Source organism: Strix aluco, chromosome 3 (genome assembly GCF_031877795.1).
Source record: "Strix aluco isolate bStrAlu1 chromosome 3, bStrAlu1.hap1, whole genome shotgun sequence".
NCBI lineage: Eukaryota > Metazoa > Chordata > Aves > Strigiformes > Strigidae > Strix > Strix aluco.
The window spans coordinates 124142393-124612849 of NC_133933.1; the positions used below are offsets into that span (position 1 = coordinate 124142393).

Sequence of the window (470457 nt, forward strand, 5' to 3'; positions counted from 1 at the left end):
AAACCCTGTATGTTAGCATCAGTCCAACCCTTGAAGAACTATCAAAGCTACATCAGGTGATTGCAATAATCTAGTTCAACATTCCACTTTTGCCATTTTTCTTGTCAAAAGCAGTCTAAACAAGATGACCCAGTACCCTGTCCAGCCAAATCTTAAAATTGTCCAATGTTGGGGAAAAAATCTGATTCTGCACATCACCTACAAGAACCCCATTTTTCAGGAGAAGCAGCTGGAAACCAGGCAGGACATACTATGGTCTCTCAAAGTGTCATTATAAGTCCTGATTAGATAACTGAATCAAGGTTCTACTCAGTGCAGTCAGTGAAATCTAAAAAGACCTTTGAATGCCCAGCCCCTGGGCCACTCAAACAGAAACATTTTATGCTATTTCAAGCACTGTCAAGTGCCCTCCCCAGGGTCCACCTGCCACTCCAGAAGGACACAGGTTTCCTGTAGATTGTATCACATCTGCCAGTCTGTGCAGTAGCTGTGGATGCTGTAGAGCATCTCAGATGGCACGAGGTACCTCATGCAAGGCAACCAGCTCCATAGGTCAAAATTCAAGTACAATATGTGAACAAACTGTAAAGGGCAACAGACCTGACCGACCGCTGACCAAGTGTATGCTTTGATGGGAGATAAGATTTAGTTCTCCCAAAAGAGATGAGACACGGCTGTTCCCATGGGAAGTAGCTGGATGACCCCTTGAAGAAGACAGCTTGGAGCAATGACCACACCTTTGATGCCAGAGGAACTGCCAATGCAAATAAATCCTGGACTGTTGGCGAACATGGCACTCAAGGAGAAAAGCTCTTAATCTCACTAGACAGCTGGGATAAACACGTATAAAGAAAACATTTTCAAAAGACTAGGCAGATTATAAAGGCACCAGGAGTCACTGAAATCTTGTTAAACATTGTTCACTGCATTACTTTAGATTTTAGTTTGAACTTACACTGTCAGATAAATTCCATTTATCTCCTGAATGCTTTTCTCACTGTGAGTGTTTGTTGCTATGAATTCACACCTTCACTGAAGATTTACATTTCGTCCTTGATCGAGACAAAGATAATGCTCAGCTTCAATCACTCTAAGGCACCTTTTTTTTTTCACTTAACTGGGTCAGTGTTTCTTAGTGTGATGCTAAAAACACAGGTTATGGTGTACAACCGTTTGTGTAGGAAAGCAGGATGGTCTTATAGGTAAGACACTGAATTAGTCCCCAGAGAGAAAGTCTTTCTCCAACACTTCCACAGACTTCCAGCCTGACTTTGGAAAAGCTAGATTAGTCCCCCTGTGTATCTATAAAATCGGGAAATAAATGCTTTCTCTTCCCCTTATGCTGACCTTGACTTTTGCTACACACAAGACCAAGCATATTGGGAACAAATTTTAATTGAGGTTTATGGTCATTCTTTCAACACAGCCAATGATGAATCATCAACATCATGGTAAATTTGGTGATTTAACCAGTGCAATTGCTCCACTATAATTCAGAAACATAAAGACTTAAATTATATTTTTGGAAGAACTGTAGAATAATTCCCTTGAGCACTCCCACACTTCCATTTGCTATCCTATCTCACTTGTCATTAATTACGAACTAATGAGTGCCATTTTCTGTTCTGCATTGATACTTTACTTTCTCCTCCTGTGGGGCTATCAACCAGCATTGAAGGACGTGTCCAGACTGAAAGCATTTATCTATGCCATCTCACGAAGCTCAGCATTTCAGATAAAACAAGACTTTAATACAAAATAACCCCTCTTTTCAAAAACTAATTTCACTGATAATCCCTTCAGTTTGGCTCAGTCTGTACTGGAAATTAATTTTACCCATACTCTTATTTGGATGGTGGTAAGAATGACCATGTGCCCCCTGACATTTCCCACTGCCCCCTGTACTTTTTCCTGATTTGCTAATATCGTATTTTGAACCAAACTATCATTAACCAACTCTGGTTTGTTTCCTGCATATTTTGCCTCTATGGCAATAGAGAGAAGATGATTCTGATCCAAGTTCCTTGTTATAAACTGTGTTTGAGGCAATGGAGTAATTTATACTAATAAATCTTAATCATTGTCTCTACATACTTAATGACTATGTCTACAGTAATTACCTATGCTACTAAATCTATAATTTTAAATTGTTAAACTAGTTGCTGGTATGGTTTTGGCTTGGACTAACAAGCTCAAATAACTTCTAGGCACAGTGAAGGCATTACCATGATCCAGACACCACTCCAAAAAGGCTGTTTGGATACAACAACCTTATTTTGGGTGGTTAGAAAGTTTGATAGTGCAGCCATGGTCAGTTCTGTGCTACATGGCTGCCAGGCCACAAAACAGTGCCAGGTGCATTTACCAGTGTAAGTAACTGAAGGAAATAATGCCTCAAACATTAATTGACACAGAAAACCTCAAGGACAAATTGTGGCCTTTGTGATTAGTCAAAGGAATTAATTATCTGCCTAGGGAAGCACAGGGTGTATTGAAGGGTGCATGGCTCTGCTCCCTTGCAGTTGTATAACCAAATTCCTTAGATAAGCCTTGAAGAGAGGAGATGTAGGACTGAGTAAAACCATATGTTCAGGTTAAGGCCTACATTTAATTTACAACTATAGCCTCAAAGAAGAGCTAAAAGAGTGATAAGTAAGATAAACAACTGACACCAGATGGAGATAATGACTGGATAATCGCCCAAGAAACAAAAACTGAGGAAAAGGTAAAGGTGATAGGGGGAGATCATGACCACCGACGCAATTGCACAGTAGGGTTACTGTACCCCATTCCTCCCCCAACTCATGTACAGAACCCATGCTTCACCTTTTGCCTGTCTCTCATGGAAATAACTTCATGGAATACCTGCCTCTCTTTGTCTAATATGCTGATCAGCTGATAAGATGAATTTTAAAAAGCGACAGAAAACTTTCTCTGTGTGCACCCACCACACAAGATTGCTGGACCTGAGACAACGCTGGATCCAGGGGTCATGATCCAGGTTTCTTTGACTCTCTTTCTCTCCTTTCTTTTTCTTTTCTTTCCTTTCCTTTCTTTTCTTTCTTACAAATTTGTAAGAGACCACATTGCTTATTATCCTTTTCCAAGTTTAAATTGTTTTTTACCACGAGTAAAACATTTTAACCAGTCATTTGGTGTCATTTCACCTTAATTTAACCTGAGGGGATCACAGAACCATTGCGAATCTCGAGGCTTCCAGTCCGGGTCATGACAACCAGTATACATAGCCAACAGCAAGAATCTAAGGGAGAACTGAGAGTATATCTGAAAAGGCAAAAATATATAATTGTCACAAAAAATACACTGTGGATAGGCTGCAGAACTGTAAACTGGATGCTATGAGATGATGACAGAGAAAGAACAAAGGTGGTATCTTTTATACCACCTGGAGTGAAGGGAGATGAATGGGGATGTGAATGATCTCAAGTACAACCTAAAACAGTCCCATGACTGCCCGGACTATCCAGGGCTCCTTGTAACCTGCTTTGCAGCCCCACATCTTCGTGGACTCTGGACCTTGCAGCCAACCTTGAGAGGGAGGGAAGCATCAGCACCTCCTGCTCCTACATTAGAATTCCGCATTGCCCATTTTGTGGTTCAATGAAATATGTCAAGTGGTTTCTAGGGCTCAGACCACAGACTCACCTTTAACGCCAACATGGAGAAAGTAGAGAAAGTCAAAAAGCTTTTCTGTGTTAAAAAAAAAAAAAAAAAAAGAATATCCCAGAATCTAAAAGTGATTGAAAACTCAGTGTCATAACTTCCCAGCAGCAGACATACCGAAGTTATTGGTAAAAGCATTAATTAATCACACAACTTTAAAGATCTGTGCCACTGTCAGTAATAAAATAAATACAGGACAGTGCAGTCAGACTATTCCTGAATATTGGATGTGCTATTACAATAATTAAGATGAATAGTGATTACCTGTCTTGTTTGTTGAGACTTTCTTGGGCACATAACTATACCTACTTTAAACGACATTCTAAACATATGTTTGGAGCATCATTCACTGATGCATTAACCCCTCTCATATGGCAGGCATAAGCCACAGATATTAAGAGCTAATGTGCAATAATCAACTTACTTGAACTCCAAGGAGCAGTGGTGGGAAATAAACTGTCTACAAACTACAGAGTGAAATTCAATCCAACCATATTGTGCCTTTATCATTCATCCATGAACATGAGATCTTTGTTTACACAAACTTTGAAATATGGTTCTTCATTGTAAAAATACAGCATATTGATAGAAGTGAGGTTAGGCACATACAGTCTGAGTCTAGTTATATCTGGCAGTGGAGAAGATCAGAGACAAGAAGATAAAATGACAGCAGTTTACATTTCCCCCAGGAAAGACGGAAATTACTGGATTGAAGTCAATTTGAACAAAAACGGACTTTGTTTGTAAGCTGGAGAATGAATGTCCCAATTAATTATTCTCAATTACTCTAGTCCAGCGCATTTTACCATAACCAAACATAATTTCAGAAAACTGACAATATTTGCCACTTTGCAGGATTAGCCTCTACCTCCCGTTGCTTCAGGATATCAGCTTTGCCTCCCCATCACCTCTTCTCCTCCCAGTTTACTCTTCCTCCTTCTTACTCCTGCAGCAATAACTGTGTTGTCAGCATCAATAGCGACCAAATACCAGCTGTTTCTCTGGGTGGCTTTGTATCCTGCTTCCAATCAAAAGATAACAATGAGTATATGGTAGTTCTTTCTGCTTGTATAGAGTTTCCATCCCAAATCCTTTCCACTCCAAAGGAAGCTGCAGTTCAGCACTTGCAGAAGAGATAGATTAGATCAGACTGGGTTTGCAAAGTACTTTGGCACTGTTTGGGAAACAAGACCTTGTAAAAATGCAAGGTTCTGTATTAGCATTAAAGTGATTAACTGAGTTACCATTAAAATGAAGAAATAACCAACAGGCTGGGAGTTTGTCTGTCTGTTTGTCAATTAGTAGAATTCTCATTTTATGGAAGCTGAGCTTGAGCCAGTTTTTAAATGTGCAGCCTCAAATGTCCAGCATACATCGAAGAGGTGTAAAGATAACATAGCAAAAACATAAAGGACCTAACTGCCTTCTGAGCTGGGAGGAACACTTAGGCTATATCAAAGTTTTATAACAGAGGGAAGTGGGATCCCAGCACAAAAATGCTAAAGAGGGTAGGAGTCTGCGTAGAGTGCTGAAGAACACCACAGTTTATCTCTTCAGGCTCAAACAGAGAATTATCTAACAAGAAAAACAGAGCACAGGCAGAGAGAAAAGGTTTGAACCACTCAAGTGGAGTAGCAGAGAATCCTATGTATACCTCAAGTTGCTCCATGATCTTGAGAGGCCAGGATAATTTGAACCATTAGAAATAGGAGACAGACAGCAGCCTGTATTGTGATACAAATAGCAAAGTATTTGTGGTGGTTTGACCTTGGCTAAATGCCAGGTACCCACCAAGTCGCTCTATCACTTCCCCCCCTTTCCCCTTTTTTTTCTCAATAGGGCAAAGAAGGGAAAGAAAATAAGATAGGAAAACAAAACAACCCTTGTGGGTAAAACAACAGCAGTTTTAATATAAGCAAAGCGAAGCAAAGGTCCGCGCGCGGAAGCAAAAAAAGAAAACAGATTTATTCTCTACTTCCCATGAACAGGCGATGTCGGGCCTTCTCAGGAAGCAGGGCTCCAATACGCGTAGTGGTTGCCTCGGAGGACCAAGGGTGACCCCACTCCCTTCCTCCTTTCTCCCAGCTTTATACTCGAGCAGACGTCAGATGGTATGGAATATCCCTTTGGTCAGTTCGGGTCAGCTGTCCTGGTTGTGTCCCCTCCCAAGATCTTGCCCACCCCATCCCACTGTGGGGGGAAAATATCAGAAGGAGCCTTGGTGCTGTGTAAGCACTACTCAGCAGTAGCCACAACACCAGGGTGCTATCAACACCCTGCCAGCTCCCGACATAAAACACAGCACCATGAGGGCTGCTACAGGGGAAAACCAATTCTGGCTCAGCCAGACCCAATACAGTATTCCAGAGTCATTTAGAGCAGATTTTGGGGGTCAATGAGGACATTGCACAGCACAGGGGAAGAAGGTGCTAGCACATGACTTGGGCAGCAGGGGAACTCTGAAAGCACAGACATGCTTATATTCCTCACATGCAGAAGCAAGGGATGACAGGACAAATCATATCAGGTACTTCTAAACAGATATAATACAAAAGGGAGTAAGGAGTTCTGTGTTGTTCAGGTAGAGTGAAAAGAAAATCAGAGCTTGTATAAGTAATACCTAGGAGGGTCAGACCAGCCATTAAAGGACTTACGTGGAACTCAGGTCCTATCCTGCTCAGTTTGCACATGACCTTGGGCAAGTTGCTCAGATCCTCAGAGAAACATGAGCACCTCACCCCTGCTGATTTAAATAGAAGGTAATATCCTCAAAAGACCAGACCTAATCTCTCTGAACTTCATTTCTCCATCTATAAAACAGGGATAGCAGCACCTTACTCTGCCTAGGTTTTAAGAAGAGAAACACATCAATGATCATGAAGAGCCGCACAGTACAACAGTAGCAAAGAACATATGAGCAATGAAGGTAAGGTAAACAATCAGACACTTAATAACTTGTGTCTTATTTGTTTGTAAATACTGTAGACATTGAGTCCCATTCATTCTTGGTACAATCTCATTAATGAGGCCACATTCTGCATTGTGTGTCTTTATCTTTCTGATGATCCCTATGGAAAATTGAGGCAGAGGAAACAAGAAGCTTTATTGTGCTTAATATCCAAAGTGACAAGTCTTTCGTAAGTGGTGAAATGAGATTCTTCTACACAGGTATAGTGATGAGGCTTGAAAGAAGCCTGTTGCTGGATTAAACAGGGTAATTGCAGTACAATTAGGTACAAGCACTTAACTCCCCTCTTCCAAATTCTCAGTTATAGTAATAAAACTGCTTTTGTTTTGCCTTTTGTGCTTCATGGCTTACAAATGCTCCTGTCTTCTGCAGCTCCAGAGAAAAAAAAAAAAAAAGAGAGCAAAAGAAAGAGCTTTGACACATTTCCAATGCAAGTGGTACAGCGTTCCTCATGATACATTATAGTGATGCTTAAACTCTGACAGCCTTAGTGTAACAGCACAGCTAAGTCTATCACTGTACTTTCCTGCCTTGTGAAAAGAGCTTTGGATAAGATGCAAAGCAACACTCCTAAAAAAACTTTCACTGGTTTTCAGAATTATCTCTTGGACTCATCTGGTAAATCATCTCCCATTTGCAGAGTGCGTGGGAGACATCTTTGCCCACAAGATGACAACAGGATCCTTACAATTTAGTCATTCTTGTGTTTCACAAGCATTGTTCCTAACAGCAGGCAAATGAGCCCTGATTCCTACAAACATATCCATTATTGGCAAATATTCTCTAAGTCACCTCTGTGAAAAAAAATCCCCAAGATGGGGGAAGCTGATTTATTTGCAATTCTTTACTCACAGGATTTGAAGGGCACTTATGTCACTTGACACTGTTTCCTGACTGGATGGCTTGAACTTTTTTAAAAATTTAATTTTTAAATTAAGGCCAACAAAAAAATAACCACTGGTGAATAGCAGATATCTTTCTATGTGATTACCTTTCTTTGCATGTGGATCTGGGTATTTACATAAAGGAGTAATGAGGAATTGCCTAGCCCTAACCAAATTTGGCTTTGATTTTAACCTGTCCGTTGCACTGTTCATCACAAGTGTCCACCTCCAATTCATATCCTCTCCTTGCTTCCCTCTCCCTTTGTTGCTTTACGAGACAGACCTATCTACAAATCATGTCTGTATTACACTGTTTGGAGGTCCCTCTTGATTTTGGTAGGGTTCTGCACATTGCACAGTGGACCCCTTTTGTGGTTTCCTCTTCATACTTCTCTAGCATCCAAAATGTTGCAGAAGGGTTCACAAAGCCCCCAACAGGACATGGAGTACAGGGGTACAAAGCAGGACAGGGTCTTTAGGACCTGTAACAGAACAGCACTTTGGAGGTGTCCACAATTCTTAGTAGGGAAAGAGAAGAGGGTAGTGATGGGTTTCAGATCCTACAAAGGATGGTGGGTTTTCTACATTATCACCTTACCACTTTCCTATAGGGTTAGTATTCAGAAAACCCCAGGCATATTTTATATCTTCCCTTCAATCTCTTTTGGAGTGATGCTTGGGGAGGCTGCAATGCATGGTAAGCCAGATGTACATTACTGCTTCAGACGTGCTTTCCCCAAGTTTTAAGCTGCACCAAGCCCACTGTTCTTCACCAGGCAATCTCCATGTGTATGGCCATTCAAGAGATATTTGGGAAACCTGTTCCATTGTCAAAACTAAACTGGATTCTCAGGCCTTCAAAAAGTATTACTTTTTCTCAAGTGTTTTAGCAAAGGAAATCCCTTTCCCACAAATACTATGGGTGATACCGTGGTCAAGTAGAGCAGATACTCAGAATCGAAACAAATAGTCATGTATATTGGATTCTGGCTATAGAAGACTCAGTCCTGAAGAACACTTAGGTATTCACTTAATTTTATTCATATGAGTAGCCCCAATGGCATTAATAGGCATGAGGCTTAAATAATTGCTGGGTAAGTGCCCTGAATTACAGAACAAAAGAGAAAAGAAAAGAGAAATTGAAAGTAAAACAATGCAAAGATTAGCTGATTTTTTTTTATTATTTCACTGGAAATTTTCTTTTGTATATCATTATGCTAAAATCTATGCATAAATATGTATGCCTGAAGTTTCATTAAGACACATTAATCCTATATTTTATTACCTTGTACATTTCAGATGAGTAGAGAAAAAGATTCCTTGACCTAAAGAAAAAATTGATTCTGTCTATAATTTATGTAAAGTTTCAACATATCTCCTAGATTCGTTGCAAGAGAAGAAAAGATTGTAATTAATTTTAAAGGCCTCTCAAAAATGTTCAATCAGTTTACTCTGAGAAAGTGCGCTTCTAAGCTTCTGCTGTTTGTCACCTTTCAGTCATTCGCTGCATTTGATCTTCACTGCCCACTTTTAGAGACAACCTGGAATAACTTCAGCCTCTCCTGGTCGGTGGGCGCTGTAGGCTCTTTCAGTTAACCGTAACCAGTCTCCACTCCCATTTAAGATGCCTTAGGGTTTAACAACTCCAGCTGCAGCTTCAGAAGGGCACACAAATTCCTCTTTAGTAGGTACAGACAATAGCACCTAGAGGGTGACTTAGCACACCCTAAAGTAGGTAGAGGTCCAACTCAATTTTCTAAACACAGTGTCATCTGAGATGTCCCATGGATTTAATACATCACGTGCACCAGGGAGCAGCAAGGTGTGATGCTGTCCCACAAGTGAAGCGGAGCTGGGAGCAAGGATGACATCAGGGCAGGTAGGGCCAAGACCTCACTAGCAAAGGGGCAGCCTCATGGTACCCCAGCAAGGTGAGCATAGCAAGTGCAGCAATGGTAACCAGGGCTAGTCAAGAGCCCAGATTGCCAGACAAGACCACAGTGATAAGGTAGATCCAGGACAGGGACAGGGACTGAATCAACAGATTACATGGCCAGTCACAGGCACAGTTGCTCATGGCCATCTAGGTCAACATTGATTAAGCAGGGACTACTTAAATGCAGCTCCCAAGAGAAGGGTGCAGAGCTGCTGCTGCTGCTGCTACTCCTTAGAGTAGAGATTTCTCAGACAGCTCCTCGTAACCCCAGACACCTCATCTAAGTTGGTCAGGACCCTCACACCATAAGACTGGTGACAGGAAAGAGAGGTTCAGGGTAGCTCACCACACCTGAGATGATACCAGACACCTATCCTTACGCAGCAGGCATATATATATTAGCATCAAATGCCATATAAGATATCCTCATTGGACTGGCACAGGACCTAAAGCAGGGTCGTAGCCTTTCTATGCAGGTACAATACCCTAGGCCATTTCAGATGCCACTGGATGACTGCATGGACAACTGAATCTGTCTTCTAGTTGTTGACTATCTGAATATCTCTGTAGGCTGCAATGACTGCACTGATAACCTCTCCTCTGGTTATAAGGGTTGGCCTAGTATCTATAGGCATCTGCCTACAGGTACATAAATTTAGATTCTTAATCTTGAAGTCTGCCCGAACTGTTCAATACAGTTTGAGGAATTTGTTTGGAAAGAGTGAGGCAGTTGGAGAAAATGGTCTCTAGAAACAGTGGTTCCTGTTCTCTGTCAAACAGAGACAGACATAAGCCTTTTGCTAGTATCATTCTTGTGATTTTAGCTGTTGTGAAACAGAGCCATCTGCACTTACTAAATTAAAATTAAAATTAGATTGTATATTTCATATTTTATATGTATGTACAAAAAGCAGCTAAAAGAAGAAAGAGCAGAAAATCTTACTGTATTGGTGGGAGGACTGAAAGGTCCCATCAATCTCATTTTGCAATAGTCCTTTCCACATGTCTACTGTAACAAATTTCTTTGTGCATATGTACAACCCAAGCAGGCTCAGAAGTAGACTTTGTTATGTCCTTTCTGGATAGAAGTTTAAAGGTGTTGGGCTAAAGCTTTATTTGAAAAAAGAAGACTTGTCTTCTAAGAGATTATTCTCTTCTGCAGGTCATGTTATGGCTGTATGAGAAAGGGACAACTTCATGAAAATAAGAGAACTGGGACCTCAAGAGGCACATGGGTGAGGGACACATTCTAAGAAGCATTAGACACCCCATCTGAAGTAACTGTGTGGAAATAACCCCTTCTGTCTGCCTGCTTCATCTGCAGTGATGAGGACAAAAGCTTTTCCCAGGTTTGAAAGAAAGAGAGCACTGAAGATTTTGAAGTGTTCGTGTACTTTGGTAAGGCAGGTTATATGAGCTATACACAGGAACTTTAACACACATCTCATTAGAGGCTGTTTCAGAATAACATATTTCCTCTTTCTTAATACAATATTATGGTTTAGAGGGATTGCATTTGCTGGAAATTGAGGATCACTCAGTCTGGAGAAAAATTTTCCTCCACCATCACATGCCCTCTCTCCCTGTAAGATCATGTACCATTTTTTTTCCATGCCACTGTCCCTCCTGACTTCTTGTCATGAATCAGAAACAGGTGTGCTTACTTTTCCTTAAAAGCAAGCAAATAACCATGGCGTGTGGTGATCCTACAGCAATGCCTCCTCCTGCCCACCAACTTAGTCCCTTTTGAACTCTATTGTTACATTTTTTGGAAGATTTGGAAAGCTTCTGTAAATTTTCTGACCAGAGTACACTACATGGATACTTGTTCTCCCAGACATACTGTCAGTGCTGTGTATTAGATCATAAATATGTATTTACATGAGGCTGATGTTGATAACAGCTATGAACCTAATAGAAAATTTTGCATTCAACAAGAGAAAAGATTTTCGTTTTCATCAGCCTGTAAGTCTTGCTCTCAAATTCATTTCTTTCCAGTGGATACAATCTAATATGGTTTGAGAGTATCATAGCAATCTTGATGCAGCACCTGTTGAAATATACATGGCCACCTCCTGGGGTGTGGATAAAACCTCAAAATGGAGAATAAATAACTTATTATAAAGAACTAGATTTCCAGTTGTTATTCACGGTAATATAAAAGAACTCCTGCTTTATAATTTAGAAACTCCATCGGGTTCATATCTTTATAGTATTTTGAAGGCATGCATCAGGTAGAAGGAAAGAATAAGCATTTACTTTTCCATTAAGAAGGGTAGAAGGAAGGGAGTGCCGTGCCGCTTTATATATAAAGGTACTAGTCACTGCTGAAAAACTGATGATGAAAAAGCTACATATATTCCCATAAAAATAAATAAGGAGTTCATTTCTTTCATCTGTGAAAGAAATATATTAAAGAAGGTCCCCTGACATTAAAACTTTAAGGGGAAAAAAAACCAGACCAACCCAAAAAAACCTATACAAAGATGTACTAAGGCTTTGGGTCACAAAGTCAGAAGACATCAGCATGAGAAGAGATTTGTACTCCTGGCCCCAAACCAGGTGGAGAATGAGTTCCTAGTGGGGGTTATGGGTTCCTATCACGGGCAAGGTGGGACACTTGCTACATCAATCATCCACGGTGTCTCAGTGGCAAATCCATGGACCAGTGAGAATCCTGACACTGAATTGAGCTTCTTGGCCTCTTGGCCAGAACAAAATCAAATGCCATGATATCACAGCAAGTGGAAATGAAAAATGCAATATAGTGAGCAGTAACACATTAAAAAAATCAAAAAGAGATTTGAAGATACCCAGAGTAGGCTGACATTTGGATGTTGTATTTCAGTTTCAAAAAAGATGGCTATTATGTGAAAGCTATGAAATGTTACATTTTTTACCAGCTAGCGTTAGGCTTCTTGTTATATCTGTTACATACTTTCTCTGCATGTATCTATGCCTGTGTGTGAGCACAAGAGAACGTAGTTTTTCATTACAACTTTGCACCGCTTGAAGCAATCATAGTGCCGAGGTCTAAAATTATCTCATATTCTTTCCCTTTAGATTGTTTTTTCTGTCCTAAGAAGTGGGTTGGCTTTTCAAAGCCACCTGGAGAATATGGATGAATCTCAGCATCGACTCCTTCAGCCATTATCTTGATCTAAAGTACAGAAACGCAACAGGAGCTGTCTGAGGATGGCGTATGCATAGGACAAAAAGAATTTACATTCAAGATACCCAAACTCACACTATTGGCTACATCTGTGCTAAATTAAGCAGTGCTGGGGCACAGGCCCTGGAGCCCAATTGTCTGTCCTGTTAAATGGTTTGAACAGTGTGTGGCATGTTTTTTCCCAAAGCTAACTAGCTTTCTCTCAAAAATATATTGCAGACACAGTTTAGGGGTTAGCATGGGCTATGGTCCATCCCCAATAGGGATGTCAGATGCAGCTACCCCGTGTTAAAGGACTGGTACTGTCATGCTGTATCCATAGTCAAAGGCCTTAGCACTGTTTAGTTTGCCATATAGATGTAGTCACTTCATCAAGTCACCATGGCATGACTGCAGGCTTCTCTAATGCTTTTTAACACACCACACACTACAGATGCTCCAAGCAAAAGAACAAGTAAAATGCAGTGAAAAACAATGATCAGTTATGCATACTTTTGACAACAGCTGGGAGCAACTGGAATTCAGCACTTATTTATTTACATTTAATAATTTTTTTTTAAAAAAAAGAGTACTGGGAGGATAGCCTTGTGTCTGACCATGGATCTGGCATGGCAGTGGATTCAGGTCCTAGCTGCACTGAGTCTTGCTGTGTGATCTTGGGAGTTAGGCTTCATATTCCTGAGTCTCAGCTCATCAATAAAACTGCAGCGACAAAACATCCTCAGTTCTCGGCTAATATACTCAGCTTATCAGGGCAATGTGTGTACATCTCTTAATATCATTTTGGACAGCATGAAGCTCAACGGGCTCTCATTCTTGGTTTGGGCCTCTAGGCTTCTGGAATACACCAAACAATAAAACTGTATATTTTGAATAGCTTTGGTAAATCATCTATTAAAAAAGAGTTTTCACAGAGCTCACAGTGTGCCTCATCATGGGATGTACTGCCAAAATTGTAACAATTAGCTGTCTATCTTAGGTACTTCTGTGGCTCCCAGAACCATAGTATATCAGCATATCACAAACTTTAATGGATTTTTCCTCCCCATACAGCTGTGAAACTGAGAAGGCAGTGTTAGCATCCCCCTTTTACAGCAGTCAGTGAGACCTGTATCTTAACTGGGGGAGTCTGGTAGCTTGGGAAGTATACTGCGTGGTTCCATTGCCACTGCCCCTTCCCCACTACATCCTCACCATTAAAGAAATCCCATCTTGGAGGCTAGAAGGGGCTATTGCATACCCTATCCTGATCCCAAATGGAGTGGGGGGTAAAGAACCAGGATCTCAGGGCGCACTGCAGAGCACATTTCTCCAACTGCCTGGAGCTAGCCAGTGAAACTAAGTCATGTGAAAGTCTAAATGCCACTGATTTCAATAAGGTTGATTTTAAAGGCACCTATAAACCCAGGCTGAGACAGATATGTGCTCTTAAATTATGGACGGATCTGATTGTAATGGAAGATAGCTCACTCTCGATAGCTACGAATTTTGCCAGTTGAGTACAATTGTCTGGATGAGCTGTGGGGTTGACAAAGCCCTAGGGACTGACCAAGGCTACAGAAGACATTACTGACAGGGAAAGCTATTTCTCCTCCACAAAGTCCAAGGCAGACCCTGTAACCTCGAAACTATATTTCCTTTTAGATATAATTTCTCTCCTGGGTGGCAGAATCAGGGAATCAGAATTTTGTTTTCAAAATACCCTTTTCCCATCTTGATGATAATTGACCAGACAAGTTGTCTTGCAACTTCTGGAAATAATGCAGTTATCACAGATTAAGTGGTTTCTCATTTCAGGAAAAGGTTTTACTCAAGTACCTGTCAAACTGAGTCCATACTTTAGGATTAAATACCCTGTAACTTTTTCCTTGTCTGTAGAGAGGCCAGGAATTGGAAGGGGACTACCTCTTGGTCCTTGGTGGATCTGACAGAGACAAGGAAATGTGGTCACTGATTACTTACCACTAGACCTTGAAACTCTAGGCAACGTCCCTGAGCCATCACCAGTGGTGGAGAGGGTCAGAAGAAACTGATATTTTAAAACCTATTCTGGAGTTAAATGAAGCTGCAAAAATAATCTGCATTTTGAAAGAGCATTAAAGATCAATTAAAAGCTAGGTATATTCTTTTCAGGTGATTTCCCCCCCCAAAAAAATATCTGTAAATTTGCTTCCTGGCAAAGAACTGTAGCTTTCCTGGTTCTTCGGTGACGTATGTCAGCACTGTCATTATTTTGCTAAGGAGACGCACTTGGTGAACAAGACAGAGGTAGAAGCTGAGAAAATGGTTGGTTGAACAAAGCCATCCTTTCTTTTCCTGCTGTTAGGCAGCACTTAAAAGAAACTGAGGTGGAAGCTAGTTTTCTTTTCAGCATGAGGTTGGAGAACACACAAGATCTTTAAATGCAGGTCAGCACCTTAGCCAGTGAGGAAGAAGTAATTAAATTACATTTGTCCAGGCTGGTTGTTAAGTTGTCCTGGGTGGCTGAACAATAGGCTTTTCTGAGCCTGGAGAAAATACATGTTTTTCCAATTAGATGAAGCAACAAGAAGACAAAGAGATCTAGGAAGGACGCTCTAAATGACAAGAGCTACAAAGACAGAAAATCTCATGTTTGTATTGCTAAAACAGCATGAAAGGGGTTTAAGAAGTCTGTGAAGAAAGAAGACAATGTAAGTAAGGCAGAAGAAATTCAGAGGTGTGTACATAGACAACATATAAAAGAGACCAAAATTTTTTTGTGTGTGTGTGTTATATTTTCTCAGTCTGTGATGGAGTTACATAAATCTAATACCAGTAACTGCAATATCAGTTAGAGTATGAAGAACCTGCAAACAACTCCTTTCTATCTGCCTCTGCTCCAGGCATTCCCCAACTTCAGCATCTCAGACCCCAATACATGCAGGGCTCAGTGTCATAATCTGGAGGAACATTGCTTTGAGAGGTAGTAATTTGAGATTTATGTTCCTCACCAAAGAATATGGTCTTCCAGGACACAAATCTGTTGTACCTTTTTGGGAACACACACACACTTCACTCTGTGTGATATTTTCAGCAAATCTGAAAAACAAGTTACATCTATATTCCTAAAAACAGATTTATGTGATCATTTCAGGCAGTAAGCTATGAACATTTTTAAAATAAGTTACTGTTTTGTAACTTCTATCACCACTGTCTTTTACTTAAGATATTCAAAACTTCTATTGCACTGATTTAAAAATGAACATTTCCTTTTACTTTGGGGCGTGAAGCAAAACAGTTTTCACAATATGTTGTTCTGAAAACCTTATGTTGTTTTTTATGATGTTACTAATTTTTGTTCATGTCTTTTTCAGCATCCTATTGCCGATAGCCTATGACACTGTGAGTGATCATTTGTGTGTTTGCATATCTGTGCAAGTCAAGGTCTGTGTAAAAGGAACAATAATCCCCTGGCACACACACATCACACAGAAGGTTTTCTATTTTTGAATAGTCTTTTGTCCCATTACTTTACTTCAAGTCTTCTCTCTTCAAAATAGGGACAACTGTTGTTTCTATAGCATTTAGGATCCAATATGACAAATAAGTGTTTGTAATAGATGTTCTTATTCACACAAGATGATCCACTCATGTCAGAGAGGCTCTTTTCAGACGCATAAGGATGGCCTTTGGATTGAAAACAGCATAATTTGTGTCAAAAAAAAAGTCATCAGGGAAATAAAACAAAACTCCAAGAAAATAAACATAATGTGGCAAATTTAAACCACAGCTGTATATCCTCCATCTTATGGCTAGCTCAACTGCAGAAAGTCGTAATTACCTAGATTAATGTGGCCGTGGGACCACCACAGAGTTGGGGTGTTCTGCAGTTTTCCATTAGTAGAAAATTGACATAGTTCCAGAATATATTTTAAGTTGGTCATGGACTTAGCTCTCCTACATATGGTAAGGGAAAACCAAGAAGAATGTGATACATTCCGATCCTTATGCTTCTGATTTATTTTCTGTCTTCTGTATTTTTTTTTTATTACTATTAATTTCAATTTAATTGGAAGGGCCTGGCCTCCTTTGCTCTAGGCACCATATACATTAATTAAAATATGGAAAGAAAGATTAAAAAGTAATTCAACAAAAATTTTTTTGATTAGACCAAATATATGGGTCCAGTAGGTCATCTTAAAACATTCCTCAAAAATACCATTCACAGCAACTACAAATTTAGCTCTTTGGCCTCTCCAGGACAAAGACCAAAGTAGGCGGCCAAACAGATTACAAAGTCTGAGTTGAAGAGATCAGAGCATTTCTGACAAAAAACAGCCAGCAGGATGCTCCATTGCATCTCAGATGGTGAAGTCCAGATGGAACTCCACCACTGACATCAGTTCCCCAGTTCAGGGAAGGCGAGGAAAAAATATTCTCCCAAGGAAACAGGTTAGTGCTCTGCTGTTACCACCAGCTTTCTGAATTCTTGGCAGCAGTTTGTTGGCAGACTTGGTAGTCTGCGGGGCAGCACTGTATGTGCTCTCAGCTCAAGGTGTTTGTTGGTAAGTGGACTTGTGCATTTTTCACATGCTCTCACTCCCAGTCCCTTCCACAGGAGATGCTACAATAGCTCTTTCTTAAGGTGGCTGATGCACAGGACGTATCAGAGAAATGATCATATTTATCTCATCAGGACTAGAATTTATTATCTTGGGCTCTGTTCAAGGCTTCAGCCTTATTGTAGGTGCATTTTGCTTTTTGGGAACCAGTGTTGTAAACTCCTTTTCGTACTGATTCTCTCTTTGCACTGATTGACTTTCTGGACAAAGGAGGTTATAGTTCAAGTCTTCCAAGGATTTTAAGAATAAAGTAGCCAAGCTGATAGTAAAACACAATATCTCTTTCAAGGTGGATACTCTATTACGATTTTGTGGGCTTGTAGACACTGGCCCTATACTTTAGAAAAAGATGGATTTATACACTGGAAAGTGATATATCTTTATAATTTTTTTAAAATAATCACTGCATATAGAATAACATGCTACCTGATAAATCATGATAAGACAATATCTAATCAGCATAAAGCAGAGACAAACTACGCCTCACTACTCTATTAATACTCTTTGAATGTGTTGATAAATTAGCAGGTAAAGGAGAAAAGATTTCTTTGATTACACCAAGTTTTTGAAAGGGTTGTTAACATGTTATTACTGAACTTAGAAAGTCATACAGAGGCAAAGTGCCAGTGTGAATTAAGAATGGCTAAGAGACAGAAAACAAAGTAAGAATTAATGGCCAAGTTAAAAATTTAACAGCAGATGCCTTGAGATTTTACATTGTCACTGGCATTATTTAACATACCTATTAACACCTGGAACAGGAAGATGAACAGTGAAGCATCTCAATTTGCAGATGACAATATATTATTTACACAGCTGAGGACCGGGAACCATTTCAGGAATTCTCAAAGAAACTTAACCTATACAGATCTTAGTTTAATGAACACAATAGCAAATAAAGTTCACTGCTGAAAAATAGAAAGTAATATGCATCAAACTGAAAGAAATTCAGTTACACATACAACATGCACTGCTTTAAACTATGTTAGCAAAGAGATTGGTTACAATTATAACCATGTAACTGCAATTGCAATTAAACAAGCAAATACAATTTAATAACAAGAAAAACCATAATGCCAGTGTATGAAACAATATTGTGCCATTATAATATTGTATCCAAATCAGACCCTGTCATCTCAAAAAAGTTATTAAAAATTACATGTTCAGAGACAAGTTGAAAATCATTAAGAGCACAGAGGTCACTCACGTAAAACCAGAATGAAAAGACTGGGATTGTTGACTTTGCAAATTAGAAGACCTAGAAAGCCTACATAAAAGTGTATAAAATAATGAATTGCTCAGAAAGGCAGATTGCTGGCTCTGTTCTCCTTTGCCAAGGAGACATTCAATGAAAATGAAAGATAATCAATTCAAAGCTGATAGAAAGTAATCATTTTTCATCCAGTGCATGATAAGACTGTGGAACTCACTGCTGCAAAGCAGTCTTGAGATCAATAGTCTAGTAAAACCGAAAGAGGAACTTGCTTTCTTATTGACAACAAAAACATCCCTCTTTTTAGCAACAACGTAAAAAAGTATGCTGGAAGGAATAGATACCCCAAGGTTTAAGTCAAACTCTGATGATTGTGGACTTTCTTGGACACATTTCCTACAATGTTCCCACATGTTTGTTGACTCAGCTGGCTTTGGCCCCTGCCAAAGACAAAAGGGAGCCTGAATGAACCGTAAGTCTGATCCAATATGGCAGTTCCTTATATTCCCATCTTTTTATAAATAAGCTTCAAGGACATGTTTGCACATACATCCTTCAGTAGGAGCCTATCAAATGTACACTGTGGTTAGTTGTCAACCAGCAGTTCAGTATTTTGGGGGGCGATTTCCATGACATGGCCTCCTAAATAGCTCTTCCTATAATGCTTCTTTCTTTACACATCAGGCTGCAGTACTTAATGAAGGCAGAAGCTTATGTATTGTCAAATAGTTCATAGAGTGGATTTTCTATCTATTCTTTTTCTCATTGTGATAGATAGCACAACTCTTCTTCCTCTCATTTACAAAGATTTTTCTCAAATGAACTATGAATAATTAAAATCTAACTCCATTTGTTCTTTTTTTTCTTAATTGAAGAAATTAAAGATGTATGTAGTGTGACTTCAAGGACTGCATATGAAAAGATATACATTATTTTATTCAAGTATAGCACTTTAAATGGTACAGTGCATAATTTTTTACTAATTCATGCTTCATTCAAGTTAAATATTTGCGCTATATGTGGCAAATTAAGCTAATAAAAGCAATTTTATTAGACACTGGTGTTTTTGTCACATCTACAAACTCCAATTTTTCCATCCTTGTGCTCACTGAGCAGTAACAATTTCTTTCCTACACTTTCTTCTCCTTTTCCTTTTTTTAACCCCAACATTGAGTTATTGCATTTATATTATTAATAAGACTGTCCATAGCTAAATGACTGAAATATAGATTCATTATGGACATAAGCCCTCTCGCTGCAGGGCACAAGCATATCGCTGGCTGTTTGGGGTTAAGAAGAAATCTCCCCAAAGGTCTGGTTGTTACAGTTATTCATTAGGAGATTAGTTGCACCCTTCCTAGACGTATCTCATTATGATGACTTTTGGAGACTGGATACTGGAACAGGCTAATAATTTAACAGGTTCTGTGCTCTGATCCTAACACGTCACTGATAGAAAACTTACTGAAGATCATTACTGGAGGTTAAAGAATAAGCAAAACCTAATAGGAAATATTTTCTGTATGTATCATTTGTTAATTAATTCCACCTATGGCTAATAAAAAGATGATAGAACTATAGGTCATTGGATCATTGTACAAATTTGTTTGCAATGCACTCTTAAAGACTTTTTTCTTCTTTTTAACAAACCCACAGGTGTTAGAATTTTGCATCTCATTCTATTTCAATGGTTGTCCTTCCTACTCCCATTTTTAAGTCATCAGGATATTTATTACATCTTCAGTTAATTATACAAGAGAAAATATAGAAGGATGAGGAGAAGTTGTTTGGTGAATAAAGAATTTCATTGTGTCTCATTTCCAAAATCCCTCCCATCAGAATATTTGCAGTTCCTCCTCATCTTCTGAAATGTACCACTACAACTACTACAACTCCCCACCATTCCTTATGGCATAAAATCCCTCTCAATTTCCCAAAGCCACCTCCAGATCTTCTTTCTCCACTTTGTTTGCCTGCTTGGCAGATGAAAGATGACTTGGACTGCGGTTAGTTCAGCACTACTTAGTGCTGACCGACCGCTGCACAGGGACTGGCCAGTTGACCATTGCCAAACAGAATAAATAAGGGCTGAACCGTCCTTGACATGACTTCAGCTGAAGCAATGATATATTCTCTCATCTACCAAGCCGTTGATTTTCACAAAACTTGTGGGAATGTAATACCTTTGAAACCTTTACTCCTCTGTCAAATAGAGCTGAAATTGGCCCCAAGTTCAGAAATTATAAGGAGGGAGCTGACAGACAGCGTAATGGCGTAAGCCTTGTTTCCTTAGGAAACCTGGCTAAAAATACCAGACCTTAAAAGCAAGAAAATGAAGAGCAAAAGACATCATAAATTCTACAGTACTCCCATGATAAACAAAAATACATTATCCTTGCCAAGTGCAATGGAATGAGATTTCACCACTGCATAACAGCCGGTGAAGTACTGACTGCTTGTTGAAGTCAATGGTGCAACAAGAAAGTGACACACTGCAGAGTTAGTAACACACCTAACTGTATTCACTGCCCGCAATTAGATCTTGGAAGCTAACATGTCATAAATTAGTGTCTGTGTGATCTGACAGGGATTATTGTTCTGCAATCCAGTGGCTGTCAAGAGAGATTTTGCCAAGAAAGTTTGGACCAGATGATCCTTGAGGACCCTTCCAATGGTCTGTGATTCTATGATTCTGTGATCCAGTGGCTGTCATGACAAATGGGAGATGGAGGTTTGTAGCTCCTCTTTAAGCTTGGCCTTATACACTTGAAGTCTTTGGTGATATTCACCTGGTATGAAGTCAGACACCTGGCTGGAGGTGCCCAAGCTAGAAGGCTGATCATCTTAGCCTCTCACTATTGATGCTGGAGAAAGATTGGCTGTTCTGAAGAGCATCTCAAACCAGCTTCTGTGCTGATTCATCATTTGAAGGAGTTTCTAACTCTCTACTGACCAGCAAAAGAGGCTTATAATATGCATCTCCTAATTTAAGCTCCAAAGATTGTTGTCTAAAGTTTGGTAGAAACAGCACCACCCTTTAAAATGCTTGTAAGAAGACTGGATTTTGTTAAAATTTTTCCTTTCCATAAAGCAAAAACTCCTCATTTGTTTATTTTCTTCTTTGAACACAGGCATCACATATGCCCTTGCACTAGTCTATGGAGCACGTATATTAGCTGGCCACAGTTCCTTTTGCTGGCTCTGCAAAAATGGAACCTAAGCAATACTGATCTATGCTTCATAAAAGGTATGCATCCCTCAGGCTCAGCCTGTATTTGTTGCAGTTTTGATGAAACAACTAAGTGTTGGGCAACTAAGAGCCCAGGTTAGAGCAATTAATTTTAACTAATTATTTCTAGGTCCTTCTGCATTGAAATGTTTAGGGCCTAATGTTGTTTCAGTGAAAGCAGTAGTTTAAATAAAATAGACCCAGAAGAACATATCTTACCAGTCTAAAATAATTGAAAGGCACAGTAATTTAAACACATTTTGAACCTGAAGTAGCAGACTATCAATTAAAGGGGCAAAACCAAGAAGACTAATCTTGTGGCCTGCCTTCTAGGGTGATTATTGATTTATACGGAGGGGAGGGTGCTAACTGGGCTTCTAGGTGTATATACAATTTCAGTGCCCTCAGCAAAGTCTAGACACTCTCTAATACCAAATGTGTGCATACTTTCATAATGATATCATGCATATGCTAAAAACCTAGTCAACAATTTACTGATTTTCAGGCAAGCTATCCTGACCAACAAGAGTGCAACAAAGCAGGTAATTCTATTCATAGACTCACAAAGGGCTAAACTGTGGCTTCACCAGGAGCTCAGAGGAGGGACAGCAGGATGATTCACTGTCAAGGAGGAGAATGAGAAACAGGCTGTGTTTCAGAGGCCACAATCTTTTCCCCAATTCCCTCCAGCACAACCATCTCAGCTCCATTATTTTGAACAGTTTGTTTCCCCTCAGGCACTTGTAATACCCAAGCCTGCTGGAGGTGCAGAGCCATGACCTAATCCATCACCTCCGCATGTCAAGGGGGAGGTCGCTCCTCCAGTGAAGCTGCCCTCTGCAATGCATGGGTCGCCCCACACCAGAAAATGGGAAGAACATTGCACATGTTGCAGTAGATGCCATGCATTAATGTGCTTTAGGACAGTGGTAATAAAGATAAATGGCCCCCTTTTTGCCTCCATGCTATTAAACAGTTTAGTTTAGGACAAACCAGGCTGATAACCCTCATTGAGAAAAATCCATGGCCATGCTTGTGCCTTTAGACCAGAAACATTCTTAGAAACCATGCATTCAGATCTAACTGAAGCTTTTCAGAAGCCCAGAAAGTACCACCAGGATGCAAGCAAATTTTGGAATTTCCACCTCCCATTAAATTCCTCACTTGGAAATGAAAAACAAGTGAGATTCTCATTTATAGAAAGGTCCCTTTACATTGCAAAGTGGTATGAATAGGAATCAAATATATTGTGTTGCATATATATAGCTAATATGTCTTTGCATGTGTACAGAGTATCTTGTGTGAAAGGAAGCGCTTCAATATTTGTTCAGTATTTCATCTCCCAATATAATTTCAATATGTAAAACAAATGTTACTTATACAGCACACTCTTGTAAGTCATATAGATGTAGTTTGTTTCACGAGGCAGGATTTATTAGTCACAAATCCTAGCCAGCTTGTTTCTTTTTCTTGTATGTTGTAGTGTTCATAAGACAATTGAGTCTGGGGACTGGAAAACATCCTTGTATGCAAATCTGCATATAAAGCACACCTTTTAATTTATTGTTTGGATATTAGGTGCTGTGACAAGATAAGTCATATGATGTGTAATTGGCCCGGTGAGGATTTATTGGTGTGTATAATGTATACACTTTTATTAAAGTACAAGAAGAAAATTACTTTGTCAATCATTTCTAAGAGAAAAAGGGCCTGGAGAAAGCATTAATTCTTCTGCTGTCACTTTTGGCACTGTAGTCCTTTCTATGCACAACTAAGCTTTTAAAAATATTGCTACTGTACTTTAATCATAAATAATACAGAAGTTTTCTAATTTCTGATTTGATGCAAAAGATAGTCATATCAAGCAGCCAATATCAGAGTTAATAATTTATAATTAAAAATCCAAATAGATAAAACAACAGATGGGAACGACATTGTTGTCCCTGTTTTGTCAGAGGAGAGGTAAACCCCATCTATAAGTATAATCAACTCAAGGCAATACTAGCACTTCTAGCACACATGTATTATCAATACACAAACCGTTCTGTATCTATGTTGATGTATTTCCACTTTGTTGGAAATAAGAAGACCTATATAATCCTCCCTTCTTCCCGAGCTCAACTTCACTGCCTGTTTTCTCTACCTCTTCCTCACCAGTGGTGCAGGGGCAGGGGGAATAAGGGTTGTGGTCATTTCATCACATGTTGTCTCTGCCTCTCCTCAGGGGAAGAACTTTTCACACTCATCCCCTGCTCCAGCGTGGGGTCCCTCCCACGGGAGACAGTCCTCCACTAACTTCTTCAACATGAGCCCTTCCCATGGGCTACAGTTCTTCACAAACTGCTCCAGCAGGGGCCCCTTTCTCCACAAGTCCACAGGTCCTGCCAGGACCCTGCTCCAGCACGGGCTCTCCACAGGATCACAACCTCCTTCAGGCATCCACCTGCTCTGGCGTGCGGTCCCCCAAGGGCTGCAGGTGGAGATCTGCTCCACCGTGAACCTCCCTGGGTGCAGGGCACAGCTGCCTCACCATGGGCTGCACCACGGGCTGTAGGGGAATCTCTGCTCTGGTGCCTGGAGCACCGCCTCCCCCTCCTTCTTCACTGGCCTTGGTGTCTGCAGAGTTGTTCCTCTCACAAATTCTCACTCCTCTCTCCAGCTGCAATTGCAGGCTTTTTTTCCCCCTTCTTAAACATGTTCTCACAGAGGTGCCACCACCGTCACTGATGGGCTCGGCCTTGGCCAGCAGCGAATCTGTCTGGGGAGCCAGCTGGCATTGCCTCTATCGGACATGGGGAAAGCCTCTAGCAGCTGCTCACAGAAGCCACCCCTGGAGCCCCCCTGCTACAAAAAACTTGCCACACAAACCCAATACAGTCTGCTGTCCCAGGGCAACTCTGACTTAACTGCAGAGGGAAGAGAGTCAGACCCACACCAAGCAGTCTGGCATGGTGCAGCCTCTTCCATTCTCTCATGCCACATATCCTCACTTTTACTGCCAAATAGTCTTTTGCTGTGGGTTTGGGTTTTTTCTTATGTAACTTCCAAAGCATTTGTGAACTTGAATCCTTAAAAGAACTGTAAAATAAGATAGCATTACATTGCCTCCTGTCCTCTCTCCCAGCCTGACAGAAACCTCTGGATCTGCTCTTTAGAGCCTGCCAGCAGAGGTAAGAGAGTATCTGACAGTAGCCACTGTTTCTCATCCTCTGTGTGCAGATGAGGGGAATAAATGGGTATTTTTCCAATGTGATTTACAACTAAAGCCAGAAGGAATGAGATGGTTCATTTCAAAACAGCTAGCCTTCCCCATCATCCCAAAACAGGGGGCCTACACCCAAACTGTCTCTTGCAAATAGTTCCTGATACACGCTAACACCAGGACCATGCCTGAGCATCATTTGGGAGTGTGGTGATTCTGTGATTTATGCAGGCCAAAACTGTACCTGAGTCTGTGCTAACAAATATAACAAAATAAACTATAGTACTACAGTGCTGGACATGTGGCCCTGACACCATTTTAGCAATACAGGTGTAACAACAGTCTGTCTTTGTACAAATACCTGCCCCAGTGCTCCTCCACTGATTCCAGGTACTGTTTCACACATCTTCCCCCAGTTCTTCACCAGGATTTTTCTACTTTTCTCCTCCACTTCCAAACCACAGACTCACCTCCGAGCTCCTGATCTCAACCACTATAGCCACATCCAGTTTCCTCCTCCTGCTGTGCTTCACATCCCAGCCATTCATGCTGCAGCAGTCCCCAGCTTGCCTCACTTTCTCAGGGTTCTCACTGGATTTGAAACCTTTAGGACCTAGAATAACCCTCCAGCAACAAAAAAAGCATATAAAGATGTTTCAGAGACGAACAGTTTGGCTAAATGGACATAGCTGTGTGCAAGGACAGCACTTCCCTGACACACAGGCAATCTATCTGCCAAATTTCAAGTCCTTGCCTGAAATAACAGTTAAAAGCAGAACAGGCAAAAACTTATTAATAAAACAACTGTAAGATTTTTGTTTTAATATTGGCAGAAAAACATATTTTCCCTGACCCAATTTTGAAAAGTGCTGATTCATTTTTCTTTAAAGCTTCCTAAAATATTCAGCTAAACACAGATGCTTTTCACATTTTGAGAAAGTTTTAATCCAAATTATTACAGTCTGGCAAAGTTATAAACCACTGAAAACAGAATTCAACAATGATAAGGGCTGAGCAACCTTAATCACAGGCTTTGCTACTGTAGTTAATCCCCAGAGGGGGTTATTACACCAATAATAATTTTAAAAAGATTATGGAATTACTTAATTTTTGATTTCCTGACTTGGAGAGATTTCTGGTCTAAACATTTTTTGATGTCTAATTATGATAGGAGAATACAGCACTAGTAAAAGTTATTGCAGCACACACATCACTCAGACTGACAGATTTTGCTAAGAAAAGAGGTTTCTTGGTAAGGGGGACAGTGAAAGAGTTGCGGAAACCTTACCGTTGTTCCTAAGCCTGGATTTTCTTCCACAGGATAATACAGTCACTAGTAGGCTGGTAACAAATTCACATTTCTGTATTGGAATATGTTTTTTTGTTATCTGTAGACAAGAGAGGGAAAATTCAGGAAAAAAATATATATACATTAATTTTATTGCTTTTTAAGTCCCATAATGCTGTGAACATCATCCCCTAACTGGCAGAAAGATGGGCTTCCCTGCACCATTTCAAAAGAACACACATTTCAGACTAGAAAGCAAAAAAAGTGATAAACCTCCCCTCTGAACATCAGCCACCACTTTTAGCATTATTGTATCAGGCAAATGCATTCTGTTTCTTAAAGCTTCAAATGAGGAACAAGGAATAGCTGGTTTTAACTTTGTTTAAAAGCTGGCCAATGTCATATTTGTTTATTTAAGCTTCATTAAATTCATGTTCCCATCTGCCTCTTTTTCATACCATTTCCAAATCCTAAATAAAAGCTTTAGCCCTTTCTGCTAGTTATAACAAAACATTCTTGTTGGTTATTGCTCTCTTGACAAAAAAAACCCTCCACCCTTAAAAACTTAGCTAATAGCTCTATATAAAAAACACAATACTACCAAAACCAGAAAAAAGCCCCCTCCAAAAACCCAAACTCCTGGCCTTTCCAAACAGGCCAATATATTTGTAACAACATCTTTACCAAGTTCATGTATCTTCTTTATTGCTCTTCATAAACAGGCTATTGGATCCTTCGGACTTCCGACGTGAAAAATGAAAGAATTTCCTCTCATTCTTGCCTCTCTTATCTCATAATTGTTTTGTTCAGAGCAGTAGAAGAGACCAATATAAATGTCTCTGCTGTTTTATTTGCCCTTTTCAAGCTCATTCATACTTTTCTCGAGGGCATTTTTTTCTCCTTTTCGTTTTGAATTTGTATCTGTTTACTGCTCTGTACACGCAAGCAAGCTAAACTATTTGAGATTTTATTCCAGAGCCTTATGTAACACAGATAAGAGAACAAAATATTTAACAGTGAGATTTCACAGTGTCTTGTAATAATGGTACGAGGTAAAAAATTTAGGGATATGTTCAGCCCTGAGGAATACCTACACAACTGAACTTATGTTCCCAAACCTGTTAATCTCCTGAGCATGCAACATCAGACATCCTTTCTTCCAGACATCTCAGGCTACGTTGTTACAGCCCTTGTTCTGAACTCATAAGGAAAAGGGTGCAGGAGACGGCAGGATATTGACAGCTGACAGCACTGTCCTGCATGATAGGGTTCACAGCTCATGCACATCTTGAAGTGTGGCAAGTGCAACTGGAGAAAGCACAGAGCTGGTTTCAGGAAAGACGTTATTTCTCATGACTTTAGGAATATAAATTGTGGTGTGGAGCTTCAAAGAAATCCCAGGACAGGATAGCAGTAAAGATCCATTTCCTGCGGCTGAGCCTTCTTGCCATATATCTCTGCTAACCAAAGTAGATACATGCTGCTCCTGCCTTCCTCCACCTTCCCACCTGTAGCTTAGGGAAAGCACTTTGGGTGTCTCTAGCAGACAAAGGTTAGAGAGGACCATGGGTCAACTTAACCTATGCCTATATATATATATATATAGGTTAATAATCTGGAATTAAAATTCTATAACTGACTCTAACATTCTCCCATAACCTTTTGCTAGCTGAAATCTGGCACAGCACAAAGTCTATGCCTGTGTTTTCAGATGACAGCCTGTAAGGCATAAGACTGGTATGGGAATAAAGGTGATATGCTATTAATTATACAACAGAACCTGCATTGAGAATCTAGACAAGGAAGTGAGGAAATGATCTCTTAAGGGAAATTGTCATTTGGTGTTGTTTTCTATCCCCTTCTTTCCTCTGTAGGTTCTTATACCACGCTCACATCTGTACCATCCAGTGGAGCATTAAGCAATGTGACTAACATCTGCCAAATGTGTGGTGTCTGCTTATGTGAATGCTTAATTGGAGTGTTCCCGAGGCTTGGCAGCTGGTTATCTTTTGTGATCTGGAAATCAATCAAGGTGGACTTCTGCCAAATCAGAGATTTTTCCACTCTTCTCCTTATTAACCACAGCAGACTTTCTCTTGCTGAGGTAAATACCAGTAAACTGTGGGACTGACAAACAGAAGTACCCAGAGACATGCATTGCTCAGGATGGTTGGGCAAGGTAAGTCTCCTGGTGACTGGTGGAGAGCAGCACCCTGTGCTGCCTCGTGAGATGAAGTGAAACCTCAATTTCAGTTTTAATTGGACATACTGTGATGTTCTAGGCACATTTTATCCAGGAACTGGGGAAGATTGCCTGAAATCTTTCACCCCAGAAGTCATCCCAAACTGACAATCCTGTCACTGCATGATGTGGGTGAAAGCTCACTTTTCCATGGCCAGCTCTTCTGTGATGATCAGAACACTGGATAAGGCAGATGATTGATAAATGTTTTAATAAGACAGATAAGAAGAGAAATATAGAGAGCAAGCAAACCTTACATCCCTTCAGACAGTGGTACCCCAGCGTCGCACACACCCTGGAGGGATCTTCCCATGGCACACTGCACAGAGCGGATCTTGTCCATGGAGAGAAATATCTCCTTTTTTGGTTATTCAAGCTAATACATAATTTTCTTACAAGACAACTCTATTCACAAAGGACTTTTGCATGACAACTTCTCACTGAACTTTTAGATAAAGACAAGGCCACGCAGCTTGTGTAATCACCGATACCAGGTGGGGGCTGTCTGCAGGATTGCTCTTACAATGAGCTGGCTGAAGTTGTCCTGTGGCCAGGGGGTCTGTGCAGCACAACCAACCTGAAGGCCATGCTGGATGCGCAGCACAGTGCAGCACAGCACAGGCTGCTCAGGTTAACTGCTATGCGGATCACCAACTCCACAACATGCAGTGGTCTCCTGGTCAAGATCAATACATTCCACCCCTCAATTCACATAGAGTTTTACTTTCCCAAATATGTTATAAATTACAGATTATATTAATAACGTATGGGCTTCTCAAGCCCTAAATACAACAGCCAATGGAGCAGACAAGGCCTGTTCAGGATTGCTAACTCCTCAAATACAATGTCTTCTGCACAGCTCCCAGTACAGGCAGTAAGGGAGGTGGTTTGGGGAGGTTCTGGCAGGGCTTCCCAGGGAAGCAGGAGAGTTGGGTGGTTGTGCAGAGCTTCTGGCCCAGGACATAGTACTACCTCTTCTGGGCCCTTCCTGATCTCCATTTCAGGCTCATCGTGAGTCACAGAAAAGCTGTTGACCCAGACATGTCTCTTACCATTGACAGCATCAAGATACATAACTCCCTTTGAGTTATTTAATGGCCCTGCCCTCTGGTGAAAAGGTATGAGCAGCCTTTCTATGGCAACACAGCCTTGCTCAGCATTGCAGGGTTGAGGATTTAGCCATCCCAGATCCCAGATTCAGAGATACCTATATCCTACTGACTCATATATGGAATATATGGAATAACACTATTGGAAGGGGGTAGTCTGTGTGGGATCGCACCAGCGAGATGTCTCCTGCCAGCAGCACTGTTTCCTATCAGTGCTTGCTGCAACTATGCCTCACACCGTTTAAGCTCATTACCCTGGGACTCACAGCCTCCCTAAGACAAGCAAATGTAGCTTGTGGCCAACAATGTCAAACATGACAGAGGGATCCACAAGTATGAGAATGGATGTTTGTCTTCTGTGATGACTGAGAAATTTATTTCAAAAGCTGAACTAAACATTGTATCAGATAAACGTCTATCCTTTATAAAACAGTTGAAGTACAGTTACTGAAGCACACTTATTTAATATAATACTGAAATAAAATACCTAATAAAAAATTAGCTCAATTAGTCAAAACATTTTTCTTTCTACCACTAACCTAAGACATATGTAAAATTTTATTATGTTTAATGGCTGTCTGGGCTCCTGCTGTAATGACTTCAGGCAGCTCACTGAGCTATGATGTTTTTGCCATGTGAAGTCTAAGTGGAGGGCAAGACATTCCGAGGGAAATTTCAGAGAGAAACATGACAAGCTGCTGGACTTGACAGAGGCAGGGAGGTCAGGAGAGAACAGGTAGATTTGTAAGTCATTGGTACCAAGCACATAGCTGAAGCCATGTGAGGCAGCGAGCTCACTAAGAGGAAGGTTTAAAATGAGAAAAGTGAGCCAAGGACAGTATCAATAATCAGCAAATAATTGCCTGGTTTTACATGTGATGTCAGAGACACTGTAGGAAGTGCTTCCTGGGATTCACCTTAAATACTGTAGAGGAATTGAGTGTGGAAGGAGACAGGGAATGTTCCTACAGCAGTACTTTAGCTCCACGCAGGATTGTGCACTAGAAATAAATCTGATCATCACCTGTAGGCTCATAACACAAGTGGTCTCAGAGTAGGCAAACTGGACTCTTTAGGGGTTAAATTAAACCAAAGGATGTGCTCCAGGTGCACTCCAGCTGCCAACAGAAGTTCATTTCCCTGGATGAGAGTAGACACCATCCAAAGTAAAGCTTCCAAAACAATTTTAGTGTGGATGTCAGGTTTTCAGCACCACTCCTCTCAGTATTACAACCCCCCTTCTACAGGACCCCACTGCTTGCTAATGTAAGCACAGCCATGGTGGCATTTTTTCCAACTTTGCTGCAGACTTCCTGTATGGATTCACATAAATCACTTCACTTCTCTATGTCTCTGTCCTTCATATACGAAATACTCTTAATATCACATCCTGCGCTCGCTGGGACATGGAAAGGGTAAAATTGTCAACATACATCAGGCACTCAGACACCATGGTGACAAGCATCCCTCTACAAGGCAGGGAAAACAGTCTGTTTGAAACAAGATTCGACTAGTGTTCAGTGAATGAGATGGGGACCTTACCCTGAGCACTGAGGATAAACATGGACAAGAGTCCTTGATTCAGTTGCCTGTGCCCTTTCTTGCACATTCTGAAAAATGGGTCCTGCTGAAAGACAACATGACATAATCAAAGACAACCAGTTGAAGAAACAGCACTGCCAGCTCTGAGTAGTGGGTACTTCACCTTGTGGTCTTCATGTTCTTTTGAGATACCCTGGGATGTTCCACTGCTATGAAATTGCATAGTGTTCTGCCATTGTTTCATTCAGGCATTATCAAAAACCAATTCACTGTACAGCAGCAAGGAAAGGCTCCCTACACTTTTGATTCCCAGCAGATCTCTTTGCTTGAAATCTGGTCATCATTTTTTGTGATGTTCTTGAGTTTGATTCATTCCTGTATTTAATCCATTTAACCTATTTAATAGCTGTGTTCTGCTGTAGAATCCATTGAATTCCGACCAGAAGCGCCAGTCCAATACCTCACAGCCCTGAAAGCTTTTGCTAATTAATTCTATACTCAGCATAACCAGTACATCTATGTTCTGTAGCAACTGTCAGTGCAATGGTTACTGACTTAAATGTAAACCAGCCTTTTCACAGAAGGAGTGCTATTCCCTCTTATTTCAACAGTAGTTCTTCCTCAAAACGCCCAATTGTACAAACCCTCCAACAGGATCTGTTCCTCTTGCTGTAATTATGTCCATTAAGGCTGCAAATGGTCACAAAGCATCAGGTAGCAAAGTGCTTAAGCCCTATATTAAGAGGCCATGTCCCATCTATAGAGCTTTCTCTTTAAATCAGTGAAATTCCTGAATTAACTCCAAAAGAACAGTTAGATTTTTGGAGCATTCGCTTTGACACACTTTACTAGCTTTTCTGGGAAAATAGTAATAGTATCCAAATATTTTCTCAGCTATTGAATTTATGTTTGTTTGCTCGTTTCTGCTATTTGCACACAAATCTCTTTCCACTACACTTAAATCACTGAAAAGGGAAGATCCACACTCCCAGCACCAGGCTGTAATAGCATAAAACATTTTTCTGCTTTGCTGGCACATCACATTATAGAGGCTGTCCATAATCTTAGTAGAACAGACAATGTAAAAACCTTTCTGCTTATATCAGACCTTGTTATTAAATTTATATCCATTTCTCATAATAACCTACATTTCCCTTTATCGGAACTCTGAAAAATAACTCCTCATGCAGGACTTGAGCATGGCATTTGATACAGTCATCAGAGGAATTCTGATGTCCCATCTTGGAGACATGGCAGGGGATTAGTGGGATTGTGAGTAGATGGCTTCAATCATTCCTCACAGACAATACTCAGTGAGTCATGAAGACTTTCTACTTCCAGGGCTATCACCCATGAAGTTTTGAAAGAGTCCACCTAATTCAGTATTTAGAAGAGGGCTCTCAGTGTGAAATAGTTTGGACTAAAGCACAAGCAATATACCGTAGGCACTGAGCACTAGCTGGAATTGCCTCCACACCTCTGCTGTCCGAGGCCCTGACTGCACAGCTGGTTGAAGAGCCAAGGTGGGCTGGGCTGCCAGAGAGAAGCCCCCGTGAGCTCCCCGCAGCTCTACCGAGCTGGGACAGCCAGCCTTTTCGCTGCTCTGCTGACCCAAGGATCCTGACACTTATTATAAAACCGCAGTTTTGAATGGCAAATGAGAAGAACCAGTCTCCAGTTAAAACAAGAGGTGATGTGACCCAAAGCAGCCTCTCTCTGCTATCAAATCTACAGTACCTTCTGTCACCTCTTTCCTGAGATACAACTACTGAAGCCAAGTGCTCAGTCACCATTCCACTGCTCAGAGGCCTGGACTACTTCAGTCCAAGAAAACCATCTTTTCCTCCTCAGTGTAAGTCTGGGCATATTTATGCAGAATATTTTGTTAATATCTTCATTCATGGATTTTGCAGAACATCCTCCGTTTAATATCTATAGAACTTCAAAAGTGCAATTAATTTTAAATAATGTAATTGAAACGAAGACTCAGATGCATCTGTAGCAGAGAGAAAAGAAGAAAAGAAATTTCATTGCATCTGTGCAGGGAAAGGCAGCCAGACTATCCGTGTTCTGTGAGAGTGAGCCCTTTGCATCCAGTTGTCCAGTTTACTGACAAATTAAAACTGGGATGTCATTTTTCTTGTGATGTGGCTGTAAGATAAATGTTTTTAAATACTTCTTTGCCTAGACCTAATTATTCAGCCCTCTCACCTTTCTATGTAGCATAGCTATTTTAGAAACTCTTACTAGGAGTGTCATACACAATGTTATACCTACCAATATGAGAAAAAAAGAGTTTCTTCTTTGGAATAATTTGCATAAGGGATAATACATTTGTGCTTTTTGCAGGGATCGCATGGATGTATTTATCTTCTTTGTTTTGGACACCTGGTCAGCACAGTCTGGAGGCAAGTTTACATACCAAAGAGACACAAAGCACTTATTACTTTCACATTAGTTTAACAAAACTAAAACCATATTTTTTAAAATATTCTGAGAAATAATATATTCAACTAGCCCAACCCATCAGCCTTTAGAGTACATTCTTGCCGGAGCTCTCTGGTGGCATAGAAATTATTTTAACCAGAGATCTGCTTAGGAGGAAAAAGCAGAGAAGGCCTCCAGCATTCAGCTTGGATTTATGCAATATTTTTAGCCATTCTGCATGGCAGAGGGAGTTCACATGCTTTCCAGTTTATTCCATGTACCTAAAATTTGCACCCTGAGCTGCTGGGTTATATTCTGCCCATGTTTTACTTTTTCAGAGCTCAGCATAAGCAAGCCCCTGGAATCCGGACAGACTATATTCCTGATGTTTTGTATCAAGCCTGCCCAGCAGCTCCAAGATAGGATAATGGGTTGTGGCCCTTCAACATAACCCTGTCGCAGAAGGGATTGAGAAAAAGCTTATTTCTCTCCCTACCTTCCCATTCATATCTACTAAAGCTTTCATTAATCTCCTGATTCTCAATTTTAAGATGAATCAGAGTAATTTAGACATCCCTTCTCCACTTTGCTTAAGGTTTTAAAGTGGGAATCTACCTTTTAATATCAAGATACTGAGACAGCTGTCCAGCTGATGCAAAATGATGACACTTGCTACACAAACGTTTGCAAGCAGAGGATCTGGCTTCCCAGTCTGTGTGGAGCATCAGTAAGCTTAAAAGACCCATTATCTTTACTACTCTAGTTAACACCTTGGTTAATTTAAAGATACCAGAGTAAAATAGCTCCCATGACTCTGTAATAAAACTGCAGTCCATTGACTATGAATGTTTGTACAGCTAAAGTCAGAAAAAGTAGGTAATTTACAATGACAACTCCCTTGCCTTTTTGACTGTCCACTGAAGACACCTGAACAACACAAGCAAAATAGTCATCCCATCCTTAAACTGTTCATGGTTGACATGGTTATTCAAGGAAACACAAGCCACAGTTAGGACCAGCTTCTTATTACTGCTGCATTAGATGCAAACAGGTAGTCAAGGATGGTCTCCAGTCTCTGAATTTACAATCTAATAGACCAGATGAGAAAGGGAAGTATTTCCCTCCACTGAGAATAAAGTTAGATGAAGTGTCTTACTAGCACTAGAGTCCTAGTTAGATGAAGTGACTGACTAACAGGAAGGATTTCTCACAGACAGGAATTTAACTGAGATCTTTTAAGGTGCTGCTCAGCACCTTAATTACTGGATCATCTATCTTCTCTTCTCCTTAGGAGCAAAGGTTTTCCCATAATATAAAATTCTTCCTACAGGTCTAAAAGGTTAAGCTACTTAAGAAATGTGATTTCTTAAACCTGGCAAGATTAGTCCAAATATATATTAAAAAAAACAAAACCCACACAACAAACTAACAGCAATAAAACATAAGTAGTTTTAACATCTCCAAAGCAAAGCAGAAAATATTAGCTAATTCAACCTTACGAGACCCCTATGAGTTAAGTACAGGCTACGCTTCTCAAATATGCTTTTTATCCCTCCCTCTCTCTTTCTCTAAGCATGCAACCAAAATTACAAACAAGGTGCATAATGCTTCTGTGTGGTAACCATGGTAATCAGCTGTATCAACTACTGTAAATGGCAATATAGCCAACAAGTCTCCTAAAAGCAGACCTCCTCCACTCTCACATGAGGTTTCCTACATGCAGCCATAATGTCCTAAAACCAACTTGAATATTTCTGCTGAGCAACCTGTTCCAGGCAATATTCAGGAACTGCCTTTTGTAAACCTGGGTAAGCAATCACTGGTTGCTCTGGAAAATCCTAGCCCAATGCCTATCCACGTTTCAGACACTCTCTGGCCAGCACAGCCCTGGTCTTTATTCTTACAGATCCTGTACCCTGAACAGAACACCTTGTTCCATGACCGCTCTTTCTATCTGGATGATATTAGCATCTGGACTGATAATAAACATTATGACTCAGGGAAGAGGTAAGATTTAAATGAATGGGGCCAGAAACACAATATTTTGAGAGTTTTTTCACCAAATTTTTGCATTTCTGCAAACAACTTTGTTCCCTTCATTGCTTTAAGTAAACATGGTTTCACAAGAGGTTACTGGGCAGCACCTTTAGGATATAAGTATGTTTTCCAGCCTAGGCCACCTCAGTACAAGACTGACACTCTGCTTTTTTGATTAGTTCAGCCTAAGTAATATGAAAGCCAGTCCTTCTCTCTGAGGGCACTGATACGAAGTTACAGATACCTCTAACTAGTATAACCTCTACCCTTTTCTATGCCCTACCTCAAATGTTTTTTTATTAACCTTATTTTCTTTCAAAACTTAATCCCTCCAGGTGCTTTGTTGCCACATGATGACTAAGGCTGCTTAGTTTAATCATGTCAAACACCTTTTATGTCCTTTCCGCCCATTGAGGCTAAGGCTTCTCTTACCTAAAGATGTAATTTTTCACATCCTAATGGTCAGCTAAAATGGGGGCTCCAGCAGGTTGAGGAGGGGCTCCAGCAGGTTGAGGAGGGACTTGAGCATTCTAAAAAGAAATCATTTAAATCCAACAAGACTTTGCAACAGACGGAATACGGTTCAGCTGCCATTGTGCTGAAAATTTGGCATGCCAACATTCACCTTTTAGTCTCCAAAAGCTATATAAATAAATGCAGCGTACCTGTCTGATTTGCAAACCGTTCTGTTATTTAGACAAGCGTTATAGTTGATCTCAGTGAGAGCTCAGCCTGAATCTACAACATGTAGGTCTGTGCTCTGTTTCTAGCAACAATTTGCATAATGGTATTCATTTCCAAAATGCTTCACAGACTTTGCACCCACAAGACCGTCTCTGGATGAAGAAGACAGAAAACCAGAAAAGAGAGTGTTGGACAGCTGCAGAAAGAAAGGAAGATTCGGACAGTACTGATATTTGGGACTGAAAGCCTGGTTTTATAACACAAAGATCATTGGCAAACATAGCAACATCCGTCAAGGTCTGTGTAACCCTGGATGCCCAACGACAATGGGGTAGGGGCAGGACTGGGACCTTTCTATACAGGAGTGGCCAAACCTCAGTTATTCAGGTTTAATTCTGAACATAAATGCATAGTACCTTATTAACTGACCCACTAAAAGTGTACCTGCAATTCTAACAGCTGTTTGCAATTAGATTCTTAAAATACTCCCCAGCCTTCCCCAGCAGCTCCCCTGTGCTCCCCTGTTTCCCTAAACACAGGGAAATTTGCACATTTTAATTCTGTTCTAGTCCAGGTAGTTTTTTAGTACACCTTGCTCACCAATAGTACTATCAGTGACATGATAAATACCTCTCAGGTATCATTCATCTTCTCCTGCTTGTTATTAAGGTGAGCTGTGTGTGCAGCATAACATTTTGTTTTAAAAGGACTTGGGATTTTCAGGGGAGAAAGGAGGAGATTAATATAATCGTCCGTTCTTATTCAGGAGAAGGCAGGTGAAAGAGGCAGACGTCCAGGAAAGTGGGAGGTGATAAGGTTTGCAAAGGTCTTTAGTCCCTGAGCTTCTTTATTTAGTATGAGAAAAATACACAATCAACTCATTAATGCCTGATTGATAGCAGGGTAAAGAAGAAAGAGGCTCCGGGTTGTTCAGTGTCTTTCTCACTGCAATGATGTGAGGAATTGCATCACATCTCTAACGCTGAGCCTGAAAAGGGACAAACTGAAATCAGCAGCTCTTAGATTTGCAGGCAGCGGCGCAGCAGCCGGGGCGGGCAGCGGGGGGCGGGCAGCGGGCAGCGGGTGCGGGCAGCGGGCGGTGGGCAGCGGGTGCGGGCAGCGGGAGGCGGGCGGTGGGCAGAGGGTACGGGCAGCGGGCAGCGGGTGCGGGCAGCGGGCGGGCAGCGGGCAGCGGGTGCGGGCAGCGGGCAGCGGGCAGCGGGCAGCGGGCAGCGGGCGGGCAGCGGGTGTGGGCAGGCAGGAGCACGGGGCGCCCCCCTCTGGCGGCCAAGCGCCCAACTGCGAAGTGACAGCGCGGGCCGCCCGACCTGCCGGTGCAGGCAAATCTACGCGGGCAGAGGGGAAAAAGCGAACAATGTCACTAAGGGCTATGTTACCCTTTTTTAGTTAAAATATTAGCTTTGCGCACACTCGGAAATGGCATTAAAAATTGTTAAAAAAAAAAAAAAAAGACTAATCCTTTCATATTCGTATTTCTGTAGAACTGCAAGACTTTATTGATGCAGCTAAATTAAGGCAAACGATGTTCCTTTTCACTACTCAATGTTTATGCTTTTGAATTTGAAGTCTTTGACTGAACTGGGTTTTATAAAAAACCTGATCCTGTATTACGTTATTTAAATATCACCGAATGTACCAGAGGCTAAGCAAGCAGAGCTAAGACAGAGGCAGTGGTGACTGTGGCATGAAACATGGAAAACGAAAAGAAGAGGGAAGTAATAAACACTGTATTCAGCACAGGCAAGCAGCAAAAGAAGGATCTAAAGAGGAGAGTTTGGTTTGTCTGACAGTTTCATCTGAAATGCAAATATATTTAACTGTTTTTAAAAGGGAACTGTAAAGGGAAGTTTTCAAAACCCGAAGATCATGTTTATGAAACAGAAAGGTGAGTGTAAAATCTTTGCTAAATCAGGAGTGCTGTTTCCTAAAGTCTCTCATTTAAAGAGAGATGGTGCTGTATCTGCTATAAAACGAGTATTTACAAGGCAAGCATGTTGACTGTGCTATGATATTTTGCATTGCTTCCTATAATTCAAATAAGAAATATTTCAACATACATCTTAGGATCTGTCATGTTTTTCTGAACATCATGCCCAATTTTGTGCTACCCCTTAGAAGACCTTTATAGGATGTGGAGAGATCAAGAAAACAAAAAACAACAAAAGCATAGTCCCTTAACTTTACTTAGATCCGGAGTCTACATATGGATACATACATAGAAGAAGAATTTCATTTCAGAACTGTAAATATTCATATGTGTCTCCCGCAAGCAAGTGCATCTCAGAAGGAGAGAAGGAAAGTTCTTAAAAATTGAAAGACACATTAAAAAACAAGCCGAATCATTTCATAGCTATTGTATATACACAGTAAAGTTACATGGTAAGGCACAACTAAGGATCTTTTCTAGTGGAAGCACAGCTCTCCCTGTCAGAACTCCTTCGTACAGAAATGCAGGACGTCTCCAGTACAAACTAAATTGAACCATTCCCCTTTTCAGCACTTGCTCCATCCTCCCCTCTTTCAGCTGATGGCGTTTGGTGTTAAACCACAATCACTGTCCAGCGAAGAAATAATTCCAGTATTAACACTTACAACTTTGCATAAATACACCCTAATAAAGGCATATAGGCAAAGTGTGGCAGGTGAATAAAGGTGACAACATAATGGTGCACATACTATTTAAAGCAAAAAGGGAAGGAAAAAAAGCTTCATACCGGCTCTTGGTAAGATTAAACATCCTCCTCTTAAGGAAGGAAGTGAACCAGAACTGATCGGAGCCGGAGTCAGCGGAGTTTCGGAGTGCTGTGTGTCTGCAAGGAGGGTCATTCCAGTTCTTTTGGAAATCGATTACATTCCCCAGCTACCTACTGTTATATTGCACCAGGATATTATTGTACAGTCTTGCTACACAGCCCTCCATTATAGAGCAGCTCTATTGGCATTTCAATGTTCAATGAAGGCTAGAATTGCCACAGAGGTTTCAATTAAAGAAAATTCAAAACGAAAATGGAGAAAGAAAAAAAAAAAGGAAAAGGTTGGGTTGAAAGTTTCCAGCAAAGGTATTTATGGCTGTCTGTCACCCTCTCTTTTTTCCTCCTCTCTCCTGAAGGGTAGTCTAAAGCACCCATTTAAACAGACATGTGTTTTGCAGTGTTCTTGGGAGGAACACAAATGGCATCATTTCAGTGGTGTAGTAATAAATAAAAAATAGACATCCTTACCCGTTTGGTATAAACTCAATATTGCCCAAGTTAGAAGGGGGTAAACTACATTTACCTGTATTCACCCTTGGCTGCATCACTGCAGGATGCTACTAGGACATATCAAAAGTAGTTATTCAGTCCATAGCAGGCTGTAATCTCTATTTTTCCTAACTCCTAGTCTGGTTAAAACACCCTGTGGTACCTACCACAACCACACAGGACTCCATATATCCTTATCTAAACTGAACAGCCCAGCAGAATGGGTTTCTACCGATTACTTTATGCACATCAACATGCAAAACTGGAGCACTCCCTGGCTTAGCAGAGAACATAACTGCCTGCAAAATGTGGCTTATGTTTGTCTCTACTATGGTTTGATTTTTTTAATGTTTTATCTTTTGTATTAATGGTCTGAACAAATTGAGTTAATTGTTTAGTTGGCTGTAACAGACCCTATATTTGAGTTCAAGATTAACGTTGCAGCCAGTTTCCAAGGTGATGGCCATTTAATTATTGTTTATGTAGAAGCGATTAACTAAATACCAAAAAATCCTAGCTAAAACTTGAAAACAAGGAGGGTGTGTAAAAAGCTAAACATAAACCTAAAGAATTCAGGCAAGCATGTGAGATCCTGTCTATAAGGGGGTTTAATTTCCTTAAACAACTTAATGTCAAGAGTATGCTGTTTACAATGAGTTTACAAATCTTTAATTGCATTTTCACCGTTCCATTACATTCTTTAAAACTTTGCACAAGACATGTCTGGAATGAGAGGCTATCATGGAGGGCAACAGTGGTATTTGAGAGGGCGTTTTTTCATGCACAGGTCTCTTTCTAATCCTTATTTTTACATCTTGATTGCATTTCACAATAGCAACCAAGCACTCCAGGCAGTGTTTTTAGGGCAATTACTACAATTCTTGGGTGGTCACTCTGCATTAGATTTCATGCCTTATAAAACAACATGAGGTGTGCTATAATGACTCAGAAATATACAACCTTTCATGTCCTATTGCTTAATTAAGGAGGGTGTTTTGCAGTACAGATATTATTGCTAGTCTGTGGTTTTTAATTTTACTACACAGTAAAAGCACCTTAATTCATACCAGTAACAGGCAAACCTGCAAATTAGCGCATTTTCTGAATTAGAAAATAAGTGAATAAACTGCAGAAAGAAAATCTAAATGTGAACACCACAATATTAAAGCAAATGTGCTCATTTATCCTGGGAAATATAGCTGAGTCTCATTCTGGTGATATTTGATAGCGTAACACCTTGGATTTTTTTAAATATAATGAGGCCTCACACCCCAGCCCTACAATGAGCTCCCTGTGTGCAGACTCCTGTGCAAACACAGATTTCAGCAAGGCCTCCTGGGAGAGTTATCTGAGCATCACTTGTGGCAGTACCAAGAACAGGGTAACAAGATACTGGAAGGACTTGTTGAGACAGCAGGGTTTTGTGGTGATTATGATTTCTGTGAGGTGATGAAATAAAAGCCAGTGATCTTCCAGTGACTTTTACATTAGCATAAATACTGTAACTTTTAAAGCTATCCTTGATTTTTGGAGAGACACTGATAAGTAGATAAGTCACAAAATTTGACCTACTTGAATAAATACCTATAATCTGGCCAACAGTGTACTGTAATCTCCATTTTCCTCTCTCTTTTTTATAAACCCACTGGCCTTTTTGCTGGGATATGTGAAATGGCCAAGTGCATAGACAACTCACGGAGTAAGTGCACTCACTCTGCCCATCTCCCTTTATCCCTGTATCAGAAGTTAATAAAACTCTTGGTCCCAACCCTCACCTTAAATTATTTTGACACCAGCAATTCTCCACATGTAGACAATGAAAAGCAATGATCACTTATTTAAGCTGTTTAAGCCATCCTTTGGTCAAGTTGGCCAAGTTGGCCAAAAGACATTATTGGTCAAGTTGGCCAGATGAGATTATTGGCCAAGTTGGCCAAAAGACCTTTCCACCAAGGCTCTGAACAGCTCTTGTTGACTCACTCCAGCAGCATACTCCGAGAGCTCAGCCAGGATTGTAGTTTTTGTCCTGCCTTTGGAGAGTTTCAGCTCACCAAACTCCCGTCTGCACCTGGCTAGCAATCATTAATGCCTAATTATTGTCCCTAGTCTGGTGGAGATATGTTTAGTCAGCAAATAGCTAATTGCCTGGCTACTGGAGAAGTTCATGGGGTCATCTTTACAGCTTCAGGCAGATTCTAAATCATCCATATTCTAAATCATCCATAGACAGGTTACCCAAGTCATCACAATGATGCTTCCACAACTGCCTGGTTCACAGTGTTTTGCTGCTTCTTTCCAAGCAAATCATGCTACTTCTATGTTAATAGCACTCTAACCTGCACTGGCAACTTCTGGGCTTGAAACTGTTATCCCACAGAGAGAAAGGGAATTTGTGACCTGTCTGGGAGCCAGGTTTCATCCTAGGTTCATGAAGAAGTGTGTGATGTTCCTCCTGAAAGTGAATAAACACTGTACTCCTGCCACAGGAATTATTCAGCACTCTTCAGTCTGGTATCTGACTATTTGTGACCATGAGCCCAAAAATTACTGAATACTTTTGAAAACTACTTTGGGTCTATGACCCACAGCAGCAGTGATCTTAACAGCCTGTCTACAGTGCAGCGTGAGGAAATATTTCCTTCTATTGGCTTAAAATTTGTGTGCAACCTACTTAAGTGAAGCACACTTATTTTTCTCTTCCCCTTGGGAAAACAGTGGGGAAAAAAAAAGAAGAAATGGCTGCTTTGGTTTTATTTATGTCCTCTGTAATCATAAATATCTGCATTCGGTCTCCCTCTTATAAGCAAAACAATTCAACACTGCAATCTCTTATGCCAAGCCCACTTCTGCACTCATTGTGGTCAGTGGCCAAAATTCATATGGATTTCACAGGGAGCAAGAGTAGGCTCTATATATAAGCTCTCCTTATACATCTCGCCATCTGTGCTGAAGTAAACAAAAAAAAGCCATATTAAAATCAAGCTCAGCTGGAAACAGAAGGAGAGAAGGAAATACCAGCAATTGCTAAATATAAAGTAATACACAGATTTAAAAGGTGTTACAAATAATGGGTGGCTTTTTTAAAAAAGTTACAGCTGTGCTGAATATGACTTTCTTAAACAGGCCCATGTTGAGGCTCTTTCTTTAGTGAGTATTGCCTTTATTAATACGATGTATAAAATAATCTATAATATTCATTAACAGTATAGACAGCAATATAAAACATTTTAAATTATTGATAATTTTTCACTCCTGCGAGGAGAAAGATTTCTTCATTACAACCCCAACCCTGTTATGGGCTGTCTGCATGCTCAGATTTGCAGAGTTTCATTTAACAGAGAATCACACAAACCCTGGGATTTACCCCCAGAGATTTTGCTCAGGAGTAACAGAGTGAGGCTCTCATTCTACAAAACACAATGGTGTGGTACAGGCTTCAAATCAGTAAAGTACCCCTGTTTAGGAAAATATTCCTAAAACAAGAAGCCTTAGGCTTGTGCTTATGTGCTTCCTTGAATCAGACTGATTGCTGTAAGTATTTTCCCGGAGGCAGAGATAAGGTTTACAGACACAGATCCCAAATTTGGGCCAGCCCAAAGATAATTTAAATGCATCTCTTTCCTCTCCCTCTTTTCGCTACTGAAAGAGCTGGGTTTGCTGCACATCTTATTTCTATCTGCCTTTATTAGGCTTTTTATAAATGTGTAAGGAAAAAAATAAAATAAAATTCAGCATCCCAGACATCTTCTTGGGTTTAAGATCTTAACAAATGAGGACACAGCTGGGCTACTTGGTCTGTGGATTTGCTAGCTGCAGGATTAAGTCCAGCTGAGCTGAAGTTTATAAACCAACTTATTGACTTTAAAAATTCTCATACCGCTTATCAAAACACACCACATTGAAAGAACACCCTTCGCAGAATCAAATGTGGTAAAGCTTTCTCAATTATAGGCAGTCTCTCCCCATACAGCCGCCCTCACTGTAACCCTACTAGTCTCCTGCATCTACTTTATTTCAAGACTCACTCTCAAGTCACTCTAAAAAATAGCCTTTTCTATCTTCTATCCCAAATAAGCAGGGTCTAGGCAGCAAAAGGTCGGTTGCATATATCCTAGTACTGAAATGGGAAACAAATAGTGCCACACCAGGCATCATCCTCCCCCGGCAAAGCCTGGGCTGCCATTAGGTGCTACTCGCCTAAAAGGATTTGTTTCTAGTCTGAAGTTAGCACAGTGCCTTTGTACATTGCTTTTCACTAAAGGTCTGATCCAGCTGCCATTAAAATCAATGAAAAGGCTCCCATTGACTTCAAAGGAATTGAGATATACCATATATTGCAGTAGATGAAAAATATCAAAGGAAAGGAAAACCTCTGTCTTTTAGTATATACTTTCGATTTTTATATAGTCTTCAACATAACAATGTTCTGAAGGAAAGGGACTGGAAAATTTTTCAAGTCTGTCAAAGCTGAAAACTGAAAAAAAAAATAAAAGTTTCTGACAAATGAAGACACTTTCTTATTTTCAAAAATTTATTTTTTCTGTCAAAAACTGTTTTCAATAGCAAATATGTGACTAGTTTAATTTCTAAGCTACCAATAGAGCCAGGAAAGTATTTTAAAACAGATAATCTTTGGAGGCATGTACATTCTTTCTGCCCACTTACTCATCAGTCACCAGGCCTCCAGCTCCACTTTTCTGTGACTTTGGAGCCTTAAAAAAGGAAAAAAAAAAAAAAAAAAAAAGGTTGGATATTAACGTTTTTATTGCCTGTGTCTATAGGGAGGATCCCAGTGCCTGCCTCTCAGCCCAGTGCTCTGTGACAGACATAAGATGGGATAACACATATAAGAAAGAGAAGGATTTATTACAGTACAGAAGAAGGCTGGGCTAGAAATCCAGCTATGAAGCTTTATAGATGCATATATTTAAAACACCTTTCAGCAGCTTTATATACCATTACAGTTATTGGATTTTTCATCTCTGACTTAGATATGAATTATTTAATTAGAAACTTCAATACCTGCATAACTTTGAAACCCTTCCACTATTATTCTTATTAAAAAAAAAAAATATTTGCACCTAAGAGAATTTCCCAGCAGTCAAAACTTTTATTGAAAGCAGTAGTACAACTGAGGTAGGCTAGGTTATTCAGGTAATTTGGATCAGGCCACACTTTGGTTCAGATTACATCTGGCTTTCTTTGAATGTAGTGACCCAACATTTGGTTATCGTTTAGTGAATATGATTTGCTGCCAAATTATTCCCTCTGGATTCTCTGGAATCCAACAGAAAACATCTTGAAAGCATCCAGACGTTTAATTTTTTTAAAACACTCATTTTAATTAATTCTCTGGTTTTAAAATATTTTATAATTCAGTATCTCCAGCAGGTCTTTCTGGTTTTTTCCCCCAGTAGACTACTTTGAAGGAATCACAAGCTGCTGAAACTCTACACAGGGCATTTGTCCGTTATGGAAAGAAGATCACAAAAGCATTTCACATCCTGCTGTTCAGAGTAAGAACAAGTCTGTTTCTACCTCACATGGTAGGGTCATGTGCGTGGTGGGTTCAAAGAAGAATGATTGGGAAAATACTCTGTATATCAGATGCAATTATACGATACATATAATCGACTGCAAAAACATACCTTACCTAAGGGATCCCTGCTGACTTGTTCAGCACCAGAGGAATTCCCATCCATGCAGGGTCTGCAGATGAAGGATGTGGGCAACATGCTGGGTCTGTCCTCTGGGGTTAACCCCTCACACACCCTGGGAGAAACAGACAGGACAGCATCCTTCCAAGACACCCCATATGGGTGCTGTGGGCTTCTGCTAAAAATCCCGATGTGCTGTTAGAATAAGTGACTTGTTCCTTAAACAAAAAATAAAGGTCATTCAAATCAGTCAAAGACAAAGTAGGATGTGCCTCTAAGCAATTTATATGCATTATATTAAATTGCCAAGCAGATGTTTTGCCATCCTACATCTGCACCATACCTGGTGTTTTAAGGGGAACGGCGACCATTCACAAAGAGCAGCAATTGATCTAGTTACTGAAGAGTAATTAGAGTATTACAGGGGTGGACAGGCTGGTTCATAAAGCTGCTCTAAGGGGAGCAGCTGCTCTTTTTACTCCATATAAGCAGCAAACTTGCAGGCTCCTGCTGCTGCCCTCTACCTCGCACAGACAGCACCGGTGTGTGGGATGCTGCTGGGAAGGCAACACACGCACCTGGGACACACATGAAGTCCCTCCCTTGCAACCACCATCCCACCATCTGTGCTCAGAAGACTACTTAGACCTCAGGGATCTGATACAGGTCTGCAGGATTCACTGTGTGTGCTCGAATCGATCACACATTTCACAGCCGACCTTCTCACTGTCCTCCTCGTGTGCACATGGGTGGCATGAAATCACCATCAGAATATTCTGCACTGAAAGGCACTGGTTTGTAAAACATTTTTATTGGTATCTGTCAAAATATTACTGCGAACTGGCAGAAAGCACGCTGGACATTTAGGATTTGGCATCATTTCATATATGATTTTTTTCTTTTTTACCTAGAGAGGAACACCCCTATTTTATGGAACTATATCCATCTTGACACCAGCCAGAAAAAAAAAAAAAAAAAAAAAGGAAGTTTGGGTAAATGATTGAACAGCTTGGGGTCTCAGCTTATGCAGTTCACAGGACAGCAGCCCCTGACACCAGGCAGGGATGGAAGGGCTGTGTTAAAAGGAAAAACAGTGATGACCCTGTTTGATCTGGAGTTGTGATAAATAATGAATGTGAATCACAAGGACAAAATAACACAGTAGTTTTCACTGCCCCTAATGTGAAAATGTTTCCTCTTCCCTCTGCTTCATGTCCGAGAGAGCATCACCATTACCACCTCGCCTTTATGAGCACTGCTACCCTGAGAAACGAAGAGGCTGGAAGTGATTAATTTTGGGACTCCAGCCCCGGACACGCTAACCCGCATGCCTAACTCCACATGAGTAGCCGAAGACCAAGGGATTACTCCTGCAAGTCAAGTGAAGCACGTGTGTGTTTCTGGCTGAGGGTTTCTGACACGAAGGAGTCCAGCTTCCCAGGATGCAAGGATTAGGTTTTTATCCCTAGTGCCTAACAAGATATTGCTCTTTAAAACAGTCATTGGTGCACAGAAATAGGAAATATAAATGCCATTTCCAAGAGAGACGAAAATGTTTTCAGCGTAGTAACAAATATCCTGAAACAGTCTGCACTGGTGAGTGAACAGAGGATTACATTTAAATTCAACACTCTTAATGTACATTTCTAATCTTAAATTTCTAAAAAGATTAGCCATTTACAGTCTGAATAACGGCTTCTGCACTCATTCCAGCTAGTATAAAAATCATAAAGGTTAGCAAACTGTGTGGATCGGAATATAAACTAATCGGCATCTGGGATTAGGAAGAAATCTCCTCCAATTCATTGGTAAAGGCTTCCTCAAATACTGAACGGAGCCCATTATTCTGTTTGGCTGTTAATAACTCAGGTGACATTTGCCATATGCCATCAAAGAGCCTAGGGTCAATACAAATTTTATCTCTGTTAAGGCCTGTAGATTCAGCCTCAAATTGTGAGTCCACAATTCAATACTGAGTTCAGCATTCCTGTTTTTAAACAGTTTTTGAAAGTGGTAGGGATTATTTGGGAATCGTGTGATGCCAAGGTGCAAGGGAAGAAGCCACAGAGGGCCGGAAAAGAATGGAAATAAGATTTTGAGATAGGACAAATATCGAAGTAGGTGATCTTCTTTTTTTCTTCTTCAACCGTGCTGAAGTTGTCTTTTTAAACCTGAACCACTGTATCTCTCCAATCAAATCACATTCAAAGCAGTTTTTCTAGTATGTCTCTAGCTGCATTTCCACAGTGATTTAGATACATTATTAATATGCTGAATTTCCTACAGAAAGGGAAATAAACTGAAGGATTTTTTTTCCATAGTTAAAGTACACTGAAGGTTTGACCTTAATGTAAGGATAAGACTCAACATGTTCCCCATTGGTTTTTCTGAAATAAGGTTTGACAGCCTTATATAGGCGGAATTAAGCCTCAGTTTCTTACGCTTCAAAACGAGTTGGCTTCACAAATCTGCTTTTTCTGGAGTTGCCAAGAATCCCAGCTAGGAACAATCCTCACTCCTCGATGTTGCTGCAGTGTCTTCATCCCACACGCCTGCAGTGCATACCTACTACCTCTCCTGCACCTCCAGAGAGCCTGCGCCGTCTTTGCAGAGTGCTGGTGGAAAGGTTATAGAATCATAGAATGGTTTGAGTTGGAAGGGACCTCAAATATCATCTAGAATCATTCAGGTTGGAAAAGACCCTTGGGATCATTGAGTCCAACCATCAGCCTTACTCTACAAAGTTCTCCCCTACACCATATCCCCCCGCATCTCATCTAAACGATCCTTAAACACATCCAGGGATGGTGACTCCACCAGCTCCCTGGGCAGCCTATTCCACTGTCTGACCAAGTTTCAATCCTGCCATGGGCAGCGACACCTTCCACTAGACCAGGTTGCTCAAAGCCCCATCCAGCCTGGCCTTGAACACTTCCAGGGAGGGGGCATTCATAACTTAGTTGAAGAGTTACATTTTCCCCAGAAGAATCCAACCACCAAAAGCTTTTCCCAGACCATCTAAAACCAGAAGTCCATCTGTACACTACCTGGCAGGGGCTAAGGGAGGATGTCTAGTGAAGAACACAAAATGGGGAGATTACATGGTGATACCTTGTTAGCAGTTGTTCCCTGACTCGAACTAATTACAGCAAACGGGTTTCTTAAGCCAGCGCTGGTGCCTCTGTGTTCAGCAGCTCTCCACACGTCTTTCTTTTGGGAATTCATCTGAGCCCTTTCTGAACCCACATAAACTTTTGGCATTCAGAGCACTCAGTTTTGTGAATGTCCTGTACGGAGAAGTTGTCCAGCACAAATCATGAGCAGAACTCCCTCGGGCTGTTTTGAAGCTGGCACCTGCTATTTGCCTGTGACTGGCCCTAAGTCCAGAGGTGATGCTGTCACATGCCTGGAAACCCTGCCAATCATGACGCCTGACGGAGCAGCCAAACACGCTCCATTTCCAGGAATATGAGAGGTTATTATGGTTATTTCTCAACGCTGAGTGAGGGCCTGCAAGCCTACAGCCCCAGTACTATGTGAAATAAAGGGTTCCCAGAGGTTCCTCCTTGGGCTGCAGCCAGCAAACACCTGCACACATACAAAACTCTCCATTCAAGCCAAAGGGACAACACCTGCGAGCAGAGTCACCCCCATGATGATACCTGTCTGGTTTCCCAACTGGGAGAAAACATGTTCCAAGCTGCGCCGAGTGACTGATGTGCTCCATGCTAATATTTGTTTCACAAGTCATAAATCTGCTTCACTCGCATAGTTCTGGGGTAACCATAAAACAACCTCTGAAGGTGGAAACTGCAAGAATTTCAGCCACCGCCAATGAGTGATAACTCACTGTAGTTTGAATATCTTATGCGTTACTAAATCAAAATTTAAATTAAAGGCAACTTTAAAAAGACACTAATATGATTTCTGAGCCTCTGAATACCTACCAGATCTATCTTTTGAGCACTGAAAATTTTTAGCCATAATATATCCAAGCCTGATGCTGTAAAATACTAAAAGCTCTGAACTGCAGTTACCAATTGATGTGGATGGTTTTCTGCCTGGGTTTTACATCTACATGCACACATTGCCAGAAATTAAGGTGGATGTTCACAAAAATCATTAAGATGATTTCTGAAAATCATTAAGATAAGTAACATAAAAGGCAAAGTCCTTGTAGAAAATCCCATATTATTGGAGAAGTAAAAAGACAGTTCTATACTAAACACTCTCTCTAACACAGTGAGACTAGAATCAAACCAGCTTTTAGAGACAGAAGGAAATAGCATCTCCCAAAATACCCAGGTATAGCATGAGATACTAAGAAACATATTTCGAAGAAATACGACTGCCTCTTCTTTGAGGAGTATGATGGAGAACTCTCAGGTATGGCAATTCTGTCCAGCCACAATACACAGGGAATGTAATGAGAAACACAACATATAGGACTAGTTTTTGGGAACACTTACATGCTTAACTTACTTGTGTGTGATCCCCTGGAATACATCCATTTCCCCAGTATTCAAATACAAAGGGTTTTAAGATGAAGATAACTTGCATCCAAGTAATGGAAGGAGGGCATTCTCCTCTTCCTCTCTAAAGAGGCTACAGGATTTATTGCATTGTATTGTGCCATTTCAAAATGGTTGTAAAAGTCTGTCCCTAGGCATAAAATCTGCTCACTTACTTTGTAGCAGTGCATCAGCTAATGAGCTCTTATTTGCCTTTCCAAATTAAATTACTCGTTACAGGTAGGAGGAATTTTGCAGTGGTGGGTTAAAAGTAATAGAGTAAAAAAAGCACATTAAGCAACTTTTCTAGTGTGTTCTAATTCAAAGGTACTTTACTGTTCTTCTAACACAGTAGTACTAAATTCACACATCAAGTCAAAGTTGCTGGGAAACTCCGAGGAAAGGTGCCCTTTTCTTTCACCATCAGACAGCGACGATGCTGCCGTTTTCCTCCGCCTCCAGTGGCTATGTCATCTCTGAGGCCAGTGTTCTGCTTCTTGAACATGACTTGGATGTTTATGAAATGTGAAATCAGCATCAACAGTCGGTAGCAACTTCAAGAAAGAAGCCTTGGGCTAACAAATAATTAAAAAAATCCTCATTTTTGCCCACAATGAGAAAAATCTACACAGCCACCACCTAAGGGCTTTCATTGCCGTTGGCACAGAAGGAATCCACATTTAGATAGTGCAGCCTAAACATTTTCACTCACTGAGCTCATCATTTATTTCAGTGGCAGACATCCCTATGTGAGACAACCTCACCAGTCATCAATCCCTCTTTAGATTAAACATGAAAGGGGGTATATCCTCCCATTAGCACAGGGGAGATGTACTAATATGGCCCAAATTAATGTCCTAATCATTCCTTGACAGAACAGAATTTAAAATATCCCAACTCTATCACTCCAAAATCATACAGTCTGAGTCTGATCGTTTGAAAAATCGGTGTTGGTCATCAGGGATCTCAGATTTCAGATGAATTATTCAGAGTATCAGGCACAACCACACAAATTATGCTGGGGCAGAGGAAGTGGAACAACAGGGGGAAATCAGGGAACCTCGGTGAAAATTTAAACACAACAGTTCGGCCAAACCTCAACTTCTTCCCAGTTATTTAGTTACAGAACAGCACTTTCCTCCAAGAGAGTGCTTGCAGAAAACACCATCTTTGTGCATACTTGCTTGAATACACATTCGTATGGGTTTTCATTCTTAGTGTTTACTGGGGCCCTGGTTACATTCTCCAGCCAATTTACTCATATAATGTGTTTTTTTCTCCCTCTGGCTACCGTGAAACAAAGCTTCAAAAGGGATAGGCAGGAAAAAAATTCCTCTTGATAATGTTTTTCTCCTAAATACTGAGGAATTCTACTTCCCTAGCACTGTTCGCACTATTTACATGCATGTAGCTGTGTACATATCCCAGCTTACCAACCTTACTAACTGTGTTCCGCACAAGGGATATAACTGAATAGGGTTATTCATAACCAAACCCTCACACAGCTCAGCCAGTGCCAGAATTTTAGTCTATGCTCACAGGGCTGTGATTAGTGCTAGAGAACATTGTGAATATCAGCCCGGCTAACTATTAGTCCAAATAACCGAGAAAGGAATGCAATAGATTCTCCAGGAAATACTGTAAGAGAATCAAGGTTTGGGTGTTTGCATTTGTTTGTTTGTAAATGTTCTCATTATCTCATCTGTAAGATTTACACTCCATGCAAGAATTACCAGGGGAAATTCTATAGACTGTTCAATGAAAGAAGGCATATAGATCATCACGTCACTCCTTTTGGATACGAAAGCCTCTGAATTTCCCAGTGCCAAAATTTTGTGCAGAATATTCATCACGATACTGTTAATCATATCCTTATTGACTATACAAACCATTTGTAGAAAGTTTCACAGAATTTAAAAACAGAGCTGAGAGCCTGATCTCCTATATATCTCAAATCAGTATGTTTTATCCCTATTTTAAACCCCCAAATTAAATCACAGCAGTTTAGTCCTTTGGAGAGTAGATTTATATATAAAAGGAGAAGAACCTGTCACTAATATCAAGATCTCTACAAAAGAAAAAATGGACTAAGTGAGAAACATCTAGCTGGTTCCAGCGAGCACATTGTGCCTGATATACTGGAGAAGCTGTGTAACTCCTGATCTGACACGAGGTAAAAGTCCTAATCAATTTAACTGTTGCAATTAGTTTGACCATAAATATGAAAGGAAAATACAGCATCGAGGCACCTATGATCAGGGAAGGGTGGGTTTGCACCAGTGCAGAACTGGCAAAAAGCCATCCAAGGCCCCCCGTTCATCTCTTATGCTCCAGAGGGATGCAGAAAAATGAAACAACTCCCAAATAACCAAGATATATGTGGCCAATTTCATCCAAGAGAAAAAATAAATCCTTCCTGACAGTCTGTAAGACCTCACCGGAGCCACGAAACAAGAGAATGTTTATTTGATAATAATTATTCTCTTTTGAAACTGCAAGTGTTACGAGGATGCTGAGAGCAACACCGGCTGTGCTGGTCCCCGTACCCTCACCAGGGACTGAATAACAGGAGGGATAACAGGCTCTCAGACTGCGAGACAAGGAACTGCCACCAATCTCCTGACAAAGCTCTCACTCACACATGCACAGAAAGATGTACAGATTTTTCCACAAAGCGGATGAAAGAATGTATTTAAAAAAACATATTTAACATCCTCTTAAACATCCCTACCTGTGACAGCTTTTACAGGACAAACAGTTTTATTATTTAGGGCTCTGTGGGATAGGAAATTGTGTCTTCTTTTAAGGGTGGATTTGTCTAACTTAAGCTTGCAACCACTGGGTCCTGTAATACCTTTGTCAGGTAGATAAAGTGGCTACTGACTCTTGGATATCTTTTCCATGGGTCAGTACCTACCTGTGGTGACCAAGTCACTTCTCAGCTTCTTCCCTGATGAGCTAAATATGTTGAGCTGCTTATGCCTCATGTTGTCACGCCTGTTTTCTGAATCCTTTTTCATACCTTTCCTTTGAACTTACCATACTACTTCTACATTGCTTTTAACTGTGAACACCAAAACTGGATGGAGTTTGTAACAGTAGCCTTACCACTGTTGTGCATGTGGGCAACATCAAATCCTCTTATCTGCTTGATAATACTCTTTTTTACATCTCAGGATTGCATTGGCCTTTTTGCCACAGAATTACAGTGAGATTTCATTTTGAGGTGCTTAGCCAAAAAGAATCCTAAATCTTTTTCAAATTCCTTGCTTTCCAAAAGAAAGCCTCCTGCCCTGTGTAGCCTCTTGTCTTCATTCTTTATTACATTGCTTTGCACCTAGCTAATATTCAAACTTTTTTTTTATTTTGACCTCTTCATTAAGCACTTCAGGTCACTCAGCAATAATAATTTGCCCCTTTATCATTTTTTCTTCCATTTGTTCACTATTAACCTGTGCCTTGTGTAAACCTGATTCGGTATCATTTCTTTCATCAGTGATAAAAACATTTGGCCTTTACTCAAAACTTGATTCCTAGAGGAATCTATTAAAAAGGAGTTTTATGTAACATTCAGAGTCTGTGCAAAGCATTAACCGTATCAAAATCGGGAGCACCATCGCCATTTTCAACCTGACTTTTACCAGGCATCAAGTATAAAGGAGGAAAACTTCTTGTCATAGTTAGAGCAATGATGCCACCCCCTTCCAGGGTGTTGTGATGATGAACTCCCCTAAGATACTGCAGGGACAACCTGTTTGCCTCAAACACTTGCCTCATATGTAAACTTTGAGGTAAATCAGCCCTTCTAAAATAGATGTCTATAGGTATGCGAGACCTCCGAGTGCCTCCAGGCTCCAAGGTATGCTGGCACGCCTGGCTGTACCTCAGATCCATCCCTAGGGAAGCCCCAGGTATCATCAACTGTTCGATGAGTCTGAAGGGACCTGCCCTGGTCAGTCTGGATAAAAGGAAAACAAAGACTGTAGGGTGTAGTACTGTCTCCATCTCACTCCAGAGCCTAGATCTGGTTCCCTGTAGTCAGTGGCAACAAAAGCAGGTGGCAACTAAATCTTCTGTGAGGCTTCAGCAGCACCTAGTTGTCTCAGTTTCCTCTCCGTGAACCTACTTCTGGTTCTTTCCACAGTCAGGTTTACGAGGTACTTAACATTTACATGAAAATTCAGTATTTAATTAAGCTGAATTACATTCCAGCATTGTGCTGAGATTGTTTTGGAGGCCAACTAAATATACAGAAAAATTATGTGTAGCTGCTTAAGCAAAATATTATAAGATAAATTTGGGTCTCTCTATTAAATGACAGAACGGCAGCATCTCTTCTCCATGCCCAGTGTGTTACAACACTGTTTCACTCAGAGCTGAAATGAATTATTTGACAAGAATGGGGGGCACGATGTGTCTCCTAAAGGAAATGTGACTGAGTCATTTATATTTTTTGTTCTCACTCTCTGTTCTACTTATGCCACAGATGGCAGAAAATAGGAGTCAAACCAACTTAATACAGACACTCAGTTCAAAATGGCATCTATTTTAGTTTTCCGTGTATAATTACGAGGAATAGGTGTAAACATATTGTTACTGTTTTAGACAAACAAATCAAAAAATGCAGCTCCCTCCAAAATCACCCTGAAACTCCAATTCTTCCCACATTCCCCCTCATAAACCAGTGTAGCGGAGTTACTTTGACAAAACCCAAGCAACTGATGCAATGATTTCAATGGCATTGAAAATGCCTCTCCATGTGACTGAGTGGGACCAAAGGTGACCGGAAATAAAGTTGCTAAACAAAATCTTTATAAGTTTTCAAAAAGTCAAGAGAAAAACCTGACTTTTGTGCTATTCCCAATGATTAGAAATCTTCACATAATTCAAGACAGAGCTCTCAACTCTGCCAATATAGTGAAATAGATCTTACTTTTATTGCTGCCCATCAGAAATCAAAATCGCGACTCCAGCAGAATCCACTTCTGCCTTCTGGGGGAAGTTTTAGCAAATGGTTCTGCCACAGCTAAGAGAAATCAACTCAATATACTGCTTGCTCGTAGAAGATCAGACTCTTCTCATTCCCTTGACAAGTCAGAGACAAGGAAGTTTTGGCTCACACACCTAAAATCACACAAATCTTTATTTCATCAGTTCCAAGCAAATGACTTCATAACCTTTGCCCCCAGAGCCATGCATGTATCTGCAAACAGTCTGTGGTCCGATTAAAAAGCTAAATGCCTGAGAAAATCAGGGATATGTAAAGTCTGGGAGTTACAATATAATCCTCCTGTGAAAAAAAATGGGGACAATGGTCCAATATTAAGGAGATGATCATATACCTTCCTCATCTCTTGGCAAAATAATTTTAGTCCCTCTATAGGTTATCAGCCAAACAGTGACCCTCTGACACTCACCTTCTTGTCTGAAGATTGATTCGTTTCACAAGAATAGTTGCCTGCCTTGATGACTACCCTACAACTGACGTGGAGGTGGGCACAGTTTGGCACGCATGAAATCGAGAATCCCTTTCTAACCAGCTCCAAGTGATGGGACATCGTACCTACCGGCTCTGCCTTCCCGCCCCGATACCAGCTTTGGTTACGCAGCAGAAGAGAGAAGGTTTGCTCAGGGAAGGAGATATTTCATTAAACATGGTGTGTCCACAGAAGTCAATGATGTTTTTCACTAAATTCCACAGGTTAGCAGTTTTAATCCATCTTAAATTTATATTTTGGCAATTAACTCAAGCTGCACACCTGAAAATTACTTTAAATGTCGCTTCCTGCTTCCTTTGGGGATTATCTTTCTGCTAAACGCTAAGGATAATTGTAACAGATATGTACAGATGAATGCTAAAAGTACCAGTGAACTGTCTTTATACTTCAAATAAATAAAAATACATGACTGAAAAACAACTAAGATATCTTCCTGATCTCCACTGACTTTTTCAGAACCCTTAAAGTCTGGAAATACACAAAATATCTATTACTGTATTTTCTAGATATTTTACTATATCTGTCACCATTTGCAGACAGCAGAAAATTAATGCATTGACATTAGTATCCAAGTTGTAAACCTGTAATTAAGGAGATTTTCATTAGCTGAAAGCAGGAGTCAAACCTTGCAGTTAAAGTTTGGGTAGCAGACATTCCTCTCTGGCTATGGCTTAGAAAAATCTCATACAACAATTTTGGAGGTGAAATTTCATGACCTTTGAAATGGCTCAACCTTCATCAAAAAGTAAGAATATTTTAGTAACAATTTAAAGAATTATGTTTTAAATCCCTTAACATAAGTAAGAATTTCACTCCCTTAAGCACGTCCAAAACTAGGAGATTAAGTTTACCATAAAGTGGGAAATATTTATGGGAACCCCTTTGCAAAATCCTGGTACCCAATTATTAATTTGGTCCCTTTAATATGCCCACAGCTAATCTAATGGCATTGCCATCAAATATTTTGCAGACTAAAATGAAATCTCCAATAAGATGAATAGATCTGTGTGTCTTCTAATATTTTATCAGAAGATGGACTTGATGCTCTGACAATTCAAGATGCCATTAGTTTTGATATGATCAGCAAAGACAGGGGAAGTTGGATTATTCTCATTCTAATACACGCCTTGTAACATAATGATCTATTGCTAAAAGAGGAAATCTCTTCTTTCAGTGGAGCAAGCTTTACCAGCCACCAAAGTCTTGCAGGCTATCAGCTGCCTAATCCAAAACTGGGATTCTCACAAACAATCCTCAGCCTGTCAAGTACAACCCTGTAACAGATTCTATTAAAAAAACCACCCACCCATCCAAATAAAAACCTCACCACAGAGTATGTGTTTTTTCTGTAAATAGATCTTTTGTTTCACCGGCAGTTTGAGGATCCTTATTTTCAGTGCTATTACTTGGATGTAGGTTTGCCACCCTTAAGACATGCACTAAATGAGAGGACAGGATTTTCCAAATACTGAGAAAGCATGTGAGTGGCAGTGCATCATTCCCAGTGCCAGGAACAGCATGCCAAGCACAGAGGAGTTTCTCCAGACCCCAGTATTAACCTTAATTTTTAAAAAACTTTTTGCACACTGTGACCCCATCGAACCATGAGCAGAATGAATGCCCCCAAAATATTTTTCAGCCACCTGCCCCTCTCTACAAAGCCCACCTGTACATGTCTTTCTCTCAGAAATAGGTCAGAAAAAAGAAAAGGAACTAAAAAAAACTAATAAGATGAAGCAGTTTCTTCTTACATTACTGAAGTTACTAAAACACGAAAATCAAAGCAAGAAAATGAATGTAAAATACTGTATTTAATGTAATCATAGGCTTATTCTTCATGAATATGGAATTGTGGCTCAAATTCTGAGTTAAACTAGTTTAGATCTAGAATAAAGTCACTGAGGATCAACAAATTTTTTTAAAATTCATTACCTATAAATGAAATCAGAATCTGACCCTCCATCAGCATTTGTAAATCAGGTATTTGACCAAATTTGAAGGGAAAACTAAGGTCAAGATTTGAACTCTATCTTCCTGAAGGGAAAGAGTATGAAAGGACCTTCCTAAAATGAAAAACCCAGGAAATGGTCAGTATAATAGACCTATAGAGCTTCATAGCTTAAAAGTGCTGTCCAAATATTAGCTAAATCCTTACTATAAACCTGCGAGGCAGATAAGATGGAAGCACTTATGCTAAAAATAAATAAAACCTAGAACTGTCTCATATAACCATAAGATTTTATTAAAAATAAACAGGGCTGGTTGGTATCCTTAACCTCAAGGTCACAAAACAAAGTACTAGGCACTAGAGGATAGCGGCAGAAGCCGGTACTCCAAAATCACTGTGTCTAATTAAGGATTCCAGAGAATCTCTGCTTTATGCTCTCTCCTGTCTCGAAGCATTTGCTGCGAGAACATTCAAATGCCACCGGGAGACTGACATGCTACTTGTTAGGTCAACAGTCCCATTGAGACTTCTTCTCATCGGCTTCGTCGGATTCTGGGTCAACTATATATGCTGGGCAAATAACACCGCACCAGGGCAAATAACACCGAGTGGGGCTCTCGTGTTTAAAAGGGAGAAAACTAAGGGAAAAAAACAAAAAGCTGCGTGGAAATCAGAAGAGTATGTCGTGCGTGCGCTTGCTAAATAATTCAGATTTAAACTGTTCTGAACTTCCGACCCTCACACTCCGCTGCCGTGTACAGGACTGGAGGTTCCAGTGTTAATCCACAATATATTAATGACAAAAATGTATGGAGCCTTCCTGTTTCAGAGTGAGGCCATATTCTGCTAAAAGCTTTCTAATATTAATGATGATGGCTGGTTTTAGACATGTTTTAGTCCACTGCAATAACGTATTTTCATTTCTTTGTGAGGTTGGGGAGAGAGAAAATGAAATTACCCTTTTAACGCTGTACCCTGCTTCCTCCCAAGCATCGGGCAGCGTGTGTCCCTTTTTCAATAAAAACATGCATTTGCCTATTTCTGCGGGTTGTGTGCTTCCCTGCCTTCCCTTTGCTTTGCTTGGCTCTCGTTTGGCACAACTGCCTCACTTTCAACACGTTACAGAATATATTTCTCCACGATGCATTTTTAACTGGCAAAGTAAGGAGAAAAGAATTTGATTAAGCTTATTTTTATGCTTACAGGAAATATAAAAGACAAAGTGTTCTATGTTTAAAACTACAGCATATGCAGCTTGTGTGCACATCAGAAAGATCTCTACAAAGCAGCACACGCAGATACAAGATTACACAGAACAGAGAGACAGATGCAGATTTCCACGCGTAAAATCTGTAGTGATTCCCAGCGCGACGGATATTTAAAAAAATAAATTAAAAAAAAAAAGAAAAGAAAAAACCAAAAAGGAGCGGTGTCGGGAGAGAATCGTACCGACCTATTCAAACACTCCCGTGGACTTCAAGAGGCTTTGGATCACGCCCCCGGAGAGAGATGATTTAATAAAGCGGGGTAATATTTCTTTTCAACTACACGCTACTTTTGAAGACAGCTGGGGGACCGGTGACCTTTTCGGGAACAGCCGCTCTCCCCCCCGCGCGTCCCTCCCGCGGACCGAGGGGGAGCGCGCGGCGCGCAGCTGCGCGGAGCCACCGCGCCCGCACCTGCACCCGCGGCGGGGGAGGAGGACTCGGGGCGGGCGGGGTGGGGGGGGGAGCGCGGCGGGGCGGCCCCCGCGGGCCCGGGCGGCGGCGGCGGCGGCGGGGCCGGGGCAGCCTCCCGCGGGGGCGGCCGCGGGGCGGGGCGGGGCGGGCCGCGGGGCGGGCCGGGACGGGCTCCACCGCCTCCCGCCGCCGCGGTGATTGGCCCGGCCCGCCCCTCGCCCCGGCGCCCAGGCCGCCTCCTCCCCGGCTAAAGCGGGCAGTAGGTGAGGGGAAGGCGGCCAGACGGGAGCATGGTCGCGGCTCCGCAGCAGCCTCCGCCGCGCCGCGCCCCCCTGCCCGGCCTCCAGCGCGGCTCCCGGCGCCCGCAGCCGCGCGGGGCTCTGCGTTAGCGGCGGAGGCTGCGATGCACAAGCCGCCGCCTCCTCCTCCCGTCGCCGCGCATCCTCCCGCCGCCTGAGGACGCGGCCGCGCACCCGCGCTGCCGGCCCAGGGCCGCCTGCGCCCCCGCGGAGGGAGGTAAGCGGCGCGGCGGCTGCGCGCCCGCGGAGCTCTCCGCCGCCGCCAGCCGTGCCGGGCATCGCCGGGCTGGCGGCTGCCCTGCGCCTGCGCTCGCTGCCCGCATTAAAAACTTCCTGCGTGCCTCCTGCTGCCTGGGGTGTGCGGTGCGGGGAGCCAGCGGGGGATAATAATGTTATTATGATGATTTTCTTTCTCCCTTCCCCCCCTTCAGTTTTTGGGGTTTTCTTTGGGTTTGGTTTTTTTTTTTTTTTTCTTCACGTTGGCCTGGGGGTCCCCAGCTCCGCCGCGCACCCACAACTTCAGGCGCTCGCCCGCGGCGGGGAGCGGGGTCGGCCCCGCAACCCCCCAGCCCCGGGGGGCGGTGGCTGTGTCCCCGCAGACCCCCCCCCCCCCCCCCCCCCCGCGCCGGCGGCTGTCCCGGTGGATCCCCGCTTCCCACCCCCGGGCCCGCACCCGGAGCCGCCCCCGAAACTGCTGGGGAAGGGATCGGCGCGCACCCCGGCAGCAGCCTGCCGCCTCCTCCTCCTCCTCCCTTCCCAAATGCCTCCGCCAGCCCCGTCGTCTCCCTGTGCCTAGAATACATTTCCATTCCACCCCTCCTTTTTCTGCCCCCTCCCCACGCGTGATGTGTACGAGGAACTTCTCGGCACAATATTGCTTAAATAGGTGTATTTTTTAAAAAAACCCACTTCGTACGCCTTTCCCACGCCGTGCCTCGCCACGCCGTATGACATACCTCGCTGGTGTGAGGTTTTGTTTGGTTGCTGCTGGGGTTTTCTATTGATGCTTTTTTTTTTTTTTGATTGTTTTCTTTTAACTTATCTTTGAGCCGAAGTGCTGTCTGGTGCCGTTAGGAGCACAGAGGCGCATCCCCTGGGTACCTGTTTTCGAAGGTCTTGCTTAGGATGGGAGGGAAAAGCTACTTTTTTTTTTTTTTTTTTTTGACATTGAGTGGATGTGACTAGCTGTCCTTGTCGTGTGAGGATGCAGGTCTGTGATCCCCGGGATTTTGGGTTCAGGTTCCTTTGCTTCCCCAGAGGGTGGAGAAAGGTCTGGAGGGAGGGAGTTCTGGGGATGGATGGTGGTGTTTTTCATACACTTCATAAATAGTGTGTGCTAGTAGTTTCCCAGATTATTTTATTTTTCCCCCCACTCTGGCTTCATTTATTAAACTGAAAAAATTCCTAGAATGCTCGAGATAGATTTATCTCCCTACCACCACCAAAAATTATAGAGCCCTGGTCATGTAATTGACTGCTTATCTTTTGTTTATTGTATATGAAAACTGTTTAGGGAAAAAAATACAATGTTTTGGTAACTAGATTAAGGGGGATTTAATCACTTTTCCATCAATGAAGAAAAAAGACGTGCATGTTTCTGGCTTATTATTGGTTTTGATGGGAGATCGTATAGAGCATATTTCTGATAAATGCAGAAACTTTCTTTTTCCTGGTATTCTTTAAAACAACTGAGCAAGTGTGTGTGTGTACGTGTAGGCACGTGTGAGTCTCTTGGACAGATTTAAACACATTTATCGGGCTATCCTTTTGAGGACAATTTTGAGGTGCTTAAAACCCAAACTACTGTAGCTTTAAGGTGACTGCAGATAACAGTATTACTGTCTCTTATAATTAGCAATCTGCTGAAACTTTAAATCCTCCTTGATAGATATGATGATCTGTGTAAGAGAAGGAATAGTATTCCAGCAAGCTTTATTCTTTTCATTATTTTTTTGCCACCAAAACAAAGCAACAGTGTGTCTTTTATTTTTATTATTGTTGTATTCTGGTTTAAACTGCTAATGGCTTTATTTCTTTTTTTCCCCATGTGGAGAAAAATAAAGTACAGCTGTATTTTTACACTGACATTTATCTGCATCAAACTTCAGTTATGCTCGTGAGGTTGTTTAATCTTCTCTGAGGGTACAGGGCTTTTTTTTTTTTCTTATAACCTGTCCTTATTGTGTGTATTTATGGAAGCTGTCTTCAATTTAAGATGAAATATGGGAAGTATGCAAATAATTTAGCGACCCATCCAGAGTGAGACTTAGCCAGCATATGTAAACTACGTCTTTCATTGCCTTGTTTCATATAGATATCTTTTCCTATAACATCTATTTTGATATTTCTTAATAGAAGCTGAATAATGCCTACGGTATTTTAATTGAAAATTAAAGTTTGGGGTTTAAGTTACTACCTCTTCTAAAATAGAGAGTATCATTGTGTTTTATTTAAAAGTTGAAAAACATCCAGTCATACCAAGTAGTGTCTTGCAAGTAATGACCAATAACACTTAATTTGGATGAATTTTTGTTCGTGTTCATTTAGCTTCCTGTAGAGGGTCTTAAATGAACTCTGAAATACATACTAGGTTCTTGCTCTCAAACTGCCTGACTTTCCTGTATTTGTTGTTTCTGGTAGCTTATGAAATGCATGCACAATGTGTCAACCTTTCCCTTAACAACAAAACCTATGAGCAAATGTTCAGTGTGAATTATATTACTGAAATAAAATATTCTATAGTTGTCATGGTTACAAATAGAGGCAGGGTTACTGGTTTTCATCTGCATGCTGGGGAGGGGGAATCTAGTTTTGTCACTTTTTAATTACATTTCTAATGAGTGATGGTCATACTTCAAGTACCCAATATATTAGATACACGGCATAGCGAATTAGATTTTTGTCAAAGTCTTGCTGAAATGAAACAAAGTGGTGGTGTGCGGGAGCAAACCCTTTCTTGTTCATTTGTTTTTTCGAAGCGGAAATCTTGAGGAAAGAAAGTAACCACCTCTGTTTTGTCTCTTCTTTTAGATTAGCATGCTGCCAGGGTTGCTGCTCTTCAAACAATAATAAAAAGTATATAGTGTGTCTGTTGACTGGATATCCTCCCAGTGATGGGAGAGGAAAACATGGATCTAGAAATTAGATATGATTTTTGAGTTTACTGTGTACCATATCTGGTGCTATCACTTTTAGTGCCTGTTTGTGAGGAGAATTCATTATCCACAGGTTTGCTGCGCTCATCTCACCAGTGGTATTGCTTTGCTCCCCTGCATCCTTCTCCTGGGTTGTGATCCGTTGTTTCCCTTGGAGTCACTCCAGTTCGGCACTGTGCTCACGGCCACCAGAATCGGGGCCGTAACTATTTGCAGTTGTTGGCGCTCATCCCAAAGCTGTTTCTCTGCTTCTCCGTGCTCATCTGCAGTTCAGTCTTGTCCATGCCTACTTGTTTTCCTGACCTTTTAATTTAGTTCCAAAAACCAATGGACCCACTTCTGAAGCACAGCAAAAAAAAAAAATCAAGGGGGGAGGAAAAAAATTAATATATGTAAATTTTTTTTTTTCCCTTCCCTTCTCTGTGTAGAGCCTCTGTGTGCTGTGGTGGAAACTCACGCACAGTTTTAGAGGGGGAAAAAGTTCCCCTGGATCTGTAAATGGAGAGAGATATTCCAGTCTGTCCTGTCTTGTTAAACCCCCTTCCCTTCCACTATATGCCTGTTGTGGGATTTATTTTTTTAATCTTAAAACTGATCTGGAGGGGTTTTTTTGTTGCACCCTTAAATTTTGGCGTCTCTTTAATATTTTTGTTCATTTTTTTAGCATCCCTTCTTTAACCTTAGGTTGAGCGTAGCGTTACTCAGGTTCTCACAGTGACTTGTCCACTAACTATAGCAATGTGCTTGCATTTGCTGTTGTAGGCTATGGACCCAGGGAGCCCAGACACCTGAAGGCCTGATCCTGAAGCTGTTCTGTTTGCAAAGCATCAACTTCACAGTGCACCACAGAGGTCTACATCATTTTCAGATCATTAATTCTTTGTGCCGTAGTCGAGGCTTTTAGCTAGCTAAAATCTCAGCATGGGTTAGTGACTTATTTGGTCCTTCAGCTTTTTTTCCCTCCAGATCTTCCATTTTGCAATATTTGGCCTCGCAGTGTGCTGATTCAATAACCTTAAATATGACACAGTATCCTTAGATTCTGTGATTTATTTGTGTTTCTAATCACTCCCTTAACGTACTCATCTTCTCCACAGAAGAAATACTGTATAAATACCTGTATCCTAAAGCCTATAAAAATATAAATTAGACAACGTTGCCTTGAATGTAGTTATGGGTACTTGAAATTATTGTATTAACCCTTTGTCACATTTTTTAAAATTTTCCTTTTGGTTTTGTGCTACCTTAGCCAGAGTGGGGAAGGGTTTTAGCATCCCTCTACGCACTTAACTCTTCCATAAAGTTACTTGTAGGAAGATGGAGCTCCTGTGCAAAGGTTGAAGACTGTCTTCTCAAGAAGTAACCTGCCAACAGCAACTCCGAGTGTGAGGCTGTATGAAACGTAAACAGCTTTGACATGCTTCTGTCACTTCTATGTTTCCTTTGTTACCAGAAGTACAAAGAACTCTTCCTCAGCTATAAAGAGAGAGATTAAAAGGAAATAGATTAGACATCTCTTATGAGAACGCCTTTCTGTCAGATTTTTAAAAGTCAACGCACTTCACGGGGTGTGAATATGCGCTGTTTACCTGTTATGTTAAACCAGAACTGAACAGACCTGGTACAGGAGATGCCCCAAGAAGCCTTCCTGGTGCTGTTGTTATGCAGCCGATTACCTCTGTGCTGTCCTGACCATCTGATAAATGACAGTAACTGAATTCCTAGTCACACTCTTCCATAAATAATTTTATGTTGTGGATTAGAATATCGGGAACATGGGACCATCTTCCTTAATTTTTATGTGCTGCTTTTTTTAAATCTGTGATGCTTAGGTCTAGGTTTTCAAATATCCTCAACTTGGATTTTTGCCATAATTGGCATTAACATCAGAAAAACACATAGTTTTTCAGTGGTCTTAAACTTCAGGTAATTTATAGTGCTGGCTTGCAATAGTAATACTGATTCACTGAAGCAGTCTGCTGAAACTACAAAGACAGACAGTTTAAAATTAATTCAGCATTCCTTTTGTAGTGTTTTGTGTTTTTAGTTTTCTTTAATTCCCTGCCATTCGTTACAATATGCTATGTGGTGTGATATTAAGTGCTGGGACTTCTGTTCAAGTTTGGTTTGGCTTACTGGAAGACATGAATGTACAGTTCTTGGGTTTGTCTCAAGTTTTAGGACTAAACTCTGCATGAATACAGGTAATATGCAATTAGATTGAGGAAAACCAAATTATTTCTAGGGGCATGTTTTGGAACTCATTCAGTGCAGCAGTCTGCAGGAAAATCTGCCACAGATACAATTCCTCTGCACTATAGCTGTTAACTAAAAACTGTTAGGTGTGCATGTGGTAGGAGGTTTTTTTTTTGGACTGTCAATGTAGTTGAGAGCTACTGTGAAGAATCCCTCAAGTGCGTACAGAGGCAATAATGCTGTCCTGTAGCAGGTCTCCTAAAAGATGTGCCTAACTTGTTGAGCTGGACTTTATTTGTACATATCTTGATATTTTTGAACCTTGAGAGAGAGACTTGTTATCAGCCTTCACTGCTTTTAAAAAAAGCAAAAAAACCCCCAAACCAAAAACCCCCACCCCAAAACCATGATCTGCATGACAATGCAGACAGTAGAAATCCTGGATTTAAAGTGTGATTTAAGAGCTTTTGTTTCAGATGCTTCTTAAAGTCCATGCTGATGAGTAATTAATATTTAAATCAGATAATTCTGCTGTGAGACATGCTTTGTCAGACCTTGTTGTAGGATTTTGGTTTTAGGTCTGCAAAAGCAGTGCCAGTGGATTTGCTGATTGCATCATGCTGTAACTACTCAAAAGTTTCTCTCCTCTATCTGAAGCTTAAACATGCCATTTCCCTTAATTAGAGGGAGAAGGATTTCAATGCCCTTAGTTTTTCCAGCCATAGGTAAATCCCAGATCAAAAGCAGAGAGGTGAAAGAGTTCAGGTGGTTCATTGTAATAATCCCCTGACATGGAGTAACTTTAAAGGGGATGCAGCTGTGTTTACCTGTGCTTTGAAATACATATGTATTGCAAATTCTGGTTGACTTGTAGCTTGTTGAACACCTGAATTCATTAAATGATTCCTAACATATTGTATACTTCAAAAACTTAATTTTTAACTTTCTCTTGATTTTTATTGTCTCTTGCTTGCCAAGAGTGGAACAATGCCAAATTGGAACACTTCATATTACAGAATGTTGTTGGGTATATAAATGTCTGGAAAATGCTCTTGAAACTATATGAAATGTGACAGAATAACTAAACTTAAGCAATATCTTTTTGGGCTTACTCCTTACCCCTTTGTGAAGTTTGGGAAGCAGGTGGGAGAAGTTAATTCTGTATGAAATTTCTTACATTTTAGAACAAGGGGCAGAGCATAAAAATACATGTGTATATAATGTATAAACTAATTCAACTGCATCAACCTATACACTGTGAAGTAGCTCCTTGACAGTGCCTGTATTCTTAAGTATATCCTTAATATATTGGTAGCAGGATGTGTCAGCAGAGCTGTTGAGCATGATGCTGTTGTTGCTTGGAGTGTCAATGCTGGGAACTCTGATGGCAGTGGAAGTTGGTTCTTCTAGTTTGTGTGGTTTTTTTTACCTTCTGCCTTTTTTGAATGGCTTGTTTTAGCAAAATGTGTTGGAGGCTGTAAAAGATATCTCAGAAGGACTCTTCTGACAGAAGGAAAAGGATAGAAGAAACTCTTTACTCTAAAATTGTACAGGTGGTAGAAGTCCCTGGAACAGGTAGAGATTTCTGGAAGGTAGGAATAAGTGTCTGCTTGATTATATGACATTGTTATATCTTAAGGGTTCTTTTTAAGAAATGGGAGATTCATATAAATAACTGCTTCAAAGATGCAACTTTTTTCTTCCTCATCCTCCCTTCTCCCTTGGGAATAGGAGTAGATGCAACAAAACTTACCCAGATGTTCTCCATCATGACTGTGGACTCCTCTGCTTTCCCCCCAGACAGTAGGTACCTGCCCAATTTCACAAACAGATTGACAGATTACATCTGAAAAGCCTAGATACTGCCACAGATGCTTTGTAGTCTGTCCTACTTGGAGTAGAGAAATACCAGATACAGTAAGGATACTGTGTGGTGAGAGGTTATGAAAAATGCTGTACTTTGCTTCTTTAGGAAAAGGGTAAAAAAGGTGTGTGGCTAACACTTCCAGGTCATCTGACAGATTTGCTAATAAAATGCAAGGTAAAATGTTAAATATATTGCACTGCCCTCTTTAATATATACTTTCCTCATGATCAGCCAAAAATAGCATAATAAACAAAACTCACTGTTCTGAGTATGTCTTCCCTTCATTCTTTCCCCCACATTATTTCACATTTCTAAACATTGAGCATACCAATCAATATTCCATTAAGAGGAGAATTAACTTGGGAGAAGCTTGCATGTATTTGCATGTAGTAGCTTATTTCTTGGTCTGTGGCTTTGTGTTGCCTGTCCCCCATGTCACCTTTTTTTAAGAACACTCCAAATATTTGTGCAATTACTTTTAATAGCGAGGTTTGCCATGCTCCATCTTGATTCTGTCAATATGAATTGTTGGTACAGCCTTCTGCAGTGCCCTGCTTGCAGGCAGCATCAGTCAAATGTTTGTAGCTACCTCTTTGCTTCTGTCTTACAATAGCTGGACATCAAGGTACTAGGCTTCAGATCAAATGTTGCTCTTGGTTACATGCATGTAGTTAACAGAAATCAATGTTGCATGGACATAAATGAAAGTTGGATTTGATCTTCTGTGAGTTAACTCTTATCTCATTTACACTGATGTTAGTCTGGATTTTCTGCAGGCTGGATTGAATGCCCAATCTCAGATTCAGAAGTCGTGAGACTTTGGCTGTCTGTGCCAACGTTTTATTCCTTATGGTCTTTGTACAAGTCTGAAAGTAAAAACCACTCTCTTGCTTTCTGAAGTCAGCGTTGAGACTGCAAACAAATATAATGAGATTTGATTAAAAGCTGTCTATAGCACATAAGAGCGTGGGATGTGGCTGCGTGGGACCTTCTGGGGAACCTCTCAGTTGATCTGGATGTGTGAATTGTCACAAGAGCTGCTGAACTGTGGACCAAATCCTGATCTAGTTAGCACCTGTGGAGCTGACATGTTCCAATATGTATCTGATGTTGCACAGTGCTTCTGTACCCTGAGGAACAAATCACTTGTGAAATTCAACTGTGAAGGTCTTAAGGTCAGAGAAAGAGTCTGCAAATCTCAGTAGATGACAGCAACTGCAAAAGAGGGGGCTGGCTGGTTGAGGAGTAGGCATGTTTTCCAGTCCCTGGTGTGGTCCTGGTGCTTCAATACCTTTTTTCTTCTTTCCTCTGACACTTCTGTATTATATAAAATGGGCCAAATTTGTCCTTGGCCCGAATCTGTGGAGTTAAATGAAGTTACATTTGGTACCCTGAAAATCTTAGATAAATGTTCTGCCTGTTCTTTAAGATTATCAAATCCCCAAAGCAAAGGCTATTTTCTAGTACATTTTTCTTTTTAGAAGAGAAGTGTGTAATTTTATGATTAAACTTCTGGGCAGTTATAGTTCTGCAACATCACAACCTTATCTCTCTGTGAACTAAATGGCAATGGGAAGTTGTGGCTGATATTTGGGTTGTTATTTATAGGAGGAAAAAATAGAGCATAGAAATGGTATAGGAATTAAGGAAACAAAAAGGTTTGCCTGAAGTCTCTAAAATACAGGACTGACTTTAAAAGTGGTACTCAGATACAGAAATGCAGTCAGAGATGAAGAGGAGAATTGTGGTTCGCTTGCTGCCACAATACTGTTTATTTGGGTTTGTTTTTCTTCCGTTTCAGATAGAAATTTTGAAAGCCTCTGTGTGGGGAGGGAATGCTCTTGCTAAAAGAGAAATTGCAGCAAGTTTTCCTTAAACTCAGTGTTTCAATATCACAGTTGAACAGTTCACAGCAGCATCCTTCAAGCCTTCTGAAAACTGTTCTTAGACAAATCTTGTGGTTGCAACAGCTAAGTTACTGAGGTATTGTGTTTCAAGAATAATACAAGTGAAACAAAAAAACCAAACCCAAAACCCTGTGCTGGCTTCTTTTATTCAAAGAACTTCATGCTGCTGCAGTGCTTGGATGGCAGAGTTAAGGTGGTCTAAGCTGGAGATGAAGAATGATACTGTGTTGGGTCAGATTGAGAAGCTTAAACTCTAATTTATGATGGAAATGCAGGTGCACTTTGAGTGCAGTCATCTACTGCTTAAGGTGGTGGTTAATGTGGGCATTAGGTACCTCTGTACTTCTCATTTGGAGAAGCTAGTGGGCTGGTTAGACTGTTGCTGCATGTAATCTGAGTGGAAGTCCTGGTTAACCATTTCCTTTTTCCTATTTTCGGGCTACACTGTTTATCATGCAGTTGTTCATTTTCAGGAAAACATGAACAGGCTCAGATTTCGTCCAGGTGGTTACTAAAATGACATCGCATATGACTGCAGATTAATAGTCTTCCCCTGTCTAAATATTATCTTGTAAAATCAGAATATATCAGATCTTGGTTTTGAGTAGACCTGTAACCTCTTGAATTTTATTATAGCCATTTCTAAGTTTGCTTAAGAGGATAGTTTTACCCTAAGAAAGTGAAGTACAAAAATTTTATATATAAATACTGTGAATTTAACAACAATCAGAACTGTACAGCCTTGGGCCATCTTCTTGATTAGAAAATGGAAAGATACAAAAAAAAACCACCACCCAAAGAAAAGTGTTTTTTTCTCTGTGCTTGTCAGGTCCAATAATGTATTTTTTATATATTATGAATATTTTATATATTTGTTTTAAGGGGGCAAGAGTGGGGAATAGTGTAATTTACACCTGTAATTGCTACTCTAACAGCAAAGCTGCTTTTTAGAAAAGACACAGTCAGGATAAGATCCAAGAAAAGTCAGTACTAATCTTACCTAGATAATCCGTTACTGTTAATTTTAGGCAAAAATTTAGGAGCATGGGCATTGTGTGTGTAACTGCTACATCCTCAAATACACCATTTAATCTTGGCTTGCTGTATCTAACAAGAGAAATATGTTTCAGTAGCTGCAATCAACATAATGTCTAGAGATGCTTGCAAGAATGATGATCATGAAGTGGTGATAGAGCTTATACAGTACAACACTGAGTGACAGCATTGCTCTGTGAAATCCTTAGCCTCTGTCTTCAGAGGAAATTGTAAATGTAGCTGAATATCTGGGTGGGCTGTTGGCAAAGAGGAATAAATGGGGGATCTTTGAATCTTAAACTAGAAGTTTCTGATCTTTGAGCTAAAAACTATGTTAGCAAAGCCCAGAGCAGGCTTGCCAACTGGTATGTGACCTGGCTGCCACTAGAGAGGGACGGAGCTCTATACAGAGCAGGAGTGCATTACTTATATAAAGAGCAGATTTAAAATAAATGAGTAGTTTTTTTACAGTTTTGTTTTTCTTTCTGAGGGTAGAAAAGGAGAGGGTGAATCTTAAATCATACCCAAGAACAACTTCACAAGCAAGGTTTCGTTGCCCAGAAACATCTTTAAAAAGACAGAAATGCTTCCTATTCCACATATAGATCAAACTCTTAGGTATTCTTAGCATAAAGCAACAATTAACTGCAAATTGTACTGTGGAAGCTGGAAACAAATTTCTAACCATCTGGGTGAACAGAGAAAGTGCCATATCCTGTATGAAATGGAAGCACAAAGACTTCCCAAGGAACTTGGGAAAGCAGTGGAGTTCTTCAATTTTCCTTCATGTGTCACGAGTGTTTTATTCTGTTTATCCTTATTTAGCTGTGACTCTGAAGCTTCTCTGTTGCACAAAAAAAAAAATTCCCGAGAAACTATGTGGGGTCAGCTTCAATTCTGTGTGTAACTGAACTTCCTTTGGCTGTGTTAGGGTCAGGCTTGCATAGTTGGATCTGCCTGGTGGCTCTCCTTTTCCAATTTGGCTGTGTTTTAAAGCAGTCTATTTTGCATATATATTCTCAAAGTAGCTGCACATGCACTCTGCCCCCAAGTTGCTGAATTACCTCTTCTGTCACTATCTTAAACTTCCAGTTCTCTGTTTTAGATTTCTTATTTAGATTAACAAAAGCACCACCCACAATTATTGACCATTTTAAGGATGAAACACATCCTGTTAACTTCAGTTTATTTTTGAGGGGTTTTTCCATCCTTGCCTCTTCTGTTTAGGCAGTAAACTCTTCTGGGATGGGGCTGTTGTTTTTTGCCTGTACAGTTAAGGCCTCCTTCCTAGCTGTGCCTTGTGCTCCAACAGGACAAAAATGATTCATAAGCTCTGAAAATGCTTTGCTTTTCCACCCCTCCTTTCTCCATTTTAGTCTACAAAGATTCTCTTATGCTGAGGCAAAGCAAAACTTAATGCCGCTTTCCTCTTCTGTTTCTCTTAGCTACTTATTTTTGAGGAGGGAGAAGTATCCTAAAGAAGTAAAATGAACATTAAAGTAACTTTAGGAATCATGTAATGCTTTAATAGGCTTTTTATTAATTTATAGCTCATATTCTAATCCAGAGATACATAGCAGTAGAACATGGGCTTGCTAGTCAGGGGTGTATCTGTTTCTTCTGGAAAGCAAGTATGTGCTTTGTCTCACTCCATTAAAAATAGTAAACCCAGGAATACATTGAAAGCTCTGAACTATTTAGGAGGTGGTTGTTGCCATAGAGGTCCACAGTCACGCCCACCAGAGGGCATTTTATCACCAATTTCTTGGGGAGAAAGTTTTTTCTTAAGTCATGCATAAAGTAGTAAATATTGGATGGAAAAGCAGTGTATGAAACATCGTACAGATAGCTTTTTTGTTTATACATAAATACATATGCTTATTTCCTGGCTGTATTTATATGTAAATAAGTAATGATGTCAGCTTGAATGGTTGGGTTCCCCCTCTGCTTCCTAAATACTTTCTAATTTTACTTAGGGATAATCTGGAGAAAAAGGAATTCTTTAAAGCTCTCCCACAGCTGGTGTAGCCATCGGTTACCAGGAAACTGGCCTCCCTACCAAACAAGCGCAGCAGATACTCTGGATGATTGCAGTGTACCTCTACTCCCCCCACCCCCCTTTCCAAGACACTCAGAAGCAGAGGCTGCTGTTCAGAAGCCCTACTCATTTAGAAGGCTGGAATTTGCAAATATATTTAATAGCGAAGTGCCTGAATCTTAAGGAAACACTTGGCAGCCGTGGAAGTGTACATCTGCCAGATGGACCTGACATCTTGTGTTTGGCAGCAGTTAATGCTAAGGCATGATATGCAAAAACCCAAGAATGACAGCTAGGAAATGAATTTTTGTTTTAAAAACTGTATTTTTGTTTTGTTTTTTTTTTCTCCCATCCGTCTTCCATTATGAAATAAAGCCTCGGCAGGAAGGAGGGGAAAAAAAATATCCACTTCTGAAAATACCTTCTCTTGCCCCTTTTCAGGGTGCTTCCTTGTAAAGTTGACATCTGTGCTGAAGGTTGGGCTGCCCCAGTTCAGATGTGTGACCTTGGTCCACCTGGTACAGCACACATAATGTGATTAATTCCCTTTGGTTCCCTGTGGACAAATATATTCACTCAACCAGAGCCCCCATGACTTGTTTGCAGCCTCAGCAGAGGCCTGGGGTCATAGGAGACAGCACAGCCTGTGCTTTGACATGTAGGGAGAGCAGTAGTAAAAGCCTTCCTCCCTATGTAGGACCCTCTCTGCATGTGTGTGGGACATGCTGTGATTGATTTGGGTAGAGATTTAGATACCCATCATAAGTGCAACTCTAGGACCTTTGGTTAAGACCCTGTGTTTTTGTGGACATCTGGATAAAGGTGGGAGTTGTTTGGAGCATGTCTGTTGTTTGCTGATGTCATGAGGATGGATAATGATGAAATGCAGAAATATTTTTTTCTTGTTCTCCAAATTGTTCAGGTCAAAAGGCTGCACCTTGCTAGGATGAAGCAAGCACAGACCCTGCAGACCTCCTGTCACTCCACCCTGAATGAAGCTAACATAGAGACTTTTTGATTTCTTTGAGAATATGGCCCATGGAGGTTACAGTGGTCTTGTTTGGGATGAAGTGAGGCAAATATATAAGCCAACAGCATAGTTTTGTGGAACACACTGTCTGGGGAGATACTTGCAATGAGGATGGATGCTCTGTTTCTTGTGTGGTGTTAGTGAGGAGGCAGAAGGTGCTGTGGCCTCACCTTATTCCTGGTGATTCGTGGGAAGATGAGAATAGCGCTGAACAGCTCTTCCTTCTACCCAAAGTAGGTTAAGACCCTCAGCAAATGGTGGTTGGGGAGTTGTATGGAAACAGTTGCTCATACTTTAAAAAAAAAAAATTGCAATGAAAAAATTAAGGTGGAGAATTGAATCAAGACTAGCTCCTGTCTGATCAGCAGCAGGCAGTCTCATAGTAAAATGCCTGAATGTTTTTCAGCCTCTTTATTCAGATGATAGATCCTTTAGCCAGGAATTTCTGTGGGTTTTTTCCAGCAGTGTTAGTGTCTGTGCAAATAAACAACTTACAAAGTAATTTTATTAATCATCTAGTACTGAAATTTTGAATTAAATTTTTAGCTAGATAAATTTGCTTTCCAGAACTGTCCTGATGATTTGATAAGACCTAAGTCTTTGCCACCTTGTGTTGTGGAGGGAGTGACACACTTCACTCATAAGAGAGAAGTAGCAGTATGTTTGTTAAACTGCTGTTCTGTATCAATAAAGTTTGATAGTAAATGTGACAGTGGTTTAACAAGATTTGTGCATCAAGGTTCACTTGATACTGACTGCACAGAGGACAGGGTTTATTTGAGGGTTCAAGTGTAAATGAACATTAAAAGGACTAGGATCTGATCCTGTATTCAGTTTCCTTTGCTTTTAATTTTGTCTGTGGTGATGAGCTGGACTAAGTATAAATGTGGAGACCCAACTGTAAAGACTCAAGTGAGCCAGTGGTGTTGTAGTGTGTGAGCTAGTCTGCGAAGAACTTTGTTAGGATAAAAAAACCAAAAACTGTTAGGATAAAAAAAAAGTAGATGGCAGCACTAAGCTGTTCTGAGGGAGAGAGGATTTGAAGGTGAGAAGGATGAAAAAGCCTGTTAAATCTGCAATTATTGCAACAGTGCAAAGCTCCCGCAACACTATAGTAACTCATATTAGCAGAAGAACCTTGCAATCTGGTTTCCCTGCTGTTACACTGGGAATAGATACTACTGCTTCCTCTCATTTCATTAGCAAGGACCATATGAGGTCTCAGTGTAATTCTGAGCTAAAACAAGCTCATATCTAGGTTTCCTACAGAGTGACTTAAGGATTTGACCTGGCTGCTGTTTGTAGCTTGGTGTTAACTTATTAGCACTATTGTTACTGTATCAGAATCAATTCTTTGGCTTCCAAAGTACATGCAAAAACATACTTAATTTCAGTATATTTTAATTTTTGGTGTATAGGTCTGTGGCAGAGTCCTGGGAGTTATTTAATTGGTTAGGAGGACAAAGCAGCCAACACTGTTTTTTGACAGAAGTAGCCTGTACCAGTCTGAAATCTTATGCTGATTATCCAGTATTTGAATTAATATTTTGACATGCTTCAGCAGAAGCCTTTCGTATTGAAACCAACTACTTGTCACCTTTTGCAAACTTTGCTGCTTTGCTCGGTCTGGTGTTGAACGCTAATTTAAGGCACCTCTGGAGGTGGGGGATGAAATTGTTGCATTGGAGCCAGGTGACCACATTGCTTGAAAAGTATCTTTGAGCAGAGAAAAGCTGTCCTTCCATTTTGTCAACTTCCAAATAAAGCGCCCCCCCCACCCCGAAAAAATTCACAAATTCACTTTTGTTATTGTTCTTGTGCTTTGAGGCAGCCTGCCTGCCAATATTCAGAGAAGTTGGCAGCATGTGCCTAGGGAAGGGGAAGAAACTTGGATGCCTTCAGGACATCCAGCTTTGAACAGAATAGAGGAAAATCCATGTGGTTTAATTTTGACATAAGCACAAAACCAGCTGTTTCCAACTCTTTGTCTGACCAGTGCTCTCCTTAGCAATCAGGAGAGCCTGCTGATGTGCAGAAGGTGAGTTTCCCCCAGAGCAGGTTGTGTGTGGAGAGGGGACTCTGGGGGGGATGTGAACTAGCAAGGAGAAGAAAAGGGGTAACAGATGTCACCTGCTGGGGATGAAGGTTGATTTACAGGATTTAAGTGGTCTGTGGAAATAAAGGCTTGCAGAGCCTAAGTGCAGGAGCTGGTACCAGAGCTGCAGTACCTCCTCCACAGATAATGTCTCCACCTGACCTGTAGTTGTGGGCTCTAAGTCTCCTGTTGGAAGGTAGTGGGTACTTTATAGTGCTGGAGGGTGTGATGTGGAGGATCATAGAATCTAGAATGTCTCAAGGTGGAACAGATTCATAAGGATCATCAAGTCCAACTCCCTGCTCCTTGCAAGACTTCCTCAGAACTAAACTGTATGACTAAAAGCATTGTCCAGGTGCTCCCTGAACTCTGACAAGCTTGATGCTGTGACCATTCCCCTGGGGAGTTTGTTGCAGTGATGGACCACCCTCTCAGTGAGGAACCTTTTCCTATTGTCCAATCTGAACTTCTTTTCATCAATTTGATCAACTGCAAATAAAAAATTGATTGTGTTGTTGCATATTTGGTGTAACTAGTAAGAAAACCTCCAAAATAAATAAATAAACCCCCCCCAAAAAGCCCCCAAAATACACCCATGAACTTTTACGTAGGTTGGTTTGTAGCTTCTGCAATGAAAGTAACTAACTTTATATGGTACTGACTGCATGTACTGTTTGTATTATAAATACTGTAGGAATTTGGAGAGGTTTAAGGCTGCTAAAATAAAATGTAATTTTAGGAAACGCCCCATAAGTTCTACTTCTGCAGAACTGGATGTGTTTTGAGGACACAGTTTTTAATATTACAATTTTTTGTGCCCTCTTGAGCAGCTAAGGTGTTTAACTGATATGTGTTAGGAAAGGAAGAGCTTGCTCATTTTGTGGATCTTATGGTTCTGTTGTGCACTCAGAAGGAAGATGGGAAATATGATTATGTGTTTTTCGTCTGAATTTAAGTTCATGTCATGTTACTGTTTTAAGAATGTTCATTTAACTTGGTGAATATTTTTTCTGAAAAAGTCCATTTTCAAGGGCTAAATGTATTGTATCCAACTGAAGCTTAAAACTTTTGGTCCATTTAATCAAGTACCTACTTCCAGCAGTTCCCATGGTCAACCATTTATAAAAGAAGACATGATACTTTGATTTGGGCAGTTGTAATTATCTTTGTCTCTCATTACTGTTCAGGGATTATTCCAGAAGTTAAATACCTTGTCGCAAGAGTTTTCATCATGGACTCTTAAACCTCTTGATGTTCTTAACCATATAGATGTGTCTGATTGCGTTGAGGGGAATTCTTGCTTTTTTGGTCTTGACAGCTGCTTCTGGCTTCAAGCTCTGCAATCTGGTTAGACATTTTGAGACTGTCTTATTTTTATCTGTTCTATAACTTGTAGCTTTTATTGAATTCCCCTTTGTTATGAGACCAAGAGGAGAGAAACTGAAGTTATGACTTCTCTCTGCTAGTCACAGTTTTACATTTTTATTCTGTCTCTAAAGTCTGCTATTCAGTCTTCAGTCTGCCTTCAAATAAGCATCTCCACATCCAAAATGTTGTTGTTATGGTCCTCTGAGCCCTTTCTGAGTCTACAGTATTTCCCCTGGGTTTGGGTGTCTAGCGCAGAGAGCAAGGAAGCAATACTATTGATTTGATAGCGGCACTTCAAAACTGCGTTATTGCTCAAGCTAACACACTGAAGACTTTTTGGTATTGTTTTCCCAGTCTCATTGAGCAGTTATTTCAGGATTTTCCATGACCTCTCTGGAATGGTACCCATATGAATTTAGCTGAAATACTTAAAAAGTCTAGCTTGTTCTCCCTGAGATGAAATAACTCAGTCTATTCTGCTTATTTCAATACAGGTTATCATTGGTGTTTTTAAGGATGGGAGTTTCCCTTTTGCTTAAATCAGTGGCTTTTCTGAGCGGTCCTGCAGATTAAGACATTTTGGGGAGTCTGAACTGGATCTTGTTCTATCTTTGGAACAGGCTAATGTCAGGAAGTTTGTGGATGGATGCTAACTACTTCTGTGTATATCAAGGATGTGTATTCTATCAACGGTCCTGCAGTTACATAGGTTTCCTTTCTTTACCAAGCCTTACACCAGTAGGAGATGGTGATCTGCTAAAGTTTAGCTGTTTCCTTACTGTTCTCAGGATTAGACACTAACTTTTGTCTCTTTTTTTTTCTTCCACTCTCATGAATAGAACATGAAGAGGAGGGGAAGAATGAGTAGTATGAGTCAGTGTACATCATGCCCCCTCTGTTTGACAAGCTGTACAGCCCATGAGGTATCTGTTGGCTCAAGCTGGAGCAGCAGTATCTTTAGTGCTGACAGTCTTGTATTTCAGTCCTCCAGGTCTACACTGCAGCACACCGGTATATGTTGGATTCCCCCAACTGAGCAATGCCCTTCTCTGCTTGTGTGTCTCATCGCCATCCCACTCATTCTCCCATGCTGCCTTTATAATGAGTCAAGTTGAATTTCTTTCAAAAACTTGATCAAAACCCCCTCAAACCCAACCTCCCTCCCCCCAACAAATGTGGCTTCGACTTCTGGCTGTCATTTCTCAGGTGTCTGAACAGTTGCCGCAAGGCTTCTACTTCTCTGTTCGTTTGTGCTGATTTAAGCTGAACACAGCTGACTTATGAAATATATCCTAAACAAAGTTGGCTGACTAGCAAGGAGTTTTTTTTTATTCACTTCATGGGAACTTAATTACTGGGGGGTAGGAAGGATTTGGGTGGCTGGTGTTTTTCTGTTCTTATTCAATTTCATGAAAATTAGATCCAAACATAAGTACCGTGAATTTCCTTCACGCTGCAAATTCTAAGAAAATATCACTTATAAACACTGAAACAAACAAATAAAAACGTATCCCTTGCTTGTTTGCTTTGAAGTAATACTTGTTTATAATCAAATGACTCCAGAAGCTGGCAGACTGCTTTAAGAACAACATCAAATGTGATTAAAGAAAATACTCAGTTGGCAACTGTTGGACCTTTATCACAGCTGAGGCTTCTCAGTGCTCCTGAAACAATGTGAGAATGAATAAATAACCATCTTTGGAAAATCTGAGGTGATCGTGTCTGGCCCCATCTTGCCATTCTGCTCAGTGACTTTCCGCATTTCTGCGGTGCCTTTTGCTCGTGTATGTCAGACTTTGCAAAGCTGTACGGATGGGAAAGCTGAGATGCAGAGAGGAGAAAGGATTTGCCTGAGGCTCTCGGATCAAATGTATTCCCAGTTCTGGTGGCAAAAATTGCGAATAGCGCATTTCTCTTTAGGCTCGAGTAATCTGTCCTGTCGGTCAGCACTATTTATTTGTGCCTGGGCAGTCTCGAAGGTGACCTGCCCTTGGGGATGGGTTGGTGGCTCTCAGCTGCAGCGGGGAGGTGAAGCTTTGCCTGTGTTTCGGACAGGCTATAGTGGTGATAATAAAACCGTGTCTGCCCAACTGCTAAGGACTTGGTCTTACAAAGGCAAATTTACTTCTGGTATGACTGTCCATCCTAGTCCTCATAAAATAGATGGAGACAAGACAGTGATATTTTATAGTTTTTTTTCCCTTCAAAGGCAAAGTGGTACTTCACCTCAAAAAGATTGAGAAATGTTCTTTGTCATATGCTGCCACTGCAGGGCCTGTGGCTTTCAACACTTGAATTTTGCCACTTTGTTTTGTGAAATATCTGTTCTTCATTTTGGTTTTACACTGGACTGTGGAACACTGTAGGGTCCTTAGCAAGACCATTAGTCGGCTCCAGTGTGCCTCTGTGATGGTTGACAGCCCTACCTCTGGCACCAGTGCTGTGCAGTGAGCCTTTGCATTGATGCAGCAAGGAATGGAGCGGATAGACTTGTGGTAGACTTGGCCCTGATCTGTTAGAAGTCTATCTTGATGGGTAGTCCTTATCCTGTTGCTGGTGGATGGCTGTGGGTGCCCACAGGTGGGTTTTTGCATGTAAAGACAGTGAGTCATGAGGTAGGAAGAGCCTTTTACACTTGGTTCTGGGTGTTGGGTGCCCAAACACCAGCAATAGCTGTCGCATACCTCTTTCTCAGTAACATAGGAAAGTCATGGCTGTGGGGTAGAACTGAAGCTCTTCAGCAGGAGGATGTCCTTGGAGCATAGAAGCTGGCGCTCAGGCCAGGATCAGAGGTAATGCTGCTGCAGAGACGAGTGCTATAAGCAGCAGCTATCAGAGCAAATAGGGTGTTAGAAATCTGAAGCACTGTCCAGAAGGGAAACATTCATGGAAGGAAAGCGGGATGTGAAGGAAGGAGATGATAGAGCTTTTCTTGTTTGAGTTTAAAGGAGAATTAAGAGGATAATCTGCTGTGACAGCTGCCAGATAACTACTGTACTGCAGTGTTAGTGATGCACCAGTCCTCTCCTAGCACCCATGGCTGCCAGCTGCTGATAGAGGGATGCAGCTGTGGGTGGGCCAAGTGGAGACATTTCCTCCATTTGAAAGAAGGAGGAACTTGACTTATGGGGGAAAAGGAGAGCAGTTACAGGGAGCAAAATACTTCCTTTCTACTTGAAATAGGGGGCTTTCAGTTAAAAATAGGCCGCAGTGTTGCTTACATTATTCTGAAGACCTTCCAGAAAGCAGGAAGTAGCAACTGAAAAGGTGGTTCATTACTAATCTTGCTGCTGAGAGCTGTTAGGTGCTTGAGCCTTTGAGTTATTCAAATTGCTTTATTTCCATATTTGAAAACCATCTGAGAAGGAAATTACTGTCCAGCTATCTTCCAGTTGCATTCTCATAGAGGTTGACCTTACTTCCAGCATGAGAATGTGTTGCCAATTACCTCCCTTTTTTTAGTTATTGCTTGCTTTAAATGCCTTATCTCTTAGTTCTTGCCTTGTGGGGGTTTCTCTCCATCAGTCATGAACATACTTGTGCAGGTGGTAGGACAAGTCTTTAAGCTTTGAATGGTGGTGGTTGTGGCAGAAAACAGTTAGTATTCAACCATTTGGGGAAACGTTACTTCCGAACAAACTAGATGCGCCATCTTCTTTTTTACTTTCTATAACCAAGCCAACCCTGCTGTGGTCTGGTGGGACTTGCTCTGACCCGAGGATCAATAGGTCATGAGTTCCCACTTCCCTTTTTGGCTCTTTATAGCTATTGCTTTAGGAATGAAGAGTCTCTGCTGGCTTTGGTACTTGACTGCCACTTAAGAACTAAACTGAAAGGCTCTAATAGGGCAGCTTTTCTTGAAGTGACCTACTTCTTTCATCTGGGCAGTGACATCTCACCCAACCAGCAAAGCTGCATGTGCCAAAGGATGTGCTTGTTTGGTAGCTCCAGAGTCTAGACCACAATCTTTTCTTAGCATGGAACCAAACATTGGAGTTGGGGTGTTCCCCTATAGTTACCTGCTGCCTGGCAAATAATCCTGGCAATGTGCACACAACATCTATCTGTTAATAATTGGTCTACACAAGCTCTCACCTACATCTCACTTAAGAGGCAAAGGTTTGTGCTTTGAACATGAGAAGGGTCAGGGTTTATGCTGTCCTCTAAAAGTTTGTGATTACAGAGTCAACTGTTTGCTTGCTTTTTATGGAGGAAAAAACAAACAACAAAACAAATCAGTAGTTCAACACCATAAGAAAGTATCCTTTAAAAACATGTTTGACAGTCAAAAAAAAAAGCCTGTTACGCACTTACTAAAGGAAATGCTGTGTGTTTTCACAAATGGCTGTGTGTTACTGGCTTATGCCACTTTTGGCAAGTTCAGCAGTTAAACAGTATTCTAAGCAGTGGTGGAATGCAGGGCAGTAATAGGGAAACTCCCACTGATGGAAACCTAGCTTAAACTGTTTAAAGACTTAAACTGGTCAGATCTCTAAGTCAGAGAAAAATGTTGAAATGTGTTAGTTTACAGTAAGGGATGTCCTTATGAATCCCACTGGACATCTTTAGCTTGAGAAGAAAATCAGCAGCACAAGTAGATTCCAAATCTGTTCTGCAAAGAGCTGTCAGTCCCACTGGAAAGATGCCTGAACCAAAAACTTGCACCATGAGGTACCACTGATGGATCCTTCCCCAGAAGGAGATTCAGGAGTAAAAAACGTGGATCATCCATCAGGCAAGTTTCTTGAGGTATTTTACTATTCTTTCATCACTTCTAGTGACAGAGGGCAGCCAGTCTTTCCTATATCAGTTGGTTTTGGGCTGTTTTTTTTTCCTTTGGAAAAAATAGTAGCATTGGGAAAAAACATAATCGCATGAGAGAGTTCAGTACTTCTGTAAAATAGGCAAACTAGTTTGCTACGAAGTATCATAATTAAAGGCAAAGTACAGTTGTCAAAATAAATGAACAAAACACAGTTTATGGTACATTAACTTGTTTGCTTACTTGCACGTAACCAAATTCTTTTGGATTAGCAATTGGTCTCCCACTCATTAGTGAGCATTAATTAGATTCTATTGTGATACTTATTGGCAAATTTGAGAACAGGGAAAGAACACAAGAATTGTTGGGACTGGGACCAATATGCTTCTAAGTGCTCGTTGGCTTGATCTGAATTTAAAGGCGTAATTTAAGCTTTCCTTCATGACAGGAGAGAACCAGCTGCCTGCAACCCGCCAGGACGGCAGCAAACTTGCTGTTGTGTTGTCAGTCACAGCCCAGTTGCTTGGTGATTCGGGTTTGATTTTTCCGAAAATGTCAGAGGTATTGCAGAGACCCTCTTGTGCTGCCAGACCCAGGCCACGGTGTGCCTTTTGCCTTTCCCTGTCATGCTGGGAGATAAGGGGTACAGCTCAGCCATTTTCATGTTCCACCCGTTGGAGCTGCAGCTGCCTACGCTGTTACTCATAGCTTTCCCAGAAGATACAAGATGAAATTGGGGTGAGTCTTGCCAGCTCCTTCACTGTCTGTGAGGCTGTGAATAGCATTAGTGAAAACTGACCGTAGAAGAAATTCTCATGTTGCTGTTGGGAGAGCTAATGTCTGTGTCTGAAGCATTTCCATGCTACCAACATCGGGAATGAAGCACTTGTTTATGTCACAGCCACAAGCTGAATCCCTGCAACAGGAGGCTTCTGCGTCTGTGTGAAGGTGGCAGGGGTGGGGTTCTTCCCCCTCTGTTATCAAGGAGGCTTTCCTCTTGACTGGTGAATGTAATGAGTAAGAGTTACAGGAAAGAAACTGTATTTCTTTGTACTGTGTTTTGATCAGATGTTAGCACTTCGCAGTTCCACATCTGTGTCTTCCTAGCTATCTCAGCAAGTTTTTTTGGATAGTAGTAAAACAGATCATGTCACTCTTATCTTTTCTTGCTTCACCAAGCAGGACTCAGATGAGGAGGTCAGTTACAGTGATACCCAGCCAAAGAGCCTCAGAGGTTTTTAGCTGAGAAAAGACCACAGTGGCAAAGATACACTGATGAGGTGACATAGCAGAAGCTCCTTAGTGTTTCTAGCATCCAGGATGCCAAGGAAGAAGCCATTTTGTCCTTGACCTGAATGTTATTTCTTCATCTTAGGTAGCAGGTAAGGAGCTTGCTCCTCTCTTTGTGAAGCACTTGTTGATCAGTCTCCTGTGTTTGGCATGGACGTTTGTAGCATCTGTGGTCAGAGGTATATTCTTTTATATTGTCTTAGTAAGCTGGCCACAAAGTTGGTGCTTTCCTGTATACTCTTAATTAATCTCATCTGGAATGTGCATCTAAAATTTATTCTAAATTTTGTCCCCAAACTCTTCTATTGAAAATATGATTGGCATATACGTTTAGTGGTTTTTTTTAAAGAAGTTCCTTTATCTAGAGAAATATGATAAGCAAAACCAGATTGAAGGAGTTGGTTATGCTTGGTCTCCAGTGCTCCATTAACTGTATTGCTGGCAAGTTTGGAGGGTTACAAATAGCTATCTTTCATGCTGAACTCCTTATTTTCAGGGTATTACAACCTCACTCTAAAATGCTGAAGTACTTCCAGTGGTTTTAGAAGAGACACAAGTTAATTTTAGAACCTGTGGTAAAGCAGATTGATTAGTAACTTGGGATAGCTAGAGCATGAAGAGCGATGGGCTGTCATAACTCTGGAAGTCATCTGTGTCTAACTGAACTTGAGATGATGTCATATCTCAAGCCACTCTGTGATCACTGAAGACTATGGGGATGGATTTTGCCCTTTGTTGTCACGGGGAATCATCTGGGTCAACTCCAGACTGGAACTTGTCCCTTTTGGTCTCTGGCTGAGAATTTTTTTCAGGCATGCTGGAGATACGGTTCATTTAGCGAGGCTTATCAGCAAAGCCAAGTGCTGTGTTAAAGTTAATATTCCTGCATAAGAGAAGGTTTGTTGCATTATTTCCAAGTGAGTATTTTTATTTTGCTGTGATGGCCAGCACTTAACTGCGTGTCTAGTTGCCAGGTTGGCTAAGCTAGGCTCATGAAGCATCTTTGGTTACACAGCGCTGAATGTTTGAATGCTGAGCTGTCAGGTGCGTTGCCAACCGTCAAAACACAAAGATTCAAATTGGATACCTTTGTACTGAATACAGTTCATAAGTCCAGCGCTCAGGTCCTTGAGATAAATTGGACAGAGGAACAGTTAGCTATGAAGCTCTTGCATTGTGCTGTGAAAACACTGAAGCTACCCAATCTTGGTCCAGTCAATAAGTGGAAGGGTAGAGATGAGACTCTTCTAGGGTATGCAATCTAGTATCAGCCTTTTGGCAACACTTGGACTCAGCCAGGCTTCTGTTTTTTCTGCCTGTCATTGAGAACTTAAACATGGATAGGACAAGGGGTAATGGCTTTAAACTGAAAGAGGATAGGTTGTAATGTAGATGTAAGGAAGAAGTTCTTCACAGTGAGGGTGGTGAGGCACTGGGACAGGTTGCCCAGAGAGATTGTGGATGGCCCCTCCCTGGAAGTGTTCAAGGTCAGGTTGGATGGGGCTTTGAGCAACCTGGTCTAGTGGAAGGTGTCCCTGCCCATGGCAGGGGGGTTAGAACTAGGTGATCTTTAAGGTCCCTTCCAACCCAAAACGTTCTATGATTGAAGAGGGGCATAATGGCAATAATTTTATATTGGGATTATTCTAATAAATGTCATTGGAGTTCAGATTCCTAAAACCATTCACTAGGGGCACATCAGTTCCTATCTTGATCTAGTTGCTAGGATTTTTAAGCTGACTTTATTCTGTGTAAATAAAAAACAAAACTGAGACCAAACTGATTTTGAGGAAATTATTTGACCCTGTAGAATTGAGCAGAGTGATGCTGGCCTTCTAAATTTATGCTTTCAACCTCTGTACCAGGAATATCAAGTTGGGACTTTTCCACAGTCATTTAAATCTTGCTGTGTGCTTTAAGTTTATCTGCAGGAGTGCGTGGCATGTTCTTCCCTTTCTACCCTCTCCCACAACTTTTTATTTTTACATGATTGTCCCCTATTGGATATAAAATAAACATACACCCTCCAGAAGGCTCTGCAATGCAAAGAAGAATAGAGATCTGCCCTTCCCATGGTGACAGAATGCCTAAATAAATAGTTGCCAGTGTGAGCAAAGAAGCTGGAGTAATGGTAGTTGAACCACTAGGAAATACATTCAAAGAGCTATTGGTATTAAAAGAAAATCAGCTAACAGTAAGTCTGCCCCTTCCTAATGTTGCATGGTGGGTAGAAGGGAAATATTTATCAATTTTCCACTCCCGCAGCCCCCCCTCCCCCCTCCTTATTTGATTTGAAAATTCTTATTGAATGGCATAAGGGGATTGTCATCAACCAGGTATGCAACTAAAAGTATTTTTTCCACCCAGTAAAACAACTTTTATATTTGTCCCTTCACTTTCTAGTACTGAAAATAGCCTTCTTCCTGCAGAAGGATGAAGAGTGCCGCAATATGAGATCTCGCTTGCAGAAAAATGTGTGCTTTTCTTTTAAAGACAGCAGTAAAAGGATTTGTTTTGGGTGTTAAATATGTCAGCATTGTAAAGAGCCAGCAACCCACTTTGTTTTTAAATGTTTAAATAATTGTTCGTATGCTATGCCTTCTTAAATTATGATTAATTATACAAGTCACAAGTTGGTAAGAACCAACCCATGAATGAAATATTATATTCAGGGATTTGTTTTTCTACTTTTTTTAAAAAAATTTGAGTTGTTTTTTTTATTTTTTTTTAAAAAAGGCTGGCTAAGAGAGGCCAGCTGGCATTATTACAGAGTAATATGGGAGAGCTGTGAGCGTCGAGGAGGCACAGCGTGACGGAAGGCAGCCAGAAGGATTAAGGTATCTTAGAACTTCTTTGCCGCAGGCTTAGTCTGGTGGCAGAGGGAACGCGTAATTCCTGTCTTATTTATTTTATTTGTGGTGTGAGTGAGGGAAGGGGTTGGAGTTTTGCTGCTGCTGTTTGCGGGGTGGAGGCAGCGGAGCTGGCAGCGGGCTGTCGTGGAAGTACAGACGGAAAAAATGGGAGGGATGTTTTAGGTCACCTTTTTTCTAAAGCTGCTGTCCTGTGGGTCTGTTGGCATGAAAGGATAGTGAACAGGGCCATTCAAGTGGCAAAGGTCTCCAGGGAGGATTTGGAGTAATAAAAGTGCACACCGCTTGTGCACACCAGTTCGGTATTAATGCTGGGTTGGCAGAACTCTGCAAATACTTTAAAGTATTTTCACTGGACATTCAGGGATTACTGTTGCCTCCTGTCTTAGACAAATGTCCTATTTAACCTGTAAGAGGATAGGCCACCTTTTCTTTATGCCCATTTTTTTTTATAAGCAACAAAATAATGCAGTAGGTGTTATATTTGAGATTTGTTGTGGAAATTCAGGGGAGAGACTTACTTGTTTGGATTGAGACTCAAACTCCAGCAATGTTAGTCTGCTTCAGGACTTGGTTTTATATTGCAGGCATCATTGATACTAAGTTGTACGTGTGTATATACACATTTACATGCTTATATATCCACATATATGTATTTATGGATGTATATTGGTATATATATTTACTGAAGGCCCACAGAATTAAGAAAAAAAGACCCAAACTCTATTTCAAAGTTTTTCAGGTTTATTCTAAGAATACAGGTGTGAAGTTGACAGTATCACTTTAAGACTTGCACTGACGGTATCTCTTAATACTTCCCATATTCGGTTTTAAAACATAAGTACTTGTGCCTCTTATCTTATGTGGCCACTGTTCTAGGAAAGAAAATCAACATTCTTTGTAGCTATTTTACTTTCAAGGTATTGAGCCCTTGTGCCCTAATCTCTCTCAGAAGGGATTGTAGGAAGTGAAGTGCTGTCTTGCTGCCTGTATTTAAATCCTCTTTGAGAACTTTTAATCTTTTTTATTTAATATTTTTAAGTCAGTTTGCAGCACAACGCTACTCACAACTGCAGTGAGACTTACGTTTTAGGAAGGTGAGCACAACCTGTTTCATGATGATTGAGATCTGGATGTTGGTGTATTTAGTAAGCCCTTAGGACAGGTTGGCTGAACCTTAGGAACAGCCCTTAAATACATATGCATTCACCTTGTATAAAGCTGCTTGTACTTCTGGCAATACCTGTTCACACTGGGTATGCCAAAAGGCTTAATGCTGGCATTACATAGTTGTTGGGTTGACTAACGTTATTGCCTTAGCTGGTCAGGAGTGGACTAAGCTAAGTGCTACCCAACCCTTCCAACACTGTTTACAAAAGTAATTTGAGGAAACTTAGAGAGCTAACAGGTGGTAGGCACATCTCAAAATGGTGGCAGACGAGCGCAGTTGCAGAGGAACAACACTGTAATTCTTTGCATTCTGACTTTGGAATTCCTTGGTTTTTGCCTTACCATGGTTAAACTTTTTGAAAGGAGATCTTTTGCCTTTCCTATATTTCTGGGATATTCTTGAATTGGAGCCTTGAGTGTTTTATTATGCTTAATTTCTAGGTCTGAGGTTTTTGAGTTGTGGGTTACTGTTTGTTTTTTCAATTCATGTCAGTTGTTATGTGGCAAAAATATTTTTGTTCTTAGCATATGTATAGCCTTATAGCTTCTTAATATTATCTAAGCATCATTTGTGCAATTTGGCCAAAACCATAAACAAACAGCAAGTGCTTTTATTAATAATTTTTTTCTTCTCTTTGTTAAATTGCCATAATTGTTGCAAGATGAGCCTACACTTTAGCAAGAAGGGGAAGAAAATTGCAGCTGGCAAGATTAAAGCCTAGTCTGAAGTGAGTGTTGATAAGATAGATTTGAAGAGGGAGGCCATGTTGTTACTGTGGCACTTAAATCTCTCTCCCAAAACAATTGCATGTAAAGCTCCACCTATGTGGCTAATCATGTTTGCATTGTTGAACAGTTCCATAGCACAGCAGTGCTTGAGGTGCTGCTTTAGATTAGATTAGCTGCATACTGTGTTGAATAGATAGCATTTTGAGTAACAATGTGTCAAATGATACAGCCAGTATAAAGCATCTGAAGCAGCATCTTTCACTCTCTTCCCTCTGCCTTACCCAAACCTGCAGGCCTGTCTCCAGGAGGCTATTTAAACTCATTAGAGTCAACAGTTTAGTAGAGCTGACCAGAAAAGGTGATCTGAAAATATTTTTTTCTCTGTTGGAGAGGCAGACTTTTACTTACAGAAAAATAATAATTTTAAAAAGCAGCGGTAGCTAAAATTCACTTTGTCTCTTACAAAGGGAACACATCTCTTTTTCTGTTGCACAGTAATTTTGTGATCAAGACCTGGATGTACAGTCCTGCATAGACTAAAATCTGGAAGTAGGTTATTAAAGAGAAGAAATGTTTTTCTTGTCTAGATGCTTAAGTCTTAATTAGAGATTTTTTTTTTTTGATATAGACAGCAAGGGAGGTGGTGCAATATGAGAAGGGTGACTTCTGTTCATGCTGCAGTAGCATGTGCTCCTGGTGGGGGTATGTCTTTCTCAGATGTCTGATGCAGGGATGTCAGTGAGTTTGCACACCTATCGTCAGAGCATGTCTGGTATCTTGGCAGAGTGTGGATGCCTGTTGTATAGAGGCAAAACCAAATATACAGGTGTGGCAGCATGCATTGCTGGTGAGTTTGTTTTTAAAGCACAAGTCTCTCTATGCTGCTTATTTTGGGGGTTGTTGAAAAACGTATTAAAACTAGTTTGGAAGAAAAGATGCCTTTTAGACCACTTAAATAGCTCTACTGACTGCAGCTCAGATGGACAACTGCCACCGGTTTTCTTAGTACATTCAGTGTCATGACTCAGGCAAGCAGATACTCAATTATTAATGACTTATCTACAAAGAAAAATAATTAAAAACAAACCCAAAGCAATAGAGCACTTAATTAAGAGTTAGTGGTGGAGTTTCTACTGTCTCTTAATGGAAAGCTTCCAAGAACAATTTTACCTTCCAGAAAGAGTACCTGCTTCAGCCTGCCTGATTAAAAATGCTTCCTGTGTAAACCAGAAGTTGGATCATACTTTTAGGCAGGCAAATAAAGTTATTGATTAGACACTAATTGGAGTTCTGCAAAGTGGAAGGGAGCCTGTACATATTTCAGAGACTAGTGTTATATTGTACATGATCCCAAGAGCAACTTATAGGAGGCCTAAGGAAACTTTATCCTAGACATGAGTTAAGACACTTTGGTCCTCTGTCTGTTATGGCATCTCTTGGTATCCTGTTGACTTATGAACTCCACCAGCCATCTAAGCAATGTCAATGTTACTGTCCTTGCTGTAGTACCATAGATTTTTTTTTTTGAGGCCCATCCCTTTTCCATGTCTTCAAAAACAATCTGTAGCAAATTTTCCCCAAAATAGAAGGGAAAGCCAAGTGTTTTAAGTAGAACTTAGGTTTTCTGGAAATGGAGGTTAGCAATACTTCCTTGTAAGGTAAGATGTAAATCTGTTGTGGAAGAGCTGTGTGTGCAGTATGTGCGAAGTCATATCCAAGCTGGCTTCTGCCTCCTGCCCTGCTTCTCTGGCGTTTCCTCCCCCAGCAGGTCTCTGAAGCGGAGTTCAGAGAACACAGCCCTATCAAGTCTTATAGCAATAAGACTTGCTTGAATAAAAAGTTGTCTGCGTCTTGCGAATTAAGTTCATGGGGCCAGAGACCATGATCAGCTGCTTAAAAAAAAAAAATCAACTCATTGCAGCTGAATTGACTTTCCAAAGTTATTTATTTCCTTACATCTGTCTTGCTGTCTGGTTTTGTGTGTTGCTGTATGCTTGCTGCTTTCCTTCAGTGTCTTCCTCCCTACCCTGTGTTTCTGTGGTTTATCTTTCCACAGTAGTACGTGGTATAGACTGTCCTTGCTTTTGCAGTCCTGTTGTCCTGTTCACCTTCCATCTGTGAAATGGGTCTGTAGTTACTGAGGGTGCATAAACAACAAGCGTGTTAAGTGTCTAAATGTAATTTGGTAGCTTGAAGTAAGGAGCAAAACCAGCAGGATGTGACCAACAACTACTTTGCAAACCAAGTTGGGTGAGTGTGGTGTTAAATGAAGTCACTGTCCTTTCTCTTTTTTTTTCTTGTCTTAAAGTGCTGGCAGTTTCAGTACTGGAGGATTTTATTTTCCCTGTAGTCTTCTGTATTCTATGTTGGCTGACAGTAACTAGCTGATAAGGTAAATGATCTCAAGTCCTGTCCTCATGTCATTACTGTCTGTGGTGTTTTTGTTTCTCTTTTTTCCCCTCAAGACATAATATACCGGAGGAGGGCTTTAATTTAATTACTTGGAAAGAAGAGTTGGTGAATGGTCACTCAAGATCTTGCAGAGGGTTTTAACCTACAACTCGTTAGTGTGGCTCAAGATGGAGTGATCAGTGAAAACGGAGGAGGCAGCCTTTTACAATCAGTGCAATCATCTGCTTTAATTATGTTACTTTATGTTCCCTATACAGAAGTAAGTAGCCAAAATTAAATTTTATAAGGAAGCTGTTAATGAATCTTAAGTCACTCAATTTCTGCCTTTTCAGTTAAATTAGAGATAATAAATAGCCAAAACCTTGGCAGTGTCTGTGCTAAAACTTGTCTCCGGCTGAACTGTACTTCCTCAGAGAATTAATGAGCAGAAAAATTATTTAAGCTGCAAGTTTTCAGTCCTTCCTGCTTGAGTTGTGTGGGTGTCAGAGGCTGGATGGTGGCGTGATGTCCTTTAGATGGATGGGCAAGAGAAGAGTGCTTCTGAGATGTTGGGCTCTTCCTGCTTTGCATCAGTGATGGGCCCAAAATCAGTAGCAGAGAGAAGAACTGCAAAAGGGAGAGTTATGCCTTAAGTGTCATCTATACCTGCAAGGCAACTGACAGCAGTGGTATCACGGCATTCATGTCTATGTTGCCTTTCTGATTCCTTGTTCAGTGTGTTTAGTTAATGAAGTTTTGTTTTTTTCTGAAGGCTCAGCTTACCCCAGACTTTGGGAACATGCAGGACATTGGCTGCCACAGGTAGCAAAGCAAGGATCTTCTGAGTGACTTTGTCAGAGGACACATTGCATTGGCTTTCCACAAGCTAAGATATCTTGGTATTCTTTCTTTTTGATTTTACTCTAGCTATTCTTTGAAACTTAGGTATTGATCTGTCAAAACCTGTATGCTCTGAGTTTCTGGAAACCACCTTTGATGGGAAAGCTGAACAGGGCTGCTCCTGCTGGTATATGCATCTCGTCATAGGCATCTTGTTGACTAAAATGTGGCCGTCTTGAGAACAGCAAAGACAGGCGTGTTCTCCCTCCCTTGAGGCAGATAAATACCTTTTGACAGTTAACTTACTGTGTATTTGTGCATTGTGTTAAGTATCATTCCTGACACACCTAATTACCTTGAAATAGCAGATAAAAATCTCTTTATACTGACTTGACCAAAAATATTTTTGTTGAAACTTTGATTTATAAGAAGGTGCCTTTTTTCTGAGGTGTTTTTAAGCTAACATATTCAATAAGTGCAGCTGTATTGTTTGTAATAGAGCTTTGAAAGGGGATTGTTGATTATTATACCCTTAAAACTGCAAGACAAATTTTGGTCCATTTAAGAAATTCATGTGGATGTTAGGGAGCAGTCCAGCTGAAAGCATGCGGTGTGGCTGCTCCTTTTCATGCATAGGATGTTTATCAGTGTGTTGGGAGGTTGTGTGGGCATTATTGTTTTTGGTCTCTGTGTTTCTGTTACTGAATGTTAGGAAGCTTAAGGAAAATATCATCTGCATTTTTAACCTTGCTGAACAGCCAGCCTGCTCTGAAGCTCCTGATTAGTGCAGAATTTGATCAGAAAGCGTGATTGAGAGTAGCAGCTTGTCACTGTGTGTGATTAATGACAGCTCCACCTGCCATAGAGCTTCCTAAGTGGTAACAGCAATCCAAACTGGAGTGTTCTCTTCACTGAGTTGCAATTTAGGTTGCAGATTTATTCCCTCATCTTCCCCCCCCACCCCAAGAGTGTGAAGCCGAAAGAAATGATCAGAAATACCTGTAAAGATTCAGGATTATAACAGCAAACTGCTGGCTAGTGTGGTGAAATTGTGACGCAAAGAGTGGTGCAGACATATTGGTGGTTTTAGTTGTGGGTAAATAGAATATATAAATAAATACGCTGTGCTGCTCCCAAAATAGGTACTGCTAGTGCAAGATGCTACACAGAATTAGTTCAGGTGCATTCACTGTGCCCATGCAGGCAGTCCCACTGGCTATCCAGGCTTCTGTGACTATTTTTCAGGCTAGTTCTGTACTAATTCTCAATAAGAACTGCTACTACTTTCTTTTTTTGCATTTATTTCTCAATACATAAGTCAAAACTTAACATCTGCTCCCCAGCACTGCTCCCTACTAAGCTCCTGTTTGGCTTATGCTCTGACCAAAACCTGCACAGCTGTAGGACCAAGCTTGTGTGTCCTATTTGGCTTTTGAGAGCAAACCAGTCTGGTACTATACCTGGAGAAATAAAGGTACCTAGAATATATTCCTTAGTTGATGATTTCTGCATGAATGAAGTCTTGCAGATATACTTAGTCATCTTGATTGATCTCACTATTATTATTCTGGAGCAGAGTCTTTTACATTGCTATTTGTGCAAACCACAGACTAGGTTAGGGACCTGCCCGGGGAAAGCATGTATCTCTCTAATTGGCAAAGAAATTAAACCTCTACTAGAAATGAAACTATGAGTCTCACTAGGGGTAAGTAATGTGCTTCAAAATTGTGTATTAGTGAGAGCCTGCTCCCTTGTTCTGATGCCTCAGGTAAACACTGTACATAAATGATGCTTACAGTTTTGTAGCTGACAGATCTCAAAAATACTTAAAAACAAACAAAAAAATTTTTCTGGCATTCAGCACTTGCTGCAGGTGGTTTGTCCTGGTAAAGGCAGCAATGGGCATGGCGATGCACAGGGTAGTAATAATGACTCGTGGTAGGAAGCACGGGCAGGCTGGGAGAGGTCTGTAGCAGTGCTGGAGGTCCAGAAGGGAAGAATTTGAGAGGTAGCCATGGTGGATTGCGAGGGTGACTCAAGCATATTCTAGCATTGATTGCCTTTCTTAAAATAAAAGCTGCTTACATTTGTGGCAGTGAGGGTGGGATTCGTCTCCCCTTACTTCAAACATCTAAGTTTAAGCTCCTTGCCCCAGGGTGCCTGCACAGTCAGGAGAAAGAAATAGATTGCACTCTGAACGTGCCTGTTTTGAATATCGTAGGCGCTGAGCTTAGCCGGGGTTAGCTTCTCTCTTGGCCAGTTTGTGCTTATGACCTGTTCCCTTATTGTTAACCTCATGAAGGTCAATGTGGCCAAGTGCAAGTCCTGCACTTGGGTCAGGGCAGTCACCAGTATCAGTACAGACTGGGTGATGGACTTGGGGATATTGCTAGATGAAAAGCGGTGTGAGCTGGCAGTGTGCACTTGCAGCCCAGAAAGCCGATTGTATCCTGGGCTGCCAATTGTATCTGGGGCCCTCAACATAAGGGGGACATGGCCCTGTTGGAGCGGGTCTGGAGTAGGGCCACAAAGATGATCAGGGGGCTGGAGCACTTCTCCTGTGAGGACAGGCTGACAGTTGGGATTGCTCAGCCTAGAGAAGAGAAGGCTCCGGGGAGACCATATTGTGGCTTTTCAATGCTTAAAGGATGCTTACAAGAAAGAAGGAGAGAGGCTTTTTATCAGGGCCTATAGTGACAGGATGAGAAGTAACAGTTTTAAACTGAAAGAGAGCAGATTTAGATTGGACATATGGAAAAAATTTTTTACAGTTCCGAGAAAAAAGTGGTTCAGAGAAGACTACTTTGGTGTTGGTTTGTGGTTGCACTTGATGTAGGGCTGCAGTTGCATTCATTACATACTCAGCCTGAAATTCAGCTCTGGCTGCTTCTGTGCTGCTGCTTGCTTCCAGTGAGCCTCCTCAGTGCTCTCTGCTGGGTAAAAGCTTGACACTTCATTTTAAACAAAAATATCAATTTCCAGTGCTCCTGTTTTGAATGCAATAGGAGAGAGTGTGTGCATAAATACTTCCTCTGGCTTGTGCCTCTGTCTGCAATATGAATTAACATCAGTGTTTTGTCTTCAAAAAAAAATGTTACCACATTGTTACATGCCAGTATGACAACCTAATAGGACCACTGCATCCAACTCTTCCCCTCTGTACTTACTGCAGGGAAATGCTATCAATTTAGCTAATGAGGAAGCCAAATACTGTAACTTGCAAGTATTTGTATTTTGGCAGGCTAGTGTGTCTACAATATACAGGCCTGTCTCTCCCTAGTTCTTTGGTTTCAGGAGATGATACACTAGTTATTTCCTTTTCCTATCCTTACCACAGAGTCTAAAGAACAACATCTCTTAATGCTAAAATGCAAGCATAGAATGTAACGTCTAAAGAAATACTTGATCTGACTTGCTTCAAAAATGTGCATTTGTGGGGAAAGAAATGCTAGAAACTGTTTGGATGATAGGAATTTTTATGGTGCTTTTATTTATAGGTTGGCATCACTAAGTATATGAGTACATCAGCTCATCCTTTGACTTAAGGTGTTACAGAACCATTTTTGTTCCTAATCAAATTTGATGCCAGCAGAGAGACTGTGGATTGGCCCCAAACCCCACAGACCTTGGTAAAAGGGACAGTGAGAACCCAGTTCTACCAAATCTGAGTCCTATTCCCTACTGAGTTGTTTAGAAACAGGACACAACTTCTTGAGTGTGCATAGGAGCATGGCTTTGAGACACCATGGGCATTTGTTGGTCCTGAGAAAGTCCAAGTGGTCCTGGCTGTCACCAAGGCTGGGTAACAGTATTATCTGGCCTGTGGCAGTTCACTGTACAAGTCACTCTCTTGAAGGGTGTTCGGGGGTGTTAAGTTTGGAAAAAAGCAGTCTAAGACTTACCTTATTCCCTGCAAGCTAAGAGGATACAGCTGGGTACTTGCCTTGCTGACACGTGGTGACTTGTTATGGTGTGATGACTTGATCAAGAATCTGAGTGATCAGAAAAATTAAGTCGTTTATACTGCAAGGCTAATAATATTTTCATAAGTGGTGTGAAACTGGTGGTGGTTTTGGGTTTCTATTCATTTCTGGGTATTTCAGTTTGAGCAGTTCTGCAAAATGAATTATATTTATTTAGTTGACACCGAAACATCTTCTTGGTCTGTAATTTTGCTATCTCTTTCCTGATACATAATTCAGTTACTGCCTTAAAGGCAGAAGGAGCTTTAAGTGTACTGTTGTTTACTTCTATCAAAGAAGAATTTTACCTGCTGACCTATGAAGGACTCTTAAGATAAAGTTAGTTTTGCTGTGCACAGAATGCTGTTAAACAGATAAAGCTAAACAGAATGAATCTGTACATTGTGAAGTCCAAGTGATGTGCAGAGAATGTAGCATAAGCGTATGTTTAAGCTGCAAAATAAAAATTAAAAGCCCTTGGTAAAATTGCTTAGCCTATAACTCAGAGACCAGATGCTTAGGCTGTTTAGAAGCAAAAAAATACTTGCTTTAGTTTCTAGAAAGTGGAAGACAAGTATTACCCTAACTCTGCTGTCAGAAAAGTGAATTTAAAAAGGTGATGTCTGGCTCAGCAGGTCTGTTTCTAGCCTGTATTTCAGGGTCTATTTTCCTTATTTTATTCGTTCCTCCTGATGAATGCTTTTGCTCTTGTTGGTTTTGCAGAGCTAGCAGAGTGTTGATCAAGGGGGGCTGGCAGATGCAGCAATTGGAATTATCAACTGCTTTGCCAAATTCTGCATTGCTGACAGCTGTGCAAGCCCATTGGACACTGGGAATGTGCATGTGTCCCTGTGCATGGGCTTGGCCTGTGGTCCCAGTATTACTGGTAGTGATGGGCAATGAAAAAAAGAGTCCAGAATGACTCAGGAGTGTATTGCAGGGTTGGCAGGTGGGAATGTTGAGAGAACATCTTTAATTTGTAAACTGAGACTTGAGATAAAAATCATGGAAACACTGTAAATCTGGAATATCACAGGGTCTTTTAAAGTCTTTTTTTACCACCTCTTCTTGTTCCCTTCCATATCCCCTTAAAGGAAGTCTTGTTTTCAGTCCACTTAGAGGAGAGCTGCTTGCTTAGAGTATGGGAGTGAAAAAAGGAAAAAGCTAAAACTCTAGGTTCTTCTATATGGAATATTTCATTTTGTGAAAATTACCTTAAACTGATAAGGCTGCAGAACAAGTTCTCTGTGAATTCAGGCCATTTTGTGCCTTAAAGGCTTTTCCCTTAAGAAGCAAAGAAAATAATAATAAAAATAAATCCAGCCATCCACTTAAATATTGGAATTTTGAAAACTTAGGCATAGCAATTAAACAGAGCCCCTTACTCCTTTTATTTTTTCTGTCTATTCTAAACAAGCCCAAAGCACTTTGCAAGCTACAAATGGAGGTCATACAACACAACCCAGTCCCTGTGGTCATTAGCCAGAAAACTGAAATACAGATGTCTCTGGGGCAAAACAAAGTAGTTTTTAAGTAGGACACAACTTTAGGACAAGAAAACGATGTCATCGAGCTGAGCTGAAATTTTCAAGGTAACCAAAGAATTGGAGCCCTTAGGTTCTAATTTTAAGGGTCTGTAGACAGCTAGCAAATGGACCACAGTCTTAAGTATATATTTATTGTTGCATTTACCTCTGTTCTCAGTGGTCCTTTCTTGTCCCATCTCCCCCTCAACACATGGGGTTTAGTTTGTAGCATCCCATTTTGAAGTTAATTCAGAAATTCTGTTGTTCTTCCATTAAAATGTCACAGGAAGGTTAAAGGACTTTCTCTTTGGCCAAAGCATAGGAATTTTTTTCTTAACCTGGATTAATTTAATTGCTGTGGCAACCAAGGAAATGGAATAATCCCACAGAACTTGTCAAAAGGGAGGCATAAACAGGGGCTTTGAAAGCCTACGTTTCAACTGGAAAAGAAAGCACCTTCTCAAGCTGTGATGGTTGATAGGTGTTCACAGTACTTTGACAGCAAATGCTCTAAATTGTAGAAAAAAATAAGGAAAGTATTGGGGGTTTTAATAATTAGTATTTTTTTTAAAGACACTTTTGCTAGATTCCATCACCTCACTTAAATACAGTTCCATGACATAACAAGTACTTAGTCATAGCAATTATGATTGCTTCCTTTTTTTAACTTTAGCCCATACTAATGGTATCCTACAGGTTGCAGAATAGCACCCAAGGATGTGACAGGGAATATTTCTAATCAAAGCTTCAGGCAGGGAAGAGTTATTATTTGAGGCCTGCATATCTTCTAAAACTTAACTGCATTGCTGTGAACATGGGATTTCTAGCCATCTTCCCATTCTGTTAAAGGACTTCTTAAACTGTTGATTATACTACCATCTGGGGACTTGTAATAATTTTCAAAAGTGTGAGAAATCTCTATAGTCATTCTGTGTAGAAAAATACTGTTGGAGATGTGGCAAAGCTCATGGGTGCAGCTACTGCAGGGTTGTGGTATGTTGACATGAATTTAATGGGACTCTTTGGCAAGAGTCTTTGTAAAACTGACTGCGCAAGACCCGCTTACAAAATGATGGGTTTGCTTGTTGAGAAGCATATGGAGGAGATGCTGTTGCTCCCTGATGTGAGTGATCAGGCAGGGTTTTTCATGACTTGCTCCATACAGTTGCTGCCTTCTTGTATTTCTACCTTAGGATATTAGTTTGGCAAGCAACCAGACCTAACTTTTTGGAGTGGAACATGAAGTTGGAGTCTTAGTAACGAGTTGAGTGATGCTCAACTTTTCTTTCAGAACTAAAGTAACATATACTGCCCTTCCTATAGAGTTATGATGTTATTTCAACAAACGGAAGCCTAAAACTTAATGTCTATGGTGGGGAATAATGGAATTAAATGGGAATAAGTGTGTGAGTCTTGCTCCATAATCCACCTCCGGTATGCTGGCTATAAATCAATGGCTGTGGCTGGTTTAATATTAAACAAGACTCTGCATTTTAATGGAATGAGCATGCAGCTGAGACATTAGCTCATGAGTCTTAATCCAGTGTTGCCTCTAATTCATTTAGTTTTTCAGTCTGTCTGCCTTTGAAGCTGTAAAATGGGTAAATTCATAATCCCTTCCTGAGGAAACTGGGAAGGATTGCATGGCATTAAATCATACCCTACAAAGGTCCCAAGGGAAGCACTTGTTGCAAGGGTGTTGTAGCGATGTCCTTTTTTTTTTTTCCAAAGTGTGTCAAAGTACTGTCTTGAAAGAGAGAAGATGACCAAGAACTACATGAGGTTAACTGTCCACTAGAAAAGTGTGTAGGTTGTAGATAGAGAAATATCCTGGGGGTAGGCTGTCTCAGCAAGGGCTGACAGAGCAGACGGACACTGCCTGGAGGCTGTGTGCAGGGGAGAGGATGCTGCTCTAGAGTCCTTTCCTCTAGTCTTCCCACACAGTGTCCTTTGGCACTCATTTGTTACCATGGGCTTCAGACCTTCCCTCGTCCCTCCTACTGTGTCATTTTTTTCCCCCCATTTTTCCTTGCCTCAGAAACAGCCAGACAAAAATAAATGGGAATAATGAAAAGGTACATCACCCACATAATTCTTGTTGCCATTTCTTTTTGTAAGGTCTACCTCTTTCTCCTCCAGCTTCCATCTCTGCTATTTTGACTGGCTTTTTAGAGAGGCAGCAGTGCCAGTTGTGCATTGCAGATAGAGCTATGACAGTGGTTGGTCCTGAATGATTTTAACACTAAAATAGTGCAGAGTGCTATCTAAAATACCTATAGATGAACAGGTTTTTCATCTCAGGTGATTTTGCCACTTCTTGATTCAACCTCTCCTACTCATATGCAAGGTTATCAGAGGGGTTCTGCAAATCTTGGTGTTAATTTGATAATTTAAGAATAGGGAAAATGTGGGCCCTCTGTGGAAGGAAGTGGGAGACTTGGTCACCCAGGATATGGAGAAGGCTGAGGTACTTTTTGCTTCAGTCTTCACTGGCAAGTGCTCCAGCCATACCACTCAAGTCACAGAAGGCAAAGGCAAGGACTGGGAGAATGAAGAACCACCCACTGTAGGAGATCAGGTTCAAGACCATCTAATGAACCTGAAGGTGCACAAGTCTGTGGGACCTGATGAGATCCATCCACAGGCCCTAAGGGAACTGGTGGATGAAGTGGCTAAGCCACTATTCGTCATATTTGAGAAGTTGCGGCAGTCTGGTGAAATTCCCACTGACTGGAAAAAGGGAAACATAACCTTCATTTTTAAAAAGGGAAAAAATGAAGACCCAGGGAACTACAGATCAGTCAGTTGGACCTCTGTGCCTGGCAAGATCATGTTGCAGATCTTCCTGGAAACTATGCTAAGGCATATGGAAAATAAGGAGATGATTGGTGACAGCCAACATGGCTTCATTAAGGGCAAATCGTGCCTGACAGACTTGGTGGCCTTCTGTGACAGGATTACAGCATTGGTAGATAAGGGGAGAGCAACTGATGTCATCTACCTGGACTTGTGCAGAGCACTTGACACTGTCCCATATGACATCCTTGTCTCTAAATTGAAGAGACAAGGGTTTGATGGATGGACCACTCAGTGGATAGGGAACTGGCTGGATGGTTGCACTCAGAGTTGTGGTTGACAGGTCAATGTCCAAGTGGGGAGCAATGATGAGTGTTCCTCAGGGGTCAGTATTGGGACTGGTGCTGTTTAACATATTTGTTGGTGACATTGACAGTGGGATAGAGAGCTCCCTCAGCAAGCTTGCCGACAACACCAAGCTGTGTGGTGCAGTCGACATGCCGGAGGGAAGGGATGTCATCCAGAGAGACCTTGACAGGCTGGAGAGGTTGGCCTGTGCAAACCTCGTGAAGTTCAACAAGGCCAAGTGCAAGGTCCTGCACGTGGGTTGAGGCAATCCAAAGCACAAATACAGGCTGGGCGATGAGTGGATTGAGAGCAGCCCTGCAGAGAAGGACTTGAGGGTATTAGTGGATGACAAAGTGAATATGAGCTGTCAGCATGCATCTGCAGCCCAGAAAGTCAACCTTTATTGTGGGCTGCATCAAGAGGAGTGTGGCCAACAGGTTGAGGGAGGTGATTTTCCTCCTCTACTCTGCTCTTGTGAGACCCCACCTGGAGTGCTGCATCCAGCTCTGGGGACCCCAATATAAGAAGGACATGGATCTGCTCGAGCGGGTCTAGAGGAGGCCGTGAAGATGATCAGCGGGCTGGAGCACCTCCCTTATGAGGACAGGCTGAGAGAGTTGGGGCTGTTCAGCCCAGAGAAGACAAGGCTCTGGGGAGACCTTATAGCAGCCTTCCAGTACCTAAAGGGGGCTACAGGAAAGATGGTGAGGGACTCTATCAGGGAGTGCAGTGATAGGATGAGGGGTAAAGGTTTTAAATTAAAAGAGGGTGGATTTTAATTAGATGTAAGAAAAGCTCTTCACTGTGAGGGTTGTGAGGCACTGGGACAGGTTGCCCAGAGAAGCTGTGGCTGCCCCCTCCCTGGAAGTGTTCAAGGCCAGGTTGGACGGGGCTTTGGGCAACCTGGTCTAGTGGAAGGTGTCCCTGCCTGTGGCAGGGGGGGTGGAACTAGATGATATTTAAGTTCCTTTCCAACCCAGACCATTCTACGATTCTGTGAATTTAATTTTGTCCAGATTGTTGTGTGTTAGGCTTTGTGTTGTGGCTGTTGGTAGCGATCCTGCTGCATCTGTGAAGATCACATCTGTCTGACATGGAGTTTAAGTGGCAACATAGATAATAAATGTACAGTGAGCCTGGTTGGTTGCTGTGTATGCTTTTTGTCTCCAGGATCGGTTTTTATGCATAAGTGAATTGCAGCAAAGTAACTAGAGCTCTTAAGGTCTATCATTCTTCGACAGTGTTCTAGATGAGCATTTTTTTAGGGCTGGTAACCTTCTATTGATCTCTTTCTGATTCAAATAATGCTAATTTGAAATATATTTATGTTTATATTGATATAGGTGATGGGAAGAGGAACTTCTCACCAGAAGTGCAAGTTGAAATGAGTTCATTACACTGAAGAGAATCATAAGCTAATTTTTAATGATATTTTGAGATAACTGTTTCAGACAGACTCTTTGTAATTTAATGTCTGGACGACTTTTCCTTTTTGGAAATGGGGAGACTGTTCTTTCCTCCAGCTATTTTCAGTGAACCAGTTCCTAGAATTTTATAGAGAAAGGATAATATTTAGGTCATATGAAGTAGGCTGTTGGAGGCTTACTTCAAATATACTGTAAATATCATAGCAACAGTTATGAAAGAAGGAAAATAGTCACCTCTCATAGAATTAAACATCAAGTAGCTCAGCTAAGCTATTAATTAAAACTATATGAAATGCAGTGGAGTGCCACATTAGGCTGTGTGAATGAGCCGATAAGATTTTCTATCAGAGAGGAGAAGTAACCATCCAAGAAAAGTAAATGTGGGAAGATTAAAGCTGGAATATTTTTTTAATGGAATAAACTAGAGAGGAAAAAGAGTAGTTCTGTTGGCTATCAGAAGAAGCTCTGTAGCTCTTCACTAGACAACTAAAATCTCTGGGAATCCAAACCTGGGAAGTGCTGCATATATGCCATCCAGGCATACCCACATTGTAAAGCTGAGAGATGTGCAAGGATACATAAAAACTCAAGACCTGTGGACATAAAAACCGTTCTTAATGTAATATTTTTTCCTACTGCTGAAAAGAGTTTTTTGAAAGCCTGGGCATGGCTTGACAGAAATAGGTAAGAATTAATAAGTAGATTCTTTTTTATTGTTTACACCAAAGTTGTGCGGTATCAAAAGAGAATGTTAAAAAGTGGCCTCGGTGAGAGTTTGATAGAGTACAGAATCCCACAGTGGCACATGGTCAAATTAAGTTAATCTCTTCTCTATCACAAACTATCAAATGTTACACTTTGGCTCATGGGTAAGTGCTTGTTAGTGACCAGGAGCTGCTAGTATCACTTTTCAAGGGCCTGGAGAGACCTTCTCTGAGGTGTTGTGACTGTGCCAGTTCAGGGAAGGTTAAGTCAGGCCAGAAGAAGCACTTGAATGGCTGTGTCACCCCATCGTCCCCAGACAAGAGGGCTGTGTGAACTCAGGGATGTCTCTTGAGGGCATGGGTTTAGAGGGGACCCAGGCGGTGTGCTGCAGCCTTGCAGTTGGCTGGGCAGAGAAGGTAATGCAGGTGTCCCTCTATGGGTCCAGAAGAGATTTTCCTTGAGCAGTTGTGCTTGAATCCAGCCCTGAGTATGCTCCCGAGGAAAAGTGGACAGTTGCAGGTAATTTGGCCACCAGCCCAGCTTTCAGGCCACTAGTGAATCGAGGGAAGATATAGTCTTCTTCTGCATCCTGTATTTTGACATTTTGTCTCTGGCAGTTAGAGGCAACAGATACAAGTAAGGATGGAGTGCTTGAGAAGTGATGTTTCCCTGTGGATGATTACTGTTTGGAGAAATGTAATGTGCGATGTGAGAGGTGGGAAGCAGAGGGTTTTTCTTCACCTTTCTTTTCACGTTATCATAATTTCACAGTACTGTCATTACAGAGGGGTTGCTGAGATGGTATTAAGTCTGCACTTCCACTGCCCTTTCTTTTGGAGGGGCAGAAGGAAAAAGGTTTGGTGCCCTATGACTTGTCTTCATCTTTCCTGTCTTCAGGCACCTGTGGTTCAGCATGGAGTTCCCTGGACAACAATCTCTGTAGTTGCAAGGTGGATTAGGCACATTGAGTAGATGAAGCAGACTTAAGTCCTTTGAAAAGCAATTAAATTTGCCTGTCACTTGCTGATCAAATGTGTTCAAGTGGTATGTTGATGGGTTGAGTTTGAACTGAAGTGCTGTTTTATAGGAGAAGATGCTGAGCTGTGTGGGTTTTTTGTGGGTTTTTTGGTGTTTTTTTCGTACCTGCTAAGAGTGCTGTAAAGTAAGAGCTTATGAAACTGAAAAATGAATGGGTTTAAGCATACCCTCAGTAAAGCAGATGGGTGGGCATCTCAAACAAAATCCTCCCTGCCCCCAAATGATCAATTCAGGAAAAGAATGCAGGAAGAACCAAAATTGTGTGAAAATTGAGCTCTTGTGCCTGTGTAAGTACCTGGTTGTGGCTTACCTTTCTGTTGCTGCTCTCCAAATGCTGATGGGATCGTAAATGGCTCTGTTAAATGTATGCAAACCAGATTGTACAAAGCAATGATTTAAAACAACAACAGTCTTTCATCTTTGGTGAAGCCAACAAATATTATAAAATCTAAATTGTCTGGAAGAAGTAGTTTATCTTCGAATCCTGACAGCATTCAGCAGCTGAAATATATAAATGCACTCAATTCTAGCTTTGGAGCGTAGATTTAATGAGATGCTCAGAGGGAAATCTTTGGATGGGCTTATATAAATTGTAGAAATGGGCCACTGTATTGTCACAGATAACTATTTTTTCAACTTTTGATCCATTTTTATAAGTAATCATTTTATCAGACAACCCTTGGGTCTGCTCTTCACCTGTCCTTTTTGAAAATAATTTTCAACAGTAACAAATAATCACAGGCTGGAAATGGAGTCCTGTCACTGATGCTGCTGAATAACAACTGATGAACGTTGCATGGTGTGTGAGCTGCCAGGCTCTGCATGGGTGCAGGATGCACCTACCTGCAGTTCAGCCCCAGCCTTCCAGTTGATAACTATGGTGCAGGAAGAATGGAGGGGACAAAAGGGAAGGGTGTACTGTGGGTTAAAGAAGAAAAAGTGTTTTGCTGTTGGTCTCTTATCCTAAAAAAAAAAAGTGTAGCTAATACCTGAAAAGTATGAGAGCTCATACTTCCTTATAACTGACTTGCTTCTAACATAGCACTCTGTAACTTCACTGGGCAACCCATCCTTCTTATTCACCACTTGGTGTAGCTTGGTCGTGAGAGATGTTATCTGACCTCAGCATATTCCATTTAATTAGCAAATGGCCTGGGATGTTTTTAAAAAGAAAGACATTCTCACATCAATATAAAAATAAAATTATGTTTTCGCAAAGGTGTCCTGGTAAGAAGTAGAACAACCCATGGAAATGCCAAGGGTTTCATCAAATCTTAGAAGAAAGTTGTAAATTTGACCCGATATCTGCTCATTAATTATGAACTGAAATTTCTGGAAGCAAAGGAATGCCTTTTATGTTTTCCCTGTTGTTGACAGCTTAAAATAAGTTAGTCTAAAGAGTATACGCTCCTGCTTTCTCCTCCAGTGTGAACATGAGCTATAGATACTGGAATCTACTGCTTTTCTGTTTTGCAAAGGGCTCATATTTTGATGTATCATAAAGACCACATTTTGGCTCCAGCTGTTCTAAACACTGCTCAAGCTCCTGGAGGCAATCCTTCTCCTAAACAAGCAAATGAAATGCATGGAGAAGGGAACCAGAAACCTACCACATACCTGAAATTCCAGATTCATCTTTCTGATATGAATCTAATTCTGTACTTTCTCGGTTATCTAAGCCTGCTTCTTTGCTATGCCATCGAGGCCAACAGTCTTTGATGTGATGTAGTGTCACTTAGTTGCCAAGTAATGGCCACTTCTCAGGTACCACAGGAATATTTTTTTCAGCCTTTTCTGCATTTTTTCCCAGTGGTTTAATTACCCATGTAGATGTTGTCAGATGTTTTTGCCTTAATATAACAGATTTGAAATATTTTAATCTTTTCTTGGGAAACATCAATTTTGATGGCTCTTGTTTATTCATTGACTTCACTTATTTTTTTTTTATTGGACATTCCCAGAGGATTTTTTTTGAAGGTATCAAAATGTCCAGCTGCAGTTTCAGATTTTTTGCTGCCAGACAGTAAGTTGGAAATAACTTTCAAGTAGTCTCCCTTACCTCTCCTCCAGTGACCAGATCATTCCAGCATATGTCCTGTCCATGCTCCAAGGGTTTGTTTCTTCTTGATGAGTTGGGTGAATTATTTGCATTGTTGCATTCTTCTCCCTTCTTATACAATGATTGACTTAAGACTGAGCCTTGGGTTTTACAGCCAGTTAATATTAAAAAAAGTACTCAAAATAGAAATAAAAAAAAAAGTGAAGTTAATACTTAATGCTGGGTGGGATCCCCTCCCCTGCACACTTCAATCTTTAGTTGTACATTGGCTGAGTTACTGCTTGGAGAATATATGTATATCAGCAAATTACATTGTTCTAGTTAGAATCACAGAATGATTTGAGTTTGAAAGGATCTTTAAAGACCATCTAGTCCAATCCCCCCACCACGGGCAGAGGCATATTCTACTAGATCAGGTTGCTCAAAGCCCTGTCCAACCTAATCTTTAACACTTCCAGTGATGGGGCATCCATAGCTTCTCTGGGCAACCTGTTCCAGTGTCTCACTCAATGTGTTACTGTGTGTAGTAGTGGGTAGTTTTTCATGCATTTTGAAGTGAGGTCTGTGGTAATAGTGCCTTCCTGGTGGGAGAAGGTGGTGTTGGGGTTTGGCACTGGTAACTGTTTTAAGACCATTTGTTCAAATTTCAATTTAGTTTAACTGTGCAGGATACATGCAGATGGTGATGTTTTACTTTTCCATGTTACAACACTTAAGGAGGTGTCTGTGAGGGCATCATGGGGGGTTATCCTGCCCCTGTGGTTAAGGAAAAGAGACTAGAAGAGCATTTGCCATTTGATATGCTATTGTTAGATTCCAAGCCAGAAGACTGTGGGTTAACTGCAGGTTTGCTGCTTCCTTTTTCCATGGTAAAGATGATGCTGGAGGAAACTTCTTGTTTACTGTTGGAAAGGGCATAATGTCTCTTTAAGTCATCTTTATCTGATATTTTAAGTATACTTTAATTTTCCTGTTTTATCCTCTGTGTTCTTTTCTAGGTCTGGAAGAATTTGATTTTTTTTTTTTCAGTCATCTCTTTATCCCAGAGTTTCAACGTTTTCTCCAAGTTGGTTTTCACTGGCAGCTTTCCCCTAAGCTGCTGTTACTGTATGTTTCATACCATTGTCTGTGGTGTGAAATGTTAAGCAGCTTAACCATGACTGTTTAATTTCTGTTTAAAGCCTGTGCTTTTAAATAGTTGGCCTGCTTAGCACCTCCACAAAGTTTGTGGGTATCCCCCCATTACACTCTTCTGGTGAATGTTTTTACTTTGTCTATAGGTGATAGCTGCTTTCTGGGTCAGGCCCCTGAACTTAGAAGGCATTTTATTTTAGCTTCTTTCAAAAACTGTGTTTAATATCGTTAACTACATAATTTTTGGGGGGCTCTTTTTCCTTTTCATTTTATCCCTAATGTCAGCTGCTTATTTCTCTGAAGCTGTGTGTGAGAACTTAAATATCTTGTATCATCTTTCCTACAGAGAATATCCCCTGCCTCTGATTTCTACATCTCCAGAATTACCTTCTGTTGTGGGAAGCGGTTGGTGCGTAGCCTATAACATGTCAATTTTGAGTTGTGTTGGATATGCATCTAACAGGCCTTAAAATCTTTTATTGATATTGATCTGAAATTGCCACTGTAATCGTGTTTAGTCCTCCAATGTGGATTTTTCTCAGTACTTTTTGTTTTGTGTTTTTAAAGTTTGGTTTTTTTGTTCTTGCTTTGCATGAAAAGTGATCAGATCAGATGTCAGCTGCACTACACACTTTAATATCCTGGATAAGTTGAGCTACGTTTTCATTCCAGTAGACAGGTTTTTAATCTGATGTATGGGTAGATATCTTACTAGCGGAATGAATATTCTACCAACAAGAAACCCCAGAGCGATTCTGTCAGTCTTTTGCCATCCTGACTCTTTTTATTATTATTTTTATTTATTTATTTCCAAGCATGCTTACCTATTTCATTCTCTCTGGTTGTTGTCAGCACTCTCCAATGTAAGCAGATGTCATGGCTGAGGACACTGTCACAGTTTGTAGCAAGCTGCGAGTTCAGCAGCACAGTTGTCTCTTGGTGTGCAGTATCCTATAATTGTCATTTTCCTATATCACATTTGAAATGCAGCTTGCAGTAGTTGGCTGTTAATTGGCTCACAGTCCTTCAGCAGTTTTTCAGCATTAGAAATCCTAATTTAATGTTGCTCTTTCTGCAGGGAGGGAAGGCCATTTTCCCATTTTGGTTCATCATGTGTATGATGAATTCTTATATTTAGTTATGTCTTTTAACCCACTCCTCAACATCGACATAAGCTGTGGATTTTGAGAACACGCTCATCTGGTTTCTCTGTTACTTGTATAGCTTTTGACCTTGCTGATTTCTGGTATCCTGGAGAGCTATAATTGTAGTTGGTAGAAGAGAAGCATTCATTTTGGAAATTGCTGTTGCATTTGGAATATGTTACTGCCACTCCTCCATGCTTTCCCCAGCTGCGTGGTGCAGTGTTGCTGGTGAATGGGGAGATGGAAGCACTCTAGTATCCAGTTTGTCAGTCAGCCCAGCCAGCTTCGCCTGAGAAGTCATCGAAAAGCAATTTGACTAACCCAGGCAAGGAGAGGCTCGCAAAGTGCAGTGGAGATGAAGCCATTGCTTGGCGGGTAACTATTAGAAGTGGCAGAGCGTAGTCGCTGTCTTCAGCTGCTCCTGTCTGTCCATGGGCAGAGCTGGATCGTCAGAGCCTCACTATCCAGGTAACTTCTCTAAAGGCTCAATTTTTGAGACGTTCTTTTAGTGTACAGTTCGTTGTAGTGGCAACCTTGTTTGGCTTGACTTAACCACCCTACCTGGGTACCTCAGTTCCCTGCTGAGGGTAACTGGAAAGTCAGTGGGTCTGTAACACAGCAAATTACTTGCTTTTCATGTGATCCTTACTCTTCTTGACCTGCCTGTCTTGGCTTAACTGATACTGGAGAAAGTTGCAACTCTTGGTGTAGCTCACAAGGTTCCCATGATGTTCTCAAGTCTCTTCTGTCATGTCCACATGCAGGTCCTAAGGAAAAGACCACTGGCCCAGATGATGTTAAATTTTAAATGATATATTTATTTCCTTAGAGATGGATGCTTTCCCATTCCTAACTGTGCTCAATCCTTTTACTCAAAAGGTATGTACTTTTGAGAATTGCAATGATTACAAAATTGTTCTACTGAATTTTTTTTTAGTCCAGCTTTGTGTGCATGGCAGGGGAATAGCCCTTCCTATTGCAGTTGTGAAATCTGTCTGTATAGGAAATCCAAAATGATACTTGACTTGCTCTCATAGTATGGCATACTGATCTGTAATCTTCAGTCCATTACCATGTGTAGGTTCCTTGGCTTTTCTCCTATGTCTGTAACTATATATTAAGCTATGTATATGTGCTATATATATTAATATATATGTATATTAAAAAATACTCTTCTGAATGCAACATGAGTATTATTTGAATCTCTTTCATTTATGTGACATGGAAGTACAGTGAAAAAATGTGCAAGCATGCATCTCCAGGTTTCCTTGGGATCTTGGACAGCGTTACATAGTACTGGTAATGCATGTAATCACAGGTGGAGACTGCTGCAGGGGATAATCTCTTGTTTGTTACATTGAGTGCTTTTTCTTTTCTTCTGTTTTTTTAATGAGTCCCTTTCTGAAGTAGGCTAAGCCTAGTTGTCATTTTATCAAATCCCAGTTGGTGATAGCTGTTAGCAACAAGATAACACGTTTTCACAAGCTTGCACCTGGTTTTAAAAAAAAAAGAGCGTGTGCTGCTTTGCACATAAGCTTTCTCTCTTAGGTTATAAGGGTTCAATTTGAATAGCTGATTTATGTTCTGTATGTAGATACCTAGTACTTTGGCTTTCTGAGAAGCTGTAATGTGTTTTGTTGGGTCTGCATTTCACTAAACTAAGTAATCTGGTTGCTCTTGGGACAGCCTGGAGAAGTTTTAAGTACAGAGATTTTCACTTCTGTTAAGCAGTAGTGATTTACAGTTGTAATGAATAAAAGGCAGAATCTGAGTTGCCACTGTAGGTATGAGGATTTTCTGTAAGAAATAAAGCTTGCTTGATGATCTTTGTAGCCTTAATCAGTTAATTGCTTGATTAGAACTTGAGTTATTAAATCAACTATGTGAATATTCATGAAGCAGTTACCGAGGTCCTTCCCAGCAGCTCCTCTTCAGACAAAAAAGGACTGTTTCCAGTCCTGAATCCAGCGTTCCTGACAATCAATGAAAAGGGTGTTCTGTGTTTGTGAACTTTGGATCAAGTCCTACGGCACTAGAAACAATGGAGTGATTTAACAACTCAGCATGTGTTGTGCTTGTTCCCTACCACCCACCCCACCACTTGGTTTGGTCTGTCTTAATTTTAGTAATAGAAACCATATTGAGTTTATATGAGATTCTTGGCCTTGGTAGTATCTCCATGAGCTTCTAAGATTTCAGCAAGGCAGAGTTTTAGAGGGAACTCTAATATTATGAACTGATGTATGGAAGAAAAAAAGTGGAATGGTTTTCTGGCACATGACCGCTGAAATTTCAACAATGTCATCTGCAGGAAACTTAAATCTCCAGTATTTACATAGCTGACTCTGCGCTTAGTCTTCCCATTGACAATAAGTAGTATCTTCATGTGCCAGTGCTGTTCTGGGTACGCATGTTTTTAAGAAGCAGAGTGTATCTGTTCTGGCTGAAGAATATGCAAGAGGAGTTGTACTGTGTCAGTTGTTCAGGTTAAGTTGTTCTTAACTATGTCTTGGAAAAAAAAAAACCCACAACAAAATAAGGAAACAGGTGGAAAGCATTGTTTCTTCATATATTTCTGTGACAGGAAGCATCCTTCTAACAGAATTACCTATATTAAATTATGGATGAACTATATAGCAAGCTAACAAAAACTTCAGTCTTTTCCAGCCATTCCCCCCATGTGTGTCCCAAATGACATTCCTCTAAGTATTCCTGTAATTTCATCATGGGACAAGCAAAACTACACCCCCTGCAGCAAAGCCCTTGATGTAGGGATTTCATTGAAATAAGTTAGTGAGGAGCTCTGGATCTATTTTTGTTTGCAGCAAGATGTTTCCTAGCACCTGCTAAACTTCCTGGAAAAAAAACCCAACCCTTTTCTTGGTGAATTAACTTCTGTATTTGTTTAATGTGGCAGTTGGCCAGAAGTCACACCTGGGTATAAGAAACTGTCACCCCAGTAGGTTGTGAGTGTAGTTCCTGGGAGGGGGTGCTAGGGAGATGCTGAGTATGCTCTCCTGGGGCAACCAGAGCCCTTGCCCAGCTGTTTGGAGACACCAGGGAAGTAAACAAGATCGGTGCTAACTAGTTCCTGAGGGGACTTTTGCTCAGCCCTCTGTATCAGGAAGCTGGTTGTTGTAAAACAGTCTTCTGTGTGAGGAGCAGCAAGCCCCAAGGCTGCGGGTGTGGTGAGCAAGAGCAATGGAGTCCTCACAATAGAGCTCTAAAATATAGATGTGCCCTTAGTTAATTAACTCACTTCCCTAACTTCTATGTCTCGCAAGAAGTGGGAATATTTCACAGGAAATACAGGGGTTTGGGTTTGAGGATTTTTGTTCCTTCCCCAATACTGGCTGCATTAAATTGCCAGTTAAAGCAGCATGAACTGAAGTCCTGGCTGTGGGTTAGGCAATCCTTGCCACTTAAGGCCTTCTTTATACCTTCATACCCAAGGTAGCTTTAAATACTATAAAGGTTGAATTTTAATTTGAGCTTGATTCTGTATGGCTACATCAATATTGGTAAACTAAACAGGTCCAGGGCACAGGCTCATGTGTAATTGTGCCTTTGTGGGATCTTCGCACCTTCCTGGGCAGGGTTTTGGCTGAGGGCTTTCCCTGAACCATGCTCAGGTGTGGGCATGTCTCTGGAGGCAGGATGGACAGAAATACATCTCTGGAGGGGAGTTGGTCATGTATGTGGGAGCTGTGCTGTGCCAGAGAATTGGCACTGGCCTGCTAGTGCTATTTACTGGTATAATACATTTATTACGGTGAAGAGCTTTTTTTGTTCTGTTTTGGTTTTTTGGGTGCCTGGACCTCATAAGCATGTGTATGTACATGCAGCTATATGGTATGAGGTGGCAGAGCAGTTTCTGGCCCATATGGGAGTGCAGTGGTGGGGAGCAGACTTGCCCTCCTCCTGTGCCGCAGCAGGGAGCAGGAGAGCTGCCCTGCTGGGAGAGGTGGAAAGGATCCTACACTCATGCTCGTGTCCTAGACTGTGCCGTGCCGGTGGTTATAGCTGCCTCCTCCGGGCGGAAGGTGGGATTTCAGATCTCAGACAGCAGAGGGGATTGAACCACAGATGTCTGTATTTAAGGAGAGTGCTTCAACCACTGAGCCATTGAAGGGAAAGGGAATGATGCTTTTGAACTGCTTAAGGGGAAGGAACTGCTGTCGGCAGAGGGGAAGGGAGATGAAACAAAGAGCAAACTCTGGTAGAGAGATCACACCTGGGAAACTGAAGTGAGGGTTTTACCTCCCCACAGAGAGCCAGTTTTAACGATTGGTTCCTCTCCTCAGCATTTCCTGGGCTTATGTGGACTCCTGCCCGCCCAGCATCCAGCCTGCTGCGAGCCCCACGCCTGGCATGCCTCGCTCAGTGCCACGTGCCCGGCAGGGAGCGGGGACACCCTAATGCCACGTGGCATGTTCCTCCATAGGTACCACCTTCGGCAGCACCTTCTGCAAAATGCTGAGTTGTCTTTCATGATCTAATCTGTGCTTAATAACTAAAGAGTATTAAGACTCAGTGCTTTAAAGGTGGTGCATAACTACAAGTCCATGTGGTTTTTGTTTTTTTAAATATACTTTTTCTGATGTTGATCTTAATTCCTCCTTAATGCACTTGAGTTCCAGTCTGAACTGATCTTGTTACTTGGTTGGGTCTAATTCAGGGGCTTGGGAGGTGCTTTTATAAGATACTAGGGGGTTTTCACCCCCTTTTTGGTACTGTATTCATCTCTGACACTTAGAGTTTCATGAAATACAGCCTTGAATTGATGAAATTAACTTTTCTTGATCCAGGAGATTAAATGTGGTTGTAAATTTTTAAGCAGAACCAGTTGCTGCAATTCACCATCAAAGAAAATTTTGTGGACTTGAACGAATAAGACTTAGGGAGAGTGTTCTCCTGGGGAAGCTGATTAGTTAATACTTAAGTAATATCTTTTTCTTTCCTCCCCCCCCGCATCTCCAGACCTGAAACAACACAACTGATTCCTAGATCAAAAGAATGCTCAAGTCCCTTTTATTGGACAAATATCAGGAACGGTAGTCTCTTACTTTTCACTTGAGTAATGGCACAGGCTTTCACAATTCCTTTAATAAACTTGAAGTAGGTCATAATACCCACCACTGCATCCTTAAACTGGTATAAATCTTGGTTTCCAGAGTTTTAATTACAGTGGCTGCTCCCATTAGGTGGTCTTGTTTCATGGCAGGATGCTAGACAGCTCTCCTGCTCTAAGTCATTTATGTGGACTGCGGGTATGTCTGTCAAACCATAATGAGCAATGAAAGAATGAAGAATGTTAATTTAACTGATGCTGCTTTTGCTGTTAATGTAAGTACCACCAGCTGCACCTCGTAAACATTGCTGTTTGCTTGCCTGCACATCGCTATTCAGTGAGACCTAGTGTGATTGATAGAGGCAGAATTAGACTGATGGCTTGCATGCTGCAACTTTTCTGTAGTGCTACTTCTGTGAATGCTTTTTTGTTGCAAGAGACAGCTCCTAAATTTTAATTGCTTTTCAAACTAGCAAGTGCTGCTCGTGTCAAATGCTGATAATTGGTTTATGACATAGAGGTATTATAAATTAAGGAGAGGTCAGTGTAGATAATGTGCATATTACCTGCTGGAGGAACGATGGTTGGGTTGAAGTGACACTTAGGAGATGCTCACTGTGGCGTGCGGGGGTTCTCGGTGCTCACACACGGTTTCTTAAACAATGGGCCCTAATAGGAAAGGACTGGCTGCAACAATAGTGGTGCTCGAAGTCGCTTTATAATTAGAGAAATTACTGAATAATGCAAAACTCCATGAGTGGGTTTTTTTCCGGCCCATTAAGCGTTTATGTAAACCTTCAAAATCTGCATACCTCCTTTCACCTGTCAGTTGTGGTGTGCACTGAGCAAAAGCACATTTTGTTCCTCTGGCGGGTCATTAGGAGGGTGATGAACCCCAAGAATTTGACACAGGCCACTTGTGCTCCAGTGCCAGCTCATCCAGAAGCATCTCTCCTTCCTGCCCTTGCTCCACTGATTAAGGTGCTCCTGTACCTCTTAGCATGAAGCTGCTTCTCATTGACATCCTGTCCAACATTTTCTTCTATGCCTTGATGGTTTCCTGAAGTGTTTCTCATCTCTAGCATAGCTTCATTCTCACTCTGTCCTGATATACCCAGTTATTTTAGAGGTGATGTGCTAGATGTTTCTGCTCTTACTCCAAGTATATGTCAGGATGAAATGCTCTAAGTCAAAATGACTGCAGTCTTTAGGATTTAAATTATTTAGGGTTTAACACAAGTAATGCTCATTTAAGTAATTGATTAATTTTTGTTTTGTATTACATATAACTTATTTCCATAATATTCTCCAGTTAGTAATAATTGAAATGTTATGACTTGCAACTAAATACTTCAAATTTATACCACTCTGTGCTAATCATAATAATACACTCTTATCTCTGCCCACTATTAGGTTTTAAAGCTTTATATTCTTAAGTAATAAATATTGTAGCTTTATTAAATTCTTAACAGATTAATTAATTCATGACAAGCCAGACTTTGGATATTTTTCTGAACACCTACAGTCAGTGAAGCTCCTTGTTTTGAGTAGAGATGGGAGAGACACAGAACAAGGCAGAACTGGTGCTTATGACTTGAAGGACCTGATGTTTATGCCACCAAACAGCAGGCCAGGTCTGGTGCCTGTGTCTGGGATACACCTGTGAGGGATGAGAACAGTTGTGCTGCCTGACTTCTCATGTGTCCTACCCATAGACGGTATCTTACGCTGCCTCTTTTTATGAGGGTTCTTGATGTTTAACACAAAGCGAAGTAAGGTGGATCCTTAGCAGTATTTGGGTGCTGCTTCATCTACTTTCTAGATTGCAGAGGCAGATCACAACCTTGCTACTTCAACTAGCACAGTTCTTGTACATTTGAAAACACAACAGTCTTGAAAGCTTTCAGTCCAAATAGAGAAAAGCCCACACAGAAGCGGCCTTTAAGTCATTAATACCATGGATGTAAGCTCATAAAGCTTGCCAAAACTGTGTTGTATACTAGTGTTGTCCTCTGGTCACAACCTACCCCATAACCTGTGTGTATCTAGGCTTTAGAGTTTTTCAGTTACATACGTGGAAATTTCTGGTGTCCATGCACTTAAGTGCTGTAATGAGATTTTTCCAAAAACACTTGCATGTACTTCTGCGGACCTGAACTGGTTACTATATAGCCCCATGTCTGTAAGGCTATAATATCTTTCTCTCCCACTTGGTTCTCTTTCCAGCCTGTGACTGAGAAATTAACTTTTCTTGGTGTTATTTTCAGTGAATTGGTCCCAGTAAAGAGAATACTTTCTGAATAACTGCTGGCTATGTTGAAACAAACAAAGAAAAAATGTAGTTCTAGACAGCCAAGGCTGAAAAATCTGACTTCTTGGGAAAGGTTACAGAAGGAAAAAATAAAAATAGTAGCACTTAAGCAGTTGTAAAAGTAATAATATAGCTATACACTTGAGCTTTACAGTATTTAAATACACAAACATGCTTAAACTGATATCAGATGGCAAGGAGGTCTTCCATGGATTTTTTGTAAAATTTCAAGTTGTTATCCCTTTACTCATATCCTGGTGAGAATTCACTGATATAATTTAACTTTTTTCTTTAAACCTTAGCCTGTTTAAGCCTTTATATTTAACCTAAGTTTTAATACTTTGGTGTCTTAAATGAAACTTGAAAGTATTAAATTTAAATCCCATATAACTGAAAAATATTTATTTTAATACAACTGCATATGAATTTCATTATGCTTTCTTAAGGGGAAAAAACCATTTTACTCTTTTGTAAGAGTATTTTCATTTAGTGGACATGTAAAACTATTTCATTTATAGCCACTAAAAATAAAAGTATTTCTTCCATAAATCAAAGGACCATTTTAATAGGCCTGACAAACAGAATGCTATTAAAATTTCATATTCGCTTCAAAGCATGATGTTTCCATTTGTTATCTATTTCTTTCTGGTGACTTTTTACCCCATCCTGGAATACCTTGTGAGCAGACCAAGGGAAAGACCATGTGGGTGTGTACAGATACTGTTTCCACTGTCATAATGTGTAACTTCAGCGGAAGACCTGTCTTCCCCCTCAGTGTTGGTTCCTCATCCTCTTTCCACTGGCCAACACAGGCTTTGGGTGAATCTGGTGAAGCAAATCTCAGTTCCTCAGTTCATGTTGGCACGCAGCAACTTTTCCAGTGCCGCTCTCAGCAGCGGCACCAAAGGAAGCTGGTGCTGAAGCCCTGTGCTGTGGTATCAAAAAAGGCTTGGCAAGAAGCGACAGTGGTTAATGATGTGTCCTCTTGCCACAGAAGTGATCTGAAACTCACACCTGAATACAGTTTGGGGAAGTGAAGAAGGGATAAGAGACCAAGTGAATTATGGAGAGGTGACATCCTTACCACCAGGCATTTCTTTCATCTAGTTTCAGAAGAGGCTGTTGCTGTATTGAGCACTGTAGTGGTCTGTAATCTGGTTGTACTGCTGATTTTTTTTTTTCTTCTTTGAGAAGGAAAAGCTTCTTTGCTTTACAGGGTAGGAAAGCCTTGGGGCAGTAAGTCTAACTGGGTGTTGTTCACCTTGGTTTATAGGCTGGAGATGAGAAAATGAACAAGGAGATATGCCAGCCTTCCAGCTTTTCCTGTAACCTATGGGGTGTCCAGATAAAGGGTAGCATATCTGTACACATGGAAGCCATAAAGTCAGGATCAAATGGGTGAAATTCCCAGCTTCAGCACCTCTCACATGAGTTGGTAACAATTTCTTCCTCTTTCTCTCTGTCACTGCTATAAATTTTGCTGTAAACAGATCTATGGGGTGAGGTACAAGAGTGCTTCAGTGGATTAAATACTGCATGTTTAATACTGAATGGGTAGATGAAATTAACTTTTATTTTTAGCTGAAAAAACCCAACTTCTGATCTCATATTAGAAATAACTTAAGTCAAGGCAAGCTGCATTAAGCAATCAACAAGTAACATTTTTGTTTTCAACAATTCCACTTACCTCATGCTAATTTTCATCAGCATTCCTGATAATATACTACTAACCATTATTTTCTCACCTGGTTTGCTCAGTGCTGACAGATAATAGATGATCCTATTACAAATAGATTTGACACTGCATCCATGAAAATGTGAAAATTGGAGTCTCTCATCATTATTTAAAATGTGTGCTCACTCACTCAAATGAGGTATAAGAGTCTACTTTGGAGATAAAGTAGGCCAGATTGCTGGAAAGGCTGCTTCGGTGTCACACAGGTTAATGTAGATGTATTATGTATTTATGTAGCCTATAGGAGGATAACTTTTTAGCAAATGATTTGGACTGAATGTGCACTTGATCAGGACTCATTAATAACCCATGGCCACACTAATCTCGTGATGAGAAGTTACCCTTGCAATCACAAAGATTAATTCTGGGCTGCCTATTGTAGTTTGGGAGGAAGAGTCCAAAGAAGCAGGTGAGTTGTGTGTTAAGTGCTGAACAAAGATCTGTATAGACTGACTATATAGATTAAGATCCTGTGCTATCCCTGACATTTTGATTAAAATAGCTTTTTTTTTTTTCAGCCACAGTTTTGGAAATTGCAACAATACTGCTTTTCTTTAAAGCTGAGGGGAGCTCATGCTCCCTGTACCTCACTGAGGGCCCAATGCTGAACTGTAACCTCCATGCATGAGATATCAAAGATAAATGGGCTTTTTCTCATTGGGTGTTAGGTCATGCCCATGTTTCCATGAGAACTGTGGTAATGTAGTCAGAAGTTTAGTTACTAATGTGATGACACACCCAGTGAGATTTGATGCAAAAGAGGGAAGGATTGATTAAACATGAGACAATGAGCATTTTCTTTTATACTGGTAACTTGATTACCTCATTTGATGGGTCATGAGAGGGACATATTTGAAGTTCTTTGGAGCATGAACATCTTCAGTTGATTTGTCCTGAACTGTTAGAAAATCTTGTTATTGTGCGTGGGCTTTGCACATCCTTGAATCTGAGTTGCTGCAGGTGCCACGCAGCACAGCAAAACAGTTTTGATAGACTTTTTCCTCAACAGTGTGTGCCTGTAGCGTGGCATTTGGGTTGTGTAGCTTGTAGAAGTGGTCTAGGACCAGACAGTTGTCTGGACTCATCACATGAGGGCAGTCAGTGTTTTGAGAGTCTCTGAATTATGCATATGATGAGGACCATAAGAGAGGGCACTGAGTGAGGAGAATTGGAATGGTGTTAGATGGGATGGAGAGCTTATGCCTGGAAGGTACATCACCAGAGAGCTGGAGTTGTGGAGAAGGCTTTTGTACTAATCCTGACATCACTGTTAGGCCATGAGGAGAGAAGTGATGAAGTAAACGGCAGCATCCCTGGTGCTGGAGCATGATCATGCATACTGTATCATCAGCATATTCTCTATGCCAAGAAATGGGCGTGTGATAGTCTTATTCAGCACCTTTGATGACAGGCTGCAGGACACTGCCTGTGGCTGTAAGACAAATAATAGTAGTCTTCTCCATGGGTGCTATCTGACTTCTAAAAAATGAATACCTTTCTGACTCTGCTGGCTTAAGACACAAGCAAGCTCTTTGCTACCTATGTAGCTGCTGAACTTGCATGTGTTTTAGAGCTGTAAACAAGTGTGTCGAGGGAAGCACTGCAGTTCTTTACCTGGACTATTCATGTCTCTCCAGATACGGTCAAAGCATCACGAAGATGGTAGAAACTTAATGATGTGAAATGACTTGCTGTAATGCCTCATTCAAAGTAGTTGTGTGGAGACTGTCCACCAAGCTTATTGAGAAAGCTTGCTAGTTGGGAGGTGCTGGAGGTAGCATTTACGTGCCACCCACCAAGCATGCAACTGAAAACACGTGATTGTCAGGAAAATATGAATCCTCTAGGAAAATTCTTTCCCTCCACTCCTCATATGTAGGCATCAGGGCGATTGTAAGCAGTGCTGACTTCTTGAGGAGGTTAGCTGTCAGGCTACCCGCTGATGAAAGTTTCTCAGCACCATATGTAAAAAGCCTAAACCCTATGTTTTTCTATAACCTAATTCTTAAATTAAATCTAGCAGCTCAATTTTAACAGCATTATCTCACAATTGAATGAATTCTGTGATGGTCCTACATGCTAAAATCAACAATTTACATCAGGAGAACAAATTACTGCTGTGAAGGAATTGCTTCTTTTCCTCATTATTGTCATGGAATCAAAAGTTTGATTGACTGTAACCTGCTCACCTCCCACACTTCCTCTTCTGTCTTCTCTTGCTTTCTTCTCTTTCCTCTGAAAGGGATCTTTTGTAACTGATCTGTTTATTCTGCTGTTTCTTTGGGGATGACAAATTAAGCTACAGGTCTTTTTTTAGTGTTGTAATTGGGAGGTGGAGAGAGGAGATTAAGAGCTCCGTTATGCCAGTGTGCTGTTGGCAGTCAGCTTTAGAAATTTGGTTTGTTGCTTTGGAAAAGTGGCCAAGATCTGTGCCTCAAAGGTGTGAGGTTTTGACTCCTGTCATTCTAATATTGATTTGGTGTATAATAAATGGGAGTACTGATAAAGGATTGAGTAAGAGAAATATAATTAATGCCAATCAACATGAGCTTATAGAAAATAGATCCTGTCAAGCTAACCTGATATCTATTAAGTGTTTTTAATGTAATTGCAAGTTTGATATTTATGGCTTCTACAAGGCATTTGACTTGGTGACACCAATTTGATTAAGAAACTAGAACAAAATAATTTGATTTGGCATGTGTGAGGGATGGGAATTGAGCCTGCCCATCTTCAGCTGTTTACAGTTTGGTGTCCTACCCTAAACTAGTTGTCCTAGAAATCAATGGAGAGGAGGAGAGGGGGCTATTGCTCCACCCCTGAGCTGATGCCAGAGGAATGTAAGCTTGTAGAACAAAGCTGTTATGTTGCCTGTGTTGGTAATCTTTGTGTACATCCATAGGAGAACTTAAGGGAGGCTGTGCTAAATCTGGGTCTGACCATATTGCAGACATTCCCAGAATATTGTGATCTGGTTTGTCTGCACCTCAAGGAGGTTGATGAGATAGGGAGAGATGGTAGAAGAGTGATAATGGTGGCTAAGGAGTAGAAAGACATGCCTTCAGGCCACTGTGATTTCTTGCAATCATTCATTACCCTAACACAAGAGAAGAAAAGAATTGATTAGGTTTTCTACATGGGAAATTTTAAGAAAGGAAGAGTCTTCAGTCTGAAGAAAAATGTAGCAAGATTCATTGTCTAGAAATGAAAGCCAAGAAAATTCATAATAGGAGAAACAAATAGATTTTGACAGCAGGAATAATTAATCACTAAAACCTTTCACCAACACCCCCAAGGCATCACTAGAAATCTGGTAATCATGACAGAATTTTAATTTTTTTTTTCTTCCTGAACAAGGCAAGAAACTGAGTCCTGTGCCTTATAATATGCAAGAGAATTGGGCTAAGGTCAAAAAGGGACTGCTAGGATTATCTAGTCAGTAAATAGTGTGATGGTTCCTGTGAAGAGAATAGGGTTTACCCTTCACGGTCAACTTGTCAGTCCAAAATGAGTCAGAGAAAATGGAGACTGTATTTGGGGAATCAGGTATCTTCTGTCAGTCCCTCGATATGCAGAGGGTAATTCCTCTAGGTGAGACGCTCATAGCTTTGAAAACATTTTTGGGATGCAGTATGTTGCTAGCCATGCCACATCATAGCAATGTTATCACCTTGGCTGTATTTTTACCTTTCAGACTACTTTGGGCCTGAATGTTGCCTAAGGATGTTACCTTCTCTTGGGGTACGGCAGTGTTAGTTCAGATCGCAAGAGAAATGGTTGCTTTTGCCATTTTGAGTATAGGCTCTTCTTTCCAAGCTAATAATACCGTGCTCTCCCTTCCCATTTTTCAGCATGAGACCCAGCTGAATGAGCTTTTAGGTTTTCCCCTCATCACTACTGTCTCTGGTACATCGTGAACCAAGTGCAGTTCCTGTTCTCTGCTCAGACTGTCTTTGCATTGTACAAGGCTTCACGTAAGACAAAGAGGGACACAGAAGACTCTGCTAAGAGCCAGGTACTTACTTCTCCACTGCCCTGGCTCTTTTGCACAGCCCGTTCCTATCCTGCTGCTCTTCAGCTGCCTAATGGCATTCCTCACACACTACAAAAGGCATGATGTGGCTGTCTTCACATCACCTGCAGTTGGTTATGTTACCTGACTCCCTGATAGTCCCTGAGAGTCTTACTAGAAGAGTAGGACTTTCTATTAAAAACCATCTGCAAATGGCAAACCAACAGGTTTTGTTCTGTTTCTACTTTTTCTATTGACTTTTTTGACAAAAATCTGGAAAAGACCTTGAACCACAGAAAGCCAGTTCATGATGTCAAAGAAGTTGAGGTCTTTTCAGTCTCAGATGCTTCAATGCTTTGAATACTAGTCTCTCCAGCTGCTTTGGTGAAGCAATGGAGTTGGGAAGATATGTTAGTCAAGCTGTCCTAAAACTTTTCAGTTTTTTAATCCCAGTGCCTTCAAACCATTTCAGAAGAAGGTATCTTTGCTAGTCTTTGCTTCAGTAAAGAAATAAAAGACCTTTCAACACATATACTTGCCTATTACCTTCATTGAAACTCCAGCAAAGCCGGTGGAATTCAATGAATTGTGAAGAAGCTGACTCCACTTTAAGGAAATCTACCCCTTTTACTAGACTGTATGTATTTGTCTTCAAAGAAACCTCACTATTCGGGTGAACAGTTTTGAACTGAACACTGCAGATCCATTAGAACTCCGCATTCGTTTGAATAAGCAGTCTCTTCAGTGGTCTCTTTTTGCATGTGAGTATTTTGCATATCTCTTTTGAACTCCACACATCTCAGTAGCTTTCCTTGAGCTTTTTCTGGGAAATAAAAATTAAATAAACTTAGAATGAGTAAGAAATTCCTATTTGCATCATCACAGTCATCTGGTGGTGAGTCTTGCTACAGAATAACACAGAAATCAATGTTGTCTGGATAATACAATTCTATGTTTAACATGGTTTAGGGAAAGGATAGTGAAAATACATCCTTTGAGGATGAGCTCATAAAGTGTCTGTCTACATTTCCTTCTGGAGTCTTGTTCAGTTGGGCAGGTGTGTATGCTTTAGCTTCATTTAGAGTGTCAACTAAAGGCCATTTGAAGACATAGATGAGACTTGATAGGCTATTAACGCTGGATGTCTGATCTTCTAGGTCTGTAAACTCGTTACTAACCTGTGATCTCTGTACATCTTGCAGTGTTTTAAAAGTATTTTTTGAGAAGTGTCTGTAAATTATCTTGACAAACTTTGTCATAATTGCTCATTGCATTTGAGTTTGCAAAAATAGCTTTGTTTATGATCTGATATTTTTTAATGGCATATTTCACAGTTTCCATTTAAACTTTGAAGTGACATCTTTGTTTTTCCCATTTAAAGAGCAGCACAATCCAGATGCCTGTCAAGAGTTGTTGATGTAGCATTTTATGAGTAATCCTTCTGTTTGAGTTTTTTGTTTTGTCAGAAATGTTTGCCAAGCTCTTATAAAGCTCCCCATGAATATTATTGATGTATACTTCCTTTTAAAGAAGTGATTATCCATGCAGGGTTACAAACTGAACAGTCAGTTCTAAACCACAAATGTTTTCTCAAAAGTTACATAATGTCATAGGAGGAGTTAATTTGTTGATGTAAAGGAACAAGGGGGTACTGAGCTAAAATTATTTTCCCCTTCCCTTTCCCCAGTTTAACTCTTTGAAGCGGAGGTTAGTATTCAAGTTCGGGGAACTTTTGAAAAAGTATTACACAGAATAACCTCAGGGTTACTGTCACTCTGTCTAAATCTCTGATGAAGAGACGTTAATAGTTCCCAGCCTGCTTTGAGAGATGAGTGTGATTGCGAGAAACATTATGAGTAAAACATACCAAGTAATCTTAAGAATCCAGCAATTATCACTTCAGACCTGAAGCTGTTAGTACATCCAGTGATGCTCTCATTTGTTGCTGCTAAAAGATTTATATAGCTTGTACTTTATGCATGTGCAGACATCCTTATCTCTGGTCATTTTTCTCAGGTGATTCCTTAGTCTTGGTGTCTGCAGCTTAAATTGTTTTGGACCTTGATGAGGACCGGCAGTATTGCTGGGCTTTTTCCCAACATTTCGGAATCCTTTTGGCTTGAAAATGCTCTGGGGTCTGCAGACCTTGCAGTGTTTTAGCCTGCAAATTAGTAGTTGGCTGCTTGACAGTTGGGGAAAAGAGATCTGTAAATTCTGTAATAAATAATAGATTAGGGTCAACACACACAGTAGTGTTCTGTGGGCGTCATGGTGCAGAGCAGTCACTCCTTCCCATAAAGTCAAGTGGGGCTGTGAAAATGGATTCATCCTTTAGTTCCAGCCCCCTGTTTTTTTTTTTTCTATCCCAGCCTGCAACTCTTGGCTGCAGCTTCGCCCAACTTCAGAGCCTGCGTAGCTTCTCATGGGATCCATAATTACTCCCTTCTCAGACCACTTGCTCTGTTTCTGGCAACACTAGGACAACAGGTCACACCAGGCATTACAGAGATTTTCCTTGTAGAGCTGGAATAGTTCCAATCCAAATACACTAAAGATAACTGGGACAGCAGAGCAGTAGTCCCTAACTTGCGCAGCACTGGGAGCTTTGGGTATGTCAGTCTGTACTTAACTCCTGTGTCTGTACAGTTTTCTGGTTGTGCTAAGCTTGGCTGTTTGCAGGGTGAACGATTTTGATTTACCAGATACACTGCCTATAAGCACCCTTCTTTTACTGCTTATGAAACATCTATTTAGCCTATCTTACATTGGAGTCGTATTTTTTTTTTCCCCTTGTGACTTGCCTTATTTGCAAAGAGAGTGTGTTCCAGCTGTGCCTCTGAGTATTTCATTCCCTCTTTCAGCCTCTGCCCCAAGCTGTGGTGCCTGACGTGGGAGAGGTTATGTTTGAACTGCAGAGCAGCTTGTAAAGGGCATTTTTAAAGTACTCTGTGCTTCACATTTGATTTATAGCTTGTCTGCATGGGCAGGCTTTCATAGAATATTTTTGTGTTAAACTTTTTCTGATTAATTGACCTACAATAACTGTCTCCATGTCCTTGACTTTATTCTTCTTTTCCACCTATTTTTTCAACAAGCAAGATGATGTGGGCAGGTGCTGCAGGGTCGTTGCATCCTCACTGAGGTCCATGTTGTGCACCCCTACTACAGGCTGTTGGGTGATCTCTGCTTCGGGGGAGCTCTGGAACAGTCCCTCATTCCAGTACTGAGTTGCCAAATGTTGCTGCCTGATACCTTACTTTAGGTCAGGAGGGTACTGGTTAAATCTGCGTATGCTTCTCTCAGCCTGTGCAGCTCTTGGTGGATGAGCTGATCTGCTGTATTGCCCTGGGATACTTCATCTGTAACACAGAAGCTCTGAAACAGTGTCTTGCTGAATAAGAAAATTGTGGTTTTGACTTGACATCATATGAACTTATTCTCTTCCTCATCCTTTCTTGCCTTTTGGAAACCTCCTTTTCTAATTTACAACTTAAAGCTGAAACACGGTAAGCTTTCCATTAGCTGCTTGTGCTGTCACCATTATCTTATTGTTTGCTAGTGCAGGGTAACTCATTGTCCAACCTAGAACTGCTGAAGTTTGGGGGAATCCAATTGATATAGCTGCTTTCTCCAAAAGATCCATACTGGCTTCTCACTGACCAGGTTTTCTGAGCCAAAGACATTTCTGATTATTCTATCCCTTCATGAAGATGCCTATGTTGATGAGGTAGGTGAGCTGACGCCAACTTACACCATGTTTTGCCTGACCTCCTGATAAATGAGCTGCCTACTTCATCAAGCTTGCTACCACAGTGATGCAATACCTAAAGCAGATGCTTGGTTTCTATCAGGTTGCTTCAAGTAATTTAATTCAGAAGCTGAAGTACAGTATAGGATATGACCTGTCCATATTGAGGTTGTTAAGCTCCCAAAGGAGAGATGAGGCTGCTGCTGTAGGCTTCTGTACGGTACCTTCAACTTCATAAGTATCAATACATGGAATTGAAGCTTTACCTTTACAGATAGTACTATGATGAGAGATGGTAACTCTAGGTTTTGGTGTTCAGAGCTCCTTGCTGTGCTTCTACCTCTTCCAGTTTCAGTATTTTGTTCTAGCGGTTCAGAACCGCTTGGCAGGTGTTGCTCCCCTTGCTCCCTCTCAATTGCAACTGCAGTAAAGTTTTTGTAAGATCAAAATCCTTTCCTATAAACAGCCAAGATTTTCTAAAGTGGGGGAAGAAAAACCCACCCAAATACTAGTAAATAATGTGAATTGCAATATGTTAAGCAGTAAAGACCATTAATCCTGTCTTTGTTTTGCCCCAAGTAATAATTTTGACTCTTCTTTGGGACTGCATGTCCAGGAGCAAGCAAACAGATTTCGAACTTAAGCCTGCCTTTGTGTACCACTTTCATGGTGACGGGTTATTGCTTTTCTTGCTCCTTTTCTCCTTCTGATCCTTCTTTCTTCAGATGTCCTGTATCCAGCTGCGAGGTCTGTTTTGCCTTTCCCTATGGCACTGCCATCTAGAGTCTGCAATACACTTTGTAAATATTCTTCATGTCTTTGATTATTGAGGTGAGAAAGAAGGTTTCCTTCATGTAAAATTGTCATTGTTTTTTCAGGCTTCTTCTCTATCAGAAACCCGTTTTATTTTTTTACTACTGTCAAAGGCTCTTCTGTTCTGTGAAGTCCTGGAACAAGAGTCCTGAGATGGCTTTGAAAAGTAGATGTTTACCCTAAGGAGATCTTCCAGAGCAGCTCTGGCCTAGTGTTGCCCTTGGAGATGATGGGGTAACTATGATATGATGAGTCACTATGCAAAGGAGAAATTACTCCCTTGAGTTTTTTTTTCTTTCCTTTCCATGAACTGCTTCATGAAAACAGTGTTCTTTCTGACAAACAAAAAGTGAAACAAAAAAAAAATCCATTTTTGTTTGAGCTTTTTCAGGTGTTCCATGCTAAATTCTTTAGTCATGTTGTGAAAGTCAAAAATACTCAGTTGAAATGTATCAACAACACATTTGAGAAGTGTTAAATAGATAAATAAGTAGACCAACTATTTGAAAAGCTTTAAGTCCAAAATAAGTCTAACCCTGTAAACAAAGCAGGTTAAGGAGGAGGATGGAGCTCTATATGACGGGGGATAACTGTTTGCTTTGAGATTAATTTTGGGATGTCAGCTGGCCCTAATCCTATCCCTTTAAACTTTTTTTCATAGTAGTCTGATCTTTGTTTTTTAATTCCTCTGTGTGATGGCATCTCTTGCCTTGCAGCCAGCTCTCATTACAGATCGTTCATTGCAGCATAAACCATTTGGTCAGCCAGTCAAGCCAAAGTTGCTATATGCTTAATTTACAGAAATATAGTAAGAATTTACCAGTTTTATTAAACTCTCTCAAAGGAATAGAGCGTGACCCAGTGGAGCTCACTGCTTGACTGATCCACCAAGTGACCTTGGTTAAGTCATTTAGTTCTTCCATGTGATTGTTTCCTGTTCCTTTACCATCCTCACCTTCACCACCACACTTTGGACTGCAAGCTCTTCAGCACTGAGCCAGTTTTAGGCTTTCACAAGGGAAATTACTTGGTCAGGCTATTTAAACATAGCAGAAGTCACACAAATATTCTGTAATAACGTGCTAGCAGGGTAGGGAGATATGTTCCAAGGACATGGTTTGCATGGTAAACTTCCTACAACTTGCAGGTAGGATTAGTGAGGTGTTACTCTAGCACCTCAAAATCATTATAATTACACAAAACAAAGCTTCTATAAAATAGAAAAGCTTAAGATGAGGTAATGGGAGGGAAGCCGTTATTGCATTGTTCAAGGGAAGTTCAATGTAAACTTCAAATTAGTTTGTGTCAACTCAATTACTTGCATGCAGCTCTTGTCATTGTAAGAATCCCCTCTGTAGAAACTGAAACTCCAGTGCTAAAAATGTGAAATCAATAGGTACTGTTATATCCACTTTAAAAAAATTGTATTGATTTGTAGATAATGACAGCAGTTCATTCTTGCAGGATTACATGCCACTTCCTGTCATAAAGATTACTTCAGTGTATATTACATCTGAGATGGAGAACATAGGTATAAAACTGCTTTGCTTTAATGAATAGTCGTTTTACTCTGGGCATTAAAATAAGATATATTTCTTTAAATTTATCTCTAGGGATTATTTTCATTTCACGGGCAAACCCTGTGTTACCAAAGACTGTAGAATGCTATTAAACTTTTAAATAATCTTAGATTGCCTTGTTTTTGTAAGTGCTTGAACTCGTCTTCTCTTTGATAGCAAGTAATTAAGCAAAATATCGTGCTCTTCCTGGTCTCCTCCACATCCCTGATTAGAGGGTTAACACCGTGTTATCTTGGGTATTAGATCTTCTTTGCTAAACCCTAAGTATCTACCAGCATCTAACTCTCTGTGCTTCGTAACAAATTTCTGTCACCTTCAGGGGATTAAATTCTTCATGCCGATCATGGTGGCATGTAACATCTCCCATTGTGCAGCTATTTTTTTTCTTATGCTGTGGCTCATTTGAAGCCGATTCTTATTAAGCACAGGTGACTTCATCTTCATGTATTAAAAATAACTCTTTTCAACTCTTTCTAGGTAATCTGGCTTCCCAGAAACCTCCTGCTAAATGCAAGGGTTTGCTGTCCTGTTTACTGACTGTTACACCTGAGGCTGATTTTGATACAGATTCTGGATATCGTGGGGTAAGTGTGCAGGTATCTGTTCTTTTTGTAGTTTGTTTTTCTCTCTTATTTGCTTACATGAATGCAATTTGGGCTGTGCTTTCTCTTTCAGTGACTGCAGCAAGTCCCTATTGGAGCATGTGCAACTGAGCATCTGTGTTAAAATAGAAATATAATGTAGTAGGATGAATGCTAATGCTGTAAACTTGATCAGGAGTATTTGAATTTGGTGGTATAGCTCCAAGAGGGAGCCAAGTTTCTATGTGTGCAGACTCATAGGCCTATATCTTATAAAAATGTAAAAAGCTGTAAGACATTTGGGTGTAGCAAACATTTTGACTTTCAAGCTTACAAATGTGGATGTATTTTTATATTACAAATGAAACGTTCTTCATAATGTACATAGTTATAAATATCTGTGAAATTTGCAAGATCAGGTTTAAATATTTGGAGAAGGGAGATTAAAGGTTACTTAGTTTCTTGGGGGCACAGTGAAGGGGAAAGAATGAACTGATTCCCTCTCTTATCCAATTCCACTATGTGCATCAGAGTAGAAACTTAAAATACTTGACTTCATTGCTGAATGACTCTTGTGGGATTTTTCACCTCCCAGCTACTGGAAGAAAGTATAATTTAGTGGACACAGATTTGGTTTTTCTTTTTTTGCCTCTTCCTTAGTCTTGATCCTCTGCTTCACCTTCTCTTTCAATGTGCTATTTTTTTACTCACCCCTTTCCTAGCTTATTTTTGCAATCCTCTCTTGTGTTTTTCCTTCATGTAGCTAATCCTGACCCTCGATGCTGTTTGATATCTTTCTTGGCCTCCTTTGACCAGCTTTCTGGCTTCTCCCAACCAGAGATGTAGGTTTGTGGGATAATTCAGGCTGGAAGGCACCTGTGGATATCACCTAGTCCAACCTCCTGCTCAGAGCAAGGTCACTTAGAGCGGGTTGCATAGGGCCATATCCAGTTGGGTTTGGAATATCTCCAAGGGTGCAGACTCCGAAACTGTGTTGAACCCCTGTTGCCATGTTTCACCACCTCATGAAGGGTATTTTCCTCATCTATAATCTTGAGTTTCCGTTGTTGCAGCTTCCTTTTTCTTGTCATATCTCTGCGCCTTTCCAAGAATAGGCTCACTCTCTTCTTTGCACCTTCCCTTCGGGGAATTGGAAAACATAGGAGCTCAGCCTATGTTTGAGACACCAATATCCTCCACTGGACTTGTTCCAGTGTGTAGAAGTCTTGATCTGGAGGGCTCACAAATCCTGCATGAAGGGGAAGGATCGCTTCCTGGACCTGCTGGCTGTGTTCTTGCTAACACAGCCCAGGATGGATGTACTTGGCCTTTGTTGCAAGGGCATATTGCTGGCTCAAGTTCTACTTGCTGTCTGCCAAGATCACAAAGTCCTATTTTTTTTTCCCTATTTTTAATCTGTTTAATCTTTCTCACACACTATTGTGCAATCCTTACTTTCAGTGTTTGGTGTTCATTCCCAGGATTCCTTACTGAACACCCTGCTATCTCCAGTGCATCTTGACCGTAATATTTCTGGCTTCCTCCACCCATAAATGAGTTTGAACTACACTTTGGAAACAGTGAAAACCCATTTCCAAGTATTTCACTCCTGGAAATGAGCATATATCCCTGAGCAACTAGCTTAAAGCTTTCAATATAGCTTTGATAATTTAAAAATCTTTTTCAATTCCTATCATTAGTATGTTCATGGCAAAGCAGAAAATTGTGTGTATGCTTGGGTGTGTACAAGTGTGTATGGGAGAGTGTATTTAATCCCTTTTTTCTGTGCTGCCAGTATATAGTCATAAATAGTGTGTATAATAATACATATATGAAACTGTTGCTGAAAATTGAGTTTGAATTATGAATAAGGCTTTTACTATATATTCCTTCTTTATGTTTGTCCCTGCATGTGTGTGTAATGCTGCCAATTGCAGATACCAACAACTGTAACTGTAGTTGTAGTTAAATCAAATGTTCTCCAATCTTTTCTTTAGTAGCCCTCATGATGATACTATATCTGTGTTTCCTATATTTTAATAGAGCGTGTATATTGGGAGATATGCCAGAAAATGGACACTCAGGAATACAGTCTCAGCCTTAACTTTACACACTGATCAGATGATCCTGGGGAAGGGAGACATGCTCCTGTACTTCTGTGAGCTTTGACTGGTTCACTTGTAAGTGGCCTTAGGGGGAGGACCAAGAGGACATCAGTAGTTCAGTGCTCAGAACATAATAGTTTGCCCAGGGTGTCTGGAGCTCATGTGCAAGTTCCTTGATTTATATCTACAAAGGAGGGGACCAGAAGAAACCATTGAGGGGACAAGTGGAGCAGAGAGGGTTAAACATACTGAATCAAGAGAAAACAAGTTGAGCAGAAAATAAGAGAAGTGGAAAGTAAAAGAAAAGGTACAGAAATGAGGATGAAGTATTTAACTTGCAACAAGGTGTTTTGGTTTTAGTTCAGAGAAATGTTGTCCAACTCATGAAGAAGTAGTTATAGCAGAACAACTCATGCAGTGATGACTGACAGTTTAATTCACTTTCTGTGGTGGGGAATGTCTAGCAAATCTGGCTTGTGATAAGTTGCAGCATTGCCTAGTCACATCAACATGAAATGCTGAGGATAGTCTTAGGCTGAATATCAAATTATTACAAAGTTATTCTGTTAGGCTGTGGTATGCCTGTGGGTGTTTCTGCCACCATGGCTGTGAACTGGTTGTAACAAAAGAAGGAAAAAAAAATTAATCTGGAAATGAGAAGCCAGTTGTGTCCATGCTTCCTCCTGAAGGCTTCTTGTATTTGTGAGAAGTTGTTTGAAAGGGGCTTGAAATCCAGGATGGACTTTGTCTCCTGGGAATGGGCTGCATGTAGGAGTTGTGCACTTGCCTGTTTTACCCGGTTTTGGATATTCCGAGCTCAGCTGTTCCCCTTAAAAGGCCTTTCGACTCACTTAGTTTTTCTGAAGGATATAAAAAGTATTTATGCATGTTGACTGTAGCCCTGTATATCCTGACAGTCATGTGTGGTTGCAGTTTTTGTATTCCAACTGAGGAAGTACTTAACCCTATTTTTTTCTGGTTCAAACTGAGTTAGTTTTCACCATATGCAGCACCTCTTATGAAAGTGCGGGTGGGGGGGAGGAATTTTAAATGAAGTTGAGAGCTGTTTCTGCGATGCAGTTATTTTAATAACTGTGGGTCTCTCTGCACAGCAGACTGATTGCTTTTTGGAGTATTTCTTAGGAGGAATGAGGGTATGTAAACACAAAGCGAGACCTCAAATGACCACATGCGTTTAGGAGCTGGAACAGAATGATTGCGTTTTGCTTTTCATTTTTGTAGTTTTTAGGTGGGCGAAAGCAAAGATTTGGGTTTGTTCCATTTTATCCTTTTCAAGAAAAAGAGCAAGTCAAATGAAGTAGAAAAAGCTGGTCACAAGTCCAGGGTCACACTTCTTATATGAATTTGTGATAAGCTTTAGGATACAGCAGACAAACCAAGGAATAAGATCACTTGTCTTTAGTATGATATTCCTAGAACAATTCAGTTTGGGAAAGACCTTGGGAGGTCATCTCGTCCAACCTCTTGCTCAAAGCAGGCCAACTGCAGAGGCAGAGCAGGTTGTTCCGGGCTGTGTCCACGTCTAGGCAGGTCTTTTAGTACCTCTGAGGACGGAGGCTCTGCAGCCTCCCCAAGCACCCGTTCTGCTGGTTAAGCACCCGCTCTGAATTTTTCTTCCTAATCTTTTCCCTTGTTGCAGTTTGTCCCTGTTGCTTCTCTTACTGTGTGCCCTGGGAAGAGTCTGGCTCATCGTGTTTATAAAGAGCGCAGATCAATGTTTGTCAAGCATCTACACATCAGGCAGTGTTTTTTGTGTTTGAGTCCATTTAACAGCGTCTGTGTTGGGGTTTTTTTTAACAGGGCCCTGATCTTGCTGTGCTGTTACGTCAGGGAACAAGGATGGAGTGAGGCACAGGCAACGTTCATACTAACATCTCTATGGGCATCAACACAAAAATAACTATGTTCCTTTCTGCCTATAGATACTACATGTCAGGTGGGCCTGGATTTACTCACAGAGCTCAGAGTTGGATATGCTTCCTGCTCATATCTCTGCCACAGCTGCCTTTGTAATAGTTGTGTCTCAGCTTCCATGCCGTTAAAATGGAGATTATGTGCTCTTATTCACGAGAGTGCTGCAAGTCCTCTGGTAACTGTTAAATGCTTTTAGTTCCTTGGGAGAAAACTGCTATAAAAAAGGAAAAAAATATATTTTTATAATATAAACGACATATGTAGTTATACAGGGTTACGTTAACTCCATGCTCTTTGTAGGTTGCCTTTAAACCAATGTATGCTTTTGTAGTGCATTGTGTTCCCATAAAAATTAGATGCTTTTATCCAAATTACTTGTTGGAAATTGAAGGAGACATACACAAGGATTACTAGGATGGCCTCATTTTTCATGTTCAAGATTTGGAAGTAGAAACAAAGCTTAGAAACTTGAGATTCTTTAAAAAATTAAGTCCTTCCGTAGAAGCAGTTAAGTATTCTTTTTGTCAGCTTTAATAATAATGAGTTTTTGGTGCCAGGATGAGTGATAATTGCAAATGGCAAAAAGTCATCAGAATGTTGTTACTCAGATTGCAGATTTTATTAATCGTAAAAGAAATTATTCACCTAGAAAGGCTGTCTTATAAGTGCTCATTTACATGAAGACTTGCTGCCTAATTTATTTTGTTTAAAAAAAAAACCCCACAAAAAAACACAACCAGAAAAAATCACAAACTTTGCCCTGTCCTTCGAAACCTTGATTATTTTGTCCTTCCCATTCAGTTTGCTTATGTCATCTCTACTCCTGCTTATCAGTGAGACCAATCTTATTTTTGCCCCTTCTCTCTCGTAAATGTATCTGTTGCTTCTTGGATTTATTTCATCAGCTGAATACTGTGCATCTCCCCTGCACGCACTTCCTCAACAATTAAAAGGGATGTTTATCTCTTATGAATGACTTCTTAGGTAGATTAGTGGTTTGGCCCTTTACATGTTTGTGATCTCATGAGGTGTTGGGATTTGCAGATGTAAATGAAACTTTGATCTATTTTCTCCCATTTCTTCTATGTTGTTTTCAACATGAGTCTTCCTTAAGTAAAGAAATTGGGCACATCCTTCACTGTAGGAATACAGTTAGTCAATGAGCCTGCCCTGTGGGCTTAAAATGGGGTACATACTTTAGTATCTCTTGAATTAGGGTGTTGTATGGTAAACTCTTCAGGGTATGGGTACAGCCTTTACATGTTCCTGCTAGAGAATACGTACAGAGAGCATTGCTACAGTATGAATATTCAGCAACTGCTTGTCCCTTACTCCTTATGCTGAAATAGTAATACAGCAGTGATTTCTGCACCTAATCTTGTCGAGATCAGGTGTAATCCTAGTGACAATATCCTGCACACACCCAGGCCCTTTTTGAAGGATCATGCCTTTCTGGACCATGCTGAACACCAGTTAGTCTCAGTAATGCAGCTGGATCTGTAGCTGTTGTTGCTAAAATGGTGATGTGCTTCCATGTGGAGGGTGAAGAGCATGGGCTCTGCTCCTGGCTGTGTGCCACCAGGTCACCATTTTAGCCTGCAGAAGGGACATCAGCTCCAAGGGTGGAATAAAGCTCTCATTCATCATAGCAAAAGTAATTTCAGACACGCGGATAGAGAAGTACTTTACTATAATGCCCATTGTGACAGAGGTCTCTTTGAACTTTGCTGGTACCAAATTGAGATCCTTCAGCTGGCATTTTCATCACTCGGGCCTTTTCAGGATCAGATTGCAGGTGACTCGGTGGCAAAACTGCTTTAAAAGTGCAGGATGCCTGTGCTCTACCATGCTCTGAGCTCTGGCAATTGATGTTGCAGACTTCTGAGTGTTTTTTCTAAACTAATATTTAAAGTATGCCCCACCAATTCTGGTCTTAAAGTTGGTTGTTGACACTATAATATATTTCAACACAAAATTATGCAGGCTAAAGTGAAGATTGCTGTGGTACTGGAGCAGATTCTTCAGTTTCATGTGTATTTGAAAGCTGAGAAAGTTTCTGCTGAAGTTGGATGACACAGGCTTGTTGAATTGTTCGTGAACGAAAAGATTGCTCTTGGATGGAATTAATTTGCAGTATCTCATTTACCATCTTAGTTTTATCATGAATTTCCCCTACTCGGCAGCCTGAAATGCCAAGTGAAAAAGTGTTTCAGTGAGAGATAATATAATATATTAAGAAAATGTTATTGATCACAGTATGCTTTTACTGGAAGATGACTTTTTCTGACCGGAACACAAGGGACTTTGCCTTGTTATAGTAGGAAAATGTATTGTAATATGCAAACATGATTATTGTTAAGGTCACAGCAACTTTGTTTTTACATTCCACTTCCTCTGGAAGCGAGCTTCTCCACAGCTAACCACTGTCAGCTGGGATACAGTAAGAACAATTTCAGTTTAAACTAAAAAAAAAGGTTATAGCATGGGTTTTGTTTTATGAAGAAGGAAATGAATGCTGTTTTCCATGTCACCAAAGGTCAGAACTTGTAATTCGATAGCCATTACTGTAAGCATTTTGTTATGATGATGGACTGCATTGTGGTGGTTCTTTGTCAGAATAAGTTTACAGACATTTTCTCATCATATGTGTATTTTATGTGTATGTCATAGACAGAAAATGTTGCATACTTTGTTGTAGAGTGGCTTCCACACACAACGGCTATGAGGCACTTAATTTTCCCACCTAATGTGGGAAGATTAGCCAAGTGGAAGAGTCTGTTGCTCACAGAGAGCTTATGTGGGTATATAGACATCATTACTTTGTAAAGCATGAGGATGTAAATTTGTGATGGGATGCCCAGTGCAGGCAACTTAAAACAAGGACACTTTTAAGCATGTTTTGATTTAAAGAGGGCTCCCATTGCATAAACAGTAGCTCAAAGCCATTAAGGTCCTGCTTGCAGTGAGATTGCTTTCTGCAGAAGGGGTTCAAAATTTCCCCTCAAGAGTAAGCATGTCATTAAGATAATACTTCTTAAAGGTATTTCAAGCTATTTCTAATAAAACACCCAAAACACATTCTGCAAAACTTAACTCTTTAGCAAATCTTATCTCTGTGTGATTTAGGTTATAGTATTATGAGCCATGTTAATTTAGACTGGAAACACAAACTCATTTGGAATAAATCAGTGAGGGTTGCTCTGCAAATCCTAGAATCATGGAATGGTTTGGGTTGGAAGGGACCTTAAGGATCATCTAGTTCCAACCCCCCTGCCATGGGCAGGGACACCTTCCACTAGACCAGGTTGCTCAAAGCTCTGTCCAACCTGGCCTTGAACACTTCCAGGGAGGGGACATCCCCAGCTTCTCTGGGCAGCCTGTTCCAGTGTCTCACCACCCTCACAGGGAAGAATTTCTTCCTTAGATCTAATCTAGATCTACCCTCTTTTAGTTTAAGACTGTTACCCCTCATCCTGTCACTACACTCTGATAGTCCCTTCCCATCTTTCCTGTAGGCCCCCTTTAAGTACTCAAAAGCTGCTGTAGGGTGTCCCTGGAGACTTTTCTTCTGCAGGCTGAACAACCCCAACTCTCTCAGCCTGTCCTCATAAGGGAGGTACTCAGCCCCCTGATCATCTTCGTGGCCTCCTCTGGCCCTGCTTGAGCAGATCCGTGTTTGTTTATATTGGGGGCCCCAGAGCTTAATGCAGTACTCCAGGTGGGGTCTCATGAGAGCAGAGTAGAGGGGGAGAATCACTTCCCTTGACCTGCTGGCCATGCTTCTCTTGATGCAGCCCAGGATATGATTGGCTTTCTGGGCTGTGAGTTCATGTTGCTGGTTCGTAGTCAATTTTCCATCCACTACTACTCCCAAGTCCTTCTCAGGGCTGCTCTCAGTCCACTCATCACCCAGCCTGTATTTATGCTTTGGATTGCCTCAGCCCATGTGCAGGACCTTGCACTTGGCCTTGTTGATCTTCATGAGGTTTGCCCAAGCCCACCTCTCCAGCCCGTCAAGGTCTCTCTGAATGGCACATCCCTTCTCTGCAGCGTGTCTACTGCACCACACAGCTTGGTGTCGTCAGCAAATGTGCTTGAGGGTGCACTTGATCCCGCTGTCAATGTCACCAACAAAGATGTTAATCAGCGCCAGTCCCAACACTGACTCATGAGGAACATCACTTGTCACTGCTTTCCACTTGGACATTGAGCTGTTGACCACAACTCTTTGAGTGCGACCATCCAACCAATTCCTTATCCACCGAGTGGTCCATCCATCTAACCCATGTTTTTTCAATTTAGAGACAAGGGGAACAATTTAGAGATGTGTGTGACAAAGTCAAATGCTTTGCACAAATTCAGGTAGAACAATGTATTTTCTGTGTTTGTTTTCCTTTGTCCTGCTCCACTTCCAACACATGCCTCCAGCAGTTTTCTCTGCTTTTGTTGCAATAAGTCTCCACTTCAGTGAATTTGGAGATACAGACCTGACTGCAGAAATTCATCTGTGGTACAGTAGTGGGTTACTAAGCTGCTGAAGCTTTTCACATAGCAAAATAATTTCGTCACTGCAACCAACCTTTTTCTGCCCAGGCAAAGCGGTGTTGCTAAAATTGTTGTCAATTGTTGTTAAATCCTGAAGTTTAATTATATTTCTTTGCTGCTTTTTCTAATTCAGTTTAGGCAGTGAGAAGTTGTTGGTATAAATTGAGGGACCAGATCTTAGTTGTGTCCCTGGTCCCTTTTTGCAGACTCTTCTTCTAGCACATTGATAGACATGTGTAGGAGAGAGACCATGTGTTAAAGCAAGCAGTTAATACTAAGAATTGAAAGGTGTAGATTCTGGCTTTTAAGGGACTAAAACCCAAACCAAAACCAAGTCCCTAGATTTTCCCCCTGACCTCTTGAGCTGCAAGAATTTGGTATGGTTTATTTAGCACAGTAAATGCGACTTGAAGTGCAAGCATAGCAAAGTTTACAAAGGAATATTGTTGGACTTCCTGCAAGAGTAAACCTGTTGTTTGTACTTAGGATGTTTAAAAATATTCTGAAAGCCTCTCTTTTTCCGCTATTGCTTAAAGAGGGGGAGAGTTACTACCATTGGTTTACTTTTTAGTCCCCATGGGACCTTAGTTTAAGGCAACTTGGCTTGCAGGATCAACTCAGCTAGTGTGGATGTCAACCCTGTGGGACTTGTGCTCCTAAATATGCTTTATGTTGCTGCATGTTTTCCTACCACTTGGCAGGAAAACGATGCTCAGCCTTTGTAATTCTCTTCGTCTTCCCAGGATGTGCCAGAGCTCGCCCCGCTCACAAAGCATCTCTTGTGTGGGCATGAGTTTCCAAAATGTAGTGGCAGTTTGGGACGGCTGGTAATGTCTCCCTGTCAGCTGTGTTCAGTAAGAATAGGTAGAATTTCAACACATGTTGTTTCAAAACAACTCTTATCATCACAGCTGTTCAGCATTTCCTCGCAACCTTTTGTGACTAGGTCTCCAGAATGCTGTTTAAAATACCAGTCGAATCAGCTAAATCTGGCCAGCCCTGTGGATGAACTTTAGTATTTGGTTTGATGTGCCTGAAAAGATGAATTATTTAAACATAAATCAATTTAGTTTTCATGTGCCCTATCCTCATGAACTGAAAGATGAGGGGAAGGGAAGAGGAAAAAAAGAAACCCTGTGGGAGAACAGTTTGTGCTGCTTAAATCACAGCTAAGTTGTTTTATTTGGTTTTGAAATGGTTCTTGGTGGGCACTGTAAACACATAGAAGGTAAAAACGAAAGATACTGCGTTTTGCACTGAGTGTGAAAATTCAGTGCGAAGCAGAGAAGATGACAATCTAGAAAATATCTTTGTACACTTGTAGAAGAGTTTGATATAACGACACGAAACATTTCTTAATCTATGTGTCTAACTGTAATGCAGTAAAGAATAACATCTTTGCTTAGGAGTATGTGAACAAAAACATTTATGCTGAATGTTTATGGGGACACAAAGAGGCAGTTCTTGAACAGTGCAAAAGACTTTCTAATTTTTTCCTGCTTATAGTTTTTTTTTTAAAAAGCCTTTTGCACAGATGAGATAAATTGAAAGATGCAGAATATTACATCTTTGATGACGGTGGGCTTGTAGTAGGAAGATCACAGCCAAATTTGAATCTTCCCTTGCTCAGCTGTAAGCCTGCTCGTGAGTTGCTTTACATCCTTGTGAAAGGCAACTCTACACAGCCTGGATTTGAATAATAGAGCTGCCATTAACGTCCAACGTAAAAAAGATGATTGGTTGTATGTTTGATTTATGGGAAGCCAGAAGTGGTGAAGTATACGGTACACGAGGGGATATTTATGCCGCTAATGCTTAAAACACAACCGAATGTTCTGTGCACTGTAGATGCTTTCAAATGGCAAAAACAAAGGTGCGTATAGCAGTAAATCCGGTTATTCTGATAGTTGAATGGCCCTAGATCAGGATCTGACTGTGCAGTCTCTTCAACATGCAGAGCAAGTCTGGTAAGCCCTGGTTTAGTTACTGCCTGTTACAGGATTATCAGCTTTGAATCAAAGAAAATAATTTGAGATATGTTAGGATTTAGGGTATATTGTTTCATCTTCATCAGTTTCTAATGCAAGAATTGTTTTTTCCAATTTATGTGCAAATAGGCTTCCAAAATCTGTTGCTGTGAACTGAGATTTTGTCAGAATTTTTTTCTTCATCGAATTACTCCTGTTCTGCTAATAACTGTCAAATTGCACCTCAACTCAGCATTTTCTTGATTTATCTTGCCTGCAGTAGCTAACAGTAGCTCTCTGAGGTGTATCACTTGGCTGCTTTGCAAACAGGGTGTTCTTAAGGTACTCAGCTGTGCATTTAGGTTTTTCAAAATGTTACAGCAATTATTTGATTTTTAGAAGAATTATTCATTGTCAAGTCAAACTGGATGAATTTTTCAAAAATATAGAGGGCTTTTCCTCAGATGTTCATAAGCTGAGCAGACATTCTGCATTCATCATTCTGCAGTATTGAAAACATATGTTAGTTCTATGTTTTTAGTCTTTTTTTTTTTCCTCAAACAAAATATTGGTCTGATCTTTCTGCTGAATAATGCCTTTTTCTGCTCTATTTGCACAAATCCACCCCTTTGCATGTTTCTCCAGCAAAATACTTTGCAGGGAGGGGGTTATTGGAGAGCCCTTAGTTTGGGGCTGGTTAGTAGCTCCCATCATTTAATGATGTTAGTGATGGTTTCTTCTGGCCACTTCCTTTCTGAGGCAGAAAGGTGTTATTAATTAAAGAGTGTTTACTGACCTTGAGGTGAATTTTGTCTCATACAAAAAGTTTACCTGTATTCCCTAAAATACCATTTTTTAAACCATTTTCTACATTTGAAGCAATTTGTTTCTCTCAACCCACTGTTTGGGGAAAACAACTACAGGAAAAAAAACCCAAACTTGTTTGGCTACTAAACCTCTTCAAGCAAAGCATATACTAGCCCATCTTAACTTGCTAAAGAATTTACTGTTTTGAAAGAAGGGGTTTAATATTAAGAAAACATAGATGAATACCTGTCTCAGTGTGCTGTGTAGACTTGAACCAACAAGATCGATGCATCCAAATTATAGAAGCTTTATCTAGTGTGAATGAGATGCTACTTAACGTTTTCAGGTAAAAGAAATCAACAACTATTAATTTGGCAGAATTATTTATTTCTTACTGATGATATTTTCAGTGTATCTAATCAGAGCACTCATGAATAGAAATGAAACAATTTAAATAGAAGCAGTGTACATTGTATGATCTTGTTTTCTCAAACTGTTCCATAATGCAGTGAATAAATTTATCTGTTCTACTGAAAAGACTTCTGCAGAAATCATACACAGTGCTTTCACCTCTATTATTTAATATGACTGTTTTATAACTCTTGGAAGATGGTTATTTCTGCTTCTGCTACAGGCATCTGGAAAAAATGTTCATTTTGGGCGGGAACAGAAGGGAAAAGTAGTCTTACAGAGTCTGAAAATGCAGACAGATGCACCAGGAGCACTTGACTGAAAGGCGTGCTAGAAAATGATGAAATGGTCTTATTCCACACCACTCCCCAACCCCTTGAATAGCAAGGTCCAGATTTACAGAAGGTAAGTTAATGCGTGTAAACAGGTTGGTCTGAATTAACATTTGAGCTCCCTGGAGGCCCATGAGGAAATGTAGCTGAGCAGAGCGAATGCTCATGAAATCACATGGTGGCACTTGAGTTATACACTGAATCATTGGATACATTTGGGACGCTGTGGGAGAGAGGCAGGTTTTGGGTGGCCTCACCACTAAACAACTGTTGACTGTCCATCAGGCTGGTGAGGAAACCGATGGGCTTTGTGGAGGTCTGCATTCTGCTTGAGATGTTCTAGTACAGAGTGTGCAGTTTGGGATGGTGGTGGCCGAGGGTGACAGCAATGAATTTTGCAGTTGTTGCTGATGGAGAGCACTCTGTCATAAGTCAGCTAGGGAATCTGACCACATGATGCTGTGGTCTGCACTGCTTAAAATGTCTTTTTTGGTAGAGTTTTCCATCCCAAATTCAAATCTGTTTTTTAAAAGATAGCAATTCTTCCCCCCCCGGGGAGGATTCTTTTACACACTCCAGATTGAGTATTTTATATGAGGAGCTTTACTTGTCCTTAGTAACTAAGAAAATAAATAGATCATATAGCTGAATCTCAACCTGCTGGAAACAAACCAGGAGATTAAGGCATTGTCTTATTCTTCCTACTGAAAGGATGCAGATACTAGATGCCATCATCATTTCTGTTATAGTGCCTTTTAAAGGTGTGACTCCACTGTGTTCAGGCAGGTTAACAAAATCTCCTAACCCAAACCCACTGTTCTAATAGGTTTTAGATTGCAGTAGTTAATTAGTAGGTACCAGAATACAAATGCTTGCTTCTCCTGACTAAAGCCCTCCTAGGACCCTTCAGTGTAAGCCATGGCATACATTTCACTTTTCCATTCTTTTTAACTCTCCTAATCCTTGGGAATGGGTTGTAGATAGAGCAAGTGAAACTGGGTGCTCTGTTTATGGTCTATCCTTTTTTTCTTTTTTTTTCTTTTTGCTTGAGGAATTTTAATCCCAAAACGAATGCCAGCATTTACATGCTCTTAAAAACCCTACTGGCAACCATCACCTCTTAATCTTTTTACATTTCTTGTGATTAGCAGTGCTTTCTAATCCTAACACCAGACCCAACAGCAACTGTTAACTGCGCTTGTTTTACAGCTAAATCTAATCCTTCTAGCAGTCTGAGGCCAGCATTATATTTATCACTCCGAAATTACTAACTGTAAGATGTTGTGACAGTTCTTGAGTTAGGTTTTTTTTTACTTTCTCTTTCCTTGTCATGGATTGATAAGTGCAGCGATTAGTATAAGGTTATTTTTTTTAATATATGATGATTTCCAGAAAAAGACGAAAATAGGTGCTTCCCCCCCCCCCTTTTCTCTTTCAGTTTTCTGTTTTTTCACCTCTTCTGGTCCGGGAGTAGCAATTTGCTTTCTACCTGAGTTTATGATTAGTAGCAAGATGTGTAGGTGGAATATATTTCAGTGGTTTTTTTCCCCTCTTCCTTTCCCTTCCCCCACACCTATTAATATATCTGTTAGTAAGCTAATGCTATTAGGTTATGCAGACTGTTCAGAGTACAAGGAAAGATAAGACAGCCATCAAATCGTCACAGTACCCTAAAACATCTTTCTGTTCTGCTGAAGGCTCTGTGTGTGTTTGTCCATGAGGCAGCGACAGATTTTATATCCAGTCACTTAGCAAAGAAAGGGTAAAGAAATTACTGTTATATATTTACTGGTGTGGGGTTCTTTTTTTTCCCCACCTGGAAAGTTGTGTGGGTGTTTACAGTTTCTACAGGAACTGCTCTGAATTTGCATTAGGAAAGGAGGAAAGGGAACACTGAAGAGCTGCAAACTTACTTCTCTTTGCTGCTTGATTTCATTTTCTGATTCCCCTTGCCCCCAGGGGAGGGGCAGGAAAGGCTTCAGCCAGGAGCATACAATTCCCCAAATGACCCTATTTGCTTAAATCCTAAAATCATTTTTAAGGTGGATGAAGAGAATGGCAAAGTGAGGCACAGAACAAGAAATAGCACTTTTCCGTAATCACAGTAGATAATAGCTAACTGTGTCTTCTGCTGCGGGGGTCTTTCCATGGTCTGTTTTTCGCAGCTGTGATTTTCTTTCCCCAACCAAAGAAAAGATGAGCTGTATTTCTTACTGGCAGTGCAAACTTGAGAAAGTCTTTCAGATTTTAAAGCAAGGTAGGAAGTTTTTATGTATGTGTGTATACATACATGTGTATTTATGTGTTTATGTATTTAAGGAGCAATGGTCTTTGCTGTGTGAAGATCTCATGTCTGCAGATTTAGGTGTCTGAAAGCTCATCTGTTTTCTCTGTCAATGGACTAATAGAAGATGGTACTTCTCCCGGTGCTCTTTGCCTTGCTTATATCCCTAGACCATGTCAGCTCTGGCAAAAAATGCTACTTTTGTATTTAAAACAGGAACAAAAATGCAAAGTGATATGTAGTTCAAAACAATCAAAATGTAACTGTCCTTGCCCTTCTGACCTAATATGTATAGTTGTTTAAATCACTTTAATCTGTTACTAGCAAGACTGTCTGGTGGTTGGAAGAGGAAAGTGGGCTTTCATCTCTGCTCAGGCAGAGTTGCTCCATATCTCTGCTCAGGGGAGAACACGTCAGTGCCTGGGCATTTGGGCTGTCTTCATTTTATGTTGAACAGCCAGGAATTTTCAGGGAGCTGTGTCTTCCTTATGCATGTGTGTGCACACCCACACTGCCCCTGCCTGCTCCAACTATTTCAGATCTCCCAAGGTGGTTTTAGGGCTCCTTGTGCCTCTTCTAATAGTCCCCTCTGCCATTACTGCTTCCTCTGTTTTTTTTTGCTTCCCCCACATGCTACAGTTCAGCCAAGGTCCCTTTGAGTTTGTACAAGCTTGTAAAATGTTTTAGCTGTAATTAATTTAGTCTTGACTTTCCAAAGGGATAAGGGGCCATAATATATGATGAAATAGGGCTCCCACCCTTTTTAATTATATTCTGCTTCACACCTTTGAGGTCCTTTTTCCAGATAAGTTTAAAACTCTGAGGGGTGGAGCAAAAATCATATAAAGTGCACAAGTCAAAATTAAGCTTTGTAGTCAAATGCCTGTGGGGCGAAGCTGGGGCACTGGCTGGGCTCTCCCTGGCAGCCCGGCAGGAGACACTGATCCCTGCTGCTCTTCTAAGCTGCAAACCCTCACAGCTGCGGAAGGAGGGAATGAAGTGAGAGCTGATCTGGGAGCTGGCAATATTCATCCTGGGTCTAAAGTTACATCTCGGGATGCCTTCTTGCAAGCACAGGGCTCATGGAGCAGAAAGGAGGGGGGGGGGGAAGCCCTAAATTTTAGGATCCTAATGCCTTTACTGCCATCTTCAGTGGGAAACTGGCTTAATGAGGATGTATTGCAAATTAGGAAACTATGATGATTAAAAATTGGGGTGAATGATACCACAGAAGCATGGGATAAATACACAATGTAGGGAAAAAAAAAAGTTGGTACCCTGCATAAAATATAAAGAAGTCTGGGGTGGCATTTTCAGACTTGCTGCAGTGTTGCTGACAGCCATAGAGGTTTCAGCCTGAGTGCTGCAGTTATTTTGTACTGTTTACTTCCTTTTCTTCTGTTGAATTTCCTAGAGAGATATTTCCGGAGACCCACCTGTGGAACTGTTCCCTCTCCATTCAGCATCATACCTACATACAGTATAGAAAAACCACTCTAGATTGTAAAGATAAAAAGGAAAACATATTTATCAGGTATTTCTCTATTTCAGCAAAGAGAGAATATCTGTTCTTTTGAAGTCTTCTGACTGAAAGCCATGCCAAGAGTTGATTAATATAAAAAGTTGGATCTTCCACCATCTCTTGCTTTTAGTTCCAGTTTTCAGCTCCAGCTAGAGAACACACATGGTGGGAGGCAGACGATCCCATTACCCTGCTCCTCCTTCAGTGTATCTGGTGAAAACCTTTTTCCAGTATTTATTGTAAAAATCGATATTCCAGTTGATGGGAAGGAAGGAGCGGTATGCAGGTTGATACCTAGGGATCTGCAATCTGTTAGGTGTGAGATTGCTTTCTCTCTGCAATGGTTACAATCTTGGTCTTACATACTGCCTACAAATTTTGGGTTTATGTACGTAAGACATGCGCTTTTATGTTTTATGGTAAGTTTCAAAGGGACAGAATTGATCAAGGCTGCTATTGTGAACAGTAGATGCTCATTCCCATAAAAATTGCTTGTATAAGTAAACAGTGTTCCACAAAGTGACAGTCCTAATCCCTTACATCAAATTTTATCCATTCTTTTACCTCTATAAATGTAATTTCTTCAGTAGTTTTTGAAGCTTGGAAACCTTCAGGCTACTCTGTACCTTAGAAACCTCTTCACCTCCCTCAAAATAGCATAAGCAGTGACCAGTGAAGCTGAAAGGGAAGACAGTGATTAAAAACTTAATACAAATGTGTGGAAAACGGGGGGAGAATCTCAAGTTCAGAAGACACTAAGATCCAAGAATAAGAAATTTTACACTGACACAGCCCTGAATCTCAGCAGGGCAGCAATAATTAGACATAGCAATATTTATCTCAAAAATCTCTTTCCTTACCCATCCCACTGGTTGATGCCAGCTCAGGTGTTTGACTGCAGGACCAGGGTGGCTCTGACTGTCAGTGCTGTGGGTCTTGAGTGGGATGGTGAATCGATATGCAAAGCATGTTTTTAACTGCTTGAAACCCAGGAACGCACTGTACCTGACCACAGTCTATTTCAAGGTCTGTCAACTTTGAGGATTCAGTGAGCTGGCAGTGTCTCTTTTTGAACATGCCCATGAAAATAATTGTGAATGATTAATTTTAATTACTGCTGGCTGAGGGCAGATCCTTGGCTGTGTGGATGGGTTTTTATTAAGCCGTGTCGAAGAGTTACCTGAGCTGGGAAGCTCCCAGACTTCTTGCAGCATGAAAGATGTGCTTAGGGAAGAGCACGTCTGCTCTTTTCCTGTCTCCTGTAATCACTTAATGGTGGTGTAGCTGCTACAGCAGTGCCCATGGTGTGCACGTGTGTGCATTAGTGCAGAAAGCAGTTGAAACTGGGAGGGGGGGAATGGGTGGAGGTGAAGACGTCCGATGGCTACTCCTGTTATTTTACGGTCTCTCTTTCACTTGTTGTGTCTTCTAAACTGGAAATGATCAGAGAGGATGCATACACCGATCTGAAAAGACTGTATTTCTATTTTAGCTTTAAACTGCATTCCTTCTACTTCATTTGGCCACGGTAGTAGTATTTTAATCTCTGTCAGAATTTAGAGTAGTTGTTCTCCAAAACAATCATGTTAGACTTGCTCAATGTACCTCCTGTAAAACCTAATCCAGGGATAGTGGGCTATTTTCTCTGTTTCAAAAATGTAACTGAGACAGACTGATCAGAGGCTGCCTTACTGAAAGCTGTTTGGCTACCTAATGTCCCATCATTTGTGTGGTGTCTCAAAGGCTGTTGGAGAAGGAGTAGGCTTGAGCCTCATCTCACCTGCAACAGCTAGTTTCCTAGTCACTAAAACATCTTTCCTCTCAGACATTGAACCAAAGTGTCTTCATTCCATTTTAGTAAGATTTATTTATTTGTAAGATTGGAGTATGTGTTTAGATATATAGATACCAAAGAGACAAGAGGAGGTCTGTTAGGTAAGTTGCTGGCCTCAAACTCTGAAATTCACAGTGAAATTATGTGTTTGACTTTACTCCTAGCTTTCCCACTAGTTTGCTTTTTTGACCCTGGTTAAATCATGTGACCTTTTTTCTTAGTTTTTGCTTTTCTATTAAAAACATCCATCCACTGGGCAGAGACTGAATATGTATGTTTATTCCTTTTCTTTTTATATTCTTGCACAATACTAACAGAAAAACTTTCAGTTGGGAGTGTGTAGATCAAAATTGAAATTGCATACAAAAATATCTTCTAGTCATTAAAAAAAACAAAAGCATCCCTAATTTAGAAATGTCTGCTCATGGAAATATTTATTCTCAGCCAATGAAATTCAGTTTAGTATTACTAGGCTTCGAACTGTAAGAGTGTGCAGAGCAGCAGTGCTGATTTATGGCCCCTACAGAACTTTAAGGAATATTCCTAATCCAAGAGTGGTTTTCAGAAAGGTTTCCATAGAAGGCTTGCTGCTTCTGATTTGAGTGGAGCTCTGTAGACAGCTGAACTTCAAGCCCTGAGCTGTTTATATATTCCTTAAAATTGTATAATTTTATTCTACTTAGATATTTATATGGTCCTTAACAACTCAATATGACCTTGGCCTTATGATGGAGGCAAGAGGTACATTTCCCTAAGAAACTGTATGGATGGTGTTGGGAGTGGATCCCAGACCACCTGAGCCTCAGACCAGTGTTTGGATCATAAATAATGCTTTCTTCATTGCCCAGAGGGATGACTAAATTGTCCTTGTAGCATACTGTGAGGGTAAATTTTCCTGCTTAAACTGATCATGGTCGTGTTTACAGCACCTAACCGATTGCTAAAAGTTGTCAGACTGGACAACACTTGAGTCTTGTACCTCTATGGAAATGGTTGGAAGATGTCAGCTTTTTTGGTGGTTAGCAAAGTGGGCTTGTTTCATCCTCTTCCTTTAGCTGTATTTTCAGTTAAGAGATGAGATGCAATGATCATGACAATCTGCCATTGTATTGTCTATACCATTTACTTTTGCCAGGGTGATAATCATCTGGACCCTCCTTTAATTAAAGCAGCCCAAACAATGAACCATATGAAAACTGCATTGGGACTTTAATGCAACTGGTGCATTCTTTTGGTTAGGCTTGTACAGTATTGTCTTTGGTTTGGAGACTGATGGGGAGGGGAGTTGGGCTTGCACAGGGGGAAGCATTTCTTCATACTTCAGTTTTCTTGAACCAAAGTTTTTAAATTGGAATTTGATCAGGAGTAGGCTTTTTAATAACTACCTCTGTTTTTACTGATTCTCAGAGGAAGTAGAACTTGAAAAAAAGTGCTTTCATCTGAAGATTTTTCATGTATTTCTATATATTAAATGATTAAATGAAGTTGGGTTGCTACTACTATAATTGCTCAGATCATAACTGGTCAGTGGGAAATCTGCTGTTAATTACTGATTTCTTCTGGCTCATCTGTAATTTTTCTTAGCCCAAGTATGTTTTTGTTGGTTTTTTTTTTCATAGATCGGTACAATTTTTGCGTTTTCCCTCCACCAGTACCTATCCTCACATTTTGTACAGCACCCTTTACTTAGTTCATGCTTTTTTTTCTCCTTTCCTTTTTCCTTTCTGTACAGTTAAAACAAAGATCAAAATACATACTTGCAGAATATTAGATAAAATAAGGAACAAATTGCAGAAGAGGGAAAAGTCACTCGTACTGTCAAAGCATGTAATTCTTTTTTGCCTTTCTTCAGATCTTCCTGGTGTAACATGACTTGTTGAATGACCTGTGGTTACATGAACTTCTTTTTTTTTTTTTCTAGCTTTCTGTATGGACTAAAAGTTAAGTAAATGATCTTTTCTAAAACATACATGTAAAAGGTATATTGTGATGTTATCAGTCACACTTGTACAAGGGGAGTATTTGTTCCTGTGTAGTTTAAGCAGTGTTGCAGGTACTAGGAACCCCTTCTGAGTCATCAAGAAATTTGCAGACAAGATTTTCCAGTAATTTGGCTGCCTGTTTGTCAGGAGATGATGGAGAATATGTGGAAGGATCTTCCCTCATGAGTGGACTGTGCTGAAGCCCCAGCTGCTGATTTATTTTTGTCTATGTGCATTTTGTTATGTAAAACATAGACCATAGAGGCAATATGATTTATCCTAGCTGAAGGATTTTGTAAAAGAGCAGATTCCATTTTCTCTATAGCTCTGAGTTGATAACGACATCAGTTACTCACACTTCAGCCAGATACCAAAAACAGCAATGTAATTTCAGCGCAGAAACCAGCAGAAGTCAGAGGATAACTCTTAATCATGCTTGCCTGTCCCAGGCAAGGATAGAAGTGTTTTAAAGAAAATACGTCAGCAAAGTAAGGTGGTTTGCATCCCAAAATACTTCTGTACATACCTCCCAGGTGACAGCTTGTTCCCTGTCATACATAATGGTCTCCAGGAGGTCACTCGTGGAAAGGAGAAAGTGCAAGGGAGCTGGGGGATCCAGCTAGAGGAGGATCTAGCTTAGCAGGAAACAACACACCTTTATTTTCATGTTAGCTGCGTGGCAGTGCCAGGGTTGTGCAGTGGAGATGGTGTTGCATGAATATGGAGAGGACAGCTTGAGTCTAAAATACGATATTTGGGGGTAGGGGTGAAGACTTTTGCAGGCTGTAGTGCCATTGTTTTCCTCCCAAGCAAAGTTGAGGAGTGTGTGTGGCTCATACCTGTTGTGTGTGGGGGTGATGTGCCCAGCACTGAATAGCAAGAAGGGCAGCATCACCAGGCTGCTGTCCTGCTGGACCTCGACCACACAAGTCAGCTGGTTAGTTCTTCCCAGATTTGCCAGTCACCCTCTTGGTCTTCCTGAGCTGACTCCAAAGTGGCACTTGTTAATCCAAGTAGTCATGTGATTCTTGCAGGAGACCTCAAGTGACCCTCAGAAGATGATTACGAGTCTCGTTCTTTTTTTTCTTTTTTTTATTAAAGGCTCTTTTGATTAAATGGCCTGCCCTGCCACACACAGTGCAGCGATGTTGTTGCTTTTGTTCACGGAATAATTGCTGGGGATTTGTGTCTGCATGCACACACAACAGTGTCTTCTGCTGCTTTCTGTAATGACAACACTAACTGTAGTGAGATGAAGCTGGGAAAAACCCAAACAACAAACCACTAAAACTCACAAAAGAGATAGAGAATCCATGTTATATTTTTTAACAAGTCTCATGATTTTAAGGAGCTGATTTCTGAGTGGTTTTGTTGTCTTTCACTACTTTGAATTACTCATGACTTTCCTGTTACTGGAGGATTTTGTGTACTGCTAGGTTTGTATTCATATGAACCTAGTATGTTAATAGGAAAACTATGCAGTTTTTGTACAGTTCCCTTCCATCTCTTTCTTTTGCTGTTTTCTTTTAATTAATCTGCAACGGAGTCCAGCTACAACAGATAATTTGCTGCTTGTCAGGTCAGTTGAAGGTAGTTTGGTGCAAAAGGCGCTTTAACAACATGTGGAAAAGCTGCTTTGCTAATTGGATTGCAATACATGTGTACTGCCCACTTTAACTCAACAGAATCATTTTAATCTGATTCCCTCACTGTTATTTTACACTTAGATTTTGTGACATTCAACCTTTTTTGCAAGAAATAAATATTATTTAATTACCAGAGACTCACAGAACAGCTGAGGTTGGCAGGCACCTCATCCAGTCTGACCTGGGGCTGCCCTCAGTCTCCGCATGGCATGATGCTTTGATCGTAGAGTAGTTGGAAAAATCCAAAATTGAGTGATCTTAATGGGAGAGTACTACTTAAGGTTAAAAAAACAACACACCTTAGTTATTTATTATGTTTAAGTTCTGGTTTACACACACATATCCTCCTGCTGAGCTTAATGGAAATGAGTGTGTGCTCCTCTGACCTAGGGCACCATTTAGTCACTGTCTCTGTATGCCTGTAAATGTAGAGTATCTTGATTTTAACAGAACTATTTATTTGCCTTTTTTTTCCCTTTCCCATTGCCTATTCCCTTTTCTACCGTGAAGAGAATTACATTTCCTACCTGTGAGCTCTGCTGCTGCAGCAAGTTGGAAAACAAGATGCTAAAGGCATTTATTGGTACTGAGTATGTCTGTGTTGCAGTCACAGAAGTAATTGCGGTGTCATGCAATTATACCCAATCTACCTTGGTATATACGAACATACCAAACCAGGTTGTTCACAAGCTGATAATACTTGAAACACAGTCTGATGGGGTTTGTAATAAGCTAGGGTACCCTGCTGGTGCTTGAGCTAATTTATGGTGCTTATATTTACCTTGCAACCATATGACCATGTCCTTTACTCCTGCATGACATGCTTGTAGGTGGGTTTTTTTATTTATTATTTTTCCTAGGAAAAAGCCATTCTTTCTTAATATTTTGCACTTCAAAAGCCCTTCCCTCTGAGGAACTTACTCTTTGGTCAGACAGGAGGAAGGTTAAGTGGTGACCTGGTTCACTGGGGAGCACAGCCGCTTCTGGCATGGATCTCATCACCTCCCTGCTGCAAGGGTTCTTATGCAGAAAATTACTGTCTTTCAAGAGAGCGCTGTCCTGTATTTTAACTTATCTCACTTAAGTCAAAAGTACTTACGCACATGGGGGAAGTCAGGGAAAGCATAGCCACTTTAAATCATAACCACAGTAATGCAGTATTGTCACGCGAAGGAAATAAGAAAAATAGATAATTGGGTTGGAATTATCCAGGAATTTAACTCCACAGGCATGCTGACTTCCATGGTAGGTGGTATTTGGTTTTCTACTTTCAGTGCAAGAATGTGCTTTTAGCAGCCCAATAACCCTGTGCTCAGGAAATGGTTTCTGTATTGTCTTATTAAGGAAACAGCGACGCAAAATGCCATGAGAACCAGCTTTTGTTGCCGGTAAGCAGTAATGTTTCTTAAAAACTGCTTAGTGTGCAGGATTTGACAACCTCGCAGAACGAGGCAGCGTTGGGGCAAACCAGATTCTCTTTATGCAACGTGATACACTCTTTGTGTGCTAGGCTGCAAGGACGCCTAGCTGTTGTTCTAATTAATGTTACTGTTGTACACAAATGTACAGCACCACTTCTTTTTGGCTTCTGCAAAAATCCCAGCTCACATGTGGTGAATTGTTTTGACAGTTGGCTTTCCATTAGCAGTGGGGAGAATAGCGAAGAGCTACCATCTAGACCTACTTGCAGAACTATTATGGCAAAAAGAATAATCTTACAGGAGAAGTTCCTATTTCCAGGACCTATTTGTACATTCTGACTCCTCTCCGTATAATAGGATTACACATTTCTTATCACAACCGCAAACTGGATGTGTGCCAGCCATAAACTGTGCACAGTGTAACAATATGATTGCAGGCAATCTTTTTTTCCCCTTCTCTCCTTTTTTCTCTCCATGCCTTCTTATTCTGGGTTAAAGGAAAAAAAAAATCCTATTAGTGTAGGATGAATCACAGAGCATCACTTAAAACATTACTATAGCCTGGTATATAGAAGCAAAACCACTTGACCAATGGAAACTAATTACAGACAGAAGTGTGCCTTAGGAGAAAAAGATATTGATGTTTGAAGTGTTTCCTTAATGCATACATTTGAATCTGGGGGGAGAATTAAGATTCTGTCCCTTTGAGGGAATCTTCATCTATTCATATGGTAAACGTGGGAGTGACACCTATAGCTGAATGATTGTGGACAGACACTCATTGCATTGCATTACTGTTTTACTTAACATGTGGGTTTGATTTACGTAGTACTCTGGCAGTAATTCAGTCTGTTCTGCAGTGTACTGGACTGTAATATATTGAACAGATAAAATAATTTTTGCCTGAGGTAGCTTAAAGCTAAATAAATGCTCGAGGAAGAAATCCAAGCATGACATGACTATCTTTAAATAATTTTTTTTAAAAAGAGGGGAGAAGCCTACCCTCTTTAAAAAAAATAAATAAAAATCATAATATACATAATCAGAAGTGGAAGTCTTCTATGATTCCTGCTGTTAAATGTTGCTCTAGCCATCTGCAGAGAAATATGCATTTCTGAAGTTTGGCCAGACTTCAGCGTAGTTTTGTGAAGAGAAGACGACCCAGATTGCCCTTCCTCAGTGTCCATACCAAGCACATTTGCTATAGCTATTTTGGGATTTTTAAACTTTGGTCTAGGAAAGTGCAATATGTCTGCTGGGCTGAGTCACAGCAGCCATTTCAAAGGTTCAGCCTCTGTTGAAGATGGGCTGAACTGTGAACAAATGTGGCAATGATAAATGGCGTTTGGGATCTGCTCTACATCTGGAAGCTGCAAAAGTAAAAATGTCTGTCATTTGCTAGCCTCCCTTTCTGAAATATGTTCTTGCAAGAGACAAGGTGGTTATCCTTCTCTTGCTGTTTAGGCTAGCTTGCAAATTTTGGGTAGACAGAGAATAGTTTTAGTAGTTTTGCTCCTTAGTCTCAATTTTGGAAGGACAAAGCTTTGGAGATGTTTGCTGGGTTATGTCAGCTGTGAGGTCTTGTGTTTGTCCTGGATCCCCCTTTCAGTTCATCTTTCCCTCCCTGAAATAAATGTGAATTTAGGAAATGTGTGTGTACTTGGGCTGTACTGGCGAGGATGCTAACCTGAAGGTGGCCTCAGCCAGGGGAAACACAGTGCTTTCTCTCCCTTGCTCATGCAAGTCAGGATAGAAATTGTTTGTGCTAATCAAGTGCATTTGATGTCTTATTAAGGAAAGCCTGCTTACTGAGTTGGTAGAAAAAGGAGTATTTTTAACTGAATTTGCTGGCCATTTGCAGGAGGGTCAAGAAGTTTTAATCAGGGTAGCAGTTCATTGCTAAGTGCATCATACAAAAAGGGGCTCTGTTCAAGTCAGATGGGAAAAACGCAAGTCACAGCTATGGCTGCTGAAGACACCAAGCACTTCTCAGGCAAGCGTAGATGGCATCTTGGCTGGGACAGCTGCCACTGTGTTCTTGGCCCACAGACTTTTATTAACTCAGTTACAGAGAAGACTCCCATTTGACAAGTTGTATTAGCCATGGTTTTGAGGAGGGGTCTTTGGAAGGGTGGGGAGGAAGGCTAACACAACATAAAGCAGTTCCCTCTGGGAGGAGTTTTTAAGACTTCCAAATCCCCTTCTCCCACCCTGAACCTTAACTCTATTGTGCCTTTTTGAGCTGTTTGAGGTAATTCGTTATGTTGTTGAAGTTCTAGTCACACATCCATAAGGTTTCTCTAAACTTTTAATGTGCAAGGCTCCAATTATATGTGCTGTTGGATTCTGCACACTAGATATGGTTATTTCAGTAATTGTTTCTAAAGGTATAGGTGTGAGGTGGATTGATATATTTAGTCTGTAAATCGTATGTAGAAGTTGGTAAAAGTCATCTGCATTTATTTCAGTATTCAAACACTGTTTCATTTGTTTATTTTTAAAGCATTAGAAATGAGTGTTTAAAAAAACCCACCACCAGCAGAAGAGACTTAGCGCAGAACTATATTGGGAATTTAATGTACAAGTTAGGAAATTAAAAGTTCCTGCAATAAATGCGACTCTGTCATATTACAGGTATACTGCAACATAAATTTCCCAGCCTCTACAACAACATTGAATTCTGAATATGTGCAAGATGGTTGACGTAGAGTGGTTATGAGAATTACAGCCTTGTTTTTCCTAACTAGTTCATTTAAATTCTCAACCTTAATGTTCTGTTAACCTTCCATTTTCTTGCTAATCTGCTTTAGGAAAATAAACAAAGTACAAATCTTAAGTATCTTGCAACCCAGTGATGTATACCTGGAGGGAGAGATAATGTTAGATTGCAGGAGTTTTTTGTGGCTTCATCAGTGTCAAATCCTTGGTCACTGATGTTAATGTCAAAATGTTCCTTGTCTTCATGGTAGCTATCAACGGACCTGCTGGGTCTGGTCTTCCTGAAACTGGGAAAATGGGGCGGAAAACAGTTACTCATTTGGAGAGACTGTAAAGCATTTTTCTGTGTCATGGGTGAGCTCAGCCTTTTTGGTATGCCAGGAGCAAGGAGGTGGGTAGGAGAACCCAGCTGCATGGAGCAAGGTGGAACCATTGCATCTCTTGAGAGGTAGGGTCCATGGAGGGGACTACCCTGTCTCACCCAGCCTTGAAGATTTTTCCCAAGTCTGCATCCTCGTTGCAGATGCATCCCTGTCGTGCTGACTGAGCACATGCTGGGATTGCTATTCTGATACAATACACAGTGGTGGTGTGCGGTATTTTCATGGTGTGGTATTCACTCAAAGCAGGACATTAAGACTTCTGAGGGCTCCCTCCCTGCTTTCCAGAGCTACAGTAAATCACACCCTTCTGAATACTGTTGCAGGAAATTTAGTCCTTCTTTTCTGGGCTCGTATCTGCAATTAACATTTACTTCAGTGCACTGTACAATTTGCCTTTTGCATAAGAAACCAGCTGTTGTGGTTTAACCCCAGCCGGCAAGTAAGCCCCACACAGCCACTTGCTCGCTCCCCCTTGGTGGGATGGGGGGGAGAACCAGAAGAGTAAAAGTGAGAAAACTCATGCATTGAGATAAAGACAGTTAAATAAGTAAAGAAGAGCCACACATGGAGCAAAGCAAAACAAGGCATTCATTTACTACTTCCCCTTGGCAGGCAGCTGTTCAGCCATCTCCAGGAAAGCAGGGCTCCATCACACATGATAGTTACTTGGGAAGACAAACTCCATTGCTCCAAATGTCCCCCCTTTCCTCCTTCCTCCCCCCGCTTTATATGCTGATCATGACATCATACGGTATAGGATATCCCTTTGGTCAGTTGGGGTCAGCTGTCCTGGCTGTGTCCTCTCCCAACTTCTTGTGCACCCCCAGCCTACTTGCTGGTGGGGTGTGGTGAGGAGCAGAAAAGGCCTTGACTCTGTGTAAGCACTACTCAGCAATAATTAAACCATCCCTGTATTATCAACACTGTTCCCAGGATGAATCCAAAACACAGCCCCATACTAGCTACTATGAAGAAAATTAACTCTATCCCAGCCAAAACCAGCACACCGGCACACAGAACTGATGAGGTTTGGAGACACCTCTGAATGTGCGTTACCTTTTGTGTGGTATCAAGCTGTATGCCATGCTGGGAGAGCTGAGAGCCAAGAAGAAGAAAGTTTCAGAAGTAGCCTCTACAAACTAGTAGAGGCCACTGGAAGATGGAAAACTGATTTTGCAAAATAAATCTGTTTATATTTCATATGCAATGTAGTACTAGTCCCTTTTCAAAATCTCTTGTGGTTAAATACTTCTATCATGTCCTCACCACCTGCTGGAAATCCAGCACAAGAAGAAGAATAACCAAATCTTAAGTTGTAGCAGCTGAACCTGTTTCAAATAAATCGCAAAAGCTATTGTTTATGATAAGTGTTATCTGATTGCTGGCAGAACCTGTGTTTATTGCTTTTGTGTATTACAGTCTTGTAATTTGGATAGCTCAAAACTGTATTCCTCTTTCTGTTGTATGGAGAGATTTGTAAGTAGACAGACGTCTATAATTATACTTAGTGGGACTGGAGAGCATATAAAGCATGAAATGAAATTGCTTGGTTTTAATCTGAAGTAGCATCACATTAAATTTTCTGCTTTTTTACATATCTTGGAACAAATATTTTTCTCATTCTTTGAATAACATTGGAGAACATTTAGGGACTACCATGAAGATACTCTGTGCAGACTGTTTTCATTTACTTGTTTTGAAATGTTTGCATTAAAAGTCAAACACTGGGTGCTTATTGTACTCGTGGTCATGAAAGAAAGCTATAAAGTGCAGTCTGACAACTGTCAGTGACTGTCAGGAGTGAATCTTTGATTTAAGCACAGTAATTGGGTCTTTTCCCCCCTCTGATTTAAAAAAAAAAACCCCAACAACAACAAAAAAACCCAAACAAAAAACAAGTGCAAATGGATCTTACAGTTAACTTTTGTGTTCTGTCAGTTCTCTTTAGAGCTCATTCCTTCTCTCCCCCCCCCCCCCCCCCCCCCCATTGAGGTATGGTGAACAGAAAACGCCAAATTATGTGTAAAATCCCAAGCTGCAGCTATAAAGTCACAGCTCGGATATATTCAACTTATATTTTTGGGTGCTCTTGGCTTTGGGTCTTTATTTACGGTTTATGATACACTAACTTCTTCTCTGGGGATAGAAGAATATGCATATATTATTTACACCTTTTGGTTTTTTCAAATAATGTCACACTTCATGCTTTCAGAGCACTCAACAACCCAATCCTCCTAGCAAGCCCAAGAGTCAAGAATAGGCAAGTGTGATCCACCACATACAGGCTTTAATTTGGTATTAAGTGAGCCTCACTGCTGCCCTCTTCTGACTTTGTGTGCTGGTGGTGCTGGCCAAGGTTGGGCGGCGTGGCGTTTCTGCTGGCTGTCTCAGTCATCCATAGTTGTACCATCTACACACATGAAGTGAAACCATGAGAATTTGAGATGTTGGCTCAATGAGAGCTGCCTGCTGGTGGCCAGGAGAAATAGTTTGTAACCAGTAACACCTGTGTGTTGCAATCCCTGTAATACAAAGAATGAGGTTACTCATGAGAAGAGAGGTTTGATGTGTGATTTTCATCTGTTAAAGCTGTATCTATACTGGGGAGATCAGGATATGTGTGTTTGACTAGGTAGGAACTAACCTTGGTGCAGGTGTATGCTGGACAGTCATGAGGGCAACACCTTTACCCTCTGTAAAAGCAGGGGAGGGAAGGGGAGGATTGGTTTTGAAAAGACTGTTTTGGGAACAGACCAAAAGCACTTCTTTGCTTTTGAATCAAAAGCAGTGGAGGGTAGGCCCTGTGAAAGAAAATTTGCTTCCTCAGAGTTTCATGACCCAAATTCCTTTTAACCCAGAATACTTCATCATGCTACAAGCTTTGGACTATTGTGATTGCTTGTATTAACACGAGATATTTTTATGGAACTTAATCTGAATGTTCATTGTCTTACAGAATGTGTATGTAGGAGCACATTTGTCACAATTTGAATGCCAGATCCGTGAAATCTGTTTTTCCAGTCTTTGTTCTTTAGACCCACACATGCCTTGTAGTAAGACAAATTATATTGAACAAATGTGATCATGATGCTGGGTCAAGAAAAATGTACCAGAATGTCCAAGAGCAAAAAGAGCCAGTTGGTTTGGACTCTTACTAAGGATGACTAGCCTACTTACGTCTTTAGAAAGTGCAGCTCCTCCTCTTCCAGCTAAAGCTAATGGTCTAGAATGGATGCATGGCACAATGATAGTACCTGCTCAACTGGAGGGGCTTCACTTCACAGATGCTTATGCATCTTGTCATGCCATAAAAATGAAATGGTACTTGGTGAATAGGGTTTTAAAAATGACAGCCTTCTCAGGTACGTGACAGGTATGCCAAGAAATGTAAGGCACCATGTAGATTGAGTTCTCTGCAAGGTCAGGCAGCAGCTGTCTTACACAGCAGTCCAGAGATGCTGGCAAATGTCCCCTCTCTGTCCCTCACTCCATACTACTAGCTACTAAATTTATTTGGTACTCTGGAAGAACATGAAGACTAAAATCCAAAGTACAGCATGCCCTTGGGAAAGAGGAGCTGTTATGGGCATGGCCAGGTCTTGAGGTTCCTTTAACAACCAGGAGCTGACCAGGTCCCATGGTAGACCTGGGCCTGGACCTGCTGTACGCTGCTTTATTATTTGTCTTCTAGACAACTGAAGAGCAGGCTGCTACCTCGGCTCTTCTTTATTTTCAGTATTAATGACAGATTTTTCCTTCGCTCTTCAATTTAAATTAGAATTCTTGCATGATTTCAGTCTTCCTTCTGCTTTGAAATACTAGATCAGAAAAGTAATTTAAAAACTTGTTTGTTGTGTTGGCTAAAAATCTCTTATGCTGTTTGTTTGCTTCTGGTCTTTTGCATCCATGTTTCTGCCTCTGATCTGTGTGCCTGACCTGCAAGAGTGGAATTCAGATATGGTTTTGAGTGTCTCACCATGATGGCTCTCTCTGTCAGCCTGTAGCAGTAGTTTCTCATGCTGTAGATGAGGAGTAAATGTCTGAAAAGCAAATACAGTTGTAAAGCCCAGCGAAAGAGACATTAATTTCCTCTTTCTGAAAATGCATCATCATTCTCATTTCAAAGATAAGGGAATGTGTCCGTAGAAAACAAAACCATCTATTTAATTGTGTTTCTGTTGGGAGCATTGTTTGGAAGCATTGGCCATTTGTGACATATTTTGGAGACCAAAGAACTTTTTATAGAAACTACTGTCAGTAACTGCAGGAAGCTTTTCTGTGTTGCACAATCCAGTTGGCTCAGACTGGGTGATGTCTCTCCACTGAGACTGCTGTCAAGCCAGTGGGTGATGTGCGGGTGGCACTTGGGGGCTGGTCAGCAGTCACTGGAGACCACTAATTTAATATCTAGACACTGGTAAAAATGTACAGAAATAGGATCCCAGATGGTTTGTTTGACTATACCTTGTATAAGACTATTCTTTCAAAGTATTTCTGTTACTTCTATATCTTACACCCACAATGGCTATCTTGAAGATCACAACAAAAAAGGTTCACCAAATATGTGACCGCTGCATCTGTAGAAGATACATGTTTACTATTCTAAAAAAAATCCATTATCCTTTTACTGCTGGGACAGCTCAGGTTTATAAAAGATGGACATGTAGAAGTTACTGCTAAATTGCCCACTGGTTTATGTGGCATGCCCAGATTCTCCTTTCCCAGTACTCAGAGAGATTTAGGCTTCTTGGAATGAGGTTAAGCATCCAGTACATGCAATATGCAGCTGCCTTCCACTGGTTGATAGAAAAGTATAGCATTAAATATAACATTAAATATAGCATTAAATCCACTTTTCCCAACATCTCAAAGCTTCAGGGATTTGCGTCTAGCTAACTCTTATTTTAGGACCTCCTCCCAAAGGCAGGTTCTCAGCTCCTCTGACCAAAAACCTGAACTGACACACAATGTTCTTTTTTTCTTATTGTTAAAAAACAATGCCAACAGATGAAGTACAGAAGCTGACAGATGGTTTGGTGGATTTGGTAAGAGCAGTAAGTTCACTGGTGTGAAGTTCAGAGGTAAAAGTTGGAGATAAGTTTGGAGTTTGGGAGTTCAGAAGAGTTAAGTGCTATCTGTCGTGGCTGTATTAGTATTGCAGCTGTAGGCACAAGAGGGTCCTTATTAATTGTTTGAGGCACTAAAGAAACACAGGCACCTCAGGGAGAACTCATGGGAAAGGTGGGGTGACTTAGGTGCCCGTGCTGATGGACCAAAGCATGGGGAGCGAAGCTTTGCATATGACAGAGCTCCCTAGGGTTCAGGTGAGGCCAGGAGGTCCCCTGAGCCTCGGCAGCGCTCCTGGCTACACCCTGGACCATGCTCCAGGGACACTAGAGCAGCCCTTTGGGGGTTTTTCATGATCTGTAACGATGTTTTCCCTAGGCCTGTATGTTTTCCCTTTTATATAGGGCTCTGCTTCCTTGCCTGAGGAACAGTTGCAGAGATCTATTTCCCTCATCCTTTCTGAGCCCTTTTCTAAGCTTCTTTCCCTCTGCAAGTCTTTGATATATTCCCTTCCCTTCCTGATCTGAAGACTGGTAAGCACAGCAGGTGAGGAGTGTTAGTGCTGCATCTGCTGCTAATTGGGCTCCCAGGCTCATTCAGATAGTGCTGGCAAGTGATGTACTGAGTTAATCAGGAGCCGGGGTTTGTAGGAGAATGTTCATATTATGTAGGGTAAGCAGAGATTTGCATGTCAGCTTTTAAAATTGGAGCTTACCAAAATGAGACTGGCTGCTGCTTTCTGTTGTCGGTCTCCCCGTGGCCCCCATTTACCTGGGGTGTCTCGGCACCTTTACTCTATTTATCCTCGCAGCAACCCCGGGAGCATGAGTAGTGCTGCCATCCTCAGCTAGGAGGTAATGCCTGCGAGTCCAGGGTTTAGGGAGGAGGCTACACAGCACATTGCATTTGGTGGTGGTGCTGGCTTAAGCACATTTCTGGCAGTTTCTTCCTCTGAATGGCAGCAGGTGAAGTGCTGACATATGTTTTCTTCTGCTGCCCCTGCTAGGAGGGCAGCCATCCCTGCAAAGGGGGCTGGGGCCGCATCCATCTCCAACAGCAGCAGCTAATGCTGTCCGAGCGCATCTGGCACCACTGAGGAGGTTCCTCTGCCTGGCTTGGACAGCACACTGGCTTTGCAGCCTTCGTCCTGGTTGCTTATTCCAGCCTCTCTGCCACCATAGGCTTCCCCCAGCCTCCACTCTTCTGCAGTTTTGCTGCTGTAGGTGATTGATTGTGGATCCTTTAAGCAGTCCTATGCAAAATTACCGTCCTTCCTCCAAAATACAACTAAAAACTTGCTTTTAACATCTTTCTGTGCAGTAATTCAGTTTACAGGGTAGTGCCTGTGGGCTCTCAGGGCAGTGCAAGTGTGGAGGCAGCAAATGGCAGGCAGGGGGAAGGCAAGAACTTCTTAGGCTGACTTTGCTTTTGAAGCCAAGGTATCCCCTAACTACAGCTTCAGTGTTTTTGCCTAAGGTCATGCAAGAATGCTTGGCAGAGCAAAGAATTGAAGTGGATCTCCCCAGATCCAGGTTACCACTCTAACCCCAGGTCTGTTTTTCTTCCAGCACTTAAAAATGGTCTGAACCTCCCATGAGGTACTTTGTGAGAGCTTTTTAGGCAAAGATTTTGCTTTAAAAAAGCACGACTGTTTGCTTTGTAAGGGGAAGCTCTTGTTCCTGTTTCCTTTCTGATGTATCCCTTCTGTTCTTGGCTTGCTAACTTGATGATATCACTCCCCATGCATTGGGCAAAAGCTGTTTTTCCTCTATTCAAAGAGCCAGGAGGAGCAGCTGCTGCGCTGACTCTAATCTCTAGTTCTTCCCGCACTCCTGCAGCATGCCAATGGGAGCTAGGACTAAGGAGGCACGTGGAAAACACAGACGAAAAAGTGAATTTGCTGTGTCATCCTTGAGTCTCACAAGCCAAGAAGTGGTTCACTGATGTTTGTTCAGAAAGGATCCAGAGTTCGTGCAGCATGTCTGGGGAATTGCTGGTAACTGGATATGGAGCACTCCCAGGCTCTTTGTCAAAACCACCTGTGTCAGAGAAGGAGAAAGTCCACACCACCTGGTGACTTTCCTGTGACACGGTATAGGAAATGAGTTCTTAGTACGTTCCACCTGCCACAGGATGCCCATATTGTGGGTACAACAGAATCTTTTTAGTTGCTTGCACGCAATGGAAAGCTATAAGCAGTTAATTTCTTTGCCTTTCTTACAGGCAGCTTCCTTCAGTCAGGTACTCTAACCTCCCATCTTCCAGAGGACCATCATCTGTTTGAGTTTTCAGTGCTTAACTCTGCTGAATTTATGTGTATGGAAACACTTAAACTTGCTCCTCTTTTTTTATGTCCTTTTCCAATGATGGTATCTCATCCTTTTTAAAAACAGAGTAATTGCTTCAGCTCTATCCACAGCTCAGTCGTGCAGGTGCCTGGGTAAATTATCCCATGCATGCATCTAGTATTCACTCCAGCAGTCTTTCATAATTGACAATTAATTTGTGAATCTTTTTCCATGCTGTTCTTTCACCTTGAGTGCTGGGCGTACTGGATCTCTGCCACCTCATATTTCTGGGTAAAGTCACTGTGGCTTCTTGTCTTACAATGTCTGACTTCGAGGCAGTACAACTTGTTGAAAAAAAAACCTGCAAAATGCAGTGTGCGTTGGAAGATTCAGTTGAAAAGGCAGAAGAGTTGCTGGAGAACAGTCTCTGTAAAACAAAGAGAAAGTCAGAAGTCTTGATCTATCCAGAAAAATTTCAAGGGAGGGTATTTACCAAATAACACAATTAGTCAATGCCTTTGTCACAACTGTTGCATTCTTCATTCTTTCACTCTGTGAAGAGAGGATGATATAAATCATTTTCTGGGATGCCTTATGTCCATCCCATTCAAATGTATGAAATTCCAGTGCGGTGATGCTTTGATTTCTAACCTTTAAAAGTTATGAGCTGTGACAGAGAAAATTATAAACTCCCATTTGTTTTGTGTGCTTGTGTGGGGAAATTCTGTCTCAGTCCAAGCACCATGAAGCCTACAGTGCCTTAAACTGATTTATGAAGCCTTTTCTTTGATTTGCTTGCAGCTGGTGTATGTAAGTCCAAATTCAGTTACCACACCTGCAGTAAATCAGCAATATATAAATGTTTCCTAACTTGGGAGAAAATCCATTAGTGGTTGAATTAAACCTTTAAAAGACTCTTATTTCCTGAGCATTAGGCTACTATAACTTTTATGTGTGATTTTAACACATTCTGAAGTGTTAGGGAAACTACAAAGAGCCGCTGAGTATGTAGGTGACAGTTGTTAATGTATTTTAAGAACAGTTTGCTTCTAATAAAAAGGGCTCTGTCATGTAAATGTTGATGTATCAGCTCTAATGAGGGGGTTATAAAGCAGTCAGAAGTTGGTGACTTGGTAGGTTTTGTTGTTTTCTTAACCTAAGAGACCATCTCCGCCTTTGTAATACCATTTAGGTTTCATTAGGGACAAGGAAAAAGCTTTAGAGAGTGACAGAAGAAATGAGCCAGTATTTGCTAATAAACATTCCCCTCCTCCATCTTCTCCATCTGCCTTTTCCCTTTGGAGTTAAAGGGATCTGAGCTGGGAGTGGAGGGTGACCCAAAACCTCCCTCCATATCCCCAGCCGCAAAGGATGGGGATGCCCATGTGCACGGCCGTGCTGTGAGCTGAATTACCCAACTGCTTGAGCATGTCCCGTCTCAGCAGGAGTGAGGGCCCCGGCGGTGGAGTGGGCTGGATTTTCGTGGTGGTAAATAGGGCCAGACACATGGTGCCCCATTAGATCTGCCATCTAAGCTGCTCGTTTGAGCATTTCCACTGCGTTAAAAGAAGCCAGAGCTTAAACAGTTCAAGCACAGTAAGTCTTGGGTAACCCATGTAATTTTGCTGGCATGCTGTTGGCCATATGGATGCCGCTTGCATGAACCACTGGGCAGTGGCAAAATTTGGAGGCCTGTCTTACAATTTTGTTGTCTTTCTACTCCTGTAATTCCCTCTCTCCTTCCTTCCCTCTTTCTTTCCTTTCCTCTTGCACCTCCCAGAATGTCTTTCAGCCAACATATCTGAGCAGGTACAGAGAAGTAAACAAGTTGCATCGCTACACTAAATTGCTTTCTCTCCCCTTTCCTCCTCAAAAGCACAGAAGGGAATAGAAAAGGAAGATTAGTTGTGTCAGAGCTCCATCCTGGTGCTGTTCCCGTGCCATGGATTGCTCAGAGCTGAGCATGTACGCTTTGTCTGGGATAAATAACAGTGAAACTCTGTCTCAATTTTCTCTGCAGTTTCTCCCACTTGCATTCATTTTAAAATTTCATTCCTCGCTCTCATTATTGTGAGGCCTGCTGTTCTGTGCCCAGGGGAGTCAGGTAAAACATTTTTATTTACTTTTGGTTTGGTTCCACTTTTAACTTCCTCTCTTCGAATTTTTTTGTGTTTTGTTTTGTTTTCCAGTGACTTTAGGAGGAAGGGGGGGCCGCAAGGAAGGAGTGACATTTATACCATGTGTGAGACGCCTTCAAATGTAAATCCATCTCCTTCAGTGTTAGACTGCTGACTAATTCCTTCCCTCTAAAGGCATCTTGGTTTGTGCTTGCTATCTCCACCACTGGTTGTAGTCTTGATCTCAGAAACTTCTACATGGGATGAAGAGCACCTGGAGTTGAGGGAATTTTGGAATTCTGGATTGGACTCTTTAAATTATTATTGGATAATGGACTGTTTGGCAGTTTAGGGGTACTAGTCAAGCTGCAATTTTGCAGTCCAAAAGCCTCAGCAGCAGCAGTGGCTGAAAGTCTTCACCCTTTTTCTGTGTATTCATTCTCCCTGCAGCCTTCTTAGGCTGCCTGTTCAGTTGTGCTGATGCTGTAGTTTGAGAGACATGGCATGAACCAGATTATCAACTCATCTGGGCTAAAAATAATCCTTCAGTATGGGGAGGAGGGACGAGTAGTGGGTTTTCTAATATTTGCCTCCGTTCACCACTTTGCAGGATGACTCCACAGATGGTTGCAACAGGTCAAACCGAGGGACAATATAGTGATGTGCAAGGATGGGAACAAGACACTAGAGGTTGGGGAGAGGTAGGAACTCCATAAAACAACTTCTCCCCAGAAATTTTGGCTTTCCACCTGGCAGATGGGTTTTCATGCACCTTGCTGCAAAGGTTTTCAGATGTTTTCACCATACATCTCTATAATACTTTCTGCTTTTGCAGCAGCTACCATATTGTTATCTCAGTGCTGGTGCTCTGTAGTTGATATGTTAATGCAAGCCCACTTTTGCTAGCAGTTGCTGTGGTTGCTGAGGCAGAGACACACACCCCATTTGGCCGCTGTTGATGTGAGAACAGTAACCTTTGCAGAAGGCCAGAGCAATAATGTGTGAAACCACAGCCACTAAATCTGCAAGAGCACGTCTGTCACAACACCTAAATAGAAAAGGTAATGTAAGCTTCCACTTCTGCAGCGTTACTCAGAAGGGACATCAGGTGGTACAGAATTTACACAGCGACTTCCAAATCAGTGACTAAATGGCTTGTGGAGTGAGGATGATGAGTATTTCCCTACCTATGTGACAGATAAGTGAGGATGAGGTGGAGTTTGCAGAAGAGGCTCAGGAGACTGAGATGCTCTGTCTGTTTGTAATGGAAGAACCATGGGCAAACCCATGTGGGTTAACAGGCCACTAGACTATCTAAATGTTCTTAAGGGCCAAAGTTCAATCAGCTTTCACTCCAAAGAGCATTATCAGTGTATAACACTAATCCTATGTAACAGTACTCTAGCCTGACACAGGTATGGTGAAGTAGATTTTGGTGACGTAGGTTGCCCTTAACAGTTTAGCAAAGACATTAAGATGTTGTCAGAGTTGACAGGCCAAAATACTTTTTTAAGTTACACTGCTCTTCTGATTGATGGCAATGAGTCTTTTGCCCCAAGGGTTATCAGTTAACATGCCGTGACCTTTGTAATAATAAAATTACTACCCAGTTGTTTTTGATTCTCTTGACTTTTTTAGTGTTTGGTTGTAGCATTTGTTTTCTTTTTTGAGGGGTGTTTTTCTTCCTTTAGCTGTGACCATTGTGCCTTGAACTTGGAAAGGCTCTGCTCATTCAGTCAAGTGCTGTGTGTGCCGTGCCAGACTGGGTCTAGGGCACAGTGTAGCCTGTGCTGAGATAGTGCTGGGTCAGATATCAGCTCTTCCAGCCTCTGCAGTGCCATTTTGGTTTTAATTGTAAAGCACATGGTAGAGGCAGGAGGGAAGTCATCTTAAAATATTCACAGATACTCAGATGCATAGGAGGCTTGTAGCAGAGATTTCCTAATCTTTCTCTTTTCAAGGAAAGAAATAGAAAAAATTCTGCAGGTCATTCAAATTCTCTCTCAGAAAACGGCGGACCTATTGTGACTGAAGACGTCCTGCTGTTAGGGTTGCTGGGAAGGAGAGAGCCCAAGGTTCCTATTCATGCATGATAGTCCTATTTTTCCCTATTTTGTTCTTTTATTTTTTCCACCCCTTTATATTGCATTACCATGCTCTTGCCCCCTACCCCTCCCTGGCCATGTGTGCCTCTCCATCTCTGCATATTGTGTTGCTTTTCCCCTGCTGTGCCACTCTCTTGTGTGCAATGGCAGCAGCAAAGTAAAATCGACTGAAATGCTGATCTCCGAAGCACTGGCACAGAGTGCTTTAGAGATTAGGATTTTAGTGCATTATACTCAGCTGCTAGTAGAGCAGAGCAGTGTGACAAGGGAACAATGCCGGAGCCAGGGGTTCTGACTTGGAGCTGTAGCACCGGTCCCTCCAGGCAAAGCACTTCGTGCTTCTCCTCCTGCAAAACATTTTGGTGAGCATATTCATGGAGGGGCTTGAGTTTACTCAGTAGACAAACAGGGATATCCAGGGGCAGGTTGAGAACCTTTTCATCTAAATCACATCTATTATTTAAAAAAAAAAAAAAAAATCTTACTAATGAAACAAAATGAAAAAAGTTTTTACAGCAAGATTTTCCTGACCTATTCTTCTGTCTACATTCTTATTCTTTCTTTTCCTTTGCTGTATTTAGATTTTTTATTTTCCCAGAAGCTAAGGAAGATAGATACTTTTCCTCTTGTTCCCATAGACTTGAAAACTCATGTTGCTGCTGTAGCAATTTGCTCTAGGTCCTGGTCTCAATTCTTCGAGGTTCTTGGATAATATGTGCATTTTGGGAAATGCAGTCTAGTACGAGAACTAAAAGTAGGCTTGCTGCTTGTCCAGTTTCCAATGAGCCTGGCTGGGTTTTGCTGCACACTTGCCAATTGCCACCGGAGCTACTGTCTGTGTGCAGGTTAGTCTGTAAGTACCCACAGCCAATTCTGGAAGGTTGACCACGGGATTTTTTTATACTTCAAAGAAGGCCGTGCTAATTAATGCCCTCAGCTAGTGTCTGCTCTTCATTGATTTTGAAAGAATCATTACTTAGTGACATAAAGTCATTTTAAAAACTTGGTAACCTCTAATATCTTTATCAAATATCAGATAATTACACATTTTTCAGTGTATAGTTTTTCCATTGGCTTAAGGCCACTTAGTTATATAAATATTAACGCCTTCTACTGCTAGGTTTAAGTCCTGTTTAAAAGTGCTTCTATTCAGTATTCAGAAGGGAAGGAAATATTATCAGGTACCAGAAGAAATTCTCTCTTCTGGAACAATGAAATATTTCTCCAGCACAGGCTGAGGTTTGTGCTGCGTGCAGATGTCAGTGAGCATCTGTCTCTAGCTCTTGATCTGTTCAGAAGCTCTTGCTGCTGCTGGTTTTCAGCATCCCATTTCTCCTTCTCCTCAACACTATGCTTGGTTCCTCTTCCCTCTCATTTTCTTGTAACTTTGTCCATTGGCACCACTTTTCCCCCCGGCTTGCTGCTGATTTTTGCTATGCCATTTCTTCCCTGTTGTCTTCTGATTTTACTCTTTGGCCTTGACCTGACCTTCAAACCTGAATGAGTTTTCTTTGAAAACAGCCACTTCTTGGACCTGGGTGTTTTAGCACTCTTTCTTTTCTGATCTTCTCCTCTGATCCCTGTTTTATTCCATGCTGTAGGTTTCTTTCCTGCATATTCTGTGACTTAAACATCCTGGTCTATTTATCTCCTTTTTACCTGACATAACTTCCCCTTCGCAGTCATCCTTAACTGGGATTTTCCCCTTTTTCCTCTCCTACTACCCTGTTGCTGTGAAGCCGTGAGGCACAAACTGCAGATCCCCCCACTGATTTCCTGCTTTTCACATTCTTTGTGGCTATTTTTAACAAAAAATTTACTTGTTCATTGCATTCAGTCCTGCACTTTCAGCGATCTCCAGTAATTTCCCTCAAATTCATATTTTTCCCTACTGCACTGACAGATTCAGAAAGTATTTCACCCAGCTGTCGTTCATGCTCTGCTCTCTGCCACCTTCTCCCAATGTTTTTTTCCTTTTCTTTCCCTGCTCCTGATTTTGCTACCTTCCACTTATTGTTCCCTTTCAACCTGTCTTCTTTTCTGTATTTTCCATATAAAAGCAGAGTCTCATAGCTTTGAAGCATCCCACAAATGGCCATTTGTATTTCTGTTGTCTCTTTTCCCTTGAAAACATGAGAAGTCAGCACTAGCCTTGCTGAGGCGAGGCACAGTGGGAAATATAAAATGAGAGTCCTTGAGCTTAAGTACTCCTTGGTGTAAGTTGAAGCATACACCTGGCTGCTGTGCATGCGGACCGAGAGTTAGATACCCATGAGCCATCCCGTAACCCATCTCTGTGGCTACAGACATTCCCTCTCTCATCGTTTGGAAGCACTGAGCCCACACTTGAGCTGTGGTGGCTGCCCATGATCTGCTCTTGGTCCCCTCTGTTCCCCCTGGATTCTGGCTCTGAAGAGCCTCCACTGCTCTCCTTCTCTCTTTGAGAAGATGCTGAAAAAACAGCCCTTGGAGAGGAGGCGAGCCAAGGGAGAGGAAAATATCAGAGGCAATAAAGTGGCAGAAAGGTCAAGAAAAGTAGGGATGAATTACAGCCTTTCAGCCGTAGCCAGGAAAAGCACACTGAAGACTGGCATGGGGGTTTCTCCAGAGGGAGGACGCAGGCCAGGGAGCTTCCAGCACATGCTATACCTTATAAATAAATAAACAAGTAATGTGCATATGGCCTTGTTTGTATGTGCTATCCCAGCTAATATGCCTGTCTGACCTATAAAGCTGTGTCAGATCCAGTGCAGGACCATTGCTGTGAGGAAAGTGTTCACAGCCAGATTGGTCAGGGCTTTGAGCATCCTGGTGTAGCGAAAGATGACCCTGCCCATGGCAGAGGGATTGGGCTAGCTGATCTTTAAAGGTTCCTTCCAGCCCAAACTTTTCTGTGATTCTATGAAAACCATCATGCCAAGTCAGCTATATTTTAAGAGGGACTAATTTGTAACAGGAAACATGGTAATGTTGGTTTTGATTGCATCACAGGGAGAGAATATATAAAAAGGGTCCCAGGTTCTTTTTCTTGTACCTCAATCAAGCTATTATGGTAAAATTACATAGTCAAGCTCAACACCCCATGGACAGCAAACCTCCAACACAAGCACTAAAATCTCATAAAATGTATTTGAGTCACTGTGCAGCAAATCTGTGTCTTCAGCAGGTCTATATGATCAAAAAATGGCACATTCTCTTAAAAATATGTCTATACTACATTTTCTTTGGGAAACCTAATGCCCTGCATTTAGGGCTGCTGTGTGGGCAGTCCCTGACCTGCGATTTCTCTTTGTGTAGGGGAGAGCAAGAAAGGAAGGAATGAGAATAATTTTAATGTATTTATTTTACGTGTATGCTTTTAAAAGCTAACTGGCGCAATATTTGGGTCAGGTAATGATTGCTCAGCGCTGGCTCTGTTTTGGTACTCACCTCTTGGCTACCCAGCAGTGGTTTTTAGGGTTCTGCCCTTGGTTGCTTAATTTAGATGATGCTTTAGGAAGACCCTACGCTGGGTATTAGCGGTGAAGAGCTGGTCTAGTGGACAGCATGGTCTAGTGGCCTAAAATCCTGCGAGCCAGGGAATAATCTGTAGCATGATGCTGATTCTCTCTGCGCCCGTCAGGTCCTGCTGCCTGTTCTGCGATGGGGTCTGGTTGCCACATGGCTGTAGCAGAGCTGCGCAGCCTTTAAGCGCACTGCTGTTTGCCTGTGCCCAGGGCTTGATTTTACAGGGCTCTTGCTGAGTGGGAATGAAGGGAAGCCCCAGGGCCTGAGTGGCACAGGCCAGACTGGTTCGCACTCTTGGTAGAGAGGACCCTGTTGATACAGTGGCATTACTGCTGCAAAGGAGGTGTGGGTGCTGTGGGGCACCCAATGCCTATGTGGGATGGAGTACCCCACTGCTGTTCCCACTGTCATTTACCTGGTGGCACAGGGAGGATTGCTATGGGGAGCCCAGCAGCGCCACTGTTGTTCCCTGCTTGGTCTCACTCTGCTAGATTTTACCAGGAAAGGTTGGACCAGATGATCCTTGAGGTCCCTTCCAACCTGGTATCCTGTGATCTGTGATTTCCACTAGAGAAAGGCTAGAGGGATGGCCTGAATTGTGCAGAGCCAACAGGTCTACCCCCTGTACCACCCCAGCTGTGTGCCTGTAAAATCAATGTATTTGTGCCCACTTGCTTGGGCAGAGCGCAGTGAGTTTGTGGGCAGTCAGACCTTGAGTTCATGTCTCTAGATGTGTGCTCTGGGAAGGTCAGGATAAAAACAAAGCAAGAGGAAAAATTCCACACCCAAAAAGTGGCTTACATTAGAGTATGGGAAAACGATTCTAGACTTCCAGAAGCTGGTATCTATAAAAGCAAAAATCAGGGCATTGTTGTTCCTTGCACCACTGGGGAGTGATGCAGAGAGGTCAGAGCTGCCTGGGCACATGCGGCACTGTGCTGTTGTGCCACTTTCTCATGAGGTGCCAAGCTTTCTGGCAACGCTCTGCCTCCTGCCAAACCACGTGTGTGGCAGCCTCAAACTAGTGGGATGGGGTGGGTTGGTCTGGGCATCCCAGGAAACCTTTTCAGGGCTCTATGAGACTTCACAGCTTGAAAACTGCAAATTGTATCTGTAATCTAACCTTTATTCACATACCATTTATTCACATACACAGAAGCATCTTTTTTTTTATTTCCTGTGAAAGGAAAGTACCCATTTGCTCAGCATCTTACAGATAGATGCTGTCCTGCCATGAAGTGCTGTGATTTGATGCAGGGAAGCTGCTTCCAGAGGAAAACCTCCTGTGATGGGCTCAGGTGATGCTAGATTGCTGGATCAGATTTCCCTGAGCTGAGTGGGGATCTAAGTGGTGGTCAGACTCACACCGCTGCTTCTCACGGAGGTGGTGATACAGCCACACAAAGGAGGTTTCTGCTTTCTAAAAACTGATTCAAGCTGTATAAGTAACTATTTTTATAGATTTTTAGTTTTATTTCTGTCATATACACATATATATGTATAAAAACCCCAACTCTACCAAGAAAATTACATTGGAGAGGGACTCTCCAATGGTTATTTTTCTCCTGCATCTGAAAACAAGTGCTTTAAGCTGCAGGTCATTTTTAGAAATCCCCATGAGCATCAACGTCAGAATAAAGCATCCCATATTTATGAAGCCACCGTCTTCATGTGCTTTAGCTATGTGCAGGGCAGTGATGGAAGCCACCAGTCTCGCTACTTGTTTATTCACGTATTTGTGCTTCAGATGTATGTTACAGGTTTTTTTTTTTCCCACTGTTGAGAGGCTGAGTGCTTCCAGAAGGGACTGTATCGCAGCAGTTGGGGCCTTACTGCAAGTGACTGTAGTGGATGATGAACACAAACCTATTAGATAATGAAACATGAGATTCCCTATCAGATAACATTGTGCTGCTAATTCGGGTGTGAGTGAGACGTGAGGTCACCAGTGCAGGTTATAAAGAGATTCCAGTGAGTAAGCAGAGAGGGAATGGTCAGCAGTGTTGGTGGTTTAATTCTTGTACAGAATATACAGGCAGAAACATATATTTTTGTGACTGCTTTAAAAAACCAAAACAACTGCAAGGCAGAAAACTGGCTAACAGAAAGCCTTTAAATGTGAAGGGAGTTAAATACAGGTGACGTGGATGGGGTCAGATCTGCTCTTAATGGCATTTTCCCTTTGTAATTCCTGAGAGTTGGGTTTTTTCAAACTGTTTTTTTTTTTTTGTAATGTTTCTGTGCAGACACTATATTACATTGGCATTAATTCACTGAGTTTATTTGTCAGCAGTAAAATGAATGAAATTCTAGAGGTACAATTTCAACCAGCTGCTGTTGTTTACTAGTGAGACTACCAGTGACCCTTAGCATCTGTAAATACTTCACTGTGAATTAAAAGCAGTGAACTATCCAGTAGTTTTTCCTTTTACTTATGTTTCCCAGATTTTTTTTGCTCTGCGTTTTTTTCTGTTGTTATGGTTATTTTCAGTCTCATCTCCACTGCTTCGGGAAAGGCCAAACATTAAGAAGAACATTTAATTTCTGGTGAGATTTGGTCATTTGTTAAAAGACTCATCAACTTGTTAGACAGTGACTATTTTCCTCCAGTCTGTGTGTTACTGACTTTTGGTGATGGCCTTTTAAAGTGAAAATTCAGATTTAAAATATCTGAGCATTATTTTTAGCTCTCCTGAGCTTGTCATTCTTATTAAGGAGAAAGTTGTTTGCAGTCATTGATTAGTTACAATTGTAAGTACCAGATAGCTTTAGGCAATATTGCAGAAGGACTGCAGTTTCTAATCCCTTTTTTCAGTGAGCTTTTTTTTTTTTTTTTTTATTCCTTTTCACTGATTTTGGAGGTTTGACATGGATCAGTAAGTCTTTTATCACAAGACATGAAAACAAACACTGATTTTGCTCAAGCCTAGCTCAGCCTTAGAAGCTACTATGAAAGGATTTGGTCCTTGGTAGTCCAGCCTCTCGCCAAGTAAAATTCACCTGGTCCCTCCGTGACACTGAGCATCTTGGTCTACAAGACTATTACCTCCCCTTAGACAAAAACTTGGACAGGATCGCTAGCTCCACATCAGAGTTTCTCCAGGCCTTATTAGCTTTTGTTAGAGATTTGGGGTTAGTTGGGTGTTCAGCTTTTCCACCTGCTGTGACAGTAGGCTGAGCTCACATCTCTATGCTCTTACTGCAAGGAGGGAGGTTACAAATTTGACTTTCATGCTGCAGAGCGTGCCAGTGCCTTCTTGCCTGGCCTTACACCTCTAGAAATTGATGTGGATACTGTCGGCAGCACTGGGTTGAGCAAAATCTCTGACAAAGCGGCAGTTTCGGTGCCTTTCTTAAAAAAAAATCCAAACAGCCAGACGGAGGTGGTTTCTCCGTGTGGGTCTGTGATGGGATGTGAAGGGAGATCTCACACCTCTTGGCAGAGCACTGTGAGCACCAGACAGCCTCTGTCAATCTGTGCCAGCAAAGCTGTTCCACTTTCCATAAGGTGTTTCTGCATTTACAGGATCGGAGCGAAGGAGAGACTTCCCTGCCTCAGGATTAGTGCCGTCAGTGGTGCTGCTGGCTGTTTCTCCCTACTTGATATGGAGCAGTCATGCGTCCAAAAGAGAAAAACTGGGAAGGACCCACCCAAGAAAGGGTGGGAGATATCCACGAGCATCTCCATTTTTACTAAAACTGAGTCCGAACATTTTTTTGCTTTATACTTTATGTTTTATTTTGGTCAGCCACCAATTTTGTTTTTAAACCCAATTATTCATACAGCCCTGACTGCTACAGGATTTGAAGTTAATAAACTCATAAGGACATGCAGTACAAAATTTGTACTGGATCAAAATGACATACAGTGACACACTGGGAACATGTAAACCAGAGAAGCAACCAGGTTTGGGGTTCATCTGCTTTTTGATTCCAGGCAATGGAAATTTTTCTTCACCAACACATTTCTTATTTTCCAGTCAGCTGTTGTTACGGTCTTTTTTCTGAACCTTCCTACAGGGAAATTTTTTCCAGCTGCAGCTTTTCTTTCACTGACGAGCATCCTTTGCTATCTCGAAATAGTGGTTCTTACAACAGGGTAGCTGAAGCCATTCGAGGACTTACTCTTGCAGTCTGCTCTCATGAGCAACCACACAACTTAATGAAATGGCCGAATTTGGAGATATGATTTACAGCTGTCCTCCCTAATTTTCTACATTAAAAAGTATAAAAATTGGTTCCAAACTTTTCCTGATGAGAAGTTCTCCTTAATTCTACCACTTGTGTCCTAAATACAATGAGAAGCATTTTCTTTCTTTGATGATCTGTGTGGTACTGCAGTGAGGACAAAGAGATGTTAGTCTTCAGAAACTTTTGCAGAGAAGCTTATTACTGTTTGCTAGTGTTTCAAAATAGGAAATTAATTCTAAGCTATTCTGCCTAAATGACTGAGCTTTGTCTTTTTACCTGCAATTAAAAAAAATCAACATTTGTTGAAGGGAAAGAAGATAATTATATAGTAAAATTGTTGCTATTCTCTCCTTTTAAAGACAAGGAGAAATCCAGCAGAACAGATGTGAATCTGCAGACCTGTAGTATTTAAGAATAATTGCTGTACCCGATATAAGCTGGTATTTTTTTCCTCTGTAATTTCAGCGTAGTTTTTCTTGTGCATTTCCAGGACGGCAGTGCTTTTTCATAAGCTTTTTCATAGGCTAGTCCATGTTTCCTGAGCTCGATTAATCCTTTTTTTGGAAGTGGCGTGCTTTTATTCCCTGTGTTGTTATCGCAGCAGGAGGAAGAGGAAATGTGTGATGATGGAAGAATTTTAACGTTTATGTATGCCACACATGAAGTTAGGGATCCCATGAGATTTGTTTGTGTTCTTATATATGTGTGGATGAACATCTGTGGAATGACAGCTTAACAACTTCCTTCTGACATTATAAAGGGGCCATGATGGTACTATATTTTTTTATTTTAGTTGGCTTTTTTGTGTTAACTCTTTCATTTCCCTGCTGATTTCAAGCCTTGTTCACTCCATCAATCAGTAAGAAGGTTGCATTGCCTGGGTGTCAATTAGACCTCAAATTTGAAATTAAAAATGTCAGAATATTAAACCTGGATCTTCAGGTAACAAGGGTCTCCAATTGGGCTCCTTCCCTATTATTTCCTGTACTAACTTGCTTGCTTGAGACGCAATCTTTTTCCTTCCCCTTCTAATCTCCTCCTCCGTGGTCTGAGTGCCGTTCTGCAGGTAGTCTAATTGTCAATTATACCTCAGCAACCTGAAGATGCAGAGGTGAATACGCCTTGCTGCTTTGTGTAGAGTAGACATAAATTTAAGAGAGCAGAGAAATGTTGAAATTCTCCATGAAGTTTTCAGGCTGTAATGCCAGGGAATGCCGGGCTGGGAAGGGCTCTCATGTCATGCCAGTGCATCTCCATCCTTTAATAAACCATTCAAATTCCAGCTTACAACCTGGCTTTCTTTGTCTCTTTATCTCAGCTATTTTTGTAACTTGAGAATTAAGTTTGCGTTAGCAGTACGCAAATGAGTATAAATGTATTGTCAGTAAAGTTCAAACTGGAAATGGGAAATAGGATTTGAAAGCAGCATTTCAGCAAGTTTCTGCATTAACTTTCCAATAGGAATAATAAAGACCAAAAAGAAAAAACAACCCCAAAACCCCAATAACAACAAAATGCCTCACAATCTACTTTTTAGGGCCTGATCCAAATCCCAAAGCACAAACCTAATCAACTTCGTAATGATTAGAAAGTCTAATGTACTTTCCTGGTAATCTCTGCCTCAAACCCTTAATTTCTGTTGAACTATAGCAGATCTTTTAGGACATTAACTTGTCTGGTTTACAAATTCTGAGCGATCAAAAATCCACACCATCCTTATGTGTTTTTCATGGTGATTAATTACTACATAAAAGTGAACGGTATTTAATGTGTATGTTAATACATGGTAACATTTTTGTCTTGATTTTAATTTTGGCTTTGTCTTCCAATTGAATCTTCTTCCGATAGATTAAAGACCTGTCTTTAGAGATGGTGATCAGCTCCCCTGTTAACCTCCTTCTCGATAAAACCGATTGCATTTAAGCCTGTCATTTATAAGGCAAGTTTTCTGTGCATTTGCAGATTTTATTTAGTGAATACTTTTTTGATTTAGTTTCTCTGTTTTAAAACAGATACAGTAGTACTTGCTTTATTCATTCTCTATGCTTTTCCTATATACTGAAGGATTTTATTCAACCTCATAACTGCAACACTGCGTAGAAATCTAATGCTCAGTTGGTAATTTATGATAACCCCTTCTTAGCATTGGTGTATTGATTTCCCTAGCCTCTTCTAAGGGAAGAAGGGGTGGCTTGAATATTAGAATTCTCCTGCCATGATATCTCTGTATAATATTGATTATCATAACCATATAAACTCCTGAGATCTATTTGATAAAAAGTTGCTAGAAACTTTGAAAAACACATAATAGCTTCCAAGTAAATAGTAGAATACCCAGAACTGATACTTTTTAGATTAGGCAATTCAACTCTTGCATGTGAGAAATATGTGTTTATGCTAAAAATCCTGCCATAATTTTCTGCTTGGGGAATTGAGACTTGCTAACAAAGTTTAATATGCAAAGCTGAAAATCTACATTTAAAAGCCCTTTTTATGCAAAGACACAAAAAATTAGCAATTTTTAATAAGTGAATGTATAACTTTAAGAAAAATTTGCACAAACTGTATACACTGTCTAAGTGGCAATCACTTGGCTGAGCAGCATAACATGGCAGACTTGGAGCTCCCATTGAGGAGCAGCGTGGCAGCCCTGGAGCAGCACCCAGCCACCCTGAGCGACTCCCTAGGGCAGGCACTGCAGAAACACCACCTTTAATTGAAACTCTGTGAGGAGCGAAGGTGGGCAGAAGGTTATCATCAGAAGATAAATTTGGCCAGGATAGCTGGGGTGAGTTCTGCTACTCCCAGGATAATTGCCATCACCCTGACTGTAGCATTCAGGATCTCTGCTTGATAGCTCATCTGAAAAAGAGTCATAAAAACCGATTCAGCTGTAAGCACACAACAGCAGCCACCTGAGATAAATAACTTCACTTTAATGGCATCTATTTTTCTTTGCAAATGGCTTTAATGTCTGCTGTGCTATATAAAGGCTTTCTGATATTCATTATTAAAGTTGTATGTAATGTACTTTATCTGAATCTAATTTGAGAAGTGAAATGCATGGGAACATGCAACCCAAGGAGAGGTCCTAAGTCTCCAAGTCCCAGCTAAGAGATACAGTCGTGTCATAAACATACTGTGCTCCCTTGTGAAACTCTTTGGCTTAAAACTGCTGTTGGAAAGCTATTCCTCTCTTCTCCTGTCTCATGGTTAGAAGTCGCTTCTGATTTCTAACCCAAGTCTATTCGGAGCAGGTTTATACCACGGTTTGTTAATGTCATTTTTCAGTATATCTTGTAGACTACAGTTAGGTACCTCAATTCTAGATTATCTTCATCAGCCATGAAAGAAAATACTGCTTTATGTCTGATAATCCTTACCAGATTTATGCCGGCAATTAATGTTTAAAATAGTCTGGAACACCAAGTACTAGGTTTGTAATGAAAAACTTCAGTTTTTGTTGCAGTAGAAGCTACTATAATTTCCAGTACTAGTTTTGCTATCCTAGCATGCTTGTTCTAACTCCTCTCATCTCCGAAGACCAGCAACTCAGAAGCCATGCAAATTCTGCAGTTTAAGGCTGAATGTCTCCTTGCTGGAGTTCTGAGTTTTTAGATGTGACTTTGTGACTCTAATGGTGCATTTCACACTGAGCTTTATCGTAACGCTTTACCCAAACATTTTATTCAAAAGGAAACCCTGCTTTTATTATGAGGAGTTTTCTTTGCTGGTCTGTAAGTAAAAGGTGCTTTAGCCAATCTTGTCTTGCTACAGAGCCCAGGTTGCAACCCTACTATATATTAACTGAAATTCACAGAGCTGAGCAGGACCCCTTCAATAATATGTGTTAATTTGACCCTGCAACTCCATTAAAAGAAACCACGCGTTCAGATTTGAATCCTGAAAATATGTGCATCAGGGTATCAAGAATATGGAATCAATAGTGATCTTTTCTGCACTTTAACAAAACTGTTAACATCCCACATTTGAGGTTGGATTCAGCCTTGAAATTTGGTCATAGGTGAAGTTTTGCTTTTTCCTCCCTGGAATTTTGAATTTGTTTTCTGCAGAAGTTTTAGTATGCAGTTGTGCTAGGAGGTTATTTAAGAATACTCCTGTTTTCAGCTGATTTCCTTAGCAAATAATTTTGTGAGCTTTGCTTTGCTCTAGCAATTTCCATAGCCTCCCCGATAAAATACTAAAAAGGATCACATAAGCTTTACCCCTCCCCATAACATTTAGCCTGTCTATTTCATTATAGCAAAATATTGCATTTTACATGCCAAGCCTTAAAACCTTCTTTCTAAAAATGGTAACTGTATTTAATAACTAATTACTCTAATGATCCTACAGAAGTGCTCGAGACCTGTTTTAGTAGTGGTGTCAATTACAACCATCTGCACGATGAATAAAGGAACCGTGGCCCAGCTGTAGAGTTGAAACATGTTGGCATTTTCCTACGGGCGGCCATATGGTACTTAACGAAAGCGAATTGTTCACACTGCAAACAGCTCTGCTCCTGATGAATGATAACGTTTTGTTCTGGAAAATGGTTCCACAAACACGGGGAGTATTTTTAAATGCTGGAAGTGTGTCTGTAAGTGACAGGCTATAAATGGGAAGGTCTTTGGAAGGAGGAGAGGGGGATGAGAAAGGAATTGTTTCGTTTGCCTAGGGGTGTTCTAGCACAGCCTTCCTGTCTCTTAATAGCAGTATCTTTTTTGTGCATACATAGCCCTGAATCTGTAAATTTTATTTATTTTGGTAAGGAAGAAGATAATTAGAAATGTAACTCTCATTTGCCATCAGCATGCCCAAGCTTGAAGCTGGTGTGAGCTTTAAAATAGCGAAGCTGAAGCTGTGAAGAATTAATAACTCTTTGCTTCGCATATGTGCAGACATTTTCTTACACTTGGAAACAGAGCTTCAGAGTTGTAACTGCAGTAAGTATGTGAGCACACAGGTTGGAAACAGGTCCTGGCTTCCCGGCACTTGGCGTTAGGGAAGAAAGGGCAGGTGACAAATCAGCTGTAGAAAATGTCTTCTATTGTCTTTTATTAGAAACAGAAATAGGGTTTTTTTTTTTACCCACACACATGACTGTCAAGGAATGGCTCAGTGAACTCATTGTGAGATTGATAACTCTTTACCCCCAAATCATTAGTTCAGGTCTGAACTGAATCAACGATAGACTGTTGCCATTTCATGGTTGATAGGCAACCATTTGGGTATTGAGTTTGGTCGCCATTCAGTTCCTAGTATCTGTCTTAAAGAAGTAACTGCTGCTAATGACCTGAATTGATCATTTTATTAATCATGAAAATTGATTTTTTGCATGTGGCTTATTGCTTCTGTACATGAGATATAATCAGAAATTTTGCATCATCTGAATTCCTGTTTGGTTGATTAATAAATACCTAATCTGGGAATTTTTGTTTTGTCCTGCATGTTCTGTGTAGATGGAGTCTGATGATTGTTTCTGAGGTTTTGTGCGCAGATCTCACTGAGGTGGTACAGCGTTCCTCACAGTGAGGTACTTTCTGCCTTTTGCCAAGAGAGGACTCTTTTTATGTGCCAGCACTCCTGTATGTTTGCAGGCATTGGAGCTGCTTAAAACCTCTTGATAGATCTTGCAGTAGTTTTGCAGAAACAACGTAGTAAAAAATCTTGCCAACCTGTGCCATCCGAGTTCTCATTACCTGTGCACAGAGCTATTTGCAAATTCACAGCAGCAGTAGGGCTACAACTCCAAAGCCCCATGCCTTTGGACTAGGAGCATCTGTCACTTGAGCTCAAAGCAAATCTTTCTTAGTTCTCCACAGCACAGGGTGGATAACGGTGCTGAGAAACCCCATGTAATGAAACAGTGGACCCCACTGCTAAAGCCTTCTAACGCAAAGTATAAGAGTTAACACAAGGACAAAAAAACCCTCGTGTCAGCTGGGATATGTTTTCTTGCAGCCTCCTTGTAAGACTGTGTTTTTATCTGATTCCTCTTCACAAAGCATAACCTTATGTTACATGTATGGCTGAAATGCAGGCAAGCAACCAAATCATGGGGTGCAAACCCACCTTGATGCCTATGAAACGTGGGGCTGTGATCTAAGAGGTATTAAGCAGCTAATCGCAGCACATTGTTCTCCGTATCCTTCTTGCTATTTGATCTGTTACAGCAGTGCTGTCTGATGCAATAAATCTTCCTCGCTTTTAATTAATAGTTGTTCATCTGTACTGCAATAATTTCAAGTAATGTTTACATTAAAAAGAAAGCACGAGGGGGGGGGGGGGGGGGAGGGAAAAATATCTCCAGGCAGGAGCGTAGTAAAAAAAAAGTCTTTTCATCCAACTGAGAAGCAAATACTATAAATTGGGAGCAACGCATTTAGTGTGTGTTTTACAGAGGAAGACATAGCCCTTTCATAAGAAGCCTGCTTTCTAAATCAAACTCAGATAAGATATGTCTCTAACTAAGCCCTACAGTATTATTTAAGGTGTAATTCTGCATTGCATTTTCTCAAGGGCAGTGCCAGTTTCAGAGGTTCCTGCAGCTCCTGTGTTGCAGTTTACAGCCTGTCCACCTTCCTCCTCTGCTGTCTCACCTCTCTTGTGCAAATTCTCCTTTTTTATACAACCATATTATCCATTAGATCAGATAAATTGTTTTGCCTTAAAAATGCAGAAACCAAAACCAAAGGTAGACCCATGGTTTCTAAATGTAGAGATGAGTATTACCTTGAAGGCGAGGTTGTGAAGCTTATAAATATTACTTACCTGGTGCATAGCACGCTAATCGTGTTACAGGTTTCCATGATGTTTGCTCCTGAAGGGAATGAGTGAAAAAATCACAAGTCAGAGATACTTGCGGTATGGGCTGCTGGGCCTGCCAGTAGCCCGCGGTGCTTGCTCAAAAGGCAATCTGCAGAAAGCTGATTAAAGGGAAATATAGTGGTGATAAACTTTAGTCAACGTGTTTAAGCAGAATGTGTTGGAGGACCCAGCTCAGGATGCTTAACTGAGTCTCAATATTTGGTGTATTTGTTGTTGCTGTTGTTCACGCTCTGGATTCCCGTGACTTGGTGATAAAAATGCTTTGGTGAATGCTGGGATTGTTGGTTTGTAGCCGGTTGTGGAGTGGAACTTGAAGATTTTGTCACCCTGTAAATATTATAAGCATAAGAGAATTTGAAATAAACATATGAATAAAGTTTCTGAATCTGAATGCTTGGGTCTCAATTCAGTTGGCTAAACATCGGCATCCAGTGCCATTTAAGATGCCTCAGGGTTTCCCGTTGTGCCTCCAGCTTGCCATGCCAGATGGGTATGGGTTTCCTGTAGGTCTGTTGTCATATTTGCCTTGCCGACTCTGCGAAGATGTCTTGTATACCCTGGGGCGTCTCAAATGGTGCTAAATGCCTGTGTTTAGGCAACTGAATCAGCCCTTCACATTGGAGAGCAGTGCAGCCAATCTCAGCTGTTCATATATACTCAACATAAAAGAAACTTTCTAATTCCAGGTCCACATTTCTGGCAGCTTGCTTTTGGCCAGTGAAATGTTAATTTTGGAACATTTCCACTGGGAGGTACAGCAGAGCCATGTCTGCCCACTGGAGACTACACCCGTCCAGTAAACTGAACAAAGCCAGGACCCAGGCTTAAGTACTGTTCTACAACCCACCCCCCAAGTGTTGTCATGGTTCTGGGCATGATTTTGGCATCCTCAAAGACTGGCTGATGAGGTACAAGCTAGATAAATGCACAGTGTGGTGACCTGAAAAACTAGGCCATTCACTACTAGTGTGCCCCAGCGGGAGGAATAACCCCCCACACCCATAGAGGTTTGGACTGACCATCTGGAAGGCAGCTCTGCAAAGAAGGACCCGAGGGTCCTGGTGGATAGCAAGCTGACCACATGCCAGCAGTGGGCCTTTGTGGCAAAGGTAGCCAGCAGCCTCCTGGGCTGCATTGGGAAGAGAATTGCTGGCAGGTTGGGTGAGGTGATCCTTCCCCTCTACTCAGTCCTGGTGAGACCCAGCTGCGGTGCTGGGTCCAGTTCTCAGCTCCCCAGTGCAAGGGAGACGTGTGCTTACTGGAGTGAGTCCAGCAAAAGCTGATAAATGGTTAAGGGACTGGAGCATCTCTTGCGGGAGGAGAGACTGAGAGAGCTGGGACTGTTCAGCCGGGAGAAGAGAAGGCTCAGGAGGGATCTTAGCAAGGTGGGTGAATATCTGATGGGGGGAGTAAGGAGGACACAGTTAAACTCCTCTCTGTGATGCTCTGTGACAGGACAAGAGACAATGGGTACAAAATGTGAGAAATTCCATTTAAACATAGAAGAAAACATTTTTACTGTGAGGAGGATCAAACACTGGAACAGGTTACCCAGAGCAGTTGTGGAATCTCCATCCTGACTGGACATGGCCCTGGGCAACCTGCTGTAGGTGACCTGGCTCTGAGCAGCAGGGTTGGACTAAACTATCTCCAGAGGTGCCTTCCAGCTTCAGCAGTTCTATGTTGTGTGTGATTCTGTGACTCTCAGGGCTTAATCAAATAAAGGATTTGGAGTTTAAGAGCTACTGCCACGTGTCAAAGGTCGTTCCAGTGATGTGGCAGCAATTCAAACTTTTCTACATCCAGACATATGGAGTTCAGTTCCTGCAAAAGATGCTGTGATTTTTGGTGTAATTCCCTCCCAGCATCTGCAGAATGCATCAGGAATGACAGTGGTCCTCCTCTTCTTCACAAATAGTGTAAGCTGTGGTTGGAGTAACGGTACTTTTCTCACTCCACAGCGATGCCTTCGCGTGTAATCCAGCAGAGCCTTCCTTCATTTAGCGGGGGAAGCAAACAAATGTCTTCGCTGGAGTATTGAAACAGCATTGTTTGGTATTTTAGCCTGCAAATTTAGGTTTAATCATTGAAAGTTCCTCTTCCCACTCATGCTTTAAAAACAAATTTTTAGCAAAATGGAAAAACTGAGCCAATGGAAGATATTTTGTTTGGACTTCAACAGTTTATCCACATACTAAAGAAATACCTTCTCTGATTGAGGAAGAGCTCTCCTCCAGTTTCCTTTAGGAAAATATTTACAATTGTTGTTTCAGTTTGGAAACCTCTTCCATATTATGGCACTTCAGCTACATTAAATATTAAAAAAACTAATGACTGTAGAGCCGTGCCATTGCATAAAAGACAGAAACTGAAACCACTTATGAATAGAATTGGAGCAGACTAGTGTACTTTCCAAGAAGAGTGAATTGCCAAAATAAAATCTAATCAGTAGTTATCCTAGAATCATGCTTACTTTTAATAATCTGTGTGTACACATTCCAGAGTATTTTAAAGAGGAGAACTTAATATTATATGTATTTAGTAAATCTGAGTTTGTTTTGGCTGTCACAGTATAATACTGAGACAGACAAGCTTTCATTCACTTTTTGTGAGTTTCTGCTCCACTTTTAAAAAATTTTTGACTTTATTTTGAAGACAGGAACTATACCATCTTTGCTTAGATGAGAAGTGTACAACACTTAGATACTTTCAGCACTTAACAGTTATTTCTGATTTGCACTTACTCACCTTGAAGCAGGATACCAAATAAGCTGTAGGAAGCCTCAGAAGTGATGGCAGTTTGGTTCTGCTTTGGAACATATTGCTGAGGGGCTGTTTTCATATAAGAGAAAACCAAAAATGACAAAACTGGGTTTATTACACAGCAGATAGTCATTGTACTTTCAAATGTTTTACAGGTTTAATCCTTATTTTCCTTCGCTTTAACCTGGCATGCTGGTGGTAGGATGATGCTGGCCTAATGGCTGCTCTGTGGTATATGTTGGCTGGCAACTATTTTTGCTTACGAGATGGTTGTTTAACGTGAAAAAAGCCAAGACCTCAGTGTTGTTTGGATAAAACTGCAGTGTAGGTGGATTTGCTGCCATTGGTTGACAGTATAGAGGTGAATACACATATATTTTAACAACAGGATAAAAATGAGCTTTTGTTGAAGAAGCCAGTGGTTGTAGTCACCTTTGAGTTTCGGTTCTGGTAAGAGCTTCTGACACTGGGGTTGACTTTTTAGCCATACACAGTATCACGCCAACTCTTCATCTTCTTATGCAAAGGTCAGCTTACCCCTCTGAGCCCCATGTTGTCACATCCAAAAATCTCTTACTTTCCCATGAAAGGAGAGCTCAAGGAGAGCTGCGGTGTGAGGCACTGTGGTCCACCAGCTCCCACGGTCTCCAGCTCCTCGTTGTTTTCTTTCTTTGGGGAGGATCCCAGCACATTTTGGAAACTCTGTAGATGAGTCTCTCCATCCACAACAGACACACAGGGACTCCTAAGGTAGAATAAGACAGCTGTTTAATGCCATGGAGCAGCACAAAGTTAAATTTAGGTGAGCAGCGGAGAGCACTGTATTCAGTCAGCTGCTGGTGGAACTGGAGTAGCCAAAACTCCCGACTGCCAGAATAGATGCTGAGTCCAGAGAAAAAGGTAATGATGTTATGCAAAAGGGTCAGAGAAAGGTGTCACCTGCTCTTGTTTAGCATTTTATTAGTAGTAAATGATTCAATAATTGACTATAATTTTTCTTTACTTAATCCTACAGAAAATACCCCAAGCCAGGGCTGTGGACTAAGATCTCCGTATGTTAGGTGGTGTGTGCACACAGAGTAAAACCAGCATTCGGACTCACTCCAAGTATCCTGCTTGCAAAGTATAATGCAGAATAGATGGGCTGGCCCATGGCAAAAGGTGGCATGTGAGATGAAACACAGCAAGGCAATTATTCAGAGGGATAAGCAAGAGTCAGAGTGCACCCTGTCAAACGGTCGCGTCTTCTGTGCGTGGCACCAGATATTTTGAAAGGAGGGAGAGATTTGCTTTGTTCTGCCCTCTTACAAGCTGTTCTGCGAATATTTACAGGGAGTGTCGGCTGCAGATGAGTGATGTTGGAGTGTTGTGCTTGAGATGGTGAGGGCTGACATTGCTGATCAAAGGTGGGAGTCAGGGTGCCAGGAGCGCAGAAGGGCTGACAGTCCAAAAGGGCACTGAGAGCAAAGATGCACACACTGATGCAATGGAGAAGGGAGAGGGCAAACAGTCTGGGAAAATAATCCCTGTAGCAGCCATTTGAAGAGGTCACCAGGCTCCCTCCTTGCAGCACTTGACCTTGATAAGGTTTGAGATTTCCAGTGAGACAGCCCAAGTGACACAGCTGTATCTGCGATGGGGAAGGAGACTTTGCGGGATGTTGAGACTTTCTGAAATGAGCCAAGCTGCATGCATTTTCATCCCAGGGAACATAAAAAAGCTTTTTAAAAATTGATGTGCATACATTAGACCTGTTCCCCAGCCTTTCTCTCCTACCTTGGCTTTCACAAGTACTAACTGAGAAATCAGTATAAAATTACTTTGAAGAGGAGAAACTAAAAAACCCTTTCAGCAGATCAGAAATAGCTATATCACTTTTACAACATTCGGACAAAATACATATAATTGACACAGTGCAGTGGTAGCATGAGGACTCATTTTTAATGGGTCTTAGGGAAGGAACCATGAGGTATACTGATATGGTACAGAGAAAGAAGTAGACTTGTTATAGCCAAAACTGCATCCGGGTTCCACAGACCAAACCTAACCCTCTTTTTCTACAGCCTCCTATAGCTTTTACTAGGAAAAAAAATATTATTGTTGAAACTGCCAGGCTCAATTTGAACAATTACTAGAATTTGTCTTCAGATTTCAAAGAAAATTAATCAAATTGGGTTTTATACTCCAGTTGTCCGGTGACACCTGCAAGGAGGATAAAGTGGGATATATGTTGTATTTTTGCTTCTTCATTTTTTTATTGTTTAGCTTTCAGTCTTACATAAATGTCAACCAGAGTGGCCATCCAAAGCTATGTTGTGATATATAGGAATGTTACAGATACAAAGCAAAACTGGATAATTCAACAATCCTGGAAAAAGGCATCTAAGAATGGTTTGAGGACAGTTGTATTTTTGTTTAAAGCAGATATTTTTAGTGTCTTCTAAAAGAAGCGGTTAGCTAAGCCATACTAGAAACTCTAATGGGATGTCTGTTGTAAATGCAAATTACTTTAAGGGAAGAGCTTTTTAAAAGGTAAATTTTTCCTTTTTAATTAGTTATAAAACTAAAAGCTGATATGCAAGTATTGTGACCAAAGTAATTAAACTGGACTTCAAAAACTGAGTTTAATTATTGTTGTGCAAGTTTGTGTACAGCTGGCCTTAATTTCAGAATAAATATAGACTGTATTGAGGTAGCAAAAATCCACTTTCCAAACAAAAAAACCTGTGACCAATTTGATTTTGAAATCTGAATGTCCAAATAAGTTTGTACAGCAATAATAAGGGTGGGAGGTTGTTTATTTTCAAATAATTTTTTCTCTGTACTAGTTCTAATGTATTAACTGAAAAAACCTGTCTCAAACATTTGCTGTTTTACCCCCTCAGGTAAATTGTTAGAAGCACATAGAAACGCTCTTGGACCTCCTTGTTATTTTTCTCAGATTGTCACAAGAAAAAAAGGAAAAAGCAAGGGCAAGAAGTTATTAAAAATAATTTTAAAAAAAATAGTTTAATGTATTGCATATCTGGTTTTAGTGAAACCCCAAACTCTTGCTTAGTGAAATTAAAGCAGCCTGTATAAAATGTCTGTTTACTGTGTGCTTGTGCTAGTCTCCCTTTTTTCCAGACCCCACAGTGCTTTCCCCTCAGCCTCTGGTTTGGGAAGGTTTCTGCCTGTAGGTGATAATGTCAAGATGTGAATGCAGTTTGTTTGACTTTTTTTTTCTCCCCAGAGGTCTTGAACAGCCTCTGCTCACCACAAACCTCCTGAAATCTCTGAAGTTACTTGTTTTGTCCAGCTGTATCCTTGTTTATGGCAGTATTAACCCATAGCCATCCCAACATGCCTGTGAAAAAGTGACCAGGAGACTCAAGTTAAAACTCTGTTTTAAAACTTGACATTTGCTTAGCTGCCTCTGGTTTAGGTTTGGGGTTTTTGTTTGCTTGGTTTTGTTCTTAAAAGTCTATTAAAAACCCATTAGCTGGACTGGCTGCTGGGTATAGCCCAGGCAGGAGGATGGTTCAGCTCCAGCTCCTCCCGTGCTGAGCTGCTAGGAAAGTCTTCAACAAGTGTTTTGAAAAGTTTCCTTTTATTGACACCTCAAAAATCTCCGAATGGAGCTGTAATTCTCCCACACAGCAGGAATTAAAGCAAGGAGCCCTTCATCTTCTCTATGAAGACTCTCTTGTGTTGTGAGATTTTAGCATATAAATATTGACCACCTCAGACAGCAGATAAGATGGCGTGAAAGTAAAAATAATTCCTCAGACAGTGACATGACACACAGTGTGAAGTCCGGAGAATATAGAGAACAACTGAATTGTTCATACCAAAGGGAAATTTCTATTTAACCTGCAGGTAGCTACCACTATCACCTTCGCTGCTGCCAGGACGTAGAGGGAGAAGCGGTTGTAGTTCTGCTTAGTCCTTAATGCTTGTCCCCTCCAAACCATTTCATTAAATCGACCTCCAGTAGTGGGTGGACAACAAAGAGGAGTGTTAGCTTTATAAGACATATAAGAAAGCTGAGAAAGAGAATTGAAGACCCTTGCTTTCAGTGTGTCTTTTTAAGTATTGTTGTCCAGCTGGAGAAATCAAAAGGGGAGTTTCTACAGAAGTCCAGGGTCACTGAAGCCCTTGTTGAAATAGCGAGGGTCTGCAAGTTTTAAATACCTCTTCAAGCCTGGCCCAGCAATGCAACTCCTGCTTTCTGTGTTTCTCATGGAGAAAAAAACTCCACATATATATTTATAAATCCTTCAGTGCTATTTTAACACTTATATTCTCAGTACTTTCGTATACACTGCTTAAAATGGACATGTGTGCAGCCACATTATCCGCTGCCTGAATGACAAATGGTTTATCAAGCACTGACAGAGCAGCCGGCTTCATGCTGAACGGCGAAAGGCAGTGGCAAGGACTCCGGCTTCAGAGAGATTAACTTCCAGATAGGCAAATAGTAATAAACAACAGCCCGTAAGCAAAAGACCAGAAAAGAGGAATCGAGACCACAAAATGGAATCACAATGATCCAAACGGACAAAGGGAAGCGGATTTGTATATCTGAGCTTGAAATATGATAAATGAGTGGCAGATTAACGTTGCTAGGCTCCATGATTGCAGAGATTTGAAAGAGGGAAACGTGGAGAAGGGCAGTGCAGGAGAGCAGCAAAGACAACAGCAGGCGGTGAGGAGGGAAGAAAGTGGAGACTGAGCAGGGGCGAAGGGTGCAGGGCCCTGAAGATGAGACTGGGGAGCTGCAACTTCGTGGAGGGTTTTACAGGAGCGGGTGGCGTGATCTGAGCTTTGAGATGTATGGCATGTATGTCAGTGGGGTTTTTAAGCTGCAAGAAAGGCAGTAAGAGCATATAGTTTAATAGTTTAGGCACTTTAGTTCATAGTGCCTAAATTAAAAACCCAGGATTTTGAAAAGGTGCATTTAGAAGATATCCGGGAGTTTATGCTTTCAAACTCAGGTATTTGCATTCATTTTGATACTAATACGTCTTGATCCAATTCTTCTCCCTGATGGTAGAAAATGCTTTTGAATCATTTGAAATAAGTCTCACGGCATACGGTACGGTTTGATTTATGCCTGAGTGATACTGGATTTCTCTGTTACATCAGAAAATTAGGCAATGGAAAGTTACCTCCTGCCTGCTTACTCTAAAGAATTGCTCCCAAACTGCTCCCTTGTGTTTAGACTTCCTTATTGGTTGGAGTGACTTGTAGTTAGGGTGTAGCAGGAGCTGAGCATTGGTGGTAATTCCCAGGGGGTTGGATGGGTGTTATCTGTAATCTCTACTCTGGAATTTTACCAAGTTATCTCACAGTGTGACACAGGAAGAAGTCAGTTCACAGAGAACCATCAAAATACTGAACGTTTTTATAATGTCACATATGACCTCTTTATCTGCATATACAATGCCACCCCATTACAGATAAGACTTTGATGTTAGTCTATTCTGCTAATCCATTAATTAGAACTAGCTAATATAAATACAGCTGGTAGTGTCTAAGAGCCATCTAAGAGTTGGAGAAGCAGTGTGGCCTGGTGGCTGGACCACAGACCTGCATCAGCATCTCAAACCTTTACTTTCACCCTGTTCATGACATAGTTTGTGACTTTGAGTAGGTCACTCCCTGCCTCAGTTTCTCCATCCAGCCAAGATTATAATTTACTCTAGTTTTGTGTTTTACTCCACGCTGTAGAGCTGAAAGTTTTGCATCTTTACTGTATTTGGAAGAAGAATGAAATGCTAGTGGAGTGATTGTATTTATTTTAAAAGAATTTGATAAAGAACTACAATTCAGATACTTTGGAGTGAAAGTGCCCTGGTTCTTGCACCTCTTCTGTGAGATGGCATCGCCTTTGGAGAAATGTTTGTATAATAAAATACTGTGAAATGACACTATTGCCAAATGAGATTGTGATGAATAGAGCATTTGTAGTATTAAATCCATGGGTACTTTACATTGTTATGACAATAATAGTTTGCATTGTTATAATAAGTTACACCACTTCTTTTTTTAAAAAATAAATTTAGTTAGACCTTAATGCATCTTGGAAAACATACCCTCCACTGAAATCAGATGTGCATCTCTTGGAATAAAACTGCTTTAAACATATATAAAGGTACATTGTATGGCATATCATAGGCAATTTTGAAATAAATGATGTTTATCATTGTGCCTTATGTAAAAGGATTGCAAATATGTGGTCCTTTTTGTAGTTCAGGTTTGACATAATCATTGCCATAACTCTTCTGCTTTTAATAAACAAAATCACATTGCAGCTGACACTTGAAACTCTTTTATTAGAAACACCCGGGGACAAAGCCCCGCAATGAGGGGCTGGGGGAGTTAAACACAGCATTTTAGAGATTTTATTCCCCTTTCTCAAATTATAGATAAGGGGTGCCATGCTTACAGCTCAGCTTCAGAGACCCTTGAAGGATATTGTGATCCTGCAGCTGCCAGTGCAGTTGTTGAAAACCTTCCATTTTCATAACAGGAGTTGGAATGAGACTGTATTCCTAAAACGGCAGGAAAAAAGTGCTTTGACTTAACAGGTGCCATCCATGTTAAAAGGATGATTTTGAAGATTATTAGCTGGTATGACTAAGATTTATGATGCAATCTGCTTTTTTTCTCTTCTTTAGTACAGATAAGGGGGGTTATTATTGTTAGTAGAAATACCTATTAAAATAAACCCCATGAAGCAGTTTCAAGGATTTGATAAAAATGAATATAAAGTTGAAGCTCCCAGCTTATCTTTAACTCAAGTGATTTTCATGGGGTTATAACTCTTCTGGCATGGGATAAGGGAGCAGGAGTGTGATTTTTATCCTCACTCTACAATAGAAGGGAAAAACAGATTTTGTATTCCATTCATTAGCACATTACTGCTCAGGTTTGCATCTGCATGGGAGAGTTAACAGAGATTGCATATAGGTGAGAGTGAATTGGGAATTTGCATGGATGGCTGATTTTCAGGTTGCAATGAGTGGTGTCTAAATACCAGGTTCTACGAGTAGTTTTAGGGGAGAGTCTTTCCTACCAAAGATGTGCTCAGAAGAGCAGGAGAAGCCTACGGGCAGGAGAAGCTTCAAAGAGCTCCCCCCATGATGCTTTTTGCTGTCAAAACGTCTGGGTCTCAGGCTTCCAGTCCTGCCTGCTGAGTCATCTCCTCCCTCCTACTTCTTGCTCTCTTCTTACATCTTAAGACTGCCATGACTTGATATGTCGATCAAGAAGAAGTCATTGGCAGCATCGGCTGGAAATTTTGACAATACAGTGTGTTATTCTGTCTGTCTTGGCAAGTGCATGTGTGTCCATCCCAGGCAGAATGGAAGTGAATGATGCTGAATTTGCACAAGAAGAGTAAGATATGGTATTGATTTTTACTTTATTTGCCTGTTTTAATATTGGGGGGGGGGGGGGGGGGGGGCAGTTCTTATTCTAGGTTTCCAAGGCAAACAAGTCACTTTTCATGTTTCTTTTGCACTTATTTTTGGGGGTGTTCATTTTGCTGTTGCTAAATTATTTTCACTCACAACCTTGTATTCTGATTTTCTATACAGCACTGAGCGCAACTAGGTTATGAATTAGGTTTAGCTAAAAGCTGAAAACTTTAGGTGTTCTTTTTTGATTAAAGAAAAGGTACCGCTGACTCAGAAAACATTTTTTAAAATTATCATTGCCAAATATTAAAGGAAAAGTTCATAATTTGTATGTTTAAGATTTTTTTTTCCTTCAATTAATACCTAAGTTTATTTTTTAAATGAAATCTTTTAAATTTGTGGGTCTTTCTGGGGATTTGGGGGATATTTGTGGAGTGTTGGGGTTTTTATATACATGCCATTTGTGCAATCCAGATTTTAAATGCTATTGACATGGACAATTAAATTACTTTGGTAGCTTCACTTCTTTGCTGAGTAAGATGTGCTTGCAGGTTGTATAGCTGAGCGTGATCTTGTGTCCCCAGCAATCCTGGGGAATGCTGCATTTGCAAAAATATTATTTTGGCTTTTGACTTTTTGTAGTCTGAAAACTTAACCTGGAGTCTAGTGACATTGGTTTGACCAATATTGTTGTTGCTTGGCAATGTATTTTTTATTTAGTAGGGGATTTTGTCTCGGTTTCTGAGCATTCAGCATACTGCTGTTCAAAATTTGTGAAAAGCAAACGAGTTGTTGTGATCCCAAGAACAAAAAGGTTTCCAGTGGTAGAAGCGTGTGGGGTTCATTCTTCAGCATTCAAACGCTGGTTGAGAAAGATGGGATCATTACTAAAACAGAGTTTGAGTTTTCCATCAGTCTCATGGTAGGGTGCACTTGTCTCTCCACAAGCAGGTTCTTGGATGCAGAGATTCCCATCTTGGTGAAGCTCTGAGATCTTATTAAAAGTGAAGCATCAGGACCTGGCTCTGCCTGCTTTCTCAAAAGCCTTTTTGCATCTTAGCCAGGTGATGGGATGTCTTGGATTAAACTTCCAGTTGTTTGGTTGAAAGCTTAAATGCCAGGTACCATCCAGTGATAGAAGCTGTGTGCGGTTTTGCATTCTCCCCGTAATTTGTGCAGGGAGGTGTATGTGACATCCCTCAAGCAGGCCACTTCTAAGCAGTTGAATGCTGAGACTTTCATTCTCACTTCCTTCATGTTTATTAAAAATGACTAGAAAGAAGTTCAGAACTTTTGTATCTGATATGTGTTATATCTATTATGGTGTCAGACAACTAAGAAAAAAGTCACTGGCTAATGAGTCTTAATTGTAACAAAACATCAAATCATTGTCACTTCTGCTGCAGTAAATGGCATTCATTAAATTAATCCACTCCATTACAGAAGTATTTTGCAGAGAATACCATGACCCTACTGCTTCTGTAACAGTAATAAGCTGAACACATCACTGTGGCACTATTAGGTATATTAGAAAGCAGTTTGAAGCATGGCTGCATGACCTGAAGCAACATCAGCAGGTCTCAGGTAGCATGTTTGAAAAAATAAACTACCTTAATTAGAGACGGGACTAAAGCAGACCCTAGATGTGAACATGCCTGTAGTTTAGCGCTGCTGGAAATAAAAAGCTGGATCAAGAACCAATTTGGTTCCATTTGTAGAGCAGCACAAACGGAAACAAAGTTTAGACCTTGAACCGGGAATGGTGAATTTTGATATCTGGATATTGCTCCTTTTTCTCCACTCTTGCGATCCCCTTTTAACTTCAGATCTAAAGCCACCATGCTGTCTCTCCCCCTTTCCCCCCAGTATCAGGAAACAGAGAACTGCATCACGCCCCAACGCTTTTTTTTACAGCGCTGCCATCAAAAATTTCTGGCAGGAGTTGCTTTGACTTTTAACAGCGTTCTATTTCATACCATATGTGTACATACACCAAACGATGATATACCGTGTTTGTAACTAGGGAATGGCCTGCTTTATTAAACATCCCCGTTGCCAACAGTAAAAATGAACAGCCACAGTAAACACAGACGCAGGGAGGGAAGAATAGTCCGAGCTGTGTCGCAGCGCATTGTACCTAAGGAAGAAAACATCAACCTCTAATTGGCTCTGAATGCAGCCCACCTACTTAGCAAAATAGGCTGCCAAAAGCAAATTGCCCCAGTGCTCTGTGCGCCGCGCTGCCTTCCCATTGAATTCAGTCAAATGGGAGGCTTTTGCCTTCATTTTCCAAACTCTCCATGAGTTGGCAAAAAGCTGTCTCAGGGAGAGCTTCTCTGTCTAGAATAAAAACCTCCCGAGGATGCGTTCCCTCCTTTGCCTCCTCCGAGGGTGGTGCCACTCCAATTCCTCTCAAAATTTGAAGACGACTGCGGGGGAACGGGGGGTGTGTTTGTTTTTGGAGGAGGGGATTTATTTATTTTTTTCTGGGAAAACACATTTTGGCCCAGGAAGAATGAGAAAAATGACAATCTGTCTTGGAGCTCTTAAGCTACTAAGCAAAACATTCAGTGCTTATATGTTGTCGCATTGCCAGCAGTGGGTATGCAGAGGCAATGCAGAAAAGAAGAAATTAATGTATGCCATCCTTAAAATGATTCCATTGAGAGGCAGTACTTTGTTTTCACTTACAAAATTGTAATCACCGGTTTTGGCCCAACTTTTGCACCCAAGCACTGGGACAGGGCAGGGACGCTCCTGAAACAAACTGCACTGCGGGATTTAATTCCACGAATTTCATCGCAGATAGGAATGGTTGGTCTATTGGCAGGTTTTCCTGCTGACCACTGAAATTTTCCCTTCTATGCTAATAAGATTAATTGTCCAAAACTAAAGTCTCCTGTGAGGCATTATCAGTAGATAGCTGAATGGGGAGAGAAAGGGGTTGCTGGTTCTCTTAAAGGTTTCTGCTAAATACCTTGTTTAGGAGGGAACCTTTTTCCCCTGGTTTTCAGAGGAAACTGTGCTTAGAAGCTTAATAAATTACAAGCTTGTCACTTCCATTTCATCACAACTAAATTCCCACCTGCTTCTTCACCTCTGTTTTCTCCTCCCTACGTCTGAGAATAGGATATGAGTCCTTTGTTTCTTTTTAATGGTGTCAGCTTGCCAAATTACTGGTACATCAAGTCACTCTTCCGCACCTAATGGTTTCCTTTAGGGATTTTAAGATGGAAAAAGAAAGGTCAAAAAGATAAGAGTAGCCAAGTAAAAAAAACAAAGTTTTGCAAACTGCCTGTTTGGGTCAGTCTTGTCTGGGGACAGGGAAACGTCTTGGATGAATTCTTACTTTGACATGAAGCAGAGAGGGGAAGGGACCTGAACAGGGGCACATGGTAGAAGGGGATGTGGTGAGTAGAAATATGAGACGAAATGGAGATGTCGTAAGGACAGAGGAAAAAAGTTGCTTGAAAGAGTGATCAACACTGGGGGAGAAAACTAGGAAAGGCTGCACGGGGGCTTCCTACATGCTGCAGCATCCCAGCTTTAAGCTGCATCTGAAGGTGGTCTGTTGTTGCCCCTTCTTCCTCCCCACGCTTCTCCAAGCTGGCTCAGAACCTCCTTCACTGAGCTTCCCTCAAGTCTTCCCCATCACCCCGAGACCTGACTGCTGCCAGGGCAAGGAGCCTTGAGCTGCCCCCAAGTTGTGATATCAGAAAAGTGGAGGGATGGGCACTGTAACTTTTAAGTGCTTACATGGCAAACGAGTAAGATAGTGCCGTTTTCTTGGCTGCTTCAGAGAACTGGTGGTTCAAGATTAAAAAACGGACAGTAACAACAAGCTGTGTTTTGTACATTCCTGAAAAAGACTTTAATTCAGTGTTACTGGATATTTCTGTAGTTGACAACTGCATAGTTGTACTTCTCATTTTAAAAAAGTCACAGTGACTTCATGAATATGGTTTGGTTCTCCATCCCCAAGGAATTTAATCTTGGCCATTTTGCTAAGTGTATTAAAATCCACGGGGAGGTGGTTGTTTCTTTTTCTTTCCATATGCACATTACTGACACAACATGACTTGTGTAGACTTCACTGTAACCTGTACTTTAGCTGGTCAATGTAATTTAGAACAGAAAAGCTACATATTATAATGACATAGCTTTCATAATATGTGTTTGTTGCCTCCACTCTGCTGTTTTATGGCAGTGCTACAAAATATTTTACCAGCGTCTCTGTAAATCCTATAATCTTAAAAATGAAATGGGGGGGGGGGGGGGGGGGGGGAAGCCTCCATCTGACCAGGAAGGCAGAAGCACGTACTTTGTGCAGTAGCTGAGCATGTACGTGCCTGAGGAAGATAATGGCACACCTGCTAAATTGCAGTGGCTTCACTCCCAAAGAGTGGTGGCAGCAGAAACACCAGTGTCCTCCCTCATGGGCTTTAGCTGAGATGTGGGGTTAGGCTAAGTCTGCCCAAAAGCTCTGTTAACAGAGTGGTGGGGGCATGGTGCTGATTTGGCACGTACTTGGTTGTTTTTCTTATCTCTCTCCAATGAGCTCCAGTGCTCCGTTGAGCTGATCCGAGTCACATAGGACATCTCAAGAGAGCAGAGGATTATACCCACTCCTTGCCTTCAGTCTAAAGCTGGAGAATAAGTAGTACTACCTAAAAGAGAGCTCTAGCCTCAATGCTGTGCTGAACACAGCCATGCTGGGTGCATCGGCATCCAGCTCCTGGCATGGAAACCTCTGAGCCCAGCAGATTTTTTTAATGCCTCATGCTTGAATTATATAGGGAGCCAAAACTGGAAACCAGATCCCTCGGCAGGACAATTCATAATGTATTGCCTTCCTTCAGTGCTGAACTCAGAGCATCTGTGTGTTTTGGAGAGGCTCATGACATGACACCATGGGATTTGGGCAGTGGTTGCCTCATTTGGGAATTTCCAATGTCCCTGCAGTGATAAATGCCCAAATGATGTTCCATTTGGCTTATACAACAGCAGGACATTGGGTACCTAAATACCTTTATTAGCAAATATGTGGTTTCCTGCAGACTCTAAGGTACATAAGCCTTGAGGGGTTTTGTACGTGTTTAAATTGGATATAGTGTCTGAGCTCTGCTCTCCCTACCTGAAGGCTTTGTTCTAGCTTTGGCCTGTATTCTCTCCATCCTCAGTTCATCAGCTGGAGAGGAGGGATAACAACAGTTCATCAGAACATCAGAAGATTTTGTCAGAGTTAAATGGGAATCAAGGGTGTTCGGATGTGGTGACACAGGTGCAATGTAAGCAGTAAGACAGAACCCAATGGCAGAGAGGTGGAAATTGTGCAATATGCAGATTATTTTTTGTTTATCTTTGGCTCCTCCCCATACCATGTTTCTCTTAAACTCTTAAGTGTGTTTTCGTACTGTTGATTTTGCATGTGTGTGTGCATTTCCCAAGAGAACTCTTAAACAGACCCGGGGGTAATGCCAGGAGCACGTCTCTCATGTGATCAGTACTGCAGGCTCCCGTGCTGCTTCCCGTGCATCACAGCAAGGGCTACTCTAGTGTTGACTGTCAGTGGATACAGCACGCACTGTCACGGTTATTTAGGGCTGGATTTGGCTTTCCATTCAGCCAATGGATGACGTTTCCAGAAAGAAACTTCTACAAAACGGGTTGTCTCTGGGAGATAATTACGTGGTTGTATAAATAATGAGTGAGGGCCAGATATTATCTGCTAGCTCTATAGTCGCATCCATGGAGAGAAGAGATGAGCTTTCTTCGGGGGCAGGAGAGTTCTCTCAGCTCAATTAAATGGACGTATAGTACCAGCCTGACACTGAGCATTTGTTCCCACAGAAGCCTGTTAAAGGGAAATACAGTTAATGTTGCATACAGCCTGTGTTTAGACCTCCCGCTTGGATTATGAAAAATGTTAAAGCTAAAAAAAACCCCACTCATTATTTGAGTTTTGAAACCTGACTGGCTCCTGAATGCTCTCTGCAGCAGGGCGCACCTTTTCCACTGGCCGATTAGCTTCTTGTTATCTTGTTGCAAATGCCAGGCTTCATGATTCCTGTACTTTATTTTAAAAGGCTTTTGCTGTGTGCAATTGAATATACTGTAATCTTCTTATCAAATAGTAAAGCTCTTTAGTGATGCCATTTTGAAACTTCAGTTTTTAAATTGCAAATTCTTCTCTGGCTGGAAGGTCTCTGTTCTCGGTTTAAGTAGTGGTTGAGAGTAGATGTATGTGTGTGTGGCTGTATATAAATGCTTGAAAGCATACTGTCCCCTTTTCTGATAACGTACATTTGTGGGTTTCCCGCTAGAACACTGGAAAGGGAGGATATGGATTACAAAGCTGGTAGCTGCCCTCATGGGTTATTTTGGTGTGCTTTTCCTGTGGTTTTTTTGGGTTGCATTTAGAACCTCCAAAGGGACAGATGAATTCTCCTTGAACAAGAGCAAGGTTTTTCATTTTTTTTTTATTATTTAAGTGAAAGAACAAGGCTGGTCTAGTTTTGAGTACAGAACTGAAAACCTGAGCTCGTATATTCTGGTCTCACATCTGTCAGTAACTTGTGATGTGACTTGAAACAAAATCACTTAACCTGTGAGTCTGTTTCCCTACCTGTAAAATGGGGCTAAGAGTAACAGGGATGCCATAGGCATTAAATATTTAAGGTTTGTAAAGTGCTTTGAAGACAAAGAGTGCCACAGAAATGCTTCTCATTGTATTAAAATACAAGGAACTGGATAACCTTGTGTTGGAAAATTTTGCTAGAGACTGTAACTTTGGGAATGAAAACCAAAGTGGGAGAAGAAAGGGCATTTTGCAAAATTTCTGTATTAAGAATTTTGAATGAAATGCACTGGAGAATCTGTCTCTAAAGAATTAGCAGAGGCAGTCTTCGGGACCATTGAAAATAACCTTTGAAAAATCATAGGATTTAGTAAATAGACAAAGTTGGACTTTTCTGCTAGTAAAGAAAAAAAGAAAGGAAACTTCTAAACAAATTACTCTGTTTAGCCTGACCACAGTAATCAAACATGTAATGGGGCCATTATGTGAATGCTGGGAAATAAGACATCTAGTTATAGACAGGCATTATTTTGAAGTGTATGTCTAATCCATCCTCAGTGTATATTATTACTTACCTAGAAGATCAAGGAAATACAATGGATATGTACTTTATTCAGGAAAGCAATTGGTAGAGCACTCCATCTGTGAAGATCATTCCAAGCAGCTCATATACTTGCGTCAGCTTTGAAATTATTTACAAGTGGGTAGGCAAAAATATAATGATACAATGCATGGAGCAAAATTTTGTAAGAAATTGGGAATAAAACATATGTCTTCAAAGCTAGTAATAAAGCAAAAATCCAGCATTCGTAATAATGTAGGAGTCTTCCCCATGGTGTCTTTCATATACACTAAAAATATTGCAGATACAGAAATATTCAGTCCTTTCTGTTCCTCCTCCCTAGTACTACACAGAATGAGTGTGTGAACTGCCTTGGGAGATTCTGAAAAAAAAAAAAAAACTTAGTTCTTTTTTGCTGCAGGACTTTGCTCACTATGGTGTGTTGGCCATGGCCAGCATCCAGATCCCCACCCAGCCACTCTCACAATCCCCCTCCTCTGCAGTACGGGGAGAGAAAATAAGATGAAAAAGCTCATGGGTCAAGACAAGGACAGGGAGATCTCTTACCAAACAGACTCAACTTGGGGAAAGTTAGTTTATTGCCAATTAAAATGGTGAGAAAGAAAGGAAAACGCTAAAACAACTTCTCCCAGCCCCCTCTTCCTAAGCTCAACTTCACTTCCTCATTCCCAACTCTTCCACTCCCCCTATTCCCAGTGGGAGGATGGGGAATGGGTGTTGCGGTCAGCCTGTAACAGCTCCTCTCTGCCACTCCTTCCTTCTCATGGTTCTTCCCTGCTCCAGCAAGGGTCCCTCCCATGGGATACAGTCTTTCAGGAACAGCTACAAGGGTCCCTTCCATGGGCTACGGTCCTTCAGGATAAGCCTGTTCCAGCGTGGGTTCTCCACGGGCCACAGCTCCTGCCAGGAGCCTGCTCCAGCATGGGCTCCTCCCCATGAGGAGAGGACAAGGAGGTTGTCCATGGGCTGCAGTGTGGAAATGTGCTTCCAGTATGGTCCTCTCCACAGACTGCAGGGTAATCCCTGCTCCAGCACCTGGAGCAGCTTCTCCCCCTTCTCCCTCTCTGACCTCGGTGCCAGCAGGGCTGTTTCTCACACTTTTTTCCCCATTCTTCACTGCCTGTTGCAGTGGTTTTGCCCTTTCTTATAAATGTTTCACAGGGCAGCACCAGTTTGGCTGATGTGCCCTGCAGTGGGGCCATCATGGAACCATCTGGAACCAGCAGTGAGCAGCACAGGGCAACCCCTGGCCTCCTCCTGCAGACACCACCCCTGCAGCCTTCCCAGGTCAGATACACCACGAGGAGAAAAGATGTTGATGAGAAAGGTATGTTAGTTCACTGCAATAATCAATAATTAAAATTTTTTTTTCTTTTATTGAGCGAGAACTGTCCAGGTGTTTATGGGCCAGCTTAGACATATATTGTAATTTTATGTGTGATTTACCTAGTCCTTACCTATTTCTGTCAGGCAGGCAGGCTGCTGCATGAGGCGGGAGGCTGTGCTGTTCACAGTCAGAGCAGAGCGATCATAACAGCCTCCTGTGCTTTTTGGCCTTAAAAATCTATAAATTCGTAAGACTAACAGGAATGGTGCAGTGACTCATCCACGCAGTAATCAAGGTGTCACAGCAAATCAAAAGTTTCCACTGCTTCTTTGAGACGGGGATTCAGAGAAAATGTTGACAGTAATTAAAAGAATTGCTCATACAAGGCTGCAAAACTCCGGTGTGCCTCATAAGATAAACGTCTTATCTTCAAACTATTTATGGCTCCATCTTGGGTAGTACGTGCCTCCACCCAGAGCTGTGGAGCAGGACGTGGCTCCCTGAAACGGGGTGTGCTGCTGGTGCTTCGCATCGCACAGCGCTAGATTTTGCATTCGATGTCTTTCCCCAGTGTTTAGAGCTGTGACTTTATTCTCTCACATGCCATCATCTGTTAGGATTATTTACTGGGAGTGCAGTACCTTTGCCTGATCTTCCCATGCCCACTTCTGTTGATGCCTAAGAATTGCTTAAAATAATGGTAATTCACAGTCTCGGCTTTTGACCACTGTTTTTGCTTTCTCAAAGAGCCTGAATTTCTGGCCAAACTGATTAGATAAGCTGCAATTACAGCATTGCTATTACATAGGATATATGCTTCTCTTAAGAGCTGTAATGTTTACACATGACGAATAACTGCTCAAAGTGATGTCTCTGTAATATATTCATTTATGTCTCCTTGCCATGTTTTAGATCTCTGTGAAAACAAACTCCTTAGTAAGTTTTGTAGCAGTAATAAAATAATTTGCTTCAATGTCTTGCTATTAGATGTCACAACATACTTTTGGGTTTCCTCCTCATGTTTATGAGGAAATGGCAATGTGAGGAAAGATTAATCAATCAGGAATATGATCTGTTATTTCTCTTCTCTTTATCTATCCAAAAAAACCTGATGGGCTGTGATGCGAAGTGTCTCTAAAGCAATGCATATAATGTATGCGATTACTGCATGCTCAGCAGCCAAATGCAAACAGTGCAGAGTAGAAACACAAGGTTTATCTAAAAATAAACAAATAGGAAACAGAAATCTGTACTTCAGATTCTACACACAAGCTGTTCAAACAGTCAGATCTTAATAGTAGATTTAAAAGTGTCAACAGCAATGGCCTTGGTTTTTTGCATGGTTAAAACTTGTCAGCAAATTCAGTCTACTGAGTGATAATAACGCTAAAAGACTTACAACAGACTGTCCTTGGTGTATTGCAAAAAAGAAAAAAAACCTTATAGGAACAACAAGTATCTGTTGACCTGGGGTCAGCGTGGGAATCTCAGGTCACTGTTGTAGGCTGAGAAGCTTCTTGAGGAAAGAGCAAAATCCATGAAATCATTGCATTGCTTAACCATGCAGCGAAAGGTCAGAAGGGAACAGACCTCTGCAGATTATGTTTAGTAACTATGAAGATTTTGCTTGTAGTAGTTGCTTTGCACCGCATAGTATTTTGCCCACCCTCCTCCTCCTCTGAAAAATTTCCTCTGATCTATTCTGAAAGTAATCACATGCTCATGAGGAATTTTTCCATTTTTCAGCAAACCAGGCCAAATTATTCTAAAAGCAAAAAACAAATTGTTTTGCTTTACATATGTTTATTGACAGATGGGCCAGGCTGGATCCATCCTGGAAGATGCAGGGATGGGACAGTAGCAAATAAGCATGCGATGCTTCCAAATATTAAACTATCCTCTGATGCACTCCTGTAAATTGAAGTGACTGCTGTTGCTGTTAAGGTTGGCTTTACCGATATTTTTTGCTCGTGTTGACATCTACTGGATAAATTTGCTACTGGCAGGAGGAATACACTGTTTCAAAGAACAGGAGAGTGCCCCTCTATTCTGGAAGCTCACACTGCACAGTTCAGTCTTGCACAGTCATACACCCTTGCTGCTTCCTTTTTCGCTGTTTTTTGTTGTGTTCTGTTTCCAAAATTTTCCTGTGAACAAAAATTGAATTTAAAGATAGTAAATTGCAAGCGCGTTTGGGCAACAGACTGATGAAACAGCTGCAGTCTTTCTTTCATAGACTTGAATTTTTCTGTTTTGCCCAAGGCAGTAAAGGGAAATTAGTTTATTAGTTTCACTTTGGTCACTGGTGAATATTATCCCCCCTCACAAAAAATAACACTTTAATTCTGCTTGATTTGAAATAATTGACCGATCAGGAATGAGGCATGTGAAGGGAGCTACCAAGACTGAATTACACCGTAGGCCTGGAAGATCAATTGTTTGGGAGGAGAGCTGAGACACTGCAGCCTTATATTACACCTGCCTGTTTATTACACTTGGCCTGAGGGGAAGGCAATGCACCATTCTGATCTGTTGCCTCGGAGAAGTATGGATGTAAAATGAATGCAAAATAAGGGAACAGCATGTTATTTTTTTTTTATGTTAATACATTTTATATTGATATTGAGGACATTTGAGTAAACTGAGCTTCTAGTTTATAGAAGAGCATATGTGTTTTTCCTTCATTCTATGCCAATATTCTTTGCTAAGTGCAGTTTAATTTATTTTATATTTTTTAGCTTCTCAATAATACTTGTAGTGATTGACTGGTAGCAGTAGCACAAATACTTAGTAAAATTAGTCCCACTGGAAGATTACTCAGATGCTACAGCTCTTCTTCTTACTCCTCCTTCCTCTGCTCTTTCTGCCTGTTTTAATGATTTCATTTTCAGAAAAACGACCTGAGGCACAGCAGAGAAAAAAAAAAAAAAAAAAGTCACAAGTTAAAAACAACTGATGGACTTATGCTTTGGCAAATCCATGGAACAGAAGTGAGGCCAGATGTTTGCTATACAGACATTTGGCATGTATATAAGAATCTCACTACAAGACTGCATATAGAGTTTTTGACAGCTTCATTGGGCGAAAATGAATGATGGCTATTCAGGATAAAATGCAAACATTTTGGCCAGTGCTTGCAAATCTAGGAGTTTTGAAATTATATTAGCTAGATTCTTGGTATTCTTAAGTCCATATTTAAGTAGGTGCTTACCAAATTTGATTTGATTTCTTTCTGTAATTTTTAAAGCTTCTACATCATTTAACTTATCTTGAGAGGGATAGGGTGAGTGGTTCATGCTTTTGAGAAATGAGCTGATTCTTATTTGATCATGTTTTATCTAAAGCAGCTAATTAAAAGCTTCGGAACTCTGACCTAGGGAAGGTAGGTTGCTGATTTACTGCATTCAAAAACAGTCTTCATCCAACTGTTGAAAAGATAAAACATGAGTTGCTGGTGGCAGTTGTAAGTGAGAAGCAGGAAAAGGTGGTGGAAGAAGTGATAACAGGAATGGCTTTTGAAAGGCAGAGGAGCAAGCTGAGAAGCAGTTAACTTTGATACTGGGTGTGGTATTAATTCATTAGAATGGTGGCACTGTCCCTCTAACTCTTGAAGCATTGCCTTTCAAAACAAAACAAAACCAGCAAGTGGATGTAAGTGATACTGATTCTATTGAACCAACTGAAAATAAAATCAATCCATTTTATGAAACATGGTTAGGCCACAAGAGGTGATGAGCTGTGACTGCAGATGGACAGGTAACGTGGGCTCTGGCCAACTTCAGTGACATTCACCAGGAAGGAAACATTTAAGATTTCAAAGCCCTAAGTGTCTGCCGGGTGAGCTAGAAGTCCCTTATTTCCAGCCAGGACAAGGGCACCTGGTACTGATGTACTGATACTAATGGTACCGGTGCCATGAAGCAAACAAATCTTGTGGAAATATGCAGTGAAGCTCCCCTCTCCAGGCCTTCACAATCTCCAAAAGTGTGAGAAGAATGGATGTAGCTCCTTAAATGAAGAGCGAGGTAGGTAGCTTTTGAGGACACATGAGTGAAGGTTAGCGACAGTCCCGCATTTAGGGCACCAGAAATTGGAAAAAGGGTAGTTACTCCCCTCAGTGTAAGGATCTTGCATAGTCTCTGGAAATTCAGTTTCTTATTGCAGGATCAGAATAACCGCTCTTTCCTGCCTCAGTGTGAAGTGCATCATGTTAAAACCTCCAAGGCTCTTGGATGCATGTTGATATGGACCGTGATAGTAGATTTAATGTTTCTTGGTTTTTTTCTGAGGAATGTTGCATCCAATAAGCTCATTTTATATATCAGATGCTTAGTGACTGTTTCATGATGTAAGTGTACATGTGGTCCTGATTTGGGGGAGTGATATATGTCTGCTTTTAACAAAACGCGTGTCGGAAAACCCTGTGTGGTCAGAGGTCGTTGGTCCTGGAAGAGAAAATTTACTGCTTCCCCTGGTAAGTAGTAAAAGCTGAAGCTTTTTAAATGTGAACAATGACAGGGGTGGGATGACCCAAAAAAAGCCTCTAAGAGGGAAATTTGAAGTACAGTTTCTTTATTATACAGTTTTGCAGCAGTATGGGTGATCCAGAGAGCTTATGCTGTGAATTATGCTGCATTTAACCCTTTCCTTGGCAGAGAGCTTTCTCCTCTAATAGTTTCGACTGATTGATCAGTCTTCCCCAAGGGCTGGAAAATTGAGAACGGCAGAAAATCAAAGGAAATTTCTCCTGCCTTGTCCAAATGTAATCTGAAGACCTAGTCCCCTCCTCCTCCCACCCCCAAGAAATCAGCCCCAAAAGAGCCAAGATCCTGTTAATTAAATTTTGTGAGATTTAATTTGTGACATTTGGCAACACTGACAGTAGCTTATTCTACATTTCTGCTTTATTAACTATGAAGTCTTAGGCGAGATTAGGTATGTCAGGTGCTGGCAACCACTTAATGCGTTTTGAGAAGATGTCCCGTTTCCCCAGAAGAAATCTAGTCATGTCTCTGTCTTCCCTCCTCTATCTCTCCCCGATGGGCACCTTTGGACCCGGGCCACCAGTTCACATTCAGTTAGCCACTGTGCCCTGAGTCGGGGTGCTGGCCACCAGCTCTGCCATGTGAGTCTTTCTGCACAAACCTTTCATGAACTGGCCTTTAACATAGCAGCTTTTGGCATCTGGGGTTTTTTTGTTTGTTTGCTTTTCACGCTAATGAGATAATTTAATTAGGGAACTCGATGTTTTGGGCAGTGTTTTTCAAGCAGGAGTGTTACAGAGGAAAATTGTTTTTCTCTCTCCCCATTTTTAACAAGGCTGGGTTCCAGATAGTGCCAGCTACCCAGAACCCTGTAGAGACATCTGAGAAAGTTATCATGCCTTTGTATAAATTTCTGGTGGATTTTCAGTTAGAAAACTGTGTGCAAAATTGCAGTCGTGTTGTTGCAGAAGGATCTTGGAAAGCCCAAGAATCTGAAGCAAATGGCAGCTAGAATTGATTTTTGGGAATGGAGGGTGGTGAGGGTCAAATTCTGCTCTGAGCTTTTGGGAGGGTGTTTGCAACAAGCCAAGGGGGAGAACCAGATCAAGATCTTTCTGATAAAAGCCTAAAGAGAGAGGAATGGAATCAGGAATTTTCTTTAGTATATTTTTCACATATTTTCTATCAATTTATAATTGACAATAAGTGCATCTGAGGATGTGGATGAAGGCCTTCCAAAATAGTCTGAGACACTTGGATGATGGGGGGGCTTCCCCAGAACAAAACCCCTTTGCCTGATATAAACCTTGTAACTTTTTGTGTGTCCAAATTTGGCGTGGAGCAGGGTTCAGGTTGGGACTGGTCTTCGTCTTCTGTTCCAACAGTGTGAGCAGCAGGACCACAGACACCTCTGGACCGCTGTGAATTTTTCTCGCCCTACCAACGCTCATGATCAGTGAATTGCAGGATGTGTTATCTACTCCACTCAGGCTGTAAAGGAATTAGCATTTGAAAGCAAAATGATGAAATATAGGAAGTGATCATATTGAAGATAAATTTCCATGAAGCTTAGTAATAAAACATACACATATAGATATTTTAGTAACCCCTTATTTAGGAAGACCATATTCTCCCAGCTTGGAGAAAAAGAAACCAGATTGGTAAGGTATGGTTTTACTCTTCATTGTGGCTGGGTTTTTTTTCAGTTGGATAGTCTAGTTTATCTTACTTATCTAACGAGAAGATTTCCATATCCATCCGAAGTACTCAGAAATAATAAGTGTACACACTTCTCTACAATATTTCGAGACAGAGAGGAAAAGTCTCATTTGTGCGTCTTGCATAGTGAACTCTATCCTGAGAAGACACTGTTGTGTTGCTGCACTTTTTTTTTTAATATGTCCCAAAGCATTGCCTCTTCCAGCGTATATTTGGAAAATTAAATCCTATATAATCTCTTAAATCTACTGCTTCTTTATCACTTACAGGGTTAGGATTTGGCCTTTTCTTTCTTCTTTTCTTTTTTTTTTGAAGATCTGATTGTAGCAAAGCAGCTCAAGTCTCTCTGCCTTGTCTTGGATTTTACAAGAGCTTTACAACTGTTTACAAGACTAAATCAGGGGTTTACAAAAGTAGACCTTGCTTGATAATAAAGTTGTTTCCTTGCCCCTCAAATATTTCTGGGTCTTATCTTTCTACACAGCTGCTTGTAGTTCAGCTTTACACAATCTCTTGATTGGATTCCTACCGCCTTCATCTAACAAAGAAGTCTTTCAATGAAGTCACCCAAATGGAAAAAAAGAAGTTAAGTAAAAATTGTGAAAATGGATTAGTCAGATCCATGTAGGCTTATAACAGTGATTCCATATGTGTCTAAGAAAGTCTCTGTAGGTTATAAATAATGTTGAGCTCAAATAAAACATTTTGTTTATCACACTTCTGAAGTGAAGAGTATCTCCTGAAGCTGCCAGGTCCACTGGTACCCTATTCTATTTGTAAGATTTTCTTAAAGATACATTTACATGTGTGTAATATGTGTGCATGTATGACCTTACTATTGAGTTATATCCAGAATTTATAGTAATACTGATATATTTCAATATTATTTTGGTGCCATATGCATAAATTAATGTGTTCAGTCCTGTGCCTCAGGAAGAGGTGGTTGTGTCGGTATGCTCTGATAAAACTGCATCCAGTAACATTTCCCTGCAGCGTCTATCTGAAATCATTCAAGCTTAGGTACTTAGACATCTTCTTTATCAGTTACCGTTCTTCATGCTAGATCTGATTACAGCAAATCTCTCTCTTCTTCCTCATCTTTTTTTTTCTGTGGATCTCGTAAAATACTTAGGCTTTACATGCCCTTAACTGCTTTTGAAGCTCTCTAATAGGCTATTTTATCTGTACTTCCGTTCATCCAGTCTGAAAACACGTAATGCTATTTAGCTGCTTATTTTAATGTTTCAGACTCACTCTTTCTTCTTTTCTTCCATTTCCCTAATGACCGTGTATCTGCTTCTGTTGCTCTGTCTCCCAACCTCTCTTGCCTATCAAATTTCTCTAATGTTATTATTTAAAAGGTAAATTTAGAAACAAATGCTTACCCAGGAAAAATTTAAATTAAAAGGTTGACTTTTATTTTTGAAGTCACTTAATGAAGTTGACTAATAGTCTAAGCAATCTGATTCTCTAGCTTCAGACTGACTGAAAGCCTGTTTTTCCTTATATTTATATCTGTGAGGACAGGCGTTCTAAGGAGACCTTGACTAGATAAGCATGGAGAGCAGGGAAGAAGCTGCTCTAAGGCTCAGACTGGACTGTCATTTAGAGGAACATGAATAGGAAGCATTTTTTCTGCAGAACAGTGAGTGTTTTGGGCTTGGGGGAAGAAGGGCTGTGTTTAAATGTATTGAACATAAAATGAAATGTTAATCACTTAAGTTTAAAAATCTGCAGCAATGATCTGTTTGAACCTGGTAAGAGGCCTGTAGTTAGCACACTGCTATCTCAAATGCCTCTGGTCTTTTTCTTGCCTCTGTGTATGTGTGTGGAAGCTGTGAAAACAAGGAACAAACGAGCTTGCATAAGAGATGTGGTGAAAAATGAGTACCAGGAGGAACGTGGTTTTAAACTAAGAAGGTAGTAGGATTTCCAAATGGCCAAAGGTGTTTGGGGTGAATTTGGAGCCTGGATGTAGTCATCTGTGTAGCTACCCTATATGTTAGTCCTAAAGACACTCATGTTTTGCAGAAAAACCTTCTCAAATTATATTGTTGAGCAAGCTGCTTATATGAGACATTTCTAAAACTCGTGGTCATAGAAGAAGTTATTTTCTCTAGCAGGGGTACTCTCACATTGTACTTTCCCTCAAAAGTGATAGATTTAAAGTAATTTATTTTTAAAGTAATTTCTTTTTATGGTCTTCCTCACCTGCTGCATTGCATATTTTGGCCTTGGACAGCTAGAGAGATGGCTGTCACATTCGTCAAAAGGGCATTCAGTATTGCTTTGTTAGTCTGTTACTCTTCCCTGTTCTACCCTCCCAAGCCCATCTTGCTGTGAAAGTAAATTATGGAGGAAAGGGTTGGGTGCATTTATAATCCTCATGCCTGGCTCCAGAGTACTTTGCATAACCCTTCTCTGAAACCTGGAGGGGTGTCTTATGTTTTGGCATGATTTTTGCCACACATACACAGCGATGCAGTCTTTAGGGACTGAGATAGGCATTTTGTTTGCTTTGCCATATCACTAAATCTCATTTCAGATTTGTCATGGGATTTTTATTTTCCTCTAGTTGCTCGATCTCTCTTCTTTAGCTTATAGCCTTTTCCATGGCTCTCCCTTAAAACCAATTTGATCTCCATTTTGCTTTGAATTTATCAGTTCATCTGGTAACAACTATGGGTTTCTCTCTTTTCTTGTCTCTCTCTTTAGTAGGGTGGGTTTTTTTCCCTCTAAGAGAGTTTTTGTTCCTTTTGTCTGCACAGTAAAATCCTTTGATTCTGTGTGACAAACAGGAACACACATTTCATTTCTAGTCGAGATTAAAGACACCCGGCTACTCCAGTGATTACGTCTTGAGTAGAGAGTGGGGGAAGGCCTGTCTCATTGACTTTACCACCTTCACAAGAGAGTATGTCAGCTGAATTAGCTGTACAGAGTGATTTTCAGCAGTAACAGCATGCAGTATGCCTCCTTATGGACTTCTGTTCTGAGATACGCAAATCATACATTCTTTCTGTTGCCAGCTATGTCTACATTGTGGTTTTATGGCTCTGATGTAGGGTAGATGTATCTGAGATGGCTTTAAGCTTATCTGCTCAAGAACTGACTTCTAGATGCAGCAGCGGGGAGCTTTGTGCTAGCTGAAAAATCAGCCCCAAAACTGAGGTTGATGGATCTATAATTAGCCAAGGCCTAGCTGGGGCGGTGACTTCAGTGCAGACAGCACTGGGAGTTCCCCAAGTCTGAAGAACAAGGTAAAAACCTTCTTTCTCTTCCTTGGTGCCGTTTAGAGGGACCTGAAACTATTTAAGATACAAATGCCTGCATAGGAATGTTGACGACATATGAATTAATTGTAGCTATTGATATTGGTATTTGTAAGTATTAGGTATTGATCTTTCTCCTTGTCCCTGTCTCCCCAAAAGAAAGGGGGTTTTTTTTGTTTATTCCTAAAAAAAAAAAAAAAAATTCCAAAGAATCCATATCTAGAAAATTTTAGCCTAAAATCGTGTGTTTTGGAACCAGTAACGACTATGTTAGGATGAAAATGCTCGTATGTCTTTGATTACAGTGAGTGCTGTCCTCCTTGCTGTTCGTGTGTGGTTTCTACTGGCCTCCGTCACTGCCATTTCTCAAGATGGTTTATGCTGCCCTCTGTCAAGTTCTGTGCAGAGGAATGTGATGATTATACTTGGCTCAGGACACACTTCGTTGGAGAAGTTTTTCTTATGAGTACAAAGTATGTTTAAAGCATTATTATTATGATTATGATCTTTGACAAAAATAGTCTAGACAAAGCATAAGCTCTGGATCCAAAAATATATTTAAAAATTAGCTAGCCTGTTCACAAATCATTTCTTAACTCACCCAGCAGCTATTTATGAGAACATTTTATATTGTTTCTAATTTTAAACATTAATAGCAAGCACTAGCAGTTGAATACTCATTTATTAGATAGTTATCCCCTCTGGTTTTTCTGCACATCTTGTTGCTGTCAAATATTTTTGTACCCAGCCAAAGATGACATGTTGAAACAAGCAGTGTATCTTTAATGCAACACATAGAAAAAGATGTGATGTTCAGCCCTGGCTTTTTATTTTTATTGGAAATATCATGAAATACGGTAGCTGGACAAAGAAGTGAATTTGCTCGTGAAGAGAGTGGTGGGTTTTAAGTAAACTTCTTAATGCGTGGCTTAGTCGTAGGCTTTTTTCCTGCTTGTTATTGACGTAATTGCCTGTCAGTCTCATCTGATAGTAGAATTGCTGGGGGCATGGTGTCTTGGATCGTGTGGCAAAAACTGCTAGCTATTGACTTATGTGCATGTGTGCCTCTGCTCTCCGCTGAATTAAATGTCAGATATACTCAAGTGTGTGGGTGGGTGGGGGATATGTGATTTGGTTCTCTCTAGTTGCCTTGTCAAGAAGTACACTAATACAGCTAATGGAGATCCTCGAGCTCGGAAGCAGAAGGGCATTCACTTGACAGCCACCATCCAAACAGTCAAAAAAGAGAGCTTCATACTGCGGTGGAGACCGTGTGGATTTAAAAAGAAACTTTTCCAAAGGCAAGGAATAATAAAGGCTATTTTGAAATTGTAGCTTGTAGTTTATAGTCTCCCTTTTTGCCTGGCTTTGCAAAAGGTTTATAAAACAAAAGGAAGGGGGTTTATACCTGTGGAATTTATAACCTTTAAAGACTGTCTTTAGGTACTGATTTTATTGTGAGACTGTTGCCACTAGAGGAAAAACTTGCTTTCTTCACCTCTACTAAAACAAAAGTTTCTGTTTTCATTACAGTGTCTTTCACAGCACTTGTGTCTCTGGTTTTTGCTGTGTTTGGTGTATATCTGTCATTTCCATATGGTCCTCTGGAAAATATGAAATGAGCTTTCTGAATTAAAGTGTTAGATGGCCACAAAAATACAAGAAAGAAAATCTAAGTAAATATCAGTGAATCATCAACCCTCAAAACATCAAGCCAAATCTTGCATCAAATCCTACTGGTGAAAAAATAGCTGGCTCTGTTGGATTAAAAGGAATGTTACTTTTGCGGTCAATACCTACAACACTGCTGTGTGGTCCTCAATGTACACTGATGCTGAGGTGCTTCCTCCTGCAGAGGGGCAATATAACCATTGCAAATGCAGCTTCTTGGGAAATTTGGTTCAGCCTTTTGTTGAAGGTAATGATTGTGGGAGGGAATTTTTGGTTGTTTTAATGCACGTTTATATTATTGAATTTTTAACTGAGGTTGAGTTTTCTTCATCCCAAGCTAGTAGCTCTCTGGTGAACCAGGTGAACCTTTAATTACTTAGTCATAATAGTTGGGTATGTTTGCCTTTTTAAAAAATTTCTATCATGTGAATAACTAACATTATTGATAGGTGGACTGTTTTGTACCACTTCTAAGTTACATTTCTCTTAAGTAGTTTTTTATCTTTAAGTTTTTGGGTGAGTTTGGTTTCATCTCCCTCCTGAGCTGCTGTAAGCAGATGTTTTTACTGTCCATTTTTGTATCTAAGAATTTGTGAAACAAAATTGCTTCAACTGACCTGATGTTATTATTACAAAGAACTTACTGGATCGTGTGATGCAAATAAAATAAATCAGATGCTGCAGTGACCTAGATACTCATTATTTATTTATGGGAATAAATATATTTAGCATTTATTTATACTGTTCTTCAATTCCAAATGCTGTAAAGTTTCACTTACTCTTAACTCTGCTGGGAAAATAGCATTATTGCCACCATTCTGCAGGTTAGGAGACCTTGGCAGGAAGACTTAAGTAACTGCTCTAGGCTACATAACATATAATTATCAGAACTAGGATTAGATATTGGGAGTCTCAACTCTCAGCATTGTGTTCAGATGTCTTGCTCCTGGCAGATAAAATCTATGGATAACAAAGACTGAGGAGGTAAGTAATGATGAGGACAGGATGATCACACAAAGCGACTTGGTCATTTGATCATCTTAGGTATATTAGGTGTTTTAAGTCTAGTCAGAAGCACAGGAGGAGAGTATGTTGGAGAGGAGCCACACTGCAGAAAGCTCGAGCGTCACAGGGTGAAGCATTCCTGTAGGAGCTTCCAGTGAGGAGGTCTAGCAAAAAGGAGGGGAGGCAGCTGCGTAAAGTAATGTTTGACTTCGAAATTAGGGAAGTAATAGATAGATTTATGAGGCAGATTTTTATCCCTCTGATATTTAGTATTAATATTTGGTCAAAATATAAGGTGCAGAAAAGAGCTACAAAAATGATCTGAAGGCTACCGAGAAAACAGCAAGATGGAGCCGTTGGAAACATTTTTCTGCTATCAGAAGATCTGAATGATGATTTTCTTCTAACCTGGCTTTTCATGATTTGTGTGCTTGTTATTCTGCTGGAGCGTTTGGGCAGATGAAGTTTCCTCAAATCTGAGGGACTGGTCTCTCCACTGCATGCTAGTTGTCCAAATTCTCTCATCTGTGTTCTAGATAAACATTTACTACGCCACTCTCTTCCTCCTGGTGTTTAGCTGGGAGATGGGGAGGAACAGTGCTCTCCTAAAGAAGAGGAGGCATGGCAGGGACTTGCCCTGGTGATTATAGAGTACAATCACTGTGCTGGGACCTTTTTCCTAACTCCTCTTTGGTTTTAATCTTTCAGGCAAGCTCTCAAGTTCCCTTTGAGAAGAAGCTGCCCTCCATCGAGATGTCACGGCACCACAGCCGGTTTGAAAGAGATTATCGGGCCGGGTGGGATCGCAGGGATTGGAGCTCCAACGGCAATCACGTCAGCAGCACCAACTGCAGCAGCACTGTGAGCACTAACAGCAACAACCGCCCTGGGCTGCTGCCCCTGCCCATTGTCCCCTCCCGGCTCCCCACCCCGGCCACCGCTGCTTGCACCACCGTCAACACCGATGTGATCACGAGCCTGGTGGCCAACTCGTCTCCAGCTTCAACTACCAAAGTAAGAATTTAGTTGTTTTTTTGTTTTTTAACAGGGTTGATGTATTGAAGGGGTGTTAGAGATGGAGATTCATCTGTTGCTTAGCAAAGTCTGTGTTCATGGTATAGCCAAGAGGAGGAAAAAAATTTCTACAGGTAGTCTGTGTCTTTTTTATTCCTTCATGTGTTGTGCATACACTAGAATAGGTCTTTCTTGCTCCAAGACTGAGGGTTCCCATGCTCCTGAGAGGCCCAAGCACAGCGAGTGCTTCTTTCCTTTCAGCACTGCCTACATTTGGGCTTTCTCTTGCTTTCCCTGGAACATGTGGTTCCCACTTTTGCTTTTGGGAATGCTCTCCTTGTCTGTTGACCAAGGCAGAGCTGTGGTTGACAACAAGTGGATGTGGTTTCCATCCAGAGGGAGTGGAAAGTGACTAAAGGGCATCATTTTGGCTGAATGGTGTTTTTACTTCTCTTTAGCTGGTACTTTCCTATAAGGTTCTCAAAGCCTTGTTCTTAGTGCAGATTGGAGTGTAACAGTGGGACTGCTATAACCAGGCTCTCTCATTTGTGCAGAAATGCACACTAAGGAGTAGGAAAATGTTAAGCGGCAAAGAATTGAAATCACTAGTAAACCACTGGGCTTTTTTGTTCTAATATATAATTGGAGGGAAGAGGGTGACTTTTCCTTTATTTTTAAACATTTAGCTCTTCTAAATCTGCAAAGTACAAGTTGTTATTCCACCAGAAAGTTGGGGTTTCTTTCTGCATGCAAATTCAGGTAGAACAGCTGGGGAATAGAAAATCCTGGCAAATTGTAAAGGTGACCACAGCATTAGCAAAGTGAGCCAGAAGCACTGCTGGTTTTCTTTTTATGATATTTAACATTTTCTTTCAACTTGGTTTCATTTTAATAACTGCAAGTGCCAAATACAGCAGACGCAGACAGAAGGAAAGGAGACAATAAAGTTATTTAAAGTAAGCCAAGAGCAAGCTGAAATTTTACTGCAGTACCATTATTATATTGATTTTTTTTCACACTGTAGAAAAACAAGGTCAATGCTGCAGAAGGAAACATTAGGCCAAAGTTTACAGTGTGATTGGTTTTAAAAATTTTCCATAGCATCTTCAAATTATTTTCATTTGAAAGAAGCCAACCGGATTCTGATCAAAACATATTTAGAGTTCTCCAGATGCTATCCACCGATAGATGCATTTCAATCATGCTTTGTCTGGAGAAGATTGAGGCAATTTTGGAGCCAAAGCAGTCATTTCATTTATCATGACCTTTGTTCCTGGGTGTATTTAGAGTCCAACGATGGTCTGGAGCTGATCAGCCCTTCTCCCAGATGTTCAAAACCATTTTGAAGTGTAGCAGTGCCAGTAAACCATGTGTTTATTGGGGGAGAGGAGGCAGGAGCAGCAAGTTAAATGCCTTTTGATCATATGCTCAATGTGAACTGTCTTCTAAATTACCTTATTAGACAATTTTCTGATGGCTTTCATTAGTAAGAATGTTTTGGCATGAATAGATCAAAAGCAATAAATAGACAAGAATCGAGGTAACATGGGACACTTTTTATTCTGAGAATTGTTAATCAGCTGTGTAATCTCCCATAAAATAAATGTGTAAAAATGCATACAGTCTTTGCCCCAGCCTCTCCTACCGAGAATCAGATAAACAGCTCTAAAAATTCAAAATTGCTTGTACTAAAGAGGAAAAAACTTTGAAAAAGAAGTGAGGTAGGTAGGATGAACAGAGATGTAAGGGTATGGTGCCTAGCAAGCTTGCCACTAATGATGTGAAACAGTGTCAGAAAAAAACATCAGGTGCTCATACATACTCATGTTCACCCTGCCTGACTCTCCCTCTCCTTCACACACAGCAGATTTACACTTGTGGTTAGCAATGTAACCAGCCAGTGCCTTTCCCTTGTAGAATCCAGCTAATGGTTAGGCATAAAAAATTAAATCCGTATAATGAGGAAATCACAAGTCAGGAGAATAGCATGGTTGCTTGGTTTATTTAAAAAACAGGAATGTGCCAAGTTGCCTTGAGCTATGGAGAGTTCACAGTCTACCCTCTGCAGCCTTTTTGTGAGCATGTTTATGGGGTACCAGCTCATGGGGGGCAGGTGTCATCTTAAGCTGAATTTTTTAGTTCTGTTTTGTGGTCGGGAGCAGGATGTTTGATTGCTTAGCTGCCCTTCTGCAGTCTGAACCTTCCCCAACATTATGGCAGATGTCATTAAATTTAGTGGCAAGGGGGTGCCCCACACAAGAGGTGACATGGTGTTACAGAGCAAAGAAAGTATTATGGTGTTACGGAGCAAGAAGATCGAGAGCCTGGTTCTCCTTGTCTTGTTGTCCAAGCATACGGGTACAGCCAGCAATGTTCCTCCTCCACGCTGAGGACAGAAAGGATGCTCTGTGTCATCCAGTTAGCAGTTTTGAATTTAGCATATCTTCCTGAGCTGTTTGAAGATCTCAGAGCATAGAGGCCAACTGTCCATCTCCCTTCATTTTGTGTTCCTACTAATTAATTATCCTCCTAGTTAAAAGTTTGTTTCATTTTTTTTTTAATCACAGAATCATCTAGGTTGGAAAAGACCTGGAAGATCATCTAGTCCAACCATTAACCTAACCATTATAAACCATTTAGTCTGTCTTCAAACTTTTGATCCTTGGTTCCTCTAGTTTCCTGCTGTTTATCAGTTTTAGTAGCCTCCAGATAACTGTGTATCTTTTGTATCCTCTCCATTCTTCATTTGTCTTTCAAAATATAGGTACCGAAACCATATGCATCCTTTCAGCATCAGACTCACTATTCCCTTGCATGGCAATAATATTGCTCCCTTCCTCTGTTCCTGTGTCTGCACAGCCAATAATTGCTGCAGACTTTTTCACCAAAGTGCTAAGTCAATAGTTATTAAAAATACATATACATGCCATCGTCCTCCATTACATGTTATCAGAGTTGTAATCTTGTCAAAGGCTGAAACGAAGTCTGTTTGACAAGATCTGTATTCTGGATACCCATGTTGGCAGACATTGGGCATATTTCTCTCCTTCAGCTCCCAATTAACTGAATCCTGAAGTGTCAAATTAAAAATGGAGGAAAAAACTTCTTTTCTCTCTGACATGTAACTGAACTGTGAAACTCGCTGTGTTGGTGGTGGAATTGGTCAGGGAATTCATAGATAAATGGTTTTAAGGACCACTAGACTATCTAATCTGGCTGAACCATTTGGTCTTTAAATTATTATGTAAATGTATGTAAGATTAAAGACTTCACCCCGAGTTATGTGATATGAACGGAAAAAGCATTGGAAGAGAGAGAAAAAATTGATCACATTAACTGTTGGAGAGAGGTGAAACCATCTTCAGAGGGAAGCTTAAGATATATAACACCAACTATGAGGGGGTTGGGTTTGGTCTGGTTTTATGCTCTGGAAGAGCTTTTTACATCTTTCTGTGGAGGACTTTAGAAGGATTTTATTACTAATTATTAATGTGTAGGAGAACTTTAGAACTAATTATACTTTGCAGACCTTTGAAATTTATTCTCAAAGCATACCTGTAACCTTCTTACCACAGATGCTTTGGTACAAATCACACTTAGTGGATGTGCCACATTTAAGTGGTTATGGATGTTTGGTCTGAGTTATTTAAACAAAAGAGCTGTATTTTCCTGAGCTTTATTTTGTGCTGAACAAAATTACAATGATACTTTGTACTGCTGTAGCCCATTTCATCAGAGGCTGCCAGAAGACATCAGAAAAACTATTTAAATCTCAACCACCTATAAGAAATAGTTTAATGTTGCACTCCCAGTATACTGACAGGGGAACTGAGGCACTCGGAGGTAATGATTATTGGTTTTTCTGCTCATTCTGTGCTACTGTGAGCAAAGTTCCAGCTCTTTTACTCAGTTTGGCTTTTCTACCCTGGTGCTGTATCCAACGCATTGGGCCACAGACCAGCACCCAGAGTCACTGCAATTTGAAGGGATAAGTCCTTCGCTGGAGATACTTCCTCAACCCCTTGAATGCCTGAAGTAGTTGATAGGAGAGTGCAGTTCCTGCCATTAAACTGCTGCATTTGGATCAATTGCTCACACTCTGAGCCCAGGCTTGTACAATGATTGAGCTCAGGTTTGGGTTTGTCTATGTGTGGTGGGGATTTGGTTTTTTTTTTTTTCCCCTGCAGTAAGGTTATTTGTTGGTAGAAGGAAGCTATCAAAGAAATCCATGTAAGACTGCAGCACTGCTTAAGATATTGGCAACAAAACAGTCTAAAATTCATTTAAAGATGCTGCACACCATTCCAGCTATGTTTTCTGTTCATCTCAGCAGCACCCTCATTCTTTGTTGCTTTTCCGAATTACTTTGCGAGTTACTTGTACAATTTTCTCCATCAAAGCTCCTGTATCACAGCTTCAATTTAGAAGTGTTGTCATGGGCTGTAATTTGAAATTTTATTACCAAGAGATTTTTTGGTTATAGAACATTTACTTTTATCATCTCTATATTATTTTTAAATGCCTGAAAAGATTGATACATCAACAGAATCTGTGCAACACCAGGCGAGATCCAATTTTTTTTCAACCTTAATTTTAAAAACCCTTTGCTTGGAACATAAATTGATTCTTAAGCCCCCACACATTTAATGATTTGTTATTCTCAAGGTTAAACCTATGACAAATTTTATAAAAATGCCAGTCTTCAGTTTTGATCAGATTTTCTCTAGTTGAGCTCAGGGATAACTGTATAATTTTAAGTCTTTAAATAGCATAACTGAGAAGTGATCCTGGCCTCCTGTACTTACAGTACTCCCGTAGCATTTAAGACTTGTGTGTTGTTGCTACTGTAGTTTTTATCCCACTGTGGTTAGCCACAGTTATGATGTGGGAGAGAAGACAGAGAGGGTAAAACATTTGTTAACCTCTCTGGAAAGTCAGGCAAGGTTTGCAGGCGAAAAAATCGCCCCCACTGTCTTTGTCTCCATGCATCACTGCAACTAAATAGCATTAAAAAAAATGCGTGGGGAGGGAAGAAAAGTCTTCTGTTAAAGGAAAAACAAGTCAGTATGGCTGAAGAATGCATGGTAAAAAGGAATAAAGTGGAACAACACAGAAGTAAAATGTTGTATGCTTCTTTCCTTTATGGTCCAAAAAAATTTAGTTCCATCAACAGCAGTCTGTCATATGCATATGATTTGTTGTACATTGCAGAATTTGTGTTGTCTTCTCTCACTTCGGAGGTGATGATTTGCTAAGCTGGTGTATAGCTTCCACAAATATTTAAAATATTGATTAAGCAGAGGAAAAATAAACATGAATTGTTTTTCAAGTTACGCCTTATGTTGTACATGACTAATTACATACAACAATTTGCTCTGCAACGGTAACTGAAATTTATGGACTCTTTTTATTATAAAACATAAGAGGCTTGCATAAAGAGAGAGATTATAAATATTGGAATACAACAGTTGCTAGAAAACAGTCAAAACATGCAGTGATGAAGTATATAGGATTTGCTCTTCCAGCTTCTCTGTGCAAAGCTACTCTCCCTCCCCTGAGGGTTTGTATTGATAGCTGGCATATTTTTGTCACCATTTCAGATAGTAGCCTGTCAATTCTTTGATCTGGACATGGTGTAGCAGCCCAGCCCAAGTGCAATAATGGCAAAAGCTGTGTTAAAGATCCTTCTGATTCTTTTGGCAAATTACTGTGATGGTAAGTGAGGCTTCAGTTGCTGGAAGTCAAGTAGTGCAACGGATTTTTTTTCAGGAGCGTATTTTTACCTATGGATAAATTTTTAAAATAGATTAATGTCTACTTTCATTGGTAAATGAGATGCAAGCCCGTTCCCATCTATGCAGAGACTTCTGGTGCATATGAAGCTCTAATTATGTCAGACTATTACATGAATGTATAGGAAATCAGAACAATGCCCAGAGTATATAACACTTGATGGTTTGTAACAGAAGACAAAGACAGGTTTTCCCTGGCACCCAAATCGCATTCTCCTGGTTGTCTAGGTTTCAAAGTTCAATAAGCTTTGCACAATTTACTTTTTGGGGTGACACACCATTTAACTGGAGTGCAGCTTCCAGACTGTGCCTTCTTTGAGGAGTCTGCAAGCAAGGAAAGACAAAGTGTATGATGTTGGCAATGACATGCCATTGCACCAGCAATGGTTCACAAGGGTGAAACCAGCAGATTGCACTGTGAAGAAATATCATTATAGTATCCTCCTGGTATCATCAAGTAATCTTGAGGGTTGCTTTTGAGGAATGGACAGAGCTTGTACCAGGAATGAGAGAGGGAAACACAGAGGTTTGATCATTGACTCCCAGGAGACTTTTTCTCTTTTTGCTAATTACGAATTGTCCAAAAATCGCTGTAAATTGAACTTAGCAATGACTTCTGCTGAAGTAATCATATTAAGTTACTAAGAAAAAGTTACAACTCCTGGAAGGTAATTGTGCCACCAAGGAAGATCAGTGGTGGGTTCCAAAACTGACATGTTGAACGCCTTGAAATAGAGGAACCAATTCTTTGAACAAACTGGAGAGATGCCTTGGGCATTTTTCAGACTCTACTGTGGAAGGCTATTCTTAATGATCTGTGGCCCTAGAGAGGGCTTAAATTGTGTTGATGATCTGTCACTTCCTCTTACTGGCTTATTTTAGCTTTTTTTTCTCAGATGTATTTTTACATATTTTTAATAGTGTAGAACTTGGAACGTACAAAATGTGATTCTAGTTTGTCAACTTTTGCAGATACTTTATTGGACTGAAATTGGTCTGAAAGCCCTGGCATGCTAATTAATCTGTAAAGTCATAAAAAGCTGCTTGGATTTTTTGACTCGCAATGTGTTTATCATCTGTTGAAAGAGCTAAGAGGTCTGGCCAGTTTCTAGGCCCAGTTCCATTTGAAGATGAAAGGCAGCATTTTTGAAGCACTAATTGACATAGCCAAGTACTTACAAGGTCACAAACATGACAGATTTGGATAAAGAAAAAGGAGTATTTCTAGGCTTTGGCACTTTGATCAAAAGTATCTTGACTTCCAAAAGGGATAAATATCAGTAATAAGAGTAACCTAACCAAAATGTGTGTTGGCCAGGATTTAAGTGCTTGATTCTTTGAAATGATTTAGAGTTCTTTTTATTTTCTTACTTCTTTCTCATCATTACTTCATTTTCACATGTATTCCTTGGAGATTATCCATTAAAAATGCAGCAGAATATATATTCTGCCATTCAGAAGCCATGAGTGTTTAGTCAGAAAATTTGTCCCAGCCTCCTGTCAGGCTAAAAAAGCCTGTCTGAGAGCTTCCTTGCCTATGATTTGATGTTGATTACTAGAAGGTTTATTTTCAAGGAGCAGTACTTCTGAAGGAGGGCAGGTTATCTGAGTTGTAGATGCTTAAAATCCTAATGTTGGTTGCTATCATTTAGGAATGTGTTGCTGTTGTCACCATCAAACATAGCTACAAAAAGAATTTTACAGGAATCATTTGATGGTTTCCTATTATTTTTGCTGTCAATGCCTAACCTTGCCAGGTAGGCCCTGGAAATTGCTTTCAAGAAAGCTGACCTCAACTACGTAATTTCTGATTTTGGCATTTCATGAAGGGGGTAACGTCAGAGAAATCACTGAGTGAGGGGATGAGTGGATTAAGGTATATGTTGGGTGCAGACGACCCTGATGCAAACAGTTTGTAGAAGACTGCAGAAGTGGCTGGGTGGGATGTCTCCATACCATAATTTTTGGTATAAGTAACAGGAAAACAATGGTCATTTTTTAAAATACAGTTTTAATGCATATCAGAAGGAAAATAAGTTGTTTCCAAACAGATATTTTTTTGATGCCATTGGTTTCCTCAAATTGCTGATTGATTTGCACTTTTCAATTTAGAAGTTGCTTGCAAAACAAATGAACCGAATGAATAAAAAGAAAGAAATGGAAGTGAGCCAAGCTTCACCTCTCCCTGTGATTTCTGTGGGCCTTGAGTTCCTGCTTGATACGACAGTTGTCTATGAGGCTGATAGACATAAAAATAAATTTGGGCCTGGGAGTGATAAACAGTAGATTGAACTCTGCTCTCTGCCTCCTTGTACTGCTGAACGCTGCACCTGCAAATGCTGGACACAGGCTGCTGCGCTCTGGGCATACTGGAAGCTCTGATCAGTCAGAGCTGACACTCCAAATTGACATTAAAGCAGCACCACCATCCTGTCTACAGTGCTGAAAATCCTCTTGAAAAAGTGCCCAGACCCTTAAGAGGAGCACGAGGATCTTGTGACTTGATGGCATGAAACGTAGGCAGCCTGTGCTGTTTCGACAGAAGATTGCTCTGTTGATGCCACTGAAGTAATGCCAGGAGTCACGTTACATCAGCAGTGCTGAACTGTGCTCTATCCCAGCTGAACAATGCACACAAGGTGCAGAAATCTTCTGCATAAATGGAAATACAATGACTCAACTACCTTGTGAGTGGGCACAACACAGGTTTATTGTCAACGCCTGCAGGAGTACTGTAGGGGAGACCACAAAAAGAATTCCTCACACTTTTTCCCAACTCCAGTTTCACTCTCTAGAAGCATCTCTAACAAAGATTTATAATCGACCATTACCTTTCAAGGTAGCGTGTAGAATAGGATAAACTTGCAGGTACTCAAGTTACTTGGTTGGGTTTTTTCTTGGAATTTGAAACATTGCGAAATGTCCAAGTGTTGGTTAAGTGGTTGTAACACTCTGTTCTTGGATGAAATGGGGACCTTCAGCAAACAAAATGCACATTTGACTTTGGTTTGGAGGAACTGACTACTCTGAATTCTCCCAGAAGTTGATCTGCCTCTTCTGTTCTCGGTTGTTCTCTGCTTCTGTCAAGCTGAAACGTATGTGGTTGTTACCCACTCCAATTTACCGTCACCAAACTGGTTCACTTTGGAAAACAAAGCTTGTAGAGGTTTTTCAGAGAAATATATGCTGTCTGTAAAGCGATGTTTGTGTGTAAAGCGATATGCACCCACTGTATAAATAATGAATAATAACTAGTAATAAATTCTTCATATCATAGCATTATTTCTCAGTGTTTGTGATCCCAGGTCTTTTATGGTAATCCTGGAACAAAGCACTGAGAAGTATGTGAATAATATTTACTACTGCTAAGTTGTTGCACAAACATGTCAAGAAAGAGAAGCTTTTTTGGCTGTGTAATTTGAATGTTTAAGATTATATACTGTTTATATTATAAAATTATGTATAATTAAAGTTATCCTTTTATCCCAAAGGAACATAAAGTGTTACACAAAGTCCATGCATTCAAAACCACTGAAGTAATGCATCAAGGTACATTTGTCAGCCAGCAAGTGGAACACTACCAAAGAGCGACGCTGGACATAATTTGACCTTGTGTCCCCCTGCAAATCCATGTTCTTATTCAGAAGTGCCAGTCTTTGTAAGAGAATCTATGTTGTACGAGACCCTGCAGAAGGATCCGGTAGTTCATCAGTGACAACCTCCTGGTGGCACAGGAATTGCTCACCCAGTGTACAAGAGCCAGGCAGGCATGGCTGGAGGCCAACCTGCCTGAACATGGAAATCCTGAGCAAGCTCAAATGAACAATGAGGTGTATGGGAACAGGGAGAATCAGAGAATCACAGAATGGTTGAGGTTGGAAGGGACCTCTGGAGGTAGTCTGGTCCAACTCCTCTGCTCATCAGGGGAGCCCTCCTCACCTGGCCACCTACAGCCAGTTGCCCAGGACCATGTCCAGACAGATTTTGAATATCTCCAAAGATGGAGACTCCACGACCTCTCTGGGCAACCTGTACCAGTGCTGGGTCACCTTCACAGTAAAATAGTGTTTCCTGATGTTCATAGAATCATAAAATGATTTATGTTGGAAAAGACCTTTAAGATCATCAAGTCCAACCATTAACCTAACACTGCCAAGACACCACTAAACCATGTCCTTAAGCGCCACATATATGCATCTTTTAAATACCTCCAGGGAGGGTGACTCACCCACTTCCCTGGGCAGCCTGTTCCAATGCTTGACAACCCTTTTGGTGAAGAAATTTTTCCTAATACCCAATCTAAACCTCCCCTGGCACAGCTTGAGGCCATTTCCTCTTGTCCTATCGCTTGTTACTTGGGAGAAGACACCGACACCCACCTCAGTACAACCTCCTTTCAGAGTGGTAAGGTCTCCCTTGAGCCCCTTTTCTCCAGGCTAAACAACCTCAGTTCCCTCAGTCACTCCCCATAGCACTTGTGCTCTAGACACTTAACCATCTTCATTGCCTTTCTTTGGACACGCTCCAGCACCTCTGTGTCTTTCTAGTAGTGAGGGGCCCAAAACTGAACACAGTATTCAAGGTGCAGCCTCAGCAGTGCCGAGTACAGGGGGACAATCACTTTCCTAGTCCTGCTGGCCACACTATTTCTGATACAAGCCAGGATGCTGTTGGCCTTCTCAGCTGCCTGGGCACACTGCTGGCTCATATTCAGCCGGCTGTCGACCAACACCCCCAGGTCCTTATCTTCTGGGCGGTTTTCCATCCACTCTTCCCCAAGCCTGTAGCAGTTACATGGGGTTGTTGTGACCCAAGTGCAGGACCCGGCACTGAGCCTTGTTGAATCTCATACAGTTGGCCTTGGCCCACTGATCCAACCTGTCCATATCCCTCTGTAGAGCCTCCCTACCCTCAAGCAGATCAACACTCCCGCCCAACCTGGTGTCATCTGCAAACTAACTGAGGGTGCACTCGATCCCCTCATCCAGATCATTGTTAAAGATATTAAACAGAACTGGCCCCAATACTGAGCCCTGGGGAACACCACTTGTGACCAGCCATGCAGCCATAGATTTAACTCCATTCACCACCACTTTTTGGGCCCGACCATCCAGCCAGTTTTTTACCCAGTGAAGAGTGCACCCATCCAAGCCATGAGCAGCCAGTTTCTCCAGGAGAATGCTGTGGGAAACAGTGTCCAAGGCTTTACTAAGGTCTAGGTAGACAACATCCACAACCTTTCCCTCATCCACTAAGCGGGTCACCTCGTCATAGAAGATCAGGTTAATCAAGCAGGACCTGCCTTTCATTAACCCATGCTGACTGGGCCTGATCACCTGGTTGTCCTGTACGTACCATGTGATGGTACTCAAGATGATCTGCTCCATAACCTTCCCCGGCACTGAGGTCAAAGTGACAGGCCGGTAGTTTCCTGGATCCTCCTTCTGGCTCTTCCTGTAAATGGGCATCACGTTTGCTAACCTCCAGTCAACAGTGATATCCCTGGTTGGCCAGGACTGCTGATAAATCATTGGAAGTGGCTTGGTGAGCACTTCTGTCAGCTCCCTCAAGTACTCTTGGGTCGATCCCATCTAGCCCCATAGACTTTTGTGTGTCTAAGTGGTGTAGCAGGTCCCTAACCATTTCCCCTCAGATTATGGGGGCTTCATTCTGCTCCCTGTCCCTGTCTTCCGGCTCAGGGGGGTGGGTACCCCAAGAACCACTGGTCTTACTAGTAAAGACTGAGGCAAGGAAGGATTAAGGACCTTTTCCTCATCCTTGGTCACTGTGTTCCCTCCCACATCCTTTTGTTGCTAATGTGTTTATAGAAATATTTTTTATTGTCTTCTATGGCAGTAGCCAGGTTGAATTCTAGTTGGGCTTTAGCCCTTCTATTTTTTTCCCTGTATAAGCTCACAACATCCTTTTAGTCCTTCTGAGTTGCTCCCCCTTCTTCCAAAGGTCATAAGCTCTCCTTTTTTTCCTGAGTTCCAGCCAAAACTCTCTGTTCAGCCAGGCCAGTCTTCTTCCCCACCAGCTCATCTTTCGGCACATGAGGATGGCCTGCTCCTGCGCCTTTAAGGTTTCCTTCTTGAAGAATGTCCAGCCTTCCTGGACTCCTCTGCCCTTCAGGACTGCCTCCCAAGGACTCTGTCAGTCACTCTCCTAAACAGGCCAAAGTCTGCCCTCCAGAAGTCCAAAGCAACAGTTCTGCTTACTCCCCTCCTTGGTTCTTCAAGAATCAAAAATTATAATTTTGTGATTGCTGTGCCCAAGATGGCATCCAACCATCACATCACCCACAAGTCCTTCTCTGTTTGCAAACAACGGGTCCAGCAGGCTGCCCTCCCTAGTTGGCTCGCTCACCAGCTGTGTTAGGAAGTTATCTTCCACACGCTCCAGGAACCTCCTAGACTGTTTCCTCTCTGCTGTATTCTATTTCCAGCACATGTCTAGTAAGTTGAAGTCACCCATGAGAACAAAGGCTAGCAATCGTGAGACTTCTCCCGTCCCAGCTGCTTACAGAATATTTTGTCTGGCTCTTTATCCCGGTTGGGTGGTCTATAACACACTCCCACCATAATATCTTCCTTGTTGGCCTTCCCCCTGATTCTTACCCATAAACACTTGACTCTATCATTACCATCATTAAGCTCTAGACAATCAAAACACTCCCTAATATACTACCCCACTGCGTCTCCTTCCTTGCCTATCCCTTCTGAAGAGTTTATAGCCATCCATTGCAGCACTCCAGCTGTGCGAGTCATCCCACTGTGTTTCTGTGGTGGCAATTATTATCGTAGTTGTCCTGCTGCACAATGGCTTCCAGCTCCTCCTGTTTGCTGCCCATGCTGCATGCGTTGGTGTAGATGCACTTCAGTTGGGCTACTGATCCCACCACCGTTTTGGGGGGAGAACCTCATACAGAACTTCTTGTGTTTCAGATTGTGCCCCCTTGCCCTCTTGCCACTGGGCACCACTGAAAACAGCCTGGCTCCGTCTTCTTTGCGCCCTCCTTGCAGGTATTTATATACATTGATGAGATCCCCCTGAGCCTTCTCCAGGCTGAACAGTCCCAGCTCTCTCAGACTTTCCTCATAGGAGAGAGAAGGCCCTATGGAGGTAGCATTTAGAAATACTGCTTTGTTGTGCAGGTTTAAAATCAGGAAAGCCAAAGATCAGCTGGGGCTAAAATTGTCAAGGGACATGAAGGACAGTAAGAAGGGTGCCTGTAAATACATTGGCATCAAAAGGAGAATGTGGGCCCACTGCTCAGCCGTTAAAGGGACATATTCCCAAATGGACATAGGAGAAGCAGAATTACTCATGCCTCCTTTGCCTTGGTCTTTACTGGCAAGATCTACTTTCAGATTCTCCCAGATCCGTTTGCCTAGCAGCAGAGTCTGGGGGAGTGAAGTATGACACATGGTAGAGGAAAGGCATGAGGACAGGGATAGAGGATGAGGAATGAACTTACGGACCATGTAAGTCAACTGGACATACACAGGTACATGGGACCACGCAGGACACATCAAGGGATACTGAGGGAGACCAATGAGCTGATGACATTTTGAAGTCACTTGCTATCATCCTTGAAAGGCCATGGTGATCATCGAATGTTCCCAATGACAAGAGAAGACAATGGTCATGGCCATCTTCAAAGAGGGCAAGAAGAGGGATCCAGGTCAGCCCAACCTGAATGTCTTAGAGGACTGTGTAGCAAATCTTGCTCAAAGGTATTTCCAAGTACACAAAGGACCAGAAGGTGACTGGAGCAGCCAAGGATAAATCATACCTGACCAACCTGATGGCTTTCTATGAGGAGATGACTAAGTTGATGGACAAGGGGGGACCTGGGGCTTTTATTTACTTATCTTTATCAAGGTTTTGACAGTCTCCCATGGTATCCTACGTGGTGGGATATGTACTGCATGGTTTCACTACAGATAGGTGGCAAATTAACAAGACTACCAGGCTCGGGAGGAGTAGATTGCAACAGTTCAAAGTTCCACTAGCAGTGGTAAATGGTCAATATTGGGGCTGATAGCATTGAATATCTTTATTAATGACCTGGGCATTGCAATGAATACACAAATAACAAATTGAGAGGAGCAATAAATATGCTAGAGGGCAGTGCTACCATTCAGAAGGACCAAGATGAGATGAAAAAATGGCCTGCTCATAACCTGATGAAGCTCAGTGTGATGGTTTAGCCCCTGCCGAGGTCTGAGACCATGCGGCCGCTGCCCCTCCCCCACAAAGGAGTAACATACAAAGCCCTGATCTGAGATAAGGACAGGTTTAATACAACAGAGCAACAGCAACACAACAAACAACAACAATAACAGTAATAGTGATAACAATGAACAGAGTGAAATATCTACCAATACAGCAGTGAGAGGACCAGATGTATAAAACCATGCGCCCCGCGCTCCCGCGCCAGGATGTGACGTCCGCATGGTATCTGAATAACCCGGCTAGAGCTCCCCCCGCCACTGCTGGGGAAACTTAACCCTATCCTGGTTAAACCAGGACACTCAGCAAAGACAAACACCTTCCATCTGGGATGAAATAATCCCATGCAGCAGCACAGGCCGAGCAGCAAATGGGTAGAAAGCAGCTTTCCAGAAAAGGACCTGCAGGTCCTGCTGGAGACCAAGTTGAAAATGAGTAGCCGTGACGAGGAAGGTCAACCAAATGCTGGGATGTACTTGCAAAAGAGTAGCAAACAATTCAAGCAGAGTGCTCTGTCTGTCTCTTCTGTGACTATATCTCGAGTACATGTCTGATTTGAGACTCTCATGCGTAAGACAGACACTGACCTGGCTGGAGAGACCCTGCACAGGCCCAAGACCCACTGCAGTGGCGAGCCACCAAGGTGATCTGGGGACTGGAGTGCAAGACATACAAGGAGAAACTGAGACCTGGGTTTGTTGAGCTTGTGGAAGGGAAGGCTCAGGGTGAATTTGATTCCTCTTTACGCCTGTCTAATTGGGACAGTATAAAGAAGAGAGACAGATTCTTCTCAGAATTTCCCTGTGAAAGGAGAAGCAGCAATGTGCACAAATTGTAACAAGAGAAAGTTACATTACGTATAAGGAAAAAAAAAAACATTCTCCATGCACAGTCTAAAACTGGAGCAAAGACCCAGAGCAGCTGCAGAATTTCCATTAGAAACACTGCAGGCTTGGCTGGATGTGACCAGGAGCACACTGATCTAACATCAAAGTTCACCTTGTTTTGAGCAGGAGTGGACCAAGTGATCTTCAGAGGTCCCTTCCAACCAAAAGCATTATATGATACAATCCTGACATCATCCTAGAACTGAATCACCACTTAAATATACTTCACAAGGCAGAGGTTTTGTCAGTTTGCTTTAAAACAATACCCAGAATCCTCATCGCCCAGTAAATACTGGAAGTTTGGATTTATTTTAGGTCGTCTCTTCCTAACTCCTATCTTGGCATAGTCATCACAGTTTTGTTTTTGAACAGCTTGTTTCCTTTAGAATTTCTGCCTCATGCTAGGATGGAGTAAGACTGAATAATTTATCTTCCTTTTCCTCAAAAGCTGAGCAATAGTTATACCCCACATGGATTTGAGACATTATTATCTTTCTAAGCTTCCATTAATTATCTTTATCATTCCTGCTTTTAAAGGTCCAGCATTTATCTTTGCAAGGTTCTTCAAGCTGGATTATAGAGGAAAATTTGAGTGTATTAATTCCATTCTTGCTCATGAAGTTTTAAACTCCATTTCATAAACATTTTTTCCACTGCTGGCAATAATTGTTCTGGTAGTTTTCCTTGACCAAAGTGTCTGATGTGTAGAATTGATGGCTTTTAAGGTCATCATGCACATGCATAATTATCTTAGATGTACTGCTTTGATTAAGGCATACACATGTATACAGTTTTTGAAGATATGGATCACAGATACTTTGTTTGCCACGTACAAAGCTGCCGTTCACCTTGTTTTCTCAGCCTGCTTAGAAATATGAACTGCTTTACAATACCATTTAGCTCTGGAGCAGTGCAGGATAATGCTATTTCAGGTTTTTTTAGATGTCATCTAGGCTATGGATTGTACAGCTGTTTCAAGTTTTTCAACAGATCCATCTTCATTTCCATCTTCATGTTATGTAGATAATTCCTGAGTTTTCCCGTAAATTGCCATTGTTTCCATCACTGGTTGCTTTTAAAGGGACAGGGCAGCAAAAGGTCAGTGTCAGTGCTTTGTAAAAGCTGGAGCATGCTCTCTGATGCAGTGAACCGAGTGGAGTGAAAGAGGACCCTTTCAAAATAACCGGAAGTAAAAGAGTGGAGCAAGGCACCTATAAATTCATCCAGACAGCTAACCGCTTCACTTTGTGTTCCTCCTCTGTTCCCTGTGGGCCATGTTGCTCCTCAGGTGTGCTGGGTGGTTGTCCCATACAATAGTGCAGCAGAGCCCATGGTGGAGGAGAGGCTGAGGGTTGGGTTTGCTCAGCCTGGAAAAGAGAAGACTGAGGGTGATGTGATTGCTCTCTTCAACTTTCTGGTGGGTGCTTATGGAGAAGACACTGCCACAGTCTTCTCAGGGGTGAACAGTGGAAAGACAAAGGACAATGCACACAAAAGTCGGCAAAGGAAATCCTGGTTAGGAAGAAAGAAAAACCTGCTCACACTGAGAGTAGCCAAATACTGGCACAGGTGCCCAGAGATTTTGCATACCCTGAAGTTATCCAAAACTCAAGTGGACAAAGCCCCAGGCAATCCAGTGTAGCGTTAGATTGCTCTGAGCAGGGGATGTACCTGATGGCTTTCAAGATCCCCTTCCAACAAAACCAGTCTGGTTATTGTCTGGTAGCGAAAGCCTGCAAACAGCTATGGAGAGGAGTCTTTAAGAAAAGTCAGTCTAGACGCTCTTAAAAAGTTTCCTTCAGAGAACAGAGAGGTGGCACCTACCACACAAAGATAGTTATGGAAGCTACCTTGTCCTTGGCAATATGCCTGCATAGCCAGTCTTGCTAGCCTTGTGACCTCTTGGCAAGGAAGCAGATTTGCTCTGCAGGAAAGACCTTCTGGGTCATTCTTTTGTTATGGAACAGAGAAGGTTGTTCAAAACCAGAGAGGTAAGGCAATTGCAGCAGTTGTTGAGCTGTGTACCTTTTTGTGTCCAACTCTTTGAACTAGGAGATTAAACAAAATTTAAGCAATGCTGCAAAGTTTATGGACCAATCCAAGCTTTCACTCCTTTACCTTTTCACCTTTCTCCTTCACTCTGGACATCTTTGTCCTTCTCCCCCAAATGCAAGGTCCTGCACACAGGTCAGGGCAATCCCACACAAATACAGGCTGGGCAATGAGTGGATTGAGAGCAGCCCTGAGGAGAAGGACTTGGGGGTGTTGGTTGACAAGAAACTCAGCATGACCCGATAATGTGTGTTTGCAGATCAGAAGGCCAGCCGTATCCTGGGCAGCCACAAAAGCAGTGTGGCCAGCAGGTCGAGGGAGGTGATTTTCACCCCCTACTCTGCTCTCGTGAGACCCCTCCTGGAGTCCTGTGTTCAGCCCTGGGGTCCCCAACATAAGAAGGACATGGACCTGTTGGAGCAAGTCCAGAGGAGGCCACAAGGATGATCAGAGGGCTGAAGCACCTCCCCTATGAAGACAAGCTGAGAGAGTTGGGGTTGTTCAACCTGAAGAAGAGAAAGCTCTGGGGACACCTTATAGCAGCCTTCCAGTACCTAAAGGGGGCCTACAGGAAAGCTGGAGAGGGACTTTCTGCAAAGGCCTGTAGTGATAGGAGAAGGGATAACTGTTTTAAACTGAAAGCAGGTAGATTCAGATTAGACATAAGGAAGAAATTCTTTACTATGAGGGTGGTTGAGGCACTGGCACAGGTTGCCCAGAGAAGCTGTGGCTGCCCCCTCCCTGGAAGTGTTCAAGGCCAGGTTGGACGGGGCTTTGAGCAACCTGGTCTAGTGGAAGGTGTCCCTGCCCATGGCAGTGGGGTTGGAACTAGATGTTCTTTAAGCTCCCTTCCAACCCAAACCATTCTATGATTCTATAAATCTACGATTTTCCATCAGACACTTGATTTAAACTCTTTTGACACTTCCCACAGCGTATCTGACTGTACTGGAAGTGCCATAGCTTACTGGCAACTATCACTGAATCATCGGTAAGAAATGAAACACACTCAACACCACAACTATTTTGACCTTCTGTTGTTTTGCCAAATAGAACACCTCTGTGGAAATAAGGATGTCTGGAAAATAAAACTTAAGAAGAAAACCCAGAAGAATAAGGAAGGGAATCATGAAAATGCATAGAGATTTTATATTTGGTCATATACTCTTCTTTTTTTGTGTCTGTTTTCCAGCCAGCTCTGTTCACAATACAACTGCATTTGGCTAGTTCTATGCTAGTAGATTAAGCGGTGCCAGGGCACGGGCCCAAGAGCTGGAATTTGACCATCTATACCATTAAATTGTTAGCACAGGCTCTGCCTTGCGTTCAGCCAGGGCCAGCTAGCGCTGTCATAAACAATTCCCAGGCATGGCTTGGGGATTAGCAAGGGCCAGCAGCCTTTCCCAATAGGCATTTTGGATATAACCACCTTGTTTTGGAGGGTAAAAGTATATAATCCTGTGAATGTGGCCAGGCCATATCATTTGTTCTCAGAGCTGTATAACAGGTCCTGGCCCTGTTTAGTTTTCTAGTTACTGGGATGGCTTTGTGTTTGAGGCAAGCGTAATTGATTTTACTTGACCTTACAGTTTTATACTTGACTGAGTTGTATGTGAACAATAAGGAGCACGAGCACATCTCCACTTTGTCTATTCTTTCAGCCAGTGTACCTGTGCACTAAGATGGTGTGGTCTATCCCTGTTGTAAATTGTCACGGCAACTAGAATAACTTGTGAACCCACTTTCCCATTATGAATAGAAATGTATAGTCTAAGGGAGTCTAGAAGTGTATCTTCTAGGGAGTTTCAGCTGTTTTTCAGAAATCTTTGTCATGGTTTTGCACATGGGCCACCAATTGCTGGCAAATTCAATTACTGTTATCAGAATGAAGAATATGTTCTGCAGAGGTTCCTGGTGCCAGGGAATGATTTTTGTCTTTTCTGCTGGATCTGGAAATAAGAGATTGGTTTAGATATTGGACAGATGTTGGCATACAGCTGGTATGAAAGATCATGTTAGCCATTAAGTGTTGAAGTAGAAACACCTCTCACTACCTGCACAATTGTTTTTTCACTTAGTAGACTGACTGTGCTCTTCCTTTCTCACCACAGCATTGAATAGAAAATAATACAGCTTTCTGCCAGTGAAGGCCCAATAATCCCGTGATAGTTGCCAGGACTGGGGAAATTCCAAGAATATGGTTATATCCTTTTGTCCTGCCCTGTTTCCATCTGCACGCTTGCATTTCCAGCTGCCTGAGGTACAATTATGTATGCATCTTGATTTTTTTGAGATAAATTATGAATGCCTTTTATTAACAGAAGTTGTGTGATTCCATGAGTGGAGAGCTACAAGCTGCTTTCTTGGTGCATCCTTCTAGCACTGCAAGAAGCGAGACCCAAGGTTTTGCTTTACCTTCAGCATTTTAGTCATCATATGAACTAAAATTAGTGTTCCCACAAGTGGCTCTCACAGACTGCACACACCCTGTTGCACATGCCACAGCCTGTACAAAAAAAATTAAAGTAGCACAGTTAATGTGTGTGTCTCCATGTGGGGTGGATTTGGCCTTGATTTTCAGTCACTCGTGACAAATTTGGAGACTTTTCAGTGCCAGATATTTTATCTGAAGTATTTGTCTCAGGATATGTCCACTGGTCTATTTATGATGACACCTGGACAGAAATCCATGAGCATATGCTGTATTTGGGATACTTCCCCTCAGAAGAGGCTATAGAAACAAACCTAGGTCCATCTCACCTGTGGTGTTATTTCTTGAAGAGCTCTGGTTACTCACTTTCTTCATCCTGTCAGCCATAAAATCTGCCAAATCTACCATACCTTTGTAGAGGAACAGTTTATGAGTCTATTTGATGAACAGCTTAGGGGTTAATAGTGGGCTGTTTTGCCAGTCAGGTTCAGTCAAACGTAATGCTATTAGCACCGGGTAGTTCTTCAGTACTGTTGGAAATGAGCTTCTGTTTCTCAGTCCTTTTCCCTTTGTGTTTCTGCTTCATTGTGTTTAGTGCCCTGGCTGTTCACTTTTCCTTTGGAGGTGAGTGTTCCTGGACAGAATAAAAGTACATAGATGGAGCAATGTGCAAATGTGCGTACCGCTGCTGAAGCCCTTTTACAAGAGCTATACTGCTTGGAGAAAGAAAGAAAGAAAGAAAGAAATGCAGTTGCAGGAAGCGAATCTAAATAAGCTCCCACTCCACTTTTTTCAATTTACTGGAGGAAATACCTTTCTTCATATCATTTGACTTTTTGATTGTTAGATCAAATTGAGCCAGTTGGAATGAGCCTCAGTGATCAGAAGGCCTGAAAACCTCTGCTTAGCTGCTCCCTGGTCTCTGTGCAATTGGTTTGCTTAAATTTGCTGTAATAACCTTTTAAGAGTCGTGTACCTGTTCTTCACTGAGGACCCTGCTGTGCATTGTGATTATGTTATCTGTTGCTTCCCTGAATGTTTAACATGATCAAAATGTTGTGTTGTGGGGCTTGATTTTGGGGGAGTTTTTCTTTTTGTCTAGGTCTGTTTCCCTGCCCCCCCCCCCCCCCCCCCCCAAGCTTTTACTTTCAAAATATAAACTTAGATTGCTTGTTATCTATTACTATCCATGTGTCAGTCTTCCTTTTCTTTTTTTCCCCCTTTCCTCTTTAAAGTATCTGCTTAGTAAAGTATTGAACAAGCATGCTGAGTAGCTCTGATAATTAGGTAATTTGAATTCGGGGATGGATGTTAGATGTTAAGTCGTGGGATGGAGGCTGGTTGTGTTGGAAGGCAATGTATTCTGTCTCTGGGTAGGAGAGAGTTGAGATGCCCTTTATATCAGCACCGCTCGCCAGCAAGCCAAGGGTATTGCGTTGAACATAAATGCAATTGCATGGCCTTGTTCGCCCTCTTTCTCAGGGAAAGTAGCAGATGTTGACAGTGAATACAGCAAAGTGCAAACCGGTAAAATAATGAACTCAAGTGGTAGCTTAATGGAATTATTAATGGGATTTGTGTTCAAATAGTGAACAAGGATTGATTTTTATTAACATAGGTTTTACACATGTAAACTTCTGCAAAAGATTATACCACACTATTCATTCTCTGGTGGAGTGTTTATAGAGTACGTTGTATGCACAGGGTTTCCAAACTTCTTTAAATATTGCCCTTTCTCCCACTTATCTCATGGTGCTTTCAGTGTGTAGCACTCCGTATAAATCTGTATAATACACCCAGAGATTTAACTGAACAGCGAGGAAACCTTGAAATTAAAACTGAAATAGTAGGTGTTCAGTGGGAGTTTGGTGTTTGCTTGTTCATTCTCACCAGAATAAAAGGTGGGAACATGACGGGTAGCTCAAAATGCTAAAGTGCAGCTCTCTGCGAGCTGCGAGGCCTCTGCTAGAAGTGGCTATATACCTACAAGGTGGTGGTGGAGGCGTCATAATTATGAGCTGACATTTAAAGAAATGTCAGAAGCATTCAAACAACCCCCTGCTCGGCTTCCACCCATGTATCTTTTTGTGTCCCCGATCCTGCCATCTGTTATCCCAAGGACTCCAGTTTTGATTACCTTTTTGTTTGCTTTTCTGATAAATGTTTTGTTTATCCTCTGTGCCTGGCATGTGCTTCCAGAGATTGTTTGCAAGCCCCTTGCCCTCTTTGTACGTGGATTTCTTCTAAAGAACTATTTATCACCACAATGCTGGCAAAAACTAATGCTCTGATTATGGTTGGACTGTGAGTATTTCTGAATGCATCTGTATTTAGGAGCAGGCTTTGCCAAATAGCTGTTTGGAGTGTGTGTACAGAAAAACATATGGTATTACTCAACATCATTACCTGTCATCTACTTACTTGCTTCTTGTGTTACTTTCTTCACATGTCGTTTTCTTGTCATTTTAGATGTGAGTTCCACAGGGCAGGGACCATGCCGTTCCTGGCATTTGGGAAGTTCTTTGTTTCATTTAATAGATTTTTATTGCTACAAGTCTTTTGAAAATCAAAAAAAAATGCTATATTGCCTTTCTGCCCTGGTGCAGCAAGGTCTCTGCAAAGTTCATTGGCAACCATTAAAAAAGACTTCTTCCAAAGCAGCTGCCATACTTTATTGGTATTAGTGATAATGTTAAAGCATGACTTGTGCTACTAATCCTAGTTCAGTCCATAAAAGATAAGAACAGTCATAGAAGGCAAGACTATGCATTCATACCGCTCGATATTCTGCCTCCAGTGGGAGATACACGTTGCAAGTACGCTGTACGTATACTTCCCCAGTACGCGCTGCCTGCAGCTTGGGGATTTCTTTAACCACATGTTGTGTCTTTGTCTTTCAACCATCTGGTAAAACATGAAGTTTATGCTTGTCTTCAAGTGTGCAAGTAGCCCCATTGACCTCAGGATGGCTATTTTCATGCCTATGGTTTATTAAGTTTTTAATTGTTTAGATGGATTGAGACTTTCCTATGGAGAGATATCCATGGCAGGTAGCTGCCGGTGTGCAAAACAGAAGAACCTGAAGTGTGCTCGAGTCTGCCTTAAGAGCTGTTTTCATTAGGGAGGATGAGTGAGTTCTTCAGACACACATCAGTATCTGCACAAGAGGGACAGGGCTCAGCTTATGTCCATTCATTTTGCATTACCTGGCCCAAATGACCAAGTAATTTCCAGCTGGGCAGAGGAGAGAAAGCCCACTGAGCAAGCCTTGACTTGCTGCTTGGAAGCCATAGTTAGGCACTTACCTAAATACTGGCATTTTAACAACCATAAATGTGCGTGTAAATTGTGGCTGGTGATTCTGTAGAGTCAAATGGATGCAAGGTCAAGGTCAGATGCATAGTGTTGTAGTAAGACTAATCTCTGATGGCTGTTAGTGCTTTCTATTTCTGAAAAAAATGCTGACCATGTGATTTTTTATTGTAGAATCACGTTAGTCCCAGGGTAGAAAATATTGGGTAAAATATATTGTACCCATAATTCATATTAATGGAAATTCAATAATGGCAACCTGTCATCCACAGAGATTAGAAATGAGTCCAAATGTTGTGCTATAAAAACATTAAAAAGGCATTATGAATTAGAATCTATTGCACCATGTTTTGCTCGTTATAAATAATGGAGGGAAAAACTAGTCCTTGGAAGTTTTTGGATTGTCCATTTTGAGAGAAGCCAGCAATTACTTTCTAGAGCTGACTGTGCACCATTGATCTGACTTATGGATTTCATAAATGCAGTGGTCTGCTAATTTAATAAACTTGCTCAATCTGTTTTTAAACAGAGTACAGAACTTTGAAAAATGACTTCCTTTCAAACTAAAATTAACTCTTATGGCTTTTAAACATTAGACTGTGATATTTGCTTCCAGTTTTTCATTAAAATACCTTCTGGTTTCACATTTTTCCTGGGATGGGCTAGATGCTTGCGGCTCATATTTTATTATGTTAAATACTCATATTTCACTTATGCTAATTTGGCACCGAGATACGAATTGGAGTTCTTAGGCAAACCTTTATTTGGTTCTACATTGTCAATAAAGTTTACAGCTGCCTACAAAGTTTGCCACTGCCAAAAGCTTAGATATAATTGTTCAGTAAACTAGGACTTGTCATATAACGGACAGAATATTGATACACTAGATGTGATATCATGTTTAAGTAGTTTGTATGTGAGTCTTCACATTTTTTTTTGGAAAAACTCACAGTGTTTTCAATAAATTTGCAGCAAACTGAGTAAAGGGAGAATTCCTTCTCAAATTAATGCGTACTATCAAGCATGAGGTGAGATTATTTCTGTCTCTAGTCTGTTTTAGCTCTTGTAACCCCACTAAGTCGTAAAACAGTTCAAGCTGCTCTTGAAATCTGGCTGCTTTTGAAAATCTAAAACCTACCAGTTGGACTTCAAGCATAAAGAGGTCAATTACTGTGATAGCAAATACTATCAGCAGCTGAGTTTCAGGATTTGGTGACATAATATCCATTAATGTCCAGGGAATCTTGTCATCTGAATTCTTTTCCCCTCCCTCTGAAAACATGTCTACCCTGTTGGAGCATATAGTGTAACTAAGGACCGAAGTCTTCCACGTTAAATGAATTCTGAACTTTATACAGTATAGATCCATCCTTCATTCCCTACACCAATCTGTACAAAATGTATTGTATCATGAATTAGCATTGACAGAGTAACTGAAGGATCTTTGGTCAGATGCCAGATTTAATTCATTTGTTATCAACGCTGAGAAACAAATGTGACAGTGACAGTAATAATTATCTTCTTCTGTAAAGAAATGCAATAAAAGCTTACACATTTTGGTTAAAGGGGAGATAAGGAAGAGTAAGGCAATTATACCTATCATACACTTTTGACCTGTGTTTTTATCAGTCTTGACAAGCTTAGAAAGTATGATAGTACATCCTGGCCAAGGAATACCTAAATTCAAATAAAATAACTTTCAACTGCTACCATATTTGTACTGCAGACTGATAAATTGCTTTTTCAGAAATAAGCTCTGTTGCATTTTTTAATAAAGTTAATGGGCTAGGACAGACAATAGTGGGTTGCTGTCTGCTTAGTGTATTCTAGATACAAAATTAAATTCCCTCAATCTTATTTAATATTACAGGTTTGGGGTTTCAGAGGAAGAAAATGAAAAATCAATGGCATTTGCAACAAAACACAATTTTGGAGCAGCAGGATTTAGGGAAACTAGCTAGTGACTGGCCTTGAGGTCTCCTCACCTACTCTTAGCTTCAGGACTCCCACTATTTTTTTTTCCTGTCCACCTCCTACAGATAGAGGACTAATATTAGTTACTTTCTTTTATTCTGGCTCTGTTGGATTACTTGAACAGCTCTTATGACCTACTTGAACATGGGACAGCTTTGAAATTCCTGCCTAGACAGAGGTCCAGTTCTTGCTGATATTCAGACCATTTTGGGGTGTTTCCATCCTGGAAGGTCTTTTGAAAGAGCCTGAGGAGTGAGTTGGCACAAGCATGAGTGTTTTGAAAAATTTACTTGAGGAAGAAGCAAGCTTCTGCTTGGCATAGGTCAGGACCATGGTCACATAATTTTAGATATTAATCTGAATATTTAGGTATTGTTATAGACTTTGGAGCCTAGCCTTGGAAAAAACTTGTCTAAGACTGAATGGAGATGCTTCAAGAAAAGTGTCTATAAAAGAGCTAGTTCACAGCAAGTCTTTGATTTGTCCTTATGCGGGTAAATATAATGATGTCAGGCTGGTGGCAAAGAAGCAGTGCTTCATGCTGTTCACTGCTGCCAAAGTTGAGCTTGTCAGTCCTTGACCAAACTGAGAAGTTTACAGTGTCATCAAGACCAAGGCCTGGCTGAGAGGCTACACCAGTCATCTGAAAGAGTGAGCTCACGGACTGTGTCTCGTGGTAGGAACAAAAGAACAGACTTGGCAACATTTCCCTTGAAAAAGCGATCTTCCTGAAGACAGCAATCTCTGTGGCTCATTGGGCCATTCTGCACATCTGCATCCGCTCTCCTGATCCTGACAAAACATTCCTTCTCTTTGCTGCGTTTTCTCCTGACTCATCAAGTCTTTCAACTGTATTTTCACTCTTCCTAATGAAAAAAATTAAATAGAAAAAGCTGTTTCTTTTTAATGAAAATGTATGAAAACAGAAAATCTCAAATGTCTCATTGATCTTTTTTGGTTTGTTTTATTACTTAAGCACTGAAAATGAAATAGATGAGATATAAATGAACCGGCTCATCTTTTGTTTCCTTCCTGCTCTCGAAAGGCTTTATTTTTTGTGCCTGCTGTACAGATTTGTCATATATAATGCACCTTTTTTTTTTGCTACTCATCCATTTTCATGCCTTTCCATTTATTTTTACCTCCAACAGTGTTGGGTACCTGGAAGCACTCTGTTGCACTCCTGGGAACAGGCTAAGTCTAGCAGATGAGGCATAAGAAAAAGTTTAGGGAAACCTGGAGCCTAATACTCTTTCACTTGACAGCTTCTGATGAATCATTGAAGCTTTGATTCACCTGTATATCTTTATCCATCCAAACGTTAGGCATCTATTTAAAGCTAGCTTGTAACCTCCCATTTCATTCAGCAGAGAGGAATAGCACTCTCCAAAAGATGATTTTTCTCCTTCTAAAATAGGTGGGTTGAAGCTCTCCTTTGGTGTGCTTTTCTGTTACCGTTGGCTACAGGGGGACACTGTAGATCACCTTTGGATATCTGATATTGAAACAAAGCCTGTCCTCACACTCTGTATTATTTTATCCGTGTCAGCAAAAGCTATATAAGTATGTAAAGATCTAAATGTGAAAAAATACATGTTCTGCAAATGGTTATGGATATTGTAAGTATTATTATCCACCTGCTGAGGGGAGAAAGTCACATCTAGCTTATACTGAATCGTTAGAGTGGCAGAAACTTTGCCCAATGTTTCCCTGCATACACTCATTTCCCCTCTTTATTTTGCTTTTTCTTTTGCTGTTCATTAATGCAAATTTTTCTCATTTGTGACACTAGTAGGAAGCGCTTGGCCCATTACACATAGCTTAGTCATAAACAAGGTATTTGCTCTTTCTCATGAACAGAAAAGTGTCAGAAAATTTCGTTCTGGATTGTTGGTGACATTATCACACTGGAGTTTGCTGTTACTGAAAATTATTTTCTCTGCAGAGACAGCACTCAACCTCAAGATTTTGAGGTAAATCCACACAAACAAAGCAGTTTACCATCTCTGATCAAATTGCTCATTTTCAGTTATGTGGGAGGACTATAAAGGAATATGATAGAGTATTTGTTGAGGCCATGGGGAGCTGGAAGATGAAAACAAAGAACAATAAAGTTTTGAGGCTATCAAGGAGATGGGACACTGTTTTCAAACTGAGAAAGGACAAAAATAAACAAGACCTTGACTGGCTTTGAAGCACTAGGGGGAGGAACTCAGCTGCAAGAAGCCACAGCTTGCGCTCCTTTTCCAGCGTAGCTGTACTCTGATGGTCCACCATGCTGACTTATGCTTGCAGGAGGTGCTGGTCCTATTGCAGATGTCTAATCTCTATGATTATGAAAGCAGGTAAACATTTTCCGTCTCCATTACTTGGTAGTGGAGGACCCTGAATTGTGCAGTAATGGAGCGGAGAGGGAACTAGTGGGAGATCTGAGGGGTTTGAGTTAGCTCTTGGCTGTGTTTCTCACAGAGGCTTTGGTCTTGGGCAAATCATCCAGATGTTTGAATAGCCTCCCAATTTTGGTAGCATTTAGGTGTGGACAGCTGTGGATTTGGACTTCAGTGTTTCGTTTCAGTAACTGTAAAGGAAGGGAAAGCACCCCTAAAATTCCTAGGGCAATGCAAGAACAAATTGTACTAAGCAGCGTGAAGGTAAGTTGATATAAATTCTACCAAATGTTATCAAATTATAGTATATCACTGTTGCTAGAAATAATTACAGCTGACTGAAGGGAGGTGGGGAAAATAAAGAAAGGTGATCTGGAATACTCCATAGTCCAGGAAAACACAAAATAAGACAGCAAGAAACAAAGACACTTTGACATGCCTGTAGGATGATTCTGTTTGCGAAAACATGATTCTAGGCTTTAGAGACTTTGGGAAGAGATTCTAAAAGTAAACTCTGGAAGACACAATGGCATTGTTTTTAAACATGACTGCCTCACCTGTCTGTCCCTTTGCCACAGATTCATTTATATCAAAGTCTGCAGGTTGAGGATATGTAACTGTAGCTTTGTTGCCTGTGCTATTGGTTTGGTTTATGAATAGAAACCCATATTTCTGCATAAAGCTGATCTGCTCAACTGCTGCAGTTGAAGCTTGGATACGCCTCCTGTTCTGCTGTCCCATGAGATGGACTTCTGGAGACAGCACCATCCTAGGTCTCATAGCTAAACCATCAGGACTTATCTCTTAAAGCCCTCGGGAAAGGGCATCAGAGTTTCCTAGATAATCACCTCAAAATTAGCTGTCAGTATAATAGTGTAATTAAGAGAGCCAGCAAAGACCTTGGTTGTGTAAAAAAAATATCAAGTAAAAGTAGAGAAAGTATTTTGATTAAAGTCTATTCTGTTAGTAAGACTGATGCTTAAATACTCTGCCCAGTTCAAATGTCCGTGATTGAAGAAGATGGAAAAATGCTAAAGTAAGTCTTAAGGAGGACCATAATAATTATCTAGGCCTGGAGAATAAGCCATAAAATCTATTCCATTTGCTGAAGGGAGGTTAGAAGATGATTGCTTGGGTGCTGACACATGGAAAAATAGCTGAAGTGGAGAACATGTAAATCTTGCAAACAATACTGAGTCTGGAAGTAGCAGTTAGATGGTATTGGGAAATCAAGTCATCCCAAATGCTCCTACGAGTCCTTCCAGCCTTATGTGGTGGATCTAAAAGAACTAGAACACTTGACAAAACCTGCACTTTTAAACGACTAAAGGACCATAATCTTCCATTTAGGTACTGTGGTGTCTACCCATATCCTCCTAAAAGGTTTTGACTTGAGTGGATCTTCACTCCAAAGATTTATTTTGCAGTTACCATAAAAATTTAGCTGATTCTTCTGGAGTACATTCTCTTAGTTGCAGAAATTGGGGGAAAACAAGTTTGTGGGCTTTTTTTCCGTGAAGACTCTTGATTTTAAACCTCTTATTATTCCTTCTAGAGATTTCAGTGCATGCATTAGGGCACAATTCTTCTAATGCAAAATTATTGGATAACGTGACATGAAGGTCTTTGTGGAGAAAATGACTGAAAATGAAACTCCTGTAGCTGCAGCACTGTTTGGGGTCTAAAACTACAGTTAGAGAAAGATGCTTGCTGTGTTAATCCTACTTACAACTTTACCATGTTTTTTATCAGGTCTACTGTAAATGTCAGGTCCTCAGCTGGATTGTGTTGCTAAACGTCCACATTTGTTTTCTTTCTTTTGTTCCACCATTTTTATTTTTATAATACTGCTTTCTGCCTAGGTTTTTTCCTGCCTTTGTAGCTCTTAAATATTTCTTTTAATCATATCGCTCATTTTATCTAAATAGCAATGACATGGTAACGAGGATTACATACAGTTGTTAACATAATGTAGCAATTAATCAGATTGCACTGAGTATGTTAGGATCATTCAACAAGGGGCACCAGGGAGCCCATTCCTTGTGTCTAGCAATACATAAACCTATGTAGGTCTCTCTGTAAGACTTGGGTACAGAAGGAGAGGGATGTGAAAACAAACTGCATGGCAGATGTTACTCACTGTCACATCACTGAAGGGTGCAGTGAAAGGCATTTGGTGATGTTCTGAGGTGCTGGTGAACAGGGTGTAGGAGTCCGGACAAGGTACTGTAGTTTGGAGGTCACAATGCTTGACTCAGCTGTAGGATTTTGCCTCGTTACCTCTCTATATTTGATCTCACATTTCTCAGGCTCAAATTGTGAGATCCTTCTAGGTAGTTGTGTGATGACAGTGTTAGAAATACAAACTTAAAAGTCATAACAAATCTCATTTAGTCTCATAACAATGAAAAGTTTACATAGTTATAAAACGTTCAAGCATCTGCCCTGTTGTGGTACACATTGCTTATCTATTTTATCACATTTTTCATCCTGTTAGCATTAGTGACTTCTAGAGTTGCCAATTCCAGATGTTCAGATGTCATGACGCGGTCCCCAAAATTGTAAGATTTTTACAACATAATAAATTTGGAGTCGCTTTGGTTTCCTTTATGACTTTTGAACTTTCAGACTATGGTCAGGTTGCATTTCTTATTCTTCCCAGTAACAATCAGGATTAGAAAATGTTTATCTTTTTTAAATGAAAGCAGAGCTGGCCTCCGTGAATCCAGAGTTGTAAACTTAAAAAATCTCTGCTGCCTAATCCTGGGGGTACCTCCAAGCTCCATAGGTGCCTTACTTTTCGACAGTTGAGAATACCCCGGGGCATCTTCAGCTGTATATTTGTATGTGCCAGAACTGTCCCTGGCTTACAGCTAAACCTGCCTGGGAAATGGAAACCAAGTATTCCTTTACCTAAATCCACGGAGTGGCATTTCTCAGGGTAAGCCTTACAAAAAAAGAGGATTTAAGGAAATCTGAATACAAGACATAAGTTCAGCAGCAGCTTTCTTTTTTAAAAAACAGTGTAGCACCAGGAGATCTTAAAACTGTCAAAAACTGTAGGGAACGAGGATTTTTGGATAGAGCATTCCAAGTGGCAGTTCATCATCTCTGCTCTGGGGTCAGGTGTGTGCTCTCTGGAGAAGCTTTTTCCTTCAAGGCCTGCCAGTGGATGCTCTGTTCATATTTAAGAGGGAAAGAAAAAAGCTGAGGTCCAAAGAAGAAGGAAAGGATACGTCCTGTATTCAACACAAGGAATGCAAGCCCAGCAGGTGCAATCCTGCTGTTTAAAAGAACCAGAGAAAAAAGGAAAACTTTATTTTTCATTAAAACAAGAGAAGGAAAAACAGTAGTCTCCCAAGTGTACAGTCCTGGGGTAAGGCTTCAGAGCTGCAGTGCAGTTTGGGGGTTCAGATCCTATAGACAGTGAAATGAAGGTAAGAGTATTGTCAACTTGTTGTTTCTCAGTCCCTCAAACTGATGCAAAACATAACTTCATGATGTTATAATTAAGAAAGGATCTTGCTGTAATTATATGTTTAATTTTAGTGGGCTAGCAGTGTTTTTTTTAAAAGATGATTCTAAGTTTGCAAATAATAATTCTCACCATCTTACAAGAATATTCTTGTGATGCTTTCACTCTCAAGTCAGTCTGTTATTAAAAGTCAGTCTGTCTGAAGCTTGCAAATCCAGGATGCATGTGTCCTTTGGAGGTGAAAAATCCAATTACAGCAGCATGCGTCAGGGAACCTGCAAGCCTGGGAGGTGGGTTTATCTCGATCTGAATAACGAGGGTTTGTAAGAGCACTGGCATCACAAGTTACTGGGCTCTGGAGAGAAGCATTTCCATGTAGATATAAACTAGGCTGCTCTTGTAAGAGGCAGAGAAGTTCTCAGTGCATCAGGCAAGCCCCAGATTGTCACATGTCTGAAATAGTATGAAAAAATCCTTTAATTTTATAAAATAACCACAGCAGCAGACCACTAGCCTGTGAAATAGGAGACTTATTTCAGTTGCCTCCTCAGTTTGAGGAGATTCAGACTTACACTTCCTAAGTCTCCAGGACTATTTTATAACACTTTAACATTTCTGAATAATATTCAGTATTCTAAGAGCAGGGATATGAACCTTCCTCTTACCTCCCTATCCCACCATGGGGCTGCAGAGTCAGACAACCCTGAGAGAAGTGCAGGAGGATTTCAGACTAATTTCTTACCCCAGCTTTCCTGTTGGGTTGCAGATACTTAATGAGGTTCTTGTCTTTTGGGAGTTTTCTGCTGGATTTGCTGGCTTCTGTGAGATGTATAGTACATATGTATGGTGCATGGTACAAGTCCAAATGCCTGACACAGAGTTCAGGGTTCTTCTTGGACCTGGGAAAGCATGGAGGAGAGCAAAAATCATCCAAAAATCCTGTATCCCCCATATAAGATGAAGCCATAGAAATAGTCTTCTCCAATTCCCAATCCTGCACATTTGCAGCAATGACATTTTAAAGCTCTGGTTTCAAGCATCAAAGTCTACAGCAGTATCAGCAGTGCCTAAAGGGGACTGGAAGCAAACATCAGAATGTTTTTTAAGGGAGGTCTGCAGTTCCCAGCACAACCCTGCTGACAGTGATATGGGTGCATGCCACCACATGGCAGTAGCTCGTGGTACTGGGGCAGGTGGGCGTGTGCCACTGGAGACAAGATGCAGGAGAGACTAGACAAGGATTAATGGTGCTGCTGCTGTGAAACCACAGGTTAAGAATATTTTTGGCTTTTAATTTCTGCTTGCCTGGGGTGAAGAGCTGTAACCTTTGACTTTTTGACCCATTTTTTACGTTGTTTCCATTTGGATCTTGGATTTATTTGGACCTATAGATTTTTTGGGGGGATATTTTTAATTGGATATTAAATTAAGATCTATTTCTTGGTCCAAAGCCCTACAATGTGGTGTTCTAAAAGTTACCTTACTAGTCTAGATGAATTATTCAGCCCTCTACTCTTCCGCTCTCACTACTTCTACAATATGAATTGATTAATCAGTATCAGTTACTTACTTTTTGATTGTAAGAAATTAACTGGGCTGTAATTTCTCATTGACTTTCTATTTGTGTTTTAAAGAACAGTATAAAAGTAAAGTCCTGACTGTTGGGTTTTTTTACTGTGTCCTTACAATTCTTAATAATTCCATGTCTATCAATGGAAACAACAGGCAGTCCTGTTGTAGAAGGAGATGAACATGCAGATTGGCAAAGCAGCCCATATACAGCAGACTGTCAGGTAATAAAATTCTGGTGCAACAGAAAAAAAAAACAAATTTGTAACAGAATCACTTAATACAGACATTTTAGCGTTCCTGTCTGGAGCACATATGGCAGCTAAAATGGTTTCAGGACATAGACAATATTTCATAAATGGAAAATTCTCCAAGCAAGTGACTGCAGTCTGTGACTTGCCAAACAATTTTTCCTACAGCCGAAAGTAACTGAAGTAAATACACTGTATACACAGGGGTTGGGAGAAGCTCAAAGGCAGCCCAGGATGACTTGCTGAGATGGCAGAGAAATCTATGCACTGTAGAAATCTACAGTTTGTTGCATCCCACTCTAGATACCTTTTATGTTATGAGACTGAGATGGGTGCATGCTGAGAATACTATTTATTTAAGTACCTAAATCTGGCTTTCAGTTATTCTGGATCGAGGCTTTAGTATCTAACCTCCAGAACCTCCCATCTAAATGCAACATTAAATGAAAACATTTAGCAGTTTGTACATCACTCCTGGTAATACTATCCCATGCAATTTCCTGTGGTTTCTCATACTGAAAAGACAACGCACTACACAAGAAGTTTAGTACAGGACTGAGGTGGACAAAGCAGTAAGGAAAGGAAGTTGGCATCTTTCTGCACTATTTGTGCAGAAGCCAGTGACATATTTTCCCAAGCAGCAGGACTGACACAGCGGTGACACTGAAGAGCTGGTAACACAGTTGCAGTAATAAATGGAAATGTACCTGGACAGGTCAGAAAGTGCACTGGAACACAAGTGTCTTTGAATAAGTGTGAACAGAAGAATAACCCCATGAATCATTTGAAAGGTTGCAGTGTACAACTATGATGAGTATCCAACCTGTAAATGTAGCTAATCATCTCAGTTGTGGGCTGTATCATCATATACCTCAGTGAAGGTCTATGTTAGTATAGCGTGTATTCAAAACATAGTCTGTTGAGGTTTTCACTGCAAATAAACATTTGGGCCTCAGAAAGAAAGGATGAGACTAAATTTCTTTAAAAATAAGTTACTACAGATACTGCAGATGCAATGCTGTAGCCCACCAGGTCTTCAGCTTCACAAGGATGTAGGGTACCTATAGGGCCAGTGTTGTATCATCCAGACTGGTGCAGATGTCTGAGTTACCTCGGGCATTTAAATCAGCACTAGACACTAAAGTGTAAGCAGCTGAACCCTCTACCACTGTTAATTTATTTTGTGCTAAATTGCGAAGTCTTTTTGCAAAGGCAGCAGAAATGCAGCGAGTCAGCAGGTTGTCGGGATTAGTGAGTCGTGCAGCAGTGAGGTGCCCATGTGTCCTGTCTTCCAGCCATCGACCGTGGGCAGGACTGTCCTTCACAGAGGGGCAGCAGAGATCCCCCCCAATGAGCGATGGGATTCTGAAGACTTAAACAAAAATTGAAAAGAGGACAGCTTCAGACTAAGCCAGGGGGACAGCTGCTAATAGTGAGCCTTACTGTATTGCTGGGTGATGTGGAGGAAGCCCTATTACTCTTGACTGCATAATTGGATGGGATATCACTGCAGAAACCATATTAGGGGACAATCCTGCACTATCAGCATGAACTGGATGAGCTAATGGCTGTTTTTCCTATGCAGTGGCTGTGATCAAATCAAAATGGCAATCTAGCTGGAATGAGCAAAAAAGAAATTACATAGTGGATTTCATGAAAAATTAAGGCTTTGGGTTGCTGTACATATCAGTAGCCTTGAGTAAATCTAAACCTATGTGTATTTTCTGGCATTTTTTCTTTTCTCTTTCTAAATCTTCAGCCTGATGTAGTTCCTTCAGTGATTAGATACACTTTTTTATTTCATTTTTATTGTACAGTGGAGGCAAATATTTAAGGAAAAGAAGTGGGGGGTTGGGAGAGGACCAAAAGTTAATGTTATAGCTTTTTAATTAGAACTCTTTTAAATTACAGCAATTTTATACTGTAGTAAGTTTTCAGGGCCATTTAGATTCTAAAATACCTGCCAACTGGGAAAGCCAGCAGTTCAGTTGTTTTATTTTTCCTCCATTACATCTTCAGCAGAATGTGGCTTTTATAGACGTTTGCTTTTCCCCCAACGTTTCCTGCTGAGGTGTTTGTTTGTGCCACTGCTGTCTTCAGAATGCTGATACCATGTCATTGTCATGTGTTTATCACCTCTAATCGTCTTTGTTGGTGTTTAGGTAGGGAATTCTTCTGGGTAATGCCATTTAAGGTGATCCGTGGCTGCAGGTCCGTGTGTACCAAGAGGAGTAGACGTCCGTTAAATATTCTTGCACGCCCATCTCCCTCCAGCCTGCTCCGCATGCCCTGCGCTTGCGCACGGCAAGGTTCTTGCCTTCTTCTCTTGTTTGTTGGTGCCTGGAAGAGTCGTCTGGAACCAGTGACATTGCCATCGGTACAGCCCGATGGAGTGCTAAATGAGAGGCAAGTCATTTTAACAGTCTCACACAACCCCTACGTCTCATGAATATTTTAGTTTACTGGCAGAGCTCCTGTTGTGCTGTACGGTCCATACTGTGTATAGCAGCAGTGCACTGGAATATAATTGGTGAACAGGGAATAAATAGTGTTTCGTATTTGGAAATTTTCTGTTATTCTTAGAAATAAGCTTGGTAAATTAACGTAACATTGGCAGGAAAATCCAAGGGAATTTGTTTCAGAAGTCAGGTCAGATTCATAGGGCATCAAGTGGGGTTTGATATGAGATTAGGTCAACTCTACATTGAACTATTAAATACACATCTAAAATAAATCAAAGAATCAGAAATATTAAAAATCAGATCCAGTTATTATTACCCTGTCTTTTGATGAAGAAAAGACTGTTCAAAAACAAACGGGCAAAAGCGCTCTCAACAATTTGCTATGGGAGTTTTCTCTTTTTAGCTTAACAATGATGCAAGAATTTGTTTTCCTGAGGGTGCAGGGGTGTTTGTTTGGTTTTATTCCTCAAACTTCAGAAAGTGTAGATGAGACAACATGAAGTAATAATCAGAGCACAGAACCCTGATCTAAGCAGATCAGAAGCTGCAAAGAGCCTCTCACTGCATTCAGCAAATGCCTACAATATCTGTCAGTACTGTTTTGTATTAAACTGCTGGCTGACGTGGCTGGGATGGGACGTCAGAGAAGGTTACAGGATGCTCGATGATATGCGTGAGGCCACCTGTTGTATATGGACAATATAAGATCTGGTCTGCCAGATAGCTAGAGATATTCCTGTTGTTTTCCTGGATTTTATTCTCTTTTTTTTTTTTTTAATGCAGTTGTATTTTTATAGAGAAATATATTTATTCTAGTTTTGTCTTAGTTTGTCTTTCCCAAGTGGCTTGTGTGTGTGTGTATGTGTGTGTCGGTAGAGGCCCTATAGTCTTCACTTCCTTCATTTATTTATAGCTTGCTGGGCTAATTTTGCTGTTGGTTATTCATAAAGAGTTATTTTATCAAACTGTTTTCATGACAGCTAGGTAAAATCAGAGAGGGAAAAACCTATATGTAATTATTAATGTGGCCAGTGTGATTTCTAGTAGATGCTGTTGATGTGTTTTCCAGTATATGGAGAACACTTTTTACTCAATTTCTGAGCTGCCTTCTCAAAATAGGTCCCTTTTGTGAGTCTCTTACCTCTAGACTACATGTGTGAATCCCAGCTGAAGGCTAGCTGCAGAGATGGACTGTATCATCAGAATTGAAAATGTCCCCGTTCAGTAAAATACAAACCTTGAAGAGGCCCCAGCTGCTGCAAGCACTATCGGCAGGCTTGCAGCCAGTCACTAGCATTTGGGTGAAGGTGGTGGGCTCAGTGCAGACCCTTCCTCCAGTAACATGATCAATATTCTCCCTTACCTTTCCACACCGTGACCTGAGTTTCCTTGCTTTCAATTTTTTTCTGCATAGTAACACTGGCAAAAAAAAAAAAAAAAAGAAAAAAAAAATTTAAAAAAAAAGAAGTTATGCTGTGTATATCCCTCGGACTCCTAACCCAGAGGTAAGGGTCTCTCCTGGCTGACTGATGTCCCTTCAGCCAGGGAAGAATTTTAAAGGGTCTGTGTGGCTCAAATACATCTCCGGCTGACAGCTCTGTTGCAGAGGGTTGTTTTAAATGCGAGTTAACTGTCAACACTGAAGCACACAGCATGAGGAGAAAACTTAAGTAGTAAACTTAAAGTTTTGCCACGATGTGCTTTCAAGCCTTCATCTGGTGTGCTCTGGGACACGCCGCAGCGGGAGCCAGCCAGCCATGGCTGGGCGAAGCTAATGCCGGCAGAGAGGAGAATCTGAAACAAGGCACTCCCTTCCTCCCGCTTGTTTCTCCGCTCGGGAATTTGGCTCATGTGGCCTAAAATGAGTGAAAAAATTTGGCAACTTGATTGGCAGGTCACCTTTGAGAGGCCGCCAAGTCCTACAGTGGTTATCAGGCAGATCCTAGCTGCGAAGGCATGCCATCGCCCGCAGCCGCACAATAAACACAGATGTGGCAAAGACAAATAGCGGGCAGAAAGGAGAATTTGAGTGGGAAGTAAAAGCAGCTTTTGCATGGACGCGTGACTGGAAAATTTAGTAAACCAAGCAAATTGCTTACCAGAAGCTTAAATAGGATTCCTCTGGTATCCAGCAGGATTCACGACGAGTGAGTGATTTATAAACCAGCACATCCACAAAGAGAAATAGCTGCGCTCAAAGCAGCCAGCGCGCGCCTTAGCCATGCACTGAAATCACTTCAATAAATAACTTACTTTTTTTTTAAATAATACTTTAACATACCAGACTGTTAGCAGCCTATTTGTGCAGCCTTTAACTTTGCAAGTGTGTTTTAAAGCAAAATATTTAAACAGCATTTTCTGCGTTTGTAAAGTACTGACTTGAAAGTTGTGTTGCGTCTTGTGCAGGGGTTGATGAATCACCGATGCCCGAGGCTGTAGGGAGAATCCAGGTTGGGCTTTGTTTGGTGTTAGTTATTCATCAGTAGTTTCTGGGGAAATAAAGAAACTTGAACCTTGGTCGGCGTAGGTGAAAAAGCCTTCTGGTTCGCCTTTTAATACTGGAAAATAAAATCGTTTTCCAACTAAGAAGAAAAAGAAACAACAAAAAAGTATTACATAAAAGCAATAGAGGCAGGATTGCTCTGAACTGGACAGAGGACAGCAGTTATCACTCGAAGATAAGCACTGGGTAAAGGCAGACTTAATTTTGAAGCTCTTTAGGAGAGTGGATAAAAGAGTTATTTGGCCTAGATCAAAGGTCTGTTCTGCGCTGTAGCTTGTTAATTGTTGTATTAGATGTTGCAATTTAGGTTCCAATTTGGTAACTATTAAGAATTTTTCCAAGGATAATGAAAATGCACCTAGCAAGCCTTGCCAGACCAATTCCACTCAGTATTGCTGTATTCATGCGTATGGAAATCTCCATGGCGAGGAGAGTCGGGTCTGGCATCCCATGACTGAAGGACCTTTGTCTTCTGTAGCTGGAGTAGAAAGTTAGAAGGCACCAAGAGCAGGGAGAGAGGTTTCCCCTCTGCTTATGGATATGTCTGTACTGTAACCACTGCCAAGTTCTTGAGCATTTGCCACCTTCTCAGATAGGTTTTTTAGTCCTGTGTAAGCTCGGTTGTAGAAAGCCTCCTGGGTTATTTCTGTTTTCTGTGCAATGCTCTGCAACCACACAGGTCATGGAATGCGCATTTGGTCTGAGACAACCGATTCCTTTCTCCCTTTTCCATCAGCCTGATTTGTAACGGCCAGACTGCTACCAGAACCAAGTTAGCTGATATAAAGGCACTATAACTGTGGTGAGACCATGTCTTCAGTTTGATACAGCAGATCATTTGACATTAAATAGCAGGGAGGCAATTGGTGGCACCAGCTCTGACTGAAGTGTGGGAATGAATCAGCTATTTGGCACGTATTCATTTTTAATCAACACTTTTGGAAAGAAGATGCATTTTTCTGCCTGCCTTGTTTATTATAAACCATGCACATGTTATCCTTGTGAAACAAAAGTAATACGTCTACCAAAGTGTTGAGAAATTGAAGCTTGACAAATGCAGATAAATTCAGAAATTAAGCCTCGATTTTCAACAGTAGAGGGCAATTGACCAAGAGGTCAATATACCAAGAGATTTTTGCACTAAATCTCCATCACTGTTGATTTTTATATGAAGATTAGATGTTTCTTTACAAGATACACTATAGATCAAACAATAATCAATTCAGGGAAGTTCTGTGGCTTCTCTTATGCAAGAGGTCAGGTTGGGTAATTTCAAAAGGTCCCTTTTGGCTTTCTCTATGAAAAAAAGACCATTAAAAAAAATCACAGTTTATATAAAATACAATTCTCCTCTTGCCTGATGCTAAATGAATTGCAGAAGAGTGTTTGAAGAAATCTGGCAGATTATTCAGAACACTGTTAAGAAACTGCAGCTATGCTGGAGATCGGAACACACTGTATTTTGAGGTTAAGCAAATAAAATTTGTTTCTAGTAGGATAAATACATATTCATAGCCCACGTGGTTATAATTTATCTCCCTATCGACATCTTAGAGAACATACTTTAGAATAGAGATTCAAAGTTCTATGTCACTTAGTCCATGTGTGAATTGCTCTTTTCTCTCCTGTACAGATCACCCTGCAGTGTCTGCTGTAGATTAGTGTGTTGGGAAGCATATGCAGTGTAGTACCGTGGGATTTGATTGTTTACTTTTGTTTGGTTTACTTTGGTATCATCTTTGTTGGCGATGACAAGATCAAAGAAATTTGCCCTCCACATGGAGCATGCTGTGGGGTGAGTAGCAATGATTTTTACTGCCCTGGAGTGGGGAAGGATTCCCCTCCACAGCTTCCTGGCCATGGTATGTTGTCTTCACCTGAAGAGCTGAGCTGTTGACTGCCATCTTCATTCACACCTTGGCACAATCTTCCAAGTATTCAGGACTAAGACTTTGGAACGTCTTAGACAGAGGCCAAGACCTTGTATTAAAAGTCCAGTTTGCTAGGAAAATTAAATACGAGACACAGAGAAGATATGTTGGCCCCTCCTTGTGATGGTTGGTTGGTGTGGCTGGGTGTACGCACAAAAACTTGAGACATGGCTTGCTGTAGCCACGACTACTGTACTGTGTCCCAAGAGCATTGAGTCTGCTGGTCTCCAGCAGGCAATATATTTGTTGCTGCAGATCACTCAAAGTGTGTAGTGACTGCCAAGGTGCCTGCTCTGGTCCTTGCTGCCCTATGGCATGGAAGCCCTCAAGGTGAGCAGGTGGGTGGCAAACAGCAGTTCCAGCAGAATTCCTTGTGGTTTTACTGTCACTCTACGCTGGAAAGCAATGGCAGCTCCAGCAAAGTACTGCATGGAACAGAACAGGATACATGTTACAGCCCCGGCATCTCTTATTTATTTTTTTAATATCTGTTGCAGAGTTTAGGCTGCTGATGCACTAAGCTGAAGTTCTTCTTTTTCATTCCTCCCCCTGTATAACCATGTAGTCACCTAATAGGTTAGACAATGCAGCATTATTATTTTTATTTTCATTCCAGCTGTCCTTTTGTTCTTGTGCTCCCTCAAACAAATTATTTTCTAGAGAAAATTTTGTGATGCTTAAGAAGACAATGCAGAAACCCCACCTCATATCTGAGAGTAATGTAGGCTAAGGCTCATGATATGAGTCATATTTCTTGGAAACAAAAGACCTAACACTGGCACTGTAACAGGGATATGTAATAGCAAGGACTGTTATCACCAGTAAAGTAAAGACATCGTGATTATTGCTGCTCATGCATGAGTCCAGACTGATAATAGCAAGCCTCTTGTGTTGATTTTGCAGGACTTAACTGCTGTAGAATAGCCAAGCTGAGTTTCTTTCTTTCCTGTGTTTCAAATAAATTCAAAAAATTAAATACTTCCATTGCCAGTGTTGATGGTTCCTTGTGCAGTGTATATGTGATAGGATGGGGTCCAAACAGCTCTTATCTATGTATCACATCAGGAAAGTCACAGCACCTCTTTGCGTCTCTTTCTCTGCCATCCTCTTCCTGATTCTTAGTTTTTCAGTCATTTTTTTGAGCTAGAGACTCTCTCCAGAGGCAGGTACTCTTTCTTATGTATTCCTGGCGTGTCTAGCCCCAGCTGGGATTGTAAGATGCCGCTGTAATACAAACAAACAAATAATAATAACTAGAGATAAGAAGAAAAAAGTATCCATCTTGAAATATGGATCCCAAGGTGCCTGACGGAGAGAAAACTAAGCAAGTCTTACAGAGAGGTCATTGAAGGAAAATAAATAAGGATGCTTGGCTGCCAGATTTACAGGCTCCTGAGAAAGCTGCAATTAATAAAATATATTAATTGAGAAGTGTGAAGAAAATCTTAAAGCAATGCATGGAAAATATGTGTATATATCTCAAGAATAAACATTACATTGGGAAAAGGGAAAGTTTATATTGCATAGCATAACCAAGCTCAGAATGACTGTTGTAGCTAAGTAAAGATTTATGATGCTCTGACATGAGGCAGTGAACACATTATCTGTACGTAATACATTAGTCGTTATGCAGTATTTGCAGTGTTTCTAATGGAATCACAAACTTAAAATGTTTTAGTACCTCAGTATGGGATGCTGCACGTGATTTTTTTTGTCAATGCGGCTAAAAAGCCTTGAAAGTAGCTGTGGTAGATCTTGAGGCTTCAACTGTTATTTTCAGCACGGACATTTCACTTTTTCAGAACCTCCTGATAGTTGTGGAAATTTTTTTTTTCTTTTCCATCGAACAGATTTCTTGCTGCAGGTGAATGTTTAAATTGTAAATTTCCCTACATTTACTGTGGAAAGAGAGAAGAGGGGTTTGGTACAACATTACCTTTGCATTTTCCTTTCAATCAGTCACAATTTCTTTACTTTGCCATCACTGAAAAAGATATTTTATGCAGATCGCAGTTCTATATATCATCAGGTTGATTGTTCCTTATGTATTCCTTATATATTATCTGCAAGTGCCTTCCAGTGGTTCAGGATTGGGACTGAAGACTTTTTTAATTAAGTAGATTTTTTTTTTCTTCATTTATTTCCTCAGCTACATGAATTAAGCTTCTTGGAGTGATTTTTGTAGATTCTGTTCTTTAATCCTGAAAGCATCTTTGTTCTCTCTCGTAACTTAACTGCAGTTAAAATATTTGTTGGGAGGGGAAAGAGGAAAGTTTCAGACTGAAAACAAGGCTAGGATTAGAGCAGACTGAGGAAAGGATGATGTTTGATCAGTAGGTCTTGTCTTGATATTGTATCACTGTATGGTACAGGTGCTCTCATTAAAAGAAAAAGAACTAGAGAGGACATGCTAGGTCGTACAGATAATGTGTCTATCAGTGTTACCACTAAACAACTCACTTCATTAGGGTACGTATCTTACCTTCTTCTGTCCCAGAATTACTAAATTGAAAAATGTGACTTCCAGATGATGTGAGAGCAAGAGTATCAGCCTTGACTCTGGATTTCTTCTTGCATTTTAAACGCAGCCCATAATATTACTGTGAGTGTGCTTTTTTGTGATGGACTAGTTTTTTGGCTTTTATTTTGTGTCTGACATCGGTGCCTAAGCCCTCTGCCTCCTGGTCACTCTGCTGTTTGACTCCCTCCTAACATTGCCGTGGTGTTTTCAAGAGTGAATTCTGCTATTACTCCAGGGCGTTTTCAAAGTCCTTCTTGTGGTCAAGTTCAATTCCATTTATTTTTGACATGTGTTTCCTACTTCAGAGACCACAGTGCATTGCTTCACATTTCTGTCAAACTTTGTTTCACAAAAACTTTATGATTCTTCTTCATCGTCCCTCTTTCTGCTGCCAAGCACCACAGTCATCATTTTTTTTTTTACATATATGGCATCAATCACAGAATAGGGTAGAGGGTTAGGATGAAACTCCTATACCCCATTGTTATCATGGTGGTGAATAATTGCTTCGGGTTTGTTTTTTATGCTTTTATCTCTGACTCATATTGTGGTGTGAATCTCACAGCATGCCTCGAGAGACTCAGATGCATCCCATCTAACTTTAGACACTTAAATGAGACACCAAAGTTAGGATGGTCCCCATATAATAGAGGAGGGTACTCAGTGAAGGTCTCACTCATCTTGTCACTGACCACAGAGGAAACTTTGGGATCAACATGCCTGAGACATCTCATTCAGATGCTTAGAAAATGAATCCAAGCCGAAGTTTCCCAGTTCCAAATACCGGGGTACATGAAATTGCAGTGTATCATCTTGATTGTTTACCTGAGTGCTTTCGCTCCTTTTGAATAAATGTCCCTCAGCTTAACTTTGTTACAGACTTCAATGAATTAAGCAAATATGCCTTTGAGAACAGTGGACACTCTACGTTAAGAGTTTTTTCCTTGATGGGAGGAGGAATGGAAGCAGTGACATCCTCATGGTACCAGGGGCCATGGCAGGTGATGAACAGAGGAAGACCTGAGGAAGCCAGCAGGAGAAAAGGAAGTCAGTAGATTTCTGGGAATGGGTTATTTTGCAAGGACAAACAAAAAAAAAAAAAAAAAAAAAAGAGAGGGGGAATATTTAGTATACCATCTTTCTTCCAAGTGATCTGATTCAGTAGTAGAAGTTGCTAAGGTGGAAAGAGTGCCAGGAGAAGTGAGATACGATTATAGTTATGAAAAAGGAGGAATTGAAAGACTGTCACTGAATGCACAGATAGGCAATGACACTTGGGTATAGTAATCTAATGGCTGGGGCCTGGACTGAGAAAATATGAATTCTTTTCCTCAAACCAGCTCTGTGACCTTGAAAAATCTGCTTGCCTTCTGGCATTGACACCTCCTCCTGGGAATCATCCATCTCACCCATTTAGGACATAAGGTCACTGGAGTCAGATGACCTCCTATAGCGCTGGGCCGATGCCTAGCATGGCTGGACTCCCATTTGGACCCCTAGCCATATTAAAAGAATAATACTTCAATACACTGCCAGCCTGGGCAGGAGGAAATCGGGAACCACTGTGTGAAAACTCTGAGCGAAATAACTGCTTTTCTCCCAGCGAACCACCTGGGAGATTTGTTTTGTTTTGCTTTGATAGCTTCTGACACTGTGTCTTATATTGCGACTTGTCAAATTATGTCAAAATTGTGATATGCTGCCATGTTACAAACCATATTTATTGCTAATTTCACACTAAAATGTTATTTCATATCGCTTCGTAATCTGGTGCCATATTTACTGATTTCTGTATTCCATCTGGAACTTATCAGCCTTTCCATGATGTCTGCCAGTAGCCCAAAAGTTTCTTTCTTGATCTTCTCTAATACCCAGGGATAACTTCCATCTGGTCGTAGAGATTTGTTGCTTTTAAGTTCCTCTAGATTATTTTCTTTCTGTCTCGCTGGTGCTGAAATCAGCTTGGATTGTGGTTGTGACATGGGCATTTTTCCTCTTTTTCGAAAGGCATTTAGAATATACTAATTTATTTTTAGCTTTCTGGGTATCCTGCAGTTTTCTTCAATTTTCTCTCCCATTCCTTCCCATGATTCCAATTCATGTGATTGAAATTCTTTTGTAATTCTCCATTAGGAATTAGTAAAACAGCAAAAGCAAGAAATTAATGTTCCTAGCCCATGGGGCTTTTCACAAAGTTAGATGAAATTAAAGCAAAATAATGAGTAGACACACAACTGAGTTTTTTACATTCTTTGATTTTCCTTTCATAATTTATGTAGTAAATATTTTCTTCTTTCTCTCTTTTTCTTTTTTCTTTTCTTTTCTTTTTTGAGATATGTGACTTGTTATCATTTGAGTGAATTTACATACCAAATGGATTTTAATGTTGTTTTGCTGCTTAGGGTCATGACATGTATTTATTATTTTTGAAACACAAGTAGTTTTAATTATTTTTGTGCTACTCATGTAATTCCGGATAGCTGCTAGCAACTGAACTTTTACATTTTTGTTCGTGTTATTAATAAAGTATTGTTTTTAATTTTACGAAGATTTACTGCTGCTCTTCCATGTAAATTAAAACCATCATTTACAGCAGAAATGAAGCTTTCAGTCATACTCCAGGAGAGTCCGTTTCACATTTATTCCAGGCGATATGCTTGTTCTCCACTTTAACCACCCAGTTCTATCAGATCAAAGTTACCCATGTAGGTATGTCCGGAGATTGGATTACAAAAATGTTTCCATTGCCTAAACATTAATAGTCTTGATAACATCTACTTTTCTTTTAATTCAGGTTGCCAAAAGAATCTACATCCCTTAACATAAACATTGTTGCCTTTTGATCTAATATTCAGTCCTTTCGTGTTGCCACAACCCCAAGAGATAGCATGGTGCTCTGCATCTTTAAAAATACGCATTTTAGCAGGATGTATCAATTCCATCGCTTGCACCAAGGGGTAGCCCTTGCAGCTAGAGACACCTTTAATCAGTGGAATTAATCACTCTGGAAATCAGCAGGAGTGCTTGAGGGGGTGAGTTACTCCTCATCATGAGTGAACATGGAAGAACTGATGTGTAAACTGAATTTTCTCTTGGAAACTGTATTTTCACTATTGATCTGAGACTCCAGCTAATGTCCCCGCTGCAAGGGAGGTGGTGTGAGATGTTAGGAACTTCTCTGTGGTTGAGTGCCCCTAATCAGGCCCCTCAGATTACTTCTCTGTACGTTTGTGGTCCAGAGGTAGGAGATATGGTCGGCTAAATGTCAATAATTATCTCTACTACTAATAATTAAAAGGCGGGATTCATACTATTTGTCACTCACATTTCTGTTTATCCTTCTGGGGACTCACTAGCTGAAGGACAGCAAATTGATCACAGGTTAAACTGTGGCTCTTTATTATTAAAAAAGGAAGGAAAAGGAATTTAAAGTGGAAGATCAGAAGGTTGTTGCACTGCCGTTTCTTCACTGGAGACGCTTTATGTCTCTTTATTAAAAATTCTCCAATACAGATTATACCTTAAGCAGAGTCAAAATTAATTTGTATTAGATCAAAGTATCTTCTTTCCAAAATCAGCAGTTCATGTCACCTCAGAATACTCACTGTTATTACTTCAGTCTTAAGAATGACAATGGAATTTCACTTTGTTTTTTCCTTTGGATCAATATTTTCTAAATCAACTTTGTTTTAATCCAGATTAAATTTCACTGGAGATCTTTTTTTTTTTTTTTTAGACAGGTTATAAACATTTAAAGATAATCTAATTTAAGGAAACTGAAGAAAGTTTTCCAAGAGACATATGAAAGAAGCCTTTGAGATAGTCTATAGACTAATACTAGTATCTTATTTCTTCAATAGGTCCTGCTTTCTCTCTTTTTGAGAAATAATAGTCTATGCAACCTGGGATTTGACTGAGGGTAACAAAAGCTGTTACTCTATTAAATTGCAGATATATTTCGGTATGCCATTATAAAAGCAGCAAAAAAGAAATTAAAAGTAATTGGTTTACTGGAGCTTATAAAGCTGTAAAAAAGGGAGCAAAAAAGAGGAACCAAAGAACACCCAAACCAAGCAGAAGTACTTTGGCAAGTGCCTTCTCACCAGTGACGCTGAAGCCTAAATGTTGTTAAGCAGTTGCAAAAGTGCTGGACTTGCTGTTTCTTGGTAGTGCCATTGGGTCTTTTGTTCCTAACAATTTGTTGCTGCAGAAAATTTGTTTGGAGTGAGCCAAGCTGCTGCAATAGCTTTGATGAGGCGGCTGCTGTTCACTGCCCAGTTCAGAGAGAGTTTCTGCTGTAAAATCTGTCAAGGTGGTGGCTGAATTCAGACGCCAGCCAGTGCTGCCTTTCTCTCACTCCGTACCTCTCCGGTTTGGTTTCACTAGCTTCTTCCACTCCTGAATATAAATTCGGAGAGCGGGTCGGCAGCAGGGTTGGGATTGCTTTTGTTGTTACAGTGGAAAACTTTTCGTCTTTTCTTTGATCAGGTCATTTTCAGAGCTATCCTTTTAGTTCTGTCAGGGCTAACTCAAATCAAACCCCATTCCTAGTTCCTAGATCTAAAGCATGCATCTCTGAAAATAAGATTTCTAAATTTTCCAAATTTCAACTCAAGTATTTACTCAGTAAATTAATATCCTTTTTCCTTACTGGTCCCTGCAGAACTAACTCTTGTCTTAGTTTCTCAGTTAACACAGCATTTTATGCTCAGATGGTGCCTCATATTAGAAGTTGGTTATAGCACCAAACGAAAGCACACATGAAATGTCTCAGCATTTGTGTAAATGTAATCAAGCAGTTATAATACGGAATGTCTGTATTCAAATAAAAATGTTTGCAAATATGCAACTGAGGAAGACCTTGTGTAATCCTAAGCACTGTAGAAATAGTTGGTATCCACTGAGAAGTACAGTTTCACACCTATAGATGGTTTTCCTAATATTTGTAGAAACACAGTGTTTATATATAGATATTTTAGTCTTTTTTGGTGGAACTTTAGTGGTTTTTTCTTTCCTTGCTGAAACAAAAGAGACAAAAAGACCAGATAGTTTATAATTCTAATAGTATATTCTGTGCATTACAGCCCTTTGTAATAATTCTGTATAAACAAGATCCTAAAATTCTTTCCCATCACCAGACACTTTCCAAAGGTACAGCCATTTTACAACGTTCTTATGATACTTGCCAACAAACTAGTGTGTTGTACATGAGGGCTGTGTGGTTTTTTTTCTGATAAGATGCCCTTGTAGGTTTATTTGCTTATTGGCAACATGATTTCTGGAGTCCTGACCTGCCTCATAGTATGATTTGTAATTAAGGATGCCTTGTGTGAAGTAATCTGCATAGAGCACCATGGTAACTGGAAGACATACAAGTATTTTAAGGTCAGGTATAAAAAGATACAGAATATTAACTGTGAATTGTAAAATTGCATTTGGGATCCTCTGTAATCTCATGCTGTAGTAAGAAACATGGCTTTATGGCTAAGGAGATACTATTGTATTTGGCACTTGTGGTCTATCTCAGTTTGGTGGAAAGAGATCCTCATAGCTTAAACACATTATATGACTCAACAGAGCCAATCTGCATGAGCCCAGCAATGCATGAAGAAGTGCTAATGCAGTGTTAATTTCCTAGCAATATAAGAATAATTAAAAATAATCGTATTAACAAATATATTTGCTCATAAACCATACATTTCCACCAGCTCCAAGATGGAGGAGTCTAATGCAAGTTCACTCTGGATTTTTTCGGTTTGCTGTGAATATTTAGGGTTTTGCTCACAGAAGGAGCAACACTTAAACAAACACCTTTCTGTCCTTACACACTCTACTGTATTTTATTTTGCAAAAATGCCACGTGCACATAAACGTTAGAAAGAAAAATGCCCCTCAAGCTTTAGGTTTCTGCCAGAATCTCAGTGATTAGCATGGCTCCACTGGAATTTACCTGGCCTTTTTGCAAAAGCACTTGCATAGGTAAGATAGCATCTAGTGAACCTCTGGGAAGGATATACGCTTGTTTGGCTTCATCTTATATAATGCAAAACAAACAAGGAGATAAAGAAGATATCCTGTGTTTGCAAGAGCAGTATTCAGCAGGCAGTATTTACTGCAAATGCACAGAGAACTTCTGCTTTGCATATTTATTTAGCAATAATACGCCTTCACTTCAGTGCTACTGAAAAGTTAAAGGTCATTGTGTGTGGAGTCAGTGCTGCAGCAGTGAGATTTGAGTAGACATTTGTAGTCCTCATCCATTTGGAACTCTTCTCAGAACCTCAAGACCTCCTTACAAACATGGAGTTAAAAGTTTGAGGTAGCCCTGAAGGATATTTCTTCTAATTCATCAGTAAGGCTCAATTTGCTGGCAATAGCTGGAAGGTGACACCTCCCTAGCAATGTATGTCAGGTGATCTTCACTATTCTAATTGCAGTGCAAGGTGCATTTCTTTTGCTTGCATTTTATAGTGTAAACAGAGAGCAACAAATACAATCACAAGAAATCCAAGAGCAAGAGAAAAAATAAAAGTAGCAAACCAGATAAACTCCCCAAACCATCTTCCACGCTCACCATGAAAGAAGATATAGCAGTCTACACACACCTTTCACTTTAGATGTACAACCTACCTGTACCAAATATGAGTCACTGCTTAATGCTCTACTGGGAGCTGCTCAGATAGGTACAGTATATAAGACTGATTAGTGAATATTTGAGATAGTTTAGATGAGTTGAAAATTCTTAAGGCTTTATATGTATGTTGTCATTTTCATTGTGGTTTGTTCAGACTAAGACAAAAATAAACTTTACCTGTAGGAGTACAATCCCAACCCAGCTGAAATCACTGACTTGGTAGAAGTCAGAATTTCATCCCACGTCTTTGGGTAAGCACAAAGACCCCTGAAAGTCTGAGTTACTGTGGCAGGGTAGGAAGAATGCCTCTGCTTCTTGCCTATATAAAATACATCTGTTCACAGTCTTATTAGAGGTACATTTATAGAAAAATAACGTGATCTTTAAAAGGGTTCCCGAAGAGTATTTTTTACAGTAACAACACTATCATCCACTATAGTGAATAAAAACTGAGATTATGTTGGGCAAAACCCAGTAATTCAGTGATTCACTTAATTCTTTGAATGGGAACATTTTCCTTCCAACTTAGGCTACAAAGAATTCCTTTACATGAATTCCGTAAGCTGCAGCAAAATTACTTCAAACAATGGCATAAATGTTCTTTTTTATACCATCAGCTTCAGATGAATCACTTTTCAGGAAATGCAAAATAGTAAGTCAGCTGCCATTGCCTTCCTCACCTCTCTTATTTTCTTTCTTGTTTGTTATTCTTCTTACCCAGATAATCCTACTTGATCAATGTCCTCATACATGCTTTGTTTTATAGCACCTACTTAGAATACTTAAAAAACCTTGGTGGCACTTGAAGAATAAAACTGTAGTTAATTTGATTACAGTGTTTTTAAGATGTGGCAGTTAAATGCAATAATTTTTAAATAATATCATTTTAGAAACATTGTATAAACATAATGTAAGCTGCATATAGCTGCTGCAAATTTATAGTAAACGACTTTATTGTATACTTGGACAAATATTCTGGAAGCTTGAAATATTAATTTAGATTTTTATAGAATTCATTGTTCATTGCAATAAGAGAGCCCTATATATGTTTAAAGAGTGCACATTTAGGGCAATAGATTGAATGTTTTCAGGAATTTTTAGAGTAGCTACTTCTGGTTTCTTAAGCAGGGTATAAAATTTCAGTTTTGGGATGGCCCTGGTATACTTACCATTTTGAAATTTCTTCAGTGTACATTGCCTGGTAAAGAAATGAAAAGTTGTTCAGCACCAACTGTAAACAGCCATCTCAGTGACAGACATGTAAAATTAAACGTGCTCTCCAAAGCCATTAAGGCACCTTTGCTACCCTTGTTGAAATTAAGTAGTGAGATCTGGCCCCCGAGTAGATGGAAAAAGTCACCAGAATAATGTGGAGCTGGGAGAACTTGAGCAGAATGTGAAAGTAGCTCCTGAATTAGGGAAGGCATATTTTAATTATTTAGCTTATTTGTTTTGTTTGCTTTGGACTGATTTTTGTAAGCCATCATTCTCCAGAGAGAAAGACAATAGTCCATTTCCTTCAGTGACAAGAAGATCCTTTGTTAGTGATGCTCTTCTTCACAGTTTTTCGAGCCGTGGGCGCATGTATAAATAAAAAATTAAGAGCCCTCTAAGATAAAGAACTTGCAAATGTAGAGACTGCAGGTAAGCAAACTTTTTTAAATGAAGGATTTTTTTAATGAATGAGTTAGGCAGTACTGGAGCTTTCTAATTCAGTGTTCCACTGGCCTTCTGTTGAGTCTGGTTTAGTTCCCTTGGGAGTTTAAAGCCACTTTGAGTCTGAGCAGTGCTGTGGATGCCTGATCACAGTGGGCAGCATTACCATGATCTAGTGAGGTATTTTTCGTCAGCTCAGATGCAGTAACGGACTGTGTGCCTGCTTAAAACCTGCCTCACTTCTAAAGAAAAACATGCTAGCTTAAGTCTCAAATGTACACATGTGGCTTAAGCTCATTTTGCTTCTCCAGAGGGGCACACTAAGGGAAAACACATGATATGTTACTGCAGCCTGGTTATTACTTGTTATTTTACAGTCACTCAATTGCTTGTGGTCATCTGTGTATAACCTTAGTCCCGTGTAGAAGGATTTAATGTAATTGCAAAAAAATTCCATTAAATTCTCATTTCAGTTTGGCCTTTGTAGGTCTGGTTATGCTTCTGTTTTGCTTGTATTTTGTGTCAGTCCAAAGGTCTTCTTCTTTCAATTTTACTGTGTGCATATGCTGTTAGTTGGGTAAGAAGCAGGAGGATTGATGTGGAAAATTTAAACTGAAATGACAAGTACTGGTTAACGTATATCAAGCACAACTCAACTTATTATACAGGTAAAAAAATCCTTGTTACTGGAAGTTGAGCGCCATAAAATCTACATTACATGGAATGTAAGATATGTTAACCAAAATCTTAATGCACAATTTAAAAAAAAATTATAACAGCCTACAGCTGTCAAAGAGAAGTACACTTTAATTTCATGTTGCTGACTCTTTAATGCCTCTTCACCTTAACCCATGTCCTATCCTTGCTCATCCTCAAGCAGGGAGGTAAACAGATGTCCCCCCGAATGATGGGCAGTAGTAGAAGTCCCCTAGCAAGAGACTATTTTTACTTTTGACATGCTAGTTTTTTTCTGGCAAGTTTAAAGTGATAGATGTGGAATTTAGAAAACAAGAAACCTGTGTTGAATAACTATATCGAATGAAGTAATAATAATATATGTTTCCTATCACCTTTGTATCAGAGGGCCTTTGAAGGCAGCATCTCTGTATTTTTGTTGCTTTATTTTCCCCTCACATCCACAGTGGCTTTGTCCTGTTGGTGCCTTGGCTGCAAACATAGTCTGTAAAGGCATAAGCCAAAAGCAATCTTGGCGTTCAGTTTGCTTTCCATCTTATGCGATAAGCCTAAATTTTAACTTCGGTAGATCACCTTCGCAGTATAAATGAAAAATCAGATTTGTCTTCCTCTTTTTGTTTCTCTGGTTTTCTTGCAATGGGTCATTGAAAGGAAGCCTGAAGGGAGATTCTGGAAAGCATTTTTCTTCCTCCTGTCTTATTTTGTACATTTGAACTACTTCAGCAATTTCTCTCTTTTTGCTGGACAACTCCTCAGAGAAATTAAAGAATTATTTATTTATGATTATTAGTTTCCTTTCAGCATTTTAAAAAATGTCTTCAATGTTTGAAGCACCCCAGCAGGCATCACAAGCAAAATCTGTAGCAAAGAAAACAACAATAAAGCAAAAACAATGACAAATTCCATCCAAACAGGAGAAGGGAGCAGAGTTATTCAGCAGCAATAATTAACCAAGTTTCAACATGCTTGAGATGCCTGTGGAAATTACCTGACAAATTGATGGGGTTTATGGTATGCCCTGAAGATGGATAGATCTTAGCTGTTTCAGTCACAACAGAGAAGGAGAGTGGTTAGCCCGTAAGCCTGTGTGGAAGGCATTTCTTTTTATAACCTCCTCAGTAGTAATAAAAATTAGTGTTAATCATGTTTATTACACATTTCTCCTGGAAAGTTTCTTGTGAGAGGGGAAGAAGGAAGGGCCCTCTCCTCTGAAAATGCAGGATATGCTCCCATTTCCGGCAAGTTTCTACTGGGCAGCTTTTCCTGGAAGTTCATTCCTTCTGGCTCTTTGAGTATTTATAGGGAAATACCAGCTCCTCCAACTTGACCTTCCTGCAGCGGGTGGTCAGTGGAGACACATCACAAGAAACGGTCTCTTTGAACTGCGTGAAACACAACCCTATCTGTTGCCAGCCTCCTGAATTCATTCCATTCCTGTCTCCTAATTGAATCTCAGCATTTTCCCTTGCGTGTGAATGGAGTGGGATTATGCCTAATCACGAGAGAGTTTCAAGCAGAAGGTTTGCCTTCTGGGCTCTTTCTAAGTTAGTGCTTCATGATCTTTTGGGCTGGTAGCAGTTGATTTTAGCCGATTCAGCTGATTTAGTTGATGCAATCCCCTGATTGCAGTAGGGATTGGAAGGGGTTGCATGGGGTGAAGTTGAAACTCAGGGTGTCAAAGGACAGGGGATACTGGCAGAGTCAGAATAGTTTCATCGTAGCCTATCCCACAGTCTTAGCCAAAAGACAAGACAAGATTAGATTTTGATCATTGGAGCAGAGGCTAAACTGTGGCTTGCTAGAGACCTTGGTCTCACCAAAGATCAGAGTTGTTAACAGAGCCCCTTGGCAGAGGACCCTGGACTTCACCTTTCAGCAGCACCTGAAGACAGGATACAAGGGATAAAAAATCTATAATTAATATTCTCTTAGAATATCCAGAACCTGATGTGTTGCCATCACACATAGCAAGAAACCAGTGCTACTCAAAATCATTTCATCAGTTGTTTCTCTTCCCATGATCCAGCATCCCTGTGAGGACTGCAGCTCTGCTTGGTGATTGTACATGACACATAGAGGAGCCGCTCAGTCTACTGCCAAAGGCAAACATCCATTTCATAACGGACCTTTCGTTTTCTACAGACTGTCTGAACTGTCAGAGGAGCAGGATTCTCTCATGGTAGCAACAGAAGCTCCCACTACAGCTCCTGGCCTTTGGGGATCATCCCAGAAATCCTCACTGTTTCTGAACTTCCCATCATTAAAGCAAAAGAAAACAATTTTTTAAATCTTTCTGTTCTATTTCCTTTGAATATCCCCATCAGATATTGCAGAATAATCATATTTTTTTGGAGATAAGGTTGTTCCATTGAGAAGGCTGTGGGTAATGGCTTCCTTGTGCTCCTTTAAGGTCTTGATCTTGGATTTTTAAAGTTAAATTGCTAGAAGGGACCTTCCCTAGAGAGCACATGTAACTCCTCAGCTGGACTTTTTCCCTTATACTTCTAAAACCATCTGCATATTCTTTAGAAATCTGTGGGTTTTGTGGTCACAGAACATCAGTTACTCTAATTAAAAGAAGATTTTTGTAATGTCTTTTTATTGTAAACTATGCAAAAATTCTGTGGTGAGATGAGCTAGCAGAAAAAGTCTCGAGGAATAATCCTAAATATGCCTGTTGCGCCTGCCTGTACCCATGTTTCATCCAAGCTGAGGTTCCTGCAGCATTTAAGAGTATTAAGGAGTCTGAAGGGAGTTGCTTCTTTGGTCATGGACCTGCATTTATTTATAGAGAAACCAGTCTAAAAGTGTTTTAAAGGACATAAGATGTCCTTTTTTTCCCCCCATAAGATGGAGACCTGGAAAGGATCTTTCTGCTTCTTGAATCTAAACTCTTGACATTACATGGAATCACGTTATTAGAAGTAGATTCATAAATGTATGAAGCACTACCTAAAGACCAGGTGGAGTTTTAATCCCCATCACTGACTAAGGAAGCCCTTTCAGAATTTCATTTTTCTGCTGGTGTGTTCTCTGACAGGTCATGGCTATTTGTTATTGAGCAAACCTTGTTTTGAGTTTACCCCCTGTATTAACAGAGAGCAATTATACATCCTCATGCTGTTACCTCTCTCCTGTCGGCTTCCTGGCCGTGTGGTCCCTACAAGATCCACCTTCCGTGGTGGCAGATTGAACCATGAACTTATCTCTGATGAAGAACACAGTTTGTAGCTTTTAAATCGAGATTATACCTATTATAAAACACTGCTATTTCAGACCTGGTGAGCTCACCAGGAGGATATTAAATAGATGATCTAATCTGTTTGTTTCTCTTCCTCCTGTCGGCATCCTCTCAGTTTTGTTGTTAGTTGCAAGTTATGAAAATTGGACCCAAAAGACCACAGCATGCAAGCTACAGCATGTCAAGAAGGTAAGAAAACTGCTCAGAATATCCTGGCTAGAGATTCCTCTGGATGAAGACAGAAGGAAAAAAATTGACTTGTGCCACTTCGAGTGTGCTTTTCTTTGGATTACTACGTGGCTAAAAGGCAAAGAACCGTAACTCCTTCTTAGGACTGTAACAGAGCAATTCAGTCCCAAAAACAGAGACAAGAACGATGCACTTTTTGAGACCACAGAGATATTTTCCCCTTCCCAATTCCTACTCCTTTCAGTGCAAAAACCAAGCAGACCCGTGGCATGTCCGGTGCCAAAATCTATAATACCCATCAGGGAGGCCAGAAGGGGTGTGTGTGCACCTTACAAATACAGTCCCACTTGTTTTTTCTGTAGCCAAATCAGTCCTTGAAATGTCTACTGTAGGTTCTGCATTTAAAGTGGATCCAAAAACATGGCAATTAAGCCCAAGTCAGCACAAGGTGAAAGGCCTTTGAACACATAGCCAATACCACGGCGAGCACGAGAGGCTGATATCGCTGATCTTACTGATCCGTAGATTTAAGGAGTTTCTGTTGCCATTTCTGGTAAAATGAGGTCCTGCAGTGTTATTCCAGCTTAGTTTAATAAGATTTGAGCCACTGGGCTTTTGTTTTTTCCTTGTAGACTGTTCCACCATTTGATAGCAGCCGGTCAAGAGCATTTGATTAAACAGTCCTCCTCTTCCCTTTCAGTTAAGATAATTCCCTTTCAGTTAAGGACTTCACATAATACTGCCTTGATCCTCAGTTCACAGGGTGGTAGGTGCTACAAGAAGAAAATGCAGTACATGGGGAGGTTGTCTGTGTCTATATTCAGAAACATAGTCTTATGAACATAAGACCTGACAGTGACTGCTTTTATTCCATCTGTTTCTGTTCTCCACCCAAACATGCATACTTCTACCAAAGAAATAAAACCTTAAATTACTTGTATGGTCTGCAGTCGAGCTACCAACAGAACATACATATATATATTGCATGAGCCAAGCCCTACTGTTCCTACTCAGTTCAGCTTGTCTCCATCATTTCAATTAGACAGAGTTTTGCTTTAGTGAGAGATGAGTAAGAATCGTGAGTTTTGGCCCGAGACTGCTTCAGCAGTTATGTGTCATGCTTTATTTTACTGCACAGCAGTTTGCCAGATATACCATATTGGAGACACGTTGATCTTTGTCGCTTCCAAAACTGACACTTCCTTTTTCAGTCCTGCCTTTTAAACTCTTTCAGTTGGACAACACCAAGCTTTTGGAAAATGCTGATATTTCACCCCCTTTTGAAACAGTATTTTAATTCAAGGGCTTAGTCAAGACTTAAATCTTACTGATCCAACCATGCCAGTTCATGTTGCGATTTTTATTTTATTAGAAAATATGGTGATGCTGGTATAAAGCCACATATACATCCTTGGCTAATTTTGTGACAGAGTGGCATGCCAAAACCTGTTTTTCTACCCATCAGCTATATTTCTGTGTTGTTTCTAATTTGTGTGTTAGCATTCTGGCTTTCTCTTCACTGCAGAATGAGTCCTGGTCATATTGGTACAGCTTATGCCAGTACAACCCTCTAGTATAGGCAACACCATAATCTGTTGTAAAGCCATTATGAAAGATCAGGAAAAGGTGGTCTGAAGGACTATCACAGAGTTTCAGGACTAGGGCCATGTCCTGATTCCTGGAATTTCAGTCAGTAAGGCTCCTTGCCAAGTTGGCCAGAATTTAGGATGTTTTGACTCCTTGCATGCTGGATTTTTAATCTCCTTTTACGTATCAGGTGGATCTGGCAGAGGGTAGGATGCCACGAGGAAAGCATGTCTTTCTATAAATTGTAGCTTGGGACAAATAAAGCAGCTGCTGTTGGTCTTTGGCCTTGATACCTCAGTGCATCGTTTTATGTATCTGCCCTTTGGAACATGTGGAATTTGCATGCATATGTGCCTTTTTCTTGTAAAACGAAATGAGGACAGCCTAATTTAATTTTTTTCATTGAGAAGAATTCCCTTTTTATAGCCATTCTTTCTTTCTAACACAGACCATTGCATTTATTCATGATAGTTTCATTTGGGGGTGGGTGAAATCAATACATGCCATTGGTTTGTGCATCCACTGGGATGTGCACATGAAGCTGTGTTTCCTTCTGTGTAGCTCTTGTTAAAATACAAACCCATATTTATTTTCAGTAGGAACAAAGCCAGAGAGAGAAGGTTATCCCAGTACCTTGAATGCTGCATTACCTAAAGGCTGATGATATAGAAATAATTGAAAGTAAGTACTGCAAAATTGTTGAGATAAATTTTGACATAAAAATGTAGGTTGGTTCATAAAAAGTTGCAGTGACAATAGGTTATAGTGACAGCTTTTCAACAACTGTATAAGCCTCCAGATGGAAGGGAATTTGGCTTAATGAATTATAGGCAGTCTGTGTAACACAAGCTCCTTTTATAGGAGCAAATCAGAAGAAAGAATAAACTTATTCATACTGGCATGTGTTAAATAACATCATTGTTAAAAACATGGAGTTGAAAAGAGACTGAGAAATGCAGGACTTCTTAAAAAAAAATCCACTGTTAATATCTCAAGACCTTTGGGCTCCCAAGCAGGGCACTGGACTGCCTTGTTTCAGCGTTATCTGATAACAAAAGTTGTTGTCAGCCAACTGTGGAGGCTCACAGCCTTCCGGTGATGAGATGACCCTGCTGCAGGGCCTTCGTCTTCATGACTGTTCATGCCTTCACGTTCTCTCCCCCTGCATTTGCTCTGGGAACGGAGTAGCCTGAGCTGGTTAAGGTTGTTACTTACACCTGGGGACAGATAGCAGAGCTCCCAAGAGCATTTTTTTCCCAACCTGTGCCACAGACAGGCTGCATGACCTTGGCAAACTACTTAATATCTGCTCTCTCATACAGAAAATGATGATGATACTTACCTGCCTCCCAGGAGAAGCATTTGGACTTCATTAAGGATTAGGACATGCTTTTAGTTTAGTTAGTTGTGTTGAAATGTGCTTGGTAAGCAAAAGTTATTGTTAAATAATGAATGAGGAGAAATGCTGTCAAAGTGGTATAAAGGACTGAGCTAGTGCTAAGAGCAGTAACCAAATGAAAATCACATGCACCGTGATGTCAGAGCAGGGAACTACGACTGAAAACTAAGAATAAGCAGCAGATGTCAGTGACTCATTAAAATAACAAACTTGTATTTCTAATTTTGTCGACGTATTGTGGCACTTTTGATAGAACGGATTAACCACTGATGAGCTTGTAGGATTTTTTAGGCACATGGCAGTGAGTTAAGGACATAGTTATAGCCTTCACCCTGCGTTACTGAATCTGTGGCTGGTTTATGAGGCAGTATTAAAATCCACAGATTTGAGATACAGAAATGCAGGAAATTTCTGTAAAACTACTAATTGTGGATGCGTAAAATAGTAAGTTATCTGGGTAGGGAGTGCTGTATCTTGGTAGAGAATATTCTTCTAGCAGGTCTGTGACTTTAGACATTTTCAGGTGGCCTATTTTGCATCTTCCAACTCAAGCGAGCAGCCATGTGATGGACAGATGCATTTACTGTGGATGTGGTACTGATACTAAATATTAGGTATATTCTTACAGCAATAATCAGAAAGATGCACAGCCAAGCACTTAATTATCCCACTCCCTGTTTCATGAGCGCAGGCATCATAATTGTACTGGCAAAGCAGATGTGTGTGTTTTGTCAGAGCGACTGTGTGTTTTTGATAATCCATCTCCTCAAACTCTGTGAGGGCTCATTTTTCTCAGCATATTTTATACTTAGCAGCACCTGTATCGTTACCCGTGCACCTCATGAAACCCCTTTTCTTATTCATTTTCCTAATTAACAGCCCGTGCCTGCCACGTGTGGATAATAACACTTACATCTTTGCACAGGTAAAAGGAGTCTCTCAACAGCAGTCATTTTTTTTTTCCCCTTTGCATCTCTAAAACAACCTAACACTTTTTTTTTTGAGACTTTTTTTCACATGGAACGCAGACCTCTGCCAAGACATGCCGCAGGGCGCTGGAGGTCCCGCCGAACCCCGGCGCGGAGCCGTGCCGCTGCTGCCGGCTTCTGCCAGCCGCCCCTGGCAAGTCAGTGAGAAGAGAGAGCCGAGCAGCTCGGCGGCATCACCGTCAGCCTTCGCCTCACCCCAGGCATCGCGTCTCTCCCGGAGCACAACAGCGCATTGTACGATGCTGAATGACAAGCAGCTCTATATTAAGAAAAACATGAAAACGCAGCTTATTAGAAGCCACGGGGTTGATTGAAAGCGTAATAAATGGCAGCCTACCAACAAAGATTGTTGCTCTGGGTAGATAATCTGATTAGTAAATATTTATTTCATTACAAAGTCTCTTTTATGGTTTGATCGGGGTTCAGTCAACAATTCTAAGTGACCTCTTCAGCATTTTAAATTGGATCTGGAGGTTCTGCCATTTGAACCAGGGATACCATAAACAAATAAGACATTCAGTACAATTGGAGGTAGTGGTACGAAATGCAATAGTGTTTATTTAGAGAATCCTCGCAGGGCATCTGCTGTTTGATTAGGCATTTGTTTGCTTTGAACTCCTAACTTGTTTAATCTTAAACTTTGAGAAGATACAGAAATATTTCACTCATCCAGGGACAACTGAAAAACATTAACTCTTCAGTTACTGCTGTGCAGGCACCCATTTAACTGGTGCAGCTCACTAGCATATCTCATAACCCAATGACCAGCAAATTGTACTGTGCCTGGATTCTTCAAGCAGCGTAGCAAAAGCTTTTTGCGCAGGCATGCCTGGTATAATCAGATATCAAGAAGAAAGGGAAAACATACAGTTTTTATGAGCTTTCCTGGTGCATTATATGTACCAAAGTAAAGCAAACAAATCAGAGCATCTTAATAGTTGTATTATATATATTGCACAATCATTGTTCTCAGCCTCCATGAACTCTTCAATGTAATGTTCGAGGTCTGCAGAAATAATAAAAGCATTTTTACTTTGTCCAGTGGCAGTGTATCAGATAAATGAATGCAGATTTAAAGGAGAAGAGTGCAGTACTTTCTCCCACTGGAGGTTGTGGTTTTAGCTTTAAATTCAGAAGATGCTTAAGAGAACCTTATGAAATGTAATAAAGTTCTCCTTCCCCGAGCTCACACTCTCAATCTGAAATTGTATTGAGGGAATTTGAGTTTCAATAGTGTCCTTACGGAGCAGCTATGCTTATTACTTAGATATTAGAGGTGCCCTGTTGATGTACAAGCATTTGAATTCCAAAGGGAAATAAAGTCTGTATTTTCAGCTTATTATTGTACAATATTGTAGGCACTCCACAGTAAGCGTCTGAAAAAAATTGTTCTTTTTCCCTTCTAACTTTCACCACCTAACGTGTTGTCTTGACTTCCTACCTCTGCTGCGAAAGAAAACATCAGCTTAAATTTCCAATTCCCTAGTAAGAGGTTACGTACATTATAACACTATTATAGCTAATGTTGTTTATGTACTTAATTCTTTGCGCTAACAGTGGTGGCCACAGTTTGAAGTCAACGTGCCACCTAGGTGCTCGAGGAAAGTACTAAAATTACCCAAGAGCGGGCTGAGAACCAGGCAGCGTGTCCTCTCCTGTTTTGTCTCCTCCAAGGCTGACTTTTAACATCCTGCTAAGTTTGCCTTGTAAATACAGGTACACACCAGCTAGCGTAGCTGTAGGATGGCTCGCTCAAAGAAGCAGAAGCGAAACCATGCAGCAGGCTTGTGGATGTACTCGGAAGGAGCTGCTCTGGGTAAAAATGCCTTCTCGCATCCCTCACCATCTCATTTTCACTTGCATATGCTCCTGCGGCGTTGCGGGAATATGCTTGCTTATGACCTCGCTTGCAAACCCGAATCCCAGTTGTCCTTCTTCCCACCCCGTGCACTACAAATGAAAAAAGGAATCAGCAAACCTGAGCAAAAGCTCTCAGCTCTCTCTACTCTTTGCATGAAATGGAGCATGGAGGAGAGTGCTCCAGGCAAGCAGCAGCTCCGAGTTAACCGCCAGGTCAACGCAGAAGGCCAGGAGCTGGTCAGTGTGCTCCCAGCAGGTAACCGAGGCAATGCTCACCACCTTTTGCAATGGATAAGATTATTTATAAATGACGCATGAAAGGATTTGGAGGTCTGCAAAGGCAGCACTGTGGCAGGATCAGAAAACGCTTGAAGGAATTTGTTCAGGGAAGCTCCTTTGCCATGTTTTCCCCAGCCCAAAACAAGCCTCAACATGAGAAGGAATGGAAGATTTTTGCTGGGCCTTGGAAGAACTTTCTCCACTTCCAGTTGCACAGCCATAAAATGAGAAATGAGCCATGCTATGTCTAGATTAGGAGATCCCCTCTTCTCTATTTTGTTTCTTTCTGTCCCCAGCAAGTGCAGAAATATTGCTGATTAAATAAAAACTGAGGGCAGGATTCGCCCAGCTGAAATCAGGGAGCTTCGTCATTGGCTTCAGTTGGGATAGTAGAAGCTGAGCACACATGTGGGTTTTGGTTCATGCTTCCTATGGGCAGCTTCGGTGCTTTCATACATAACTAGCCTACTTTGCATTTCATTATGTCTATTTAAGCTATATTTTAACCCTAGATTTGGGAGGCCTAGCCCCTGAGGTCATTTAAGAGTGTTTGACAACAGGCTCTCTTTTTTAAATTAATTCTCTAAAGTGATACTCTTGTCCCAGTGTGGTGGGTTGACACTGGTTGGATGCCAGGTGCCCACCAAAGCCGCTTTATCACGATCCCCTCCTCAGCTGGACAGGGGACAGAAAATACAATGAAAGCTCATGGGTCAAGATAAGGACAAGGAGACAACACTCAGCAATTACTGTCATGGACAAAACAGACTCAACTTGGGGAAAAAATTAATTTAATTTATTACCAGTCAAATCAGAGTAGGATAATGAGAAATAAGACCAAATCTTAAAAACACCTTTCCTCCACTCATCCCTTCTCTCAAGGCTTAACTTTACTCCCAATTTCTCTACCTCCTCTTTACCAGTGGTGCAGCGGGGCGGGGGATGGGAGTTGCTGACAGTTCATCACCCGTTGTCTCTGCTGCTCCTTCCTCCTCAGGGAAGGACTCCTCACACTCTTCCCCTGCTCCAGCGTGGGGTCCCTCCCACAGGAGACAGTCTTTCACAAACTTCTCCAACATGACTCCTTCCCACAGGCTGCAGCTCTTCATGAACTGCTCCAGCGTGGGTCCCTCCCACGGGCTGCAGTCCTTCAGGAACAGGCTGCTCCAGCGTGGGTCCCCCATGGGGTCACAAGTCCTGCCAGCAAACCTGCTGCAGTGGGGGCCCCTCTCTCCACGGGTCCACAGGTCCTGCCAGGAACCTGTGCCAGTGCAGGCTCTCCACAGGGTCACACCCTCCTTTGAGCATCCACCTGCTCTGGCGTGGGGTCCTCCCCAGGCTGCAGGTGGAGATCTGCTCCACCGTGAACCTCCCTGGGTGCAGGGCACAGCTGCCTCACCGTGGGCTGCACCACGGGCTGCAGGGGAATCTCTGCTCTGGTGCCTGGAGCACCTCCTCCCCCTCCTTCTTCACTGGCCCCAGTGTCTGCAGAGTTGTTTCTCTTGCATATTCTAACAACTCTCTCCATCTGCAGTTGCACATATTTGTTTTTTTCCCCTTCTGAAATATGTTCTCACAGAGTCGCTACCACCATCGCTGATGGGCTTGGCCTTGGCCAGTGGTGGGTCCATCTTGGAGCCGGCTCACGTTGGCTCTATCAGACATGGGGGAAGCTTCTAGCATCTTCTCACAGAAGCCACCTCTGGAGCCTCCCTGCTACCAAAACCTTGCCACACAAACCTGATACACCCAGTTACATGAGTTGTGACCAACCTTACAATTGTTGTTTTCCCCCCATATTCCAAATAGAAAACTAAAGCAAAAATTATCTGTCTTGGAGGAAAACAGATTATAGGACTCATTAACCTATATGCATGTAATGTGGGGTCCATATATTAATTCTTAGCACCAATGAGTGAACATTGCTTTCCATGGATACCCTGGTGTTACAGCTGAAACTGAGACCCCCTCTTCCCCCAGAGCAGGTCTGCTAAATTTTAGATTGTTAAAAATGATGAAAAAATCCTTCTGACACACACAGAGGATTAAAAACAAAGATACTGGTTTTTGTGTTACTACAAACACACCCGGAAACTGAAGCTCAGGTGTTTACCTTCTGGGTTTTGACCCTTCAGTGACTGAGTTCTTCCCAACCAAAGCAGTTAGAAATCACTAATGAAAGTTATATTCTTTGTTAGTTGTCTAGGCTCAACAAGCTAGAGCTCAACAGAAAACACAAACTACCAGTAGACTGGGGGTACATCTAGGGTTATTACAGCTGGCAGTATGGCAGCAATTTTTTGGACCATATCTTTTGAGAGTCTGAAAAAGTACTGTATTAAAAAATAAACATTCTTGGGCAAACATGAAGCTGGCAGTATGGGAGAAGTCCAAGTTTATCACTGCAGTACCAGCTGTGCAAGTCTTCGTATTCAGTGATTGTATTTTGATTAAGGAAAGGCGGCTTCTCATTGCAAGAGTCCATCCGTGCTGTGGGTCCCCTCACCCTGCCGTACAACCTGACTTTTCCCCCCCATCTCAGTCATTTCTTGCAGTTCCAGGAAGAGGGAAGGATGTGTCTGATTATTCATCAAATTCTTTTGTGAAACCAAAAATTCTAATGACTTTTGTATGACCAGCAGCACTACAGGCTTGGGGAGGAGTGGCTGGAGAGCTGCCAGTCAGAGAGGGACCTGGGGGTGCTGATTGACAGCCGGCTGAACATGAGCCAGCAGTGTGCCCAGGTGGCCAAGAAGGCCAATGGCATCCTGGCTTGTATCAGAAATAGCGTGGCCAGCAGGGACAGGGAAGTGATCTTGCCCCTGTACTTGGCACTGGTGAGGCCGCACCTCGATTACTGTGTTCAGTTTTGGGCCCCTCACTACAAAAAGGACATTGAATGACTCGAGTGTGTCCAGAGAAGGGCAATGAAGCTGGTGAAGGGTCTGGAGCACATGTTGTACGAGGAGCGGCTGAGGGAACTGGGGGTGTTTAGTCTGGAGAAGAGGAGGCTGAGGGGAGACCTCATCGCCCTCTACAACTACCTGAAGGGAGGTTGCAGAGAGCTGGGGATGAGTCTCTTTAACCAGGTAACAAGTGATAGGACAAGAGGGAATGGCCTCAAGTTGCACCAGGGAAGGTTTAGATTAGGTATTAGGAAGCATTTCTTTCCAGAAGGGGTTGTGAGGTGTTGGAATGGGCTGCCCAGGAAGGTGGTGGAGTCCCCATCCCTGGAGAGGTTTAAGAGTCGGGTCGACATAGCACTGAGGGATATGATGTAGTTGGGAACTGTTAATGTTGCGTTGATGGTTGGACTGGATGATCTTCAAGGTCTTTTCCAACCTAGACAATTCTATGATTCTGTGTGATTCTGTGACCTTAAGAAATATGTCTTGCCTGAGCCTTTCTCGTGCTAGCACATGTGCATGGTTTAGGGTCCATGCTTTTTATGTTTCTGGCTCATAGAAAACCCCGTTCCTGTTGGATGCCCTGTTCCTGTTGGATGTATTGAATGATATGGTTGGATCTGCTTGTCAGAGGAAGTGTTAAAATCCTGCTTGTACCCATTTGTCTTCCTGTATTCCCTTTCTGTTCTCTTTTCCCCCCTCCATATTTTTAGCCCAAGAGCTCTAATTTGTACAACTCATTTACACTTCTTTTCCCCTTTTTCTTGGCTTCACTACTGTTTTGCAGTACTGGTGACAAAGTCTGTGTAAGGACGACATGCTCAGCCTAGTAGCTGTCTTCTGCTGCCTTACACAGCAGTGATGCCCAGATTGTTCCCACCTTCCAAAGGGTAAAAACTCCTCTTCCCCTGCCTCTTGGTGACCCAGAAGTCTTCCTCCCCTCTTCTCCCTCCTCCACACATCCCATCCTGCCTGTACCAGGAGGAGGAGGGAAGTCACTCTTGGGTTGTAATGCATCAGGGTCTTCCTGATGTAGCAAGATACAAGACCCGTAATAATTTATCTCTGTGTTAAATATTGATTTATTCTTTTCCATGGCACGTTCATTCAGAGCTTCATGCCATCAGGTTTCCACCATCAGTCTGTGTGTGTGCACGTGTTCACACATCGATACTCATTAATATCGGATGTCCTGTCAATTCCTTATATTGACACTGAAGTGGACCCTGCATTTGAAAGCGTGTATTGACATTTAGGAATTGCCTGTATCAATCAAAGATTTTTCTCCCAAAGGAAGGAAGAGCCCAGCCAAATAAACAAAAGGTCCCTCTGTGATGTGCAGCCTTTGCTGCTGAAACCTAAACAGGGAAGAACATACACTTTTTTTTTTACCCTGAAGAACAGTTCCTTGCAAAGCCTGTAGTACACAGCTCACTGAGATGGGTTGATGTCTGGAGGTTGGTTTGTGAGGTTTTCCACCTTTGGTTTCATGGATTGCTTAAAATTAGCAAGGAAGCAGCTCTTAATGTTGAAGCCCTATACCCATGGCTGCAACCTTCAGAGCCCTGGAGAGGATGAGGTAAGCAGGAGGAGACTGAGAGCACTGTGCAGGCAGAACAGAGTCGCTAATTGAGATAACTTAATAGTATAGCCCATTTCACTACAGCCTGATGAGCTAATTGTTTATGCTGCATTTCTCCAGCAAAATGCATTTGTATGCATTATGGCTAATAAACACACCAGCCAAATTCAAATGGGAGCTAAGACTACGTGCATTTCCAAGAGAGTTCATTGCTGAGAGAAGAATTTCCCGTGTTCTTTTCCTGTGATTTAGTTTCAGTTTTATGGGGTTAAAGAGGTTAGGTTTTTGATAGTGCATCCTGTAAGCTGTGGGTCCTCCGTTTGATGGTAGTGGCTGGCAGGGGGCTGCCCCCACTTCCCCACGCATTGGCGTTGCGTCAGCGCCTGTCATATCCAACTAGTTCTGGGAGTTACTTTTCAAAGGGTTGGCAAAGAATTTGCTGGAAAGAAGTAACTGCACAAGTAGCTTCTTTCGGGAAGAAGTGGGTGGTCTGACTTGGAGGCTGAGGAGTCAGAAAGCAATTTCTGGCACTTGCTGCTGCATCCTGTAGTAAAATTGAAAACTTGCTAGCTGCTGGCCTCCACAACCTTGGGCAGACAACCTCTCACAGTGTTTCCCTCCGCTGCGAGTACCTTGTAATTTCAAAATGGAAAATGTGTTGCTGTCTCCATAAACAAACCTGATCCTGGTATGGACATCAGGAATCATGTCTCAGTCTGCCTGTAACATTGATGGGTCAGGACTGATGGTCATGCTGGCTGGGCTGTTGTGGCAGTCTGCTGTGGGCAGTTGGAAGGGATCTGTGGCTCAGTGGGGTTGTGCTGAGGCTCCTCACTTTTGCAGCTTATTGTTTGGAGAAAGCGGTATTCTGCAGCAGTTGTGGTCTGGCCAGGGCAATGTGTGTCCTTGCACTCACGTTTTGAAGCGTACTGAGATGTGGCTATCCCATGAACTTCTCCTTTTGCAACAGCAGAGCTCCAGGAAGCAGCATGCTGTCCTTTCTTGTCTGTCTCACATGGGTGATATTAACCCATCAGCACTGCACCATCATTTGTAATACAGTTCTTCCTGCATTTGCAGTTTCCAGGTGGTACTTGCTGCTCTGCCCAGCTCACCGCTCCAGGTTTGGCTAAGGTGCACTTGTGAGGCACCAAAATAGCCCAAATTCTGCAGAACAGGGCTGTGGAGACCACTTACAAACTGGTGTTTGGACTCTTGCACCTTGTTTTCCATGAGGAAAGGGTGAGCCTAAATAGCTTTCCTGGAGTCCTTGTCATTTCAGTTCCTTCGCTCACAATTCACCAAAGGGTCTAGGCATGGAGACAAGCTGAGGCTGGTGGGACTGCACCGCTCCTGGGACATGGGACAGCCAGTGCTTGGCACAGAGTTGTTGTGTGTGGAGAGGCATCAAGGCTGAGACTAAAGACGTAGGATGCCTTTGCTATCACCATCCTCACTTGAGAGTTTGAAGATGCCAAACTCAGGCTCAAGAGAGGGGCTGTCACACTGTAGAGTTCTGCAGCCCCTAACTCCTCCTGGTCACTGGCTAACTGCTTCAAGATGGGCAAAACCACTGTGGGCCAAGTGGTGATGGAGGGCTTTCAAGCCATCTTCCAAATACTCCTTATTTAAATATAGATTGTTAATGAAATCCTGGTCTCCAGAGGGTTCCTAAACTGTACTGGGGCTCTTGTTGGGATCCATATTCCCATGTGGTACCCCGTCCATAGCAGTTATAGCTTCATGAATAGCAAAGCCTACCAGCCCATTCTCATAGAGGTCTTGCGGTAGTGTTCACCCATCACACACTTGGTTTGTGGGTGACATCAGAGCTGAATCGAGAGCTCCGTGGTCAGCATTGACACCACTTCAGTCTTGTCAGTAGTTTCTTCCCTAACTTCCCTCTGTTAACAATTCCGTACTCATCTTTTACATTTTACCCAAATCTGTCTTCTGCCCACCCATTTTGTGTCCTGTGTACTGTTGAAACTCCTTTGCATTATGTATTCAGTAAGAAATACCTCTCTCTATGAAACGCCTTCTGCCTGCAAACACCCTGTTTCCCTTAAGACTTCCAGCAATGATCTCTGAAAATAACCACACCACTTCACGGAGAGCTTGTCTCTGGTGTATTCAGATGTCAAACTGTTTGTGTCTCGGCTTGGAGCAGATACTGTCTCATTTGTGTGCAAAGCCCTACTGTGCACATGGGACACTTCTCAATAAATAATAGCACTGGATTCGTCTGCTGCATCCTATAGTAAAATTGGAAAATAAACGCAAACTTTTCACAGTTGAGGACTGTCTCTCCTCGCTTTCTTCCCTGCATTTTAAATTATGTTTTTCCTGTGCTTCCATTAAGCTTTTGTGATTGTGTTCTCCAGTGTGTGAGAGCTCCCGCTTCACAAAACTGGGCTAAAAATCAGCTACAGATTTCCTATGGGGAATCTTCCGGGGAAGGGTGGAATTCTTCTGATGGAGATGACACTGTGGTCTCCAATGCCACTTTCTTTTTCTAAGCCTGAAGACTGGGTGAGATGCAGGGTGAGGTGAAGAGAAGGTGGCTGATGCACCTTATATGAGCTGAATCCAGCATGGACGTGGGGGATCTTAACACCATCCCCGCAAGGAAGGGAAGGACCTGTCCTGTTCTAACATAGAGCTGGGCCAAGCAGGGCTAAACTAAGTGAGCAGCACGTAGCTGTTTCCCCCCAGTTTTCATGCCATGCTCATCGCTGCTGCGTCCAAACTTCTTGCAGTGGTAGAGCATAGAGCAACGTGGTGGCACATCGGCCACACGCTGTTTGCTTCCTCCTCCCTTCCCGCCTGGCTCTCTGCTGTGTCCCTTTTCCACAGGTTGAGTTGCATGAGGCATCCTTGTTTTTTTGCCCAATGGGTGTAAAAGAAAGCATTTGGGGGATTTTAGGTAGCTGTTGCAATGAAATGAGGGGTATTGCAGAAATCAGCAAAGCAGCACCACAGCAGTATCAGAAGAGCGTAAGCTGCAGTGGAACCAGGTAGCCTTTTGGTCCATTTATCCATGAGTCTGCTGATTTTAATATAAAAGTGTCTGTATTTGCAGAGGAGGTGTGTGTGGAAGCAAACAGGGCTCCAACGAGGCTTGAAAGCAGGGATGTTGTAAACCTGCAGCAGCAGTGCTATGTTGCTAGAGATGCCTACGTGCCTATTTCACCATCCTGCTTTTCTGCCTGTCGTCCCTGCTCTTCTTGAACACGCAGATATTTCGATACATGAAAAATTCCTCTGTCCAGGGAACTTGCATAGTAAAAACAGCAACTAATCTATGAGGTGACCAACCAACACCACCACCCGAGGGCTCTGGGTGTGTTTGTGCTCCTGAGTGTGTCTGCACATCACACCCCTTTCTCTGCTCAAGAGCCACCAGAGTATTGTAATATAGAGGAATCCTGCTCTTGCACAGAAGCTGATTGCAAAACAAACCCTTGCTGTCCTGACCTGTGGTTTATATAGTGGATGGCTTTAAAATTAGGGCTCGGTGAATAATTCATCTGTCTGTTAGACTGCCAAATTGGAAAAAGTCATCACCGATGTCATATTAAATGCTCATAGATGACTAAACAGCACTGGATTTGTTTCTTCTGATCAACATGGCAGCTGCAAAATGGAGAGGAAAAAGAAAGTACAGGAAGAAGGAGGTTTTAGTGTCAAACGAAGGAGTCCGATGCACTCAAAGTGAAGCATTAGTCCTTTGAAGAAAAGTGGGGGTGAGAAAGGCAAACTTCACAGAGGGGGAGAAGTGCTTCCCTTTCACCTGATAGCTCAGTGATTCAAGTCTGCACCCAGGGTGGCACTGGCCGGGTCTGCCATCCCTCTCGTGCCTGGGACATCCTGGATCCAGCCCCTGTGAGCAGCCAGCCCTGTGCACCCACTCTGCTCCTCCTACTGGGTGGGTCGTCCCTGCCACGGGTCCGGGGGCTCACAGCAGCAAGGGGGATGTCCTCGACGTGGTGTTACTCACACCTTCATATTCTCTTTCCGGTGAATAGTTAAAATATTTCCATCCCAGCAGGCTGCACTGAGTGAATCGCAGCCACGCGGGAGTTGAGGCTTTCTCCTGAAAAGCAGAGGGCTTGATTTGCGTCTGCCCCTGAGACAGGCTGTGGCAGGGCTTGAGCCCATTTCCCACCACTCAAGAGGACTGTACTGAAGCTGGTTTCCTTAATCTGTCCCGTTTCATGTCGACTCTGCTCTGTACCAAACACATAAAACCTGCTGTACATACACATGCCACCATACAGCAGTAAGTAGAAATTGCTACAAGTCTGTTCCTGTAGCAGATGTTCCTGCAACTCCCCAGAACAAAGCAGTGGGACATTAATAAAGAAAGAAAATTAAAATAGGCAAGAATAGCCTGTCTGGCTTGATCTTACGCTGAATTTTTGGAGAAGAAAGCAGTGAAAAGCTGGGAAGCGTGGTCAGGGACGGGGCTCTGCCGTTAGAGTCCTTGGAGTGAGAAGACCTGACCTCAATCAGAATAAAAAGGGGGACCCTGAAGGATAGGCGACCCAGAGCCTTGGCAGTATGTAACATGAGAGATGGCCAGCTAGGTACCTTGGGCATAAATTGTAGCTGGCACTTTAATAATCTTGCAGCCCTTGCTTTGGCAGACTGATAGATTTTTTCAGAATCAGGAGGACATTTGAAAAATGTATTTTTTGGACTAGATTTTAATTTGGGGGCCTGTCAACCTTGGCACTGTCCTTTCTCTTAAAGTAAGGTCACCATGACGTCCATAGCCTGTGGAATACATGCCTTTCCCAGGGATTTAGACCTCTGAGACATAATATAATTCATAATGTTGTAAATATCTTCAGGTTTGTCAATTCCTGTTATTTGATTGCAAGTTTTGCAGTACTGTCTGATTTGAAAAGGGGAAGAGAGAATGATGGTTGTTGTTGTCGTGGCTTTTTTTCATTTGGCTTGAAAATCTCTGCTTTAAAATTGTGAAGTTATGTGGGAATGTTTTTTTTTTTTTTCTTGGCTAATATCATAGATCTGTTAAAGGTGTCCTGAATGGATTCCTTTTTTGGAATACTTAGGAGAAGCAGTAGCATATGCTGAGAAGTGCATTTCCATGGCTCAGGAGTGGTACCAGGGAGCCCAGTGGGCCCATCACCTCTGGCTGTGTCACACAGTCTGCAGCCAAGTCCCCGACAAAGACCTATGCTGTTCTTTTGTATTCAAGGACAGGTACACATGTGATTGCATAGATGAAACCAAACTGGTGCTTCCTATCTTCTCACTGCATTTCAGCATTGTCATTTGTCTTCCTCCTGTAACTTGTGTTTCAGCTCTGTATCTCGACAAGAGCAGCCAGGTTAGCCACTTCTTCTGGTTAGTTGAGCATGGAGAAAGTAGGCTACTTTCCTTGGATTTTTTTTCCCAGGAATTGTGTTAGTCTCCTGCTGCTTTGCACAAAGTTCCCTATGCTCAGGTGTTTGATTTATCTCGGTTCATCAGCATTAATGCTTTCATTTGCCTCTCACTTAGCATCTCTGGCAAAATTAGAACTCTCCATGCAAATAAAGATTGTTTATATTAATAATTAAAATAGCAGCAAAAGTAAGTCTGGGTGCCTTTGCTGATCTGCAACAGCTTTTTCTACCTGGAAAAGAATCCACTTGAGACTGCCCTTTGTCTTTTGCTTTTAGGCTTTCATAGAGTTATGTCAATTTTTTTCCTCTCCTAGACATTAACCTTTCGCAAGAAACAAGGTCAGGGGGGTTAGAAATCCAGATAGCTAAACTTTGCTGTTCTTTCCTTGTCAGACAAGGCTGTGATATTCTCAAAGAGATCCAGTGAGTGAGTGAAGCATCCTCTCCCCTGTGCTTGCTCTCCTTGCTCTCTTTTCTCCCTGCCTAAAATGAGATTAAAAAATAAATTCATAAGTATTCTTTCTTATAGTATTTTTAAATTTCATTATGTAATAATTTCTTTCTTCACTTCCTCTCATCTTCTCTTTAGTTTTTTATGCAGGAAGATTGTCACCATCGTGACAGAGCCATCGTCCTAGAAAGCCATATTAAAATACTCTTTTTTTACTGACTCCTGCGAGCAGAACAGGAGAGGTTAATGCTGATAGCTTCTACTTTATCTCAGATTTTATGTATAGATCGTGGTGGACATTTTATTTACTCATTTCTGCAAAATCGCATAATTTCCCATTCAAAGCACATATAAATTTCTTAAAGGCATGTGAAAGCTGTAGAGCTCTGAAAAGTGTAGTGAGCTCTAACAGGCATGTGACAGAAAAATGGGCACGTTTATTTCTGGCAGTTTTAGAATGTGTCCAGTCTAACGACTTGAAATACTATAAATATTCGCAGGCGTTTTTCAAATAGCATCAGATCTAATAGACGCTGTTTAAAGTTGCTAAACATTAGGCATTCTGTTATTCAACTGATCTTCTGAAAAATACGTTCTTCTTTTCTTGTAATTAATCTCATTAAAAAGTCTTTAGCTGGTATGGAGAAATAATGGATCTTTAATGTTTTGTTTGATATTGAAAGCAAGTTTTATAGTGAGACATTAAAAAGTAGTTTTAATGTGCCGCTCAGCATGTGTGGGTACTCGCAATAGGTGATGCCTAATGGAAATGTGATCAAAACTGCAGCTTTAGGCCAAAAAACTGCATGAGAAATGTGCTGAGGGAGAATGGAAGGGGTAGCTTGGCACCTGGGGACCAGCATCCTCGTGCTCTGAACAGAACAGCCCCAGGGGAAGAAATATGTCTTTTATGTCAGTAGTTGGTAGTTCAAGAAGTCACATATCCTGTGCTGGTCCTATTTTATGAAACATATACATATAATCATAGAACTGATTAGGTTGGAAAAGACCTTTAAGATCATTGAGTCCAACTGTTAACCTAGCACTGCCAAGTCTACCACTAAACCATGTTCTTAAGTGCCACATCTGCATACATGTAAATGTATATATACATATATATATTCCCAACTTGTCTTTTTTTCCCAGCATTTATCATAATTCAGCAAAATTCTAAAAATCCGTGATCTGAAATCTTCCTGTTTAAAAAGCAGATCTCGAAGTTTAGCTGCAAGCCAAGTAAATTTGGCCACTTAATGTCTCTGAAATATCTTGTAATCCTTTGACACAGCTCGGCTGTATCTCATTCAAACAGATGGATCTTACTCTTCTGTGGATCTTGTTCAAAGAGTTTCCCTGTCTATTTTGGAAACGGGAACCACCTATGACAACTATCCAGAGACCTACAGGATCGTGTTAGAAGAAGACTGTGAGCCAACCAGCTCCCTAAAGAGGTGGTGTTAGCAAATAATAAGCTTTCGTGTCAGCAAATAAAATGGAAAAAAGCAAACATTTAGTGTGGTAAGAAACTTTTCACTGAAAGCAATTTAAAGGTACTTCATTGGGGTTTATTGTCAAAGTAAAAAAACAATTAATTTTGCTTGCATGTAGCAGGGTGTCAGAACCCATCCGACAGGTGAGAAGGAAATGGTGAAGGTGGTATGTTGGGAATTGAATAAGGTTTTTGTTATGGTCACATGTAACATTTTCTTAAGTAAACCAAGGAGGTGTGGTTGAGCTGAGAGGGCAGCCCAAGACAGAGCTTTGCATGGACTGGCCTGTCCCAAGGCTGTGCCCTACTTGCCTTACTGGCACACACAGTGCTGGACAGCAGTGCATGGAGAGCAGATGAAGGGGTTGGAGAAAGCCAGCTTTCAGTTGGCTTTATCAGTGCAATGCAATTCTGTAAGCAGAAGTGGAAGTAAGAAGGAAAAAACCCCATCCAAATGCATAAATATAAAAGGGGAGCTCGCTGGCTGGAAAGTGTTACCAAAAGAGGAGCTTTAAGTCAGCTGGTAGGAAAATTTTTCTTGTGACAGATACAGTTAAGCACTGGATTGGGCTCCTTGGCAGGGTTCTGAATTATCTTAGGAGACCTTTAAAAAGCAATGAGACATGTACACCACGGACAGGCTGTGTTTGTGGGTACCACCTTTGAGGTGGCTGGTAGAGCTCCTTTCAGCTTCCTACTTATTCTGGTTTTGGATAATACCTTGCAGCCTGGGCTCGTACCTTACCAAATCAATATCCTGTAATGGAAGAGCGTTGGCATTTTGCGAGCTCAGCCCTCCGCCTCCTTTCCTGCTGAATATATCTTCCCGTAATTTGTAACATACTTCTTGACAAATACAATCTGAACACAGAATAAAGAAATACACCTGACAATTATGATGATGGGATTTTTATGCTTGTAGAACCGCTCTGACAACGTCTGCTTTTTCTAGCATTTAAATTTCTTTAGAAAAAGCATTATGGGCTTTCATTTTCAGTTTAAGTAGCTGGGAGCTCAGGTAGAAGAGCCCTTGTATCATCCCTGCTCATGGCTAAAAAGACATGGGGAAATTGGCAAGACAAGAATCTGCTTAATATCAAGAAATGGGACTGAAAGTGCAAATTTTCTTAGCTGTGTTATATGCTGTTTTGGGCAAGTCACGTAACTCTCTACTTTCCATAGCTGCTCTGAGGCTCTGTCTGATCTCTTTTGTGAAGTTTTGGGGTAATTTAGAGAGACAGACCTATGTAACTGCTAAATATTATTGTTACTATCATTTATTCTGTGAACACTTTTTATTAAAGTCCTCCATTTTTGTATCTTCCTTAAGATGATTTCATGGGCATTTTCTTGCCCTTTTCCCTTTAGTTCACAGAAGTTTGTAGTTTATTGCTACAAACTGGAACTTCACAGATTTCCCATTGCTGCTAAATAAATTGCTACATTATGTTGTCAACATGTTTGTAAAGAACTTGCATGTATAAGAACTGCAGATAAAATGTGTGGGGCCAGGAAGATGCCCTGGTCTTTGTGGTGATGCTGAATATTGTGGTCTAAGAAATATTAAGTTGCTGCAACGCTGCTGAACACAAAGGCATAACTTCCTCTTTTTTGTGGCAGAAAATCAATGTATAGCGTCAAGACTGTATATTGACAGCTTGATTATAAAGGACACTGAATATGCTTGACCCTGGAATAACACCAGTATGGAACAGAACAAGACATTTATACAGCACCAACAAGGGTAGCGTGCATTAAATCCTGCTTGCTCTTCTCAGTTACATCAGATATTTTTATATCATGTTACCATTACTGTTTCTTTTTCAGATCTTTTTGCTTTCTGTTTGCTTTCCTTTAACTCTTTGGCATTGATACTTCCTAGCGCATGTGTAGCTGACGGTTCATTTCTGGACTGAAGCTTTGTCACTGCACATCACTCCTTACTCTTCAGAAACATCTTGCATAGCTTATGGGGGGAAAGCAAGAGCTTACAGTTGAAGCTGTGTGAGAGCTGAATTTTATGTGGGTTTTGTCCTTTTAATTTCTTGTAGCAGGTGTAAGGTTGCTGCCACAGGGTGGTCGCGAGTGTCCACGTTCAGACCCGGGGCTAGCAGGTGCCATGCTGGCAGAGCTGGGAGGTCCCCATTGCTCTGCTGAGGAGTAATTTGTCCCTTTAAGTGTAACAGCATAAGAGCAGTCCCCATGGCATGTCTTTCTGACTTCCTACATATGTTTTCCATCTCGTTTCAGGTGTTACATACTCTCTTAACACCAACTGTGAGGTAACTGGGCAGAGTGCTGGTTATCCTACCGGCTTCCAGCTGGAGTATAAGAGAAGACTAAAATGAAAGACTGTAGTAAACAATATGATTCATTTCCTCCAAAAAGGACAAAAAGCTAAAAATGGTAGCAAGAAAAATCTTTGCCTTCTTTATTTTACTATTTTAACTCAGGGATAGCTGCAGTTACTAAAAGCATATTAGGCAGTTGCAAATGAGGGAGAAATGAGCCTGTAGGGTAATTGCTAAAAACTTTTTTGGCACTGTGAATTTCATGGGAAGTTCCAGTTTTCATAGAAGAGTGTAACCTTCTGCTTGTGAGTCACTTCTGTGACTTTGCTTGTTACTGCCTGACCCTGAGCATTACAAAACTTGATCTCTCTTTTGCCACAGAATAAACCATGGTGACATCATATGTCATCTCTCCTTGACGTATTCTGCTTCCCGCTCCTGTTTTCTCTGGCACTTCATTGCTGGCATAGTTCTCATAACACTTGTCATCTCTGTTTCATTGTAGTTTCCTTTATTTTCCTTCGGCAGTGAGCACAAATTCCAGAAGATTCAAAAAAATGGGAGCTATCTCAGCTGTTTCCCCGAGCAGAGCAGTCACACTAGCCTGAGTATCTGATACACTTGTCCTGAATGGGATTTTGTTCTCCCTTCTCTGCACATCACTTTCTTCTTGCCATCTTCATTTCAGAAATGACTTACTGATGTGAGACTCTCTCCCAAAGCCAAGGAGACACAAGCAGCTAAATTTTGTCTTACTTTCCTGTCGTTAATGGCTAGATAATAACATTCCTGTTTTTTTTAAAGAAAAAGGCTAACATTTACAGGTATGTCATTCATATTTCTTCAGTCAGTAAGGAAAGGTCAGTCTGTGCTGTAAACAGAGCTGCGACTGTGGTACAAGTCAGGACACCGTCCCAGCCTTAATCACAATAGCTTGTAACAAAAACAGGGAAGGTGCAGCAGGATAAATGTCATCTGTGGCTTGCCATGTGGGTGAGGATCCAGGCTTCATGCTGCTACCCAAGGCAGCTAGATTAACATTGTCTCAAGTACTGCGAGAGGTGCTGCATTTGTAATTGCTTACCAATTCTAGCTCAAACATATTTTTGTCTTTCTGGTTTTTTTTTTTACTCTTTGCAACCGAGCAGGAAGGAATACGGCTATTTTAACTTTGGAGGTGGGTAATCATCATTCCCCTCCCTGTCTCAAGCTTTTGGGCAGGCACAGATTCAGCAGGGAGAAGTTGCTTTCCATGATCTCAGTGATTGTTTCTAGACAAAGTTAAACAGGAAATTAGATAGCTTTTTTACATTCTTGCAGAGCTGCTAAAGCACCGTTTGGATAAAGTTGAGTGCACATTCGTCAGGAGAGGAAACATTATCCTTTTTTTATTATTTAGAGAATATTGGAGCATACAGATGAGCTTGGCTCTGGCAAGTCACTTAGGGGGAGGAAACCTCAAATCTTTGGAATCCACTTACCGTGTCATCCTCCCTCTCAGAGCAACTTTCAGTGCTAGGATCTCTGTAGGAAGCAGTTGTATAAATTAGGGAACTGAAATTTGTTGTGTTTACGTGTGTGTTTGTGTAGTATCCATCACAAAATGCAGCTGTCTCAGCAAGAGATTTCACAGTGCTTAAAAGGTGCACCACATTACAAACCAGATGATGGCACACGGGGAAGAGAGCCTTATCCAATTAGAAGTACAATTTGCTACAGAGAATAAATGTGGCAAACTTATCCCTGACAAGTTGTTTATCTATTTAGCTCAGTTGCATTAACAAAGGAAAGCCCAAAGCGCTGGCTCCTTTTGTGCTGGGTGCTTCAACATACATAGCTAAAAGATAGTCCCTGAAATAGATATCTTATGAGGTTATGATACAAGACAAGAGGTGGATAGAGCAAACAGATGGAGGGAGCACAAGCGAGACTGTTACATTTAACGTAATAAGCCATGGTCACACCATCTGCCAAACTGTTCTGGAGTGTGTTGTAGTCAAAATCCCACCTAGAATACCCCAATTCTTGTGACGATTGCCATGAAATCTTTGCTGACCACAGGGATTCAGGATTTTCACTTAAATTACATTTCTGGAATAATTTTACAAAACGGCACTTTTGAATATTTTATCCATGGCTTTGGTCTAGAAATAACCTAGCAAATGGTGATGGGATGCATGCCCTTATTAGAGCTTATTTTTGTGCTCTTGTTTGTTGTTGTAATTTGTGGGGAAAGGCCATAAGTTAAATCTCTAATTCACAACAAGTTTTAATGTAAATCATATCCCATTACAGTACATCATAGTGATATAATACAATATGTTAGTTTGCCCTAAGTGGATGTATTTGTCTCTATTTTCTGGCTCAGATAATAGTTGCCATCTGGGTGTGTGTTTATTTTTTGTTGTTGTTGTTTCTTTTAATCATTTGTGGTGCTGCTTGTTTTAAAGCCGAAAATGAGTAAAATTTGAAGCTGATTTAGGAAATTGCCTGGAGAATACCAAAGGGAACATCAGACACTTTAAATGCTTCACATTTTTAACCTATTACTGAGAACATTTTGGTAGCCCTGAGGCACGTTCCTCCCTTCCTACTCTGGTATCTGTCTTTGGATATCTTATAAAATCAGCAGCACTGGGGTTGAGCATGAGAGAGAGCAGGGTAGAATCCCCAACTTCAAACCGTTCTCTTTTATCTGGACTTAACAAGTACCAGATAGTGTTGTGAAGGACTTTGGTGTTGCCCATCCCCATGTGCAGAATGCAGAGGTACGTCCAGCCTGGCTCTAAATCTGAGTGTTCGTATTTCTGGCTGCTGTGAGCATTTGTGCTGCAGTCAGTTTTGTCTTATATAGCTGCAACATTCACTGTCGGTATATTTTTATATACATGTATTTTGTACATCCTTCAGGCTGTTTTATTCAATCCTTTGCAAGTCTCTTTATTTCAAGTCAGTCACCAGTGCATTGTATGTAGGAATGTAGGTTCCTAATTTACACCTCAATTTTAGGTGGCTGGTGAAGATGCCCCTGTAAAGTAAGTGCATAAATTCCTTATAGAGTCACTGGGGAGAAGCAGTTGCTTTGAAGGCTCCCAAAGAGAGAGCTTTTCTACCTGACTTTGACACTTAAGTTGCTCTCAGTAGTGCTGTGATCTTTTTCTTTCTGATGAAATCTCAGGGATTTGAGGTATGATACATTTTTTCTTGTTCTGCTGTGGTGCAAGACAACTGTGCTGGTCAAAGATCATAAAGAACACACTGAATTGAATTTGGCCTCTGTCGGTGAACAAAGGATATATATATTCAGTTTTCTGGTTTAGGGCACCTATAACAATATTTTAGATCTGGATTTGGAGAACATAAATGTAGGCTACAAACTTGCACACATTTAGATGAGGAATAGATGCTTCACAGCAATACATCTGCCTTCTGACTGGTTCCTCATGCACAGGCAGGCATGTGGCTTTTACCCTAAGAACTGAGCAAATGTGACCCTATTTATTCTAGTGCACCACTGTCCGTGGTAAATACCTTCACCATTGGCGATACACAACCCACAACCCTGTGTGTGCTTTTAAAAATAGGCATGCCTCGCTTAGCTCCTGACCATTAAGTCTTGCAGCACCCATGGAAGTCAAAATGAATCCTTGTTCTTTCCAAAATGTGCCTCTGGGTAGGCGTTAACCAGATGGGTACCATACATAACATGGCTTGTCCCCTGTAGACCTCAGGCAGACGCTACATGAAGAGCTGGTAGACATCTGCAGACACCTACTGCAGTTCTTGCTGAGCATAGAGCAGCAGTGGCAGATGTAGCTCTCCACACATCAGATGGGGACCCTCTCTTGGTTTGTCTTCTGCCGTATCCTGGAAGCTTCCATTTTCTTGTCTCATGCACTAGTTTGGATACAGCTTTCTAGACTGCTTCTGAGCCCTTTACCCAATTTAATTTTCCTCACCCCATGCAGAGAAATGCAGAATTTATCCCAGCATCTTTTCCAGACATAAAATACTTGAATCATATTTTCTAATTATTTCTATTCAGACATGGAAATCCAAATCACACAGTCCCTAATGATGTTACACGCAATGAAAGGAAGGGCCTTTTCCCAAATATTTGACTTTATTGTGTCATGATTAGAGGCAACAAATAAATGAGAGAAAACAAGGTTTTGGTTAAATAAAAAAGTCATGGCTATTTTCTCTATGTAAACTGCTTTGATATGATAAACTGTGAAAAAAGAAATTACACATGAGAAAACACTTGAAATTACTATTGGTATTGTCAAACAGTACCATTTGCTTGAAAAATACCTAATGTTCAGACAACAGTATTCTTCGGAAGCACTGTTCAGATCACATCCTCTGGGGTTGACTTGAGACAAGTTTGAGAAGCATCTTTCTTTGCTATGTAATTCTGTTATTTCTAATTGTGCCTCTGATGAAGGTTTCCAGGTATAACAAGATTTATTTATACCAAATATGTGGCCACATGATAAATATATGTTCCTCACCACCGATACCGATAAACATCTGAACTGTGCAAAAGTAAAATAAATTGAAAATTAAATTACTTGATTTTCTGTAGACTCATAGCCAAAATCCTTTTGTTTGTAGTACAAACTAGAGTTAAGCACAACTTTTCCCATGCTTTAGTCTCCGTCATCGCTTTTGTATTTGACTGTATAAAATATATCAGATAGAGTAGTCTTGTTTATTCAGAGATTCAAAGGTGGGGCACAGAAGCTTCATGTATCTGCATAGCAAAACTTTTATTAAGTGGAACCAGCTATACTCCAACAGAAAAATGGCCAAGGGCCTTAAAGGAAATTAAAGTGAGCCATAACAATTGGGATTCACACAAGAGCATAAAGGACCTTCCTAAGATAAATAATACATGCATTAAAAAGCATTGAACAGGAAAGAATGTGATAATGGAGATTATCTCTCAAAAGCAAAAACAAAATCAGAAAATAAAAATAAGACCTTTGAGTGAAGAAAAAAACTCTGCGACACCATGCCTATGACGGCTTCACAGGCAAGGCATGCCTGTAGACTGGACTTCTTGCCTCCTTCTCTGTCTAGGGGCTGAGCTAAGAATCAAGCTCTAAAACTCTTGCAAGAGAAAGGGGTCTTCAACAACCAATCAGGCAGCGATTTCTTAGATACAGGGGGATGAAAGCTGAATCTGAACTGGATTTGTCTAGAAATTAAATATATTTCTTCCATAGTGGACATCATTATTTGGGGGAAAATTTACCAAGAATTGTGGCACATTTCTATTTGTGACATCTTAGAAATCAAAAATAGGAAGTAGTACAAAGAGGTGCCTTTTAAAAGGATGTTGTTATTCAAACACTTTAGGAGAGGCCTTCTAACTCTGTTATGTAGGAGTTCAGAGCAGATAGTGATGTCTCTGGCCTTATAATCAATGCAATAGTATAAAAGCCCAAATAACTTGGAGAAGGTGTTAGAGATTGAAAATCAATATCATAAGGGGTCTAGACATAACAAAGCAAAAGGATGGAAGAAAAGGACAGAAGGGGAGTGACAGAAGGATGACTCAGGTGGCACCTGAATTGTTCTCTCATTCCATGGCTTGTCTTCTATACTCCTGCCCTTCCTCCTCCTCTCTGTGTAGTTTCCAGCAACTTAAATGTGCTCCAGGATCTTTATACCAGTCTTTACTTGTCCGAGAGCAGCAGCAGTGGCTTCTCAGCAAGTGAGGGACAGCCAGGAGCGAGGGTAAGAGTAGGGCAGGCAGGGCAAGGACACAGTCTCACAGGACCTCATAGGATTTTCTTTATTTGCGGCTAAAATGGACTGCGTTTGAAACCTGTGACTGATACAAGCTGAGTTGATGCAGGTTTGAATGCAACAAAAAGAAATGTTCTGATGCAACTGTGCAAGTTGGTAGTTTGGGGCATACAATTCCTTTTCTTCTTTTTAAATACAGAAGACACATAAGACTAAAGAGAATCAACAGAATAGCCCAGTCCTTCTGTACACTGGCAATGAAGTCATAGGCAGCATGTCCATGTTTACTCCATAGGCAATATCCATAGGCTCTAAGAAATGTCTAGCACTCTATACAAATCAAGGCCTTTTCTGAAATGGAACAAAAGCCGTAAACTGTGTAGTAACACAGAAGAACATCGCCAGTGTCCTAGATTGTTGCAGCAGCAAGAAGTTTGGTAGGTAAGTATGTGCTGGTATTCCTTACACCATGATAGAGAATACAAAAAAAACCAGTCCCTGTCTGAGCAAAGAAAGTGTCTTCTCTGATGGATGACAACCAATATGCAGAGCTCAGATACGCTTTTGAAACCGCCCTCCACCACCTCCACCTGGAAGATTATCCAAGTAATGTTGAAAAAGCTCTTAACTCATTAGTGCTAAAATCTTTGAGGGCTTATCCCAAGCTCATCTGAAGTCAAAGGACATGTTTATATTGACTTGATGAGTTTTGGATCAGAGACCTTGGCTCTTCACACATGTGACATCTAGCTCCCTAATTCTGTGCATATAAAAAGAGAGAACATAAAAGCTGTCGAGTTTCGGTGCCCTGTGATTGTCCTCAGTGATGCTTGGTACTCTTTTTCCAGAAGGCTTCTGCTACCTTCTCACTCCAGGCTGTTTTGATGACTTAATAAGGAAAAGCTCTTGCCATCAAACAAAGCTCATCCAAATACACATCTTTCTTTGATGCATCCCAGGTCTCAGACTGAATTTCTTCAAAAGCAGTAAACAGAAAAAAAGAGAAAACAATTATCAACTTTGTGTGTAGACATCTAAGCTTCTAAAACAAAGCTTTCTTTCATGTCTTCCAAGTGTTCGAGGCTAGAAGTAGGCTTTTGACCCAATTCTCTAGAGAAACTCCTTTAGAAAATAACTTGTTTGATTGCTTGTCAGGGTTTTATTTCATGCCAGTCTTACTAGACTAATATTATAAAAAGGACAATTTCAGGAAATAGTCTTGAAGCCATAGCGAGGATGCTAATAGCTCCAGAAATAAGGAAGCTGCATGTCAATTGGAAAACATAGAATTAGCTGAAAAAATCAACATCAGCAGACATGCTGGCTGCATGTCATGAAGATCACTTCTTCACACTGGTGGATATGATACACCTTTTGTTCACATTACCTGTTAGAGTGGTTATCAAATTTATCCCCACCAAGGACAGCAAGAGCTTACATGCTCATGGATGGGAGTAAATATTTTACAACAATCATTTTCTCATGTTGTCATATTATTTTATTTTACTCCTGGAAATGACATTTTTCATCCAGCGGATTCCCAAGTTGTAAGGTGCAATGGAAATATTTCATGACTGAAAATATTTCATCCTGCTTACTGTATTTTATTTTTGAACTTTCTCTAGAAGTGGCTCAATTCTGAAGAATGATGAGCACATTAATACTCTCACATTGAAAACCTAGACTGCATGGAGGTTTACAGAAATTTTTTCATTGTTCTCTCTAACACTGTCTGTTGTTTACTTGTATGAAAGTATTTGTAGATGGCTGACATGAAACCCAGAGCCATAAGACCTAGCTGTACTTCTCAAACCACTTTATTCCTGCATGAAAGGGCTGGACCTTTCAGACGGGTTCTGGGAAATCTGCATGTTCCTTAGATGATGACACTGATACACAGGGAAACACATAAGTAATGCTATTTCACAAGCAGCCAGTAAAAACAAATACATTTTCTTCTCTAGCTTATGGAAAATAAAATAAGCTCTATTTCACATAGATGTCAAAATTGATAAAAATTATTTGAAATTCAAAGGAAAAGGTCCCATTTCCACAGCAGAACTTCATCCTTCAGTATTCCATTGCTAAAATACAGTTCTCCAGGCTTTTTATTCCTCAGACCTACCACAACTTTTCACTGTACTTTATGAGCCTGAAGCCAAACTTAGCCACCATTTTTTCCAATTTAAAGCAATTGGGAGACGAACCCTCTTCAAGTCAGTCAACGCTGTTTATTAGTAGTTCATTGCATTCCTTTTACCGTTTAATCTCCACAGCCTTTCTTTTTTATGTGACACATTTCTTCATAACCACTTTGGGCAACATATGAGAGATTTTTTTTCTCCATATATTTATAGAGTTTAAGGCCACAGATGATGCCTGTGATTACCTTTCAAAAGGCCATAGAGTTTCACCCAGTGATCCTGGGACAGATCCCATACTTTATGATGAAGCAACAACATGGCTTGAAGATCCCCTTCATCCTTAGTCTGATTCATGATGGGCAATCCTCCTTGTTCCCTGACAGTATGGTCCAGTGGTTAACTAATGGCAAAACCTTTACTTTATTTCCTATTTGAATGTACCTTTCTACAGCTCCCAGCAACTGGATCCCTTTAGTCTTTGTCCATTATGCTAAAGAATGAGAAGGTTTTTACCATTGCAGGGTAGCACTAGGCTTTGATGAAGTCCCCTCTTACCCTTTTTAGTGTTGATAGGTATGAAGGAGAAAATATTTTAGAGTCAGGAACCAAATAATGTAGCCTTTGAGGAAGCCTCTGAGGAAATGATGAACTGAATTACATGTAATTGTTTATGCGATGCAATTTCAGGGACATGACGATCCTATTAGTGTCATACTGTAAAGATTCTTACCATGCCCTGGAGGAAAACCTGACAAAAGTAAGCAAACAAAGGAAGTGGAAGTTATTAATCACAAATCTGGTTTTTTCTTTCTTCATGTAAAAAATGGTGTCAAAAAATAAGCAAAAAACCTCCACATTAGTTCTGTTATTCACTGGGAAAGATGCAAAGTTTAAAGACAGAAGTTTTACAGTGTCTGAACACAGATAAACAAGCAGGTTGTCACCTCTAAAAGAAATAATGAATTGACAGTAATCCAAAATACGTTTCTTGAAGTTTCTCAAATATAACATTCGTTTGACATCAGAGTCTTCCTTTTAATTCTTGGTATGTTTACAAAAGATGCCAGTGTTTAATATGATCATTTATAATAAGACGTCTCCAGAGGAAAAGCTCTGTGGTTTAAAATTACATTATTGTGCAGGAATGAGGTGGGCTATTTTTATGGATGAGCTTATGGCTTGAAATAAGTGAGATTGCTGCATACTTGGTGTACTCAATTAAAGAGTTAATTTGTTAGGATCTTCTAGGATAATCTTATTTTGAAGGGGAGATGCAAAATTGTCTTAAGAAGAGTCACTCTGATTACAGGCATCTCTAAGGAAATATTTTTGCTTGTCTGGCTTGGAAAAGAGTTTTAGCTTCTTCACTTATTAAATTTAAGTTTCCAGTTACAAGTCTCACAGTGGATATTTTACATGCAACAAGAAATCCTTACTATGTTTAGAATACTGGTGAGTTTCAGGGGATGTCTGTGAGAGTACAGAGTAGTAACCAGGTTTCATGAACTTTTACTGTCCTTTCTTCCATTTTACTGCTTACTCCTGTTTCATTTTATTCACTGGAGGTTCTAATTCTCCAAAACTGCTGTATTGGAATCTAATTCACTCATATTGCTGTGCTTTGAGAGTCTTTACGTTGATGAACAAAATTAGTCTTTTTAGCAAGTAATTACTTAAATTACCTTAATTATATAATAATGTAAGGTCAGCAACAAAATTATATATACTCTAGCTGAATTGTTATAATGCTGATGACATTAAGTGCCAAGCACTAACTTCCATCCTGTCTCTCCCAAAGCCAAGGTTTTGTACAATCCCACTGCGGTTTACTCAGTATAATTTAGTTTGAGGTGTTTATCACGGTGGAGATGGCCAAAAAGGTATTTGAGATAATTAGTTAAGTGATTTCGTAATTACTAAAACATCTGTCGGAATTAATTCCAGCAAGGTAGCCATGTTATCGAAATAAAAATATTCTCATAATACTTTTGGCAAAATAGCTCCCTTGAAGTTATTGAAATGGCTACGGGGAAGAATTTGGGGCATTGAATTAGTCTTCAGCTGCACATGCATAAACTATCTGCCCTTCTGTCATTTCAGCTTAGGAAGACATTGTCAAGCTCGGTGCAATAAGTCTTTAGCTGCTTATAATAAAACTCTTTCAGCTTCTTCAGCACTGTGGTTGTTCTGGAGAGTCTGAATGGTCCTTGTGCTCACAGGGTATTTCCTTTGTGTCTCCCCTGACCTCAGATGTGCCAGCACTACAGACTTTTCACTTGTTACGGCTCTAATGAGAATCCACGGATGTGTTTGTTTCAAGGTTTTATTTTTTGTCTCTTCAGACAGCTGTAAGTCTGCACATCATCTTTTCAGAGACCATAAATGAAGCTGAACTTCTAGAAACACAGATATTATTTAGAGCATTTTTAGAATTTAACAGCAGCTGACATTCTGAGAGGTAATGTTTTGGAAAATGCCAGTGATGCTGCAATTGAGTGTCTGTGGCAGAAAAGAGTCTCATGATAAAAAACGTGTATAGACACAAAAGCTGCCCCATTGCAGTGGTACTCCTTTAGGAAGTGCAGGCTGCGTGTTTACCATTAAGTTAAGCGGTGTCAGTGAACAGACATAGACTGGGTCTGTGGCACCTGGTAAAGCTCAGTTGTGTAAACGGTTCTTGGTGCAATTTTGTCTTGAGCCAACTGAAAATCTCCCAAATAGTTCCCAGTCACATTGCAAAAGTTGGCACTACTTGGTTGACTGTTCTGAATATAGCCTTAATGTCCTTGGGTCAAGGGAAATGCAGCTTGATGGTTGTCATCCAAGTGAGGTCTACCTAATTGTACTTGACTCTGTGGTGAGTACAAGAGTAATAACTGCTGTCCCCGTCATGTGTGCTGTGGAGGAACCGTGCTACTGATCTTAATCTTGTCTTGCATTCTGCTAATGGACAGCATGATGACATGGAGTCACCAGATGATGTCATGAAGCTGAAAATTGAGGCCAGTGCTGTTGTGATGCAGAGAAGTTTGCAGTGCAAATGTTGAACCTGCTTTGTGAACAGTGATAACTGATGTGTGTGGCAAAGCAAAAGATGGCGAGTGGAGGGAAAGTACTCAAAGTGTCCAAAAACCAAATTTACACCTGTTCTTCTGAAATTTTTCGTAAATATATTGACAAGATGGGGCAATCAGTGGACACTGATATTAAAGACAGGGAAGAAGCAGAGCTCAGGAGATGCTTATCAAGGTAAGAAGAGTATCCAGAGAGGTAAAAGCGGTGAGGGAGAGGAGGACAGGACGGCAGTGTAGAAGGACAAAGTGGATCAGAAAGTAGTGTTTATTTACAGTCATTAAGATCAAAAACAATTCATGTGGCTCAACAGTGCAGAGCTGGTGTTAGCTTTCTCTTTTACCTTTTAGTTCACACCTGTTTAGTAAGGACTGGTTACTTCAAAGCTAGCTTAAAGGTATTTCTGAACTTGTGCTGTATCTGAAGTTTTCTCACCTCCATAAAAAACCGAGACAAGTTGTAGCTCCAGGTCACTTTCTGATACAGTTCCTAGTCAGGCTGGCTGAGGACGGAAGGATGATGAGCTCTAAGAAGGCTCGGCATCTCCAAACAGACCACAGTGAAGCAGCCTGGAATACCACAGCGCCACCAGCACCCAGCTCTGAGCCTGAGCTTCCCCCTGCACCCAGGTGCTGAGTCCATGTCCCCAGGGACAGCCACAATTCAGCGCAAGAGAGAGGGCTTCCAGAATGGTTTAATCAGAGAATATGTCTCTTGAAACCTTTTTCAAACAAATTGGAACAGCAAACTGACCCCCCCACACACATCCACGTCTCCTTGGTCTCATTTTCACAGCTTATTACAGAAGTGGGATGGAAAGAGCAGAGGGGTGTCAGGGCAAGTGGTTGGTTGGTTGTGCGCAGGGAGCAAGATCTGCTATAAAGCAACTTACTGTTTTGAATGGGGGGAAATGTATTTGATGAGTGTGAAAGGTATTCAAAGAAATATCTCAGGGTATTTCTGCTTTAAGTGCTGGATATTTTCTCTCTTTCTACATCACAGGCATCACTGCTGAGCAAGACACCAATGTTCCTTGGTAGCTTTCTTTAGAGGGGGTAAAAAAAAGACAATACCAAAAAGACATTGGAAATAAGGATTTTTCTTTCCTCTTTCAAAGAACATTAAGATTTTATTTTTTTTAATATATGTGGCTGATCTTATTTCAAAGTCACTTTGAAATTTTATGGGGGTATGTAATACATAAAAAGTTCATTGGGAATAAAAAGAAGTTTTAAGTTTTTAAAAAATTGAAGGAAATGTTGAATTGCATTGCAACCACCAGTTTGTTTCTCAGCATTTTCATTGATATCACTTTTATAATAGGGAAGCTTTTGTAGTGGCAAATTTTGTAGTTTGTAACATAACTACAACCATTTAGAAGTTTCTGCTTCTGTAACTAAACTTTCATCTGTAGGAATGTGGTCAAACACACACATTGACATCTGAAAAGCTGAAGCTTGTGAAAAATCTCAGCATTTAGCTGGAGGCAGAGCATGCAGTTAAACCTGTTGCATCATAGTTTACAGTAGGCAATCAGCATCACCTCCCTGCCTGTAAGAAGTCAAAGTTATTTGTTGGTGTTCAATTTAAGAAAAAGATAAATAAGAAAATATTAGGTACATAGAGACTTTACAGCTGGTGACTGTTTTTGGCTTCTCCTCTATATCTTTACAATTCCAAAGAAAGATTTGGCAGTTGGCAAATGCAATACAGGCAGCGCAACCATTGTGTTGAATACTGAGAAACTGGTCAGGAATTAATGCTTTGGTAGTTGCAAGTTTGTAATTGAGAAGGAAGGAATATGTGCTGTAGAAAAGTGTAGTTTATCAAGGTTCATTTGCGTGTATACATACAGATGTGTGTGCATAAGTACAATGGCAAACAGCACAGAGAACTGAATTGTGTCTCTTCTTGAAAGGAGTAGAGGAGCCTTCAATGAAATTGTGAAACATCTAAAACTCATGAAAGATCAGGTAAGTTCGCCTAAAACACAACTCATCCATGACTTTCACAGCCACAAATTACCTGTTTTAAGAGCCTGTTATACATTTTTCCTGCTCAGATTTCTCCCACTGCATCTACTCAGGACTGAGCCCGCTTTCCCCAAGTGTCTCGTAGGGGATGGACCTTACTGTTGCCAAAGGAACGGGCACAGTGTTGATGAAAAGCATTTGGCATCTTTATGCCTCAGGGCCCATAGCATAGACATTACCAAGTGATACAGCGCTTTCACCAATTTACCTTGTACTCAAGTGATTTGCTGAAAGAACTGACGTCATGCATGTCCCGTAGTGCTTATTTATCTTCATCAGACAGCAGGTAGTAGTGCCTTTCTTTAGATATAAACACCAATATTTTCTATCACTATAGACAGGTGTTATGTTCTTAGAAATCAGGGAGTTCATCAAGCCCAACTTAATCTCAAAATTTTCCCAAGAAACTCTCACACAAGGAGATACTCTTGTAGCATGGGTAGCAGTGCAGCTACAGTTATCATCCAAGGATGGTCTGTTCTCAGGTCTCCCCAGCTCCCTTCCTAGTGGCAGAGTTTGGAGAACTAAAGTACTACTCATGGTAGAAGAAGATTGGCCTAGGGGCCACTTAGTCACCTGGACATATGGGTCCATGGGACCACACAGGGAGAGAACAGTGGAAGTCATTCACTTTGACCTAAGCAAGGCTTTTGACAGTTTCCCATAGTACTCTTATATGCAAATTGGAGCTGCTATTTCCAAATTGGAGATATATTTGGGATAGTTATACTGTAAGGTGGTTGGAAAATTGACTGGACTACTAGTCTTGAAGGGTTGTGATCGTGGCTTGAAGCCGGTGACTGGTTCCTGGGGATTCCTCAGGGGTCAGCTCTGCAGAAAAGGACCTGAGGACAAACTGAATGTCAAGCCATCAGTGTGCTCCTCTGGAAATGGAAGTGAACTGCATACTGGCTGTATGAATTAGTGGGAATGTAGCCAGAAGGTCCAGCAAAGTGTTACTTCCTCTCTGTTCAACACTCATGTCTAGTTTTGGATAGTCCAGTACAAGAAACATATGGACATACCAGACTGAGTCCAATGAAGGGCCACTAAATTGTTATGGACATAGAGCACATGGCATAGGAGGAAAAACTCAGAGTTGAGGTTTGTTCAGGCTTAGTAAGAGAAAGCTCTGCTTGCTGTGTACAGCTGCCTATGGGAGGATAAAGAGCAGGCAGAGCCAGACTCTTCTCAGAGGAGCACAGCAGAAGAAGAAGCAACAGACACAAACTGCATCAAGGGAAATTCCAATTAGATATTAAGAACAAAATGAGGTGGTCAAACACTGGAGCAGGTTGCCTAGAGAAGGTGTAGCATCTCCATCCTTGGAGATATTCCAGACTTCACTCCAGACTCCTCAAGCAACCTGATCTAACTTTGAAGTTGGCCCTACTTTGAGCAGGGGGTTGGACCAGATGGCCCCTAAGATGGCCCTTCCAACTTAAATTATAGTGTGATTTTATAAACCACAGGACATAAAATACTTAAAAACAGCTCCAGTAGTCCAGCTCATCATTTCAATGTAACACTCTTAACGCTGACTTTCTGACAATGCACGAGCTGTTTTAAAGTCTCTTCTGTTCACCTTTTGTGTCTGGGGCCACAGTGCCTGCAGATACCTTGTGGTAAACTGTGCTGTTTTTATGGGGTTTCCAGCAGTGCAGGGGATGGGTGTAGGACCAAGGATAGGTGGAGCAAACAGTACACCAGGGCAGGTTGTTAAATACCATGTCCATAAGGCGAACTGAGTGGTTAGCACTTTCTACTCACAAATGAGGTCTGAGATCTTTGTTTGGTTAATGTTTGTCTCCACTGTGCACTGAATTTGGCACAGAACAAGGTGGTCTGAGTGTGGTGATATGCAGCCAACTGAAGGTCGGTACAAGATACTGATGGGCGAGGTATATTTCCTGCTTTCCCCTGATATATAAAGTTAACATTTAATTGTTGCACCTGCTTTTGCTGCAGGTGCTGATGTTGGACAATTAACTTATTGATTTCTAACCTTGCACCTGAACTCTGAGGATCAGATCTATACATGGTAGAGCTGCTGCATTTCACTAAGTTTCTACTAGGGATCAGGTTGACCTGAGCTATGCTCTGCTGTTGTCTAGTAGCAAAGCTTGAAATTTCTCGAATTGCTTAGCAGTATAACTGCCGCAAAAAGAATTACAGTGGTTTCAGTGTATCCTGATTTGCTGAAGGCCACATATAACCCGTCTAAGCAATAGTTTAATAGCAAAGCCAATTTTAAATGTTTTTTATTACAGGTGCCTGAATTCACCCTGACCAATTTCCATTCCCATTCAAGCTGTGACTTTGTATTTGCCCCAGAAGCCTGTTGGAGAGTGGAAAGATGTGGCAAAGATTTTAAGGGACTGTTAGAGAGCCCCTGGAGACAGAGATTGAACAGTGCTTTCATAATTATTCCACAGACTAGACGATGTGACGTCAGTATGATTCATGCAAGGTCATTACAATTTATCTTTGTATCTGAGTAGAAAGTGGGAACAGGATACTGAGGGAAAAAAAAACTTGCTGTATGTCTGATTTCGGTATAAAGTGGAAACAAAGTCATAAATAAATGGCTAGGTGCCGTCTTGAGGAGCTGGGGTGAAATAAGGTGGAAAGCACATTTAGAAAAACTCACATTTGTAGGACATTCTCATGTTGTTTGATACAGATTACCTGTAAAGCTACAATATGGTGATAACCAGCACACTAGCAAAACCATGCAATAAATAATAAACAATATATGTAACGCTTGGTACAGTTGAAATAGGCAAACATTTATGACCTAACATTTTGTTAATGCCTGTGCCCCTTTTAAGGGAAGTAGTGAGAATTGCCACCAATTTCTAAATGCAGAAATTGTGCAGAGTGATTTCTTTTTGCCTGCTCTCCCCCCAACACTTCTCATGCCATCTCTTACTCCTCTTGAATTACTATATTGCATTTTGCACAATAAATGGCATTTGAGTGTATATTTGAAATGACCAGGATTGGTATTAGAAATTAAATAAAATATTACCTTTTTTTTTTTCTTTTTGTAAATTGCTCCAATAGTAGCAAATTAATAGTAAATTGATAGAGAAAGGTAAGCACAGATCCTTTAAATCATAGTGAAGTTTTTGGCATTCAAGCTAGAAGTGTCTCAATTTAACACATCATTGGTTTGTATTATTAGAAATTTCATTGGTTTGTGGAGCGTATGATGGTTATGCTCTAAAATTGAAAGTACATAGACTCAGGACTTCTACAGTAGGCTGAGCTCTTACGCGGTTACTGATCAGTGTGCAGCAACTGCCATGGCTTGTTAATAAGCACAGGCAAACCACCATTAAAACCCTACTTGCCACTGTATAGAAAGATTTTTAACAGTACTTATTTTCTTGTTTATAGTTCTATATCAATCATGAAATGGGAACTGAGAGACCAGTAAATGTCATTTGCCACTTTTCGAGTGGCAAGAATTTATCATCTTCATTGCATTTCATCACATTCATCTGTTTCCTTCCAAACGGGAGTAGGGGATTAGAGTGGAAATGTGTCTTGAATCATTAAAAGAAACTCTGCTTAAAATAGTAACGTAAATTAAGCTAGCAAAATTGTTTCAGTTAATACTTAGTCAGTATGATCCAAACTCTTCTTTTACTGTTTTGAACATTATTCCCTGAAAATTATCCTAGAACTCCCTCAAAATAGGGGAAACATTTTTTGGTTAAATAGTAAAATATTTTTAAAAGCTTACTAAACTTTAAGAGGGTCTTTATTTGCTAACCATTATGGCTGCCTTCTCCATGGTATATTTGACGGGAACTTAGCAAGGGTTTATTATGTCTATAAAGTCCTAGCATGATGTTTATTCTTTGTCATGTGCAGGCTATGTTAAACGTGCCTTCTGCCACGATCATGAAGCTGAATTTATTCAGATGGTGGTTTTTCCATCTGTGGGGATGGTGACCGAGTGAGCTGTATGACATTGGCTGATAATGAGCATTTTTCCACTCTTGTGTGCTGCTAGGAGGTCATTACTTGGTACTTAAGATACGGTCTTTGCCTTTTCCCTCGATGGATTGGGCTCATCTGTTGTCAGCCTTTTGCTCTTAAAGCCTAATGTTCTTCATTGTTCCTTGCTCAATAAAAGAAATATTTAAAAGTTTGTGCTAATGTAGCATAAGAAGGTGATCTGTCTGAAGCACAGGTGATCTCACTGGCTTGTCCCAGTGGTGTCCCGTTTGCAGGGCAAAGCTGCAGAGTCTCTGCTGGGTGCATGCCTGATGGCACAACAGCTTGTGTAAGTAATGCTTACAATGCTCTTTGGTCCTGCAACATGATGGGACATGGGCATGGCATGGTACCAGCCTGGGTAAGGAAACAGTTGTACCTTTATGATGGTAATGATGGGTGTTAGTCACAGGATGGAAGAGGGTTTGCAAAATGCTTGAGAAACCCAAGTAGCAAAGAAGATGCCAGATTATTTCTTTCTCCTATCTGGAAGTCCCAAGTAAGAGTGGTGTTGGAGCAGTTAGCAAGTTGGACCTACCCTGCAGATTACATATTAAATATACTCATTTAATCTATTCCATGGGCTGAAATATCTCCACAGTTGAGGATGCTCAAATCCAGCCTGAGTACAGGCAAGCAATTCATTAAGATGTGCAAACCCTACCACAGTCATGTAGATATCTTTGGTCAAGGACACTGTGATGCAGGACATGGCTCCTTTAGCACAAAGAATATCTGCACCATCTACACTTGCATTGAGACATTCCCCTGCAAAGTCTGTTTTCTTAATGGAGCCTAAACTGGAATCTGAATGAGTTGTACTTGAAAGCAATTGCTTCTCTGCTTTTAATTAGTACTGGTTGAATACCATTGGTTGAATAATGTATTTGATGAATAATGTTGTCGTCCATCAAATAAATTATTCAATTAATCTTTTTTTTTGCATTACCTAAACACTTCTATAGAAGGTTGCAAATATCCATTGAATAATCTATTAGAATGATACATTGCTTTTCAAATATACTATACAACAAATAATTTTATCTAGTATTCAGCCAAGTTTTCCCTTAATTAAAATTTACACGTATATAACAACTGTGCCTGAAGAATCACAAAGAATTTAGGTAGTAGCAGACATGAGGTGGAGAGAAGTGTTTCTGTTATTATGGATGATTTATGTTTTGTAACTCCTGTGGTATTGTGTTTTAGGAGTATGTCAGGGATGCCAAGAGCTTTGAAGAATATTTTTTTTTAATAGAGTTATTTTTATACTGATCTCCAAATAAATGATATGCATTTTACCAGTGACGTGTAGCCACCCTTGCAAGAGAAGTGGTTTGCAGTCAGTTCATTGTACAAGGGTGGAGAATGAAGAAACAGAGGCTGAGGAGAAGAGCCAATTTCCCCGTGGATAGATTCACGTGGCAGGCAGCATCTTCTCATCTGCACTGACATGCAGAGAGCTCTCACTCCCAGCAAACAGCTCAAAGAGCCCATCGCAGAAGGGCTGACTGCTCCTATCAGGGTCCAAAATTGTGGGTAGCGGGGGACCCAGCTTCCAGATCTAATATTTACACCAGTAATTTGTGCAGGCAGTTCAGATGCCTGGAAAAAATCAAAACACATTTGAAGAAAGCTCTAGCATGAGTAGCAGTGAACAGGGTGATGGCTCACTACTGCCTCCTTCAGATGTCACCACCAAAACATGTGTGCATACATGTATGTTGGGGCTGGGAGGCGAAAGGGAATGTGTCCACAACCCCCTCTGGCTGTAATGGCAGATGAGTAGGCAGCCTGCTCTGCTTTTCCTCTTCAGCTCTTTGCTAAGAAACTCTCACCTTTCAAAGGGACTCCGTTGTGCAGCTAACCAGGATCTGTGTGATCAAAGAAGGGGCTTTCTGTCCCTTACACAAATGGACAGTGTCCCTCTCCCTCTCATATGTTCCTTGCACCTTCCTAAGCCATTTCAGTTGGCACTGTTGCATTTGGAAAAGTTTGTTTTCATTTCAGACAGGAGGGGCTGGTCACAGTCTGGCCCTGCTGCTGCTGCACAGGCCGGTACCATGCGTAGCATCTCTGCAGGATGGGGAAAACCTGTGGCCTGGGACTTTGCATCTGGGCACTGGGTGTCTGGCCTGAATGCCCTGCCTCATTTCTGTCGACGCTCTCCAATGCAGATAGCAGCTCGCATTTCCAAATGCACCCATGTCCCATTTTTGGAGGTGAATGAGGCCCCTGAAGTCTGGCATTCAAAAGCCTTTAGGTGCCTCTGGATTTTCAGGCTTGCAGGTTTGGCCAGTCTAACTCCATCTCTCCAGACTTTGACAGAAATCAAGTGCCCCCTCCACTTCAGCACTTTTGGAACTCCTTTTGGTGCCTACCTGTGTTATTAAGACACCTGAATACCCTTGAAAATTGGGCGCCTGGAGGCATTGCCAGCTGTGGTGTTCAGCATGGAGGGTCCCTCCCGCGAGGTGCTGTGGGGGGTGAGCATCCTGGAGAGAGACTTGAGCAATGGGAGACTTCAGCTGTGGAAGAACAGAACTGCGGTGCACAGGGCTGCCCGTTGGGTGGTTTTCACTAAAATTCACTTAAATAAAGAATGAAAAGCCAGTCTTGTTTTGATTTAAGAGAGGAAGCAAGTCCTTTACTCTTGCAATTACATTTCTCTTTAGCTGCCAGTTAGTAAAATTAAAGAATAATTTAGAGGTTCAGAGGATCTCCATGAAGTATGAAATAACCCAGTCACCACTGCGTTTGGGGACCTCAAAGACAGTCAAGGAACCTGGATTGAGGCCATTAAGGTCATCTGATTTAGTCTCACAAAATCAGGTGGGTTTTGAGGTCTAGTTACTCGGTCAAGAATACTTTTTAAAGGAAAAAGCCATTTATTCAGGAATTTAAGTCCTGGGTTTTATTGCTAACTCTTGGGAATGGTTTTACAACAGTTCACTGTCTCTCTTGTTTTGAGTGTCTGTCTCAAAATGATGTAGGCTCTTGATCTAGCCAACTTGACTGTATCTTTTTATTAAAGTTGCACTTCCTATGATGGTGGATTTAATTTAATGCAAACGAAATTGTGTCTAGGTGACATGATCTGACTGTGTTATGCAAACTCCTACATTATAACATTCCTCTCACACTAACTAAAAGCTTTGTTGCAACATATTAATATAGAAGGGGTTATTTGTTTTGCTAGTAATAAAGGCTGTATATTTGCTGTAATAAGGTTGACTTTTACACAACCTTGGGGAGAAAGTTACGTTATTTATTTATTTTTGAAGAGTTAAAAATTAAAAATGCATCTTGTGTATGTTCAGATGAGACGAGAGTGAAGGAGAGTACATACAAATTCCATCAAATACAATTAGCATAATCAGAGGCTGGATGAGAGCCACAAATGATTGCACAAGGGAAAAAAAAAAAAAGTAGTTCCTGGGATCTTGGTACATTGCCTGAAGCTGAGCGGGACACAAAGCAGTAGGAACTATTTTTACCCAAGGGCAATTTTTACCAATACTGCCCTTGCAAGCAGCTCTCATTTTATTATTTTTATGGATTCTTTTTCTGCCCTAAATTTGTATACTGAATTATCCATGAGGATAAATGTCAGAGTGGATTAAGATTAAATTAGGAACTAGATACTACAAAACAAAAAATCTCTCTCCTTCCTATGCACTCTGTTTTCCTTAGTTTTAGGTTTGGGGGGTGAGGGGGATGCTTTATTCCCTTCAGATGCACCAGGCTGCAGCTACGTAGACTATATTTTCTTTTGAATCTTTTTACATTAAATTTTCCGCACAGATAATTTAACTTCCAGTATCCTATCTTCTTTGGTTTAGGTCATCATTCTCTTCATAGAGTTCCTGAATTTCTTTCTTCTGCTTGTAATATAGCTGGATGATATTCTTTGTCATTTTTTTTTTTCCTTTTTCACTCTGGTTCTGCTGCAATGCACACAGGGGCATAGTCAGAGAGTTTACAATAGCTCCTACCTTCCAGAGAGTGATGAGTAATTTAGACCACTTGTTATCCAGGGCTGCCAGACTCCAGCTTCTAACAGAGCCAGTGGAGAGAAGTAGGCATGACACCTAAATTAGGTACCTGTGTTACATCGTTTAACTGCTGCCCCTAGATCTTACCAAGTTAGTTATAATAACCCTATTGATGTTAGCAGGTAAAAGCTCAGCGTTTAAAAATTTCCCCCATGTTGTACACAGAGTCTTTGCTTATCTGCAAGACAGTCTTTTCCCTGCCTCCTTCTTTCTTCCCAAACTGGTGCTTTTTTCTGTCATTTTGTCTCTCATATTTTCTCATCTTCCACTCACCTCTTTTCCACTCTCTGACACATGCAAATGCTCCACAATACATTCGTGCACTTGTACTTCATTAGTCTTTCTCATATGCATACTTTTTTAGTTCTTTTTTTTTTGCTGGGCGTGTTTTGTTTGGCATTCTTTTTACATTTTAATACAATATATGCTTAACAGTGCCTATTTAAAATTGCAGTTGCTTAAATGCTCCAAATAGTCCCTTTCAGAAGTGGGAGGAGTGCAGGGAATGTGGACAAAGGCAGCTGACAATGACTTGTATTTAGCACATCTTCTTTTGCCCACAAAACCATGTTTACAGGATTGATTGGATGAGTTTCTGGCTCAGAGCAACTTCCAAGAGTTGCTTAGTCTTTAAAATAATTTTTTAAAAAATGAAAAACAGTTCTTTCTCTCACTTTGTGCATTCACAAATCTCTCCCAAAATAATGTGAGCCAGCATTTCTGATGGAGAGAAGTCAGTCAGTTGAGCACTACTGAGAAGTTTTTGAGAAGCTGGATTGCAAGCACATACAGCTGGAAATAGGAGTTCCTTCCTACTGGGGAAATTGTTTTCTGAATATAGGAAAGATTTGGGGAGTTTTTTAAAACGTTTTAGTTACACCATTCTTTCCCTCTGGTACTCTTACAGGTGGGCTAATGCTACTAATGCCCCTGGGCTTACAGCTCGAGGTAAGATGCTGTGCTAGGTGTATGACACCTTTTCCAGACATGGAAATGTCACAAGTTTAAAACCTCCCATTTTATGCCCTATACAGCTGTAAAAAGGAGTTTTATTCCACTGAGGAAGGCAGATTTTTAGTTTGCCGGTGGAGTTAGCTCTCCTGACTAGATCTGAAAGGGCTTGAACTCCCTGAAGCCTGGTATTGAAAAGCTGTACAGTCACATTTTATAGATATTTTGCTTTCATTAGTGAAATTAAAAAAAAAAAATACAAACTGAGACCTACCTAGCTCAACCTCTGGTAAATAATTTAAATGTACAAATTTACTCGTGAAAGAGAAGGAAATTAAAAGATGTCTCAAGATGACTAGTTCCAGAGACAGATAAATAATTTTTTAAATAACAGCGGCAACAATATCTTAGGCTTTGCACCTCTTTAAGAATCACAAAGCTGTTTAGGCAGTAACTGCTGTGTACAATGTACACAGGGAAGGCTGTGTCCACTGCTAAAGTGTGTCTGCTTTGGTGCTGAATGTGGCCATGATGCCATGAAGCAACGTGGGACTGGATAAGAGGGCTCCCGCATGTCCTCGAAGCGGCAGGGGAATATTAGGCAGGCAGAAATGTAATTACTGGAGTTGAAATTGGGCCAAGACAATGGGGCTGACAATACTTTCTTGGAAAATGTGCTCTTTGATCGTAAATATCCATGAAGTAAGCTTGCCAGCGGTATTGATTTTGGCAGTGGATTATCACTGACAGCCAGGATCTGCTGCCCTCCTGCTTTAAGCGGTGCCCTAATAGGTTTTTAGACAAACAGCCAGGGTAGTACATAGAGAACAACTCTCAGGATATGTTCATCACATCACAGGTTCCCTGAAGAGACTGACCACATGAGAAATACTGTACAGGCTTTAGTGCTGGGGCAGCAAATCCTACATGTTCAGGACGTGCTGGACCTACACAGACCAGTTACAGGTGCATTGTGTAATGTCCAGCCTGCCTGTGTCAGCAGCTCTGTGCAAGCTCCCATCCACATGCTGAGGCTGATCTTGCTCAGCCCCGCTTTCATCATGAGCTTTGACCAAAACGAAGCATGAGCAAAGTCTGACCTTCATGATAGCTTTTTTTCATCAAAATCTACACCTGGGAGACAGTTGCTGGCTTTAGCAAATGTAAGACCTGGGTTTCAATAGCAGACGCATTAGGTAATGATGCTTACAAGCTGATGATTCTTTTATTTTTAAATAAAGTTTAGTATACCTATAAGAAGGGCATTGGTTAAAATAATGAGATGAAATTTGAGAAAGTGAAAAATAATACCTGCACATCATCCAAATGATCTTTGTGTGCAAAATGCATTGAAATTGTGCCCTGATCCTCAACTGACAATTTTAAGTCCTACTGTAATACAAATAATAACCAGATATTTAGGATAGATTAGAATTTACTTTTGGATCCATTAGCATTTCTGTTAAATCTGACAAACGATTTAGAAAATCTATATGAATACAAAGTGCCTGCTCATCATATTTTGTGACAGCTGGGTGAATACTTGACATCTTTGTGCTCTTAAAAGAACATATGCAAAGACTCAATTTAATTTGTAAGGTTGAGGGAATTTATTTGCCTAATTTTGAGCCCACTAGCACATGATGGATTGAAAGTTCAGTTCTAACAGGAGTATAATTGGGTTCTCATTTCACTTAGGAGAGAGCGTGATAGAAAGGGTGAGGAGAGAGATAGAGACATGGGGAAAATAAAGTAAGAAAATGAAACTGAGAATACTCATGAAGAAAATTGCGATGAGACTGAAAAAAAAAAATGTAGCAAGGAAGAGCATGAGAAAAAGCCTGCACATACAAATAAGATACTCTTTAAGGGGACAGAAGAGAGAAAATAATGCATTCTTAATCATAATGCCAAATGTCTTTTGGCTGGAAAGAGCTGATGCTTTAAAATATACTCATCTTGGTAGCTGAAAACAAAGATAAAATATTAAGTCTTTAAGTTGTGGGAAGGAAGAGAGGAATGTTTCTCTAAATACTTTCTCAAGCTCAGTAAGTAAAGCAGCTCATCAAACATTCAGTCTTACAGGGATAGTCCTTCACTATCTGTGGTGCAAATGGTGAGCTGCAAGGATAGAACACATGGCCATGGCCATAGAAACCAGATCCTATGGGTTAGCCTCGAGCTTGCTGACCATCTGAAGTTAATCTGATGATTCCAATGGTTTCATTTGGGACAAGGACCAACCCATACTCCAGAGGTCAGCTATCACTTGCCAAAATATGCCAAGGCATTAGAAGGTACATCTCTGTTCAGTGCTGTAGGACCTTGTTGTCTGATCAAGGTGTGTAGGTCAGTACAAAGCAAATGGAAGTACTTTTCCTGTGATACTTGTATTTACTTTGATTTTTAGGTAAGAACTACATTTCCAGCTGTATCACTGGCAACTTTCATTAACGCTCCTTGTTGAACAGTAGCTTTTTCATCTTTGTGCTCTGCTAACGTTGTAGAATTAAATGGGTTTTTCTGTCTTTTTGATTGTATCCTGATATTCTGTCACCTTTTGATCTCTGTGTTGTGCATATAGACTGTAAACTCCTTCAGGTTCAGACTGCTGGGGGAGTGGCGTGTGTATGGGGGTGTATTTTTTCTTTAGAGAGTGCCTACTATGGCAGAGCCACAGATACTGTGGTAGTGTGAAATAATAGTAATAGTATTAGTAGTAATAATAATAATAATTTCTACCTTATCCTTGTGATACCTAGGAAAAACAATTTTGTTTAAAGTTTATTGAGAGCTCTAGGGAGAGCTGGAAATGGCAACCTACAGACACAGCAAAGGGCCCGAAGTACTGATACATTTTGACTTTATACAGCAACTTCTTCTTAATCCGATCACTGGTTAATTTAATCCTGTTTCATTTGATTGGATCCCCTGGAACCAAATCATTTGTATTGTGTTTTAGTCTGGTATTTCTGATCATTGTCTTTGTTAATTTGATCAGGATTGATTGAACCAGTCATTGAAAATAAATCACATAATTAATCAAATGCAGCATTAGAAAAGCAGATCCTCGGCTAGTCTGTTAGCTTTTACCTCATGTTTTTCTTCCTCAGTACATGGAGTTTGGAGAAAAAAGCAGAGATGAACATTTTAGTGGCATCCACATTTCAGTAGTATAAGGGGATTGTATATATACATATATTTATTTGATTGTTTATATAGAATAGAACAGAATAGGAGTAGTTCAGTTGGAAGGGACCTACAACGATCATCTAGTCTAACTTTATATCTCCTCTCAAAGCGTCTTAATCTCATAAACTCTATGACCCTTTCTGAGACAGCAGTGTTGGGTGGAGGGTCTTGCTTAATGACTCAACTTTCATAATGACTCAATGATTTTAAGGGAATCAGCATGTGATCTATGTTTGGATTTGCCACGGAAACAATAAAAGTAAAAAAAACAAGGCTCTGTGCTTTGTTCTAATAAGGTCTGGATAGTCTGGTGTACAGTCAGGGCTTGTCTCAAGTTGACAGTTACTCCAAAAACTGTGCTATGGGTGAGAAAGAACATTTTGGATTTGCAACAAAGATTGTTTTGATCTTTACCTCTTGTGTGGAAAGGAAAGTATCACACTTTTAATTCTTTTTTAAAAGTAGGTGCTTGGTCCTGTTTTGACTCTTCTCTCACTGTGATCAATACTTGTGACCAAAGTTGGCCATTTTGATCCGCACTGTTAGATATTTATAGATTTGTGTTCTAATTGAACCTGTATTACAGCAAACCAAGGCTCTGTTTGTGTTCTGGAGGTGATGGTTGCACAAATAACAGCTAAAACTCCCTTTGCCTCACCTGAAATCCACAGAAAGTTCAGCCAGAGCCATGCTGCCTCTTAAGGGGTATTATCTGCAAAGACCCTGGGCTGGTCTCCTTGGCAGTTCTTCCTGGGTGGTTACGAGGGCACTGTCTGCCCTGCACCCATCCTAACAGAAATAGTGGCTTCTGATGGACCATGACCTGCAACAGCGGAGGCGGAGAATTACGAAGATCAGATCATGATGTGCTGCTGTAGATGAGGTATCCCTACCAAAGGTCATTTAATCTTGGCTTGTCCTTCCCTACATGGTTTACAGAACCAACCTGTGTTATTTAGGGCTCACAATAACCCCTCTCTCCCTCCCTGTCACCCTGAAGTTTCTTGAGTAGGAGATTATTTTTAGAGGTGGTTTGCTCTGTGATAACTTCCAAGGAGCAAAGAGAGGAGGTTTTATGTTTCTAGTAGCACAAATTTTCTTTAAAAGATACATAACAGAGGATTTTCAAAAGCACAGTCTTTGGCCAAACTCCCCACCCTTGAAGGGTTTCCTCTTCTTAATTAGTCCAATGGCCCAAACTGGACACCTAGAAGAGTTTAATCTTAAAGGAATAAAAAGGAATGTAAAGCAATTTATTGTTGAAGGAAATGTAAGTAGAGCTTAATCTTAATAGTACCCATTTATCTTTGTTGCCACAAACAGAGTAATATCGAAGAATCATCTCATTCACACCCCAAACATGAGAGTGAGGTGTCTGGAAAAAATGGGTGGCAACATAGCACAATTTTGGCAGGCCTACTAGTAATGCTAGCCACAGCTATACCATTATCTGTTTTACTTTAAATTGTGTGGCTGTGGACAGCAAAGTATGTCTAATAGCCATTTGCTAGATTTATAGCTTGGTATGTGATGTGTTTGCCATAAATCTTTTAGAAAGATGATGGTTGAGGCAGCTGAAGCGTTCATGCTAGTCCACGAATCAGTTCTGCTGAAGGAAAACAGGAGAACTGGGCAGCTTCCTGCCGGTAGCATGGAGATACAAAAACAAAATGAGCAGGAATGCTTTGATGTAAAACCTACAGAGTGGAAAAATTGGAGAAAGCAGTGACTGTGTTTCCAGAAAAAACATATATTAGCACTCTATTGTAACTGAAATTAAATGACTGCCCAACTGCCTGATCCTGCACTGAACTTCTTGTGTTATTAAAGCTATGAATCTGAATGGAAGCAGGATTGCATCTTGAGACCTCATTCCCAAAAAGGATCTGCCAGTCACGTCTGGTTGGAACAGCTTGGTGAATGTTTAGCTTCTTTTAAGAACCAACTGGGAGATTGATGGGTTCGAGCTGTTTTTGCACAGACTTGTTTGAGTCTTAAAATGCATTTTCATCTGTCTGCACAGAAAAATAACATTTTAATAAGACTCATTGAGATATGTGATTTTGGATTAAAAGGGGATGCAGTATATTATTTTAGTAATTTTTACTGTGGAATACATTTGTGTTTCTCCTGCATAACCGAAACTTTTAACAAGACTGGAGCAATTACAGGAATAGACAGATTTTAGATGCTATCTTGTGTGTAGGAAAAGGGATGGATTATTAAAGTGTATAGCCTCTTTGAGAGATGCAGCGTTCTAATCCTGTTTTCCACATCTTGATTTTAGTGACTGCATAACTTACCTTCATAAGATGCTCTTAATTGAACATTTCAATAGAATTTGAATAAAGTCTAATATATCTGGGATTCCTCCTCCACTCCTTTAAAATATGATGTAAAATTTATTAGTCTTAATGTACATATCCCAGAGCTAATTGTTTTATCTTGTAAATCAGTTTCTCCTCATCTTTTATAAGGCATTTACTTTCAGACTGAAAGAATAAATAAATTCTTGATTGAAAAGTCTTTGTTGTTTTGCAGTAGAAAAAGGGGGGCAGCTTTATACATGTAAAAGGATTTTTAGTTCTTTTTTAATTATTTACAAACGCTGAGTTAAAGGACAGTGGAGTTTAAATTATGCATTAAATTAGCATCTTACTGATGGAAGACTCTCAAAGTTGAAATTTTTAAATTGCTATGAGTCAAATTCAGCCACAATTTAATAGCTCAATTGATGTTGATGAACTTAAGGCAGTGATAAATCTGGACCTATAGGCTTATTTTTCTTTTTGCTCTGAAAGGTAAGCATGCTGTTTCTACAGTACTGGCTGTCCTTTTGTTTGAGAGTTGACCGAGTATACTTTGATCCTTTTTTTAGAAAAAGAATTCTCTGTTCTCCCTTAAAGAAAGCTTCCCGAGACCTGGATCAGGTTATGGAGACTAAAGTGAGCACACAAAAGTGCTTGTTAGAAAGTGAAATTTATGTGCAAACTAAATGTGCACTTGATGATAGCCTTATTGATCAAGCCAAGTTAATAAATCAGTAATATCATGCAGCACTGTTCAACACTCACAGGCTTATCTTGGTTTTCTTTTTTTTTCTTTTTTTCTTCATGTGCCTGCTGTGTAGGCAGAGAACATGCACTTTTCTGCCACAGAGTGTGTACTACCATTGAAACACTGAATTCAGAGGGCTTGAATGTAAAATGTCGGCATCCAATACAACAAAAAGGAACTTTTATAGAAGTAACTTAATACTGGGATCGGAGCCTAAAGTGGCAGTTTTTACGTTATAAGTATTCCTCTTTTTATTTCTAATTCTTTAGGCCCTGATTCAGATTGAAATTCAGGGTCCTGTTTGGATAATTAAAAGAAATCCATGGGAAATTTTGGACAAAAATACCACATGGAGTGACTTCTGAGCCTATCAATGGCCAGCATTTGCATTCAGGATAAATGTTTAGTTTCCAAGCAGTCTGCCATTAGGTCATTGCCAGTAGACAAGGGTTACATCCTTTGTACGCCCTTGGGATTCTGGTCTGACAAGCACTTACTCTGTTATTACCCATATTTTCTTTTGCCCTCTGACAAAAAGCACTTATGATGAACTGGATTCATCTGCCTCTATCATGGGATGCCTGCAGGATCTCTGAGAGCCCTCTTGCATTGTGTAGTGCATGTTCTCTGTAGTACGTACTGCTGCGTTGTTCCTGATGTTGCGCGTTTTCTCCTCCGTTATGAGATAATTTTGCATTCATAGCTTTGCTCTGATTTGGGGTTGATCTGCATGCCGACCGTGTTAGTAGAGGAGGTTCTGCTCAGGCTAAAGTGGGGCTTCTGTGCTCGAACCCAGTGTCGTGCGCTGATGTCCCTGGTGTCTTGGAGCAGCAAGTGTCGCAGCCGGGACCTTGGTTCGATACCTCAGCTCCGTTCCCTGATGTTCTCGCTGAGAAACGAAGGCAGCTGGGTGAGTACCTGAGCCTCTGCTGGTGAAATTTGCCAAGACAGAATACAGAGTGCCATTTATGAAGCGCTTCTTATCATTCCATGTTCCCTCATTCATTCCCAGCTAATGCTGAGCACCTAACTGGATCACTGGTGTGAGAGTGGTGGCTGTCCTGGCCAGTGCAGCCACCAGAAAGAAGTAGATACCACCTATGGTCAATTAACAGCCTTCTTCTATCCCATCTTTCTCTCTCCTTTTCCATAACCTCATTCTTCCTCCTGCCTCCCCAGACCTGCAGCCAGTGTAGATAGTGAGCCTTAGAAAGGGTTAATGAGACAGTAGCCAATGACCCATTCCCAGTATGGAGTTATCTTCCATTGCATTGTCAGAGCTTGGGAATTTGTCTGACTGTCTTACTTAGGGGGTAACTGAGGCACAGATGCGAATGAGATGGCAGAGAGGCTCAGTCCAGGGAAGATGGGGTTGGTGTTGGTGAGGGGAGGAAGCTGGACATGCTTATTCATCTGCTGCCTTAGCAGCTCACAAACTGGGTTGTGAGAAGCTCTGCAATGCAGAGGGATCAGGGCTGGGTAAAGGCAGTTGTGCTGTGCCTGTCAGGGACGTGGGCCCCACTGCACTCATGGGTTTCTCCAAGCCTGTGTCATTAACCTTAAGGTGGGGAGTGTCTTTAAATCCTCTGAAAAATGGGAATGGATGCAGACTGTACCCAGCTGCTAAGCCATGTGCCTTGCCTGGACGCTACACCTTAGTGCTCCAGAGCTCACACTGGCTGGTGGCTCGTCGCTGGATGGTGTTTAAGATGCCAGTATTGAATTATTCTCTCCACTCGAGAGGGAACTAAGACTTCTTTTGTCTTTTATGCAGGGTAGCAACATTTTTCCTATGAGTTAACTGTATTGTTCTCTTTCTCACTGCTCCCACATTAGCTTTGGAAAGAGAAAAACAACGCTGTGTCATCGCAGAATTGCCTGGTGATGGGAACTGTAAGGTAGATGAGTTCTTCTCTCCACCCATGAGCAAGTTCCTGAATGAGTTTTTACAGCAGGACAGCTTGTTCTGTTCCTCTTGCACGCTGGCCTGTCCATATCTCTTAGGTTTTTAATACATTACAGTACATCCATCTCTTAAAACAACAATTTCATTTCTGTAGCCCAGCCCAACAGCCAGTGCTGGGGAGATATTGCTGTCATCACTGCATCTTTAAAAGCTCTACATCCATCCTTAAGAGCTTCTTTGGCCACGGACTAGACTCAGAAATATGCTTGGGATCCTGTCCAACACAGTATAGGAATTTACCCCAGATGAAGATATATCCCTGTGTGGTTCAGATTTTACATGCATGCCTCATGCACACAAATAATACCTGTTTCATGCAATATTTAGCAGCATGAACTACAAATTAGACCATAAACTCCTTGGTGCAGAGACCACTAAGCTTTTTAGAGCACCAGACACGTTCAGGCTTAAAACCCAACCAGGGCCACTAGTCATTACTTGTTAGAGCGAGGCATAGCTAACAGCTTTAAAAGGAATTCCCTCATTAAATTGAAGTTGCTTTTACCCATGACAGGCCATAAAACCTGAATCCGTGGGAGGGAATGTTTGCCTCTATGCACGCGTGTGTCTTAGCCTTTTTATTTTCAATGGGGAGAGAAAATAGAGTGGGTTGCATATTGGATACATTATCTTAGTATTAAGCTGCCATTCCCAATCTCTTTTGGATAATTGGAACAGAGAATCACTACTTCTCATCCATCACTTTAAATGAAGGCCTTAGTAAAATAATTTTGGTCGCTGGGAACCACAAATAGGATCCCTCTATCCAGATTAGTTCTTTTGTGCTCATGAAACTGTTTGAATAGGTCTTAGCACTCTGAGCCGTAGCAGGATGTATGTCAGCAGTTTTAGAAGCCTTTGGGGAAATTGCTCAAATGTGTTTATAAGGACCTCCCAGGAAGCGTTTGGTGGTGTTGAGCCTGGGGAAGATTGTATTGGAATTTTTGTTGTTGTTGGGTTTTTTTAATTCCACTAACATACTCTGTAATGCTGGTAGTTGTGCAGTAGGCTTTATGTTTCCGTTGATGTAAAAAAAGGTCTTACCAAAAGTTTAGGTCATATTTCATCAAGGATTTGTAAAACTTTGAACTTAAAGTCAGACAGTTGTCTCTATGCCTCCTGAACACCTAATAGCAACCATGTAAACTGATGCAGTATAGACTGAATCACTAATTCCCAATCTTTAGCACCAGCTGATTGCTGTGAACTCGTGAACTTTCTTGTGGATATTCTGAAAAGCCCCATGAATCTGAAGGTTTTTAATGTTTTAATTTAATAAGGTTCAGTGGACCAGCTGTACACCAATTACTGTTGCCTATGGGCCATGGTTTATGACTGTTGGAGCTACAAAAAATCGACAACCTGGCAACTTGTCTGTGTTAGTCTCATGTAATTCTGAAATTGTTCCATCTTGCTCCGTTCTGCCTGTACATCTGTATTGCAGTTAATTTCCTTAAAACTGGGAGATTGCTCACTGCTGGAGTTCAAAGTGGCAGACATGAGGTGAAATGTAAGCTTCAAATGAAAATTTTATTTGTTCTTAATGGTTATTTCAAACCAAAGAGGGAAAAAATCCTCAGATTTGGATTTGGGGTACTCTCTGTAACAGAGAGCACAGATTGAACATTTTAGGGGTGCTACAAAGATGCTGATGATTGCTTTAGTAATATTTGTAGTCTGCTGTGAATTTCAGACAATTAAATAGCCAATGCTGCTGTTGACTAGCCAGGCTTCAACAGACCTTTTAGAAACCTTCTTGTCTTTTCATGTAAATAGACATTTGGCAGTATTTTAAAATGTATACCCAGTAGATTTTATAATGCATTTCCTTTTTTCATGTGTTTCGTGTTTAATTCAAACAAGCATCTGACATGAAAGCTGAAGATAAAAGTGTAACATAGTACAATTAGTTTCTGTGAAGTCTGCGGATCACTAATGGAACACATCTTTTCCCCCTGCACAACCAGCATAATACAGGCCATTTTTTGGTCATTTGTGTTGTACATTAAAAGCATCAAATAGAGTGCTGTCATGTGCCTGAGCTCATGGACAGAAAGTTCCTTTGTTTGATAAGATTGGAAATAATTTTGCTTTCCAGATACGCAAATGGGTAATTGCTGCAATCGGATCAGAGACATGTAACACTTGTAATGTAACCCTTCATGTATAAAGAAAAATAATGCAGAAATTAGATCAGAGACCAGAAGTGTGTATATATGTATATATGTGTATATATATATACAAAGAAGTTCAGAAAGCTGTTTTTCTGTTTCTGTCACCATTGTTGTCTAAACTGTGTTTCATGAATGTGTGTTGTGATTTCCTACCAACTAATCCTAGCTCTTTCTGATCGAATAAATACAAGCTCGGGAGTACAGTTTGAAAGCAATGTGCTGGACTTGTGCATTTAAATCCACTGAGTCTCTAAGAAGCAGGGTTTGTGAACATATTTAGTGAAAAAAATTTTGGAAAAAAATAGCATTTTGTGGAAGTGGAAAAGTATTTATTGACAACAAACCTGTAAACCTCCTTCCTCTTTATTAATGCTCAAAGTATGGAATTTAGATCTAGATTTGGGTGCTAAGTCCACCAGTTTCAAATGTGCCTGATCTGGTGCTCTAGTTTTTTGGAAAGCAAGCTTTCAGTTGCAAAATAAGCAACCGGATTTTTGTAGGATTTCGGAGAGCTGTGTCACATACTCCCTTTCTTACCCATTCTGTACAGAACATATGGGTTCTTTTAAAATTATAGCGTGTGTGGTTCTGTATTATTTAAGGTACAGGAATATTTTTTTCTTATTTTAGATTGACACTGATTTAAAGCAGCTTGGGGATGTAACAAAGTTACACAAGACGCTGCACATCTTGACAATGCCACACGATAATGAGAAGTATGTATTTCAAACCCACTTATAAGACCCAGTTCATACAACAAAGAAATGCAATACACAGTTGCCACATGTGGAACGTGTGGGGCTTGACTTGTGTTGTGCATCCTCCTGTCTGTCTTTGATGATTCGTAAAAATGCCCAGCTCTCTGTATTACATTTACTGTTTTTAAAAGCTTTGCTTTAGGATAAATAATAGTGTTTCTGTGGAAAGTATCTTAGCTGATATACAGGCAGAAAATGCTGGTGGTGCTTTTTTTTTCTTCTTTCTTTTTCTACTGCAGAGTACATTGGCCACTGTTAAACAGTTTAGCTAGATCCAAAGGGATACTGCTAACATGAACTGGTAAACCACCAACAGCATTATATCCTCCTGTGTCAAAGACCTTGTATAATGTAAAAGCTAAAGGTATTCAAATTAAGCCTTTTCTTAGGACAATTTATAAATAGAAAGCATTTCAAAACTGAGATTTATTTCTTCCCCTCCTGCCCTTTCTTTGCCATGAATACAACACAATGAATCTTAAAGCTCTTGCTTGTCTGCACGTCCTCTCTTTTTGCCTTTCCCGACTCTCATTTCTATTTCAATTGCAAAAGTTGTAGAAGTAGTTGAAATGGTGGGGGCAGAAGGAAATGTGAATCTAAAACCTGGATGTTGTTGTCCTTGGTGCCAGTAGAATAGGAAAAAATCTGTAGAAGTTAAATAAATTAAAAAAAAAAAGACAACAAAAAACCAAACAACAACCCCCATTAAAAAATACCCCAAAACACATGGAAAAAAATAAATTGATGCATTTTGAAAAAAAATAATAATAATTTGGACAGAAGCTGAAAATTCTAACTTCAAGATTCCGTACAAAAAAAGACATTAAGAATCACATTTCCCTGTGAACATCTGCATTTAACGAAGTACAGCCTTTAGAGTGGGGAAAATATTGCCATTGTGACTCCTGGGAGCAAAGAGATCAGCACAGCAAAAACCCGTTCCTCCATCAAGGTATGCACCCAGGATTCCTGACTCCCAGAGCCCAAGGAGGATGAAGCTCCGTTGGAAAAGGGAATGGGTGATAGGAGGTGTCCGAGGCACTCGGATGAAGGAGGGAGCATTGGAGCAGGGCAGAAGTGCTAGCGGGGTTGTTAGTGGGGTAGAAGGGAGGGCAGGAGTAAGCAAGCACCTCCAATGGATTTAAAGACAGGAGGAATGACTGAGGAGCTTGGGAAAGGTGTGCATGTATTTGCAGAGAGCATAAATGGGTCCGCTAATGACTTCTTTTCATGGGGTGATTGAGGTATTGATGATGGGAAAAAAGGCTGCTGGTGTTGACAGAGATTTCATTGGTTCTACGTGACCCAGGACATTTATGGAGCTGCTGTGCTGGTCTCAGAGCTAAATTACTTCCCAGATGTAAGGCAAACAAGCAATCGCTCAGACTGGTCTCCTGTTCTTTATGGCTTCAGTCCTCAATACTCATTCAGCAATAGGCAGCTGGTTCCGTTTTCTTGGTTTAGTGGTTCTGACACCAGTAAAAACAAAACAAAAAAACTTTTAATCTTTCAGCAATTAAATACGCAGCAGAGTTAAATAAATGAGACCTGTTGGAGCACCCTTGTTTTCTACAGGCCTTTTCTCAGCAAAGGCATGGTTGTTTGGGAAGATGCCCCCTAAAACTGTAGGGGGGGACCAGCTTAGCATTTAAATCCATGTGATAGTTTCTTTATCAAAAAATCTCTTTCAGATCATATCCCCTTTGATGATTATTCAGCCCCAATCCTTCCTCTACTTTACAGTTATTTTAACATCTCTGAAGAACTGCCAACATACCCACTTTAGCAGCCAATGACTGTTATGCTGCTTTTTTTTATTGGCATTCAATTTTAAGGGTTGACAGACAGTAAATACTAAGACTTCTCTTTACTGTTCAACAGTAATTTGTCCTACGGTTGTAAATAAGTTTCTGTTGTTCTGCCTTCTGCTAAACAAAACTCACTATTTTTGGAAGAGACTGAGCAAAGAGAAGATAGTCCCATTTTATGTAAGCTCTGACTGAATGGATATTACCATATCTGGTTTGGGGTTTTTTATTTTCAAGGCAAAAAAGCAACTTATTTCTGAAAATGCTAGTTTGTTGTGGACTTTTTTTTTAAAGGTGGAACTATTAGATTTCCAGAAGTATTTTTTTCAAATATATTGTATTTCACATACAGACATGTCGTGCAAGCCTGGAGGAAAATGATATTTAAAGATCTTAGGATATCCTCTTGGACTGTAACAAACAAACAAGCAAGCTACTAGCTATAGGAACAGTAATTATTCCCAGCAGTCTAAACATTTTTATTCTGTATTTTTCTCTCTCTCCGGTAGACACCTTGCATTTCCAAGACTGAAAATCAGCCTCAAGGACTTGCAACAAGCGTCAGGTGGGGACAGACACCCATCAATCAGTCCACGCCCTGGGACACTGATGAGCCTCCATCTAAACAGATGAGGGAGAATGAAAACCCAGGTATGTTTCTAATCTTATTTGTAGTTCTACAAGGGGAAATCGTTCAAAGCAAATTCAATGCACTATCTCCATTTACCTCCGTAAATTAGACTTCATTGTGAGCCCTTTCTTTATTCTTGAGCAGTGTTTTTCACTCATTGTAAAGACCCCTCAAGTTTCTTCTGTGCTGGGGCTAATATAAATGTATTAAGATGCCTGCAAGTTCATTAGAGTGGGATTTTTTTTTCTCCTTCTCTGCCTTCACTAGAGGAAAAGGCACTCTGTAATACTTTAAGACCTCTTTTATGTCCAGAACTACCTGAAATGATTTCCAGCTTCCAGACACATATCATACATTGTGCTACTATGCCAGACGCCTAATTACAATCTCTTTGTAGTGGCTGGAGCACCATTATTATACACACAGAGTGTTTGTCAGGGAGCCATGAAAGCATGGTGGGGAAAGAGGTTAATTTTCTTGGAAGCGTGCGCTTAAGCTGCATAAAGCGCAAAATATATAAAACCACAAACATGCCGCATGACACCTGATGAGTATTTTAACAATTGCACTCACATTGCCGTAGCAATTTTACGCACTTACCGGTTGGGAATGGTTCCAGACCCTGAACCGCTTTAGATACCGTGAAGGAGAAGAGCGCATCGGCGCAATTCAGTAGCAGACACAGGTGTGGGAGGGGAAGGCTGGAGGTGTTTATTTTTGTTCTGGTCTCCCCCGTGCCGAGCCCACCACCATTGCTGGCCTTCCTTCATGCCGCAGGTGCAGCGCCCTGGGTCACCACGGTGGCAGCAGGCAGCCAGCCCGCCTTGATCACGCACTCCTATGGGATGACGCAGCCGCCAACCTTCAGCCCGGCCGCCAACGTCCAGGCCCCCGTCATCGGCGTCACACCCTCCCTCCCTCCGCACGTCAACCCCCAGCTGCCGCTGATGCCGGCCCACTACCAGCTCCAGCCGCAGCCCTCCCAGCCCCTCAGCAACATGGTGGTCAACCTCCAGAGCCAGCCCTTGTACACCAACAGCCAGCCCCTCAGCATGTCCTCCATGAGCGGCGTGGGCCCAGTGGCCCACCCGGGCCCCGGGGCAGTGGGCAACGGCCACCTGGCCTGCCCCATGCTGCCGCCGCCGCCACCGGCCCTGCCCTCGGCCGCCCTGCCCAGCAGCGCGCCCGCCACCAACGGGCAGGCGGCTGCCCCGCTGCCCCCCAACGCGGCGGGGGGCCCGGACAACACCAACGGGGTGCAGATGCTGCGGACGATCGGCGTGGGGAAGTACGAGTTCACGGACCCCTGGCACCCCAAAGGTAAGGTGGGCCAGCTCGGCCCCACGGAGCGCACGGGCAGGGGTGGGCAGCGGGGCCAAGGATGGCGGCAGAGCCCTGGGCCTTCCCACTGCTCTCCTCGGGCCCGCCAGCCCAGCTCCGGTGTCTGTCTTTGTGCTTTTCTTTAATGCATAGCTTTTCTGAGTTAATGACACAAAGCAGTGCATTAGAAAGAGGGAGGATGAGCTGTGGGTGTATTTTGTAGTGAAAAACAGCTTTCGGGCCCGTCAGAGAAGCTGGTGCTCCCAGTGGTAAAGCAGCCACCATCCTGTGCCTCTCCCTTTGAAACACATGCACCCGTGTTTCCATCGAACCACTTTCCTTCTGGCTTCAGTTGTGTATTAGTCACAACACTAACCTTCTTCAACCATTGTCTTTTCCCCACTCTAGTAGAAACCCAAGCCAAATGCAAAGTAACCCTGCTGACTGAAGCTAAACGACCCAAAATGTTCAGCGTTTAGGGGAAAACTCTTCATTACCAGCTTCATTGGGCTCAAATGCTGCAAAACACCCTGAATAGTCATGAGCGTTCCTGAGAGGTTGACCTTTTCTCATAAGTAGTTTCTAAATGAGCCACACCGTTGGGTCATGTTGGAGTGTGATTTCCGACTGTCTTACCCTAGACACTTCAAAAATACCTACGCTCTGTGTACTTAGTTTCTTATTTAATTTGCAGTTTTCCCTGCCTCCCTTAAAAATCATGACTGTGCCACATGCTCAGGTAAAGCAAAATGTAGCTTACAAAAATATAAATGCAGACCTATCAGCAAAATCAATTAAATTGATTTAAAAAAAAACACCCCAAAGGCTTCATTAAGTCTGTGATATTTTATGTATACATTTGTATTCAGACACAATCCATGTGTAAATTATTTACTTGCCACAAGCTATTAAGTTCTGTTGTGTAGCTCTGTATTAAAGACAAGGAATCTCTATTAAAAATGATTAGTCCAATAACTCTTCCTGCTCATTACGTAAATCGTACTTTGGTATGTGCAAATCCTTACCAAACGTCTCTTGAAAAGGAGTTCAGGCACAAGCTCAGCAGTACTTTTCTGGAGCTAAATATTTGGACTGCTTTTAAATTTTGAGCTCCAAGCCCCAAATATGATGAGAACACTTGCTGGATGGTAAGCTTTGGAATTTTTCTTTAGTATCTAGATGGGCTTTCAGTGATACTGGCCCAGTCAGGTAGCCAAAAATTGACCAACAGTTGCTTTATAACAGTTTTGTTAATTCTTTCCCTTCAAAAAAAAAAAAACCAAAATCCACAAAAGCGATTCATCAGGTCAGATTTATAAGTTACAAACCTTTGATGTTGTGGAAGGAGAAAGGGGATAGATTTATAATCCTGGTAGACTGAGCTGTAGTGATTCTGCTGGATGTCTCTCTTCTCTGTGGAAGCTATTTGTTTTCTAAAAGGCATCATCTCCACTTTTCATAGCCACCTATCCCAATTTACTGCACTGGATACTCGGATACATGATCAAATTAACACAATTTAAAGGATTACTTGGTGTCATTGGAGACGTGCAAATATACAATACAAGGAAAAACACATAAGCTTAAACCACTTTCACTGCGGTAATTTGATCACATATCTGAGCCCTGGTGACACTAACCTAGTGAGACAAATGAGCATGTCAGTGACTGCACACTTGAGGTTAGGAATACTCTTAAATGCCTTGCATACTTAGGACTAGCAGCATCAGCTGTTACTTACTCTTCCTCCATCAATTAACCATCAGCATATCTCTGGCTAGCAGAAGAAGTAAACTTCAACTCAGAGCCTAAGTAAAAAGATCGTAAAATATTTAACCACTCTTTTAATATTTGATATGCAGAGTCTTAGTCAGCATTCTTGCTGTAAACCCTAGTCTAGTCTAATTCACTGAGTGCCACTGAGTGTGGTCAGCCGATGAGGCGTTCATTTAGGTGAGGAGGAGAGTTCCTCCATAGATTATGCCAGGCATGCCACACCTAGCTCTGGTCAGGTATTTGGAAACCTTTGTACCTAGGAGAGGCTCTTAAGGAGAATATTAAAACAAAGCAGTATTTCTAATCCATGGCAACTGCTGACACATTAGCCATACTGTACGTTATAAACTGCAAGCTAGATAACTATTTTCCCAGGGATTAGCTAGTTTCTCTATGACCATCAGTTATTGAGTTATTCCTGTTCCTGCAGTGGTTAAAAATAAACAAATGTAAGATAACAAAGCATGCATATACAAATGTCTCATAAGCAGGACCTACTTTATAGAGAAAAAGTAATCTCTTCTTCCATTTCCAAAGGTAAAAGCCCTTACGTCTAAAGCTATAATTCTTCTTGTCAAACCTAAAGTCAGAGAAGATATGTGTTGGCGTTGGTTGTTTTGAATGATAGAGAAAGAATCAGGAAAGAGAAGACAACTGGGTGTCTAACTAGACCTTAAAACCTCACTAGAATGAGAGTCTTAATATAAACTGTATGGATTTCAGTGTGGCTCTATTTTCAAATTATTTTTTCTTTTACATTCTTCCCTCAGGGATTTCAGTCTCTAAAGCCTGACTGGTTTCACAGTTTTACATGATAGGCACCTTTCTCTCTGGGGAAGGAATGGAAACTATGAGACAGTACTAAGCTGTTCAAATATACAAGTTCAAACTAGTTCTCTACAAGTTGCATTTAAATATTCTCTCTCTTTCTTGGGGAACCTTGGTCAGCATTATAATAAGAGCCACTGCTAATAGCCTTAAGATCTATCTCATTGTCCTGAGATACTCTACTATTAGTTGACAATCCAGTCTTGTACAGGTTTGAATAATTACCCAACTATCCTGTAAGTGAAAGAGCAGTTCTTGCTGGTTAATATGATAGGGTTTCTTATATTTTTAGACTTTATTAGGGAGCTGATTTGAAATGTCATGTTTTATTTCCCATAATTATCTTTCATTTGGCTGTGTATGTGTTTGGGCCATATTATACTATATTCATGTGGAACTAGGTTTCTTGTTTGGCTGTTTCTAAACAAAAATAAACAAATAAGTTGCCAAAAGTGAAAGGCACTGCTAGTATGCCATCTCATTTGCAATAGGTCAAGAGATCTCGCTTACATGACTGAAGAGTCATTTCCATGGCTCTGCAGAAAATACATTTTGATAACAAGAGTCATGATATAAAACAGGTATGTCGTTCTCTTTACAGTGTCACAACTAATTCCTACCTAATGACATTGAAACTACTTGTAAGAAAATAATTTTTGCATGGATTAGAGAATCTTCTTCATCTAGATGGGTTATATTCTGTGAAAGGATTTTCTCTTGCTTCTGTAATATGTTAAATATGAATGTTAAGTTTAGCTACATGATCCATTTACTTAGTGAATTTATAAAGCAGTCACATTATGAGAGACATAAATAATGTTTCAAAGTAATTATTGCTTTTAGCAATGTGTGGAGAACTGTAGAGCTGCCTTATGAAATGTATGGGATCCTTCACCATACACAGTCAACAGTTTTGAGAGGTGTATGTTTTGGACTGTAATTGCCCTTTGGATAGGATTTATGCTAGATACCCCTAGCTGACTTCAAAAGCCATGTCACCTTAACACAGACACGTAACCTAATATTTTAGAACAGAATCAGCCCTTGTTTTCTATCCATGTCTTAAGTAAGTCTCGCTCTGTAATCTAAAGATTAAGTGCCAGGGGAATGAATAAAGCAGAATATTCAGAACCATGAAGATGTTCATTATGAACATATTCAGCGAAGATCCACTGAAGTTCACATAGCCAAATTTTTGTGTGGCTTCTTCAGAAAATACAGAGTTGCAAATGATATTCAAACATAATTTCACTATCTTCAGACTGCATGATGTGCCAGCACAAGTTGTCGCTTGCACAACGTGCCTGCAGAGAAGAGAGAGGGACGGCAATCGTCGCTTCAGTTTCTGACACAATGTACTGGTGTCCCGTGCCATGGCACAGTGACAGAGACTGATGTCTATGTACCTGCCAATCCAGTTGAGCCCAAATGGAGAGAAATTAATCAGTCTGATGAAGGACTGGAAGAGATTGGTTTCCTTGCAGAAATAACTGAGTGAGTGAGATTTAGTCCTTGACTTTTTCATAGGTCAGTATGCTTCTTTATATCCAAGTCTTACAGTAAATCCAAAACTGAACCCTTGGTGGATAGCCCTGCCATATGTAGGACATAAATGTTCCAGCTTGGACTCTCAGATCTGTTACACATTTGGAAAGACACTTTCTTCATAAACTTGGTATAGAAGCATGGTCACTAACACAAAAAATAAGGAAAATACAGTTCTTCATTGCAGTACTTTCTCCTGCAGTGTAAAATTAGCCATGGACATTTTGGGGTTTCATTTCTGGATGTTCATGGATAATACTGATATTTGTTTCCATAGTATTTTTGTTCTATAATTCTTTGGTTTGCGGTCCTCAACTAGTGGGAAAAGAAATCAGATGCTAATTAGTGTTCAGAATGTAATGACTGTAGAAACATAACAATATCAGAAATAAAATCTGAATGTTAATCCTTGTAGCACTAATTCCTTAACACTTCATTTTCAAGCATCACCAAATACCATGAACTAAACAATAACAAAAGTACGAACAAATATTGTTGCATCATCACTTATTGATTGCACCTTTCACACTTGACTTTATTGCATTGGAATTCTCATTAGACCTCAGACAATATTTACTTTCCTTAATCATGAATAGTAACAAGGCAGACTACAACATTTTGTCAATAGCCATCAAATTTTTCTTCACAAAAGGCTGAATTTTCAAAGGGATTTCAGCTTGACCTGCAATTCTGTGAGTGTGCCTAGTTCTAGACATGAATGCTGGGAGGTGGGGGGGTGTTTAAATTTAAAGTGCAACCTAGCATTTGGAATTCTAATAATGTTAGTTAGAGGATATTGTGTGATGAAGACTCCAGAAAGCCTGTTTTCAGTTCTCTGCCTTGCACCAGAATATGTGGTCTGTGTAACCTTAGGAAAGTCTCCCTATTTTTGTATCCATAGACATAGAGAGGTAGATAGATAAATAGATTATAAAATTTATAGATATAAAATTATACATAAAATTTTAGTGTGTGTGTGTGTACATGTATATACATATATATATATGAATATGCATGCATATAGTTGTGGGCAGGGAAGTCTACAATAGAAATAACAGTGCATTCTACCTCCTGTTTCTGGGAAGAGACTTAGGTTAGCATGGAAATCTTCTAGCATTGTACATGCTTCTTACTGTGTTTTCCTTAAGACAGTATTGATTTGCTGGGGCAGCCTGAATGGTACCAAGATACCAATGACTAGTGATTGTTTGTAAGCTCAACTTGGTAATGACACATAAGAGTTCACAGAATCACAGAATGGTTGAGGTTGGAAGGGGCCTCCAGGCGTTGTCTGGTCCAGCCCCCCTACTCAAGCAGGGCCACCTGGAGCTGTTTGCCAAGGACCGTGTCCAGATGACTTCTGAACATCTCCAAGAATGGAGACTCCACAATCCCTCTGGGCAAGTGCTTAGTCACCCTCACAGTAAGAATGTGTTTCCTGATGTTCAGATGGCACTTCCTGTGTTTCAGTGTGTGCCCATGGCCTCTGGTCCTGTCACTGGGCACCACCAAAAAGAGCCTGGCACCTTTTCTCTTTGCACCCTCCCTTCAGGTATTTATATACATTGATGAGATCCCTCTGAGCCTTCTCTTCTCCAAGCTGAACTGTCCCAGCTCTATCAGCTTTTCTTCACAGGGGGCATGCTCCAGTCCCTTCATCATCTTCATGGTCCTTTGCTGGACTCTCCAGTAGGTTCGTGTGTCTCTTGTACTGAGGAGCCCAGAACTGGAGACAGCACTCGAGGTGTGGTCTCACCAGTACTGAGTAGAGGGGAAGGATCATTTCCCTCGACCTGTGGGCAATACTTTGTTTAATCCAGCCCAGGATACCATTAGCCTTCTTTGCCGCAAGGGCACACTGCTGGCTCATGTTTTAGCATGTTCATGCACAGTAATGAACTTAAAGGAAACTGCTTGAACAGATCCTCTAAAATCAAATCTTTTTCAAGCTTAATTACAGTCTTCTGTCATTAGAATAATCTTAACAGAATTGCAAAATTGATGAGGGTATCTCAGCCATCGCTTGAGCAAGATTGAAATACATTTCACTTTTTTGTGTTCCAGGTGGATTATTTTCAGTAATTCATGCCCTGTCTTTTAATGCCACTATTGGCCAGGTCATGACAGACAGTGATTAGTGCACCAAAGAGTCAAAGAGGACTTGTAATAGTCCTAGAGCACTGCCATGCTAAACGTACAGCGTAAAGAAGGTCATCAAATTCTCTTTTGATTGACAGCTCTCAGTATATGAGTGACTTGAGATTTCCAAGTTTCAGCTGGAGAGGAGTCTCTCACCACTACCAATATTTTATGAGTGTTATTGTAAAAAAAAGTGTGGTGTTGCTAAAGTGTGTTAAAACTCCCTGAAACTGCTCTTAAAAGTCATCTGCTCCATGCAGCTTTTTTTTATACCTGTTTTTTTTTAAATAAGCATTAGATTTGTAACTGTAGTTCAATCCGTTCTTGAAAGCACAGAGCTGAAGAACTTTGATTTTGCTGTTACGTGATATTATGTCATCAATTTCAATTCCACTTAGGCAATTAGTGATACATTTGAAGATGCCTTGAGTTTCTTCCCACCCTGAAGTCTAAGAAATGGTTTGCTTAGAACGTGGTTTCTTAACAAATACGGTTTTGTCCATGACAGTGACCACTAAATTCATTCAAAATAAGTCTGAGAGGGGGCAGAGTTCTGTTGAACTACTGTTTTCTCTCCTGTCCACACAACACTATACTCACAAAATGCAAAATTTCTCAGGGGCTGGATGATAAACAAAATTCAGGCTCCCTTTTTGCACAGAATACATAAGTGGTAACTCTTTTTAAACACAGCCTAAATTTCCAGGCTACCTATCCATCCACCCAAATGCTGTTCCAAAAATCCCTTGCAGAGAGCTGGCACTGAATTTTGATTAAAGTTACTAATTGTCCAAGACACTCACAGAGTCTCTGTTCTCCTTTAAGAACTCCTTATGTTTAATTTCTGATTTCTCTGACCTTTTCTTCCCTTAGTCCTCTGTCTTGTTCAACTCCAGACACAAACTTGGATGCAACCCTTGTCTGCATCCAACCCTGTGGATGCAATGGGAAACATACCTGTTCCTTTTCATGCTGTCCTCAATATAGTTGGAGCCACCTTAGAGCTGCTTTTCCTTCATGTTCAATCCTCTCCACAAGTTTAGCCTTTGAATTTTCCACTAAGATTTCTTCCTCTGTACAGCAGGATAGTTCCACTTCTTTTGCTGTCATGACATAAAAAATGGACAGTCAAGTTATAGCTACTACAGGGTCAGCAGCAAATGGGGACTTCATGCCCAGTCCAAACTGAACAAGCTGGGTACATCAGGAGCCAGACTGTGCATTTGTGTATACACTTAAATGTTCTCAAAATGGTCTATTCTGTGATCTCTGGAGATCTCCAGACAAGTAGATTTATCAAATTGCAAATGGGTTTTGGTTTCCCTACAAGAAAGTGGAAATGCTTCTTTTTTTGTAATCATCAGTCCTCCATGGAGCAGTGCCTGAACTCTGAATGAAGAAGAATCATTTCTGTCTTGTTGCATTCAGAACAAGAATGATTCTGTCCCATGCTAGATACAAAAACTCTAAACAGATTTGTGAAGTACAAACATTTCCAAATAGCGACTTTTCTTACCCTGCTGTGTCTTGAGATTGCTGATGATAAGCTCTGCTGTCTCACAGCAAGGCTGGGCTTTGAGCAGCAGTCAATAATAATAACATGGGATTACATAATGCCTTGCATCTTTAAAGCGCTTTTATGGACATTTTTTTTTTAAATAATACCTGTCTTTAAATAACTGATGTGCATATTGTATAAGACTAAAGATACAAGAACTTTGTCTGAAGCAAAAGCAAGAATAACTGTCAGGAAACTAGTTTTGGTGTAACATCCCACAAATCCGCTTGTTTCAGATGTCTTCTATATTCACAGGGTGCATACTATGAAGAGAGGAATGATTTTTCACAAACATTTGTATTAGTGCTTGCTTTTCTTTAGTTTTTCTTTCAGTGTTCAAGTAGGAAATAATTTGGGCAACAATTTGAATGATGCATGCAAGAAAATTCTTCCCAGCAGTGGACATACTTGTTTCTGTATGTTGTGTTCCTGTACATTGTCACAACGATATACTACTAAGTTCTTTCCATGCGGTAGGATGGTTAAGCTTCTTGCATTCAGTCTGGTTTGTGTTATGCGTATATTCAGGTTTCTAGTTGTACCAAGTCAGGGTAACAAGGTATTTGTATATAATTCCATCTTAATATTTACAAATCATTACAATAGATTCTCAGACTAGATATTCTGGAAAGTATCATAAGGTGATGATATCATCACTAGGAAGGAGGTACATACACTTGCAGGAATGATTACTCGTAGACAAAACTTCCATCATGTAGATGTGCAAGTAAAAGTGGCATGAAGTTTTGTCATACTAAATTCAGAAATTTACAGCATGTAGTGTTGTACGTGCTTACTACCGTACTGGAAAAATCCTTGGGCTGCTGAAATCAGGAGGTTCAAGATAAGTGTTTGACCAGGATTATAGACAGTAATACATACATACATCTCTGTGTACTGACAATTAAGTCAGAAGCATTTGACTAGACAAGGTGCCAAGATACTTAGTCAAGTTTGCACAGTGTGACTATGTAATACTTTCCAGGGAGCTAAAACAGATTGGAGGGCTTGCCTGAAGACGTTTTACATTATATTTTGCACAATGCTCATTGGTATTGCAACATCAGAAAAAAACAAAAAAAAAAACCAAAAAAAAAAACAGGAATGTAGGATTAAAGAGAACATTATGGTTTTTTTCATGATTCCTCTGATGTTTCAGAGAAAGACAAAATGTGTCTTGTCCATCAATCTGCATACTGAAGTATTTGGGTGAGGATGAGGAAGGTGGTATGAAAAAGACAAAATTGGCTAAAATGGAAGAGTTCTTAAGAGAATTCTTAGAGAAAGACACTCCTCTTCAGTCTGACTGCTTTATAGAAGATCCAAATCCAACATCAAGCCCAGCTCCTCTGCATGACCTTTTCCTTGTGACTGAAGAGGGAAATATTCCCTGCATCCCAAAGCTGTGGATGTTCTCTAAAACAAGGATCATTTTGCACAAAACACCACCATCCTGTGGAAAACAGATGGAGGAGCAACGCTAGTAGATTCCTATTGCCTGTAACCTAGGAAATAGGAGATCCTGCTCTCTTTGCTTTTTCCTGTATGCCATGCGGACTTTTTCATAGATGTGAATTTTCTAGATGGCTGGATTTGCTGGATTTTAGATGGTTTTCTGCTACATATACTCCTATCATGGCCAAACTGTGCTGTTTTATGAACAGTGCATTTCTTGGAGGTTTTTTTTTAATACTTCTGTAGGATGGTTAGAGCTCTGATTTGGAAACTATATTGAGCATCCAAATAGAAAAGCACTTTTAAGGAGCATTTCAGAAGACCTTTTGCTAGATGGATAGCAGGTACCTCCTGCAGGAAGCAGTTTAGTGATTTCAGATTTAGACAGATACAGATACTTAGCCATCAGTATGTAGAGAATCCTTGCACTCTGAAGAAATACAGGAATCTCTCTTTCATTTGTATAAATGTAGCAAGAACAGGAACTTATGTTCCTTCAGCTCCAGAATAACACAGTTCCTTATGTGTTTTACTTGCTGGAATGGGAAAAGCAAACTTGACATCTTGTCCAAGGATCAGTTATTCAAGGACAGTCAGATCTGCTCATGGGTAGAAACTGAGTATATTGCAAGAACAGTCAATCTGTTAAAGCCCCACACCAATAAGATTTTCTTCTGTGAAAACTTAAATGAGTTCCACAGCCCTTCCCTTATGTCTTTGGATGAGCCATCATTACTTTACTTTTTTTTTTCCCTCTCTCTCGAAACTGCCATATAGGCAAACCATGTGCAGTGAGTCTAAGTGTTATCAGTCAGGGATGCTTTAATTCACTTCCATAGAGATAAAGTGGTGCTGAGAACACCTCTTGGCTTTAAGGGTGAACTCAATCAAGAATTTTACTAAAGCCAGAAAATTACTTTAGCATATATTTTTTTTCCAGATTCTTGGATGTTGGGAGTGCTAGATTCAGTATTTCAGTAAGATTTGGTATTTCATGAGACTGAATCTTTTTGTGTTTTAAAGAAAGTAGAAAAGGGCTGTTCATATACTGAAGATCTATGGAAGTGTCTGGGAATAATGTGTTAATATATTTAGAAGACAAATTCTAAATATCAAAATATGTTTTAATAGACAGTTAAGAGAAGGACCCTATTTCAAAAATACAAAGTCCTTTTGCACTTATTGAGTTAGTAACATTGTTTGGTTCCTACCCCTTTGAACTCACTGAGAGCAATGTTGGGTTTTTAAGATAGCTTCACACTGCAGTGGGAGGTAGCCGGCCCTGGAGTAGAGTGGGACCACACTGTGTTTATGACAGAGCAAGGGGTAGCCATATTGCATACAAATGAAATAAGAGAGGTAGTTTTAAGGATATAGTTTATAATTACCCAGTCTGGATCTAGATTATAATTACATGGTCTGAAACTATGCCAAGACACTGAAATTAATATTTCAAGTTTGGAAAGAAGAAAAATGAGATTATGTTTGACTGCGTTGGTAGTTGTCTATCAGCTGTGAACTCAGAACCAGGAAAGTTCAGGGAACCTACCTTGAACCTTGAACCTACCTTCCAAAAACAGTTGAAGAGACTTTTACTTAAAATCTTAAATGCACAGCAGAATACGTAAAAAAAGACATCGTCATAAGGAAAGGACACAGTGACATCTTTGAATGTTATTATGTGGTTAGTAAATGAGAAAGAATAATTGTTTATATTCAGACCCGTAGTCTTATTTTAAAGAACCCTAACCAGCAGTCAAGTCTGTTAGGTAAGATTTCTTCCCTGACTTACCTAAATTTAGAAAGTAAGCATGTCACTCAGTCATTTAAACAAGGGCAGCTAGGACCATGTTTATCCTGTGGCCATAGTACATCTTACATGGTGTCTTGGTACTGGCAGGGCACAGCTTTTCCATAGATGCTGGCTCTTCGTAGGGTTCTTGGCTATCTCAGAACATGTCAGAGGACATCAGGAACCAGCGACTGCATTGTACTTCTGTTGTTGCCCCGTTGAATCACTCTTGGCTCTGTTAACTGCCCTAATTATGTTTCCACATATATTACAGGAGCTTCTACACGTAACCAACTTGAATGCACTTGAATTTAAATATCTTACCATAACCTGAATCCCATCCTAAGTTTCAGGAATAGGGTCAAGAGTCTCAGCAGATGGAGACCTCAGCGTGAACACAGCTTCACTGTCAGAAGTACAATATAACAAAGTACAACCCTTGTATTAGTTTACTGTCATTGTAGTAAGAGTGTATTTTGATATTATTGGTATAAAATCAACTAAAATTAGTACAATATTTGCCTATTAACACTGAAACATGTTGATCTAGGTGGGCTAAGCAAAGTTATCTAGTCCCTGTTTGTGATCAGTCTGGCTTGCTTCATCTGCCCGTGGAAAGATACTTCTGAATATCATACATCCAATGTTTTACCAGGCATCATTTTCAATAGCATAACTAAAGCTAATTTGGGCATATATTGTCAACAGTTTTGATTCATGGCTTGTTAAACTGCTGCTTACACTGTTATCTCACATAATTTCCAGTGCTGTCTTATACTGTTTAATATATTAAGGCCTGCTAAGAGGGTTAAGGTTAAGAGAGAGGCTTTACATACCGCATTCAGGAGACATCACTTGCAGTAGTGTGGTGTCCTGCAGGGTAGTTGAGCTTTTTGGTTCAACAGTGACTCAGAAAAAAAGAGTGCCCTGTACGCTGTTTCCACCAGTGCTTGGTCTTTTCTCAAAGGTTTCCTCACTAATTCCCAGCTCATCACGGTCCTCATCAGCCTGTGTAATGTGCTCATCACACGCTCATTTTCAGCTTTTGATTTGGCCAGGCTGTCTGCTGGGGAAGGTTTCCTCTGGTAGAAGTCTCCAGGTACATGAACAAGTGAGCTCTAAGTGTTACTAATAAAAAATCCTTTAATCCACTTTAACAATGATAAATTGGAACTGAGAACTCCTCCTTACTTTACAGATACATTCAGTTCAGAATTTCACTTAAGTCAGGAAATCATTTTATGGGCAAAAGTCCTAAACACCCCATGTGGACGATGGGAATGAAAGGCCAAATGCTCAATTGCTCTTACTAGGTTTCCGAAGCAACTACTGGTGACTGAAACTTCCACTGACATGGCTACTTTGTAGCAAATTCACTGATCTTTGCTGTTATTTTTATTCTTAATTCACCTTGGAATTTCCCTTTTAATTTTCCTCACATTGTAATTGGTGCATGATGAAAGGAAATAGCTGATTTGGGCCACAGAAATTCAGATTGAGCAAAGATCTGGCTAAAATGTACTTTTCTGGATTTAGATGGATTTGCTACATTGTCTTGGTAGTAAGTAAATCACACCTAAAATCTGTACTGTTATCCACCCGCTATTCTACATTTTATTTCTGCTTCTATGTTGAGGAAGCAATGATCAGATACAATGAAAAATGAAGTCTTTTTATTATTCTTCTTTCCCAAAAGCATGGGAGTTTGAGCTGAGGCGTCATCCACAATAGTTTGTGCCTCTTGCAATCCCTACAGATCTCTCTTTCAGTAGTGGCACTTGAATGATTCCTACAATACAGCTCATTGCAGCATTATACCAGGCACCAAGTAATGTTCAGGCAGCAGGAGGGCCCTTGGAGTGGTGTTTACCCTACCTGGCCTTACTGCTGGGTTCCTTGTTGGAGCATCTCAGGTACATCCTGTGTGCCATCATCCTATGTGGCCTGGCCAGGCTTTAGGAGGCAGCACACGTTCCAGTACCTGGTTTCCAAGCATCCATCCGTTATTTGCAAGCAAATGTAGGCTCGTTGTTTCATGTCTAATTTTGAAAATCTGGCCCCAGCGGCAGTTTTTTTGTGCATCAGTATAGTAACATCTGGCTTTTACTGGCTTGGCAGACAGTCTGTATCATTAAGTAGAACCAAACTATGCATTGATATGGACGGAGATGATCCTGCACCAATTTCCAAAAGAACGGTAGGGCTATTGGCAAATTAGATAGTTGGAGAAATTCTCCATCTCTCTTCCTTTCCGTGATGTATCAGGGAATAAAATTCAGGGGAAAGCAGAAAACAAACTAATGTGAATGTAATTCCCAAATTTCAATCTTCTGTATATTATGGGTCATTACCCGTTAATTTGCTAAATGGCAGTTTTCTATGAAAGAAAAGTTTTGTTTAGCTGTATAATGATGACAGATGATGTAATTAGTATCATCCCCGCATTGAAAATGATAAAAGCTTTTCTTTTGTGTGTCACTGCTTTTAGACAGTATAATATCAAAAATGATAACAGTATGAAAATTGCACCGGCCACTTTCATATTGTGCATGTAGAATACCTCAGTGATATGATACAAGTAATGACAGGTACTTTGCCATGTATTCATTTTCTCCACTCTCTAGCCTTTATATTACAGCAAAATTAAAGCACAGCACTAAGCAAACCAGACGTGCCTGAATGCAGACCCATCTTATGAGACTGTAAACAGCTAGAGTCCCTTTACTATTGCTGGTTATGATAATTAAGCGATTATAAACAGGGTTTTTGAGGGAGAACATTGAATCATTTTTCAGTTAAAGAAGTTGGGGGGGTATTTTAATTTCAGGCCACATTTGTTGCTTGAATTAGTTTTAATTATATTCTGTATAAGTACTTGCCCCATATCCTGGTCTTGATAGTTGTAGATATTCTCATTTAAATATAAATAAATGCCAAACTTATTTAACATGGAAAAGTGACTGCTGTGACTGTGTAGTAACAATTTTCTCTTTGTTGCCATGGTTTGGATTTTTATATAAGCTTTTCAAATATAATAAAGCTAATGGAGCTCTTCATCCAAGGAAATGGGTATATTCAAGAAAATAAATTACATTTTGCAAGCTAATGAGCTCTACTAATTGTGTTTATCCTTGTGAATTAATACAATTTAAGCAAATCTCTCCCCCAAAATCAAGCATTTGATTGCATTTTAGCTGCATGGAAATCTGAACATCCGGATCAAATCTGAGTTTACTGGATATCCAAGGGGTAGGGGGGAAGGTTAATTTTCATTGACTTGTACAGCTGGTGCTAGCTCCTAGAAAAGCAGAAAAAGTTCGGCTTTGAAAGTTACTACTTTCATCATTATTTTTTTCATTCAGCTACTTCCCACACAGGCAGAATTCTCAACAAAGAGTTGTGTCTAATAAATTCTATGTAATACGATGGCAGGCATGTACAAGTCATGCTAATTAGCCCACATGCCCACAGGACAGGATAATGGAAGGAAGGAAAAGGGAATAACAGTTGTAGTTTTTAAGACACAACTTGTCTTCACCCACTTCCCTCTCCCTCCCTTTTCTCACACTTTCCTTTGCCAACATTTGGATTTCTTTATTTTCTTCTTATAAACAGGTTTTCATGTCAGTGAGGGATTTTGGGAGATGTAGGATGGATTAGAAAACTCCATATATATTCTGGCAGATTTTAGGTTATTCTCCAGTTTGGCTTTTAGGAAGGATGTCAGAGAGTAGACAAAGTGGTCAGTTTGAATGCTTGAAATGCTGTAAATACCCCCAAAAACTCGCAAGCAAACTGCGTAGGTCAGCAGCAACAGGCAAACAAGTGCTGGCCAGGAAGTTTGCACTATAGAAGAGTGACAGCAATTGTCAGCAATGGGTCCTTATGAAGACAGTTTAGCTTGCCACGCATTGGGTTGCTGCCATTTTTAACACCGTGAGAGAATGCAGGCCTGGGATGAAGTCTGAGCCTAACTGACTGTATTTCCTTGGTCCTGACTGCACTGTAGCCCTGCTTTTTTCTCCTGCCAGATAATTTTCAGTGCCAATACAGGAGTTCCAGCAGTTAACAGCCATTGCAGATTCCTCAGATAGAGCAGGCATGAGATCAGAGCTCTCCTGTTTCTCGGTAGTGGGCCCCTCTTCGTTTAAAACCAGGTTTGGGAAACAGGGCCAGGCAGCCTTTCTCAGCTGCTGAAACAATAGCATCTTAAATCATACAATCATAGAATGTTTTGGGTTGGACAGAACTTTTAAAAATCATCCAGTCCAACCCCCCTGCCATGGGCAGGGACACCTTCCACTAGACCAGGTTGCTCAAAGCCCCATCCAACCTGGCCTTGAACACTTCCAGAGAGGGGACAGCCACAACTTCTTTGGGCAACCTGTCCCAGTGCCTCAACCACCCTCACAGTGAAGAATTTCTTCCTTATGTCTAATCTAAATCTACCCTCTCTCAGTTTAAAACCTTTACCCCTCATCCTGTCCCTACACCCCTAATAAAGAGTCCCTCTCCATCTTTCCTGTAGCCCCCTTTAAGTACTGGAAGGCCACTATAAGGTCTCCCCAGAGCCTTCTCTTCTCCAGCTGAACAACCCCAACTCCCTCAGCCTGTCCTCATAGGGGATGTGCTCCAGCCCCCTGATCATCTTCATGGTGTCCTCTAGACCCACTCAAGCAAATCCCTGCCCTTCATATGTTGGGGTCCCCAGAGCTGGACACAGCACTGCAGGAGGGAACTCAAGAGAGTGGAGTAGAGGGGGAGAATCCCCTCCCTCGACCTACTGGCCACACTTCTCTTGATGCAGCCCAGGACACGGTTGGCTTTCTGGGCTGCAAGCGCACATTGCTGGTTCATAGTCAGTTTTCCATCCACTAATACCCACTAATAAAGATGGATAGCAGACACAAAAAAGCGTTCAGAAATGAAATTGTTGGTTTGTTTGTTTATTGCAGCTCAGGTAAGAGCCTGGATGATCTTTCTCAGTCTGTGCACTGAAAAAAAAAATATACTCTTTCCATCCCCTGCATTTAAGTGCTGAGAAGGGATTGTCTTCTAGAAGTTTTGTATTAATTATCTTTCTGTAGTGAAAAGAGCACAGCTCCTCAGTGTAGATGCAATTGCACTGTTATAAAGATGCTTAGAATAACTTATTCTGGAAGGAGTAAAGAAGAAAACTTGAGAGTGATAGTATGATCACACCTGTAAGCTGTTATAATTGTGTCCAGCCTAGAAATTGTATTGGAAGAGTAATTTTGACTGGAAAAGAAAAAAATAAATCTTGTAAATGAAATATTTACGTAACGAAAAGTCTTCATGCACAGAGCTGTTCTGGATTCCACAGATTCGCAGCTCCTCAAGCAGGCATTGACACAGACCATAGCAACTCCAGAGGAGCCATGCCACAGATACATAAGTATAGGGTCCCAAAGTACACATTAATGAAACCATTATCTTGTCAGTGATATGGAGTGTAGAGCTATCTTCAGCAGAGGTTACTATGATTTTTCATAAAAGAACAGGGAATTTAGTGACATTTTCATTATTTAACATCACATCACTATTAAAAAGTAAAAAAAGGAAGCCAGAAGAAGCATAAAGTACAAAAAGCTTTACATGAAAAATATTGTTCACCTCTGATGGAAACTATAGGCAGCTGGGAGAAAAAGATCTGGAGTTTGTTCAGTTCTTGCACTGAAAGATTTTGATAGCAGCAGTTTAAAAGTTATCTGTTGCAGCAAAACTGGATCTCAGAAATGAGTATAGCCATGATGATATGATAGTTTTGGGCCTCTGACTTGGCACAGACCCATGCGTATCAGTGAGAGTTAAAATCAAAGTAGAACCTCAGTTTTGAACTTCCTTTTTCTACAGCGTTTGAGTCAGATCTTCAGTGTTTCATGTCTCCCCGCGTGGGGTTGTAGGGGTCGCTTCTCAGGCCCCGTTGACCCCATGCAGATTTATTGTAGAATTGTTTCGGTGAAAACAGAGCTTTGATACGTCATGCAGGTTGCCTAGTGACTCCTGCAAAGTGCTGACCACCCCAAGTCTGAGGAAAGAGATACCTAGGCAGAGCTGAGCTCTATTATGGGTTATAAAGCTGGGACAGGTTTGAATGATAGAAGGAATTCTGGCAGGCTGTTAGCTCTCATCAGCTGGGAAAATGGAAAATGTTTATTAATAAGAACCTCTGACATGATATGTGCCCCCTGCGCGAGGCCCATGATTAATAATATTAATTATAAGGAGTTCATTATAGTCTCATGGGGATGTGATACGTAATTCAGCCAGCGTTTCATTGTAAATTAGCATTAATGTCCACTTTAAGTACAGTAGCTATCTATAGCAATGCAGAAGGAGCTGCAGTCAGTATGTACAATAACTTCACCTTCTTATTAAATGATGCTAGACTTTTACCTCAAAGAATTATAGACCTATTAGCATTTCTCCTACGTTAAATCTTTGGTGTGGCCAACAGTGTAATGTCTGTTGCAGCTAACCTACTGGTGCTATAAAAACTTTCCTCAGTGGTGTTAGAAGAGTCTAGCTCCTTGCTGATTTTCAGAAAGAACCGGATAATTTTAAAATCCCGTTAGAAGTAGTCTTGATTGCAGTTTCATTAGCAATTAAAAGAGCATGTAACCTAATGGTTTTTCCACCCTGGTCCAGAGAAATTATGCACAGTGGGCAGCTCTTCAGTTGGTGTAAACCATCAGCGATGTAATGAAAGCAATGAACCTTCACTGATTTTCCCTGAGAATCTTGCCTGCTCCAAATTGTTCAAACATACGCCTTCCTAAGGCTATGCTTTATTGTTAACTTCTTTAATAATGAAAAAATATTTCATCTTACTTGAAATTCCTTTTCCCTAGCTTGCCTTCCAGGAATCTCATGTGGAAATGCCTCTATCTGGCCTCAGTTTCTTCTGAGCCACACATGCTGATTCGCTTACCTTCATACAAATGACCCTTATATACAAACACGGTTTCTTTTCATCCTTATGTAGCATCTCAGAAACCAATAGATACTCAGAGCCACTGCCTTCCTGTGGTGGATCCTGGAAATAGCCGGGAGGACCACAGCCATGGTGGCCCCAAATATGTATGCTTTTAAGCAGCTGGGGAAGCAGCTGGTGGCACTGTGGGAAACATCATGCAGATGCCAGATATCGGCTGAAGGACAGAAGTCTTCATTAAGAGATCGTATGTGTATTAAAATGCATATGTGTATAAATAGGGATCCAGTCAAAACAGAAAGAATAGAACAGGGAGGATACAAGAACTAGGGTTTTTTTTTTTAATTTTGGAGGAAATTGCAAGATTGCTGAGTTACTATTCTTATTTACTTGTTTGGATTGAAGCAAGTTTTAGAAATGCAAGGCTAGAAGGAGTCTCGTGAGTCATTGTGTCCCCTCTTCTGCAATCACAGGTAACCATGTGTGAAACGTGTAGTTTAGGAGAGTGTTACGGAGGCTTCCAAATAAGCAACCCACCACCAATTTAAAAAAATAAATAGATTTATTTTTCCATAAAACCACCAGTCAGCTCTCCGTAGATTACAGATCCGGATGTCCACAAGAGGAGAACAGAATAACTTTCTGGGGTTTGACAGTAACCCGAAATACTTTACAAAGCCCCACTCCCCGGGGGTTTAACGACAACCCCAAACGAAAACTTCACTTCCTAGGGTTTAACGGGAACCCGAAACGTAAAACAAAGCCTCACACCCCAGGGGTTTAACGACAACCCCAAACGAAAACTTCACTTCGTGGGTTTAACGAGAACCCAAAACGAAAAACAAAGCTTCACAGCCTAGGGGTTTAACGGGAACCCCAAACGTAAACTTCACTTCGTGGGTTTAACGAGAACCCAAAACGAAAAACAAAGCTTCACAGCCTAGGGTTTAACGACAACCCAAAACGCTCTATCACTCACCTAGAAAGTGAGGGCTCTCAACCTCGAGGACCTGCTCAGGGCAGCGTCCCGACCCAAAGTACCTCGAGGAGTTTCCTTGGGCAGCGTCCTGACCCAAGGGGAGAGTCCTCTGACCGCAGCGTGCAGCTCCAGGGGACGAGCTCAAAATGGCTCCCCCAGGGGACTCCATTTATACCCAGGCCGAATCTGACCTGTAGTCAATAGCGGCTCCCATTGGTCAAAGGTCTCAGCTACCGCGAGACCCTGAAAACAAAGACAGCCAAAAGCTGCCACGTTTCAACAGCCAGGAAGCTCTGTTTTCACTGGGCGGATGCACCTGCCACAGAGAGTCCAAGGATCACTTGCCTTAGGTGCCAATACATACCAGGGGCTACAGAATACTTCTTCTCTGAAATTTATGACAGGTAGTGACAGACGGAAAGTCATAGCTGTACTGTGCCAAAGGAAGATGGGAAGAAAACTCGAAGAGCATCACCAACAGCTTAGGTTCTCGGAGTTTTCTGTTTGCGTACCTGGGAATTTGTTCACTTTTGTTGAGTTGCCTACCTAAACTGAAGTCAGCTCGAGAGAATTGTAAATCAAAGTAGCTCTGCAAGTGGCTGTACTAGAGAGCCGGGTAGCAGCCTGCAGCCATTTGGCACCGAAGGATGCAAGCCGGCGAGATCCAGCACCTGTTGGGCTCTAAACACTTTTCTTAGAATTCGCACAGCTGACCAGCTCCTGGGGGAGAGGCAGCAGCTGCCGGGCAGCCGTGGTTAAATATAGGAAACAGAGAACGCCACATCCAACTGGAAAGGGAAAGAGGGAGAGAGGAATCTAGCCGCAATGGAAATTCTTCTTGGTGAAAAGGGCCCTGGGGTGATCAGGAATCAGAGGCTTTTACACCCTCTGTTTTCTCTCGTCTGTGGCTGCACCTACAGTTGCTCACTACATTAGCCTCAGATAATGCCAGACACTTGGCAGTGACTGTATTAACGAGTGTCACTTCTGGAATGTTTTGGAGTAGCATGTGAGGGCCCTGCCTCTCACTGCGAGTCATGTATAGTTGCTGAGATGTGTTGTCCTTAATTTGACTTGATGCTTTGTAGCACTTTTAATAGCAAAAATGCTGTGAAAAGCTTAAATATGAAGCAATACAGCTTTAGCACAGATGGAGTTTGAAAAGGACATTCAACCTTCTGTAATCTTCTACTGAGATCAGCAAGTAAAGCAAAAAGAAGGACAACCTGAAAGATAATATTTTCCATTCTGATAATCTGCAGTACTTTAATTTCACCCAGGCATTTACATGGCCCCTTTATCGAAGAGTCTGAGTGTTCCTTTTGCTTTAGCTGGAGGACTGTTAAAAAGGAACAAAAAAGCAAAATCCTTTGCTTAGCCACCTTTCAGGTGGTGCCAGACATCCTCGCAGAGAAAGAGAACAATGTGAAGTTGAGGAGGCTCAGCTACAGATTGGAAGATTATTCCTATTCTTCAGACAAACACAACAAAAGAAGGCAAGGGGAAAAAACGGGGAGGAAGAGAGAAACTCCTGTTTTGCTTTATTGGCATGCTGCACACGTCCACAGGAGAGAAGCTCACAGCACACAGGTATGGCACAGCCTCTGGCCCTGGCTTACCTCTCCATTCTGGGAGGACATCTGGCCAGCACGCTCTCCTCTCCTCCCACCCCTTCTCCTTCACACTGGGCTGCAGCAGCTCAAGCTGGCTGAGCCCGTCATGGTGATGATATCATGCAGTTAAATTAATTCCAAAGCCAGTCAAGCTTGGAATCAATTAGACAGGAGACAAAAAAGGAAGCTGAGAAAGAGAGAAAAACAGACCAGGTGTGAAACAGCATGCAAGGAGAGGGAATAGTGGGCATGGTCCTAAAGGTGGCTTGGAATTTGGTTTAACACAGGATCTGCAGGTAACGGGAGCGTCACACCACCACACAGATCCCTTCTGTCTCCATACAATCCCTTCTTGGCCATACAATCAAGACAGCATACAGAGCTCAAGAGGAGGGTGTTCCTTTCTGTTTCAAGGACAACACTTAGATGGACATAAAGATCCTCAGATTAATATACAGCAACCATATCACTTTACCTCATTCCCTATGTCTTGACCTTGCTGTTGAGCATAACCCAAGCCCAGGAACAGGTAGTGCTGAGGAGGCATCATGCTCTCCATTCACAACCTCAGCATCTGCTGCAAGTTTGGGCCAATAAATCACAAATGTTGGGAGGAAAGGACCACCTTCCTACCGTGTGTCCTGACAGCATTTCCCACAGTGGGTATCTGATCCTTGACTGAACCTCGAGGCACTGCCATATGCAAATAGTAGTAATCTCTGGTTTGTTGTTCCTCCAAAGTCAGATGCGCCTGCATGTGTCTGCTTGGAAGCTTAAATAAACCCAGTTGAGGTTTGTTTGCTTTTGCAAGCTTAATTCATCAGCTTGATTCCCAGAATGTGTAAAATACTTCCCAGTTGGTCATAATGGCTATTTGTTATCTTTCTCCCAAGTTTGCCTTAGAGAAGACTTTTTAAAAATACATAGTTTTTTAATCTTATGATATTTTGGATGCTGGCCTGCAAAATTGTAAAACAGCTGGTTTCTAACTCTGATATTTGTAATGTTTTCCATTTTCTCCAGCATAATCATCTCAGAGACCCCATGAACAACATCAAAAAGAGTTACAACTTTATATATCGAGCCAGGTGTAAGGAAAGGAACAAGGACTTCAGTAAACCAGGGGATTTTAGGAGCTTCTTTATGAAGCCACACAGACAAACTTGAATGTAATAATCCCTAGCAGGGCCATCAGAATTGCAGCCTCTAACAACTTTTACACTTTGCCTGAAAGTTACCTTGGTTTATTTTGCTCCATTATACTGTTGTTACATTATTTTTATTTACATACGAATACTTTGCAAATAACATTTATAACAAGAAAAGAAAAAGTAAAAGGTCGCCGCACCAAACAGCCTGTGATTTTTGAGTGCCTCCCTGGTCTTTCAGCCAGGAATAGTGCTTTTCACTAAAGTCAGTGGGACTATATCCTTCCTAAATTGCCATACCTGCTTCAGAAGCATTTGCAGAGCCAGGCCCCACACTGTTACGTGAGACATCAACTACTTCAGCTACAGCAAGGAAAATTATGATTAGGTCCTTGAATCTGTTTTTAAGTGCTGGTCCTAGCTTTTCCACATATACTGTTATACCTTGAATAGCTCACGAGCTGGTCTCCACCTATCATCAGTGGAGAAAGAGGCATTTCTAGAGGGCTGGCCATCTTTTCTGTTGATTGTAGAGCGAACTTCAGCAGCTGGCTTGGGATAGGGGTGTGACATTTAGATGCTGAATTGTAAGCCTGGTAGCTCTTACAGACTGCCTTGCAGGTCCCTGTTTCCTCATTCATCTTATCCATAGTTAAGGGAAAGAGGTGGTTTATGGTTATTTTGGATTTCAAGTTCTTCTTCCAAAATGCAAGGCTGGCTTGGGCTTCTGTATTTCTGTTAGAAGTTATTTGAAGAGTTCAGAGGTCTCTCCCAACCTAAATTATTCTGTGGTTCTATGAGTCTAAATTTTTGAACAGTTCCTTAAAATTAAAATTAGGTGGGGAAAAGCATAACCTTCAACTAGTAACAGAGCTACTTTAAATCTCTTCTTTGAAAGTTTCCCTTTGGCTGCTGTCTGAATTGTGCACAGTTTGCCCTCCAGGACCCATTTGCTCTCTTTTGGCAAATCAGGTTCTTAGAGGAAAAAAGTGCTGGGATTCTTTTTTTTCTTCAGTCTCCTGCCCAGAACACAAATCAAATAGACACTCTTTTCCCCTGTGCAAGCCCATTAGACATCCTGTATGTTCCCATATGAGAAGCTGGTGTGTTCGATGCTGAAGTCAGTACTATCTGGATATGTTGGGTGAATTCAGCCCCTCAGACGCCATCCACACTAATAAATGAAGTACTTAAGAGATGGGTCCCTGGTACAGAGATCCAGCTGGCACAGAACATCCTGCATCCGTCTTGTTAAACTGACCTACTCGTCAGGAGAGTGTGCCTGTGTGTAAATAGTCTGTTGGGAATGGTCCCTGTCCTGATGGAAGAATGTTATTTGGCCCAGACCAAAACCACATGAGTGGCAGAGACAACTGAGTCCTAGTGCAGAAGAGTATTCCCTGGCGATGTTGAACTTACTAGTACATATGTATCCTCAGGGAGCCCATGCTTACAAACTGCTATTCATGAGTTCCAAGTAAATGCACAGTCTTCCTTCCTCTCAGTGCATGCTTCTGTGGGTTGTTTCATTGGATTTGGTTTTTTTTGCTTTTCCCCCATACTCACTCTAAAAATGGTTTATTTTTTGTTCTATTGCAAGTTCTGCTTATTACCCCTTACTTCACAGCGTCTCTGATGCTTTCCATCAAATCTTCCCGATTCATTAGGGCTAGGAACGACAGCATGCTGTTCCTTCAGCCCACATACGAACAGTATCAGATGGACAGCATCCTCTGTAATACTAACTGCCAGTAGAGAAGCTGAACCTTTAACTTCAAATCCTGGCTCTTTGCCCAAATTAAATAAATGAGTGTAGACTGACCGCCATCGTTTCTGTGGATTAACCGCTAGAGGGAGGCATGGCAGATTTAGCTTATTTTGTTTTTACAGACTTTGTACTGAACACAATTTTATATACTTTACACATCCAGTTTTTCTAGTCCTTCTCTTTTCCATAAGCTAAGGCCAGTTTTTATACAACCCTCACGTGTTGCATCCTTATCAGGGTATTGGTTATGGGCTGTTTATCACAGATGCTGTCTCATGGCTTTGTTTTTATAAGGCATCTAGTAAACCACCACTGTGCTTGCAGAATATATTGCATTTTCACATAGTATGAAATACTGGATTTTGTAGTTCATTTTAGTAGCCAGAATTCTCCAAACAGTCCTCCTCGGTAGTTTTAAGTGCAACCGAAGCAGGCAGTCAAAGATTGCAATGGCATGTTATTTCATGTGAGGATTTTTTTTTCTGCTTTCAAAACTAAAAAACCACTGCCAGCAGTGGGAATTGATCAAACCGTAACATTTGTGTGTGACGCCCTAATAGATTCTATAATGCCGTTAGCTTGGCTTACAACATGGCAGCTAGACAGGCATATTAGCTGCATCCTTTTACATGCAGACCTTGCTGTTAAATCGTGTTTGGCTAATCTTCCCTTAGGGAAAATTGGATTTCGGCCCCTCTCCCACCTCAAAACCCACTGTAAGATATAAAATTGGTTTTTAGAAGTCTCTTTTTCTCTAAGGCACTTTAATTGGCATAAGGCAGTTGCTCCTATAGAGAGACTATTGATTAGCATTTTTATTTTGTTATACTTTAAAGTACACCACTTTCAAAAGCATTTCATGAAATACCAAGGCAATAAACCTAGCAATAAAAGGCCAGAATGGGAACTGACTTGGCTTGCTTACTCCTACCTGTCTCATTTTTTAAATTTTTTTTATTTTTGAAGCTGGCAAATGGCTGAAACTGTTTTTCATTCTCCTTCTCACATTCATTTAGTGAAACCCAAGCTGGACATAGGCGTCAGTGTCAAGTACACAGCAAGATTTGCCCCTGGGGTTGAGGGGAACAGAGTTCCAGATAGCCTTGTCCAGCACAGCATGTTCTTCAGTGCCCACATCAGGAAAAAAACAGGCACAGCCTGTGCTTAGTTGTCCCCTCCTTCCCCAGCATTGGGGTTGCTGACAGTACTGTGGCATCAATCCTAAGGAAGTGGCACAAAGTCATTAGAGAAAATAGATTTGGGGGATTTTTCTACAAGAAAATACACATGCATCTTAACATCTCATTTGATTTTTCCAGCATATTTTATTAGACCTTTTTGAAAGTCTTTAGTGCATTATTTTATCTTTGAAAAGATGTTAAAATGCCCCTTTTAGTCCTCAACACCTGTTTTCAGCATGAGTACATTGGTGACCACTCTCAGAGCTTTGTTCCTTTGGGCTTTCTTTGTTCCCAGAAATTAAATAAGTTACAATTTTAAATGTGACAGTCCCTGAAGTCTTGTCTCCTGTCTGTGTCAGACTCAGTTTTCTCTTAGTTAATGGATTACTGACAGCCTGAAGTCAGGAAGTCATATGTGTTCTAGCTACAGAGCGTGTCCTGAATGCCACGTTTTTTTCAATTTATCTTTTGTCTTCTACTGCCTATCATATCCTAAAAGCAAAAATAACACTTGGCCTCATTCTCTCTGCCAGCACCAGTAAGAATAAAATTTAAGTATGTACATGGCAACCCTATGCGTCTGGAAACTTATATATTCAATAAAGGAAATACTCAAGTTGCCAGAGCTTTGTAGCAGTAGAGTACATGAGTACTCAAGAGCAAAAATGTTGAGTGAAAACAACTTGGTGATCCCAGTCCAATCTTGTTACATTACTTATCATCAAAATCCAGGGCTCGGAGGCAGAATAATTTTGACCTAAGATGAAGCTTTTGTGTATTTACTCTGTGCATTCTTTTGTAGAAACCATTATGGGGGTACATTGCCTTGCCCGGATCTTGTGTTTAATGGTACTTTGCATCCATCTATGCCACTGAGACAGATTTAATTTTAGAATGTTTCAGAAGCGCCTTTTCACCAATCAGACATTAGCTGTACAAAATCACCATGAACTGCTTTGCTTTCTCAGCATGGCTCAGCTTTATCCTCAGTCAATAGACATCTTATCAATCCTTGTTCAAAGACATTCTCTTGCTTCCCCTGGGCTAGTGCTGGTGATAGATAAAAAGTCTGCAAGCTTGGGTTGTGATTTGTTAGTCCCAAGTTATTTGAGGCAAATGGATAATAAACAAATTTTGAAAGTCCACCCAGTTCATTAAAACTTGAAGCAGTCATTTGAAAGTGTGGTGGGGTTTCAGAGGGCTCTCAGCTTCACAACATGGCCCATGATGATGCATGTACAAACCAAAATGTAATATAAAGTACACTTTTTTCATCTTCACAAAGAGGTTTTATCATACAGCCTTAAAGACCTTTAGGTCTTTCTACATCTGAAAGGAAGATCTGGCATCTCTTGGAATTTCTCAGTATAGATTCAGCACCCCTTTAGTGGCTCTTCCTTTGAATCTCTGGGTTAACTCTCATTTTTGTTTTGTATTAAAGTTTCTTCTTTTTTTACCTTTATACTTACAAGGGTCATTAGAGGATTATCCCTAAACTTCACAATATTATCAGTTTCTGACAGCTTCTGCTCTTTCCCTTCCTATGGTTAACTTGACTTTTCACTTGAACCAGAAAATAATTCTTATCATTGCTTTATCTTAATTCTAAAAATTTCCCCAAAGAACATCTTCAGTTTTCTTTAGTGTCAGTGTGATAGTCTTCCACTTCGTTTCAGACAAATGGAAGGTTTCATAAGAACAATTTTTCCTTGTTAGTATTAAGAACATTCCATGGCTGTGGATCAGGACTACTCTTTTAGAAGCAAATCCATTGGTACTTCTGTAGCAATTAGATATTATTAGAAAATAACTTCATTTTTTACGGATTTGTCTATGGGAAAAACAGAAGCAAAGCTGCTTCTTTAATGAACATAAAGTGTAAAAATGTTCTGCAATCAAAATATATTCTGTGAATAACTAATTGTAATCTGTGCGTATGCCCAGGCAGCTTTCTTTCCCCATCCACTAAGCTTTCAAGACAGCCATTAGTCTAAAATAAACAGGCATTTCCAACCGGGAAAATTACAAAGAACTTTTGAGAAGGCTGGGCCATCTGAGGATGCTCCAGTACGAGAAGGCAAACCTAAAAGCATTTAAAACACAGAGAGGCTTACTCTCATGGGCCAGCATGCTGAGGACTTAAGAGAAAATGAATGTGTATCAGCAGTGGTATTAGAGTTTATTATAGTAATGCAGTGACTGGAAAAGTACAGCTAAATGGTGAAATGTGATACATCTGCCATCCATTTTAGCCATCAGTTTCTTAGAAATCCAAATATACTGTCATGGAGAGACTGTTCTGTTGCTGCCTTAGTTTGCCTCATTACTGTGGATGAAAAGCTTCTATAGGCAGATGTCTCAAATGTTACCAGTCTTGGATGCCTGTTGGAGGGCCTGGGATAAGAAAACTTCCCCAACCTGAAGAAGGTTCCTGAAGCACAGCAGCAGAGCAGTGTCAGCATATTTCCTGAATTAATTTGGAGGATTCTGACAGTGGATTCCTTCTCCTTTTCCTTCTCCGTCTCCTCCCATACCATCATTCTTACTTTGGTAGAACCCATCATGCCACCTCCTACAAAGAGATTTGAAAGACATAGCTCTCAGATTACAGTTTCCATGTCGTTGTTCATCAAAGGTTGCAATAAGTCACCAGAAATAGACTAATGGGGGCAGGTTTCTGGAGGGCCCCAGTCTGTCGGGATACCAGAGGCTTAGGAATGCCAGTGGGATATAAGCAGATCACAAAGAAGTGATAGGAACTCATCATGTAACAGTGGACATTTCAGCTGAGTGAAAAAACACACTGTCTCTCTGCCATATTATTTATGGTTAGTGAAACAAAGGGAGCAATTTAATGGATAAATTATGTTATAAGCCTTAAAACTATTACAGTCTACCTAATTGTGATGGTGATATCATTTACGACTGAGAGGTGGAGCGAAAAACTACAGACACAAATGTTTTATTTTTGTTTAGCTGAATGAAGCAAGGTGTATATGGGTATGAGTCTCAGAAACAGATGTGTGCAAAAATGTATGCATGATTTAAAGCAATTATGTATGTAAACTTGATAGTAATGCATGTGACAGATGACTAAAGACCTAAGGGGTCGCTTGCATATGCAAAATTATCCACTGATTCTTTGGACCCAATTCTCACACTATGATGTGACCAGAATAACTCCCATTCCTATGGAACTGAGATCCTTAGAGTATCCTGTAGGGTTTTTCTCCCATCTCTTTAAACAAACATTCTTTTTCATCAACCTGTGTTACATGTGAAAATGTAAAGGAGAGTAAAAATAGCTAAATTGAAGCAGTGCTCTGAGCTGCCTGCTTTGCCATCATGTCTGGTACAGTAGTTACGTCTCATTTTTAGAAAAAAGTGGAAGAAATTCTGCAGGAGGCACTTGTAGGACCTCTCCTAAGCTTACATAGCTCATTGTTTTCATTTGAAATCTCCTTCTATTAATATTTCATAATTTCAAAGTAGAAAGAAATCCATATGGCAGAAGGATTAGAATAACAGGATTTTCTCTTTGTTTGCCTTTTATGCAAGGTACCTGGAAAGGTAAGTAGGGTTTCTCTGGGAGTAAGAAGCATTTGATGGATTTTTTTACAAAGGTTTTCTATGTTATTGTCACTTCAGCATGTTTACTTCCATTCAAAATCAGTTCAGCTTGTATTGAGAACTGAAAGAGATTTCTAAGACTTCTTTAAGGGTGTGAAGCTTATATGATCACAGTATTTTGATATCAGTGGGTCTCACTATTGTTCCACTATTTTTAATTTGATTAGCCCATACAAACCAAATTCTGCAAAGTGTTCCTGTCCTTAAAGGCCGTTGTTTTTTTCCCAGTTTCATTAAATACCTAATGAGTAGAGAAGAGAGGCTTCCACACTGCCTCCACTAAAGAAATGTGGAACATCTCAGGAGCATTTGGAAGGCCTCACTTCTTCTATCAGAGCTCAGTCTTCCTGAAAATCAGAAAATGCAACCACGAGACTCCCTCCCTAGGAAACCATGCTTGCATGTTCACAGGCTTACTTGTTTTCTTGGATGAATGTCCGGTGGCCAGGTGTTGCTTCCCTCTGCATTATGCTGATATAACTGAGTGAGGCATTTGGCTTGTTGACTAATAAGCATAAAATACAAAAATAAAATTAATTGCAAGGATTCCGAGAAATCTCAGCAAAGGAAGCTGCTTAGAGCAATGCAGCTACTTAAAGTTAAGTATCTGCAGAGGAAATATTTTACCATTGTATGGGCTGCCAGATTCTTAGGTGACAAAACAGTTTGACAGAGCTGACACTGTGCATGGCCCCAACACAGTCGCTGGCTGGAACAGGTCCCTTCCCACTCATTCCTCCACCCTTTAGACAAGAAGGCCAAGGCACAAAGTTGTGGTGACTTGCTAAGGTTCACAGAGCATATCTGTCACACAGCTTTGAATCACAGCACTTGGTGTCGACGATCTGCTCTTCTCTTCTGAAATGAGAGTAACACATGCTACACACATATTCATCTAGATCTCCGTCCCTAATGTTGATTTACCGACAGGGTTTCAATTTCTCCTGACCATTATTCCCACACATGCTCTTTTTTCACTCTTACAGGACAGAGTCATGCACCAGCACAGTCCTGCATCAAACCCTGAATAGCTCTGCATATGTTCTACTTGGCATGTGGGAGTTCTGCAGGGGATACATGTTTGTGGAGGATTAGGGACTTGAAGTAGGTGGCACTTCATGATTTCACTGACCAAATGATTCAGGCTACCTTTGCAAATTACCCATCAGACCATACTGCGTTTGTCTGGAGGTTGCGCTAGTTTGAGTGGTCTTGAATGTGAAATGAGTTCTTGTTATCCTGACTCCAAAATTGTTTTCTCTGAGGTTTGATACCACAGTTTCTGCTGATCTGTGGTGCTAGTATATTACGTTGTTATCATGTGCTTATATTCTTATCCTAAAACCACAATAAATAAAAAATCTTCAGTGTAGAGAATGAGGACAAGTTGGACAAGCCTGCCTGCTAAATTACTTTCCATTCCTGTGGTGGTTTCTTTGTGATTGGATTAAAAGACGTTGTCAGTGTATGCTCATCCTGTAACTGCCTACCCTGTCCCCTGGCTAGGTATAAATAAAGGCTTGGCAGGTTCTAGTACAGCATCTTGTTTAACCTCTACAAGTACCAATATTTACTCAGAAATTTGAAACAATGCATTCAGCCTTCTCTTACTGGAGGGCAGCAGGAGTACAAAGTGGCCAGTCATGTCCATGGCATGTCTGCTCTCCCCGTGGGGTTTCCCTTTCGTTATCTCTTGACTGTCTCCTTTTGTTTAATGTAAGAACTGAATTGTGAACTGCTCAGGAATTCCAGACCCATATACCGCAGTCTGCTTTGTGGAAAGCTCTCTTTTAGGTATTCAGTGACCGCCTTTCTCTTACTCCCCCGGAATGGAGCTAGATAGGAGATATTTGCTGTTCTGTATTTTCCAGCAATTGAATATCGTGATAGCCACACTCGCAAATCTACAGAGCTGTGTCCTTGCTTTCATTATGCAAACCCTTTTCTCTGGTTCCTCTAACTTTTGCTGTTGCTGTTGTTGAGAACGCAATAGATTTAATCATGTGTATGGGTAAAACAGCATAGAAGAAAAAGCGTGGAAATTCTGCATATTAAAACCAAAATTCACTTAATAAATTTAAAACAATAATAGTATTTAACTGAATTTCCCCCACATTTTCTCATTACAGAAAATGGATTAAAAACCTTACAAGGGCATATAAATGGGCTTGTTTTTCAAAAAGTGTATTTTTACTCAAAAAAAAAATTCACCTCTGAAACGGTCTTTATCAGGCAGCCTGGAATGAAAATATGCAACTTGAGAAAGCCACTGGGTATACAGCAGCAAAAAAGAGATTATAGTACCTCTGCATGGTCTAGATATTGAAGCAGACTATTCTGTCCATTCCTTTGTTCCCCGAATCCCTAGAGCCTTCTCCCCCTTTCACCATGACACTTCTGCAATCTCTTTGAGCTGCTACAGCTTCCTACCAGCTTCTGTCTCATTGCTGCCCTCCAGCCCTGGCACTGCAATCCACTCTGCTTGCTTTTATTTTCTTTTACCCCTACCATTGTCTGTCCCCCCTGTCCCCAGAGGGGCTTAGGCATTAGCACTCCTGTGCACCAGAGTCAGGCTCTGGGCTCCCACCTGGAGTTAGTTCTGAGCTGGGCTTTAAGAACAGAGATTGCAAGGGGCAGCTGGCACAGCAGGACCTCACACATAGGACAGGTAATAGAAAAGAACAAAAAAATTGGTACATCTAAAATCTCACCTCTTTTGAAGACCTAGGTCCCTTTTGGAAACTTGGATTCATACTCTCAAACTCCATAATTTAGACCTTTAATTCATGTATTACCAAGTAGATGGGGGATGTCAAGGAAGAGCAGTCTGTTGGGTAGAGCTCTTGCCTGACAAATAGGAAACTCAGACTCAGTTCCCTTCTCTATGTTAGGGACTGAAACTCAAGTCCCCCACATCTCAGGGAAGTAGCCAGCCTCAATAGCCTTAGTGTGGACACTGTCTGTTGAAGTCAGACTGTTCTGCATGGCAGTCATGGAGCTAGAAGCTCAATCATCTGTGAGGGTGGGAGAGGGCCTAAAGTTTGATGCCCTCTTTGGAGCTATTGAATAGTAAATACCTGTTTTGTAGAAAACAGGTGTTACAAGGAAGATGTAGCCCCAGGACATCCCTCATGGGACAAGCAAATAGGAAAGTTGCACAGCCAACAGCAAAGGAGAAAAAAAGCACAGGGCTTGGTTTAACTACAGATGCCAAGGGGTCTTCTGGAGTGGTGAGCCAACACGGCAGGAAATTCAGAGATGTGGGACAGTATATGGTTGTGGGGAAGCAGCAGTCACTCCAGCCAGTGGTCCTTTCCACTGGCCGTACAGGGACCTAACAGTGCTTAGGTGTACATCTAGTCATCCTAATTCTGCTGGTTACCATCAATGGTTGTGACTGTGGTGCCATTTCACTTTTTAACCTCACTAATGATCTGACCCCCCGCTGCATGCTATGTTGTGTGCTGGATGTGCATCTAGTTAAGGCCCCTTGTCATAAATCAGGCTGGCAGGACAGTCTGCGAGGAGTCTGGAAATCACTCTCCTGCTTTTTTATCTGAACTTCTTGGTGATATTCTCAGTGTGTGTTCAAGAAAGATTTGACAGAAAGGCTAAGGCTATCATTCCTTGAAGATGAAACAGGCTCCTAGGTGACTGGCTGAGATCCTGTAGGACTGACAATTTTGAGGCTGCCAAAATTTACTTTAATTATATATATTGTATAATTAATGTAACGTGAGATAAGTGTATATAATTAATAATGTTAGGGTGTCTGGAGTCTTGTATAAGGTAATAAATCACCCGAATTAATAAATAAAACAAACACATGGGGCTACTCATAAAAAGAACTGCAGAGCAACACAAGGAGGGGGCTGCAGCTTTCTGCACGTACAGTTGGCAGAATCAGATTTTATGAGTTCCCTGAAAAATGCCCCAGCTTTCCATTTGGTCATAGGGGTGAGTTAAAACATTCATAATGATCTGTGATGCCCTACGTGATTTGTGTTCTGCAGGTCTAAAGGAGACCTCTCTTTTATGTGTGGGCATAACAGCTGAAATTAGGGGAAACATTTGTGGTGAAGATTTCCGAGGTAGAAAACTGGCACACTGGAGGTTGCCTCAACCGTTGCCTTCTGGAATATATCAGCTGGAAATGAGATCAAAATGTCACGTCTCTGCGTGATGGGGTTGTACTTGGGCTGATTTCAGTCCCTAGCTGTTAAAATGGGTCTAGTACAAAGCTTGTTGAACAACTGCATGGCAATCAGAGAAGAACTATAAATCAATTTGTGAAATACAGCCTGATCTGCATACTTTCTGCTAAATAGTCCTTTATAGTTTAAACTTTTTGAAGGCTCAAAATCTGTTAATGATGTGTAATACACAACCTGGATATATAAAAGAGTAAATCCACAATATTGTTGCCTTTATTCCACAGAGTATCAGTCTTGCCCTGGCTACTTTAAAGCTCTGTTTCAAAATCAAATACATGAAATATCTGTCCAGCTTTCTTGCTGGAAAACATTAACTTGGGATTTTATTGTTGCTACTGAAGAAACTGTCCTGCTCACACTGGCAAAGCAAAGAGGGAGAAAGTTTTACAGATGCTGCTAGACTCATATGAATGCCTGTGTGTTCTCCCACATTACAACTGAATTAGGGGAGAACCAAAGGGAATTTTCAGTGTCATAAATAGCTGGTCAAAGGAAGCTGTGCAAAATTAAGATTCAGAAAGGATGGCTACTTCACTGCAGTGAGCAGAGGTCCTCTAGCTAGACCTTCTTGCCTAAAGAAAAAGAAAGATTCACCTCCAGTGCCCCTAAACCACAAAGATGACTGGAGCAAGTAAGCAAAAACAGATTTAAAACCAAGGGGAGAGATTTACATAGGAGGTGGGGTGTTGAAGGAGACCACAAGGTTGCAAAAGACCTTTGCTAAGCAAGAGGGAAAAAGAATAGATATATCCTCTTAAATCTGCAGTGAGTCACCACAGGTCATGTTTTATGGGGGTTTTATTGCATGTTTTGTGTGTACCTAGGAGAATAAAACCATATGCATCTGATTAGATTACTTAGTACTGGGAGTGTGAGGTAAGAGCATAAATTGAATGCAATTATTTTTAAAGGAAATTATATTCCTGTTGCTTTCTGTCTGTCTGCTGTCCTCTTTCTTTTTATTGTCTCTTTTATCTTGGTTCTAAGATGGCTTTCACACCATATCTACCTTGCAATCCCCTGGTTTGTAGGAAGGCAATTCACAGCTCAGTGCATTGCCTGTCTTCTCTGATTGTTTACAACTGGTTTATTAACCAGGCTTTGTCTTGGACTATCTTTGCTTCATCAGGAGGGAGGGGGAGAGCACAGTTGTTCATTTTGCATTAAGCATGTGTGCTGATGTGGAAATATCCAACCATACCCCTCAGCGGAGATATCTGTGTTAAAATGAAACCAACTTTTATAGGAAAAAAATTAATTTATTACCAATGCAAGGTTATTACTTGGACCATATAATCCAGTGTAAGTATGTGATATTGCCTCCACCTAAGAGTCCTGTATTCCTGATTAAAAAGTGCCAGAGGGGAGTATATGCCTTGCAACCACTTATCTGCCCCGTTTTCAATTTCACCTGCTACAATATTCCATTTGAACTCTTTCTTAGAATTTTCCAGCTGAAGTGAAATATTTGACTTTCGCATTGGGCTGCAATTTTAGGGTGAGAGGGCAGGGGCTTGAGAAATTTCTTCCTTTTCCCTGCTGCCTTCCTGTTCCTTCCCCTAGAAATATGTTGCTGTAAGAGCCTTTGGCAAAATAGTGATTAGCTATAATGAAGATCTGTCTGAGAGAGATTACTGCCTTTATGAGGTGGCATTTTTCAATGTGACTGTGCCTCTATCTTCCAGGCAGTTTGCTTTCTCTGTCCACAATTATATTTATTTATTTTGTTCTATAGTTTTAGATACCTGGGCTAGACCAGGCTGATTTATTTATATTATTTAAGTAGACACAACATGTAATGTATTGAACCACATGTTCTAACTTTATATATTATCACCTTTGCCCTCTATAATAATGAACCTATGTCTAACTATCCACTTGCTCCCCAGATTCCCAAGAAGAGAGTTATGCTGTGCAGCAAGACTGAAAAACTTGTGTTGAGAGACGTATCTAGTCTAATGATTTTTGGATCTCCCCTGGGCTCTAGACCTGTTTCCTGGGGTAAGATTCATCTCGCCTTACTTCAGGCAATTGACAGGGTAGATGTTGACATTTGAGATGGTTGTCATGGGCTCTTTTTCCAGTCAGTGGAGATCTATACAAGAGCATCATAGGAGTCTGGGGTAATTAGTCTGATCCTCAAAATGTGAATTGTGCATGTGACTCCACTGGCTTTGTTGACTACATCTCCACTGTCTGTTGAGAGACCCATGAACATCTGGCCCAGCTGTAGACATCTACACCAAGTCAGATGGGTCCCAGTCCTTATGTCCTACTAAAATCTCATCCTGTAACTCTGCAGATGGCTTTCCACCAGCTCAAGCTCCTTTTACTCAAAACCAATGATTCACTACCTCCTTTACTCAGTGAGCAACTGAGCTGTGAGCAACTATATCATCTCACCTGGGCTCTCCAGCTATCATGTTCAACACGTATGTCTCCTTCACAGTCAGGTTGAATGCACATCTTGCAGATTTTTCTGCGTTCCATGATACTGGCTTTCCAGGTCATTCTCATAGCCAAAGCTTTTTTCCCACCTCTCTTCATCTCACATCTTGGCTACTAGAGCTTCATTTTCCTTGCCTTTGACATGACCAGGCCTGTTCCTTTCAGAGCTTTTGAGGAAGCTACTGGAAAGATTGTAGACTGTCTTCAGGTTGCCCAACTTTATGAATCTCTTTATTGCTCTCATTCATTCTGCTTCATCAAATGTTACCTGCATTCACATTAAAGGTCCTTAAAAACCTACATGTTTCATGCCTACCAATTTTTAGTCAGTACTGCTAATGACTGAAGAAGCTTCTGTGCTCAGACATCATACCTGAGACATCATATCTGCTTAGGAGACCGTCTCTTTCCTTCTCAACCCAGTACTTTCTTTTCCCATGCTGCTCATTATGCTGGGGAAGTATGCCTATAAGCATCTCTAAGAGCACCACATAGTTCTCCCTCCAGTCCATCTGGGAAACTCCCCTCCTTCATGTTTAGCAAGGGCTCACAGGTAGCTCTGGGAGATCTGTGCTTAAATGCAAGTTACATCACCATTGAGACACCTCCATGTCCATGGCTAACTCACACATCAGTACCTTTGAGCTGCCTGTACTCTTGGAAGAGTAATGGCATTGTGATTTGTCCCCTTGAGCCAGGCAGCATTTTGGCCATGTGCAGTGGACCTCATCTATACTTCCATTTTGACTGAAGCCCCATAGGACCCTGTTAGAAGCTCAGTGTTCACATTTCCTGTTGCTCAGACAAACTTTGTTCTGACTTGCATTGCCTTTCCCCTTCCCAGTGCTCACCCTTTCATTTTCTGAAGCTGCACTTCTCCCACCACCACACATTCACACCCACACACGCCGCACAAATAAGGAGAAATAATTTACTTTTTCTTTTGAAACGTGGATACACACAGGATTGACTACTTCACCTTTTGAGAGTATCACTTTGTTAACATCAATTTCAATAGAAGTCTTTATCTCTGCTTTTACAGGTCTAGCCTTTTTAACCTTCTGCAGTGTGTTCTTGGACTTTATAATTTTAACCAGATCCATTATTATCTAAATACTGGGGAAGCAGGCAGGGGAGGGAAGAGAGAATGACAAGTGACTCCTTAAAGTGCTGTTCTCGGTAGCTCTTTACAATATACATTAGGAACAGCAGGGAGAACAGCTTTCATGGTAGATCTAAGCCTGTTAAAAAAGAAGTTATGGTGCATAGTCTCAAAAAAAAGGGGGCTGGTTCATATCTGTCACCATCGGTCTTGGCATTTCATGTTTGCATACGGTGATCCTGTTGTGCATAGTCTAGACAGAGCAGTGTCAGGTTTGCCCCTGCTGCTTTACAGTCATGCTGGCTATAGTTTGCTCATGAACAAAATCTCTTTAGGTGTTTTGGGATGCACAAGGCTTAAGATCTTAAAATGCTGCTCTCTAGAGTGTATGTTCCTATTAATGGGCCCATAAAGATCCCCTTATTTATTATTGTTTAATTATATGCAACCTCTTGCTGCAAAATAGCTGTGCATAATTGCTATTTATTTCTGTGCTGGCTTGTGTGTACGTGTATTTAAAAGATACATTTTGGGTTTAGTGAATTCTGTGTTACTGATTGTTCAAAGTGACTTTATTTTCTGTTGTTTTTTCTCTAAATGTTCTTTTGATATTTAGAGTGTTAGTGATGATATTATTACATTGCTGTTAGCTATTGAATGAATGATTGCTGTTGTATTCTGAATGTGCTGATGCTGAAAATCTGTGATATAAATAAACTTCCTCTGGTAACATCATTATAATAGCACAAGCAGCAGAAATTTATGGAAAGAACAGATTAAATGCTTAGACTTAAATTCTTCAGTGTGCAACTCTGCTTAAACTGCTGTGTCTGAATTTTGGGTTGCTGAATCAGGTGGAAAAAATCAAACTGACACATCGCTTGTCTGTGCATTTTTACTATGATATATTATGTTACTAAAAGAAAAAGCTCAAAAGCTACCATTGATAATCCTGGCTAAAACTTGGAACATAAATTATTAAGATCTGTAGTTTCTTTTCAAAGTGGCCTGGGACTTAATGCATATATCACAGCAAGGAAATGTAACATCAATATGTACTTATGCATTATAACACGAGACATTTTTATGTATGTAATAAAGCATTCACTATGTAACTGTTTATCTAAGCAACAGATAGGAAGGTTGAGAAATTCACACAGTTAATCATATTTATTTAGCTAATTAACAACTAATAACATTAATCATAAAATGCATGAACATTTGAAAAGTAATTTATTGTTGAATATGAAAACTATTCTCAAACTTGCTTTCCAAAGTATATTTTATTTATATTCATAAAATCTCCCAAGATACCCAGTCTCAGTATTTCACATACTTACCCATAAATTGAAAACGCAGGATATAAAATACCGTATCAAGAATTTACCAGAGATACATACACCTCCACTAACCATCTCCAATTATCCTGTGTAATCACTGTTAGGCTAGGGAAATGAGACTCCCAAGTCAGTGTTGCTTATCTCTGGATTGCTGTAGTCACCTACACTTTGGGCGGAGCTTCGGGATTTCCCAGAAACAGGTTGAAAGGTAGTATTATAATTATGCAATAAGATTAGTGCACTGGTCCCCAACCTTTGCTGCCCCTGGCAGCAATACTGAGCAAGTAATGTTGTACAGTGGGATCATAATTTGTTCTCTGTGTCAGCCTTAAGTGTTAACTCCTTAATTCCCTGTATCTGGGAGCAGTGCTGTCCATTAACAACCTGTTGGGAATTAGTGAAAAAGCTGAAGACATCACCAATGTCTGGGTTTCTAATTCAGTAGGTTTGTTCTCTTCCTTTCGGTAACTTTTTTATTACAAGTTTAATAGTGCCCAGTGAGACTCCCTAATAAATGAATGAATGTTCATTTCCTGCACAGGTTTTGTCAAATTTGCCCTATTATCTTCCAGGTTCAGGCTAAGAGTAATAGAGTGACAAGGCTCATCTTTGAAAATTGAGGAGAGGGAGATGTGCCTCTCTGGGGGAAGAGCAGGAAGACTTGAATAAAGACAAAGTTAAATCACAGAATTGAAAACTAAAATAAAATCACGTTTTACCTATATTTTTCAAATGTTTATTTGTAACTACATTTAAATTAATCGAAGTAAATGACTGAACTCAGCGGGTATGCGAAAGCTGAAATATATAATCACTCACAGAAAGCGTTACAGCAACACATTAGCAGTGCTGTCGAGATGGCTGTGTGGGAGGCATTTTCATACCAAATCCTTTTTTTTTAGTTATTTATAATTGTTTCAGGAAAAAAATACATCCCTTCAGGGCTTTGGACTGGAAGAGCGGGTGCTTCCTTTCTTTACAGTGGTGCATTTTACAATTGGCCATGTTCTCTGTGGCCATTTTAGTGTTATCATAGTGTGGTACAACTGGTTTACACCAGCTGAATTATTTTCCAAATGTGGTTTGTCTGGTTTGGAGTTCATTTTCAATGAGCTGAGTGTTAGTTTATTGCAGAAAGGAAAGCTTTCAGTCAGTAACTCCAAACTGACTTGGACCTTAATCCTGCAATGATTTATGCACATATTTAATGTGTCCTGTAGAGCAGCCAATGGCCCTGGAGTCTGTGCTTTATGGTACTGCCTTGCTTTGGAAACTGGAGAGGGATGTGCTAATGGGAAGCTTTAGCAGAGCAGCCACAATTAACAATAACTTAAAGTGGGCTGCAAAGCACACAATTAAACACATGTCTGAGTCTCATCATACTGGGACACTGTTTCCAAATATTCAGAAATTACCTGGGTTTAAACCTCATCTAGATGCTGTTAGACCTGAAGAAATTCAGTGTAAAAGTAATGAAACTGTATATTTGTATGCATGTGTACAATTTGGTATTGGAACATTTTATTCAAGTTCTGAACGTAAGTTACATTTCTCTTCTACACACAGCGAACGAAACTGCAGTTCAGCCATATTATGATCTAAGCATGTACTAATACATTGCAATCTGTATACTCAAAATGGTCATTTTCACTTGTAAGTGTGCATTTAAAATTATGCATAAGATCATATAGATAAGGCCTATAAAATTATAAGTTATTGTAGTTTGATTCGATTATAAAAATTATGAGATTATTTTAACAGTATATACGCTTTTGTAAACTAATCTGGATACCTAATTTAATAGATAATAGCATCCTTTTCTGGATTTTTGTGGTGGGGGAGTGGGAGGAAAAAGGGGGAAGGTTTTCATCCCTCCTATAGAATACTGTAAAGAGACTTTAAAGGAGGAATTTTAAATTATATAGAAAGGTTATAATTTTCTCTGAAGTCATATGGAACTCAGCATGAAGTGCTGATGACTTATTTTCATGTAAATTCTTCATCTTGATGTAATTCATATGGCATCAGCACTGATAAGTAATCAGACCTTTCTGATAAAATCTAAAGCCCAGAAGAATAAATGAATGCCATGCAGTTAACTCTTAACTGTAAAGCCATAACACAGCATCGGTTTCAACTGTGTAATCCATAAACCATGTAAACCAGAGTGTTCGCAGTAGATGTGAGCCTGACAGTAGCTCACAGCACTGTACAACACAGTACTGCAGTGTGCAGGCTGCTGTGGGACACAACCCACCGTAGCCATCCGAGGCCGACTTTAAGCTTGCTGAGCTTCTGCATGCCTTACTGACCTCGGTCATGGGGCAGCAGTGTGTTTTAATACCTAATTAAAGTTAATGCATACGAGTACGCTTATGGGCACCCTCCTCACTCAGAGCTGGAGATTCTTTGTTCAGGTCCCAAATGAATTTTGTTTGTGTGTGTATCAGTGTTTTCTGCTAGCTGGGGACAAAGACATATTAATACTTATTCAGTCTTTTGTAATATCCTTTGCAATCTTCAAATTAAGGTGCCATGTAAGTATATTGTAGTGTTGTCGGTTGTTCTTGTTATTAATCCTGAAATAATAAAATGTGTATTAGATAGAATCAGGGCAGCTCAACAGTATATTGCAGGCTATAAGCTTTCATTAACAGCTACAAGAAATTTTTTGTTAACTCGGTGTGTGTAGAGACAAGGAGAGAGAGGAGATGGAGAGAGTGTGATCTGGGCTTGATAAAGAGAGGATAAAATAGGGGTAAGATTTGGATTCTGGTCAGATCTGGCTCCTCTTCAGCTTTGTCCATCAGTTGTCTTCCAGCAATACATTGTACTGCATGCTCAAACATAACAACAGTCCTTTATAATGCTCTTTTAAACATGTGTTTCTTGGGCCAGGTAGGTTAATCTGCAGTAGCTTTTTATTTTTACTATTTTTTTGCATTGCTCTCAGCAAATAGGTGAGTGCCGAGTGCTACAGAACGCAGCAGCTTTGGTGATTTTTTTCACTACGATTAAGGAATAGTTCATCTATAACCAGAGCAGATCTCAGTCACCAGGAGAATGCAGTGACAAAAAGGGGTATTTAATCATCTGGCTAGGATAGGATCAGGAAAGAAAGCCCATTGTTATTGCTGCAATCTGACTGCAGAAGAGAAGCAGCCAGAAGTGAACCACCAGCTCCTACTTCCACCCATCTGCTCCCTCCTTTCTCCATTTTTCTAAATATTTTTTTTTGTTCCACTTTAATTATGATCAGCAGTAGCACCTGACAGAAGCTCTTTGTTCTGACAGACATGGTGGGTCCTGCAATTTCAGCACTCCTCTGACTGTGAATGGCAGAGGAGCACTACAGAAACAAAGACTGAGATGATAATCTCAGGAGGTCCTTTCCCCTCACCTAGATGTCAGGCACACTTGGAAGGACAGGCACGTGCTCTCTTCCCAAACACTTTCAGCTGGAGTGGCACGTGAAAACCCGTTTCACGTGTTGGTATGCAGTGCCTGGTGCTTTCATGTTCCTCAAAGGCACCTGATGCTGCTGAAGCACCATGACAACTTGGCTGTCTTTGGGATCAGAAGGTTCAGCATCTCTAGGGTCTACTGCATCTGCTGGTTCATTTGGCAAGAGAAGCACTGGTTCATAGTAATGCCTTCCACCTCCCAAGTTAAACAGAAGAATATATTAATTGTAGTTATGTGTTGTCATCTGTACACTCGGGAAACAATTAGGGAAAACCTTCCTAATTTTCTGTGCAAGCTGAGCCTCGGGTGTTCTGTAATAAACTAGCAAACTGTGACTTTGGCGTTTGGATGTATTTGAACCTTGCGTGACTGTTGAGCTAAAAATGAAGCAATTCTCTCATTCCTTAATTCTGATCTTAACACTTTACTTGCACAGTTTTATGAATTTCAGGTTTCTGAAGTTTCCCGAAGTAGCATTGTTATGTGGCTTTATAGAATCTTTTGTGTGGGATTATATACGTCTGAGAAAAGGAATCAGTGGATTCTCCTACATGAATAGTGCTGCATTTCTCTAGCAACGTTTCTCCTTGATCTACACGTTTCATTTTTTCTTACCAGATTACAAAGAGAAATTGAGTCAAAAAAGTCGTGGCCAGTGCTAGACAAGGAAACAGTGTGTTGTTAGAGATGGAAAGTGGAATCTCTGTCTACTACTTGGGTCACTTCCCTTTGGTTTCGATCAAGGGAGGCTGCAGGGGCTGTGCCAGCACCCGGTGCGGTGCAGAGAGCAGCACATGAATACCCTGGAGTGTGCGGTTAACATGCCAGTTTAAGCAATCAGTCAAACCAGTCTGCCTTCCTCATCAGTTAATGCAATGAATGAGGTTCATAATGTACCATGAAATGAGAAGCTTTTCTGTGGAGGCTTAAAAACAGAAATGTGAGTGCTTAGATAAACGCTATACAATTGCCTTCAGTTCTCAATCATATGCTATCAACTTCAGTTAGGTTGACTTTTGCATCTGGGCAGTGTCTTAAATTGGGGTGTTGGTCATAGGTAAATACAGTCAGACCACCAAAACATGTGCAAGAAACAGAAGGAGACTACACGGAGACACTGCAGCTGATGGCAACTCTTACAGCTGCAAGACTGGTTTACCAGTATTCCTGTAATCAACTTCTCTATCATATTTTAGGCACTAGAAATTCTGTTATCACATCGCTGTGGTTAAAAAGCCCATTGGAAATGGCAATTGCATGCTGCAGGATGTCTCAAATGCCTCATCAGTGATGCTGATGTTTCTTTAATGTTAATGGCAGTATAACTTTGTCAGTATTAACTGAAATGGCCCTTCCAACATTTACAGTGGCTTATCTAAACCTATCATTATAGTAGCCATATGCTTACTGGGAAAGTGCAGTATCTTATTTCAGTGAAAGTTAAATAATTATTGATGGTTTAAGTGACAGCATGGTATATAGGGAGATGCCATAGTGAAAAAGTTATCTGATAGCTTAGATTTACTTTTTCCTGTTGAGTTTAAATTGTCAACACACTTTGTAATAATAAAACTCTTTGCATGGAGAGGACTATAATTTAATTTACTACTGTGAATATTGATTCCTGGATAGTACACTTTATCCTGCGGATGACCTAGATCCTTGGTTCCCTAAGGGTTTTGAATAATAACAGCAGCAAAAGGGTCTGGATTACATAAGAGACTTGATGGAGATTAGTTACTTTCTCTGCTGACATTTTAATTTTATTCGTTTAATTTATTTCTCATATTCCTCATCTTGCTTGGTATGCTGGAAACCATTGTCAGTTGGATTGGTGTTGATGAGCACTGAGTGTTTTAAACATAATTTTTCCCAATCATATAAAACCTTATGTTTAAAGTAAACCAGAAAATACCACATTCACTTAGAGAAGTTATTTCATTTCTCATTAATTAAAATCATCCTCAAAGAGATGATTTAGTCCAAGTCTCTATATTAGGAGAACAGTTGCTGTGGGCCCCTGAAAGAATCTCCTTACAGCTGTCATCATGGTGTTGGGTTGCATCTTCTTTAGAACCAATGGGGAGTATTCCCACAATGTAGGGAAACCTGATGGAGTTCCCCCAGGAATCCACAAAATCCACTCCTGCCAACTCCAGTCATTGAAAAAAAGGACAAGACCTCCAAGAGTGATACAGGACTCTTGAAAAAATAGGAAAAAGCAGGCAGGAAGGAGAGCAGGTCAGTGGAGGGAGGGAAAGAAGAATGGGAGTAGGGGGGAGGTGGGAAGGGTGTATCATCTGTTTTCTGAATCCCCAGTATTGAGGGTGCACATGGACCAAATATTCAGGCTTTTGAAGGCTCTAGTCATAGGGACCAGTGATCAGTCAGTGTATTGGGACCCTAAGAAAATTACCAGATCTCTCAAAATTATCTATCTACCCACGAGAATGTGGCAGAATTGCACCTGGAAAACCCAGAACAGAACATGACAAACCAACATAGTTTTGGCATAAAACAGAGGTTACTTCAGCAATTTTTTTAGCAGTATTTCCTTTGCCCAGTTATTTTGAGCCACTCTAAGGCGATTAGAGTGGCTTGTTACCGACGCTCAGGAGCTGAGAAGGCAAGTTGTGTTCCCTTTTGAGAGAACTGTCACTATCTCTGCGTGAGCTCAGATGGAATTGAATAAAAGTCTGTTTTGTGCTCAGAGTACCGAGCAAGCCCTCTTTTTGCTTTCGGTGACTGTGGGTTAATACAGGCAGCTGGGGGATCTGAAGCCTGTTTCCTCCGTCTTGCAGCCGTCTGCTCTGTGAACTCACTTGCAACAGAAGATATTGTATAAGTACATTAAAGACCTATTTTCCCTGTCCCCTAAGCATTTCTGTGCTGTCCACCAAAGAAACCTTTACCTTATTTAGTGACTGTTTTCTCCCTCAGACACTTTCTAGACAAAGACCTACATAACTAATATTTTTAAGCTTCTGAAAATCTTTCAAAATCCTTATTAGAAAGAAGGAGGAAAGGTGTAATTGCCTGATTAGGGTTTGTGGTGGACACATTTATTAGCATAGATAATTTCACAACTATAATGGATACACAAAATTGCTTTTATATAAAAATAGAATTCTCAAAATATTGTTAAGTCCCTAAAAGTTTTGTTTTAATTTTGTCTAAGATGAAACAACAAATCTGACAGTACAGCTTTGTATCTGTCATGGACTTACAGGGAGAAAATTATTGTATGTAGGAAGTGATAAACCCTCTAAACCCATCTCTGTCTGGCGCCAGGACTGAAATATGAGAAAGAGAGTCTCTGAATAATTGGAAGATATTTTTGTTGAAAATAAAATTTTTAAAGTATTTATAATAGACTTTTAGGTCAGAAGGTTATGTGGTTAGATAGCCAGTTTTGTGTACCAGGAAAACAAGTACACTTGACCACAGGTTCAGTTTCCAAGCAGATAATGACCCCAAACATTCTTTGAAATAGTATAAACATTTAAAAAATGGTATGATGAAATGTGAAAAGAAAATCAGGATGGAGCAACCTGGTTTTTAGTCATAACCTTAGCCATTTGGAGCAAATGCAGATTTTATTTCATTCAACACAGTCACTGCTGTTCCTTATATATCTCCAACACTTCATGTTGCACAGTATGTTCATACAGCACAATCTTCAGGCACAGAGAGATAAAAACTAACAGGTTTTAGATAGGTGTGGTTTCTTAATTAAGTGTTGAATTTTGAATCATCAAATATATTTCAATTTCAGTCTGGGCAGTACTCAATGTTATTATTGGACTCGATATCTAGGTCAACCTCTTAAAAGACTGTGGGGTAGGGAGCATGTCAGCACTGGGCAAAAGCATTATCCATTCAGGCTGCAAGTGAATATGCAGAGCTTCATATGAATTTTTATTGCATTAAAGAAAAGGGTTAAGGAAAAAGCCAGAAGGGTTTGGCAAAGAAAAAAAAAATCTGCGTTTGTAAGTAACAGGATTTTGCAATTTAGCCCATATGTTAATGGAAAAATGAGCCCTTGAAAGTATTCTTTTCTACAATACTTCATTAATGGCTACTGGTTAATAAGGCTACTCTGATTTCAATAGTTGCCTTAATTTAAAATGCTACCTTGATTTTCACAGGAATGGCTCTTACTCCATGAATAAATTATTACTTTGTCACTGTTTTTGTCAGCACTATTAACTATGGAATATATTCTGGCTGGTCATTTTAAGTGTCTTCCTTATCAGTATTGTGCCTGGCATTCATTATCCTCTTATCTCTCTGCCATTTCTCTCAGTAGAGAGGTAATGGATTGATTACTTTCACTGCTATATTGGTCAGGATGTACAACAAATTCTTTTCAGCTCTACAGCTCATTCATCATGGATATCCTTTAATCCCCCATCCCTGAGTTTAAATGTTTCATTCTCTTCATATATATTGGAAATTATTAGCGAAGACAAGAATCCAAGCAGTGCATCTTTTATCACTCATTTACTGTAAAAAAAGAGTCACTGAAAATCCAGGGGGGTTCTCTCAGTTATGCTGCTCAGAGGGGTTTAAGTGCCACAGAACTACTAATTCAGCAGCATTTGCATTTTCTGAAATACTGACTTCTGTGTTGCAACTGCAGAATTATTGAAAAGAAAACCCCCCAAAAAAGTTCTCTGTGATATGATGCTCCCCAATGTGCCTCACAGATGTATGGGTAGTAACAGAATCTCTGCTATATGGGTGAATATTTTTATCTCGCAGATAGCATTTGCAAATAAAGGCAGTTTTCAGGTAAAAAAAAATGTGTGCTGAATATCATACATGCATACTATATGGAAAACTCTGTTAGAGCAAGTTCAATGGGAATCACAGGGTTTCCTCATCTCGCAAACCTCTAGCAAGTGGAAAACAGAGAGTAGGAGTGCTTTCCTTGGCTTTTCTAAGAAACTTGTTCTTGCTGGCAAAACTATCATTGCAGAAATGTCCAGCAGGCATCAACATTTTGCTTGGAAGGACCTTGTTGAAGGATCAAGACAGTAGAAACTCTGTAGGACAAGCTGAAACTTAAATTATCCAGAAAGACACTTACAGAGATAGGGAAAGAATACCTGCCTTAGGTATATGAAGGACACACAAAGGCTCTGTATTGCAAGGCAGGTTCCCCTAAATACAGCCATGTAGAAGATCCAGCTCTGTATCACTAACTACTTATCCTCCGGAAGGTACATTTGCTTCCCTTGTCACTGGCACTGTTTTTGATACTGATGCTTATCAGTCTAGTCTGCACACAGATGCTGATGTGAGGTTATACTAGCATCTCTTGTGCAGAAAGTGCTTAACCTGTGCTTTTTGAAGGCATCGGCTTCATCCTGGGAACAGACAAACCTGACTCCAGAACAAATGGAGGAAAGAAATACTCAGAATCTTCCAAACAAGTATTAGTCAAATATGCAGAAAGGCACCAGTCACTACAAAGTATCTTTTTTATTTAAAGTATAAACAGTAAAGCACCGAAGCATTTCCACTAGTGTATCTGCCCACTGTAAACTACAGAACTGCTGCATGTTTTCTCTCCAGAAGAGAGTGCTTGTTTCTGATGGCAACACACTTCCTAACATGAGGTTTTGCAAAAAAAAAAAAATATTGTGTATCAAGATCCTTTAAGACTGTCTTGCCTTCTCAATTACAAAAAAATAAAAAGAAATCACTTAGCATTATACCTATATTCAATCTCTGGGCAGATAGTCCAGAAGGAAGATTGTGTCACTTCAGCCGGGTAGTGAAAACTCTGTAAGCAGTCCCTTGCCTCTTTGACATCTTCTCTTAGATGTCTTGTCAGAGTCTCTGCCTCTGACATCTCTTTTAGATGTCTTTTATAGTTGCTTTAAATGGAACATGGCCAAAAATTAAGTTCTCATCCTTTCCTATGTCCCTTTTATTATGAACAGTGCTATTATCATCCCTGTCTCTCAGCAGTCGGCATGTTCATAGTTACAGTTCTGAATGTTTTACTTGCTAGAATTTGTCTGGTCCGATCAACAAGGTTTTTGTCACTGCTCTAGAAGTAATTAGGAAGGACAGATTTCTCAGCGAGAGAGAGGCATGCAAGCAAATCTAGACCCATGTTAGGATCCGTGAAGGTTACTGCTTAAAGAGAGAAGATTTTTAGTAGGGCGCTAGAGACCAACCGAGGGGAAAAAAAAGGAATATTTCTCTCTGTGCTGTTTTAATTTGTACTGAAACTATTAATAGCCCAAGCTTTTCTCATTTCCTGTATTTTTCACAGTGTGTTGTGCCTTTCTGCTTTTGCTTCCACCAGATTGAAATAAAGAGTCATTTGTTGTCTTTAGAAATGTCATTTGTCCTGTATCACAGTATTTGATTTCCTGGCACCTTTTGCTCGGCTCCGTGGTTCACAGTGTGGATAATGTTGTGTCTCAGCGACCCCATCATATTGTAGTACGACACTGAAATTCTTTCAGGTACGCATGAGAGGGAGAGATGCCTAAAAGAGTTCGATGTTGCATTCTCCCACAAAGAGCACTCTGTATTTCAGCCGTTCATTTATTTAACATTTGACAGCCTTTAAAAGGAAGGGAGGGTTATCTGTACACATAAACACATTCTAGAAGGGAGAGGTTCAGCCTGTATTGCAGTCAGGCAGTCTACTCATCCACCTCATTTGGCTGATTTCTGCTAGTATTTAAACAATTTCAAAAACAACCCTTACAGAAGTCCTACTTTCGGTCTTCCCTGCATTTGAATGTAACTTTCAGGTTCCAGCATTCAGCCAGAAATCAATTATTCACTGTCTTCAGAAAATGTATCCCCCCAGACTTTGCTCCTCTGGACCCAGGGCAGGGTTAATGCCATACTCTGGACTACAGTGGAGTTTAGTGTAGGCTGAGACTGGGGACTGAGAGCTGGCGGGTTGGTGTCCAGGGAGCTGCAGCCTCACAAGCGAGATGCCCAGTGAGTTTTTGGGTTATCCAATGTCAGGCAGTGCTGATGCACATGCTTTCTAGGTTACCCTTTAGCTTGTGTCCGCCCGAGTTCTAAGGCAACTTGAATTTTGTCCTTGGTGATTACCTTTCTGTTTGTACTTTTGACTGAACTCAAGTATCCTATTTCTGTTATCTACACCAAGATCACTTGAAGCTCAGCTGCCATCCTCTGATTTCACACAACTAGTGTGGTATTTCCAGCTGACCACTGCAAAATAAGATTGTTTTCCACTTTTTGAGTGAGGAGCTTCTAAATTAGCATATCTTCTAAATTGCTACCTCTGCCATGGATTACCTCTCTGACCTTACTTTATTTTAATAATTGTGTCAAAAATATATTCAAATGGATGTGTCAAGTTGTCATCAGGAGCCCTTAATACTTTTCTTAATATGCTATAGGGCATCAAAATCATTACTGAGAGACTAAATATTAGCTAGCTGTGTTTTTCTTTCATATAACTCCTGTGCATGGATTTGACAGTTTGGTCATTTTGCATGTTTCTGCTTTGGAGTATCTCATGAGTAATATGAGATTAAATACCAAAACCAAATATGAATGTAGCAAAATTTTGAATGTTGAATAGCTGAAGAAGTAGTAGCCAAATTTTATTGAAGATACACTATTTTCAAGGAAGTAGCTTAAAATATGAAAGATATCTTTATCAACATTTATATTAAAATATGGTACTTAATTTCTGATTGTTTTTATTTCAATTACAAATGCTAATTCAAATAAATTCAAGCTGAGAAATCATTTTTGAAAACTGCAGTTGAAAAGAGATCTGCAACCATCACTGAATAGGATATGGGCGAATTAATGAGATCCTTCTTAAAGCATGTTGAAAATGAAAAGCTGAACATAGCGCTGCCAAGTATTAGCACCATTCTTTAAAAACATGCAATACAATATTCACTAAGTTTTGATCAAATGTTTTACAAATGTGGAGAGAATTCTGATCTTTTTTATAAACTGATCTTATTATAGGGGCATTTTACTATTAGATGATTTGTCTTGCTAGGAGAATACTTTGCTTTTTTCATCTTCAGATTAGACTGAGACTTAGCTTAGGAGATTTCAAGATTTTGGTTTTTTGATTTCCTAGCACTATCCAGGATAACTCTCCTCCTGGTTTCACAAGAACAAGTGCCATACGAGTGTTTGCTATGAGAAGTTTGAGAAGGCTATTATCAAACTCTGAAAAAAATTCTGAACTTCTGCTTTATAGTAACTTTTTAATACAGTATCAGAAAGATGCAGAAGATCTTCCTAGAGACTGACATTTAGCTATTGTGCTCTTTTAAATTAAATGACAGCTCATACAGGCGTTCTAGGGCTAGGTGTAGAATCCTGTTATTTAAACATTGTCAAAGCTTGGGTTTAATTAACTCTAATTCAGTGTAGTTTCCCCATTCTTGCATACTCTTTCTGTCTGTCTTTCGCTCCCTCTCTGTCTTTTCTTTCTGCTGGCCCTGAAAGGCTTCAGAGTGCTGTCAGGGTTACTGTGTGATTTCAAATGCCTTCATGCCTGTTGCTGGGTGGAAAGAAAATTACGTCCTGGCAGAGCAGCAACGAAGCATTTCATTGTCAGCTGGGAGATTCAGGTTGCAGTGTAAAGCTGGAGTGCGAAGTCCCAGCCTGTGGCTCTTAATGTTTCAAATGATGTATGCGTGGTTTCTGAGGCAAACGGAGCCACACTGCTTCTCTGATCAAAATCACGGAGGGCGCATTTGGACTTTCGGAGGCAGAGTGAACACATCGTTTGTCAACTTCACCATCAAATGAGGCGGTGGAGGTTGCACTGTGCCTGTCCTCGAAATGTCGCGGGAAGGGCTGTTGTGCCAGCAGTCGGGGGCTCTGGGATAGCAGCGCATTGAGGATCACAGCTCAGCCGCGGCAGAGGATGGGACCAGGGATGAGTAGCAGCTCCTAAGAAAATCAGCCAGCAACATGTGACAGGGGATGGTGAAGCCATCAAGCAGTGGGGTGGCATAAACACATAAAGAGATCAAAGTCTTAAGTTGTCCTTCATTCAGTGCTCATTCAAATTATTATTTTTTGGCAGAAGTAGTTCAGATTAAAGGCAACCTTTCCTGAAAGCTTTTAAATAAATAAATTGCCTCCTATGCATATCTAGCTCTCTTTCTCCTCTCTTTGATATGCTACTGTGGTTCCTCAGTCTCTATGGATATACGAATTATTACTCTATTTCTTCAATGGGATTTTGGATGGCAAATATTCCTAGGCTCTGAATGGCAATTTTTGTAATGAAAGTTGCACTAGAATAGGCCAGGAACAAAACAGACCAATTAAGGTTTGCTTTTATGTAGCTACTATTCAAAAGCAGTCATCCAGCCTTTGGGTTGTAACAGCCTTCCACCTCAGTTATGCCCAGACCAACAGCTTGGTTGTCAAAAGTAAACCCTAAACTTGCTTCTCTTTCTATTTGAATTCCCCTTTCCCTCTTTGCATTCAGTTCACATGTTTTTGCTTTCAGAGCTTTCAGAGCTTTTATGGCTTCAGAAGCTTCTTCAATTCCTCCTGGTGACTTTCCAAATAGTGAAAAAAGTCACGTGCTGATTTTCCCCAGACCAGGAGACCTCTTTTTGTCCTAATCAGCTGCCAGAATATGCATGCTGTCCTTCATGCCAGTGGCTCCTGTCCTGGGTGCTCCCCATCCGCTGGGAGCGATGTGGGCGGCCCTCAGCAATCTCTGCCTTTCAGTGGATGAGAGTCAACCCAGGTGGATCAAAGGAGTTGAAAAATGCAGACAGCTAATCAAATCTAATCAGCTAGCCTTCCTTTGTACTTAATAGAGAGAGATGGACAATCCTGGGGGAAACCCAGCTGTGCTGAAACAGATGTCCAAGGAAGCGAGAAGACTCCCCCTCTGGAGGTGCCTGTGTCTGTCTGCAGAAGGAGCCTGGGTAACAAAGTTAAGGCTAAATGCCTTTTACACAGCTAACTGTAGATTTGATTAATTTCAGCCCAAAATATGTACCCCGTGTAAAGGTATGCAAGTGTGTTTATCACAATTAAACTTTAATAAACAGTATTTTGAGGAGTGCTCCCCTGTCCTCTACCTGAGGGACTGTCGAGCACAAGGAAAGCAATCACATCCTCAGCCGTCTGCTGCAATGCTAGCAGAGGTGGACTGAAACAACTGTCAAAGCTGACACTTCAAAGATCTTTCTAGCATTTCCCAGCCTTGAGAAAAAACAACCCGTTCAGATGTTTTCCCTAAATATTTTGTAGATTTTCCAAGAATGCCCCACTTCACTTTTGGTTTTTAAAAAAAAAAAAAAAAAAAAAAAAAAAATTTTAATAAAGATAGCTCTGTTATTTTTCCTTCACTCAAGGACAGCTGAGATTCTTCTTATTAAAAACATTGATCCGCATAGGACTCCGTTAATACTGGGAAATAAGACTGAGTTAACAATATATATTGCCAGTGCATGTATATCGTATATGTGAAGTTAGAAACTTGAAAATGAGTATACCATATAAATACTTCAAGTTAAAATTGATAAAAGTGCAAGAGTTGTTACTTTCCAGTCTAGTAGAAATGAATAGGCATGTACAGTACATTGTTCTCCTTTGCTGGTTTTTAAGGCATGAAAAGCAACTTGAAGTGTAGTCTTGCTTTAATGACATTTAGATTCCTCCCACAGTAATGTCAGCGCCTTTCGTGTGTGTGAGCGTCTACTTAACATGTTTCTAAAAAAAAAAAAAGCTTAGTTCAGTTCTGGTTTAAAAAGTTTTGTTGAGTTACAACTATTCATGCAACCTTTAAATTTTCTATAGCTCTGTGAAAAAAATGCATTTAAGGTTTATTGCTGAAGTTTCCACCAACCCATCATGGCCAATGCTTTGGGACATGTGTGGTGCTTTGTCTTAGATTCCAGAAGGGTGATTTAGAGCAGTCTGAGTTAAAGGAGACTTAAGCTGATGGGGCAAACTGTGCTGTACTGTGATGGGAGGGCTTTGTTGTCACAGGTCCGAGTGCAGGCTAGTTACACCTGTGAGCCATTAGGACAGCTGGAAGTTCTTCCTAGCTATAAGCTTAAGCACAGCACCATCAGACCAGCCTGTGTTTGGTCCTGAGCTAGCGGTGCCCACACATCACTGCGCCATGTTGTGCTCTTTTTCTGTCATGCCTTGGGTCCTTTTGAAACACGGCGCTGCTACCCAGCACTCCCTTTTGTGGTCTAGAGGTACCTGACAAGGTGATGCAGGCATAAGCTTTGGGGCTGAGTACATCAGGAGCATCACATCATTCAGAATATGAACCACATCCATCTATGAGGAGGTGAGGGGCCACTCTGCTTCGTGAACTCAGTGCTTTGATTAATCTATTCAAATATTAACATGCCTGGTGAGGTAGACCAAAATATCCTCTGGATATATAAATATTCATATACTAACATCTGCCACAGCTGCACAGTTATAATTCTGTTTTCATGGGAGGAAAAAAGTCTCTTTGAGGAAGGTCCAATGTAGCAGAGGGTTTCTCTCTTCGTACCTGTCACTTATGAAGTTGTGTAACTTTTAAAAATCTTTTATACTTGCATTATTTTAGAGTTAGCCTGGTCTATGAGGATTTAACTCCAGCGTAACAGCTATTAATGTTCCTGGATCACTTTTACTGTGTGTATGTGAGGTAGTATGTGTTTTTTATGACATAAAACAACCTCTTTGATCATTTTCAGGCTGATTTCTGCCACTGGCACGGTCCTGAAACAGCCCTGCTTTGCCCAGTTAATAGTACCAGATTTTCATTATGATCTTGACCTCTGCCTTTGGCACTTAAGAACATGCCTTCCATTTTCTATGGCTTGGCAGAGTCCCTCGAAACTCCAGGTCCTTTTTATTATTTTTTTATTTTATTTTCTTGCTTTACAGTCTTACTTTATGGTTATGCTGATCCAAGATGTCTTTTTACTAGGTTTACTTCTAGCTTTTCTCCTCTGAATTTTGCCTATAAGTCTACTTGGACCTCTTCTTTCAAGAAAAAAAGAAAATAACCCAAAAATATTACCAGCGGCCTTATTTGTCAGTAGATTCCATACAAATCTACAGCAGCTGGCTTGTTACACTTTTTTTTTTAAAAAAAAAAAAGACTTTTTTTGTAAAGTTCAACATACTGGAAGACTTTGTGACTTTCTATTTTTTGGCAGAGGGCAGACATTGTTTCAGTGCACCACCAAATATTGGAGTGTACAGCAACCATATTCTCTTTTTGCTTCCAAAAAGGACTTGAAAAAGATTGTTTTTCAAGTAGAGTCAAACCGAGTCATTTATTGTATGTCTTTTTCCCTTCTGGAAGCTCTATTCAGTACTCCACAGTTGTTTTTAAAGAGTTATATTCATTTTTCTCATTTATAGCTTGAATACTAAAGCCCATGAAAGAACTGGTTTGGGCTGCTTTTTGGGTCCATCAACTACAGAGGAAAAAACCATAAGAATAGCCAGAGTTCACACTTCCAGTTCTGAACTCTGACTTCTTTTACTTAAACCAGTATTAAAGACTGGTGTTAAAATGATGTAAAATTTGTGTGATTAAAACAAAAATTGTATAGTTCCCTACAAAAGGGGATGTCTTGCTTTTATGTGAAGCTGTCATTGCAGACTATTCCCTGCAGAGCAAGCAGAGATGTAAAGCTCCAATGAATGGCTGTTTTATAGAGTAGGTACTTTCCTGCCAGCTTTATCTTTTTAACCTTTGACATTACTTAGATTAGTCAAAAGCAGTTTGACCCTATTATTTCAGGAGAAATCACTGTTTTTCTTTGTGGCAAATTATAGATAGGTTAAATTTTCAAGAGTTGTTATGTCCCAGGCTCAAAAGTTACTTGGGCATTTTGAAAAATTTAATCTAAAACTTCTAGGTTGATTTTTTTCATTTCTTAGAGTTCTTGCAGATAAGGACCCCAGAGCTGCTGCTTCATCTTCAGTTTTATTTTGCACTTACAGCATTATGTATTTTTCAAAAAACGTTGCAGCCTACCCAAATTACACTTCAGTCTGGCAATTTAATGTCCTTAGGAATGCAACGAATTATCTTGATCACATTCTTCAATGATATATTACTACCTTTAAAAAATACTGCTAGGAGAATATCGCAAGTGTACAAGAGGGAGTTGAAGAATAAAGATGTAACAGTTAAAGGAAAAAAGGAAAACGAAACAAAACCCAAGACATAAGTTAAGCTGACTAGAAAATTGACATTAAAAAGTGTCGAGAAATCAAGAAACAATGCTCCTTTGATGGTATTGTGAACATGTCTGTATAACTATTTATTTTACAGTACAGTAGTGGGAAACAAATTCTGTTCTCAGTTAAACTGGTGTGTTGGTTAGAACTGGTAAACAGTGACACTTGAAAGGGCTTTGTATCAGTTTAACTCTACTAGTTACTGCACAGTTGTAACTGAGTTAAATCAAGCTCTGATTATAGATAAGTAGCTACTGCCTGATGTAGTATTGGCAGTCTTCACTGAAATAAATTGTCCTTGAAACTATTTTTTGCTGTAAGACACCATTTCAATCAGAGGTTTTTCCAAATCACACTAATTAGAAAAGTCATTTAACCATCATTAACAAGGTACATATTTCCAGAATTTGTTTCAAGAGCTGATGCTGTTTCAAAATGTATTTTATATTTGTTATCCAGTTTAATAAAATTTAAATAGCAAGTAGATATGATAGTTCATTAAGATGTAAAATGGTCAAATACTCTATTTTCATTTTAGAATGTCATGCTTTTAATTATGTTGTTGCTATTTAGTACCAGAGAAACATCCTATTTTCTAGGTCAGTGTTTCATATTTGTGTTATGATTAAAACAGTCTGACATTTTGAATAAAAATATACTAATTCATTGTATTAATTAAAAATAATGACCTAGAAAAATGCTTCCAAACTACCCTAAAGACGTCAGCGCAGTGAGACGTGACAGTTGTGCCATATTGTCACTATTAATGACATTTTATTAAGCAATGTAAAAATGTACATACAAATGAAAAAAATAAAATTAAGAACAATTTTCATTTTTAAAACCATGTATATGAGATTTTCAGTCCACAGAAGGGGTCACAGATAACTTCGGAAGACAAAACCAGCTTTTGAAATATTGACATTTCCTGTGAAACATAAAGGGCAGCTTTTGCACAGGTAGATATTTGTTCTTTTTAAATACGTGTTAGCCTTCTGCTGCTGGAGGGGGGAGAGGGCAAGTACGCAAGAGGTGAAATCTCGAAGCCTTTGAAGTTTAGCCATAGATTTTTAATGAGTTTGTTCCCAGGGTTGTTCATTTGTACATATAAACTGCTAATACCATATAATTAAAAGTACCACAATTTTCATAAATATGTATATGATATATGAAAATTAATGGTCTAGAGAAATGAGAAATAATAAACGAAATTATAATAATTATCTCTCCTGAAACCAGTTCAGACACACAGCTCACACTAGTTAGAGACACCAGGTTCTATTCTGTGTCATAGGGCAAAATATCATTGAAGACAAAGTAAATAACCACCAACTGTTTTATTCCTGAAGAATGCAAAATAAAAATTAAAAAGACCACAGACAATAAACGGTAATTATTTCATTTCCAGTTCTGTACATTGCTTTTTGGAGCTCTCATCACTGACTTTAAGGCAGCAAGAATGCATCTGCCCTGTGAGAGGACTTCAAAGGCAGTCCTCTTCACCAAATTAGTAGTAAGCCCTGTTTTAGTGTGTCACAGATCAGTAAAATAGCTTATGGATGGACAACTATTTCCATTTTAAATTTGGCACCCTAGATTATATTCTAGTTTCAACCCAAGAAATCAATCAATGGGAATACTAATGTGACTTCCACTAAGTCCAGTGTACCAAAGAGAGTTTCTACATCATCTACATCAGCACATTTCTGATTTTCATTGCGAGACAGACAAATCAATTCCCATTAAGAATCTTCTATCTAAATTAGATCCCGTTGTTTTCAGTTTACCTAAAGCTGCAGAATGTCCCCTCTCCAGATCTGCACGGTTTCAACATCTCTCAAAGATACCTGTCAGCCCTCAATGTTTCTTACATTTCACTATCTTTAATGCTCAGATTCAAAACTAGAAACAGTTAATGTTTTACTCTGTATATGGCTTTTCAGAACAGTACAAGTGGCTTTATGGACCCCTGTTATCCTGCAAACTACTGTTGGGCAGCTATTGGTCTAGATATTTCGGTCATTAGCAAGAGAAGCTGCTAGTATCTTAAATTAAAATAGATCTTTGATTTCCCGCTAAGACCTCTAGAAAAGAAATTTACTTCAATTCTTTCCTAAAACTTTACAACTTTGTCTTCCCAGTACAAACTGGAGCCCTGGTGAGGCTGTCATTTGAACTGAAGCTGTATTGCAGCCTCTTTTGTTCTCTCCTTGCCTTAGATGCCTGCTTGCTGCCTGCTGGCTTGCAGGAGCGAGCGGGATGACTTGTGGTGACAGCTGTAAAGTTGTGGATGGGAGCAGAGAGAGGAAAAAAGCCCTTGTTCGGTTAGGAGGGGTTTTATATCTCTCTGTTTCCATAACTACACAGGAGGAGAAAAACATGCTTCTTTCATGCTTGTCTAGATTCAAAATTGCCTGTTGTCATCCTTTCATAGGTTCAGCACCTTTGCGGGTTGGTCTTAGTAGCATTTTCAGATTATTAAATGATTGTGAAATTTGTATATTGCCTTCACAGTTGAAATTTTGACTTAATCACTGTGTTTTCTGAGGTGTCCCTTTGTTTTCATTTGTATTTGAAATGTTTTAGCCAGGTCTTATCAACCATCTTCATTATGTGAAAGCCATTCAGCTCTCAAAATAGTCTTTATAAGCTTGCTTAATTCTTAGAGAGCCCATAAATTTTAATACTCATTAAATAAATCTTTGTCCTTTAATCTCAAGAGACTTCTTAAAAGCGTTTTTTTTTTTATTCTGAGTTTGCTAAGGCAGCTACTTAAATACTTCCTGATAACTTGTTCCTCTATGAATATAAACATTTGCAGTTACATGTTTTCTTATATTATCAGCCAGTCACAGCTCGTATTCTCTTGCTATACTGTACAAACTCACTGTTCAGGCAACATGGATGCTAGGAAGTGACTTTGCTAGGATTTATACAAAAATACTTAATATTAACAACAATACCTTCCAAAAAGTTTATTTAAACAAAAAGATTTAAAAATCAAGGTTTACCCTATTAAGGGGAAACATGAGTTAGGCAGAAGTGAGGAGGACATTTTAAAAAACATTTCCTAAACAGCTACAACACAGTTAGACTTCGAAAAATTTACAGCTCTTATAAAAGAAGAAAAAAAAATCAATTATAAAGCCTTTCACATCTTTAAGACAGGTAGAATCTAGAGATTTGAAAATGTGATAAGTAGAGACATGTTGAAAGGAAATCTGACACAAATTATGGTTCTTTTAACATACGATACCATGTTCCTAAAACTCATGGGGCACAAAAAATAGCTTATTTATTATTTTTTCCAAACATGTAGTCATTTATGATTCTTATGTAAGTTAGCAGTCTTGTATTTAACTATTATAATTACTTCTGTAATTGTGAGTGGACATGAGTGCAACCTCCAGCACATGCTGAAGCTATAGAGCAGGGAACCAGTTATTGAAGCAGAGTCGTTGGGTTGCAGACTACCCCCAAGGGATGGCCCAGACTTGACTGGCAGTGTTTTCATTTTTTTTTTATTTTGCAATATTTGGTTACACTTGTCTGTTCTGATGGTGTCTACCAAAAGAACAGTTCTCTGTTGTGAGGCGTCTGCTGGACCAAGAGATGCCGTCACATACATTTAACCCAGTGTGTAACATATGCCCAGTACTTAACCATCCCCTGAGTATGTAGGCCTAAATACTTAGATTTAGTACTTTATTATTTATAGATGATGTATAATATCTTCTGAAAGGGTGAGATTTCAATGCCAAAGATTTGAGTTGGTTTTACTTGCTTTCATTAGGCATCATATACTGCAGTATATAAATGCTAGAAAACAGGTGCATTACCAGTGGTCAGTAAAGATGTTTATTTCAAAGAATTGTGTTGATTACACTTTCATACATTTTAAGAAAAAACTAAGTTCTGCCCCTGTTGAAACTGGGCAGCACTGCCTTTGTTTACAATGGGCAGAGGAACCCTTCCTCCTTGCTAATTAATGTATCTTAAGCACTTTGAAGTCTTTGATTGTCAGGTATTACACCTTACAGTTGTTTTTTGTTGGTTTTTTTTTTTACTCTAATACGTGCAATTTGTCCTGGATGCATCACTGATTTATTTTCAGAAACCCGTCTTATTTTCTTATTTTGGAAAACAAGCACTGTGTTTGACAGCTGTACGTATGCACACGCGTGGGACTGATTGCTGTTAATCCACAATTCTCGGCTTTTGTTCTTACACCACCAAAACTGGTCAGCGTTTGACTATTGCTGACATGTCAGGGAGCCTGTTGATTACACTATCAGTTTCACAGATGGGTGCTTCTTGTTCAAAGCCTTCAAAACTAGGAAACGTTTAGCTAATGCCTTGCACTACATAAAGAGATCAAAAAGGTCTAAAAGCTATCCGCTAGTTTTCTGCTACAAGCAATTAGGATAATACTGAATCCATCCCAGATTCATGTAGTAATAAATATTTTAGCCTTCCCTTAAGTGTGTATTGATATTCAGGGCTGCCTGCTGGTAAATAAAACAATCAGAACTAAATTTCTCTGAATCTGGGCTATTCTACGTTTCCAGCGCTCACGGTTGTTGGGTTGTTTTTTTTTTTTTCCTTCTCTTTCTGTCTCTCTCTCTCTCATTTTGTCTCCAGAGAAAATTATTGTCTGCCTGGAAATCAAGTTACAGTGCTAACTGAAATAGTGGCATGTTATATATGGAACAGGGGGCCAGGCTGGCAATTTGCTGGGATCCCCTGGGGTTTGTTTGCCTTGGCCAATATAGAACAGGCTGCAGCCAACTTTGTATTTAATCAGGGGTGAATCCTGAAAAAAAAACCCCAGCAGATCCAGATATGGGAAGTTGCATCTTTATCTCAACATCTCAGGGGGTATTTTTATGTTGGATCCTTTGGCCTTGCTGCTTGTCCTTGCATGGATCACAGCCTGTGCTGGAAAACTAAAGAGATCAGATTGTCTCCATATTTTTTCTCATTCTTTCTGTGCATCCACATATGTAATGTAAATGCAGTTCATTTTCAAACCCTGTCACATACACTCACTGTGCATTTGTAACCCTGTATGATTATAAATTAGCAGGCATGGATACCATAGAAGACTTTACCTTATAAATCAAAGCAGCAAAGGCATTCTAGCCCCCAAACTTACCTTTTTATTATTTTTATGCATAACTGTGATATCAGAATCTCTCCAAAGTTGCATTTAAAGTAGATTTTCTAGAAATTAGGGGTGTAGTTTATCTCTGAATATAGTCAGAAAATATGTTGAAATAGCTCTACAGCCTAATATAGGGAAATATCAACTCTGTAATGTGTGAAGGCATCCTTGAGGTACCTCCTAATGTCAGTTCTAGTGATGATAATAGCCTGAAAATTGGTTTCAAAACATGATGCAGTGACTTCCCTGAGTTTTTAATATATTTAGAAAGGCTCCATTTACACATAGAGTCGTAGTTGTCTTCCTCGAGTGAGTAATCACCACAGCTGACTTTGTTGACCCTTTCTCATCATTATAAGGTGAGAAGAATTTGTCTATATGAACAATAAAAAATTATTTAGCACAATAGGATATCTCATGGCCAACGATCCTTTGAGTAGAATTACCATATACAGCCACATATGTGTTGTTCAGTATGAGATTTAAAAATATTTTCCCACTCTCCAGCATCTGTTACTGTTTTCTTTAGCAGCACAGGTGTATAACACTGTCAACAAGACTAAGATCTAGACAGGTTGGTCTGCACTACAAAGTTCTACTGCCATAGCTGTATCAGCTCACGGTATGACAACTTCACACTTTGCATTTCACATTGCTGTGCTGACAAAACCCAGCAGAAGATGACTCTCTTTGCTTTTTGTTCAGAGGTAGGTGTAGCTGTGCCAGCAGCCATACCTCTCCATCAGCATATGCTCCATCTTCACTAGGGAGTGTAGCTGGGTAGCAGAGACTCTGTAGGGCACGGCCTTGCTGAGCCTGTGCTTGTGGGCTGCAGAGCTCCTATAGTCAGTATTGAGCTTTTCTCAGTTCATTTTATCTGTCTTAAGAGCTTATGAACACAAGGCATTCAGGAGATGGCCACGAGCAGTTGAGCATTTTCAGATGCCCGTGGAACAGGATGGCATCCTGTGGAAACTCCGTAGTCAATACAGACTGGGAGAGGAGGACTGGACACACCAGTATCATAGGGCAGTATTTTGCACCTCCACCCAAGCCATTAGCAGCCTTGTCACTTTACCGCACAAAGCAAGAGTGTTTCACCATTTGTCTGCCTCCCCCATCTCACCAATAAAGGATCCTTATATAGGCAAGTCCCAGCTTTGTTACTCCCCCTTCTCCTTCTGCTCTTGATGAAGAAGTTCAACTGGATTTGAGATCCGGAAGGGAAAGGTGAAAGTATTTATCTGCAAGAGATTAATTTTCATGTTCTGTGCAAAAAACATTGAGTGGTGTCAGATAATTATCTAATGTCCCTTGGATCTATCTCCCTGGGTAGACACCCGTGGTAGTGCATCCTACCTGACTGAGTGCACAGAAGGGGCTAGGTTGTACATGAGACATGTTTCTGTCTCTGTTTGTCTACAGAGGCAGTCCAGATAACCAGGCATTTAATTTTTAGAGTCCAGGAAGGATACTGAAGATCACAAGATAATAGCTGAGACATCCTCATCTATTAATGATTCCACAAGGCTTTGCTCATTCCCATTTTTCTCTAATGCCATTTCATTTCAGGCCAAAAGAGAATAAGAGACCTATTTCTTGTCCTCAGTCCCAAGTAGGAAGCTGATCTCCAGAGGTGTGTACTTGTCTTTACACCACATGGAAGCTGCCATAACTGATGGTGTATTTGTCAGCTGGGAAATAACTAACCCCCTGCCTGATAATCATGGGAGACCCTAAGGGTTGATGTTCAGTGGTAGTTTGTCTGCAGTGTCAACATGCCCCAGGGGAGTGGAGAACAGCCTCAGCCACTGCAATGCCAGGTGTGTCTGCATAACTTCAGACTGGCCTAGCAAGGCAACTAGGCATTTAGTTGTTATCTCTATGTGCAGCTGCTTCAAGCCACGTGTCAACAGCGGGAGAGTAGATGGAGCAGTTTTTTGTGTCACTCTCCAAGCTTTGGAGTTCCCTGTGTCTGTGGATGTAGCAGTGAGGAGAGAGACTTGTCAAAATTGGCAAAAAGTCATGAATCCTTGTGTGGTTCGATAGGACAGGTTCACCATGGTACACACTTTCCCATCACTCATAACTCCTGTTTGACTGCTAGGTCTTTTGCTTCATAATTTAATTTATTGTAGCTACACAAGCTCTACCTCTGTCTATCAAAATGAGCAATTGTGTGCAGTGCTGGCACTTAATGGTTAAAATGCTTGTTTTACATAACTAGAGCATAACCTTGGTAATTAATCTCCTTACTTATTAAGGCAAGAAAGTAATTGGATTTTCCTTCTGGTAACTTTTCTTGGCTTTCCCACATTTTCTGTCCCAGTCATGAAAGCATGGGGCTGTCTGGGCAAGCACTGATCTCTTGCATGTTCTTCACAAGAATAATTACTGATGTTTCATCACTTACCCTTTGCAGTTTTATAATAGGTTAGTTTTTCCAAGCAAATTTTTAAAAATACTGTTTGTAAAAAGTGTTCTATATTTCACAGCTCATTATATTTTAGCTCTTGCTGCCCCCTTTTAAAGCCTTATCTACTAGAATTTAAGTAAAGAGTTCTTCATTAAAAGTGGAAATAAACCTGAGAGCTTCCATCGTGCCACAGGAGTGTGCATTAGGGAGGATCTTTGACTGGGTATCCAGTCTCCATTGTGCTTGAAATACGGAATAAATAAACTTGGGGAATAAGTTCCTTGTTCATTTTTATATCTGATCATAATTAATTTTAAAAAAGATTCACTGTGTAATTTCTGTTCCCTTTACTTGATCTACACAATTACACAGTGGTTCTTGGTCCTACATTTGATCCAAGGCTTGTGGGCTCTTCAGTTTAATTTGTAATTTGTCCATTAATTAAGATGAAGAAAATGTAGTGTGATGGGTGGAGCTGGGGACCAGGAATCAAAGCTTCCAAGTTCTTCCTGGCTCTGTTCCTGACCTGAGGAAAGTCGCTTACACCTTCTGGCCCATATTGTCTCTGGGATTCTCAATATAATTATGTTTAAATGCCCCCAAGCAATGACATGAAGGCTGATAATGGTAAGATAGAAAGTGCTTCCTTTCACGAGCTCCACAGAGACGTTCAGTTGCAGGTTTCAGGTCAAGTCCCCTTCAGGTTCTACTGCTGCGTGGCTCGTGTAATTATGGAAGGCCATGGGCGTGTCTAGTGTGTACTTCTTTATGAAGAAAACATTTAACCAGTCTTTGACTGAGCATGATTTAGCATCAGTAATGATGAAGACAGAAAGGACTGACCTGATTTCTCCAGTCCCAACACATGTGTGCACCTGGGGCAGGAAAGAAAAACCCTTGCACTACGGATGTGAGAGCATTTGCTGTGATTCACTGAGGAGAGGGAATATCAGTGCCCACCCTGCTGAAACCTTGCACCTTAACTGTCCTTGCACTTCACTTTCACCTGGATCTCTTAAAAAAAAAAAAAAAAATCAAACGAGAAAAAAAAAAACCCCTTTGTAAGAACAAAGAAACCAGAGGAATAAATAACCACTAGGAAATGCCCAGCACATCCCTTTCTGAAGGTTTCAGGAAATTCCATTTGTTGGAGGAAACGCTGAAAATTAGGAGGAGCCCAGAAGAGGGACTAGCAGGAGACAGCTGAGATAATTTTTCACTGCCAGGACTGCACTGTGTTGTCTCTCCTTTTACAACTCATTGGCAGGCATTATTACCTGGTGAAAAAATTTGTTTTGCAACTCATCCTGAGTCCTCATAAATCATTAATGCCTGGCTAAGCACAGTGTGAGCATTACAAATACTCCAAGAATGAGGGCCCGTTCTGATATAGCCTTGTGTCCAATACTAATGCCTGCTAGTTATTTAGTAATACAAAGGAGCCTCAGCAAGGAAGATCGATGAATCAATGCAGTCTCCTGACTTCCTTCTCCTCTCCACCTGCCTCTTCTCTTTCTAGTTCAGAAACTGAGCTACAAAAAATACAGGACTGTTCATAGTCATCTCTCTGTGGAGAGCACTGCAACAAGTCAGGGGGGACAAAGAGGGAATTATGGCCTCCAAATGTCTATAGGAAAAAGAGGAGCTTCAGTTTCTGATTAGGGCTTGTTCTGATTTCTGTTTTTTTATGAGCCAAATTGCATCACTGGTCCAGACTGATGTTTTCTGGTTTGCGTCCATTAATGAATGCATGCAGTATAAAGCACACTGAAGTGTGTAAAAAGAATAGATAGAAACTGCCCAGGAACTGCAGGACTGGATGTAATTAAAGGGTGCTTAGTAAAGTCCAAGTAATCAATCCATTACCTGGAAGAGACATTTGGGGACTTAGATGCTCAAACCAGCTCTCACAATACTGGAGGTAGCATGGAGAGCACAACATCTATAGGTGCAGTGGCTGAACTCTGTGTCTTGTTATTCAGCAATCTTGGCCATAATCATGAGTTCAAGGATGGTCTCTACTGTCCTGCTTATCCTGAGCTCGCCTCTGAAAACACCCAGCCCCTTCAGAGTGCAACTAAACTCTGTTTCCTCTCTTCTCTCCTGGAGTGCAGGATTCATCTGTGTGGTTGCTATTCATACAGTTGTGCTCTTTGAACACTTAATAATTGATCATGACCTTTAAAAGGAGGGAGTGGAATGAGGTGAGATGGAGATTGACCCCCTTGTGTAAGTGTAATCTTAAACTTGTATTGTATGACTTAGTCTTGGCTGGAACCCTTGTCTTGAAAGGCTTCTGCAAGGAAGATGGTAAAGGGCTGCCACAGATACTGGAGAACAGGATCTTGAATACGAACTTGTGAAAAGTGCAAATGGAGATGGAGGACAGTAGTTGGGCAAATTTGAAAAGGGGATGACAGAAAACAAAAGTGAAATTAAATAGGGGATAAGGGAGTATCAGAAAGTTTAGAGGGAAGAGTAACTGTCTTTAAGACAGAAATTTGGTCAGGAGGAAAATGTAGTTGCTTTAAGTGAAATTGGGAAAATGGACCAAGACAGAAAAATAAAGTCGTTCATATGTGAAAAGGGACAGAAAAATCGCCTCCAAAAATATGCAGCTAAGAAAGCACCTGGTGCTGTTCCTGTGAAACCAGAGACCTTAGTCACTTTGACCCTAAATCAGGTAGAACACCCCTTGTGTCCAAAACATCCTTGGTCTTTAACTGAGGCCTGAAGTGTTCATGGTCAAGTCAGACTTTAGGCACCACACTTCCAGCAAAAGCCCGAAACTTTCCTGCAGTAGAGTGAACATTCAGTTCCCCTTTTAAATTCTGCTTAAAATGTATCATTGTAGTTTAGCTCAGATGAATTTGTTAAAAATAGTCCCTCCTATAGCACCCACAGGACAGAGTGGTTTATTTTCCCCTATTATAGATCTGACACAAGCCTGCTGTTATTTCTGTGCCCTCTCTAATGATCTGCTTGCTCTCTGGAGAGCACTGACCCATTTCAGCACAGAATAATTAGCCTTTCAGACACTACTGTGTTTCCATTAAATAGACATAAATGTGCAAGGTGACATTTATTTACTTAGGCCTGAAAAATGTGCACCACAGATGTTGGGTTTCTTTTCATGCAACAGTTGTATATTTGTATGCTTTCATGTTGTTTAACCACTAGTGCTGCACTGAAATGATTCCTGTTTAGTTTCACTGGGGAAGCAGGAGAACACAAACATTATTTGGGTCTTCATTTCACCATAAGGCCCTTCGGCAATGCTTTGGCAGCCCAGTGCCTGAGCCCAACAGTGGCATTAAATGTGGTTATAGTTATATGCTCTTCAGGTCCCTATTACTTTGTGTACAGAGGGACACCATGTAAAGAACTGTTGTTGATTTACAAAGCTGTCTGAAGAGGAATGTGTTCAGGGTGTTACACAAAAAATGAGAACCTTGACCTATTGCAAACATAAAATAAAACCAAAATCCTTTAGTATTTAAAATCAACTCTTTTATCATCTTGATCACTGGCTTCTGAACCACCAGACTATTGTCCAGGTGAAAAGTATATTATTCATCTTGATAGCCACTTTGGTCTGCAGAGTTGGAGGGAAGTCTTACCCTTAAAAGTCCAGCCAGCATATAAAACATGTAGGTTGTTTAGTAGTTCACATCCACACATGAAGACATGGCATGCTATTATTTCATTCTGTTAGTACCAATAGGCTTCATAAAAGGAGGCATCATGCAAGGTAGGTGCTTTATTGCAGGATGGAAACACTTTCATAGGTTATTTTAATCATTATGATTCTTTCATGATGTGTGAAAGTTGATTGTTGCTGTAAATGAAGCCATTGAAGGCTAAAAAATAAAAATGCTGTGATGGTAAAAATCCTTGGAGTGCAAAAAATGGGAATTGCTATAAAAGGCAGTAATTTATTCTCTGCGTGAGATTATTTTTTATCATAAGGATGCTTTTAAGCTAATTCTGAAACATATACAATTGTAGTCTATATAGCTAAGGCATATAGCAAGATACATTGATAATTTGGCTAATTTTTTTATGCACTGTAATTTATATATTATTTAGATGTACTATTTTATTATGTTAACTGAGAGGCTTAACACATTTTTACTATGTTAAGGATAAGTTATTTTTGCAGGTCTTGTGGTTTTATTATTTTGACCCATATCCAGTTCATATTGCATCATAATACCATATTTTTACTAATATTATTCTAGTATATTCAAAACTTATTTGCATTTGGATAGAAATTCATTAGCTCTTGATTTTTATTATAACAAATTATTTTAACTTTTCTGTGATAATGCATTCTCTGTGTTTCTGATTTGCTGATGCTGAAATATTTTGTTTTCATTTTTAACCCTTCCAAATTTAGGATTGTTTTTTCTTTTTTTCTGTATATATATTTCAGTTGTTTAGACCTACTGGTTCCTGCTTTTTTCTTTTTCTTTTTTTAATATGTTATGTTCGTAACTTCTGTCTGTGTTGAGCCAATCTTACCAACAAAAATATCAGTTGTTTCCTGTTTCTCTACTTCTTTACAAAAAAAAATGAAAAGTAAAAAGTAAAAATAAAAAACTCTTAATGGGATCCCTGGCACTGTCTGTCTTCTCTGTTCTGCAGAAATGTTGAAGGAGTTGAACCAGCAACGCAGAGCGAAAGAGTTTACAGACCTGAAAATTATTGTTGAAGGCAAAGAGTTTGAAGTCCACCAAAATGTTCTAGCTTCCTGCAGCTTGTATTTCAAGGACCTGATTAAAAGGTTTGCCTTCCTTCCAGCTGTGATCTGCTCTGTTCTTTTGTAGGGCGCATTTGTGTCGCTTTTTTTTCCTCCCCTCTCTTGCAGGTTTATGAAGATTGAATCTCCTGTCACAGAGCCAGTAGCCATTCTTTCCACCTCCTCTGAATGTATTTCCAAAGTGAGACTCAGACCCATTTGTTACACATCTGACTCGTACAGTGTAATTATTTCTGATGAGTAGAGGCTGGTTTTGGCCGAAGAAGGTGTTCCACCACTGAGAGATCTAAGATTTAAACTCAGCTGCTAATGGTGATTCAGACCACAACTAAAAACTGTTGCTGTCAATGTTTTAAAGGGACTGTGTCACATATGACAAAAGTCTGTCCTTTGGGCTACAATAAGCCATCAGCATTCTGGTGAACGATGCTGAGACGTCGTGCTAATAAAGCATTTTGAGGATTGTAATCCCTTCACCCTGAAATCTTTGTTACATGCTTTTGTGTGGCTTTTATGGGCAAAGGGATTGATATTTTTATTATTTGGGGACTTTTAAAAGAAAAGACAACTGATGAATTTCTCTAGAAAAGATTGGAAATAAGACGATTTTCTGGTAAAAATATAGCTCAGTCTGCATGTTAGACGAAGGGTAGTTTTTTCCTACAAACACTCTAGCTTAGGGTAGGTACAATATGTACATTTTCTAAACATTATGTCTCCGCCTTCGCATTTTCCCCCCTCTGTTTCTAGCTGATTGATTCTAAACAGTGCATGATAATCTTTTTTTTCCATTACATTGATTTTTCAATTTGTATGCTTCATATACTTGCATAGGAATAAATTGGTACTCTCGTATTATTAGTAAGTTAGAGTAGCAAGTAGGGAGAAAAAAAAACCATGAGGATAACTTTCATTTTTCTCTCAATCATCAGCAAATTAATGCAGCTGCTGATTTTGCCTTGCAGTATTTTCCTGAGCAGACTGAGCCTGGACTGTGCTAAAAAATGGGATTAAAGAACATTTTGCTTGCTTCAAATCCTGTATTTAAATTTTGCCAACTAACACAATAGTGACTGTATTTTATTTCAGGATGGCATATTGGCTGGTATCTCCTTTCAGTGTATTATGTCCTTTTGCACAAAGCTGGTTTTATAATTATGGATATATATTACATTTCTATGATATAACTGTGCTGACTGCCTTATCAATTATTCATAAAAAATATGTTGGCCTAGGAAGCATGTCTTTTCCCCTCTGTAAATCTAATGATTGCTAGCTGTAGCTATGCCAGATCTCTCCTGTCCTTTCTCTTCTGTCTGCTCATTATCATTTAATTGTTAAGGCTACAGTATATGCTTTTTAGGGTGATAAGGAGTAGAGTCTACAGGGAAGGAAGAATCTTAGAATCAGTTTACAGAAATCCAATAACTGACTGGCCAAAGACTGTCATTTGGATTTTGCTGCGAAGACATCTGCTTGTGTGCAGAAGTCACCAGGCAGCATCTATTTCTAGAACACTGAGGAATCTTGCTACTTTATTATTTAGTTATCAAATGGAGATATACTTTAGATTGATCACTGCCCTGATATGAACTCATTTAAAAAAACAAATGCAAACTTTTTAAACGCTCTGAAAAGAGACTATGAAAGCAAAACCCTAGATTTCAGCATTTATTGTCTTTCAGCTGCTCACATAAGGCTCACGTGCATTATAAGAAAAAAATAGTGCAAGGTTTAGCCCATTTGCCAACCTCACCACTCTTTGCCTTCTTTCACATCATCATCAGCAATAAATATTCCAGAGGTCGATTTATGTCCACAGTCACGTCTCTTCATCCCAGTTGTCTTCCATATATAACTTCAGTTGCACACATGTAACCTTGATGAAGGCTAATGGAGTTGCACAGGTGTATCCAGGGCAAAAACACCTTTATTACTGATGATGATGCTTGAATAAGGAAAAATCCAGCTTGATGTCTAGTTGAGTTTGCAAAACTGTCAAGTGAGAAAAATAAATATTCACCTGTAAACTGAGCGAATGTGTCTTTGCAAGACAATAAACTCAGGGCTGTGGGGTGGAATTTCTAAAGACTTGCTTTTTAGAGGATACTTGCAATGTTAAGCCTTATCCTTTTAGAAACCCCATGAAGTCAATGAAAGTCAAGGACTCAAGTTGTAAGAGGCACTCAGTATTTTGTAGGATCATGCCCTTAATAATACAGAACCATTATAGTTCACAGAGTCAGTATGTTTATAAATATGTCTAGAATCCTGTCCTGATATTTGTTAGCGGCTCCTTTGACATAGTACTTAAAGCTTTATGTGATTAATATTGCACTCTTCGTGTTATTATAGAAATCAAACCGAGAAATGGCAGTTTTTCTTTAAGAATAAAAGAGATCTCTTCATATTAAATATAATACAAAGGCCCTTTCAATGAGTTCATGATAGGGTTAAACTCTAATGCCATTCCAACAGAAGGTACTCATGGGTCACCAGAAACATCAATGAGAAGATGACCTATTCATGAAGGTGCTATGTGCATCCATATAAACATGCAGAAAAGTAATATCTTTCAGAGTATTTACTTCAGCTGTTCTTTACCACAGGCTAGTTATTGTTAACCTCATGTTCTGCCATTGATTCCACTGTGTGTTGGAGTTGGTATCTGATGGTAGAATAGCAAGTAGTGTCTCAAAAGGATAAAAGGGAAATGTTCAAACCAAACAAGATTAATTATCCCTTCTTCAAAAAAAACCCAAAACATAGACAAAAAGCATAATAAAACTAGTCTTATTGCCCATCTTAAGGAAGGCTATTTGATGACTCATAGCAGGGGAAAAAAATGTTGGTTTTATTGCACTGTAGTGAAAAGATGATAGCCGTGTTTGATTGACCAATTCTGAAGTTATTTATTATTTATGAAACAAATTTGATAATAAAAGCACCTTTTGAAACCCAATTATTTTCTCAGAAAATGGTTAATCCTGCAATGTGCTGAGCATTCTGGTCCATCTAGAAAAGTTCTTGTTCCATGTGATTTATCTTCTAGATACATGAGCATGACCCTTTTCAGGCTGGGTTAGTCCAGTCCTGAGCCTAAGCTCAGCACTGTACCAAGCACTGTGCTCTTGAAAGTGCGTTAACCAGTCCCCATCAAGAGTTGCCCAGCACTCTAGCCTAAACCAGAACTCAACATTCATCTCCCTCCCAACAGCAGCTGACCATAAAAAAGAATTTTAGTCCTTTTCAGTGCAAAATCATCTGAAAAGGATTAGGTATATTAGGAACAGCAGGTGTGATGTTCCTGATGCTTGTTTCAGTTCACTGTGCCCATGAAGGGAGAAAAGTGAGGTGCAGGGGAAGGATGGGGATGTGTGAAGATGGGTACATGCCCAACACTGGTCCCACAGTAGGACATATCGCAATAACCTCAGGGGCTGTTGAGCTATAGTTGACAACCTCAAGACCAATTTTATACAATATTAAACATAATTGGAGATTGCTAGGTTTCCTTAAGTTCTCTTCATAAAATCATCTTCGAAGTACATTCTTTTTTGGGTGAGTATTTAAACCTACGTTATGACAGGTATGGGGTTGAGTACTTGGCCTTACTGCTTGCTCCTTCAGGCATAGAGCCTACAGAGAAGTTGATATACTTTATCTGCACTTACGGAAATCATATGGTTTGTCAGCTTCTTCAAACTGTGACCCATACAAGATTACTACAGTATAGGACTGCAGGAGAAAATGGATTATAAATAGCAGCTAGAATAGGGTTCTGTCCCCTAAATGCCATCTTAGGTATTTTGAGTGCACCACCAGCCACAGTTGCTTCCAAGCTGCCTGACTTTGGCCTCTAATTTGCACCTATATTTTAGGTAATCAGCCTTCCCAAAGCAAGGGCCTAATTTATGGTACAGGCAATGAAGAGAAACACCTTCAAGGCTTCCAGAAGGAGCTTTTTCTCCTAATTCAGGTACCTATGTGCAGGCAGGTAGGAGAACCCTCTGGAGCAATGAGAGGTTCTTAGCTCTCGCTGTTAGTCAACCAACATTAAGGCCCAAGGTTTAGTCTAACCTCACCTTCTAGACTACTGCTATAGTCTGCAGAGGGGGAGACTGACCTCTCCAGGAGGCAAGTCCTCTCACCATAAAATAGCTGTCTAAGATAGGAGGTGAAGGAGGAGGCTATCCCTCTCTACTATTAAAAAGAGAGACAAGGTGATTTGCTTAGACTATAAATTATGATCGGTCTTACATTGCTTTCTTCAGGTCCAGCCTAAGCTGGTTATCTAGGCTTCCTCAGCAGCCGTGAGGGAAGACAGGAATATCCGTAGGGTGATTCAATCCCACCTTGTGATAAATAGCATGAATTGTCTTCTGGAAGTGCTCATTTTTCATTGCCCAGAGAGAAAGGCCAGTCACCCAGCCTGAATCGTAGTTGGCTAAAAGTACATGAATGATTCCTTCCAGAAACTAATGTTTGTCTTAATGTCACATACATATGCTTAAATATGTACACAGAAAGAAAAAAACAGATCAGGATCCATCAAAAAACCCATCTCCAAAATGCCCCTCCTGCGGAGCACAGATTTTCTTATTTAAACCATTCTTCATTTGGGGGAAGAGAGAAATGAGCTCTGTGTCTTTGTATCTCCCCTAGAAGAAATGGTGGAAGGTGTGTGTATGTTCTGGAAGGAAGGAAGGAAGGAGTGGAAAATCCCATGAAGAGGCATCATTTTTTTCCAGCTGTATTTGGGATAGACAAATATAGCTGCTGGATAAATGGAATGTCTGGTATTTCTGTAACAAAGAGAGTTTCACCGGAACATTTTAATTTGCTGCTTTCTTCTTCTCAACCCAGCCCAAAGTGCTGGAATCTCTACCATATATGACATTAATAATCAGAAGCATTTAACATAAAAGTCTCTTCTTTGCCAAAATACTGACTTTTATAAGCAGACTTTAGTTTTATTTCTCTGTGGTCAGTTACTAAAGATACACAGATCCTGTCCTACAAGCTTTATCTTTTCAATATTTGATTTTAATGATGCTTTCTAATCTTGAAGTCATCCTGGTTGCCTGATTCCACTAGCACAGAGCAGTAAGTCACATACACAAAGAGATTTGATAAGAAGAAGCAAGCATTTTTGATGCAGTGTAATCTGGCAACGCTATGTTCATCATTCTTTTCCTAAGGAGCAGAGCCAGTGACTTCATGGCCAAATTGCTTTTCCACAATACCTTGACTCTTTTTGCAAGTGTTCAGATTTTTTTTTTTTCTTTCCTAAAATAGGGTTGTATATACTCTCTGAGGGCTTGAAGGCAGGGCAGGAGGGCAGGAGAAGTAAAGCATTTAGGGTGAGACGACCAAATTTCTTTTGCTTTACACCTATACTGAAGACAGAGATGTCATTCTGCATTTTACACCATTGTGTGGAAAGGCAGCATTTGGATGCAAGACAGAGAAACCTGCCACTATCCATCTGAAACAGTCTGACAAAACTGCAGAAGCATTAAGGTGTCTGGAAAACAGACTGTCTGGTTTGTGTTTACGTTGTAAAAAGCCCAAAATGAGAAATAGCAGATGAAAGAAAAATCTACTCTTAGTGACCCCTTCGTGTTTTCCTGCTTATTAAGAACCATGCTTTTAACTCCGGGAGAGAAGCAGGCAGCATTTCTACATCTGCATGCTTCAGCTCCATTGTAGAACAGAATGAATGTGGAAACAAATTATAACGTTTCTTTGAAAACAGAGAAATAGGAAGTTAAAAATATGATGTTTGTTTCAGGTGCCAGGAGAGGTATATTGTGCCTAGACATACAGCACCAGTGGTTTCTGTTAAACCACTTAAGGGAATCTATGAGAGTGGGAGGTTCATGGGACTATAAAATATTCTTCACCCTTTACTGCCAGGGTGCGGGTGTAAATTAGGCTATGGATGCCATTTTTGCCTTAAACAAGGGACTGATAATTGCTGTGTGTTGGGCACAAAGTCTTGGCACGGGAAACAGCTTTCTGCTTTCAGTGGCCCATTTCCGTGAGCGTGCTTCGCTTGCTCTGCCTGGCCGAGCAGCCGCACTCCCGCCCGCGTGTCGGAGCTGCCTGCTGGGTTTCAAATTTTGCAGCTGCCAGGCCTTGGAAAACATGTTTTCATCAAGCAAAAATGTATGGTCTTCCACATAAATGAATTGCAGCTTACAAGTATTCAATGGTGTTGCTGGGCTGCCTCGCTAAGGCACTGCCACAAAACCCATAGCAGGCATTGCAGCCTGGCTATTTCTAGCCTGGGGAGCGTGGCCATGGATTAGAAGGGTGAGTGGCTTGGGCTGGATGCTGGTCTGAAAGGAGGGACAGATTGATGGGCCCTGCTCTAAAGAGAAACCATGGCAAGGAGGACAGAAAGGCTCCTTTTCAAGCCTTGAGGTGCAGCACAGAAATTAAGCTTCTGTCTCGTAATGGCTGCAGCTTGCAGAGGCACCGAGCAGAATCACTTAACCTCGTGCTCCACTCTCTCATTGACAGCATCTCTATTTACTGTAGTTTGGGCTTCTCGCTCACATAATTTCTAGACACAACTACAAATCCTGCAAATCTTATCCAAGGAATGACAGACTAATCACCTCTCTTGCTCTGGCTAGACCTATCTGCAAGCCATGCAGCTGTCATACAAGCACTCATAAGATGCTGGTGCTGGTGACCTACCTATATTTATTTACATCTCACAGCCCTGTCTAGGCTCAACTGTGTTGAAATTTAGGGGTGAAAGGGAACAGTTATCTAACGAGGTGCAGTTCAAGCTAAATGGATCAAAGACAACGAAAAAACTTCCACGGCGTAGAAACTGAAGCTGTGTTCTTGAAAGCTGTCATTTTGGGGCCATTTCCAAAAGCCAGGCTTGCCCTAAAACACGGGTAATCAAATTTCCGACTCCAGCGTGCTCACAGGTAGCTCCAGGGATCAGCAGTTCACTTCCTTTCATTTAAATCATCAAGGATTAACCACTGCTGGATTGGAATAATGAATTTGAATTAATATGACCAGGTTTTGATCATATCAGATCACGATCCCCTCTTTTTGCTTGCATAGCACTAAGCTTCAGTGACTGAAGTACTCCGAGCAGTTCTGGGGGGTGGTGTGGGCAGGGATTGATGGGGTGAGAAGAGCTACCTGCCCTTTCCCGCATATACTGTGGCCATAGATGATGCAATGTATTACCTTTCATTGATGTCCAGAGAACAGGTTAGCTTTACGTATACTGTAGAAAAGCACTAGCAACACCCTGTAGCTGAGCAAGAAAGAAACAGTGCTGACAGAATTAATTCTAATTACTGAAATGCTGATTGGGATCTTCGGGCACTACCATAATCATAGTAGTCGTAATAAATAATAATTGTGGTTATCATTATTTTATTATTATTTTCCCTCTAGACATTACAATGATGAGAAAGAGCCTTGGATAGACTTACCTAGATAATTACTTGTATAAATTTCACCACATTCCTAAGAAACAGATTTATTAGCTGCATAATGCCAGCTCTCTGCTAAGCTGGTTTTTGATAGTGTAATAAATATCATTAAAACAAATCAGATAGGAGTTGGTTAAGGGGGTGAGCTTTAACTTTGATGAGAATAAATTTTTTATTCTGTCATTTTATTTTTAATCTTCCTTCCTATATAATCCACCAAAACCTGCTTGCATCTTTTATTTACTTTTATCAAATAGTATTTCTCACCCCAGGCTATTTTGCCACATATTTGCTGAATTAGGCTGCCAGAGATACTTGCAAACAAGTTAGATCCCACGCTGTTAGTAAGTTGGCCCAGTTTTTTTACTTCTCCACTAGTACCTTGTGAGATTCAGTTTATTCTCAGCCCCTAGCAAAAGTCTAGGTCATGAAATGCTGTTCTTCCAAGGGCACTTGCTATTCACTTCTTCATTCACTTGCTAGTCGTTTAAGCCAGCATCTTCAAACTCGTCATCTTCTTTCTTAAATCTCAGCAGGGAGGCAGATTTGTGCCTCTGACTGTGATCTCCGACACTATAGCGTTACAGACTGCCACTGATCCCACGCCTTTAGAAACAGTCTTGACCGAGCAATTAGATTGTGTTCCGTCAGTGAATAGCATTAAGGGTATATAGGAGACGTGGTTCTTTTGTTTGTTTTATTTTATTCTGGCCATGTTGTCCGTGAACAAAAGCATTTGCTGTTAATCCCATTGCTCGTCTTGGTTTGTAATGATCATTTCTGTGATGGTGATTTAGCAGGAGCTGCTAGTGCATGCCCAAGCTCACAGACATTAATTTTCCTGATTTTGTTCTGATAGAGAAGGTGCAAACTGGCAGCATTTGACCCTAATAAGTTACACTAGTCTTGCCAAATTTTGTTTGCCTGGAACAAGGAATACTATTTGTATCAACATCCTGGTAAAAAGCAAGCAAATGGATTTGTTGGTCAGGTAAATTTTCATGACAAATTTGCAAGCCTGTGTTTAAACAATGTAATTTATTTAATCTTGTGATTTTACTAGTTCTTTATCGTAATCATACAATAGCACCATTACAGTATATATTTTCTTCTCTCATGAGACAGATGGATAGTGGCTGAGGCTCAAAGATAATATTTATCTACAAGATAGTATAATGAAGGCAGAGATTTGCAAGTTAATACATTTTGAGCTGATAAAATAATTCCAAAGGAGAAGTGATGCTAGGGTGTAATTTATTTTTTTAAAAATCCTATGTAATAGAACATTCAGTGCCTTATGACATACATACTGCAATGATGTTGCTCTATAAATGTCCCTTCCTGTCATCATTTACATGATTGATTACCTTGCAGCTGCATAAGCTTGAATAACTCAATAAATAACCTGTTACCTCAGTATGCACATGCATCTTGGTGCATGTGTCATGGAAATGTATGTTGGTATGTTTAGGCATCTATGCTTTTTACCTCATGAGCATGTAATTATGATAAATCAAGCTCTTCAGTACAAAATACAACTTTCCATGTAGAGTGCCGTGTCTCTTCTGTTCATAGCTGAAGGTTGGCTATAATATAACAAAGTTTCTTTGCTGCTTCTCCCAAGATAAATAGATATGTGGGTTTTGAACCATTAATAACTCTGAAGATGATGAAAAGTCAAATAGTGGACAGTTAAGATGCAGCAACATTGCAGTCTCTTCTTTGCCTGGAGTTTCAATGCTTTAAGGACTATGTTCCACAGTAAACAACATGTTCAGTCTAAATTGTATAGACTTGAACAGGAGTTTCTAATGAGCACATAGCTAACAGACTCTTAAGCCTCATGAGAAGTTGCCTCTCCTAGTCTGAAATCCTTTCTTTGATAATCAAAATAATATGACAGAGATAAAAAGAAGTAGTTTCTCTTCATTTAAGTGCTTCATCTTACACAAAAATATTGGTCTTCCTGTTTTCTGGGGACCAAAACACTGTCCAGGGAAAAAAGCAATTTTTTTTTTTGTCCTATCTAACTGGGTAGCAAATATTTTGCCCTAGTGGAATGGGAACACAATTAATGTATGGTAAACATTTATGTTCCTAATTATGAAAGCAAGCCAGCAAGATTGGCGTGTAGAGCTGATGGGGCAGATCCTGGGGGGGGCGCGAGGTGGAGAGGCCAGCAGGCAGCTGACTGGGGGGACAGGCCGTTGCTTTGGTCCATACAAGGAGGGACCAACCCCAAAATATGGGCTTCAGATGCCTCAGTCCAGTTAGAGCTGGAGCTCCTGCCTGCATGCAGGTAGTCCTGTAGCATCCCATTAGATCAAACATGTGCTTTTAGTGGAGGATATTCAGATTCCTGAGTTGTATGAGATCCTGAGCAATAGATAAAGATAGCAATTTTTTTTTACTGCACTACAGAATCAGTGTGAATTCCTATTTCTTAAAAATAAATTCTGAGTGTAATATGAAGAAAATTGAGGCTATATTATGGAGCTAACTCTTTGCCAATGTCTCCTGTTGGGAGAAGCAGGTAATGCTGATCAGCTCTCTGTTCACAAGAAGTGATGGACCTTGGAGAGGCAGAAAGAAAAGGATACACACCAAGTCCCGTGTGTCTGGGGAAAGATCGCAAATGATAATTCTGAATGTGTCTTTATTTTAAAAGGTAATCATTTATTTCAGTGCCCTTTTGGAGCACAAAGCTAAAATACATGTCATACCTTTGAGTCTACGGCACAGTGAGTCATATGGCTTCGAATGTAAATAGGTGTCACAAACTCTGTCAGTCCTCCTGTTCCCAACCAGGCAGCCTGGGAGGAAGCTGAACCAACTGTTCCTAGGCAGTAATGTACATTTACATAAAATGTTTCACATTTTTCATGTTTATTCCGTGCAGATGGCTCCATTTTGAACATCCAGAATTTGTTTTGACTTTGTGACTATAGCTTGTAAACAGAGAGTTGGCTGGCGTCTGTACCGGGTATAGGTAGCTTTTCATATTTGATCTAAAATTGAGTGAGGCTGTAGCCAAACCATTAGTCAGTCAAAATAATGTTGCAAGCTGGTTAAAGGCAGCGTATCCAAACCATGAGGGAAGCCTGAATTAGAGGCAGTAGCGCTGTCCATAAATTGACAAATTGATGCGCTAGCAGTGTTTCACCTACACAGCTACTTTATCCAGACTCTAAATGCAGCTTCGCAAATCAAGGCATCTCACTATTAAATGTTTTGAACTGAATCACACAGACGTTCTGTTACATGAAAGCGTTGATACAAATAATGCAGGGAAAATGCATAGATATACATATATTTATAACTCAACATGCAGAAAACTCGGTTGCATCGCTATTAAGCATGAAAACTCTAGTGCTGATTCTTGTCTGCGTGTATTACATGTTTGGAAATTATTTTCAGGGACAAATGAATACCAAATATGTAAAGTTGTCTACTTTCTTTTGTCAGTTCCACTTCTAAATCTTGCAGATGAGGTTTTAGGGTTATTTTTCCTTCTATCAGAATTGAAACATTTTAGCTCTTATCTATATATTAGTTAACAGAAAGTGACACTGATTTTGATTTGTTATTTGAGAGTGTAGTCGGGCCATCTTTTGCTTTAAAAGGTTCCCTGTGCCTTTGTCTTCTCTATTTTAACTAATTAAGTTGAAGGATAAGTAGCCGGAGTATATTCAAAGGCCTTGGCTTTATATTGTTAGACCTAATTATTCCAGACAATACAAAATACTTTTCAGTAACTCTCCCCTTACCCATTCAGAGTGTATCTGTGCTTCCTGCTTATCTGCGGGTTCAGTTCTGCTTGCACATTGCTCAGGTCTGTCACCTTGCTGGAGAAATACATGATTTGTAAATCTGAAAGAATTCCCCAACAGCTACCATAAAATTAAGCTGTTAAAGAGCTCTTGGAGCTTGTTTAAATGTAGACCTAAACAAACCTCTTTGCTGTTTAGCTCAAGATAAATCTTTTTAAAAGTCCTGTTCTAAATCACTTCCCAATTTTAATGAGTTTATATATCAGCCTTTGCCAGATTTTTACTGTAGCTATTCTCCCAGATTACAGCCATGATAAAGTAAGGACTAAAATTGTTTATTATATATTATTCTTCAGAAGCAAAACTTTTTCCCCCAGAGGCTGTTGGGAGAGCTATTGATTTTCTGCCACAATGTGAAATGTGTGACCTTTATAATATGAGCAATGATTACAAGACCAATAAAATGACATCATTCTGTTTAAACTTTAGAGTTCGCAGGGCAAATAGCAAAATGTACCACATTTAATGATGTCCACGGACGATAAGTGTACATTGCCTGGCTTCAAGTGAGACTGAAACATGAAGCAGGCAGGCTCTTCATCCCCAAAATACCCCGTGTTTGTGCCAAGAGTGGGGGAGCAGGAGTGTTTGTACCAGGTAGAGCTGTGTCTTTTCCCAGCTCTTCAGGCAAAAAGTCAGTGCTTTTCTGAGAGCAGACTTTTCTAAATGTTTGCATGTATCTATGCCACTGACAAAACTCCTCCTGATGTGATACAGGATGAGCTATTTGGGGCACAGCTGTATACATTCGTACAGATTTTCCCCAGTTCACTGCATATGCATTTACAGGACTAAATTCTATTCTTGTAATACAGCTTTAGCCGCTTCATTGCAGTTCCCCTAGAGTAGCTGAGAGAAGGCTCCATCCTAAATACATGAAGTATAACTGCACAGAGCATATTGATATCTAATACACATGAAAACAAGGAACACAGAAAGCTTTAGTCAGGCTTGGAGGGGGATGCCACAACCTGATTCACTGAAATAATTTCAAGACTAAATCTATGGAATTGCCCACTTCAGTCACATCAGTCTGTTTCCGCACATTATTTTCTTCTCTTCCTTCAAACACTCATTTTTGATCCATTAGGTCCTGCTTCAACCAATTCCCTGTCCATTCTCTAGCCCATACGAAGCCAGATCCCAAGCATGGAAACCAGCACAACAGTACAATGTATTCAAGGCATCACAGAGGAAGGAATAGGGATAATTTTCTTTCCCATTTCTGGCTCATTGTGTAATATCAATAATCTCTGTAGCTTTGTATTATACTTGCCGTAAGTGGCTCTAGTGATTGATTAAACACCTTAGCTTTTCTTTGGCGTTTAATCAATCGCAGCACAGTTTATTGCTTGGTGTATTACAAAGTAAAAGAGATTATTACTTAATTATTCTGAAAAATAGCAGCATGCAGTTGTTGCTAACATCAGTATGTGTCTACACTGACATTGGTGTCACGTCATCCTCTCCTTTGTACCTCCTCATCTCTGCTCTGGAAGAGAGCACACGATTCCTGCTGGCTCGCGCACAGTCATTGCCGCAGCCATCACCAGCACAGTGCAATTAGCGGTGTTAAATAAATAATTGCTTACGGTGGGGCTTCCCACAGTGTGAAGAGCCTGATTCTGTCACTTGCTGGGTACCTCTAAATCCCACTTAAATTTTAGGCAACATCCTTATTAACCAGACCACGTGAATATGAACTTGCTGTCAGGTACAAACCGCTTCTGGAAACAATTCAGCAAGTATTACATCGGTACCAGGAGGCATTTTGATAGCCTAGGGTGCAGCACCGGATGTGTGCACCACTGGAGATAAATCAGATAGGGGGCATGTTATTGCTATGTGAGTGTGAGAAAGAAAAACAAATAACATTTTGTGACATCCTCTTGAGGATCTAGGAAATGGCAACTCTTCTGTTTTGACACCTGAGGTTTTCTGCCTTGAGTGCGAAATTGAATCCATATGCAAGAGTTCAGAAAGAATATTGCGGTGTGATAAAGCATAAGGATTCAGGGTAGCATACACATCTGTGCATGTAGGGGTACCACAGGGATCGTGATCAGTACGTATTCTTACCCATCTGCTTGTGTAATAGGGTCTAACCCACCTGTATTCCCATGCAAAGGGAAAGCCCAATATTTAGAATTTAAAAATTGGGTTTTAGTGCCTTGCTTTGCCCCTGACTTTCTCTATAATCATAGGCAAGTGATTTTGTCTCCTTGTGCCTCAGTTTCCTTTTGTGAATAGGAGTAACTGTTGTTCACTACCTTAGAGAAGCATATGAAATTAAGGACTGCTAGCTGCTCCTCCATTGTGGCAATGGACACCATCTAAATACTTCCAGTAGAAAAATGAAATATCTTTAAAGCTTTGATCCTGCAAAGTTTCGTTTGAAATAAAGCTGAGCGCTTGACTTGAACAGGGCTAGTCAATGGAAGACCCGTGTCAAAGCATCCACTGCAAATTTTAAGCATTTCCCAAAATGATTTCAGGGGTTATTTGGGTGGGTGGGGTGGGGTGTCATGAGGGAAGAAAACCAAATCTCATGTGTTGTTTATTTTTCCTCCATTATAGTAGTAGAGGTCTGACCATCACCTTTCTAGGCAGCTTTGTGAATGCAAGAGGTTGGTAGTGCTCTTACTCATGCTTAAATTGGCATTGCCTGTGAATAGTGATGCTTTGGCCAGTCCATATAAGTCACGCAACAGCTTATGTCGGTTTTGTGTCAATTGTGCAATGGCTTTTGCAAGTACTCTAGCAGAATTGGAACGAGCAGACGTTGACTGTCCAGTGACTAGAAGTTCATGTTTCTTTGAGAAGGTGCTGGATGGTCCTAACCATTAAAAGAGTTTATTTTCTTACTCCAACAGATTTCCCCTCCCCTCCTTGATGTTACCAAATTTATCATCACTTTTGTCTTTCAGGTGTAACCTGTCTTTAGTGTTGCAGACACATCAGCCAACCATGCATTAAGAACTGGGCCCTTACTTTAATTCAGTATAATTTTCTTTTTGTCCAATAATTTCACAAGCACTAATCCACACTTCAAATGCAGGAGATACTTTGATCCCCAAATTGTTCAGCACTTCATGCAGGAAAAACCGTAGGCCACAGTCATGAAACTCCTAGAGGATGGCTGCTGGCTTCCTGTGGCAGAGCTGGTTGTTGTTTTCCCCCCTCTCCCTTCTTTGCTCTAACCATTTTGTCTGTCTATCTTGTCTTGTATTCAGTTTTCAAAGCAATTGCCATGAAGGGCTTCCTTTTTTTAGTGCCTAAAAGGGAACAATAGATTTTTAGAATAAGCATATATGTATTTTTTTATATGACCGTCTGTATATACATATCATATCTATACTTTAATATAACATGCTGCGAAGTTCACGCTAAACAGAAATTAATATTTATTATTGTTATTTTTTATGAAAAGGTCTTTAAATGTATCCTTAAATGCACATGACATTTAAAATTATTCCAGTGCTAGATTCCTGAAAAAGTAGATGACCTTTTCTCTTGAAATTGGAGACTGTTTTTTCCTTAGCAGTTATATTATGCACAGAAGATGAGATGTTAACCAAGATGTTAAAATGTATTGTTTCCCTTTGAAAGCTAATCCCGTTCCTCATTTTCATTAATGTTGGCTCATTCATTTTTCTTTTTCTTTCTTTCTATCCTTTCCTTTCCTTTTCTTTTGCAACTGTTTTTGCATGAAAATGCAGAGTAGCAATAAACAGATTTTTCGTAAGACTTGCTTTAAGACTCTTCTCTTTCAGATCCAGTTAAAGTTTTTAAGTTCAGTTATTTTAAAATTCATATTCTTCAGTTCCGTAAACAAAAATAATGGAGAAATATAATGAGGTGCAAAGCGATTTTCTAGCCCTCACTAATCAATAAATGCCAACAAAAGGGGGATGGTGTAATGTCCGTAATTTAATTGTCTGCTGTTACTAGGTCACCACGAGACAGTAGCAGAAGCGGGGAGAAGCTGGAATTGGCCATGTCCAACCTCACTGCGGATGTCCTGGAATTACTCCTGGAGTTTGTTTATACAGGTTCTTTGATCATAGATTCAGCCAATGCAAAAACTCTACTGGAAGCTGCCAGCAAGTTCCAGTTTCATACTTTCTGTAAAGTCTGCGTTTCGTTTCTAGGTAAGAATCACTCCATCTCATCTAGTGCAGTTTTAAGATCTTATTTTAAGGTTTGTAAGCTTTTCTTCTAACAACCCTTAAAAGATAATTAGGAAACCCGAGATTAAACATAATAAAATAAAAAAACAGTATTTATTTGTGTTAAGATTTGAATTCAGAATGCTGACACGGTGGCAAGTGGGAAATGATCTAGAGAATTGTAACCTGTTGTTTGAGTAGCAACTGCTTTCGCATCTTGGATAGACTTTTTTCTCGAATCTTGGTTCATACTTGGTACCACGATGACACTTGGTTTCCCAGAGGTTGATCACTGCACAGATACCAGGCTGTAATGCATATAACTGTGACAGCAAATGGTGGGTGCTACACCAGGCCAGCTTGGTCAAACACTGAAAGAGTTGGAGTTGGACTCCCACAGAGGAGTCAGGATCTTCAGTTTTCTTGCATCCATGAGAAAATCTTTCACATATACAGTGTTCTTGTAAATAAGATCTGGTTGAACTACTCCAGGTTGAATGTTCGCAGGGTTTGTTCTTTCTCTATGGTCTGATGGTTGTGTCATCATTAATGGTAGATGGGAATGAGAGGTTGCTGTGCCCTCCCTTGGTAACTGGTGTGCACGGGGAGCATTTGCCCCAGCAAGGGTGTTCAGATCAACATCATCACCAGTGCCTCTGTCCTTTCTCTCATGGCCACATGCAAAGCCCATTCTTCTTGTCTGGAGCACCATGTCATCCTGCTCTGTGCATTTTCTGTATATTTTCCACTATAGACTATTTCAAAACAGTCCAAGGTGACCAGTTCTGTTAACTGAGCTTTACTGGTCTGAACTGGAACCATCCAGCCCCATTTCTGTCATGGCAGAAGAGGAACCAGAACTGGAGATCAAATGAAACACATGTTGGTTCAAATTCCTGCCAGTATCACATGCCACTCCTTCACTAACATGGCTATAATATCAGTTAAGGAGACAGTAATAATTTTCAAATTATTAACACAAACTTATTAATGCAAAAAGTGTGAGCTTGATCTTATTATGAGTTACTTCCCACGTCCAAATTCCAAGTATCTTTTTTGCACATCTGATTTCTATTCAGGCTCCCTCAACTTGGTATGGAAGGTGTCATTCACTCTGGACCCTAAATATATCTTCAACCCACATGAACGATAGGTTTTTCTTGGGCAACTCACATTTAAAATTGACATCTAGAATTACAGAGTGTGGAAGATGAGAGTTTAGAAAAGGTTGCACTCGTTAAAAGAAAAAAAAAAAAACAAACTCAAATGAGTCCAGTTTACTGCTGTGTTAATTTTCACTGCTAAGCTGACCTGCTGGTAAGACGAGTGGTATGACTAGGCTGGTACAATGCAGGCATCAGTGAAGGATCTGTGATGTTGTATTCTTCTCTTCTTTCCAGATTTTTATATGTCACTTGTTTAAAAGTCTGTTCTGAAATGGGTGGGAAATGGGGACGTGAGATCTATGCTTTGCAATCCCACTGTGTTGGTTGTGCAACTTGAGTGAGGGCTCTGGTTCTGGCATTGCTTTCCCCCCACTTCCCTTGATCACCTTTTAATGTCATTAGATCTTACTGCCTTTCCAGGAACGGGATATGTGTTTAAGTTGTGCTATCTCTAAAGATTTAGCCACAAAACTAAAATACATTTATTTCACTAAATCAATGTGAGATTTCTCTTTTCCGATAGTTAATATTTGAATTCAGTGAACCATGTTATGGTATGAAATAGTAGAGTTGGTTATAAGTTTAGTGATATATGGGGAGTCGCTGGAATTTTGTATTCTCATTTGGAGAATTCATGGAGTGTAATTGCTTATTTTTATTTATAGCTGTGACTGGATTGCTCTACAGAGATAGTAGAGCATTTGCCATCTAAAAAGTTTAGGGAAAGGTATTTTGTCTTCTCTGTGGCTGTGTTTTTTCTTTTCATCCCAGCCACCTCTGCTCCTGACAAAGCAAAATTATGATAAAAATCTGGGTTTTTTCCAGGGTTTCTGGAGGATTCATCAGTATAAACAGCAATTCTTTCCTATCGGTGGCCATGTCTAAATAGTGAGAGAAGCGGAGGGAAGTCCAAAGAGGCCCAAAGAAGTAAAAGCCCCAAATTAATAGGTCTGTTCAGCACAGCACAGCACCGCACCATCTCAGAGGAAATTCAGGTCATCCTTTTTCAGGTGTGAAGCTCCAGCAGGGTCCTAACTGGTTGATGTCCCAGCAGCTCTTGTGTCTCTATCCTGGGCCCCTCAGCAGTGTTGGGTAGAGGCGCCCCAAATCTACTTGCACTTTCTGGTGAAACATGCTGCAAAATGTGTCAGGAAAATTGTTCCATTTCAACAGGAGATTTCTTAACCAGCTTCACTGGGCTAATTATAGCCATGTTCTCTCTCTCCCCCACATGCTGTCTCCTCTGCTTTTGTCTAGACCATGAGAAATGACAACAGTTTTATGCCGACTGATGCAATGATGCTGACAAGTTCGTGCTAGCGCCATATGATAACTGGGCAAATGTTTGCAAACTGGTCAGGACATCATAGGTATTTCCTCCATCATATGGCTGAAGACTTGAGGGTTTTTTTTTCTTTTTTTTAATATTTGTTTTATACTATCATCACAGTCATGGCTCAAATCGGGTTTCAGGTGATTCACCAGTATCATGGTTTGGGTCTGTGATGAAGGGACCCCCATCACAGGAGTGAACAAATTCTGAGCTTGTACTTCAGCCTGCTGCTGATAACATGAAAGTACTCTTCCTTAAATCTAAAGAAGATGGTGAAACCTATTAGATTCGTAAAGCACAATAGGAAAGAGCAGGAGCTCAGAATTTTCTTAGTCTCCTGGGCAAAGGGCACAAAGACAAAGTTTGCAAAGGGTATGAGAGGGAGCCATGAGAAAAACTGAATGACAGACCAGTAATGAGACCTGCATGAACAAGCATATGCATCTGAGGAAAGAAGAGGCCTTTATGGTCCTTATGAATTCCAGAGAAAGTATTGTGAGTAATTTTTTGTTCATCCAAGGTGGAGAACCACACTGCCCAGCACTGGAGAAACTGAAGCATCTCCTGTCTGGAGACAGGAGAAATGAGGAACACTCTCACAGGGCAAGTGAAATCTTTTGGACGATGAATGGATCTGGAAGACTTCCACCTATCTCCCATCTTCACATGCTTTTGACACTAGTAGCAATACCTGCAGAATAAGATCCCCATCAGAATGTACACAGAGTATGATAAGGAAATGCACTTTTTATGCTAATTTTAGTGATATCCAAGTCATCATCTAGAAAGCATCTCTAAGTGAAAATATAGTACTTAATGCACACAGAGGGGGCTTACATCAACACTGAGCTTCCATCATACTGTTACCACAATCTCGCTGAATAATCCTTCCTACATACCATCTAGCTCTGTCTTTATCTCAAGTCGTCCCACCCCCAGAAGTGCAGCCTTAACAGTCTGCCTGGCTGATTATCTCATGATGACTCTGCACAGGATCCGATTCCGAAATCACATCTAACAAAAGTGGAGAATACCAGCTGCTGATCTGCAATATTGTGGCATACATAGAAACAAATATGCTATCCAACACTGTCTCAAAACAGAGAGAACCTACTAGATTACATTTGATATCCTTAAAGTCCACTCATAAGTCTGTTACAAACTGTCCTTGAGCACTGGGAATGGCTTAGTAGTCAGCAGTCATGTTCTGAATAGACTCAAGGTGAAACTACCACAAAAATGTGTTGTTACAAGTCCAGTGTCACTGTAGCAAGAAGTGGCAATTACTGTAAACATGTCAGTGTTCAAAGGAAAAGGGCTCGGAGCAGATGGAACATAACTGTCCCTTACATGTCTTTGTCATGTCAGCATCCAGAAGTGCCCCCTGATTGCAGTCACTTGGGATGGGCTATATTATATAGCAGAAGTCCATATCTAAGTAGTCATGTAGGCTCCCTTTATAGTCAGTGAAGAGTAACAGGCATTGGTAAGGCACAGTTAACATCCTGAAGTCGTTATCCAAAATATTACCAAATGAATCCAAAATATTACAAGATTGCTTCTTGGAATTGTTTGTTTATGAGTGTACAGGGATACTGTGGTTGCTCAATTGCACCATAGGCAGCTGAAGTCAAGAGAGATGAATTCTGCCCTCAAATTTTGAGTCAGAGGTGAAAAATGGAGGGTGCCTTTTTTCTGTTCACAGGATAGAGATTTTCTGTACCTCCTATAGCTGTTGCCCCAGCCTCTGTCTTGCTCACCTGCAGTGACTCCTTCTAGTTCACATGCCAGCCCTCATCTTAAAAAGACATCACTGTGCCCACCTTGCTGTGGTGCTCATCACATCAAAAGTGATGAAGTGCAAAGAAGTGTGTCACCAGCCTCCTGAAGGTACCCCGGACTGCATCTCCCTGGGACTCTCTGAATGGCCTTACGATACTTGCTGCATCCGACAGGGTTAACATAATTTGGGTCTGCCACCGAATGGTTTCTCAAGGAAGACGAAGGAGTGAAGCTCAAAGGGATAAAGTGGAACTGCTTGGACAACAGTGCACCAGGCTGCATCTCTCAGCATTGTTAGAGGTAGAAAAACCTGTCAGGAGAGAAGAAAGCAGTCGTGACCAGTGCTTTTTCTGCCCCATGCCACAGGCTTATCTGGGCATGGTATGGGAACCTCTCCTGATAGAGGCAGACACAGTCCCTTGAAGGCGAAGACTCATTCTTGGAAGTCTTTTCCATTGTGTGCTAGTAAAAGGCTGCTGAATGAGTCAAACTAGATTATTACCTTTATTATAAACCCTGTGAGGATAAGGTGGAGCCGTGTCAGATTTGTCTTTAACTTGAGAGTTTGCCAAGTGGTGATGAGAGTTTTGAGCTCTGTTAGGTGATTGTTTTACCCTCAACTGTATGTATACATGAAACTGTGCCAACACACAGAACCAAGGAACCTGGAAGAGGTTTTTGGTTCTTTTTTTTTTTTTTGTAAAAGAAGACATTTTGGGAGCTTTGTACTTCATAGCTATCAGTTTGCAGCCTGTCTCTGGGCAGCCTTTGAGTGACAAAATCTACTGACAGCAAATAGTGCTGCTGCTCCTGTCTGCTTGAGGAAATGGGCTCCTTGGAGTCAGTACAATCAACTGATGCAAAATGAGATAGCCTGGTTTCAAGACTGCTGGATCTGTAAAAGAAAATAAAAAGGAGGGGGGGAAGGAAAAAAGAAAAAAAAACACCACAAAACTCCTAATCTCATGCCAGGTTAAAAAAAAAAAATCATAATCCCATTTTAATAAAAGCCATGTGTAGTGTGCAGATTTTAAATCTGATGAAGGCAGAAACTGGGTGCAGGGAAAAATCCCCGAGCATTTCCAGCAGAAGCAATCTGATGGGAGTTTCATTTGAAGAGATGTGGGGCTATCACACATTCCTGTCCAGTGCTCTGAAATGGTGCACTAGGATATGATACTGCCCCAATGTGATATACTTCTCTGAGAAGCCTGCCACTGGTACTGATGCTTTTGTGATCTGTTGCAGTCTGTTTCTCTTATTTTTTTTTTCTTGGTCCTCTGTCTTAAAAGAATATATTTTGCCTATTAGTACTGGCTTGGTTAGCAAAAGCAGAAAGAATCTAAGAGTTCCTCTTATAAATGTCTGAAATTGGTGGATTTTTCTTCAGAATAACTGAAAAGGAAAACAGTACAGTCAAATGTATGGTGTAGCACACTTTTAACACAAAGCTACACACTGTGCTGTTACTTCTGTTTGCTGGGTAGGAGATAATGCTGTCTCCTCTGTGCATGATTTTCTTTGAAACCCACTACACAACATTTAACAGAAGGCGTTAGTATAATCTGTGTTTTGCATAAGGGATGTCATCACATTCAGCAGCAACAAAGTTCCTTTGAAAAAAAAAGGGGGGGAGGATTTTTTTTTATTTGAAGTAGCTTAGTAGCTGAACAGGGCAAAAATTATCATAAAGCGACTGCAGCATCCTCAGAAATGTCCTTAGTGCTGTTTGCATTTATTCTTAAGTGTCTGCACTGGCGTTTACATCTTTGCTGTTTCTTAAAGCAACATTGTAGGCGGTAGAAATAGCAGCAGTCTCTTGGCTGGGTTCCCGTCCCTTGGGAAGCCCCACATACTATTATGTCAGTAGGTTTCCCCAGTGCCTTGTGAAGACTTACATGAAAAGCAAACTCAGAAAGTGTATCTCTCTCCCCATCCCCAGCTCAGTTGTTAGACAGACTTTGATTTTTGTATTTTAAACCCTAGTCCTAAAGTAACCCAGGGTGCTGCTTCTAATTAACTCCCTGAAATTAATTAGGGTTGGAGGTTTGTCTGTGGCACTTTTTTTTTTAATGATCTCAGTAAAAATGTGAATCTTGCTTTTCATAATTCTCACTTGCTTTTTTATTTTCCTTTGCTCCTTTTAGAAAAACAGCTGACTGCTAGCAACTGCCTAGGAATTTTAGCCATGGCTGAAGCCATGCAGTGCACTGAACTATACAACATGGCCAAAGCATATGCCCTGCAAATTTTCCCAGAGGTGGCAAATCAAGAAGAGATACTTAATATCTCAAAAGACGACTTCATTTCCTACATGTCCAATGACAGCCTGAACACCAAAGCAGAGGAGCTGGTGTATGAAACAGTGATAAAGTGGATTAAGAAGGACGCTGCAATCAGAGCTCAGGTAAAAATAATCTCAGCAGCCTCACTCTGTTCCGTTCCCATGAATGCCTCTTTTAAAATAGAAACCATCCCCATGCAATTTTAAACATGAGGGTGTGTAGGAGATGGGATGGGCAGTTCAGATAAAAAAAGAGAAAGGGAATGCAGGCTACGCACAAAATGTATGTAATTTCAAAATCTGATCCCCGTATCTGATCATTTAGAATGAAAATCTCATTTGTGACATGCATGGTACAAAGCTAGGGCCTCAAGTTGTTGGCTGCAGACTCGGTCAGAGATAAATTGGGAAGGATTAGAGTTGTGTGAGATGCTGCTTTAAGAAGGGGATGCGTTTTAGTAACAGTGGGAAATAAAAATCTGTCAGAAAATCTGTATTTCTTTTGATGCCACATACTGAATGAGTATAACTTCAGTACACAAAAAAAAAGAGTCTGTATCTTTATTGGCTGCTTAGATAACCCCTTGGGTATTATATATTTATTAGAATTAGCCTCTCCTCAACCATCTGAGCTATGCAGTCTGCTCTTGAGTAAAGAAACTGAGCATATTACTTTGCCCAGCACTGTCTCCAGATAAAAGCTAGAAGCAATGACTGTTTGGAGGCTGGTGATTGTCCTTGGGCCCAGAAGACATCCCTGGTGATATTTAAAAACCTGCCACTTGCCTTCAGTGCAGATCTTGCAAGTCAGCTTCTGTGTGTAGTGAATTGTGGTGGTCTGAACCCCAAACCTCTCCATTTGGAAGCCAGTTCTCCCCACAGACCCCAGAAGGGGAAGGTTGTTTTCCTTCTTTCCCCTCCTTTGGAGGCCAGAATTTCTGGCCTGTCCTGGCAAGGCTAACTTCTGTTGATCCCTGGTCAAATTTTGGCTGATTGAAGGAGGGCAGTCCAGTTGCTTATGGACCAGACTGGGAGGCAGGGAAACCCTTGGCCACACATTGTTGATGCTGTCCCACATCATGAAAGGCTGTACTTTCTTGATTTAAATGGGAATTCAAGCACCTAAATGTGCAATGCGATGTTAAATACATCACTGGATGTGATCTAGAGCAGCTGCATCTCTGTCCCTCACCTGCAAAGTGGGAGAAATAGCATTTCCCAACCTCACTGTGCTGCTGGATGAGGATAAGGACGTTAAGGATGGTGGGGCACTCCATGCCAGGCCAAGCCTTGCTGCCTGTGTGGCCTATGCTGCCGCCACCAGCTCAGCCCCTGGCCCCTCCAGGGCCTTTCTCCAAACTTGTCCTGCCCTGTGCAAGCAGGTGATGTAGCTCAGCAGGGAAATCCTGTGCTGGGGACTCACCACTCTCTCTGACCACGTACTCCACATGCCAGTGATGCCATTTAGTATTGCCCAATATTATTATTGCTTAAAACATTTAGACAATATCATTGTTTTATTGAAATGGGCCCCTTTCTGTCCCTTGCTGACCTTGAAAAACACACTGTTTTACAGAGTATTTGCCTCCTTGCTTAAAGTTTGATGACAGCTGTCAGCTCTGTGCAGCTCTGAGCTCTGAACCTAATGCAACCTTGGAGATTATTCCCAGGGGCTGGAATACAGGAGCCCTGTGGCAAGAGCCTGTTTGGCTGGTGCAGACAGAAGGTGTCACTCACCAGGCGGTCTGGGTTATGATTTCAAAATTACTGGTTTAAATATTTCCTCTGAGCCCTGCTGTGGTGATGTTATGAATTTATTTTTTTAAGTGGTGGTTATCCTTGCCCCCCTCTCGCTGCTGCCACCACCACCACCTCCTGCTCTCTTCCTTTCATGTTGCGGTTGGGTTGGTTTTCTGGGCTTTTTTTTTATTTCCAAGTTGCCTTCCCCTCTGCCCTGCTTCTGCAGTGCCTTTGTAGTTTATGATGGCAGTTTTATTTGCTTCTCCAAATTTCTCTGTGGTGCTTTGGTTTCATGCATTACTTTACAAGGGCTTTTAATTTTTAATTTGTATTTATCCAGAGATGAGGGTCTTGAATAAATTAATATTAAAGATACCAAGCAGATAACTATTCTCATGCCAAATCCTACCACTAAACTAGTTTCTTTAGGCTGTAGCCCTCACTTTTTTTGTACTTTCTGCACTGCTTGATCTATTATAAAGCTCTTAGTTAAATAGGTACTTATTTTCTAAAAGTAGGAACTCATACTTACCATGAAAAGTACCATCTTTACAGTAATGACTTCTGCATTTTCAGAGCCCAGGAACAAATAGCTCTGACGGTGGATAGGAAGGAAAATAAACCTAAATAATCTTGAAAATTTTTGCTTGGTGTGTGGCAAGGCCCATTGTGCCAGGAACTGCCAAAGCTCCTGTGAGGTGCACAGGATGCTCAGAGGTTTGCAGAACTGGGTGACCATGGCAATACTGAATGCAGGATGGGCCTTCTTGCAGGAGCTGTGTATGCATATTTCGGCTTTATTCACAGTTTGGTGAGATGGATTCACTCAGCTCTCTTTAGGCTCTTTGGGGTGGGGAATCAGCACGTGGAGGACACCAGTGCAGCAGCAGGATTGTTTCTTCTTCACCCAGCTGGTGGGATCTTTTGGGAGGGTTGCTGGAGAGGCTTTAGCCATGGATTGCAGCAGCCCCAAGACATCACCTCTGCTCTGCTGCACTCCTCAGGTGACCAGTCTGGTTTTATTTCTCTCTCCCAAAGGCAGTCCAGGCAGTTAAATCTTTCAGGGCCTGGATTTCCAGGGCCTGCACTTTCATATCTCCCCCCTCCCCATCATCCTTTGCCTGATAGGCCAGCCTATTGTCATGTTTTTATTTTCAATAGCTCCAATGGCAGGTGATTAAAATGCCTCTTTGGCAGCTTCTTCCAAGCACTGAATTGGTGATTCTCCCAAAGGTGAATGTCTGGCATAAACAGGGAAAGGTCTGTGCTCTTTGTCTCACCTGCATGTCCATCTTCCCTGGCAGGGGCTTGCTCAGCAGAGGCATCCTCACAGGGATGCTTGGAGAAGGAGCCTTCTCTCTAAATCGGCACCCTCTGCCCCCAGGGCAGCTGCAGCCCTCCAAAACTCCTTGTGCTTTAATGGCTTTGTGTCACTCTGGAGTGCAAGCTTACGTCTGGAGACAGTAAATCTCACCACTTGTGTTCCCCACACCGCAGCTCCTTGTGCCACACTCTTATGAGAACTTACCCGTCACTGCCTGTTCTCCTGGAAGGGCATTGAGTGTACTATCTTTCTGCTCTTCTCTGCCTTTCTAAAAGCTCTTCTATGGGTATCTAATTGTTTCTGCTTTTGTTAATTCTTTCCCCACCCTGGAGGGCAGTGACAGGGAAGGAACCAGGATTTGCTTGCAAGGCAAGTTGAAAAGCTGTGCTCTGGCTGACTTTTACTTTCAAAAATTGTGCTCATACGAAGTCTTACAGTGCTTATAAAAGTACTCTGTGGCATTACAAAAAACAACATCCGAGCCTTGTTACAAAGAAGGAATAACAGTGCTTTAAAGGTTACTGATCCATCAATGTAAGACAGAAAGGCAGCTCAGACAATGACATATGTCTTAAGCTAGGATTTGGTAAATAACTGTATCCAGTGCGTTGGAGCAGTGCAGCAGCTCATATGGTAATGTTTATGGAGCTATTTCAGTGCTGGTGGTAGTGCAGTCACGTAAAATCGGTCTAACCAAAAGAATCAACCTGTGATGTGAGCTCTGGACTAGGTAGGTAATTTCCTGTACCAGCGGATGCAGAGCGCTAGTTGTAGGAGTCCTCTTGATTGCTTGTCACTGAGTGGAAAGCCTGCAGCTGACTGACACATCTGTAAAAGCTGAATCTACTAGTTTTTCCTATTTATTTCTCTTCCTGACTGATGGACAAGATTGTAGGGTTTATCCTAACAGTTATCCGCTTGATAAGCTTATTACAACTCCGGCAAACTCATGCAAAAAATATATTGTATAATGGAGGCTTTACTGTCTGGAAACCAGCACAGTCTCAGCCATCCAAACCAGCAAAGATTTCTGCCAGGGCCCAAGGAGTCTTCACCTGAGCTCATCCCCCAGCTCTCTGCGTGGTCTTGGGTCCCCATTTCTTACACTCTAAGCTGGAGGGAAGTGATGCCTCCCACGTGGGCTGTTGGAAGGATCCGGTGGATAACGAGCCATATTGTCCACTGGTACTAACGACTGCCAGAGCTGCACAGAGCTGCAGCATTAGTGTGGGATGAGGAATATCTGAAGTTTCTGGATGTGCAGCAATTCGCTGCCTGCCCAGAGCATGGACGTACCAAATCTCATTGAAAACTTTCCCACCTTCTGGTCTAAGTCCAAAGTTGTATCTGTTTTTCTGACATAAAAGCACAGTAACATGTTTATTAACAACAGAAAGCCTGGGAAAACAAGACTCCCAGTTGCGTGAAGCTTCCCTCTTGCCCTGAGGAAGGACAAGAATTGAGGGGAGGACAAACATTCCAACAAGTTGCCTGGAGTAGTGCTGGAAGAGAGGCAGGTATTGCAGTGATGAGTGACAGACGAGAGGCTCAGCTGAATGGCAGTCACCTTTTGTGGGACTCTGCAAGGATATAATCGTGTGCCTTTTTTTCAAATCCTTTTTAAAATCATGGTGTCCAATAACAAAATGAAATGTCTCACCATAAAGGCATTAACAAGCCTTCTATGAACTTGTGTCCTCAGAGGCAGATTTGTTTAAACAGCATCTTCATGGTGCCTGAGAACCAGAGATGCGTAGACAAATTGGAGGTAATTTAGAGAAGAGCAACACAAATGATTAAAAGACTGAAGGAACTGATGTGAGAAAAAAAAGATTAAAAGATGTGAATATGCATGACTTGGCCTAATGACAGCTAAAGAGGGATAAACTTCTACAAGTGTTTGAAGCCCCAAGGAGAGGAGTTGCCTGGAAGGATGCAAGGGGTGTAACAACAGTAAGGACCACTGGGATGAATTTGAGACTTGGCAAATTAGTCTAAGCAAACACAAAGCCCACCTGAAAGCTCTGTATCTGTCAGTGAAGGTAAGGAAAGGTGATGGAGAGGAGAAGAGGATTTATGTCAAAACTATTACAAATGCCCATGAGCTATATTTTAGCAGTGACAGAGAATGTCAATTCAGAGGCAAGATCCTACAGAGGAGAAGGGGCTGGTAACCATGAGAGGGCAGATGTAAGATCCTTGGTCTGCGGTTAGGCTGTTGAGATGATAGCGTAATTTCTCAGGCATGTTTTAAAGAGTCTCCAAAGTTATGCAGAAGAGTGACTTGCTCCAAGAAAATGGAGAATCTGAGAAGAAACAAGCACAATCCCAACCCTGCAGTGACAAGGAGGTAATGATATATTCAGAACTTGATACCAAATACCAGCATGTACAAATTACTGAAGTTCATCATAATAGGAAATTAACTGATCACTCAATGTACTTAAGGCATTAAGCTTCAGGAAAGCAATATCAGAGTAAGTATGAAAAGGAAACTTCCAAGGGAGCCTAAGTGAATTAGGCACTAACACTCTATTACAGTCAATTAGGCTTCTTTGAAAAGCCCACACTACCCTAATGCTTTGAAATCCATTTGCGGGGAAGAGCAGACAAATTCAAAAAGATGCCATAATGAAAGTGCAAGAAGCTCCAATTTCTCTGAAAGTGGAAAACGCAAGGGATGAGCGGTAACCCCTGTGATTTCCCAGGGACAGGCTGCTCAAAGAGCTCAGATTTAAATGAATCTTTCACAGACGCACTCAGAACCTATATGGGCTTACGGAGGGAGTAGAAAAGGCAGCAGCAGGAACAGAATCAGTGCAGGAACGTGCTCTTAGCTATATATTGGAGGAAGAAACTGCATTAAATAAAAAAAAAAAAAAAGAGGATGCAGGTGATATGAACAGTTCCTTAAATTCTCCCCATACTAAACATTTAAGTTTTTTAAAGGGATAACCTTAACTGAAAATCTACTGAATTATTTCTGTGAAGTTTAAATTGGTTTGAGAAGCTCCCTTGTCTCCCAGTCTGCTCAGTCTCTTAATTTGTGGCTTTTTCAACACATTTTCCTATTTTTTGCAAAATATTTCTCTGCTAGTTCTGATGCAACGGCCTTACAAAAACACATATCTGCAAGTAGCTCCTCACACGTGCTCATTTGCATTGTCTTGTGCTGCACATGGCCCCAGCTCTCAGGACCGACCCCCAGAAACAAAATTGTTTTACACAATGGGCAAGAAGCGTTTTGGAGAATTGTTGCACACAGATTCACGTGTCAGTGTGTTGTAGGGATGGGTGCATCAGGAGTTTACTTGGTTCTGTGAAGCATCTTGGAAGCTTCAGCCATTTTGTTGTTGTCAGCATGCTTTTGCAGTGCATCTGTGTGCATATGGGTGTTTGAATAGGTGATTGCCCATAAACAAAAGAAATGCCTCTCACCTCTGTAGTAACTTTTGGGGGAATTTAGGGGGTTTATTTGACAGAGTTTAGTCAGCAAGTTAGAGATTGGGTGGTAAGAGTGAAGTTTTTTTAAGCCTTAGTATGACGTAAATTCCAAGTACGATGGATCAATGATTTATCTTCCTGTGTATTTAAAAAACTGTCATCATATTACTGCTAGAAATACCTACCCGTGTGCTGCTTTGCAAACAGTTCGGAGAAGAGGACAGCAGTTCGCTTTACATGTCGCTGATGACATTACAGTGTTTAGTCAGCTTGTGCTGCCATAAAGATGTCATGTTGAAACCTTATTTCAGGAAGACAGAGAAGCTGCTCTTTCTTTCTTGCTAGGCATGAGATTTATGCACGTGGCATCCCGCCACCGAGCCACCAGCTGAACCCAGTGCCTGTGAACCAGATTTTCTGCCACATGTTTATCTCATGATATTATGAGGCTGTTGGCTGACATGCTACTGAGCCTTTTGGTTTAATCTGAAGGGAGCATTGCAATTCCAAGAAGTCAATACAGGTGTTTAATAAATATACCGAGCACACCAGAGAGCTTAGGTTGGGCTTGGATGTGACCTTGGATGTAGGAATGTGCAGGAAGTTACTGGAAACACAGTGTGTCTTTGTAATACCCAGGGGTTAGACGTACCAAAGCAAGTACCCTCGTTACCAAGTAGCAGGACACACTGTGAAAACCTAACCAAAAAAGGCAAATTTCTGAAAATGGCAAAGCAATGCACCAACAGCTTTGGCTTCCCCAAACCAGCCAGTTCCCTGCTGGGCTTGCACTTGGAAACTTGGAGCCAGCAATATTTTGAATATCAGTTTGGGTATCCTGCTGGGGAAGCCTGGGCTGGAAATGGCTGCGAGAAGGGACCGCTCGTGTCACCACTCCAGTGAGCTTTCTTCTTGGCCACCAAGCTGCATCTCCAGCTGCCACTGTCGGCACAGCTGTTGGTTCGTTACCTGGCCATTTTGGGGGGATTGGGTGTTTTGTTTTTAATTAAAGTGCCCTCTGCTCATTTGAAGGAGATTTATGCAGTGGGGAACTTATTCTGCTTCAGATCTGTCCCTGATGGCTTCCTCCCTCTGAGGAGGTCCTTGCTGCAGCTCTCAGATCAGGCCTGTGCAAGACATGGGGAGAGTCTGAACCCAGGGTTTATGTGAGATGACATAAATCCCCTTTGTAACTCTCAGATGAATCAAATACATTCCTACTTCATAATGTTTTTTAAAACTATTGGAATTATGCATAAAGAGCTGAAACATCAGTTTATTGGAGCAAAACCCTATCATAATATGGGTAATCTAACTTCTTTATTTGTATTTCTAGGTGAAGCCTGTTTCTTTAGGCAGATAGCACAAAGGGTCCTTTGTAGGAAGAACAGTAAACTAGAGAGACAGATGAGTTATAAGGCATAAGGGAAACATTATTTTAACCTCTTTGGGCATTACTTCAAAAATGTTAAAAATCTTCAGAGCTTTCCAGTGTAGCATTTAAGGAGCAGGAAATTTGACTCTAGCAGTAAACATATTTCCTTTTAAAACTAACTGTATACAGTTGTAGCCCAAGTCTTTGCAGGAGCACACTGAGTGTCCTTTTGGAGAATACCTGTGAGGATTTTACTGGATTAGAGATTTGAGAATAAAAAGATTATTTTTAATGTGATACTGAAGAGGGTTTTGAAACTGAGACTTAGAAGATACCAGAACAAAGCCCGCTTGCAAGCAAGCGTTCATAAGACCAATATAATCAGTAGGAGAAGAAATGTCACAAAAAGTTTAGCAAAGTAAATGTCCTCACTCAAACTACCAGCCAGGAACAAAAAAAATACATTCAACTGTTCTGTATACAGTTTGTTCAAGCTCTGGCCTGCCTACCAAGATGGGATTAATTTATGTATGAACAGATTATTAGGGAAAGGCTTGAAAGGATCAACTTCAAAGTATAGCGGATCATGTAGATCATTGAGTCAACACTGACTCAATGATAACATTTAGGCTTCCTTGTAGCGTGATCATGACCTTCCAAGCACAGTGCCCAGGGCAAATGGACACAAAAATTCCCACCAGAGGAAAGAATTAATCACCTTCCAGTTTGGGTTGATGTCTCATTATAGACATCTCAATGTGGCATGGGCTGAGGAACACACTCCCTTTCCCAGGAGCTGATGGCTCACAGTTTTAGGCCAGAAGGGGACATTGATATTCTCTACTTCCCCTGGTGCGTGATGGATCCTCTCAGCTCAGATTGCTCTGGGGACTGTGTTAAGTGTGTTGACTAAATCTCTATTAATTATAACATGAGTTTACACATGTCTAGCTGACAAGTAAATGCTTGTATGTACCTATTTAGATGTCTGAATCTACAGCTGAATCTCTCCCTTGAAATGTTTAGGTAATTAAGGAAAGATAAGATCTCCTAAGATTTTTCTTTGCCTGTTTTTTATGAAGCACACTTGTGATTGCAGGCTGGTTGAAGACCCTGCTTTCAGTTCAGACACTGAAATCAGTATCGGTGAAATAGGTGCCTTGAAGCAGTTCAGATAGCATCTCTCAAAAGGCACTACTCTACTGTATCCCCACTGACTGTCCAAAAAGCCTTTACTCATGTGTTAGCGGTGCCCTGGCTCCTGCAGAATCATCCCAGCCGTGCACAGCACCGCAGAGGTATCTGGCAGCATCACTGCTCAGCAAGGAGTTTATGGACTAGAACCTCTGCTGGTGCAAAACCCGAGCAGCTCCCTTCATCCAACGGGAGCTGTGCTGAGGTTCACGTCACCTGAAAACCCAGTGCTGATGGTGTCCAAAAACTCCTCTAGCATTTTAAACAGAATCACAGAATCATCTAGGTTGGAAAAGACCTTGAAGATCACCTAGTCCAACCATTAACCTAATATTGACAGTTCTCTAAACAATAAATTGATTAGATTTTTGCATAGTGGTGTCCATTTTCAAGGAGCTGAGGCATGGTCTCCCATGTTTATGAGTTTATAATGCTTAATTTTAGGCCTGAAGGGGCATAAATATTTTCTGCTTCACCGTGGTATGTGATGCAGGTTGTAGAGTAGTCCTAAGTGATTCCCAGCAAAGACCTGAGAAATACTTCTACTTGTCCAGCCAGCGCCTGTAGCCGAGTAGCGAGAAGAAAACATCCTCAGAGTTACAGGCACAAACCACAATTCCAGGCACCTGAGGTTGTTGTCTGCTGAATGTGGCAATGTGCCCCGCACAGGTATTCTGCTGTTTTAATAAAAAACGGAAAAATCAGTAGGTGCAGTAGCTATTTCGTAGCTGTATAAGGAACAACAGAAAGACAAGAGAGAATGAAGCGCAAATAACAGACGGTAAGGAGGTTGAAATGCTTTATGGTGCTTATTTCAGTCTTAAATGAAAAGGATAACAGTAACAGGATATTTAGTACAATCATAGCTAACAGAGCTAGGAAGCCTTCATAAGGGAGAATCCAAAAGAAGAAGGCTGCTGATTGCCTAAATCACTTGAATATTCTTAAATCAGTGAGGCTAAATGAAATTCACCCTTGACTATAGTGCTTAAAAGAGCTGGTGCAAAAAGCCATTGGTTTATAAAAGCCTCTCCTGTCTTCTCGAGGCACTGCGATGGTACGTACTCTTCAAATCCCTTGGTGAAAAACACTGCGATTATATGTACCCTTAACGCTATCAGCCACGAGCCCGAGTCGCGACTGTGCGCGGTCATGCACACACACACACACAGAGCCAGCTTTTTCTAGATTCGAGCAAAGGGAAGAACACAAGTGAAAAGTGACATCGGTTTTGATATGTGACATTAACTTTCAAGCTGATGAAAGGGAGCAACATGTTCTAATTATTATTCCCCTTCAAAATAAGCCACGAGTTCAGACAAAAGAGGAGAGAAAGCTGGGGGGGGGAAATCCAGGAGGGAAACAGAATCACATTTTCTCGCTTATCTAATTAAAGCAAAGTGGGTGAGCGAGAGGGAGAGCTCACCGTGCTCAGGCAGTGGCGCTGCCCCATTTGTTCTGGGAAAGGTGGGAGACAGAGGTGGTCACTCGGCCAGGCCCATGGGAATTGTCCATCCCCGAACAGATGGGAGCTCTCTTCCCAATGGTAATTCACGCTCAACTTTGGGACATCGTGGTGCCTGTCAAACCCCGTGTCTTAATTTAGTGGCTCTACTGTTTGTGCCTGTGTTTTGCATTGCTCTGTGTTATGGCTGCTTCCAGCGCAGACCTGTCTAAGGAGCATCAGGGGCAGTTCTGACGTGTCCCACTGCACTGAGGGAAGGTGCTGGCTCTGCTATACACTCCATATATTTTATAAGTATTTAAACTACCCTTTAGCGACTTGTGCTGCTTCCTGAGCAGCCTGTGGTGGGGATTAACCTCCCCCATGGGGGTTGTCTGGCTCATCCCCAGTATACCCGCTATCTGCATTATTCCCATGTCTCGATGCCACGTTTCGTCTTGGCTCCCGTGTAAGGTTAAACGCCCCCAACCTTCTTAAAAAAAGCACTTCCTGAAATCAGAGCTTTGCCACCCACTGCCATATGTCCACTACTCCCTCTCTTACAAGGTATCGTTTAATGGTATTAAGATATCTGCAGCCAAGTGCGTGACATTCGTGACTCCCGGGAAGGGAAACAGCAGTTTTACTTCCTAGAAAGCACCTTAGAAATGGATTCCGGCAAGGGAAAAGAGAGGAGTGTCTTCTTTTCTGGTTTGGAGGCTGATGAAGTGATCTCAAGCCCTACTCAGCCCCGTACCATGCCGGAGGTAATAGTGAGGAGCCACAGACTCACTCCTCACATGAGTGTCTTTTCCAACCTAGACGATTCTGTGATTCTGAGATTTTTTCCAGAAAATGAGCACTGTCATTTTTCTGTGCCTTTTGCATCACTTGTCTTTTTTATCCGCAAACAACTTCAGGGTGGCCAGACCTAAACACTTCGGGCTGTATCTAAAATTGCTGGCCTAGGTGTCGAGCAGGGCTGGTGAGAAGGGGGCCAGGAGTCAGCCTGAGACTATGGTCGTCTCCCTGCTGCCATGTGGGGTTCAGCTCCCCACAGGCAGTCACATCTCACTTTGACTGAGCTTGCACCAGGCTGATGTGGCTCTCTCGCAGGAGAGCAGTGTGAGTTGCTGTTGGAAGGATAAATCCTCTGTTTTCATCCTAAATGAAGCCTGCTTCTTCAATTTGGGTGGGGAAAGGGGAAGCCCTGGAAGCAATCCAGGGTGTCACTGTGGCTCACCTGCCTGGCCAGCCCATTAGCTGGCTCAGGCCACATCCCTGCCCTCCCGTCTCGCTGTGTCCCTGCCCCATTCCCATCCCTGCTCCTGCTGTGACTTGGCTCTCACGTGCTGCAGGGACAGGCATGCTGCTGAAAATGAAAGTGAGAGCCAAGTAGCTTCTGGAAGACCAGAGGCATCTGCAGGCCAGCAGATGCTGCTGGTGCCTGGTGTTTCTCAGGACCAGTTGCACGGACCTCAGGAATATTTATTGCATCCTGGCCTCCATCCCGGTTGGGATCTTTGGATGCAGCGGCTATATGAATATTTATTACAACAGATGATTGTCTTTTCTTGCTGCGCACCCTTAGTTTGCATCCTGTTTGTGTGCGCTGCTTCTCAAGAACCATGTTTTCCTATTACTCTGCTTTTCACTGAACTCTTGTGCTGTGTTGTGATACAACCAATTATATATAAAAAGAATAATCTGGGGATGGACTCTTGGTTTTTCGATTGCAGTTTTCTCTCTTGGGGTTTTGTTCTTTAAGCTGTGTTCAGTTACAGACAGCTTCATTTGCTCGGGTGTCCTTTGCCCTCCAAGGTTTAATGTATTTATTTAGAAGATGAAACTTACTGTCAGTATTTGTATAGCACCCTCTGGAGTCTGACTTCCCCAAAATGTAGAACTACATGATTTGTTTCACCAACAAGTAAACCCTATTAATTAAAAGATTTTTAGCGAATTGGCTGATATTATTCAGTCTCTGCCATAGCAGTTGTTGAAATCTACCCTATTTACCATCTTTTGTTTCACATTTCTGGTGCCAAAAAAGACTTGTTTGGGGTTTTTTTACAGTGCAACAACCATGCTCACATTTCAAGGTTAATTCAGAAGACTCAAAAGCTTATTCCATGTCTCCGGTGCACAAGCTGTTATATTCAGCCTGAGTTCAGAATGAGCTTTTATTTCAAAAATCCCTCCATACAGTGCTATATAACAAGAGTATAACCTTTCGAAGATTGTTTTCAGTCTCCTGGGACCAAAACCAGCCTGGGTTGGGGAGCACTGAGGGCTGCGTTGTCTCTGTCCCACCTGATCGCTAGGCAGGGCTCGGGTGCAGCATCCGTGACAAGTGTCTTTCCAGATTGGGTGATGGGACGGTTTGCAGGGCAGGAGGCGGAGATGCCAAGCAGCTGAACTCTGGCACAAAGGCTGCAATGTGTTATTATTTTTTCCCCCCCTCGCAGTATGCTGCGGAGTTGCTGGCAGTGGTGCGCCTCCCCTTCATCCATCCCAGCTATCTGCTCAATGTTGTTGACAACGAGGAGTTGATAAAGTCTTCAGAGGCTTGCCGGGATCTCGTGAATGAAGCCAAACGTTATCACATGCTGCCGCACGCCCGACAGGAGATGCAGACGCCAAGGACCCGGCCCAGGCTCTCTGCAGGTAAAGCAAAACTTCCTTCAGTGGCACCAGCTCCCTGGTTCAGCAGTTCCCAGGCATGGCCAGGACATGCCCTGGGATGGGGCACAGACCTCGGCTCCTTCCCTTGACTCCTTCTTGGAGTCTGGTGATATTTCAAGCTCAATTTTCCATTTCTACTTCGCTCGAGCATGTAGGAGCCTCTCCGCAGTGGTTGGACATGAGTTTTTAGATGTATGCTTCTGAAACAAGATTTAGAAGGAGCCTACTTTTTAGGAATTATTATCTTTGTTCCCCAATTGTCCTGAAAGTGAGCCCCTTGCCCTCCATGCCTCAGTTTCTCTAGCTGCAAAAATAGGTGAATAATTTGCTTCTTTGCCATTCAGCTAATGGCAATTAGCTAATACTCATAAAACAGCTTCACTTTCACAGCTCTATGTAAATATACTATTTTCATATGGTGAGTCTTACAGTACCAGTACAGGCTGTTTGCTGCCTCCAAAACAAATAGATCACACATGATATATTCCCTTTTAAAAACCCAGCAGCTATGAAGAACTGTGTCTCTTCAAAAAGTTTCTCACTTGAGGAACACATGCATTTTCCTTTTTGGAAAAATACATGAAAAGAATCCAAGTGCCCAACTTCCCAGCAGAGCCCATGTCATGATAAAGTAAGAAATACCCTAAATATTTGCTGAACAGAGTGGTGCAAATATGTAGGAAAACTTCGTCCAAGAAGGAGTCAGATGAAACAGGTGAATTGTTTTAACATGCTGCCTGTACTTCTGCCTCCCATAACTACAATCATAAAGCCAGGCAAAACTTTCTGTCACTGCCACTAATGCTAATGTGGCACGGAGATGGCATATCAAACCACAGCATTTGCAGCTTCTGGAGACTGCCTCATCAAGGCACCTTTCAGAAGGATGAAGTGTAGAGGACTTTCAATAACAATCTATCCTAAAAAGTCTTTCATTGAAGACGACTAATGGTGTGATGTTTGAAGGGATTTTTGAAAAGTGCTTATTTTATGTATATAAAATTGTAGGTGTAATATGATCCATTTCCAGAAGCTTGTTGATGAGGGAAAAGTGATTCTCTCAGGGTAAGAGAGGGTGATTATAGTTTTTTAGGTCAGAGTCTAATTATATAGAATCATGTTATTTTGCATATCAACGGCATTCATGTAGGCACAAAGGATTTCTAAACACCCTTTGTGGACTCGCGGCATCGTGTCACATGTCCTCTCGAGGTCATTGATTATAATCAAGTTATGTGTTGCACAAGTGATTAGATTTTCTGGTGTGGTGCAAAAATAATGATCTCTTGTTACTGACAAATATTTACTTAAAACTGTACAGCACTTTAACTTAATACCTTTTAAGAGAGTAACCTTGCTTGAATGACACATATACATTTTTTGAAAACACTAATGAAGAATGACGATAATCCATCACTCCGAAAGACACATTTCTCTGCTGCCGCTCCTGATCCTCTCGCTGGCAATCCCAATTCCGCACTTGTGACCCCCCGGCCTGTGCACGCTTGTCTCTAGGATGGGCACCATAACACATCACAGCAACAGGTCCGGCCGTGAGCACAGCTCCTGAAATGGTGATTCCTTCCAGCTCGTGGACTCATGGTCCTGCTTCTGAGCCTACCTCTCCTGGCAACAGATTGCACTGGGACTTACAATTGATGCAGAAAGATTTTTAGCACTTCTGCTAAATGCTAAATCCAAACCATCCCCAGCAATTGACTCTTGGGGTTGGAGCCAGAAAACATCCAGATGTTAAACTGTGACCCATCACTGCAGGGATGAGCCTGGAGTAACACTCAGATCAGATTTGACTCAGTTCTGGCTGTGAAATGGTAATAAAAGCTCTGAGATGTGGATTGCAAAAGTTTGTGCATTTGCACGAGCAGAGAATTTGGCTTGCTGCACACCCTGCGTGTTATGGGCTTGGGGGAGCTGTTTAAACACAGATAAATCTCAGTTAATAACTATATTAGGGCAGGGGCTATCTCCGTCACGTTTCCTAGCACCTAGTACTCTAAGACTCTGATCTGAAACTTGAGCACATGTTAGTTACATCTAGAACACCTGCTTTCTCTGGAAAAGGAAAAAAACCCCACAAAAACAAAAACAAAAAACAGAAAATGATATGTTAATAGAGTATATGCAGAGAGAAGATCAGGGTGAAGAACCATAACCATAGCCTAAATCTTCTCCAGACATTAGCTTTTAGTGTGAGAACACTTTCTTCAGGTTAAAGTCCAGACATACTTTTCCTGGATAATACCTAAGCTCCAAAACTATCACAAGCCTTGACAAAGTTCCCATTTTCTTCAGTGAAACAGGAATTTGCTACATGCAGGTCTCACTCAGAAACTGTTGAAGTCAACGGACATCTTTATATGGAACTGGTTTTTTATTTCTTTCCCCTTCAAGTCTTGCCCAGATGGCATGCTCCCTCTCAAGTTCTCCCAAGCATGTTCATAGTGTCATTCTTCACCCACCACTCCCCCCCCACACACAGTCCCTTTTTTCTCACCCTTCTTGATTTGATTACACAGTCTAAAACAGGTTTATATACGATACATTAAAATTACCCTGACTGCAGAGTATTTTTTGATAGGCTCCTGCCTGGTTGAGAGATGACACTTTTTTATAATATTATTTTTCCTACTTGAATCCTAGGTGTAGCCGAGGTAATAGTCTTAGTTGGGGGTCGTCAGATGATTGGCATGAATCAGCGTGCTTTAACAGCAGTCACTTGCTTAAATCCTCAAAACAACAAGTGGTACCCATTGGCCAGCCTGCCCTTCTATGATCGAGAGTTTTTCAGCGTGGTCAGCGCTGGGGACAACATCTATCTCTCAGGTAAGCAGCAGATTTCATAAAAACATAGAATCACAGAATGGTTTGGGTTGGAAGGGACCTTTAAAGATTATGTAGTCCAACCCCCCCCTGTCCTGGCCAGGGACACCTTCCACTAGATCAGGTGGCTCAAAGCCCCATCCAGCCTGGCCTTGAACACTTCCTATGATGAGGCATACACAGCTTCTCTGGGCAGCCTGTTCCAGTGCCTCACCACCCTCATGGTAATAAATTTCTTCCTTATGTCCAATCTAAATCTACCCTCTTTCAGTTTAAAACTGCTACCTCTGGTCCTTTCACTACAGGCCTTGGTAAAAAGTCTCTGTCCATCTTTCTTATAAGCCCCCTTATAGTATTCAAAGGCCACAATAAGGTCTTCCCAGACCCTTCTCCAGGCTGAACAACCTGAACTCTCTCAGCCAGTCCTCACAGGGGAGGTGTTCCAGCCCTCTCACCATATTCATGTCCCTCCTCCCAACCCACTCTAACAAGTCCATGTCTGTCTTGTGCTGAGGACCCCAGAGCTAGACACAGTACTCCAGGTGGGCTCTCACCGAAGCAGAGTAGAGGGGGAGAATCACCTCCTGCGACCTGCTAGCCACACTGCTTTTGAGGCAGCCCAGGATACACTTGGCTTTCTGGGCTGCAAATGCACATTGCCAGGTCATTCCCAATCTTCTGTCCACCAGTATCCCCCAGTGCTTCTCCTCTGGGCTGCTCTCAATCCATTGATCCCCCAGATTTACTGGGCTGGGAGAAGAGTGTCCTTCCTTACAACATAAGCAGCACAGACAAAGAAGGACATGCCAGAGTTTTACCCAGCTGCTCCTGGTGAAAAAAAAAAGACAAGTGGGAGGAGGTTGGGAGAGAGGGATTTCCCTGCTTTTATCATTCTCCATTTCTCTGCGGCGTTAAAGTTCTCTCAAAGCAGTCAACAGTAACATTTGCAGATGCAACATGAAGAAAATAGATCTGACAACCATCAAGCATGCAAAGAGGTTTCACTGCCATAGAAACACAATTTAAAATACTGGCTGCAGTTGAGTCTAAATGGTGGGTTATGGAATTTGAGACAGACAGGCTGAACTGCTGAATATGTGACCTACACTTACAGTATTTATTTACAGGAGCATTCACGTTTTGTACTTGTTGTTGAGACCTCTCTTTTGACAGTAGTCACTAGCCCTATAATCTTCTTAGTTTCAATGAAACTGAGACCATGCTCCTTAAAAGACTTTAACTCCCAAAGAAGCTGTCTACACTGTGCCCGTAGCATCACGGTGTCTGGTTTTTTGCAGTCTGGTGGTACCTCTGCTTGGCTGGAGGGGGAAAAGCAATTCCCACCAGGCGATGCAAGGATGCTCTGATGGCAGCTGAGTGGAGGTTTGATGATTAAAAGAGGAGCCTGGGCAGGGAGGTGCAGATGTGTGCGATCCAAGGGTGTAGTTGGGAGCACAGATGCGCCAGGCAGTACCAGTAAGGGGTTACAGCTGTTGCCTTTCCCTTGCCGAGTTCCCTCACTGCATTTTCCGCAGTAAATTGCTGCCTGTGGTGTTAAATTCCATTAATACTGCATAGAGGCCCTAAGGATTGATTGGAAATTACTTCTTGACAGTTTTTTGCCCATGCTCATTTTGCTGCTGGAGCTAAAGCCTTCTATGGAGGCTTTTGTGAGATGCTGACTTTTAGTTATTCTTAGCTGAGGTACTTTCCAACATGTAAAGCCATTTTAGGCTGTGCCATACCTGCTAAAAAAAAAAAAAAAAAAGCTGTTGAATCCTAAATTCAAAGCTTATTTCATCTCTTTCCCTTGAATCTGGATGAGCAATCTGATGGTATTCGGTGGCTATGATAGGAGAGCTGAAAGTCCCACATGGCTGAGTGTTGGTTGATATTTTGCTTTGCTAAAACTTACCAGGCAGAGGAAGAAGGGAAAGGGAACCAACAGAAGTGGGAATGAACCCCTGCAAGCTCCAAGTACTGGATCCCACACTGCATAACATAGGTGTGGAGAGCAAAATACTAAGGAGGAAGCCTGATTTTCTCATTAAACCACAGAACTGAGTCTGGTTTCTTTTCCTGGCTCAACCACTGACTCCTAGTGTGGTCTCAAATAAATCATTTCACCTCTTTGTGCTTCAAAATGGGGATAGTAAGACACCCACAAAGTGGCTACCTTGGGAGCTTCAGTCAGAAGTTAAAAAATGACCAATATAAGTATTTAACTGGAGCATCTTGAACTGTTTTACAGGAGTGGTACAGGTGGTTCTTTCCTTTATCAGCAAATGAAAATAAATAAGAAATTTCTCCCTGAAAATTAGACGTTAAGCCTACAGTGCAAGCACTGACTTTATTGTGCCCATGTATGTGTTGCTTCAATCCATCACTGTATTAAGCATTTTAGATTTCAGACCAGCCTGTGTCTCACAAGCCAAGATAGGCTCTGCCTTCTGACACTTTCTTGCAAGTGTTACAGTGATTGAATAGACTGGAAGTTATTTATGAACACTGAAAAGGGTCTATCCCCTTATGTACATGTCCCTCGTAGTCTGACATCTTGATTTCTTCATGTCATCTTATTAAAAAAAAAACAGCCTTTGGGGCGCATGAATAAATGACACAGATATGCATCATCGGAACAGATGCTCAGTATTGAGGGTGATTTATTTTAATTAGTCAAATGTCATTTGAAGAGTTTTTACTTTGTAACTGGCTTTGATTGCTGTGTGCAAAGCTGCTGCCATTCCAGGATCTCACGTAATTCTCCCCTTTTCTTTCCCTCACCCACACATCGGTGCCAGGCGGCATGGAGTCGGGTGTCACACTTGCTGATGTCTGGTGTTACATGTCCCTGCTCGATAACTGGAACCTCGTGTCCCGCATGACAGTCCCAAGGTGTCGACATAACAGTCTGGTGTACGATGGGAAAATTTATACCATTGGAGGGGTCGGTGTGGCAGGCAACGTTGACCATGTGGAAAGGTAAAAAAACAAAAACATGCTGTGTGCTGGAGCTTTTTTTTTCATGCTATGCTAAAAGACCATTTCCCTTTTAAAAGACACATCAAATGGACTGTATGTTTTAAAAAAGTTTTTATAACAGCTAAGAAAGGAGGAAACTATGCAAGATTTGATTTCTTTTTAAAGCTTCAGTGGAAACTATTGTTTCAAAACCAAAGACAAAAGCTGTCTGTTTGTCAGTTTGCTCACAGGAGGGAAGAGAGGAATTAAGCTTCTTTGGACACTTTACACAGATTATACAATGAACTAGTAAACTTCATTTGAATTTAGTACTGATGAAAGTCCTTACAGACCACAATAATTATTTTTTTTTTTAAACCAAAAAAAAGCAACAGCAAAGTGAGTTTCTCACATGCACTCTCCTGGTAAAGCCTTGGCCTGGCTGGAAGGAATGGTGGTCTTGGCCTGGGGACCTGCCAAGCCCCGACTAAAACAACAGGCATTTGAAACAGGCATTTGCCAATAAAAGTTTCCTTAGCAGTCAAGCCAGAAAGGAATAAGTCATTAAGAAAGATTTGCAAAAAACCCACAACATTTTTCAAAAGGTTAGGGTTAAAGATGCTGTCAATCTATTATTTTTTTATTTTGGTGATGCAACGTCTATGTTCCATTTATGTAGGAGGTGTTTATTTTTTCATTTAAGTAGATAGCATAAATACTGAATACCAAAATCTGTATTAAAAGTTTATTAATATTTCAAAGTCAAACACACAGGAAATTAGAAAATGCCAAAAATAAAGTTTCCTTCTGCAGATCTTTTTAGTACAATCTTTAATCATGTGATGACTTTTTTTTTCCCAAAGGATTTCTGCCTAGTTCAGTGCATGAGACAGACCAGTTGTCTGTATGCGAGGCCAGGGAGATACTGTCTGGTGCTGAGCTATCACAGTTCACATATGGGCCTAGTTTTGTGTTCCTTTATCTTCACAAATATGGCACTATTTTGCCTAGGAGACAAGGATGTGACAAAATAGCCCCTGGAAAGGACATGTGCAGTAGGACAAGGTCTGCAGGTAGCCTTCCCTCCCACCTCAGGCATGGGCTGAAGAACTGACATTGGTGATGATGCTCTCAGCAAGTCAGGAAAATGCAGACAATGAAGAATGAATGATAAATCGTAGCAGTGAATGCAACTAGTGAGCATTGCTTCCCTCCTTAACCCTGAGCTTACAGTGGGCACTGCCCTTGGGACTTGCTTTGAAAGAAATCTCATCATTTTATCCAAATTTATTTCTGATTTCTGAAGGTATTTGTCCTGTAATTTAAGTCAGCAAATTTTTAACTAGCAGAAATGTTTTTGTGAACATGGGAAGGAGAGAGCCCGGGAAAGAGACGGAGCATTTCGTTCCATCTCTTGATAAAGATGAACATCAAAATAATGCTACCACGGATAGGTATCTTGATGGATGTCATTGATTAAATTACCTCATTTTATTTTTCCTAGGGTCTTATTTCTGTCTGTGCTCTGATTCTCACTGTCTGTTTTTAACAAAGCATCCAAAATGTTGGTCACTTGAATGAACCCCAAATCAAGTAAAGTAACCCCCTCTCCTTCCTTTTCATCTGAGTCACCCAAGCCCTCGCTACAAATGACATTGCAGCCTGCAAAGTCACACTCAGGCCCTCAGCGTACCCTGCATGGCTCAGTGAGAGCAGCCGTGCTAGTTTTCACTTGTAACAAGCCCACCAAGAGACTTATATGTGGGAAAGGAGCAGATTTCCTCCCTATCATTTCAGCGCATGCTGTCTCAACCACAATAAGGACTTCTTGTCATGGGGATTTGCTAAACCCGTGGTTATAATTAATCTGCTATTGTCTATAAAGTGACTTGTGAGACAAAGCCATGGAAAAAGTGCAACATGGCCTCCTTTGGGTTATGCCAAGAAATGAGAGAGGTTTTGGGATGTTTCCTTTTTTATTCTTTGTATTAAAATGACAGTGGGGGATGACAGAAGCAAAGCATGGCATGGCTGAAGCTGTGCATTTTGGAAAAGATGTTTCAGGGTCTGCTGTTAGAAATCCATGTGAGAAGAAGGTGACCCTCGTAGCTGTGCTGAGCAAAGTCAGGCCTTTTCAGATAAAAGCATTTCCCATTTGGACCACACAACTAATTTGTGCAAGTGTTCAGGAATTTGGGTTGCAGCTTAAAAAAAAACATTTAAATACAAAGTAGTCACTTTAATTGCTCATCTGTCTGCTGTCTTATGTGCAGTTAATGCCCACTTCTTGACTCTGCCTTCTTTTTCTTTTTCTTCCCCCTCAAGAGCTTCAGGTGACTGACCTTCTCCCACCATACTTCTGTGTGGGCTGCACATTCCTCTTCAAATATTGTGCTGCTTTGGGTGGGCCACTAAGATACCATCTCTCAGGATGGGGGAAACCTCTCTGTCATTGCAGCAGGTCTTACAAAAGCACTATATTAAAATAATAAAGTGACATGATTATATGCTCCAAGTCAGGTTATGCCAAAAATCACATTTACCTCTGAGGTTAACATTGTTCCCCTCAGTGTTGAATTTCAGGGTTGCGCACTCGGGTTTTGGTTAGTTTTTTGCCTCAAAGGAGGCATCTGAGATTATAGCCCTGTTATCCACCCACATGGAGGTATGGAGTCTTATCAAGGCCTGATGCACAATGCAGTCCTGGGCTGTGCCACCAATGTGAAGGGCAAGGCACTGGACACCCTCCATTGCTGGGCCACCTACCACCTCCCCTCGTACACATGCAGCTTATCTTTCCCAACCACATTTTGCTTTTTGTTTGCTCAGTGAGCTCGAGCGTGACCATGCCCAGCTTTGGCATGGTTTCGATGCATATTCACTAGCATGGTGGAAGGCAGATCTCCAGTCCAAAGTGACCTATCCTGACCTCACCAGTTAGCAGTCCCAAAGCATGAAGACTACAGGGTGTCTCTCCACAATGGGTCTTTGAAGATGGAGAAAATAACATTATCTCCTAGTTTCTCTCTTGTTCTCCACCTGTTTTTCCTGGAATTCTTGTAATATTTCATCTTAAATGGTTAAAATCTTACAAAGATGTTTTTACTGCATTTTGTTTTTTAAAAACAAATGTCAGACCATCTTAGCTATACATGCTGCCACCTGACTGCACCTAATACATCTGCTGCACTATTAGAAAGCATTAAAGCAAGTAGGGACCACCAGACTCCTAATGATTTATGGCATCAGCTCCTGTGCTTTTCTCTTCGTGATTTTAGTTGTGTCATTGAGGCTGAAGGATGCAGCCTCAACCAGAAATTCTGGTGCCACTTAAATCAGTGGGTGTTTTCCCATCAACATCAATAGGGCTGAGATTTTTTACCCTTTATCTGCCATTTGTCTGTAAAGAGGCAGTAAAAATTCCAGCTCGATGGATAATATTACGGGACTATCACAAACAGACAAGTATGAGTCATTCGTTACTCATCTTAAAACAATATGCATGTGCCAGAGGGGCTGAGTTATAAGTCCATTTTTGTGGCTGTACATGGGTATATATTCAGGGAGAGTTATGTTTTTGGAATGAGTGTTTAGGGAAATAACGGCGTGGCTGCAGTTCTCCATCAAGCCCCTCTGGCAAGTTTCTTTGTGACAGGGAGCGAGTCATTAGGTGTTAGGAGAGAGGGTATTACATTTTCTGTCTTCTGAGATATGAATTGAGTTGGGAGGCAGCGAAATGAAGTGGATCCATGAACTAGGTTTTTAGATAATGGATGGGCCCTGTAATATATGCAATTTGAGAGCCGAGAAGACTACGTGTGCTGACAAGACAATATATGTGACTAAAAGTGTGGAAATGTGGGTGCTTTGTGGTTATTATCTGTTTGAAGGACAGAAGATGAATCCCCTTGACCTGACAGCACTTTTACAATAGGGTTGTGTAAAATTGGAAGATTACTTTGGTTGGCAGTGTGTACTTGGAAGACAGTCTAAAAAATTCAGTGTAAAGAATAAGGTTTATAAGCCTTAGAAACTGCTTCAGAACCTACTGTTTTATTGAGACATGGTCACGTAGGAATTAGGGCTTCACCCCCAAAAAAGATGGTGGGATCAGTAGCCCAACTGAAGTGCATCTATACCAATGCATGCAGTGTGGGCAGCAGACGGGAGGAGCTGGAAGCCATTGTCCAGCAGGAAAACTGATGTAGTTGCCATCACAGAAACACAGTGGGATGACTTGCACAACTTCAGTGCTGCAATGGATGGCCATAAACTCTTCAGAAGGGATAGGCAAGGAAGGAGAGGCAGGGGGTAGTCTTGTATGTTAGGGAGTGTTTTGATTGTCTAGAACTTAATGATGGTGACAATAGGGTTGAGTGTTTATGGGTAAGAATCAGGGGAAAGGCCAACAATGCAGGTATCACAGTGGGAATGTGTTATAGGCCATTCAACCAGAGGCAGATGAAATATTCTGTAAGCAGCTGGGAGAAGTCTCACAATTGCTAGACCTTGTTCTTGTGGGGGACTTCAACTTACCAGACATCTGCTGGAAATACAATACAGTGAAGAGGAAACAGTCTAGAAGGTTCCTGGAGTGTGTGGAAGATAACTTTCTAACATAGCTGGTGAGTGAGCCAGCTAGGGACAGCGGCCCGCTGGACCTGTTGTTCATGAACAGAGAAGGACTTGTGGGTGATGGGATGGTTGAAGGCCATCTTGGACATAGCAATCGTGAAATTATAGAGTTCATGATTCTTGGAGAAGAAAGGAGTGGGGTCAGCAGAACTTCACCTTGGACTTCCGGAGGGCAGACTTTGGCCTGTTTAGGAGAGTGATTGACAGAGTCCCTTGGGAGGCAGTCCTGAAGGGCAGAGGAGTCCAGGAAGGCTGGACATTCTTCAAGAAGGAAACCTTAAAGGCGCAGGAGCAGGCCATCCCCATGTGCCGAAAGACGGGATGGCAGGGAATAAGACTGGCCTGGCTGAACAGAGAGTTTTGGCTGGAACTCAGGAAAAAAAGGAGAGCTTATGACCTTTGGAAGAAGGGGCAGGCAACTGAGGGAGAGATGCAGGGAGAAAATTAGAAGAGCCAAAGCCCAACTAGAGCTCAATCTCACTACTGCCATAAAAGACAATAAAAAATGTTTCTATAAATATATTAGCAACAAAAGGAGGGCTAAGGACAATCTCCATCCTTTGTTGTATGTGAGGGGGATCATAATGACAAAAGATGAGGAAAAGGCTGAGGTTCTTAATGCCTTCCTTGCCTCAGTCTTAACTAGTAAGAGCAGTGGTTCTCGGGGTACCCAGCCCCCTGAACTGGAAGATGGGGACGGGAAAAAGAATGAAGCCCCCATAATCCAAGGGGAAATGGTTAGTGACCTGCTACACCACTTAGACACACACAGGTCTATGGGGCCGGATGGGATCGACCTGAGGTTACTGAGGGAGCTGGCAGAAGTGCTCAGCAAGCCACTTTCAGTCATTGACTGGAAGTTAGCAAATGTGACTCCCATGTACAGGGAGGGCCGGAAGGAGGATCCAGGGAACTACAGGCCTGTCACTTTGACCTCGGTGCTGGGGAAGGTTATGGAACAGATCATCTTGAGTACCATCATGTGGCATGTACAGGACAACCAGGTGATCAGGCCCAGTCAGCATGGATTTATGAAAGGCAGGTCCTGCTTGATTAACCTGATCTCCTTCTATGACAAGATGACCTGCTTAGTGGATGAGGGAGAGGTTGTGGATGTTGTCTACCTAGACCTTAGTAAAGCCTTGGACACTGTTTCCCACAGGATTCTCCTGGAGAAACTGGCTGCTCATGGCTTGGATGGGTAAAAAACTGGCTGGATGGCCAGGCCCAAAGAGTGGTGGTGAACAGAGTTAAATCCAGTTGGCGGCCGGTCACAAGTGGTGTCCCCCAGGGCTCGGTTTTGGGGCCAGTTCTGTTTAATATCTTTAACAATGATCTGGACGAGGGGATTGAGTGCACCCTCAGTTAGTTTGCAAATGACACCAGGTTGGGTGGGAGTGTTGATCTGTTTGAGGGAATGAAGGGTCTACAGAGGGATGTGGACAGGCTGGATCGCTGGGCCAAGGCCAACTGTATGAGATTCAACGAGGCTCAGTGCTGGGTCCTGCACTTGGGTCACAACAACCCCATGTAACTGCTACAGGCTTGGGGAAGAGTGAATGGACAGCTGCCCATCAGAAAAGGACCTGGGGGTGTTGGTCGACAGCCAGTTGAATATGAGCCAGCAGTGTGCCCAGGTGGCCAAGAAGGCCAATGGCATCCTGGCTTGTATCAGAAATAATGTGGCCAGCAGGACTATGGAAGAGATTGTCCCTCTGTACTCAACACTGGTGTGTTCAGTTTTGGGCTCTATTACTGTGTTCAGTTTTGGGGTCCTCACTACAAGAAAAACACTGAGGTGCTGGAGCATGTCCACAGGGCAACAAAACTGATGAAGGGTATAGAGAACAAGTCTTACGAGGAGTGGCTGAGGGAACTGGGGTTGTTAAACCTGGCAAAAAGGAGGCTCAGGGGAGACCTTATCGCACTCTACAACTACCTGAAAGGAGGTTGTAGCAAGATGGGGGTCGATGTCTTCTCCCAAGTAACAAATGATAGGACAAGAGGAAAGAGCCTCAAGTTGAGGTTTAGGTTGGGTATTAGGAAGAATTTCTTCACCAAAAGGGTTGTCAAGCATTGGAATAGGCTGCCCAGGGAAGTGATTGAGTCACCATCCCTAGAGGTGTTTAAAAGTGTAGATGTGGCACTTAGGGACATGGTTTAGTGGTGGACTTGGTAGTGTTAGGTGAACAGTTGGACTCAATGATCCTAAAGGTCTTTTCCAACCTAAACAAATCTGTGATTCTATAATTCTACGATGTCTTAAGAAAGTTAAATATATAGCCTTGTCTAAGGATAGTTTCTTAAGCCCCTCAGAACAGGCAGAAGAAAATAAAAAAGGCAAAAAATAGTAATCCATTAATGTGATTTTAAACAACATGTGAATCATCTGAGGAGCAGATCAATATGACACTGTACAGCTTTATTTTAAATAGCAGCTTTCCTGCACACAGAATTAAATAATGTATAAGAAACTGGAGGGTGCATGTCTAGAAGTGACTGACCATGATGTAAGGGTTTTATAATGTAAATAAATGAAGATACTCATATGGCTGTTTAACCTAGAAGGAGAGAAATTAAGAGCCTGAAGAAAAAAAAAAAAAAAAAAAAACCACGTTTTCAGGTACTGAAGAGATCAAAAGTCAAGAAGGCAGAGAAGCAAACTGCACAGCTTGAAATGACGGGTTTTCTGCTGTTAACACTGAGGTGGTAGGGAAAGAGCAAGAAAGGAGGCGTTGAATGAAATGAGTGAAGCAAGAGGAAGATCAGGCCCACAGATGAAATCATAAGGGTAGAGAGTTGTGGAAACCAGCAAGGTTATTTCTGTGTGTGCTCTCTTCAAGCCTGAGCTGTGTTTTCTGCTGGGTTTAGATCATTTGCCATATCATGGGTATATAAGTAACATATAAACCAGAGAATAGTGACTGCACAAGGGTCAGGTGAGACGACAGTGCTCAGTGCACGTGAAGTGTCAGGTAGGGACACACACATCCTGCACAGGTGGAAAGCCTGATGTCCAGAGCACAGCAGGGCCATGGACCGCAGGGTTGCAGGGACTGCTCTGGGGGCAGAGAAAGGCGTGCGAGGGCATCTGTGCAAAACCACACATGAATCCATAGTGTGCAAAGACTGCAAAACCAAGCAGTCAGTCCCGTGAAAGGAGATGTCCTTGAAGTTTCAAGTTCAACAAATTGGATGGGCTTGGTAGGCTCCTAGCCAAGGACAAGCATGGACACACCAGTACTGGAGGGAGAGTGCAGGAGAGGAAAGAAAAACCTTTGCCTGGCTTGAAGCCAGCTTCCATTAAGTCTCTGTCTGTGGCTTCAAACAGGGGAATCAGATGCAAAGCTTGACTAAAGGGAAGAGATCAAAGTGATTATTCTTTAAATCAGTTCCCTCCCCGCTGGCCCCTTAGCAGAGCTGGTCTTAAAGGCAGCTGAGGAGCCCCACTAGCACTGGTGGCAGTGGAGTGATGGCAACACCAGAGATGACACGACAGATGGAAAGGCCCTAGGGCAGAGAGGTAAAGCAGGTGTCATTATTTCCTGTCCTGGAAGGTTACAAAGACTCAACTTTATTCATTTTTAAACCAATTTAGTTAATCTGGTGCAAATCCTTGTGTGAACACATTAAGAGCTGACTTGAGATAGACCAAAATGATGGAAACCTGCCTTGCAGAGACTTAAGGAGCTTAAACGACTTAGTTTATCCCATAGAAGATGAAGAGGTGACTTTATTATTTTCTGCAAGTCTGTACATGAAAGCGAGAGATTTGATAGCAGATGGCTTTATAATCCAACAGAAAAAAAACCCCTTACTTTCTGGTGGGTGGGAGCCGAAGCAAAACAGAGACTAGAAATTAGGTCTACAGTTTTGCAAGGAGGGAATGAACTGGAGGAATAAATTCCGAGGGGATGGAGGGACTTGGTGGATGGGTATCAGGAAGCCTTGAAGGCACCAACTTCCCTTCAGCCCCAGAGGTAAATTAGGCACTTACTTAAGAAGATTGCTTCTACAGCAGCCTATGTAAAACCCACATTAGATGCCTGTGTTAGGTGGACATGGACTTGCTTCCACCTGCTTTATGGTTCACTGATTTTTTTTAAAACAAATAACCCTCAAGAGAAGTGTTTTTTTAAGCTGCCTCACTTGCACCTATAACCAGCAGATCTGCAGCTTTTGACTTTCAGCAGATGAAGTGAAACTGGTCATTTTTGATTTCCAAGTGGCAAATGAAGGAGAGTAGGAGAAAGAAAGATCAGTTCTGTTGTCATAGAGCATAAACAGAGAGAAGTAAAAGTGGGGGGAAAAATGGGGTCTAGAGGACCTGACGTCCCAATAGTGATATTTGTCTAGGAAAAGGATGATTGTTTTTGTAATTTGAACTTTTCTCCAGTATTCCTATAGATGTGGTCCTCAACCACACCCAGCCTCCAGCACATGTGAAAGATATAACCCCTCCTTCCCATAAAGGTATTAGGAGGATCAGAAAGTCATTGTCAGGAATGTATCTGTCTTGGGAACTGTGGTCTGCCAGGTACTTCTGCCAGTGCCAGCAAAGGTGACTTCTACTGGCCACACGTGTTCCTGGTGCTAAGTCAGAGTGGACGGTGTGAGACAATACCTATCGGGTGACAAGTATAATTTATATCTTAGAAGCCGAGGAACTAGAAAGGAACATTAGGCCAGTTCTCAGCTCTATAGCTTTTCCCAGTTTCTAACCAATTCCTTAACCAGCTTTTAATAAGACATCAAGAATTAAATTACCAAGCCCCAAATTACTGCAGTAGGTGAGTTCACAAAATGTAACCCAAAAGCGGTGTATGAAACTGTTTATATTATGTGAGATTTTTTGCATATTTGCCAGGATGGATGTGAGTGCTGCCCCAAATGCTGTGGGCAAATGCAGGAGATGCAGCATACGCAGCCTTATGTGGAGGAGTTGCTTGTGCAGTCAAAATGCATCTGCAGGCTTGGGTTTGGTACCAAACGTTAAGAATCAGCCCAATATAGGTGTGTCGCCTTGAATGCTCCCAGCACCATGTTGTTTAATCTTGTTATATTTCTCCCCTTTGATCACTTGTTGCAGATGAATTTAATTTCTCAGTAACTAATTTAGAGCATTGTACAAGGCAGTTCTCCATGCTCATTTTAAAGGACTTTCCTAATTTATTTTTTTTAGTTAAAGTTTGCCTCCCTCTTGCTTTTGCTTCAGTTTTATGAGTGTGTTAATTACTTTCAGTTATATTGCTTGGAACTCATTAATGCATTTTCATTAAGCACATTATTTTGTGCTGTTTCCACCATTTATATCATTTCTCCCTTTCATTTTCCCCAAGTTTGGGCAGTGAGAATTTGAGGGATGAGTTACAAAGGGAGAATTCCCCTGTTGCTAAATCATTTCTTACAGATGGGTTCATGGCCATGGATTCATTTCATATTTGCATATTGCATATCACTAATATTAAGAGCAAAAGCCCAGAGTGGGTGATGAGGGCTTCTGTTCTTGCAGTCAACAATTCTGAATAATCACTACGCAGGAAACTCCTATTTGACTGAATGTGCCATTACATGGAAATATAGAAGCCTAAAAAATCACATTATTTTCCACTGTCTCCAGGACTCATTTTAGAGCAGCTATTTGGATCCCTGCCACATTATCTTTAAAAAAAATTGACGTCTGTACTTGTGACATTGTCTAAAATGAATCTTCATCCATGGATTATTAACTGCACATCCCTTATGGTCAATGGCTTAATTAAATCAGATACTGATGACCTTAAAACTAATTTAGCACTTCCATGCATACTCTTTTCTGTTTGCTTCATGTCAAATATGGATACAATGGTGAAATCTTATTCCAGCATTAACGTTTGCAGCATCCTGCAATGAAGCACAGTAGTTTGGGTTGCACAATGAAAATTAAATGGAAGCAACTTACTCTGGCACAAAATGTGCGTCGCTGGTCAGTTAACTAGAGTAAAAAGAGCTATCGTGTTGCATTATGTTGCAGGTGAGATGTGTTTCACAAGCTGAACAACTGAAGTATATTAACAGTTGCCTGCCTGCGGTTGCTATTGGATATCACTGCACTGATTTGCAAGAATAATCTCATTGTATACTCATTAAAAGAAATTAATTAGTGGAAGACATCTCAACAAAGATGTCCTGAGTTTCTTTAGCTTGGACTATAATGAGATTTGAGAGGCATATACAGAAAGTAGAACCAGCTTTCTCTGGCCTTTTCTCAGTGTTTTAAAACCTTAGGAAAAAAGCATTAATTACACTGTTTACCAAGTGACTGAATTTGTAAGATGTTAAGAAATATATTTCCACCTCTGCTTTTCTTCTGCTTGTCAGGCTGCCTTTGTGTTATATCCCAGCCTTCTTTCACTACCTGTCGTGTCTTTGCTGTTCACCCAGTGTTGTGCCACCTCAGCTCACTCTGATTGCTGTCATCTTAGGTACGATACGATAACCAACCAGTGGGAGACCATCGCTCCTCTGCCAAAGGCCGTCCATTCAGCTGCTGCAACCGTTTGCGGTGGGAAGATCTACGTCTTCGGTGGGGTGAACGAAGCCGGCCGAGCTGCAGGGGTCTTGCAGTCCTACATCCCTCAAACTAATTCGTGGAGTTTTATAGAGTCTCCGATGATTGGTAAGGGATACATGGTGTCAGAGTAAACCTGTATTACAACAGAAATGGCTGTGCTTATAGGTATTTTAGTGCCTTTGCGGAAAGCAAATGAGTTGGTGGGTGAGGGGAGATATGTGTACAACAGATTGGCAGGAATGCATGGTATATTTACCAGAAAGGGAATTACCTGGATCTTTACTGAAGGCCATTGTCACTCATTAATACAGTTAGTTATCAGCTAGAAGTGATGAGTTCAAAGTCGAGGAGAAAGGAAATGTATTAGGTATGGACAGCTAGTAATTTTAGATACAAAACAATCGCAAAGTTCAGTGAAACTTCATCCTGGCATCATGTGTTGCTCCATGTGTTTTTACAACACTGCTCAGTTAATGGATTATTACTCCTGGGTTTGTTAAAATGCTGCCTGTCCTGTGGGAAGTGATGGTCATTCTTAACTGGGATTTATCAGTGGTGTCCAAAGCCATATGTGCTTCAGAGGCTGAAATCTCTGAGACGTGTAGATTATTAAAACTGTGTTCATTAGCTTGTGATGCTCTCGAGCTCAACGAACCTTTTACAGAATAAAGAGCAAGATGAGAGGTCCAAACTTGCCACCATACCAGCTGATGTCAGAGGTGCAGACTTCCTTCCAAAGTTAGGATAGCACTCAGAAGATGCAGCTTATCTGCTTTCTGTGGCAACTTGCACCCTGAGTGTTTAGGCTACTTTTGGAAACAGGGTTTAGCGTTCCACTTCACAAGGACATTACTGCAGGGTGGCAGCCGACCTGGGCCACCTGCTCTGTGCTGGGTGGCTGTGGGCATTCTTCAGTCTGGCTGTACTCAGGCGACCAAAGAAACAGTGCTCATACAGTCATTGCAGAGAAGCTGCTTTGGGATGGCTTGCTTTTGCATCCTAGAATCGTAGAAACACAGAATGGTTTGGGCTGGAAGGCACCTTTAAGGTCCATCTAGTCCAACCCCCCTGCAATGAACAGAGACATCTTCAACGCAGAGCCCCGTCCAACCTGACCTTGAACATTTCCAGGGATGGGGCATCTACCACCTCTCTGGGTGACCTGTTCCAGTGTTTCAAACCGTGACATGAAGTGCTTCGTTTAAAAAAAAATCACAGTCTGAGTCTGGTGGAGCAATAGGAGTAGCAAGTAATAAATTACAGAAGCACAGGTATAAGGTATTCAGGTAAGGCCTAAGCATATTCAGAAAGCTAAAATAACCTGCTCTTTTTATTGTAGCTTGTTACAATTATTATGACTCTTTTCTTGGGGTTCCCTAGTAGATCCAGGTTATGAGGAGCTGGTAGAGCCATGGCTGTAGCCTCTCCTGTGCAGACAGTGCTGCTGCTTTCCAACTCCCTTGCTGCTGTTTGTGTCCAGCCTAACATAACATGACATGCATATGATGTAGCATGAAGCGCCCAGCGGGAGGGCGTTAACCAGCAAAAGTCATGTTTATGTAATACAGCAGTGCAAACAACGCTATTGCCTGGCTTTTTTCATCACACAGCTACAGCTGCTGCTGTTCATTTAATCCACTGACTGACAGTATGAGGTTTTCCTGTACTCACAGCATATTGCAAAAATGAATGCATTATGCAAAGAGGCATTCCTTTTCCTTACCAAAATAGTACAAGTGCCACAGGAAATCATTCCTCGGGGTCGTTGTACTGTCTAGCAGACACCAACACCACGCGTGCTTGGAAAAAATCATCCGAACCGTCCAGAGTTGGGTTCATCAGCCATTGTTCTAGTGGACATGTACTATTATTTCCTAACAAAAATACATGAAAGATACCAGTGAAGTTAAAAGATGACATTTATGTTTTCTTGGTGTCAGCAAAGTTAATTAATTAAGCTGAAGGCATAAAATATATGATCGACTGTGGAATTGCTGTGTGTCTTTGTTGGGAAATTTATAACGTCAGTTTATTTGCGAAGAAAGTAAAATAACACAGAGCCTGAAAGATTGCGCCCCCATGGAGAACGTTTGGGAAACTGGACTGATGTGATGCCTGATCTTCACTAAAAGGCAGTGGGAATGTTGGAAATATACTTTAATTTCTCCAGCTCTACAAGAACCATAGTATAACCTGTATTTGTAAAGTATCCCCCAAGAACTGGATGCTATGCCAAGTATAGTACCATCTAAAACAGAAGGGAGTAGAAAGAGCCTTGGCGTGCCTTTTGCAAAATGGATCTGAGATTAATCCTGATATGATCACTGCTGGGGTGCCTTTGATAGCCTCGGAGCCTCTTTGTTTTGATTTGGGAATTCTTAAGGTGTCCCTCTGAGCTAAGTCAACTGAGATATCTGATGGTGAGTCGAGAGATCAGTGAAACCTGTTTGAATTCAAATAGGACAACGGATTATTTAAAAACACCTCAAGCGTGCTTAGATATGCACCAGTAGATGCGGGTATTGAAAATAGCCAAGGTCTCTGGAGCTTTTCAGACCAGTAGTACCTGTCGCAAGTCACTGTGGTATTTTATGATAGTGAGTTCAACGCAGCATGGCACACATTTGAACCCAACAGGTCCATCTCTTCCAAAGTGTCATGTCAACCTAACCCAAGGCAACACTGGCATCAGCCATGGCAAGGGGGAAGGTCATTTTTTGGCTAATCTGAATGGAGGTCAAGCAGGGTGGATCCTGATATCCTGCCTGTGCAGAGGATATACAGAGTGGGGACGAATAGCAAGTCCATGCAGCTCAGTCCCTGCTCTCTTCTGCCTGGATTTTTTCTAGGAATAAGCAGCGAATTCACTCCCAGTTTCCATTTATTCTTTAGCCTTCACCTGCCGGGAGGTGTTGGGACATGGATTCCTGTGTGCAATAGGTATGACACTCACCAACACATTTCACATGGATGCTGTGGTAGCCTTTGGGTAGGTGTCGATTACACACATACGTGTTTGGAGAGGAGAGGGTCTTTCTCAGTGCCCCATCCTTTGCCCTGCGTCTGTCCTCCCCACCTCTCGAGCTGGCAGATGTTCCTGCAGCAGTGCAGCCCACAGCTTGATGTTACTGGGGTAATGGAGCCTCCCAGGGCTTTCACATTGCATATTTTTGGTAAACCACCTTGCACATCCTCTTCTTGTGTTTTGAGCTGTAAGAAGTTTGCTGCTGTTGAGCCAAAGTCCTACAACAGTAAATGAACCCAGGCTACATACTTGCAGCACCTGCCTTTCAGTTTGTTGCCAGGCTGTCCTATATAGCTCTGCTAAAATTTTATTTCATGTCCAGCTTCCTGAGGTTTGTCTTACTTAACAAGATGGCCACAGACATGCTGGTCAGTGATTGCAAGTAAGCCTAATTATCTTGTCACTGGCTTGTAGTTCGCTTTGTGCCTTCATGCCAGGGCACTAAAAGATAGCTTTTTTGATACCCTGAACAGTCAGTATCTGTACTGGTGAATTACAGGTTTTTATTAATGTTTCTGGATTTAAAAAAAACAGTGTTTAATCATCACTATTATTAAATTTTAAAATCTGGTGGGAACTATGAGAACAGAGAGGTCAAAGATCTATGAGCATTTCTCGTTTCTAATCCAAGTATCTAGTTCCTCACCATACCATTTACTCCTGCAGTGATATGTCCAACCAAAATGGGACAATCACAAAGCTAAGAATGCAAGAAATATCTGGAAAACAGCATTAGCAGCATTTTTACTGCACTGTCCCATGGCTTATTGTGGTTAAAATGCATAATCCTTCCCATGAATTTATTTTTAGACTTTACAAGAGAAATCAGGTGTACATCTTGGCCTGTCCCTCTCCCCAAGGTCAATAGGTCAGTACCTGTGTTTGACCAGCTTTCACCTAGAAGTCTCAAAGCAATGAGAGTTTCATCTCATCCTTCAATGTATTTTTCTTCCCATTACTAGTTCTTAGTGGTTTTCCCACTAGTAAGCTTGAATTTTACTTTCCTTTGTCTCACCCTTTTATCCTCCATGTATGCCATATTCTTCATTCAGAATGGCTTTTCCACTCCTGGATGTCTTCCCCCTACACATACTTACTCTGCACTCTACCCAGCAGTCAGTATTTTTGTGTTTGGCCTTTAGCAGATGTCCTCCCTTTCACTTCCTACCTCTGCTTCATCTGTGTGACCATACTTTGTCCAACTCTCTTCAGTTTGTCAACATTTTGCCCGTAAATTTGATGCTGAAACTGCCCCATGATGGCAGGTGGAGACTTCTGCTTTGGCACGGGTGATCCCTGCCACATATACATGAGGACTCTCAACTTCGGGGTGTCTGAGGAGGGTTTGCTCAAGGGTCATTGGGGAAACCATAGGGCCCTGCAAACAATTGTGTAGTTATGAGAAGTCAGCTAACAGGAGAGCACCGTGCCAGAAGGGCCGACATCCGAGACCCTGCTGTTAGTTGCAGTATCTGCACTTTGGCCTCACAAGCTATGTTGAGGATCAGACCAGTCTCCCAGCTGCCATGGGATGTGATCTTATCCTTTACTATGCCATTCTTGAGCTTGTCTGCATAGTATTCAGGGAGGGGAAGCGGCACTTACTATTAAAAGCAGATTTAGTTTGTATTAACTACTCTCCTTTCTCCAGTCTGCTTCTTCATGTGCATCAACCCCCCCCCACCGGCTGCCCACACCTGCAGGGAGACCCTTTGGTTGGAGTTGTATCTGGACTGGTGGCATGCCCACATTTCTTCCTCCTGATAAAAATGTTTGACTAGCTTGGTTTTAATAACCTTTTTCCATATGAAGTGCTGCTTTGTATTGATTCATATTCATTGTAATGCCACTTGAGTGCCTTATTGGAAGGCAACATAAGATCTTTAAGCAATCATGGATGGGAAAGCAGAACTGTGCTACTTGACCATATTTGACCATATATGTGTCATATACTATGTATCTATACATATATGTATCATATATGCATCATATACTAGACCATATATATACTGAGTGACACGAGAGCCACAAAACCCATCACAGAGAGCATGCTGTTGTTACTAAGTGAGGAGCACACTTGTAGGTTAAATTATCAACCCTATGTGAAGTACACCTCCGGCTCAAGGATTGTCTTTGAGTGCATACCCCTTCCTGCAATGACCTGTCACTAGCATAGAAATATTTGCATATTTTCCTATAGCAACAGCAAAGGAGAGTGATGTTATGATGTTATCCACTTGGAGAGAAGAGTACCTTTTATCTATTATCTCCTTTACATTTATTCTGCCTTTTAATCTCAAGTATGCTTGCTGTCCTGGACAAATCCCATTTAAGATTTTCCAGCCCGAAATGGATTACTATACCTGACAGCCCCAACACTTGAATTTTGGAGGGGAAAGGAGGCTGCTTCTCTGTTTCTATGCTTCCTCTCTCCTCTCTTCCTTTCCTCTGGCAGATTTTTGAAATAACCAGTGTCCCCTCTCTATCCCACAGTAAGCCTCTGACCCATAGAAGCTCATGTTCACACCCAGTAGCATTGACCAAAAAGCCCAAACAGAACATGCTTTTTATAAAATTAGGCTCCCCCAACCACACACCTTGCACTATTAGCACGTTAAGGACTTAGAGCAGCAACAGAAGTTGGAGTCTCCTGCATGTTTGCCTGAGGTTACCAAGCCCTGGAAAGGACAACAAGGGAAGAGTGTGGGTAGCACTCTTCACCTGGGATGAAGTAATGTTAGAGACTGAAGGCGGTCATCCACACCTAGGTAGCAGGAATGACAGTTTGAGTTTTCCAAGCTCCCTGTGTCCATGAACAATTTCTGCCTCCATGGTAACAAAATAAAAATAAACCACACTGTTTTCTCTCTACCTGTCTCTGGAGGGGTGTCCCTCGTGTCTCTCTGCCATATCTTCATCAGGATCAGGAGACTGTTTGCTGTGAACTTCTCCCTTACTGAAAGAAACAGAAGAGATTTCTCCGTTTCTCTATCTCAGGCTTACTTTATACCAATTTATGAAATTGTAGCTAAAGCCAAAAGCAGTAAAAAGACAACAGATAGGTGATGTATTGAAAAATTGATGAGAATCAAACACGATTGCCTCTTAGAAAAAGAATATCAGACTGTCTGCCTATTTGAAAAGGAAAAAAAAAAAAAAAAAAGTCACTATAAAAATAACCAAGGGGTTTCCCTCTCTTTCTTTAACAAAAAGAAATGTGAAGTCAGTGATTCAGTCTCCTGAGAAGTCTCTGTTTCTGCCTTGAGGGAGCCCCAAATAATTTCCCTGTGAGATTTGGGAGCTGAGGGGGTTTTTTATGTGAGAGTTTCATTCTTCTGCAAAACAGTGCTAGTCAAAGAAAAAAATCCAGGAAGATGTGATAATTAAATATGGAAAATTTCTGATGAGTGTCTTAACTGGAAAAAATGTCACATATGCAAGTCTGATTTGGAAAGGGATCTGAGCCGGGTTGTTAGGACAGATAAGTCTTTCTGATGAATTATAGTGGCTTAGTGGCACCAAGAAGAAACTGAATACTCCTTGTTCTATTTTCTGGATGAATTAGTTTCTTCCCATCTGTTCCCAAGGATCAGTGACATTTTCCTAATACATCCGTGGTTTTTTGACATATGCCTGTAGATACTCAGCATAATAGGAGCCCAACTTTAACCCATGACATGTTTTGTCTGTTTTCACACCGAGTGCTGCAGCCCCGTACATCTCCCTGAGTATGCACCGAGGCAGGGTGAGATGAACTGAGCCAGACCACCCTGTGGCCATGCTAGGACAGAAGCAGGCCCCACAAACCCATTATTTTCCTTATAGTTCAACCAGTTCAAACCCCAGTTAAGGAAATTATCTCTCTTCCGGAGAAATTCATCAGCTTTTGCTTAACTCATGTCAAATCAAAGCTCGTGTTAAATATTTAATGGAATAAGGTGGTTTTACAAGAACCTCAGGGTTAAAATGCCAGTCGTTCAAGAGGTAAGCAAATGCCAAGAGTAAAGCTGCTGGGGCTAGTTTAAGCCCATCTCTTCCTAAAAGGACACAGTCATAGTGTTATAGATCTGGGAGAAACATACAGACCCTTTCAGTGTTACATAGGGGCTGTTAGCAGAGATGTCAGAGTGTAGTAAAGATGATATCGCACCTCCTCTCCAGTGCATTGCCCACGACTCCCCACACACAGGAGGAGGGTTGCAGGCACTGAAGCCAGGAGGACTGTGTCCAGGCTGATTCTCCACTGCAAGAGGATCACCCTTTTCTGAGCATACGAAAATGAAGATTTTGGAGAGGCTTTAACATATAGCTACATATGGATAATTTTTATAGAAGTGTCCCCTCATGCCAGGGTAGCCACCCAGGAAACGTCTGCTTCACACCCCAAAGGGCTCAGGCACTTGCGTCTTAGAGAACTGGTTGTGAGGCTTATTTTAACTCAAAGCAATGAATTTTCCTGTCTTTTGTTCCCAGACACTGACGATTGGTTTCACTGAAATGTTGATTAAAAAAGCTGTATCGCGTCAAGACAGACACCATCATGAGAAATTTCAGCCCAACTGGCTCATATTTAATAATGTGCATATGGCGTGCTAGCAGCATACGGGACAAGTCAACTAATTAAATGAGAATTATTTTATTCAATAATTTATGGTTAGTTTTTACCAATATTTCTAATAATGCCACAGCTAACACAAGAATTTTAAAGTATCCTTGGAAACTCTGATTGAACTTGACTTAGCATAAGGGACTTGCTTAAATTCAAACTCCAGCCTCACACAGTTCATTGGTAGAATACAGGACTGCTTGGAGGTACACACACATCTGAAAATAAAAATGCAGGTGAACTTATGAGACAGATGAAGGGAAAAAAAAAATCGGGTCTCAGAAAATCTTCTGGATTATGTGGGTGACTTTCCCACAAGCAAAAGCAGAATACAGAAAAGAATCAACTATTGGATATTACTAAGCGGGTCTCTGCGCTGTGGGTTTCTTCTGTACTTAGCTGCTGCACAGGTATGGGAAGCATCGGAGTTAAAATTTGCAGCAATGCAAAATTCTGAAACAACTTGACATCGTAATTTCATATGTAAGAGTGGAGCTTTCACGGTGTCTCCATTAGGCTTCGGGAGAGGATAATTGTACTTTACCAGTTTAGAGGGAGGCACGTACTGGGGAATGAAGGACTGATGAACTTTAAAAGTGCCTTTGAGAACTTGGAGGGAGGAGAACAAAACCAGGAAAGGTTTCGTCATTTTTCTTTCCCTAGCCTTGGAGGTTTAGAGAAACGTGACTTATCTATAAATAAGGGGAATGTATAAATAAAAAAAGTCTCCAAACCTGAGTCTAAAACTGATCTCAGTGTTGCTTTCCATTGACAGATAACAAATACGCTCCTGCAGTCACTCTCAATGGGTTCATCTTTATTCTTGGAGGAGCTTATGCACGAGCAACCACCATCTATGACCCAGAGAAAGGCAATATTAAAGCAGGTCCCAACATGAACCACTCCAGGCAGTTCTGCAGGTGAGAAAAAAACATTAAAACTGCATTACTGGTGCCTTAACATTTTCTGCTGATAAATAAGCTAATACAACCTAACAGTGAAGGGGAGAGGGGAAGGGAGGTGTGTACCATCTGGGGGTTTTCCTCATATCTTTTTTGTACGTGTTCAGGGACGCAGCGTTTCCCAAAGTGCACATCACGGACCCTACTATGGTTCATGTGTCTCCTCATGTTCAGGTGCAGTGGATCACAGTGAGGGCCGTGTGTTGGGCTCCTCCAGTGTCTACAGGAATGCCATTTTCCTCAGTTTGCCATGTGTAACCAGTGGATAATATACACTAGCTGTAGGAGAGACCACCACAATGTCGAACATGTTTTTCCTAACTAGCTAAAAGGTCCTTGAAAGAAAAAAAAAATACTGAGTAAGCACCACACACTGTTATTAATTATTATTTATTATGTGCTTTTGATTGCTTTTTGGGCTCGCTTCCCCGATCCCGGTCATAGGTTTAACAAACTTCCCAAATTGGCTAACAGAAGTAAAACTTGGCACCCATCACAGGTACTGGCAGAACTTAAAGGACTTTTAAAAAGTGTTACAGAAAGACGGGCTTGTTTCAGGCTTTGTGCAGCGCCAGTCCCTCGCAGAGAAGATCCCCACGCTGGGGACTGGCTGAGCTATCGGGTTCACGGGGAAAAGCCATCTGTGGGCACTGGGTGAGGGTTCGTTATCGATGTCCGAGGCAGCAGCATCTTGAGGCACTAAGCAAAACCAGGGCAGAGGGGTTGTGCTTGGGCAAGTGCCCGGGCGAAACACTGGCTGGGGTGGGAGGAATAACAGCCATGGGGCAGCAGCTGGGGCTACAACGGACCCGCATCTCCCCAAAGCAGCCAACAGCTCTGCTCCTTGCCCCAGGGGTGTCCCTGGCCCTCATCCTACGGTTGAAAAACACCTCCATGTTTTAACTTATTGCATTTAACCTTTCTCTTTGGTGCAGATGAGAAAAATTCCTTTTTAAGAATGCATGCTCGGTTTTTCTCTTTTTTCTGGTTTTCGCCTTTTATTAATTTAAGGAGCGCCCTCTCTTGGCTGCTGAAGCATATTTTGCTGTAAGTAAAGGGGTCGGAGCAACCGGCTCCATCCCGGGTGGCTGCAGCCATGTACGCCCTGAGCTGACAGGTCTTCCTTGTCCCTCTGCTCTAGCAGGAGGTGAAGCTGGATGAGGAGGAGCCTGCAGTGCTCAGGCAGCTGCTATCATTTTCTCCTGAAAAGCAGAAATAAAGGGTACGATACAACTCAGGCTTAGAGCCCTAACCAGTAAAATGAAACGTGAGGGACTTGTACATTTGATAACATTTCTGTGTCTTCCCATGGAGAGAGATGAACTGCTATTTGAACATCCCTGTTTTGTAAAACATAACAAAAATCTGTTAATTAAGTGTCTGGAATATGCTACAAGAGAAATTGCATGGTGATTTCAACCAGGGCTGTTGGCTGAGCATTTCACCTGAAAACATCCCAGGGTTTCTAACGTGAGGGGTGCTTTGCTCCGCACCCTCCAGAAGGGAATCCAGTGGAACACCTTGTGATGGACCAAGGAAATTAAACTGGTAACCTAAATACTAGCTGCTGCTTAGGCACTGTAATAAACTGGCTTTGCTTAAGTAGAATATGATACCCATCATTAAAAATTAACTTCAGACTTTTAAAAGACATTTTTTTCTAAAGCCTAAAGCAATAGTGGACTGGAAACCTACATTTATAGTGGGATAGTCTCCAAAAAAAAGGAATAGTTCAGTACATTCCAATTGGATGCCAAAAAAAAAGGCACAATTTCAAAAATTCTTAAATGTGCTGGGAAACAGCGAGGGAAAAATATTTCAGCCAAAAGGAGATGTAAAACCTATGACAAAAACTGAATAAATCAGTATGCATGGAAGTAGGGAAAATGGGAGGTTGGCAGTAACAAGTAGGTTTAAAACTGGCTGCTGCTACAGGAAGCTGAGGAAACCAGTGAAGTACTAAGGGCTCATAGGGGTAAAAAGAAAGGCACTTTAAACCTTTTGGGATCAAATTTGTCATTTTAATCAGTTAGAAAACCACTGCTGATTAGGCTGATGAGGTAGCAAAGTGTAACACAGACCAATTGGATGAATATTTCTCATCTGTATTTGGAAGGGAGCAAGAAGGTTTGGGTCCATATTCTGCTGTGAGGAACCAAAAGTGGTCACTGTTGGTAGGAAGGAAAGATGTGAACTCAGAAATTAAGTTCTCAAATCAGGCAACCCAGCTATCTTGGACACAGGCGTCTAGAGACTTCTCTGAGAAGCTGATTGAACCACTAATGTTGATTTTTAATAACTCTTACAGTTCAGGATGAATCAGGGCACTGCCAAAGTGTTTCCATGTTTTGAAAAGGTGAAAGGGAGAATTTTAGTGCAGCAATTAATATTGCAAAGTACAAACATCAGGCTAAGTGGTCTCACTTATCCTCACATTGGTCCTCTGCAAAATACCAGAGTGGTTAATTTGAGCTTTCATCAGCAAATAAAATGCTAATAATACAATAAACAGCAATCAATGCACTTTCCTGGAAAATGGGTCTTGTTAAGCCAACATGTTGTCTTTTGCTTTTTGGGGGAGAAATTGGGTTCTTTGTTTTGGTTTTTAATAAAACATGCCTGGTTGCTAAAGACAACTGTGATGCTATAATATACTGTGATTTCTCCAAGGTATTTGGCTGGTATTATATGGAATTAACAAGGCACACATTAGAGAGATTAAATCTGCATCACTGACAGATCTCAAAATGTAGTTGTTAATGAGAAGATATCATTGAGCAAGGCCACCGGTAGGAAGCGTTGATTCTTTTTCAATGCCATTTAATATATCTACCAACAGTCCAGGTAATAAAAAAATCTCCTCTGGTAAAGGCTACAGGTGGCATAACACTTGGGTAAAAAATATTACAGAAGGAGCTGTTTTAGCCAGTTATCTGCATGTCTCAGTTAAGACAGTCTCAAGCCAGCAGCGGTATTTTAAATGCAAAGTAATACATGGAGGAAGCAGAATCATAGCAGCCCTGCTCCCCTTGGAAAGTCAGGCGCTCAGAGGAGGACATAAAGGAGGCCACTCAGAGCTACACAACATGAGCTCTCATTGCAGTGCGGTGGAATAAAAGGTCAATGCAATATTGGATATATAATATGAGCCCTAACACCGAAATGAAAACAAGTTGAAGCTGGGAAGACAGAGTGCTGCTGCATATGGTGTTGGCAGGATGAACGCAGGGCTTGGGTCCTCGCATCAACATGTGGAAATATCAGCAGAAGTTCAAAGGGAAGCTGCAAAAATGACCCCAGGTTGCAAATCAAATCTTTGACATGAAATTTAAGGAGTTGATCAAAGAAAGGTTGAGAGGTGACTTGATCACTGGGAGCAAGTGGAAAAGCTTTCAGTCTCGCAGACAAAGGCGTAGCAGGTTACAGGGGCTAGAAAGTCAAGTTACACATCTCAGCCTTGAAGTCAGGCACTTTCCCAACAGCAAGGATAATTAAACAGTGAACCAGCAAGGGAGGGGGTGAACTCACCAGCACTTGGTGTTTTTAAGAGGAGATTAGATACATTTCTAAGAGAGATGCTGTGTGGGGAAAAGTCCATGGCCTGCGTATACACAAGCTCAGATTAACTCAGCACAGAGATCCCTTCTGACCTTAGTCTGTGAATCTATAAATTCCTCATTCCACTCATTAGCATGGATCACAAAAAACATGGCTTAAAAGCAGCAACATAAACAGCTTAAAAATTAACTGCATGCTATTGATCTCCTCTCACCAGGAATCACTCGATACCGAATTTGCTGGGAAAAAATCTTGACCGCATCCCTTTTATTTTTATCTGCACTGTTTCTACATGTTAGTGACTAGGGAGCGTGATGGCTTTGAGCATGGGGAAGAGAAATGTGTGGGACATTCCCTGTGTGTGAAAAATTAAAGGTCCATTCAAATGGTTTTAATATCAAGTTAAATTACTTTTAATGAAAAAAAAAAAAAAAAAAAGGTTCAGGTCTCCAGCTCACAATCAACAGAAGAGCAAACTGAGCATCATTTTCACATAAGCCTGACCTGATGGAAGTCAATAAGAAATTTGTGTTGACCTAGAATTAACCCTTTGAGGGATGGTGCCAAGTGGGCAAAGAGCAATAATATGCCCAAATCATTGTATAATATTTCAAGAGTTCACATGCAGGTCTTGAACATCTTCCACACAACATGTGAGGGGGAAGGAAATATCTGATATTTCCCAAACATCAGTCAAGCATGTCCTGTTTGCCACCACGGACCCCATCTCGTTCTGGCAGCCCCTGTTCATTTGCAGGATCTTTGGAGGCGGTAACGGCAGACAGCAGCCGACAGGGATGAGGAGCTGGGATGATCACTCCTTCCTCTGCTGGACACCTCCCTCCAGAAAGACTTGCAAAGACATCCCTCCTATCCAGCTCTGCCAAGTCCTCCATTGGCAGGCAGGCGCTCTCCCTTCCCACCTTGTCCTTCAAGGGTTTATTTTTCCACACGCAAAAAAGAATACCGAATGCATTTCTGTGCATGATTAAAAATTCCATATTCTGCTTGCTTAGGATGCAGGCGGCGTGCAAACAGGCGTGTGCTACAGAGAGCCTCCACGAGCGGCAGCATGATGGTGCCAGCAATAATTCCAGAGCAGCTAATTTAGTACCAGCAATTCCCAACAGGCACCAGAAGAGCATTTTCTTCCTCCTCCTCTGACTGTTAACCAGTAAGATTTATTAGGTGGTTCTGCCAAATGGAAATCTTTAATAAAACTTCGACTCGGGCTGAACAGCACAAAAACAGGGTCCGTTTGTGGAAATTTTTTTTTTTTTGCCCTCTTCTTTTTAAATAAGTCCTTGTTCTTGAACAGCGAAGCATGGTGACTCCTGTGCTTAACTACTAGGCATTGCTAATGTACGGCACCAGCCACAGACTCCCCCAGCTGATTTCTTTCCTCATTGCAAAGTTCATGGTAACTTCAGGCACTGGAAGGGGTTAGAGCACAGCTTGTTTGGATGGATATTCCCAGGTGAAGCTATTACGGAGCACGGTTCCTTAATGGCCACGCACTTCTTGAGCCTGCAGACGTAAAGGCTGGTCTGTTCAGCAGGCAGCATTTGCAGCTGGAAGTGTTTGTGGTCCACAAGGGAAAACTGAAATCTTCCAGCATATCTGGAAGGAGACGTGTGGCTGGGACTATGCTCCACGGACAGTGGATAAAAACTGCTGCACCAGACTAATAGCAATAATTTCTGAAGCAGTTGATGACATGAAGGATTTCAGTGTGCATTAAAGCGTAACTGATACAGACAGAGCACTCGGGCCGTTACTGATGTGCAATGGACTTTGGAATAAAACATTGCTGGTTTTCAGCAACAAGTAACGATGCCACGTGATGGTTTTGGCTCATTAGCAAGGGAAAGTGCTCGCAGGGTAGGGGAGAATATAACTGGAGCTTGGCCAAAACACCCACACTAATAATCCTGCTCCAAGAAGTGGCATGATATCCTCCTAATTGACCATGACTAATCTAGACCCTCATTTATCCATCTCATTGTAAAGATGACACCTCTGGCAGCACAACACGGCCACCCGAGCTCGAGACCCCTCAAACATAACAACCTGGCTGCCAACCCGGCCGCAAACAGCCACGGAGGTTGTCAGCACAGCTACCAAACTCAGGACGACTCTTTGGCACCCTGATCACCACCACCTACGGAGACGGTGGCAGTGCCTTTCACTTCAGCGTTGCAAACCACCATTCAGGTTTCACTAAAATGTCCCTGGTTTCAGCAAAAGCTTAAGGGGCACCTGCAGCTTTGGCTGGCACTGCACAGAGCTTCCTCCCACAGTAGCTAGTACCCCGCAGGCTTCTCTTATCCTAGGGCTAACTCCACCCAGTTGATGAGCATCATTCGGTTCCACCTCCGGTAAAGCCCTCCTGAAATCTTAGGGCTGGAAGGAAATTCAGCCACTAATAAATGCAGGGATATTTTTCTTCTTTTAAGCATATTCTGTGTCTATCGAAGTGATAATATTTAATAATGTTTATGGAACTGCTCCAAATAAATTAATGAGTGTGTGTGCATGCATAGCCAGGACTGAGGAGGGAGAGGAGCTTTGTTTGTGGCCTCAGAAGATACTAAGTTTCGGGGAGTCAAAACAACACACTAATTCAGCCATTTCAAATCTTTTACAACCCCAGATATTACAAGAGAGGATTTTTTTTTAAACTATTTTTTAACATTTCCTGTTAAGGCTGATGTGATCTTTAGGACTAAGGGAATTTAAAAATAATAATAACTAGCAAAATTAACAAATTTTTGCTGATAGTCCCACTGCCTTGTGCTATGTGTAGCCATCATGACTGGGTGAGGGAAGGTCTGGAGCAGGAGCTCCCAGGCACTTGGCTCTCAAACACTGCAGAAAAGAGGCACTGACATCCTCCACTCTGGGTTGCTTCCAAATTACTGCCTATCAGGAAACTTTCACTATAAGATGCTTTGGAATGGGAAGTGGAGGGTCCATAACACTCTTGGTAGGAAGGCAGCCACCACGCAAATGGCAGCTGAGTTGCCTGAGCAGGGTCCCAGCTGAAAGCACCAACAGCTCATCTGTGCCACGCCCCAAGGCTCCATGCCTGAGGTAGAGAGGTTTGTTCACATGTGATTAAAGAAGTTAATTAAAAAGCAGTGCAAAGTCAAAAGCAGCAACAAAGGCAAATCAGTTCCTGGGCTACATCTGCAGGGGCGTTACTAGCAGAGACAGACGTGTGGTTATCCCACTCTATTCAGCACTTGTCAGGCCACAGCAGGAGTACTGTGTCCACTTCTGGTCCACACAATTCAAAAAAGACACGGACAGACTGGAGAGGGTCCAGAGGAGGGCCGCAAAGATGATCAAAGGGATGGAGAACCTGACTTATGAGGAAAGACTGAAGGAGTTAGGTCTCTTCTCCCTGGAAAGGAGTCTCAGGGGGACCTCACACAGTATTCCAGCACTTAAAGGGCTGCTACAAGGAGGATTGAGGCTCTCTCTTCACACTGAGATACATGGAGAAGACAAGGGGCAACAGGTACAAGTTGCATCAGGAGAGGTTTCATCTCAATAAAAGAATTTTTTACGGTGAGAACAATCATCCACTAGAACAAGCTCCCCAGGGACGTGCTAGAGTTGCCATCACTGGAGGTTTTCAAGATGCAGTTGTACAGGGTGCTAGATAATCTGATATAGTATCCCTTCCCTATGAAAGGTTGGACCAGATGATCTTTTGAGGTCCGTTCAATCTGGGGTGTTCCAGGACTTTATGATTCAGTGATTCGCTTTGTCCATCAGGTCCTTTAATAGCCAGCTGTCAGAGGGATCTTCTCTGCCTCCTGTTTGCTCAGGCTCGGGAAGGCCTGCAAGGTGGATAGGCAGAGAAGAGATTTAAAGGGTTTTTAGATTACACAAGCACTGCAGCCATGGACAGCCTGGTCCCCACCAGCCCTTGGTGCACCTCAGCCTCACTGGTATTTTCTTAGAAGCGTGATTCATGGCTTCATGGAGGTCAGCAGATGGGCCAGACTAGAGGTGGCAGCGTCTGGGGACAGTCACAGCGTGATCCTCTGACACTGCTCATGGTTTGGGCAGTGAAGGACACCCTGGCACCTCAGGTGAATCGGCTGCAGGGCTGTAGGTGAAGCCTCTCTAGTAAATGGCAGTATTCACCCAGGGAGTAGGAAGCAGGGTCGTTAGCCTGCCAGGTAGTAATTTGCAAAATGCTGAGACATATTTTCCTGGAAGGAGTGGATGAAGTGACCTCCATTTTGATGCCTATTACCTTCACCCCGGGTGTGCTGCTGGAGAGATGGGGGTCCAGCTGTTCCTTAGCTGGGGAGGTCGCTGCCCCTGAAGCTGCCGGAGGGTTCGCATCCCCGGAGCAAGGCTCTGCAGCGTGGAGCTTCCTTCCTTCCCAGGCTCTGACAGCCTGTAATCATTTTATCTCTCGGGATTAATGGCATCGAGCAATAAACTTGCATCCTAATTATTGTAATTATTTCTTTCTTTGTACGTCAGCCTTGGTAATGATGTTTTTACAGCTGATGGGATGGAAGGGAGGGGAGAAAAGAAATATTGTCACAGTAATGAAGAAAAAGCAATGAGCATACTCCTTTCCACTCACTTTCCTCAAGGTTTTAGAGCCCACTTGAGTTTCCTATTCCCTAAGGTCTCAGAAATTAGCAGTGATTGTCCTAATACTGCAAAGCAGCAGCAATCTAGGACTAAATTCCTAATTGAGCTTAAGTACCTACCTGCCACTTTAGCCCTGGAAATGCCTGAATGTCTCCAAAGTCCCCTGCACACGTAAGTACCGGCTGCATACTTAGAACTGCCTATTTCTTGATAACAGGAGTATCTCACTGTTTTTCTTAACCTCAGGCATGACTCACAAGCTAAGCATTGTGTCAGTCTTATCTATGGGAATTGCATACAGAGGGGGCAGAAGCTACTCTAATCACCATTTAAAATTCATACAGTCTTTCAGAGGGTGGAATTCAGCATCCATTTCTTCCCCAACACATTAGCACCATGGTGGGAGGCTACAGTATTGAGCTGCTTGTCCCAGCCGCTGGGCAGGAATTTCTTTCAGTGCTGTGACCCAGGTGCTGGTGAACAAGAGCAACATTTGCCCACCCGCTGTAACCCCTAATCCAGAGAGTGGGCTGGGAAGGAACCCAGACCCAGATCATTTCAGGAAGGTGTGCTTGGCTACTCAGCTGCTCTATGGTGGCATCAGCTCTGGCTTAGAGTAGCTTCTACTAAACATGCCAGAGAGGCGACTTTACTAGAGGAAATGTGGGCAGCTAAGATACTACACAGGAATTTGTAAAGCACCCATGTCCCTGTTTAGAGACCTAACACTGGATGTCCAAGGAGATACTGGACACTTAAGGCCAGACTTTAGCTACGCAGCGCACACAGCCAGCTAGGAAGGGCTGGTGGTTGCTTGGCATCTGTTCCCAGGGTCACCTACAGCATAGATGGAAAGGTCTCCGCACAGAGTCCTCCCTCTGTCCATCCCATTCTTCCCATCCAGAGCGAAAGCTCCATGCGGAGCAGCCTCATCAGGTAGAGACCTGTAAGGATTAGACAGGCCCCATTTGTAAGTGGTAACAGCCACTAAGGTCCTCTCCTATGCTGGTGTGAGGGGCTGTCATCGACACTAGCATGTCCACACCAGTAAATTAAAACTTAGTTGAGGCCATTCATGGGCACCAGACCTTCATCATTAGCACTGATGGAACCAGCCCCAAGCTCCATGCTCCACACTAGCACTTCTTTTAATTGCCCATTATTGATAGTTCTGCAGCAAGATCTTTCTTGGGGATCTTTTCTTTGTTAAAATGTAATTGCTAAATTAACCCATTTGTGGGATTTTTTTGGTCAAGCTTTGTGTAAGGGTACTTTTTAATGACTGATCAGCATTTCATTGGAGAACCATGGCAGCAGGGCTGCTCTGTACCGCAGTCCATCTTTGAGACTGGACCCTCTTCCGCCCAGCACATCCCAAACCGTATCCCAATTCAAATAAGCTTCTATCTCCTTCAGATTCACTGTTAAGAAAAAAAAAAAAAAGTGAAACACAAACAGCAACCACTATCCCATGGCCTCATTTCTAAACTCTCATCCTGCTGGTTTCAGCAGCCCTTCCACCACATCAGGACTGTTTCAGCATGGGGTGGGAACCATCCTCCCCTGCTCCTCATGGCATATTTTGCAAGCTGTAATTCCCAGCCTATCTTGCTTTTAAATAGTAAGTTGTTCCAGTACAGAGATGGGCTTCCCACCCCCAAACAAGTATCTTAGGTCCTAAACCATGGTTTAATTTTCACATTTGTCTGATTTACTGGGTCAGCTGGTCCTGCCACCTCTGCTCCCTGCTGGCCATAGGGACCCGAGCCCTGGCAGGAGTGCCTCTCCACCACCAGCTCTGGCTCCTTTGGAGGTGGGATCATTCTCTTTCAGAGCCGTCTTTCAGGATGACGCTTGCTTTACTCAAGTCCTCATTCTTCCCCATTTCTCCCTGACGTTTCAGAAATAATTACCAGTGCTTCAGTAAGTTCATTAGCAAACTCCCTTAGGACCCTGGGCTATGTATCATCCAGCCCTGCTGATTTGTGGATAGGCTCTAATCAAGTGTTTCAAGTCTCTCTCTCCTTCCTCCTCCTTTCAGATTAACAGTTATTTTGACAAGATTCTCATTATTTCCTATTTCCTGGCGGTACCCAGGGACTAGGCTTATTTGAGTCCTTACTGTTGTCATTGTGGGTTTATTTTTCACCTCAGGCTCTGCTTCTCCACAAGGACATCAGAGTTTTGTGTTCTTCAGAAACACGTGGCTTTGTCAGTGCCATTTTAGTCTCAGTTCATCCTGGGTGTTCCAGCGCCTCTGTCTTTTGTCTTTATCACTTTTTATCCTCCTTCTTCCCACTGCTCCAAAATGAGCCAGAAGAAATTACTTTGCTTTTACCAAGTCTATAGGGTTACTACCCTTCTCCACCTTATTAGATCTAGGCCACCTTCCCAGCTGCAATTAATTTCTTGTCTTACCCTCTCTTTTTCTCCCTGCTGTCCTCTAGTGTGTATGTACTCTCCAAGTCTCCATTTTCCTTCCCAACACAACCATCCACCAGCTGCTCTTGGAAGGGACCCAACCACCAAAAAACCTCTTGGAAGGGACCCCAACCACCAGAACAGCCACAGCAATCCCATGCAGCTTAACATCTTTAAATGTTGCGGGGGCAAATTCAGGCTTCCCAGCAGATGAAAAGCAGAGCCACCCCCACTTCTGGGTTCCCCCCACACAGTGGGAAGGCTGCATGGAGAACACAGCAGCACTGAGTAGCCTTTTCCCACTAGCTGCCTGCTGCCTCTGTCATCTTTCTGCCCTTTCCAAATACACAGGAGCCCAGCCCCTCATTGTCCATCTTCATTAGCCCAAAGCGAGTGTCATGCCCTGCACACGATTGCTGGGGAGGCCGGGGGTTAAGTGGAAGGAGGAGGAGGAGATGAGGCTGAAAGGAAATTTTTCTTTCAAATACCTTCCACACCTATGCACCTTCCCTCCTATTAAGAGTCTACAGACCATGGGATTAGCCCAGCCTTGTTATCCTTGATTTGCAAGAGATGTCTGAAGTCAAACACTTTGATTTGGGGGTTGAAACTAGTTATCTTAAAGGTCCCTTCCCAAATCATTCTATGATTTTTAAAAAGCAGTAAGGTTTTTTGTCTTCTTTAGATGCCAACATGTAGCTCCCCTGCCAATCCCTCAGCTGCACATCCCCAACCACCAGATTTATGTGCCCCAGGTTGGCTTTCCACTTGACACCACCCCTCCTGGGTGTGCAAAGAGGACAAGTCAGCAGGACCTCCAGGCCTCCACACGAGAGCGCAACCATGGAAGGGGCTGAAGCAACAGAGCATTTTTTGGAGTCCTTTTTTTCCCACTTTGCAGCATCCATTGATAATTAGAGGCCTAACCTGAAGCAAGGGTTTATTCCAGCTGAGGCTGCAGGGACCCCAAATTGCTTGGATTGCTTTTGCGTGTGTATGGTATTACAGGGACGTGTTGTCTTGCTACATTTGCTGCAGATCCCATACGTGGGCTGGAGAACTTGGACTAATTTCTGTTGTTTAAACTAGAGACATTTACCTACCTGGCAGGAACACAAAAAGGATTAATTTGGGGGAAAGGGAGAGGGAAGAGAAATGCCCACACAGCTTCATATGGATAAGAATAAAAGGTGTATTCATTGTTTACCCGTTGCTATGAAAGACTGGGTTTGTTTTAAGCCTAAAAAAGAAAATTGTTGGGTAAGAAGACTAACTAAAACTTCATTTTTTTTAAAAAATACAGTGCTGTGGTTCTGGATGGAAAAATTTATGCTACTGGTGGGATCGTTAGCAGCGAAGGACCTGCCCTGGGAAACATGGAAGCCTACGACCCTAAAACAAATACGTGGACACTTCTACCAAATATGCCCTGCCCTGTTTTTCGACACGGCTGCGTAGTAATCAAGAAGTACATTCAGAGCGGCTGATGTTACCCAGGAGTTGGATGGAGAACTGTTGGTACCTGTTGAAAGCAGGCAAGAAGAATACTACTACTTAAGAAACAAAAGCAGCAAAGCCAGCCAGTGAACATATTGCTCTAAAGTCTTGAATAGTGTCTACATTGAATGTAGAAAAATCATCCTCACCTTTTGGTGAACAAGGAGCAGAGAGCTCCGTGCTATGTAAGATATTGTAACTTAATAATACAAGGGTGTCACTAGATGTTATAGTGGCACTTGTTCTGGACATCGGCTTTTGGTCAACCCAGGTGCAATAGAATTTCACATATTTTTTAAGCTGGGGAAGAGAGGAAAAAAAAAGAAATCTGCATTTTACTTTAGAGCTCAAGCTTGATTCTTAAAATAACCATGCAGATTAGTTTTACTATTACACTTTAGGCATCAATCTCTTCGAAAGGTCAAAGTGTCCTTATCACTTTGATTCCTACATTTGTTTTTAACAAATACATGCTTTTCAATACCAATGACTGAGAGAAATCTTGTGTGACAGATGGCTTACACTGATGTCAGTCTTCCATCAGATCAAATGAATCTTTCAGTCCTCTAGAGCAGAGCCCAGAAGGAGGGTGAGGTGGGGACTGGGGAGAAGAAGAATAGCCATTGCTAATAAATTCCACGTAAAACGATGAATAAAAAAAAGGTCTGTTGGGCTGGATGAGTTTCTGCTCCCGGTGATACTTGTGTGGGCACACGTGGCTGTGCCCACAGGTGGTGGGCCAGGGCTTCTAAACCTTTGCTCCCGGTTTCTGCTGATGAACAAACTTGGCAGTGCACGATTCCTATAATGCAAAATGAAAACGGTTTCGATTCCAGAGGCATTCTCCTGATAAACCTGCTCTTCGCTTCTGATTGGGATCACGTTAAAACACACAGCTTAGTGTGGGGTTTCCATATTTTCATCAAATGGAGAAGATGCCTCCTGTTGTGGCTACGCACTCAGTTTTGGCTCTCAACCAAAATTCCTTACGTTGGGATATACGCCACTATCTTTTATGTAAAGTCTGAGAAGTTTTTTATTTGATTTTATTTTTCAAGTTTCCCCGTAAGTGTGGAAACCATATACTTCTCTTATTTACAGATTTTAAACACACGAGTTTAAATCCCATGGTAGAAAAATGCATAGACTTAAGCCCAGTATATGAGACTTAAAATGATTACTATGTAGAGTTGTAAGTATATGCACAGCACAGGGGTTATATTTTTATATATATTAAAATATTGTCTATCCAGAGAGCATTGTGATGTGGAAGTTCTTTATAAATTTATACATAAAAGGATCAAATGGGAGATGGACTGGGTAACGTAGAGGGGGCAGGGGAAAGAATCTTAAAATTCAGAAGTAAGTAACCCCAAGCTAAGGATTGTCTGATTTCTTTCCAAGCAGATGGAAAAAAGTTGCCATACTTGCCTTTGCAGACTCAAATCCCAAATGCCATGCCAGTAATTCAAGAAGGAGGGTCCTATACAGGGCGTGGATGAGATCTTACAGTCAATATCTAGTTGAATTTCATACCAAATACACTAGCCTTTTTGTACAGCGGGAGGTCTGCCTACAGCTTTGGGGAAATCAATGCAGATGGTTAGCTAATCATCTTATTTTATTAATAATTGTTTATAAAATAAAAGAAAAAAATGAAATTTGTATCTTGCAGTATTTAAAGAAAAAGTGCTCAAGTCAGATGAGTCAAGCTATAGGGTGACTCAAGTCTCTCATTTTGACAGTGAGGTTCCAGCCTTTGTTATGCAGTTGTTTTATTTATTCTTTAAAGAAAAAAAAATAATAAGCACAACAAAATTATATACTAGTATGTCATTTAAAGTATTTATGTCAAACAGGGTGCAGGTGTGAACCTAAAGATTGGAGCACAAGTTTCTAACTGCCTGGGGCAGGACTAATTTTAGTGTTGGTGTGTGTCTACCTCCAAAGGAGGTGCTACCTGTCAACAAGACCTAAACACATTCAACATTTCCAATTTAGCTTATTTCTTCATTTCTCACACTGGAACAAAACTGGCTATTTCTGTGAATAATATTAAAAACAGGGTTATCTGTAATGGTATTGTACATAGTTTATGTTTACTGTTAAGTTCTTGTTATATTATAATAAATATATTTATAGATCTAGATTCAGCATCCAGATTGGATTAATTTTGTCACGACTGAACAAGAAACAACACTGCATGAATGGTGACTTCAGGTTTCATCCTGGATGAAAACGTGTTCACTCCATCCCCCTAGCTTCTCTTGCAAATCCAAAAATGTATTGCTAACATTTAAATGCACAGTGGCTTCCAAAGTACTTCCACTCTCCTTTCAAAGAAAATTCTTAGAAGCGATTTTGGATTTTATTGCACAAGACTTTCTTCATCTATGTCCCCAAACTTACTATTAAGTAAAGAACAAAAGGGCTCAAGAGAGTTTAGGACACTATCTTGAAAAAACACTGATAAACAGCTTTTTTTCTTTTTTTTTTTTTTTTTTCATTTTGTTCTAGATGAAAGTTAGGATTTGTACTGCACTGCTGCTGCGATGTCTAAAAGATGACAGCCACTTTTGCCTTATGGTCAAAACTCCTTCTATCCAGAGTGGGAGCTCTGTACCCCACTGGATACATCTTTCAGAGTGCACTTCAGTGCAAGTGTTCGTGGTTTCTTTGATGTTTCAGGAGGGTGTCATCTGGTAGCTGTAAAACTGGGTATGGAACAAAGATGAGCCAAATATAACTAGTCTCAAATACTACTGCAGTGGAACATTGCAGCTGGGTTTTAGGATGTAGTATCTGTTCTACACATTAACAGGAAGAATCTAACATATACTGAAATTGTCTCCGGTTCTTACAGAGTCCGTCTCTGTAAGTATTTAAGAGTGTGAACCACAGTTTTTAAACATTTTAGTTTAGGCTTAGTGGCTCGGGTTGAACAGCCTACAAAGATTACTGAAAGCCTTGCAATTCAATATTGCACAACCATGCTGCAATAATCCAGACCAAGTGGAATGAGTTGCCAACCCTTTCATCAGCGCTCTGCAAAGATCTCTTACTCAGCACTAGTCAATAATACTTGGTAGGATGAACAAGACACAGGCTATTTGCTTTACTTGTATGTGGAAATGATTTTAGTTCCCCTCTGGGAAGTTGGCAGAGCGCTTTTGCCAAATGAATCATGTGCACATATCTGCTCAAAGATTTTTCTATTTAAAAGCTTCAAGAAATTCAGGGGACAGGCTGGCTCAGCAGCTTGATAATGCTAAAAACTCTTGTTCACTGGTTTGACTCTTCCCTGGCTCACCTGGGAAGGAGAGCGATCTCCAAATGGGGCTGTTCACTGCGTTCAGGTAAACCTACCCCTGACAATTTACACAAGTCATCCACCTTTCTCCTGTTGTTTCATCTAGTGGCAAACACACTGTACTAACAAAACCTCAGCAACCCCATCTTTTAATTAACTGCAGCTAGATGTTAAGGCTGAGCTTAGCACAGTGCAATTGGAGCAAGCTAATTAGAGTATTCGTTACACTTCAGTTTGCTCTTGGTGGAGTCCAGACAAACTGAACTCCAGCACGAGCACCCGCTTTCTGCAGCTGCGGGGATCAGCTAGGAGAGGAGCTGCAGCCTGCACTTCTGCCTGACTTCACGAGTACCATTATGTTCAATCAGCAGAGACAGCAAAGGCACAAACTGCTTCAAGTACTTGCCCACCTGCGCGGCTTCTCCTGAAGAATTTCTCTGAAAAAAACTTAACCAATCCTGAAGCTTTTCTCTGCTGTCTCGAATGCAAGGGCAAGGTCTCAGAACCGTACTGCCTGCCCATCACCAACTGAAACAGGTGACTTAACGTAATATAATATAATAGGGGATAAACCTATGAACACTATATAGAGTCAAGTTCTGGCAGGCTGCAGCCTGTGCCAGGTCCCTAGGAAGACGCTGACTCTGTATCTGCTTTGACATTTTTACAACTTGTTATGCTAATACAAGCTTTTTCAATTGGATGAGACCCTTAAGCTCACCCCTTAATGCCTTCTTTCCCATTTCAAGTCAGCTCAAAAACAGGAGCTGAAACATGCTTTTGGCTGAAGTAGAGATGCCAGCGTGCACAGGAAGGCAGCAGTAAGTTCCCATCATCTGCGAGTGTTCTGGGTTGATAACTTCAGAGTGCAGAAAAAACCACAAAGAAAATGGTCTGGAGGGAAGCAGATGGATGTGTCTCGGGCACAGTGTTTCCATCACTCATTACATTAAGCTGGACAGCGATACCAGAACAGAAACACCGTTTTTCCTGTGAAAAGCTAATCTATTTGAGGCATGATTAAACACTCGCTGAGGCTAGAATCCATGAAAGCAAGAGCTGCCATCACAGGCTCCTTAGCCGAGCTGCACAAGCATGACAAGCAGTCCAGCATGGTCCCCAACTGCTGGAGACTGGAAACAAAAAAGAACCATAGAATCACAGAATCGTTTAGGTTGGAAAAGACCTTTAAGATCATTGAGTCCAACCATTAACATAACACTGCCAAGTCCACCACTAAACCATGTCCCTAAGCACCATATCTACACATCTTTTAAATGCCTCCAGGGATGGTGACTCAACCATTTCCCTGGGCAGCCTGTTCCAATGCTTGACAACCCTTTCTTTCAGTGAAGAAATTTTTCCTAATATCCAATCTAAATCTCCCCTGGTGCAACTTGAGGCTACTTCCTCTTATCACTTGTTACTTGGGAGAAGAGACCGACACCCACCTCACTACAACCTCCTTTCAGGTAGTTGTAGAAAGCGATGTCTCCCTTGAGCCTCCTCTTCTCCAGACTAAACACCCCCAGTTCCCTCAGCCGCTCCTCGTACAACATGTGCTCCAGACCCTGCACCAGCTTTGTTGCCCTTCTCTGGACACGCTCCAGCACCTCAATGTCTTTCTTGTAGTGAGGGGCCCAAAACTGAAAGTGGCTGACTACCTTGAAAAACAACTCTCCCTTCACTAGTCACCAGTATTTTTTCTTTTGATAACAGCTACTTTTAGTAATTCCTATTTAGCTGGCAGATTTCTTAGAGAGTAACAAATTCCAATTTTCTTTATCTAAACAAATTCTACTTCAATCAGTAGCAGCTTTACACACAGAATTAAACGTGTTGACTCAGTTACTACCTGGGAGAGGAAGTTCCAGTGCTGTCATCAAGCCAAATCTGCCTCTGAATTTTTCATTAGTGGTGGTCTATACAATGAAGGTTTGAAAGGCTGCCTGCTGGTTTTAATTTCATCATCTGTTATTTTTGAACAGCATTCTCTTTACCTTTGGAGTGTATATCCCAGATCTTCAGCAAGATTCATACTGGCAACGGTATCAAACTCTTTCACGACCTGTCCAGAGAACAGCACTGGTAACCCAGGTTTTTTAATAGCTTGACAGGCAACTGCCACATGTAGCTTGTAAGCTACACGCAAAAGTTGCTTGTCAAGCTATTGATACAGAACTAGGAATTGTGATGACAGCTGGGGCTAACCTGAAGATTGCTTGAAGTCACGCCTCGTACCACAGGCAATACACACACTTTCTCCATCATCCAGCATCAGTGACTTTTTCTTGCGGTTTTGTGGCTAAAGAGCAGACACCTAACTAAGGTCACTGGTGACACTCCTACATAAGCTTCAGCTTCCCACCTCATTAAAAAAATACATTTATAAAAACATATATGTTTACATATAAACATACGTTTATAAAAACATATAGAGCTCTTACAGGTAAAAAGGAACCAATTCCTCCCCACATCTTCAGAACTTAAACAAAGCAGTCCCTAATTTCGAAATACAATGTCTTTGTGCTGGTGGATAGCATCAGAGTAAGGATCGGTGAACAGAATAGTGAAGATGACATACCAAATGCTTTAAACCTTAAGAGTATAATGAGCATTATGCTCTACCAGAAACACTGTCCCTCCATTCAAGTAAAAATAACCAGCTCCCGCAAAGCAAGCCTAAATTTCCAAGCCCACTGGAATTTCTGTAGCCACTCTGTTTCCATTAAAAGAAATTATTTTTTAATAAGTTATTTACTTTCATGTCCAATGAATGCAGTGCTCCATTACTTGTTGACACTTAAGTTCAATTTTACCTGCTTCAGTTTACGCCCAGCTTTTTCTGTTTATGCACTGGAACACATAAATGCCACACACAGCCTTTCCAGGGAAAATGAAAAGTGAAAATGTGGCAGGGAGAGCTTGGGAACAGCTCACATTTCTGTTTTCTATTTGGCAAGAAGTACCCTATGAGGATTAAGACATCCAGACTGCATACTACCTGGAGAGGATATTGGATTTTCCCTATGGTAAGGGTTTTCAAATTCAGGAGGTAACCTAACACTCAACAATCTCCAGAAAACCCAGAAGTCTCTGGCCTGCTGACATTCATTTTTAATAGCACGTGGGTATTTCAGGAGTGCCGATAATGTGACAGTTATCAAAAGGGCAAGAGAAATGACTGGGTAATTACAGGGCATTCACTTGACATCAATCCCAAGTAAAAATGGAAAGATGATATCTAACTAAACTGATCATGAATCAAAGAGATAAGAATAAATACAATGATTTTCTAGAAAATCAGCTGTATCACACAAACCTGATCTCACTCTCTGACAGGATTACACATTTGATTGATAAGGTAATAGATTTTCAACAGCATGTGACAAAATACTTCAACTTTCTCACTGTACAGTATTCAGACAGCAAATATTAAATGGGCTAAGAATAGGCAGATTAATTGAGGAATATCTAATCTGTTCAAGTAATTCTCAATTTTATATTATCAGAGTATTTCTAATGGGGGAATCCTCTTCCAAAGTTCTTCAAAGAAAACGTTGACATAAATCACTAGTCACAGACCTGTGGAAACAGATTAGCAGAGCAAAAGATAAGGAGGACCAAAGAAGTCATACGTACTATGCTCGCTCCTCTGGCTGGCTGGGACCACTAAACCAAAACTTCTTTTCATAAAGCTAAGTGGGACCTGAGAGAGGTGGGAATGAGGAAGGCTGACATTCAGGATGAAGAACAGCATCATGAAAAGCTGCAAGTCTGGGAAGAGTCAAGCAACAAGAGCTCCCAGCCCAATTTCATGGCATGAAAGGCCTAAATTGATCTTTGGATGTGTAAAAAGGGGAACAGTGAGTAGAAATTGGTGATTTTTAGCTCTATATATGGCACTGATGGGACCAATACCGGAATATCACATCAATTTCCTCTGTGAACAAATGTTTTAGAAGATGTTGAAAAATTGACCTACTGCAGAAAAGAGCCACAAAATTGACTTAAAGGCTGGAGAAAATGCAGTGAAAGCCATAAAGAGCTCATTCTGCTCAGCAAAAAGAAGACTGAGAGGCTACTTGATCACAGTGCATTAGTATCTTCATGGGGGGGGGGGGGGGCGGGCAAAATCTATGTATGAAAAGTCTAGAACATAAAGAGAAGACAAGCAGCAGTGCCTGGAAGTAGAAGCCACAACAAAACAAATGAGGAAAAAGGCACGTGTTTCTACCCATGAGCTTAACCACTTGATGAAAAGCTCAAAGAGCAGGGTAGATGTGCAAACTCTGCAGATCAAGACTAGATGCCTTTCTTGAAAAGACTGTTAAACCATACGTAAGTTAGTAGACCCTGAGCATGCACGAGATTAAATCATACGTGCCACAGCATCAGACTCAAACAACAGTGTTTTCTGCTAACATTATTCTCCATGAATAAACCTGAATTTTTGTGACAAATTCCTAAACATTTAAATCATCATTAGGTGTCAGCTCACCTCCATTTCCAAAATTTATTCTCATATATTGAAAAGATTAACACTGTAAAATTTATGCTCAGCTTGTGCTTTTGTGGCTGTCCTCTGAATCTTGTGAAAAGGAAGCCTTTTATTTTAAAAAAAGCTTTCTGCCTTCAGGACATGCTTTACATTTTAGAGGAAGACTCTAAAGCACTCTAACCCCGATATAAAGGCTAAACGTTAATTTTAAACCAATTACATCTCCAGTGCTTCATGAAAATACAGTCTTACATGCTTATATTGCTGATATTTAAAATGTCTACACAAAACACTAATTTATTTATTACAAAACTGATATTAATAGTCACATACAACATGTGACTATTCACATTGTATTTCCTTTTTCTCACTAAACCTTTTGTAACGTCACAGAGGATGCAGTGGGCATCACTTCAAAACTCATTTCAGAATTCTATTCATAAAAAACCTAAAATAGATTGGCAATTTGTCCTTTCCTATCACCAAGATCAGGTATCACTGTGCTTCCAGGCAGCCTCCACAGGTGGTGTACACTACAAGGTGTAACAAAGTCAGCCAGGGAACACAAGACCTTTATGACAGAACTAGAGCTGAGGTTTTGGAGATGAGAAATAGTTCCTTAACTAAACCAGCATTATTTTCTTTCCGTCTACAGCAGAAAGACTCGGTTTCTTATCAAATTAATTTAGTCCAAATTTAACATATTTTCTAAGATGAATATTTTGGTCTATTTTTTACGTCCTTTGCTGAAGAAATATTTCTAAGGGAGCCCTTTTAAAATTTCCACAGGTCCTTCCTTCCCCTCAATCCAGAGTCCTAAAGCTGACAGGTCATCTTCTACAGACTCCTACTTCCATACAGACACAGTTGAACACCTGTGGATTATAGCACAATTCAAATTTTACATTGCAAAGAGGTTTTCATCACAATGTAATTCATCTCCACAAAAAAAACAGGATGACAAATGGTGTAAGCATTCCCAGCAGCCATCCAGTCTCAGGGACCTGGACATTTCTCACATGTATTCTGCCAAATCCCCGATTGCTGAGACAGAAGCAAACAACACAAACCACGCAGAGGAGTCCACTGGAGCAGAGCAAACTCAACTTGTGCGGTACGCCAACACATCCGAAGTGCTGCAGTACTGATGGCTCAAATGTGGAGCCTGAACAACCTCTCCTCTGCTCTCAACCTGCCCCACTCCTGTAACTGAATGTGAGGAGCCTTCTAACACAGCTTAACTCCAGATTACTTCTTGCACCTGAAACATGAAAGCAGCTTTATTCCAAATCAGCACCACATATCAGCAAACCTTAATGTGGATTGGCCAGGTTTACACTAACAGCGGTGAATTCATTTTAAATCTTAGCAGCTTATCATATTTTTAAATGAAAAGGATTTTCCTTACTATTAAAGTAAGGCTCAATATAGCATAACTCAAATGAATGGAATTTAGTAGTAGTCACAGCCATTTATTGGCAGTGGGTTCAACTGAAATATACTCCCTATGCAAATGATCACACTGTAAAAAAATTACCTAGAAATGGAATGAGGCTGAGTTAATTAGTGTTAAAGTTTATAATCCCTCATTTTTACATAATAGTTACATGATCACAAGTGATGCATAAAAGGAGGAGAAAAAAAATGAAGTGTTTGGCTTCATTAATCAGTTCATAGGTTTACTGATTTAGCTTGCAAAATTTATTCACATGCAGTGCTAGCTTAAAAGCCCATATATTACAAGTCCAAATCCAAATCCTACCCAAGATACAGAACAAAAGGATCTCATTTTTAATTTATTTAAATAAATTATCTGAGGAGCTTAAAGGAGGAAACAGGATGTGCAGCACTGCAAATTTAAGGAAATATGGGAAATTGCATTTGAAAGCTACATTCAAGGCAGAAACCAAGCGCAGAAGGAAGCAGCATTACACAGGCTTTTACTAAGGCTTTATGCAACCCAACTAGTCCTCACTAATTCATGCTTTGGAAGCACCACTCAAAGCTCACCAAGTATTTTTTACATGAATCCTTTTGTCAAATGCCCAAAGAACGCAGAGTTTTGTCCCTTTTGACTGATCATTTTTACAGCCACTGTCAGAGATCAGGCCTGAAACAATTCTGTTAACATGGCCATCACCACTCCCGAAAGACGGAAACAGAGAACGCAAGACCTCATACCCTACATTCTTCATTCAGACTGCAAACCCCTCGGATGGTGTCAAATGTGGTGCTGGTATCTGCAAG

General features: G+C 41.0%; 1 protein-coding gene across 3 annotated transcripts; it reads left to right on the forward strand.

Moving 5' to 3' along the window:
- The first annotated feature begins 58462 nt into the window (after positions 1-58462).
- KLHL29 (kelch like family member 29) lies at positions 58463-462546 on the forward strand. 3 transcript variants are annotated; one of them, XM_074820138.1, is made up of 15 exons: positions 58463-58604; positions 125686-125792; positions 209300-209605; positions 313119-313232; positions 319538-319679; positions 320437-320979; positions 387361-387499; positions 402729-402928; positions 409375-409634; positions 422501-422699; positions 425379-425561; positions 428360-428540; positions 439619-439812; positions 448114-448258; positions 460206-462546. In XM_074820138.1, exons 3-15 carry the CDS (start codon positions 209345-209347, stop codon positions 460387-460389), a joined length of 2745 nt encoding a protein of 914 aa, XP_074676239.1. In that variant the 5' UTR covers positions 58463-58604; positions 125686-125792; positions 209300-209344; the 3' UTR covers positions 460390-462546. The 3 variants fall into 3 exon arrangements, with proteins under 3 accessions (XP_074676239.1, XP_074676237.1, XP_074676238.1); XM_074820136.1 differs by lacking the exon at positions 58463-58604 and adding an exon at positions 59096-59272; XM_074820137.1 differs by lacking the exons at positions 58463-58604; positions 313119-313232 and adding an exon at positions 59096-59272.
- The last annotated feature ends 7911 nt before the right edge of the window (positions 462547-470457 follow it).

Coding starts and splice junctions, on each gene's coding strand:
- KLHL29 (XM_074820138.1), top strand. CDS start 209,345: ATGTCACGGCACCACAGCCGGTTTGAAAGAGATTATCGGGCCGGGTGG. Junction 319,680..320,436: donor GAGGGAGAATGAAAACCCAG/GTATGTTTCTAA, acceptor TTCATGCCGCAG/GTGCAGCGCCCTGGGTCACC. Junction 387,500..402,728: donor TTCAAGGACCTGATTAAAAG/GTTTGCCTTCCT, acceptor TGCTGTTACTAG/GTCACCACGAGACAGTAGCA.